The sequence below is a fragment of the Mustela erminea genome, chromosome 3 (genome assembly GCF_009829155.1).
Source record: "Mustela erminea isolate mMusErm1 chromosome 3, mMusErm1.Pri, whole genome shotgun sequence".
Taxonomy (NCBI): domain Eukaryota; kingdom Metazoa; phylum Chordata; class Mammalia; order Carnivora; family Mustelidae; genus Mustela; species Mustela erminea.
Window position 1 is genome coordinate 116165709 of NC_045616.1, and position 576716 is coordinate 116742424.

General features: G+C 43.3%; 12 protein-coding genes and 1 long non-coding RNA gene across 28 annotated transcripts in view; 8 read left to right on the forward strand and 5 right to left on the reverse strand.

Annotated features, from left to right (window-relative positions):
- Positions 1-9046: 9046 nt before the first annotated feature.
- Positions 9047-24795, reverse strand: LSM11 (LSM11, U7 small nuclear RNA associated). Its single transcript, XM_032337175.1, has 4 exons — positions 24326-24795; positions 17247-17386; positions 14718-14801; positions 9047-14260 (listed from the first exon to the last, which is right to left on the reverse strand). Exons 1-4 carry the CDS (start codon positions 24768-24770, stop codon positions 13850-13852), a joined length of 1080 nt encoding a protein of 359 aa, XP_032193066.1. The 5' UTR covers positions 24771-24795; the 3' UTR covers positions 9047-13849.
- Positions 24796-26531: 1736 nt separating this feature from the next.
- Positions 26532-33986, reverse strand: THG1L (tRNA-histidine guanylyltransferase 1 like). Of its 6 annotated transcripts, none has more exons than XM_032337176.1 (6): positions 33629-33986; positions 32654-32830; positions 31552-31721; positions 30685-30773; positions 29168-29275; positions 26532-28164 (listed from the first exon to the last, which is right to left on the reverse strand). In XM_032337176.1, the coding sequence occupies exons 1-6, from the start codon at positions 33817-33819 to the stop codon at positions 28003-28005; spliced, it is 897 nt and encodes a 298-aa protein (XP_032193067.1). In that variant the 5' UTR covers positions 33820-33986; the 3' UTR covers positions 26532-28002. The 6 variants fall into 6 exon arrangements, with proteins under 6 accessions (XP_032193067.1, XP_032193070.1, XP_032193072.1 ...); XM_032337179.1 differs by lacking the exon at positions 33629-33986 and adding an exon at positions 33415-33437; XM_032337181.1 differs by lacking the exon at positions 33629-33986 and adding an exon at positions 33415-33433 and having other exon boundaries at positions 31552-31626.
- A 28476-nt stretch (positions 33987-62462) lies between these two features.
- On the forward strand, positions 62463-97721 carry SOX30 (SRY-box transcription factor 30). Of its 2 annotated transcripts, XM_032337173.1 has the most exons (5): positions 62469-63857; positions 65635-65874; positions 67276-67455; positions 73881-74373; positions 95987-97721. In XM_032337173.1, exons 1-5 carry the CDS (start codon positions 62846-62848, stop codon positions 96366-96368), a joined length of 2307 nt encoding a protein of 768 aa, XP_032193064.1. In that variant the 5' UTR covers positions 62469-62845; the 3' UTR covers positions 96369-97721. The 2 variants fall into 2 exon arrangements, with proteins under 2 accessions (XP_032193065.1, XP_032193064.1); XM_032337174.1 differs by lacking the exon at positions 73881-74373 and having other exon boundaries at positions 62463-63857; positions 95987-96105.
- Positions 97722-139178: 41457 nt separating this feature from the next.
- On the forward strand, positions 139179-219665 carry ADAM19 (ADAM metallopeptidase domain 19). 2 transcript variants are annotated; one of them, XM_032337171.1, is made up of 23 exons: positions 139180-139699; positions 142479-142564; positions 146723-146793; positions 170182-170260; positions 175945-176021; positions 183505-183697; positions 184396-184461; positions 189330-189401; positions 192907-193073; positions 195415-195499; positions 196204-196343; positions 198081-198258; positions 200636-200725; positions 203434-203629; positions 204890-204998; positions 206263-206467; positions 207633-207710; positions 207825-207933; positions 208965-209109; positions 209982-210066; positions 210386-210610; positions 215201-215353; positions 216059-219665. In XM_032337171.1, the coding sequence occupies exons 1-23, from the start codon at positions 139633-139635 to the stop codon at positions 216110-216112; spliced, it is 2730 nt and encodes a 909-aa protein (XP_032193062.1). In that variant the 5' UTR covers positions 139180-139632; the 3' UTR covers positions 216113-219665. The 2 variants fall into 2 exon arrangements, with proteins under 2 accessions (XP_032193063.1, XP_032193062.1); XM_032337172.1 differs by lacking the exon at positions 184396-184461 and having other exon boundaries at positions 139179-139699.
- Positions 219666-221411: 1746 nt separating this feature from the next.
- NIPAL4 (NIPA like domain containing 4) lies at positions 221412-234842 on the reverse strand. Its single transcript, XM_032337183.1, has 6 exons — positions 234490-234842; positions 230817-231056; positions 228223-228279; positions 226997-227087; positions 224622-224782; positions 221412-223768 (listed from the first exon to the last, which is right to left on the reverse strand). The coding sequence occupies exons 1-6, from the start codon at positions 234806-234808 to the stop codon at positions 223140-223142; spliced, it is 1497 nt and encodes a 498-aa protein (XP_032193074.1). The 5' UTR covers positions 234809-234842; the 3' UTR covers positions 221412-223139.
- Positions 234843-255260: 20418 nt separating this feature from the next.
- CYFIP2 (cytoplasmic FMR1 interacting protein 2) lies at positions 255261-380293 on the reverse strand. 4 transcript variants are annotated; one of them, XM_032337187.1, is made up of 31 exons: positions 359528-359681; positions 357934-358023; positions 353067-353144; positions 351457-351558; positions 347844-348025; positions 346022-346118; positions 344583-344711; positions 341783-341887; positions 339695-339786; positions 337748-337865; positions 335254-335373; positions 334599-334724; positions 330760-330926; positions 329902-330049; positions 327695-327769; positions 326653-326806; positions 325571-325727; positions 324930-325026; positions 321146-321222; positions 318526-318634; positions 316389-316508; positions 310598-310797; positions 309004-309091; positions 293694-293837; positions 292206-292296; positions 290970-291100; positions 268000-268072; positions 267435-267529; positions 261865-262103; positions 260815-260962; positions 255261-258180 (listed from the first exon to the last, which is right to left on the reverse strand). In XM_032337187.1, exons 1-31 carry the CDS (start codon positions 359642-359644, stop codon positions 258013-258015), a joined length of 3837 nt encoding a protein of 1278 aa, XP_032193078.1. In that variant the 5' UTR covers positions 359645-359681; the 3' UTR covers positions 255261-258012. The 4 variants fall into 4 exon arrangements, with proteins under 4 accessions (XP_032193078.1, XP_032193077.1, XP_032193075.1 ...); XM_032337184.1 differs by lacking the exon at positions 327695-327769 and adding an exon at positions 380168-380293 and having other exon boundaries at positions 258013-258180; positions 359528-359727; XM_032337185.1 differs by lacking the exon at positions 327695-327769 and adding an exon at positions 379725-380098 and having other exon boundaries at positions 258013-258180; positions 359528-359727.
- On the forward strand, positions 303977-307588 carry FNDC9 (fibronectin type III domain containing 9). Its single transcript, XM_032337188.1, has 2 exons — positions 303977-304243; positions 306208-307588. The coding sequence occupies exons 1-2, from the start codon at positions 304083-304085 to the stop codon at positions 306929-306931; spliced, it is 885 nt and encodes a 294-aa protein (XP_032193079.1). The 5' UTR covers positions 303977-304082; the 3' UTR covers positions 306932-307588.
- A 6985-nt stretch (positions 380294-387278) lies between the features above and the next one.
- Positions 387279-455811, reverse strand: ITK (IL2 inducible T cell kinase). The gene is made up of 17 exons (XM_032337189.1): positions 455487-455811; positions 433827-433931; positions 431721-431802; positions 429887-430015; positions 426619-426659; positions 423910-424061; positions 419409-419474; positions 414981-415035; positions 405109-405191; positions 403033-403166; positions 402566-402640; positions 400271-400442; positions 399727-399943; positions 398725-398789; positions 398514-398632; positions 394629-394786; positions 387279-390986 (listed from the first exon to the last, which is right to left on the reverse strand). The coding sequence occupies exons 1-17, from the start codon at positions 455622-455624 to the stop codon at positions 390915-390917; spliced, it is 1863 nt and encodes a 620-aa protein (XP_032193080.1). The 5' UTR covers positions 455625-455811; the 3' UTR covers positions 387279-390914.
- Positions 455812-469012: 13201 nt separating this feature from the next.
- FAM71B (family with sequence similarity 71 member B) lies at positions 469013-472014 on the forward strand. Its single transcript, XM_032334960.1, has 2 exons — positions 469013-469699; positions 470713-472014. The coding sequence occupies exons 1-2, from the start codon at positions 469079-469081 to the stop codon at positions 471910-471912; spliced, it is 1821 nt and encodes a 606-aa protein (XP_032190851.1). The 5' UTR covers positions 469013-469078; the 3' UTR covers positions 471913-472014.
- Positions 472015-487086: 15072 nt separating this feature from the next.
- Positions 487087-507943, forward strand: MED7 (mediator complex subunit 7). 3 transcript variants are annotated; one of them, XM_032337191.1, is made up of 3 exons: positions 487087-487167; positions 492843-493577; positions 507923-507943. In XM_032337191.1, the coding sequence occupies exon 2, from the start codon at positions 492860-492862 to the stop codon at positions 493559-493561; it is 702 nt and encodes a 233-aa protein (XP_032193082.1). In that variant the 5' UTR covers positions 487087-487167; positions 492843-492859; the 3' UTR covers positions 493562-493577; positions 507923-507943. The 3 variants fall into 3 exon arrangements, with proteins under 3 accessions (XP_032193082.1, XP_032193083.1, XP_032193084.1); XM_032337192.1 differs by lacking the exon at positions 487087-487167 and adding an exon at positions 487174-487256; XM_032337193.1 differs by lacking the exon at positions 487087-487167 and adding an exon at positions 490385-491101.
- Positions 501384-523204, forward strand: HAVCR2 (hepatitis A virus cellular receptor 2). The gene is given in 9 exon segments (XM_032337190.1): positions 501384-502116; positions 502119-502151; positions 507473-507532; positions 508801-509139; positions 510038-510121; positions 515068-515108; positions 516565-516691; positions 519986-520022; positions 521815-523204. Coding segments are annotated over 9 exon segments (939 nt in total). The 5' UTR covers positions 501384-502058; the 3' UTR covers positions 521975-523204.
- Positions 523205-533401: 10197 nt separating this feature from the next.
- On the forward strand, positions 533402-557348 carry HAVCR1 (hepatitis A virus cellular receptor 1). Of its 4 annotated transcripts, none has more exons than XM_032337195.1 (9): positions 533402-533743; positions 537074-537131; positions 539386-539724; positions 542745-542828; positions 547141-547248; positions 550234-550289; positions 553630-553741; positions 554824-554860; positions 557009-557342. In XM_032337195.1, exons 2-9 carry the CDS (start codon positions 537086-537088, stop codon positions 557121-557123), a joined length of 897 nt encoding a protein of 298 aa, XP_032193086.1. In that variant the 5' UTR covers positions 533402-533743; positions 537074-537085; the 3' UTR covers positions 557124-557342. The 4 variants fall into 4 exon arrangements, with proteins under 4 accessions (XP_032193086.1, XP_032193088.1, XP_032193087.1 ...); XM_032337194.1 differs by lacking the exon at positions 533402-533743 and adding an exon at positions 536487-536606 and having other exon boundaries at positions 557009-557343; XM_032337196.1 differs by lacking the exons at positions 533402-533743; positions 542745-542828 and adding an exon at positions 536480-536606 and having other exon boundaries at positions 557009-557346.
- A 6910-nt stretch (positions 557349-564258) lies between these two features.
- LOC116585637 overlaps positions 564259-576716 on the forward strand; it is a 26992-nt gene continuing 14534 nt past the window's right edge. The window contains exons 1-2 of the long non-coding RNA XR_004283737.1: positions 564259-564518; positions 565171-565290. This is a non-coding gene — a long non-coding RNA (uncharacterized LOC116585637). The remainder of the gene's footprint in view (positions 564519-565170; positions 565291-576716) is intronic.

A 576716-nucleotide genomic window follows, 5' to 3' on the forward strand; every position in this document is an offset into this window, starting at 1 on the left:
GTTGGGAAGTTTTATTCAAGCAAGAAATGTTTCATGAATCTACCAGTGGTGTGTAGGAAGGACTGGCTGAAACTGTTGGTTGTTTACTCAAGAGCCTCTGTTCTTTCCCGGCTATCAGAATCCCATTCTCTTTGGCTACAGCACTAGTACTATGCTTAGGGAACGTAGGCCCAGGGATAAATGATGAAAATTCTAAACCTATTATTGTAATTCCATTGCCCTTTGCCTATTGGTTTATGGTGGATGTGTTCTGATGAACTCTAAGAGGATTTCTGGAAGGATCTTCCTTACTGATAAAAAGAGACACACAAGAACACACTTTCCCTCCATGCTTTTTATATCATCATTAGTGAAGGTAATACTTAGTGCTATAGCAGCCATATTGAGACCATGAGAGGAGAAGGCAAAACAACAAAACAGTATACACACACATCTGCCCACGTGTATGTACACACACACACACACACACACACGCTAAACCTGAGAGCTCTGGTATTGTTGAGTAGGCTGAACCAACTCTGGAAACTTTGGATATCCTACTACATGAAAGAATAAGTTTCAGTTGGAGAGTCTGTTACTTGCCCCCTAACGCATCTTAACTAAATCAGATGGGTCAAAAATGAAGACACTGAAAGCTAAAAGACAAATTAAGAGGCTAATATAATTGTCCATTTGAGCAGTGATACAACACAAAGCTATGGTGGGATGGAACAGGAGGAATGGAAAGTGAGGTCAAGAACAGAGCAGAGGCCTTGTGGGCAAGATTCAGCAGACTCTGTCAATGTACTAGTTATCCACGGTGCCAGGTAACAGTGATCGCCCTCAACTGAGGACTTCCCATGTTCCAGGCTCTGTTCTAAGCACTTCACAGGCAGTGCACATGGAATCATTTCAACAGTTCTAGAAAATCCCATGAATTGTCACCATGGTTGAATTCTGTTTCAGTCAGCCTTGGTTTGCCAAGTTGAAGTCCAGTAGCCTCTGCCACCACTAGTAGGTGAAAGCAGATGAGTTGTTTCTGACCCCTTGAGAGAGCTGCCGGCTATACAGCTGTCGCCAACATTTTTTTTTACTTCCTGACACACAGAGAAAATGACACTATTTTAAGGCACGCTGAAGGGAACTTAGGGCATCTGTATGGGGCTTGGCAAAAGCCTTTATGATTCTTTTTCTTTATATTATATAGTTATAAGAAAATAAAATTCAGAATTTAGGGAAGATATTAAATACTGAATTTGTATAAGCTTTCCAAAAAATAATGTCTTTAATTTTTAATGAGAAATTAGCATTTGCTTTTTATGGCTATAGCTTTTCACAACAGATTTTGTGCTTCAAATAGCAATTCCTGAGAAAGACTTTCGTAATCCAGTCAAGATTCTTTAATCACAGTCTCTCCAAATTCTTGATAGTCACCATGAACAATAAACTTTGTTCACACAAGTTAGTAATGCCAACAAAGTAAAACATTTTTTTTTAAAGATTTTATTTATTTATTTGACAGAGAGAGATCACAAGCAGGCAGAGAGGCAGGCAGAGAGAGAGGAAGGGAAGCAGGCCCCCTGCTGAGCAGAGAGCCCGATGCGGGACTCGATCCCAGGACCCCGAGATCATGACCTGAGCCGAAGGCAGCAGCTTAACCCACTGAGCCACCCAGGCGCCCCAGTAAAACATTTTTTGAAGCCATTTCAAATTTTATAATATTTGAGTCATATTTAAAGAATCTATCTGTTCTTTTTCTTTCACTGACAATTGCCCTATTGGAATTCCTTGAGATTGTGTGACTGCATTTCAAATCTTTGGGAACTTTTTTAAACCAAATTATTTCAAAATAATAAAAATGCTTTAATTCATAGATCACTCATGCATAGTTAGAGTAGTTACTAAGCACAGCCAACTTGGACACCTCGGAAAGGGCACGTCAGTCACAGTGGGAAGAATCCAATACGTGTGAAGACAGACTCGGCGCTGTGCCTGCCAAGAACCTCTGTGCTCCCTCCCTGCCCCTGTTGAACTTGCAACCGGCTACACTTTGGCCTGCTGCTGTGCGACTTGTGGGGCCAGCTCCCTGGGTGTGCAACCTGGACTGCCATACAGGACCCTGCACTCCGAAGGACCCCATTCTTGGTTTCTTGCTTTGTTGTTGGCATCTTCAAATGATTTTTGAACAAGTAGCCCTGCATTTTCGTTTTTCACTGGGCCCTGCAAGTCATGTAGCTGGTGTTGGTCTCTGGGGCACCTGGACCACACACTCCTCCAGTAGCAGCCACCATGTGCCTTTGCCCACGATGGACAATAGCATGTGTTACCGCTGCCTTTTGAGTCATGAAGCAACTTCTTAGGTTCTGTGTTCGGCTCCTTGACAGGTGGCGTAACAATCTGGATATCATCAGGCTCACCAGGTTCAATGTTGACATGACCATGGGCTACATCTTCCTACCTTGTTCCACTCAGCCACCCTCGAGGGACCTTGATGAAGCTGTCGGTGCTTCTGGCTGGAGGTGACTGGTCCAGAGTTTCCAGGTGCTACAAGAATGGAGTCATCTATTATATCACTCTAGATGCCATTGCTTACTGTTCGGGCAGTCCTATGCGGGGTGTGTTCCTCGGCATGTTAAATTCTGCCAAGAAGATCTCTGTGACCTGAAGGAGGTCTACCAGATCCTTGCCAATAGTTTTCAATATGAAGAGTTTGTATTAAATTTTGAATACTCACTCAAAGAGAACGTAGATTTGAGATATGATCACTGAGGGTTAGATCTAGGAAGGACCAAAGTGGAAGGCAGAGCTGGAAGGGAACATTCTGACTCCTTCCAGACTCTTCCTCTGTCATGTGAGGGTTTAGAGCAGTTTCTCCCAAACGATTTGGAATCTGTATTACTTTTGGTTTGATGTCATACATAATGTTGATCTCTCTATTAAAATGACACATATATATTAATATATAAGGATATATAGATGTGCCTCTATCTATATCTATCTATCTATCTATCTATCTATCTATCTATCTATCTATTTAAATAAAATAAGCAAAAGCAGTTCCAAGACTGTGAGGACAGATGACTCCCAACAGAGGTGAGGAAAGTTTCTGCCAAAACACTTTTCATGGAGCAACAGATGTGCTCAGATGACTCTGGGGACCGGGGAGAAGGAGGGGTAAGAGGACTCAGCTGAGGCATAATTGGACCTGGCAAGGATAGGGAAGAGGCTGTACACAGGTCTAAGATTTTTCACACAGACTACCAAATGAACTAATTGCTTTCTGCCCTCAGAGGCAAAGATCACAAGTATGCATCAATCTTAGTACAAGGTCATACAAACAGAAACCCAACAGATATTCCTAAGTAAATACTATTTTATACTATTTTACATAAATACATACACAACATTCCCCATTACACAGTCTTACTGTTTCAGCAAGAATCATGCACTGAGAATTCTATAGATGTTAATGGCATGGAGTCGTTTCCTTGCTCTGTACTGTGTGTGGGTGTGTGTTCACAAGTGCACGAGTGTGCAGTCATTAAGTGGTTCTTGTGGTTAAAGTACTCATCAGGTCTACATGCAGTGGAAGAAAACTATAACTGCATTCCTGCTTCTTAATATTCTGATTTTCTGATCTAAGTAAGTCTTCTGGCATTTATAAAATGGTCTGGCCCTCTTGCTACCCAATCAATGGCTTTCCAAGGATCATGAGAAACCTATAAAAGTACACCAGTAAAAAAGTAATAAAAGTAACCAGTATAAAAGTAACCAGTATGAAAGTAAACCCAGGCAGCACGAAAGTAACAGGAGTGGCTTTTTGCAAGAGTCCATAAGGTAAGGGAGGAGACAGAAGGAAATACACTCTCTGTTCCTACATTGCTAAAATGTTAGGCTCTGCCTTATGGTATATTTGAACCCAGATCCCTTTATAAGTCCCTTTTTCTGGTGAATCTCATCTCTGGACATGGGGGCAGGAAGGGAGGACCTTCTGGACTTCACATTCATGAAGACCTCACGTACAGACTTGGGGCTCTATTTCTTTCTTTCTTTTTAAGATTTTATTTATTTGACAGAGAGAGAGATCACAAGTAGGTAGAGAGGCAGGCAGAAAGGAGGAAGAAGGCTCTCTGCTCTCTCTGGGGCTTCATCCTAGGACCCTCAGCTGAAGGCAGAGGCTTAACCCACTGAGCCACCCAGACACCCCTTGGGACTCTATTTCTAAATGAGGCTACACACCTATTCACAGGCACACAAAGAGGATGGAATGCTATCTTTCAACTTGAATTTTTAAAATATACTGTGAAGTTTGCAACTTGGCTTTGACCTTTCTTCATTTTTTTTTAGTATATTGGGAGTCTCCAATAATGGAAGTGGCTGGGCCCTCTCTCAACCTTGAAGGGGTGTGTGTGTGTGTGTGTGTGTGCATCTTTTTATGTGTATTTTTCCTCCAGTGCACGTTTTCATAACTGGATTGGATGTAACATGCTCAATTAATTAGGAAATACATTTTTATTACCAACACCACTGCTGGTTATAATTCGATCTCTATAAGGAACTGGCCAACCAGGCAGATTAGCATGAACTGGCTCATGACTGGAGGGGAACAAAGATGTGTGGCCAACACATCTGCTTTGCATGTTTGTGCTTTGTTTATCATAAAACAGGTGATAATGATAAGGACGTGTAAGAAGCACAGTGTTAATGATAGCGCCAGTAGACAGTGTGAACAAAAGCCATGACTTTTGAGCAAAAGCTAGATGTAAATTAAACTCTGGATTTGTTCAGAGTTGAGGTTTTATAGCTATACATTTACGGCATTTAGAAAGACCTTTGGTGTTGAAATTCCTGCAAGAATAATTTCATCACTTCAAGTGTGAAACTCCCCAGTCACTGAACCCAACTCTTCCCACTGAAGCAACAGCTTCATAATATTGTCTTGGCTAATGTGACCATTTTATTACAGACACTGTGTGTATTATAAAACACATGAAGCTTATATATTGCAGCATTTACTAACACACAGGTACATGGATCACTTGTGGCATGGGAGAGGTCTGCAGATAAAATGTATGAAGACAAACATTTTAATTTCAATAGTTGTATATTTCTTTTAATGTGTACTTTCAATTTAGGGCAAATTTTCGCACTTGCCATTGGTGGTAGTGATGCACAGCTTCTTTTTAAGTGTAAGCTAAAAAGTGAGTCAATTTATGGAAAAATACTGAATAATTAAGCAGTAGTCTCTTTAGGATAAAGCAAAAATGGTGAAAGAGCTCTGCAATTAACCCATGTTTTGGAAAAAACGAACTATGTAATAAAAAGAAAGAAGATGTGGGCTTTGGGTTGAGTTTCCGATGGTGATGATGGCCACACTGAGCCATCCTGGAGACCAGTGCCACACACATGTAAGGCTGATGTGTAAGGCTGCTGCCTGATGCCCCAGGAGCGTGCTTTTCCACGTGACACTAATTGGCCCACACAGGAGTGAAACCATGACCCTTCCCTCATTAGCCACATGCTCAGACCAGCTGAGCTAGCTCACTCTGGGTCACTGGGGTCCCATGTAGGAAATTACCATTCCAGTGCCCTGTGGTCCTCTCGTAACCCCAACTAATGAATGTCCCGTGGAGCCTAATGTCATTCCTGGGGGAGCACACTGATCTCCCAGAAGTGGAGAAGTTGATGATATTCCGATGTTTTAACCCAGAGAAAGCTAAGTAAGAAAGCACGGAGAACTCAAGAAGCCTGAGAACAATCTTTCGAACACCTGTGTGCTAGAAAAAAGGATGACAACAGCATTCCGCTCTGTCCGTCGTTTGCCAGGCCCGGTCTCAGGACACAGAGTGCAGGCACAGGGAAGTTATGAATGCTAAGCATCTCACAGCAAGCTCGTCACAGTGTAAATGACATTAAGTGATTGCTGTCTGGACCAACCACTGTCCTTCACCAACCCCATGAGGTACGTTTGATATAGGTTAATCCCTATTTTAGAGATCAGGAAGTTGAGGCTCTGAAGTAACTCGTGCAGGAGCCTACAATAGTGAACTCCTCTCAGGATTGCTGTATTCTGGAAATTCACACATTATCAAGTTGAAGGGAAATTCTACAAGATGGACAGACAGCTTGCCAAACCTTTCTGCTTGTGTCCCCTTGCAGGTCTCAGAAGAAAGACTGGAAGCCTTCAAGTACTCTTTATTTTTCTTTGCTTTAGCACTTCCATAGTTCAGCCCTGACAAGAGCTTAGGAAGATGAATTACTATTAAAAAAAAAAAAAGATGAATTTATAGTCAAGGACAAAAGAATGCATTTTTCCCAAATGTTGGAAAACATTGGAAGGAAAGAGACAGCAGACTTTCTAATGCATATTGAAGAGCTGGGTAAGACCCCTGAGTTACCCCAGCTGCTTTTTAACAAGGCTATTGGATCGATACCCCTTCTAGGGCAAACTTACTGATGGATGAAATACCTCCTGGTGCTCACTTGGCAGCCACTAGTCCCACAGTCACAGTGGGCCTGTTGCCCTGGGGGTGCCCACCACCCTTATCCTCTTTGGAAGCCACGAAGCCCTGTGTGCATGTTCGCTTCCAGCTAAAGAACAGTATGAATCAGAAGGGACTAGAGACACTTGAAGCAGATCCCCAAATCATATTTTAACACAGCCCTCTGGTTTCTGATTAATCAGAGGGGATGACTCATCTTTGTCTGTTTCCTGGTCAGTGCCTGAGAAAATTAATATTTTAAAGTTACAGTGGGCTAATAATAAACTCAATAGTCAGACCTAGATAGTATACCAAATTTGCCAATGATTAGCAGAGGTGTCGGCAATTTACTTTCTATTTTTTGTGTGTTTTTTAAAAGATTTTATTTATTTATTTGAGAGAGAGAGCGAGAGCGAGAGAGCGAGCGAGCACACGCACGCACAAGCAAGGGAAAGGGCAGAGGGAGAGAGTGAAGCAGACTCCCCGCTGAGCAGGGACGCCCAAAGCAGGGTGATCCCAGGACCTCGATATCATGACCTGAGCTGAAGGCAGATGCTTAATTAACCAACTGAGCCACCCAGGCGTCCCGAGTTACTTCTGTTTTACTTGCCTCACCTATGTAGGAGAGACAAAAATCTTTCTCTTATGGTGGTTGTATTTGAATAAGGTAATGCCTATAATATGCTTGGCACAGGGCTGAGATGCTCAAAAATGACAGTATTTCTTATTGCCTGATCTGTCCGCTGCCCCTTCACATAGCATGATTGAGTGAAATGTGGTGCAAGTTACTATAGTCCAAAAAGGCACAAGATAAATTTTTTAATTATAATCTTATCTTTAATTATTCATTTGGAGACCTTACCTATTTATTATTTCATATTTGGTAATCCTCTTTATTATATGCTTCTGAGAAATTATTTCTTGAGATAGAGGGGACTAGGTCTTTTGAAGGCCTTGATGTGAAGTGCTAGGAGACTCACTACCACTGACCACTCACCCTTTATACCTCCCGAGTCCAGCCTAAAACAACAGACTTTTCTGTGTCCATTATAAGTTTTCCTTTGATTCAGGAGCATATTTGCTTGGTCTCAGAGTGGAGATCCAAGTCTGGTCATGGACCCATAAGACAAACGCAACCTTTCTCATAAGCGGGCTCTTGGGCATCAACACTAGGTGGAACTGAATTGTTTCCAAAAGTGAGACAACTGCTGATAAATGGGAGCTTCGAGACGGTTTCCCTGGGGTACTCCTTAGCCAGCAGCTGGGAAGAGGCTGGGTGGAGCTGACCAGATGCGTGAGACCATGATGTGAGACCAGTGACAGCCACTCTGAAACAGGGGATGCTGAGCAAGCTCGCTGTTCACCACTCTTCTCCAAGCACATTCAGTGGCTGATGGCCATCAGTCAGCTTTCCTAGGCTTCAAATTAGGCAAATCCAATATTGGGAAGAAACGTTTATATTGCCACTTGGGTTGATTATAGCTTGTTTCTCCTCCATCATCTAGGTTCAGACTGGTGAGCTTTTAACAATGACTGGTAGCGGTAGCCGTGTAGGAGACTCACATCCTTCTGGGGACTCCAGTTTTGCCATTCTCTTGAACCCACTGCCACCTAGCGGCGGCTGAGCAGACTGAGGAGTGCTTCTCTTCCGTTCCGGAAAGAATGTGGTGGGGCGATCAACTTCTTGTCCTTGCCATTCAAATCCAGGAAGCTTAGGGAAAGATAATAGATATCTCTCCTTCCACTGGCTTCCATCCCCCTGCCCATATTTAACTGTCACCGTACATTTTAAATATCAAGCTAGCTGACTCTTCTGCCTTTATTTTGATTAATGAGGACATTCTCATTTAATCAGAAGTCTTTGAGAACAAAACAAACAAGCAAGGGGAAGAATTGGAGTACGTGGGTCTCGCCTCTCGTCCCTCCACTGTATTGGTCAGAAAATTCTTGTATGCCGGCTAAGCCCAGCTCAATATATTCTTTGAAAGCGGAGAATTGGATCTTGATGGTTAACTTGAGGTTTCCTTAAGCATCAGTGTGATTTTTGTCTACCTTACCCCAGTGACTCAGTTCTGGAAGCACACAGAGGAGATCAAGTAGTCCATGTGGCAAATCTTGGGGCAGTTCAAATTCCGGTACATGCACAGAAAGAAGCTGGTGACAAATTCAAATATTTTCGGAACCATGTGAGGGTCAATTAGTCAAATGTGGTCAAACCCTTAGAGGGAGCAGAGTGAAGGGTGACCTTAGCATGAAGAGAGGGGGTTAATGCCAGTGAGCTACTAGGTAGAATAAATTCACAGGGCAATTACCACTGCTTGGAGCTTGGAAGAGATAATTCATGATGTGGGCCTAGCTCCTTTTCTAAGAAGGAGTTTCTGTTAAACATGGAAGAGCAAAGTCACCCCAAGGAGAGTTGATGTAGATGTGTGTGCTTTGGTAAAGAAAAGGCACAAGGTTACAACAATGAGATGGCAGAAGGCTTGAAACGCATTAACTTTCAAGGGGTGTCTTCACTTGGTAATAAACTCCCCTGCCTCCTCCCCTCCACTACCCCTCAAAATCAGCAGAGACAAAGCAGTCAGTACATTAATACAATCATATTTATTACAGTTTCCAGACTCCCATATGACACATACCTAAAGCAGAACACTGCAAACTGACGTTATTAGCAGCAATCCTCCCTAAACATGAAGAATTTAGGTGAACTTCACAATTGGGAGTAATTTCAAGACAAGATTATAAGTTATGGTTTTTCTTTTAGCAGCTGGTATATGAATACTGAAACTATAAATACAGAGAGTCATCCAGGTTAGCCTTGTCTAAAAAAACATTAATAAGTCACGGAGCAGAGGGGTATCCCCAGGGCTGCCAAACAGAAGGCTAATGTCTTTAGATGTCAATATGAAATAAGCAAATCACTTTTCAAGACATCGCTCACTATCTGTGTTACTGTCAGGACAACAGAAAAAGAACTGGACAGCTGCCCTAGAACCTAGCTTACACATAATTCAGCCAGATAATCATTTAAATAATACCTCCCAAGATTGTTTAGACTTTTTTTTCCCCCACAGCTCTAAAAACATAACATCAGACATTTGCTCCAAAGGATTAAAAATCAAAAGCAATTGCAATGTATTGGGAATAGCTTTTATAGCTTTCCTGAGGGACAGTTGCCATCTTTTCAGAGAGTGTTTTTAAAGCAGCACTAACTCTGGTAGCTTATCAAACTACTTCTCATTCTAAATAAATAAAAGACCAACTGAAGGTCTCAGGTGTACTTATTTCTTTTTCCCTAGATCTCTGAGCCATCCAAAGCCATTCCTTGACAGATAGCTTTCATTTTTATTAGAGGAGTGCAATAGAAGTTACAAACACTTGAAAAATACTCAAAACACTGAGAGTAAAAGAGGCGCAACCCTTCCTCAGAGCCCAGGAACCTGTGACAGGAACCCCAAAGACTTATCTAAAATCCACCAACTCAATTTGCAAGTAATGACAGACCACCCACCTTTGCAACATAGGCACAGATAAGATTTTCTTGCTTTATAATCCCTAATAAAAGCATCTGGGAGTTACTGCCCAGGAAAACATAGGTTGATGCATAGAAGCTACTCAAAAGGGGTTGATTGAAGTTAGTACCTGGCACAGGAAGAGAAAAATTAAAACACTTGCTAAACCATTATATCTGTACCATGATACTCGAAGGTGAATCCTGGCCTTCCCATAGCAACCACTTCGTTCACAAAAAATACATAAAAATGGGAAAGCTTTGAGGCAGCACCAGTGACAGCCGGCTGTCTTTGAATAACTTTAATTTTTCCTAAAAGCAAAAATTAAGAGAAAATTTACAGAATCAATTCTATTTCATGATTTTGCCCATGTCAGTGGCTTTGGGGATATTGCAAATAGAAATATAAAACCCCTCAGCATCAACTTAGGGTTCTATTTTTCTCTCAAGCTTCCTAGACTTCTGTACACAGCTTCTGAGGATTAAAGACAGCTCATGGTTCACGCTTTGACAATCTCTAAAGGTATGCCTGGACAGTTTTATCACAAGGAGAGATGAAGCCCCTCCTGACCCACCAACTCAGAGCAAGGATTCTCATGCACCTAGACTTTAATGCGAATGGTTTCTAGGCTTTCTGACTTGATATACACCATGCACAGAGAGCAAGAAACTGACTGGTGTAAAGCCATCTGCCTTAGAAATGGCTAACGCTGCTACCCATCTCACAAATGGCCCGCCATCATAAGATGGTCTCTGAAACAGCATAACTGCTACCCAAGTTCTAGAACAAACAACCTAAAGCAGAAGTTCTCCTGGTGGTAGAGGCACAGGATCACCTCTGTACACAAAGAATGGCACATGAAATCACTCTGGGTGTGAAACCACATCTCCCGTGGCTCAGTGCTCCTGAGAAGACCTCAAGAAGTGCACAGGTATGCCCCATGAACTGTCTCGGAAATGAATTCCCATGTCTAGAGATTACTTTGAAGAACCCATGTTGGATGTTCAAAAATAAGTACTATTCCTATTGAATGTACTAAGCCCAAATCCCTGGAGAACACCTGAAACCAGTTTTGCTGCATTTCAGCTGTGTCGGGCACCCCTTCAAGTGAGCTTGCGGGGGCCTCCAGAACTCTACCATTCTGGCTATTACTTTCCCTTTTTCTTTCCTTCTCCTGAGGAAGACTTCAGTTATTTTCATAACAACTTATTAAAATGTTCTAGGTGATGACAGATTTTGAGCAGCATGTAAGTTAATAGAACCAATTTTTTGTTCCTTTTGAAAGATTTCTACAATAATAAAGAAAAGGCAATACTTTTAAAAATTGACTTCCCTAAAAAAAGAATTGTCATACTTTATACAAAACACCACATGTACTATTTAAATAGTTTTCATCCTAGAATCACTAAGAGGGGCATATGGGCACATCAGACTGATTACATGAGTTTAAAATAATTTTCAGAGCCAGAATTATTAGATTAGACAGAAAAGTAGCAAACCAATCGTTATCTGGACATATGAACATTATATACAAACATGAAAATGCAGCATGTGTTTAAAATAAATCACATTAGATTTAGTCAGGCACTAAAATGAATGGAAACGGATATATTCCTTTTGATACCAAACTTATATTTTATTGGGAAAACCTGGTATCTACTGCAGCTTCTAGCCGAGGGACAGAACGGCAGACACAGGAAGACATCTAACAGTAAAGACTGGTAAAGAGGTAGAGGCAGGGGTGCCTGATGATTAAACAAGATAACTATTAACTGAGTAACTGAGATTTTAGACATACCACTTAGAAGAGAATTTAGATGAGCAGATTCCAAAGGTAACTGCTTGACTTTGTAACACGGAACCTCTCTAAATGTTTCTGATATGGCTCTAAAGAAAAATATTTACAATGCATTTTAAAATAAAAGCAAGTAAACGAAACAAAACAAAACATCTTCCACAATTCCCCTTTGGGGATGTGTCATTTTGAGATGTGCATTGTCCCTTTGGTACTACCGTATAAATCCCTTGAAAAGTTCAGGGGAATTCTTTCTGACGATAATCAGAAAAGGGCTGGGGCTGGGATGTAGGGGAAGCAGCAAAGAAACACTACTCTTCTTTTATTGAGGATATTCTTCTAAGAACTTCCATTTGCCTTAGGAGAAAGAAATGAATTATGGAAAACAGTTCCTGAAGATATCACTGCCTTCTGAGGACAAGTTCATAATTACGACACCTACAGAGATGACTTTCGTATGTAGCACCTACCCTGCTCTTAAGACATAGAACTCTTACCAAGCTATGAAATATAGTTAGTAAAAGTTACTCATGGCACTTAAATATGTTTAGAGACTTTAAAATGCCTTCCTAAAATTCTCTGTCTCAGTGCCCCTGTGAGGTAGGTGTCTGAGGGGAAAAACTGAGGCACGGAGGGGTTAAGTCTGCTCTCCCTTTACTGCATGATGAGCCTGTGGCCCAGCTAGCAGAACGACCAGGTGGCCTAACTCCCTCGACGTTATTCACCCTGCTTCTCAGAAGGCTTACCTAAGTTACATAAAAAACACAGAAGGGGAATTTTTTTTTTCAAGCATTTTAACTAGTTATCTATTTCTTATTCTCACTTTGAACAAGTTATTCTAAAATAAAACCAAATACAAACAAAATGAAAAATCAATATTGCCTAACAGTCTGTGTCTAGATGTAGCCTGTTCTGTACTAGTGATTGAAAAAGCATATATTATGATTCAAGTAGAAGTACCAGAGGGTGCTACAGTGTTCCCATTACTCAAGCCAGGCTGTGAGTAAAGTGTCCCTTATAGATGCCACCCACAGTACTTTGTAAGAATCTCTTCGGCGTGACACGAGGGAATAAAACTAGCACTCCTGTTTCATGGAAATACCATTCTGAAAGCTACTCTACACAGTCCAGCCCTAACTGGAAAGGGAACTCTCAACCATGTGATGCATACGTACTACTGAGTTCATGCAGAACTCTTTGAAGCCATATATGAAGGTCACAGTCACCTGCCATAAAGCTCACAGAACAGTTCGCACTACATACAGAAGGGCAATACTTGGGTACATGCACTAGCACCATGCCACAGAAGTGTAGGAAAAGGACAAGAAGCCACCTCATGAGAATCTTCTAGTCCCACCTGGCATGCCAGTCTCAGAAGCTACCTCTGGTAAGTGGGGAAGACTCCCGAAGTCCCGTATCCCTTTAAATAATAAGGAGGGGTAAAAACAGAATATTCGTTGTTGGCTGCTTTGAGCATACCAGCTACCTGAATTTTACTCTTTCATAAGTTAGTAGCTTTCTTAGTTTTATAGCTATTCAAAGGTAATAAATTATATATCTTGATGAAGGAAGAATGGTGTTGAGCAAAATTCAAAGGTCAGTTACAAGTTGTGGATACAAGACTACTGGGAAATTTATACTGCTACTCTTAGAATCAAATTCATGAGTACTTAGGGCACTAGCTTTTAGAAATGAAATAACTTCTTTTGAGGTGTTTTTTTCCCTTCTATCCTTATAGTATCTGTGGGGTGAATTTAATTCATACCAGACCCCTAATTCAAATGAAGATTTGATACTTGGTTTCAATGTCTAAAGTTGACCATGACATCAAATAAGATGCAGGTTGTTTCCTCCGTACAGCTTCTGACTTGATATTAATGCAAATACCCACCCTCCTAAGGCCTGTGTCCCCTGGAGGGAGCTCCTCTTCCAGAGGGTCTGAGCCTGGCTCTATGCTCTGTACATGCATGACCAGAGGGAATTATTCCAACTCAGAGTTTCACTGGGGTACTAGGATACAGCATAGCAGCAATTCATGCATTTTATTTCTAAAAACCAAAGCTCCCATGAGGCCGAGCTGGTCACTGTGCAAGATGAACCAGCAGGACATTCTCGCCTCGAATGAAAATCTGATTTATGTGTCGAGTGAATACCTGCTGGTAATCCACTTTGGGCTTTCGCTTTTTCTTACGGGGCTGGCCCCTGGAAAGGGTGGTGGCCCTGGAAAAGGTACCTCCCGCACTTGACCCTTCTGTCCGTGTAGTCCTCCCTGACATCTCTGACCTGGACTCCTCCCTTGCAGATGCCTGCAGGGAAGAAGGAACAGAGCGGGAACGCCTGCGTGAGCCCCGATCAGTATCTCCTCTTCCCCACACTGAAGCCACCTTCCAAGTAGACGTCTGGGAATATCTGGACAGAGTGGAGTCTTCAACTGCAGACTTAGAATCTCCTTCTTTTTTGGAAGAATCTTGAAGTTTTAGGCGATCAAACAGCTATAAGGAAAGCAATGATAAGTATCAGCCTTCTCTTTAGCCTCCGACATCCCTATTTGAATATATAGAAAAAAACCCACCAGATTGCTTAATTAGGTTTTATAGGCTCCCTGTTGTGCATTTTTTATAAATGTTAGTAATGAATCTTCTGTGTGTAGCCATAATACAGATAAATCAATAATGTCAAGAGAAAAGGTACCTTCTTTTTCCTGTGGTATAAAATGGAAAGATTTCAAGAGGTAACCTCTTGTTTAAATACTATCCATGTCAAAAGCAGACTCATTTACGATTAACTGAAAGCATGAGAAGTGAGACTAACAAAGATCTTCATTCAGGCATACACAGTGGACAGCAACTGAGCTCTCCCACTAGGAAATCTGGTCGCCACACTCAGTGATCTCCATTTCTAAGCTTGAAAGCACACTGGGTACTCAGGAAGTCAGGGGAAACAGCCTACCCTAGTTAGAGTCAATGAAGAATCCCGCTCATATGCTTTGCCTAGAACAGGTTTTCGGTAGGTCTCATCCACATCAGTAAGTGCCTAGAAAAATACCCAAAGGAGAAAAAAATTCAGAAAATTAAAAATATTATTGTTATAGCTTCCAGGAAAAATTTTAAAAAGCAGAATAAACATCTCATTTAGAGGAACTAAACTTACCAAGTGACTCTGCTCTTGGGCAGAAAAAAATGGTAATACCTGGTACCCTCTGTGTAAGATTTCCAAGTTGCTATCATCATATAATATTGGTTTTGTCAATGGTAAGGGGCCTTTCCAAAGGTATGGTAGAGGTTCTTAAATTTCAGTATGCATAAACATCTAGGAAGCTTGTTAAAATATCAATCCAAGGCTACTTCCTAGATATGCTGATTTAGTAGATTTGGGATAAAGCCCAAGAACTTTCTGCTTTAACCAGAAACTCTACAACTGTGATGTAGGATGCCCCTAGGCCACACTTTGAGAAACACTATTCTATTGCTTCTTTTCCTTCCTCAGTTTCTAGGTCTTATGACAGCAATGAACAGGTATTAACCAGAGTTTCATATAGAATTGCTGGTGAATTTTTGTCCCTGAGAGATCAGTCTCAGAGGACAGCTATTTAGGATTCAGTGAGATCATGTATGAGAAATCAATTTGAAAAGTGTAACTCATCCCACAAATATAAGCTGTCAGGATTATTATTATGGCCATCATATCAAAGATGTTCTCTTAAATATTTTTCCTTCAAAGGTAAAATTGTAACAGTAAAGTACTTTTCCCTACATTTTAGATATAAGAAAAGTGGGCCTCAGAGAAATTACCTTGCCTAGAGTAACACAACTACCAAGTGGTAAAGCTAGGATTCAAATCCAGGTCTTTCCATTCCACAGTGGTTGAAAACATGGTCTTAGGAGTCAGAAACACCTGGGATTAAGTTCTAGAACTTCCACTTACTGACAGGATAATCTGGGCCAATCATTCAATACTTCTAGCCTCAATTTCTTCATTTGTAAAATAGAGCAGTAGTAAACTTTGCTCATTGAGATAAACCCTTAGTATACTATCCAGCAAATGCTAAGTGCTTAATAAATGCCAGCAACTACTATACTCATCTAGGAGAATGCATGGATGAAGACAAAATGCAGGAAAAAGAAAAGTTGGAGATGGAAGACCATATGAAAAAGAAGTACCAGGAAGCCCGGTGTTCCTATTTTAACTGCGTCATATTGAAGTTGTGCTATAATGTATCTCTTTATTCCCACAAATGTCTAGTAAGCAGATAGCCTCTAGGAGACTGGGGGCACACTTCCTTCCTAAGGAAATACCACACAACGTGCCTGGCTTATTAGGATGTCTGCTTCCCCTCTATCTTCATCTATCTTCCTAAAACTGTAGAGTAAAAATTCCTTTCTGAAATTTCTGTACCTAGCTCTGTGGTAAAATACTAGTCAAAGTGAAATCAATAAATATTTTGAAATGAATGAAAAATGGTCAGTAGGAAATTGATACAAAATTCCTAAACAGCTGGAATAGGTAACTATTCCTTAAGGCTGGGTTTCTTAACCATAGCACTTGACATTCTTTTTTAGGTTATGCAATTTTTTTTCCATTTTCTTTTCTTTTCTGTGTTCCAAAATTCATTGTTTATGTACCACACCCAATGCTCCATGCAATACGTGCCCTCCTCAATACCCACCACCAGGCTCACCCAACCCCCCACCCCTCTCCTCTCCAAAACCCTCAGTTTTTTTCTCAGAGGCCACAGTCTCTCATGGTTTGTCTCCTCCTCTGATTTCCCCCATCTCACTCCTCCTCTCCATCTCCCAATGTTTTCTGTGTTATTCCTTATGCTCCACAAGTAAGTGAAACCGTATGATAATTGACTCTCTCTGCTTGACTTATTTCACTCAGCATAATCTCCTCCAGTCCTGTCCATGTTGATACAAAAGTTGGGTATTCATCCTTTCTGATGGAGGCATAATACTCCATTGTGTATATGGACCATATCTTCTTTATCCATTCGTCTTTTGAAGGGCATCTTAGTTCTGCTATTGCTGAATGACCATTGGGGTACAGATGGCCCTTCTTTTCACTACATCTGTAACTTTGGGGTAAATACCCAGTAAGCACTTGACATTGTGCACCAGATACTTCTTTGCTGTTGGTGGGCTATCCTGTGTGCTGTACGATGTGCAGCAGCCCCTCTGGCCTCGACCCATTAGATGCCAATAATACCCAATGCCACCGTGATGACAATTTAAAAAATGTTCCCAGGCACTGGCAAATGTCCCTAGGAGGGAGAGAAGAGCAAAACTATTCTGATTGAAAGCCAATGCCTTAAAGAAAAGGAATCAACAGAAAGTACTCTTTTGTTGTCAGCCAAGAATGCAAAAATCCTAGTTCTTCTGGGAAGTTATTCTATAGGTTTTCCTAAATAAGGTTACTTTAGACAGACAAAAGATGTAATCACTAAGAAGTTCTCCAGCCTCTTAAGAAAGGCTTAATTACCATATTCCAGAACTTGTCAAAGGCGACGAGGAAGCCTGTACAGACGCCCCGAAGACCCTTGAAAGTGCGGATGTGAACATTCACTTTCACTCCCTCCCGGATACAACGATGGAGCTCACCCAGAGGGCTGCCTTCATGCACTGAAACAAGACAAGAACAGTGAGCATAGCATGAACATCTGCTCTCGTTCCCAGAATTAACAGCCAAGACCACCTAACCATTTCTAGCAACATTAGGCAACATAGTGCAGTGGAAACCTCACTATGGAAAGAGGAAGGCCCAATGGGCAACATAACTTGTGCAGGCAACATACACTGAAATAAGGCAAGATTCCACCAGACGGAGATAAAGCATACATTTGTTTATCATCCAAGTGTTTCACTACTCATACATCCTGTGTTCTATGATGTCATTGATTCTAAGATGCACCATTATTTAAAAATGTTTTTTGGGGAAAAACCCCATATTAAATGTATACATCAGCAGCAAAATTCTTCTAAGTTCTATATCTGGGTAAGAAAACTTTTTTTAAAAAAAGATTATTTATTTATTTATTTGACACAGAGAGAGAGTGAGCGAGCGAGCACACAAGCAGGGAGAGCAGCAGGCAGAGGGAGAAGCAGGGTCCCCACTGAGCAAGGAGTCCAATGTGGGGCTCGATCCCAAGACCCTGGAGATCCTGAACTAAGCTGAAGGCAGACGCTTAACTGACTGAGCCACCCAGGTGCCCCAGGACAACATTTTTAAGGATAATTCTCATGAACCACATATTCAGCTTGACTCTTTACCAAAAAACCCAAAACCAAACAGCATGTTCATATGTTTAAAGGAAACAAACCACGTAAAACATCTGCCCTTCATCATGTGCAGTGCTCTAAGACAGAAGGGACTTTCGGCCACCCATCTGAAGACACTCCATGCCTAAGCTCTCTGAAGCCGCTAGATTCTAGTGCACATCGTCTTTATACTAGGAGGAAGAGACGTGATTGCATTCCAAGCCTGGCTGATACAGAGGCACCTGCTAGGCATTAGGCTCCTATGATACTGCTGATAAGTATCACATAAAAAGAGTATGACGACTCATGGGAAGAATGCTGGGACTATAAATTGCAGCCTTTACTCTGATGGATTCTTTTTTTCAGAGCTTGGGAACGGAGATGAATTTTATTTTTATTACTTCACATTAACTTAGCCTTCACAATATGAAGGCTATACTATATAAAACCTCCCAAAAGAAAACCACATGTGCACACACACACTCTTACACTCACACTCATGCATACACAGTCTCAGTCTTTCCTCCCAGATTTGCAAGGGAAAATCCTCTGGAGACTGATTACTGCCATCAACTGCAAATACACAAAAATTTCTGTTTTGTTTCTAGTGGCATGAAAGAGAACAGCAGTCCTGCACTTCGGTTTGTAGAACTAAGCAGGTTACTCTTGACCCTCTTACCCCTCACTCATACCCCTCACTATCCCCTTCCCCCTCCCTATCCCTCACTCCTGGATCAGCTTATAAATGATGGCAGTGATAATTTAATAAAAGAAAATGCTCTTTGAAGAAAGTAACTTAGCAGATGAGAAGTAGGAGTTTGTGTCAGATTGAAACATCAGCAAGAAGGCACAGTTGAAGGCAGTGTGTGGCAGATACGGAGGCCTTGGAAAGGAACATGAGCACCTTGGTCTGACCTTCATCATCTACCTTTGCTATGGCAATAGCAGTATTTTGAAATTATATGAAGGCTTGAGTGACTTTTTCTCCACAAGTCTGAGTTTCCTTATTCATAAAATGAAGTTAGGCTAGTTATCTTCTAGATTCATCTCAGAAATAAGTCTCTATAATTCAATTTCTTAGAAACTGATCATACTGCCTGGATCAGTCTCTTTGCATATACACGTTCCCTGTTTCCCCCCACTCCCGTATGTGTTTCTTCCAACAGTGGGAAGACCATTCTTTTTCTAACTTGTAAATAAACAGAAGTACTACTTTGCCCCCTGAGCCCCCAAACCAGAGAGAAAACACAAACACACATCTTAACAACAGTTTCTTATTCTGGTTAAACAAATGATAAACTCAGGTCTTTCAACTCTCATATCTGTACTTTTCTCTTGACTTTTTTCTTCCAAAGATTTAATAAGGTGTAATTCCAGGGACCACTTCACTCCTTATCATCAAAAATATAACACTAGCACCACCTATCACAGCAAACTGCCAAGGCAAAAATGAGCTCCACATTCTGACCTGGAATGCACACTCTGATCTCTTTCCAGCAGTCTCTATAACAAACTCCAAATGGATATGTATAAGCCAGTCTTTTAAATTTAATACAACAAAAATATATGCCTTATCTTTGAAGACAGTTATTCTTCCAGATCTCCTTCTCCACTGCCATTATTCTTAGGCCCCAACCTTCTAAAGCCAAGTCATTCCTTTTTTTTTTTTTTTTAATTTAAAGATTTTATTTATTTAGTTGACAGAGAGAGATCACAAGTAGGCAGAAAGGCGGGGATGGGGGGTAGGGGAGGGAAGCAGACTTCTGCAGAGCAGAGAATCTGACGCGGGGCTCAATCCCAGGACCCTGAGATCGTGACCTGAGCCAGAGACAGAGGCTTAATCCACTGAGCCACCCAGGCGCCCCAAGCCAGGTCATTCTTTTTTTTTTTTTTTTCTTTAAGATTTTATTTATTTGTCAGAGAGAGAGAGGGAAAGAGCGAGCACAGGCAGACAGAGTGGCAGGCAGAGACAGAGGCTCCTGCCAAGCAAGGAGCCCGATGTGGGACTTGATCCCAGGACGCTGGGATCATGACCTGAGCCGAAGGCAGCTGCTTAACCAACTGAGCCACCCAGGCGTCCCAAGCCAGGTCATTCTTAACTCCATTTGTCTCCTTACTTGTGGCCACACTAAGCTCAGACAATAGATTCTCAATAACTAAGACATAACCTTTCCTTTCTCCTTCCCCAACCAATAATATAGTCCAGAGCCTTATCAGATGATTGGTTTACTACAACAGTCTCCCAGTTCCCCTCAGATCATCTCTGACACCATCAATTATCACCAATTACTGAGCACTCCGTATGAGCCAGGCCTTGGGGTAAGTTTAACTCTATGCATGCTATTTGATTTAATCCTCACAACTTTAGCACATAGGTACTATTATTTTGTCCCACTTTATAGATGAGGAAAATGAGGCTCAGAAATGTTTATGTAAATAATTTCTCAGGGCACCTTGGTGGCTCAGTGAGTTAAAGCCTCTGCCTTTGGCTCCGGTGATGATCCCAGGGTCCTGGGATCAAGCCCCACATCGGACTCTCTGCTCAGCAGGGAGCCTGCTTCCTCCTCTCTCTCTCTCTCTCTGCCTGCTTCTCTGCCTAGTTGTGATCTGTGTCAAATAAATAAATAAATAGGGCGCCTGGGTGGCTCAGTGGGTTAAGCCGCTGCCTTCGGCTCAGGTCATGATCTCAGGGTCCTGGGATCGAGGCCCGCATCGGGCTCTCAGCTTAGCAGGGAGCCTGCTTCCTCCTCTCTCTCTGCCTGCCTCTCCGTCTACTTGTGATTTCTGCCTGTCAAATAAATAAATAAAATCTTTAAAAAAAATAAATAAATAAATAAATAAATAAATCCTTAAAATAAATAAATAAATAAATAAATTCTCAAGGTTACCTACCTAGTGAACAGCTGAGCCAACACCCAATACAGGCAGGGTATATTTACATCCTGACCTGGAGCTTTTAATTATGACAGTCTAAAACAATAACCACAACAATAACCTGTAACAATCACAGTGACATTTAACATTTACTGAGAATTTCCCTACGTGTAAAGCTTTGAATGGGTTAACTAACTTAAACCTAACAACTATAAGTAGATACTATTACTGTTCTCACTTTACAGATGAGGAAACTGAGGCCCCAAAGAGTTTAAGTGACTTACCTACTGAAAACAGCTAGAAAGTGGAGGAGTCAGTGTTCAAAACTAAAAAAGTCAGCAGTCAAACCCTTGAGTTTGTGGTCTAAAGCTCCATAAATACATTTTACTACTAGAAAGTAAGTTATTAGAAACATTGCCCTAAAAGTGCTTTCACTTAAGAATACACATGATGGTTCCCACTGTCTATCAAAACAAAGTCAAAAAGAAACTCTTTGGTCTTTAAAGTATTTTAATAAATCCTTCTCTGGACCCAAACTCAGTTCTCATTACCCTAGACAAACACCCCTCTGCCTCAGTTATGTGGCACCCTCCACCCACCAAAAGAAACAAGAAAAATGAGAATGTACTCCCCTCTTCCTTTACTTGAGATTAGCATAAAGGCCCAGACACACAGGCCCTGGACTTGGACAAACTCAGCATTAAGTCTCACATGCAAACTAACTAGCTATGTGATCCTGGGCAAGTAGTTAAGCACAACAAACTTCATTTATAAAATAGTATCTAGGGGTAAAATAAGATAAAAGGCATCTAAAGGGCTTAGCAAAGTGCACAGCAAAGTGCACAGCACTTACCAGCTAAATAACAGTAGCTATAATTAGCAACAATGAAATTGTCTCTTGACTTAAAAAAGGACATGAGGGAACTTTCTGGGATGATGATTTGTTCTGTATCTTGATTGCGGTGGTAATTTCACAACTGCACATTTTCAAAACTCACTCAAAATGCTTGTGATCTGGCAAGCATTTCTGACATCTGCCACTGAACACAGTGACCTAGTTAGCCATTCAAAGCTATTTTGTTATGTGTAAATTATACCTCAATAGCTTAATTTTTAAATAATTACTGTTATCTTCAACCATGTCCCTCCTTAAAATTAACTTTAAGATCTGAAGCCAAAATCTTCCAGGAACTCTTTCTGAATAAATTTAATCTTCACCCTTGCTTCTGTACTTTTTTTACTTTCTTCCTTTTTGATTTTTGAAGATTCATTTATTTATTTTAGAGAGAGAGTGTGTGCATGAGCAGGGGGAGGGGCAGAGGGAGGGAGAGGAAGAGAAGCAGACTCTCTGCTGAGTGGGGAGCCCCAGGCAGGGCCCAGGATAGATCTCACAACCCTGAGATCATGACCTGAGCTTAAATCGAGTCAGACATTCGACTGAGACATCCAGACACGCCTGCACTTTTCTTGCTTCCTGAAGCTCACCAGTTCTCAGTGATGTCTACCCATCTCTATCATGTATACTCATGTATACTCATATATACTCTATTATGTATACTATCATGTATATGAGAAACAGCTGTTTCTAGTGATGTGATTAAAATTTTCAGTGCTGTGGTGCCTGGGTGGCTCAGTCAGTTAAGCATCTGCCTTCAGCTTAGGTCATGATCCCAGGGTCCTGGGATCAAGCCTGGCGTCAGGTTCCCTGCTCGGCAAGGAGCCTGCTTCTCCCTTTCCCTCTGCCTGCTGCTCCCCTGCTTGTTATCTCTCTCTCTGACTGAAATAAATAAATAAATAAATAAATAAATAAATAAATAAATAAAATCTTTAAAAATAAAATAAAAATTTCAGTGTCTATAGCACATTCTGAGATATTGATTCCAGGCATATATTTAACCATGGGAAATCAACAAAGGTGTTTTCATGCTGTCATCCCAATATACCACAGTGCTCTATAGGTAAAGCTAAAACCACTTGCCATATAGAAATAAGTCTTTCCCTTGCCAGTCTCAGTAGCAAAGCAACAACTGGCAAAATGGAAATAAATGTTACAATCTGAGGCTTGGAGTGCATTTCCAAGATCTGATAGTGGCAAAAAGTCTAGGCAAAATAAGGTCCCCCAAACTGCTCTTATTTTAGGAACATGCATACTTTATCTTTGTGTTACTGTTGGGCAAGCAAGCTGGGGTTCACCCTAGCTTTGGCAAGAATGCTCTGGCACTATCTGTCACAGTAAATGATCTGACAAAGATACATCTAACTGCAGACAGCTTTTCAGGATGTTTCTTTCTTAATAAACACTTCTAGGAATGAAACAAAATATTCCCTGCTTAGCACAACCCTCTAAAGGCAGTGATTTAATAATGTTACAATTTAGCTATCAGGATACAGATGCTTTCTTTGAATGGCTAACTAGGTCATGGCGTTCAGTGGCAGATGTCAGAAATGCTTGCCAGATGACAAAAGACATAACCCTTGGCTGTTTTTATTCCATGTGCATAAGACCTAACTCACACATTAGCAACCTCCCCTGTTTACAGCTTTACTCCAAGGATCTATTAGGAAGGTCCAAGAGATTCCCTTGTGTCATTTACACCTTCAGAACTTAAAATAACCTGCGCATATGGTAATATGAGTCTGACAGACACACTCCTGCGCCCATCCTGGCAGAATGGCTGTGAAGCAGTGTCTGGGTTTAAGTGGCATGTGTGCCTGCTGCATTCCAGCACTTGTGATTTGGTAATGCAAACAGGTCTATCAATACCCCATAGCCCTTCTCCTATAAGCACCCTGGAAGGAGCTGTCAATGTGCAGGAGTTATGAGATTATGCCCCCTGGTCTAACTGAACAGACAGGTCTCCCCACACTCCATCCCACCATCCTCAATCCCCCTAACCAAACACTCTCCTTTCCTGAATACTGGTTGTGCCCTCCCCTCTGGCCGTGGTCCCTAAGGTTTCTCATCACCTCTGCAGATCCTCCTTGTGATGTCCCGTTTCCGGGCCCCACCACCTCTTCTGATCCCCATCACACCCGCAGACCCTCGCTGCAGGCCCCTCACCCCTGCAGACACTTGTACGGACCCCGTTACCTCCGCTGACTTACACCTTTACCCGCCAGACCCTTCCCATGGCTCCTTATTACCTCTACAGCCTTAGCACTCTTCCCCCGCTCCCCGCTCCTGCAGACCTCTCCTGACTCCAGAAGACCCTCCCCGCACTCCCATTAGCCATTTGACTCATGGAGAACTTCCTTAGGTGGCGGATTATCTCCGCAGCCTTCACCAAGACCCTCCCCCTGAAGCGTGCGGACCTGCTCCAAGTCCCTAGCGCCCGCAAACGCCCCCTGGGCCACCAGCTTCCGGGCAGCCCGCGGGGCCCTCGTCCCCACCCCCCCCCACCCCGCCCCGCCCGCGCCCGCCGGACTCACAGGGCATTCGCGTGAGCACGTTGCGCGGCGCCTTCCTGCTCCGACCCGGACCCCGCCGGCGCGCCCCGGCGGCCCCGTCCCCTTCCTCCTTGGCCACCATGAGGCGACGGAGGCGCTGGATGCGCTCGGGGTCTGGAGCGGGGGCGTCCTGGCGGCGGCGGGTTCTGGCCGAGGGCCCAGCAGCGGCGGCGGGGACCCCCGAGCCCGCGGCCGCGCTCCGCGCCCGCCCGCGCCCGCCGCCCCGGACCCCGGTCCTGAGGAAGCTCTCGTACTCGGCCAGGTTGTTGAAGCAGGGCGCGTTGGGGTAGGGGATGGGCGGCAGGCGGGGCGCGTACAGGGCCAGCAGAGGGTCGAAGCTGTCAGAGCTGACATCCAGCCGCGGGCTCGGCGGGCGCGCGGGGCTCCCGGCGCGAGCCGACCTCGCCCCCCGCTCCCGCTCCTCCATGTTTGAAAGGCCCGCAAGCCGAGGCCGATGGGAAGAAGGAGCGGAGCCGCCAGAGGGCGGCACTGCGCAGTCGCGGACTGGGGTTGCACTGCGCCGGCGTAGCCGCCGGAGGGCAGCATCTGTCCGCGCTCAGGCCCGCCGGGCCCTTTACACCGGTTGGATAACAGGTTAATCTGTTTGAACGCCTGTTTCCCCAATTATATCATTATCACTTACGGTGTTTCTTAATACTCCAGATTCCCCGGGGGTGGATCTTGGAATCGGCATTTTAACGAGCTTCCCTAGGCGTTTCCCTGCTCTCAAACTGCAGTATACTCCCAGCTTGAGCTGGTGGGAAGAGGCTGGAAGAGGGCAGAGTCCCAGTATGCTTTCATGCTGAACCTCACTGGGGGCGAGCCTACCTGGGCCCAAGTTATTTGGCTTCTTTGGGTCTTTACATTCTCACCTGAAATATGATAGAAATAGTACCTAACCCACCAAATTCTCCTAAGAAATGAAGACATACTGCATGGAGAGCATATAAACGCTCTATGTTAGCTAGTTAGGATTAGACAATGAAGCTAGGATGGACCCCAGTCCTCCATTTCCTGCACCCTATGCAAAAAGTAAATTGCACTAATACCAGAGCGACCTTAGTATTAAAGAAAACTCACTGGATTACTGATTTCCTAAAGCACTGCTTAGGCAAGTGGAGGAAACTAGGATCCAGCTCTTGGAAGCCAGGATGATGGAAGATTTAGAAGACCTGGTTGTACCACTTGATTATTTTTTAGCTTCTGTTCAGCAAAACATTTTTGCTTTTTGATATTAAAGTAAGAGTCTGTACGGAAGGCCAGGTATTACTGCCTCATCCAGCACAGCCTAGATGTTTCCAGTTACCTACAAGCCACACAAATCACCTTCCTGCCACCACTCTCCTTAACTATGTAGTGTTAATTGTATACTGGCCGTTTGTGTTTTAACATTTCTTTAAGCTTTGGAAAGCCCAAGAGAATGCTGTTCTCTACCTTAGAAAGCAAGATGAAAGTTAATAAACAACTGTGAAACCCTGGAAAGAATACATGATGCAGCAAAGAAAACCATCAAAGGGTGTTCCGGAGAGCACTATGGGTTATGGCAGGGCTATTAAATGTCTATCCCTTTGCTCAAAACTTCCTGCCCAAACATAAAACAAAGCTGCAAACTGCTGCTAGTTCAATGATTATGTGCTCACACCCCTATCTTAGGACAAAATTGGGCCTCTGTTAGTATCACATAGCACCCACAGAAAGCACATTTCTTCAGGTGGTTTTGTCCTGAAAGTCTGTAATTTAATGCCCATATTTAAATTCATCTATATAGTCGATACCTATGTAGATAAAATCTATGTAAGTTTTGACTTAAAATGCTATCCATTCACTTACCATTAAGTTACATTGGACAGTCAAGAGCTACATTACCTTATTGCCTCATTTGGCCTATCACAGTATACTGAGGGCCACGTTGCCCCAAGTGTCATGTATCATCTACCATGGGCATCACAAGCCTCTTTGGTTAAAAACTGAACTAGCAAACTTTCTATCTTCATAGGGGGAGAGGTGGAGCTGGAATAGCACTTAAAACAAGCATTCCAGGTAAATTTTTGTATGCAGAAGTCTGTGAACCACTGCTGTGATGAAGGTACATTTATCCTGGCTTATGTAGAAGACACATATATACAGAAGTTGGATTCATATGAGAAAAGTAAATGAAAAACGAGGCCAACGGAGTTGAAACCTTTTTCTTTTTTTTAAAAGAGATTTTATTAATTACCTAACATGCACCAAATCTCTTCCTGTATAATGAGAACAGGAAGGGAAATAATGATTCGGATAGATGAGGTATCAGCTAGTGAAGACCACCAGCTGTTGCCTTCAAAAATACATTTTCTTCGTGACTGTAAAATGTAGGCTGCCGCTTAATTCCTTTTTGAAAGATTTTATTTGACAGAGCAACAGACAGCACAAGCAGGAGGAGCAGCAGAGGGAGAGGGAGAAGCAGACTCCCCACTGAGCAGGGAGCTTGACGTGGGGATTGATCCCAGAACTCTGAGCTCATGACCTGAGCCGAAGGCAGAGGCTTAACCAACTGACTCAGGTGTCCCTTAATTAATTCCTGATGGAGCCAAATCATCTTCCTCTGAAATATGAAACGAGGACAATGGGCAATGTGAGTTCTCCCACCACCTATCCTCACTTCAGAGGGGGACCCCTCGCTTCAGAGGCTAGCAGCGTGGCAACATGCAATTACTGCTGCTCCTCCCCCACCTACAAGGGCCCATCAGGAGCTGGGACCATTAGGTGTTGTTTGACACCTGCCACTTATGACCCAGTGTTGACCACTCTACTGTCTTAACTCAAATGTCAGTGTTCTGATTACATAGAGGCTACCTGAGAATCATTTTCAGGAAGTCCAGGAGGAAGGTAAATTTTAGAACTGAAGTATTTACAGGACATGGAGTCAGTGTTTTCTCTTCCTTTTTCATTCATTTTCACATTTTTCCTCATATATACACATAATTCTTTCTTCTTAGAAAGAGGTTAGTGGCCTTTGAGATACCCCTGGTGAGACAATGATCATGCTGACAACTCCACAAATCAATCTATGGAATGTTTACACAAGGACATCCAAACTACTACTTATTTGTTCAGCCAAAGTTGCCAACTTGGGAACTGCACAAAACCCTAATTCTCCCTGGAATTCTGAACGCAGAGGCATCATGCAGCCACCAACCCATTATTTACCTCCAGGTCAGTGTTCATGGGTAGGAAAGGTGAGATTTTCAAGGTTAGTGGAGTCTGTAGTTAAGAACAGGTGGTTGAGAGTAAAGTTTGGATTCATATTCTATCATAGGTAGAAAAGGCTTGACAAGTTTTTATAAGACTTATGCCACAATCTAAAAATGATTCATTCTGCAAAGCATAAAATAGTTCTTCCTTTATAAAAATAGCACCACAATTTAAAAAAAAAAAAAATGCACTTCTACAGAAGGAACCAAGTTCCAACATTGTAAAAAAATGTTCTACTTAAAGCAGAACAAGATAACCACCCCATCCATCCCTTCTTTCCTGTTCCCTCTCAGAGCAGTCATGTGTCACTCCTGGCACACTGTTCTTAGTAGTAGGGATCCTATGGCACCTAAGGCCAGGAGACTTGTGGGGTGGGAAACAGCAGGTCTTGCATGGTTATGCATGCCAGGGCTAAAAGCAAAGGATCAGCTGTCTTCGTCTAGGATCTCTGGATGTTCCTTCCAAAAAGCATCCCCAATTATATCACAATATAGAGGCACTGGCTTTGTCCTGGTCCGGGTCACCACCATCTTTTTTCCTTCCATTTCTGCTGGCAGTTTAACTTCTTTTGTTGTGACTTCACCCACCTACAAGGAAAAGTTAAAATACCGACATTGTTAACTGGGTTTGGGAGAGAAGAGGGGGATATGAGGGAAGTTTAGTTTTTTACTTTTTATATTTCTGAGTGATATATATTTATCAAGTAGATATACAGATACACATATCTCAACATTTATGAATTTGCTTATAGTTAAAAACTTTTTTTAAAAGTTATGTTGCTATATTTCCAAACAAGATCTTAGGAACAAAGGAGTGATTCCATGTTCCTTACCAGCAGTAACTATAGAATTAAGGTAATTCTGCTCTCTCATCTGCATTAAGAAGTATCCAAGCCTGTGCTAAAGAGCAAATGTGCTTTAAAAATACTAATAAGCTAAAGCTGCCAATGGGATGACTAATTCTTAAGGCACCACTTAACACCTGGAAACACTCATTAAAAAGAAAAACTACTTTACATGGAAGGAGATAAATTTAGAGAAATCATGCTCAGAAGCTGCTATGGAGGGAAAATATTGAAAATTAAGAATTTAGGTCAATGTACAGACTTATTACAGAATATTAAGGTAAGTATGAATATCTGGGGAATCTCCAGAATATTCTGCAAGTGACAGAATACCTACTGCCTCATATTATAGTTGTCCTGGGATGGATGGACTATTTAATGGTATTATCCAGTGTGGAAGAAATGTTCTTTGAATGCAATCATCCTTCTATCTGCAGTGTACCCTTTATAGGGTTTTATTTGATTTGGAGAGCTTAGGACACAGAAAAATAAGTGTACTAATTCTAAAATTGGTGATGCCACTTAGAGAAGAAATTCTAAACCATAAAGAACACTAGCAAAATTAGCACTGACAAAAAAAAAAAAGCATCCAAAATAATATACAGCATTTCATTTTTAAAAAGATCTAATTCATGTTAGTGACTAGAATCACATCTGCATACATGTAGTAGGCAAGACAAAGATTGGGATGAGCACAGGCTTTTGTCTTTCTGACCTCCATTTTTCTTTGGACACAACAGCATTACCTTCTGCCATATCAACACAGTCCCTTTCCTATACATCAGTGGCTCATTATTGTAGTTGATGTTGAATTCGGAAAACAAAATCTCATTCTTGTCTGCTGCAAGAGTTCCCTGAGAAAAATAAAAAAGATAAAAACAGACTTTTGTGTTTGCTCTCTGCCATAATCGTACCTACCCATTCCGCCCTCTATCTAAATTTCCACAAATCAAAAAGTGGAAGGGTTTTATCAAACCTCTGATAGATATTAATGAATGTGCATTGTGAGAGCAGCTTAAATCTTATTTAGATGTATAAATTCAAAGAATTGTCTTCTATAACAACTGCCTTCAGAAGTCACAACTGTGATGGGCTGACAGGAACTAGCAGTAAGAGGACCTGTTCTATACTACGTACATCGTTAACGCTATCTTATTTGATCCTTATTACCATCTCCACTTGAGAGAACATAACTCCGAAGCTTAGAAAGATTATATAAGTTGCCTAAAACTAAAGATTGCTTTTATTCTTCCAAGAAAAATCAAAATCTAAACTTGGCTCTTCCAAGCTCTGGATAAATCTACCAGTATTCCTATTAATGGTATCTGCAAATCCTCATCATCGTTATGACAACCATTTATCATGTAATTACAATGTATCAGGCACTGTGTTAGGAGCCGTTACGATAAATCACCTCACTGCAGAGTCAGTCATCCTACAAGTAGCGCTGTCATTTAATGATGAAAGCCAGTGTTTCATTAAGTACTTACAATGTGCTTCGTACTATGCTATGTGTTTTACATGCATCATGCTACTTAATTATCACCATAAACCTACTAGGTGGGAACTATTATTTCCTATGTTTCACTTATAAAGAACTAAGGCAAGGTAGCACCTGGGTGGCTCAGTTGGTTAAGTGTCTGACTCTCGATTTTGTCCAGGTCATGATCTCAGGGTCCTGGGACTGAGCCTCACATCAGGCTCCCTGCTCATCAGGGAGTCTGCTCAAGATTCTGTATGCCCTCACCCTGTTTGCTCACACTTTCACTCTTTCACAAATAAATGTATCTTTTTAAAAAAAGAATAATTAAAGAAAAAAATAAAGAACTAAGGTAGAGAAGATAAAATTAAACAGAAGTCCCTGAGTACAATTATTTGACTCCCAGAGCCTATACTCTTACCAATACACACACCCAGCAGGGAATGGCCATGATGAAGAGGCCAAGTGGGACCGATGAAAAAGAAGAGCACATGCCCTGTATAAAGAAGACAACCAATATGTAGCACCAGCCAAGCATTACCATGTGGGAAGGTAGAGCCAGTGTCACTAATTCCATTTTCCAGCTGACGACACTAAGTCCCAGGGAAAAGTAGTAACTCACTCTCAGTCACAGAGCAAGCAAGCAGCAGAGCTGCTACTAGTATGATTTTTATATCCTCTCAAAACAAAGCAGTAAAGAGAGCTTTAAAAGAATGCAAAATGCCATGGGAGAGTATAGAAAACAGCCCCAAGGTTAAGTATTAATGCAGTAAGATCTTATACCTGTAATCTCTCTTGGGCTTGTACTGGTGTTAGTCCAGACTGTTGTACAAGTGCCCAGAAAACTGTATTATACAGATTATTGATGTGACCTGTAAGAGAAGAGTAGTACTGTTTATACATAATCTTCATTCAATATTCACAGTTCAAAGAATACTAGAACTTCACCTCTCTCTTCCAAAGTAGAGAGATCTCAGAGACATTTAGTGATATGCCCAGAACCATACACTGGGAACACAGTGGGGAAGTGGTCAAGTATAAACAAACTTATTTCCTAAAAAGTTCTATTCTGTCATTTCAGTTATACATTATATGAACTGGTTAACTTGAAAACTACACTTAAGAATACTTTCAAAGTTATTTGATTATCCCTTACTCTTTTCCAGTTCTTCTGGCAAAATCAAGATATAAAAAATGAGTTAAGTCTCACAAACGTGTCACCACAGTCATGTAAGGCAGGGGTCACAACTCAAATCACCCACTGAGGCCACCTTAAATATAAAAGCACAAAGCAGAATAGGTGACCCCTGGGGGAATAAGAGAGAATGGTAGAGACTATGGCACCTTGCGAACACGTGTGTCTGTGTGTTAAGACAGCAGTCACTGCCCTGTACAGGTTATGTCCAATACTAAGTTGGAATGATGTCCTAGTATTGCCAGGTCTTCTGATTTTCCCCAAAAAACTTGGAAAAAAGGAATTATTTACATAAATTTCCCAATAGTTTGATTGTTTTCAACTAGTTAAAAAAAAAAAAATGAAATACTGCCATTCTGAACAAAATATACATGCACCAAAACTGGACCAAATCACCACCTCTAATGTATGGAATTGGTGGTTTTAACTACATCCGTTTATTTGGTTTTACTTACAATCTGCTTGCCGCCAACTGAGGTAGTCCTTTAAGGTCTGGTTGCTAGGATACACTATGACTCTTCCATCAAAGCCTGGGGGATACAGAAGGGGCTGATCCTCAAAGTAATCTCGCCAATAAAACACATAGCTGGAGGCGAACTGGGAAGCCACATGAGTCATGAACTTACTTGCAAAAGTAAGGCACATTGGGTGGAGCAAGAAAAGAGAAAATACAAGATATTAATTCAAAACCATGATAAGGGCCTGTGGGTGCAACAGAGTGATTACACAAACTACTCGGCACGCCACAACATAAAATGTGTTGAGCCAAGAGAAACTAAGCAGCCCACCTCTCTCCAGTCCTATCAGTAACTTCCTAATACCAAATTTTTCTCTGTAGAATGTGATGTAAATTTATGGTTCAAGAGATTTTTTGTTTCAGTCTTGGAAGGAAGGGAACCATTGTTTTAAAAACATGCCAATTCGCTATATGCTCTGTTTTCGATGAAAGTTTCAATATATCTGCCAAATGAAATATCTAATTTGTCTATTTCAAGACCCTCCTTAACTAAAACTTTAAGCAATACTGTAAGGCACATATACGCTGTCACTAGCTAGAGCAAACCTATGAATCATTAAAATTATAATCTTCTGATGGCCTCTGTTTCTAGTCTTAATATTTAAGTGCCAGATCTATCTAGAAGCTAAGGTGATGAAGAATGGAGGGGAATCAGATTGAGAGGCATACGTATGTTCAAATACCAGACGAAAGTACAATAGTCTAAACAGAAAACAGACATTCTGCCGTTGCAAATACCGCAGACTCTATCTGTAGTTCGTAAATCAGCAATAAAAAAGCAAAGCCAGGGGTGCCTGGGTGGCTCAGTGGGTTAAGCCGCTGCCTTCAGCTCAGGTCATGATCTCAGAGTCTGGGATCGAGCCCCGCATGGGGCTCTCTGCTCAGCAGGGAGCCTGCTTCCTCCTCTCTCTCTGCCTGCCTCTCTGCCTGCTTGTGATCTCTGTCAAATAAATAAATGAAATCTTTTAAAAAAAAAAAAGCAAAACCAAACACGCTGGTAAGAAATATTCTGAAGGAGCTAGGCCGCGGAATGGAATTACCTGGCTCTTCTTTTAAACCAATTGCTTTTGCGCTTGAACACAAAGCTGTACTCATCGCTCTGTCCATATGCAATCACGATATCCTCCAGTTCTTTCATTACAGTCTGGGCACATTTGGTCATTAGGTGGAGAGCGCGGCTGTCATTGGGTTTTGCAAAGTTGTGCTTCTCAGCAAACCTTCATAGAGGAAAGAGAAGAGAGAAAAGGGCATGAGCGGAAGAGAGCTTGTCATTAACACCAGATATCAAAGACTGCACAGAGAGGGAGATGCGTACTAGCTCTACTAGCCACAACCTGGCTCATTCATTCCTTAAGAACTCCAGACTTTTCCTGCGCTGAGAAAAAGGGGCCTAACTTCCAAGTCTCCATTCCCTTTTCTGTGAAATGGAGATAAAGCTTGCTTACGTCATAGGGCTGTTCTGAAGAGTAGAGAGAGATAAAAAAGTGTAACTATGCCTGGCGCCTTGGAAGTGCTCCACAAATGTCAGTTACAATAACCATTATTAAAATAACACTTTCCAGAATTAAATTTCCGTATTTCTGTGACCTGTCCAGTCACTAATCATAATGAAACAAAAACATACTGTCAAGTGTTGTCCACAGCAAGACCTTAACAGGCCTCTAAACGGCCCTCAAAACCCGCTAACGACATAGCCAGGCACTCGGCTGAAGAGCTCAAATACTGCACCAGGGAGTGACCTTTCCCATCAAGACTTTGCTGACAGGTCTCTGCTCACCGGCACCACAGGCCAGCCGCTCACCGTGAGCGCACTCGGCCTCAGTCTAACTACTCAAACCAGCTCGCGTTCGGGCACGTCGCGGCCGGCACGTCGCGGCCGGCACGTCGGGCGATGCTCAATGCCGCGCGCTCATTGGCTGTCGCGTCTCCCGGTAACCAGGCGCCGCAAAGAAGAGCTGCGTTTGAGTCCCAGGAAGCCCGGGCGCACCATGTGGCCGCGAGCCGAAATCGCTCACCGGTGGAAATTCCTGCCGTCCAGCCGCACCACCACCCAGCAGTGGGCCAGGCAGGTGTCGTCAGCCTCGAAGTTCCGCACGTACTCGAATTTGCTCTTTGCCATGGTGGCCCCCAACTTCAAACACCGTCTCAGAAGGACGGAAGTCGCGGCCCAGCAATTGCAAACTTTCACGTTGCAAGACGCCCACATTCGCCCCGCGGAAGGTGAAGGACCAATGGGGCCCCGCCCCGGAAGTTCCGATGTCTCTTAGTGGCCGCTCTAGCCGTGGTGGAGGCCGGCATCTCTCGACTCTCCTTGTAGTCCTTAATTCACTTCCGAGCTTGGGAGGAGGATTCCGTTCTGTCCTTCGCTCTACGCATGCTTTTTCGTTTTCTCCTCCCGTCGTGTCAGTCTACGAAGCTGTAAAAAAAATAACTTTCTGACCAAGTTTGAAGATTTAGTTGTGTGTTTTTTTCCGAAATAACATTTATTAACTTGTACTAAATGTGCACTACAACGAAAAATAGAAGAAAATACTTCCTATCACCCCTCTCCCTTCCAACCATTGTGGATGGTTCCCTCCCGTCTCTTTTCTATTTGTGTATCTCTATGTTCACACGGGGAACACATTAAATTGTATTCCTACATATATGTAGTTTGTATATTTTTCCACTTCACCACTTTCCAATGTTATTAAATATTTCAAAGGGTGATTTTTAAAAGAAAAATAGACTTATTCGAACGCGTGGACGTACTAAATTAATTTACTCGACTTTTTCCAAAAACCCAATTTTTAATTTTTGTTGGTAGATAATAGTAAGATTAAACCTTTATTTTAATGATGCTTTATGATTTATAAAGCTCTTTTGTATTCGGTACCTACTTACATTATTCTTGCTACCCTCATGAAAATTATTCAAATAATATAAAAGAATGGTGAAAAGTCTCTCACTGACTCCTAACTCAGTACTTCAGACAACTACTGTTACTAGTTACTTGTATATCCATCCACGGATAGAGACAAACATGGATCTACATCTACGTGTGTATCTCTCAAACTACCTCGAAGCAACAGGAAGGAAGGATGGAATGTCGTAGATTTACGCCCTGGCTCTGCCACTTATTATGTGACCTAACATAAGTTACTTCTCTCTCAGATCCCTTTGCTAAGTGGAGAAACCAATTCCTCTCTTGCTTCCCTCTGAAGTTATTGTGAGCATCGAAGGACTTCATAGCTGCCATTTGTGGTATGGATACACACACACACACACACACTGATAAAATAATATTCCAAGGTGACGTCAATTTGGAACCAAGATCAGGAAGTTCTTAGAGGAAAAGGCTAAAACACACCAAAAGGAAATAACCACACAAATTCATAATGTGGAATCTTCTATATACTTACTGACCTGACTTCTTAAAAAGATAAATTTCATGAAATATAAAAAAAAAAAGTGAAATGAAAAAAGGAAAAAAGGTAGGACACTGTTCCAGAATAAAAGGTACTTTAAGAGACTTAAAAACCAAATACAATGTGAAAATCTGGAATGCATACTGGCCCCCAAAATATTAAAAATGGCTCTAAATTCACCCGGAAAACCTGCAATTACAAACAGCTCTAAATTTCAGTGGCTTACCAAACAAATATTTATTCCTTGCTCAAGTCATTCACAGGCTCCTTGCTGGCTACTGCCGTGCTCCAGGTACATGTTCTGATCTATGTGTCTTCTCATTCCAAACCTACAAAGATTATAGGACAGAGATGTACTATCTTCCCACAGGGAAGGGGAAAGTGAGTAATTTTGAACAATAATGCAATCTACTGCAACTGTCTATTAGTTGATAATAGGGAATTATTGTTAATTTGGCACAACAATAGCAGTGTGGTTAGGAAGAAGAATAACTTCAATCTTGGCGGAATACGAAGAAAAAGTGGCAGAATACTAACAATTACTGAATCTAGTGAGGGTCATATAGGTATTTATTATTTTTCCAATTTTTCTATATGTTATGTGTTGTCACCCATAAAGATATGTTTAAGTCCTAAAAGATATGTTTAAGTTATGTGTTGTCACCCATAAAGATATGTTTAAAAATATGGGCATTTATTATTTTTCCAATTTTTTTATATGTTATGTGTTGTCACCCCAAAAGATATGTTTAACCCAAGGTAGAGTGAATGTAATTTTATTTGGAAATAGGGTCTTTGCAGATGTAATCAATAAAGATGAAGCTATTAGTATGGGCCTTACTCTAATATGACTAGTGTCTATGTGAATAGAGAAAACAAACACTCAGAGGAAGAGCACCATGTGGAGAAAGAGACAGAGATTTGAGAGATGCATCTACAAGCCAGGAAAGGCCAAGGATTATCAGGCATCACCAGAAACTAAGAGAGCAGCATGGAAATAGGTATTATCATTATTACCACTTTACAAATGTGGAGATTGAGTAGAGAGAGGTTAAGTGACTTGCCTAAGGTAATAAAAACAACAGGTGATGATTTGAGAATTCCAAACCAGGCATTTTAACTACAGAGCTTATGCTCTTAGCTACTCCTCACTACTGTTTCCTCTTCTCTCTGTCTCTGTTTTTATTCACCAGCTATTCAATAGTTTCTGTCTATGCCAATTATTGATTACTTCACTGAATCCTCAAATCATAAAGGTACATGGGTCATCCAATCCCTTAATTCTCAAACATAATTTATTCATACATGGCCTTTGTGAATTTTGTCATTTGACTATGCTGCCTTATTTTAAAACTATTTTTCTTTATGTCAGCTCTCTTCTTTTTAAATCTTTTTATTGGAAAAAATAAATATTTTATTGAAAATGAGCATTTACATGGAAAAGTACACACAACACCATGTAACCAGTACCCACTCAAGAAAGAGAACATTGTCAGTTCCCAGGAGTCTATTTAAATGACTACTCCCTCTCCTTTCTAGAGGTAATGCCTTCTTAATATCTATAACTTAGTTATGTTCATTTTTTAAAAGTAATCTCTACACCCAGTTGGGGCTTGACCTCATGACCCCAGGATGAAGAGTTGCACGCTCTACCACCTGAGCCAGCCAGGCACCCCAGTTATGTTCATTTTTAACCTTTATATAAATGAAATCTTGCAGTACATATTCTTCAGCATTTGGTCTCTTTGGATCAACATTATGTTTGGGAGATTCAACCAAATTGGAGTGTAACTGTAGTTCATTTTTTCTCATTCTTCTGTAGTATCCCATTGTATAACCATACCAGTTTATCCACTGTATCGTTGAAGAGACATTTGCGTTGCTTCCATTTTGGGGGTGATAATGAAAAATGCTACTTTGAACATTCTTGTACTTGTCTTTTTGTGTACATGTGCCTGAATTGGATATATACTTAAGGCTAGAATTTCTGTATCATGGAGAATCCATCTGTTCATTTTTTATCTATAATGTTATACTTTTTCCCAAAGTATTTTTACCAATTTACGTTCCTCAAAACAATATGTGAGATTCTCCATATTCTCACTAACACTTGATGTTGTTAGTTTTTTAAAAAAATTATGCTGCATCACTCTGACTTGTATATAGTAAATCTTTTGTGTATTACATTTCCATGATGATTAACAATGTTTAACATCTTTTATATTTATTGGCCACTTGGACACCCTTTATTGTGAAGTATGTGTTCAAGTCTCTCACACATTTTTTCACTCACTGTTTAATACTTTGGTGAATTTATTTGAAAGAGAAACTATGTCATTGTCATAAATTGAGAATGAGTATCACATGCCAATAATAGAGGGCGATAGTACATTAAGATAAATGCAATTCCAGTATAATGCTCATGCTTTGTGGTAATAATTTGTTTTCTTTTTCATTCTGCCAACAAGGAAAAGGAAATACTGAACATTACCAGTTATCCTCAAAGTCATTCAAAAAGTCAGTTGCAGAACCTGATCTGGCTCAGAGCTCCCTTCCCCTTCCAATGACATAAAAACCTGGAAGGCAGGTCAAAAGCCATACAACTTTCCCGAGATCTCCCCCAGGTTTATCTGTTAATACCAGGGACCATTCATAAAGTACTAGCAACTTTACATTGTACTGTACTAGCAATATTACATTGATTATCTCATTTATTCTGCACAGTTGCCCATTGAGGTTGGGTTTTCCAATGTTGGTGTGGGTATACTATCCTTGATAGCTGGAGTTATCAGCCACTGCATTATCTGTTTCAGAAAGGAAGGAGAAAGGGGAAGAGAGCAAAGCTCACACCTCCAAACCAAATCATCTCTCTTTATCAGGTTTTTGCTGAAGCTGCACAACTTTTACATAAGTATTTTGAGCCTGCCTTCTTCCTTAACTGCAAGGGAGCCTGGGAAATGTAGTTTTTTTTTTAATTTAAATGTAGTTTTTTTAGCTGGGCACTTGGCCATTCCAATAAAATAGAATATTTCCTCCCTCCTCCCTCATTCCCCTCCCTCCCTCCTTCCCTTCCATCCTTCCTTCCTTCTTCCTTCCTTCGAAAAGAAGGGAGGGTACCTGCGTGACTCAGTCAGATAAACATCCAACTCTTGATTTCAGCTCAGGTCATGATCTCAGGGTCCGGACCAAGCCCTGTATCAGGCTCCCCATTCCAGGGTGTGGGCTTCAGGATTCTCTCCCTCTTCTCCTGCCCCTCCCATCACTTGAGATTGTGCATGTTAATGCTCTATCAATTAATCAATCAATCAATCTTAGAAAAGAAAGAAAGAAAGAAAGAAAGAAAGAAAGAAGAATGCTATTGCATGGTTAACTGGAAGTTTCTGCCACAAAAGACAATAAGAGTTATAAAGGGCAGCCTAACAGGCCCTGTACCCTGAACTCTAACACCCAGACTGCTCTTCCCACCACCTTCAGTCAGTCTATAAAAAAAGAAGTCAGAGAAGAAAAATAAGAGATAGAGGTTTGATTGGAAATTCCAGGGGAAGATGTTACTTTCTTCCCTCCCCATACTGCCCTCTACCACTGGCCTTGGGTTCCCCCACTTCCCACCCCCAGAACAGGTAGTAGCAGGATGGGGGAGGCTTTAAAGGCAGGCAAGTAGGGAGGACTACTTCCTTACTTACCAGCTGGGGACCTGCAGAGTTTTTCTGGTGCTGTCACTGAAGCAGGGAACCAGAAGAGTCACTGGGAGATCCTGATAGGTATTAAGCTCTTCTGCTCCCCTTGAGTTTGGGGGTGTATGTAAATGTAGAGACCATTGACTGCATGATACTTGGAGGTTTCTGGAGCAGCCTAGACCAGTAGATGAGAAGGATCAGTAATGTGGTATGCTTGAATAAACTATGGGGATACCTCACTGCATTCCCCCTTGGCCTTTGGGGCCTGAAAAAGATCATCATCATCACTTGTTCCTTAAGAAGCTCAGAGGTTGGGGCGGGGGTGAGGTGGGCAGGAGCTGGGAGTTGTCTCTGAGACCACTGGGTGAGTAAAAGTCATCTCTCCTGCAGAGGATATGGAGACAGAGTGAGCTGGAAGGGCCAACGGCAGCTATGGTGTTCCTTTCTAAGGGATCCTTGGAGATCAGGCTGGTGCTAAAAATGGCCTCAGGATAACCATGCACCATGCCAATGCAGGAAGAGAGATCTTCCCAGCACCAAGTGGAAGGACAATGACACAAAAAGGCCTCTGCTTTGCCTACACTTCAACCCAGCCCTCAATAGGATTAAGTCTTGAAAAGAGGAGGGTAATGGAGAAGATCTCAGAACCAGACTATGGCTTCCACCTCCATTTCAGATTGTTGGAGTGGAGCAGAGTGAAAGAGCAGACCCAGGGTCTCCTTCTTTAAGCTCCTTCAGTAATAGGTCTGGCCAGTGCTGGGGCTGCAGTGAGAGGCACTTGCCAAAAAAGACAAATATGGTATGATTTGCAGTCCAGTTCATAGAGACAGTAAGTAGGATGATGGTTGCTAGGGAATAAGGGGAGTGGGGGAAGGGGAGTTATTGTTTAATGGATATAGAATTTCAATTTTGTAAGATGAAAAGAATCTGGAGATTGGCTGCACAACAGTGTAAATGATGCACACTATTGAGCTGTACACTTAAAAATGGTTAAGGTGGTAGTTTTATGTTATGTGTATTTTACAACAATTAAAAATAACTAAAATCCTGCATACAACAGATATTTATGACCTAACTGGACCATGACCTCTATTTCTAAAAATTTCTTTTTTTTTCCTAAAAATTTCTATTACTTAGAAAATCACGGGGCGCCTGGGTGGCTCAGTGGATTAAGCCGCTGCCTTCGGCTCAGGTCATGATCTCAGGGTCCTGGGATCGAGTCCCGCATCAGGCTCTCTGCTCAGCGGGGAGCCTGCTTCCTCCTCTCTCTCTCTCTGCCTGCCTCTCTGCCTACTTGTGATCTCTCTGTCAAATAAATAAATAAAAAATAAAATCTTTAAAAAAAAAAGAAAAAAAAAAAGAAAATCACTTATCACAGTGACTGACAGAAAAAAATAATTGCCTTTGGTGTAGAAGTCATATTTCGGGTTGTCTTCCCTGATGCTGACTCATTTCATTTGTACTAAGAGCTGCATTATGTAAATGAAATTCAGGGTGGAGGGGGGTGAGAAGAGGAATAATTTGTCTCTAAAGTCTCCTTCCTGCTCTGAACCACTCTAATCAAATTTCTGGCTGGGAGCAATGTATGTACTTCCAGGAATGGACTGCCTAGCTCTGTCATGGTTCTGGAGCAGGTATAAACAACGGCATATATGAGGATATGCATGGGTATAAAATTTAGAATTACTATTATAGAATAAATTAATGATTACAGGGCCTTGAAATTGTTATAACACATCTGTTCTTTACTTTGAGATGTAGCTTGCATAGGTCAGAGTGAATGGATTTTATTTCTAAATAGTCATCAGTTGCGTCCTAAAATGGGCATGTTTTGTCAACTACCCATTCTTTCTAAATACTTAGTAGAAGTTTCAGAAGTCATGAGGATATGGTCACTTAGAGGGCCTGGGAAAAGACATTAGAAGAACAGAAAGGGGGGATTAGATGAATTTCCTAGTCCATGTGACCTTGTTACCACATAATTCTGCAATTTTACTCATTCATTGAGCAGGTATTTAATTTCCTACTATGTATTATACTCGATGGGATGCAAACAATACAATACATGGAGTTCATGGCCCGCTGAAGAAGATGGATATTAAACAAAGGGTTTCACAAGTAACTCTTGGACTAGAATTGTGTTAAGTGTTGTGAAACAGGTTGGAGGCCCTGCCCTAACTGGGCAGATGGGGATGGTCCATGAAATTTTCCCTGAGGAAGCAGTATTTAAATTATGACCTGAATAATGAGGTGAAAAGATGGTTTGCTTTGTATGTTTCTGGAATTGTTGACTTTAATGTTGAATAAACATTTTGCCAAAACATTTTTCTTGTATAGAGTTTTGGAAAACAACCCAAAATAATGTGTATTTCCATACCGTGGATCAGCCAAGTAACAAACAACTATCGTGCACCTTCAATGTGTAAAGACAAGATACTGACTGAAAGGATACAGTAAATAAAAATAATTATTATAATTATAATTATTTATTTTTTTAAAAACACTTTCCAAGTGTTAGAAGCTTAAAGTTTCCAAACAATACTGTCATATATTATCCTATTTTCCCCTTTCCATGAGTGTGTAGAGGGGCCAGAACAATAATTCTCTCCATTTAAAAAGAAACAAACTTTGTGGGAACTGGTTAAGTATTTGCCCAGTGTCTCAGGTTTCCAGAACTAAGATTAGAATCGAGTCCTTCTGATGACTAGTCTAAGTATCTTCACTCTATCGCTTTGCCTTGCTATGTTTTTTTTTTTTTTAAAGATTTTATTTATTTATTTATTCGATAGAGATCACAAGCAGGCAGAGAGGCAGGCAGAGAGAGAGGAAGGGAAGCAGGTTCTCTGCCAAGCAGAGAGCCCCATGCGGGGCTCGATCCCAGGACCCTGAGATCATGACCTGAGCTGAAGGCAGAGGCTTTAACCCGCTGAGCCACCCAGGCGCCCCATGCGTTGCTATGTTTTTAAGAAAAAAGACGGATAGCTGTTCTTTTTGTTTGCCTAGTATCCCAGCATCCCTCCTTCTGTCTTATGGCAATGGCACCCCTAACTGTCCTTCCCCTGCCAGACCATTTGGTTTATTTGGAGAATACCTCATCTGACCTTTGCTCCAAGGTAAGTACATGACCAAGACCACTGATGTTTTAGTGTGAACTAGAAAAAGGCCCCTCTTTTCAACAGGCATAGTTGTATACCAGGCAAAGCCTCGGTAAATATGACCATACCGGATTTCAGGCCCTGCTTTCCCCCTTTGCAATGGCCAACCTGCACAAATATGATAGCCCCACTCACAACTGAGACCTGGACAGTGAGGTTCAGAGATGTGCACTTCACCTAAGCCAGGTCAATAAGAGAGTCTGACATGCTGCCAGAATGACTAGAAAAAACAGATTCTCTTCCTATTAGAAATGCTACACTGGTGACCACATTGCCTTCAAGAGGGAAGAGACTGTCCATGAATTAGGTCTATACAAAAGGCAAAAATCTAGGAGATAGAGAATATGATTTTTGAGTACATTGAATTGAGCATTGGTTCTGGAATCAGTGCTGCTTCTAGACTCTTATAAGTTTCTGGAGGGCAGGGGCCCTGTTTAATATTTTTCAAAGCTCTATTCTCTGTGCTAGAATAGTGCCTGGCACATGGGAAGCAACCAATAAATAAGTGTTGAAAGATTAAGCCAGTAAGTTCCATTTTTGTATATGGAATTGGGTTTTTAGAAGTCTCAATTCATTGGGGTATAAATAAATTAACTTCATTTCCCCCAATAACTGCTCTCTCATGTTCTCTTTTATTGATGGTTAGAAATTCCCTTAAAGAATCTCGGCCAGGGGTGCCTGAGTGGTTCAGTTGGTTAAGCATCTGCCTTTGGCTTAGGTCATGATCTCAGGGTCCTGGGATCAAGCCCTGCATTGGGTTCCCTGCTCAGTGGGGAGACTGCTTTCCCTCTGCCTGCTGCTCCCCCTGCTTGTGCTCTCTCCCTCTTTCTCTCTCTCTGTCAAATAAATAAATGAAATAAAACAAAATAAAGAAACTTGGCCAGATCCCATAACTTCCCTGTAGGTGAAACGTGTTAGTGTTGGTATTCAAATGTTGGTCAAGACCACTGTGCTCCTCCAAATGCAAACAACTCTTTCCCTCTCAGTCCTATTCTTCTATCAACTCAGGGTGGAGAGGTGGTTGACATAGCAAGTCTGATTCTGGTTTTTTTCAGCAGATCCTTCATGGAACCCTTAGTAGGGGCTCCTGGAACTCTGAGTGGATTACTTCACACTTTATGTTCTAGGCTTTTGGCCTTTGTTATAATTTAAGAACAAAAGGAAAAAATCCCACTCAACATCTTGTTTATTGGTTTGAGTTAGATCAAAGGCAATTCATATAGAAGAGATGAACTTGAAAGAAAATAGGATGACACTTTTGGATAAATTCAGGAGTATGAGTAATATATGCAAGGTAGATTGAGGTATATGAGGAGACCCATTTTGACTCATGGTCGATGCAGTCTGGGAGTTACCTCCTCTTTAAATTATTACATTTAAAAGTAAAATTCTGTAACTACATAATTTCATGATGAGTAACTGAAATATAAATCAAAATCAGACTAACTATATAAATACAACTAAAGTATCTTCATTCTTGAACTATATTTAGGCTTTGTTTTATACATGTTTGAAGATGAACATCATCATCTCCATTTCCATACTGAATTTTGGCCATATTTTTCTTCATTTTCATAGTCAAAAGGCTTGAAAGTTTGGAATCATTATTGAATATTCTCTAATTTCCTCTAATAATGGCTAACATGCTTATTAGGTGCCAAATATTTTATTGCTCCCTTTACATAGAACATTTAATATACTCCTAACAGTTCTTTTAGGTATATACTGTTGTTACCTGCATTTTTAGCACATAGAAATTAAATTATTTGTCCAAGGTCACATAACTAGTAAATAGTATAGCCAGGATGGGAAGCCAGAAGTGTAATGCTAGAGCTTATGCTCTTAACCAGTTTTTCTATACTGCGTCCTAATAACACCATAACATTGGTTTATAGATTTATCCATTCAATTAGTTATTAATTTATCTATTCATGGCACAAACACATTATTTATTTATTTATTTATAAGAGCAAGCCGGGGGAGAGGGGCAGAGAGGAGATGGAGAGAGAGAATTTTAAGCAGGCTCCACACTCAATGTAGATCCTGACCCAGAGCACAATCTCATGACCCTGAGATCATGACCTGAGCAGAAACCAAAAGTCAGGTGATTAGCTGACTGAGCCACTTAGGCACTGCTGCTCAAACAGTTCTTAATTGCCATTCTAAATTGGAAACTGTAGAAGGTGCTTGGAATTTAGTCAAGGTCCCTACACCAACAATTTAGGGAGAAAACATGTTAGCAAAAAATTAAAGTATATTACAAATGTTTAACATTTGTAATGTTATTTTTATTCCTTTTCTATTACTTTGGATGCTTCCGGTTACAAATAACTAGGAGCCTAAGAGAAGCTTCAACAATATGGGTATTTACTTATATCACACAGAGAAGCTGAGTTTGGCAGTTCCAGGGCCCATTCAGTAGCTCAATGATGCCATTAAGGATTCCAACACTTCAAACACTTCTGCTTCACTGTCCATACTGTATCAGAGAGATCTCTTCTCGTGTTCACAAATGGCTGCTATAGTAACAGACGTCATGTCCTCATACTATAACTTCTAAAGCAGAAAGGAGAGGAACAGAAAAGAGCTTTCTTTGTATATTTGCTCTTTCTTCTATTAGGGAAAATGGTTCCTTCAGAACCATCCATTAGACTGTTCCTTATGTCTCAGTGGATAGAACCAGGGTCACATGCTCACCTCTAGACTAATCTCAGATTCAGGGAACAGTATTTGGCACAGTATCTTCTAAAAAAAAAAAAAGGCAGGATTTTGTTAGTAAGTAAAAGGGGAGAATGGTTAAAAGGAAAGCAACCAACATTGACTACCACACCCCTCTTCCAAAATAGAGGTATGCAGAAAGTGCTGGGAAAGAATAGATTTTAAAATTGTTTTGCTCCACCTGTGAGAACTAGAGAAGGCTTTTAAAAGAATGGTACATTTAAGCTGACTATTGAAGGATAGATAGAAGTATGTATACCAGACAACAGGCCAATATCTCAGAATATCAGAGATAACAGACCTTAAAGAATATTAGAAAAAAATTACATTCATCAACATGTGTACATTTCCTTCACAGTATTTACCAAATCTGCTTCATTCTTTTTTATGACCTCTGTCTCTAGCTAAGTCAAAGCCAACAGTGTTTGGGCCTCTTTGCTTCAGTCAATAGTGATTGTATGTGGCAGGAGGTCCAAGATAATATAAATGCAAGAACCACATTTTTACCAGCTGACCAAATGCCCTTTTGACCAAATAAGATAATAAAGGACATGGTACACACACTGTAAGGGACCTCAGATATTTGCTCCCTTTCTCTATCTTCCCCCCTTTTTAATTATCTTGCAGTCTTATTTTAGGGAATGCCAAAATAGAAAAGCTAGAATTTTGATTATTCTGACAGTAATGTAAAAAAACTGTAGGATACCATGTGATAGAGACCAAAGAACTCATTTGCTCTTTATTCAGGATTAAAATTATATTAGTCATCCTTGCTGTGTAACAAATTATCCCAAAGCTTAGTGGCTTAAAACACAATAAGTACATATTGTCTCACATAGTTTCTGTAAATCTGGAATTCAGGAGTAGCCTAGCAGGGTGGTTTGGGCTCAGGATCTTTTATGAGGTTGTAATTAAGATGCCAGTTGGGTTGTAGTCATCTGAAGGCTTGAATGAGGCTAGAAGATTTACTTCCAATAATTCACTTACATGGCTGTTGGCTGGAAGCTGCAGGCCTCTCCCTGTGACCTCTTCATAGGGCTACTCAGTATATGGAGGCAGAAAATACAGTAGCAGAGAAAACAGAGATTGTTAGATGCTGTTAGGATAACTAGATATGAAATGAACTTGGATCCTTATTTTACATCATATATAAAGGAAAATCTCACATAGAATAAAGACCAAATATAAAAGGTAAAATTATAAACTAATGGAAGAAAATATAAAAGAATTCTTTTGAGATACCTGGGGTGGGAAACTATTTCTTAAACAAGACTCTAAAAGCATAAATTATAAGATAAAACAATGATGGCTGTAACTGTATTAAATTAAGGATTCTATTCAACAGAGGATATCAATGAACAGATGGGTCACAGAAAAGAAGATGTTTACAATATCTGAGTACCTATAATAAATAAGGGACTCGGCTCCACATGGAAAAAGCAGGAAACAATAATATTATAAATGATTTGAATATGCATAATTACTAACTGGGAAGGCTGAAAGACTAGTAAGCTTAAGATGAGATGGTCAATCTTTCTAATGATCAGAGAAGTGAAAATTAAAACAACAAGCAGATACTTCTGGTCTCCCATAAGATTGGCAAAATTTGTTGAATAAAACCAAGTGTTGGTGGGATGCCTGGGTGGCTCAGTCAGTTAAGCCGCTGCCTTCGGCTCAGGCCATGATCCCAGGGTCCTGGGATTGAGTCCCGCATCGGGCTCCTTGCCCCACAGGGAGCCTGCTTCCCTCTCTGCCTCTGCCTGCCACTCTGCCTGCTTATGTGTGCTCTCTCTCTCTCTCTCTCTCTCTGACAAATAAATAAATAAATAAACCTTAAAAAAAAAAGTGTTGGTAAAATAGTGGAAAACAGGAAATCCTCATGCACTGCCGTTATGAGTCCGAAGTAGAATATTTACCTGAGAGAGCAATCTGTTAGTAAAGTGTTGCAGGTGCACACCTAGAACCTAGCAATCCCACTCTTAGGTATATCTGCAGAGAAACTGCTGTACAGGTTTATGAGGGGTATGTCCCTAACAACACTGCTTGTGGTAGGAACTTGCTAGAGGTACCCCAGGAGACCATGATTAGAGCAATGGAGAAGAAAAAGTGCTTGACAGAAAACAGAATTCAGGAGCTCAGAGGCAGATGTAACTTTATGATATGGACAGATTTTTCTATAGATCTTCTGCTTCATAAGGACAGAAAATAGATCAGTAGTTTCCAGGGGCTGGGGAAAGGGAAAATGGGGGGTAACTATTAATGGTTTTGAGGTTTCCTTTTGGGATAACGAAAATATTCTGGAATCAAATAGTGGCAATTATTGTGCAATGTTGTGACCATACTAAAACTCACTAAACTGTACACTTTAAAAATAAGCTAAAAAAACCCCAACAGTTAACACATCCACTGGAGAAAATACAAATAACCAAAAAGAAATTTTAAAAATTACGTTAGGCAAAAAAATGAAACAAATTGAGTCTGTATCTAAGATGATACATGTAAACTAAAAAACAAATACATGTGGGGCACCTGGGGGGCTCAGTTGGTTATGTGTCTGACACTTGCTTCCAGACCAACTAAGATCATGAACTCAGGATCATTGTATCCAGCCCCACATTAGGCTCCATGTTCAGTACAGAGTCTGCTTGTCCCTCTCCCTCTGCTCCTCCCCTGACTTACATTCTCTCTCTCTCTCTCTCAAAAAAAAAAATCTTGATAAAAAACACAAAACCAAATATATGTGTTCACCAAACACTGTATGTATCATTCAATGATACTTATATAACCAAAGACACACTAAATACATTAAACTGGATGCCTGGGAATGGGAGTGAGGGAAAGTAGAATTGGAATGGGAATAGAAAATGGTGAATATAGAAGTGTCATAAAATAATAAAATAAAAGAGGAACAGGGGCTGCAGCAGATAGACTAATGCTCCCCCAAAGATATCCATGTACAAATCCTAGCAACATGTGAATACATTATCTTACATGGCAAAAGGGACTTTGCAGATATGATTAAGTTAAAGATTTAAAAATAGGGATATTATCATAGATTATCTGGGTGATCCCAGTGCAGTCATAAGGATATTTAAAAGATGGCAAAGGGAGATAAATGAGCAAGAGAAGATGACGTAATGATGGAAGCAGGGGGTCCTAGAAGGTCAGAGTGATCATTTGTTGACTTTGAAGATGGACGACGTCTGTGAGCAAAAAATGTGAGTAGCTTCTCAACAGTGGGAAAATCAAGAAACAGATTCTTCCATAGAGCCTCCAGAAGGAAAGCAGCCTTACTGATATCTTAGTTTTAGTTCTGTGTGACCTATTTCAGATTTCTGACTTCTAGAATTATAAGGTAATAAATTTGTGTTGTTTTAAATCATTAAATTTATGGCTACAACAGAAATAGAAAATTTATATTGGGACTTGCCCAGAGTAAAGCTACTACTCTGCTGGAACTGTAGAGAATAATAAACTCAATCATCTGTACTGAGAGTCCAAAAAGAAAAAAAAAATGTCCATCTTCCCCCATAAACAATTAGTATTTGGTTCATTCTGTTTTTGTTCTAAAAATTGGCAAGTGGTGGCAATTATATCTAAACCTTCTAAAATGTAAGTTTAATCAAATCAATTTCACAGTTTTAAAAGGATAAAAAGTGGGACGCCTGGGTGGCTCAGTTGGTTAAGCAGCTGCCTTCGGCTCAGGTCATGATCCCAGCGTCCTGGGATCGAGTCCCACATCGGGCTCCTTGCTCAGCAAGGAGCCTGCTTCTCCCTCTGCCTCTGCCTGCCATTCTGTCTGCCTGTGCTCGCTCTCTCCCCCCCCCCTCTGATAAATAAATAAAATCTTTAAAAAAAAATAAAAAATAAAAGGATAAAAAGTATCCCTTTCTCACCAATTACCATAGATATTTGGTTCTTGTTTGTATTAACTGCTTGGGCTGCCATAACAAAATACCACAGGCTGAATGGCTTAAAAAACACATCTATTTTCTTACAGTTCTGGAGGCTAGAAGCCCTGGATCAAGATCGGACAGGGTTCATTCTCGGTAAGAGCTCCCTTTCTAGCTTATAGATGACTATGTTCTTGCTATGCCCTCATATAGCCTTTCCTAGGTGTATTCTCAAAGAGGGTGGGGAAGAGGAGATAGCTCTCTGGTGTCTCTTCTCAAAAAGACACTAATCCTACTGGATCAAGGCCCCACCCTTATGGCTCCACGTAAGCTTATTTACTTTTGTAGAGACCTTATCTCCAAATACACCTACACTGGGAGTTAGTTTATGAAGTTGGTAGGGAAGGGGTGCTGTCACAAACATACAATCTATAATACTGTTTTAGTGGATTCATTTTAAGTGGCCTCCTTAAGGGACATTTTTGTGACCTTAGACAGTTTAGTTATTAATTTAGAATTTCCGTTAAAAAGGTAAGCTGTGTAAGGGAAGAGAAATGGTTTGTTTTACCTCCTGTTACATTCCTAGCACCTAGCATAGAGCTTAACACATTTTAGAGGTTCATTAAATATTTGCTGAATGAATAAATTAATTAACCAGTGAATGGAAGCTCTCCTCCAGGCTTTCAGTCAATGCATAGTAGCAGCCACAGAAAATAACCAATCCCAGAATTTTCTGTTGCACATTCTAAATTAAGAGAAGAGAGAGAAGAATAAGGAATACATTAGTTTTCAAAGTGGCTGTAACAAAGTACCACAAATTGCGTAGCTTAAACCAAAGAAACTCATTCTCTCATGTTCTGGAAAATAGCACTTTGAAATAAAGGTGGAGGCAGATTGATTCCTTCTGAAGGCTCTGAGGAAAAATCAGTTCAATGCCTCTTCCTAGCTTCTGGTGCCTCCCAGGAATCCTTGACATCCCTTGACTTATAAGAGGAATCCTGTCAATCTCTGCCTCCAGCTTTACATAATCTCCCTCTGCCTCTGTGTCCTCTCCTATTCTTATAAGGACACTAGTCATTGATTTAAGGTTCATCCAAATCCAGCATGATTTAATCTCAATCCTTAAGAAATTACATCTCCAAAAAACTCGTTTCCAAATAAGGTCACATTCTGAGGTTCTGGACACAGATTTTTGCATATACTACTTAACCTACAACAAGGATCTGATGTAAAGAGTCACTGCCAATAGATTTCTATCATTAAGTAAATAAATAATACCTCCTACTATGCCTTACATAAATTGTCAAAAAAAACCCCTATGGAAGTCCATATATTATTTGACAATTACTGATACCCTTTCATAAAAGATGAGAGATGAGAGCAAAAATCTATCAGACCCATAAGCAAATTGAAAGATAGCTTTCTGTGAATAGAAATTTACTGGGGGGGGGGAGGGTCCAGATGTTGGATTCACAGACAAAAACCTCAAAGAAAGTACTATAAATATGTTCAAAGAATTATATATACAATAATAACTAACAAATTGGAAATCTTAATAAGTAAAAGTCATTAAAAATTGAAGTCTGAGGGGCACCTAGGTGGCTCAATTAGTTAAAGCCTCTGCCTTCAGCTCAGGTCATGATCCCAGGACCCTGGGATGGAGCCCCGCATCGAGCTCTCTGCTCAGTGGGGAGTCTGCTTCCTCCTCTCTCTGACTGCCTCTCTGCCTACTTGTGATCTCTGTCTGTTAAATAAATAAAATCTTAAAAAAAAAATGGAAGTCTGAGAATTGAAAAGTACAATTGAAATGAAAATTTTACTAGATAAGATCAAAAATAGAATTGAGACAACAATAATCAACATTAGAATCAGTAAGCTTGAAGACAGATCAATAGAAATGATTCAATCTAAGGACTAAATAGAGATAAAAAGGAAGAAGAAAAATGAACAAAGTATCAGAGACTTGCAGGATTATAGTAAGGATTCCAACATGTGTTAATGGGAGCCCCTGAAGGAAAAGAGAAAGAAAACGAGTAGGAAAAATATTTGAAGAAATAATGGCTGAAACCATCCCAAATTTGATTTAAGAGGAACAAAACAAAAGTTACAGATCGAAAATCACAACAAACCCCAAATAAAATAAACATAAGGAGAACCACACCCAAATTCCTGAAAGCCAAAAACAAGGAACAAATTATGAAAACTTCAAAAGAAAAAAATTACTAAGTATGTAAAGGGGAAATAAAAATCTAACTACTGGCTTGCTTTTCAGAAACAAAAGAGGATAGTGGAATGACAGATTGAAGGTGCTGAGAGAAAAAAAACAAAAAGAGATCAAGTATGAATTCTATATCCAATGAAACTAGTCTTCAAAGATGAAGGCAAAATAAAAATATTTACAAAGAAACAAAAACAGAGAGAAGTTGTTGCTAGCAGACCTGTCTTCCAAGAAATACTAAAGGAAATGATGTTGGACAATAACTTGATCTGCAAGAAAGAAAGAAGGACAGTGGGAAATAGTAAATATGTGGGTAAATATAAAAGACCATGTAATTTTTCTCTCCTTTCTTAATTTCTTTGAAAAACATATTTGTTCAGAGCAATAAATATAATATTGTATTATTCATTTTACAACATATATGATAATAATAGTATAAAGCAAAGAGGAGGAAATGGAGTTCTCCTGGTGAAATATATTTTACCAGAATTAAGGCAGTATTAACCTATCTTTGGGAAACATATTTTTTTAAAGATTTTATTTATTTATTTGACAGAGAAACATAGCGAGAGAGAGAACACAAGGAAGCAGAGTGGGAGAGGGAGAAGCAGGCTTCCTGCCGAGCAGAGAGCCAGATGGAGGGCTCAATTCCAGGACCCTGGGATCATGACCTGAGCCAAAGGCAGACACTTAATGACTGAGCCATTCAGAAGGCCTGGAAATATATTAACCATGTTACACCTAAAGTAACTAGAACAAGAAAAATAAAAAATCTAAAACCAGCAGAAGGAAGGAGATAATAAAGATTAGAGCAGAAATAAATAACACAGAAACTAAACAAATAGAAGAGATCAATGAAGCTAGGAGCAGGTTTTTTGGCAAGAGCAACAAAACCTCTAGCCAGACTCAAAGAGAGAAAGAGAGAGAGAGAGAACTCAAAATCATAAATGAAAGAGAAGAAATAAAAACTAACAACACAGAAATGTAAACAGTTGTAAAAGAATATTATTAAAAACTTTATGCCAACAAATTGGGCAACCTAGAAAAAAATGGACAAATTCTTAGAAACATATAACCTACCAAAACCAAAGCAGGAAGAAATAGAAAATTTGAACAGACCAATTACCAGCAAGAAGATTGAATCAGTAATCAAAAAACTCCTACCAAACAGAAGTCCAGGACTACATGGCTTCACAGGTGAACTCTACCAAACATTTAAAGAAGAGTTAATACCTATTCTTCTCAAACTGTTCCAAAAAATACAAGTGGAGGGAAAACTTCCAAATTCATTCTATGAGGCCAGCATTACCCTGCTACCAAAGCCAGATAAAGACACCACAAAAAAAAAAAAAGAGAGAGAGAGAGAGAACAAGAGGTCAATATCTGTGATGAACATAGATGCAAAAATCCTCAACAAATAATAGCAAATCAAATCAAGATGTACCATTCCATAATATAGTCCTTTACAGTTAAGAAAAAGCTATTAGACAATAGGAAGCAACCATTAAAAACTATAATAGATGAAAGTAATAGGATGGGAAAAGTTATACCAAGAAAACCCTAACCACAAGAAAGTTGGAGAGGCTATATTAAAATAGACTTTAAGGAAATCACTAGAGACAGAGAGGAATATTTAAAAATTATAACAGGGTCAATTCATAAAAAAGATATAGCAATTCCAAATATACTTGCATGTAACAAGGGAACCCCAAAATATATGAAACAAAAATTGATAACTTTGAAAGGAGAAAAAGACTATTCAGTAATTACAGTTGGATATTTCAATATTTCTCTCTCACTAATTGATAATACTAATTGATAATTAACTATACAGAAAACCAGAAAGGATACAGAATACCTGAGCATTCTCATATGAAACAACTAGAACACTCCATCCAAAAACAGTAGATTATACACTCTTTCTAGTACACATGAAAGATTCTCTAGAATATACCATATGCTAGGTGATAGAACAAGTCACAGTAACATTTATATGGACTGAAATAATACAAAGTATGTTCTCTGACCATACTGAAATTAAATTAGAAACCAATAATAGAAGGAAATCTGGAAAATTTCTATATAGTTGGAAATTAAACAATATGCTTCCAAGTAATTCATGGAAGAAATCATAAAGGAAATTTAAAAATATCTTTACTGCAACTTTGGGGTAGAATCTTTTGGGTTTTCCACATAGAGTATCATGTCATCTGCAAAGAGTGAGAGTATGGCTTCTTTTTTGCCTATTTGGATGCCTTTTATTTCTTTTGTTGTCTGACTGATGACGTTAGGACTTCTAGTACTATGTTGAACAACAGTGGTGATAGTGGACTTCCCTGTTGTCTACTCGATCTTAGGGGAAAAGCTCTCAGTCTTTTCCCCATTGAGAATAATATTTGCTGTGGGCTTTTCATATATGGCTTTTATGATACTGAGGTATGTTTCCTCTATTCCTACACTGTGAAGAGTTTTAATCAAGAAAGGATGCTATACTTTGTCAAATGCTTTTTCTGCATCTATTGAAAGGATCATATTGTCCTTGTCCTTTCTTTTATTACTGTAGTGTATCACATTAATTGATTTGTGGATATTGAACAATGCAGCCAAGGAATAAATCCTACTTGGTCATAGTGAATAATCCTTTTAATGTACTGTTGGATCCTATTGGCTAGTATCTTGGTGAGAATTTTTGCATCCATGTTCACCAGGGATATTGGTCTGTAATTCTCCTTTTTGGTGGGGTCTTTGTCTGGGTTTGGGAGCAAGGTAATTCTGGACTCATAGAATGAATTTGAAAGTTTTCCATCCATTTCTATTTTTGAAATCAGCTTCAGAAGAATAGGTATGAATTCTTCTTTAAATGTTTCGTAGAATTCCCCTGGGAAGTCATCTGATCCTGGACTCTCGTTCATTGGGAGACTTTTGATTACTGCTTCAGAGTCCTTGCTGGTTATGGGTCTGTTCAGGTTTTCTGTTTCTTCCAGTTTCAGTTTTGGTAGTTTATACATTTCTAGGAATGCACCCATTTCTTCCAGACTGTCTGATTTGTTGGCATGTAGTTGCTTATAATATGTTCTTATAATTGTTTGTATTTTGCGGTGTTGGTTATGATCATTCATTTATTCATTCATTCATTTTATTTATTTGGGGCCTTCCTTTCTCTTTTCTTGTTGATGAGTCTGGCCAGGGGTTTATCAATCTTATTAATTCTTTCAAAGAACAAGCTTCTAGTTTCTTTGATTTGTTCTACTGTTCTTTTGGTTTCTATTTCATTGATTTCTGCTCTAATATTTATTAAATTTCTCCTCCTGCTAGGGTTAGGCTTTTTTTCCCCCTTGTTCTTTCTCCAGTTCCTTTAGATGTAAGGTTGTATATTTGAGACCTTTCATGTTCCTTAAAAAAGGCTTTTATTGTTATATATTTCCCTCTTAGGACTGCCTTAGCTGCATCTCAAAGGTTTTGAGCAGTTGTATTTTCATTTTCATTTACTTCCATGAATTTTTTGGTTCTTCTTTAATTTCCTTGTTGACCCATTCGTTCTTTAGTAGGATGCTCTTTAACCTCCATGTATTGAGTTCTTTCCAAAGTTCCTCTTGTGGTTGAGTTCAAGTTTCAAAGCATTGTGATCTGAAAATATGCAGGGAATGATGCCAATCTTTTGGTAATGGTTGAGACCTGATTTGTAACTCAGTATATGACCTATTCTGGAGAATATTTCATGTGCACCTGAAAAGAATGTGTATTCTGTTGTTTTAGTAAGGAATGTTCTGAATATATTTGTGAAGTCCATCTAAGTCGAGTATGTCATTCAAAGTCCTTGTTTCCTTGTTGATCTTCTGCTTAGATGATCTGACCATTGCAATGAGTGGGGTGTTAAAGTCCCCTACTATTACTCTATTCTTATCAATGTGTTTCATCAATTTTGTTATTAATTAGCTTATATAATCGGATGCTCCCATGTTACAGGCATAAATATTTACAATTATTAAGTATTCTTGTTGGATAGACCCTTTAATTATTATATAGTGTCCTTCCTCATCTCTTATGAGAGTCTTTGGGCTAGATCTCATAAAGGAATACAGTGAAGTGGCAGATATAAAAATCAATGCACAGAAATCAGTTGCATTTATATACACTAAAAAAGAGACAGAAGAAAGAGAAATTAAGGAATCAATTCCATTTATAATTGCACCCACAACCATAAGATACTTAGGAATAAACCTAACCAAAAAGACAAAAGATCTGTACTCGGAAAAATATAGAGCACTCAGGAAAGAAACTGAGGAAGACACAAAAAAAATGAAAAAGTGTTCCATGTTCATAGATTGGAAGAATAAGTATTGTTAAAATGTCTATGCTACCTAGAGCAATCTAGGTACAGCAATCCCTATCAAAATGACATCAATTTTTTTCACAGAGCTGGAACAAATAGTCCTAAAATTTGTATGGAACCAGAAATGATCCTGAATAGTCAAAGGAATGTTGAAAAAGAAAACCAAAGCTGGTGGCATCACAATTCTGTTCTTCAAGCTATGTTACAAAGCTATAATCATCAAGACACTATGGTACTGACACAAAAATAAACATCTATTCCATGGAACAGAATAGAGAACTCAGAAATAGACCCCCAACTCTATGGTCAACAAATCTTCAACAAAGCAGGAAAGAATATCCAATGGAAAAGGGACAGTCTCCTCAACATATGGTGTTGGGATAATTGTGGACAGCCACATGCAGAAGAACGAAACTGGACCATTTCCTTACACCATAAACAAAAATAGACTCAAAATGGATGAAAGACCTAAATGTCAGATAGGAATCCATCAAAATCCTAGAGGAGAACAAGGCAGCAACATCTGTGACCTCAGCCACAGCAACTTCTTGCTAGACATGTTTCCAAAGGCAAGGGAAACAAAGGCAAAAATGAACTATTGTGACTTCATCAAGATAAAAAGCTTTTGCACAGCAAGGGAAAGAGTAAAAAAAAAAAAAGACAACTAACAGAATGGAAAAAGATATTTGCAAATGTCTTATCAAATAAAGGGCTAGTATCCAAAATTTATAAAGAACTTATCAAACTCAACACCCAAAGAACAAATAATCCAATCAAGAAATGGGCAGAGGCCATGAACAGACATTTCTGCAAAGAAGACATCCAAATGGCCAACAGACACATGAAAAAATGTTCAACATCACTTGGCATCAGGGAAATACAAATCAAAGTCACCATGAGATACCACCTCACACCAGTCAGAATAGCTAAAATTAACAAGTCAGGAAATGACAGATGTTGGTGAGGATGTAGAGAAAGGGGAACCCTCCTACACTGTTGGTGGGAATGCAAGCTGGTGCAGCTACTCTGGAAAAGAGTAAGGAAGTTCTTCAAAAAGTTTAAAATAGAGCTACCCTACGACCCAGCAATTATACTACTGGGTATTTATCCCAAAGATACAAATGAAGGGATCCGAAGGGGGCACATGAACCTCAATGTTTATAGCAACGATGTACACAATAGCTAAAGTATGGAACAAGCCTAGATGTCCATCAACAGATGAATGTATAAAGAAGATGTGGTATATACATATACAATGGAATATTACTTGGCCACCAAAAAATGAAATCTTGCCATTTGCAATGACATGGATGGAACTAGAGGGTATTATGCTATGCAAAATAAGTCAATCAGAGAAAGACAATTATCATATGATCTCACTGATATGTGGAATTTAAGAATCCACTGATATGTGGAATTTAAGGATCATAGGGGAAGGGAGGGAAAAATAAAACAAGATGAAACCAGAGAGGGAGAAAAACCAGAAGAGACTCTTAAGCATAGGAAACAAACTAAGGGTTGCTGGAGGGGAGGGGTGGGGGAATAGGGTAACTGGGTAATGGACATTAAGGAGGACACGTGATGTAATGAACACTAGGTGTTATAGAAGACTGATGAGTCACAGACCTGTACTTCTGAAACCAATAATATATGTTAACTAACTGAATTTAAATAAAAATTAAAAAACTGAACTGTACCTCTGAAACTAATAATACACTATATGTTAATTAATTGAATTTAAATATATATATAAATAAAGAAGAAAAAATACCTACTGCATGAACATAAAATCATGATATATCAAAACTTATGGCATACAGGTAAAGCAGTACACTGAAGGAAACCTATAGCCTTAAATGCTTGTATTAGAAAGGAAACAAGATTTAAACTCAATAACCTAAAAAAAATCCAATTAACTAATCTCTCAACTTAAGAATTAGAAGAACAAAGAAAACCCAAAGTAAGTAGAATGAAGGAAATAATAAAAATAATAGTAGAAATCAATTTTTTAAAAAACAGCAAAATAATAGACAAAACCAATGAAAATGAAGTTCTTTGAAAAGACCTATGGAGTTGATAAAATTTTAGTAAAACACCAAGAAAAAAAAGGTATAAATTACCAAAACTAGAAATGAAAGAGGAAACTTTCTGAACCCTACAGAAATTTAAAAAATTATAAAGGAATATTATAAACAACCTTATGCCAATAATTTAACAACCTAATTGAAATAGGCAAGTTTGCAAACAGAAATGACCAAATTGACTCAAGATGAAATACAAAATCTGAATGGGCCAATATCAAGTAAAGACATTATTTACTTGAGTCACTGAAAAATAAAGGCAAGTTGAGGCCCAGAGGCTTTCTTTATTGGTGAATTCTTTTTTTTTTTTTTTAAAGATTCATTTATTTATTTGAGAGAGAAAGAGAGTGAGTGTGTGTGTGTGTGTGTGTGAGAGAGAGAGAGAGAGAGAGAGAGAGAGAGAGGAGTGCACAGGGGGAGGAGCAGAGAGAGAGGGAGAAAAATCCCCAGGGAGACTTCCATCTGAGTGCTGAGCCTAATGTAGGGCCCAATCCCAGGAACCTGAGACCATGACCTGAGTTGAAATCAGAGTTGGACATCCAACTGACTGAGCCACCCAGATGCCCCTTTACTGGTAAATTCTATCAACATTTAAGGAATTAATAATAGCAATTAAATACAAACCCTTTAAAAAACAGAAGAGAAGGGAATTCTTTCTAGTGCATTTTACCCTGACATCAAAGCTGCAAATATGTCAAAAGAAAAGTTCACACCAATACCCTTCATGAATATACATGTTAAAATTCTTAAAAGAATAGTATTTGCATCCAGTAATGTATAAAAAGGATTATATATTTTGACCAAGTAAGGTTTACCTGGATTAACTTAACATCTCAATATCACTTAATTCAGTGCATATATTAATAGAATAAAGCAGGAATCAACAAACTATGGCCCACAGACCAAATTTGGTATGTCTTTTGTTTCTGTAAATAAAGATTTATTGGAATGCAATTACACCCATTCATTCATATGTTGTCTAAAATTACCTTCATCCTACAAGAGCAGAGTTGATTGATTACAACAGAGATCATATAGCTCACAAAACCAAAAATATTTACTATATGGTCCTTTCTGAAAAATGTTGCTGACTCCTGGAATAAAGGATAAAGTCACATGATCATTTCAATAGACGTAAAAAATGCATTTGATAAAATCCAATAAACATAATAAAGCTCTCAACAAACTAAGAATAGAACTTCTTTAATTTGATGAAATGCAACTATATAAAACCTACAACTAAAATCATGCTTAAAGATGAAAGACAATGCTTTGCTTTCCCTCAATATTAAGTATAAAACAAGGATATCCACTCTTGTCACTTCTATTCAACATTGGGTTGAAGCTTCTAGCCAGTGCAACAGACAAGAAAATATGAACATAATATCAATATACAATCAAGTAGAAATGAAATTAAGAAAAATTACATTCACAACTGTATAAAACATTCAGGAATAAATTTAACAAAAGACGTGCAGACTGTACACCAAGATTACAAGACATTATCAAGAAAAACTAAAGACCAAAATAAATGCAGATATGCCTTAAGTCTAGTAATCAGAAGACTCAATATTGTTAAGATAATCTCTTTTCTCAAAGTTGATCCACAGATTCAATGCAATTCTTATGTAAATACCAATAAGTTTTTTTTTGGGGGGGGCGGTAAAAACTGGTAAGCTAATGCTAAAATTCATATGGAAATCCAAAAGACCAAACACAGCTAATAGGATTTTGAGAAAGAACTAAGTTTGAGGACTTATTTGACCCAATTTCAAAATTTACCATAAAGCTGTAGTAATCAAGAAAGTATGAAAGAACACTTTCAGAGAAAAACCTTTTCAACCTTAGGTTAGGCAAAGATTTCTTAGATATGATGACAGGCATATTGATAAATTGGGCTCCATTAAAGTTAAAAGCTTCTGCTCTTCAAAAGGCATCATTAAGAATGAAAAATAAAAAGAATGAAAAGAAGCCACAGACTGGGAGAAAATATTTGCAAATGTGTATCTAATAAAGAACCTGTATTCAGAACATATTAAGAAGGCCTAAAATAAAAATAATCCCTAGGGACACCTGGGTGGCTCAGTTGTTAAGTGTCTGCCTCTGGCTCAGGTCATGATCCCGGGGTCCCGGAATTGAGTCCTGCATGGGGCTCGCTGCTCCGCAGGAAGCCTGCTTCTCCCTCTCCCATTCCCTCTGCTTGTGTTCCCTCTCTCGCTGTGTATCTCTCTGTCAAGTAAATAAAATCTTTGAAAAAAACCATTAAAAATCAAAATTAAGAAAACCAACAACCTAATCTAAAAAAAATGGGCAAAAAGTTTAATAGACACTAGGCAATGAATATATATGAATAGCAATTAAACATATGAAAAAACACTCAGTGTTGCTTATTGTTAACACTGTAACAATTACTTATTGTGAAAATGTAACTTAATTTATTTTTAAAAATTATTTATTTATTTGAAAGAGAGAGAGAGAGAGCAGAGAGCAACACAAGCTGGGGAAAGGGCATAAGCAAAAGGAGAAGCATACTCCATGCTAGGCAGGGAGCCCGAAACGGGGCTCAATTCCAGCACCCAGAGATCAAGACCTGAGCCAAAGGCAGATGCTTAACTGACTAAGCCACCCTGTGAAAATGTGATTTTATTTTAAATTACAATTATTTACTACTACTTATAATACACACCCACTGGAATGGCTAAAATTTAAATGACTTATGATACCAAATGTTAGAAAGAAGCAGGGAAGCTGGGACCCTCATATATTGTGAGTGGAAAATGTAAAATGGTACATACATTATACAAAGCACTTTGACAGTTTTATAAAATGTTATACATATATTTATCATATAACCTAGCAATTCTGTTCCCAGGTGCCACAAATTTTGTGTATGAATGGGCATTATGTTCACAGCAGCCAAAACCTAGAAATAATCCAAATACCCATCAGCCAGTGAAGAGATAAACCAGATCAATGAGAGACATCTTACAACAAAATATCTATGTACAATTTGGTATTTCCATACAAAGGGATACTACTCTGTAGTAAAAAAAAAAAAAAAAAAAGAATGAATTACAAATACATTCAACTTGGATGAACTTCAAAAAAATTATGCTAAGTTAAAGAAGACAACAGTTAAGCTTACATATGATTCTGTTTAAATGAAATTTCTAGAAAAGAGAAAATTACAGAGACAGAAAGCACCTGGGGTTGGAGGTGGGGGCAGAATTTACTGCAAATGGAAGTGAAAGTTTTTTGGGTTTCACTTTTGACCTTTTTTGAGTTGATGGAAATGTTCTCAAATGAGATTGTAGTGATGGTTTATAACTAAATTCACTAAAACTCATCAAATTGTACATTTAATTGTAAACACAGAAATCAAATGTCAAAGGAGCTATTTCTTGTTAAAAAAAAAAAAGACTGCTTTCTGCTTAAAATATATTCCTTGTATACTATTTGCATTGCTGTTACACAGGACTGTCATATCAGCATTTTAGATTACTAACTCATGTTGGAATATGAACTATTCGTGCACAAAATCAACACTAACTTGATTTATTTCTCTGCCTCTTTTATCATTCTTTGTCACGTAGTTGGCTCTTCTATTAAAGCCCTAGTTCAGCAGTTCTCAAGGGGTGATTCAGGGACCAATTCTTTGAGTCTGGTAGGTTAAGACTATTTTCACAGTACTTCTAAGACAACATTTGCCTTTATCACTTCTTCCCTCCTGAAAGCACAGTGAAGCATTCTATATGACATGTAAAACACAACAGGCTGCATGAAGCAGACATGAGAATCCAAGTGTTTTCTTTTCTTTTCTTTTTTTAAATTAAGCCAGACACTAGATTTAAATGCCACTCTTCTAATTTTGAGGAAAACATAGTGTTAGCATAAAATTGTGTTATGTTAATATATACTAGGTTTATTACTGACATTTTAAATGAATTGATAACCATTTTTAAAGTCCTTAGTTTTTATTTATAATATGGCAAATATTTATAAGTAAAACCATATTGACAGATAAAACTACAAATATTGATCAATAAAAAGCTGTTTGGAATCTCCAATCATTTTTGTGGGTGCAAATGGTTCCAAGATAATAAAGTAGGAGAGCCACTGCCCTGTCTACCTGCCAGGTATAAGAACTCCTGTTTGTCACATTGGACAACAGGGCATTAGAGAACTGGGTAGATCTTCTTTGAAAGATAACTTGTCTTGGTTGCGAAAATCATCTGCCTCAAGATGAATCTATAGCTTTTAGTCAGGACATCATTTAGAAATGTAGCAAATGTTAATCCAAGATTTCTTTTTCTTTATGAAAATAGGCACAGTCCTAGAAAAGGAGAAGCATAGTCATGGAAAGGACTTGGAGCAGCGCCTAGGATAAGAGTAAATTCTTAAAATGGATAGTAATTACTATGTTATTATTAGATTATGGCAGTCCTTATTTACCTAACAACTGTTTATTGAATGCCTACTAAAGCCAGGCTCTATGGGTCAGCATTGAGGATTCAAAACACTGCCTATCCCCAGGGAGTTTATAGTCAAGTAGTGGAGTCAGTAGAATAATGACATAAAGATATACATAATCACGAATTGTGGTAAAACTTTTAAAAGAAATGATGGACATATGAGTGCATAAAGGAGATCTGACCTGATTTTCAGAATCAGATAATAAGAATTCTCTGAGAAAGTGACATTTGGACTGCAGTTTTAAAAATGCGCAGCAGGAGGCAAGGAGACACAAGAGGGGAACAGTGTTCAAAGCCCCTTAAGGTAGAATGATGAGAGGCCACGGTGGCTGGAGTCCACAAAGCCATAGCCTTTTGGGGCTTTATATGCTTTGCAAGTATATTAGACCATTATCATGCGGTCAGTGGGGAGCCATGGGAATATCTAGGAGCGCGAGGTGTGACAGAACAGAATTATATTTGCACTTTAAAAAAGATCTCGGGCAGCTGGAACATAGTGGAACAAGGGTGAAAATGGAGACTATTCACACAGCCTTGGCAGTATCCAGGCGAAAGATGATGGAAGCTTGGAGCAGAGTAACGGCGGTGGAAGGCCATGAGGATTTTTTTAGGAGACGGATTTGGCCTGTGTTTCTGCAAGTAGGGTCCAAAGAACCTTATGATTAATTCAAAGTTTAATAGTACAGTTATTGCACAAAAGGGGGAGTTGCAAAGCCTCCCCCTTTTCCCCTTGGTATGGATCCAAAGGCCCCCAGTGATGCCCGACGCCTTCAGTGTACTCGGCAGAGCAAAGCGCACACACAGGGCCAGGTTCCCCACGCCGCGTACGGGACTCACTGGACTTTATCCTCCGGAGGTCAGTGGCGTGGAACCGCTCCGTCTCCTGGGCAACACCATTGTCGGGCTCTCCGGCCGGGGGAGGGGTAACTAAGGACAACGGCCGGATGAGAACTCCGGAAGAGAGGCAAAGTCAGAGGGGGAAAATGGGCAGCACGAGCCACAGCCCAGGCCACCGCGGGTGATTCGAGGGCGCAGCACGAGGAGAGAGCCGAGGGCCGGAGAGGCCGCAGAATGCGTCTGTGATTGGAGGGCCGGGGGTATCGGGACGCTTGTGATTGGGCGAGGCCAAGACGAAGGGCCGCTTTTTGAACCGCGTAGGGTTCTGGGTAGCAAGGACCTTGGAAGGGTCTTAACCGAAAGGGGGAGGGGGAAGGTCGCCAACAAACGGCTGAGCTCACAATCCGGGCCGGGACCCGGCCGGGGCGTCCCCCTCCCCCCATGGAGAGAGCCAGGCCGGAGCCGCAACCTCAGCCGCGCCAACTGCCGCGGGCGACCCCGCCGCGCCCGCTCCGCCCTGCTCCCCCACAGCTGCCGGTCGAGGGCGCCTCCTTTAGGGCTGCGGCCGCGGAGCACCCCCCGTCGCCGCCCACCCCGTGCGCGGCCGCCATTGCGACCGTGGCCTCGTCGTGCGGGGAGGCTCAGGCGTCGGGTGTACAGCCCGCGGCGCGGCGACTGCTGCAGGTGAAGCCGGAGCAGGTGTTGCTGCTGCCGCCAGGGCCACCGCTGGCTCAGGCCCGGGACGAAGGCGTCGTCGCCTCACCGGCGCAAGCACGGCTGCTGCAGCTGAGGCCCGAGCTGCTGCTGCTGCCACCGCCTCCGCCCGCGTCCGACGGCGCCCCCTGCCGACCGGAGCTGCACCCGCTGCAGTCCCGAGCGCTGCACGTCAAGGCCGAGAAGCAGGAGCAGGGGCCCGACTTGGATCCGTCGGCGGGGACGCGAAGGCCTGTGGAGGCAGGCCCTAGGGCCTCCAGGACGGCCAAGGTAGAAGGCCCGGGGCCAGCTCTCGACGGCCACGGAGGGGACGAGAAAAAGGGCAGGCTGGAAGCGGAGGAGGTCATGAGGGACGTGGTGAAAGGCGGGGAGGGCAAAACCCTGGCGACCATCAGAGAAGGAGTCATCAAAACAGAGGAGCCCGAGAGACTCCGCGAGGACTGCAGGCTGGGCACGGAGCCCGCGTCCAATGGCCTGGTCCACGGCAACAAAGAAGTCATCCTAGCCCAGCCATCCAGTGCCTTTGGGCCACACCAGCAAGACCTCAGGATCCCTTTGACTCTCCACACGGTCCCCCCTGGGGCCCGGATCCAATTTCAGGGACCTCCGCCTTCAGAGCTGATACGGTTGACCAAGGTCCCCTTGACACCAGTGCCTATTAAAATGCAATCCTTACTGGAACCTTCTGTAAAAATTGAAACCAAAGATGTCCCGCTCACCGTGCTTCCCTCAGATGCAGGTATTAGACGGCAGGGGAATCTGGTTTTCAAACTTCGCCTATGTTGCCCCATAGCTGACATGTCAGCAGTTCAGAAGCCTAAACTAGAAAAATAAAATCATGGAACTGATTGATTACAGGGCAAAGTCCGCACAGGTATCACTTCCAGTTGACTTGTACACATACCAGTAAAATACACTAAGATGTTCCAAGATTCCCATTTTTCTAAAAATCTATTTTAAGGCCCAGTGAATGATGAGTTTTAGAGGTGACTAATGTTTATACACAAAATAGGAATATTCTCACTATAAACACCATTATGTCAGCCCTCAGTTTCTATGCTACACTTTGTTGTAGTAGTTCAGTATTTTTATGTGTATCAAGAAAATTTTATTTTTATAAAAACATTTTATTTGAGAAAGTGAGTGAGTGAGAGAGAGAAAGCACAAACGAGGGGAGGGGCAAAGGGAGAGGGAGAGCTGACTTCCCACTGAGCAGGAAGCAGGACCTGAGGCTCCATCCCAGGACCCTGGGATCCTGATCTGAGCCAAAGGCAGATGCTTAATAGTCTGAGCCCCCCAGGTACCCCAAGAAGAATATTTTAAATAGTGTTTAATGAAAAAATGTTTATATTCAAATAGGAAAGTTTGTACTGAATTTGGAGGTGATTTGTCTTCTTTAAAAATGAATAGTAACCATTTTTCCAAGAAAACAGTACAGGATTAATGTAATACTTTAGTATTCTAAAAGTTAAGAATGTAGAGAAATACAGAAAATGAAGATAGAATAAGCTAGAAATTGTTTTCAAAAATGACCATAGTTAGCAGTAACAACTAATAGATATTTTGTCACTACTCATTATTTATAAATATATAGTTAGGAAATTCTTAAGATTTAATTCAGATAATTTTATGCCGATGTCATGGAAAATCATACCATCAGTTCATATTTTTATTCACCTTATATTTGCTGTTTTCTTATTTTCCTTACTGATCTTTCCATGTCATCCTCTTTCTTTTATAAACTTCATTTTCTGAAGGAGAGAAAGGGAAATATTTCTTTATAATATTTAATCCTTTGTGCATCTTAAAAAATTTTGTATAATAAGTAACTAAAATAAGAGACAATATAAGAAGTTTATGGACAGTTGTTTTTGATGAATTAGGTAAGAGATGTGAATTTAGCCACCGTCCTTTATTGTAATTTCAACTGGTTCTATGACTCTCTAAAAGTCACTTTTATTATTTTTCTTCTATTTTTTTCTCCCAGGTCATAGGATTAGTGTCAATCACCCACTTTGGCAAGAGCTTCACTTTCATAATGAAATAGAATATAGTATATTACAAATATTTTTACTTAACGGACACTACAGGGGCATGTAAATGAGTTCCTTTAAACATTTAGGGAGCACCTAGCTGGTGCTAAGATTATAGTTATGAGTAAGTCCTAGTTCCTGTTCCCCAGTAATAGAAGATTTTAAATGGGAAAGAAACTAAATGTTAACTATTGGTAGAGGTATTACCAAAGCCCAAGGAAGTAATAAGCCAACAGTTTACGGTGTCTTCAACATTATCACTCCTACAATATCTTCAACAATATTTTTTTGAGGAAAAGAAGAGTCTAAGCTGTAGTTTAGAATGCTGAGTTCAGGGGTTATGAGGCATTCTGGAATACTGGAAGTTCTTTGTATTTCCTCCAGTTAAAAATAAATATAGATGAAGGTGCACTTCATTTTAACATTGTGTTTGCATCTATGTGTATGGCACATTAATTCAGTCTTTTAATTTTTGTCATGTAGGAATACCAGATACTCCCTTCAGTAAGGACAGAAATGGTCATGTGAAGCGACCCATGAATGCATTTATGGTTTGGGCAAGGATTCACCGGCCAGCACTAGCTAAAGCTAACCCAGCAGCCAACAATGCAGAAATCAGTGTCCAGCTCGGGTTAGAGTGGAACAAACTTAGTGAAGAACAGAAGAAACCTTATTATGATGAAGCACAAAAGATTAAAGAAAAGCACAGAGAGGAATTTCCTGGTAATCAAATGAAACTTCTTTCTAATTTAAATTGATTTAGGTAAAGATTAGACAAAAATGCATATTTTTTCTAATCTAATATGTAAAATAAAGAGAATAAAGGCTAATAGTATAGTAATGATGGAATTGACTCAGGGCATACATTTTCTTAAATAGAAGCAAGTAGAGGAATATCTGGTCTCATATTTGCTAACTAATAACAAACCGGGGGACATAATTTTGCTGTGGTTTTTTTTTTTAAATGGGTTTTATTTATCTACCTGACAGTCAGTGATCACAAGTAGGCAGAGAGGCAGGCCGGCGGGTTGGGGGGTTGGGGGAAGCAGGCTGTTGAGCAGAGAGCCCGATGTGGGGCTTGATCCCAGATCCCTGGGATCATGACCTGAGCAGAAGGCAGAGGCTTAAACCCACTGAGCCACCCAGGCACTCCTTTTACTGTGGTTTTGATTAAATATACAGATATGAACTTAATGAAGTTAAACTCCAGAATGTAAGTCTACAATTTTGCAAATATACTATAAAATGAAGAGTTAAAATCATAGCAACAGAAACAAATATGCATCATACACTTAAAGACAATGAGAATGCAGGATTGGCACCAGGCTCCATTTTGATGTTATATAGTTATCAGTACACACTTATGTCTTCTAATTGCCAAATTTATCCTCATCATGATGTAGTTTGAAACAATTTCTGATTTACTCCCCAGCCATGAGGGCATTTTGATTAAGCTTGGGTAAAGGCAAAGTGTATGGCCAACATGATCATGCATGATGAGAAAATATTTTTTTCTAAAATATGAGAAGAAAGGTTTTGGGTATCAGAGTCAACAGTTACAGAGAACCAGTTATTCTGGTTATACAATGGCTGCAAACTGTTAAACTCTATTCTTCTGACTTTGGAAGGAAATTGGGTTGTTTGTGGACTTGAGACTGCCAAGTTTAGGAGAGTGACTCTTCCTAAGCTAGGTATAAAAATAGTGACTGGTCATTAATGACCATTCCATTGTAATATATAGACAATTATATCTCATAGAAAGTGAGGGAACAGGAGGAAATGAATAGCTTACAGGGGCATTGTTTTATAGGTAAAGGAAAAGCTTTGGGATTCAAACTCAGTTTCTTTAATATTGATTTTACTGTGGATTCAGTATGTGTCTTTGGATATAAAACATTTGATCTCACTCTTCCTTTGAATTATGGGTTACAATATTGACCACTAGTTGGGAACTATATAGACATTAAAATGCACAGAAATTACATAATAAAGTTGGAAAAGACATTTTACTTTAGACAATAATTTGTTTTTTTAAGAAGTTTTTTTTTTTCTGTGAAAAGAACTATTTAAAGGCTAAATAGGGTCCTTATGTTCAATTTAAAAATTGCTTATCTTCTTCTATAGGTTGGGTTTATCAACCTCGTCCAGGGAAGCGAAAACGCTTCCCTCTAAGTGTTTCCAATGTATTTTCTGGTACCACACAGAATATCATCTCTACAAATCCTACAACAATATATCCTTATCGCTCACCTACCTACTCTGTGGTAATTCCCAGCCTACAGAACACCATCACTCATCCAGTTGGTGAGTTTATTATAGATTATGAATTTTTAAAAATATTTTATTTATGTATTTGACAAACAGAGATCACTAGTAGGCAGAGAGGCAGGCAAAGAGAGAGGAGGAAGCAGGCTCCCCGCTGAGCAGAGAGCCCGATGTAGGGCTCGATCCCAGGACCTGGGATCATGACACGAGCCAAAGGCAGAGGCTTCAAACCACTGAGCCACCAAGGCATCCCTGTAGATTATGAATTTTTAGCAGTTGTGTGAAAATTTTACCTTTAGTTGAAATTTTGTTTTTGTTAACTTAAGAATTTTTAGAACAATAGTATTAAGAGAAATAATCAAGAGGAAAGTAAAAACATAAAATTGGAGAAAGAAAAATTTCAGTAGATATGAAAGCATTTGGGTTTGCCAGAGTAGCAAATGTTCTGTGTGTAAAACCTCAGAGTATTTAACTAAATTGGATAAGCCCATAGATTAGGCAGATAATGCAGGAAATGATGAGGTAATTCAAAAGGAAATAGGAGTATCTTTTTACTATTAGCATAAAAGAATGCCTTGCTAATGGGGTACAGAGCATCCTGTTCTGGAGTTTAGCAATGATGACTGATCTGTTAAGACCATTCTCTTGCTGCTCTAGATAAGCGGTGGAAGTAATCTGTTTTCTACCAAATATTTGGTTCTCTATATTGTCTTTACCTAAATTTGTCCTCTATTATCAGTTCTTTATAACATTCCTGTCTGTTCCTTTCAATAACCTAAAGTTGAAAAACTAGTATCTTAAGAACGTGTTGTAGGGCTGTCCCATCATGGGTTTGTTCTTCCAGAATCTCTTTTAACCACCTCTTAGGCAGAGCTTTATATATTCACTACTTACTATTACTTGGCCTAAAACTACTGCTCTTTCCAGTTTCCACCTGCTCCGATCCTTTTGGTAATAAAGCCACCCCTATGTGCTGAGAGGTTTAGATATCTTAAAAATTGACTTCTTAGAATATTACACATTTTCAATGTTTTTTTTCTATGTGTATCATTATAGCAATTGACAGCAACAAAGCCACAGTCAGGATGTCTAGTCTCAAGAGAAAGATGCAGAAAGCTCATTCTATTGCCCTATTCTCTTCCAGCACAGTCAAGCACTTCCATACTTCACTATTTGGCAGTATCTCCTTTAATTCTGTATTTCAACCTAGGCTTTTATGCTTTTCTTAACTTTCTTTGTTTTGTCTGCTATGTTATTTATGATTTCTACCTTCATAATCTATATGTTTTCTCGTTATTCCTTTTTCTAAGACCTCTCTTTTATCTGCTTCTATCCACAGTTAAATGCCTTATGAGACCATTTGTATTTACTTCAGCTAATATTTTCTCAGTTCTGACTTGGAGTTTCTTTACAGATCTTAGGTGGCATTCACCTAAGATTTACTTCTATTAATTTTGTCAATCTGGAATAGAACACTCTGTGAACTTGCCATTATACCACAGTAGTGTATATATTCTTAACATATGTGCTATGAAAATGAATTGGGGTTCAGACATCTTACAGTCTTTTGTGTCAGAAGGGGTTTATTGAGTCTTTCTGTTCTTCTCTCTGTTCTTCTTTCAGTTGCCTTTTACACTGTAATGACTATTCCATTGATTCCACTGGGTTTCTTCTTTCTGTGATAGAGTCATTTAGCATTGACTTCGAGGTCCCTCAGATATGGCTCCTTCAATTTTCCTTTGGACTGCCTAATTTTTATTTGCACTTATACACTTATTTTACACATTTGGACAAGCTTTTCATCTTTAAAGGATGTCTTTCCTTTTTGATAGGTTCTCTCTGATTTGCTCAGTTAACCATTAAAACTTTCTGATTTATTTGAGGCACAATTTTTCCTTCTGGGTTTTTAGCATTATCATATAAAATAGCCTTCATTTTTTAATGAACTCTTAATTTTAGTTATCCCTATTAGCTTTATTTCCCCCTAGCTGACATCTGTATTTCCAAAAATCTAATAACCCCAGGGTGGACTTTTTTGTCTTTTCTTGTTGTTGTTAAGATCTTAATATAAATATGTTGTGATCACTACTGCCTATATATTTCATATACAGAATTCATGCACTTTATATTAGTCTTTATCCATTATTTGGTTCTCAAAGTTATCTCATTTTACTGTGTATTCTACTAAACCTATTTGTTCTAATAAACAATTATGTGTTATGTATTATAATACATAAGATGCAAGCATCTTAGTGTATTTTTATCTCATGAAGTTAATCTATTTGAAATCTAGCAATATAATTTGGTATTCTCCCTTGTTTTGGTGAATATTTCTATCTCAGATGTTTTCTCAGTCTGTAGTATATTCCACTGTTATATATGCATGCCTGCCTACCTATCCCCATTACATAATGTTTATTAAGTACTAAATATAGGTCAAACTCTGTGTTTGAGATAGAATACAAAGGTATTTTGATAGTCTCCTATTGAAGAGCTTACAGGGTAGTTGTAGAAAGAATAGATAACAATACAAGTAATTTTACTATTTCTTTGATGGCATCTATAGCACCTTATCTGTTATTATTTCTATGACCAATGCATTGTGTCCACTGTGTCTTTCATATTTAATTCCATATTCCAAGCTCTTCTATTTCTCATTTCCAAAAATGATTACAGCATGATAATCCAGAATTCTTTTTAGATATCTTTCTTTTATCAAATGTCTTTGATGCTGGCTATGCCAGCATTCTCATATTATATTAAATATCAAATTTGTTTATTTTAATGTCTTCTAGAACTCTGGTGGAAGCTATATTTATTTTAGGCTGGCTTTTATTTTTTTTTTAAAGATATTTTTTTAAATTTATTTATTTGACAGAGAGAAATCACAAGTAGATGGAGAGGCAGGCAGAGAGAGAGAGAGGGAAGCAGGCTCCCTGCTGAGCAGAGAGCCCGATGCGGGACTCGATCCCAGGACCCCGAGATCATGACCTGAGCCGAAGGCAGCGGCTTAACCCACTGAGCCACCCAGGCACCCTAGGCTGGCTTTTAAATGTCACTTTATACATAATATGAATTTTCTGGTGAATTATTTTGTTCTCTACATTTTATTTCTAAAGCCCAAAATTGGTTTGCCTTATTATATTATCAGTTGACATCTTTCACTCTTCTGAATTTATATTTTCTCTAAATTTTTAATTTAAAACTTTTACTACTATTTTAGTTGTTTGGTAGTAGATATATGGTGCCTTTTCAGTTATTTAACTGAAACAAACCAAAAAACCTCCATTATTCTGATACTGTTATAATCCAAAAAAGTCTGGCCTTCTCTTTGCCTTAAGATCCATTCCAGCAAAGTATCATGTCCATGAGAAACACAAATCTAGGCTCAAAAATTCTTTGAAAAGTGATGTAGTTCTTTATTGTAGGTTTTCTTGATGGGGGCAGGGAAGGAAGAATCACATGGTTCAACATACTCTAAGTCATCTTGGGGCTCCTCGTTACCATTGTTTCTTTACAAATTCTCACTTTTTTTTTTTTTTTAAATCAGTTCCGTGTTTATCCCAATTCTCCATTCCCCATCTCTGTCTCTGTGTCTCTGCCTGTTACTCCATTTCTCTCCCCTCTCCTTCTCTCTCTGCCTCTCTTACTGTTCAGCCACATGCTGGTCCTTCTCTCCAGACTACCTCCATACAACTTTTTCTTGTAGAGAAATTTGGTCTGTTCTCAGTTTCTGCCATTCTTCATTCCTTCACTATTTATCCCAGTCACACAACAAAAGCCTCAGTGCACCCTCTGTCCAGGCAGTACAGACGGTGGATTCTTTCCCTTTTGGAGAGATGGTGGGGGAGTATTGAAAATTAATAACTTCTTTTGTTCCTGTCGTATTATATCATAGATCTAGAATTCTTCTCTTTATCTCATGTAATGATTAGATAATGCTAGCTGCTTTATAAGCACCTAAACATAATGGTTTAAACAGAATTATGGTTTATTTTTATCCATTTAAAGTCTAAAATAGGTATTTCTAGTCAGTGTACAGATGTCTTTGAAGGAGTGACTCCTGGGCACAAACTACTTCTCTGCTGTGGCACTGCCATCTTTCATATGTGGCATCCAAGGCCACTGGACTAGTGTGCATGAATCTACAGAACAGGAAAGAGCATGGAAGATAATACCTGAAGGTTTTCAGGGGCCAGGCTCAGAAGTGGTGCACATCTCTTCTACCTTCCATTAGGTAGCTCTTGGCCACATGGCAACTCCTCTGACTGCAAGGGAGGATGGGAAAGATAATTTAACTATGTGCTAGAAGAAGAGAAAACAGATGACTGGCTAGTTTTTTCAATCCCTTATCTAAAGTTTGATACATTAGAGCTCTGCCCTTCCCACAAGTCTTCTCTCTTCACTGACAGTTTATGGAAATGACTAGATGTTGCAGACTTTAACTTCCTGCTTAGCAACCAGAATTTCAACATTTAGGACATCTTCCTTATACTTCTATGTAACTCTCTATGCATCTATTTTATTTTTAACCTCAGACCAAAACAGTGCCTGACATATGTTGGTTACTTGGTGAATATTGAGTTAAAGGATGCATGATTTATCATCTCATGCCTCGTACTGCCTTTTTTTAGAAATATCTTCGGTAAAAAAGAACATTTCGTGTCAGCGAAAAAATGAGTTCCTTCTTTCTTCAGTAACTAAAACAATACCAGTTGGTCTATATAACTTTACTTTGCCTAGGAAGATCATACTTCTTTACTGAGGACTAAAAGCTTCTTGTACTAGCTATAGGGAGGAGAAGCCTGGGTCAGAGGTCTAACTTTTAGGAGCAGATGTTTTGAGTACAGTGATAATTCAATTACAAGTCATTCTGGCTTCATGGTTGTTTAGATAAGGGAGTTCTCCTTATAGCAGATCAGTGGTAGAAGTGCTATCAGGTATAGGTTTATTTGTTAGGGTTTCTTTTCCCCCATCTAGCCATAGCTTTCTAACTATTATTAGCCAAGTTCCATGCCAAAAACTTGGATGCAGGTTTGAAAGAAAGTGCTCCTGCTCTCAAGCTTCCAGTTTTATGATTGTGGGTAGGGGTGGCAGAGAAGTAACAGAGATTTATAACATTTTGTGATAAGTTATAGACTTACATGTTCTAAGGGAACATGGAAGAGAGAAATTATTTTATGCTTGATCAATCAAGAAAGGTCTAAGGCCTGTGCCTCATGGGGGCCGGGGGAGGGGGGCACATAACCTTAACAACTATGAGTCAGGACAGCTTCACGCACACCCTGACCCTGTGTTGTCTGTGCTTGACTGGGTCAGGGGCCATTTTTGAAACAGATAGATCGATCTCTTAATTCCCTACTTGTAGGTTTAGGAGGAGCATTATATTCCTTTTCTGGAGAGAAAGAAGGAAGGAAAGGCCTTCCCTGGGCAATGCTAAGAAAAGATCTACATTTCTTTCAGCCTCTTGCAGAGACATATTTCTAATCATAGTCTGTTCTTGGACTGCACTGGAGATCTAACTGCACTGGAATAAACCAGATCATGACTCTATTGCTGTGGCTTCCCTCTATATTTCTTTGGAAAAGTTTAATTAAGTTTAGGCTAAATATGCTATTTGAATAACTTGGTGACTCACTCAATTAGTAGTCCTCTCTTGTTCAAGAGCATGATTGTTTCACCTACCTATTAAATTCTGCCATATTTGTTGTGCCTTGCTGCAAAATACTGTTTTCATATCTGTCACAAATTGTTGACCTGTGGCAAGTCCTCTTCTCACCTGGGAATTGCCTTTTGTAATAGCATTGACATTGAATGCAATGAAGCAAAATTAAATGTAATTCTAATGTCAATTTAATATAGGGAAGTATATGCAATAGTAGAAAAATGACCCATATACTACCCTGAAATCTCAATATTCAAAGGAAGGTTAACATATTTACACAATAGAAAATTCAAACAGTACCAGTAGATATATAATAAAAGTCTAGCTGCCCATTGTCCTGTCCCTTCTCCCAGATGATTGTTCCTTAGAAGTAACCACTGTCAGTAGTTTCATATTACTTTTTTAAAGAAACATTTATATATACACATTAGCATTTGTATGTTTTCATCTTTCACTCAATCACTCAACTTTAGTCCTTTACTCATCCTTTCAGAAATATTTGCTGAAGGCCATACAGACTTTTGAGCCCTGGATATACAGCAGGGAGCAAAACAGAACAGGTCTCTCTTCTCATGGCACTTAGAATCTAGATGGGAAAGAGAGACAAAAAATATATATATAAACAATTATTTCAATTTGTTCAAATTCTATAAAGGAAAAAGAGTGGTGTGGTGTGGTAATGTTATTAGGTGAGATGGTTAGTGAGGACTTCTGGTTGTACAGTTTATTAAATTCTGGATAAAGAAAAACATGGAGCAACTCAATTAATGCCAGACCTATGCTGTTTTTATTTCTGAAGGTGACGCCCCACCTGCCATCCAACTGCCCACACCTGCGGTCCAGCGCCCAAGCCCCATCTCACTTTTCCAGCCCAGCGTCTCCAGTACTGCCCAGGTGGGCATCCAGGCTCCAAGCCTGCCCCTCCGTCCAGCACTCCCACCCCAGCGCTTTGCGGGGCCCTCCCAAACAGACACTCATCGGCTGCACTCCGGAGCCAGTCGCTCCGTGAAGAGACCTACTCCCGTCTCTCTGGAGAACACCAACAGGATTCCAACTAGTGCAAGTACTGCCCATGCCAGATTTGCGACCTCAGCCATCCAACCTCCCAAGGAGTATCCCAGCGTTTCCACTTGTCCCAGAAGTGCTCCAATCCCCCAGGCTCCTCCTATTCCACACTCACATGTCTACCAAGCTCCTCCCCTTGGCCATCCAGCCACGTTGTTTGGGACACCACCACGATTTTCTTTTCATCACCCTTACTTCCTACCTGGACCTCACTACTTCCCATCAAGGTAAATGAACATTTTTTTTCTTTCACCTGAAGACACATATAGCTAATGAATTTTTACCTCTGAAGGTACTCCTTATTTAGAAAGGGACTCCCTCAATTCTGGTTGGAATCTGATTTAGATTAGAGGCTGAACAGGGGCCAGGCAGTTAATATAAATACATGAAGGAGGCTAGATGAGGACTAGGAGGCCAAAGAGAGTTCATACCCCATCTAATGGGGTAGCTGCTACTCAGCTGTAGCTGATGGTCACCACAAGATAATACAGGCTCCAGTGTTGTGAGATCTGATTTTTTTTGAAGAATCAGTTATAAGGGTCCTTAAGATCATTTACTTACTCTCCCCATACCCTGTTTATATAGACTTGTGCTTCTCAGACTTATTTTTTGTGTATCATTCCTAGGTGATCTTGTTACAATGAAGATTCTGAGTCAGTAGGTCTGGGGTAGAGCAGTATCCTATACCAGGGTATAGTAGGCTTGATATTCTGCATCTCTAACAAGTTCCCAAGTGATGCCAGTTCTATTGGTTTGTAGACCAAACTTTGAATAGCAACACTATAGAGGAAAGTGCTTGGTCTGGGAGGTTTAATGACTTGTTCAAAGTTACACAGTTGTCTTTTTAACCCAAAAAATTCCCATATAAATTATCAGTGAAAGAATTGATTTTTATAGGAAAGCATCTAGGGAAAACAAATTTATAATTTTTCATTTTGGAGTGCTAGAATTTAGCTTCCTAGCAAATACTCTAATATACTAAAAGTTCTACTTTTCAATTGTTAAGCGCATAAGCAGATAGTTACTACTGAGACTAGAGTGTTACAGGTTCAGTACCAATCTTCTATTGTTACTTATTTAGGAAAGTAAAATTACTTCCCACTTAGACATACCAATAGCTCAAAGAACTTTTCAGGTATATGTTACATTACTTCAATTCATAATAAGAGTGCTTGTTTTCAAGGCCTTACCTCAGTTTGCCACAACTGTTCCCCATTTTATGGTTTAGTGGTGGTCGAGGGGTCGGTGACTCATGTTCTGGTGCAACTTTTTGCTGTTAGAGGAAGCAATATAGACATTTTTTCTCAAAGCGTTATGGTTGTGCATTTTGATTTATTTGGTGGCTTCCTGAGGAATTGGTTCAAGGGCTTGCCTTTGTTTCATGAACCTCAAAATACTCTCAGGGTTTGAGTTGTCTTTCAAGTGGTGTTTGTGAAAATATTCAAAGGCATACGCTACTTCAGCTTTCTGGGGGTAAGGGACAACAGTTGGGGCAAGCAGGAGGCACACTGAAAATCCTAGAAGAGGCTGGGAAAGGAGGTACATGGGGAGTAAGAGCTTTGAAAAGCTCCCATATATACTGAGAAATCCAGAATGGCACACACACATTCAGGGCTAGACACATATTCAACAAGCACCTGAGAAGACTGTAAGCTTTCACCTCTGACTGATTTTTAGGCTCTGTGTAAGTAGAAAACTGAGTCTAAGAAAGAACTGTAAACAGACAAGCACTGAAGGAGTACCCCAACTCAGAAACAATCTGCATAGACTGGGAGAGTGTTTTTTACTCTGTTTTGCTTTGTCTGGTTCTACATGTTTAAGGAAAGCTCTGCCAAATCACTAAGTTAATGGAACAGAGACTTAAATAATCACAAAAGACAGAGAATGAAGTCTTTACAAAAAGTCTAGAAAAGTGACCAATGAAACACATAAGTACAACTCAAAAGAAACAACAGCATCATACCCTGGGGAGGGGCAGAAATCTGATTTTTAGAAATACTGTATTATAATACTAAAAACGTCCAGTTTTCAACAAAAAATTCCTATACATGTAAGGAAATAAGAATATGGTATCTACAAGGAAAAAAGTTAACAGAAACTATCCCCAAGGAAGCCCAGACATTGGATTTACTAGACAAAGACTTTAAATCAACTATCTTGAGCTAAAGGGAAATAAAAGAAACTATGGACAGAGAACTAGATGAAACAAGGAGAATAGAGTACCACCAAATAGAGAAAAAAATTAATAAAAATACAGAAATTATAAAAAGGAACCAAATAGAAATCTTGGATCTTAAAATTACAGTAACTGAAATGAAAAATCACTATGGAGACCCAGCAGCATGTTTGAGCAGACAGAAGAATTAGTGAATATAAAGTGATTAGAATTAGTGAATATAAAGTGAAAGAATTAGTGAATATAAAGAATTAGTGAATTTAAAGAATTAGTGAATATAAAGATCAATATAAAAATATAATTAGTGAATATAAAGATAGGCCAATTGCAATCATCCAATCTAAGAGGCAGAATTAAAAATAGTTAAGAGTAAACAGAATCTAAGGACCTGTGGGACACCATCAGATCTACCAACATAATCATCAGAGTTTCTGGAGAAAAGGTGAGAAAGAAAGGGCAGAAAGAATATTTAAAGAGATAGTGGCCAAAAATGATCCAAATTTGAAGAAGGATGTGAATCCAAGAAGTTCAATGAATACTAACTAGGATAAATACAAAGAGATCCACACTGAGATACATTATAATCAAGCTATTAAATATCAATGATGAAGAAAGACTCTTGAGTGCAGCTAGAAGAAAATGACTTATCTTGTACAGGAGATTCTCAATAAAGCTAACAGCCAATATCACATCAGAAACCATGGAGGACAGAAGGCAGTGGGATACAAAGTGCTGAAAGAAAAAAGCCATCAACCAAGAATTCTATAATTGACAAAGTATCCTTCAAAAATAAAGGAGAAATAAAAGCCTGACAGATTACAAAAGTTGAGGAATTTCAGAACTAGTAGACATGTCCTACAAGAAATGCTGAAGGGGGGGGCGCCTGGGTGGCTCAGTGGGTTAAGCCTCTGCCTTCGGCTCAGGTCATGATCTCAGGGTCCTGGGATCAAGCCCCACATCGGGCTTTCTGCTGAGGAGGGAGCCTGCTTCCCTTTCTCTCTCTCTCTCCGCCTGCCCCTCCATCTACTTGTGATCTCTCTCTGTCAAATAAATAAATAAAATCTTAAAAAAAAAAAAAGAAATGCTGAAGGGACTACTCCAAGCTGAAATGAAAAGACACTAGACAGTAACACAAAGCCAAACAAAGAAATAAAGAACAGTGGTAAAAGTTACTATATAGGTAGTTATAAAACCCAGTGTTACTGCATTTTTGGTTAGTAACTTCTCTTTTTTTTCTGTTATTTAAAATGTAAATGCATAAGCAATTATTATAAATCTATGTCAATGGATAAATAAAGTATATATATAATTAATGACAATGTAAAGTGGGAGTGATGTTTTATACAGAGTTTTCATATGCCAATAAAGGTAAATATCAGTTTAAATTAGATTGTTATACATTTCGGATTTTAATTGTAATCTCCAAGGCAACCATTTAAGAAAATAACTAGAAATATGCAAAAAGAAAACAAGGGAACACAGTAACCCTCTAGAAAAATCCATTAAGTATAGAAGAAGACCTTAATGGAAAAACTGAGGAAAAACAAAAAAATGACATATATAAAGCAAAATAGCAAAATGGCAAAATAAGTTCTTCCTTACTGGTAATCAATTTAAATATAAGTGGATTAAACTCTCTAATTAAAAGCAGAAATTGGCAGAATGTATTAAAAATAGTATCAAAATAGATTCTATCTGCAAAAGACTCACTTTAAATCCAAAGACACAAATAGGTTGAAAGGGGAAAAAATTAAAGAAGATATTCCATGCAAATAGTAACCAAAAAGAGATGGGCTTCTATAATAATATCAGACAAAATAGATTTTATGTCAAAAATTGTTACAGTAGACAAAGAAGGACATTACATATTGATAAAAAGTTAATACATTAAAAAGATACAGTGATTATAACCGTATACATATGCAACAAAGGGCCCCAAAACATATGAAGCCAAAATTGGCAGAATTAAAGAGAGAAATAAATAGATAAACCTAATGATGACAGTTGATGTCTTAAATATTTTTTTGAGATATAACTGATATATACCATTAGTTTCATGTGTACAACATTTTTTTTTTGCTTGTTATGAGAACTTTTAAGATTTAGTCTCTCAGCAACTTTCAAATATACAACATGGTATTATTAACTATTGTCACAATGCTGTACATTCTGTCTCCAGGACTTACATATCTTATAACTGGAAGTTTGTAACTTTAGACCACCTTCACCCTTTTTTCCCATTTCCTCCCCCATACCTCCTTTGGCAATCACCAATCTGTTCTCTATGAATTCATGTATTTTTAATTTCCATGTATAAGTGAGATCATACCATACCTGTCTTTCTGTGACTTATTTTACTTAGCATAATGTCCTCAAGATTCATCCATATTATTACAGGATTTCTTCCCTCTTATACAGCTGAATAATATTCCATTGTATGTATGGAACTTCTGTACATGTACATGGGGGTACAGTTATTCTTTCAAGTTAGTGTCTTTATTTCCTTCAAATAAATACCCAGAAGTGGAATTGCTGGATCATAAGACAGTTCTATTTTTAATTGAGGAATGTTCATATTATTTCTCATAGTGGCTATACCAATTTACTTTACCACCAATAGTGCACATAAGGGTTCTCTTTTCTCCACATCCTCACCAACACTTGTTAGTCCTTATCTTTTTTATAAAACCATTTTAACAGGTGTAAGGTAATGTCTCATTGTGTTTTTTTATGTGCATTTCCCCAATGATTAGTGACGTTGAGGTACCTTATCATGTACCTGTTAGCCATCTGTATGTCTTCTTTGGAAAAATGTCTATTTAGATCCTGTGCCTATTTTTTTTTTTTGAGGTATGTTGGTATTTTTTTAAAATCTTTATTTTTTTATAAACATTTAATGTATTTTTATCCCCAGGGGTACAGATCTGTGAATCGCCAGGTTTACACACTTCACAGCCTCACCATGGCACATATTCTCCCCAATATGTGCCTATTTTTTAATTGGATTGTTGTTTTGTTGCTATTGACTTGTATGAGTTCTTTATAGATTTTGGATATTAAGGCCTTATCAGATATATGGGTTGCAAATATTTTCTCCTATTTTGTAGCTTACTGTTTCATTTTGTTACTGGTTTCCTTTGCTGTGGAGAAGCTTTTTATTTTGATGTGGTCCCACTTGTTTATTTCTGTTTTTATTGCCTTATGATGTCAAGCCCAAAGCATCATCAGCAAGACCAATGTCAAGGAGCTTACTGCCTATGTTTTCTTTTAGGAATTTTATGATATGGGGTCTTATGTTCAAGTCTTTAATCTTTAATTTTGGGGGTGATTTTTTTTTAAAGATTTTATTTATTTATTTGACAGAGAGAGATCACAAGCAGACGGAGAGGCAGGCAGAGAGGGAGATAGAGGGAAGCAGGCTCCCTGCTGAGCAGAGAGCCCGATGCGGGACTCGATCCCAGGATCCTGAGATCATGACCTGAGCCGAAGGCAGTGGCTTAATCCACTGAGCCACCCAGGCGCCCCTGGGGTGATTTTTAATGTATGGCATAAAATAGGGGTTTCATTATTTCCATGTGACTGTTCAGTTTTCTTAACATCATTTATTGAAGAGACTATCCTTTCCTGATTGTATATTCTTGACTCCTTTGTAAATTAGTTGACCATGTATGTGTGAGTTTATTTCTGGTCTCTCTATTCTTTTCCGTTGATCTGTGTCTGGTTTTATGCAAATACCATATTGTTTTATTATAGCTTTATAATATAGTTTGAAATTAGGGAGTATAATGTCCCTAGCTTTGTTCTTTCTCAAGATTGCTTTGACTTTGGGGTCTTTTGTGGTTCCATACAAATTTTAGGATTGTTTGTTCTATTTCTGTGAAAAATTCCACTGGAATTTTGATAGGGGTTGCATTGAATCTATAGATTCCTTTGGGTACTATAGACATTTTAACAATACTTCTTTTGATCCATGAGCACAGAATATCTTTCCATTTATTTATGTTTTCTTCAGTTTCTTTCACCGACATCTTATCATTTTCAGCATACAAGTCTTTCACCTTTCTGGTTAAATTTATTTTTAGGTATTTTATTCTTCTTGAAGCAGTTGTAAATGGGATTGTTTTCTTAATTCCTTTTTATAATTGCTTTTTTTTTAGTGTATAGAAATGCAGAGGATTTTTGTTCATTCATTTTGTATCCTCAAACTTTACTGATTTGTTGATTAGTTCTAACTTTTTTTTCAATGGAATCTTTAGGGTTTTCTAAGTATAATATATCAGTGCAAATAGAGACAGTTTTACTTCTTCTTTTCCAGTTTGGGTGCCTTTTATTTCTTTTTCTTGCCTGATATCTCTGGCTTGGTGTTCCAATACTATGTTGAATAGAAGTGGCAAGTGTGAGCATCCTTGTCTTACTCTCTTCTTTTTTTAAGATCTTATTTATTCATAGAGAGATCGTAAAAAGGGGAGGGCAGAAGGAGAGGTAGAGAAAGAATCTTAAGAAGGCTCCTTGCTCAGCATGGAGTCTGACGCAGGGCTCAATCCCACGACCCTGAGATCATGACCTGAGCAGGAATCAAGAGTTGGTTGCTTAACCGACTGAGTCACCCAGTACCCCTCCTAAACGTAATCTTAGAGAAAAAGCTTTCAGCTTTTCACCATTGAGTATGATGTTAGCTGTGAATACTTTCAATAATGGATAGATCATTCCTCCAAAATGAATGAAGATTATAAGGAAATAGAACACTATACAATACTGGAAAGAACAACGACATAATAGACATATATAATGTTTCACCCAATGTTTGAATATAGATTCTTCATAATGGCACACAATTGCACATAGGATAGACCATATGTTAGATCACAAAGCAAGTCTCAAATGTACTTAAAAAGATTTAAATCATACAAAGTTTCTTCTCCAACCATGATAGAATAACAGAAAAATTATAGCTGCAATGACCTACATTCAAAAAGAAGATCTCAAATCAACAAGAACGTTAAAACCTAACTAGAGCAAACAAAACCTTCTCTTCGAAAAGAAGAGCAAACAAAACCTAAAGCTTGCGGAAGGAAAGGAATGATTAGAGAAAAGTAATGAAGAAAAAAGAGAGTTTAATGAAATAAAAGAAAATTAACAAAAGTTAGCTTTTTAAAAAGATCAATTGAATTGATCAAACTTTAGCTAGACTGACTAAGAAAAACAGAGAAGACATAAATTACTAAAATAAGATATGAAATTGGGTACATTGCTACCAACTTTAAAGAAATAAAAATGACTATAGGAGAATACAGTGAATAATTGTACACCAACCAGTTAGATACCTAGATAAAGTGGACAAATACGTGAATTATCAAAACTGACTCAAGAAGAAAATGCAAATCTGGACAGACCTATATTAAGAGGTTGAATCAGTTATGATGAATTTGAGAAACAAGACACAGGATTATAGGGGAAAGGAGGGAAAAAAGGAAACAAGATGAAACCAGAGAGGGAGATAAACTATAAGAGACTCAATCTCAGAAAGAAACCAAGGTTTGCTGGAGGGGAGAGGAGAGGGATGGGGTGGCTGGGTGATGGACACTGGGAAGGGTATGTGCTATAGTGAGTACTGTGAGTTTTGTAAGACTGATGAATCACCAACTTGTACCCCTGAAACAAATAATACTTTATATGTTAATTTTTAAAAAAGAGATTGAATCAGTAATCAAAAACCTCCCAGCAAAGAGAAGCCCTGGGCTAGATAGCTTCATTGGTCAATTCTACCAAACATTTAAAGAGGAATTAACACCAATTCTCAAATTCTTCCAAAATATATGAGGGGACACAGCTAGGACCAAAATTACTCTGCTACCAAAGCCAGACAAAGATACCACATATTACAGACTAATATATCTTGTGAATATAGTTGTAAAATATAAATACTAGCAATAAAATACTAGCAAACTGAGTCCAGCAGGATGTTAAGAGGATGATATACCAAGACCAAGTGAGATTTACCCTAGCAATGTATGTGTGGTTCAACATCTGAAAATCAGTGTAATACACCTTATAAATAGAATGAAGGAACAAAACCACCTGATTATCTCAATTGATGCAGAAAAAAAAGCATTTGATAAAATCCAACATCTTTTTTTATTATAAAAAACAATTCCTGATTTCAAAACTGAATCGTCAGGCTAGGAAGAGAAGAGAACTTCCTCAGCATGAAAAGAACTTCCTCAACATGGAACAAAACCCAAGGTTAATATCATCTTCATTGATGATGGACCAAAAGCTGTCCTCCTGAGACTGGGAACCAGAAAAGGATGTTTGCTTTCACAATTGCTTTTCAACATTGTACTAGAAGTTCTAGCCAGAGAAATTAAGCAAGAAAAAAAAAAAAAAGACATCAAGAAGGGAGTTGGGGGAAATTGTGGAGGGGGAGAAGAACCATAAGAGACTGTGGACTCTGAAAAACAATCTGAGGGTTTTGGAGGGGTGGGGGGTGGGAGGTTGGGTAAGCCTGGTGGTGGGTACTATGGAGGGCACGTATTGCATGGAGCACTGGGTATGGTGCATAAACAATGAATTCTGGAACACTGAAAAGAAATTTTAAAAATAAATAAAATTTTTTTTAAAAGACATCCAAAACAAAAGAAATAAAATTATCTCTTTTTACACATGATCCTATGTATGGAAAATCCTATATAAAGAAAATCCTAAAGAATCTGCAGAAGTTTATTAGAGCTAATGATAAGTTGCAGGGTATAAGATCAATATACATAAATCACTTGAATTTTCTATACATTAGCAATGTGCAATCCAAAAAGGAAATTAAGAAAACAATTCTATTTAAAGTAGCATCAAAAAGACTAAAATACCTAGGAATAAATCTAATGAGGGAGAGGCATAAGACTTACAAACTGAAAACTACAAATCATTACTGAAAGAAATGAAAGATCTAAATAAATGCAAAGTATTTATGTTCATGCTTAGAAGGCTTACTATTGTTAAGAAGACAGTACTTCCTGAAGTGATTTGCAGAATCAATACAATCCCTCTCAAAAATCCCAATGACTTATTTTTACAGAAATGGAAAAGCTGACCCTAAAGTTTATATGGAACTGTAAGTGACCCAGAATAGTTTTAAAACAATCTTGAGAAGGGGAAATAAATTTGGAGGACTCACAATTCCTGACTTTAAACTTACTATACAAAGCTACTATATCAAAAACTGTGGTATCGAGAGAATGAAAGTCAAGTCACAGACTGGGAGAAAATTTTTGCAAAAAATGTATCTGATTAAGGAGTGTTACACAAAATGTGCAAAATATTTGAATTCTTAAAACTCAACAATAAGAAAACAGCCTATGAAAAGTGGACCAAAAACCTGAACAGACACCTCACCAAAGAACATATACAGATGGCATTTAAGCACGTGAAAAGATGCTTCACATTATGTATCTTTAGGCAATTACAAATTTAAATGGGATATAACTACAAATCTATCAGGATTGCCAAAATCCAAAATATGGACAACACCAAATCCTGAACACCAAATACTGGTCAGGATGTGAAGCAAAGGAAATTCTAATTTATTGCTAGTAGAAATGTGTAATGGTATACCTACTTTGGAAGACAGTTTGGCAGTTCCTTATAAGGCTAAAAATACTCTTACCATATGATCCAGCAATCACACTCCTTGGTATTTACCACAAAGGAAGGAAGGAAGGAAGGAAGGAAGGAAGGAAGGAAGGAAGGAAGGAAGGAAGGAGAAAGAAAGAAAAGAAAGAGGAAGGAAAAGAAAGAAAGAGGAAGGAAAAGAAAAGAAAAAAGAAAAAAAATTGTGTTTACACAAATGTGTAAATCTGCACACAGATGCTTATAGCGGTTTTATTCATAGTTGCCAAAACAGAAAGAATCAAGATGTGTTTCAGTAGGTGAATAGATAAACTATGGTATGTGTAAACAGCAGAATATAAACAGGATCGAAACAAGATATACATATTGGATGTGATTATGTTTTTTAAGCCTCTTTCATGCTAGAACAGTTCTCTATCCTCTTTTATTGTTTTTTAATGCCTTGTATTCATTGAAGAAACATGTTATCCTCATCCTGGATTTTGCTTATTTTATCCTTGGATATAATTTACATGTTGACTTATTACCCTTCCCCCCACCCTGTGAAATGATAGCTCTTGCAACTTGATTTGACTGTTTCCATTTTTTTGTTTGTTTGTTTGTTTGTTTGTTTTTGCTTTTATTCTCCTCCTTTCTCTTCCTTTTTCTTTTCTCTCTCTTTCTCTTTTTTTTTTTGGCAATGATACCTCATGGGTGGTGCTTTGTAATTTGTAGTGTATCACATCAAGAGGTACATAACGTTTGTTTTATTCTAAGAGTGATGTTAAGAATGATCTGCAGGTTCAGGTATTATCATGATAGGTAAGTGCTGCTTCTCAGTTCTTGGCTATACAGTAGCATCACTTGAAGAATTAAGACCAAATAGATTGGACTTTTTGTGTCTGGGGGGGACCTGGGCAGCAGAATTCTTTAAAAGTTCCTCCAGGTGATTGTAATGGTCAGCTAAGCTTGAGAAATACCAGTGCAATGATTTTAGTGCCTATGGAGATTGTTGCCTAGAACCATGAGATTGCAAAATGGTCATTTTTTGATTCAGTATTCCTTCACTCATTAGCTAGAATGCTTTTTTTTTTTTTAAGATTTTATTTATTTACTTGAGAGAGAGACAGTGAGAGAGAGCATGAACGAGGAGAAGGTCAGAGAGAGAAGCAGACTCCCCGTGGAGCTGGGAGCCCGATGCGGGACTCGATCCCGGGACTCCAGGATCATGACCTGAGCCGAAGGCAGTCATCCAACCAACTGAGCCACCCAGGCGTCCCGCTAGAATGCTTTTTTGAAGAAAAACTTAACGCTCATCAGTTGGTTACTCAGAAATACCAAAGGGTAGGATAAATTCTTGATTTTTTCCCCTCATATCATTGAGTCTTGTTTTGTTTTAGCAACACCATCATGAACAAGTAGATTTCTGTATATTTGGTATGTTTTTATACATTGCAGTCATTATTATATCTTTTGATGCTCAAATTATCCATTTATTTATCTTTGATTTGTCCAGTTGGCTACAAGTTATATCCTGTGTCTTTAATCTTTGATAGCTTTTTTGTTCTCTAGCACAATAAGTCCTAGGCTCATCTTGTACATTTTGTGCACACCAGACATGGTATCAGCCATTTTACCCAGAAATCCAGGTTCCTTTTGCTGAAATCACAATGTGAGCAATAAGGATGCTCATTGCTACTGAATTTTAAAAAAGTATCTAACGTGATGCCCCCAGTTTTATTTTTGTTTTTCAACATTTCCTTAGCGATTCGGGGTTTCTTCTAATTCCATACAAATTTTAGGATTATTTGCTCCAGCTCTTTGAAAAATACTGGTGGAATTTTGATTGGAATGGCATTAAAAGTATAGAGTGCTCTAGGCAAGTATAGACATTTTAACAATGTTTATTCTTCCAATCCAAGAGCATGGAATGGTCTTCCATCTTTTTGTGTCTTCTTCAATTTCTTTCATGAGTGTTCTGTAGTTCCTCGAGTACAGTTCCTTTACCTCTTTGGTTAGGTTTATTCCCAGGTATCTTATGGTTCTTGGTACTATAATAAATGGAATTGATTCTCTAATTTCCCTTTCTGTATTTTCATTGTTAGTGTATAAGAAAGCCACTGATTTCTGTACATTGACTTTGTATCCTGACACATTGCTGAATGAGTTCTAGTAGTTTGGGTTCTAGTAGTATGAGTTCTAGTAGTTTGGGGGTGGAGGCTTTTGGGTTTTCCATATCATGTCATCTGCGAAGAGAGAGAGTTTGACTTCTTTATTGCCAATTTGGATACCTTTTATTTCTCTTTGTTGTCTGATTGCTGTTGCTAGGACTTCTAATACTATGTTGAACAAGAGTGGTGAGAGTGGGCATCCTTGTCGTGTTCCTGATCTCAATGGGAAGGCTGTAAGCTTTTTCCCATTGAGGATGATATTTGCTGTGGGTCTTTCATAGATAGATTTAATGAAGTTCAGGAATGTTCCCTCTATACTTTGAAGCATTTTAATCAGGAACTGGATTTTGTCAAATGCTTTTTTTGCATCAATTGAGAGGACCATGTGGTTCTTCTCTCTTCTCTTATTGATTTGTTCTATCACATTGATTGATTTGCGAATGTTGAACCATCCTTGTAGCCCAGGGATGAATCCCACCTGGTCATGGTGGATAATCTTTTTTTTTTCTTTAAATTTTTTATTTTTTATAAACATATATTTTTATCCCCAGGGGTACAGGTCTGTGAATCACCAGGTTTACACACTTCACAGCACTCACCAAAGCACACACCCACCCCAATGTCCATAATCCCACCCCCTCCTCCTAACCCCCCTCCCCCTTTCTTGCCATTTGCGACAACATGCATGGAACTAGAGCGTATCATGCTTAGCGAAATAAGTCAAGCAGAGAAAGACAACTATCATATGATCTCCCTGATATGAGGAAGTGGTGATGCAACATGGGGGCTTAAGTGGGTAGAAGAAGAATCAATGAAACAAGATGGAATTGGGAGGGAGACAAACCATAAGTGGATAATCTTTTTAATGTGCTGTTGGATCCTGTTTGCTAGGATCTTGTTGAGAATCTTAGCATCCATATTCACCAGTGATATTGGTCTGAAATTCTCCTTTTTGGTAGGATCTTTGCCTGGTTTGGGGATCAGGGTAATGCTGGCTTCATAGAAAGAATCTGGAAGTTTTCCTTCTGCTTCAGTTTTTTGAAACAGCTTCAGGAGAATAGGTTACCTGATTTCAAGCTTTACTACAAAGCTGTGATCACCAAGACAGCATGTTACTGGCATAAAAACAGACACATAGGCCAGTGGAACAGAGTAGAGAGCCCAGATATGGACCCTCAACTCTATGGTCAATTAATATTTGACAAAACAGAAAAAATATACAGTGGAAAAAAGACAGTCTCTTCAATAAATGGTGCTGGGAAAACTGGACAGCTATATGCAGAAGAATGAAACTCAACCATTCTCTTACACCATACACAAAGATAAACTCAAAATGGATAAAAGACCTCAACGTGAGACAGGAATCCATCAGAATCCTAGAGGAGAACATAGGCAGTAACCTCTTCGATATCAGCCACAGCAACTTCCTTCAAGATATGTCTCCAAAGGCAAAGGAAACAAAAGCGAAGATGAACTTTTGGGACTTCATCAAGATCAAAAACTTCTGCACAGCGAAGGAAACAGTCAACAAAACTAAGAGGCAACCCACAGAATGGGAGAAGATATTTGCAAATGACAGTACAGACAAAAGGTTGATATCCAGGATCTATAGAGAACTCCTGAAACTCAACACATACAAAACAGACAATCATATAAAAAAATGGGCAGAAGATATGAACAGACACTTCTCCAATGAAGACCTACAAATGGCTATCAGACACATGAAAAAATGTTCTTCATCACTAGCCATCAGGGAGATTCAAATTAAAACCACATTGAGATACCACCTTACACCAGTTAGAATGGCCAAAATTAGCAAGACAGGAAACAACATGTGTTGGAGAGGATGTGGAGAAAGGGGAACCCTCTTAAACTGTTGGTGGGAATGCAAGTTGGTGCAGCCACTTTGGAGAACAGTGTGGAGATTCCTCAAGAAATTAAAAATAGAGCTTCCCTATGACCCTGCAATTGCACTCCTGGGCATTTACCCCAAAGATACAGATGTCGTGAAAAGAAGGGCCATCTCTACCCCAATGTTTACAGCAGCAATGGCCACGGTCGCCAAACTGTGGAAAGAACCAAGATGCCCTTCAATGGACGAATGGATAAGGAAGATGTGGTCCATATACACTATGGAGTATTATGCCTCCATCAGAAAGGATGAATACCCAACTTTTGTAGCAACATGGACAGGACTGGAAGAGATTATACTGAGTGAAATAAGTAAAGCAGAGAGCGTCAACTCTCATATGGTTTCACTTATTTGTGGAGCATAACAAATAGCATGGAGGACAAGGGGAGATGGAGAGGAGAAGGGAGTTGAGGGAAATTGGAAGGGGAGGTGAACCATGAGAGACTATGGACTCTGAAAAACAATCTGAGGGTCTTGAAGGGGTGGGGCGTGGGAGGTTGGGGGAACCAGGTGGTGGGTATTGGAGAAGGCATGGATTGCATGGAGCCCTGGGTGTGGTGCAAAAACAATGAATACTGTTACGCTGGGAAAAAAAAAAAAGTATCTAGGGATTTGCAGTGTAGAATATGAGAAAATATGTATTTTTTTGAGAAAAATACTTCATGAGTGTTATGTTGATATTTCCAAAATAAATTTAATATTGTAGTTTCAAATGAGATGCATTGATCTTATGTGCTAGTATCTTTCCCCCTAAAAATCTTGTTTCCTAATGGTAATAACATATTTGCTTTATCTTACCAAACATGGTTTTTTTTTCTCATGTGTGTTTATATGTATGTATATATATATAGAGAGAGAATAGTTTCAAAACAATTATATCAGTAGTTTCAAAGCAGCACTGTCACAAACAATAAAATTACCAAATGCAGTGTAAGATTTGTTTGTGATTCTTTTCTTTTTAGGGTGTATCTTACCAGGAAGGAACAATAAAAATACCAGATTTAAATTATCCTGATATAATGTTTGTGTAGTTAAGGCAACTACAACTTGATATAACTGGGGTTCATCTGTTTTCATTTGCTTTTAATTTTTAGGGATTACTTTTTAAAATACTACATTTGTTTTAAAATTATGTAAAGTAATTTTGTGGTTTCAAAGTCAAAACCATACGGCAAAGTCCATTCTCAGAAGTCTAGCTTCTTTGCCTATTTCTTCCCCACTTCCATCTTGCCTCCTACATGCCAGCATTTCAGTTAGTTTTTGTTCTATCTTTGCATTCTTTTTGAAAATCAATGTTATACACACATGTAAGTGTCTGAGTTTATGAATATATTATTACCTGTAACTTCTTGTAAAACTATATAATAATACATTAAAAGTGTTTTTCATTTCTAAAGTATGCATAGATATCCTCTCTCAGGTTCCTCCTGACAGATCTTTCAAGTTGGCAGAACAGGTGATATTATCTCTGTTTTATATAAGGTGTCCAAGGCTCAGAAAAACTTATGTTTACTTAAGGTTACCAGGTTTTTAAGTGGCAGAGTAGATACCCATGTAGTGTGGCGCAGTAGTTAGGAGAACAAGTTCTAGAGTTAGCTTGCCTGATTCGGTTTCACTACTCGCTAATTATATGACTTTGAGCAAGTTACTCAATCTTTTTAAGGTTCTCTACTCCCAGCTGTAAAATGGAGAGAGAGAGCGCCGAATCCTAACCACTAGACCACCAGGGATGTAAAATGGGGATACAATATCTGTCTCATATGGTTGGTCTAAAGAATAATTGAGATAACACATAAACTCCTTGGCTAATGCCTAGAGAACCTACTAAATGCTTATTGTTGGTTAACATGTTGACTAATATTACCATTCTAATAATTCTAATTGATGCTAAACTTATTTTTCATCCATGCAAACTTCTAGGATTAATCTTATCTTAATTGATCTGTTTTCTGAATACTCTTATCATAATTGATCTGCTTTCTGAATATCTACATGGCCATGTAATGTTTGAGTTTGCATTATAGACTTTAGCATATGTCTAGTATATACCTAGATTCTAGATCTTCTTTTAAAATTAAATTCTCCACCAAGTCTTATGTAATATCTTGCTTACATTGAGTCCTGAATACAATAGTGGGTACATTGTTTCTAGCTGAAGTGAGTGCTTTATGGAGGGAGAGGTATCTGTGTAATTCAGTAGATGGAGGGCTGAGGTTAGAAGAGATACAGAAGCAAAGTCATTCTAGCTAAAAGGATAATGTGTTCAGGACATACGTGTTATATTAAAAATGCCCGAAGGAAGATGTGGCAGTAGGAAAGGAAACCTGAAACATTTTGGAACTTTAGCCTCATTATTGTGATATTTAACAAGGGTAAGGTACCCAGCACTTGGGACATTTGGGGGTGGGATACCAAACCACTCAAGATACCCCCATATTTTCAGTGTTTGAGATAATAGTCTAGTTTGTCAATTGTACTTATATTTTAAAGGGAAGAAAACAAAGTTGACCTTTTTTTTAAAAATGTGGGCACATCAAGTGAAGCCCTCATCTTGGGGGTTTTGCTGAGTGTGGTTATTATGTTTATGTTATTCTGTCACTAGATGGAGTCCATGAGTCCAGGGAACTTTCGCTTGGACATTTGTATACTCCTTCCTATGATTCCCATTATGCACCTTTGAAAGAGAGAATATTCTTAAAAAAAAAAAAAAATTAGCAAACAGATTGGGATGGCAGAATTTTTAGAATTGCCTTAAAATCAATTTGTTAAACAGCAAAATAATCTTTTCGGTTGTTCACTTTGCAAAAATTTTATTTGGAAAAGATCTTTAAAACCAGAGTTTAATATTCATTCTAAATATTTCCAATAGAAACAATATTTTTAATTTAACTTATTATGGAGATTCAATTAAAAAGTTAGGTTGTTATCCTCTGTTCCAGGGTCACGGCCCCCCTGCCCAGGAACTCTCTCTTTTTTTTTTTTTTCTCAGTATAGTTGGCACATAATTTTATATTAGTTTCAGATGTACAGTATAGTGATTTGATGAGTTTATACATTATGCTATGTTCATCATAAGTATAGCTGCCATTTGAGCCTAAACATTGCTATTATAATATCATTGACTATGTTGCTTATGCTATACCTTTTGTTCCTATGACTTATTTACTTTATAACTAGAAGACTGTATCTCCACTCCCCTTCACTCATTTTGCACAACCTCCCATTCTGAGGTAACCATCAGTTTGTTCTCTGTATTTACAGTTCTGATTCTGCTTTTTGTTTATTTACCTTTTAAGAATCACTTATAAGTGAAATCATATAGTATTTGTCTTTCTCAGTCTGACTTATTTCACTTGGTATAGATGCCCTCTAGGTCTATTTATGTTGTCACAAATGGCAAGAGCTCATCCTTTTTTCTGACTGCATAATATTCCTGTGTGTGTCTGTGTGTGTGTGTGTAAAACACATCTTTTTTAAAAATTAACATATAATGTATTACCGGTTTCAGAGGTACAGGTCTGTGATTCATCACAGTCTAATATAGTACCCAGTGCTCATTACATCACATGTACTCCTTAATGTCTATTATGCAGCTACCCATCCTTCCACTCCTCTCCCCTCCAGCAACTCTGTTTGTTTCCTATGATTAAGAGTCTCTTCTGGTTTTTCTCCCTCTCTGGTTTCATCTTGTTTTATTTTTCCCTCCCTTCCCCTATGGTCCTCTGTTTTGTTTCTTAAATTTCATGTATCAGTGAGATAGTATGATAATTGTCTTTCTCTGACTGACTTATTCACTTAGCATAATACCCTCTAGTCTCATCCATGTCATTGCAAATGACAAGATTCCATTTTTTGATGGCTAAGTAATATTCCATTGTATATGTATATATACACCACATCTGCTTTATCCATTCATCTGTTGATGGATATCTAGGCTCCTTCCACAGTTTGGCTATTGTGGACATTGCTTCTATAAACTCAGGTTGCAAGGGCCCCTTCAGATCACTACATTTGTATCTTTGAGGTAAATACCCAATAGTGTAATTGCTGGGTCGTAGGATAGCTCTATTTTAAAATTTTTGATGAATTTTCATACTGTTTTCCAGCGTGGTTGCACAAACTTTCACCCACCAACAGTAGGAGGGTTCCCCTTTTGCCACATCCTTACCAACATCTGTCATTTCCCGAGTTGTTAATTTTAGCTATTCTGACTGGTGTGACGTGGTATCTCATGGTGACTTTGATTTGTATTTCCCTGATGCTAAGTGATGTTGAGCATTTTTTCAAGTGTCTGTTGTCCATTTGGATGTCTTCTTTGCAGAAATGTCTGTTCATGTCCTCTGCCCATTTCTTGATTGGATTATTTGTTCTTTGGGTGTTGAGTTTGATAAGTTCTTTATAAATTTTGGATACTAGCCCTTTATTTGATAAGACATTTGCAAATATCTCTTTCCATTCTATAAGTTGTCTTTTTTTTTTTTTTTACTGTTTCCTTTGCTGTGAAAAAGCTTTTTATCTTAATGAATTCACAATAGTTCATTTTATATCTCTTGCCTTTGGAGACATGTCTAGCAAGAAGTTGCTGTGGCTGAGGTCACAGATATTGCTGCCTGTGTTCTCCTCTAGGATTTTGATGGATTCCTGTTTGACATTTAGGCCTCTGATCCATTTTGTGTCTATTTTTGTGTGTGGTGTAAGGAAATGGTCCAGTTTCATTCTTCTGCATGTGGCTGTCCAATTATCTCAACACCATATGTTGAAGAGATTGTCCCTTTTCCATTGGATATTCTTTCCTGCTTTGTTGAGGACTTGTTGACCATGAAGTTGGGGTTCCATTTCTGGGTTCTCTATTCTGTTCTATTGAATAGATGTCTGTTTTTGTATCAATACCATACTGTCTTGATGATTATTGCTTTGTAACATAGCTTGAAGTCCAGAATTGTGATGCCACCAGCTCTGGTTTTCTTTTTAAAAATTCCTTTGGCTATTTGGGCTTTTCTTGTTCCATATAACTGTTAGGACTATTTTTTTCAGCTCTGTGAAAAAGATTGATGGCATTTTGATAGGGATTGTATTGAATGTATAGATTGCTCTAGGTAGCACAGACATTTTCACAATATTTGTTCTTCCAATCCATGAGCGTGGAACATTTTTCCATTTCTTTGTGTCTTCCTCAATTTCTTTTATGAAGTTTCTATAGTTTTCTGAGTACAGATTCTTTGCTTCTTTGCTTAGGTTTATTCCTAAATATCTTATGGTTCTGGGTTCAATTATAAATGGGATTGACCCCTTACTTTCTCTTTCTTCTGTCTCATTGTTAGTGTGTAGAAATGCCACTCATTTATGTGCATTGATTTTATATCCTGCCACATTGCTGAGTTCCTGTATGAGTTTTACAATTTTGGGATGGAGCCTTTTGGGTTTTCCACATAGAGTATCATGTCATCTGCAAAGAGTGAGAGTTTGAGTTCTTTTTTGACAATTTGGATGACCTTTATTTCTTTTGTTGTCTGATTGCTGAGGTTAGGACTTCTAGTACTATGTTGAACAATAGTGGTGACAGTGGACCTCCCTGTTGTGTACCTGACCTTAGGGGAAAATCTCTCAGTCTTTTCCCCCATTGAGAATGATATTTGCTATGGGCTTTTCATATATGGCTTTTATGATATTGAGGTATGTTTCCTCTATCCCTACACTGTGAGGAGTTTTAATCAAGAAAGCATGCTATACTTTGTCAAATGCTTTTTCTGCATTTATCAAAAGGATCATATGGTCCTTGTCCTTTCTTTCATTAATGTAGTGTATCACATTGATTGATTTGTGGATGTTGAGCTACTTTTGCAGCCCAGGAATAAATCTTACGTGGTCATGATGAATAATCCTTTTAATGTACTGTTGGATCCTATTGGCTAGTATCTAGGTGAGAATTTTTGCATCCATGTTCATCAGGGATGTTGGTCTGTAATTCTCCTTTTTGGTGGGGTCTTTGTCTGGGTTTGGGAGCAAGGTAATGCTGGCCTTAAAGAAAGAGTTAGGAAGTTTTCCTTTCATTTCTATTTTTGAAAACAGCTTCAGAAGAATAGGTATGAATTCTTATTTAAATATTTGGTAGAATTCCCCTGGGAAATCATCTGATCCTGGACTCATGTTCATTGGGAGACTTTTGATTACTGCTTCAGAGTCCTTGCTGGTTATGGGTCTGTTCAGGTTTTCTGTTTCTTCCAGTTTCATTTTTGGTAGTTTATACATTTCTAGGAATGCATTCATTTCTTCAAGATTGCCTAATTTGTTGCCATATAGTTGCTTATAATATGTTCTTATAATTGTATTTAGCCAGTGTTGATTGTGATCTCTCCTCTTTCATTCGTGATAAAACACATCTTTATCCATTCATCTATTGATGGACTCTTAGGTTGTTTCCATTTTTTAGCTTTTATAAACAATACTAAAGTAAACATAGGGATGAGTATATCTTTTTGAATTGGTGTCTTCATTTTCTTTGGGTAAATACTCCATAGTGGAATTATTGGATCATATGGTATTTCTATTTTTAATTTTTTGAGGAATCTCCATTCTGTTTGCCATGGTGGCTGTACCAGTATATATCTCCACCAGCAACATATGAGGTTCCCTTTTCTCCACATCCTTGCCAACACTTGTTATTTTTTTGTCTTTTTGACTTCAGCCGTTTTCACAAGTGTAAGATGATATCTCATTGTGGTTTTACTTTGCATTTCCCTGGTGATGAGAATGTTGAGCATCTTTTCATGTGTCTGTTGACCATCTGTATATCTTCTTTGGAAAAATGCCTATTCAGGTCCTCTGCCCATTTTTTAATCAGATTGTTTTTTGGTATTGAATTGTAGAAGTTGTTTTTATATTTTGGATACTATTGATATGTCATTTGCAGATATTTCCTCCCATTTAGTAGGCTGTCTTTTAGCTTTGTTGATTGTTTCCTTTGCTGTGCAGAAGTTTTTTATTTTGATATAGTCTCAATAATTCATTTTTGCTTTAGTTTCTCTTGTCTTAGGAAACATATCTAGAAAAATGTTGTTATGACTAATGTTAAAGAAATTATTGCCTGCGTTCTAGGATTTTTATGGTTTCAGGCCTCACATTTAGGTCTTTAATCCATTTTGAGTTTATTTTTGTGTATGGTGTTCGAAGGTGGCCCAGTTTCATTCTCTTTACATGTAGCTGTTCAGTTTTCTTAGCACCATTTACTGAAGACAGTCTTTTTCCCCATTGTACATTCTTGCTTCTTTTATCATAAATTAATTGACCATATAATCATGGATTTATTTCTGGGTTCTCTATTCTGTTCTATTGATCTATATGTCTATTTTTGTACCAGTGAAATATTGTTTTGATTACTGTAGCTTTGTAGTATGTCTTGAAATATAGAATTGTGATATTGCCAGCTTTTTTTTTTTTTTCTTCTCAAGATTGTGTTAGCTATTCAGGATCTTTTATGATTCCACTCAGATTTTAGGAATTACTTATTCTGGTTTTGTGAAAAATGCAGTTGATGAGTATTGATCCCAACTCAATTATATGTCTCCCCACCCCATAAGTTTTGTTTCAAATACTAGTAAAAACAATTGTTGTACTACTTACTAAGCATTGATTTTTAGCACAATATAACACAAGCCTACATTTCCAAAATCTTACATGGTGTCATGAGAGAAAAGTCCAGATTATCAATTTTTCTTTGTCAGGGTTGTCAAAGGTAAGAAGTCCAAGGCTGATACTAGATACTAGCTCTGGTGAGTCACAGGCTTACTTTGCCATTTACTCTATGTTGGGACTTGGTAGTAGTAAAAGTGCAGATGAATACATGAAGTGGTTGCAGAAAGTTATCTTGGGCACTTTCCAGGCCCCAAAGAGGGTGCAGTTAAACTTGCTCAATTAGTCTGTATGCAAGTCAGCATGGGAGCAAGGTATGATCTAATTCCTTTTTTATCTTTCTGCTACAGCACCTGCCCTTATAGTCGGCCTCCCTTTGGCTATGGAAATTTTCCAAGTTCAATGCCAGAATGCCTTGGTTATTATGAAGACAGGTACCAAAAACACGAGGCTATGTTTTCAGCTTTAAATAGAGACTATCCTTTTAGAGACTATCCAGATGAACGCACACACAGTGAAGATTCTCGGAGTTGTGAGAGCATGGATGGGACCTCTTACTATAACAGTCATAGCCACAGTGGGGAAGAATACTTAAATCCCATGCCTCAGCTGGACATTGGAGCCTTGGAGAATGTCTTCACAGCCCCAACATCAACTCCCTCTAGCATCCAGCAAGTCAATGTCACTGACAGTGATGAGGAGGAAGAAGAAAAAGTGCTCAGGAATTTATAATTTTAAAACAAATATGCACAGAAAATAAACATTTCTTAAAATATATTCTGGGTCAGTTGGTGTGAGAAAAAAAGAGCCTAGAATGCTTTGCTGGGAGTTGTCAGCCATGATTTGAGGAGTCAAATCAAACAATTTATACCTTCATAAAATTTTGATTAGTGAAACTGGAGTCCTGATGTTTCATCATAGGAATATTTAAGATATGAAGTAATTTATTTTTGTGTCTGAAATTTGTATCAACATATATTATCATTACTTTATCTTGGAATGTGCAAAATACTGAATTCTCACAATTTTATTGAGGGGATAGGGAGTATATATCTGGCATGACAAGTGTGATTTGTATTTTATCTCAGGATACATTTATTTATTTTTCTCATATGATTTTTTGTTTGGTGTTTATGTACTACATATTGATGTCTGTTTTTATGTAACAGTTTGAAAATATTTTGATAATTTTTAGTAATGAATTGAGACTCAGTTACTAAATTTAATTTACTTTAATAACCAATTATAAGTTTCAAATATGTTTTCATGGCACTTGGGTAATTCCTTCAGCTAAATTAGTCATTTCTGTTCCTAAACATTTTCATCATCTTTTTTGGATTTATTTTTCCATTTGGTATGCATTGTTCTACTTTTGTTATAATTAAATAAACATAGATAAAATTGTTCTTGTTGGATGTTTTCTGTTTGGGGGATAGAAATAAACAGAACGAGTACTGTTCAAATGAGGATGGTTTCCATACCACATACAGATAATTTATTTTTACTTAATAGTCTCCAGAATTGCACAGATCCTGTTAGCTTACATGAGACTTGAAACTTTTTCAACAAAGATGTTGTGCACATACTCTGATGCTATTTCTAAACTCTTTACATGTGTTGTACATGTGACTTAAGCACCCCCACAAATGGAAGAGCTCCTCCAGATTTGGTGCAAGCAGCTGTCTCTGAAACCATGGAGTTCATGTGTAAGAGCACATGGAATTTGTTTAAATCACGGTGAGCAATAAAAATCCTTCTTATGATGTGTCCTCATGGTGAGTGTCCACTATGGATGGAAAGAACCTATTTAGAACAAGATCAGGACCACCAGAATTGGGATCATGGTAGAAGAGATCTACAAGGCACCTGAACTGAGGATCAGAAGTAGCCACAAACCAATATACTTTTCCTTCAATGATCTGTATAATTTATGCAAATTGAGATTTTGTTACTAAAACTGCTTGGAAATTTTGTATGGAAAGTTGTTCTAAGCTTCCAACTTCTTCCTTTACTAAGTTTGCATTTGTTCCTTAAGGAAAGGTTGTTAATACATTTCATCAGCCTTATACTTAATTGTATCTAAGATTTCCTCTACCCAATAAAAGTTTTATTCTTATATTTTATATTCTTTATCACTCTGTGCAAGGTCACTTCAATGTGGTTAAAGAGCAAAACAAATATCTTGGTGGAGAGAGCAAACGTGTAACCTCATGTAGGAACTAAAGCAACATCTGGTTGTCTTCACAATTGATGAAGGAAAAAATGTGTGTGACAGTTTGACCCATTTTATCCCATCTCATTTTATTTTATTTAAAGATTTTATTTATTTATTTGACAGACAGAGATCACAAGTAGGCAGAGAAGCAGGCAGAGAGAGGAGGAAGCAGGCTCCCCGCTGAGCAGAGAGCCTGATGTGGGGCTTGATTCCAGGACCCTGAGATCATGCCTGAGCCGAAGGCAGAGGCTTTAACTCACTGAGACACCCAGGTGCCCCAATCCTGTCTCATTTTAATGACAGCATAGTGACTAAACTGGATTTTGATGACAGACCTTATTCTTATAAACAAATTGGTTGGAGGAATCCCTTTGTAAGACAGCTGAATGTTATAGGGCATTGTTTAGTGTTTCCTAACTGTCTTCAGACTAGCCCGGCACCAACAATTCCTTCCTTCCTTCTCCTTAATGGCTGTTTGAGGATGAGCAACAGTACTGGGATCAGAAGTCAGGAGCTTAGATTCTGTACAGATCCACAGTATAATTTGGGCTTAAAAATATGGAAAACTTTTATGTAGAAAAGTCACCCAATTGCAAATAAGCCTGCCTAGCTACAAATGCCCCTATCTGCTCACTTCTAGCTCTTTAAATCACAGTTGACTCAGACTAGAGATCTACAGACTAAACAAAGCCCTGCCCCATTGACACTAATTCATCTGCCTCTCCAAGTCATCAGAGTGAAATTCTTTAAGATTAGAGCCATGAGCACATTCTATTAGGATTCATTGCCTTGTTTGTCCTTATAAATCAGAGGTTATATTTGTAATAAGACTAGCCTTCTTTAAAAGTGTGTTGAAATGTCAGTATGTTTAAAATGTCAAACTTTTCTATGCTTTGGACAAAACTGCTCTGGCTAGTTGCAAATTAAGAAAACTGCTCTCCGTGAAAATAAAACAAAAATAAATATAATCCCAATTTTCAAGAGCTTAGTTATCAAATTTAGAAAGGCAAGAGAGTGTTTCTTTAAGTATGTTAGTTGGAACCCAAGCGTTTTAGAGATTCTGACAATATTTAAGTTTGGGAAACACATACTATTTCCCCACCTTGGAGATTGTGAATGCCCATTATCCTTGTAAAAGTTGTCAAAAGTCTTGCGGTGAAGAATCATGTTTAACAGTTTATTTCAGTGCTACCCAAACTTACTGGCTTGAGATTCCCTTTTTTGTTTTATCGATGTCTGCTAACATCTCATAGAATCCACTTTGGAAGTTACTAATACAATTATAGCTGGTGGCTTTGGTTTTCAATTGTTAACTTCACATATGGTTTCCTGCGTTAGTAGCTAAATAAACTGGTTTTTGTTTTTTTGTTTTGTTTTTGCACTAAGTATTTGATTATCTTTTTTTTTTTTAAGATTTTATTTATTTATTTGACAGACAGAGATCACAAGTAGGCAGAGAGGCAGGCAGAGAGAGGAGAAAGCAGGCTCCCTGCTGAACAGAGCGCCCGATGTGGGACTCAATCCCAGGACCTTAGGATCATGACCTGAGCCGAATGCAGAGGTTTTAACCCACTGAGCCACCCAGGCGCCCCAAGTATTTGATTATCTTAAAAATAAGAACTGAAACTTATAGTTGTGAGTTGCCTTTCTCTAATGGAAGTTGATATTACGTCCAAGAATTCAAGTGGGCAAATGTGCTAAATTCCCATACAAGTATATTTTCCACAGTGCAAACCAGCTGTCAGTAGGATTGTTCCTGAGCCAAAAAAATTATAAGCTACATTTGAAAGTTGTAGTTTAGAACAGAAGTTGAAATTCTGGGGATTCTATGAACTACATGCACTATTTTAAAGCAGTATAATTTTGATGTGGGCAGGGTAATTCTGAAAAATTTCTGGCCTACATTTTGGAACAGATTGCTGAGGCACATCATATTTTTAGCTTTCTGAATCATTTAAACTTTTTGAATTTTAGAGGAATTCCAAAGGCTTCATAATAAAATCAGCTTTCTAAAAACAAGTGTATAAGGAGTTACATTCAAATTCTTCTTCTTGATGAAAAATTCCACATCCTCTGGACAGATATGTACCCTTTGTCTCTACATTCTGCATTCTAACTACTTGATGCAACGTTACCTATCTCCTGTCTCCTTTCTGATAATTTTAACATACACAAATCTTAGTAAACTTTCCACCAAGTGATGAATGCTCATAGGGAAGTTGGGGGTTCTGCTTGCTAGACCCTTATATCTCTTCCTTTTCTGAAACCAAGAAAATTTTTATTTCTAAAAATAATGAACAGCATCTTACATGTATTCTTTTTCAAGGGAATCTCTTCAAAACTCTAAGCATTTGCCTGTGTTCCCTGAGACACTGTCTGTGGGGGCTGAGCTTATTGGAGCTCACTTATACAATAAACAACACAAAGTTGGGCTCCTTTAGCACAGACAATGTCTCAACTCTATACTACTTTTTGACATTCTCTGAAACACTAACCAGTACAGGTTTTCAAATGTGGTTAGTGCATCACTTCCCACAACATGATCTGGGATGCTTGGTAAGAATGCAGTCATTCCCCAGACCTATAGAATCACAGTCTCTTTGGCTAGAATCCAGAAATCTGAAGTTTTAATAAGCTCCTCAGGTAATTCTTCAGCACACCTACATTTGACAGCATATAAAGTTTTTGCAACTTATTTCAAATTGTATCTGCCATAAAGGTAATGTAACCACACTGGCTTTTAGAAAAGAAAAACCTTTCATCCACCCAACAATTGCTTTTGTTTTATGATGTTCTTTCTAATATTTGTCCATATACACATTCTTTCACATAATTAGAATCACAACATATGCACACACTATGTGCACTTCCTCAGTATTTTATCATGAGCTATTTTTCATGCTCTTTGACTTTATAATTGATTACCTTTCATGCTTACATAACACTGCTTCAGGCAGATGTGCCATAATTAACCACATGAAAGAGTTAGGATTGTAGTTTTTTCCAAATTGGTTTCAGTAATTTGTCCTAGTAATTTCATTGATGTGATTTCAAAGTGAGCTCTCTCACAGACCAAAGGAGTGGGGGTACCTTTAAGCAACCATTATTCCAGTGACATGGGGGTTTTGATATCATTTTAAAGGTCATATTAGAACTGAGCACTGAATGGCCAGGGTAGATAGGCTCGCTCTAGGGGGGCTTCGAGTCCCAATATGAAGGATGATGAACAGAGCATGTGGAAAGAAAAGTGGGGCATGGTGTCCCATACTGCTAATGGAGACACACTAGTACGCTCTTCTTGAGTCTACTCTGTGACTTACCCTCCCTAATGGCTAATAATTTTTAATATCTCAGCATAGAGATCTTCCAGTTGTCTCCCAATGCTTTCCTTTTCTATTTTGGTAATAGAACTTAATATTTTTAGCTATGTTTCATTTCTTGAATGTACCTAAGTTCTGGACTATAAAATGTCAAAGGAATTTTCATGTGCAACTTCCAGAATATACCTTTAAATGGAGAGGTTATGCCTTTCTTTGCTCCTTTGTTGTCCTTGCTGGAGGGAATACAGAAGTGAGGGCTGGAATCTGAGCAATCATCTTGGACTGTTTAGGCCTCATGATGAGAATGAGGAAAAAACAAGAAAGGAATCTAAAACACCATACCACCATAAAGGATTACTTTCCTCAAGACCTTTATGTGACAGAAAAAGAAATTTCTATCTAGTTTAATCCACTATAATTTTGTGTTTTCTGTCATGTGCGGCCGAACCAAATTCTAACTTATCCAGGATTCTTCCCTTCCATAAAGTTTTCTTCAACCCTCACAGACTACGTTGTTCCTGCTTTATATTCCCACAACACCTTTGTTCATATTTCCTGCTAGATTCTGAACCCCTTGAGGCCCAATAGGCACAAATATCCTAGAAACTAGAAACAAACATATGGTAGTAAGCAGAGCAATAGACGCAGCTCTGTATTCTCAGCCTTGGTGACTAATAGAATTCATAGACTGGCTGGCAAGAATGCTTCTCATCTGATTGCCCATAAAAAAAAAAAAAGCTTAAAAAAAATCCTAGACCACCATAATTTAAACATTTGGGGATGGAAATTGAGAACTACCTTTTAAAGGCTCCCCCGGGTGATTCTGGCAAGGTTGACAAAATGGCACTTGGACATCCTGTAGAAGACTGTCAGGATTTTCCTATCAACAATCCATTTTCCTTTCCTCTTCATGTCCCTTAGGAGCCCATGGTTTAATGCCTTTCCAAGTTCAAGCTTACTGTAAATGCTGAACTCCTTGAGAATGGCTCCCAACACATAGATAAAAGGGTGGAAAGAGAGAATGAACTGGAGGGTTTTATATCGTTATAAGTATGGAAACAATTTCATTTTTTTCCAAAGCAGTTATCACCATCTGTACCTATATTGTTTATTTCCTTGTTTATTTTCTCCTCACCAACCCCTGCTGTGAGAAGCTCCAGGACAATAGAAACCTTGTCTTTCTTTCTTGATTCATGATTTCCTTATGCCCAACACTGTGTCTTGCAATGTAGTACATACTCACTAAGTATTTGTGGAATTAATTAAATAAAAGCTACACTTTGTTGAACACCTGCTATGTGCCACTGTATCTGATATTTTATATGATTATCTCACTGAATCCTCATGAGAACCTTGTAAATAGGTGTTATCATCTTTAACTAGTGAAAAATCTGGAGACTTAAAGAAGTGAAGTAACTTATCCAAGGCAGCCCAGCAAGTTAGCAAAAGAGTTGACAGTTGAACTCAAGTCTCTCTGCCTCCAAACTCAACACTTACCGTGTTTTACCATGTTTCCCTTGCTGACAAACAATTCTGGAATAAAATCTGCCTCAGCTGGAATTCACAAATTGATGGAACTCTCTTCCACCAGATGTGGAAGCCTGACTTAGCTTAGGGTAAAAGAAAACATGAAAGGAAGCTGCAAGATTAAAGGGGCCATCAACTCATCCCTAATTTTGTCACCACCTTCCAGAGCACAGTGGTGGACTTCCACATTTTCCCTCCTGGGACTATCACTCCCTACCCATTCTTGTGGAGACCTTTGAAGCCAAGTGGTTCTCTCTGCTGCAGGCAATCACAGTAGTGCATTGGATGCAGTGTTGGGTCCCGGACTGGTTGCACTAGTCAACAGGACAGTCAGAGCCTTCACATGGATTTTTCTAAGTGGATATGGAGGGACAGCTTTCCTTCCCTCATCAAAAATGATTCTCTAAGAAGTGACTTTGGAGACATACATGGCCATGTTTCCTCTCTCTGGGGTAAGGCACATCTCTGGTAGGAGTGGGTGACACCAACACAGAAGCAGAGGAAGGAAGACAGAGAGAGAATCCAGAGTCTTTGGTTCCAGTTACCACAGAGCTTTTCTTCATACCTGCCTATACTGGTTCTTGAGCCAGTTACCTAGTTCAAGCATTTATTCCTCAATGGTGGTAGGTTTTTATTTCTTGCATATTAGTCTTGACAATCACAGGGACATGTAAAGAGTCTCCTTCATGTGGTGCAAGGAGCCAGTCAACTCTTGAAACTCTGAATATTTCTTACAATGTGCATTTTTTACCTCTAGTGATACTGTAAAGAATAATGTTTAAGAATTTCTGCAAGTTTGGGGATCAGACATAATTAGAAAAGAGTCCTGCTCCATCGTTCTGGAACTGTGTGACATAGGGCAAGTAACTTCAGCTCTCTGAAGCCGTTTTCTGGACAATAAGAATTATAATTATACATATCTCACAGGATTTTTTGGAGGATTAATGATTGTGCACAATGCTGGAGGCATATTATGAGCAGTAGTTGTGTCCTGGTGTTTCCCTCTTCCCTTTCAGCGATGGCACACAGTATCCCCCTCGCCACTCTGTTTTATAATGTCTCTGGGACACCTCCAGGTTGCTAGAACAAGGCCAACCCTGAGAACATGATTGGGAGGGAAATAAATTTGTCTTACTCACGTGTTTACCTGCCCCAGTGTTGGCTTTTTTTCCTCCTTAAGATGTGATGGTATAATTGTTGGGAGAGTAGTAGCCACTACCACCTACTGACACTTGTATAAAGCTAACCAGAACAATTTGCTTTCCCATTTGAGTTTCATGAAAAACACAAGGTGAAGAAACAGAGACCCAGAGAACAGCCATTGACTTGTCTCACATCAAACAGTTCCTCCTTGTTGGAAGAGCAGAACTCAGGTCTGCCAGGAAGAAGTTCAACTTTGTACAGGTGTAGAATCATAAGACATTAGTTATGAAATATTCAGACATTTTCTTAAAATGCCTAATATAAAGCTGAGGTGTACTTGTTCTAAACTTCTTTGTACAAACAAATTGTACTCTTTGAGTGAATTAGGAAAACACAGAAAAGTCCCAAATTCTTCCATAAGTACCCTCTTTCTGTAACTTCTTCTGTGAAAATATAGTTATGCATGTATTTTTCCTAATTATAAATAGATTTATTTTTATTTTCTGCTTATAAGAGTAACAATGATTACTGGAAAAAACTCAGAGTAGTAAATGCCATAAAATTAAAAATTACTGTAGTCCAGGCTTCATAATTAATCATAGTTCATTAATCATTTTGGTTCACGTATTTCAGTAGATTCTTTCACTCATATATGCACACAGTTACAAAAACGAGATGGAACTTAAGATACAACCCCTTGTAGACTCTCTCTTTTCATGTAATATGACGTAAACACTTAACCTGTGACACAGATTTTCCTCTACACTATGTTTTCTAAAACTTTTTGTTATGGTAATTTCAAACTATACAAAAATAGCATAAGCATTGTAATAAACTTCCTGTACCTATTACCCACATTCAGCAACTACCAAGTATATACCCCCTACACACTTTACTCAATGGATTTGGTGGTGGGTATTATGAAGGGCATGTATTGCATGAAGCACTGGGTGTGATGCATAAACAATGAATTTTGGAACACTGAAGAAAAATTTTTAAAAAGCAAATTGTAAATATTATTTTATCCATAAATATTCAGTATATATCTCTAAAAGATTAGGACTCCTTTTTTGACTTCTTCTTTGCCAGTTTGAATACTTTTTATTTCTTTTTGTTGTCTGATTGCTGTTGCTAGGACTTCTAGGAATATGTTGAACGACAGTGGCGAGAGTGGACATCCTTGTCCTGGTCCTGATCTCAAAGAGAAGGCTGTCAGCTTTTCCCACTGATAATAATATTCATTGTGAGTTTTTCATAGATAGGACTCTTTAAAAAAAAGAAAAAGATTTATTTATTTGAGAAAAAGATCACAAGTGGGAGGGACCTAGAGAGAGAGAATCCAAGTTCTGAGCTCAGAACCTGATATGGGTCTCAATCTCAGAACCCTGAGTTCACAACCTGAGCCAAAACCAAGAGTTGGATGCTCAACCAACTGTGCCACCCACGTGCTCCAAGATTAGAGCTCTTTTAACTAATTGCAATCATTCATATGTACCATCAAATATCTAGTGTTCAACTTCCCCAATTGTCTCATAAATGACTTTAAAAAAAAACAATTACATGTTTCAAACAGGATTTATGCAAGGTCTACTTACTGCATTTGTTTCAGATATTTCCTAAATCTCTTTTTCTTTATGTATGACATTAGTCATTTTGTTTTGTTTTGTTTGTTAAAGAAGAAGCTAGGTTTGTTTTTGTAGAGTGCTTACATTCTGAATTTTGCTGATTGTATCCTCTTGATGTCATTTAACATGTTCCTTTGTGCCCTAAATTTTCTAACAATTAGTAGTTAGATCCAGAGTTTTGATCAGAATATTTCTTAGGTGGTGGGTTGTATTTACACCAGGAGGTACTAGTCTAGAACACAACTTTTAATGGTTGACTCATATAGATAGACTATAATTTCTTTAACCAATCACTTACTATTGGAATTTAAATTGTTCCTTACATGTATCGTGATTACCAGCACTGATACAACAGCCTTTTGGCCAAAACAAATTCCTTTCTTTAGACTAGATTCCTATAAATAAACGCAGAGCCAGCGCTCAAAATATATGACCTTTGAGAAGGTTCCAAGGAGTTAAACTTTCTAAGAGGTTCTCTTGATAACTCCAAACTAGGCCACAGCATAAAGGCTGGCTGGGTTCAAGGGTAAGTGGGAGTACATCTCACTCTAGTGAGGTTGCTCTTACTTTGCTTTACCATGGCCTAAACCAGTGACTAGTGCAAAGCCTGCCTATCAATCTGGGGTCCATCATGGCAGATGCAGCCACCCTCTACCCTCACCCTAGGCACCCCTTCTTCATGGGGGAGCTGCCCACACATTGGTCTCAGCACCCATGTGGAGTAAAGGGCTGCCAGGCCAGAGGAGACTGTCTGGGATCATTTCCTTGGATCCTTTGTTAGGACTATAATGCCTTGATTCTGGGTTTACAACTTCTTGTGAGACTTGTACTTAGCTCCTCCCATGTGATACCCTTATCGTACTCAAGGAGTCAGTGTACGAGGCTGGCCTGAGTTTCCTTCACAACTTTTGTTGGGAATCAAGATATTTGAATAATTCTGGAATCTTTAGTAGCTCTATCTCTATTCTAGTTTGAATGAGAAGGGAGGCAGAGAAAGCCCTCCCAGCTCCATACTGGAAGTGTTGAACTTTGTCATATAATGGTGCAGGCCCATGACAAGTAGGGGTACAGCAGGCCAACTTCTGACTTCCCTTGCCCTGAGAAGGCAATTCAGAGCACTGATGAATCCAGAAGCACTTTGTACTTGCAAAGTGTCTGACTACAAAGTCAAGAAGACCCAGGAGGTGACTTTACGGAGGTAAGTAGAAGCAACTTGAGCACAGGCCCTGTGCTCCCGATAACCCAGTCTTAGGCAGAACCACACTTGCAACAAGTGGGTAAATGTCAGGGAAGACCCAGAAATAGATAAAGATGCTGAAGATAAATGAAGTTGATAATAGAGGCCACCGATTCAGAATACTGATTTCTGCTGCCCTGAGGGGAACACTGGAGCCAGCCTTTGTAACAGTCCAGCCTTGTTTAGCTTATCAAATCTGGCTAGAGCAAAAGCCCCAGGATCCACCCACTTCATCAGAAACAAGTCTGAACAAGTCAGGCACTGTGTGTGCTTCAGATACCCAGGCATTTTGACAGTTCAGTTCTGACCACCAGCCAAATGTAAATTGAGAATGCCAAGTCATCCATCTTGGGTTAGCCACGTGTGAGGTTAATGCCCCATCTTCTAGAAGCACACAAAGGGCCATTTGAGCAGGAAAGTCCCACCACCTCCTGCTGAAACACATAGCCTGCATTTGGATCATCTTTCTGAACAGCATCTTGGTTTGGAAGGCGCAGCTGTTGCCGAGATCCCTGAATATAGCCTGCTGTTCTCTGTGAAAGCTAGGGTAGATTAGTGTGGTTAAGTTGAGATGCAGTAAAACCCTCCAGCCTGCCCCTCCTCCAAATAGCCAATCTGCTGGCAGCCAGATGCTGATGTTTGCCCAATTATCCATGTCTGCTTGCAAATGGGAAAAGCTGGGTGGTAGTTGAACTCATCATATGACCTTAGGAACACCAACTCCCCTCTCAGGAGCTTGGTTCCACTGACTCTGGACAGGAACAGGCACTACTTCATACAGGAAAGTCCCCTTGGGAATGAGCACTTAGCACTTCTGATCCTGGGAGTGTAGTGATTGACAGAAGTGGCCTTCCTTGACTAGACTCCCAGAGGTGTGGCTTTTAGAGAATTCCATGAAACATGAGACATGGACCAAGAACAGATCTAGAGTCAGGTTTATGCCTCTAACAGCTGTGGCTTTCAAATTCTTTCAGATTGAAGAAGTTGAAACAACAGCTGCACATTTATTCCTTGTTCTGGGGATGGGAGGTGGTGGAGGCAAATATGATGGAGACACAAAGGCCATGACTATTTTCTTCTTCAATAAACCCCAAATTATACCTTGGTTCCCATAAAATAAGATGGAAAGTGACTTGGAATTAGGTTCCCCCAACCCCTGTGACTTTTCAAATTCAGATTAATATTTTTGCTGGAAGATGCCCCAGGCTCATAATGTTTCAAGAAACCTTAAAGTTATCTAGTCTACATATAGGAACTGCATGGTCCTCCTGTGTCATTCCACATGCTTACATCCATGACACACATTGTTAGTCACAGAGCTCTAGCCACTTTCAAACATTCATTCTCATCACAGAGGTGGTCCAGGCAGTCTCTAGCAATGATACAGCGCTGACACTCAAGGTAAACTCATTTTCCATCCCCAATCTAGTCCAACTTGTGCATTTTACACATGGAAAACTGAGGGCCAGAGAGGGGAAAAATCTGCCCAGTCACACAGTGAATTGGTGTTATTTGTGGAAAGCTAAATAAAGGGCGTAGAATTCTTAGAAACGTCAAGCAAAATATAGGCCTCTGCTTATTTACCTATTGTGTTGTATTTTTTTCTGTTTTCCTAGATTGATTAAACTGTTTATCTAAATTTCGAGGACTTTTTTTCCTAATATAAAAGCAACGTATCTCTATAGAAATACAAATAAACAAAACAAAAAACCCACTCAAAAGCAGCACCCACACATGAAACTACTGTGTCAAGCCATGGTCTATAGACCTTTCCTACATGTATATATACATTTATCCACATATCTATACTTTTATATGGGAGTAAATCAACTTTTCTTTTTAGAGCTCCTGGTCACAAGAAATTCTTAATGAAAGCAATGCTTCAGTTCATACCCTTGATTGGACCCATCGTGTACATATTGTTTTATGACCTGGTTTGAGTAAATGTTCAATTGTAATGTCTAAATTTTCATGGAAATTTCGTTGTTAGACACTTAGACTATTACCAGTTTTTTGCTACTCTAATATCCACTATAAATTTTTGCTCACAGGCTTGTTTTCTTTAGGGCAAACATATTTTAAAGGCTCTTGACGCACATTGACAAATTGCTCTCCAATAGAGATGGAAGTGGGAGGCTAGCAGGGTCTCTGAAGTACGTTTTTTAACAACTTTACCCACACAAGATCTCATTATTTCTGTTGTTCTTTTACTCTCCTGTTGGTATGCTTTGTGTGTCAAGAGAGAGTGTAGAATTTCCAAAGGTAAAATCACATTTTTGCAGTTCCTAGGGTAAGAGACATGACTGAACACATAATAATGAATTAACATTTACTGAAAATTTACCAAGTGTCAGGTGTCAGGCATTAACTCATAGGGTTGACAGCAACCCATCTTGTAGGGAAAGTTCAAAAGGGTTGAGTAACTTGCCTGATGCTTCATGGGACCAAGCTTGGTTAAGTCTGACCTGCATACCAACCCCTTTGCCATGCTGTCTCCACATAGTCACTACAAGTAAATATTTGTATGTGGGCTGATGGATTATTTTCCTTTGGTAGGACAGACCTGAGCAACTCAGAAGGGAACAGCCGTAAAAATAGGCTAAAAACACAATTTAGTTCTCCTAGTCAGCCATGACTGGAATAGCCCCTGTGGATTTCAGCAATGTTTAAGCTAGGTTTGAGGGTATGACCTGAGGTAGTATTTTTATTAAGGATTTCTTATGACTGGGAACTCAAAGAAGTTAACTTGAATTATCCCATATAAAAATATAGCTACCCAAGTTTATCAGTGGCATTTCCTTTTTATAGTGTTTGGTGCTAATAATAGCCCCAAACTCCTCAACCCAACTTTCCAGCTTTTTAAAAGAACAGTACTTATAAGAATGTCTGAATAATTGTGACTGGAGGGATTTATTCCATGCAGTGTTTCCTGTGGTTTCTCTGGAGAAAGCAAAGGGCTTGGGAGTTGGTGGCTATGTACAGTCTCTGTGCTGCTTCAGGGATCTTGTGAGTGAGAGCCAGAGAGGAGCTTCTAAGGAAGTGAGAGGGGATGTGAGGTAAGAGGAGGAGAGAGGCATGAGGATTTTCACAGAGAACTCAGAATAAATCAGGTTATCTTCTTGGATTCCAGGGAGCTGAGTAAGAAAACTGGGCCCCTTTCTCCCTTTTGTTGTCCTCTGGACAGTCCTGTTCTTGTAAGGCCAGCACCTGGTGTCTGATAGAACCTGAGAAGGGATTGTCACCTCTTAGAGAATGAAAGGTCTTGGCAAAGCAGAAAGTGATTTTACAAACCAAATGTTCTCTGAAGGTTCCCAGCTGTCGTCTGCTTCAACATCTTTTACAACATGTCTGCTGGGGGAGGCCCTCTCCCTGCCACAGCACCTGTGGAACAATTTTCCATGTTTCAAGGTTCTCTCCTTTTGAAAAAACTATTTTTGGAGATATAATTTACATATAATAATAGGTACTCATTTTAAGTGCACATACACTAGATAAACTCTGATGAATGTGGGCACCCATACAACCACCACCACCCCATCACCTCAAAAAAATTCTTATCTGCTCCTTCCAGCCAATCCTCTCCCCCCAGCCTCCACTCTAGGCCACCACTGATCTATTTTCTATCACTGCAACTTAGTTTTGCCATTTCCAGAATTTCACATAAATTGGATCATAAAGTATGTACTATCTTGGTCATGACTTCTTTCACTAGACTAAAATTTTTGAGATTCATCAGTGTTATTGCATATATCAACAGTTCTTTTGCATTGTGGATAATATACTATTGCATGGGTATATCACAATCTGTCTAGCCATTTGAGTTTGCTTCTTTTGATTATCATGAATGAAGTTGTTATATATATTCATGTAAAAATCTTTTTGTGGATATATGCATTCATTTCTCTTGGGCAAATATCTTGGAGTGGAATTGCTGGGTCATAAAATAAGTGTGTGTTTAACTTAGTAAAAACCTGCCAAATAGTTTTCCAAAGTGGAGTAACTGAAAGTTCCAGTTGCTTCGCACCCTCACCAATATTTGGTTTTGGCTATCCCTTCAAGTTTAGTCACTCTCAGTGGTATCAAATAGCATCTCATAGTGCTTTTAATTTTCATTTCCCTTCTAACTAATCATGTTGAATATCTCTTCATGTGCTTATTGGCTATTCATACGTCACTTTTTTTGAAGGGTTTGTTAAAATCTTCTGTTCATTTTTCTTTAATTGAACTACCTCTCTTTATTGACTTTCCAGAGTTCTTTTTATATTCTGGTTAAAAGTCTTTTATCTGATATTTGCATTGCAAATATTTTCTCCCGTATTGTGGCTTGCCACTTCAGTTTCTTAGTAGTGTCTCTCAAAGTGCAGTGGTGTTTTATTTGGTGAAGTCTAATTAGTTTTTCCTTTTATTAAACTTTTGTGTCTTGTCCATGAAATCTTTGCTTACCTCAAGGTTGTGAATATTTTCTCCTATGATTTCTTCTAGAAGTTTGTAGTTTTAGCTTTTGCTTTTAGCTCTATGATTTATTTTGAAGCAATATTTGTATATAATGTGAGGTAAAAGCCAAAATTCCTTTTTTTTTTTTTCATACAGATATCCAGTTGTTACATAAATGTGAGTTGACTTCGAGTCCTGCTACTCTCTGGCTATGACCTTGGACAAAGACTTAATCTCTCTGAGGCTCCATTTCTTTATCTGTAAAATGGGATAATTGCAATGATATATATAAAAGATTTGTAAATGTGTTTGGTACAGTAGATCATAACTGAACTGTTATTATTCCTGGTCTGAATACTAACATCCATTATATTTACAAAGCTATTTTCCATTTATAAAGCCCACTTTTCCTCATATCAGTCTTTAAGACTCCTAAGAAAACTGCTGGTAAGTCATCTTTACACTTCATCTGTACTCAGTAGAAGTTGTAGGTAGAACTGTGGCTTCCTGAAGGGCAGAGGTTGTGTTTATTCTTCTTTGTATTCTCCCCAGTGCCTAGATTGTGCTGGCTATACACACTAGATACTGTGATTTCACTTAGTGGGACAAAAATTTATCTAAGCTCTTCTTCAAGTCAGTCATGTTTCTAGTTTTTTCTATCATCTCTCTTTCCCTCCACAGAGATCTCATGAGTTTTAAAGACCTTTGATGATGAACCCATGACTTCCACATCCCACCTTCTATTTGGCTTGCTTCAGTCTTCCTGTTTCCAACACCCTCACCCTAAAACGTTTAAAACCACACTCATTGGTGGTATCCTAATCAAAGCTCTTTGGATGCAAAAACAGAAACTCGCTCAAGTTAGTTCAAGTAGAGGCAGTGTTAACTGAAAGGCTATAGGGGGACAATCACACAAGTGAAGGGTAAGAGAAACAGGGGAGCTTGGAGAACAGCTTGCTTGACTTGAGTGACCAAGGACAGCCCTCTCTTTTATTCTATATAAAAGCATGTGAAATGAAGTCTGGCTCTGTTTGAATAGAACCTGGTGTGAGAGGTCTTTTCCAGTAGATGAAACAGCTTGTGTAAAGACAGGAAAATAGAAATGGCTATTCTCAAATACTGCTTGGCACTATGTTTATTTGGAAATCCAAATCACCTTCCCAACTGAATTCTGAATATTAACTTGATATTCTATTTCTTAACATTACTTTAAAATAAAATGATAATAATAAGAAGAATTACCATCATCACCACCATCACCATTACCGTCATCACCACCATGAGAACTATGTTTAACAATTACATGCTAACTACAGTACTAGATGCTTTTCTATACTTGTTTTTTTCCTAATCCTCAAAAACTTTTGAAATTTTATAGCTGAGGAATTTGAGGCTCAGGGGAGGTGTGTTCTTTAACTTGACCAAAGTGATTACTTAGAAAACACAGACAGGGGAAAGACAAACCCTACAAAGATCTGCTCGTTCCCCAAATCCCTTAATCTTGAAGCTCAAGGCCTCTTTAAGAACATGGTTTCAGCTCTTGACTTGCTTGTTGGATGAAAAAGGCTCCCTGTGATTGGTATTGGAAATCCTCCCCCAACCCCTTCCCAGTCATCTGTAACTATTAAGTTGTTAGTGCAGTCCTGAACTAAGGATCTTTAATGATGACTTTGTCTATCATGAAGGTTTCTAGCTCTTTAAAAGACAGAAAATCATTATTTCTTCTGATAAGCCCTTCTTCAAATGGGATCTTAATCCTCAAACCTGAAGGAATATTGACACTGGGAGGAAGTCATTGCTCAGCCCCAGTTAGCACTGCTAATCTTTGGGAAAACTGCTTCTTTTCAAGTCATTTCCTTGAGTTGGCTTTCTGTGTAAAGAACTTGATTACAGAGAATGCATGGGAAGGGCTTTGCCACTGATACTGATCAATAACCTTCAAGAGGCAGGGAGGAAATAACAGGCTTAAGTGGCCCCTGGCGACCCTCTTGAGCCAAATGCACTTTCAAGATATGTACAACAATGGCTTTTTAAACCCAGATCCTTATTCAGAGAAAAATATTAATTTGTGCATTGTTGCAGTCTCTGAGATGGAATCTTTGGGCCAGCAAAAGAAACTGTCTCTGACTCATGGTCCCCGTATACCACTAAAATGACTCAGTCTGTAAAAGAAGAAGCAGGGCTATGGACAAGGACTGTGGCCTAGGAAGTAATATGAATCACTCCAATGTGGTACATGGGGCACCACCCCTTGTTGGCATTAAATTCCAACTCTGCCCTGTGCTCAGCATCCCCTCCCACTGTCTGCTCTGGTGATTTGTCTACCACACAGTCTCATAAACATAGCTCTGAGTTCGTTGCTAAGACCAATTATTGGCATCTATATAACTCTTTGTAGTTAGCAAGGCATTCTGAATCATTTATCAATCCACCCATGCATTCATCAGTGAAAACGTACTTGGTAATAATAGTAATATTATGGGCCCATCATGGGACAAACATTGTGCCAGACATAGAAGGTATAGTGATAATCAAAAGAGTCATACAGTCATGGTCACTGCCATTATGGAGTAGGTAGTCCAGGGCAGAGTTTTTGTTTGTTTGTTTGTTTGTTTGTTTAAATGATTCAGTGAAATTCAGTTGAATTGTGATATAAAAGATATTTCTTACTGAGGATCATGGTCAAAAACACAGAAACACACTGGTTTAGTGAAGGGTATTGTCAAAGATTCCTCTAACTACCCTCCTCACAGTCACTGGAGAGTTCATGGAGTCTCATGCAGGAGACAGAAAATATTACTATTCTTACTTGTAATAATATACATCAGGCATTTTACCTTGCAGGGTAAAACAAAGGTTATCAAACACATGTGTCTTAGCCTTCAATCCTTTTGGGACTCCGTATTACCCTCAGGATGAAGGCTCAACATCTTAGCCTAGAGGATCTTGTTTCTCTCTCTCTCTCTCTCTCTCTTTACCACTATTCATACTGTTCACCTTCATCCTTCTCAAATGCCCTTCTGATCCCAGCTGCCTGGAAATACCTCCTCACCTTTGAACACTCAGGTTAAGTGTCACTTCCTCTGTGCCTTTGCTTCTTGTTTGGTCTTTCACTGTCACATCTCCTTATATCTTCCAGTTAAGGCACCCTTTTTTCATTAGGAAGTCCCCTCAACCGCACCACCACCACACTCAATAAGGTGCTGATGGTAGGCAGGGCTTATCAGGTGGTCTCATGATCCAGACCTGGAACCCCATGTTCTGGATATTGCAATTGGTTCAAGGATGGCATACAATCCAAGCAAGGCCAGTCACAGTCTGTGAGCCTTTTGTGTTAAGACAGTTCAAGTTGGGTCCCCAAATGGTCATGGATATACAATGTCTAACTTTATAGCACCCTTATTTGTCTATAACATATCTCCTACTGTACTATAAATTCCCTCAAGCAGAGACTGTTCTTTGATTTAAAAAATATGTGTGTATGGCTTTGTGTGTGTATAAAATAACATATTCTCTTTGTAGAAAAGTGGGGGATAATTTGCTATAGAAAAATTTTAAAACACACAAAAACATTGTTAAACACCTGTAATCCCCTCTCCCAAAGACATTCTTTAAAAGATTATTTATTTATTTATTTATTTTAGACAGACAGAAAGAGAAAGAGAAGGGGCAGATGGGGAAGGAGAGGGAGAAATAATTTTTTTTTTTTAAGATTTTGTTTATTTATTTATTTGACAGACAGAGATCACAAGTAGGCAGAGAGAGAGGAGGAAGCAGGCTCCCTGCCGAGAAGAGAGCCCAATGTGGGGCTCGATCCCAGGACTCTGGGATCATGACCTGAGCCAAAGGCAGAGGCTTTAATCCACTGAGCCACCCAGGTGCCCTGGGAGAAAGAATTTGAATCGACTCTGCACCAAGTGTGGAGCTCAATGTGGGCCTCGATCCATGACCCTGAGATCATCCAAGAGTCGGATGCTTAACTGACTGAGCCACCCAGGGGCCCCTCCCAAAGACATTTTAACAATCTTTTTATAATTCAGATACACACAAAACTCACATTTTGCATAAGTACAATATAATTGAACATACGATTTTATAACTCCATTTTTTCACTTATGTGATACACTGTGAAAACTCTCCCATCTAATTAGCTGTTTTTCCTCATGATTTTTCTTGGCCATCAATTATTCTTAGTCAAGTAGAAAAGGTATCATGGGCAATTCATCAAAACTCTATTGGAGGGGGAGGAGTCAATATGGCGGAGGAGTAGCAGGCTGAGATGACATCAGGTAGTAGGAGATCAGCTAAATAGCTTATCAAACCATTCCAAACATCTATGAATCCAACAGGAGATTGAAGAGAAGAAGAGCAGCCATTCTAGAAACAGAAAATCGACCACTTTCTGAAAGGTCGGACCGGCGTAGAAGTGAATCCAAAGCGAAGGGAAGATAGACTGCAGGGGGAGGGGCTGGCTCCCAGCAAGTGGCGGAGCAAAAGAGCACAAAATTGGACCTTTTAAAAGTCTGCTGCACTGAGGGACATTGCTCCAAGGCTAAGTGGGGCTGGAGGCCTCACAGGGATAGCATGGTCTTGGGTCCTGCAGGGTCACCAAAGGATCAGGGGTGTCTGAGTATTGCAGAGCTTACAGGTATTAGAGCAGGGAAGCCAGCTACAGAGATGGAGCCGAGGAGTGAGCTCTCAGCTTGGGGTTACTTTAAACATGATCTGTGGCACAGTCAGACCACTGCTCTTTGAACAGGGACTCCACAAGTGGCATCTCCAGGGACAGCTCCCTGGAAAAGCGGCAGAGATCTGCTGGGTTTGGGGACTTCAGGTGAGGCTGTGTGCCAGAGACAGAGACGCTGGGTTGCAGACTGGGTGAGCTCGGCGCGTAGCTGGAGGCCAGGGAGATGGGAGTGATTGAGCGCTTTTCTTCAAGGGCACACCGAGGAGTGGGACCCTGAGCTCTCGGCTCCTCTGGGCCAGAAATTGGGAGGCTGCCATTTTCATTCCCACCCTCCAGAGCTCTACATAAAGCATCCAGTGAACAAAAGCTGAATGAACCTGAGCAGATTACTTAGCTTGGGCCCTGGTAAGGGCAGTGTAATTTCGTCTCTGGCAAAGACACTTGAAAATCACTGCAACAGGCCCATCCCCCAGAAGATCAGCAAGAAATACCGCCCAGACCAAACTCACTTATCAAGGAGAACAGCAGAATTCCAGAGATTCCAGAGAAAGCAAAGCATGGAATTCATGTCTTTCTCTCCATGATTCTTTGGGTTGGCAAAGTTAATTAATTTTTTTATTTTTATTTTTTTCTTATTCTAATTTTTTTTAACTTTTACTCTTTCCTCCTTTAACGTTTTTTAACTAGTTTATCTTAACAATACCTTTCATAAAAATTTTTTTTGAACCTTCATTATTATAGTCATATTTTATCCCTCATTGTATCTAACTTTACTTTTGTGTACACATAGGGTCTTTTCTTCTAAAAAATGTTGGGATACAACTTCTTCTAATAGATCAAAATATACCCTAAATCTAGCACAGGGCTTAGTCTCTAGCCTGAGCAAATTCTCTCCACTTTCTTTTTCTTTCTTTTCCCAACCAACTTATCAACTTCTTTCTTAGAATTTTTTTAAAATTTTCATCTTTACAGTCATATTCCATCCCTTCATTGTGTTACACTTATTTTTGTGTGTGTGTGCACGTGCACATGCATATGTGTGTGTTACTTTCCTTAAAATTTTGGGAGGTAGTTTCTTCTAGAGACCAAAGTACTCCCCAAATTAAGTGGGTGGCTCTGTTCTGTTCACCAGGATAATATCTATATTTTCTTTCTTTCTTTTTTTTTTAATTAAAAAAATTTTTTTGAACTTCTTTTTACCCCTTTTATTCCCCCCCTCCACAATTTGGGGTCTCTTCTGATTTGGTTAACTCATATTTTTCTGGGGACTTTTCCACACTTTTAGTATTTCATCCTCTCCTTCATATATTCTTATCTGGATAAAATGATAAGGTGGTAAAACTCACCACAGGAAAAAAAAAAAAAAGAATAAGAGGCAGTATCAAAGGCTAGGGACCTAATCAATATGGACATTGGTAATATGTCAGATCTAGAGTTCAGAATGATGATTCTCAAGGTGCTAGCTGGGCTCAAAAAAAGCATGGAAGATATTAAAGAAACCCTGTCTGGAGAAATAAAAGCCCTTTCTGGAGAAATAAAAGGAGTAACATCTAACCAAGTTGAAATAAAAAAAGCTATTAATGAGATGCAATAAAAAATGGAGGCCCTTACTGCTAGAATAAATAAGGCAGAAGAGAGATTTAGTGATATAGAAGACCAAATGACAGAGAATAAAGAAGCTGAGCAAAAGAGAGACAACAACTACTGGGCCATGAGGGGAGAATTCGAGATATAAGTGATACCATAAGATGAAACAACATTAGAATAATTGGGATTCCAGAAGAAGAAGAAAGAGAGAGGGGAGCAGAAGGTATATTAAAGAGAATTATTGTAGAGAACTTCCCTAATATGGCAAAGGGAATAAGCATCAAAATCCAGGAAGTGCAGAGAATTCCCCTCAAAATTGATAAGACTAGGTCTACACCCTGTCATCTAATAGTAAAACTTACAAGTCTCAGTGACAAAGAGAAAATCCTGAATGCAGCCTGGGACAAGAAGTCTATAACATACAATGGTAAAAATATTAGATTGGCAGCAGACTTATCCACAGAGACTTGGCAGGTCAGAAAGAACTGGCATGATATATTCAGAGCACTAAATGAGAAAAACATGCAGCCAAGAATACTATATCCAGCTAGACTATCATTGAAAATAGAAGGAGAGATAAAAAGCTTCCAGGACAAAAACAAACAAATAAACAGAAAAAAATCTAAAAGAATTTGTAAACACCAAACCAGCTCTACAGGAAATATTGAAAGGTGTCCTCTAAGCAAAGAGAGAGCATAAAAGTAGTAGACCAGAAAGGAACAGAGACAATACACAGTAACAGTCACCTCACAGGCAATACAATGGCACTAAATTCATATCTCTCAATAGCTACCTGGAATGTAAATGGGCTCAATGCCCCAATCAAAAGACACAGGGTATCAGAATGGATTAAAAAAAAACCCCAAAACCATCAATATGCTATCTACAGGAAACTCATTTTAGAACCAAAGACACCTCCAGATTTAAAGTGAGGGGTTTGAAAAACAATTTACCATGCTAATGGACATCACAAGAAAGCTGGGTGTGGCAATCCTTATGTCAGATCAATTATATTTTAAGCCAAAGACTATAATAAGAGATGAGGAATGACACTATATCATACTCAAAGGGTCTACCCAACAAGAAGATCTAACATTTTAAATATCTATGCCTGTAATGTGGGAGAAGCCAATTATATAAGCCAATTAATAACAAAATCAAAGAAACACATCGAACAATAATACAATAATAGTAGGGAGCTTTAACACCCCCTTCACTGAAATGGACAGATCATCCAAGCAAAAGATCAACAAAGAAATAAAGGCCTTAAATGACATACTGGACCAGATGGACATCACAGATATATTCAGAACATTCCATCCCAAAGCAACAGAATACACATTCTTTAGTGCACATGGAACATTCTCCAGAATAGATCACATCCTGGGTCACAAAGCAGGTCTCAAATGGTACCAAAAGATTGGGATCATTCCTTACATATTTTCAGACCACAATGCTCTGAAGCTAGAACTCAATCACAAGAGGAAATTTGGAAAGAACCCAGATACATGGAGGCTAAAGAGCATCCTACTAAAGAATGAAAGGGCCAACCAGAAAATTAAAGAAGAATTGAAAAAATTCATGGAAACAAATGAAAATAAAAACAAAACACTTCAAAATCTTTGGGACACAGCAAAGACAGTCCTGAGAGGAAAATATATAGTGATACAAGCCTTTCTCAAGAAACAAGAACGGTCTCAAATACACAACCTAACCCTACACCTAAACGACCTGGAGAAAGAACAGCAAAGAAAACCTAAACCCAGCAGGAGAAGAGAAGTTATAAAGATCAGAGCAGAAATCAATGAAATAGAAACCAAAACAACAGTAGAACAAATCAACGAAATAAGGAGCTGATTCTTTGAAAGAATTAATAAGATTGATAACCCCCTCGGCAGACTTATCAAAAAGAAAAGAGAGGGGCGCCTGGGTGGCTCAGTGGGTTAAAGCCTCTGCCTTCAGCTCAGGTCATGATCCCAGGGTCCTGGGATCGAGCCCCACATCGGGCTCTCTGCTCAGCGGGGAGCCTGCTTCCTCCTCTCTCTCTGCCTGCCTCTCTGCCTGCTTGTGATCTCTCTCTTTCTGTCAAATAAATAAATAAAATATTAAAAAAAAAGAAAGAAAAGAGAAAGGACCCCAATAAATAAAATCATGAATGAAAGAGGAGAGATCACAATCAACACCAAAGAAATACAAACAATTATAGGAACATATTATGAGCAACTATACGCCAGCAAATTTGACAATCTGGAAGAAATGGATGCATTCCTAGAGAACTACTGCAACTGAACCAGGAAGAAATAGAAAACCTGAACAGACCCATAACCAGTAAGGAGATTGAAGCAGTCATCAAAAATCTCCCAACAAACAGCAACAAACAGGGCCAGACAGCTTCCCAGGGGAATTCTACCAAACATTTAAAGAAGAACTAATTCCTAGTCTCCTGAAACTGCTCCAAAAAGTAGAAATGGAAGGAAAGCTTCCAAACTCATTTTATGAGGCCAGCATTACCTGGATCCCAAAACCAGACAAAGATTCCATCAAAAAAGAGAATTACAGACCAATATCCTTGATGAACACAGATGTGAAAATTCTCACCAAATACTAGCCAATAGGATCCAACAGTACATTAAAAGGATTATTCACCACAACCAAGTGGGATTTATTCTAGGGCTGCAAGTTTGGTTCAACATCTGCAAATCAATCAATGTGATACAATACACTAATAAAAGAAAGAACAAGAACCATATGATCCTCTCAATTGATGCTGAAAAAGCATTTGACAAAGTACAGTATCCTTTCTTGATCAAAACTCTTCAAAGTGTAGGGATAGAGGATACATACCTCAATATCATCAAAGCCATCTATGAAAAACCCATAGCAAATATCATTCTCAATGGAGAAAAACTGATAGCTTTTCCGCTAAGGTCAGGAAAATGGCAGGGATGTCCATTCTCACCACTGCTATTCAACATAGTACTAGAAGTCCTAGCCTCAGCAATCAGAAAACAAAAAGAAATTAAAGGCAACTAAATTGGCAAAGAAGAAGTCAAACTATCATTCTTTGCAGATGATATGGTACTATATGTGGAAAACCCAAAAGACTCCACTCTAAACCTGCTAGAACTTGTACAGGAATTCAGCAAAGTGTGAGGATATAAAATCAATGCACAGAAGTCCATTGCATTTCTATACACCAACAACAAGACAGAAGAAAGAGAGATTAAGGAGTCAACCCCATTTACAACTGCACCCAAAGCCATAAGATACCTAGGAATAAACCTAACCAAAGAGGCAAGAATATATACTCAGAAAACTATACAGTACTCATGAAAGAGATTGAGGAAGACACAAAGAAATGGAAAAATGTTCCATGCTCATGGATTGGAAGAAAAATATTGGGAAAATGTCAATGCTACCTAAAGCAATCTACACATTTAATGCAATCCCTATCAAAATCCCACCCATTTTTTTTCAAAGAAATGGAACAAATAATCCTAAAATTTATATGGAACCAGGAAAGACCTCGAATAGCCAGAGGAATATTGAAAAAGAAAGCCAAAGTTGGTGGCATCACAATTCCAGACTTCAAGCTCTATTACAAAGCTGTCATCATCAAGAGAGTACTGGCACAAAAACAGACACATAGATCAGTGGAACAGAATAGAGAGACCAGAAACAGACCCTCAACTCTATGGTCAACTAATCTTTGACAAAGCAGGAAAGAATGTCCAATGGAAAAAAGACAGTCTCTTCAACAAATGGTGTTGGGAAAATTGGACAGCCACATGCAGAAAAATGAAACTGGACCATTTCCTTACACCACACGAGAAAATAGACTCAAAATAGATGAAGGACTTCAATGTGAGAAAGGAATCCATCAAAATCCTTGAGGAGAACACAGGCAGCAACCTCTTCGACTTCAGCTGCAGCAACTTCTTCCTAGGAACATCGCCAAAGGCAAGGGAAGCAAGGGCAAAAATGAACTATTGGGATTTCATCAAGATCAAAAGCTTTTGCACAGTAAAGGAAACAGTTGACAAAACCAAAAGACAAATGACAGAATGGGAGAAGATATTTGCCAACGATATATCAGATAAAGGGCCAGTATCCAAAATCTATAAATAACTTATCAAAGTCAACACCCAAAGAATAAATAATCCAATCAAGAAATGGGCAGAGGACATGAACAGACATTTCTTCAAAGAAGACATCCAGATGGCCAACAGAAACATGAAAATAAGTGCTCCATGTCACTTGACATCAGGGATATACAAATCAAAACCACAATGAGATACCACCTCACACCAGCCAGAATGGCTAAAATTAACAAGTCAGGAAATGACAGATGTTGGGGAGGATGCGGAGAAAGGGGAACCCTCCTACACTGTTGGTGGGAATTTAAGCTAGTGCAACAACTCTGGAGAACAGCATTTAGGTTCCTCAAAAAGTTGAATATAGAGCTACCCTACAACCCAGCAATGACACTACTGGGTATTTACCCTAAAGATACAAATTTAGTGATCCGAAGGGGCACGTGCACCTGAATGTTTATAGCAGCAATGTCCACAATAGCCAAACTATGGAAAGAACCTAGATGTCCATCCATAGATGAATGTATAAAGAAAAGTGGTATATATACACAATGGAATACTATGCAGCCGTCAAAAGAAATGAAATCTTGCCATTTGCGATGACATGGATGGAACTAGAGGGTATTATGTTATGCAAAATAAGTCAATCAGAGAAAGACAATTATCATATGATCTCCCTTATATGAGGAAGTTGAGAGGCACCATGGGGTTTTGGGGGGGTAGGAAAGGAATAAATGAAACAAGATGGAATTGGGAGAGAGATAAACCATAAGAGACTCTTAATCTCACAAAACAAACGAGGGTTGCTGGGGGGAGGGGTGTATGGAGAGGGTAGTTGGGTTATGGACATTGGGGAAGGTATATGCTATGGTGAGTGCTGTGAAATATAAACCTGGCGATTCACAGACCTATACCCTGGAGTTAATAATATACATTACATGTTAATTTTAAAAAAAAACCTCTATTGGAAATTTAGTGGTTTTTACTTCTCATTATTATAAAAAACACAGTGTCTGATTTCTGCCAAAGATGACACTGCAAAGAATGGTCTTTTCATTGAATGATGCTGATTAATGAGATACCCATATGGCAGGTATATTGTTATCTATTGCTGGGTCACAATATTACCACAAACTTTTACTTTAATGCAATGTAACATGTTATCTCAAAGTTTCTGTAGACAAGAATTTAGAATGGCTTAAGCAGGCCCTCTGCTTCAGGGTCTCACAAAGCTGCAATCAAGGTGTTGGCTAGGGTTGCAGTATTGTTGAAGTTTCAACTGGGGAAGGATCTGCAATCAAATTCATGCGGTTATTGGGAGAATCCAGCTCTTTGCAGGCTGTCAAAATGAGAGCCTCAGTGTGTTTGTTTTTAAGACTTATTTATTATAGATAGAGAGATAGTAGGGTGAGGGGAGGGGTAGGGGGAGAGAGAATCTCAAGCCGACTCCCCACTGAGCATAGGAGTCATGACCTGAGCCAATATCAAGAGTTGGATGCTTAACCAACTGAACCACTGAGGCTCCCCAAGAGCCTTAGTTCTCTGTTGACTCTTGGCTTGAGGCCATGCTTAACCTCCTTGCTGCATGCCTCTTTCCATGGAGTAGCTCAGAGAGAGACTCCTCCCTAATTGGGTGCTACAGTTTTAAGTAACATAATCACATACATCCTGTCACCTTTGCTATATTTTATGAGTAAGAGACAACTCACAGATCCCACCCACACTCATGAGGAAGGGATCACCCTAGAACATAAGCACCAGTGTCGGAATCATAGCGCTGCCCTCCACTCTGTCTCAGTGAGTTTCCCAAACTTGCTTGATACATGGCACCTATAATGTCTCAGTAACTTTTTTCATGGCACCTATAGCCCAGAAAAAATACCTAACATTTTTTTTATTAAGTAGTTAGATCCAAACAATTTAGTAAATATTTATATCCTAACAATTTCATAATCATTTGAAAAAATAGTACATCTAATTTGAAATAAAAATAATATTTTATTTTACTTTAAAGCAATCACAATATTTGCTAATGGGTTTACACTCCTGTTGGGCACTGTAAGGGCTTCTTGGGCCTTGAATCATATTGAACACCATTTCATACCTCCCGATTTCAAGGGGTATTTACTTTTACCACAGCAACTTCAAAAAACCCAGCTTGGCAAAAATATGATATCATTGAAGAGAATGTAGTATGATTCAATGTTAAACTGTGAACTACTTACTCCAAGTTAATAGTTTTTGTGGTATCCAACAGGTGTCACTGTGCTTCTCTCAAAAATGTAAAATATCTTCCAGCACCCTGTGGATTCACTATGGCTTCCAATGGTGACTTGGTACATGGTTTGGGAACCATGGCCATATGGAAATATTTCCTAGACCTTTACTTCATACCGTAAACAAAATCAATTTCTGATAGATTGCTTATGTAAAGGTAAAACGAAAACAGTAAAGCTTTTAGAGGAAGAACATTTTTCTGATCCTAGGCTAGTGCACAATCTCTTGAATAGGATTCAAAAATGTACTAAACATAAAAAATTAATAAATTTGACAATATTAAGAATTTTTTTTCAATCAAATGTGAGTAAAAAGACACCTTAAAAAGGGAAATAGATTTGAACAGACTTTTCAGAAAAAAGGATATCTAATGACCAATAATTCTAGGACGTTTTCAACTTCATTAATCATCAGGAAATGAAAATTGAAACCACACCTCGATACTGACACACCCACCAGATGGCTAAAAAATTTTTAAAGTTTCATCAGGGATGTGAAGAAACCAGAACTCTCTTACAAAGTTAGTGGGGGTGTGAACAGGTGCAATCATTTTGTTCAACTACGTAGCACTATCTACTAAAGTGGATCATATGTGATTACCCAGCATTGTCACTCCCAGTTATATACTCCAAAGAACTGCAGATATATCTTAACCACAATACGTTGACAACAGCACTGTTTACAACAGACTTGTATTCTGGAAACTACCCAAATGTCCAAAAATAGCAGAATAGTAAATAACTTGTGGTATATCCAGTAATGGACTACTATACAGAACAAGCAGCTTATAACTACATAAACAGTATAGTGGAATCTCACAAACATAGTGTTAAGTAAAAGAAGCCAGGGCATCCCAACCTTCTTCCTTCTCCCCCCAACTCTGTGCAATGTAAACCACATACTGTGTGACTCCATTTACATAAAGTACAAAAAGAGTAAAATTAATCTTTACTGTTAGAAGTCAAGCTAATAGTTCCCCTTGGCGGGAAGGGCATCTGTGAGTAGAAAGGGGCAAAAGAGGGCTTCTGGAGGGCTGGGCATGTCTTCTTTCTTGATCTGGGACCAATCATGGCTATGTTTAGGTTGTGAAACAGGTGAGCAGTATACTTTATTATATGTTTACTCAATACACACATGTATGTCATAACTGATACAAAGCTGAAGAAATGCTGCAATGAACATCCTTGTAGCTGTATTTTTGCAGATACACCTTTTTCTTCCTCTTTTGACTAAATTCCTAGAAGTGGGATTGCCAAATCAAATGGTTTGAACATTTTTACAATTTACAATATATCTTGCCAACTTGTCAGGGACTGCTTTTATTTGTCTCTGTCTCCCTGTGCTTTGCATCATGCCGACTAATTGACATTTGAATGGGTCAGTGGATGAATCAATGAGGGCCTTCTTTCAATTCCTTGAATGAATTAGGTTTTTTCAAGCCTAAGAGCAGGTCCTATTTGCTCTGCCCAGAAATCTTGTTCCCCTATTCTTCGTACTTCTAACTCCCAGCTTTAAAAATATTCAACTGAGAGCCTTCCCCACCCATGCTGTCTAAAGTACTCCTTCTCTTATTCTCTGGCTTAGCTTCTCTTGTTTACAAATCCCAATGAAAAATTATTATATTTGATTTATTTGTGTAGTTGCTTGCTTGTTACCATCCTCCCACTGGACTCTAAGTACCATTAAAGATAGGAATGATGTATGTCTTGCCCACTATTTTAACCCCAGCACACACCTAGCACACTGCTTAGGAAAGTGAGAGCCTTTATGTTAATGAGACATTTTCAACCACAAGGGAGGCTCAGATGGACTCAGATAGAATTAAACAAAAAAAATTTTTTTTTGGCTCATGTAATTGAGAAATTCAAGGGGTACGTTTCCTTCAGACGTGACTGGATCCACAAGTTCAAATAATATTATTAGGCTCTTTTCTCTTTCTATTTCTTGTCACTATTTGACTTCATTTAAGACGGGTTGTTTTCTGACACAGGAGCAAAAGAAGTACCCACACAGTCCCAAGCTTACACTGCTAACCAGCTCAGAAGAAAAGGAAGCAACTTTTTGATAGCGTTGTCAAGAATCTTGGGGAGGATGTTCATTGTGCCAGCTCAGAGCCATATAGCCATTACTGAGCCAAGCATAGTGGGTATGGGGATGGAGTTCTACACCCAGGCCTTAGTTCCTTGCCTGTCTCTGAGTGGGCGGATGGGTGAGAGAGGAGGTTCTACCCCATCCAAACCACAAGCATAGATGTACACAAGTGCAAGACCACTTGGAGCTAATTACTTGCCTAACTCCCAGTCCCACTTACCACTTGATGAGCTGCAGGGACTCAGCTCTCTCACTGGGCATATGCAGCCATTAACCTAAACCAGGCAGCTGAGACCTACAAGTAATTGAACTATTTTCCAGCTAAGTGAGGCCAGCTAAAATTAAGTGCTTCCCTGAACCTTGATTGCTGTTTTTATTCAGGCAGTATATTGGCATTCCCTGAATGCCTTCGCCCTTTGCAATGTATTTGGGTTTTAGGTGGAGGTCTGCCCTTTGTAACAAATATAGGTGTGGAGTTCATGTATAACATTTTCCTCCTTCCCAATCCTTATCCTAAACTAAGTCTGTTTATACAGTTTTCTTGATCTGTTTAAATCTCATGCTCCCACCCTTCTGTTTTAAACACCTCCTTCACCTGCTTCAATCAGATCAACCTAAAATTGACTGAGCTAAGTGACAAATAGGAATTTTCTCATTGGTATGCAGAAGTACATCAGATACATAAACTCACTGGCAGCCTTAGTATTCATTGCCTTGCAGACTCATCACTTTAGACTTCCAATTTGGCTCCTTTTTCAGAGTTTGTCCATGACCTTGAGGAAGTCAATTCCCTCTTTCTGGACCTTGGTATCTCTAGCTATAAAATGAAATAATTACCCCATCTGCTGAATAAGATGGTTTCTAAAGTGTCCCCTCAGATATCAGATCCCAGAATTATTTTTCTCCCCTCCTTAGCAATCTGGTGATAAGAAGGTTATCATTAAGTGTGAGGTGGCTGTAGGACCAGCCACTTAATTTGTGGATTCCCATACAAAATGTCCAAAATTATTAAGAATTTCAAGGTAGCAACAGCAAAGCCTTAAGCCAAGTATGGGGTCCTTCTGAGAGTGGAGTCTTGTGTATCTGCCTGGATTCCACTTCTGTGAAGCCAGCCATGGATGTCTGAATTAATTTGATAGGTTTAACCAGCTATGCTGATGACCCTCCTCAAAATTCTGCATTATATATCTCCGCCATCTTTTGGAGGCATAGCAAAATCAAATATTTATAAATTAATGAGTGATGTGGGCTGGGGTGGTGATGACTGTGACAAAATGGAGAACAAATGTTCTCCCTAAAAGGAACAACTAATATTATCTGCCAGTTTTCACCATGGGAGAATTTAGGCTTATTATTATCCAACCTTTTAATGTTTCAAAAGAAACCAGGATCAGGATTAAAAACAAAACAAACTCCTGAGTTTTTTTTTTTTTTAATGTTGGTAACTGTTGACAAAAATTATCTAAAACTTGTCAATGAGGCAAAAGGATAATTGCAATTTCTTTTAATGGCACCCAAGAACAGTGGTTCTCAAAATATGCATTCTAATCAACAACATCAGCATTACCTGAGAACAAAGAATTAGTATATATATGCTTATATATAAGTGATATGAATAAAAGCAAAGACACAAGAGACAGAAGGGAAGAATTGAGGTTATTTTGTTTTTATAAGGTATTCACACTACCCTTGATGTGGTATAGTGTTATTTGAAAGTGGACTTGTATTAGTTGTAAATACATATTGCAAACTCTAGAACAATCACTAAAACAATTTTTTTTTAAGTATTGAAATACAATCAATACACTAAGAAAGAAAATGGAGTCATATAAGATGTTCAAAAAACCCACAAAAAGGTGAAAAAGAGTGGAAGACAAAAATAAGAACAAAGAAAAAAAATAAGAACAAAGAACAAGGACAACAAATAGAAAACATAACAAATATGACAGGTATTAATCCAACTATATCAATAAGCTCTTGGAATATCAATAGTCTAAGTGAAATTAAAAAAGAGATTAAAAAGAGAGAGAGAGAGACTGTCAGAGTGAATAAAAAACCCAATTATATGGTGTACACAAGAAACCCACTTTAAATATAAAGACATGTATACATTGAAAGTTAATGGATGCAGGAAAATATGCCATGCCAACTCTATTCAAATAAAAATAAGAGCATCTTTATTAAGTTCAGAGAGAGCAGATATCAAAACAAGGAAAATTATTAGGGATAAAACAGAGCATTACTTAATGATAAAGGGGTCAATATCCAAGAAGACACAACAATCCTTAATGTGTTTGTGCCTAACAATAGAGCATTAAGGTATGTGAGGCAAAAACTAATAGAATTTCAAAGAGAAATAGATGAACCACTATCATGGTTGGAGACTTCAACACCCCTCTATCACAAATGGACAAGGTTAGCAGGCAGAAAATCAGTAGGGACATAGTTGGACTCAACAACACCATCAATCAACTAGATGTAATGGACATCTATAGACTAGCTTATCCAACAATAGCAGAATACATATTTTCCTCAAGATCATATAGAACATTCTTCACCATAGACCACATTCAGAGCCATAAAACACATCTTAACAAATTAAAAAGAATAGAAACCATACTATGTCAATGCTCAGACCACAGTGAAATTAAACTAGAAGGCAATAACAAAAGGACAAATGGAAAATTTCAAAGTACATGAAGATTACATCGTACACTTCTAAGTAACACATAGGTCAAAGAAGAAATCTCAAGAATAATTTAAAACTATTTTGGGTTAAATGAAAATGAAAAACAGCTCATCGAATTTGTGAGATACAGTGAACATAGTGATTAAAAGAAAATTTATAGAATGTGTATATTAGAAGGATGAAAAATCAAAAATTAATACCTTAAGCTTTCATCTTATGAAACTAGAAGAGTGAATTAAATTCAAAGTAAGCTGAAGAAAATAAATAACAAAAATTAGAGCAGAAATCAGTGAAACTGAGAACAACAAATCAATACAGAAAGTCAATTAAACCAAAAGCTGGTTCTTTGAAAAGATGAATAAATTGATAAGCCTCCTAGGTTAACTATGAAAAGAAGACAGAAGACACAGATTACCAATATCAGAAATGAAAGATGGGACATCAGTATAGATCCCATGGATATTAAAAAGATAGTAAAGGAATACTATGAAAAACTCTATACTCATGCATTGGAGAACCTAGATGAAATGGAATAGTTCCTTGAAAGACCTAATTTGCCAAAACTGACACAAGAACAAATAAACACAGTGAATAGGCCTATATCCATTAAATAAATTGAATCAATAATTAATAACTTTCCAACACAGAAAGCACCAGACTCAAGGATTCACCAGTAAATTCTACTAAACACAATAAAGATGAAATTATACCAGTTTTCTAAAATCTGTTTCAGAGAACAGAAGCAGAAGGAACACTTCCTAACTCATTATATGAGACCAGCATTACCCTTATACCAAATCAGGTAAAGACATTACAAGAAAAGAAAACTACAGATCAAAATCTCTCATGAACATTGATGCAAAAATTCTCAATAAAATATTAGCAGATTAAATCCAATAATGTCCAAAAAGAATTGCATACAGTGATCAAGTGGGGTTTGTCTCAAGTATGCAAGACTGGCTCAACACTCAAAAATCCATTAATATAATCTGTCACATCAACAGGCTAAAAAAGAAAAATCACATGATCATATCAATAGATACAGTAAAAGCATTTGACAAAATCCAAAACCTATTCATGATAAAAACTCCCAGTAAACTAGAGGTAGAAGAGAATTTCCTTAACCTGATAAAAGCTATTGATAAAAAACCTACAACTAACATCATATTTAATGATGAGAAATGGAACATTTTCAAATATGATGAGGTAAAGGCAAAGATGCACCTCACCACTCCTTTGCAACATCATACTGGAAGGTCTAGCTAATGTAATAGGAAAAGAAAATAAAAGATGTACAAACTGGGAAGGAAAAAATAGTTATTTTCAATTGCAGATGATATAACTATCTATGTAAAAAATCTGAAATATTGACCAAAAAAAGCTCCTGGAACTAATAGGTAATTTTTGCAAGGTTGCAAGATATACAAGGTTAATACACAAAAGTCAATCACTTTCCTATATACCAGCAATGAACAAGTGGAATTTGAAATTAAAAATGCAACATCATTTATATTGGCACCCCTAAAGTGAAATGTTTAGTCATAAATTTAACAAAATATGTATAAGATCTACATAAGGAAAACTATAAACTTTGATTGATGCAATCAAAGAACTATGTAAATGGAGAGATATTCCATGTTCACGGATAGAAAATTCATTATTGTCAAGATATCAGTTCTTCCCAACTTAATCTACAGATTCAGTGCAATCCTTATCAAAATCCTGGCATGTTATGGATATTGACAAAGTCATTCTAAAGTTTAAATAAAGAGGCAAAATACCTAGCAAAGCCAACACACTATTGAAGGAGAACAAAGTTGGATATTACTCAACTTCAAGACTTACTATAAAGCTACACTAATCAAGACAGTATGGTATTGGCAAAGGAATAGACAAATAAACCAATGGAACAGAATAAAGTTCCCAGAAATGACCCACATAAATATAATTAACTAATCTTTGAGAAAGAACAAAGTGCAATACAATAGAGCAAAGGTTTTTCCTTTCCACAAATCACACTGGAACAAATGGACAACAATATTAAAAAAAAAAAGGATTTTAGATAAAAGCCTCACATTCTTCACAAATATTAGCTAAAAATGGATCACAGAATGGAGGGTAAGATAGGAAAAACCTAGATGTCCTTGGGTATGCAGTGACTTTTTAAATATAACACCAAAGGCACAATCCATGAAAAAAATAATGGATAAGCTGGACCTCATTAAAATGAAAAACTTCCCCTCTGTGAAAGACAATATCATTAGAATGTAAAGATAAGCCACAGACAATATTTGCAAAAGACATTTGGTAATAGACTGTTATCCAAAACAGAAGTGCCGGAGTAACTCAGTTGGTTAAGCATCTGCTTTCAGCTCAAGTCATGATCTCAGAATCCTGGGATCAAGCCTCATGTCAGGCTTCCCGCTCAGTGGGGATTCTACTTCTCCTTCTCTCCCTGCCTTTCGCTCTGCTTCTCCCCCTGTTGCTCATGCTAAATCTCTCACTCTCAAATGAAAAAAAAAAATTTTTTTTAAACAAAGTATACAAAGAACACTTAAAATTCAACAATAAGAAAATAAACAGCTTGATTAAAAAATGGGCCAAATTTTTAAAAGATACCTCATTAAAGAAGATATACAGATGGCTAATAAAGGCCTTTGACATCATATTTTGTTAGGAAATCACAAATTAAAATGAGATACCACTACACACCTATTAGAATGGCTAAAATCCAAAACACTGAACACCAAGTGGTGACAATAGTATGGAGAAACAGGGACTCTCTTCTTTACTGCTAAGAATGTAAAATGGTACCGCCACTTTGAAAGACAGTTTGACAGTTTCTTACAAAACTAAACATACTCTTTTATTTTTTATTTATTTTTATTTTTAAAACTAAACATAGACTTAACATAAAATCTAACAATCACGCCCCTGGAAATGAATTGCAAATTTATGTCCACACAAAAACCTGCACATGTTATATATAGCGTATTTATTCATAATTGTCCTGAACTGGAAAGCAACCAAGATGTCCTTTAGGTAAATAAACTCTGGTATATCAAAACAACAGAGAATATTGTTCAGTGATAAAAAGAAAGGAGCTAACAAGCTATGAAAAGACATTAAGGGACCTTAACTGGATAGTGCCATGTGAAAGAAGCCAATCTAAAAAGGCCATATATCGTATGATTCCAACTATTCAACACTCCAGAAAAGGCAGAACTAGAGAGACAGTAAAAAGATCCATGACAGGCAGTTTGGGCTTTGGGGTGAGAGATGAATAGGCAGATCACAGAGGATTTTTAAGGTAGCAAAACTACTCTGTGTGATATTTATAATGGTAGATACACATCATTACACATTTGCCAAAACCCATAAAGTGTGTAACACCAAGAGTGTAAACCAGATACTTTTGGTAGATAAGGATGTTATCAGTGTAGGCTCATTTCATCAGTCATAACAAAGGTACTACTCTGGTGGGGGATGTCAATAGTGGCATAGGTTGTGTGTTGGGGGGGAAGGGAAGTATAGTGAATTCTTTATGCTTTCTGTTCCATTTTGTTGTGAACCTCTAACTTCTCTGAAAAATAAAGTTTGTTAATTCGAAAAATATATTTCCTTTAGGGTCCTGTATCAAAAAAAAAATCAAAACCTTTTTCCTGGCTGTTCTGCCAGCTGTGGAGTTACCACCACCCTGTTCTTCTCAGAAGGGCCTGAATCCAGCCCAGTTTCTGGAGCGACAAGGAGGAGATGAGGAAAAAAGGCAATGCGGCCAGGAGGTTGAAGCTGGGGTGCCCTGTGAACTCGGGCATGGTAGATCCCACAGTCACTTCAGGCAACCTCACTTTGTCAAGCCGCAGTGGGCTCATCTGTAATAATACCACAGCAGCATAGTGGTTACAGACCATAATGGCTTCAGGGGCTCTGAAGCTCCCCATATTTCAGTTTGAATTTGGGTTTTTCTCCAATCTAGTAAGTGCATAAACATGGCTTCCATTGCCACCCACCTCTAGCTTCAAAGTACGAACATCGGTTGTACTTATGGTGAAGGGTTGTCCCAAGGATAAAATGAGATAATGCACCTGGCACATGGTAAGCCTTGTGCAATCGATCATAACTACTATTATTAGGTGGACATAATACATTGCCCAAGTTTGACCCATTCTGACCTACAAAATCAACAATTCCATGTGGTTTGACCTTATATCTCTTATGGGACTATTATCACTCAAGGAGATAATATAGGCACTGAGCTTGCTACCATTTGAGATGCTCAATACATGATCACGATTATTTTTATTATTATCCACAATCCTAGGGACAGCACCTGTTGTTGAGAAATCAAAGGACCCAAGAAACTCGATCATTCTCTGTAACTGTCATTTCATTTACTGCCCAATTTCTACTCCCATCTATCTTTTCCCTGACCCCTCCCTACCCTAATTATTATAGTGAAGACCTTGTCTTAGAAATCTTTGTATTTGCAGATTTTAGCAAATGCTAGGCACGTAACAAGTGCTCAAGAAATGCTACTGAATGAGTGATTCCAAGAGTTTTATAGGTTTCCTAGGGGTTGGGAGGCTTTCCTTCTCTTGTGGATTACTGGGGTCAAAAAAAAGGAATTAAAGACTAAAATCTTGAACATAACCAAGGGACTTGAGTAAAAGACCTCTTTAGGCTTTAATTCATTATGTCAGAATGGATCCAAGAATCCTAACCTTGTTCCATCACAGAGTATTTGAATTACAAGAGTGTTGCTGGGAAAATACACATCTACTAAAATGACTAAAATTGAAAGAAGTGATGATACCAAGTTCTGACGAGGATGCAGATCACCTGGATTCTGATGAGAATGCAAAACTGTACATCCACTTTGAAAAATACTTTGTGTAGTTTCTTATGAAAGGAAACATATATTTAACTACAAGACCTAGCACATTCACCCCTAATTATTTACCCTAGAGAAATGAAAACTTACGTTCACATAAAATTTGAGTATTTCTAGTGATTTTATTCACAGTTGTCAAAAACTAGAAACACCCAATGTCCTTCAACTGGTGAGTGGCGAAAGGAAATGTGGTACATTCACACAAGGGAATACTACTGAATAATAAGAAGATGGGAACTACTGATACATGCAACAGCATGGATGAATCTTAAATACGTTTTAATGAATGAAAGAAGCCAGACTCAAGCTAAATTCTGAATAGTCCCATTTATATAATTTATTATATATATATATTTATTATATATATATTATTATATATTTATATAATATTCTGGAAAAGGCAATGCTATAAGGGCATGAAGCAGATCAGTAACTGTTAGTGATTGGGAGTGACAGGAAACCGGAGGGAAGTTTTTGGAGATCCTTATTGTGGAAGTGGTGATTTGATTGTATGTATTTGTCAAAACTCATAGTCGTGTACACTAGAAAATTGGAGAATGTTAACATATGTAAATTATACTCAAATAAACCAGACTTTTAAAAAAGAGTTAGTTGCTGAGGAAATGGTTTACAAAGCAAAGTTATCACTGGGTCAACATTATTACCATAGTAAGGGCCAATGGAGACAATTCTCCTAAGAGCAACTTGGAAGAGTTCTGAGCCAGAATGAAACAATAACTATTAATTATTTAACTTATAATTTATTTAATTAAACATTTATTGTGCTTTCCAAATGCTAGGGGGATGAGAAAGGAGTCAGGGCATCTCCTATTCACAAAGGATTCACAACATAGTGGGAGTGGGGTAAGAAAAAGAAAATTACGGTATAACATAATCGTTATCTTTGATAATAATTAAAGAACAAGCATATAATTAGACTCTTCACACATTACACAATTAAAAGGACAAGCTAAGCATTAGGAATACACTCCTTATCCCGTACTTAATAGCAGTAGAATAAGGATAACAAAAGCTAGTATTTAATGGACTGCTTACTTTGTGAGAGGTGTTATTCTAAGCACCCATTTAAACCTCACAAAAACCCTATGAACTAAGAGCCATTATAGAAAAGTTTATTTATCCCTGGTCACTCAGCTGTGAAGAATAGCAACGGGAATTAAACGCTGGTGTGACAGCCACCTTCTAACCATGACCGAATACTAGAGCTAGAGAGGAACAGTGACCTGCTCACCTGAACTCCCCAAATTGGGAACTGGTTGTTCTAACTCTACCTCAGTTTCCCTAACATCAGAGGGAAGAGTCAAGCATGCAAAACTCTGTGTAAGACACCAGGGTAAACTGTGATTCCTCTTGGGATCCTTTCCTGTGCTTGCTATTTGCCCACACTCTCCCATTAATAAAGTAATATGGAATTATTATAAAAAATGGAAAAGGAAAAAAAAAAGACTAACAAAACCCAAGAAACCAACTTAAACAAAAAAAGCTTCATTCATTCATAGTTTCACCACCCAGAGGTAAATATTGCTAACATTTTGGCACATTTCCTTCTAGTCTTTAAAAAAAAAAAAAGTCTTTTATTTATATAGCTGAGATCATACATAAATGTAATTTTGGACCCTGCTTTTTTTTTCACTTAAAATCAGAGCATGAACCCTTCATAAACATTATTTTAAATGGATATATAATAATCCATCATATAGATATTCTACAATTTATTAACCGCTCCTTCACAGTTGCATATTTAGGTCATTTCCAATATTTTCACTATTATAAATAACACCACTATTAACATTCTGGTCCATAAATCTTGTAGATTACTTTTTTAGGATAAGTTTCCCAGAAATGTAATTACTAGGTTAAATGTCAAGAATATTTTAAAGATTACACAGAGATGTAGTATTCTTTAAAAACAACAAATATATTCTTTACAAACAAATGGAAAGGGGTCAAAAGTTGTTTGTATGTTTGTGTCTGTGTAAGTATGGAGGGGGTTGGATGAGAGACAGAACTGGGAGCTCTCTCAGTACTTGGTCAGTGCAGTAACTACGTGACCTTTTCTCTCGGGAGCTACTGCTCAATTTTCAGGGGCACATGCTGATTAAATATTGTTCCCTGAATGCCACCATATGGAAGCAAATTTCAGGCACGGAGTTTGTATGCCTTTTGCAAGTATATTGTCCATAGAATCAGTGAGACTTGGCACCTGTGTTTTTCACCAGGCAGAGCACTTTCACTGCCATTAATTACCTCAATATCTTCTCACAGCTTCTGGGTGAAATGGGTTGGGACAACCATTACCATTCCCAGGTCATTGGTTAGAAACTCAGGCCCAGAAAGAAATGACTTACCCAAAGTCACAGAGCTTGTTGGAGAGAGCTGGGGCTAGAATTCTCGTCTCGTGGTTCTAAGGTAAAAGCTCCTGTTATGGAATGAATTATGTATCCACCCCCCTTCCCCCCAATGCCCCATCCATACGTTGAAGCCCTAACCTGCAATGTGACTATATTTGGAGACAGGACCTCTAAGGAGGTAAAAAAGATTAAATGAAGTCATAGGATAGGACCCTGATCTGGTAGGATTAGTGTCCTTATAAGAAGAGGAAGACCAGAGCTCGCTCTCTCTCTTTCTGCACACACACAGAGAAGAGGCCACAAGAGGGCACAGCAGAAGGTGGCTGTCTACAAGCCAGGAAGAGAGGCCTCATTAGAAATCAAAGCTGCCAACACCTTGATCTTGGAATTTCAGCCTCCAGAACTGTGAGAAAATACATTTCTGTTGTTTAAGCACCCAGTCTGTGATTTTCTGTTATTGCAGCCTTAGCAGACTAATACAGATTTTGGTACCAAGACGTTGGTTGTGGTGGGGGATTTATTGCTGTAACAAATGCCTAAAAATGTGGAAGTGTTTTTGGAACTGGGTAATAGGCAGAGGCTGGATAAAATTTGGGGTACATGTTAGGAAAAACACCTAGATGGCCTTAAAGGGACTGTTGGTAGAAATCAAGTGTTAAAGATAGTTCTGGTTAGGGCTAAGGAAGAAAAGAGAAGAACTGTTAAAGAAAGCATCTATTATTTTAGAGAAGACACACATCATCATGGACAGAATGTTGGTAGAACTGTGAACCTTAAAGGCGTAGAATTGTAGTGAGGTGTCACATGGAAATGCAGAACATGGAAATGGAAACTGGCAGAAAGGTGATCGTAACCGCAAAGTGGCAAAGAACTTGGCTGAACCATGTTGCAGTGTTTTATGGAAAGTGGAAATTGCAAGTGATGAACTTGGATATTTAGCTAAAGAGATTTCTAAGCGAAGTGTTGAAGGTGCGGCCTGATTTCTCCTTGTGGTTTATAATAAAACATGAGAGGAGAGGGAAAAATGGAAGGGACTGCTAAGCAAAAAAGGAAACAGAATTTGAATATTTGGAAAATCCTTAGCCCACCCACGTGGCAAAAACCAAACAACAACAACAACAACAACAACAACAAAAACACAAAACAAACAAACAAAAGCAACCAAGAATGCATGTCTTAGGGAGGACACCAAGGGTGTGCCTGGCCAACAACTCTAGAAGGAGACCCCCCCATGCAGTTCATCAGACATCTCAGCAGAAACCGGTAATAGAGATGAGAGGTAATTAGCAGGAGACACTGCCACTTTGGACCAAAGGGAACAAAGAAGGGACAAAAATAAAGAAGGCTGTTGCACTTCCAGGATTCTATAGTACAGGATGGCTGAGCTATTTGGCAGTGAATATGCTTTATTCTTCAAGAGACAGGAAGAATGAGCTTGAAGGAGATTCAGAGATCATCAGGGCTGCCATTTACACTATATGCCTGGGGCACTCAGCCCAGAGGACAAGGCTATTTCCTTCTCAGGTTCAGAGGGTAAGGCCTACTCTTGGTTTCAGGGAGCTGGACCATCCCTGCCTGTGCTTCAGATGCAGGGCTACAACAAAAAGCCACAGGGATGGGGTTGCTGCCCAGAGTCAAGGAGGTGGGGCTACTGCCTAGGGCAGAGGGATGATAATACTGCCCCCCCAGTGGGCCCTGGGTGGCCGAAAATTCAGCTAAAGGATTATTCTACAGGTTTAAGATCTGGTGGAATTTGCCTTGCTAGGTTTTGGGGAATTTGTCTGGAACCTGTCACTGCTTCCCTCTTTCTGATTTCTCCTTCTTGGAATGGGAATGTCTATCTTATACCTATATTTTGGAAACACATAAGTCATCTGGTGTCCAGGTAGAGAGGCATTTTGCCTCAGGATAAATCATGCTTGAAACTGCATCCGTATCTGATTTAGGTGATATTTAGATGAGATTTTGGACTTGGAATTGATGCTAGAATGGGTTAAGACTTCGGGGGCTGTTGGGATAGCATAAATGTATTTTCTATACAATGAGCATATGAATTTTAGGGGGTGGGGTCAAAGGAAAATGTTATGGACTGGGTCTCCCTCCAATTCACATGTTGGAGCCCTACCCCCTGCGGTGACTGTTTTTGGCAATGGGCCTATACTGAGGTAATAAAGATTAAATGAGGTTATAAGGGTGGGGCTCTGACCTGACGGAATTAGTGCCCTTCTAAGAAGAGGCAGAGCGAAGAGCTAGCACCTTGGTCTTGCACTTCTAGCCTCCTGGAACTGTGAAAAAATAAGTTCTGCTGTTTTAGCCCCCCAGTCTGTGGTATTTTGTTATGGCAGCTCAAGCAGACTAATCCAGCGTCTAAATACATCAATGGCAAGACCATATCTTTTATTTATCCCCTGGGTGCCCAGTGGTTTTGACAGACCCACCTACCTAGTCATCATCTTCAGGAGTGTCTTGTCCATCCCAATACACAGTATTTTGTTGACTTGTGCTAACCTGGGTTTGAAGAAAGAGGCTCAGTGAAAGAAACAGACGACAAGAGGTCTGAAGCTTGGTTTCTAGAACCAGGCTTGGCCAAAACTTGCTAAGGGATCTTAGGCAAGCCACTTCTCTCTGATTATCATTATCCATCTGTAAACTAAAGTGTGCTGCATCAGGCTCTGAAGTTATACAGATGTGGCCTCAAATCTAGACTCTGACATTAGTTGTGTGACCTCGCACAAGTTTGGTTTTCTCATCTCTAAAACAGAATAATAGTACCTACCCCAGGGATTACTGGGTTAATTAAGAGATGATGTATCCGGAGTCCCCAGCACATTTTAAAGGACAATAAAGGTAGTTCTTTTCCTAGATTCATTAATTAATTAAGTTAATGTATGCAAAGTGCCAAGGACAGTTTCTGGCACTTAGAAAAGGCTGTATCCATCTTAGTTGCCTCCCCCCACCCCCCCCTTATTCTAGTAGATAGTTAAGTCCTCAGTAAGTAAGATCCTTATTATTATTTTCGGGCTTCATCTCCTTTCATTTCCCTCCAAAGCCCTAAATCCTAACTTTACCTAATTTTGTTTTCCCCCCCAATACAGCCCCTAGGCTTTGCTGCCCTAGTGTATTTGTCTACTCCGTTTTCTCTGCCTGATGCTCCATTTCTTTTCCTCCAGAGCGCAGCTGTCTTCTCCACTGGGAATCCTCTCTCCACTACCCTCCTCCTCCCAGGCAGAGGACTGGCTCCTTGATTTGTGTCTTGCTAAGAAAACAACTCCATATAGCACTTAGCTCTTTGTGCCTGGTGGTTCTGTTAACTCTTTCAGAGCCTGCCTCCAAGAGTAGCGGCCTCTGAGGCACGGTGCTGGGTGAGCAGCCTCTGGGTGTCACCCAAGACGTCTAGCACAGTGCGGGACAGAGGAAACGGCCCCCAGGGCAGAGAGGGGTCCAGTTTAACTCCTAGAAGCCCGAGCCTCCGACCCTCCCCAGGCCGCGCCCACCGTGAAGCCTGCCCCTCCGCGGGCTCGCACCCTCCCTCCGCTGCTCCCCATCACCTGAGTCGACCCTGCTCCCAGGGGTCCCCCGGGCTCCTTCCCGGCGGTCCCTCCCGCCCCCATCCTGGCGGGCGCGTCCCCTCCTCCACCCCGCGGCGGAGCCCTGCGGAGCTGAGGGCGGAGCGTCGCTGCTGATGGCTGGGAGCCGGGCTGGGAGGCGCTGGGCGAGCAGTGGGCTCCAGACGCGCCGCCGCCTGGCCGGGGGGCTGGCATGGCCGCGTGCTTGTGAACGCGGAGCGCGCGAGGGGCCGCTGCCACCATGCCCGGGGGCGTGGGCGCCGTCCGGCTCTGCCTGCTGGCGCTCGCCCTGCCGGGGTGGACCAGAAGTAAGTGGCGGGGTACGGGGAGGGGGTTTGGCGGAGGATGGAGGTGGGTGGGCTCGGGGGCCCGAGGAGCTGGGAGTCGCCCCCTGCAAGTCCGCGGGGCTGCTTCCCCGCGGTCGCGCAGCCTGGGAGTCCGGGCTTTGTTCCCACGTTGTGCGCCCCTGGAGGTGGTGGGGGTCCTGGAGACCCAGAGCAAGCAGAAAACAGCCGGTCCCCTCCCTGGCTTGCTTTTCTCTGTTTTCACTGTTTTTGTGCTTTTGGCTTCTCTTTCTGCTGCTTTTCCTCCCCAGTCTTGGTGTGTGTGTTCCTATAAATATATATCGATAAAACTGGAACCATACCATATGTACAGTTTTGTGCCTTGCATTCTCCATTTCACATTATGAGCCCACAACGTTACATTCTCCAAAAACATGATTTTAATGACTGTAGATTACATCAAGAAGTCGCAGAAGTGTAATTTTCAAAAAGTTAAAAACATAACATACAAATATAGGATGAATGGGAGGAAGACATTCCTTCAATTCATTAATGAGGTGGTGAGTAGAATGGTAAAGCTGGTGCAAAGCTCGAGAAGAATGGGTGGTACAAGCATCTGAGAAAAGGTTGAAGTCGCGTGCTGGGACAGATACAAAGTGGTCAGTGCCCCCATAGGGTCAAGGGACCTTAATTCTTAGTTCTCTTTCTATAATATGGAAGTCATTTGCATCTCTACTAGACAAAAATCTACAGCTAACATGTAACTTCACAGAGTATGGTTTTTTGATTTGTTGTAAATTTAAAAAGTCAAACCAAGGGGTATTCCCCTAGAAAAATGTGGTGATCAGTGGGAGCCTGTTAAACAGTGCTCCAATGTGACATTGAAAGGACAATCCTGCTTGCTTTTTGCCTCATTTGCTAGTTTTGAATAATTTTTCTTAAGATGTACTGTGTGCCTCTATCACTTGGCCTTGCTCTCCGTACTTTTTTGGCAATCATAAAGATAATTTCATTCCTTTAAACATTGCATTAAATATCATATAATTCCTTTTTATTGCAAAGAATCTAGACTTACCAGAGCCAGCAGAGCAGGAATATGCCTCTCTGTTCCCCCATGAATATCAAGCACCTAGCGTAGTACTTGGTAGCTAGTTAAGCATTCAGAAAACACATTATGAATAAATGAGTACATTGCTTCTGATTTTTACTAGTACGATGGAACTAACCCTTGTCTAATGGGATTATTTTTCAGATGTATTTTGACTGAGAATACATCCTATCAGTAATCTGCAAGGAACATTAATCACTCATAATCCTGCCATTTTACCAGCACAACTGTGGCCGGCTTTCATGCCATTTATTGTATTCTATGTGATCAATGTGGTTGGTTTAGAGAGAATAGATTTTGCATTGGGGAAGGTCTGTGCTATGGTGAGTGCTGTGAAGTGTGGAAACCTGGTGATTCACAGACCTGTACCCCTGGGGCTAGTAATACATTATATGTTAATTTAAAAAAATTAAAAAAAAAGAAAAGAACAGATTTTGAAATCCTCACTCCTACCCTGGGAGTCCTATGGATTTGGTCCCTTCTTGTGAAGGCTAATTTGTCTAGGTCTTGGGGAATTACTGCTTTATTAAGGGGATCTGCAAAAAGTAATTTGAGGTCGGCGGTATGTAGAACAAGTTTTTCCCCAAACAAGTTTCAGCTCACCTTTCTTGGAAAATAGAAGTCCTGCTACCTGTCTTGTCTTGAGGATGACAAAGGTTGATTGATAGTGATTAAGAAAGTAAGAAGTGATCTACAAAGGCAGACTTGCCGTTAGGAAGCTCAGGGTAGTGTGATGATGCTTTGTGGATGTGGGAGCAGTTTCATGGTGACTCTGTCCAGTACTGCTGTGAATAAGCAGGCTGGTATCACTGTCTTCATATGACAGATGAGCAAACTGCAGCTCAGGAGGAAAAACCCATGGGCCTGATTTCCAGAACATACCCAGAATCTGACCACTTCATTCCTCTTTACTGAGCTCATTTTAGTCTGAGCCACCGTCATCTCTCACCAGGTCTCCAGACTTGCCTTCTTGCTTCTATTCTTATGCCCACCCCTCCCCCAGTGTACCCTCCATCTCCACGCAGCAGGCCGAATGATCTTTTAAAAACCTGAATACAGATCATATTGCTCTGTGTCTAAACCCTCCAGTGTCTTCCAAGACTATTTATAATAAAATCCAGACACTTGCCATGGCCTCTGGGATCTCAGAACCATGGCTGTTTTGCTGACCGTGTCTCCTACCAGCTTCCCTGTTCACTTGCTAGATTCTAGCTAGCTCTGCCTTCTGCATGTTCCTTAAACGGGCCAAGTCACCTTCCACTCAGGCAGGACCATTGCCCTTGCTGGTCGTTCTCCCTGGGGGCACTCTTCCCCCAGGTCTTTTCATGGCTGCCTTCTTCCTGTCTCTCAGGTCTCAAATGCCATCTTTGCTCACCGTCCAGTCTAAAATAGGCACCTCCTCTTCGGTGTCTCTTTATTCCATGACCCCACTGGCCATTTGAGAATATTTGTGTATTGTGCATCTCCCACCTCTAGAAGGTAAACTGTGAGGATTACAGAGACCTTGTTTTCCTTGTTTACTACTATATGGCCAACAGCTAACAGTGCCTGAATCACAGTAAGTGCCAAGAGCCTGGCACCCAGCAGGTAGTCTAGTGACCCAGGAAGGGGGTTGTTCCATTTGGCAATGCATGCTTAGCTTAGCTGGGGTGCAGAATTCTGAAATGCCAATGGTTGTGCATCCTGTTTTGGCAGGAGGAAGTGGGGAAGGCAGCCCCCAGCTACAGCATGAACGAATAATACCTCAGTGGAAGACTGCAGGAAGCCCCACCAAAGAAAAGGTAAGACACAAAGTATCTCATTTTCAGAGGCAGGAGCTGACAAGTCCATTCTGTGACATGGGGGGCCCCCTTCTCAACTTTCCTGGAAGACCAGTCATTGCTATTAGTTCTGTTTCAAGCCTACTCTGTCCTCTCTGTGCATTGGTTTTGAAAATCCCAGATGGGACTTTCCTTCATTGTGTGACAAACTTCTAGAACACTTCCAAATGCTATTAGTTGAGGAAATGAAAATTATTAATGCTGACACAAGCTAAGTGCAAATACATGTCACAAAAATCACCAGGTCTCAAATGGAATTGATTAAATATTGTCACTGTTATCTTTGCTTTATATAATACATGCTTTACTTTATTGATGAGATAATGTACTTGGAGAGAAAAATAATAATTCAAGCTATTTTTAAGAGACAAGGGAGGCATCTCGTACTGGGGGATATATCTTAAAATGCAATAGTGTCCTTGGGCCGTGACACCAAGAAAATGCACCAGCTTTATCATGGGGATTGGGAACAAGACAGAAAACATTAACCTATTATGCAAAGAGGACCTGTACGTCCAGGATATTCTTTGTGGTTCTGGTCTTTACAGTTCAAGTGAGACATGAAAGAGCTAGAAAGGAAGACAATTGCTGTGTGCCAGAAACCAGCTATGGGACCTTCCTCTTTCTGAACTTCTAATTCCTCATTTATAAAATAGGGATTCTAGGGGATAGCAACAAAGAGGGCTGGGGAGAAGCGATAGTTAATAAGGTCCTTTAGGGCTCAAAAGGACCATGATTTATTGGGCAGCATATAAAAAAGCAAGATTATAGTAGAAGAAAATGGAGAGAGAACTGTGTCAGGAAAATGTCAGAAATGGAGAGGACAAATGCCTGGAATCCTTGAAGTTATGGCTAGGGTAATACACACATGTCCATAATGCTTCCATTTGAATTTATTAAGGGAATTTCCAGCAAAAAATTTGGGAGAAATGAAAGTAACATTTTATCCTAAAGACAATAAATGCGTGGACCTTATTTCATCAAAAAGTAGGAAAGACTGAAAATAGCTTCAGGAAGAATCTAGACAGATTGATGGATGGCCTTCCTAGAGCAGGTTATTTTTAAAAATTAGGATCTTGGATAGTCCAACATATCTGTTATTGCTTGAGGAATGGATCCAATACTTTCTGTAGAGGTTCTTTGTTCCTTCCAGATGTGGGATGCCTGGCATCCTCAGGAAGGGCCTGAGAAGCGAAGTGGAGCTCCAGATCCTGTCTTTATTCCTAGCCATTCTCTGCCCAGAATCTGGGTCATTGTATTTTGTAGGAATAGTCAGCACAGTGCCTGGTGCCAGAAGTACTTGTTGAATGAACAAATGAATGAATGTCAGAGAGGCTGTAGAAGGTAGACTTCAGTCAGGCCTTTTATTCTCATTTCTGTAATTAATTCATTCACCAAGCATTAATTGAACACTCACTGTATAGTAAGTATTGTACTAGATCTTAAGTGGCAGGTGCACATACACAGGACAGGTTTCTGATACCCTATGAAGCTGAAGATCTATTTAATCTACCCCTAAAGAGAAAGGATTCTAACCTTTCACGGGAAGTATAACCAGCGGGTCGGCTCCCTCCACCTCCTAGGAGAGGTGAGCTTGCCTCTTCCTAGCACAGCGTGGAATTGCAAGGGAAAAGCTCAGCAGGGGAGATCCATAGATCCTGATAGAACTGTTTCATTGTTTTGCTTGAAATGTCCCTTGCAAACAAGGGACAACATATTTTAAATATCACTGTCTGAGCATCTTCCACACCAGAGAGAAATATTTTTGGATTACTCACTTGTAGGCATTTGTACTCATGTTGCAGCTTGTGTCTCTTTGGAGGAGAGGTGACAGTGTTTGATTTGATGTCAACTTTCCTTTTCTGTGTGGACTGTCACGCTTGCATAAGGGAATTGCTGCAGTTCTGTTGCTGTGTACTCTTCCTCAGATGCCCACTTGCGACTGTGTCCCTGATGCTTAATGTGACTGGACAGGGTCCGTCTTCTGGAATATCTGGCATAAAGTGGCAAAGCCTCAGCAACCAGAATAGCAGTTATCGGAGCTGAATCAGGGCATTAGAGACAGGGATGTGGATCCCTTAGTGAAAGTTATTGGGCAAACAACCACCTAACTTCCTCTCCCCGTGGTTTTGAAATGTCCTTTTTTAAGAGAAGTCGGTAGGATGAATTCATACAAAAATAGTAAAGGACAGGGTTGCCCAAGCTTCCTGGATCAGAATGTTCAGATCTCGTTGGAGCCCTTGGTGGCCTGAATGTTTCAGGGATGCCCAGTGCCTAGGACCCTAAAGGGAAGTGCAGTTTGGGGCAAATAAAAAGAGGAATGTGCTTGGAAGAGGAAGGCCCCCAACCAGGGGTGGCAAAGCAGTGGACCCACTTTCTCCAATGCTGAAACTAAGCTTTGGGGTCAACTTCAGGAATTTATTAGTTCCTTGGTCCCAAGTTAGAGAACATGTATTTAAAACACACCAAAGAACTGAGCCTGTTTTTAATATGCTTAAAAATGTAAGTATCTCATTTTAAATAAATAACTTTATCTTCGAAATAAGCTCAGCCACCTCAAGCTGAACTGTTGAAGCATGGAAGTTAGTTATGACTTGAAATTTTTTTCCTTTTTTTAAATTTTTAAACATTTTTTTAATTTTTAATTTTTTAATGTTCAGTTAGCCAGCATATAGTACATCAAGTCTTTGTTGTAGTGTTCAATGATTCATTCGTTATATAATTTTCCACAATAGTAAGGTAAAAAGAGATGAAAAGCCCCTTACTTAAAATATCAAAGCAATTCTAAAAACATGGAAAGATCCACAAAGAAAATAAAATTAACCCATGGTACTACTGCTGAGAGGTCACTGTGGTAACGTTTTGATTTATTTTGTTCTACAAAAGTATATTTAAATAAAATATATAGTGTTGTTTTGAGCCTCTGTGTGCTTAATAATTATCATGTCTACTTTCTTGATAGTTTAAAAATTATTTCAAGTCATTGTTTTTAATGACTGTAGAGTACTTTGTCATATGATTGGTCATCATTTATTTAACTATTCTTCTATTTTTTGGACATTCAAATTATACTACATTAGCCATTATTATAAGTAATGAGGATCCCTGTATATAAACCTTTGCCTGTTTCCGTTTGTTCTCTTCGGACAGAGTTTTGTCTAAACATTTAAAAACTCTTGTCCATCTGTCAAATTATTTTCCACTGAGTTGGTATCAATTTAAATTCTTACTGGTAGGGTATGAAAGTGCCTATTTTTCAGTGTGCTCATTGTGACTTATGGGTTTTTAAAAATCTCTGTCACTTTTTTTTTTTTTTTTTTAAGGTATCTTTAAAAATTTTTCCTTTTCGGTGGGGAGCAGTTACCACTGATGTTGAACATGTTTTTTGTGCTTATGAGCCATCTGTATGATATCTTATGTGATCTCTTCTGGGTGTGCTGCTCTTTGGCCATCTATAAGTTTTTCTCATGTGTAAAATGTATCTTCTCCCAGCTGTCTCCTCTGAAAAGGTTGGGAAACTGAGACCCGAAATGAAACTGAGAGCCAAAATGAAATAAAATACGAACTCACTTGGAAGAGTGGTCTCCTGGTATTTTTGATAATACCCAACAAGAATCAGTGGTTTTTCTCTGCGCCAGCTCTGTGACAAATTATTTACATTTGCTATGTTGCTTAGTTGGTACAAGATTCCCAAAAGGCTGACTGTTATTATCTGTTTTACAAATAAGGAAGCTGAGTGGTAGGGTGGTTCAGTAGCATGCCCAGCTTCACGTACCTGGAGTGTGAAAGCCAGCCCTGGAATCCAGATCTGACTGCACAGAAAATTGACCGTCCAAGATCGTCGAGTGTGTGCCTTGATCAGACCTGCATGGAAGCACTTACATCATAGTTCAGCCTGGAGTTCCTTTCCTTTGTGTGTGAGGAGGAGGCAGATGGGGGAGGGGAACCCGGTCCTTTGGGGGTTGAAGTCATTTCATGTTTGGGCTGGAAATGCAATTGACCCTTTTTCGTTCACTTCCTGTGGATCAATGTCAGAGCACTGTGCTGGATCCTGTGCCTGTTCCAGGGAGCCTTGTCCCCAGCTTTTAGGAACTGACATTCTTTTGTTGTTGGTTTCAGCATCCACACAGAGCTGAGCTCAGGATAAAGGCCGAGGGGCGAGAATTCATCTTGGACCTCGAGAAGAATGAGTAAGTGGACTCCTCATTTATCCATAATGAAACAATTCACTTCCATGTCAATGCCGGATGCAGGTGCCACTGTTTTGGAAGGAAGCAGTTTGTGAAATCACCAAGCCCTCAATCTGTGGTTCCTTTGCGGGGAGTATCTTGCAAAGACAGCATATCCACAATCTCTTGACTTGCTGTGAAATTACTGGACTGTTTAACGTCTTCCTTGAATTTCCTCTGACTGTATTTCCGGGGCCTCCTAGAGTTCACTGCAGGCACACAAGGGTGTGTGTGTGTGTGTGTGACGAAGGCAGGGATGGAATGGAGGACTTTGGCAGCTGACTTACTAGCTCCAGCACAGCGCATGGCAGGAAGTGAAGATTAGAGGAAAACAGAGAGAGAGGCAGGGTGGAGTGTTGTGGGATTTCGTGCCTGGAACACGGGCTGCTCCATGTGTTTTGGGTCAGATAAGTCTGAGCTTCTGCCGATAAGCGCATGGTCAGCAGTCTCTTCATCAGGCTGATCCCGCCATCTTCCTAACCTCATTCATCTCGGGTGGCTGCCTGGCTCAGAAATATTTCCCCATTGATTTGCTATCGAGCGCAGTTGTGTCTTGATTCATGTTATTGAGCAGGTGAGTAGACATAAAGCATGGCTGCTCGGCGGCCATTCCCAATCTGTCTGGCCACCCGAGCACTCTCCTTCCTTGGCTGGGGGATGCTGAGGCCTCTGGTATTTTCCCACTAACTAGTTCTGCCCCGCAGACCTCCCAGATAAGACTGCATGGCTCAGAGAACTGCCTGCCTCCTCTTGGCAGCCTCTGGAGTCCCCTGGAAGCAGATGAGTCATCAGATGCATCACTGCCAAGAAAGGGATGGATACGGACCTTCCCGGGTCCAGAAGGATGGGAATGGCTGCTAAGCTTGGATAGGAGGCAAGGACATAAATTATTCCAAATTTGGGCTTTTGGATACTTGCAAAGGAGGGTGAGTCGTGTTGGTAGTGTGGTAAAAGCATGCCTTAAGCAGCATGGACAGGAATTGGCTTCATCCACATCTTTCCTCTGCCTCCAGAATATGGTGGCCTCCGGGAAGCTGGAAAGTTGGGCATCTCGATCATCTTTGCTGCTTTCCTCCTAACAGTGAAACCACCGCAAGAATGGCTTCCTTTTGTCCCATTTGACTGGAACAGAATTGGCGGGCTCTGTCCCCAGAAGGTGTCGCCTCTGCCTGCCTGGGATTTCTCCTTGTGTTGTCTTCCTCTGGTCCTGCAGGAAATGCCTTCCGAGGGTCTCTTCTTGGTGATTTCTCGGGAGTCTGCTTTCGTTTAGCCCTTTAGCTCCAGGCTGAATGTCCCTCTTGCCACCTGCGGCTAATCTGTCCTATTGGGCCTCAAGAGGACCCCTTGACCCTTCAGCTTCCTCTGGGCGGTCCAAGTGATGGGGGGATGTCATGGGCAAACGGGATCCCGGGACTCATTCTTCCCTCACGTTTTGGAACCTGCGCAAGAGGTCATAGGAAGTTCGAGGAGGAAGATGTCTTAGAAAACACTGGGTGCGACGGTCTTACGCTGTTGGCCATTTGTGTGATAGTCGTAGGAACTTTGAATCAGGGAGAGATAGGCAGGAACTTGTCTAAGGTTGCACAGCAAGTAATTGAGAGAGGTGAGACTAGGATCATTTGTGTTCTTGGCTTGGGTCTGGAAAAAGCACCTGTTTAGTTCCTAACTGTGTAACCTGGGTCAGCTTGCTACGATGTATGTCAGCTCAGTGTCCTCATCTATAAAACGAGGGTAGTAAGCTACCGCCATAGGGTGGCTGTGAATGAGGCAGTGTGCTCAAGACAGAGCGTGGTGAGTGAGCAGCAGGGTGCTGAGTTTTATGGTCCCACACTGACAGCTTCCGGAGCAGAGCCCTCCCGTAGTTCTACTGTCTGCTGCCCCACGCAGCCTTTTGGTTTCCTAGCGAGCAGCGGGGGGCTGGATACGGTTCCTGGCCTCCTTGAGCTGGCAGAAGGCAGGAGACTTGACAAAAATGGAAGCAGCCGAGCCAAGCAGTATGACCTCACCAGGTATCCCTGGGGGACGGCTTCCTGCTATTTTTGTCTAAATTGGGCTTTTTGTTTTTGAACATGTGTTAGCAAGCGGAACTCTAACTGCACACGACTTCCTAGTGTGTTTATTTCCCCAAGCCTGTTCATTCATGGTGCTTGTGAGTCCGGATTCAAAACAGCTCAGGGGTGGGGAGGGGTCAGGGAGCGAGGCTTTTCTGATTTTTTCCAAAGCGCTGCGTTAAAGTTTTTGTAATCCCATGATACTTGAGGGGAAGCTAGGCCCTGTGCCAGGTGACTTCTCAAGCTCTGGTTCTGAATTTCCTCAACAGATTCATTCATTGTTATTCGTGCATTATGCATTTATAGCATTGCTGGCCCAGCGTCCCTACTGGGGACCTGGCTGTAAGCACAACAGTTCTGCCCTTGTGGAGCTTATATTCTAGTGTCAGGAACAGTAAACAAAAGAACAAAGGGAACTGTGGTATGCCCCAAGACCACAGTGGGGGGCGGGGGGACAGGTCAGGAGGGAGGGCCTTTTCAACACGGTGGTCAGGAAAGGCCTTGGTGGTGAATTAGTATTGGAGTCAAGACCTGAAAGAGGTGAGGAAGTGAGTGTGTGGAAGACGAAGAGAAGACAAGTCCAAGGAGAGGCAACAGACAAGTTCAAAGCCCCTGATGGGTTATGAAGGTTCCCTTTCTCCGCAGCTCACCAGCCCCCACCACCCCCCCCATGCATTTCCCCGTATATTGGATTCTCGGGCCTCTCAAGGCAACGGCTGTGGGCAAGGGCTTCTGGAACTTGTGAGGGAAGGGAGAGGACATTTCTAATTTATTTTTCATCATCCTGAGGTGTCTGGCCTTCTCCCATCAAGTCAGAGCCCGCGTGCTAATGTGTGGCCCAAAATAGCAGTGAGCAGACCTTTAATGGAATTCGCACTTGAAGAGATTGCCAAGAATGGTGAGGATGGAGGAGCAGGGGGGTGGGCCAGGAGAGCAGGCACATAGCAAACGGGTCCTCAGCTCAGGAAGCAGACACCCCACGTTGTCTTAATTCGATAACATGACGACCGGCAGCCTTTTCCTTCTGTGAAGCAACTCAGGATAAGTGGATGCGTCCGCATCAGAGACACACACGCTTTACTGAGTGCGGACGAAAAGGAGTGGCCTTCTAGGGCTAATCTTAATATGGCTTTCATGTCTGACAGTCCTAGGTTCAGATTCTAGCTCTGCAGCTTACTAGCTGTGTGTGATCTTTAAGTCTCAGTTTCCTTCTCTGGGATATAAAGATAGTCCATGCCATGAACCATGGGAGGATGAAATGAGATGGTGTGTGGAAAGCCAGCATGCTGCCTGGCTTCAGTCCTACTCAGTGAATGGCAGCTCAGGATTTTTTAACTGTGAAAGTAATACATGCATGTCGTAAGACATGTAGCAGTACCAAAATACGGTAAGTAAAAGAGTGAAAGTCTCCCACCCTCAAGAAGAATCCATTGTTAGCAGTTTGGTGGGAATACCCTGGACCTTGTCTGCGTGTGTGAGAACATGCACACAGATACTCGAAAACACAATCACATACTGGCAGCTATTTTTGTCGGGGAGGGAGGAGCAGAAATGAGATTATACTATGTATCTTGTTCCATACTTGTTTTTTTAGACTCAACTGTACATCTGAAGGTATTCTACTCTAATAAAAGTAGGTATTATGTTGCTTCACTCAACAGACATACACATAATTTGCAAAGCTTGGTGTAGAGCTGTTATTAGGAGAGCCTCACTTGTGGTTGAGGCAGTGTGGTTTGTGGAGTGAGGACTGAACTCAGAGACAGATGATGATGATCAACATGCCAGCTGGCTCTCCTGGAACTCAACATTCTTCATCTGTAAAATGGGGATTTTGTCCCTGTTGGGCTCTAAGAGCTTTTTCTCACACTACCTATTTAAAGGACATGGCATCAGTAGAATAATAGAACAGAACTCCTGACCTCAGGGAGTTTGCTTTTCATTTAGTTTAGAGACATTCAGTTTAGAGACATCTTCAAAACTAGGGCACTGGGATAAAGGCAAACGCTGCAAAACCATGTACCTTGAAGTTGAGAATGAACTCCTAGCTCAGGATTCACCACTTAGGCAACATAGACACAAGAAAGGAAATGACAGGGAAGAAATTATAGGCTGCTATTTCTACAAGCCACAGATACTGTTTCTGCATATAATTTCCCCCATGCCCTGAGGACTGCCTCATCAACCCAGAAGCTGTACTGAACAAAAATTTGTTTGCTGAAGTTAAATGGAATCTTCCTTAGCTGTAAACATCTAGGTAGATGAACACCTCCAGGAAATGTAGGCTCTGGCTCACTCCTTTCTCCTTTATGTACTTTTTCCCAAGGAGGGCCCACTGAGCTGTTGAATCAGCTTGCAGGATGCTCATTGGACTGCATTACTCAAGGGCAGGATCACTAGGTTACAAGGTCACCTTCAAAAACACATGAGCAGCTCAACTAGTGGGCACTCTGCCCAGAGGACCTTTGGCCATGCACTTTTCTCTGCTGGTCTCTTGAGCACATTCTGGAACTCTTAATTTCCTCGGTATACTGTCCTTCCTTGAGTCCAAACGATGATAAGATTCAGATTTTGGCTTGGGAAAGGGAGAGATATCTTTTGGTCTCATTCCACTCATTGTGCTCCAGCCCAGCTAGCGAAAGGGAGATCCTGTTTGCACGAGTCTAGCTAATAAGAATGGACATTTGTTTTCTTTTGTGTGTATGTCTACCTCCAGACCTCATGGAGAACAGTAACTGTCGAGGCAGAACTTGGGCCTTTAGAGGCTCAGTGATTGTGGCGTCCACCGTTACTTCTGATGTTCATCTCTCCTCATCGCTCTAATTTCTTATTAGTCCCTCAGAGATGTCACTGTGAAGCAGACTGCTTTTGTTGTCCTGGAAGTCAAGAGACAACTTGGGAAATCAACATTCATTCACTGCTAAGGGAGTGATCTAGAGCCCTCATTTTCTCCTTTCCCCCTCAATTCTATTTGAATTCTCTAATACTGGAGGATTGGAGAAGGAGAGAAGAGCAGGCAAAAAAGGAGCTTTCAGCAAGACACAGGCTGGATTAGTTGCCACCTCTTAGTGTTCCACTTCTCTTCCAAAGAAGCCTGGTGGAAATACATAGCTGATCCAGAGGAAGATCCTGACTACACGCAGGCCACGGCACTCTCTGCTGCATCTACCTCCCCAGCCTCCTCTGAGGTGGGAGTAGGCTTTAACATCTTATCTAGGATAAAGGACCGCTCCGTTTGACCCTCTCTTGTCAGGAGCTTCATTTGTTGTTGGCAAAATTCAATTTCCTGGATCAAAGGGAAGCTTAAGAAAGGCTTAGGCGCTATCCCAATGCTCTTGGTAAACCATGCTTCACGGAGTCTCATTGAAATGAGTCAACAGACATATGGATTACATTTCACTTAAAATTCACAGGGCTTAAGAAATTAGAGGATATCATTCCTTCACCGAGTATTTGGCAGATCTAAAGCATTCAAAATGTTTTTCCAAACTCGGCACGCAGCTGGGCTCCCCATTCCCTGCGGTGGAGATCGTGTAACCCAGAGAGCCCGGTGCTGAGGAAATGGTTGAGTGGATGGGTGGGGACACCAGAATTTGATGAGAGCTGCCTCCGAGGGTCTGGAATTTACTTCAAACGTTTTCTCAAGCATAGGGAACTGAGTTAACCCTGCTGTGTTGACTCTGAGGCAGGGAATGTGTAAGTGGATACAAATTCCAAGCGCTGTGCTAGGCACCTTGCCTCAGAGACACCTCGTGGTCCTGTTCGAGATGTAGTTTCCAATTGTAGCTTTGGAGGCTGAGATTGATTTCATCTGCACTTCCTGTGTTGTCCAGAACCCCTGGAGTTGAAGACCGTATGGACTGCCAGCCAATCTAAGGTGATCTTTTTGCCAGCCGAATTCTCTCATAAGCAGGTCTTTATTATTTCCAAACCACTGGAGACATGCTATTGCTGTCTTAGGGGCCATTGCATAAATTCAGTTTCGGTAATTAAGAGTGCTGCTCTGAAGAGATGAAGCCGTACGTTTGCCACACAGAGTATGAGGGAGGGTCTAGAATTGAAATAACCTAGGTGTGTTGATTCTGAAGGCCAGGAGCAGGTAAGCCCGAAATTCCATAATCCATAGAGTAGAACAGGTTCCGGCTTTGGTGCCAGAGAGACCCAGATTTAGTTCCAGGCACTGACACTTCCTGGGTAGATGTCCTTTGGCAGTCACCTGCCTTCTGAATATTTCTTCATCTGTATTCATAATAATACTCACTCCTTAGTGAGCATGTACTGAGAGCCTGTCACTGCAGAGGCACGTCAGTACTGTTCTAGATAATCCTCATGGCACCCCTTCGAAGAGGTGTTATTGTTATTCATATTTTATATGTGAGGACACTCAGATGGAAGGAGTTTAAGTAATTTACCCAATGTCAGCCAGAGCCAGGAGTCAAACTCAGTTCTACCCATCTCTTACTATCTCCTACCACATACATAGAAATTAGATATTAATACCTTCGTTGCAGAGTGTGCTAAGTTGGAAAAGGCCGCCCTCCCCAAGATATTCACATTCTAATCACTGGGACAAGAGAATATGTTACCTTATATGACAAAAAGCAGTCTTTGTGAGTGTGATTAAGTTAAAGATCTTGAGAAGAGATTATCCTGAATTATCTACGTAGGTCTTCGGTGAAATCACAATTATATTTGTAAGAGGGAGCAGAGGGATGCTTGATCGTAGACAGGAGGAGGCAGTGCGACCATTGAGGCAGAAACTGGACTGATGTGGCTACAAGCCACGGGATGCAGGCAGCCCCTGGGAGCCTGCTGAGGCAAGGAGTGACACCTCCCAGAGGGCATGCAGTCTTGCTGACCTGGTGATTTGAGTAGGACTATTGTCATTTTTCTGGCTGCCAGAACCAGGATTTCCTGTTGTTTAAAGCCACTAAGTTTTTGTTAATAGACAGCAGCCACAGGAAACAAATACACCTCATGAGGTTTAGTGGTAATGTCTTGGGATGTGCTCGGTCCAATGCCCAGCACATAACCAGCAGGTTTCAATACACGTTAACTTTTATTAATGCAAAAGCAAAAACAAATATTTTCTGAAATGTCTGGGTAATGCATAGCATTGCATGTGGCCCCTGTAGCTATATCTTCAAGTATGAGGTGACAAGAGAAAAACATATTGAGAAATAGCATGTGTGGTTATCACTCATCAGCATTTCCTAAGTTCCGGTCATGTTCTCGGATGCTCCATCTGCCTTCAGGTTGCTTCTTGCTGAGGATGATGGTCACATATTAATAACGATGTCAACAATTATGGTAATCGTAGTTATTACCATGTAGAAGTTGCCTATGTAGCAGGAACTGTTCTGAGGTCCATAGATGGTTCATCTAAGTGAATCCTCACAACAACTCTGAGGCAGAGGTACTTGTATCGGCCTTATGTGGTGGATGAGGACCTTGAGTTATGGAGCAGTGTGACTTGCTCAGGGGCCCCTGCGTGGGAAGGGGAGAGCCAGGATGTGAAGCCAGATCTGTTTGACTCTGAAGTCCAGGCTCTTAGCTGGGGCTGTGAACAGACAGATGTCTTCAGATGCCTTATTCTTGCTTAGTAGGCTCTGTCTTGTTAGAACTGGCATTTCTTCCCCATCCTACCCTCCCGCTTCCCTTTTTTTCTAACTGTCCTAGGCCCTGATTAGTATCCGGACTTCAGTGTGGGATAGTAGTATCGTCCAGGTGGTATGCACTCGGAGCTTGCTCCTTGCACCCACTGGCAATGTAAGCTTTGGCAAGTCGCTTCACTTCTGTGAATCTGTTTCCTCATCCACTCGGTGGGGCTCGTGATAGTGGCCACCTGGCTGGATGTTGTGTGAATTCGATAACGTAACGCTGCTGAAGGATGTACACTGTGCCTGGTGCGCCATGAAAGTGCAATAAATAGTCGCTATTATTTGTATGTTGCAGGGTCGGAAAAACAGTTAAGAACGAAGTAAGAGGGAATTCCCCTGAGTTGGTTTCCGAATGTAATTTGGAAGGGTTGACCTTAAAGCCCATGGCCTGAGAGAGGAATGTCACTCCTGCTCTCCAGCTACAGCCAGTTTGACCTCACTGTATCTCACGAACACAGCTTTGCAAGGCTCTCCAGCCAGCCAAACTGTACGTCTTTTCTGTGCCTGCCGACTCAGTGCCCATCTACTCCCTTGGCAAGGCCCTGAACTGTGCGATAAGGAGGCCAGGATGTGTCCGCCGGTTCCGGCTCTCTCTCCTTCCAGGGACCCACAGCCAGGGCTGCCTGTGTAGCCAGGAAGGATGTCCATGGCTTTCTTTTGTCTCAGGCTTATTTCTCCTGGCGGCCCTGCAGCAGGAGCATGGGGTGAAATGAATGGGAGGAAGCTGTCAGCTGGCCTTAGATGGACCATGGTCAGAGCAAAGGGAAGCAGTGCCCTTGGAGGAAGTCAGGATTGATTTCTTGAGTTTGAGGATCCCTTTGCCATCAGGTTGTTTACCTTAAGATAACAACGATCACGGGCTTTCCGGTGTGGGAGCATTTACCCCGAACTTACCATTTTACGTAGGTTACTTTTTTTAACCCTTTGTAAGTTTCCATGTAAATTTACTCAAATGGGGTTATACTGTATCCTCAGTTTTATGTGTGTATTTCTTTCACTTAGAAATAGAGCACAGACAGGCATCAAATCATTTAAAAAATTTTACACAAGAAATTCTTGGAGTGTGTGAAAAGTTTGATAATAAAATACTAGGAAAAAAATTACACACGTAATAGAGTTTTAGAATAAACGAGATTATGCTCTCTATGCTCTGCCATAGTTGGCTTTTTTATTATTTATCTTCGATATCTTCACATATTAGCATATTTATAGGTCTGTCTCATTCTTTTTAATGGTGCCATAGGATGCCACTAAATGGATGGATCGAAATTTATTAATTTCCCTATGAATGCACAGTTAGGTTTCTAATTTCTTGCTATTACAAATAATGCTGCAGTAATCAGCTAGCACCTTGTCTTTGAGAACACTTGCAAGCATCTCTGTAGGATGGATACCTACAGATAGAGTTGCAAGGTTATATAGCATATATGTTGAAAATGGTTTAAATTTGCATCAGTTGTACCTCTCATTCCACAGCGTCTACCCCCGAAAGGCTGTACCATTTTGCAGTCAGAAAGCAGAATGTGAGAGCTCATGATAGACACATATCCATGTAAATTTACAGATGATTTTTTATGCAACAATTCTTAATAGCTGTTTTATATTCCATTGTATGTGTATGCCATAATTAACTTTGAAAATTTCTTATAATGAAAAATCATCAAATGCACACAGAAGTAGAATAAAATAGTGAATTCCCATATACCCACCATCCCGATTCAGTAATAATAAAGATGTCACCATTAATGTATTTACCCCATATTGATGGACAGTCAAGCTGTTTCTTTTCTCCTTCTTCTTCTTCTTCTTCTTCTTCTTCTTTTCCATTTTTAACAAACAGTGTTGAAGTGAACACCCTTGTATTCTTTGGAAGGTAATTCTAGAAAATCACCTTCTAGGTTTCAGTCCCTGGATCAGGAGACTTTACATGGAACACATGGATAAAGGCACATTTTCTTTGGCTTCTCTCCAAGTTACATCCTCTAGACTTGTGGAGAGAACTTGTTTTCATACACTTTCATCAATGGGTTGATTTTGGAGCTTGGGGACACTCTTTAAACCCAGCTCTCGTGCCATTTTTAAAAACAGCTTTATTGATCTATAACTCATAGGCCAGATAGAATATCCACTCAAAGTATACAATTGAGTGTTTAATAGAGTTGTGTAACTCCACATGTTCTAGTTTTTGAACATTGTATCACTCCAGAAAAGAAGCCATTAGTCGTTTTATGGGTTCAGTGTGTCCCCTGGAATTGTATGTTGAAGCCCTAACCCCAGGACCTCAGAATGACCTTATTTGAAAATAGAATCATTGTGGATTTAATCAGTTAAGATGAAATCATGCTGGAGAAAGGCGGGCCCCTAATCCAACATGACTGGTGTCCTTATAAAAGGGGGAGATTTGGCCACAGACATGTGCACAGGAAGAAGGCTGTGTGAAGATTGAGGTCATGCTGCCACAAGCCAAGGACTCTCAGAAGCTGGGAGAGGGGCCTGGAGCAAATCCCTCCCTGGTGCTTTCAGAGGAAGCATGGCTCGCCAGCCCCTTGATCTTAGACTTCTAGCCTCCAGAACTGTGAGATAATCAATCTGTTTTTTAAACCATTCAGTTTGTGGTCGTGTAGGCAACCCTGACAAACTAATATGAGCAGGCATTCCTCATTCTCCCACACACCCATCAGCAACAGGCAACCACTGACCTACTAATGTCGAGATTTGCCGATTTTGGATATTTCATATAAAAGAGATTATATAATGTGTGTGTGTGTGTGTGTGTGTGTGTGTGTGAGACTGGGCTTCTTCACTTACGGTAATGTTTGTGAGTTGTGTCCATGTTGAAGAGCATGTATAAGTACTTCATTCTCTGTTGTTATATATTGTCCCATTGTATGGATATACCACATTTTGTTCATTCATTCATCGGTTGATGGATCTGCTGCCTACTAAGCCAGAGCTAACTTGGGTCCGTTCCCCAAGGTTGATTTCAGCAAATGCTGGTTGAGCACATAGGTGTAAACTCCTACGCTATATGCTGTAGGGAGTATATGCAAATGCACCATCCTTGCCCTCTGGCAGTTTGCTCTCTGTGAGACGGAAAACATGCAGGCAGCATAACTCAAGGCAAATTACAAATTTAATAACAGAATTGAAAATACAGGGCTGAGGAGGCAGGTGGGAATAGAGACTTAGAGCTGGGGATAGAGAAAGCTTCCCTAAGGACAGTTACTTGGAGCTCTGTCTTGCAGGATCAAGGTGGGGAGGCTGTTTTTTTGTCTTTTATATTGAAGTATAATTGATGTACAGTAGCCTATTAGTTTCAGGGGTACCTGGCTTGATATTTTTATACATTATGAAATGATCCCCAGGATAAATTTAGTTACTATCTCTCACCATGCAAAGTTATTATAGTATCGTTGACTATATTCCCTATGCTGGGCATGGCAATCCCATGACTTACTTTATAACTGAAAGTTTATACCTCTTCATCCCCTTCGCCTATTTCAAGCTCCCCCTCCTCCAATAACCAAGTTTGTTTCCTGTTATCTATGAGTCTATTTCCGTTTTTCATTTGTTTTTGGCTTTTAGGTTCCACATGAAGGTGAAGTCACATGTTATTTGTCTTTCTCTGTTTGACTTATTTCACTTAGCATTTTACCTTCTAGGTTTGTCCAAAGGAGGGGAAGCTTTGGATGAGGGAGGGAGGAGAGGTGAGTGGAAGAATGAGAAAGGAATTCAAACTGAGAAATTAATATATAAATATTTGGTCTGGATCAAGGGGAGCCAAAGCTGTACTGCTAATAATCTCTTAGGAATTCAGTATTCCAACTAGCCAAATCATTTTAATTCAGGTATTATGTAGGGAATAGGGAAGGGCTTTATTTTTCCTTCCACATCTTGCTACTGAAGGATTTCAGTGCCTTGAAGCTCAATTTTTTAGTCTCTCTTATTGTTGACTTTGAGTTGGCCTCTCTTTCCTCAGGTAAAACCATGTGATCAGGGAAGTAGGTGGGGTACTTCCAGGAAAGATGCTTGAAGTACACTCTAAAGTTAGGCTGTATTTTTTTTACACATGGGATGAGAAGAAGCTTTTCCTCCAGGCCTCCCCAATGAAGGAAATTCAGGTTGAGTCAAGTAGATAGAGGTATACCTAGTGGATGGAGTCATGGACTGAGGGGAAGACAGAAGTGGCTTCTTCCCAACTTAGGGATTGGAGAAAGCCTCTTAAGAAATGTGGGGGCGCCTGGGTGTGTTAGGCCGCTGCCTTCGGCTCAGGTCATGATCTCAGGGTCCTGGGATTGAGTCCCGCATCGGGCTCTCTGCGCGGCGGGGAGCCTGCTTCCCTCTCTCTCTCTGCCTGCCTCTCCGTCTACTTGTGATTTCTCTCTGTCAAATAAATAAAATCTTAAAAAAAAAAAAAAAAAAGAAGTGGGGCATGGTGGGCGGGATGTAGATGGATGTGAGGATGTACTTTTGGGCTTGGAAGAAGTGTGGAAGTTCCACTTTCCAGACTTCTATTTTCTCCCTAGCTGCCAGGATGCATCCAGGCTCTTCATCTAGATTCTCTAGAAGTTGGAGGATATTTCCATTCCCCAACCTTTGTGCTTGGTCAATGGAGCATGAGTATCCCAAGAAAAATCTAAGGGAAGAGGGGTCAATACTGGAGCCTCTGGATGGGTTCTGTCCTAAGAAGGAAATTGCATTTACACTTCACCCGGGAAATACTTTGATTTTAAGAAAATGAGCTTACTCTTTCTCTGTGTGGAACTTAGTGCCATACACAGACCTTTAGCTGACACCTTGAATACTAAATAAATGGGCCCTTGGGCACCATGGTACAAGTTGTAGGTCTTGCTCAGACTCAGCTGTGGGGAGACTTTGGGTCAGAGAATCCCTGGTTCTTTTTTTTTTTTTTCTCTTAAAGTAAGCTCCATGCCCAACATAGGGCTTGAACTCATGACCCTGAGATCAAGAATTGCAAGGTCTACCAACTGAGCCAACCAGGCACCCCAAATCATTGGCTTTTCTGATGAGGGTTTCTATCGTACTGGGCTTGAGCTCTAGACTACTCACTGGGAACTCTTAATTTCTTGTCTTTCCTTCCTTCATTTAATAAATATTGTGAGCGCCAGCCATGTGGCAAGTGTTAGGCTAGGTCATGGGTGTTCCCAGGAGAGCAGTGGTAAGCAAAACACAGTCTCTGTTGTCATGGGGCTTAGAGCTTAGTGGAGGAAATAGGGAATCAAATTATTACGGAACAAGGTAGGGTTGTCGTGGAGGAAGTGGAGGGCATTGTGGGACCTGGGGAAGGGGAACAAACATACTCTGAACTGGAGAGAAGGGATGGCTTCTGGGAGGAAGTGAAGTAAGGAAGAAGTAGGGTTGGGGGGAGGAGGATGTGATAGAGTTGGCATATTCAAGCTGTACAAGCGGCAGAAACAAAGGCCTAACAGCAAGATTACCATGTGGAGATGTAAAGAAGTTCTTTGTGATTAGAGCAGAGAGGGAGGGGACTGGAGGAAAAGGTGAGGGAAGAAGTTGGCTAGGTAGATAAGGGTGAATCCTTGCAGGACCTCAAAGGCTTCTTAAATGGCTTAGCTGTTTACCTTGAGCGCAATGGGGAACTAAAGAGTATTTTGAAACTTAGGTAGTAATAGCACCCAAAATGTATTCGAGAAGGACTACTTCAACTGAAGTGTAGGAGGGATTCCAAGGGGCAAGACTAGGGAAGTTCTAAGACCCATTCAAAAGTTTAATTATCATCTGAGTGAGAATTTAGGGAAGAATTGGCTGATATGGAGAGAAGAGGATGCATTACAGAGGAGTTTACAGTGGGGGGTCACGGAGACTAAGAGATGCATTGACTCTGGGCTGAGGGAGGAGATGGATTCCAGGGCCAATCTGAGTGTCCTGACTGAGTAGGTAGCAGGACAAGGCTGCCAGTCCCTGGGTTTGTCCTTAGCTTGTGCTGGGACCTCAGACAAGCCACTTCTTTTTTTCAGGTTTTTAGTTTTCTCATTAGATGAAAACAATAATCTCCAGTCACCAACTTTGTGGGATCATGGTGGGGATCCACAAATAAAATCTAAGTGTAAAGTAGTGTCCTGTTCTCTTTCCATGACCGTAAAAGGCTGGGCAGAAGCAACGTCTGTCCTTACCCTGGTTATCTTTGTAATTTGGGCTTTTACATAGTTTTCCCTCCTTATCTGTAATTCTAAGCACTTAATCACCCAGGAACTGGTGAGACCTCTGCCTGTTTAGCAGCTGAGGCCTCACTGGGGGCCTTTCTGGGGGTTCTCAAACCCGCTTTTGTTTAAAACAATGATATCATTGAGTGGGTGGGGCTGGGCCAGGCTTTCCTCAGCTGGTTTAAGGAGAAATAGGGTCTTTATGACTTCTGTACTTATGGCTCTTTTCCAGTCCTTTCCATAGCTCCCATGTGCCCCACTGCCCCCTTTCCTTCTTTCTCCCTGAGGTTACAGATTTGTGGAAAACTGGCAGCCTCCACATTTTCTCCTCTTGCATCAGTCTCCCCAGAGAGAGGTCCACATGGGCCAAAGGGGCTATAATGGCTGCATTATATCAGGCATGGTTCTTTTTCCAAGCCCCCTCCTCCCCTGAAAGGAAAGGCAAGTCATGGGAAGGGATTCCTTTGGAAGGGAGACTGGAATGCTAGGGAAAGAGGTGATCTAAGTGTTGGGAGAGATAGCAGGCTTCTTGTATTCTAGAAGCTCTTTATCTCTTGAGTTCTTGGTGCTAAATTTGGGGCTTGGGTAAGGGTGCAAAGACTGAACTAGCCTTTCAGTTATGTGGTGGGGGGAATACGGCTGGGGGAAGGAAAGCAGAAATGTTGAATAAGGACCCTTAGTTCCTGTTCCTTTACTCCACTCTTCCTCTCTGTCCTCAACACACACTCACTCGCGCACATGGACGGACACACACACGTGCGCACGCATGCACACACACACACACACACACACACACACACAGAGTTGCATAAGCACCCTTCCTCCATAGATGTGTAGGCAGCTTGTTAGGGGTACTTGGAAGCTGGTTGCCTAATGGCTTTGCAGCAATTCCAGGAAGGAAGGAAGATAGGCTGTTTAACAGTGACTTGGCCTCCAGCGACCAGATGGTCATACCCACCTTCTGTGTGGTCTGTTGGTGTTTGCCAAGTGCTTTCATAGCCGACCTTGTAGGAAAGGAAAAATCATTTTCCCTCTACCTTTCTAAGTTCTTGGCTGGGAACTCTGTAACAAAAGACAGATTAACGAGAAAAACAAACAGAAGTTTATTAACGTGTACATAAGAGATACCCAGGGAAAAATGAGCAGTAACTCCAAGAGTTAGAATTCAGGCTTATGTAGCATCTTTCCCAAAGAACAATAAATCTGTAGAGAAATGACAGGACAGAGGAAAGCAGTTAGGCTTCCAAAGATGGTAAAATGTGGAGAGGTAGATATATGGGGAACTAATGGGAGGCAGAAGAAGCTAGTCAGTAAACAAGCTGAAGTTGTCTCTGGTGATTAACTTTTGTCCTTCCTGGTAGAGAGGGGAGGAGGGACGCCTTTGAAGTTTTGTCCTACTTTTAGGCAAATAGAGGGAGGACAGAGAGGTTTTGTGGTTTTGTTTGGTTGGATTGATTTTGGGGTTTTTGTTTGTTTTTGTTTTTGTTTTGTATCTGCTGCTTCTCAGTCGCCTTCAGTGCAAACCAATCCTCGTGCTAAAGTGGCATATTTGTTGAGTGGCCTATTCTGCCCCACTTCTGCTTCTCTGATCTTCGTGATGGGAGAGGCAGGTGCTGAGTGGAGGACGGAAAACCTGTGCTTGTTCCACTGACATCCCCTAGGCTCCTGGCAGGTGCTCAGCACACCCCTGGCCTCAGTCAATATTTGTCGAATGAGTAAATGGGTTTACAGATGCAGAGCCTGAGGCTCAGAAGAGGTTCTGCTGCTTGGTGGGTGACCCAGAGTGAATTCAAACGCGGAGGAATTGGGTCTTGCTGGGGCTGTGTGCCCCGCAGTTTGCACGGCAGATGCTGTTCAATAAACGGTTAATGATGAGCCTGCACAAACGTCCTTCCTCCCTCCCTGCCTCCTGGGAGTGTCTGAACGGCCAACTCTAGGATTACCTGCCACTGACCTTTAGCTGGCTTTTGTTTATTGAGACTGATGGGTTCAGAAGCGAAATAAAACTATGTGATGTTGGGTGAGCTGCTTTTGCTCTTTCTCAAATTCTATAAAAGTGGATTGAGGGGAAGTATTGGACAGAGAAGGTAGCAAATAAAGATGCTTTTGTGGCAGTCAACTCTGCCATTTGTATCCTGATACTTTATGGAAAACATATAGAATGTGTTGGGAAAAGAAACTGAAGTACTAGGGCTCAAAAAGGACAGGGTCTAGGAATTCATAGGCAGCCTTTTCAGGTTCCACCACTGGGGTGATTCTGCTCCAGCCATTTTCACCAGATGTCACCCACCATGGAATTCGGTGAAGACAGACCTGATTGTCCTGGCTTGTCACTATTGACCCCAGGTGCCTGCGGTTAGTATGCAGTGAGAGGAGAACACTTTTCTCAAGGCAAATCGGGGCAGTCTTCTGCCAAGGAGGTGGCAGGGATGCTGGAGGCTGGGGTGATAGCTGTCTGCTACGATCGAGGAGGGCTTTCCAACATCTGACCTTCTTGACTGTGCCAGAGCTATGGTTTAGGAGGCCAGGAAACATGGGATGAGGTTTTTCAAAGTTACTGGGATATTCATTCAGAGTCTGAAAGGGATCAAGCACACATTTAGGGCAGGTCAGTTTGTGGTCTTCATCCATGTGCTGTTTGTTTGTTTGTTGTAGGATGGTCCCCCATTCCCCTTTTTCCTAGCATATTCTCAGAGGCCCAGTGATCTTCCAGAGTTTCCTTTTCTTCACTTACCTTTTGTCCTAATCACAAAGTGTATCTCTACAGTATGCCTGTTGCCTCTTTCTTTGGCCTCTCCCTTCAGGTTGATCTGTTAAAGGGGCACTATGGTTATTTATCAAAATTTGGTATTTAGGGATGCACGGGTGCCTCAGTGGGTTAAGCGTCTGCCTTCAGCTCAGGTCATGATCCGATGGTGCTGGGATCGAATCCAGCATTGGGCTCTCTGCTCAGTGGGGAGGCAGATTTTCCCTCTGCCTGCTGCTCCCTCAGCTTGTGCTCATGCTCGCTCGCTCTCGCAAATAAATAAATAAAATCTTTTAAAAAAAAAATGGGTTGTTAGAGAGGCAGCTATCTGACAATGTTTTCGTTTTTTTGTTTTTTTTTTAAGAAATAGAGATAGTGCCCCATTTCCTTTAATGGTGGTGGTGGTGGTGGTGGTGGTGGTGGTGGTGGTGGTTCCTCTTCTTCCTCTTTTCCTTCACCTTCTCCTCCTCCTTCTTTTTCTTTCGTTAACAGTCCAATAAATACTCATCATGGGCTTTTCAGCACACTGCAGAACAAATTTGTAAACTCTTGGGTAAGCCATTTTTAGGTCCCTTACCTCAGGTTCCTGACAGTTAAGCTCCCCGACCCCAAGAAATCAGCACTGTTTGCACAGAGAGGTTACTCATTTTTGTGGAGTTAGCCAGGAGAGAGGCATGAATAGGATTAAATAAAGACCCTGCTGGTCAAAGGAGTAAACAGTGCTCATCTAAACATCCTCTGGTATATAAAAAGCAAAACACAGGACCAGGAGCTGGTCGGAAGGATGCCAGGTCTTGTGCGGCCTGGGAGAAGATGTAATGAGAAGCAGTTGGTGAAAAGGAGTGTTGACTTAATGCATTGTTTAGAAACTTCCTTAATAAAAGGTTAAAGAAAACATGCTATGTAGCTTCGGCCTCTTGCCAGGGTTATGGGTGGCGCCATCTTGCCTCAAAGTGTTGCTTCTGGTCTTCTGGCAGGAATGATGATACTTGTTCAAGGAAGTCCTTGGGATAGGAGGAGATCCCCACTCTTGACATTAGGACCAATGTTTAAAGTTCCTATTTCCTTGGCCTTTTTGTTCCCTCCAAAAGGAACGCTTCTGCCTGTGGGCCCCTGGGCTTGTCAATCCTTATTTGGAGTTAGGGCCCATGCCTTTGGCTTGTTGGTTTGTTTCCATTCCTCTGGAGTCAGAGGTGGAATGAGCACTGGTTTGGAAATCTTGGTTCTGAAACAGCTGTCTCTTCTCCCCTTTACTTTCTCCTTCGAAAACAAAAGAAAACAATACTTACTGAATTTGTTTTTTGTTCCAAATATGGGCAAACATTGGCCATTACATTAGAACAGCACTCTGCTTTTCAAAAATCCTTCCCGTGCCTCCCTGTCCTGGACTATTTATGCTTGATTGAAAGGGGGACTAATGCCGAGTAGCTTGTGATTGGCATAATGTCCCCTAGCTATTTAAAAAATTTTAACACCCAGGGGCGCCTTGGTGGCTCAGTTGGTTGAGCATCTGACTCTTGATCTCAGCTCAGGTCTTGATCTCAGGGTTGTGAGTTCAAGCCCTGTGTTGGCGTGGAGCCTACTTTAAAAAAAAAAAAATTAAGCCCCATAAAGAAAGAGACTAGTATTGTGAACCCTCAGACATGCATTTTCTGGATTTACCAATTATCAAGGTCTTGCCACATGTGCACCTAGCTATTCCTGGAGAAAATTATAACAATGATTTGTAGAACACAAATACTTTATGCTTTATGAATAGTTCTTTCATAGTTGTTGATTTTACTTGACAAAATTTCATAGGCTTTTGACAGCAACCCTGTTAAGTAGACTCTAAAATTCTTTCTATTTTATAGATGAGAACAGAGGCACAGAGAGGTTAACTGACTTGCCCAAGCTCCCCCGAATTTGAAGTGTCAGAGCTAGTGCTTGAATGTCATTTTCTCATTTGATTCTTTCAGTGATGCTGTGAGATAGTAATTATTACTCTGTTCTTTTTGGTTGGATTTTGGTCAGCTAAACCTTGGAGGTGGATTAGATGGCTCAAGTTCCTTTGGTCAATGACAGTTAAAATGCTAATTAACACTTGTCAAAGTTTGATTTATCTCATTTATGGGGGAGCCAGAAAGATGTTAAAACTGGTTTAAAAGTTGGATAAGGGAAACATATACGTAGGCGTGTATTTTTTTTTTTTTAATAGTGAAAAAATGAATGCTGGGATAAGATCGCTAAGTTGGATCTAAAACTGGTTAATATCATTTTACGGGAAATGTAACCACAACCTTTGGAGTCATCTTTTCTACTGGGTGGAAATCATTTGCATCTCTATCGTACCTCATTAGCCTTTGACAAGTTAACATCTCATCTTACAGGGTTGTAGCAGAGCAGCCTTAATTGACTAGTCTTTCAAAAACTAAGTGGTACCGCTCCCCCGCCCCCCCCCCCCCCCCCCCCCCCCCCCCGCCCCCATGGAGTCTGAAGACCCTTAGCCTGGCCTCTCTGAGCCTTCAGCTCCACGAAATTGAAAGCAACTGTGGTCATCTTTGGCCTCATTTCTAGGGTTTCAAAGGACAGTCATCTAGAGAGCAGTGCTGCTGGTACTTAAACCAAAGCTTTCGGAGCCTAGACTTGTCCTCTGTACTGGACTGGTATCATCTTCCGGTTTGGAGGGGGTGATCAAGAGCCTAAAAATGGGAAAAAGAGTTTACAATGCTAACATAGATCCAGTGGAGCAGGAGAATTCTCAGAGCCTGGAAATGCATCACCTGGAAAAACTATTACAAATGCAGATTTCTCAGTCCTCTGGAGAATATAATTCTCAGTGGGGCCAGTATGGGGCCTGGGATTTTATAGTTTTTCACAGCGCTTCCGGGTGTTGTGCAGTTCCTGGTCTAAGTCCCATGACAACGGCATTGAGAGTATGAGCGACAGATGACGGAGGCTTGCATTATCATCGGCATGGGTGGACAGTGTGAGGATCCTCGGGGGAAAATGAGAGCGGCCAGCAAGGTTGTACCTCCCCAGTGTTTAAGCACCAGGATACTCTTGACAGACCTAGAAGGAGCATGTTCTGGGGGCATGAGGTGTCCGTGAGACTAACCACTGTGGGATGAGCTCAGTAATGTTGACCTGTGCCGAGCAAGGCTGCACAGGTTGTTATCACTTTGTCCTCACCCGGTGCTTATCTCAAGCAGAGGAAGGAGGGTTGAGCTCTGAGAAGCTGTTTTTTTGAGCCCTGCTGCCTCTCTTCCCAGAGGGAGTTTTAAGAGATGGAAGTTCGGAGAGGCCATTGAAATGTGTCTGATAGTGAATGGAATAGTCATTAAAGGGATTGTTCTGGTTTTGAAGGTGCTGAGCCTCTGGGGAGAGGGGTCAGGGCTGTTTCAGACTGTGGTGTGCTTTGGGGGTCTGGCTCTGCCTCCGCATAGGGCCCCGGCCACCCCCAGACAGCTCTATTGTCTTTCCCTGGAGAGCAATCTTGTGTCTAGTATTTGGGGGACAGCTTCTTTTCCCAGGTGGGATTCCGAAGATGCAGGTTTTGCTGGAGGACATAGGGTCTGAGCAGTCTGGTTTTTGCCCCAAGTGAGCATTTCCGTGGTGGCTTCTATTAGCACTGGGATATCATCTCTGCCTGCCTTGTGGGCTTGTGAGCCCGGAGGGTGTGTGTATGCAGCGGGGGAGCATGTCATAGAAACTGCTTTTCCATCAAAGCCAGAAAAAGGAGGGGGTGGGGTGGGAAATCTTGGACAGTCCTTCTCCCTTCCTGGATGCACTTCACTCACAACTTGTTTCCTGAAAATCCTAATACACTCCAGTGGTGAGAGATGGCTTCCTGCTGAGCTGCTGAGCCAGCCCCTTGTCAGGGAGGAGATGAAAACAAGATGTGGCCGAAGAAGGGGCAGATGGGCCAAGCTGGGCTGCTCATTGACCCCCTAGCCCCCTCTCTGAGTCCCAAGAGCACTGCCAGGGTACCACCTGGACACACAGGCATGGGCGGGCCTGGCCAGGGCTGTGGGGAGGATATGAAAGTGGTGTTTTGTCTCTCAGTAAAATTGCATGGATGGTGGTGATGAAACGTGACCCTTTTGCTTCTGGAAAGAAGGACCTTGGCCAACATTGGCAACCCCATTTGGGGAAAGGGTTGTCGTTTCAAAAAACTGGCCCCGAAGTCCTTATATATTCATCCTCTTTCTTCTGCCGTGTGCTTTGCTTACCCATATTTTTCTCTGCATATATGCACATCTAATAGCTCATAACATTTTTGTGACATCCCGTATGTCCCCAAGGCTGCTATCGTTATCATCAAATTGTGGTCTGGACACTGATTTTTGGAAGTGTTTTAGTTTTATGCTTCCACTTTCTAAGAAAAAAACAGAGCAGAAAAGTGCTTAAAAAGTATGGTCAGGGCCAACAGCCCCGGGTCTGAAACCTGGCCCTGACATCATGCCGGGAGAACTTGGACAAGTTAAATGTGGAGTTTCCAGGGTCCTCAGTCACACAGTGGGGAAAGGATTAGGACCTACCTCAGGAGTCTGCTGTACGTGGGTATGTTTGATGGTTTAACACTTAAATATGTGTGAGCTGTTTTGATGGAACTTTTCTGGGTTTTTCAGGTTCAGAATGATCCAGGATGTGGTAGAGGCAGGAAGATGGTGGGGGTTTGGGGAGTGAGACACTTTGATATTTCTGAGGCGTGCCTACCTCAAAAGTTAACTCACTAACTTGTGGTCTAGGGTGGTGCTTCTGCATCAAAATCACTTCGGGAGTTATTACAAAAGATGGCTGAGTTTCTCTCTGCCCCAGTACATCTGGGGTGGGGCCTTGCAATCTACATTTTTAACTAATTCCTAGACGCTGCTGGTCCTGAAATGGCTGTTAGGCAGAAAAAGAAGCAGATCATTCCATGTGGATTCAGAAGACAGAATGAGGCCAGTGGGTGCCAGTTACAGAGAGGTTCTGTGTAAGAACTTTCTCTGACTGCTAAATGGGTTCCGAAATGGAGTGGGGGCTCTCATGAACTCCGTGTCACTGGAAATGTCCAGTACTGAATGGCCAAGTGGCAGGTTCCCACACAAGTAGAAGGTTCATTCATTCACCTGTTCATTCATCCATTTCATCCACTAATTCACAGAGTAAACTGGTATTGCCTGCTGGGAGGTGCTGGGAGGTGGGGAGAAGCCTCGAACAAAGCACCTGTGCTCTTGTTCTCAAGGAACCCACAGTCCAGTGAGTTTGGCTAAATGGTTACAAAAGTCCCTTTTAACCCTGAGGCTCTGAGAGTCCTATGATGAGATCCTCAAAATAAGAAGCTACAGAACAATGCTTACCCTGCTGAAGACATGGCCAGGGACTGACAAGAATGTGGCCATCTCTGAGGTTCAATCTGGAATGTTCTCTTCGGAGCATCTTCATGTGACTGAATCAATGATTCTCCCGCCCTAAGACTCAAAAAGAGGTTAAAAATGTATTTGCCAGGAGTGCATTTCCTGTGAGAAAATTCAGATTTCCCACTGGCACTGAGATAGACCATTAAACTCTGAACCCATGACTAGCTGTCCATAATGCTATCTGAAAGCAGACCCAGGAAATGGGGTTGTGAAAATGAGCTAATTGCTTTTTCACCTCTCTCAAGTGATCAGCTGGAGGATTAATGGCTGGGACAGTTAGGGGGAAAGAGGTACATTCCATCTGTTTTTTCTGGGTTCTTCTGTCATTATTCCTGGTGGAAGCAATGATGATGATTGCTGACCTTTACTGAGCTCACTCTGTGAGTCTAGGCTTGCCGTTAAGCTTTCTTCACGCATTTTCACTTAATTCTTTTTTTGTTAGACTCCCAATTTCTCTTCTCTTAGGAACCTTAGACACCTCTTTCCCCTGGATTTCAACTTTCTATAGATGCGTTTTGCTTTTAATGTGGCTGAGCTAGTTGAAACCTCCACTTGGCTCTTTTATTTTTCTTTAAACTTTTAGAGAAATTCTAGGAACCTTGTTTGGTGTTGACTTTGCCTTTGGTGAGAGATTCTTAGCCTCAGCGCAAGGGGTCTGTGGCAAGGGGGAAACCAATGTCCAATTTTAGAAAAGAAAAGAAAAGAAAGAATTATCTGTAAGGGTAATGCACAGAAGCAGCAGGTCTCAAGAAACCTGAGCCACTAGGTCTCAGAAAAGGCAGGCAAAGGCCGTGCGGGGAAGTCACGCAGCAGGAACAAAGGAACAGATGAATGACTCCCATCTGGTCAGTTTTTGCAACGTCATTCCATTGGCTTAGTTTGGATCGTGGGACACCGTTGGCCAGGGCCAGGTGGGACACTAAAACATGCAACAGGAAAGAGAGTTTCCCTTAAAGAAAACCTGGCATACTGAAAGCTGGTGGGTGCCGTGCTAACATTACCAGTATAGGTCCCAGATCCGAGTCCACGGACCTTGGCAAGTACTGAGGATGTGTTCGCGTGTGTATATTCTAGGTTTCAGAAAGCGTTGCAATGCTGCTTTAGCTTTGTCTGCTTCATCTGGTTGTGTCCAAACTAGGTGATGAACCCACTGAATACAAACTAATCCCCTTCCTCCTGGTTTTCTTTTTGTTCCTGAGGACCTTATGTGCTAAGAGAAGCTTGGGTGGTTCTTCCTGGGTCACTGAGAATGGCTGGCCGCTGTTTCTAGGAGGGCAGAGGCCATCACTTAAAGAGACAAAAGCCTGTGTTTATTCTTTGCAGGTACCTTTTTGCTCCAGCCTACACGGAAACCCATTACACTCCAAGTGGCAGCCCTCAGACTACCAGGCTGAAATCTGAGGTAAGTTCAGGTCAATAGAGATCTGCAGTTGGCCTGTCCTCGTCCCACCCCTGGGGAGTGAGGAGATGCATGGTGGAGACACACCCCCCTCTGAAGGGTTTGTTTGCCCTGACCCAAGACCAAGGGCGTGAGCAGGAGAAGCATTCTGTGAATTTGTTGTCTCGTAGGCTTCCCTCTCCTCTGCTGGCTAAAATGGTCAGACGAACAGTAGTTTAGGTAATTGCATCTGATTAACATTGGTATAAATAATTACAAAGCATACATTTTCTTTGTTGGGTGTTAATCACCCACATATTAACAAAAGTGTAAGTGAAGGAAATGAGTTACCAGGGATCCTGCCGTGTCACTTAATTAGATGTTTAATTAATCCTTTCCCATATGGATGGATAGGGTTTTGTAGTCTGCCTTCTCAATGTGATTTCAGGCTATGCAGATTTTCTTGTTTCGCTGCCATGTTTATATTGGATTCTTTTTTTCTTTCAAAGTGTTTCTGAGTTCAGATATTTGCACAGAGATTTATCACTTAAAAAATGGTCTTTCAGGGTCTTTCAGCCAACTGGATGGCTCAGTAGGTTTAGCATGCAACTCTTGATTTCAGCTCAGGTCCTGATCTCAGGGTCCTGGGACTGAGCCCGAATTAGGCTCTGCACTCAACTTGGAGTCTGCTTGTCCTTCTCCCTCCTCCTGCTAGACTCTCAAATAAATAAATAAGTAAAATCTGTTAAAAAAAAAAATAGTCTGTCAAATCGTTTGTCAGATGGATGCATTTTAGTGTGCTTCACCACACGCCACTGGTGGGCATTTAAGGTAGTGAACTGTGCCCATTTCACAGTTTGCTGACTTTTCCTACCAGGGGACCGTTAGCGTTGGCAGGATCAGAGCAGTGGTTCTTAGCTAGGAGTAATTTTGCCTAAATCATCTCTTTTACTTAAACTTTTGTTAACATAAAGAAAGTAGGTTTCATGTTAATGAGGTCAATTTTAATCAGATGCAGTTACCAAAAAATATTCTATTTGTTTGGTTGACCATGTTAGCCAGCAAAGGAGAGGACTCTTGGCAGCGTCTGGAGACAGTTTTGACTGTCACAATTGGGAGGTGGATGCTACTGGCCTCTGGTGGGTAGAAGCCAGGAAAGCTGCTAAGTGTCCCATAATACATAAGGTGGCCCCTCCGCAGCAGAGTTATGCGGCCCCAGCAGTGCCCAAAATGAGAAACTCTGGATTAGAGTGAACTTTCTCAGTATGAGCAGATGAGATAGGGTGAAGGAGGGAAGATGGACTCCAGCAGGAGCAGCAGTGGTCTTCTGCCTTTGGGGCAGGACATCATGGACGTTGGTGGCATGCAGATGCGGAGTGTGGTGTATAGGGTAACAGGATAGGCCCCTTAGCCTCTGTGTTCTTCTGGAAGCTTCTCGTGGAATCAGAGAAGCTTCATGGGTCTCCATGACTCATCTTTACAATATTTCTGCTGGAGCACAGATGTCTAGAAGACAATGACTGCCACTCTCCGTCAGTAAAATCTCAAGATTAGTTTATCAGATTAGCCTTGAATGGGGAAAGGGACCTAGGACTTCTAAGTTTTGACAGATCTGAGAGTTTGGGAGCATAGCGATCAGGTAGCTGAGGAGCTGTGTTCCATCAATGCTGTCTTCTTCACCAAGACCTTTCTGGAGGGGGAGGAGTTGGCAGTGTGGCCAGGACCCACAGCAGGCAAGTTGGCCTTGTCTTCTCATCTCTGGGGAGGCTCTCCAGGTGTGGCCCCTCACCTTCTTCAGTGCCCCTTGGTCGAAACTCCCTCCATTATGGAGACCTCCACTCTCTGCCTCCAGGGAGACAGGGAGGAAGCAGGCGTGCCTTGAAAGCCCCAGGACCTCACCAAGCACTGTCCTCTGAGTTTGGCTTTGGCACTTCTCCACCCACAGCTCAAGAATGGGTCTCAGTGCACAAGTTTGCCATGAGCTCATACTTCCTGCTGTGAAAGCCCCCTTGGGTGGCCCCCTCAGGCCGAGAAGCTGAGAAGGAATGCGGTGACTTCATGACTGTTCATTTACTTGTTCTTTGTGCGCTCAGTGTCAGGCAGAGACGCTGTGAGGGCCTTTCAGAAACAAAGGAGTGGAAGAGAACTTCCCCTCACCCCCAGAACACCCCTCCTTCCTGAAGGTCCTGTTGACCGAAGCACATCCTAGCTGCAGTATGGGACGACCCATTATTTTCATACATCCCTCCTACTGGACTCTTGCAAAGCCCCCATCCAGCCCCATGGAACTCCTACTCCGCTTTCTTACCTGGGAGCTGATGACTTCAAAGAGATATGAGAATAGAATACGCCATTTAGCTGTGTCTGACCCAAACATGGAGGGCTACGCCCTGCGACCAGCCTTGGCCTGGGCTACTGGGAGCCCTGGGAACCGTCAGACCCATCCTTCAAGCCAGCAGGAGTTCCAGATGTGGAGTCTGAGGCCAGGCATGTAGACTTGCCTTTAACCAGCTTTGTGACCTTAACCAATGCTTTTGTCCACACTGGGGTTGAGTTTCTTCATCAGAAAATTGGATATATTAAGATCTGACTCTCAGAGCTATAGAAGGGTAAGATGAGTCACCGATTTTGTGGGAATTTGTAAACATATCTGCCAGCGCTACATCTTACTCATGAGGAAATTGAGAAGGGAGAGAGTAACATGTTTATGTTCAGATAACCAGCCAGTGGCAAGGCTTAGACTAGAATTAAGTCCCTGGTGGGGCTAGCAGAGAGTAGAGCTGTGACCAGTTCATTCCTGCACACTCTCCTGGGGCTGGCTGCTTTTGCTCGTAGAGGCGGCTGAGTCTCAAGTTAGGCTGCCGTGGTTCCAGTCTCCTCCTGGCTTGTGTGACCTTGTGAGCCACAGGAAACCTCTCCCACCTTTAATTTCCCTTTTTAAAAAATGGGAGTTAAAATACCTACCTCATAAGGCTGTGAGATTGTCAGAATTAAAGGAAAAAAATCTCCATTAGTTTTTTTTCCAGTCTGCAGGGCTGGCTGGATGTTAGCCTCATGGTTTACAACAGAAATGTCAGGTATCATTAGCATGTGTGACGATGTGTGTGAAAGCACTTGGTCGATCTAAAGCACGTTATTCAAGTCCGCTGTTATGCTGTTTGAGAGGGCACCTTGGTGAACACTATTAGCATCATCTCAAAGATGGGAAGAGGCCTGGGGAGTCTTCGTATCCATCCCTAGATTTGAATACTCTTGATTTGTAGAGGGACCCGTATTTTTGAAACAGTAGCTGATCCTCATTTCTGAACTTTTTGACTCTCCATCATTCTAACACCTGCAAACCCCACTGACCCTATATGGGCCTGGCCTCGTCTTCCACCGGTGAATTATTCGGGCTGTGGAGTTCATGGCCCTGTGGCTGAGTTCTAAGGATCGGTTCAGAATCTGCGTGTTTGATGATATGTCTCCACGTCTTGGGAGTCTGGCGGAGGGGGAGAGCTGTGTGACAGGCCGGCATCTGCCAGCGGGTGGAATCCTGGCTGGAAGGAGGGTTATGCCTGCCTCCCCTTCCTTCACAGGTGCCGGCACAGCGCCTTTCCTGTGTTCCTCTGAATGCCAGCATCTGGCGCATTGGAAGTCCAGGAGAGTTTGATGCAAACAGAGAAGCCGCTGCCCATCTCTTGTCCTGAGCTAGAACAGGTGGAGGAGCCGAGCCACACTGCCAGCCAGCGGGTTGTCGCCACGAGAAAGGGCACCAGTGCTCTGGACCCTGCCCCTGAGCTGAGTTCCGGCCTGGCCCGTAGCCTGTGACCTGGCATGTGGCTCAGCTGTCTATGACCCAGAACTGGTGTAGGACCACTGAGGGTTTAGGCCCTTGGTGGGCTTCTGGCTCCCTCGTGGCCACATCCCACCTTTGACAATGAGACTTTAAGGCCTGTATCACGATCACTAAGGTTTATTGCCTGCCGCAGGTCCTCAATGGAGAGTTTTCTCACAAGCACCTCATGAGGTAGAGACCAAAGACACTGGAGGTCGGAGGGAGGTTGTGGAACTGGGCAGGTGTGGGCGCTTGCATGTAGATCCAGCCCGGCCGCACCAACGTGCCTGCATTTAATCATCAGGCCATTGCCCTGCCCAGAGCTGGGCGGGCGGTGGGGCCAGAGAGTGCAGACGAATGGGTTTGCGAACAAATGGGTTTGCAGCCTCCTGGGTCATGTCCCTGCCGGCTTTGGACCGAGAGAAACGACCACAAGTGTGGTCCTAGTGAGGGATCACTGGGCAGATCTGTAGGCAGATGCCCGAGATTTCTGACTGGACCTGCCTGGGCACTGTGGGGAAAGAAAAAACTCCCATGTCTGCAGCTGCGTAGCTCAGACCCTTCCTAACACCTTTGCGAAACCAGGCTCTGCCCCGGGGATTTTTCCTTCTCTCTGTTCTGAGCAGCTAAGCTTCCTTGAACTATGTGGGAAGAAGTTTGTAGGAGTGTGCCCCTGTGTGTGCTGGGGACAGTCTTGGGCTGCGCCCATCGGTCTCTTTGGTGCTTCGCTGCTCCCAGCTGTGTCCCGGGTGGCCTCGTAGATGCTCTGGTTCCCCTACTTACAATACACTCTGCTGGCACCTCCAACTTGGATTTCAAGCCTCTCTTCAGAGTTTGTAATTAAATCTCTGTATGGCTTTTTAATTAAGATTGGCTCTCGCAAGACGCTAAGTCCCAGGAAGGCTGGAGACGTGCGTGCTCTCTCCTTGTTGTGTCTCCCAGACGTAGCCGGAGGCCTGGCCCGGAGCGGCATTCGGCAGCTGCTTGTAGTCAAGGGGAGTCCAGCCAGGTCGGGAGGACCAGATGGCTGTAAGACACACCGATGTGAGAGCAGCATCAGCCTTCCAGGCGTCTGTGGGTGCAGGTGCCAAATCGGGTCTGATCCAGGCGCACAGGGATTCAGGGAGTTGGGGAAGTGAGGAGCTCTCCATCTCCCAGGGCTGCTGTGGCAAAGCACTGTGAGCTTAGAGGTGCAAAACACAATTCCGGAGGCTGGAAGTCCAAAATCACGGTGTCAGCAGGGCCAGGCTTCCTCTGTGGTCTCTAGGGAAGGATGCTTCCTTGCCTCCTCCAGCTTCTGGCGGCCCCCGTCAGTCCGTGGTGCTCCTTGGCTTGCAGCTGGATCACCCTAATCTCTGCAGCTGACTTCAGATGGCCTCTTCTTTCTCCCTCGGGCTCTCTGTGTCCTCCCCTCTTTTTCTAAGGACATCAGTCCAGTATGACTTCATCTGAACTTAATGCCATCTGGAAAGACCCTGTCCCAAAGAAGGTCACATTCTGAGATTCTGGGAGGACACGCATCTCAACTCTGCTGGGGATCCTGGAGGTGACTCGAGTGGGGAGGCAGGCTCTTCAGAAGCCATCGTGGCGTGTAGCCACGTGTCATGGCAAGAGCCCTGAGCTAGACCTGAAGTCCTGGCTTCTCTAACAGGAAGACCTTCAGCAAATCTTTCTGCTTTTCTGAATCTCGGTTGTTCATCTGTTCACTGGAATGATGACATCTGCTCTGTCCCAGGACTATTACGAGGATCAAATAAAAGGGTGGTTTAGGAAGTTCTTTGCAGGCTGTAAGTTAGGGCATGCATAGTCGTCCCTGACCCTCACGGGACACGAACGTTGCCAAGCTTCTCAGTGTCCTTTCGCCTGACCAGCCCCCTCTTCTCCTCTCTAGGACCACTGCTTTTACCACGGGACAGTGAGGAAGGCCAAGCAGTCCAGCGTGACACTCAGCACGTGCCGGGGAATGAGGTAAGAGGCCCTGGCAGCGCTGGGGGGCGCCTGGCACTCCCCGCACGGGTGGAATTTTTAGGACAAGCAGGGCTGGCCTTGGGCAGGGACCTTGAGAGGCTGTCCCTTGAGAGTGTATGCAAGCCAGTTCTATGAAGGGCTGAGCTTCAGGGAGACAAGGAAAGTCCTGGATAATCCACAGATTCACTGGGCTTGAGCTTTCTCTTTCTTGAGGAGCTTGAGGTTTCCTTATTATTTAGGCATGGGGAAGCCAGCAGGTCAGGAGATGACTACGACTGAAAAAACAGTTTGCTCTTCTCAAGATCCCAAGAGAAGGGGCACACCACACAGGGAAGCACAGGGGTCAGTCTGGGGCCAGGGTGTGGGAGGTGAGGGGATGTGGGCAGGAGTCTTCGCTTCGGTTTCTATAGGAAGAAACCGGCACGGCAGGGTAAGCTGGCTTTGGGTTGGCCACTTTGAAGTGGGATCTGGGGCAAAAGGGCTGTTCCTAGTTGTCTGGCACCAGCTCCCAGGGTGATCAGGGCAGGGGGACTGGCTGATCGGGTGGCACCTGCCCCCGGGGTGATCTGCGCAGGGGGACTGGCTGAGAGGGTGAAAGCCTGCATCTCAGAGTTGTTTACCGTCCCTAGGAATTGGCTAATCCTGAGAAGGGCAAGGCCCCAGCTGTCAAAGCATCATAACACAGAAAATAAAAGTCATGGTTCATGCACTTGAAATGAACGTGAGCGCTTATTCCCACTTCTCCTTTGCTCTTTGCTGGTCTCAGAACTAGCAGGAGATGAAAAAGGAACTGGGCATTTAGGAGAAGAGAAGGGAGGAAGAGAAGGGAGGAAGAGAAGGGAGAAGCTAGGTGATTTTCAGGATGACAGGCGAGACAGAGAATCTATGTTAGCTACAGCCCTCTACAGTGAAGCCCTGTGCTGAGACTTCACCCAGGCTCACGTGCAAATGCAAGGCCCCTCGTGCTGAGATCCCACGTGTTTGTTTATAAATTGGGCCATGTCTCCTCTGTAAGGCTTCTCGGTGCGTCTGCCGGAGGGAATTAGGCAGGAAATAAGCTTTGGCTGGAAGACCATAACCGTAGCTCCCAATCCTCTGCTCAGATGACCTGGTTGAGCCAAGCCAACTGGTCTCCAGTGGTGTTTACAGGCCCAGCTGCCACCACCTGCAGTCTGCAAGTAAACAACGTCTGTCCCAAGAAGGAAGAAAGGGAACACGCAGGTGTGACTCGCTTCTCCCTGCCTCTTCCTCTGTGTCCATGGTCTGGAGCAGTGGGAACTTGGCTTGGCTTCTCACAGATCATTCCCGCAGCCGTGCTGACAGGGGGAAACCGGGTGAGCCGCTCATGTGTTTGTGTTCTGCACACTTCCCCCTGCTGCGGTCACCCGTCTTACTTTCCCAGCCTTCTCACTGCACACCTTAAGACCTGCAGGGCATCTGAGGGCCCGGCTGGCTTAAGAGCCAGAAACGTATACCAGATGTCTCATTCGGACCCTAGAGAGGGAACAGCTGCAGCAGCAGCAGACTTCAGACCCATGTAACCCTCAAGACCCTCCCCACGGCTCATAAAGCCATGCTTCGTGGAGGAACCTCCATAGTGACGGCGCTTCTCTCCTGGGCACATACTCTTTTGATTAGAGAAAATAGGTAGGATTTATACCAAATGGAATCTTTGGCTGATAATACAAATACAGAGGAGTTCCCCTGAGTTTCCAGAGTTTCCAGATTGTTGCGGGCCCCCCTCTTCTCTCCAAAGCAATGTTCGAGTGACTTTAATTGGAGCAGTGATCCATGATCATGGTAAAAACAAATTCAAGTAGTACAAAAGAGAGGGTACAATGAAAGATGGGGTCCTTTTTCACCCGGGATTTCCAGGCCCCCCTCCACCAGAGGCAGCCATTGTTAGCAGTTTCTTGTTTATCCATTTAGAAATATTTCTTGTGAAAAAAGAACATCGGTAGGTCATATCCTGTTTTATAATCATATTTGGGCTGCTGACACCTTTGAGAATTGTGTGACAGCTATGGATCCTTACAAAAAACACCAGCAGAAAGATGGGGCATACCATTTCACTCGGGATGTTGGGTGTCCAGGCCCCCCAGCCCGTCTCTGATCAACAACTCATCCTTTAAATGTCCACCTGACTTCTTGCATACACAAACGCTTTGCAGAGGAGCACATAGGATCAGTGTAAGGAGAGATGGTTATCTGTGAAGGAATCCAGACAGTATCGGGATGAAGTGACCGTGAGTGAACCTGTGGGTTCTAGGAGACACGCTGTGTGTGTATATGCATGTGTATGTGTCCCTAGCTTGCTCTCTGCCAGCAAGAGAGGTATTGATTGCAGTAAAACTTTTTTTTTAACCTCATTGGTAAGTTGCTTATTTTTAAACAAAATGCTGTTTAAAAGTTATTATTGCATAACTGATGTGTTAAGCATTCAAATAATCTAGTGTCAAGTTAAAAGAAGTGGAAGTTACTTATCCCCGCCCACCGTTCCAACCAGTTGCTGTTGGGGATATATATAACTGAAAGACATAAGTGTGTGTATACATGGTGATTCTTAATCCAAATAAGATAACCCTATACATAACGCTCTGAAATGTTTTTCTCACTTAACATTATGCCTTAGGCACACATAGATCTAGCTCATTCTTCGAATGGCTACATAGTGTCTTTATGAATGTCAGGCAAGTTTAATTACATTGAAGGTCTTTCAAGGATATATAGTAAATCTGATAGCAGCTCTGTCCTCAAAACCCTGGGCCCCACTTCCACTGTGGTTATACTGACCCTTCGCCCCAGGATCCAGGTCTGTGAGAGAGGGCAGGAGAGAGAACATGAGATCGAAAATGCAAGAGAATGTGTAAGAATGTGTGCATGATGGGCTGGAAGGAGCTCAGAATTTAGTCAAGGGACCCACTTTTGAGGCTCCATACCTCCTGGAGATGGGGACTCTGAGTTTTGCCTTTCCCGAATCATTCTCTGCTTGTCTTTGCCTTGGCTGGACTGGGGTCTCCCGTGGGCCTTCGTCGTGGATGGTGGATGGTGCTCATGGGGCAGAGGCTGGAAGGGGGCCGTGGGTCCGGGGTCTGGGGGCTGGGGTCAGGGCCCCGCTGGGGAATGAGGAGCCTGTTCACCAGAAGGCTGGTATCTGCCCCAGCTCTAACACTAACTCACTGGGTAACCGTGCACGTTTCTTTTTCCCTGGGCTTTGGATCTTCTCATCTGAAAAAGAAAACAGATCAGATCACGCAAAGGACTGTTGAACGTTGGAAGTTCTGAGCTACAGAGAGTGCATGGTCCCAGGGAGGCCGGTGCCTGGGGCAGGAGGGGGTGGCTCCTACGCCCCGCAGCAAGCCAGCCCTGTTAGCCCCTCTCCCGGGGAGGGGCATGGCCTTCTGCCTTTGAAAACCTGGCCTGGCTTCTGAAGAACACATCATAAATGCTGCCTCTGTGTCCAGCACAGAGTAAGCCGTGGACGTGTAGCTCCTGGAGTTGAAGCAGTCTCAGTCTAGAACCTAATTCCCCGGCATCGGTTTTCTCGGCTATAAAATGAGAACATTTGTGACATCTTCAGTGGATTTACATTAGGGGATGAGGGCGGTCTCCTTGAGAGCAGGGACTCCTTTCAGTCCTATTGCCTCTGCGGTGCCAAAAACAGTCCCTGGCACATTGTAGTTTCCATCTATGTGTGCCGAGTGGCTAGGGAACGGCTCCCTGTACTCCAGTCAGTTATCACAACCACCGTGAGAGCCGGCCAGCACTGTGGACTTAGCACAGTGCTAGTAGACAGCAGCCGGAATTTGAGCCCAGGTGTGCTCCCTCCTGAGCTTACGCTCTCCACTTGTGCCTTGCCACCCCATACCCAAGGGAGCACATCACCTATGTGCCTTCTTCCTTCTGTGCCGCTTTTGATGCTCGCAATACCTTTTTCTCATTGGATGCAGATTGGGGCCAGGGCGGGGAGGGGAGGGAAAGAAAGGGAACAGGGTGGTTACCTCTTAGGGCAGCTCTGGATGTAGGGACCTGGGATGTGTCCCCTTAGGTTTAGCTCTGAATGGACACATTCCTAGGAGGCACTTCTTGCTTAGGTTGTTCAAGGGTGCACTTGGGTGAGCCCCGTGATCATTGAGGAGTTAAGCGCGAATCACCCGCCACTGCCTGCCTGCCCTTCCCTGCCAAGGTTCCTCTGGATAATTTCATTTATATCAAGCTCTTAACAATGAGCAATAGGGTGGAGAGTGGACTGGAGAATAGCGCGTGAGGTCCCAGCCTCATAGCTTCCTGCGTCCCCCTCCTGTGCCCCCTGACTGAGCTCTGCCAGTGCTTACATTTAGCAAATTAGATCATCTGAGGCTCCTGGAAAGATAAATGACCCGTGGGTGCTCGGGGGAGAGCAGCTAGCAAGATTTTGGGGGTGGTGATGGGGGTGCCACGGGAAATGGATTCTAAGAAATCCCCTGACCATCGTGGGAGCTGGTGCTCACTGTGAAGTGCTGGGGTTCATGCCAGCTACTCCTCCAACCCAGGCAGTCGGGGAGGACTGCAACTGTGCCACGGGGCCGTTACCAGGGACCACAGTAGGGGGAGGGATGGGGAGTAGCCACGAGTTCTCAGTGCCCTTCTGAGACCTAGTATCTGCCACTCTCCGAAGCAGCATCATCTGGGGCTTTGTGAAAGGACAGGCTTCTGCCACCAAGCCTGGGCTCCAGGCCAGACTTCCTGAGTGTGCCTGCGCTGGGAATTACCGCTCGACTTGTTTACGCTGCAGATACTCCAGCCCCAGAATCAGAGTCTCCGACATCTGTCACGTTAATGTACACCGCAGAGCAGTCTGATAGGTAGCTCTGGGGGCTCTGATCCTGGAGATCTATGATCCCTCGGTTTGGAACTCACTGATGGAGGCAGATGGCCCAGAGGCTGCCAGAACTTAAATCTTTGGCTCTGGATACCCATCAGACCTTGTTATTCAACCTCTCTGGGGCTCAGTTTCCTCATCTATAAAATGGGACTCATGATGATACCTTATAACGCTGAAAAAAAGAAAAAAAGAATGATGATTATAAGCCCAGAGCCTGGCCTATGGTTAACTCTCAAAAAAATGGCCTCTAACAAGGAAAATGGGCTAAATGCCTCCTTTGTCTTCTTATCTCCTGGCAGACTGGTATCTTGCTTTTGACAGGCCGATCTCACCTCTGCGGGGAGTTACTCATGCCTGTCAGTTGTAGCCATCTATAAACCGGGAGTATCTTTCTGCCCCACTCTACAGGGCTGTGTGACAGAGGTAGTGTGACAGTGTGGTTAAGGTTGTGAGACCTGGGACCAGACTGCTTGTATTCTTGCCTGTGTGACTTGGGGGCAGCTTATTAACCTCACCTAGCCTTAGTGCTCTTGTTTGCGCAATGGGGGTCAGAAATGTTAGGGTGAAGAAGGAAATACTCAGCACAGTGCCTGGACCATAGCAGAACCTCCACATAGCCACCATGATTAATATTTCTCACCATGGACCAAACTTTGGCTTGATCTCTGCTCTGTTTGACCCAGAGGCTGTTCAAGTGATGCCTGCCTGGTCAGCCACACGGGAACCTTCACTGGTTCCTGTGCGGAACTTTCCACTCACTGGGTGTTATCTTCGCAGCCACAACCTGATGGGCATAAAACCATCATCTGACTTGCTGTCAAGCCCTCTGTTTCCAATGTTTGGAGTCCGTGGGGGGAAACTGAGGTCATGGGAGGGACCTAGGTCAGCCGAGATGAGCAGAAAGCTTGGGAACAGGATGCCCACAGTGGCTCTGCCCGCTACCCTTTCCTGTCTGGACTCGACAGCGGATGTGACCCTGGCTGTTCACCCACTCCCACCTCCAGCTGTTCAGGGAGCACCTTGGGTGTCCTGTCGAGGGGATTGCTGTGTCAGCCTGGGTGAGGCAGCCGGGAAGTCGTCAGGCTCCCTGGCACCGGAATGAGGTCAGCCAGGGATGGGTTCCAGGAAGGCTGCTGCTGATCCGACTGGCGCTATCTCTCCAGCAAGCATCACAGGCTCTTCCCAAAGGGGAAAGGGGTGGAGGTGGAAGCTGGGGATTTGAGGGGGTAGGGGTGGAGGTGGAAGCTGGGGTAGCCAGAGAAAGGTCCTGCCAGTTTGGAGAGGCAAAAACCAACTTGGAGATATCTTAGCTTTGAAATTTCTGGACAGATGAGGGCCTGAGGTTTTGGAGCCCATACTGGTGCCCTGGGACTTATTACTAGGCTTCTTCCTCCCGCAGAGCCCTGACTGAATGCCTTCCTTTGCTACAGTATTCATCTCACTGCATCAAGGAAGGTAGACGCCTGCTACATGGGCCCATACTCATCCTTCCATGGATTATAGTGTGGTAGTGATCAGTAGAGGGTCATGGCCTTGGAAGCCTCATTGATGTGATGCTCCCAGGCAGCTGTGTCCAATCCATTCGTGTTAGGGGTGATGAAACCTTTGTGCTCTGTTATATACTCTGTTCTGTACTCTAGTGGTTCATTCCCAGGTTCAGAGTCTAAGCTCCACGGGGTACGGGACTCTGTCTGTCTTGTTCGTGTCTCCATCCTCCTCATCTGGTTCGATGCCTGGCACATAGCAGGAGCTCAGGAAACACTTGTAGAATGAATGACCGTCCTGCAGTGAAACTGAGAATGACTTGAGGACAGGGATTATGTCTAGATCACATCTAGTACAGGTGAAAAGTTCAGTGAGTGAAAGAATAAAATGAATGAACACATGTCCTTATTCTGAGTTCAGTGTTTGTGTCTATAACCAGAATCCAAGAACAGTCTCACATCCTTGGTTGTGGACATAACTTCACCGACGAGCGGCCCTACTCGGGCTAGTAGCAATGACATTGGTGATGCCTCTAGTCTTTTGTACACAAAAATCTTTCCATTTAATCATCTGGAGTCCTGTTAAATTAGTTAATTATCATTTGCATTTACACATGGGAAAAGTGAGCGGTTTTTTTGTTTTTTTAAGAGGTTTCTTGAAGACCATTTGACAGCTTAATGTTGGAGTGAACACCAGAACTTGGACTTCTCACCCCCAGGCCACTGTTTTCCTTTCCAGTCACCAGATCATCATTTTCTCAGTCTCTAAGTTTCAACTTTTGATTTGTCCTATGCCATGTTTGAGTTGGGGGGCTTTTTGGAATCCTTGTCTTACCATCCTTTATATATTAACTGTCCTTGGTGAGCCTTTTTAGACCCTTTCAGCTTCTTTGTAACCAGCTTTCAGTACTTGAAATTGTGTACCACCTTTCATATACATGTTCAGATTTCCCTGGAGAGGAAGTCCAAGTTGGTGTCAGATTCTTACCAAAAGTTTCATGACCCTATAGTAAAGTTGAGAACCAACGATCAAAACCAACCATGTCACTTTGCATATGGAAAACCTGAGACCTGAGCAAGAAACTTTTCCAAGACTATAATCTTTGATCAGAGATTCTGTTTCTCCCGTTGACAGGGGACTGATTGTGGTGAGCAGTAACCTCAGCTACATCATCGAGCCCCTGCCTGACAGCGAGGGCCACCATCTTATTTACAGATCTGAACATCTCAAGCTACCCCTGGGGAACTGTGGGGCCGAGCATTCCAAGTCCACCCCCGGGGACTGGGTCCTTCATTTCACCAACCAGACCAAGAAACGACCTCGCAGGGTGAGTCTCAGTGCAGGAATCAATCTGGGGGTAGGTTTATCCCCTCTGAGGATCCTTCCTTTGGATCCAGGAGTATTTCCAAATTAAAGGAGATGGCCAGGGAGGAAGAAATAACCTTTCTCTTAGAATAAAAATTCTAAGTCACTATCTTGTTCACTGCTGTGAGATACACTTGTATTGGATGGAATAACTGTTTTGGGGAAAAATGCTACGACATTTAAAACACCCTGAGATGCTGATTTCAGAAACTTTAAAATGTGAGAAAAAAAAAATATGTCTCTCCTTTTGGAATAACCGCTTAACCATACGCACAGAATACTTGTATTTATGTGATGTTTTTATGAGATGTTCAGATCTTTCCAGTGAAATAGAGGTATGTGGTTTCAGTGCGTTTTGGGAACCTGGTTGTCACCATGTTCCCTCACAGTTTGGTGGCCCCTGTACTTGCCAGCCCAGCTCATTAGTTTTTGAGTATGAAGGACTGGACCCATAGTCCCAGAGCAGCCCCAGCAATAACCAAGATGGTGGGCGGAAGGTGTCGTGACGGTGGTGGGGACCATGGCCAGCATCAAGCGTGAAGTCAGTAAGGGGAGGGGGGGCACTGCTTATTAACCAGTACCATTTCTAAGCAGTTTGTTTTAAAATGAGGCCACACCCACCACTTCTACAGCTCTGATCCGCTCATATCTCTTTCTTAGATGAAAAGGGAAGATTTACACTCCATGAAGTATGTGGAGCTTTACCTCGTGGCTGATTATGCAGAGGTAAGGGGGAGGCAGTGGGTTTTAGTGGAAAAGCTACTCTGTTGATAGCTTCCATTTCAGGCTTCCAACCACTTTGGGGAAATGCTGAAACATTCCTCTTTCTCCAGTATGTCATGTGATTTTGGCCTTAAATCTGACCAAGGGCTCTTCTAGCTATTTTAAATATAGTTGGGGAAAAAAAAAAAAGAAAGAATCTCTTCTGGCTCAATACATTAATCAAATAGAAGATCGGCAACTAGCATTATCTGGATTAATATTTCTTTTTTTTTAAGATTTTATTTATTTTTTTGATAGAGAAATCACAAGTAGGCAGAGAGGCAGGCAGAGAGAGAGAGGGAAGCAGGCTCCCCGCCGAGCGGAGAGCCCGATGCGGGACTTGATCCCAGGACCCTGAGATCATGACGTGAGCCTAAGGCAGAGGCTTTAACCCACTGAGCCATCCAGGCGCCCCTGGATTAATATTTCTTAAACTGAGTCTTAAGACCTTTTGGTTCTGGTGCTTATTCTTAGGGAGCCCATAAATTCTCTACAGAAATTGCCAAAAGAATTTTTGCAAAGATAGTAAGGATAATCAGTCATCCTATTGAATACAATTTTCCTGCCCACGTGTGGGTCCATTTTTATAATCCCCTTAGTGCCAAATTAGAACCCTGGGAACAAGGCATCAGCAGAACCTGGGAACTTTTGAGTGTAAATTCTTGGGCCCCACCCCAGACCTGCTTGAGTCCTAATCTGTGGGGCTGGCGTTCAAGAATCCCTATTTTAACAAGCCCTCTGGGTGATTCTGGACACAAGCAAGTTTGACAACTACTGACCTAAGGAATAGCTGTTTACCCTTTAATTCTGTATTTCTCAAATCAGCCAGCTTCTCACGGGCCTTGGCTCCTCAAAGTTGACGAACACTCATCTCTCTCACTCTTTCATTTCATCTGTTCAACGAAATCTTGGTTTTCTCATATGTGTCAAACACAGTGTTTGGCGTGAGAAGATTAAGACCGTCCTGTCCCTGACATCAGAGTTTACAATAGCAGCACAAAAACTCAAGTGTGGTGACTGCCAAGATTGATCGTTATGGAGGATTAGAGCAAAGATCATGAAAGATCATGGTTTTGGGAACTGGGGAAAGCTCCAAGGGGAAGATGTTGGCGCTGACACATGAGAGTAGGTTCAGGCTCCAGAGCACATGTTTCCCTCCACTAGCCATGTTTCACCCCCAAGTCTCACTCTATGTAGTGACTCAGCCACAGCTAAACACATCTGGGCAGGGACAGTCACCATGAGCTGAGCACTCACCATGATCTAATGCCACAGCCTTGCCTGGGGCTCCCCTAGGACAGAACTCATCAGAGCTCCACCTGTCTCGTGCCCCATCCAGATGCTGTAGTTACCAGCTCCCCAAAAAGACCTCATCCCAAGGCAGCTTTATCTAGTCCACACTCCCAAAGCACAGGGCCTGGAGCAGTACAGGTCATGGAAAGAAACTAGGCTTCAGGCCTGAAGAGCTGCCTCTAAGAATGCTGGTGGCAGGAGCAGGTGGGCTTGAGCTGCCTTAAAGGACAAGGGGGTCTTAACTGGGCAGAAAGGTGGAGGTGAAGGGCATTTCAGGCCAAGGGAACATCAGGTTCTGCTTTGAGAAGAATTTAGCTTTGTAACTGATGTAGGTATTGGTTTTTCCAGGACCCTTTCCTTTTTTTAATTTCTCTTTTGTTTTCCTTTCCAAAGTCTGGTGTGTGTGTAGGACAGGGGAGTAGTGTGGGGGAACAAAATCTAAAGTTGATTTAAAAGCCGAGGCTCCACGGTCATGGGGAGAGGTTAATGACGCTGGCCCTGCCCGGCAGGACTGCCTTTGCAGTGAGAGGGCTGCTGGGAAAAAGCTGAGCTCCTCTGACTCTAGGACATTTTTCCATTTAAGCTTTTGTTAGATGATCTAAGATCATCTCATATAGTGGTCTTGAAACTTTCCTTTATATATATATATATATATATATATATATATATATATATTTTAGCCACAGAATCATTTGTACAGATAAAGCTCCTAGGCCCCCCAAAGCTCCTGCTCTAATGTGAAGGTGAGATGATCCTCCCCTTCAACCCTGCACTTGGCCCAGTGGCATCTGGCTGGAGGCCTCTAAAACCTACTGGGTGTGAAAGTCGGGAAACTGAAGTTGTGGGGGTGGGGTAGGGATTGAGCATCTTCAGTCTCGTGGCATTTGGGGTCACAGCAGAGTCCCAAGAAGAAAAGTGGCCCCCAAGTTGCCTCTAGGACTGTGGTGTGGTCTAGGGCCATCTTGTTCCAGAGGAGAGAGCCTCCAGCGCCAGCCCCATAGGCATTGACTACAGGGAGTGACCCATTCAGCCTGTGGGTCGGGCCCGTGCTCGTTGCTCGGGGTCCTGGGCTTGGAATGATTCACTGGAGGGGGTTGTAATCAGTCAGGCTAGGTTCACAGGCTCCCAAATCTCTACCTCCTACACCACCTCTCCCAGACTCCCTCTCCAAGGGGCAGAAGTGAATTCCTGACAGTTAGTTAATCTGAGAGGTGGGGAAGACAGGGAAGGGGAGGGCTGCCTTATCTGTGATTTACAGCCTGGTGCTGAGACAGGCCAGGCTCCTTCTCTGGGCTCTGAATTTGGCCCAGGGTGCACAGCCGCCCAGAGAGTGCAGTAAAAGTGACCAAGCAGCTGGGCCTAGGTGGGGCGGCCTGGGGCCGCTCTCCCTTTATTCATTCCGCAGGTGAAATAGGAAATCTAGGCAGGGAAAGAACAGCATAGTCTGTTGCAGGAGGATGTGGGATGGTTGTACAACCAGGCCTGCAGACTGCTGTCGTGCTCTGGACACCTAGTGGGGTGGCCGGCAAAGGCCAGGTGATGTGCCACATTTTACTTCCTTTGTCACCCTAGAAAGTATAAGATTGAGATACTTCTTTCTTCCCATCAGAGGTCCGCAAACTCTAGCCTATAGCCCACCACATGTTTTTGTAAATTGAGTCCTACTGGCCGAGATGCTTCCTGCTTGTATGTGTTGTCCGTGGCTGCTTTGAGCTGCCGCGGCGGAGTGGAGTAGAAGGGACACGGTGTGTCCGCAGAACCTCAAGTATCCACAGTCTCGCCATTTACAGAAAGTTTGCGACTCCTGCTTGAGTCTTCTGTTCTGGAAAACATGGTACATGTCTTCAACTACAGTGGTATTATCAGGCAGTTGTTGAAAGACAGGGTTAATATATTTGAAAAACAGTGAACTCTGATTCTGATATTCTAATAAATATTCAGTAAATGTTGCCACCCTTTCTCTGCAGTGAGACCAATTTAGAAATGGGACGACCAAGAAACTTCAGGATTCACAAGTCATAGGTCCAAGTCATAGGGCTTCGCATCGAATTGCACTCTAAAAAGCAAGGGTCAAGTGCGAGGACAGTTCTGGTGAGCCACAGTTCCGAAGAAGCCCAGGCAAGTCCTCAAGCAGTGGGAGAGTAGAAACAGTGGCTTTCTCGCCGGCTCATGGCCAGACACACCCTAGTCCCAACAGATATCCCAGGGTGTTTTATCTGGCTGTTCTTTGTGATTCTTGCTTGAATGTTTTTCTGGGATGGGGTGGAGGAAGGAAGTGTTGGAATTGAAGTAGCATACACAGTGTGTGCGAGGTAGATCAGATAGGCACCCTGATTCTCTGTGACAATGGCAGCATACAGGACATGCCCATATTTGCAAATTTAGGTTACACTTGTAGCAGATTTTCTCTTTACACTGTGAAGCTTTCCTTCATCATTGCAGCTGAAGGAGATCTATTCCCTCTCAGGCAGGAACGATAAATGTGAGGCTACCTACTGGAATGTCTCCTCCCTACTGGTTCCCATGGCAGACATTTGTAATCGAGCACAACACTCTTTCCGGCTGAACCCCATGCCGTCTCAGAATTCTTCTCACTGTAGAAGGCCCTGCCAGTCGATCCAAGTGGCATGTCAGACGAATCCTGTGTGCCGAGGTCTTACGGTCCTGGTTGCCAGCCCCCAAGTGTGTCATTCACGTGGCTTCCCATTGCCGTTATTTATGTGCCCATTTTAATTGTGTATTTCTTAAATATCGATTCTGCCATTGTTGTTATTTTGGGCTTTCTGTCTTTCTTTCTTTCTTTCTTAAGATTATTTTAGAGCATATGAGCAAGCAGGGGGAAGGAGGAGGGAGAGGAAGTGGGAGAGGATTCCCAGCAGACTCCCTGTTGAGTGCAGAGCCTGATGCAGGACTTGATCTCACAGCCCTGAGATCATGACCTGAGTGGAAACCAAGAGTCAGACACTCAACCGACTGAGCCCCCCAGGTGCCCTTCTCTTTCTGTTTTAATGGAGGGTCCTCTGGACCAGTACCAGGCTCTCACACTGTGTCCTATCTAGTGCCAAGCATAATGCCTTGCACATGGCAGCTTTTAGCAGCAATTTGATCAGTGTTGATTGATCACATTTAGGGAGGCCTCATGAGATCCCTGTGATGATGGCTTCATGTTGGAGCGATGACCAGCACAAGGATCAAACTGGTCCCACGTCTAAGCCCCCGTGAGAGTTTGCAGGAGACCTGGTAATTTGGAGGACTGGAGAACGGGTTTGACTTCAAGGCCTGGAGGAAGAGAATCCAGTTTACTCTACAACCATGACCTGTCTACTGTGTGTCTGGCACTGAGCTGGCAGCTGGGGACACCAAGCCAGGTTCTGCTCTCCCTGAGCTGACACTGTAGGGAGTGTGTGGGGACAGAGGAAATTGTATAAAAATAACTGCTCTCATAGAAGCTTGGAGAAAATAAAACCTCACTGAAAGACAAGAAATGGGGTCCAGGAAGGGATTCTGGGGCCTCACCTACCTCTGCTTGTTCCATTTAGTTTCAGAAGAATCGACGAGACCAGGACGCCACCAAACACAAGCTGATGGAGATTGCCAATTACGTTGATAAGGTGAGACCAGGTGTGTACTTTGTGGGAAACGTGCCAGCACCTCCGAGGGGCCACAGGACAGGAGGTGGCATGGCACCTGAGCTGCCTCAGGGATTGGTCACCCCAGCCAATCTCTGAGATGGAATAGCAATGCCGTAGAGGCTCAGGGTGGTCACAACAAAGCTCTCAACTCTGTGACCTTAGCCAGAGAGCTTATCTTCTTTGGGTTGCAGTTTTGTGTTATGTTTAAATTTACAAAGTAGAGGGGCTGGCTTGAATCAGTGGCTTTCAAAATTTTTGTTTTTCTGGTGGAACTCTTCTTTTCAATGAAATCTTATGCCGTGTCTAATATAAAAGATAAAAACGGACTCTCAAAGCAGGGGTGAGCATCCAGAGTGCGGTCCTCTTGCTCCTTCCCCTCACCCCTGCAAATGGCTGCCAGGCAACATAAGACATGGAAGAGCCCAGCTGAAGAAAGCTTTAAGGTTCTCTAAGGTTCCTTCCAGGCATAAAGCCCAGAAGTTTCCTGAGTTAGGGAGAATTGAGGTAGGTGAGCATAGGAAAGGTACAAAGCCTTAAAAATTGAGTATAGAGTCTTGAAGTATCATGAAGACTGTGTGGTCTTTATCTATAAAATGGTTCTAAAATTATTTCTCACTCAGAAACACAATGTGAATGGTTAACTTTCCTAGACCAGGCCCTTTTAAAACATGCCTGTAGAAAATACCCAAATTCTTGAATTTTACTAGAATAGCCTGGTCTGGGACTTGGAAATACTCTGTTTTTATAAAAAAGGGCATTTGTTATACTGCAAAATGTAGTAGAATGATAACCTTAAATTACAGTACACTCTTGACAGGCTAGTAGTAAATAGTTTTTAAAACTAGAATTTAATATGTTCAAGATCACAGGTCTCTAAGAATCTGAAAACATTTATTGTACAATTTCAGTGCATTCGCAGTGCTTCTGCAGCTCTGGGCCTGTTCGGGATTCATGGAGCCCAGGTCCAAAGGAGAAATTATTTTTTTCTAAACATTAGAAGATCAAGAAGAGAACTTAAAAAAAATTTTTTTTTAATGGATTTACAAGCAAATGTGATAGCACTCTGAAGTCATCAGGCGGGAGAGTCTGTGGTCTATGTTTTTGTTTTGCCCTAGATGGCTCTGGAAACACTGGTGACAGGTGAAAGTCATGAGCATTTCCTGGAAGGAAGGCCTCCAGGGACACAGCTCAGTCCTCTCTCTAGCTCTCAGTTCACTCAACAATAACATTTAAATGATCCTACATCCCAAACACTCAACATCTGGGAAAACAAGAGAAGCTCATTTCCTGGGGGGTAGACAGGAGGCAGACCCTGTTCTCACCCACGTGATGTCTATTGTTCTGGAGACCCAGCAGGTGGGAAGCTTGGCTGGGTCTCCCCTTTGTGAACTCTCCAGCTGGTCTGCGGGGGTAGAACCAAGGGTGCTGATGAAAAGTGGGAGAGGCGACACTACGCCTCAGCCCTTATGTGAAGCCCCAAGCCTTGCTTAGCTGGTCCCTTCTGGGCTTGATTTTCTCCTGAGCAGCTGATTTTAGTCACTGTGGCTGGGGAGAAGGAAGGCACTTCTGAGGCTTGCTGACCCAGCTACATGAACTGAACTGTTGTTGAACTAAAACTGGAATGAACTGCACTAAATTTGCTGAATCAGGAACCCAATCCAAAATGTTTTTCCTTAACTGTGAAAAAGCCAAGTTTAAGTCCTTAAAAGCTCCCTCATGAAACAAGTTCAAATTGGAATCCTAAATAAAACCCTTTATTTCCTGTAACAATTGACCTGGCACAAAAACGGGAAAATCAGAATTTCCTTGGCAATCAACTGCTCTTTCACCAAAGCTAGAACCCATCTTAGGCCACAGCTTCTTGGGGGCAAGATGATTCTCTAGATCTGTGAATATGCCGCCCCGAAGTCAAGAGGGGCTTGAGTGACTCCGAGATCTGATCTCATTGTCTAGGCCTTAATCCCGCCTCCACCGTCCTCCTGCCGAGACTCTGGGCCAGTCACTGAACTTTCCTAAGCTTCCGTGCTTGGGACATAGAATGTGCTCAATAAACATCGATGTGACGATTGTTGTTTTTAGCTGCCGCACTACCCACCAATTTTGGATTAAGATGGTATCTTCTGCTCATGAGACCTGGGTTTCCATGCAATTTTGTTTTCAGAGTAACTGAAAACAGTCAGTAATCTCTGGGGTAGGCCAAAGAATCCCTGGGACCTGTGCCTTCCGGTGGCACTTAGCTTTGCAGAGAACCCTCTTCCCATGTGTACGTGTAGGAGATGAAAGAGACCACATCACAAAGCCCAGGTGTCACCCTCCTCTGAAGGAACCCGAGAGTCAGGTCTCGTTTCTAGAATTTCAGGATCTCTGGACAAAACTCGAGAGGTGATCTGGGACCTTTGCAGCCTAATGCTGGCCACTTGTTTGTGGCATTTGTGACAAAGTCCGAACACCTCCAGGGAAGAGAAAGGAAACTTGCGAATGAGCATCTCTCAAGGTGTAGGAGACCCCACACAGTAATGCATCCATCTACAGTCCGGCATATCCATACAGCGAAATGCTGTTTAGCAATAGAACGAAGGACAAAGTGATAAAGAGGCCATGAGGGAGAGGAATCTCAAAAACACGCTGAGTGAGGAAAGTCAGACACAGAGACCTCATGTGTGGTCTGGTCGTTCTGGTTAGAGGAAACATCTAGGAAGGGTAAATCTGTTGAGGCAGGAAGCAGATGAGTGATCTCCTGGGTCTGGGGGTGAAAATGGGAAAAGACTGTCAGAGGACATGGGGGTCTTTCTCGGTATGATGAAAATACTAATTGGATTGTGGTGATCATCTTATAGCTTGGTAAATTTACTAAAAATATTGATCTGTACGCCCCCCAAATGGGTGGATTTTATGTTATGTAAGTTACACCTCAATGTTTAAGAGGAATTTTGTATAACAGAACTTTTTAGACATGTATAAAAAAGATAAGTAACCATGTAAGGAACTGGGAGAGAGGATTGTGCTGGATGCCTGGGCCCAGGGTCCTTATCACAGACAACAGCAGAGCTTAGCTCTGAGTTTCCTTATGACTAACTTTAGTTACAAGGATTTTTTTTTTCCTATTTTAAAATGAAACAGGTCTTCCTGTCTGTCATACCTATTGGCCACGCCCCACTTTAGGAGCAGTTTAGAGACAGCATTGGTGCTGTCTACACAGGATAGCCCTGTCCACGTGCGGAAGCAAGTCTGTGTCCTGTGCCCTATCCTTCCTCCAAGTTAAGTGACCCCAGCTCTGCCTGCACATCGTAGGCTATCTTTCTTAGGGTCTCACTGCTCTCTCCTGAGAAATGTGACTCACAGCCCCTGTCGCCCCCCATGCCCGGGGGGGCATGTGCCAAAGAGAAATCTGGGATCCACTCTGAATGCCGAGCCTAGGAAGGGGCATGTAAATCTCAGGGTGGTGTTCACAGCTGATGCCGTGGCTCTCTGTGTGCGTTTTCAGTTTTATCGATCCTTGAACATCCGAATTGCGCTCGTGGGCTTGGAAGTCTGGACACATGGGAATATGTGTGAAGTTTCGGAGAACCCCTACTCTACTCTCTGGTCATTTCTCAGTTGGAGGCGCAAGCTGCTCACCCACAAGAACCATGACAACGCCCAGTTAATCACGTACGTGGCCTTCGTGCATGTGTGTCTCCTCAGGGCTGGCTGCACAGCACGCGCCTGCAGTGTGGGCACCCTGTGCCCGCCCTCCCCCGCCCACCCGGTGCTCAGTGTGGGTGGTCCTAGCCATCCTGCCACTCTGGTCCAAACAATCCTTATTTCTCAGACATGGGCTCTGCCGCCAGGACACCCAGGAAAATACTAAAACCCTAAGAGTCAGAACAACCCCAAGAAGTGCTGACGACCTAGGTGAGAAGCTGAGACTTACACACATTCTGTTGACCATCTGAAACAGCAGGACGTGTATTTGGGAAGTGACTGACCATCAGGGGCTGCTTCCAAACAACCTAAGGGGCTCCCTTTGGTCCTCATGGTGCTTCGTTGTAAAGCACGCTCATCTGCCAAAGCTGTAGCTTCCTCAGTTTGCCCTTCACTTTGTTCCCAGGGGCTCAGCACCAAGAGCCGGAAGGGCTTCAAGAGGCAGATAGGGGAGGGAGACATCGGGGGTGGGGGGAGTTGTGCTGGAACTTCTTCAATTCCGGAGAGAAAAGGATAGTGTTGGCGGTCATGAGGGCCCCTGAAGTCCCCCAGGGGTGCGGGAGGTGCGAATGTCTGGTATTTTTAGTGTTGACTTCAAAAGGTGTTCTGAGACGGTTATAAGAAAAGGCACATTACATAGTAAATCTATTTCCTTTTGTTCCCTAAAAAAATCTTTCTGAATCAACAATCATTTAAACATTTGTTGCTTCTTTAAAAGAAATGGGGAGGGCACCTGGGTGGCTCAGTCGGTTAAGCCTCTGCCTTCACCTCAGGTCATGATCCCAGGGTCCTGGGTTGAGCCCTGCATCCTGCTCCCTGCTCAGTGAGGAGCCTGCTTCTCCCTCTCCCTCTGCAGCTCCCTATGCTTGTGCTCTCTCTCTCCCTCTGTCAAAAAAAAAAAAAAAAAAAGTCTTTAAAAGAACTGGAGAGGGCGCCTGGGTGGCTCAGTGGGTTAAGCCGCTGCCTTCGGCTCAGGTCATGATCTCAGGGTCCTGGGATCGAGTCCCGCATCAGGCTCTCTGCTCGGCGGGGAGCCTGCTTCCTCCTCTCTCTGTCTGCCTGCCTCTCTGCCTACTTGTGATCTCTCTCTGTCAAATAAATAAATAAAATCTAAAATAAATAAATAAATAAAAATAAAAGAACTGGAGAAATAACTGTACCAAAAATCTGGGCTATGGTTATTTCACAATGGTACATTCACCTAGGAGATTTTGGGGTTTTGCCTGAATTTTGGAAGCCTGGTGCCCTGCTTTGGGCAAAACCTTGAATCCAGGTGTCCAGCAAGACTTCCCTAAGGCCATTTCTAAGTTTATAAAATAACCTTTGGGGCTTCATAGAGATTTGCTTGTATTTTATGTGTTTTCTTGCAAATTGTTTCTCTGAAGAAGAATCTGCCTTCAATTCAGCAAACACTTATTCAGTGCCCCCTATGTGTCAGATTCTATGCTAAGTTCTGGTGATCCCCCCAAAGAAATAAGGCCATCTTGGCTCTCAAGTTCTCATGGTCTAAATGAGAAGACAAACAGGGAGCTATGAGAGCCCCACGGAATGAGCTTCCATGTAGATCCTTTAAATAAATTCCCTGTTTTTGGCGTGCACGAGAATACTGGTGTTTTGTTCATTCCCTCTCCCCTGCCCTGGATGGATACAGCTGAGAGAGGGATGGATTGAGCCAGGGGGAGTGTCGCTGGCTGTTGGCAGGTTTGCATCGCCATTGCAAAACAAAGGCAGAAACGGTTCATCTTTGCACCCAGCTGCATTTTCCTAGGCTCCTGATGGGACACATCTGTTTCTTGGGTCCCAAAGTGAGGTGGAAATGAAGCATCAGCCCCCACAGCTGCTGCCCAGTCCCTCCACCCTCCCTGTCCCGCTGACTGCAGAGCCGAGGGTATGGCACGGGACCCTGGCAGCTGGCAGAAGTGGTCATGAGTCACTTAAGAGTCAGAACCTGTGCCACTCTTCCTCAGCCCCTCCCTCTGACCTTTTCCTCTGCAGCAGGAATGGGATGCAGCTTTATGAGCCCTGCCCATTTCCTTCCAGGGAATGGGGCTCTGGGCATACTGTGGGAAAAAGTGGCCTTTTGCCCTTTCTAGTTCTCTGGAACAGTGAGAGAGTAGGTGGCAGGAAGGGAGAGGTGTGGTGACCTGGAAGTTGTCCAGCTGGCCTAGAACACTGGGGTCTCTCCTTGGCAACGATCTGGGAATGGCAGCGGGGCCAAGGAACACCGTGATGGCCGCCTGCTCCTGGGCACAGAGGAACAGCCCTCACGGCTGCCATCTGAATGACCTTCTCTTGTTCCTTCCTGCAGGGGCATGTCTTTCCACGGCACCACCATCGGGCTGGCCCCCCTCATGGCCATGTGCTCCGTGTACCAGTCTGGAGGAGTCAACATGGTGAGTCTCCGCCAGGATGCTGATGCTGTAGAAGACAGAAAACTGCCTTACAGGACAGGAGGTTGTCTTGTGGGGGGGGGGTGGAATATATATATATATATAATATATATATATATAAAATTGCAGGGGAAAAAACCCTTGACATCAAGTACGGCAGTTGTTTAAAACGAAATCACTAAATTCTAAGAGATGGAAGTATCCAGGGGTAAATTTTCATTTATTATAATTTATCCCCAGTTTTCAAACTCAGGAGAGCCCTACATGATGACATCTAGTGATGTCGCTAGATCTCTCAGGTATTCCAAACCAGGGACTAGAGAATAGTAAGATAGTAGAGATTTAAAAATATTCTTTATCCTAGGTTTTATGTTATTATGCATATCATTATGAAACAAGAGCCCGTCTCAAAGTCATGGTTAGGAAATTCCAGCCTTCTTTGGAAGTTCTCTCTGGCTCTGTGGTGCTGTTTGGATGACTCGTTTCTGACCTGTGAAGTAGATGTCAAGGAGGCCTTCTCTCCCATCTGTCTGTCCACACCCCTTTACCACAGATGTAGCATGACGGTTAAAAGCACAGGCTTCCATCACGGAGTCTGTACACGCTGATCGTGGAATCAGTGGGCAGCTGTGAGGCCTGGCTAAGAAAAGACAGACCCAGGGAGCAGGGAGAGATGTCTTCTTGACCTGAACTCTCTCCTTGGGCAGGACCACTCCGAGAATGCCATCGGCGTGGCCGCCACCATGGCCCACGAGATGGGCCACAACTTTGGCATGAGCCACGATTCCGCGGACTGCTGCTCGGCCAGCGCGGCTGACGGCGGGTGCATCATGGCGGCTGCCACCGGGTGAGTTGGACGGCAAGGTGGGGAGAACAGAGCCTGTGAGGATGCTACATCCTGAGTGTTCCTCTCCATGGGCCCTAGGAGCCTCTGTCATAGCTCTTGTGGGGGCTTTGGAGAGAAATGTGGTTGACGACAAAGAAATTGGAAGAGAACCAAGAAAGCAAATGTGTGCAAGGAGCTCTAGGTCTGTAGCAGGTGGTTTGGTGCTGGTGGACCCCTAGATATATTTAATTTCTGTCTTAGGGTCTTCAGCTGGAAAATTGGCCTGACCCCATGTATCCTTTTCACTTCATGAATTTTTGAAGAGGACTCGTTTTGAACAGCCCCAACCCTTAAGTCCCTTCATCCCAAGGGAGCTTGGTCAGTGCTGACTAAAAGTTCTGATGTAGCCTGCACAAAAAGGAAAAGGACAGGGAACACCCATGCCCACATAAGTGACTCCTCAGGGAATTTACAGGTTGCATTTACCATGAGGTACAAGAGCAAGCCAGCTACGTCTCCCTGTATCTGTGAGGGTTTTTTTTAACCAGAGCTTTTGAAAGAAAATTCTGTTAACACCGACAATTCTTAGTTACAACTCTTAATATTTAGTATCTGAACTCGTGCAGCAGAGGGCATTGGGTTCTTCCAAGACCCATTGGGTTCTTCCAAGACCTGAGTCACTCTTTGGAAGGTTTCGTGGTAGGAGTTTGTGTTCCCTCTACCCCAAGCTGTTAGAGCCTGCTTATGCTCCTTAGGAAGTGGTGTTTCAGTGACCCTAAGAGGAAATGCAACTCTCTTGGGGTTCCAGTGTTCAGTGCTTGTCTGTCACTTCTTGGCTGTGACATACAAAGGATGATGTTGATGTGCAAAATACAACTCCACGGGTCGTGCTCAACTCCCTCAGAGCTCACGATTAAGGCCACCCCTTTCTCTCTCAATCTAAAAAGCGTGTTTATAGTCATATGGTTGGGAGTGATATTAATTATTACTCCATTTTGTTTTAAACTATACACAAACATAAACTACTAAAGTAGTTTAAAAATTTTTGGCCACAAATGCCTTATGACAGAACGGACAATGGAAGGGGTTAACCTCTAGTTGGTTTAGTGCATTGCGGACAGGATAACTCTTCCTTTACAGACCTAAATTGTGGTACTGACCCAATGCTAGAGAATGTATGACTTCTGATTCTTTTTTCTTTTCCAATGAAAGGACTCGGCACCTTTCATAATCTTGTGATAAAACTATGCATATGTAAATTGCTGGTTGGGTTTGGAGTGCTGCCTGTATCCTTAGAATAGAGGTCATAGGATCCCCGGCCCCAGTGAAGAAATTAAACCCATGATCTTGGCTTTTTTTGGCCTGTTCTTTTGTTCCAAGAAAATCTCCATCTAATAACAGCTTCAGGAAAGTTTGGATTGGCTAGTATTCTGCTCAGCTCTAAAACTCAGGAAACCTGTTATAACATATTCAATTACCCTTTATTTATGGCACCCTTTCCTATAAAGGGCAGAAATTGCTGCTTCTGATTTTCACTTACCTCCTCCATGCACAGTGAGGGAAAAAAGAACGTCATGGGGTGCTGAGAAACAATTGTAAGATAATGTATCGGTGATGTTCTAAGGGGACATAACACGTGTGCCTGGGACTATGGGGGTCTAAGTCTAGGTGGAATCGGCCTCATGGGCGGTAGGACTGAGACTGTTCTGGCCTCCTGGTGCTCAGATCCCAGCTGACTCCAGCCTTACTCTCTGCCAGGCATCCCTTTCCAAGAGTGTTCAATGGCTGCAACAGGAAGGAGCTGGACAGGTATCTGCAGTCAGGCGGTGGGATGTGTCTCTCCAATATGCCAGACACCAGGACGCTGTATGGAGGCCGGAGGTGTGGGAATGGGTACCTGGAAGATGGGGAAGAATGTGACTGTGGGGAGGAAGAGGTAAGGTGTCATGGTAATGCTAGGGGGAAGGGGAGAGTGTGCACTGGTTTCGAATCTTTGCGTCAAGGAGAATGCAACTGACCACTTCTTAGTCTTAGGCATTTCCCACATACGCATGGCTGTCAAACACCCCATCACAAATCAGATGTGGGGAGTAAGACTTCAATATGGACCATTTATGCAGACACTTTCAGATTGAGGTCAGCCCTGGTGATGTCCACCTACCTTGTGAGTGTGTCTGGTCTAACCAAAACCTCGTCTCCTCCCCAGTGCAGTTACAGATGGCCTCTTGGTCCTCCAGCTGCACAAACTTCATTCTAGAGGCCACACAGTTGGACACATGAACTTGAACCTGGGCCTTGAGGAGGCTTAAAGTAACAAGCTTGTGCTCTTTAGGCTGGAGAAGAGAGGATTGAAAGAGGAGGTAGGAGGTACTGTTAGGTCTAGAAAGGGCTGCCGCAGGAAGAAGGAACAGAACTGTTTGTGTTCAAGCTCTGTAGTTCCTTCTGATCTTCAAACTGGTGGGCATGCAGCATAGCTCTGTCATTTTTGCCAGATGTGTGTTGTTCTGCAAAAAAGGAGAACTGGATGGTTTCATGTCTATTTTCTGAAGGATGAAATATGTACGTTAACGTATGCAAAACAGTCAACTGTGTGTAGGGGAGACTAAGGGTTTGTATACGACTGTTTGATGTTATAACCTTCTCTATGGTTTGATTTTTGGTTTTTGTATTGTTTTTATTTTGAGAGAGAGAAAGAGAGAGCAAGGGTTTGGGGGGAGAGAGAGTCTTAAGCCAGACTCCATGCTCAGTTCAGAGCCTGACATAGGAATCGATCTCACGACCCTGAGATCATGATCTAAGCTGAAACCAAGAGTCAGATGCTCAACTAACTGAGCCACCCAGTCACCCCTGAGTTTTGTCTCCAATGCCAGCACCCAACTTTCCTAATAAAACAAAAACTAATTAAAGGCTCTGCTACTCCCACCACCACGAGTTCAGAGAGATCGATCCAGACCCATCAGAAAGGAGGGAGTCAGCCCTCTTACGATGGAGGGTCCGGTGGAGTTGAGGAGCAGTCTGCAAGTGGGCTCAGCCAACTGGCTTGTGTTCAGCAAGTACTTACTGAGCGTGGGGCACTATGTTGGGTGCTAGGGACAGGATGGGTAGCAAAAACAGACAGGGTTCCTGTCCTTGTGGAGCATATCATCTAGTGGGGGAAACATACATTGACCAAATAATGCAAAAGCATGTGAGTACAATCTCTGGTAGAGGCTTAGGAGGGCCAGTGGTATGTGCTGTGAGCACCTGCGTTGTGAGAGCAGCTGCCCTACTCAGGTGGGCGTGTGACTTCCGACCCCGTATCTGAAGGCAAAGTTAGGAGTTCCTGAGGAGCACAGGGAGAGAAAGCACACTTCAGCTAGAGGAGGAACCCGACCCTGAAGTGGGAGGAAACCCTGCCTGGAGCCCAGGACAGTGGGCGATTAATGGAAGGAAAGCAGCCTCTTCCTTCTCTTAGGGAAACAAATGGATGGATATCGTAGCGGGGCATGGGATGTGTCTCTCCCTGCCAGAGCTGGGCGGTTAAGGTTATGATATGATTCATAAGCTTGGGACACGCCCCAGGCAGACACGGCTTAACTTCAGCCTCAGCACTTGCTAGGTGTGTGCCTGCCAGCATAGGACTTGTCTGAGCTCCATTTCCGCATCTGTGAAATGGCAGTAATCATGCCTCACAGTGCTGTGGTGGACCTAGGGGGCCTGGCACATTGTCAAGCGGCTTAGGATAGGCCTACGAATATAGCAGGAGAGTGATAAGGACACTCGGGGTCATTGGGATGTTTCAGCATCTTTTTAGATTTCATGCTGTACATCAGCACATCAGGACCCATAAGGCAAGAAGGAAGAACCTATAAAGACGTTCTGTTCCAGAAAGGTCCAGGCCAGTGAAGGATGAGGAAGAGCAGCAGGTGGGGAGAGCAGTCTGGGGAGGCAGGCCTCAGGACTGACATAAACTTCAGATTGTTCCAGCCTGGCCTTTGCTTTCGGTGGCCTTTTCTTATGGGATATCAGGCCCACGAGTGTGGGGGCGGGGAGGGCAGGAGCACATTTTGTGTGTGAATATTTACAAAACGTGTGTCTGTGTTGTGATGTTACTGACGATTGTGCCTTTGTATATTTTCTGTGATTAATATACACGAGCTTCATAATAAACCTATAAAGCGAATTTTGTGGTAAAGATTTTCTAGGGAGCTTGGGCCCCAGGGGCATGTGGGGCAGGGGTGGGGAAGTGTGGGAAGTGGGGGAAGGGCTTCACCCCACCGGTCTCCCTGCTCAGCTGCCCCAGAGCCTCATGGCCATACCCTCCGCCCCTGCAGGAATGTAAAAACCCGTGCTGCAATGCCTCGAACTGCACCCTGAGGGAAGGGGCTGAGTGTGCCCACGGCGCCTGCTGTCACCGGTGTAAGGTAAGAGGCCCTTTCCCCACCCCACTGCCCCCAGAACCCCAGGGTTCTGATCCGACAGCTCAGTGCTCTGCTGTGGGCTAATGGCTGGGACTCAGCCTCCATCCTGGGGAAGTGGTGTCGGCCGAGTTTCAGGAACACGCAGCTGGGCTGACTCCCCGGATAAAGTTTACTATTTCCTGTACCGTGCCTCACTGGCTTCAAGTCATCCCAGAGGGCTGTGCTACCTGGAAGATGGAAGACCAACTTTATTTATCCATTTATTAAAACTTTATTTTATTTAAATTTAGCTAATTCACATATAATGTATTCTTCGTTTCAGAGGTAGAGTTCGGTGATCATCAGTTGTCTATGACCCCCAGTGATCATTACATCACGCGCCCTCCTTAATGCCTGTCACTCAGTTACCCCATTCCACCCTCCTTCCCTCCAGCAACCCTCAGTTTGTCGCCTATCATTTAGAGTCTCTTGTGGTCTATCTCCCTGACTTTGTTTTATGGAAGGAAGACTTTTTTTTTTTCTCTTAAAGTAAGTGTTCAGAGAGAGTAGGCTTGATTTCATTTGGAGCTCCTAGTAATAATCGACCTAATTTTGATTAATATCGATGGACTTCTTATTAGCTGCCAGGCACTATGCAGAGATATATATTATATATATTATCTCATTCAATCCTCACAAAAGTCCCACGAGACGTCTATTAACATCCTCCTCACTTTAAGATGAGTAAACTGGGACTCAGGGAATAAGTGGCTGACCCCCAGTCCCACGGCCAGGAGGGGCTGAACCATGCTTCCCTGCTTCTGGAGCCTACATGCCTAGTAGCGATGTGGAAGGTATTGCTACTCATTGCCACTATTGCTTTACAATCTCTTATTTGTAATTCTGAAATTCAGAAAATTCTAAAAACCGGAAAAAAAATTTCTTCACACATTTGGTGGCAAATTTTACCTGAATTGACGTAATGACAGTCTTTTTTTAAGAAAGATACACTCAAAGTGAATATTTCTATTGTGCTGCAGAAAAATTAATGTGTTTGATTATAAAGTATAACCCCAGGCCTTCCTGGGGCGGTCATATAATAGACACATGTAATGTGCAAATGCATATACGTACATATGTGTGTACACGTGTGTAATGTCTACTTTCTGAAATCTGAAAAGTCAGAAGCCCGTCTGGCCCCAAAGTTTGGCTAGGACTCTGGACCTACGCTTCCATCCCCTACTTGCCAAGTGCTCGTTATGTGCTAGATACTGTTCCGGTGCTCTGTTTGAAGGCAGTCCTTGTAACAATCCCATGAAAAGGTGGTTATCCCCGTTGACTCTGCGCTAACCCAGAGAGGTTAAGCAGCTGCCCCAGGCCCTACTGCTGGTTAAGGAGCTGCGATCTGAAGCCAGGCAGGCTGGCACCAGGTGCATCCTCTCCACCTCCCTCCTGCTGTGGTGGTAGAGACACGTCCTGCCTCTTCCTCCTCTGCGCATCACCAGGGTCTGCCCTGGCAGCCGAGGCTCCATGCTTTCAGCAGACTGTTCAGCGGGGCCATTCTCTGCCTTCTCTCCTGGGAAGGCCTTGTGGGTGGTGTGGGGTGCCCTGGGAGTAGGTAGGGCCTCTTCTCAGATGTAGCTTTCCTTACAGGCCTGGGGAAACTCCCCATCTAGTTTGACTCCAGGGTAGACTTGGCATCTCCCCGTGGAGGTTGTGCTGGGTGGAGTCCTTTGAGGCTCGGACAAGGGCCGGAGAATAAGCATGGACAATGCCCATTCAGTTTGGTTCTCAGAAAAGATTCTCTAGAGAGAAGTGTGTGCAGAAACTTGAGGCTTGGAGCCCGAGACCTTCCGTTCAAACCCTCTGGTGTGATCTGGGGCCGCCTACTAACGATGTGAGTCTAGGTTCCTTATCTGCGAAGTGGGAGGAGTGTTAATAACACGGACCCACTGACCACCCAGGGACACGGGAAGACTCACATGGGAAACTTCGTCTTTACCATTGCCCACTGTTGTGCTATCGATCAGGTTATTATTTTATCTCCACCAAGAGGCAAATGACAGCATCTGGCTCATGGATATTGTGAGGCTCACATGGGATCAGAATGTGTAACTTAGCCCAGTGCTTGGCTCAGTAATGGGGATATATTACTGCTCAAGTGCTTTGTAAACTCGGGGGTGTTGTGTGAATGGGGTGTGTGTGTGTGTGTGTGTGTGTGCATGTGCACACATTCGTGTGATTCTATTAGTGGGCCTGGCTCTTCAGCCACTTACTGACCAGTAGACTTCTCAATACCTCGCTTAACCTCTTCTGCCTCAGGTTTCATCATCTGTAAAATAGGGATAACTGTATGTTATGCAGAACTCTCAGGAAAAGTAAATGAGGTAATATTCTTACTGGCCATTAAGTGGGAGCTCCATAAAAGTAACCATTCTTACTAAAGCACTTAGTAAACTGTAAATTGTTGCCTAAACATTAGTCTTACCTAGTTCTTAAAACTGCTAAGAAGAGGAAATGAGCTAGCATCTTTGAAAACCTTTAAGTCATTATTCATCTTAAAAGGCCGATGATGGTTGAAGCTAATGAGGTCATGCGAAACAGCGGTGCCTGGGATAATGGAAAAGGGAAACTCTGTTCCACGACAGGGATGCCCACGAGTCCTTTGCTGGTTGGGTTGAGGACATGCAGGAGACTGACTGTTTTTTCCCCTCTTGTTCCTCTCGGTTCAGCTGCTGGCGCCTGGGACCCTGTGCCGTGAGCAGGCACGGCAGTGCGACCTCCCAGAATTCTGCACGGGCAAGTCCCCGCATTGCCCCACCAACTTCTACCAGATGGATGGCACCCCCTGTGAGGGCGGCCAGGCCTACTGCTACAATGGCATGTGCCTCACCTACCAGGAGCAGTGCCAGCAGCTGTGGGGGCCTGGTAAGAACGGTCCTACAGAGCAGCCCTCCTCCCACCCTACCGCTTCCAGGCGGCATCTCTAGATACTACCTTTCTACTTCCCCTTGACTCAGTGTAGACCCTCAGAGAGACAGTGAACAGCATTCTTCCCAGTTCCTTGATGCTTTAAATCCTCAGAGTGGGTAAATGGACAAGAATAACCCAACAGAAAAATGGGCAGAGGATGGAGACAGAAAAGGAAATGCAGGTGACCCTTAGCTGTGAAAAGATATTTAACCTCACTTACAGTAAGTGGAAACAAATTATAACTACGATGAGATGGGATTTCTCTTATCTCGGACTGGCAAAGACTTGAAACAGGAATATAATAATCATGTCGTTTTAATACCATAACTATAATAATAAGAGCGGTAATAATGGAGAGTGGAGAATGTGAGGAGACCTATAGGTACAACCCTATGGAAAGCAATTTGAAGATATCAGAATTCATGTGAGCTTCCCATTGGACCTGTCCATTCCACTACTTAGGAGAGTGTCCTACTCCTCTATTTGCCCACGTATGTGAAGATAGATTTAGAAGGATACTGAGGTAGTGTTAGTGATAGCTATAGGACCCTAGATATCCTTCGGTAGGGACCAATTAAATTAATCCTGGTACACCCATGTCATGGACCCCTCTGCAGCTGAGTAAAAGGAGACAACCCTGTATGTACTGAATAAAACCATCTCCTACAATACATTAAGTGAAAAATGCAAGTTGCAGAATAGTGATTAGAATTGCTGCCATTCTTTATTCGATAGATTATCTCTAGAAGTTACATAAGAATTATTTCTGGAAGAGAGATATGGTTATCTTTAGAAGATACACTGTTAGTTGTGATTACTTCTCTGGGTTGTGGGGAAGTAGGAACAGGAATGGCTACTTAGAAAAATACATACTTTATTTCTTTAAAATTCTGTGTGTTTAGTACCTAATTTAAAATCCGAAATGGGACATGGCTTTTTCATTACAGAGAAGGCTTAGCACACAAACCTCCCACAGATAGAACACCTCAGTATGGTATAAAGAACGGACATAAAACCTTTTTCTATGAATAGGTCTTGATGAGAAGTTGGGGGTGGAACAACTTGCTGGGGGTACAGGAAGAAGGACCCGACCATTCCCTCCCCAGAAACGTTCTTAACCTCATGACTTTACCAAGGGCTAGCTTTGTACTTTGGGGGCTTCTGACTTCACCTAAAGTTGGCTAGTGTGCTGATAAATGTTTCTTGCCCACCCAGGAGCCCGGCCTGCTCCTGATCTCTGCTTCGAGAAGGTGAATGTGGCAGGGGACACCTTTGGAAACTGTGGAAAGGACATGAATGGGGAACACAGAAAGTGCAACATGAGGTGATGACCTTAGGGCTAACTCCAGAAGATGAAGGGTGACAGGGCCATTTCTGCTCTGTCCTCACTCCTGCCCAGATCAGCAGCCTGGGCCTTTAAATAATTGTCAGTCAGTCCCCTATTCCAGGCCCATTGTTAGACAATGTTCTATTCAGTCTAAGGAAGTCAGTCCACAGTGTGGATGGCAGCGCTTCCTAGAGAGCTGGCTACATTTCCTTTTGGGACCTTACAGTTGAGCAGGGAATCAGCTCTCTCGGGTCATTTCTGTGGGATGCTAATTATACCCTCTTCTGAATAGCCTGTCATTCATTCATTCATTCATTCATTCTTTCATTCATTTCAACCAACCATCCACCCATCTGTTGAGTGTTTGCTGTGTGCCAGGATGATGCTGAATATGTGGGACTGTTAATTAACAATACCAGGTGATAACAGAACTGTGAAGAGAGCCACCCAACCTGGTCTTCGTAGGTCAAGGTGGTGTCCCAAGGGAAGGTTCGCCTATACTGAGATCTGGAGAAATTATCTAGTTGAACAGGATGGGGAATGGTGCGGGCACATGGGAGAGTAGATAGATGCGCAGAGAAAAGCTGGTGGTAGGAGGAGGTGATAACAGTTTGATATAGTCAAGTATGATGTTGGGGTACAGTGGAGGGGATGCTGCTGACAAATGAGCCTGGATGGCTGAGCAGGACCCAGATCATGAAAAGCCATGAAGGCATGATAAGGGCAGTTTGAACTTTGGCTGAGAGGAGTTTGGAAATTGGACTCCAGTGGAGGCAAGACAGGAGGCAGGGAGATCCAACCCCTGGTGTCCAGGTAGAGAAGGATGGTGATGTGATTTAGGGTTAATGTATATGAGGGATGATTGACAGGGCTCAAAAATCACTTGAACCCAGGAGCAGGGGAGAATGGGGCATTGGGGCTGACACCAGGCTTCTGGCTGCAGCCCCTAAGTGCAAGGGGGTGGCTGGAGGATAAGTGGACAGTTGCTCAGGTCAGACAGTTGTCTTTGCAGTAGAGAGGACTTCCCCAGGCTGGTTTTCCGGCCTAGATCTACCTGTGGACAAGGATCTTATTTTCCTGTCCTGAGTCTAAGCTCACATGAGATCTCTCCTGCTGGGTTCCTAGAGCACACACAGCTCCCTGGCTCCTCCCCTCTCTGAGCTGCTCTCCTGGTTGAGAAAGACCAAAGCTCTTCTGTGCCTCAGCTCTTCCCCTGCCTCTGATCCACCTCCTTCCCTCCCTCCCTCTCTCTCGGGCTCAGAGATGCCAAGTGTGGGAAGATCCAGTGTCAGAGTTCCGAGGCTCGGCCGCTGGAGTCTAACGCAGTGCCCATCGATACCACCATCATCTTGAACGGGCGGCAGATCCGGTGCCGGGGCACCCATGTCTACCGTGCTCCCGAGGAGGAGGGTGACATGCTGGACCCAGGGCTGGTGATGACTGGGACCAAGTGTGGCTACAACCATGTAAGTACTGCCTCACTCAGGGGAGAGAGGAGTGACTGACAAATCTGAGCTCTGGAGGGAAGGTGCCTGGGCTCTAATCTCACCTTCCCAGCCTCCCCGAGCCTCAGTGGCTTCCCTTTTTTTTTTTTTTTTTAAAGATTTTATTTATTTATTTGACAGAGAGAGATCACAAGTAGGCAGAGAGGCAGGCAGAGAGAGAGGAGGAAGCAGGCTTCCCGCTGAGCAGAAAGCCTGATGCGGGACTCGATCCCAAGACCCTGAGATCATGACCTGAGCCGAAGGCAGCGGCTTAACCCACCCAGGTGCCCCTCAGTGGCTTCCTTTATAAAGCACGTTAGCAATAGCGTGACCCGCCCCATAGAATTGTCATTAGGATTAAATGAGAGGATCCCTGTAAACCACTTAGAGTAGCTAGCTTGTATCACTTTTTTCCTCATCATAAATTATTATATGATTTATGGAATGGACTAAACTCTAGTCCAGAAGCCTGGGGAAAATAAGGGCACCTATTTCACAGTTAACTGAGAACAAAATTATAAAAAACATGTGAAGCACTCGCAGAGCTGACTGCTGTCACCTTTGTTATTTTTTAAGGATAATATTAAAATCAGTGCATATGAGTATATAACAAGGTAACTAACATATAACCGACACATTAATATAGAATGTAATAACATATTTATTATATTAAATATAATGTTTTAAAAGGGTAATGTTTGTTATTTTCTCCCGGGTTACAAAGGGAATAGCAGAACTTAGTTAACCGTAAGGTTGTCCTGGTTTTTCAGGTCATTTTCTTTTTTTTTTTCAAGATTTTATTTTAAGATTTTATTTATTTATTATTTTTATTTATTTATTTATTTATTTTTATTTATTTGACACAGAGAGAGAGAGAGAACACAAGCAGGAGGAGTGGGAGAGGGAGACGCAGGCTTCCTGCTGATCAGGGAGCCCGACATGGGGCTTGATCCCAAAGGCAGACACTTAACGACTGGGCCACCTAGTTGCCCCTTTTTAGGCCATTTTCAGTTTTTCTCTGTAATAAATACCCAAAACAGAGTTCATTTTTGAGTCCCACATGTTCTAAGTGTAAAAGCCCCGGTTCCTGGTGGCTAACCAGCATCCCTTCCATTGGACTCACAGTTTGGTTTCCTCCTCGTTACAGATTTGCTTTGAGGGGCAGTGCAGGAACACCTCCTTCTTTGAAACGGAAGGCTGTGGGAAGAAGTGTAACGGCCACGGGGTACGTGTGCCCAGGGTTCTGGGGCTCCTCTGCGCCAATGCCTGGGGGGTACAGGCCCCTTGGGGGACCAGAGCCCTCCAGGGTGCTGACACGTGTGCCCTGCCCTCGCTCCAGGTCTGCAACAACAACCAGAACTGCCATTGCTTCCCGGGCTGGGCCCCACCCTTCTGCAACACGCCCGGCCAGGGGGGCAGCATCGATAGCGGGCCCATGCCCATCGACAGTGAGTATCTGGCGTGCACAGGGGCTCTGCCCACTTCTGTGAAAAGGGGTGGGTGGCATGGTGCAGACAAAAAAATGAGGCTGCTCCATTGTCCTGACTTTGTAGATGCGGGAACAAAAAGGGGGGCTCAGTGGGAGAGCGGCGGAGGCTGGCAGCCCGGTGTGGGGCTCATCTCAGCTGTTCTTTCCCTTATTTCTACTGAGGAGGGTGACACTCCTTGAGAGAGGGAGAGACCAAGAGGGATCCTGGGTTATTGAATAATCTCATCTCATCTTGGACTATGGGGTTGGTGACCAGACCTTCTCAGCCACATAAAAAGAATCATGAACCCGGGGCACATTATAGCGGTTCAGAGTCCTTGGATGAACCAAGCTAAAAATGGAGAAACAGACATGTGGAAAAATTTACAATTTTTAGGGTAAATCACAGAGATTCTAGCCTTTTGGTTTCCAAGGGTTTTTTTCTTTCTTTTTTTAATAGCAAAGTACTTTTATTTGAATGAAGTCTTTTAGAGAAGAAACCCCAATATATAAAATGGGTAAAAGTAGTAATATCGCAGGTGTATATATATTTTGTTCATTTAAATGTGTAATTTGTGAGAACACTGAGGCAGCTTTGATGAAACCAAATATGAAATTGTGGATTATTTGTGAGACTTCTAGTCTTTGATCAGTCTCAGCCTCTCAACATTTTGGGTTGGTTGCTTTGCATCCAGAAAAGTCCTATTAGGGCTGAAAATTAGTGATAAGTAATAATAGAACTTGAGCTCCTCGTCTCAAAAGGAACTCTCCAATTAAACAGAAGCAACTGGAGAAGCTTCATTATAAGGTCTGCACAAAGCCAGTTGACCTGACTGTTTAAGCCAATATTCGTGGTTTCCCAGTGGTACCTAATGTGTGTGTTTCATTATACTTCTTTACTTAAAATAAATAACACAAATTAAATGTAAATCAAATATCTGAAGAAGAATCAGGCCATTGCTGCAGCCTGAACAGCTTCTGAATTTCTCACGGGGGTTCTGTTTCTGGAAGGTGTTGGTCCTGTGATAGCTGGCGTGTTCACGGCCTTGTTCATGCTGGCGGTCCTTTTGCTGATCTACTACTGCTGTAAACAGAACCACAAGCTGGGCCAACTCAAGCCTTTAGCCCTCCCTTCGAAACTGAGGCAACAGTTCAGGTATGCTGGGGTGCCAGAAAGGACTTGGGTCCACTTGTGGGTCATAAAGTTTTTTGTAAGTAACATGTGGTAAAAGCAAAACAAAACAAAAAACCCAAAACAAAAAACACCCTGTGGTATGGGTCTAATTCAGAGAAGGCAAGTGAGACATCCATGCCGCCATCTTCTTTTCTGCCCTGCTTTACCACCATGGCAAACGTTACTTGTTGATCTTAGTCTAAGTTCTCTCTACTAGTGTTCACTTCAGAATCCTCAGCAGAATGTCTCTAACCAGTTCCAGTTGGAATACAAAATGAAATCTATTTGCCATCCTCTTTGTAATTGTCTGGATTTCCATTTCAAAGAGCAGGAAACTGAGGCAACCCAGATGGACTAGCCAGCCTAAGTCAGTCACAGGGGTGGCTGGACATCCACTCAAGACAAAGGCCTTCCCCCCCCCCCCCCCCCGCCCCAGCAATTCACTCCTTTGGGTCCTGGGGGTATGTGGTTTCTAAGTCCCCTGTTAAATTATACTTGTTCTGGAGAGGATTTTAAATCCCAAGCCTACCTGGATCGACGCCTGAGGGAATTGGTGGATAGCTGGTGACATCCTTGTGTCTCCTTGAGCAAGAAAGTTCACAAAAGGGAAAAGAGAAGGTGTCAAGGAAAATTCTGTTTTGTAAAGGTCGGCTCTCTTTCCTTGAGAGTTCTCTAGTGGCCATACAGTGTCTCCGCACGTAAGAAGCAGGGGTTCAGGGGGACTAATCCCACGTTGTCCAGAGCAGACATGGGGGGATTTAGCTTCTTACTGGCCGTGCTGGGCCAGAGGGAATTCAGACACTAACCCTCGATGAACATTCCTCTTCTTCCTTCTCCCCCATCCTTGTTACTAGTTGTCCCTTCAGGATGTCTCAGAACAGTGGAACTGGACACGCCAACCCAACGTTTAAGTTGCAGACGCCCCAGGGCAAGCGAAAGGTAAGGGCTTTGCACCACTGAACTTGGCTGCTTTTCCTTTATCCCCAGGACCCTGCTGGATTTTCCTAAGAGCTTTCTGTGGGCCTGTGGGATTGGTAACAAAAGCCATTTTCTTGGCTTGAGAGAGATTCTGCTGGTTCTCACATCCCCTCAGGACTTTAACGTTTGCACCTGACCCCTGGGCCCCTGGGGGTTTGGTACGTCAACACGTCCTCCCTTTGGCCCTCGGCCATCCCGGTGAGACGTGCAAGGGCTCTCTGAGTTTTGCAGCATATTGAGGGTTCCTGTTTCTCAGGAATCCCTTGTCTCATGCATACAGGTGACCAACACCCCCGAGACCCCGCGGAAGCCCTCCCAGCCTCCTCCTCGGCCCCCTCCCGACTACCTGCACGGTGGCTCCCCACCTGCGCCATTGCTGACACCGCTCAGCAGGACCGCCAGGAGCTCTCCGGGGGCTGGGTCTCAAGTAGAGCGGAAGGAGTCATCCAGGGGGCCTCCTCCAAGCCGGCCTGTTCCCCCGGCCCCAAACTGCATTCTCTCCCAGGTAAGCGGATTCCCAGCAGCCTTGGACTGGGGCCGTGCTTTCAGGGCCGCCAGCAATAGGGAATGGCAGGCTGCGCGGATGGGACTCTGAGACAGGAGCGGACTGCCTTCCCTGCATTCTGAGAAACGCAGGGAGCACCCAGAGTGGGAGACTGGTGAGCGTGGAGAAATGGACTCCCCAGGCACCCCCCCACTACAGAGGATTTCCTTCTGGGTTGGCCTTTTTACACCAGGCCACTACCTCCCTTCTTCCCACAATGAACCTCCCTCAGTTCCCTGTGCTCTTCTCGGTCTTGGCAAATGCTTCATCTTCTGCCTGGTAGCCTCTCCCCCCACTTCTGCACGGCCAGCTCCCGTTCATCCTCAGATGTCCTCCTAGAGGCCACTTCCCCCAAGAAGCCCTCTCTGACCCCTCAAGCCTGAGTCTGGTGCCCTTGTACTTCTCTCATCATAGCGCTTGTCCCACCAAATTGTACCTTCTCCTAATTGGGAAGTCTGACGGGGGATGCTAATTCAAGGGCAGGTCAAGGGTCAGGGGCCCCTGGAAGGTGTGAGTCACCTGCCAGCAGCCTCTTATCTGGTCTGTCTGTGCTCGAATGGCTCCCACTGCATCTTCTTGCAGAATTTCCCGCACCAGAGACACATACATTTCCCTGGATGGTGTTGAGCCTAGTGCCTTCCAGAGCCATCCTATGTGTTCTGGGGGTGACCGCTCAAGTGAGATGGGCAACTTATTTATTTTCCTCCTGGGACAGCTTTTGTTGGGCATGGTTAGGGGCTCCACTGGGGCCTGGCTGACCCTGCAAGGTTGGCCCCAGCTCTGGGAGGGTCCCCCAGACACAGGGCCGCGCCACAGTTTAGCAGAGCCGAGCACGTCAGGTTTGCTTCTGTGACGTGAAGCTGCCGGCCCCCCATTTTTCTCCTCTGAGACAGGAATGGGATGAAAAATGGTCATGCAGAAAGGGAGGGGAAGGCCTGGCAGGGCGAGAGGAGAGGGGAGAAGGGAAAAGAGCAAGGGCGCAGAAATGAGGAGAGGAGGCAGAGAGTACATTAGTTGGCTCGGGGGCCCTAACTGAGTCCCACCGACCCCCTGACCAGGGGCTCAAAGAACAGAAAGTCATCTTCTCCCAGTTCTGGAGGCTAGAAACCAAGACCGGGCTGTCGGCAGGGTTGGTTTCTTCTGGCTCGCAGGTCAGGTGGTCACTTTCTCCTGTGTCTTCGGTCAGTCTTTTCTTTGTGCCTGATATCTCTGTGCCCAGATTCCCTCTTCTCATGATAGCCGTCGGGCTGGATGAGGGCCCACTCTCATGGCTTCATTAAATGTAATTGCCTCATTAAAGTCCCTGTTTCCAAATACAGTCTCATTCCAAAGTCTGGGGACTTAGGGCTGCAACCTAGGAGCTGGAAGACCTGGGATTTAATCCAGGTCTGACTCCAAACTCTACCACCCTGGGTGCCAGCTTCTCATTTGGGCCCTGGGGTTCCCCCAGCTGAATGAGATACCACCCTGCCTTGGGGGCACTCATGGTCTAGATCTCAGCTCCATTGCTTGCTAGCTCTTCTATTCCCCAATGGGCAGCCGTGAGCAAAGCAGACACCAGCTCAGCATCACAGGGCTCATATTCCACTGGGCAAGAGATCCCAATATGCGTAGTTACACTGGGGATCAGTACTGAGAAGGAGAGGGTCGGGGTCCTCAGAAAGAGAGTTTTAGGGGGACTTGACCTATTCTGGGAAATCTAGGAAGTCTTCCCTGAGGAGGTGACCTCTAGGGGAGAGCTTTTTCCTGGTCCAGAGACCTGCCAATAGGGAGCTCCTTTGGGCCCAAGGAGCTATGAGATGAGGCTGGAGAATCAGGAAGGGCCAGATTGTGCCACAGACTCCAGTCAGGGCTTTGCTCTACATTCCTTGGGAAGGGGGCCGTGGTGGGGCATGGTGACATGATCCACTTTTCCATTTATAAGGATTGCTCTTTAGGCTACCTTTTAGGCAGGAGCAGGGTGCAGTGGCTGGGAGGAACCCCCAGCTGCTCCTGGGGCTGTTAATCTTCTGTTGTGCCCTGGGTAGGGATTACATAGGTGTTTTCACTTCATGAATATTCATCTAGTTGTACATTTATTATTCACATTTTTATATGCATATGACAGTTCAACTCTAAAACACAGGTTTTAAAAAATGGAAGGTTCCCTCCAGCTGCAGTATAAATCGCTGATGCGAGGGGCTGTGACGGGGTGTGTGGACATGCTAGTCGGAAGGCTTAAATGCCTCCCAGAGGAGAGAGGACGGTAGCCCGGAGCAGGGAGTGGCAGGAGTGCTGGATCGAAGCTGACGGGAGATGCGTAGGAGAGAAAACGGATGGGACTTGGGGAACAATTGCTGATTCCCCCCGTGTCTGGTTCACGCAGCTTGGCTGAGGCTAGAAACCAAGTGAGCAGTGGCCCAGAGCGCCTCATGACTGTTCCTGCCTCTGGCGGTACTGGCTGAGGTCCCTGGTCGAGCCCAGCTGGGTCTGCAGTGTGGCCTGTGGCAGGATGCTGCTGCGGGAGGCCTGGTGTTGCCTTGCCCGCACGGCTCCCGCCCAGATAGCCGCTCTGCCCCGCGATTGCTCATTTGGCACAGCAAGCAGCTCAGGAACACAGCATTTCCCACAGCAGCCTGACATCTGCTCGCAGCTGTTGCCTTCCCTCAGAAGGTCTCTGTCCCAGCCTCCAGCAGCCCCCACCATTTGGCAGCTGTCTGGGCTGGAAGGGTGGGGGATTGCATTGTCCTTGGGGGAAGGGACGGAGCTGGACAGCGTGGCTTTTGGGTTACAAGACTCTGCTAGTCTTCTGTTCTTTGAGCTTTAGTGTCTGCTCTGTTTTCTGATAGATGAGAAGCTTCTTTCCCAAAATCCCACTTCTCTGATTTGCTCCTACCCGCTCCCTTTGCTTGCCTTTTGGCCATTGTTAGGCCTGCTAGGGACCTCAGGAAGGGGAACAATCAAGGGCTTTGGGCCCCGGAACTCCCAGTGCCTGAAATTGTCTTCTGTCTCACACCTCACAGTCTTAGGGATCTGTGCGTGGTGGTATGGTCCATTCTTCACCCTGTTTAAGGAAAAAAAAAAAAATTGATTGCAGAAGAAATACATATTTGAAGAATTTTGACTAACTCAGAAATTTATTTTTTAAAATATTTTTTGTTTACTAATTAGAGAGAGAGAGCACGAGCAAGGGGGAGGTGCAGAGGCAGAGGGACCCTGATGTGGGGCTCGATCCCAGGACCCCTGGGATCATGACCTGAGCTGAAGGCAGGGGCTTAACCCACTGAGCCACCCAGGCGCCCCTCAGAAATTTATTTATTCAATAAATATGTGTTGAGTGCTTACTGTGTACTAGGCACTGATCAGTGAACCAAACAGACAAGGACCTCTGCCCCTGCTTCTGGTCTTGTGGTAGCTGGAAAAGGCAGAAAAGAAGAAATAAGTAAGTTGTATGGTATTTTGGAGGAGGAATAAGTGATACATATGCCCCCTCCAAAAAAAAGGGATTGGGATAAAAGGGTCTGGGAATCCTGAAAGCTATGGTGAGGGGTGTTGTAATTTTAAGTAAGGTGGTCAGGGAAGACCTTATTGAGAAGGTAACAAAACAAATACAGAAGCACAAAGTGAAGATCCCATTAATTGTACCACCCACAGAAAACCAGTACAGAAAATATGTTTTCTTCTTAAAAAAATTTTTTTTTAGTTTACTCAAGTAATACACATATATGATCATGTTAAAAATAATCGAATGTTCCCCTGGATGACCCCCTCCCCACTCACACCCATCCCTAACCTCTGTTATCAGTTTGGTCTGTACTCTTTCTGACTTTCTTCTGTACATTTACATTGACATTGGGCTGGGGGTGATGGAGGGGCAAGGTGGCGACTTATTTTACATAAACCGTCCTCTCCGACTTGTATGTCAGCTTGTAATGGCTCTCTACCCTCATTCCATCTCAGCTGCTTTACTGCTTTACTCTTTTCAAACACCACGTCATCTGTCACTATATAACTTTACTAACTTGTCATGTGCGCTCTTTGTGATTGCCTTTGCTGTCACAAACAGTGCTGCAAGCGACATCCTTGCAGTTTCGTTCTTGGGCGCCTGTGCAAATAGCAGGAAGTGGAATGATCAGATTGGAGAATGACCATTTCTCATTTTAACAGATAATGCCAACTTGCTGTCCAGAAAGGCTTTTTCCTAAAACTGTAGACACATGCACGCAATTTCTTTTTCTTTTCTTTTCTTTTTTTTTTTTAGATTTTATTTTTTATTTGACCGAGATCACAAGTAGGCAGAGAGGCGGGCAGAGAGAAGTGGGGGAGGCAGGCTCCCTACTGAGCAGTGAGCCTGATGCGGGGCTCGATCTCAGGACCCTGGGATCATGCCCTGAGCCGAAGGCAGAGGCTTTAACCCACTGAGCCACCCAGGAGCCCCCACAATTTGTTCTTAAATAGGGCCATGCAGTATATCTCTTTGCTCCTCTGATTTGAATCAGTAATATTTGGGGAGCATTTTCTTTCAAACAGGCCCTTCTGGCCTTCGAGTGAGGCTTGTGGCTTTCTCCGCAGGATTTCTCCAGGCCGCGGCCACCGCAGAAGGCCCTCCCAGCAAACCCAGTGCCCGGCCGCAAGAGCCTCCCTCGGCCAGGCGGTGCCTCCATCCTGCAGCCCACTGCCACTACCCCTCTTCAGCCCCGGCCTCTGAGAGCACCTGTCCCAAAGGTGAGTCTTTAGAAGTCTTTGGAAGCCCTCAAGGCATAAGTTGGGACCACGGGGCTCTAGGTGGCAAGAATGTGGTTGAGAAAACAGACCCAATTCCTGCCTCTTTTAGCAGGGGTGTGATTTCCGGAGCAAAAGCCAAGGACAAAAGCTTAGTGTTACTTGGTACCTGTATGACTATCCTTTAAGTTAGCGCTAGAGTTTTTTGGTTTCCTATGAGAGGTGAGGCTTAGGAGGTTGAACTATGGTGGCTTCCGGACGGTCTACAACTCTCCTGCTGAATGACTCTGACCCACTTGCTCTCGAGCCCCGTCAGGCTGCTGTAAAGGTCAAGGCAATTCGTTTCTGCCAGCTTATGGGAGGCGATTTACAAAGGGCCCCTCTTCTAACTTCCCTGGAGCTGACGTTTTCAGGCTGCCAGTCCGGGAGTCGGGGCGGAGGGGAGGAGGCGAGAAAACTGGCGGACTGCCCTGGGCTCCCGCCTGGGAAGTCTGCAGGCTGACCTGCAGCTGGGGCCCCCACCTGGCTTCTCGCTGGAGGTTTGACAGTGGGCGCACAGACATGGTGACAGACTCCTGTGGGAATCCATTCTTACCCGAAGGTCGGTTTATCCTTCTGACCAGCCAAAAGCCCGAGCACAGCTCCCACTGACTGCACCGGCCAGCGCGTACTGATCCCTCTCTCTCTTTCTTCTCTGTCTTTCCACAGTTTCCTGAATACAGATCGCAGAGGGCTGGGGGGCTGATCGGCTCAAAGACCTAGACCCCTCTGAAGGAGCTTCTGCCTTTCCTTGAGGACTCTGACCGCCCCCCCCCAGAGGATCCTGGCCGTGGAGTCTGGAACAAGCATGTCTGGCCGCCTCCAAGTCCTTCCTCCTCCCCTTCCCTCCTCCCAGAACCACTGCATCTCCGGAAATCTCCTTCTTGACTCGGTGCCTCCTTGGCTTGCTGGGAGGCCCAGAGAGACTACTATCCGATGGCATCAAAGCGTTGTTTTGTGCAATATACTGCCCTGGGGAAGGGAGGAGAGAGCACGGAAGAGGATGAATGGCGGCTTCTTCTCCAACCTCCCTCCTGCTGGCCCGTCACCTCAGAGGTGCCAGTGGGGATGGTCTGGGCTGTCGGAGCTGGTAAGCCCAGCTGGGAAAGGTCCTGTTCAGCCCTTCGGCCCAGGGCTTGGGTTGGAGAAGCCATCCATCCACATCCTATGCCTCAGAGCTTTCCACGGCTTCTGTCTTCCTTCAAAGTCCCAAGCTAGACAGAGGCCGGATGCTTACTCATCCCTTTTAGCTCTGAGATTGAGAGGGGTCAAACCAGCTTCCACCGCGGCCCTGCCCAGGGCTTGGTTGAGGTCACCACTCCTGGGTCTGTGCCACATGTGACCAAGAGAAGTCCCCTCCCCTCCCCTCCCCCTCTCCCCAAAAGCCCCACCTCCCCTTACTTACACGGGTCCCCCTGACTCTGACAGGTACTACTTGTGGGCAGTGTAGACAGCAGAGGGAGCACCAGGCTTGGGCCTCCTCTGAGCCAACGCCAAAGGTTGTGGCTCTCAACTCGGAATCATTCTTCGTTGCCTTTTCTTTTCTTCTCTTTCCAAGTGCTCGGCACTTTTGATTTCTCCTTCAGAGATTTCTTCCCCGCTCTGACCTATCTGATGTGTGGTGAGTGGGCCTTCAGCACTTCAGCCTCTTGGAGACCTGGTGCTCGCGACCTACAAGCGAGGAGCCTGCTTCAAGGGTTGGCCACTGGATTTGCCATGTGGTTCTAAGAGTGTCTCAAGAGCATCGAAGCTTTATTTGCCATTGTGTTTTGTGGCCTCGGCAGGGTGAAGGTCTTACCCTCTACTCCCTGATGGAAATCTAAGGTAGGTCCTCAGGGATGGATGGCAGCAAAGGGGCCGTGGCCCAGCCTGTCCCTAGGCCTGGTCATTTATTTGAGGCATGATCATTGCCCTCTGAGCAGAGAGCTGACCTATCTCTAGAGATCTGTAGAGAAGCAGCCAACTGTCTCGATGGAACAGAATCGGAGCTGGGAACACCAGGATTTTTATCATCCACTTCTTGTGTTCTTTCCTCTGGTCACTGCCCTAATCTGACCTTTACAGAAAGAACTTGGAGCAGCTGTGGAAATGGCACGCCAATGGGTACTACCTGCCCCCCACCAACCCCCTCCCCCCAGCCCCGGCGCAGGGAAGGAAGGCTATGTGGTGCTCTGCTAAAGTGGACGACTCGTCACTGGAGATGTTCTCTGGTGACGGTCTCCTACCCCCAGAAGGGTGCTGTGCTGTCCCCACCTCCTGCAGTGAGCCATTGTTCACTCTTGAAAACCTCAATGCAAGGAAGAAGCTTGAGCTTTCACTCCCAACCACCAACCCAGGGCCCCCTTACAGTTCTCTGCATACAACAGGTGCTCAATAGATGTTCTCGGGTTTTAGACTAGTGGGAGATTTGGCATACGCACCTGGGAACACACATGGGGTAGATTTAGAAAGATCTCAGGAAAATGAGGTTCTTTCCCCTCAGGTAGATTGTTACTCATGCCTCCGTCTCCCAGACTTGGGCCCTGGTTGATCCCCAGAGCCAGTTTCCACCTTCCTTGCTGCCTGATTAGGTCAGGGGACAGCCTTCTGTGTAATTGTGTAACTTCAAACGCCCCAGGCCTCAGGGTTGGGTCCCTCAAAAGTAAAGGTGAAAACACCTTGGCTAAAAAAAAAAAAAAAAAAAAAAACAGACTTCTACCCACCCGCATGCCTCCCAGACGTTCCTGTGGTATGTCCAGCTTTTCTCCCAGACACGAGGAGGTCGAAGGCTCTGAAGTGAAAATGCCACAGCCACTGTGGCTGCATGAGCCTTTCGAACCTGAAATCCACCCTCCCTGCATCCGTACCGGAAAGAGCCCTGGGTTATATGTTATTGTTTTTCTGTTTTTGTCTTCCGTTATTTTAATACCACCTCCACCCGTAAAACTGTACTGTGAACTGGAAGAAGGTTGAATTTTTAAAATTTGATGAAGACTTTTGGCAGCGGGCTCTATTTACAGTTTCACTTCTGGCTGTGTTCAGGGACTAGGAGTCGCCATTTTGGCGGAGGCTGGGGAGGCTGCCCGGGAGCAAGAGCAGCCCTTGCGAGGTCCCTTTGCCCTCCTGTGCCCGAGTGCTGCTTTGAGGTGACAAATAAAAACAAATACAGCCTTAAGAGGGGCTTTATTGGAAAGGCATACTGCAAGGAGGGGAAAGGGAATTTGTGATCCAGGCATGGGCTCTAGCAGTAGGGAGACCGCTCAGGGGAGCTCCTGCAAGATCCCACGAGCATCTCAAAAAGCTCAGAATGAAGGGGCCTTTTCTCTGATCGCTGGAGTAGACTTGGCCAGAGAGAACCGCAATGGGGCCGTCCTTGTGCTCAGCCTCCCCGGGAAGGGGCTGCTGTGTGTTTGGTGCTGGCTCAGACCTGAGTATGGGTCCAAGTTCATGTGGGAAGAGGAGCCCAATTAAAATCTGGTGGAGTCAACCTGCCCTTTGTTCAGATGGAGCTGGATAGAAATCTTTTTAAACACTAACTTAGCCTGCCAGTTTTACAATGGAAATGTTTTCCTTAAGAACTGGGGAGCCATCTCTGAAATGTAAACCTCAAGGGGCTAGCACTCCTGTCTCCCTGTCTCTGGGGGATTTTATCCCAGGTGCCTGGCTCTAAGTTGTAACTACCTACTTGCCATTCATTCTTTTTAGCCTCGTTGACTTTTCCCTAAAAGGCCCTTTTCTGCCCCAGCTCTGAGATGCTTGCAGATCTTACAGGATTGGAGGAGCCCCTTCTCCACACTGCAGTAGCCCCTTGCTGTTTCTTGCAATAGTCCTTTTGAATAAAACCTCCCCTCGCCTATGTCCAAATTTGTTCTTATTTGGCAAAGGGTATGGAAGACTTGCATATTTCACACTGGGGACCAGTTCTAAAGTCATGATTATGTTAAATATGTGTATAACAGCTCTGCTGGACACCCAAGGGAATGCCAACTGGAAAGGTGCCCCATCCCTAGGGAAGCTTGCTAAGAGGGGTTCTGTAGAATCCAAGCCAGTGTCCCCAAAGTCACCCTTCTGTGCAGCCTCTCACACCATCCACTGTGTGTACGTATGTGTCTGGGATCTAGGGCAATGTGAATTTTCTTTTTATTTGGAGATCGTTCACGAAAAACAGATCCTTTTCTCTCTTGTCCGCCTATTAATTGTTTACAATATTTGTACATCTATGCAAAATACTTGAATGGGCCATGGTGCCTTTTTTCCTTGTTTGTATTTAATTAAAATAAATTGTCATTTGAAATGCTGTCTGGTTTGGCAGTTCTTTTTTGTTTGCTTTAATCTCCCCCTGCTCAGCCTGGGTAGGATCCATCCCATGAGGACGCGGCAGAAGAGTTCCCACAAAGACCATCAGTCCACCTGTCAGATCTGAAGCCACAGAAAAGCCCTGGGTTTTCCCATGACCAGTTGAGGGGGCTGTTTGTCTCTGTCCCTGAACATAGGCTGGTTTCATTTAGTTGGGTCTTGGGTCATAAAGGCATGAATGATCTGGGATTCTCTGCTGTGTTTCTTGTCTTGCTACACTACTGTGTTAGGAGACAACCAAGATCCTGTGTTCGCCTCCTCATCTTATTGCTATAGGTCAGATGCACATCAAAGTCGGGGGAGACTTGCTCAAGGTCTGCTGGGCTGGGTGGGCAGATATAGAGCGAAGCCTGGGGTTGAGTAGGCTTTTGGACTCCAGATCCCTGTGTGACAACAGCTCACATCCAGTAGTGCCTCCGAGTCTGCAAAAGGACCTCACCCTTTTTCTCTCATTTGATCCCCACCTCCGTTCTAAGGTTCTCCAAGAGAGAACATAATAACCACGAGAGCAGGTTAACATCCACTGAGTTTTGAACTGGCATTGTATCCTACTTTCTTTATGTGAATGATCTCATTTAATCCTCACAAAAGCCCTGAGAGGTCTTTGGTATCTGATTCTATTTTTCGAAATTCTCAGGGCTTTGAGATTGCCAAAGGATTTCAAAGGCATCAAACACAAATGCTTTGATTACTGCAATGCCTGCTCACAAAATTAGCCCCTTACCGAAACACTGCTGCCTGCTTAACACCATCATCTAAACTAGCCGCCAATCCTAGATTGGCCAGCCACAGAATGCACAAAACCTGGACAGACAGACCGAGGTCTGCGTCCCAGCTCTGCTGCTTACTAGATGCGAGAGAGTGGATGAGTTCCAGAACCTGAAGCCTCTTTCTGCTATACTGTGGGAGATAACCATGGGTATAACACCTCCCTCAAAAGTGCTGTGATCATCAGGGAAGTGCACCCCGTGATAGCACCCACCTGTTCCTGGCACAAGCCAAGTGCTCAGAAACTGCTATGACGGTTTTAGAGTTGCTCTTCCGGACAGGCCGGGGGGTTCATTTAATTCTGATCTGGACTGAGAGCTGGCCCCCGAACGTTTGGGCAAAGAAGGACTATTGGAACAGAATTGTCCCTACATTCAATAAATGTTTTTAGGAGTGCCAACTATGTGTTGAGCAGTGAGAATAAGCAGCAGATAAAGACCAACTCCCATGGGGCTTCCGTCTACACAGGGGAAACAGCACGGATCACAGAAAAGAATAAAGTAGTGCCAGCCTTCTTTAGTCCTTCCGGGAGATGTACTGCCTGGTGGTTAAGACTCTAGGCTTGGAGCCGGATATCAACTTTGAATCTTCCTGACTGCGTGACCTTGGGGGATTGCTTAACCTCCCTGTAACCCTTTCCTTGTATATAAAATGGGGATTAAAAAAATGTATCTACCTTGGGGATTTGTGAGGACCTAAAAGAATTCACATGAAGCTCTTAGTACTGTGCCCGGTTCCCAGTACGGGCTCAGGCATTAACAAGGGATGAATATTTCCAATGGACTATTCCCAAAATGGTCTTTCCCACTTCAGGGAGGGGGTGGCTGCAAAAGCTACCGTAGGGACTTACTTCGCAGCCACAACCCTCCAGAGATTGGGTACCAGCCCCCCAGCCCCAGACAAACCAGTTTCATTGTTCTGCGTCCAAAGAAGTCCGAGACACAAGTATTGAGTAAACATACTCAGGGTCTTTATTCTTGACCCCGCAGACCACACTCTCAGGGCCCTTCAATGACTGCCATTCTCAAGATCCAACATGTTGCATTGATTTTAGCCACAGACAGAAATCCACATTCATTAAAAACCGGGGATTTGAGGCTGGAGGTGCAGGAAGCCAGTCTGTCGGTCAGACGAGCCTGTGGAGGTTCAAGGCCAACAAGAGTCTGGTCCGGGCTTGGCTATGCTCAGGGGAGGGGGCGTCAACCCAGAACACAGGTATGGGGTTCTACAGGGAAGCTCTGCGTCCTCACCCCAGGGGACGAGGATCAAGCCTTCCCTCTTTATAGACATACTGGCTCTGTTACTTCCCCTTCAATGGTCCTTCCAACACCTGGAGCTAGAAAGAAGACAGGAAGCAAACTCTCTCTCTCCAGTTGCTCTTGTGTATTGAATGCTTCTGGTCAAATGTGAGGGGACTAAAGGCGGTCCCCAAAGCAGGTGGTGTTGGAGCAGTCATGACCTGCTATTTCTCAGGGCAGGGAGCTCATCAGTGGCCCTGGGGACTTGGTTGCAATCAGATCAACAGCCAGAATGTACCCCATGGCAAGCTTACAATCCCACAGGTCACTAAAGTTCAAAGCGGATCCCACTGCTCAGGCACCTGAGGCTACAGCCCAGAAATTACCCAGAGCCCCTCCCACCTGGGTTCTTGGTTGGGCACCAGAGTAAACACAAAAGTTAGCTCCGGGTTTCTAGAGGGCTTCTGGCTGCTTTCTGCCAATTTCTGACGCTGCTCCTCCTTCTCCCCACCTCCCCAAATCATATTTTGGTTGACTCCTTGAGGAAAAGGAAAGTGCATTCTGCCAAATTCTATGACGACAGCCGGACTACTTTTAAGACCAGCGCAAACACGGTTCTCTTTCCAGAGTGAGGCGAAATGAAACACTGGCTGTGGAGGACCTTCTGTTGTCGTTGTTCTCGTCATGTTGTTTTGAGTCCTAAGGTAATTGCCCGAATATCTCCGTGACGACTCCTTAGGACAGAGAGAGAGACAGAAGGGGTGGGTCTGGGGACGGACGGAAACTAAGACGCTGACCTCCAGGCTGGAGTGCTCGGGGAATGGGGCTGCTGCAAATGGTCCCTGAGACATCAGGTGGTTTTCACCGTAAGAAGGTCAGCTGAGGTCATGCTTTTGTCCCCAGAGCCCGAGTGGCAAAAGCAGCAGGACGTCTCACATCAGTCGTCAGTCCTGGATGGGGAGGCGTGAGGAGCTGCTGTCCGGGCCTCTGGCAACGCGCTTCCTCCTTGGGCGGAGGAATGGGATTCAGTCTCAGGAGAGCGAGCACTAAGGATTTCCCGACAACCAGCATCTCAGGGAAGGTCTTGGCCTGTGCTACATTCAACGGGTCAGATTCCCCCTTCTTCCCCACAACGCAGGGATGGCACCGAGGACACAAGTGGGAAGGGAGGTCCAAAGGACCTGCTGGCACCGATGTATTTGGTCGCTGAGGCTGTTTCCACGAAGTTCCACCGCCACCACTCACTGGGTAGGGAACCTTCTTCTGGAAACAGTGATGAGGTATAAATGAACATCGCGAGAAAAGAGAGCCCGCTGGTAACAGTGCAGGCGAAAATCACCGGGTGCCTCTGAAATGGAGAGGTCAGGCTATACCGTAGAGCTCATCTTCTCACTCACCGATTCCAAGTTTTAAGAATGGATTATAAATACTCTGGGCTTCTCTTCTGGTGATGGGGTGCTGGAGAGTTCTATATTGTCCACAAGGACATTCTTGTCTTCCAGTCTGATGACGGTGGGCTCAGGGGTGGGAGAGGGGGTTGGGTTTTTGTGCATGTGGGGCAAGCTGGTCTGGCTGATGTCCAGGTCTTTGAAAGCGTGAAGCATGAACACACCCAGAATGATGGTGACAAAGCCAGAAAGGGTGCCCACAATGTCCACTGCAGACATGCTGTGCCATTCCTTGAAGAGGATGACGGAGGAGGTAACCACCACCGTGGTGAAAAACACATAGTAGATGGGGAACACCAGCGAGGTATTAAAAATGTCCAGTGCCCTGTTGAGGAAGTTGACCTGAGTGCTGAGAGAGAGTGCCAGGATGAGGGACAGGATGTAGGGGAGGGGGTGCCGCACTACTGGCATCCCTTGGAAGAAGTTCTTGATGGTGATGCCCAGGCCCTTGACAGCAGACACAGAGAAGGCTCCGATCACAGAGCAGATGATGATGTAGACAAGGATATTCCTTTGTCCGTAGCGTGGAGCGACGACGAAGATGAGGATGAGGCAGAACACCAGGAGAAGCACAGCAAACACGATGTACCCTTCAGGAGGGGTGGGAGACAGATAACCAAGCTGCAGAGGGGGCTTAGTTTCTAGAACCTTCTACCCCTGCTCATGGGAGATAGCACTAAAAACTTGAGCCCTAAAGTTAGACAGACATAGGGTCCAGCCCCATGTCACAACTTTTAAATAACTTGGGCAGGTTATTAATTAAAGTGCAAAACTTCCATTTCCTTACTTGTAAAATAGAACGAATAATAGGACCTTCCTCATAGATCTTTTTTTGTGGGATTAAATGAGATAATGCAAACTATAAGACTGTGTCATTCCCCCCACCCCCATTAATGCCCAATGGGATGGTATTTGGACATCAGGCCTTTGGAAGGTGGCACCCTTTGAAGATGGCACCCTCATGAATGGGATCAGTGTCCTTATAACAGAGACCCCAGAGAGCTAGCTCCCTCACTCCTTCCACCATGTGAGGACACAGAGAGAAGTTGGCCATTTATGAACCAAATTATGGCCCAAACCAGGGCCTTGATCTCGGACTTCCCAGAAGTATAAGAAATACACTTCTGTTGTTTATAAGCCCCCCAGTCTGTGGTATCCTGTTACAGTGGCCTGAACATACCAGGACAATGCATAGAATGTATTTAGAACCGTGCCTGGTACGTAATAAACACAGAATAAATGACATCAATACACATCAGGCTGGGAAGCCTGTGAGCCAACCCTAAGAGGAGCCCTCGCCCCCCCACCCCCGACTTTCCTTCTTTAGCTTCCTTCTCCTCCAGGGGGCAGCACCTGGCACGGGTCAGCACCCAGTGAGACCTTCCCTGGGGTCCATCCCCTGTGCTTTCCAGCTTCTGAGGGCGGGATGGGGCGGGGTCCTACCTGTGTCTTTCATCTTAGCAGCCATCTCCACGACGGTGGCAACCTTCTCTTCCTCCGGGGCGTGTATCACCATCACTGTGCTGCCAGCCACACAGATCACACAGCCCAGCTTCCCCAGCAGATTCAGGCTCTCTCCCAGGAAATATGAGGACAGGATGGCACTGCAGGTGGACATGGGAGAGAGGGATTAGCAGCCGGGCCTGTCCCAGCGTCCTGAAGGAAAATGGTGGCTGAGCAAGCATTCATGGAGAAGAACAGATCAGGACTCACTACTCTCCCCGACAAGATGTTTGAAATAGATACTTATTTATAGGAGGGTTCTGGTGTGTGCTGGAGGAATAGACATATATGTGGATTTCTTTCACTAAAAGGATCCCCTAACAGAGAAGTCACAAAAGCCCTCATGGCATTGTCTAACTTCCCACCCAGTAAGCACATCTCCCCTTAACATTACGAACAGATGCTTTCAGGCTTGGCTTATATACCTCTGATGGCAAGCAACTCACCCCTTCACAAAGCAAATGATTCTATCGTAGGTTCATTCTAATTACCAAAAATATGATAATTTCTATTCAATGTCCTATTTCTGCTCCTTGAGTTCCTTGGGTTCATATAGAACAGATCTGTTCCTTCTTCCATTTGTATATGTCAATATAAACCACCACAATGACAATTATAGGCGCTATGTCCTAACATAATACCTAGTACATAATATATGTACTTGGTACATAATGCATTACATATATTATGTACTAGGTATTATGCTAGGAACCTTCTACTTATTTTTTTAAAGATTTTATTTATTTATTTGATAGACAAGATCTTAAGTAGGCAGAGAGGCAGGCGGGGGTGGGGGGAAGCAGGCTCCCCACTGAGCAGAGAGCCCGATGTGGGTCTCGATCCCAGGACCCTGAGATTATGACCTGAGCCGAAGGCAGAGGCTTAACCCACTGAGCCACCCAGGCGCCCAGAATTTTCTACTTATTATATTCCATTAACATCTTATAACTCTTTGAGAAGTAAAATATACTATCAGCATTTTATAGATGAGAAGACTGAGTCTCCTAAAAGTTAAAATAACTTGGCAAGGTCATACAACTAGTAATTAGCAGGGCCAGGATTTTAGCTGAGTTTCTGTCTAATTATAAATCCTATGATTTTTCCTCTACACCTCATTGAAGAGAATTCCTGTGACTTCCCTGTGTTTTCTCTTGCCTGGGCAAAACCCCTCCAGTTTCTCGCTATTCCTTGGTGATATGATTTTCATTTCCTCACATCCTCAGATGAGCTGGCAGAGGTGAGGGAAGAAGGGAGGGAAACTGGACAAGGCAGGTATGATCGCAGGACAGCTTTCTGTTTCTTTAGGAAGGTAACATGAGCATAGGGTAAAAGGCAGTTGGCTGATCTAGGACTGAATTACTCCCTAAAGTTCTGTTTAAGGTACCAAGAGAGAGGGCATTGATGTCCAAGCTCCTCTGAATGTCTTCCGTCTCTCCTCTAAAACTACCGAAAACATTGGCATTTGAGAGAGGCTGGGGGCATTTGCATAGGCAGGTCACACAGTGGAGAATTCCTTACCTCTCCCAACTTCCTGAGAGTGGAGATTTGTACAGTGATCAGATAGGCGACAGTGTAATCATGGCTACATCAGCCAGCTGTGTGATGTGAGTCATGCCTCTGTTTATTCTTGATTGTGTCAATGTTACAAAATTGTAATCAAGATGGTAAAAAAAAAAAAGAAACTGTGTGTACTGGGTGTGGTTTTATGGGATTTACCAAGGCACCCAGGTTAAAGCCAATCATCACAGCCAGCTTCAAAGGGGGCTCCAAGACCCCCCTCCGTCCCCAGGAACTATGCTTATAGTTAGAGAAGAAGGTGGCAATGGGAAGCCCACAGAGTTAGTCCTTGAAGCAACGCCCTAGGGATTATTAGCATCCCGCACTGAGCAGAGCAGAAACAGAGGCTTAGGGGAGTTTAGGGGCTGGCCCATGGTAATGTAATTACTGAGTGGCTGAGCTTAAGGTCAGAGCTCAGGGAGAGCCGATCTCGAGCTCCTGCCTTCTAACTTGAACGCTGCGCCTACTGACCCACCAAGACATTGACGTGAGATGTCCGGCTTGGTGGCACTGGAAGCCCTTCCAGCTGGTCTGGGCTTGGCCGCCCCCTCTATTGGCCATGCTTCTGAGAGAATGCTAGAGAAGAAGCAGCCAACAGTCCAAGGCTCGGAGCTCGGACCAGCACAGTGCCACTTTCTGGGAGCTGGGACCGACCCAGGTCCCTGACTGCAAGCGGCAGGTGACCCCAATCACAGTTCCAGACCTCAACAAACTGAAAATAGGAAGGAGGGAGAGACAGCAAGAGAGGAGATGATAACCTTATGAGGACACTCAGCGCTCCCAGAGGCGTGACGACAGTCGCGGGGGCAAATGCGTAGGCCCCGAAGTTGGCAACTTCTCCGGCAGCCACTAGAAAATGAAGGGAGAAAACAGGGTAGTGTGGCTTCGAGGCCCCATCTCCAGCCCAAACTAACCTGCGTGGAGACAGTTTCATTCAGTGATCAACCATTCCCAGAATCCCGGGACCGCATTCCCTAGAATCTTGGTCCTTATGCTTTACCCCTGGCGAATCTGATCGGAATGTCAGGCCCAGACTCTCCTGATCAAATCCTTCCATTTTAAAGCTAGGCCCAGAGTCCAAGGTCACATGGCATGTGGGTGGAAGGACGCCTTCCTATCCCCGAGGCATCTTGGCTTCTAGTCCAGGCCACCGTGAAGTGTGCCTCAGGGACACCCGATGTTTGGCCTGTATCTACACGGTGCATTCTAGGAAGTGTTAATACCAAAGAAACATTTAGTTATTGATTCTCCAGGTACCACTTGGTCATGGAGCCATCTGTCCCAGAGGAACTGTGGGCAGGTGGTTAGAAATTCTGACACTCCCCCACAGCCTGGACGAGATGCATAGAATGTATCCTCCACATTTGAGTTTCTAGTTTGCAGACAACTACAAGTGCATTTTCTGTGTCTGCTGGTAGAGAATGACCTGGGTCTGCCCTTTGAAAGGAGAGGATGAATGCGGTGGCCGTGACTAAGACTGGGATCAAAACCTGACTTATAAATGGAAAGCTGGCTAATTTTTCCATTCGAAAGAATTAGGATTGGAAAGCCAGCGAGGGTGGGTGGAAAGCGGGGGTAATGTGCGAATGTGTAAATCTGGGCAAACTTTAAGTGGCAGACCAGCCATCCACTACGTCAGCCAACACACTGCCAGTGGAATGGAAAACCTGGCTAGGGCTGCCAAGACACTCCGACCGGTAGCTGGAGTCTCTCCGTTTCAAGGCTAGTTGAGTAATGACACCTCTCTCATTAGCAGCTCTCTACAAGCCTCTCTGGGGATACAAGTTTCATGGATGCAGGACTGACTTGGGGTGAAGAATGTGATCCGAAATACGGGGAAGATGTTCTACCTGCAACGACTGCCAAGGTTTTCTCTTTGAGATTCACACTTCGCACAAAGACAGAAATATCCCCACCACCCCCCCCCTTTCGTGTCCGCCTCTGCCATCAGTGCATCAGTGTTGTTAGGAAAGAGCCCACTTACTGGTGAGAAAGCCAGCCCACCACATGGCGTCCTTCAGGTAGCCATACCCTCCGTCCACTGTAGAAAGGAATGGACACAAAGTCAGAACTTGGCCGTGCTTTCTCGGGTCCTTTCTCATTTCTACCTTAACTCTCCAGTATTGAGGGGTTCAATATATGTTTCCCTTGCTTAGTCCTCTGGGCATGCCTCTGGGCCCCCTCCTGAGTGACTTTATCCATTCCCAAAGTTGCACATACCATCTTTATGCTGGCTTTATTTCATTTATGGGTACTGAGCCTTTCTCCTGAGCCTAGATGAATGTCCAGTTGCTTACTTGACGTCTCTTGGATCTCCCACAGGCATCCCAAACTCTGTCCTAAACAGAACTCTTGATTTTAAGGGCACCCCGCCCACCCACCCACCACAGGAAACTCAGTAAGTGGTACCTCCATGTACCTAGCTGCTTAAGCCAGAAACCAGGGAATCGCCCTCGACTCTCCCCCTCCTCCACCTTCTGGGTTCCATCCAACCTGCTGTTTCCCTCTCCAAAGAGCATCTCACATGTGTCCACTCCACTGCCACCACCCGACTCCAAGGCACTACCCGCTCTGGCCTGGGGTGAGGCCACAGCCTCCCAAGGTTCCTCTGGTGTCACTGCCATCATCCCTTTATAACCCATTCACTCAGAGCAGCCGATGGTCTTTTAAGGATGTAAATCATACTGTCACTCCTCAGCTTTTAACAGGCCAATGGCTTCCAAATACAAGACAAAATCCTAAACAAGCCAGTTCATAGTTTTGAACCTGTTCACATCTCCAAAGGTACCTCCCTCCACTCTTCTTACTACTGTCTAGCCACTCGGGCTTTCTTCTAGTTCCTCTAAAATGAGGAACTCTTTTTGGCCTTAAGACCTTTGCTTTTCTGTGTCAGGAATAGTCTTCTTAATGACATTGGCTTCTAGCTACCCTCACTCTTCAGGGCTTTGCTTGAACGTTGCTTCCCCTAAGATGCCCTCCCTGACCCCTTATCTCTGTGATGTCCCCTCGGGATTCTCTTTATCACACCAGCTCTGGTCCTTCATGGTACTATAAATTGAGTTAATGTATTTATTTTCTGGCATTTTTCCCCACTCAAATGGAGACACTATGACACCCAAAATTGTGTTTGGAGCTAGAACTGGAGCTAGAATTGGAACCTCAGGAGTCTGCTTCCAAAACACAGTGTCTCACAGAACATGACACTGAACATGTCCAAACCTGAACCATCCTGATGCCATAAACCTGCTCATCCTGCACTCTCCATCTCAGAAAACAGCGCCCTGGTCTCCCCAGTCGCTCAAGTCAGAAAGCTGAGTCAGTCTCGACTCTGTTTTACCCTCCCCTTGGAGCCAGCCAACACCAAACCCAGTAAGTTCTACCTTTGAAAGCTATCCCTGGACTCCACCATGGTCTCTGTTCCCACCGCAATTCCCCCAGTTTGAGCTGTGCTCTCTCTCTCCCCTACCTGGTCTCCTAGGTGCTGTGCTTGTGCCCTAATCCATTATCCACGCAGCAACCAGGAATAACCTCAAAAAGTAAATGGAACTATGTCTGTCCCCTGCCTAAAACCTTTGTCACTTACAAGTGCGCCCAAACTCTGGGACCCCGTTTATAAGACTCTGCCATCTGGCCCTTCCCCCATCTCTTACCCCCCACCCCACCACCCCCTCAGCCCTCCTGAGCTACTTTCAGCTTCTAATGTCAGTCATGCTCTCTCACCTTGGAGCCTTTGCACATGCTGTTCTTTCTACCACGACCTCCTCTTTTCCCCCGCCCTTAGCCATCTCGTCATTCAGGTCCCAGCTTCCAGATCACTTTAGATAAAACCTCCCCTAGCCCTCCCGGCCTGGGCTTTTCATGCCCCTCCAAAATACCCCCTAAGTGTCCTGGATTTTCCCATGATAAAGAGCATGTCACACACTGGGGAACAGTTGCCTGGGTCCCCCACTCGGCTCAATGCCCCATGGGTCCTGGGTCCCCATGTCTAGCGTGGGACCTGGCACAGCAGGTATGCAGTGAATGATAATTAAATGAACAAATTCTTTTACACGTGATTCCTTTTCTCCAGAATGGGTTCATAGATATACACCTTATTTGCAAGCAAACAACTCCCTTGTGGACAGAGCCTCAGTCATTCTTTTGTGGCCTGTGAGAGGCTCCATCTGAGAGGCCACGGGGCAACTGGAGATACCGGTGATACCACTGGAGATACCACTGCTCTGGGCAGAGGTATCTGTATTCCCATTTGGAAGGGAAATCGTGGTTGCTCAGGATGACAGAGCTGGTAAGAAATAAAACTAGACTCTATCTGGGGTTTCGGATTCCTGGCCCTGAAACTTTTCCTTATCTGTACCCCAATTAACATATCTTGAAGTTCTCCAGAAATGTTGGATTTTTAAAGGGAGGTCTCCTGAGGGTGGACTGGCTTCCCAGCGGGGTTAACAATGAACCCTTTGCGACCATGGAAGCTAAGCTCGTCAACTGCCGCAGGGGACCCCCGTGAAGGGAGGTTCACAGGGCTGGCTGGGGGCTCCGCTACCTAGCACCCCATGTCCGTCCGCCCTGCCGGGACCCTACCGGCCCGTGTGGCCCCGGAAGCCACCAGTCGCTGAAGGCCTTTCTTCTTGAGGATGACACTGCTGCCGATGAGGAAGCTGGACAAGAAGGCCAGGCCCAGACCAACGTAGAAGCCATAGTTCTGCCTGAACCTCTCCTTCCAGCTGTGAGAGGTGACATTGCTGGGCACCTGGGGGCTGAGGTCGCCGACGATCTGGCACAGGACTTGGTGGGAGGAGCAGTACAGGCTGATCAGGGAACCTGGACGGGAAGAGCACGATAAGAGAGTCACACCGGGGACATGGGTGTGCTTTCAAAATCCTGGAACTGGCCACTGTTTCATACCCCATAGTTCAGCCGCAGTGGGCCTCCATCCACACAAGGGGCTTCGATCCAACAACAATAGATAGCATCCTCTGAGTGCCTACTCCCGGCTAGGTGTTTTATTTGCAGAACTCATCCAATTTTTATGACCATCTGTCAGATCAGTGCTGCCTTGAGTTCCCATTTCATAGATGGGAAAATAGAGGCCCTGAGATGTCAGGCACCTTGCCTAAGAACACAGACTGCCTGACTCCAGAACTCTAGCACGTGACCATGAAGGTGTTCTGATGCCCCACACACCAAGCAGGGTCCTCCAAGCCCTCAGACATCACTGACTCCAACCCCCCACCCTCCCGAGGCATCCCTCCCAGCCTCTGGACCTCGGACAGCTCAGGATCACACAGGGAGTGTCCCCTCCAAGCGGCCTCTTCACTGCCATATCCGTACCTCCAGCCACAACCGGGACTCCTGATAGTTAACATGAGGGATTGAGGCTAGAACTCCCACAGCCCCTTCAGGGCCTGCAGATAACTAAATATAAGCAGCCTGTTGGCTACAACAGACCATTCCTGGGCCTTATTCTAAGACCTCTGGGGCTCGTGGCCAGCGGCGGGGGCCTCCTTCCAGCCTCAGACGGATTACTGTCCCTGTCGCCCCATGAAGCATCCCTTTAGTTCACCTTCCAAGTCCTAGAGATCCTGAAAGCCTGAATCAGCCCTCATGTCCCAGAACCCACCAACCCTTGCTGGCCTTCTGGCAGAAACACTAAGGACAATAGGACAACCTTGGGCCTGAGGGGCACACCCTCTGTCAGGGGAGCTAAGTTGCCCAAGTTCAGAAAAACCACCTAAATCACAGCCAGTAATTCCCCAGCGCCACGACCACATGCTCCTCTGCTCTAGGGTGTTCCGTGAGCATTCCTATCATGGAAATGGCACAGGGATCATGTCCAGGGTTTTAGCCAAAGAAACTGGGGCCCTGATAAGTTTGGTAAGCTGAGTAAGACGACACTGGCAGCACACAGTGAAGCCAAACTGTTCTCCGTGTGATGTCAAAGCCATGCTCTTAACTGCTACCGGTGCCCCACAGGGCAGGCAGCAAGGGCAGGCTGGGTCTTCGCTTCGTCTCTTGAGGGTTGTTTTAAACTATGAATTCATTACCTACATTTAAAATCAGATTTCCCGGGGCGCCTTAGTGGCTCAGTGGGTTAAAGCCTCTGCCTTCGGCTCAGGTCATGATCCTAAGGTCCTGGGATTGAGTCCCGCATTGGGCTCTCTGTTCAGCAGGGAGCCTGCTTCCTCCTCTCTCTGCCTGCCTCTCTGCCTACTTGTGATCTGTCAAATAAATAAAATCTTTAAGAAAAAAAAAATCAGATTTCCCATGAAAGTCCAGCTTTTGATCTGCCTCTACCTTATGGAGCGCACCTTCCCAGAGCCCACCACTGACTGCTGCTGAGAGTGGCTGCCCCCTTAGGACACGTTCTATGCAATTCCCCAGGGTCCGTAACTGCTGCCCTTCAATCATTTGGGTTATGTGCTCAGCCCCTGTAGGCATCTGAATTTGTGACTGCCAGCAGTAGAAGGTCTTTTTCAAACTGTGGGGCACCAAAATTCAGGCTCCTGCTCCAAGGACGGAAGCCTGGGCCAGGCACTTCTCCTCAGAGCAATGAGAACTACAGGCCGGCACTGAATGGGCCTCAAAGTCTAAGGTCATGCAGCCCTGGCATTGGCAGTATCTGGATCATAGAGTGGCATCTTGGTCAAATAAAGAAAGAGCAATGTTGACCTTTCTCCCATGGCACAGAAGCAGAGAACAATGGTGCTGGACAGCCCAGGAGATAGGCTGGCTAACCCTCTTACTTGCAGCCAGGAAAACTGAGGCCCAGAGGAAGGGAAGGACTTGCTTGAGTCTCACAAAAACCTAGTGGCAGAGCTGGGCCTGGAAGCCAATGGGGACATCCATGTGTCTTTTGCAATGGGTGATCTCTCTTCCTAACACCTGTGTCACAATCAAGAGAAGGTATGACAAGAAGCCATCTCCATCCCTACTCAGATTTGGTCTGACCTCTCACTCCTGTTCCTCAGCTCAGACGGTCGAGTCTGGGGAGTTCCCTGAATGCAGGAAATGAGCCAGAGCCAGGATATGGGCCAAGGAAGGTGACTCCCTAGAAGAAGGCCAATCCCATTCCCACGCCCTTCACCTGCCTTCCTGAAGGTGCATCTCCAGGAGGTGGAGCCAAAAGGTGAACTTGCCTGTTTTGGGGAAGCCTGAAGCACCCAAGGCCTCGGCAGCCTCCACTGAATTAAGTTTTCCCATAAGGGCAGAAGGAAAAAGAAAGGTCTGATGGCCAAAGGAAATCCAGCTCTGGGGAGGATGCTCATTAGACAAATGGCTGTTGGGCCTGGTGATTCCTATTTCTCTTCCAGAATATGCTAGGACCAGGGAACATATTCTTCCCCAGGGGAAGGTGAGGCTGAAAGTGGACTGCATTGTTGGTCAGGAAACCAAAGCCAGCCAACACCCACAGAACTGGCTTTGAACACTTCGCTGGGCAAGAGAAGTTAGAGAAACAGTGCTCTCCGTCAGGCTGCCAGAGCAAGGGGAGGTAGGAACACGGACACACATCAAGAAAGGAGTATAGCAACATGAGTGCAGGTTTGAGAATCCAAGAGCTCTAATTTTACATTCCACTCCCCCAACTGCAGGACCCTTGTGCAAATTATCAGGCTTTTCAGGGCCTCTGTTTCTTTCTCTCCGGAAAGAAGACAGCATGGTAATAATACGTACTTGCCCTCTAGAGTGAAGGACTAAATGAGATAATGCGGGTAAAGGGCCTAGTGCACCACCGCATTCCTGGTAAGAGCTCAACGCACAGCTCAGGGTCTTTCCTTAGCCCTTCCTGGTTTTCTTTCCCTCATTTTCCTACAAGGTGCATTTGGGTTTGGCGGTGGTGAGTGTCTGCGCCCCTCTCCCTGGCCTTTGGTGGGCCCCAGGGAGACAACCAGACCCTGGCAGGTAAGAGAATCTGAAGCAACTATACATAAGAAACCACCGTGAAACCCCCCACCTCTGGCTGAGCAGCTCCAATCAATTATGCCTGCCGCCGCCTCCTCCCGCCCCACGAGTCCCTTTTCCTCCCATTCCCCCTCTCAGCTCCCCAGCTCCGAAGGTGGGGAAGTCAGCCAGAACCCTGCTCCTCTCCCCCGCCCAAGACCGGCCCGACCATAGGTCATGCTGACCCAGCCCTCCCCAAACTCCCCAAACCCTGCGGTTTGGGCCGCCGCAGGAGAGCACGCGAGGGAAAGGAGCAGCGGGGAAGGGAAGGCGCGAAGCGCGCGGCGCTCCCGGGTCCCCTGGGGACCGCACGCACCGTTCTGGCAGCTGGCGTTGCTTGCCGGCAGCTCCATGGGCCCCGGGCGCACGGACCGACCGACGGACGCGCGGGCGGCTGGCGCCCCGGGCTCCCCGGCTCCGGAGCAGGTGGCCGAGACTCGTCCCGGCTTGGCCGGCGTGCGAGAAGCTGCTGGGGTCGGGCCCAGGGGTGGAGAGAATGACGCGGCCCGGAGGGGGACGGTCCCTGGGGAGGAGTCACCCCGGCGTCTCGGGCAACTCCCTGGGTCGGGGGCCCAGCGCCGGGGCTGCCAGCACAAGGGCACGCGCCCTCCCTGGGTGCGGAGGCTTCCAGGCATCCCGGGAGGGATTCGCCGGGTTGCTGGGTGTGTGTGTGGGGGGGGAATCCCCTCACCCCCACCCCGGCAGGAGGCAAGGGGGCGGGTCCCCTGGCGCCGCCCCTCCGCGACGCCCGGACTGCACAGTGGCCTCGGCAGGGACAGAGTTGATGGGTCCTCAGAGGTGGGAGAGGGGGAGACTTCCTGGCCAAGGTGGAAGTGGAAACGTGGGAGTTGGAAAAGGCGCTGCAGCCCGTTGGAGCCCTCTCAGACTGGGGTGGTGTCGGAGACCCTGGGTTTTTTCCTGCCTGCCTGCCTTCCCCGCTTCCTACTTCCTAGCCTCCCTGCCTTACTCATTCATTCAACATAGGACTGAACTGTGCTGGGCACCACCGGCACACAGTAAGTGCGTGCCCCCAAAATGGTGACTACGTCTTCGCGGAATGAATGGACGAGAGGCGCTTGAGAGAAGTATATTTCTTCTTCCGAGGGACTGGAGACCAAAATGAGTTAGCCATATTCTCTGTCCCTGGAGAACTTTATATATTAATGAGAGAAACAAAATGAGATTTATTATCGAGAAACTGGTGTCTTCCAAATCACCAAAAGAAAAAACAACCCAACTGTGATTATGGGAACTGTATTTGCTCCTATGGGTAATAGTAAAAATAAATTAGAGAGACACTATTCTGGACCATAAAAACACTTGTGCAATGCTTGCTATAGGCCAGGCACTGTTATTAGTGCTGAAAAATCCCTGTTTGTTTAATCCTCATGACAACCATACATAGTATATACTCGGGAAACTGAGGCACAGAGCGATCAGGTAATTACCAGGTTTCCCAGCTAGGAAACGGAGGTGAAGATGGCAAGCATGCTCCCCGTGGCCACGCAATATGCCTGGCATTTTAGCCCGAAATACACTTGTTTTTTTTTTAAGATTTTTTTTTTTTTTTTAATTTGACAGAGAGAAATCACAAGTAGTGCTCCTGAGTAGTGAAGACATGGGACCCCCAAGAAAGGAATGGCCGATTTTGGCAATCATGGTCACTGACTTCCTGGAGGAGGCAGCTTTTAAAAATAGTTACTTACGGAGTCTTCACTATGGGACAGACCCTATACACGGGACACCTGGGTGGCTGAGTGCGTTGAGTGTCCGGCTCCTGGTTTTGGTTGAGGTCATGATCTTAGGGTTGTGAGACTGAGCCCCGCTTTAGGCTTCCTGCTCAGAGCAGAGTCCACTTGATTCTCTTTCTGCCTCTCCCTCCCCCCTGGCTCCTCCCCCTGCACATGCTTCTCTCGCTTTCAAATAAATAAATAAGTAAATAAAATCTTTAAACCCTATACAGACATGACCCCTCATTTGGTACATACCATTACCATCTCCATGGTACAAGTGAGAGAAAACTGTACTTAAAAAAAAAAAAACCAACTTTTGGTTATAAAATAACTTTAGATCTGTAGGAGAGTCACAGAGGTAGTACCCAAAGTTCCCATATATCTGTTACCAGGATCCCTTAATGTTGACATTTTATATAGGAATATACAAAATATATTAGGAAATATTCTGAGAAACTTGCCCCAGAGGTCCCACAGCTAGTGAGGGCACCAGGAGTAAACAGGCTTTGCCCTCCCCTCGCCGACCCCCCTGCCCCAGCCACCAGCCTGTCCTCCCTGTCCTCACGTTCCACCTTTCAACTAGTGGCCGTCTAGCTGGGACGCAGGAGATGGGTTCTCCCAGCATGTGGCTTCCCCTAACTTTCTGGGTGACTTTAAACAAGTCATGTACTGTCCAGGAGAAACAGTTTCTTCATCTGTCAGATAAGAGAGCTCCTTTCTGTGTGTGTGTGTGTGTGTGTGTGTGTGTGTGTGTGTGCGCGCGCGCGCGCATGTGTGCATGTGACCATGGAGTAAGGTAGGGCTTAGAAGGAAAAGGAAAATCACAGCTATTTCTAACATTACACCTCAAAGTTCAAGGGGCCTTAATGCTCCCAGTCCTTCCCCTCACTTTGGAGGGATGTGGCACCAGAGTTCACATGGAAGTGAGACCTCCAAGTCCAGTATGAGCTGGACCACAGCGCAGCCGGAAACTGGGTGATCAGAAATGATAGTTCATTACGGAAGCCTCCGAGCTGTCTGAGAAGGAGGATCGGATGTGAGAATTTAATTGGCCTTTTTTCTTACCTAAGCATTTCTGAGGCTCAGATCTAACACGTACTACAAAACAGCATCCATCTCAGCCCTGCGGGAGGACCACACTCAAACACTCTCTACCTGCACACTCGACTGCGTTTGTTCCAAGGACACAGAACAAGAGATCTGTAGTCTTTCTTTCTGGCCTGGGCTTTTTTAATCATGAGAGAGGATGTTTAGATTGTGGTCACGTTATGCTAGAGCTGAGCCCAGATCTTGAGGGACAGATACACACCTGTGTGCTTTAATATATATGTTTGTGGATGGGTTTGTGATTTGTGAGGCCGCTACATTTTAGGGTCCTGGGCAGGGGCTCCCTAGTCCCGAGATAAGGGCTTTCACCCTGTGCTTTGAGACAAGGCTTGTGAGAGGTCCGTGAGCTTCATGTTTTAGGGCAGTGGGCTGAGGTGGAAGGAGCTGGGATCTGCTGAAGGGCCTTCCACACCCTCTCTGGGCCTCAGGCTCCCCATTTGTTCTAGAAGGAGGCGGGGCTTCCCCAGGGCTGGCATCAGCATCCCGGGAGCACAGAAATAATGAACCCCATTGAACCACAGTCTCCTCGCCTGCTGTCCTGACAAAGCCCTTTTCTCCCTGAGCCACAATAGCACTGTCAGGCAGGTAGCAGGGCCTGTAGCATTGTCTCCCCAGAAAAGAACAACAGGGTTCACTGTCTATCCCAGGCTCGTTGACCAGGGGAGGGCGGTGGCTTTGGAAGGGTCTGACCAGCCAGAGACAGATGGGCTCTGTCCTTAGCTGGCCAGACTCTGGTGAACCAGTCACATCTCCTGTGGCCAGTTATCTCTGATGAATAGGAGAACTAATTTGCCGAAACCCAAACTCCCCAAAATGTGACCCTTCTAAGTGCATGTCCGAAAGTTTTATGGTCTAGAACTGAAGTGTTAATATGGCAGCCATCAGTTCCGTGTGACTATTCAGGATGTGGAAAGTAGCTAATGTGAACGATGCTAAATGCATAAAACAGACACTGTTAATATTTTGAGCCACATAGTTGTTTGCTGTGGGGGGCTGTCCTATGCACTGTAGGATTTTTGGCAGTGTCCCTGCTCTCACCCCACAGCATACACGGCTGCCCATTCCCAGGCTCCCCACATTATGACAGCCAAAAGCATTCCAGACAATTGCCAAAATCTCCCCAGGTTGCAACCCATGCAGATTGCAAGGACTTAAGAAGAAAAACAATGTAAGCTATTTATAACTTTTTAGTATTGATCACATGTTGAAATGATAATATCTTGGATATAATGAGTTAAATGAAATGTATTATTCAAATTAATTTTCTCTACTTCTTTTTACTTTTGTAAAGTGGCTACAGAACAATTTAAAATTACATAGCGGCTCACATTATATTTCTATTGGACATTGCTATTTTAGAGGGCTTGTTATATGTTGTATGCATGTAAGTTACGTGTATATATGTATACACATGCTCATTTCATCTTTGCAGCAATCCTAGGAAGCAGATTTTATTATTATCCCCATTTTCCAGATAAGGAATGAAGCCCAGGGAGGTCACTGAGCCCATAAGGAGAGAAGCCAAAAATCAAACACACACATACTTTTCAGATCTGCACATACTAAGTTTCCTAGGTCTAATAACATGCCACGAGGCTTGGGTAGGTCACTTCCCCTCCTGGCATCTTACCTCAGGTACAAGGGCTGGACAAGATGCCGCTTGTGGTCCTTTCCCACCCTGCAGAGCTGGTCTTCTGGGCAGGGCAGGGAGGGACAGATGGCTATCACCTCCTTGAGACTGACCTGGAATCATGGGAATCTTGCCCGTTGGCATGCAGAAGCCGGCCAACTCCTCTTTTTTAGGTGGGTCCCCGGGATGGCTGCTGTTCTCATAAAAAGCTTTATTGTCACTAGAAATAATACTTGGGATGGTCACAGGTGCACTCAGACTGACTCTAAGTAGAGCACTATGCCTAGGGATGAGTCCAAATGCAGCTGGCATCAATAATGATGATTAATGCAACACACTGTTACTGACTTCTTCCTCTGTGTGTTAAGCACTTTGCAGGCATTGCCTCAAATGGTCATTGCAATCCCTTATTCTGGATACCATTTTAGGTCCCATTTTACAGATGGAGGAATAAAGGCTCAGAGAAATGAAGTGACTGTACCAAGGTCACATGCAATGGTAAAGACAAAATTTCCAGCTGGGCTTGTGTGTCCCTAGGGCAGCTCTCCTAACCAAGGCACTGGTTTTGGGAGATCAGAGGCTTCTTTCCAGACCTCTTCCTGGTCCTGCTGTCTATGGGTAGCTGGGAAGACCGGGGCCATCCAGAAGCCACACGGAGAGCCACACAACCTTCAGAGTTAGAGCTGAACTAATCAACACTCGTAGTCTACAGATGGGGAAACTGAGGCCCAGAGAGGGGAAAGGTCACACCCAACATTGCTGCTAACTCATGGCAGAATCAGAAACTTATTGATAATCACTCCAACCCTGATCTAGCACTTTTATATCCCACGATGCTTTTTTTTTTTTTTTTGAGCAGAAAAGATTGACCTTAGGGCAAATAATGAGAGTTATTATTTTTGGCTACTTTTTGGAGCATGAGCCAGTGCACTAAGGATTTCACGCACATGCTCCCATTTACTCCTCACAATAAGCCTCTAAGTCAGGTGCTGCTATGATTCCCATTTTAGAGATAAAAAAACTAAGACTAGGAACGGCTAAGGAACTTGTCTGCAATTAAATACTGCAGCCAAGAGGAAAACCAGCAGATTCTAGAGCCATTCTTGACCACATTCCTCAGGCTGATCTCACTGCATTTTAGGGGATCCCCTATCAGAGGATCTGACCACAGGTGGGAGACGTTTCAAATTCCTACGGAGAGCAGAGCTCACTGGGAGGAATGTATGTGGAAGTGCTGCATTGCTTGGCCTTGGCATGGATGTGCAGAGAGCCTAATGCACTTAATTCATGGAAAAGAGCTTCAGATCTTATCAAAAACTAGCTATGGTCCCCTTCCTATTGAAATGAACTACGGCAGTGCATCATCTATGTTGCAGGTTCTCTGATCCTCGTGGCAGTCCCATGAGGCAATGGAGTTATCCTAGTTTTATAGTTAGCTGATGACAGAAAGAGCCTAGGAGGGCTGGTGACTTGCTCAAGGTCACGCAGATAAGAAGTAGCTAAGCCCAGATTTGAGCAGGTCCTCAAAGCTCTGCTTCAGTCTCTTCCTTGTTCCCTGTCTTTCATTCTTGGCAGTCACCGCTCAGGCTGGCGACTGAAAGTGGGGGATCTGGGGGACCGTAGTGATGCTCCTCTCCCACACCTGTTTGTTTGTGGGAAGAGAGGGTAAGGGCACAGGGTGCTCTGTGACCAGAGGGAGGCCTGTTTTTAAGCTGGGAAGAGTCACCTTGAAAAGGAAGGACAAACTTGGGCTTTTAATTTTGAGTTTTAATTTTGAGTTTTAATAAATGAACCCATCTTAGACTTTGATATCTAAGAGGTTGGTATTAAAGGGTTAGGGGATGTGAGTTCTAGTCCCCATTCTGCCACTAATATACTGGGACCAGGGGCAGGTCCTTCTCATCCGAATCTCAGTCTCCCTAATATGGGAAATGAAAAAGAAGGACTAGACAGTGGTTTTTAAAGCTTTTTTTTTTTTTTTAAATGAGATGGAGGTAGATACCAAACTTTTTTTTTCCAAGGAGAACATTAAATGGAAGGACAACATACAAATGTCCTTCAAGAGGCACTACTTTCATTGTTTTGGGGGAAGAGCCTAGAACCTTGTCTCCTTGGCTTCCATGTTGTCTCCCAGCTGCCCCTCCCCTGCTGCTGACACCCCCCACCCATGCTAGGGCTTGGAAGATCCTATGTTGATTGTGGGGTGCCTGTGTGGTCTCCTGAGCACACAATGTTTGCATCTTACGGGATGCTTCCCTAGAGCCGGTTTGGGGTTCAGAAGAATGGCCAGAGACTTTCCTGCACAGGGGGCTCTTGAAGGGTTGTCTGTAGGCTCAGGACCTTAGCTCTCTAGGCCCATTTGTTCCCCAGGCCCCGAGACACAGTCACAGAGTTGCCAAGTGGGTCTGAATCCCCCTGCATGGGTGGTACAGTCTGAGTCCCAGGAGGAAATTCCCACACACTCTGGATGCATTCAGCATTGGGTGTGAGAGCGCTGTAGGCGGAGTGGGCTGGGAGATGTGTCTTACTTGCCAGCCTGTGAATAGCTCAGCCTCCTTCAGGGCTTCTGGGGAGGAAGAGCAGGTTTGGGGTGCGTGTGGGTCTCACCTCCATCACACACAATGGCTGTGTGGCCCTAGGCAAGTTACTTACCTTTCCTGTCCCTTCTGTAAAACAAGTATAATGACGATGATTAACAATGGTAATAAAGTTACTTACCTCTCACTGAAGACCTGCTCTGTAGATTCTGTGTAAGTGCATCTCATCTGTTACAACCCAGCAAATTCTCACGTTAACCTTATGAGGCAGGTGGTTACAGGATCCATGTATAGATGTAGAAGTTAGTGAGGCACAGAGAAGTTAGATGGTTTGCCCAAGGCACACAGCTCCAGCTAGCACGAGGCAGGAAAACTCTTGTTTTTCTCACTCTGAAGTCAACATTTTCACCTGTGACATTATACTACCTTCTTAAACTAAACCTGCCTCCAAAGGCTCTTTTGAGAATCACAAAAGACAACCTACATCATAATCACAGAGCCGGCATATAGTAGGTGTTCAGTAAATGGGTTCTGGTTCCTCATCTTCTGCCAGATGCCCCAAACGTCCCCTGCAAGCCTGAAGGCGGATGTCCATCAACAAGTCTCTTCCCAGTAAATGAAAGTAGGGGAAGGGAAGAGAATTTTACCTGATCTCAAGAAAAATTACCTTTCTCCTGCAAAAAGTGCTTCTTTAGCGACTGTTCCCCAACCCGTGATCCATGCAACACCATTCCACATCATCCCATGTTCAGTGAAGTTTGGGAAATGCTACATTCTCAACTCTCCTCTCAGAGACGCTTATCGCATATTAGCACGTTAAAGGCACAGAGAAGTCCTACCCGCAAAGAATCCTGCTCAATTTCGTTTAACCCAGAGTGTTCCAAACCCCCCAATCATGAGAGTCCCATGCCTCACCCCACAAATATCGTATTCCCATAAAACCTATTAACATCCTGTTCTAAAGAACACTCCTGGGAAGGAAGCGGATTCTTTCCCATTCCTGCAGATAAGGTGACTAGAGGCCAGAGAGCTTACTTGGATTATCCCAAGTCACACAGCTATAAGGGTAGGAGCTCTAAACTCAAACTCACTACTGAGGCCCATGCAGGGCAGAATAGTGGTTAAAAGCAGAACGTGGAGTGGGACAGACTGGGTTTCCATCCTCCTCTACCATTCCCCAGCCGAGTGTCCCCGAGCAGGTTACTTCACCTCCCTGGGCGTCAAGTTCCTCATCAGTTCCATGGGGACAAGATGGTATCTATCTCCTCAGGCAAACTGGGGTACTCAATGAGTTAATACAAGAAAGGTGGTCAGATCAGCAACTGGCATAACGTAGTGAATGATTACTGTTCCTACTAGAGTTTGCATAAAGTGAAGTTTACCCGAGTGTCTGTTGCCCTGGAGGGGAGTTTACTGCTATTTTAGAGAGTCAGCTGCTGGCAGCCAGGACCCACCAGGGCCTTGCTGGAGGGATGCCACGGATTGCCAGCAGCTCTCGGGAGCCCCTTCTCCAGCCAAAGTTTCTAGAAGGCGTGTGTGGAGGGATGCTCCTCCCCACCTTCCCCCGGGGCCAGGCCTCTTCGTGGTACAGACCCAACAGCCCACATGGCTGCCTTCTCTCCCTGTCTCTTGTCCAATCTCAGAGGAATCCTTGCTGGAATTGTCACTTTGCAAAGCTGAGATGGGTCCAGGAAGGAAAGCTGGGATAAGCAGGAAGCTTTGTTCACGAAACGCTGACTTTGGAGCCAGATGGTCCTTCTGAGCCAGGCTCTGGCACTTTCTACTTTCGTGGTTTTAGCCAGATCTCTTGACTTCTCTCAGTCTCGGTTTCTTTGTTTGTAATATGGAGATACTAATGGTACCCACGTCCTAACTTTGTTGTGAGGTACCAAGTAATAGAAAGTAATGTCTAATAGGTGCATGCTGTATGTCAGTCCTAGCAGCCCGGGATGGCTAATATCATCATAGACAGGATTCTGCTCTCATGGAGCTCACATTCTAGAAGGGGCAGACATGATACAAACAAGCAAACAAACAAATAAAAAGTAAATCAGAGTAGAGTAGCTAATGCAGAGAAAATAAAATAGAATAAGGGGCAGAGAATGACGGATAAAATGGTCAGGGAAGGCCTCACTGAGGTGGTGATATTTAAACTGAGACCCGACTGACAAGGAGTGAACCATTAAGAAGATGTAGGGAAAGAAGCTTCCGGACAGAGGGAACAGCTAGCACAAAGGCCCTGAGGGGCAAGCAAACTTGGTTTGAGGGGCAGAAGGAAAACCCTTTTGACGAAGGGGGAGGAAAGTGGTCTAAGACAAAAATCATCCACTCCTCGTAGAGACCCAAGAGAAATAAAAACACCAAAACTTGTCCTATGAAAACTTGTACACAAATGTTCGTATCAGCATTAATCACAATGTCCAAAAAGTGGAAGCACCACAAATGTTCATCTGATGAATGGACAAAGTCTGGCACATTCATTCAATGGACTATTACTAGGCCCTGAGGAGGACAAAGAGCCCGATACATGCTATAACATGTGTGAACTTTGAAAACATTATGCTCAGTGGAAGAGGTCAGACACAGAGGTCACGTGCCATATGAAAGGTCGAGAATAGGTAAATCTCTAGAAACAAAAAGTAGATTAATGGTATTCAGGAGCTGGAGTGCAGGTCGGAGGAGAGATGGGGAGCAGAATGTGGAGGGATCGTTAATGGATATGGGGTTTCTTTTGGGGTGACTAAAATGTTCTAGAATTAGATGATGGTGATTGTTGCACAACTTTATGAATATATGAGAAACTGCTAAATTGTATACTCGTAAAGGATGAACTTTATGGTAAGTGGATTGTATCTCAAGTTTCAAAAAAATCAGAATTCTAGGCAGGGGCCAGGTTAGAGGTTCTGCTTAAGTTTAGGGTGGATACTACTATTATGTCCATTACTAGAGAAGAAGGTCCTAACAGACACACACACACAGAGTACACAGCTGGCCCAGGGCCGCACAGCTGCAAAGTGGTCAAGCTGTGGCATTCATACCTCAGCCGTCTCGTTCAAGCCCTTTTTTTGACGTAAGACTTGTGTAGAGCCCAAGGCCTGGTGTACATCCAACACGCACTCAATACAGGCAAGTGATGAATATATTTAAGGGTTTCCAGCTCGTGCACCTCAGGGCTTTCATGCTCAAGGCCGGCCTCCACTCTCTGAGCTGCACCTCTCCATAGGTCTCTATTGGGAGAGAAAGACCGCATCCACTGCAGAGGGTGCAGAGGGCGCCCAAGCCTCCTCCTCTGTTGCTCGTTAACTGAATACCAACACAGTCACACTGGAAATTCTGGTTTGTGAGCCGGGACTGGATAAGGAGGCCCAAAGGAATCCAGAGCGTGGGTTAAGGTTTCTCCATGGCTTGTCAGGTGGGAGAGGACACTCAGCCCCGCCCCTCTACCAGAGGACCTCTGCCTGGAGGGGACTGGGATGGGGATGTGGGGGAGGGGGCGTGGGCAGAGCCACGAGCCTCCGGATTGGCCGCAGACCAAGGTTCTGGGCCAATAAAAAGCCACGCCCCCTCCTTTCCCCCCCCACCCCCCCAGCTGAGTTTAAGATGAACTGGTGATAATTATCTGCATTTAGCTCTGCGAAGAAAAATGTAGATGTTTGTTTTGCGACCAGTCCAATAAATATGTTTGTGCCTTTCTGTCTTGCACTCTGCCTTCCCAGAAAGCCTGGTCTGTACAGATGGGTCTGACATTTAGTCCCACCCAAGCAGAACCAAGAGTAAGTGGTCCTCATTTTAGGGAAGGGCCTGACTGGTGGTTTTTACTTTTTTAGAGGTCCCCACATCCCTTTAAGACTCTGACAAAAATTGTGAACTCTTGCCCCCGGAAGACACACCGACCTATCCGTACATACTCTTCAGGGGGACTCAGGTTCATAACCCTTGGTTTTTGGCCAAAGGGGGAAAAATACTAACTTTTTGAATGTACATTTCATAAAGAATGGTGAAGGTCGGGAGTGTTCTATATGGAATCTGGATGACATATAGTAGTTCGAGGCTTTACACATGCGTACAAATCCACTGATCTTCACACTTGGCATGGTAAGCCTTGAAGGTGCCTTTTCTGGTTAAGTCACTCTTAACTAATAATCACAACTACAAGTCATTGAGCGCTAATCCCACACACCATGGAGTACTAGTAATCACAACTCGAAGTCACTGTGCTGCACATGACATGCCTAACTTAAACTCTCACATCAAAGGCAAGCGGTGTTACCACCATTTCACACAGAGGTTTACTGAGGTTAAGAGCAAGACCACAAAGCTGGGCAGCAGTCACAATGGAATGCAACCCCGGGCCTATGTGACATCACCACTCTAGGCTAACTGTCCTCTTTTCTTGGCTCCAGTAGCAGGAGGGAGGTGGGGAGTGGGGAAGGAGGAGGATGGGAGCTGACTTACAGGAAGAGTTTATTTATTTGACAGAGAAGGAGCACAATGAGGCAGAGAGGCAGGCAGAGGCAGAGGGAGAATCAGACTCCCCACTGAGCAGGGAGCCCAATTCGGGACTCCATCCCAGGACCCTGGGATCATGACCTGAGCAGAAGGCAGAGGCTTAGCTGAGCCACCCAGGCGCCTGGAAGAGGAGATGCTTGTTCTCCCTCATGCCTCCTGCTCACAGCTTCTTAAGGATAACCTCCGAGTTGGGACCCCACTCCCACCACTTTTTTTGGTCAGAGTGCTGAATTTCAGTTGATTTCAACTGAAATTGAAATACGGGGTTTGAAATATGGGGGTTTGAAAGTTTTTTTTTTTAAAGTAATCTCTGCACCCAACATGGGGCTTGAACTTACAACCTCAAGATCAAGAGCGGCATGCTCTACCCACTGAGCCAGCCAGTCATTCCTACCCCTTAATGTATGGTTTTTAAATTATAAAACTCATAATACTTTTTAATTAAAAAAAAATTATAGTTCAGGAGGGTATCAAATAAAGGATAAAAGCCCACCGGCTAATCTGTGGTCAAGAGACAGTTGCCACCAGTAACAGATTCTCCGGTATCCATCTAGAAATGATGTGCACATACCCACAAAAATGTGCATTCTTTTAAAAAATGGGATCACATTACACAGATTGTATTTCAAGTTGTTTTTTTCACCTTGAGGTATCTTACAGACTTTTTCATATTAGTATATATGAATACACTTCATTACATGTAGAATGCTGCTTTTTTAGGATATTCCAATGTGGGACTATTTCATAACTTAACTACATTTCTACTGATTATCAGTAAGGCAGGTTGTCTTCCGGTTTTAGGATTATAAACTCTGCTATAATGGACATTCTTGAACATCTATCTTCACACATGCAGCAGTTACACCTGTAAGAGAAACTCTGGAAGTGAAATTGCTGGGGTAAAGGATTTGCTTATTTAAAATGTTTCCTCCTGGGGCGCCTGGGTGGCTCAGTGGGTTAAAGCCTCTGCCTTTGGCTCGGGTCGTGGTCCCGGGGTCCTGGGATCCTGGGATCGAGCCCCACATCCGGCTCTCTGCTCAGCGGGGAGCCTGCTTCCTCCTCTCTCTCTCTCTCTCTCTGCCTGCCTCTCTGCCTACTTGTGATCTCTGTCAAATAAATAAAAAAAAATCTTAAAAACAAACAAACAAAATGTTTCCTCCTAAAGGGCTGTGGTAGGCTGAATATTAGTCAGCTCCCTGCCCGCCCCCGTTCACATCCACATGTCTGGAATCTGTGAATCTGATACCTCACGTCCCAACAGGGATTTTGTAGATGTGATGAATTGTAGAGTCTTGAGGTGGGCAGATTATCCTGGGTGGTCTGGGTGGACCCAACGTAATTACTAGAGTCCTTTCAGGAGGGTGCGGGAGGGTAGAGTCAGAGGAGAGGGCCGTGAGAAGATGGAAGCGGAGACTGAAGGGACGTGGCTCTGAGCTGCAGCCTCTAGAAGCCACAAGAGGCAAGGACAGGTCGTTCTCTGCAGACGCCGGAGGAACCAGGTCTGCTGACATCTAGATTTTTAGCCTAGTGTCCAAATAAATAAAATCTAAAAAAAAAAAAAATTTTTTTTTTTTTTTTTTTTTTTTTTTTTGTTAAAAAAGAACAAAAGGGGCGCCTGAGTGGCTCAGTGGGTTAAGCCTCTGCCTTTGGCTCAAGTTATGGTCTCAGGGTCCTGGCTTGGAGACCTGCATCAGGCTCTCTGCTTAGCAGGGAGCCTGCTTCCTTCCCCCCACTCCTGCCTTGCTGCCTGCTTGTGATTTCTGTCTGTCAAATAAATAAATAAAATCTAAAAAAAAAAAAAAAATTGTTAGATTTTTTTTTTAGCCTAGTGTCTAAATTGGAAGACTTTGGTCTTCGGATGTCTGTAATTTTAAGATAACAAATTTGTATTGCTTTAAGCCATGAAATCGACAGTAACTTGTTAAAGCAGCAATAAATTGGAGACCATGACAGGGCTGCATCCTCTTCTGACCAGAAGTTGTTAACCTGTTTAGATTCCTTTTGGAGTATGAGGCGATCTATGAGGCACTCTCTATGAGGAAGAAAAAAATGCACCTCTTTATGTGTCTACTGTTTCCAAGAAAACACGGACCCCCCGAAGCTTGTCCCTGGACCTCCTAAGGTTAGAGCTGTCCTTGTAGGACCCCAGCTTCCTCTTCCCTCACCAGCTCCCCGAAGGCAGGCTGAGATTCGTATCTGTGGTCTCTGGTTGGGAACTAGCCGCTTGTTGGTACAGGAGGACCCCTTGGAGGCCATGTGTACCACACTCACTTTAGAAATGGAGGAAAATGAGGCCCAAGGTAGAAAAACTAGGACCAGACCTAAATCTCATGATTCTTGGTCCTGGATACTCTTTGGTCTGTATACCTTTTGTCTGCCAGGGAGGGGGAAGTAGGGAAGTATTTCTGGGCTCAGCTGGGTGTTGGAAACACTTCAGGTTACAGGTGAGGACAGTTTTCTTAACCGATCAACTGCAGACCATAAAGGCCTCCCTAGGTTGCCCTTCGGCTCTGTTGGGGTAGGGAATGTTTCCATAGAAGGCCTGTTCAGGGACCTCTGGGCTCAGGCTCCAGGTCCTCTGAATTCATTATGGGTTTCTCTTGAAGTCAAGGGCCTCTCAAAAAAAGGGGTGTGATGGAAATAGACCCTGCCTTTTCCCCATTGGTTTTTAGGAACAACCCAATATGATTTCCTGGCTTCCTGATTTTGGGGACAGTACCCTCCAACCAGGTTCTTCTCCCTCCTCTAAGCTCTTTGGTTGAGTCTGTTGGAAAACAGCTTTGGACTGAGAAGCGGTGGGGGAGAAGTGGTGATGACATTGTCCAAGATATGCTTTGACCTTCCCTGGGGTGTCCTGAGAGGAAACTTCGGTAGAAGAGAAGGAAATAGGGCACCCAGCTGCAGAGGGAAAAAAATGAATGACCCTGGCTGGCTGAACCCCCTTTTCTGAATCACTTCCTGTCTTTGGGCACTGACAATGTGCAAGGCGTAAGGTAAGATAATTGTGCGGACAGCAGTCCCCCCTTAACCACAAGGGATATGTTTCAAGGCCCCCAGTGGATGCCTGGAACTCTGGATAGTACTAAACCCTTTATATATATTATGTTTCTTCCTACATACATACCTATGATCATGCTTAATTTATAAATTAAACTGTAAGAGATTAACCACAATAAAATAGAGCAATGGAAGGAAAATACTATAATAAATGTAATGTGGTCTCTCTCTCAAAATGTCTTCTTGTGCTGTCCTCAGCCTTCTTCTCGTGATGATGTGAGACATTAAAATGTCTACGTAATGAGATGAAGTTAGGTCAATGACATAGGCATCGTGATGTAGTGTTAGGCTACTGTTGACCTTCTGACAAGACGTCAAAAAGATGACTATCTGTTTCCAGAGCACAGCTGACCCTGAGTAAATGAAAACGTGGAAAATGAAATGGCGGTAAGGGGGGGGGGGAATACTGTAATATCATTCTATCCTTGCCACAACCCCAGAAGTAGGAATTATCACTGTTACTACTCTTATCCTAAGGAACCTGACATTCAGAGAGATTAAGAACTTGCTAGTTTCTGGCAGAACTGAGTTTTCAGAAACTGAGCTTTCAGCTAGTTAACCAGTTAACTCTTTTGTCCATTCTTGGACATTCTTGTCCATTTTTGTCCATTCTTGGAGGAGGAGGGTCCCAAAAGGGAGGGAATCACCATCACCATCACCAACGGCTCCCAGCAGGTTCTGCCTGCATGTGATTCCCCCAGGCCTAACACTCCTCCACTACTCTCTCTCTTTCCTGTATTTGTCCCTGCCCTCCTGCTTCTTGCGCACCTCCACAGGGCTCCCCACAGACCTGGAGAGTACGCGTCAAAGGCTTACCGGCCACACCAGATGACTGGTCCTTTTCTCTCTTGTGTGATAGCTGTCGTTTTGAGGCAGGCTAGCTTGTTGACACCAATTACATGGTGTGTGGAATGACACAGGGGGCAGTATGACACCATGACACACGTCATGTAATGACACATAGAGTTCGTCAGTAGACACAGACGGAGCACTTATGGGTCTGTCACCTGCTGTGAAAACCACAGCCCCGGGGATGGTGAGCAAGACAGATGCAGTCCCCGTCCTCACGGACTGTATCACTCAGTGGTCACAGTTCACCTTGAACCACAGTTGCGACGAAGGACAAGTACAGAATGCACGGGGTATTTAACAGGGCGACCGGGACTGAGGTTTCCAGGAAGAAGGGCATTTGAAGTGAGACTTGAAGGATGATGACAGAAAGCCTTAATCTGTGAAGATGGGTTGGGGGCGCGGGGGGACAAGCGTTCCTGGCTGCCGGGGGTGGGGGGCAATGTGAGCATATGAAAGGGCAGGGGAGAGCGTGGTTCCAGGATGAACTGAGAAAGGCCAGTGGTGTGGTGGCTTAACTTCTACTGTTTTCTGAGTCGGGATCCTCGAATGGAACATGGGGATGCTGGTTAAATGAGACTCGGTGGTAGCCAGGGCTGGGCTGACTCAAGGCTGTCCTGTCTGTGGCAGCCGCCCATGAGGACAATGAGCTCTCTCCAGTTCAAGGCCTGGTTCCTCGCCAGAAAGGTTTTTAGAAAAGCCCCAACCAGGAGGCTCTCTGATTTCCCCTCTTCCTGTTAGTCTGAAAGTCCAGAAGGCAGAAATCCCTGGGTTTTATTCTGACGAATGAAGGTGGAGCTCAGGGGCTGCGTATTTTTAGCTCTGATAGCATCTCACAGCATATTTTCCCAGGGAAACCCTCCTCTCTCCCCATTCCGCCGGAAGCTCTGGGCTAGCGAGACGGTGCGGCATCTGGGAACGCGGGAGTGGGCTGAGAAGGGAGTGGACTGAGGCGATCAGAGTAAATCAAACCAGATGGGGACGTGGGGGCTGGCTTGGGGGCTGGTTACTCTCCTCCTTGCCTAGATGCAAACGGGTCTTTGTCTCTTTCCCCTTCTGGCTTTATTCACATTAGGGGAACTGGAGGCAGAAGCAGGGCCCTTCAACCATCTGCAGGGTCTGGGTCAAAGGTACCAAATACCAGATGTCTCTAAATAAAAGTTCTCAATCACACTATTGAATGGTTAGAAAATACGCTCTTTCTGACAATGAAATACACCTTTACGACACAAAAGTAGGTGCATGTCACGTTGTGGGTTTTATAGGGCAGGGTTAGCTGGCAGAAATATCAAAGAGGGCTGAATTCACTACCATTGCATATTTCCGGGTGTTCTGTTGTTGGGCTGGTGGTGTGTGGATGGATAAAACAGAGACATAAACCAAATTTGTAAATTCATAGGCATTTACACTAGACGTTTTACCTCTCTTGCCTTCATTTCAGCCCCATTGGATGGTATAATCAAGACCTCCCATTCCCTGGCTTTATTGAGATATAATTGAAATAAAAATTGTATCTATTTAAGGAGCACGAAGTGATGGTGCATATGCGTGTTCACAGCGAAATGATCATCACAACCAAGTTAATTAACTCATCCATCACCTCACAGATTACTTTTCCATTTTTGGTGTGCTGAGAACACTCAAAATCTCGGTATCATCAGGAGTTTTCTATCCTTTGTGCTCTATTGTTAGTTACGCCAGATCAGACAACCTTTCTTGAGTCACTGTTCCTCTCTGGTTTTCACTAATTTTAGTTCGAAGAAATTCTGCTCTGATAAGATGGCACCTGAAATTGTTGATAGGACCTTGTAAGCAATACTTAGAATAAAAAATAAGCAAGATAGTTTATATAGCACATTCAACTCCTGATGGGGTCACATATAATTATTATAACAGAAAATATTATGAAACATTTTCATTTTATTATATGAATATCCCTGATGATAGAATTTTCACTGTCTCTTAAAGCAGCATCTGGAACATACAGTATTTTGTGTTCTTTCAAATTTTTCAATTTTTGAGATATTATAAGGAAACCCCCCTAAAAGTGGCCTGTTGCTCAGTTTGTTCTGGTCTCCCTCAAGACTATACTTTGACCAATCATGGCCAAAAAATAGTTTGTAAATAAGTTAGTTTGACATGATTTGCATATGAATCTTTTTGGTCATGCAAAATATTTTTTGTTTCACTGTTTCAATTTCTATTTCATTGCAACAGTGTTTTTGTTGCATACTTCACATGCATGTTCGTTTAGGAAGGTCGATTTCTCTAAAATTTGTAAAAATGTTTGAGTCCCTTGGAGCAAATTAGACAGACCTAGATGCCATTGATTTTGGGGGTAATGTCAATAACAGTAAGCAATAGTGCAGACCAAATGACTATTGTGTAAATTGAAAATGAATTTTATTATCTCTTAATACTGCTTCTCACTTTTTTTGGGATCTTCTGTGCCTTTATTTAAATTTTTAGTGCATCTTTCATCTTATCTAAATTAAATCTAATTACTTGAACAGCATTTTCCAGCAGTTTCCATTGAAAGTAGTTATGGTGTGAAATCAGATATGTAGTTCATCAAACATTCTACCTTTGGACAAACAGCTCCATACACTGTCATATCTAATCTTTTTTTTTGTTTCAAAAACGGTGACATCATTATAGGCAGAGTTGTCACTCATGTTTTCTAGTAACAAATTCAAGCTGTGTGCCTTCTGGGGCACAAAGATGCTCCCGCATTTTTGGCTAAAGTAGCCATTCTCATAGTTTTGACCTCTTTCCTCACCTATGTGCCTCTGCAGCTCCAGCTTCCACACTTTCCAAGCAGGACACACCCCTGGTATCTGGCAGCACGATGCCTGAACCCTCGTTACACTTGGAAGTCACTGCGTTCAAGGACGGGGGCAAGAAGTAAGGGAGAAAGTTCTCGGCGGGCCTGAACAGCATTGGTCACGGGGTGGGGGATGGGAGGTTATGTAAGATTATAGGCTGTGGTGGGCCCTGCACTGAGTATGGAGTGACGTAATTGCATAACACTACTTAATAAATGCACTTCTATGTAGGAATGTGATGTTCAGGGCCTGGCAGAGTGTAGGGCTAGGGGCAGGAGCATGTTGCATCTGATCTAAGCCAGTCAGGGCCTTTTCTTGGCCAATATTTGATGCTAGAAGATTCTTTCTCTTCAGTCTCTAGCTACCTGCATTTCCTTATGTTCAAATGCTCATTTTTCAAGTTTAGCCTTCCATGAAGGCTTCCTTGATATCACCCTTACTCTATCCTATCCCAGCTGGAAAAACACTGTCCTTCCTCTGATCTTGAAAAACACTTAGTCTGTCGCTAGGGATCCCTTAGGATAGAGGTGCTGCTAACATACTGTCATATGCTTGGTGGTTAAGAGCTTGGGCCTGGATCCAGACTTACTGGACTTTGAGTTCTAGCTCCTTTCCTTCCCATCTTTGCGCTCTGGGCCTCAGTATCTGTATCTGTAAAATGGGAATAACTAACAGCACCCACTTCCTAGAAGTTGTGACATTTAAGTGAAGAATTTTCAGCCCTTTTCCTGATGCCTGGCCTGAGGAGGACCGATAATTGCTAGTGATCATTAGAATCACCATATTCTCTCCTTGATTCTCATCCACTATATGCATTTAAAAAAAATCCCTCCTTCAACTCCAGGAGTTCCTTTAGGTCTGTGGCTATGATCAATTTTTAATCTTATAGACAGTCTTGCAAATAGTGAGTATTCCAGATGTGTTTCTCAAAGCAATGGTCTCCCAGCCTTCAAACAAGTTCAGGGACCCCAGAGACAGAGGCTTTTTTAGCTCTAGCCTTTCTCTTCTCCAGCGTTCGGGACCAAATTGTGTCGTCCTCCGCCCCCTCCTTCCAGAACTCATGTTAAAATCCTAATGTCCAGTACTTCAGAATGGGGCTGTATTTGGAAACAGAGCCCTTAACAAGGTACATTAGGTAAAATGAGGTCATACGAATGCATCTGAATGCAATATCCCCAGGGTCCCGCTACAAGAGGAAATGAGGACCCAGACACAGCCAGAGGGAAGTCCGCGTGAAGACACTGGGAGAAAACACCGTCGAAAAGCCAAAAAGAGACACTTAGAAGAAACCAACCCTGATGTCACCTTGGTCGTGGATTTCTAGCTTCCAGAACAGTGAGAAAATAAACTCCCGCTGTTTAGACCATGCGGTCCATGGTATTTTGTAATGGCAGCCCTGGCAAATGGACACACTCCACCACCCCATTTTCTCCCATCGTGAAAATGCTTCCCCTTCCATCTGAAACCCTTCAATACATTGCCAGGTCCCTCTTCCCCGATTGTGTCCAGGTGTTACGACTGCCTGTGAGGCGGGGGTCCTTCTGCGGTGGGAGTTTTATTGTTGTTGTTGTTGTTTGTTTGTATACATTGAACATGGATTTCTATGTTCTCGACCCCATATTTTTCAAAGCATGTTCCATGAGAAGCTCATTAGTGCTGCTGAGAAAGGGGTTACTGAAGTCACGAGCACTAGGTTCTGGGGTGCCATTCCAGGTTAGCACTGCAGGACTCAGAGCCCTACAGATCTTCAAGAAGGGACAGAGCAGGAGACATTCCTCAAATCCACGTGACCACAGAACCCTCTTTTCACTGAGCATCTCTCGGGACGAATATCAACTGCTCCCCAACTACAGCAGCTCAAATATGCAGCCCATAATGATGAGACTCCTTGGAGTGGGAGACATGCGGCTGAAAAAGATTTCAAGTTTGTGAAGTAGTCGGGCCCCTTGAAGTACCCCACTGGGACATTCCCAAAAATCAGGGAAGTAGAGCTGGAAGGGACCTCAGATTATTTTGTCCAACATGAAGAAGAGGGAACCAAGTCCTGGAGACCCAATAGGGTTGGCTGTCCAAGGCCATAGCCAAGGGGGAGTCACTAATGCCCTAGGACTCATCCTTGTGGATGGTCTTTGGGAAACTTGCCGCTGCGTAAAACCTGAGACTCCATGAACCAGTGTTGGTCTTAAACACAACCTTCTAGAGCTCTTCTGGTGTCATCTTCTCTGATGAAGGTGAGCGTTACCTTCAGCCTGGAGACGATCTCCCCCGCTGCCATGCTGGGCCTTCTCCTGATCCCAGGTTCTGCTCCATCTTACTCATCGAAAGCCCTGAAAAGTCCAGTGGCCCTAAGTCTAGGTTAGGGGTCTGGCCTGGCTGATCGGTTCATTATAGTGTGCGAGCAAACACTCAGGCTTTCAAACTGGGTTCAAATCAGAATCATCACTTACTCACTGTGTGAAAATAGATATGCCGCAGAGCCTCACTCTAGAATGTGGGAAATAACAGATAAATTGATTGCAGCTAATTCAACAGGCAGGAAAAATGGGATTTAGCCTGGGGCCTGCACACATCAGACCTCGTTAAACTTTGGTTCCCTTCCTTCCTCTGAAACTAGGGATCCCTCAGTGAGACTATGAAATTCTGAAGCACAGGAACTACTGCTTGAATCTTGGCCAGTGTCAATCAACCAGTAAAGGTAATACCCCCAGCGAGAAAGTACCGACCCGCTGTACCCCATCTCCTTCCCTTCTCTTCAGGATGTTTCCTTACCAGCCAGTGTTCACACGACCTTCCACATATCAAGGAACCTTAGAGTAGGACCATGAATGAGGGCCAAGATGCTGGTTTGGAAGCAGTTTTAATGGAGATGGAAATGTTTATCAACTCAACACAGGTACCCCAAAATACAAAGCAAAATATCATCTTCAGCTGCATAGCAAATATGATTTAAGAATTTAACATCATTATTTGATCACAAGCGTAAATATAAGTCACCATAAATAAATGTAAATTCATTGTACAAAAATCCCCAACAACTCTTAATACAAATATGGTACATTTGACAGTTTCTGAAACAGAATTTTTTTTTTAAAACTTTTTAAAACCTAAGATTTTTTTTTTTCCTGGTTCTTAGACACACACACAAAAAAATCAAATCAAAGGGAGGCAGGAATACCAGGGAGGAAAGAATATTAAACCTGTTTGGTATTCATAAATAAATGCGCCAGTGAGCTAGGGAAGTGAAATGTCTCTCCTTAAGGTGAAGACCTCCATTTACCAGGGTCAAGTCTCTTTAAGATAACAGGATTCTATCCAGGGGTCAGATTCAGGGTTACAGACGCAGGATGGTGGGGCAAGTTGTTAAAATAGCAATCCCATCCAATGGATGATCCATATCTCCACCAAAGCAGTGGGCAAGGATTTGGAAGAAACTCTAGGACTTAATAGCGGGTCATCTATCTGAAAGACCCACTGTCCATACATAGGACTAAAGATTCAGAAGACTCTGGAGCTTAAAGATTTTACCTGGTTTTGGAATGCGGGTTCTATCATATGGTGTAGCCTCTCCCTTCTGCCTTTGGGACATATCCATGGTCATCAACAGGAATAAACAACAGCAGCAACAAATCAGAATAGGAAGCGACATCTCTAGAGAGGCGGATCTGCCAGTTCCCACACTGAGTTGTTCTCCTACCCTACTAATATTTTCTTTCCTGGCTCAGAGGGAGCTCAGGGCCCAGGCTCTCGATGGAGAAACCCTCCACAGCAGCCATCCTCAGATTTCCATGGGCAACAGAACAGCTCAGAAAGCTTGTGGAAGGTGCAGATTTCCCTACCTGATTCCCAGGGATGCAGACTTAACTGGTTTGGGGGAGAGCCCGGAAATCTGCACCAAATGCACGAACCTCAGGACATCCTGCTGGAGGCCTTCGGGCCACACGTGGTGAGTCCCATCTCTCTCCTCCCTGGGGAGCACAGTGTCTCGCACAAACCTGCTATAGACTGTTTCTGCCCTTTCCACGAGTTAAAATGGGCCATCTGAATGATGGTAGCCATTTCCATTCACCCGCCCTGAGGGAGGGGATCATTGTTGTTCTATTTTCTCTTTTTCCTTTTTGTCCCTGGATTCGGGGAGAGATATCAAATGTCTCACTTTATATTTTCTCACAAGCTCAGGGTCACAGGCTCCCTTTGAAGAAGAGGAGCTCTGTAATGAGACAGCCATTCCCAAAGGCGTCCATCCTTCTCAACAGTCTCCCCATGCGCGGTGGGAGATTCTGCAAAGACTTTGGGTTCTGTTGGAGAAATGGAAGGAGACAGGCCCCTGTGAGAGGCGTATGCCTTGAAATCTAGGTTAAGGAACACTGGGGATGTTGAGAGCAGAAGATTCACTAAATCCCGATTCACTAAAACAGGACTCCTTTTCTGGAGCGTATCCTGGTATTAAAAACTCATTGACAAGGACTATTTATATTCCTCACCCCCTTGACCCAATACATTTTGGGCTGCTGTTGAAATAACCCCTTAATATTTTCTTTCTCGTGGGAGCTTTCCTTGATGAGAGAGTCTGTGCAGAGAAGACATCCCGAATGTGGTCGCCCGCTGCTGCTGCGGGCAGCACGTGCATGCCCTTGTCCAGGGCTGTGCTCCCACCATCCGCGGCCCTGGGCACCTTGCTGCTCACAGGATTTGCTTCACGAATAAAGGAACCACCTCGTCATCAAGCTGAGATGGTCCCACAGCTTTCTGTTCTGGGCCTACGGAATTTCTGGCTATGTCAATAAACATTGCTTCCGCACAGCAGGCCGGACCACCTTTCTACCCGAATTCCAGTCAGTGAGACATGGCTGTGAATGTGTTTCTGAGTCCTCTCTAGGAGCACCCTGAGAGGGGAGTGTGTTTTGGGGGAGTCCAAGGAAGGCCAGAGCCAACGCCATCTATCATGGTGCCAGTACCAGGAAGCTTGTCTTCTGTTTCCTGTGGCTCTCAGCGTCTGGTCCACAAGCATTGTTGGTGTTTGAATCCTCAGCATCCAGAGTAGGAGGAGAGGCTGCCTGGGAAAATGGGGGCTGGGGGAAGAGGCACAGGAAATGAAGAAGCCAGGAAGTGGAGACACGCCTGTCAGGTCGGGCTGATATCTGATATCTTGGGGGTACGGCCACGCTCTTTTCTCCATCTCTGAGACTTCACTCTGAGGTCGCATGTGGGCCCTGGGAAAGAGGTCACCATCCGGGAGGAGGTCTTGAGAAGCAACCATGGATATGGGGTGGGGTTGTGAGATGGAGAAGGGGTGAAACTAGGGCTCTTAACGCGGCTGAGGGGAAAAAAGAAAAGAAAAGCACATACTGCCCTGTTTCTTTTCATTTTTTTTTTTTTTTTCATTGACGCTATGGAAAAACCACCATGGAGATGTCATGGGACAGCATGCACAGGCCCAGCCCTTGGGAGGCGTAGATGTGTTTGGGGAGGTTCTTATTTGCTTCCAGGCTGATCCCATACGCTGTCCAGCCGGACCCTGCTGCAGGCTGGCCATGGCTTTCTCTCTCCTGCTTCTTCTCCTCCTCCAGGTCAAGGGTCTGCAGGCCCTGCCACCTAGCAGGTGGTGGCCAGGGACTGGTGGATGGGTGGCTGGAAGCAACGCACGTGCTCTACGGTGGAACTGTCTGTCTCCACGGACTTCATGTACTTGTTCAGGATGGCAAAAACCTCATTGTTCAAGATCTGGTACTTCCTAATTCTGTCTGCCATCTTCTTCAGGGGCTGCAGAAGGACAGGGATGTGCAGGTTTGGGGCAGGAGGAGGGGAAAGAGAAATAAAAAGCAAGAGCAAGAAAATGCAATGAGGTTGGGGTCCTCGGTCCTGAAGCTTTGATGATCATGTCACGCTCTTGCTTACAGGCCTTCTGTGGGTTTCCAGAGCTTAGCAGTCAAATGTTAACTTAGCCATAAAACCCTTTGTGAGTTTCAAGATTTATTACCAGGCTACAATAATCAAAACAGTATGGCAGTGGCATGAAGATGGGCCCATTGATCAATGGAATAGACAGCCCAGAAATAAACTCTTCCATTTATGGTCACATGAATTTTCACAAGGGGGCCCCAAACATTCAATGGAGAAGGGGTGGTATTCTCAATAATTTGTGCCAGGGGGAAGGAATGGCCAGCAAGCTCTAGGAGGATCTGTTTACAGGAGAGATACAGTATGCTAATCTGCATGTTCTATGAGCTCTGCTAAACATAGCCTAGGGGACAATGCATACATCTCTTAGATCACAGGGTGGCTGTTTGGGCTAAGAAAGCTTGGGAAGGCAACTCCCCATGGGCATTCCTACCACTGCTTGGTCACGCAGGTCTCTGCATTCCAAAGGTCTACACCCTTCTCCAAAAGCTTCCATCACCCCCAGTGGCCTCCATTACATGTAACACAGTGGCCTTGTGTTACATTTCAGCAAGCCCGGTATTCTGGATGATGACATGCTCTACATTAACCCCAACATTGGGAAAACTGGATCTCCACATGCAAAAGAATGAAGCTTGATCCTTACCTTATATAATATACAAAAAATCCCCTACAACAACAACAACAACAACAACAACAACAACAAACTTCAAAATGGTTTAAAGACCTAAACATAGGATCTAAACCGTAAAACTCTTAGAAGAAAACACAGAGGAAAATCTTCATGACATTGAATTTGGCAATGATTTCTTAGCTATGATACCAAAAGCCCAAGTAATAAAAGAAAACATAAATTGGACCACATCAAAATTAAAGACTTATCTGCAAAAAGGATACTATCGACAGAGTGAAAGGGCAACGCACGGGATGGGAGGAAACGTCTGTAGCTCGAATACTGGATAAGGGATTCATATCCAGAATATATACAAAACTTCTACACCTCGACAACAACCCAGTTACAAAGCGAACAAAGGACTTGAATAGACGTGTCTCCAAAGAAGACAGACAAATAGCCAATAAGCAGGTGAAAGGTCACTCAACATCACCAGTTGCTAGGGAAATGGGAGTCAAAACCAGAACGCGAGAGCACTTCACATCCATTACGATGGCGAGGACCCCAAACCCCAGAGAGCAAGTGCTCGGAAGGCTACGGAGAAACTGGAACCCGCGTGCACTGCTGGCGGGAATGTAAAGCAGAAACAGTACGGCAGTCTCTCAAACACGAAAAATGGAATTAGCACGTGATCCGGCAAGTCCACGTGTAGGCAGATACCCAGAAGCAATGAACACAGGGGCCGGAACAAGCATCTGTACGCCCACGATCCCAGCAGCGTACTCACAAGAGCCAAAGAGTGGAAGCAGCTCAAGTTCACTGAAGGAGGAGTGGGTCCATGGAACGTGGTGTAGACGTATAATGGAACATTACTCAGCCTTCCAAAGGAAGAGATTCTGACGCAAACTACCACATGGTGGCCTCAGGCACGTCACGCTTAGGGAAACAAGCCAGCCATGGAAGGATAAAGACTGCAGGACGCCTCTAATCTGAGGTTCCTAGAGCAGTCAAATCCTAGAGACACACAGCGGAAGGGTGCCTACCGGAGGCCTGGGGGAGTGGAGTTAGTGCTTGACGGGCGCAGCGTTTCCGTTGGGGAAGCTGAGAATGTTCTGGAGGGGAGTGGTGGGATGGACACGTACACTGCACTGTACATGTAATGATGGCTACAATGGCAACGTTTCCGTTTATGTATGTCCTGCCACTACAGCAACACAACACAACACAACACAACACAACACAACACACCCCTTTCAGAGGTAGGTGCTGCTTCCTTCTCCTCTCGGCTGGTCCCGGAGACCCACGTTTTGTTGCAGCCGTTCCCCCTCACGTCTCTGTGCCTTTGCGGTAGCTAGCTATTCCCTCTGCAAGAGCACCCCTAGCCTGCACCCCATTTTTGGCTGGGTATTGGCTCGTGGTCATTCTGGACTCAGCCCAAGCATTGCCTCCACAGGAAGCTCCTCTCTGGCCACCCTCCCCACCTGTCCTCTCGACCCAATTTAGCTCGCCCTTCTCTGTGCCCCCACAGCAGCCCTGCTTACCCCATGGCCACGCTCCTCCCAACCCCATGCCTGCACGACTCCCGTGTTCAGTGAGCGTCTGCGTGCACGGGGCGCCAGCGTCGGCGGTCTGACCGGCACAGGGAAGGGGTAACTCAGGTCTGGAGCCCGGCCCAGCCCTGCAGGGTGACCTGACTCATCCCAGCAGGTTACGAGCAAGTGACTCAAGGCTTCTGACGAGAAGGTCCCTGGCTGCCGAGCATCTTTGTACCTACCCGTGGTGTGGGGACTTGGCCTCCGTAAGCAGCTCGCCCTCTTTTTCAGATGAAAGCCTGCTTGTCAGGCCTGGCCCCACATCCCAGGCCCCAGCCCTTGGCTGCTTACCACATTCTTAATGACCTCATCCTTCCCGTCCTGCCTCTGGACTTTCAGCAGGTGGTAACAGAAGTCAAACAGGTCGAAGCGACGTTGCTGGCCCAGCAGGACGATGATGGAGCAGCCGGCCCAGTTCAAACCGTCACCAAAACATTGCCTGGGAGCGAGGAGGGGAAGCAGCTGGAGTGAGGGGCCCGGGAGGGTGGGGGAGGGCCCGCATCTTGGGCCAGGAGTACAGGGAGGGAGTGAGCCAGTTCCGGGGCCAAACCTCTTAATCTGTAAAGGGGTACAAGGGAAGATGCGAGTGTACGTTCATTTGTTCCAGGGATCATGGTTATGAGTCCCTCTAGCCACAAAGAGGTGTCAGCCTGTTAGCCACTGATGTAAGAAAAACAAGACAATTTTGCAGGGAAAAGATTCAACTAGTCCTTGAGATCTCTGTGGCTGATTAGAATTCGGACGAGACTCTGTCCCGCCTCTGTGAAGGAGCCAGCAAATGCTTGGGAAGGAAGGACCATCTGAAACCAGAAGCCCAGGTGGCCCATGTAGGCTGAGAGGGTGGGGACAGGGTGTGGAGTGCTGGGGTATGGGGTCCGGGAGTGCTCTCGGTCTGGAGGAGCTCGGCGGACTCTCTGCCAGCTCTCACCGGCATCCTGGGCAAGTCCAGAGGCTGTGGGGTCACCTCTCTGCTGTTTTTCTATCCTCAAGCAGCAGCTGCAGCCCAGCGGGCCAGTTTCCTTGCATCCCCATCACTCTGGCTAGAAGTACAGGCCCAGCAGCTGCTCCGAAAACAGCTGGCCCAGCCCAGCCCAGCCCCAAAACCACTTCCTCAGGGAAGCCTTCTCTAGCTCTCACTGGCTTGTTCTCAAGAGCTCTTGGCTCCTGGATGGCAGGATTGGTGTCCGCCCAGCACCTCGCACATCATAGGTCTTCCAGAAACAGCTGGTGGACGACCCGCCCCTGCTCCCCGTTCTAGTTGAGCTCTGGTAGCCTAGAGACTCTTGGTGAGAGGAGATGTGCAAGCTGGGCAGTGAGCCAGCCTTCCCTGGGGGTACTCACTCAGCTGTGAACTCGTTGGTCCCCACGGGGATGCAGTAGACGAACTGCATGGCACTCCAGAGCCGGTGGAACTCCACGCACTCGTCGACGTGCATGACGCCGTTGGTGGGTGGGGGGCCCCGCCAGATGGGGTCTTGCAGGTAGCTCCGAATGCGTGTCAGGATGACCTCGAACATGGACAGGCCACAGCACAGCCGCTCCTTGGTCAGCAGGTCGCCCTCCCGAGCGATGGCGATTTGCTGGGAACAGAAAAGTGCATCAACCATTTATCCTCACCCCAGACCTCACTTTCTACCAGAGATTCCCATACCCCGGAGCTGGCTGTTTCGGGCATTCACTCACCAGTGTGGATATCTTGCCCAGAGCTGGGCACTAACTTTGTAAGCCCTCGTGCAATAGAGGGATCTTGTGGTAAGACTTACCTGGGGCAAGTGAAATCTAGGTGGCATCAAGGAGTAAGAGTCAAACTAAAAAAAAATCCCGTCTACCACATAATGAAATGCCATATACCTACTGCAAAGACAGATACTACTACTACTAGTTCACACTCGCTGAGTGTGTGTACATCAGGCCCAAATTCCTCACATCGACACCATGAAATCGGTGCCACTGTTATCCCCATTTGACAGATAAAGAGACTGAGGTTCAGAAAGGGAGCCACTGAGTGGTAAAAGCTGGCCTTTGAATCCTGATAGTCTACAAGTACGGGTTAAATTCTTAAGTGAATATAGAGCAAATTTCAGGAAAGCTTGTATACTACAGTCCTATTAAAAACATCAACAACATAAAAAAATAAAATAAAAAAACTAGAAACATCAACAACATGCAATCACACAGACAAACAAACAAAGCCATATGTGAGGTGTGTGTTTCTGTGTGTCTAAACTCATTTAGAAGGAAACATCAACTGTGGGAGCAGATGGGCTTGGATAAACAGGCAGGGTTTTCACTTTTTACTTTAAATACTTTAGCACAGTTGAATGTTCTTCAGTAAGCATATGGTACTCTTAAAATTTGCCACTGATTTTACAGCATCATTTCCTCCCATTAGAAGTCCTCTGACCATCATAAACTATCTCTATTAATAATTTAAACTAGTTTCACATCTGGGTCCTGGTTATTGCATCTCTAATAATCAGATGGCTAGACCAGCACATTGAAACACATTATTGTCTGCATTATGAGTAAAAATGCCTAGGGGTAGAGGTCTCAAAACCACCTGCAAATAGTAGATAGATATTAAAATCTGAGGTCAAGGAAGGTCTCCAAATCTAGGGACGAAGCTAGAGAAGGCCAGCCTCAGAGATGGAGAGGTCCACGGAATGCTGGTGGGGTCAGCTCCCCAGAGGGAAGTCTCCCCAGAGAGCTCATGTTACAGAGTGCCTGGGAGGGGGGCACCTAACTTTCCCCTGTGAGTTCCCACCCTGGAGCCCCCAGAAGGAGGGCAAACTTTAAATTAATCCACAGAGGGAAATAAATCAGGAAACACAATGCGGGAGCCTGTTAGGAAAATGGGCCAGGGAGCTCAGTTGTCATGACAACTATAAACTGAGAGAAGTCCAGGACAAAACTGTGAATTGGGGAAGATGAGTTTGACAATGTGTTTCAAGCATGAAGCAGAGGGAACTCTGATTCATGGGGATGCATCTTGCTTCCCTAGGCAGAGAAAGCTCCCGAGCAGAAAAGAGATCATTCAGGTTGCCACAGGTGGCTAGAAATAGGTCTTTTAAAAAAATCCTGAGCCATGGGGAGCCTGGGTGGCTCAGTGGGTTAAAGCCTCTGCCTTCAGCTCAGGTCATGATTCCAGGGTCCTGGGATTGAGCCCTGCATCAGGCTCTCTGCTCAGCAGGAAGCCTGCTTCCTCCTCTCTCTCTCTCTGCCTGCCTCTCTGCCTACTTGTGATCTCTGTCAAATAAATAAATAAAAAATCTTAAAAAAAAAAAAAAATCCTGAGCCTAGTGCTTGATTCTGTTCTTACCAGGCAACACTCTGTGCTGGTATTTGGACCCTGAAAGGCCTCTCCACTCAGAGTGTGCCAGGTGCAAGGAAGATGGTCAGTAAAAACATAAAGGACCCATATTTGTTCTCAACTCATGAATATTCTTCTTTGTAAATTAACACACTGACTTCTGGTTTACGAATTAATCTCGTGTGCATCTAGTTAGTGGAAATCAACCCCCAAGGCCTGACTATCGTGGTGGGGAACTAAAAATTAGCCATGGGGTTTACAAATCTGCAGATAGACTTGGAACTCTTATGACCTCCCACGACAGCCAACCAAAAGGGGCCCCGAAAGAACATGTCCAGGGGCTTTGCCGTTCCTCAGAAAAGCGCTCACCCTTCAGTTTCTCCTGGGAACTGGAAAAGTAATATAGTAGTTTGGGTCAATATGGAAAAACACTTCCAAAAAGTCATTAAGAAAATAAAAATCTCCCACAAACCCCACTACCTAGAAATGAGGTTTCTTAGGATACTGATCTATGATTTGTGTTAATGTATGTGAGTGTGCCTACACATCTACAGCTAACAATTTGGATCAGATTATCTTGCTTTTTTTTTCCTCTTCAAATAGCAGCAATCTACAAAGCCATTTCCTTCAATATTTTCAGTAACATAATTTTTTAATGGCTACAGAAAGTGGCCACTGACAGAGCCACCATTTATCGAGCCTTCTATGCTTAATGGTTATTTTTAAGTGTTTACAATTTTTCATTATTACAGATAATTCTTAAGCAACCGTCCTCACACGCGACCCTTTTTAAGCTTGTCTCTGATTATTTGTTTAGGATTAAATCCTAGAAATAGAATTCTGCAGTTGAAGTGGGTACATATTTTAAAAGGCTTTTGCAACATCGTAGCAAACGAGTCTGAAGGAAAGCTGAGCCACTCTGTACCATCCCCTTCTTATACCTTCCCTAGCTCTCTCTTACCAGTAAGGAAAGTTCTCTGCCAACTTGAGGGATGAAAAATTATACCCCTTCTTCTAATTTCCATTTCAGTGACTGCTGGTAAGGCTGAACACTTTTGCTGTTTTTTAGGGTGTGAGTTTTCTTCCATGTCCTTTTTCCTTTGGGTAGGTCTATCCTTCCCTTCTTGCTTTGAAAAAGTGCATTGAACTGTTTGCAGCAAAGGCCCCCACTTTGTGACTTGGTGTTATATACATATATATTGTGTATGTTTCACATAAAATTTCATCCATTTCTTTTCTGTTCTACTCAGTGCAGGATTTTTCTCTCTTTCTGCCATGCTTTTCTGAATTAACAAGAGAACAAAAAAAGCATCTGTGAAAATAAACGTGGAAATACATTTCTGCATGGAATACTTTGATTACATTTAGTACACGCTGGAGGAAAATGATAGCTCAACAGTCCTTTCTACAATGCCTGGTGTTTTTTGAAAAAAATTTTTTTACTCATTTTTGTTCATCATGACATTCCTGAAAGGCAACAAGGGCAGCAAAGCAGTTCTTAGCCCATTTCACAGATGGGGAGACATAGACCGAGATAGTAAGTGGCTAGCCCCAGATTGGGCATCAGTTCAAGTGTGAAGCTGGGACGAGAACCCCTGTCTTCTGACCTCCTGCCAGAGTGTGCTTTCCATGAGACTACCTTAGTATGTCCCCAAAATAAATGGAAATAGGGCAATACCATTAAAACCTCTTGACTTTAAACTACGGGGCGGAATCTCCCCGTCTTGGACTGAGGTATTATGTAAGTCCCCTACACTCCAGCGAGCTTGGAAGATAACGTTTTGTTAACTTTTCTTTGGTCTATGGGACGACTAAGTTTCCTTGAGGGCCAGTGAGTAGAAAACTGGTACTTCCTTTGCAGCAGAGCGTCTAGGCTTTTGTTTGACAAAGACTCGGCATTTGACAAATTGAGATTTCTATCCGTCCCAAGGAAATTGTGTTCACCAGAACAGGGAAGGAATTCATAGTCTCCTAAGTGGAAACACATGCCAAACCCTGGGTGCGAGAGGCCAGATTCTTGTAGGATGACACCAACAGTGGAGCAGACACATTTCTATGTCGCTGGCTTGGGGGATTTCTCCCTAAAAGGAAATCTTTCGAGGGCTCCTCTGTTCAGCCTCTGAAGGCCAAAAAAGAAAATGCACTCCGCAGGGTCTGAAATCTCTCTGTGGTGACTCAAAGAACCCAAATACCACTGAACATGTAGTCACTGCAGGAGGAAGTGGGTGGCACGCAGGTGGTCTGGCCAGGGTTGCTGATTGGGGGACACCTGAGTGGATCTCGTCCTCAATGTGCTCCAGATACCTGCCCTGATTTCTGAGTGAACAGGCTGCCTTCTGCCCTCTGCTGAGGATCTGAGCCCTTCAGGCTCCTCTGCTTTTGTGATGAGAGCAGAGAGGAGCCCCAGAATGGAAGTTCAAGTACAGATTTGAATCCTAACCCTTCTGCACAGTTGGCAAAGGCAGGAAACGGACCACCCCAGCTTGTCTCACACGGTGCCCCATTTCTCTTTCTCAGGAATTTCTCCCCTGCCCACTTCCCTAAAATGGGCAGATTACTCAAGTCACTGTGAACGGAGACACAGCACATGCTTTTGGCTGCCTCCCTCCTCTTTTCTCTTCCTTCCTGACTCCTGCCACAGCCTGTGAGTTCTCTGAGGCAGGGGTCCTTCCCCACTTGTCTCCATGTTCAGAACAATACTGGTTTGTAAAACTTAAGTTTATTTTCCAAGATTTTATTTTAAGTAATCTCTACACCCAACATGGGGCTCAAACTCACAGCCCCGAGATCAAGAGTCATGTGCTTTACAGACTCAGCCAGCCAGGCACCCCTGTAAAACTTAATTTTAATTACAGATTTAGCCTATGAGCTTATTCACTTTGGAAAGTATTTGAACACTACAGAGAAAGCTGAAGTCTCCTGACCCAGGAGACCATCACCCCATCGCTGTCTCTCTTATCTCTCTTCAGAGGGTCCCGCCATGAGGAACCATAAGTATTATCATGTTTTAGGAATACTTTCACTGGTAGGGTTTTTGTATGCTTTTTTCTCCTAACCACACGTTTACGCTCTGTTCACACTGATGCACCCAGACCTCATCTTTCCTTTACATTATTATGTACCAAGTAGTCAACGTTTAGATAACTTTTCCACATTTTATTTAGTCAACTCTCTACTGGTTGTCTCTAGTTTTTGCTTTAATGAACAATGCTAAAGTAAACATCTGTGTTCTTGCAGGTGTTTTTCTAGCAAAGATACCCAGAAATGAACTGCTTCTGGTTCTCAGGGCGTGTGGATTTTTAATTCTGAGAGTTGACTTAGCCGAATTCTTCATATCAAACAGGAGCATAACAGATGATTGCCTGACTTCCTTCTTTCTTGACACAATAGCTGATATATGGCGTAGAAGAAAGAACTCGGGCCTGGGAAATAGCAAATCTCCTTCCAGACCCGACCCTGCCACTAACAAGCTTGGTAGACATGCTTCCTCACCCTCTCTCTGGGCCTCAGTTTCCTAGTCTGTAAAATGATGGGGTTGGACCAACTGCTCTCCCTCTCAAGTTCCTGTTGGTTCTCAGAGTCTGAGGCAGAAGGGTCCTACCTGGGGGGTCCCCAGCCGCTCTATCAGAGGGACGAGGTGAAGTGGGGCATACTTGGCTTCCAGGCGTTTCATGCGGACCTCCAGACGCTCCCCTTCTGCAAAAGAAACAGCAGAGCAGAAAAATGAGACTCAGGGTACCCGGGGGAAACGGAGGAAGGGAAAATTCTCAGGGGACCACTGACTGATCTGTGCTCCCAAACTTGGGATGGACTGTGCAGAACTGCTCTCCTTCGTTCTAAAGTGTGATTCAGAACTCACTACAAGGAAAAACGTTCTAGTGTCTGTCCAATGACAGAATTATCAGCCTTGTGGGGTGGTGAGTTCCCCATCATTTGGAAGAGTTAAACCAAGGCTAGACAGGAATGCACTAGGAATGATCTAGAAAGACCAAGGAACAAGGCCTGAAATGTCACTTCCAACTCTGAAATTCTATGAATATTGAATAGCTGCCCAAAGCTTTATTTAACTTTTCCTTTTCTGACGGCAGATCTGAGTTTATTGGGATTAAGTGAGTGTCAAGTTCAAATGCAAGTTGGCTATTTAGCTGTTGTTAGTGGTTTCTTACCTTTGATGTAGACTCTAGGCAAGATGTTTTGGAAGGGTGCAGCATGGAGCAAATCACAGACTTCCTCCTGAGACTGCAAACAGAGATGGAAGGAAAGAAAGGAAAAACAATTTTTATTTTATTTTATTTAAAGATTTTATTTATTTATTTGACAGACAGAGATCACAAGTGGGCAGAGAGGCAGGTAGAGGCAGAGAAAGGAGGAAGCAGGCTCCCTGCTGAGCAGAGAGCCGGAAGTGAGGCTCGATCCCAGGACCCTGGAATCATGGCCCGAGCAGAAAGCAGGGGCTTTATTTAACCCACTGGGCCACCCAGGTGCCCCAACAATTCTAATTTTAAACCATGAAGGATTTTCATTCCTAGAACTTTGAGCACCACAGTCAGCCAGGGTTCGAATTCTGGCTTCTCCTCTTACTCGCTGTGGCAACTTGGACAAGTTGCTTAACCTCTCTGAGCCTATTTGTCTGCAAAATGAGGACCAGAAGAGTACTTATTTAATGAGATTTTGTAAAGATTGAGTGAGAGAATGCATAACCTTTTAGCATAACCCCTGACACATAATGAGTGTGCAATGCACTTCCATTATAATCTTATGAAGAATCTGTGGAGGATTTCACATGAGTGACAGAGGAATGGAACAGAGCTGGTGAGCCCAGACTGGGCTGTGAAGCCTGTAGGCTCCAAGTAGGCGGCTGGGCCCATCTGCCAACCCACCCTATAGACAACCAACTACTGAGAAAAGAGAAACCAAAACCCAGGACAGATGGGTTTTGATGGTGACTTGTTATGCAAATAAAGTGAGCTTTACAACCACCTGAAAAGAAGGAAACATCTGGGAAGGACAGGCCTGGGGGATAGAGTCTAATGGGCTGGCTGTCCCAGGGCCAGTTTGTGATCACTGGACTTCAGAACAGGGGATGGGGTAAGGGGACTTAGAGAAGCCACTCTCCATGACTCTTGGTTTCTCTTCCTTAAACTGTGGGGATTTGGACTAGGTAAGATCCAGACTTCATTCAGCTCTGGCACTCTTGGATCTGAGAAAATCAGGATTGTGAGTGCTCGTGGCTTGCCTTCTCCAGACATAGGTGGAATGCGCCGCCCTAGAAATCTGGAAGGCTGGCCGCTCATGGTGGGGAATCTCCAAACTCCTTTTTCACTCTGGGTCACTCCTTAAAGTGAGGCTAGCAGAGCAAAAACGAGTGAACCCTTCAAAGGGCCCTGCCTGAGCGTCATGCTTAATTTCTTAGCCAGGGGGGAAATTTCCCCTCCTTTTTAAGCTATGTCTCTCGTAACCACTAAATCAAATAATTTGGTATTGATTGCTATTTCTAAACATAGGCTCTTGGATTCATCATATAATCTATAACTTGGCTTACTGGTCACGATATTCTTTAATTCACTAATTACCCTGATTGATTTTCAATGATGAACCAGCCTTGCATTCTGGGCAGAAATCTCACATGGTTGTGATACATGATGCTTTTAACATATTGTTGGAATTGATTTGCTAATATTTTGTTGAGGATATCTACTCTATATTCATGAGAGGCACTGATTTGCTGTTTTCTTTTCAAGTGTCTTTGATCTTGATAATAGGATAATGCTGATCTTGTAAGAAAAATTGGGATGAGTTCCCCTCTATACTGTATTTTGGAAACAACTGTGAATTGTTATTATTTCTTCCTGAAATGGTCAGGAGAATTCACAAGTGAAACCATCTGCATGTGTAGTTTTCTTTGTTGGAAGTTTTTTTGTTTTTTGCTTTGTTTTGTTTTTAAATTAGAAATAAGATTTCTTTAATAGATGATTCAGGATACCAATTTTTTTCTCAAGTGAGTTTTGGGGGTTTATATGTATCAAGGACATGGCTCCTTTCACCAATCCCAAACTCCAGACTTGGCTATCCAGTTCCTTGCTGGATATCACCACTTGGATATTCCGCACCTCATTTCCAAAGTTGACCCTTTCCCCACTTCCTCCCTAGGGTTCCTCTGCTCACAGAAACACATGACCATTTCCTTACCTGCCCAAGCCTAAAACCTGGGGCTCACTTCCTCTCTCTTCTTCACTTCCCATAACCATTAAATCCTCATGTCTCTGGCTTCTTTCCACATTCCTTCCCACTGGCTACCACAACACTCTGAGCTCCTTTATGTGTGGGGATGCTGTTTCTAATTTTGCCTCTAACATCCCCTAGGATGTAACAGTTTCTCAATAATTATTGATTAATGAATGCATATTTGTTAGCTCATATTTTTCTTAGATGAATAAATTTATTTAGCCACATATTTAGCCTCCAAGTATGAGAATACCATTACATCCATTCATCCAACAAATACTGGTTGAGTGTCTGGCACTGTTCTAGGCTTTGCAGATATGATGTTGAACACGTTAGACTGGATCTTTGCCCTCATGGAATTTATGTTCTAGTTGATAGAGACAGATAAAAGCAAGCAAACAAATCAGAAAAGTTCAGATAGTGATGAAAGAAAACAGGGTAATAGGCTAGAGAGGACTGGGAATGGAGGAGGGACTGTTTGAGGAAGGGTGATTAGGAGAAAACTTTGGAGGGAGAGACTTTTGAAAGATGGAATGAAGCGAGGGAACCAGCCATGCAGATATGAGGTCAGAGCATTCCAGTACAAAGGCCCTGGGGCAGAAAGTAAGCCAGAGCATAGTATGCCATGCTGGGAATCACGGTGTAGACTGAGGCTCTAATGATAGGGAGGGACCACTTCATGTGGGGTCATAGGCATGGTACGAAGTCTGGATGTTCTCCTAAGTGCAGTGAGGAACCATGGAGGTATTTTAAACAGAGGACTGGTTATGATAGCTCTGCTGACAAGTCTTCCAATGTTTCCTCTTTTCTTCCAAAAATTTCAGTTGTCCCTAGAAATTTCTTACTAGAAAAGCTGCCCATTGCATGAACTTACTAGAAAAGTTGCCTGTCACATGAACTATCGGCTTTCTATTTTATTAATGTAAATAAAATTGACGTTGGGTGCCCCCTTAGGGGATGGAGGAAGGAAGAAGCTTCTGGGTCCTCTACAACAAGAGCAAAGTTGTTGCTTTACTCATTTTACAAGATGAGCTTCCCTTTCAGATTTCTTTGGGAGGGGCAAGAGTGTTCCATTTATCCCTCTCTGCATATCCCCGTGTCCTCCAATTAACAACTGTAGGGGCAAGGGGAACTTCCTTCTGGCATGTACTTCCTGTGTGTTCTCTACCTCCTAAAGCAATTTGTTGAAGGTGAGAAAAGACAGAAGAATGTGCTTTCCTAATACAGGTGGGAAAGCGTCTGCCTGAAAGGTCCTAGAGGATGAGCTATGTGGCCATTTGCATAATGAGGTGGCTATAAACCCTGCAACACCTTTCAGGGAAGGTATCTGTTTGGCATTCCTTAGATGAGGCCATTGCAACTGATAAAAATGTCCAGTTTAGAGCACACAAAGGCTTGGGTCAGGGAACCCAACAAGCCTCTGTCGTGGGCATCTACGCTAATGGGTCAACCTCCTCCTTACCTAATTAATCTCTAAGGATCCACATTTGGCCTTCCACTGTGCCCCGGAACCCATCCAGCCCTTGGCATGTGAAGTGCCTGGAGAGTGGGTTTCTTCCCCACATGCCCCTGGCTCCTTCTGCTGCAGCCGTAACTAACAGCTTTTGTTATCTGAGTGTACTATCTGTGCTCCCATCATAGAATTTTTACCTTCTCTCTGGAAGGCTCCCAAACCTACCTCTTGCCCGCACTCCCTTTGCTTAATAAATTCCCACTCTTCTTTCAGATCTCAAGTCAGCTACCATTCCTTCAAGGAGACTTTCTTGACCCCCTCAAGAAAGGGGGGTGGTTCTGAGCCTGGGTGGGTTCCTTAGGTGTCCTCAAAGAATCAAGTTCTTTTCCTTTCAACGTTTGAACTAAATTTTTTTTATACTTTATCCTTGCCTACCCATGACTATTTAATTAACGTCTACCTCCCCCTACTGGAATGTAACCTTCACGCAGGTAGGGACAATGTCTATTTTTTACTATATTTTAGTCCCAACAGTGAACCCAGTTAGATGGCAAATGCCCAGTAAACATGCACAATGAAAACTTAATGTCTGCAGCATATAAGGGAATTGAGACTTAGGACAGCATCTCTCTTGTTCTAGGATGTGGGCCCATCTTATGTGGGCCTGCACATTTCCCTTTACTACTAATGAAAGTATTTTCTTTTCAGTTTTATTGATTACCCTGTGTAAATTATATGAAGCATTTTAAAGAAATGCTACAAGTGGTGGGATTTGCAGGTGTTCTTGATTTTCTATTCCTCTCTTTCTCCCTGTTTCCCTCCCCTCTACTTTTTATGTATATACTGAATTTTCTACATTGAACATATATTACTTTTAAAAAATTGATTTGAAAAAACTCTGAAAGTAACTACTTTTTAACTTTAAAATATGGAGCTATGGGGGTTTTGAGCTGGCATTAGAGAGAAGGAAATGAATTCCTAGCGTGCCACATGGTCTAGCAAGGAATAAATATCTGCATAAATTTAATAACGCAAACAACGCAGATCGTGTATGCTTTTGCTTTGTTTTGTTTTCTTTAAGCTACACTGAAGGGTAAGTTACAGATGCAGAAGAAAATACAAATGTTACAAAAATACAGCTTTGAGCACAGAGAAGTAAAAGTATAGCTGACACAGGGTATGAGTTTGTGGAAGTGTTAGAAGTGAAGTTGGGGATGTTAGTTTCCTCATCTTGTACAGACAGGAGTCAAGATAGTAAATACTGTTACAATAAGAAGCCACAGTGGTGTACGTATATTATCTCTGATTACAACAGAAGCAACAGAGGTAATGAGTAACAATCAAATATTAAAAGGAAGTGAGGGGAGAGATGTAAATGAGCTGAAATCTCATCTTTCCAACTGGGGAGTCAGTAAGTCGTGTCTAGAGCTGCCAATAAGAAACAGAAGCCATCCTCCTATTATTAAGCATCATGGAGAGAACAACAAGATCTAGAAATAGAAATGATGAACACAAGTTGCCTTGGGGGCTGGGATACAGGTGGGAAGAGGTGCCACGGGGCTTAGAATGATGATTCTCATCATAAGCTCATCTGTATTATTTGATTTATCATGTGCAATTAAGAACAACTTAAATGGAACAAAATGAAGAGGTCGGATTAAATGGTCTCTGAGGGTCTTTCCCTAGAAGCGAGAACCTATACCAACATAATTGCTTCGTTCTTCAGGGAAGGAGAGGCAATGAGCACTTACTGAACGCTAACTCTGTGCCAGGTGCTTTGTACCTGTCATCTGCTTTGCACTCCAGAATAGTCTAGGAGGTAGACTTACGGTTTCCATCCTTCAGGCCAAGGCGCTGAGACTCTCGGGGAGGTGACGTTTCCTACCCAGGCCCATGTGGCATTAAAGAAGCAGTAGGGCTGACAGGATTAAGGGCAAAGGCCGCTTCACTTTGATACCTATGGTTTCTCCTTGGCAGCCCGTGTGGGCAAAGCCTGAGGAAGTGTGGATTATTTCCCCCGCTCAAGATACATATGCACGTTGGAAAAAAGAAGTAAAATTATCAAAAATAGAAACAGGAGAAGATTACTTAAAGCCTCATCACCTGAGAAACTTCTTAGCCTCACTCATATCTGATAGGATCATATCATTTGTTGCTGTATTCACTCGGTTTTTAGTCGTAGCTACTAACGTTCCTTAAACTTAAAAAGTTGTGACACATATATACAGGCAGTTTGAAGAATGAAGAGTCTTGAGCCAGATTCTAGCCCAAGAAACAGGGAATTACTGAAACCTCTCTTTTCCGATATCCAGAGGTAACCCCCATCCTGAATCTGTGTAAGTAATTTCTTTGCAGGCCACTAATTTTCAGAGATCTGCTGGTTTGATACTTAGGCAAACAAGAGGACCGCTCACGTGGCCAATTTGCGCCTATAAATTGATTCTTTCTCCAGCCTCCCAACCTCTACTCAACCTTATCCTTCCCTGAGAGCCCCATTCAAACTTTACCTCCTAGGAGTCTTCCAAGCCCCTCCAGTCTACAGTGGTTTTCTTTTTAAAAACTTACCTGAGTCTTTATTAATTCAGGGCCCCACCAAGATGTCTGTGGGCTGAACGGTCTAATCTAGCCCCAGTCCAGGGCCCTAAAGTCTGTGATTCATCCCATGAAAACACTGACTGAGAGTCTTCTTGGAAGGACCAGCTATAGAGAATATGGGTATATCAACTAGAGATCAAGCAAGGTCTAAATCGAACACTTTCTTTTGGACTAGGATATAGTCTGAGCAGAAAAGAAATCATTCATTTCAACAAATGGTAAGCATGTATTATACACAAGTCTCTTGGCAAGATGCTGGAGACACAATGGTGAACGGGGCAGACCTGATGCATGGTGCTTATCAAGATGATGACGAAAACAAGCAGATGGAAAATCATGGGAATTGCTACAGTTGGGGCATGCATGGGGCTAGAGCAATACATAAGAGGGGCAACCAACTCAGGCTTTTGGGGAGGATGATAAGGTAGGCTTTCAGGAGAAGTAAACTGAGACCCAACCCAGGGGTAAGTGTTGGACAGGTGAGGGGGAACACTTCCTGCAAAGGCCCAGGAGCCAGAGGGAACAATAGGGTAAGGGGCTGACAGCTGAAAAGACTGAAGCTTCTGGTGCTGGGGAAGGCAGTATGAGATGAGGAAGGAGGGGGGAGCAGGGGGCAGATCAGGAAGGATCTCACAAGCCCCACTCAGGCATCTGAATGCCACCTTGCTGGTTTCCATCAGGGAAATTGGCAGTTTCACCTTCTGGCTGCAAGAGAGAGAAAGGATTGTGGTGGGGGGTGGGGGGGAGAGGAAAGAGGTGTTGAGATAGTCCAAGCAAGAAAGAGTAGGGAGTGGTGGCAGAGGAGACAGAGAGGAGGGAGCAGATGTCAGAGACCTGCTGTCAGATGGGAAACAGGAGCAGAAAAGGAAAGGACACCCATGCCCACCTGTTGACAGGGTCTGAGGACACAGTGAGTTTGCAGGTGGCAGGGAGCTGAGATCAGATCTGGGCAGGATGAATGGCTGAGATCTGTGCACGTCCAAGAGAAGATGTCTAAAGGGGACCTAGAGGTAACGTGTGGGGCCCTAGAACCTGGGGAATGGATCTGAACTTGGGAATCATCTTCATGAGGATGAAAACTGACTCCAGGGGAGGGAAATAAATCAGTGAAAGGGCAGGTGTGGTGGGCATTTCTCAGGGTGACCAGACCCTTACACATACTTCAGCTCTTCGGACACTATGAGACCAAAGAAAGAGAGGGCGCAAAGAAATCAAAGTGGGACTGATAAATTCTGGGCACTTTGGTGTCCACCTGAAGAGAGATGACAGGCCACCTGCCAAACCAGGTGTAGGGAAGAAGGCTACTCCTGTGCACCTGGTGCTGCCCCTTCCTCCCTTCACCAAACATCCTTTGGTAAGGTGTGTGCTGAACAGAGCTGGTGAGGGCCCTGGGATGGTTCGAGAGAATGGGCCAGGTCCCGAAACACAGGCAAGGTGCAATTGTGCACTCGCAGGCAGAGGCCGAGGGGGACAAGATCCAGATCAGTGTGAAGAGAGCAGGAAACCATCTGCTGGGGCTCCTAAGAGAGGGGTGGGCTGACAGGGCTGCAGGCAGTCAGAAGTTAGGCTCTCGGTCTTGCGGACTTGCAGAAAAGGCTGGGTCAAAGCCTCTTTGCTCTGGGAACAGGAGAGAAGAAACTCACGGGAGCTGTGGGCCTGCTTATGAAGCCCTGGTGACTTCACCTGCATCACCTCACTTGAGACAAAGATCATAAAATCAGAATAGGTATTCCCTGCTATCCAGAAATAGAGCGTTCGAATGAAACCTTTCCTAACCCCAGTGGCAGAAAGCAAAGCAATGATCCCTAATTTATATGGAAAAAATTTGAACATTCCTAGACCTTAAAAACAACCTCTCTTAGGCTTCTCTGCTACCTCAGGACACATCTTTCTAGAGAATGTGCAAAATAAATTAAGATGAAGCCCAGACAGAGCACAGTGCAGAGCGCTGGTGGGCTGATGCTAGGTTCTGAGGGTAGTTTCTGGGGCACAGTTCTGTGCGGGGTGGCCGGGGGCACTCGTGCTGCCTCTAGAGAGACTTGCTGCAAAACAACAGCTGAATGCCGCTCTTGCTTTTTGCCTTTTTTTCCCTGAAAGCAATATCCTCTTTGGATTTCTTCTGGTTAGTGAAAACAGACACCACTGTAAGATACCATTGTAAAAGCAAAGTGGCAGAATGTGAACTTTCAAAGACAGGGGATCCTTGCCCTTGGCCCCAGCATTTTGGGGGTGTGGAAAATAAGGCTGAGAGGATTTCATCTCTTCCTTGGACTCTCATTGCTATTAGGTACGGAGGCAAAACTTGAACCCAGGATTTCTAAATCCAAAGATGCACCTGGGAGTCAGGCTGACATCAGGCTGGGACAAACCCATATAACTCAGCCTTGCCTTTTCCTGGGGCTCTTGATGCATTTCTGGTCTTATTCTGTGTAACGGTCTCCAGACTTAGTGACACTCCTTTAATTGTAAGGCCCTGTGTATTCTTCCGGATGTGGGCAGAGGAAAAGAGCTGAGATCTCTCAGAATTCTCTTGCTGACCTGGGCCTGGCCACTGGGCCACCTTCCTAAACCAGTCTTATCCTGTTCTTTCATTCGGCTCTACTGTCAAGCTCTACAGCCTTGAGGGAGACACAGATCCTTCTCCTGAGGACAAAGGCAGGAAGAGCAAGTGCCTGTAGCAAGTCTCCAAATGGGAACGCCTTTTTTTTTTTTTTTTTAATTGCAAGTGGCCATTTGGAACCTACTGGGTGGTAAATGTTCTTACCATCTGAGTTTCCCTTACTCCTCATTAGGTCCAGTGGGCACAACCCCCACAAGACATCTCCTTCCCAACCACTGAGCTGCACAGCCTACAAGCTGGGTGTTACGAGGGAGGGCCTGGCCTAACAATGTGGCCAATGCAACAGCAAAGGCCCCAGGAAACGATGTTCATTGCAAATCACTGGAATGAGAAATCAGCAGATTTATGGACTGGGAAAAAATGGAATTAAGTCTGAGTCTTCATTGGAACAAAGACCCACGGTCTTCCTTGAATCATGCTGCCTTGAAACAGAACCGGCTGACTGGTTAATAATATCCAGCTCGTATTCTATGCTTTGCCATATTGCCTTGCTGTCTATATTGGACTTTGCATCTGACCAAGAAGACGTGGGCATCTTGATTGCCTCCTAGATACCAAAGCAGGATGCATTCCGGTGCCGAGGGTAGGAACGCCTGAGCAGGTTCCAGGGGTCTTGGGCTACTTTGCTTTCTTTGGGGGATAACGTCATCTTGTCAGGATTTGTTTATTTTGGGGGAAGGGGCTAATGATTTCCAGCTGAGGTGACAAAAAGCACTGCCCAGGATTGCTAGGAGTGGTTTAGGAAGACAGTATCCTGTCCACCCAGTCTAGCGGGCGCCATGCACGCCACAGACACCAGAGACTGACTATTTATAATGATCGTTTTCTGGTAGATGTATTTGGTTCTTTAAAAATCAATATATTATGGTAATATTTCAAAAGAATGAAGGGAAACATATCAAGGAAGGAGACCTTCTCATGATTTGCGGCAGGCAGCATGAGGCAAGCAGAGGCCCTGGGGTCATCTCCTGTCCCACCCCTGACTGAGGCAGTGGCTCCCTTTGGAGAGGATTTTGACTACCCGTTCAGGCTCAGCGGGATCCATTATGACTGCCCACCTTGGGCTAGCAGAGGAGCGAGGGCACTGAAGTTACAAATCTGTTATCCTTGATCTCTAAAACCCCCACCCCCACCAACATGCTCGTTACTTTATATGTGTTCATTGAGCTGACATTTGTCATTTTTTTCTGAAAATTCACCCAATATTTAATTCAGGCAAGGGCTGTCCCCTGAAAAACGGTTAATTTGGTAGATTTCCCCCCAGGCTTTACTAAGATATAACGGACATACAAAACTGTGTCACTTTAAGGGGCACAATGTGATTTTTCTTTTTAAAGATTTTATTTAGTTATTTGAAAGCAAGAGAGAGCGTGAGAAGGGGGAAGGGAAGAGGAAGAAGCAGACTCCCCGCTGAGCAGGGAGCCCCACGAGAGGCTCTATTCCAGGACCCTAAGATCTTGACTGGAGCCCACGGCAGACATTTAACTGACTGAGCCACCCAGGTGTCCCTGTGATGATTGGGTGATTGGGAAATTGTTACCAGAACACATCTTTCACCTCATACAATTACCCTTTTGTATTGTGGTGGTGGTGCTGGGGAGGTCCTATAAGATCTACTCTCTTTCAAGTATACGACACAGTATTGCTAACTCTGGGTACCATGCTGTATGGGACATCACAGCAGATATGTTTTTAGAGTTGCTACTCTAAGCTTCTTTCTTTTTGCTGCTCAAGTATTTATGCTCATTTTTGGAAAAAGAAGAAGAAGAAGGAGAAGGAGAAGAAAAAGAAGAAGAAGGAGAAGAGGAAGAAGAAGAAAGAAGGAAAAGAAAATGCTCATGCATTTTTTTTTTTAAAGGAAGAAATTTATAACCCCACCACCTAGGGGTCATCACTGATAAATTTTGGGCTTTATCCTGTCAGGTTCTTCTACACATGTTAACATTTAAGTATGTATTTTAAAATAATGAGATATGGCTCAGTTGGTTGAGGATCTGCCTTCGGCTCAGGCCATGATCTCAGGGTCCTGAGATCGAGCCCTGCATCGAGCTCCATGCTCATTAGGGGAGTCTGCTTCTTCCCGTCCCCCTGCCCCTCCTCCCCATTCATGTTTCTCTCTCTCTCACTCTCTCTCAGATAAAGATCTTTAAAAAAATAAAATAATGGAGCATAAAACATCTACTCTGCTGTAATCTCTTTTCATCCCTTAGCATATATTATCAACATTTTACAGAACTTCTCCTTTAATGTTTGCTTTGTCTTTGTTTTTGTTTTGGCCTGGAGGAGTCTTATGCTTCCCCACACCCTTGCCTGAGTGACACCCACTTCTCAAAATTATTTGATAAATGATTACCCACTAAAGTACTGGCTATCTTTCTCCAAACCCATCTCAGCAGACTTTGTGTTTTTAGAGGCACTTTTAAAGATCAGGTAACATTTCAAATCAAAAGTTTCTAATAGGAGAATTTCAGACACTGATGGAAAGGGGAAAGGATGCTTTTGTTTGGGGTTGGGGGGAGTCCTCTTGGTGCCCCTTGAATTATAACACCAAGGAAGTCAATGTCAATAAGCATAAGGGTAGAAGCCAAGGATGGTAGGATCTCACCATACCTTGACCAAGACCTTCAGTGCACCTTGGTTTTCTTATCTGTACCCTGACCTTCCAAGTCTGCTGTGAGGCTGCACTGCGCACCCAGGGATAGAGAGTCGTAAGAGATGAATGAGGGTAGGGGATAGGCATGGCTGAATCTTCTGGGTCTCGTGGGTCATGGCTGGGAGCTAGAATTTTAAGTACAAGGAGAAGCCACCTGTCAGTTTTAAGCCAGAGAGTAACAAGATCTGATTTATAATTGTATGAAGGTGCTTTTGCAGCTACCTGGAAAATCAGCTCTGCCATTTTCTTCCCGAATGTTTCACCGACTAGTAAATTCCACCCTTAACAAGAATGGAAAGGCAGCAACCCTCAAAAAAGCTGGGCTTGAGACATTGCTCTTAAATGACACCTAGGGAGAAGGTATTGTTTTCTTTTCCCTAAAAGACCCTGACATAGCGGGAAAGCCTCCCCACCGTGGCCCTTGGGAAAAGGGCAGCTGACGTGGCCCACTGGCTATTCACTCAGGGCCGCTCACAATCTCTTTCTAATTTGGACCAGACAGCTTTCCTGGCTTCATCTGCCTTTCCACGATTCTACACGGATCTTTCCTGCTTATAAATCAAATGGATGGGCAGCAGGAGAGCCCTGGCTGAGTTTAGCACTGGCAGATGCCTCTATAAATTAAAAAAAAAATGAGGTCAGAAGTAGCTCCTAAGCATATGTTACCAAAAATAAATCTCACCCACTAGCAGAAGTAGCTGGAAAAAACAAAAACCCTCATAACTTTTCTTCCTCCTTATACACTCTGACCTTGTCTGCTTAAGTGACCCTTTTTCTTCTTAACTTCCCAGATTCCGTAATGAAGTTTCTCCCCCCTCAACCCTGTTATGAAAAACACCGAACCTATAAAATATCCAAAAGAACAATGCACATCCTTATAGTCTTGTCATAGTCAGAGTGACCCGTTCTTTTCCCATTTCTGCTTTGACTCAGTGCATTTTACTAAATCACCGACAGCAAGTAGAAGTCATTGTTTTCCTCAGTCTTTGCTACTTCAGCAGTAAAACTGAGAGGATCCTCAGTACTGTAAGTGCAGGCATTCAAAGATATTCTTGATTTCATATAAGATGCAGCTGATACTACAATGTCCTTAGTTGTCTCTAAAATGTTCCTTTTATAGCCCCCCCCTTTCTTTTTTTGGAACCAGGATCCAACCATAATGGGTTTTCTAAAGTGTGAAGAAGTGTGACTGCTCTACACAAAAGGAATTCAATGAATTCCTTGCTGGGGAACTGCTGTTTGCTCCTGCTTCCACATGGGGCTCTCTGCATGGGGCTCTTTCTGGAAGGAGCTAGTGAGTGACCATTGCCGTCAGGCCGCTTTTGGACTTAGCGAGTGCCATGCTCATGCGTATTATTCCTGCTGTTTAGGACAACTCCTAACACCATACAGCTATGAGGGCAGTGATCATGAGATGACTAATAAGAACCAAAAGCTACTGTGAAATTGCACTCTGTCAACAGAGCGAGTACAAGTGAAGATGTTTTGGAATTGGGTTGCAAACATATTTTATTGTAAGCGACCCTCATACAAATTCTTCAATGGATGACTACTTTATTTTCTGTATTGGCTTCAGTTTTAAAATTTTTTCTTTGCTATTAAAACTCATGGACCATGAGGGATTTCTTTCCTTTGTTTCATTTTTTGGGGGTGAAATATTTTTAACTACTGATTTAAGTTTTGGTTTTTTTTTTTATTTTTATTTTTTATTTTTTAAGTAAACTCTTTGCCCAACATGAGGCTTGAACTCACGACCTCAAGATCAAGGGTCAGATGCTCCACTGACTGAGCCAGTCAGACACCCCAACCGTAAGGGATTTCTACCAAATACCACAAAACCTCATGTTCCCCAACTCACTCAGCCTGAGGCTAACTGGAGACTTGATTTCTCTTGTGTAAAGGACACCCTACAGATTCAGGATACATATTAAAAAAAAAAAGTGTCAATGTGATCCTACACATGTTGGATTTACATACAACAGCTTCAGATGCTACCTTTAGGCTCCAGTTCTGGGTGGAAAAAACTATGTATCAGTTTTAGCCCATCTCCTAAAGGGAATCATCAAACCAGTCTCAGAACACTATTTTCCTAATATTCTAACTTTTGAGGCAACAAAAAGACAGTTACACTAACACTAATATTTTATGTTTTTGTCTTTGTCAAGCGAGTGTGGAGAAATGAGCTGGGAACTGGAGGCTGAGGACCCCTCCGCCCCCTAGGAAACCCACTCTGGTATTCTGGTGGGAGGAGTGTGTGTGGGGCAGGGGAGGGGGGTGTACAGGGCCTAACCAGAGAGCCCAGCATTCTAAACATTTCCTTATATGGACACACATGGATGGTTAGTGAAGTGTTCCTTGCATGCTGATGTTAAGCCCCAAAGGTACAGGGCCCCAAGAAGCAAGCAACAAATTAGGCTTCCCACACCTAGCTTTGCAAAGAAAGCATGAGCCCCAGCTTCTAGCCCCTCCTGGCCTGGAATTCCAGAGGCAGTAGAAAGCTCGACAGTGATACAGTCCATCTGCTCCTGCTCTGTGGGGCCCTCACTTCCAGGAGTTCTTTGTAAACCTGGCCAAATAAATCTGTGATCTTATCTAATTCTGTGCATCTGTGGGTGTGTTTGTGTGTGGGCGGGTCTGTCCCTCACTTGAATAATGCTGTATGTTACCATGTCTCACCTCTGCTCTTTCTCCCTGCTTCCTGAAGGGTCAGAGGGAAAAGGAATTATGACTCCGGATCAGAGTCACGTCTGGTCAGCTGGGAAAGATCTACAGTCAAGAAACTGGCTTAAGACGTCGCTCCCCACCACCACTCCCCACCCCCGGTGCATGTCAGTGTCTTCCAAGGCTGGCATTTCCTAAAAGGTGGGTATTGGAGATGTAGGGAAATGATATTTAACAACACTGAGTCATGGTGAGAAAGTTCTTTCCTTCTCAGTTTCTGACAGCTGCAATGAGAAAGTCTCCATTTGGCCCCAGCACCTCTAACCCCCGCCCTAACATGTGCTCACTCCATTTTTAACAGAGAGCAGGCCTCAGGCTCAAAGGCCTGGGCAGGTAGCAGCTGGAATTACATTACTCTGTTTCATTTTGATTGAATTTATTGCTCTGGTTGCTTTCTAATGATGGCAAGAGATAATGTTTTTTTGTTAATGAAAGTGATATAAAGCATCCTTTTAAAATAAACTTAAGTTACAAAGTTAACTTAAGGGGCACCTCGGTGGCTCAGTGCGTTAAGCCTCTGCCTTTGGCTTAGGTCATGATCTCGGGGTCCTGAGATCGAGCCTTGCATTGGGCTCTCAGCGGGGAGCTGCTCCCCCCCCTCGCCTGCTTGTGATCTCTCCTTCTCTGTCAAATAAATAAATAAAATAAAATAAAAAGTAAATTTAAATAAAAATATTTTGCAAGCAAGGGGACTAGGAGTCTGTAGATATGGCAAGAATTGTGACAACACATCAATGGCTAACCTCTGGAAACCGTGGCTAAGAAGATTCCTCCTAAACCAGGGGTTCCCCATCCTGGCTGCACATTGGACTCAGGCATGGAGATTTGGGCCTGGGGTCTCAGCCAGGGCCTCCTCGGGGCAGGATGCAGTACAGGGGATGCTGAAGGAGCTCTGCGAGCGACTATGCTGAGTAGCCGCAGCTGGGACCACGACACCACTTCCTGGAAGCCTGGAGACATTTGCTCCCCAGTAACTTGCCGGAGAACAAACTGCATTCTGACTCCCCGAGTCCTCGGCTTGTAGGCATTTCTATCCTTGGGGGCTCCCCACAGAAAAGTCGTCGGTCCAGAACTAAATAACCAAGGCTCTAATTTCTTGGCAATTATTGGCAAGTAATGAAACAAACAGGACATGTCTCAAGGACCGGATATGGCTTTGGATTAAGGTGACTGGCCGTCTCTGTCTCAAACAGAATACTGTTACCTTGGAACAGACTGGAGGATAAACAGGGATGTTTTTACTTGTCAGCTAGAACGGAGCTAAAATGCCCCTTGTTTAGGCCATAAGAACCCTGTGTTAGGCATGGAGGATAAGAAAATGACCTTCAGACAGGAAATCTGTCCTATCATTTCCCCCCTGTTTCCACCATTTTATACCCTTATCACTCTTTTGTTGTGGACCATGGCTGGTGGTCCCCCAATTTTTTTTTTTTAAAGATTTTATTACTTATTTGACACAGAGAGAGAGATCACAAGCAGGCAGAGGGGCAGGCAGAGAGGAGGAAGCAGGCTCACCGCTGAGTAGAGAGCCCTATTCGATCCTAGGACCCTGAGATCATGATCTGAGCCGAAGGCAGAGGCTTAACCCACTAAGCCGCCCAGGCGTTCCCAAACTTTTTTTTTTTTTTTAAAGACTTTATTTATTTATTTGACAGGCAGAGATCACAAGTAGGCAGAGAGGCAGGCAGAGAGAGAGGAGGAAGCAGGCTCCCTGCTGAGCAGGAAGCCCGATTCGGGGCTTGATCCCAGGACCCTGGGATCATGACCTGAGCCGAAGGCAGTGGCTTTAACCCACTGAGCCACCCAGGTGCCCCTTCCCAAACTTTTTTGATCACAAGCTTACATCAGTTAAATTCTAAGCAAACACCTCAACTGACATGTATTTATTTGACCAACTCTGGATAGCTGTCATTTTTGAACAGTGTGTTAATAAATAGGAAGGTTTAATTTCTTTCTTATTTTTTGAGTAACAGGTTAAAAACGCTGGGATCATCTTGCCTTATCCCTGGACAGCTAACCTTCTATGCTGTAGACTGAAGGTGTTGACTGGGAACGGCGCCGTCAGGGAAGGAATCCTGTCCAATGACCTCTGAGACCTGAAGTCCCACACACTGACTGGCCCATGGCGGGGGAGGGGGGGACTCTCAGTCATGTCTGCAGAATCTGTGACTCTCACCAGTCAGACCAAGTCTGATGAAGCTAGTGGGTTTGTTTTCTAGATTGGGACATAGCTGAAAGGAGGTCAAAATACTTAAAAACTGTAAAGCCATGGGGTATCTGAGTGATGCAGTCAGTTGAGTGTCTGACACTTGGTTTCGGCACAGGTCCTAATCTCATGGATCATGAGATCAAGTCCCGAGTCAGGTTCTGGGCTCAGTGTGGAGTCTGCTTGAAATTCTCTCTCTTTCTCCTTCTGCCTATCCCCCTGGCACTCTCACTCATTCTTTCCCTCTCTCACATAAATAAATAAATCTTAAAAGACAAACAAACAAACAAAAAAACTATAAAGCGGTGTACGAGAAAGGTATTACTGGGAGTCAAGGTGCCTCCTTTTCAGAAAGTCTGGCTCATGTTCAATCTAGAACATCACTGGGCTCTGAGTCTGGGCAGAAGACATGCTGCTTGCAGGTAGGCTGAGGGGTGCTGCTTAGTGGTGCCTGGTTGTGGGGACAGAATGTGTTTCCTCAGTGGCTGGAGGGGTCTTTGGTCAGGGCGATGGGAAAAACAACCTTGGGTCAAGAGCAGGTGGGAATATGGAGTGAGGGTCTGAGATAGACAGTGAAGAGTGGGCTTTGGAGTGGCTTTGCTGTTTTACTCCCCATGCCTCAGGATTGTGTATGTTTGGTAACTGTGTGAGTACTTCCTCTTAAGGGAAAAGAAAGCAAAAATATTTATTGCACAAAATTCAAATAATAATTAAGAGTGTAAAGTGAAAAGTGGGAGACCCCTACCTCTTGCTCCCATCACACCCCATGTAGGTAACTTCCCTTCCTAGCTCAGTGAACATTACTTTTAACTAAACAAAGTTTAAAAAATGAAAAATTAATATTAATAAAATCAATATTAATTTTATTAATTATTAATAAAATCAATAATATTAATATTAATATGCAAGAATACCCTTCGGAATGTGAACAGTGGCTATCTTTGTGTGGCAAGGTGGTTTCTGTTTTCTTTTTTCTGCTTCTTTGGGCTTTCTAGCCATGAATTCATTTCAGTTATGCAATAAGAAAAACAAAATTAAAGGAAAAGGACTATAAAGTGGAAACAGGAGAGAGAGGGGTCAGATGTGGAGCTGGAACCAAAACCAAAACAGAAACCAACAATGCCATGGGCAAGGCACTGCCGAGCAGACCGCTGTGCCTGCGTGCGCAGACTGTAAGCATCTTTGCTTCTCACCCCAACTAGCTGTAAGCCTGGAAAAGTCATCTCCCTCATGGGGCCTTGGCTTCCTAGCTACAAAATGTGGGATTGCACTAGATCAGTGGTTCTCAACAGGGGGAGGTTTGTTTTGCCCTCTAGAGGAATAACAGGCAGTATCTGGAGACTTTTTCTGGTTGTCACAATGGGGGAGGGTGCAACCAGCACCTAGAGAGAGCGTAGAGCCCAGAGATGCTGCTCGACATCCTATGAGGCACAGGACAGATCCCTACCACAACGGGTTATCTGGCCCACACTGTGAGTGGTGCCAGCGTTGAGAAACCTGGCTTCCACCAAGCTCGGTTCTGTGAGTTTGGGCCCGGCCTGTCCTGGAGCCTCCTAAAGAGAAGCCATGAGTTCATGACTGCCCAGACTCTGGCTGTGGCCCACTCGGCAGGAGAGAAGGAATGAACAACAGGGCTCAAGGCAGGGAACACTGGAGTCCTGCAGGGGAAGTCCTGCCATCAAAGGCAGACAGGCCCTCAGACAGGCTGTCTTCCTTCAAGGGTTGGGCCCTCCCTTGCTCACGTGGACAAACAGGGCCCTCTTTTGGCGTGCGTCCTCACAATGAACAATGGGCCGGTGGCTCAAAAAGCACACAGAATTTGAGCAAAGATTCCGTGACTGTGCAGTATTTCCCTGAAGACCATCTTACGATCTCTCAGGGTGGGGGATACTAAAGGAAATACAAGTTGTTAATAACTGAGTTTCCTTCAAAAACATAGCAGGACTTATAAATAGATACCTAACAAATGCTGATTTATTTCAGGCTAGACCCAAGGGACCCTTTGTGGGCCCCTGATCATGGACGTACAGGCCGACACCACCATGGGGCGGGAGAAGCAGGTCTTTCCAGTCGCCTGTGCTGGGACAACTGGGGAAGGAAGGAAAATGCATTTCTACCTCCCATGAAACACACACATCAATTCCAAGTGGATAACAGACTTAAAGGTCTGTTAAGCCTCAAAGGTTAAACTCTAAAACTTTCAGAAGATAATACATCTTCATGACTTTAGAGTAGGAAAGATTTTTTTTTTTAAAAACAAGTCACGAAAGCACCAACCACATAGGGAAAAAATGATAACTATATCGAATGTTAAGAACTTCTGTTTATCAAAAGACACGCCACAGAAATATATTTACAATTCAGGTACCCACAATATATCAGGAATACATATAAATCAACAAGGAAAAGATGACCTGATTTAAAAACAGGCAAAAAGGGGCACCTGGGTGGATCAGTGGGTTAAGCCTCTGCCTTCGGCTTGGGTCATAGTCCTGGGGTCCAGGGATCTAGCCCAGCAATGGGCTCTCCGCTCAGCGGGGAGCCTGCTTCCTCCTCTCTCTGCCTGCCTCTTTGCCTACTTGTGATTTCCGTCAAATGAATAATAAAATCTTTAAGAAAAAAAAAAACAGGTAAAAATATTGAACAGGCTTTCTTTCACAAAAGAGGCTGTCCCAAAAGCAGTGCCTGATGAAAAGAGGCCCGGTATCCATGGTGATCAGGGAAATCAAAGCCGTGATGAGATATCACAACACACCCACCAGAATGGCGATGACGGAAAAGACAGACAGAGCTGGTGTTCATGAGAATGTGAAGAAATGAAAACTCTCCCACATCGCTGAATGAGCGAATACATTGGCACAAACACTTTGTAAAACTGTTTGGCAGTGTCTAGTCACGCACTAACCTAGCCATTCTGTGACACGGTAAATTCACCTAATAAAAATGAGAGCGTAGATCTACCAAAAGAAACAGACAAGAACATTCAAGGCATCTTCGTTCATAATAGCCTCACTATTCACTCTGCAGACAACCCAAACGCCCACTCACAGTAACATGGATGATTTGATTACTCTATGCAGTGAGAATACTGCATATTCCATACATTGATGTACGTTATAGACCATAATTAAACACGCCAAGCAAACAACCTGTTCACAGGTATAGAGGATTCCATACTCATACTACCCCCTGGATTTTGAGAAATATTCACAAGCACCCAACTTAAAGAGAAAAAAATATACCATTGTAGAAGTAATCAATCTTTTCAATTTATATTTTACCTACCTACAAATTAATGATACAGTAACATCTTGGTTAAAAACAAAAAGGCAAGCCACAGAATGAGAGAAGGTATTTGCAGCAAAAATTCTGATATGGAATCCCCAATCAGAAATTCTACAAATCTATTAGAAAAAGACAATGTGAGATGAATGGGCAAAAAACTTCATATTTTGGGGTGCCTGGGTGGTTCAGTTGTTAAGCTACTGCCTTCAGCTCAAGTCACAATATCAGGGTCCTGGGATCAAGTCCCACATCTTGTTCCCTGCTCAGTGGGGGGTCTGCTTCTCCCTCTCCCTCTGCCCCCCCCACCACCTGCTTGTGCTCTCTATCTCAAATAAATAAAATAAATAAAATCTTAAAAAAAAAAAAAAAGAAAAAAAGCCTTCCTGCTTTGTGCTTTTCAGTATTCTTCCAGTTTTTCTGTTATTATTAATTTATTTAGGTACTATTATTTTTTGAATTAATTTTTAGTTTAATAATACATGAAAATATTTTCCTTGTGAAATATTAGACATTCCAGAAAAAATTAAAGTCCCTGTTGACACCTAATCCCAGTTTTCTCCCTGATACCTAGAGAAAAAGACTGAACTATTTGGTATACTTTTCCTCCTAGATTTTTGTTTGCAAGGCAGTGGTATTTTGTGGGTTTTATTTCTTGTTTATCTTATATGTATGGCATCATAATGTGTGTTTTGTCCTGTGATTTTTTTTCTTTCACTCAGTACCATGTCTTTCAGCATTTTCTATGTGGGCATACACAAAGCACCTTACTCTTTGTAACTGCTTCCAAGTCCTCCACACCAGTAGACGTTCCACAGATTAAATAGTCCTTCCTCTGTGGATGGTCATTAAGGCCCCTCCCTCCCCTTCTTTTAGTGCTGGTAGTACCCCTCTTTAATTACAACAATGCATATGTCATGCCTCATTCTCATCTCAGGAAGCACTGTCTGGTTTGTGGAGTCCCCCAGTTGTCAGGTAGAAAGCACGGGCACAGCTCTGGGGAGCCCTAGCCCTTGCTATATGGGGCTCCGTCAGGCCTGGAATCAGTTCTGGAAACCGGGGCTTTCCTTCCTCCACCCCTGCCGCTGACGCACCTGGGACCCCAGGAGAGCGCTCCCCTCTCTGGTTCCCACTGCCTCACGTATGGAGGGGATGGAACCACAGGCTGGGGCCTCTCTCCGCTCTACAGGTCTTTTAGCCTGAGTGTCCTCTTGTCTTCAGTGATATATGCAAGTGACCACCCCGACAGGGATGCCTGAGAAAAAATTTTCCTTTCCTTATATCCCCAATAAATAATTAAATAAATAGTCTGCCTCTGGGGGCTTGTACAGGGGAAACTTAATTGCTGCTCCCCAGGTCACAGCTCCTCATGAGAGAAGGTGCTAACAGGAGACACATAGGCCCTGGGTTTCCAGGGGCCAGCCTGCCCCCAGCTCCCTTCCTCCTGGTGCCCCGGGAGCCTCTCCCCATCTTCCTGAAGCCTTGAACAGAGCAATGTTTCCTCCTCATCTTGTCCCTGTGACTTCTGAAGGCTAAGTTTCCATGGCAACTCAGGCCACTGAACCCTGTTCAAAACCTATTCCCGTAAAAAGGAACACTTAGCTGTCTCAAGAGTCTATTTAAAGGGGAACAGAAAGGCAATTACCCCTTATGTAGGGGGAGCAAAACCGTTTGCATCTCTGAGCCTTTCTGCAGGGAAGGGTCTGCGAGAGCAGATGGGACGTGTCCCTTGTAGAGGTGGGGACCCCAGGACGGAGTGAACCGGCTCACTCGCACGGGCGATGAGGACAATGAAAAGCAGGAATCTTCGGTTCTTTCTGAGCTTCCTTCTCTGGCTCTACCTGGGTTCTGCCTCCTCCCCAGCTCCTTCCTTCCCTCCTGCCCTCTCCACGTACCTCCTGCTTCCAGAATACTAGCCTGGGCGGCTGCAAACCGCCTCAGTCTGCTTACGGTCAGTGCTTCTCCGGAGGCTGAAAGGGGCTTTCGCCAACAGACACCGACCCCTTCATTCTCCATTTCCGGAAACTCCAGGGGTTTCCCGCCCAGGCCCGAGGCCACCTGCCTCTCCCTCCTCAGCCACTACCTCATCCCCCTTGCCTCCCCGCTCCAGCCTTTCCAGGGTTCTTTCTCTTTCTTGAAGACATCAGGCTCCACCCTCTGCAAAAGCCGAATGGCCGGACACGCAGCACTCACTCTCCTGTTTTGCGTTTCATTCTTTAACAGCGCGGCGCACCCTCTGCCTTCCCAGCTTTGGGTTGTTGACTTCTCCAGCCGTGCTCCTCTCGGGAGCTCAAGAACGCCCTAATTTGTCTCCCTCACCTGAGGCCGCTCACCCACAAGCTAGCACTGCACTAGCACTGAGGGGGCTCTTGGTCCCCTTGCTCTGAAAGAGGCTCCCACTGCCTCCCGGGGATGAGGCCTCTCCCTTTCCTTCCACTGCTCCGCTCCACTGCACCTGTGCCCCCAGGGCTGGAGGGCTGTGGACCCCACAACACGGAGGGAAGCCAGCAGCGCAGAGCACTAGGGAGAATGAGAAGAAGGCAGCCTCTGTGCCCGAGCCATGAGGGCTGGTGGGGGCAGATGAGCCGTCAGGCGGGGAAGGGTGTGCTGGGTCCGTGTGGGCCTGTGAGGTCGGGGAATGGGGAGGCAAGCCTCTGTGCGGTGTGATAACTACGAGCAGTTATTTAGTTCTTACTGTATGCACTTTGCATGCTTTCTCTCCTTTGGCCTCTGAGCTACCCTGCGGGTGAGAATGGCCACCTCCCATCACGACCAATGAAGAAAGCGCTCTGAGCTCTTTCCTCAGCCTGGACCCTCACCCCTGCTTCCTCACCAGGCCAATTCCTGGTCATTCTCCTGGTCACCTCCTCAGGGAAGTCCTTCTCCCCGAGGACCACACCAAGTTCTAGCTTATATTCCCATGAAACCCTGCACCCCTCCCTCCGAGCACTTGTGGTAACATACACACAGCATCTCTGCGTAAATACTTGCTCAGCGTGAGTCTCCCTGCTACTGTCCAGGACACGGGGCAGGGACTGGCCACCACTATATCCCCCGGGGCAGTGCCTGGCCTGTGGTGTCCAAGTGGTTATTATTTAATGAGAGGATGGAAAACTAAACCCGGCTGGGTGGCCAAGATCCTGCAGCTGGACAAGGCAGGGCCGGGACAGGAACCCAGGTCTGCCTAGCGTCTGTGCCTGCCCTCCTCCCAGGGTTCAAGTGGTTGGAGCTGTGTAAAGGCAGAACCGAGATGTCGGGTGTGCCCCGCACGGGAGGAGCACGAGTCTATGCTGCAGGCCTCCCGAGCAGGGTGTGCTAGAGGGGCCTCAAGTATCTGGCTGGGGGGTGGGGGTCCCCAGTGTCTTTGGGCTCAGGACTCACCAGAGCTTGCTCTATGAGCAGGCAGAAGAGGATGGCATTGCCCACCTCCCTCAGGCTCTGGAACACGTCTGTCTTGAGCTCTGCGTACTCGATGATGTCCTTCAGCTGGTGGTGGAAGAACTCCAGGATCCCTGGGGGACAAAGGCAGCTGGTTAGCGGGAAACCGTCCCTGCGCGGCCAGGATTATGGGAAGTGCTGACTGAGCAGCAGTCCCAGGCCTGAGTGGGAAAGCGGAAAACCAAACCTATGCCTCTCCATATCTGGGCCAGGGGTGAGATTTCTTTCAGGGCTCAGGACTAAAGAAAGCTCAGGAGGCTAGCTCAAATCTTTTTTGGGGCAAAAGAGACGTACACAAATAAAGCATCCCTAGATCTCTCCCAGTCCCTCCAAACACTGATAATGATCCTGATAATGGCATGAATGAACGTTTATTTATAAATGTTAGGTATTGCGCAAAGCACTTTTCTACAACCTCTCATTTAATACTCACAAGAATACCATGAACTGGGCACTTTTATTTATTTTCAGATGAGGCTCAGAGAGGGCAGGCGACATGCCCACAGTCACACAGCCTAGTAAGTGGGGCAGCTGGTATTGAAGAACCAGAGCTTTCGAGTGCAAGCCCTTTTCTCTTCTGAATCACACCCACTCAGCACCAGACAGCTTGGTTTTTAGGAAAAAACACCAGGTGCCAAACTCACAGCCTCAATCTCTCCCCATCCCCCAGGCCCCAGATTCAGTCCCTGTGCCATTCACTCTTAAGGAAGGAAAGAATGAGTCCTCTGCCCAGACGCAGAGTGGCAAAAACTCCTGTTTCCTGATTCACCCTGGAAATGTCACTTGTGCCACCACCGGCAACACCTGCCTCCCACAAGAGGGCAAACGGATAAGGGACCCTAGAGGGGCTGAGCTAGGAAAGACCTTAACAAGCAGACTGGAAACGCTCCCGCCCTGCTGTCCTCTCCAGGCCCGCAGCAGTGAGGCAGGTCCAGGCACATCATTTACATTCATCCGGGAAGGTGGTTAGGACTGCCCAGAGGGGTTAGAAGTGGGTCAAGGCTATGTAGCTAGTGGCAGGGGCAGGACACAAACCCAGGGAGGACCCAACTTGTCTGCATGTTAGAGAGGTGAACATTCCCAGGGAGAGGGCCAGGCCCCCTGCCCTCCCCCGAACGTGGGATGGGCCTGCAGGATTTCCCTGTCACTACCTTCTGCCCCTGGAGCCCCCTCACCCACCTGGGGAGCCATACTCGTGCCGGGGCAAGCGGCAAATCTTGGGCATCACCTCGATCAGTGTTTTCACGTACTGGAGAATGGTTCCTTGGAGCTGACAAGAGAAGAGGGCCACGTAGGTGAGTGTACAGGCGCATCTCTGGACTGAACGCAGGGCTACTGGGGTGTACGGAGTTCTGCTGCAGCCTGTGGGCCAGTGCTAAGGACGTAATGCTTGTGTCCCCCCCCAAATTCATATACTGAAATTCCAACCCCCAATGGGGTGGCATGGGGAGACCAAGCCTTTGGGAGGTAATTAAGACACGGGAATGGAGCCTCATGATGGAATTTGCGCCCTTGTGAGAAGAGATTAGAGAGAGGGGAGGACATGGTGAGAAGGCAGGCATCTGTACACCAGGAAGGTCTACACTAGAGACCTACCCGGATGCCGACACCTTGATCATAGAGAGCCAGCCTCCGGCACTGTGAAAAATCAGTAGTTGTTGGTGAAGCCACCCAATATGTGGTATTCTGTTCTAGCAGCCTGAGCTGCATATGACAGGAAGACACTACTCCTTGGGAGAGGGGAAGAGGTTCCCTCCTAAAGCTGGGGCATAGCCCCATCCTCCTTTATACAGAAAAATGGGCCCTTATGAGACAGAAGAGATAGCTGTCTCAGTCCCTTAGGCATAGAGACTTCCAGGAGGGCAATTTCTAGGCACAGGGTCTTTCCTGCGCATCGAGGCACTTATATAGGATCCAGACTAAGATCTAAAATGTCATGGGCCGGGGAACTGTGGAGCCTGAGGCACGTCAGGTAATTTAAACACAGACAATCCATAGGTTTGTCCAAGGCAGATGCCTTTAATCCGTTACATTTTCTGGCTTTAGCTCCACAATCTCTAACAACTCATGGCTCTACACAGCTGTCCCCAGAGGGCTGGGGTCAGCAGGTGAATACTCCTTCCCACCTCCGGCATGGTTATTCACTACTTTGTTTACTTCTGTTTCGTCATCTCCAAATTTCGGGAAAATCCGGAGTGTCATAGGGAACTACATGAAGGCTCTGATGATCATATTTGGGGCGGACACAAAACTCTCTTGAGGCCAGTGCAGTACTGCAAGTGTTTAGCAAGAGATTCCCAAGAGAGAGCGAGGCATGGTGATTGATTAGAGATGTCTGCCGTGAGCACGGGTTGGGGGAAATGGTGGCACGCGTGTCATGGATTTCTCATGCTCAAATTAGAAAACACTACATAGGAGGACGGTACAAGCAGCAATTAGTAGGCCCTAAAGGTCCAAATCAGATTGCTGAGTTCAGTTATCAAGCACAATGAGTGAGCTCTGGGTCAGAAAAGGAGAGGCAAAGCCACAAGGTCTGAAGGTACGCAGAAGTGTCACAGAGCGCTAGATAAGAGGAACCCGGGGATAAGGACACAGGATTCCCAGGCTGATTCCCATGGGCAGAGCTGAAGGCATGTCCCAGGCCTCATGGAGAGGGCTTTTCCTTACCAGGCTCTTGACGATCTTCAGGAGTTCCTCCATGACCACCGCAATGCCCTGGTAACCCAGGAGTCTGCAGATGGTCTTGAAGTGAGGGGGGCCCACAAAGTTCCTGTACGAGCTGTAGATGTGGCTGTAGGCAATGTTGAGAGGCTGGAAGACAGAGGTTGCGGCAAAGTGAGAGGCTGGGAAGTAAGTGGATGCTGGCATGAGTCCCGGAGGGAGATTTTTGGCTGCTAAAAGGGACAAAAACCTGACATCATTTGCGAGCTCTCACTGGGGACCCCCACGATTATGTTTGCAAGAAGATGGTCACGGAGAGAGGTATGGTCCGTGACCACAGGGTGGCGTGAAGGCCACTCCGTGAAGAGTGGTCCCCAGCAGAAGAGGAGGATGGGTCTCCAGGCAAGTATCTTTTTTAACCCACTGAGCCACCCAGGCGCCCCTCCAGGCAAGTATCTTTTTTACAAGCACCCCTGCCCCCCACACACCAGGACTCTGACAAATTGAGGCACAGGGTGGAGGTAAAACCGATGATTCTGTCTTTCTAGAGACATCTTTGGGACCAGAAACTGACTAGAAGAACCGTGTGGAAACTCGGTAGCTGACTCAAAACTGCCTCCTTCTATTTTTCCTTGTCTCCATTTGCAACGGGGTGGGGTCCCGGGACCGTATGGGACTGGGAGGCAGGAGACCTATGCCGAGTGCCTGAGAATCACCAACGATCTTCCGAGCCTTCTATGAGATGAGGGTGGTGGATTAAATCAGGGGTTTCATGACTTTTCAAGAAGTAGTCCAATGAAATACACCATGTAGCTGGGGTGTGAAAGAGACCAAAGCAGAGTGGCATTGGGGGCCCAGGGCCCTGGCCACTGACTGGCCACCTCCACTGTCCTCTGGACTCCATGACACACCTGCACCAAATTCATGGAATTTGTTTAGGATTTTTCTGTCTGGGAATATGTGACCAAAATATAGGGCCCCGAGTTGGTCTCGCTCGGTGGGTGACTTACAGTTGACTTGATTTTTGAAATGCTGCTACTTATGAACCACCTCATGTCAGGCTTCGTGAAGCCCTCCATGTGCGTTCTCGTTCAATCCTCACAACACACACATGCACACAGACACCTCTTAGCCCCATTTCACAGATGAAGGGACTGAGGTTCAGGGTGGTAAAGAGCTTGTTCAAGGTCACGGTCCTTAGGTAATTGAGCCCTGACTTGAATCCAGACAGGTCTGATTCAAAAGCCCACATTCTTCACCTCTATATATAATAGTGGACTTTGGAGGCTGAATTCTATTAGAAACCACATCCTGTTTTTTAGATAAAGCCTCACTTTAAAGCTTAGTTCCGAGTATAGTTTCCTACCTGGAATTGTAAAAATCTTATATATGGAGCATGCAAATATGTAAAGACAACATCTGATGTTTTATTAGTGGGAAATTTTCTATTAGTTGGCTATTAGAAATTCTATATAAATTAAATACAAACTGTAATGATGCTTTTGGAGGACATAAGAGTCTCAATTCCCTTTGGAGCTATTGAAGGAAAATGTAATCATGTTCAGTCTAGGCTTTGTAGTAAGTCTGTTCTACTATATATGAATTCTAAACTTTACAACATAAGCATCACATTCATAGTACTCTCTAATAACAAGGATGCATGAAGAATACAATTCGAGGACCCACTAATAATAAGAACTCATGAGGAATCAGAACACCCCTGCATCCAGCAGGTTGAATAATAGCTCGTTTGGTAAGGGAATGCCTACTTCTGGTAAGGCTTGGACATGAGAAGGGGCAGAATTCTGCACTCGACACTGATGTACCATCACAGTGAACTCTACTTGAACCTGGGGGAAGATATCTTCTACGTAGTTACTGGAGATTTCTAAATGTTGTGAGGCAGGGAAGGTTTATGTAGGGAGGGAAATATAACGGATCGAAATGCATGAAGTTCACCAAAGTCCATGTTCAACAAATCCTGGAAATGTATTAATGAGTTGTTGAGTTTGATTCAGCCAATCATGGAACCAAGCTGGGCACTTTCTGTGTATGAAAATAAACCATTTCAGTGACTCTGTAAGAGGCCACGCAGCAAACAGGGCTGGGACACCGTGTGGTGAGATGCTCACTCTCCTGAGTGCATCCTAGCTCTGTCCCTATTATCAAAGCCCTGTTCTGTCTTCTCCTGCTTCCAGCACTAGGGATGAGAAGTATACAGCAAACACCGCGGCCAACTTCTGGTTGGGGAAGGAGACTGAGGAGAAAGGGGCAGGAGAGAATTGTCTAGGGGATGGAAATGCCCCACCTGGTACGGGGGTTGCTGTCTACACAGATAGATGTACACCCTTGTCAAAACTCATGAAACTGTATGTACACTCATGACTGTGTATGGTACAGACTGAAAGGTTGGATTCCCTCAAAATTCATGTGTTGAAATCCTAACCCCTGCTGTGATGGGATTAAGAGGGGGACCTTTGGGAGGTAATTAAAGCCCTGAGGGTGGAGGCCAAGTGAATGGCATGAGTGCCCTGTAAGAAGACAAGCAAGGACTTGTTCTCCTTCTGCTCTCCATCACGCAGGATCCAGTGAGAAGGCATGTGCACACCGTCAAGTGGGTCTGTGCCAGACACCCGATCTGCTAATGCGTGGTCTCAGACTTTCCAGCCTCTAGGCAATAAATTAATGTTGTGGAAGTTACCCAGTCTATGAGAGTCTTATTAGAGCAGCCTCAAATCATTAAGATTGTACAACTTCCTGTATATGATTCTAACTCATTGTAGAAATAAACTGAATAAAACCCACTGGGCCATACCATAGCCTAATTTACTTCCCAACATTTGTTTTCAAAGCTTAAAAAAAACCCCAAAACCATGATTTGAATTTCCTCCTGAAAAGGGCTGCAACTCAAGCCTGCCCCAGGAACAAGGGAATGACAACTCGGCTGTGCTAAGGGCATGTGCCAGAGCTCACTGACTTCCAGAACCATCTTCTCATCTTCCCACATGCACCAGGCCCTCTGGACCCCTGCTCAGAGCATTTCTCCTTCATCCCTTCTCAAGTATCCTACGAAAGGGATTTCTGAGCAGCAGGGAGGTTCCAATGGATACCCCTGAAGGGCACAAAAATAATCAACTACTTTTTTTCTTTTTTTCGGATTCTCTTTTTTGTCTTGCTTTGTCTGATTCTAAAGGACCGACTCAAGGGTGGGTATACCTGAGTTTGAATCCTAAGTCCACAAATTTACTAGTTAGATGATTCTGAGCAAATTATTTAAACGGTCTAAGCGGTGGTTTTCCCCAAGTAAAGATACTAATTTCCCTAAGTAAAGATACTAATTTTTCCAGTGGGGTTGTTGAAAGTCTATTTTTATTTATTATTATTTTTTAAGTAGGCTCCATGTCTGGCGTGGAGCTCCAGGAGGGGCCTGAATTCATGACCCTGAGATCAAGACCTGAGCAGAGCTAAGGTAACTAGCTGAGTCACCCAGGTGCCTCTGGGTGTTGGAAGTTTAGTGACGAAGTTTAGGGTGAAGTATAGAAACTTCACCCTATGCGTGGTGCCCTTTCACACCGGGCCCACTCATGGCAAGTACTGCCGTTAATATTCCTTCATCTGATAATTTGGTAGTGAAGTTGAAGAACATACAGATTCCTGATCACATGGCCCCCGGCAGTGTTAGCTATAGTCACAATCCCCTGAACGTGGAGAGGGGAATGCATACCTGGGGAACGATTTTACACAACACATGGTATATCCCCTGTGGGGATGGGGCAGAGGGCTAGGACTAGATGATGGGACATCAGAGATGTAGATTAGCTCCATACTGACAGCACTCTAAAAGTGGGAGCTGTTCAAGCACAGACTATTGGGCAGAGGCTCTCACGGCTGCCAGGGTCTCAGGGAGGCTGAGAAGCTGTTGCTAGAAAGGACGCCGGCCTGCACTCAGGGCTGGATAGACGTGTTGCTCCCCCGTCAGAGTTCCCGGCTGTGAGTCTGGCTTCCCCGGTGCCCATCCTTAGCAGTCCTAAACTTCACTCCCACTCAAGGAGCTTCCAGGACCAAGTCTCCCTTAACACGTGTGGCAAGTGCAAATAAAAACATATTCTGGTAGATGGAAACTGTTCGGCAGCTTCCGCAGTTCTGGGCTGAGAAGGAGAACCATTTTGGGATTGTTTTAGGACACACAGGGGTGTAAAGAATTCCTCTTACAGACCCGCTCAGGGCACAGAAGAAGCCTCTTGTAGAGAAGCTGACATCAGGCTTGGATTCTGGTTGAGACCAGAAATATTTAGGCCTCCGACGATGTCCCACGCTCAGGAAGGATCAGCACGAAATGAGCGGAATCCAAGTCCCCCCAAGTGAATACGCTCACCGGACCCCCCCAGCCCCCAAAACCCCCGAGCCATGCAAGAGAAAGCACACACACATGCTGCAAAGTGCATGCACACACACACACATACACACACACACACACACACACCCCCGCAGGGCACCCGTCTGACCTGCTGGCTCAGTAGGAGGCTGGGCCCTATTGAGAAAATGTGGGAATATGGGAGCCTGGCCATTTTCTGAGGTTTGGCAGAGAAAAACAGGAAGGCAACAGGACTTGAGACATTGGAAACTCGCCACACATCTTTTAACACAGAACCAATTTCGCTGACTCAGGTAACAACCCACCAGCCTGCCTTGCGAACTCATCATGTCCCCTAGTTAGGATGTCTCACTTCAAATCAAGCTTGTTGGAATCCATACTGCACGAAAGACCTACCTTTGTGAGATCTCAATAAATAAATAGATAACAAGAAATCTTGTTCCTGATTCAGAAACTAGAACCATTATTTTTAAAATGTGACATCGATGTGCATTTTTATTTTGTTATTTTTTTAAAAGGCAGGATAGTCTTTTAAGGAAAGACAATGAGGTGAGTTTGATCTGGCAGATCCTGGGCCCTGTGATATATTATGATATGGATTTAAAAAAAAACACACCTGTGGTAATGTATATATCACATGAAAGTTACCAGTTTTGTAAGTGCTGTATAGGGGCTTTTAAGTCCTAAGGCCTCTACCTCTCATTGACAGTAAACACAGTCCCTCCAGACAGCGAGGACTATGTATTTGGCAAATGGAATCTGCAAGCAGCTTGCATCTCTGCTTTCTGGAATCACAATCCCTGTTTTCCGAGATCCCAAGAGGAGTTAAAACTGTTTCTAATTTCCTACATTCGTCACAATTTCTCTAATGTTCCTTGAGTAGTCCGAATCCCAGCAGCCCAGGGACACAAACACGGCCCCTGAATCCAGGCTGAATTCAGGCTGCAGCTCAGCTCTCTGAAACCCACAGGGCAAGAAGATGAGAGATGCACACCGCCATCCTTGTTTGGGGACCCACCGGCTAAGATGGGTTGAAGGACTGATACACCCTGAGTTACAGGTTCAAGTGCATCAGGACTGCTTGCTGGTGTTTCTCTCTGTCTCTTCTTGATATGTAGTGAGCCACAGGCTGGGTCTCCAACGTATGGGTTCTTTCTTGGGCTTCTCAGCTCAGAGGTTAAAAAATCCAAGGGAACTGCTCTAGAGACCTCAAGGGTTGATGCTCCTCCCTTTCTTGTCTCATGAACAAAGACGGAGAACAGGGGCTGGAGATCTGTTCGGCAGTGTTCTACCAGTGCTATGATACTTAGAGATTCTAAAAGTTTTGGAAGAAACTGATGTCATTGCTTTTTAAATAACCTGTACCCATACACAAGTGTATAATGCATCTCGGCTCATGAATAATTCCTTCATCACTACCCAGGTGTATCGTTTTCTGTGGCAGCTATTAACAAATGACCACAAATCTGGTAAAACAGCAGAAATACATTCTCTTATAGTTCTGGAAGCCATAGGCCAAAATCAGTATGACTGAGCTAAGATCAAGGTGTCAGCAGGGCCACACCCTCTCCAGAGGCTGGAAGGGGAGAACCCATCCCTTGCCTCTTCCAGCTCCTGGTGGCTGGCTTGTGGCCACCTCTCTCCAATCTCCTGAGAGGTGGGCTCCTCCTCACTACGTGGGTGAACTCCCTCTGCCTCCCTGATAGCATTAAGGATCCATCCTGATAATTATGTTAATCTTCCCATCTCCCGGTCCTTCAATCACATCGACAAAGCCCCTATTTCGAATAAAGTAATATTTACAGGTTACAGGATTAGGACCTGATATCTTTGGGGCATTACCAGCCTCCTACACCAGATAAGGCAAGGTACAATCACCCCCATTTAGCAGAGGCAGAATCTAAGGGAAGAAAAATACAAAATGCTGTTTTGCCATGCATGCCAAGTGCCAAAATAAAAGCCTTCTGGACTGATGGATTGAAGATGCTGTGTAGCTGGGGAGTGGTGCCATGCAGATATGGGGGGGTTGCGGAGGGGTGCACAGCAGAGCCAGTGGTGCGGCTGGTGGTCTTGTCAGTGGGGCTGATGCAGACTCCCTGGGGTAGGCAATGGTGGGAAATGCCGGTGGCAAGGCATGGACCCAGAAGGGACGTACTCAGTTGTTTGCAGCAAAGCACTGGGCCCTAGATCCTAGGACCATGACATGGAGAAAGCACTCCAAGAGTGGGATGAATTTCCCTGAGGTCAAATCATGGCTTAGATGGGGTTGGGGGGCGGGGAGGGATCATTTAGCGGGTGATGATCACGCCAAACACAAGGTCCCACCAACAATTTCTAAAGACTGAAAAAGTGTTGGGAAATTATTGGTTATCATTTAGGGGCTGCCTTGTGTGACACTCTATGTCACCTGGAAGGCAGTATTTTGATAGACTCTATATAATTCACTTTACTTAGAGAAGTATATGTTTAAAACTTAGGCTCATATACTAGTTTCCATTCCTGGACCAGTTGTGAAAGGTTTTTTGACATTGAGGATCACCCCTCACCCTAAGTGCCAGAGCTCTTGGTCAGGGGTACGGGGACTCCAGACTCCAGAGCAGGAAGCAGAAACAGTCACTGAATGCTTTTTTCCAGGTGTATTTGATGGTGTCCCTGCTTCTGCTGGCTTCATTCAGGTGGTTGAATATTCTCTCTGAGGTATTTTAGTTCCTTGTCTGCTCCCATCATTCTGGAATCCACTAAACTGGGAAGTCCTGTCTCTACTTCTCCAGAGAAGCTGAGTGAGGGTGAGTGCTCCTGTTGACAGCGGTTGACGGAAGAATGACAGTGGAGAGGAGCAGCGTGTCAGGGAGGCTGGCCAGGAGCTCCGGCTCTAGGGACCACAGACCAGAAGATGGCATGGTTCTGCCAAACCCCACTTCGTGATGATGGTCGAGGTAATGCACCGCTGGGAGCCTCAGTTTCTCCCTTTGCATAACGGTGATAAGAAGCCTTCGGCTCAGGTCATGGTCCTGGAGTCCTGGGATTGAAGTCCTGCATCAGGCCCCCTGCTCTGCAAGAAGCCTGCTTCTCCCTCTCCCACTCACTCTGCTTGTCTTCCCTCTCTCACTGTCTCTCTCTCTGTCAAATAAATAAATAAAATCTTTAAAAAAAAAAAAAAAAGAAGCCTACCTCAAAGAGTTGTTTCCTGGGTAAAGTGACAAAGCCCAGGTAAGATATACCAGAATATTCTCACTGATTATTTCTGAGTTGTACAGGTTTGATTCCTGTCTTTGGGCTTTCTGTATTCTTTAATTTATATACAATGAGCATTTTTTTTTTCCTAAATAATAAAACTGTTTTATGAAAGCAAAAAAAAAAAAAAAAAAAAAAAAAAACAAAGGAAGGAGGGAAGCGTCACGAAGTTGCCCTTGACAACTCCTGGGTGAAGCTACAGTCAACTCAGGAAATGGCTCTGGTCGACAAGCTGGTCTCCTGAAGAGTAACGGCTGTTCCTAGGCCCAGCACTTATGGGGAGAGGCTCGTCTCATGGCCCAACACTTAACACAGGGATTCTTGATATTCCCATCTGACAGAAGAGTTAACCAAGGTATAGGAAAGTGAGGGGATCTGCCAAGTCTACATAGGCAGGATTTGCAACCAGCCTTGGGGTTTTAGGGCCTGCACTCTGAACCACTACCTTCTCCTGGGTGCCGTTCAGCTTTGGGATTGGCCCAGGAATGCCCTCTCATCATCCCTTTGCTGCCAGCTCCAGGAAGGGCACGGGGACACCTGTAGGGCTGATCTCTGGCAGTAATTTACTAGAGGTGTGAGTCATTCAGGGCCCTCCCAGGCTGCCTGCCCACGAGGCTACAACTTGGACACACTATGGGAGGGTCCTCTGTGAAGGGGGAGAGAGAGGGAGTTTGGCTGGGATGTGATCTCCTGAGGCCAGTGCCCCGGAAGATTTATCTCACACCCTGAAGGCTGCCCTGGCTCCTCTGCTGCTGGTGGACAGTGATGGTCCAAAGGGGCACGACGGACCCAGGCCTGTGAGTCGGGGACCTGATTTCCACCCCTGGCTTTGCCACTAGTCAGTCATACGGCCTGAGGAATGCCAGCCTTCTCTCGGGATCTGGGAAACAGGAAGGTTTCTAGGCCTCACTCCCATTCTCCGTGTCTCAACTTCTCAAATGAAGAGCTAAGTGTTAAAAATGGCATCCAGGAGCATTAAAAATAAATATCCATTTTCTGTGGCAAAGGTTTGAGCTCTGTCTCGTCACTCTACAGGCCTCCTAAGTCTGGTATTTTTATTTCCCTCAAAATAACCTTTTCAAAAGGCACCTGCAAACTTCCACACTGGCCTTTCTGGGGCGAGGACACTTTGATGTTCTGCAGGGAGCTGCCATTAGCACACATTACAGCAGAGTTTAGACAGGCCCCCGGGAGGACCTAATGCCACGGGGAAGCCACAGAGCAAGTGTCTAATCAAGGCACATCCCAAGACGCCAGGCCTCACAGAGATCCTTGGCCAGGGGAGGGTCTGCAGCTCCCCAGGAAACTCTTCTTAACTTTTTGATTATCACTCCTGTGAATCACAAGGAGACTTTCATGGGTTCACTTGGATACTTTGGCCAAGAACCAAGAAGAGGAAAAAACAAAAAACAAAAAAACCCTGACTTTTAAAAGCACATAATTTGTGTAAAATAATTCAGGTCTAAATCTGGCTGGAGCTGCTATGACAAATTTCCACAAACTTGGCGGCTGAAGATAACAGAACTTTATTCTCTCTGTATTTCTGACATGCTCTGTGATTGTCCCAATAGTGATGGCAACCAGGAAGGGATGGAATCTCAGAGGCAGGTACACCTTTATGGGAAATGGAAGCAGAGTCAGGATTCTTCAAAGAAGAGGAACTTGGAGGACCATCCAAACTGGGAATAGTAAGCAGTTTCCATTTCCGGGATCTACCCCAGGTGACTGGCTGGTAGGCAGTTTCTTGGGATGCTTGTTCCTGAGCCCAGCTGGAAGGAGGGCTGTAGTAGTTTCCCTGAGCCGTTGTAACACATCACTACAAACATGGTGTCTTAACACCGTAGCATCTCACAGTTCTGGAGGCCGAAGCCTCAGCTCCAGGTGCTGGTGGGCCACGCCCCCTCTGAAGGCCTGGGGGCAGACCCCTTCTTTTCATTTTCCAGCTCCAGGTGCTGCTGGCGCCCCTCAGTTACAAAAGCATTATCCCAACCTCTGCCTCTGTGTCTACATGGCTTCTTCCCTTTGTGTCCCTCTGCGTGGAAACTCCTTCTCCTTTCTCTTATAAAGACACCAGTCACTGGATTTAGGGCTCCCCTTAAATCTAGGATGATATCATTTCAAGATCTTTACCTTATTCAATTGATAAAGACCCTATTTCCAAATAAGGTCACACTCTGGGGTTCTGGGTAGACCAGAATTTTGGATGGGACACTCAGATCAACCCAGTGCCAGTGCCGGGATGGTTCAGCAAGTCCGACAAGGGTTCTGGACTGGGCAGGGGTAAGCTCCTGCTTTCCCTCTGCCATCCCCCTCGAGCCCAAACCCAGAGCTTTACAGAGGATGGAACCAAGGCCCAGAGAATAAAAGACTCTTGACCAGGTCATACATATAATTGGAGAATGCCACAGGAGATAAGAATGAAGAAAGAAGGTGATATAGAGGGAGGGTCAGGATGGGAGGGCTTGGGATAAAATTACTGTTTTAATTGTTGGATAACTGAGACGTGTATCTTTATATTGAGCCATTGTCCAAAGAGGGTCTAGATGGGGCCAAAAACGATCACCAACCAATCAAAGAGAAAATTTGGCAGTCCTGGAAGAATTAGTACCATTCTGAGGATCAGTTTGCAGGAGACTGTTTGCCTTTTTTTTTTTTTTTTTTTTTTTTTGGGCCAAAGGAATGAGAGCTCCGCTCAGTGGGCAAAAGCCTTTCCAGACTGGTCCCTGAAAGCATCGTGCGTACAGATGCCTGCTGGTTGCCATGGTGAATGATGCTGATCTGAAGAAATGAATAATGTGAGCGTTGGGGGCGACAGTGGGATTACTCAGACAGTGGCGAGAGAGGCATCAGAGCAGAGGAGGGGAGAAGGCTCCGTCCCGTCAGCTTTGGTCCACTCTGTCCCTGCCTCTGCAGGCTGCGTTCTAACCAGATCCACCGCGAGCATCAGGTAAGGGACATAAATGGCTCTTCTTGGAAATGGAAATGGTTTTTCCTTTCACACTCTGCCTGGTGGAGGGCCAGGCGATGGCAATACGAACAGCTAAAAATAGGGGGAATTTAGAAACAGAAGCAGAAAAGGAAAAGCAAATAAGGGAGACTCATCTGGTCCCCAAAGCTGAAGATGCTGCTACAGTGTCTTGCCAGAAATCTCTTAAAAATGTCTGCTGTCGAGAACTCAGTCTGCAAAGACAGCCAGCAGCAGATGCGAAGCCAAGAGGAGAAAAGATTCATGACGAAGCACGGGATTCCTGATCACCCCTGATGGAAGGGGTTTACAAAGGCCATTGCCTCTGTTATTATAAGCAATGAATTAAGCTCTTTTCATTGTGGTCAGAAGTGTGTTTACAGGGGTGTGTGGGGCGGAGAGGATGGGGGAGGTCACAAGAAGGGAGACTGCTGAAGAGAGCGCAAACAGTCTCCTTCGCAATGACCTTCCCGGGAGGGATCTGAGCACACCTGTCTTGTCCTTCTCATTACCCATGTTTCTGGGAAGAAATTCCCAACCAAAGAGAAGGGAACTCTTTCCTTTCCTGAGCATTTCAGCTCACTGTCATCCTTAGAGAAGAAAAACGAGGATTGAAAAATCACTCAGTGCTGTGCTTTTCTGCAACCCACCTCCTCTAGGTAAACGGGCAAGGAAATAAAAGGTGGGAGGGAGGCAGGGAGCGGAGAGCGCAGCTTGTCATGGAAATCAGTTTGGCTTCACATCCAATTCAGGTTAAAATCTGGTTGGTGGGTTTTTACTAGGTCATTAAGATCTAAACCACAGGCTTCTGCATTTCACTTTCACGTGAGACAGGAAGGGGAGAGAACAGGGCTGGGGGAGACCGTATGTGAGCACACACAGGCTGAAGGAATATGGCTGCCCCTGAATTTTACCAGGGGAAATTCAGTGGAGGGGACATTCTCTCTCTCTCAAAGAGACAGTATTTAAGAGAAACTAAAAAGCTTGAAGATAGTACTCTCTTACCAAAGCAGGAGGGCTGATAATCTGAAGAGGGCTCATTTGATTTGCGGAAAAACAGCAACTGTGTGTTAGTACCAGCACCTCAATTTGCAATGACGATCTGTAACTAAACCCAGCAGCCTTGCCTCTGGAAATGCTCAGAGGGTGTGACGAAGATTAAGGGAGATTTATTACAGTATGTGAGCATCAAGCATGACGCATACTAGATGTGACCCACCAGTCACTCCCTAACCGCTGGTGATGACTATCATTGTTAACACGCACAGGACCTGAGGTAAGAAGCAGCAGCATTTATGCTAGTCTTAGGAGCTGACTGCCTTGACCTACACAACAGATTTCCTGGGTACCTCCAGCCTTGAACAAACAAACAAAGGAACAAAACATGAGCAGAGGCTTTGGGGAGAAATCAGCTGGCAAGGAGTGATGACGCAAATCTCCTCTCTCACGGGCAACAGAATTGAGAGGCTAAAATAGCAGTGGGCAGAATGTTCTAGATGATTGAGTTCACAGCACTGGAGGCAGAAGCAGAAGGTCCAGAAGGGATACTGTAGGTGATAGAATGGTCTGACTTGGTGACTAACAAGGGCACGTTAATCGGGTTGTCCGATTTCTTTTATTGCCTTTCTTCGTTTTTTAAAGGGTTGGAAACTATGTTGTATCTAAAGGACCTGAGCCAGGGGAGGATGAGGCTGGGGTGTGTGGGTGTCTCTTTTTCAGGCCTGCAGGCCAGGGCCTTGACATGAGACAGCCCCAGTGTGAACTTCCGATCTCTTATTTCTTAGCTACGCCTTCGCTGACTAAAGTAACCTCCCGATCCCCATTTCTTTGTGAAACAGGGGCAATCTTAGTTCCCATCGTGAATGCTCAACATATGGTGGTTATGAATATCGTACCTAAGTGCCTCAATAAGGGGATGTCATTTTTCACTTTGATTCTGGTTCTAGAATCAGGATGAACATCGAGGTTGGGAACGTTTCTCACACAGGAGCCATCATTTCCTGGTCATCCTCGGAGCCCTGTCTGGAGGACTATTACCATATTATGTATAGGCCCAACTGGAATAGCATCTTCTCCGGCTATCTTCGCTACAGCTTCCACCACGAGGAGAAGGTGCCTCGAACCATCAGCTCCGTGGTGCTGGAACACCTCGCCCCTTCCACTCTCTACTTCCTCTGCATCAGCTGCAAGAAGGCTGCCTTCCCCTATAGGCACTACTGCACCATGTTCCATACCCTGGATAAGAGTCCGCTGGCAGCTGGGAGCTCGCTGGTGGACCCCCAGATCTCCCTGTGGGTGTTGATGGCCATTCTGCTGGCCTGCTTCACAGCCGTCTTAGCTTTCATCTGTCTCCAGTTCTGGTGCATCCGTTGCCATGAGCCTCGATGGTCTTACAGAGCCGGCCACATGGAGGAAGCCAATGGGTTGGTGAGATGGCCAGAGGAGGCCCCCGCCCTTGGGCAGAGAGAGGAAGACCTGCAGGGCCTCCCCCTGGTGGAAATGCCGCGCAAGAACTCCGGAGCAGAAGCAGAACCAGATGCCGAAGGGGAAGCCAACCAGGAAGACGGGGCTGATGAGGATGCCGCCAATCAGGATGTCCCCGACGTGGGGGCCTTACTGCAGGGTGGTGGGGGCGATCATGCTGCCATGCTGCCTCATTTTAAGGAATGAGGGTTAGGGAGGAGGCGGCCTGCATCCCGTAGCTTAAAGCCCTCCATACAGTAGATCTTTCGTAAACATGTGTTCCTAGACCACCCTTACACCTCCCCTCAACGTTCTTGTCAAAGCTGTCCAGGGTCAGTGCTCCTGTGGGTCACGCAGGTTGGACGAATGCCCTATGACAAAGCTTCTCAAGCTGCAAAGCATATACCCCCAGAGTATGCCAAAGGAGAACACGGCATCTCTCAGGAGTGTCCGTTTAGGGGACCCCCGTTAGGAATGGAAAACAGCATTTTAACGCTTAAACAAACATGAATATATTATGGCACAGAAAGCAAAATTTGCATGACTTGATAAAACACAGTACTTTGAGGAAACTTTTGAGTTAAAGATGGGCTCTTTGGGGGTATGTTCTCAGTCAGCAGAGGCGGACGTCCTATCCCCTCTGCGGTTGGGGGGATGATTTTGGAAAGACTGGGAAGCCTTGCTCTACAGTGTTGTCCGGCTTTCAGGCTATCATATACCACCTTGTACCCCATCTCCATTTTGTTTAAACCACAGGCTATCTTTACTATTATTAACAATATTTTTCTTTAAATCAACTCACTTTTAAATCCTAAACTGGATTTTAAAAGATAGACTTATATGACTCCGTAAATGAAAAACCAGTACCCTCCTGCTATAAATAGAAGAGGCATAAGAATAAATACAATCGAAACAAAATAACATTAAGCCTGACTTAGATTCTATGGCCTACTAATGACTCTGAGCTTAAGGTCTGCTCTCTTAGCTTCGACAAAAAAGGAAATTGGAGAGCAATTAAAGAAAGTATTAAAGACATATAAGCATCAACATAAATGTGTTAAATTAAAGAAAGTATTAAAGACATATAAGCATCAACATAAATGTGTCTTTCTCCTTGTTATAATCACAAGGTTTAAAAGACATTTGGAAAGGGGGGTGTTGTTCTTATTTGTGAGTCAGGGTCATTCAATGACATTTCTGTGAACTATCCAAAATGCTGGTTCCAAGTGTCCCTTGTTTAGAGAAAGCTGCCAGAAAGACTGGCTGTCCTCGAGAGGACATATGCACTGTCCCAGCATCATCCCAAGACGTCTAAGCCTGCCTGTAGGCCTAAGTGGTGGGAGCACACGGGTTTACCACACTTCCCAGTTGAGGGCTCCCTGACCTAGAGGAGTACCTTTTCTTATATGTATTCAGTTCTTCTGGGTCCATCTGGGCTTACTTTTTGAAAACGGGGTCAAAGGTGGCCATTTCTATTCCATCACAAAGGAAAACATTGGCTTTGTTTTCGTGGACCTGTTTCCCTCTCGCAGTGGCATTCTTCCCCTTCAAACCCACAGGGTAAGAAACAGATCTCCTACATCTATCATAGTGTTGGCGAGACTCTGTGAACATTGCCCTCTGTCCCCACCACGGGTATAGAAATTCGAGGAGGGTAGAGATGGTGTTTGTTTTAATCTCTGAGACATCCCCAGCATGCAGAATCTAGTCCAATGTCTGGCTTATTGTGGGCGCTTAATAAATGTTTGCTTCATGAATGGCAAAGGACTGAAGGTCTAGAACAGGGCACCATTTGGGAGGCCTGGTTAATGTCAGGATGCATACTATGAACGAAGCAGCAGAGAGACGGCAGAAGACCCGTCTCCCGGCTCTAGCTCCAGCCTTCTGGGATTTCCTTCAAAACTATACCTTCCCCATGGCTACCTCTCAGCAAAACCCTTGCCTTTCCGGAGCACAAAATCCCAGAATCTCACGACCACTCTGCAGTGAATCAGCTGAGTAACAGGAGGACACAGGATGAAGACGAGAAGCCCCACACACCTACTTCCCTGCTCGCCTCAGTGAAATCCTCCCAAATAATTCTCACCCAGCAACCACCCTCCCAAGTCTGCTTTACCCCCAGCCTTGCTAGCTGTGCGCAAATAAAGACGAGTATACTTACAGTTGGTTCTGCCTCTCTAGCTCTGTACCTTTTTACTTTTTCTGATTTGGGGAACACTTCTGTGTTTGCTTAAGCTCACTAGTCTTCTTAGGAGGAGGACACAGGCAAGACGACTCACCTTGGATCCATAGAGGTAATAAGGCTGGACGTTGGCGGGTTTATCTCTTTGCGGTTCTTGGGTAAAAGGAATGGCAGTTCGAACAAAACTAGTAGAGGAAAAGAGAGGGGGTGGGAGTTAACTGGGTCCTGAGAGCATTCGTCATGGGACACAACCCAGCCAGAGCCCTTCCTGACCAGGTGCAACCACAGCGTTTCCAGGTGGCTGTCTATAAAATGACTAAACTCTTATGACACACTCCCATTCATTCATCTGCTGTCTCCTTCCCATAGGTGGGAAAACCGTGGTGCAGACTCCCAGGCTAGCCTCTGGGCTATGGCTGCTCATAGGGACAGCGGGCAAGAAAAGGACCACTGGCTGGGCCTGGAAATGGCCTTCTCTGGGGCTCTGATCCCTCCCCTCACCCCCGGCTGGCTTCTTCAGAGCAGGGTTCCACAAACTCTTTCTGGAAAGGCCCAGATAGGAAGTGTTCTCAGCTTTGCAAGCCAGATGGTCTCTGTCACCATTACTCAAGTGTGGCTCGTAGCGTGAAGCGCCCAGAAAAGACTATAGATGAATGAGCACGGCGGGGTTCCAGTCAAACTTTATGAATTTCAAATGATTTTTCACTTGTCATCAAACTATAATTCTTTGGATTCTTTTTCCCAACTGTTCAAAAACGTCGATAGCATTCTTTGCTCCCGGGTTGTACAGAAACAGTTGGCAGCAAGATGTGGCTTGTGGGCGATCGCTTGCAGACCTCTGCTTGAGAGGATTCAAAGTCCCAAATCGTTACAGAACCACAAGTCTGACTTGCTAAGTGTGTGGGCTCAGGCTCCTCTGTGGGTTCCCTCCCAGCGCCTTCATTTCACTCAGAACAGACTTATTGAATCCTGGTCGTGAACCAGGCCCTGAGGGTACCGAGAGGACCTATAAATACACGCACGTTTGGGGGACCTCGTGGACTTGTTCTGCGGGTGAACATGTCTCTCCACTTCCAGTAGGATTTGAACTTCTGTGAGGATAAGGGATTAGGTCATGTCCTCCCCTCGGTGCCTGACACCGGGCTGTGTGTGCCTACTCTGCACGGACGTATTCAGGTATGCGGATAACGTCATCGAAGTACCATCCGCTCAGAAGGTGCCATGCCTGCCCCTAGGCTGGGGTGTACTAACCTCCGCAGCACCGCCTCATTCCGCGGGCGCCATTCCCACCACTCACCCTGGGCTCCTTGGAGACTTTGCCTGGATAGTCTTCTCCTGTCTTTTCACCTTATTTACTCCTACTTACCCTTCACATCTCTCCTCAAGCACTACTTGTCAGAGGAGGAAGCCTCTCTTGGGGTTCCCATCACTTCCCAGGCCAGTTCGGGTAGCGGTGTTTTCTCTCTCATGCCTGGGGCTTTCCTCCATCTCATAATTCACTCTTCCCATTTTTTCCCTGTGTCCTCCTTGCCTGAAGGCCCTCAGAGGCAGGCTTGTTCCCTGTGGCCTCCCCACCCCCAGCACAGAGACTGTGCGGACACGGGGACTCTGTGAGACGCCTGTTCCAGGAAGGGACCGCTTCCCCGCCCCCCCAGCCCACCCCGGCCCTCTGCGCACAGGGACTCCCTTACCGGTTGGTGGACCCGTTGTAGCAATAGTTGGGGAGGAAGTCGAAGTTCAGCTCCCAGAAGACGTGGAGGGTGATGCGGCCGTAGGGGGCAGACACGTTGTGGTTGGCCTCCCGGAACATGGCGTCGAAGCTGTCCAGGGTCATGTGCTTACAGAGCAGCCGGTGCGTGAGCCGGTTGATCTCCAGCAGCCACTCCAGCTCCTGCCAGAGAGAGCCCACGGCTGCTGAGGGTGGACGCACACACCCTATATGCTCCCATGCGGCCCGCTTCATCTCACAGCTTCCTTTCCCGCGGGGGAGAGCCCTCAGGCAAGCTCCCCACGCCTGATGGGAGAGACCATGCAACCACACGTCCCTCTTCGGAGGAGGGATCCCCAGACTGTGTGCAGGAAAGCTGCATGCCTGGGAAGGGGGCCACAGACCGCGTAGGATTCCCCTCTGTACCCCTTTGGGTGGAGACATGCCTGCTTGCCTTCCAGTTTCCACACTGGTGAGGAAAAAGCTTGCTTCTCAGCGTTGCAAGTAAACAAAAGGAAGGTGGGCCTGGCCGTCACCAGGGGCTATATGTCTGCCGTGCAGAAAGCTATCATAGAGTTACCACCTGTTACGTTCTTACTACTTGGTCAGACCACATGAAATTACTGGTTTTTTTAGGTTAAATACCATCGAATAGGAGTAGTTTTGTGTGGTTCAATTTAATATACACCAAACAGTATCCTTGGCACTTAATGTGTCTTAACTCATTTAATGCTTAAGAAACCCCTTAATGCATTAGAGAAACTAAGGCTTGGAGAAGTTGAATCACTTGACTCCAAAGCCAGGAAGCTGGGCTCCGAAGTCCATATCCTTAATCACTGTATACTACAGGACTCTTAAAACTAGCTGGAGGCAGAATGCCCCCTCCTTTGGATTCCTCCTGGGTCTCTCGGTCACAGGGTTGGTTACGAGTTGGCAAAGGTTGCAGCTGAAAGCCGTGGGGCCGAGGTCTCACGTGAGCTGTGGGCTGACTGCTTGGAACCCTGCCTTCAGGCAGAGAATGGGAGCAAAGCAGACAATATGCAGACATGACAGGTCACCGCATTCATTGGCAAGTATAAGGAGGGTGAAACCCTCTGGGCTGGCTTTAGTCCCCTGTCATGCTGCTATGAAAAAGAATCAAAGCACAGTCTTATGCAGAGGGAGAACCCGTCCCCCTTTGTGAGGCTCAGGACATTCCCACATTGTTGTGGTCAAGCCCTCTTTTGAGACGGGTAGGACGGCTCCTGTTTCATAGAGGGGACACACGAGGCTCAGAAGGTGAATTAACTTGTCCAAAGTCACACAGAGAACACAGACCACGGTTTAGTGAGTGATCCCAGGTTTTTTGCCTTCAAATCACATGTGTCTGGGCCCCTAGGACAGAGCTGCCTGGAATAAAGAAGGAATTTGCTAAGAAAGCCCTTGGAAAAGTAATGATGATTACAGTAAAGATGGTCTGACAATTAAAAAAAAAACTCCACGAACACTGGCAAGGGCAGTGGACCAGAGGGCGGCCAGGAGGTGGGACAGCCACAAGGCCAGCTTCAGTGGCTAGGATAAGGAGCTCAGGTCTCTACAGTAGGTTATAGGACACAGCCCCACACCAGGGAATCAGTTTTGTTCTCATCGGCCCCAAGGCACCCCCATGCTGGCTGGGGTCCCAAGTGTGGCCAGGTGGAGGCCCCAGAACACACTTCCAACCTTGGAGCTTTGTCCTTCTGAGTCAGATGCTATGGCTCTAGACTGGGGGTGTAGAAGTGGATGGAAGCTGGCAAAACTTCGACGGCTGTGGAAGCCAGCCAGCTCAGGGAAGGGGGACGGGCAGGGGCAGGTGGGATTCCTGGGGTCTGGGCTGCTGGCTGTGGCACAATGTCTGGCCAGACAAGTGTGGAGCTGCTACTTAACTCCACAGAGCTGTTGCCTCCTCAGAATGGGCTCAGTGAGGCCAGCGCTCACGGTCTTTCAAAAGAAGGTCAAAAATCTAGATTTCAGTTCTGGAATGGCAGCTGGAAGAGCAAGTCTCCAGCCCCTGTGCACTGTGAAGTCGATGAAGGGCAGAGACACAGAATCACCTCTCAGCTTCGGTCTCTTGGGGCCTACCAAGCCGGACCCTCTGTGCCCATTCACTTCGGATGGGTAAAAAAATGAAATATATGAAATAATGGAGTAAACATTAATGACTTTACGGAGTCCCGTGCACACTGAGGAGCCGTGTTACCAGGAAGATTAACTGCCAGTGAAGAACCAGGCAACAGTTTCTGTTCTAATGTTCTGTGATTTTAAGTCTCACAAATGCGAGTCAGCATTTACGCGGGAGACCGCAGGAGGGAATTCTCAACGCTGCTGATGTGGGGCTGTTGGAAACGCGGGTCCACTTCTCCCGCCACGCAACAGTTTCTGATAGGTGATCCTATCGAGTTTTCTGATAGGTAATCCAAGCCTTGTGTTGGCCTCACCGGTGTTCTTCCCGCCTTTAAATTACAAGAGGGCACTTGCCTCTAGGATGTGGAGCTCAGGGCATCAAGCTTGGCGCAGGTAGAAAAGGCCTCTCATGAGAGGTTCAGCCGCCTTCTGAGAGGGTCTCAGTTTTCTGCAGTAGAGCTGGTTTACTGGGGGGAACACAGAGAAGCAGAACTGGGGACATGAAACACTTGGTGGGGCGACTTCTGTGAAGGGTGGAGAGAGCTCTTGGACAGGAGCCAGAAAAGCTGTGTCAGCCACACCGGACTGCTGACCAGCTCTGCAGCCCCAGGCGGGCCAGAAGAACAGGGGTCTCGAAGTCAGGTGCCGCGGGGCATGGAAGGTCCTACACAGGAAGGAGGTGTGCCAGCGGGGCTGGCCGCAGGCTGAAGAGAGCACAGCGCGGCTGACGAGATCGTCTAGTCATTTCTAGATGATCGCTGCCATCTGGAAAGGCTGGTGTGAGGTTGCCAAAGCTTCTGCACTTTTATTCAGATTCTTCCAAATGTTAAATGTTGGCTCAAAATTTCACATGTGCTCTGCAGCAGAAACAAAACACAGCCTGCAAGCTGCCAGCCCTCAGATTCAGTGTCGGATCTCTCCGGGAATCTATTTGCTTGACTGCGTAGGATGAGGATGGCTGACTGAAGAAATCTCTGTCACCCTTCCAGCTTGGCCTCATCAAGCTGCCTTCCCAACTCAGGATGGAGTTTCCAAGGTGCAGGGAAGGGCTGAGGGAGCAGATTCTGCAGGCGTTTCTCAGAAGAGGCAGAAGCTTCTCAGCCAAGGCCAGTAGGGGCCTCCCGACCCCACAGGAGAGAGCATCCCTGGGGTCTCCTCTTCCTGGTCTTCCCAGGGAGTGGCTCCTCCCCAGGGGCTGATGTTCTCACCTGATAAACAACAGCTTTCACTGCTTGTTTTGATTTTGCTCTCAGCTAAAAGAACATTCAGTGCCTTTCAAGGGATGGGAAGAGGCTGTGGACACCCACACACACCCCAAACCAGTTTTTTCATGAGATATGCCCATTCATTACTGGACAGCTTGAAGATACTGATAAACAACAAAGATGAAAACAGAAAATCCCATCCCTTGGAGATGATCACTGCTAACATTCTGGCATCAACAAAGAAAAACCTGTTCCTTCCTTCCTTTCAAGAAAAATCTACTTCTTAAAATAAATCTCCCAGAAGATCATGCGCTATATGGAAGTCTCCTAAAGTAACTGACCCAGGACTTAGGTGGGTAGATGGGGGCAAGTCCTTGTAGGAAACGCTGCTGAAAATTCACCCTGAGAATGTCTCATTGTAGCCCCAAATTTCTATGCTCCTATCTTTTTTTTCCCTTTCTTTTTCTCACTTTTTTTTTTCCCCAGAAGCTGTTATTTATTAAGTGCAAGGGAGAGAGTCATCCTTATAAAAACACTGTATGATGGATTCTAATATTCCTCCATCATGTAGATAGGGAAATGAGCCTGTAGAAATTAAGTAATTGGCCAAAATTGCCGGCTAGTAAGTAGCAGGTCCAGGACTGGGACCCCAGGTCTTTTTGACTCTAGAGCCCTAGTCTGTAGTCACTTTAAAACAAACAAACAAACAAACAAAAAAAACACTTTGTCCATTTAAAAAACAAAATTTTTTAAATTTTGAAATAATTTTAGACTCACTTTTCTGTGAATGAAATAGCAGAGTTCCTGCATATCCTTGACCCAATTTCCCCAATGTTAACAGCTTACACAACCTTGGCATAATTATTTAAAGTCAGAAATTGACATTGGTCCCCTTCTATTAACTAAATGACACAACTTACTCAGATTTCGCCAGATTCTCCACGAGGGTCCCTTTCTCTGTTCTATGATTCAATTTGGAATCCCACACTGCTTCTGGTTGTCATGTCTTCTTAGACTTTTTTCAATCACTGACATTTTTCAGTCTTCGTCTTTTTATGATCTGGATGCTTTTGAGGATTGCTGTTCATTTTTTAAATGCCATTTAATTGGGGTTTACCTGATATTTTCTCATGATTAGATTGAGAAGATGCCTTTCAGCAAGAATACCACAGAAGAATACACAGCAGGGGTTACATGAATATAGATTATTGCCAGTGTTGTTGACTTTTGATGCTTGGTTAAGATGGTGTTCCCACGGTAAAATTACTAATCTTCCTCTTGGAGTTCATAAATATCTTGAAGGAGATAGTTTGAGACTATGCAAGAATCCGGCTTCTTCTTTTTTTGTTTGTTTCTTTGTTTTTTTTAAATTTTTGAGTAATTTTTAAAATTGTGGTCAGTTTTACATTTATGTTTTTATTTTTTATTTTTATAAAAAATTCCGTTTATATTTTACATTTTAAAAAATATTTGTATTTTTATATCTACAATGTAAGTAACAGAAGACTTACCACTGACACCATTTTTAAGTGTATAGCTCTGTGGCATTCAGTTCACTCACATGACTGTGCCACCATACCACCACTGAGCTCCAGAACTTAATTTCCCTCAACCAAAACTCCTTACACTAATACCCTTGTCCCCGTAATCACCATCACACTTTCTGTCTCTATGCATATGACTACTCTAAGGACCTCGGAACAAGAGGAACCATAGAATATGCTTTTTAAAGTCCCACCTACTAATTTTAGCATCCATTGCTGGATTTTGCCCACAATTGTCACTGTGGCATTCTCATGGTGATTTTTCTGTTTCTCTCATTCCTCCCACTCATCTGCTTTTGAGACATTAAAATCTCTTGTTGATGCGGACTGGCTGATCAAGTTTATTCTAATCCTTGGAGAGGAAGAATGAGCAGAGAGCATCTCAATGAAGGGAGCCTGCTCCTGGCTCATGCATCAGGATCAATGACAGGGTTTCCAGATCCCAGAGCAAACTGGAAACGTGGGAACCCTTGTTAAAAACTAAGGATTTCAAGATGACAATGGCAGAGCAGTCAACCCAGCACAGCGCCCTTCTGACCCTATACTGCACACCCACGATGCCCACCCTGTGTGCAACCTTCCCTAGCTTCTCAGGACCTCCCCTGCACTGGCTCAGCTCTGAAACCCAAAGGACTTTGGAACACAAAGGACAAGCAGCTGTGCCCCAGGGCTAGGCATGTCAGAGATCTCAAGGCACTCAGGAGACTAAGATCACTCTCATTCTTTTTAAGTCCCCCTCCTCCCCAACCCCGTTCCATTCAGCTGGGAAAGAGACTAACTGCTTCTCTTCAACTAGCTCCGTACTAGGCTAGCAATGCCTCCAACTAGGCCTCAAGACTAAGGAATCCCAGGGCAGAACTCCCACGGGCCCCCAGTCTCGTACCACGATGGAAGTCAGGTCCTCACTCTCGAAGCGGCTGATGGCCTGGTCCAAGGATTTATACATGGCAGCAGAGATGCGCTGGGTAATGAGTCTGTTCAAGTCGATTGATCTACCCAAAAGCTGCATGGAAGTGACGGGGAGAGAAGTTATTTAAGGTTCTCATAGGCACATGACAACTAAATGCAATGCAACATAAGAAATTGGATTAAAAGCATAAAGAACATTACTGGGCCAAATGGGACTCTATGCAGAAAACAGTATTGTTAAATATCCTGAGTATGATCATTCTATCTTGATTATGAGATAATGCCCTCATTCTTAGGACATATATCCTGAGGTATTCATGGGTAAAGTGTCATGACATCTGCAACTTACTCTCAAATGGTTAAGAAAAAGAGTTCATATATTTAAAACATAAATATAATTTAATGTTACATATATATGTATTCTTTTAAATTATTTATATATGCTATATTTATTTACTACTTATGTATTTATTTACTATTTATATGCTATTTCATTATATGTTATGTTTATAATATATATTATATACTACTTATATATTTATATATTATTTACCTATATTTTAGATACATACACACACATACACATGCATATTCATATATGGCTCTTGGCTAAGTGTCTGAGGATTATTCCTAACTATTTTATTTTTTGTACTGTATTCATGAGAAAGAAAAAAATATGTATATAAGAGAAAGTAAACCAATTGGGTAAAATATTAATGATCACAAATCTGCCTGTAGAGTATATATATATATATATGTTCATTGTGTTTTTCCTTCAACTCCTGTAAGTTTGAAATATAAGAAGCTGAGGAAAAACAGGGTGCCTCCAGACTGTTGGAAAGGCTCAGGACAAGCTCCGGCACCCCATGCAACGTTGACATCCTAAATTTAGCCGTGAGGTCCTTCCCACAACGGTCCTGTGCCCCACCTCCATCACCATCACTGGAGAGTAGCAGCTCCCGCAGCAAGGGCCTACTGCCGGCCTTTATGGGGATGAGTACACATGCATGAGAATGCAGGGCTGCATGGAAAACGGAACTTCTGCTAATTCCCATTAGGGCACACCCATGTAGGCATCATCCCAGATGCTGTGCAAATAGCAGTAAACATCTACTGGGTACCCGCTGTGGGTACTGCGCTTTGCTAGGTGCCCAAAAAGGGTCTTAATTTTTTTTTCTTTCTATTTCTCTTTTGGGAGATTGTCTACCAACTGACTAAGACCCCCCAGCAGGCACCTTGTACACACCTGAAGCTCTCAGTATTTAATGTTCTGTGGCTAATTCTGGCTGCAACAGGAACTGATGGCTGGATTTCCTGAGAGGCCAGAGGGAAAGCACTGAGCTCCTGCTGCTGACAGAGGTGAAGATATGCTCTTCCCTCTCATTATTCTCCACTTCCCTTTGATTTCTCACGGCAATGAAAACGCCCAGGGTTTCCAGGGTAACCCCTTCCTCTGCACCTAGGGCACTTCTCGGCTGTGGCCCTTCACCTGGGTCTGCCCCACAAACCCCGTGCCCCACATCCTGAGCGCGGCGGTCACGGCATCAAGGCCATACCAGCTCCTCGTGGCTGACAGCGGGAATATCTCGTATTTTGCCTGCCTGCCTCACGTGAACATTTTAAAGCAGGAATATGTGTCTGAGCTCCTGGCAGCATTTATTGCCTCTACATCTGGGGTCAAATGTGAACAGAAAGCAACTTCACATTTCTAGCATGGGCTTGGCGGACACGCTTCATTTCAAAGCCCGAGGCAGCCTGCCTTCGCTTGGACCAGCATGCGGGCCCTGCTCAGGAAGAGATTTACCTGTTTCTGAGCGGCAGCCCCCATGGAAGGAAGTGAGCCACGGCTTATGACAAGACAAAGGCTTTAGTGGCCACGACTTGCCAGAGGTGAGCTGCAGGTGGACTGAGAAGCCAGAACCTGAACCACAGGATGTCAACGCCTCTTTATCGCTTATAAGACTGAGGCTGTGCCACACCTAAGCTCAGAAGTCCACACGGGTGGCATGTGGGGTGGAGAGTATGCGGTCGTCCTGATCTCCAATCTCCCCGCTCACTTCACGGCCACTCTCTAGCCTGTCCCATTTGCCCTCTGGCTTCCTTAACCGTACCTGTACATGTCTCTGTTTCAGCAGTGTTTCATAGCGGTTGGACGGTGGGTATGGAATGATGACTCCGTAATTCTTACATTCGGCCCTAAAACGTTTATCCAACAGGACGCTGCAAGGGAGAAAAGTTACGTAAGGCCAGTAAACATGACCGTGGATGGTTTTCAGACACCCAGCCACATCTATTTCCGACCAGAGGGTCTCCTCTAGGAAGCGCTAGCTTATGTGTTTCAATTACAACTGTTTTTTGCTTTAGAGCAAAATGCAGATTTCTTTTTAACCACAAAGCTCAACATGAAGCATTATTTCTAAGATGAAGACAAGCAACACAGAAGTGGAACCACTTCCCTCTTTTATTCATTTACCAAAAAAGCAATCGAGTGCATGTTTGTTATATCCCAGGGAATACTCTGGTACCGGGGACACAAAGTTCCCGTCCTCATGGAGCTTATGTCTAGTGAAGAGAAACTGGTAACTGGATAAATAAAGGAATAAAATAGTTTCAGGGAAGAGGAAATAACTGCACGGCATTTATGACTTATCAGGCGCACACCTGCGTGTACACAGTCATTTTTAATCTCATGGCAATCTTCTGTAGATGTACTATTATCACTTTTCATACCGAGATACAGACTGCAGAGTAATAGTGCTCTGAAACTAATAAAATAAGATCATTCAGTGTTTGGAGGTCAGGAAAAGCCTCTCTAAAGCAGTCTGGCTGGATGGACTCCCAAATGCTAAAAATATTAAGATCTGGAGGGGAAGAGTGTTTCTGGCAGATAAAAGAAAAGAAAAGCTGGTCAGCATAAATAAAGGACCAGGCATGCTGGAGACCACGATGCAAAAATGAATTGATAAAATTAACCAGGGGGAGGTGTCTAGGTGGCTCTGATCATTCTGATCGTTAAGTGTCTGCCTTCATGATCCTGGGGTCCTGGGATCAAACCCTTTTTTGGGCTCCCTGCTCAGTGGGGAGTCTGCTCCTCCTCTCCTTCTGCCCCTTCCCTGGCTTGTGCTTTCTCACGCCCTCACTCTTTTAAATAAATAAATAAAATCTTTAAAAAAAAAAAAAAAAAGTTAACCTGGGGGCCGGATTACATGGGATGTCAACCACAGTAAAGAAGTTAGATTTTTCTAGATGTCACTGGCAGCCATTGAAGAGCTTTAGGTAGGAAAGTGACATCATCTGAGCCTACACCATCAGGCACAGACAGTGGCCACCAGCTACGGGAGCTTACCGGGCACCTGCAATGTGGTGGGTCTGGGTGGAGATGTGCTAGCAGTATAAAGCACACACTAGATTTTGAAGACTTAGAAAAAAAGCAAGAAAACTAGCTCTTTAATAATTTGTATATTGATTTCATGTTGAACCCATATTTTAGATATACTGGATTATATAACATATATTACTCAAATTAATTTCGCCTATTATTCTTTCCTTTTTAAAATATGACTACTAAAAAAAATGTAAAATGACACTTGCGGCTCACATTTATGGTTCCACTGCCTTTCTAATGGACAGCACTGACCTGGATCATTCTTTCCCTGACGTGCTTTCTGGGACTCTCCTCAGCTCTCTCAATCTCGCCCAGCCCCCCATAATTTTGGAAACCACTGATCTTGTAGGGAGTAGTACAGATTCAGGGCATTTTTTCAGATTAGAATATTCTGTAAACTCAGTATGCAAAGACCCAGGGTTTGGCAAGTCTGAGTTTGTGTATACAGCATATTTGGAAGGAGAATCATCTTAGAGACACTGGAAGCCCAGCGCCCTGTTGTAACTGCATCCTATACAACCCAGATACGTGCTAAGTGACTACTTCATGGAAAGCTGTGTAACCTGTGTCTTCCCTGGAAGTACATGCTTTGTGTACTTTCCATCATCAAGAGCTGTTCACTTCACTCAATGTGCATCTGTGTTAACAGAAACGGGTGTGTTCTGACATCAACTCCTATCTGAAGTATGTCACACCAACTCTAGCTGTCAAAGCAAAAGGAAGCAAATGCCCCATGTGGGAAGAAAAATAATTTATGACAGTTGAGTAACTATTCTTGACACAACTGGTTTGTACATTGGGTTTCAGGTAAGAAGGGAGATACCTATTTTGAGGTTGTTCTTGACCGGTACTGTTATGGGTTCTTGAAACCCAGGAATTCACTCAATCCACACATACTGGCACTACCAAGGAGCCTCCCAACCCATGAAAAGTATCTTACCCCAACTTCTTCACCAGTCTCCTATCTGGCTTTTATATACCTATTCTTGCTCAGGACAGCCTTTCTAGTTCCTCACCCCAAAGTCTAATTCTGGTTTAACTGTCATAGATTCACAGATTACCATGAATGTTTCCTTCGTGGGAAGCACGCAACCTCACTTTCGTTGTGCTCTCATGGGTTTGTATTAATGTCTGATATCCCTCCTAAACTGTGAGCTCCATGAGGGGCAGCACCAAACCTGCCTATTTTCCTCTCTTCTGTATTTTATCACCCAGTCCAGGCCCACAGAATCGCCCACAGGATCGCTCAGTGGCTAAAGAAGGAGAGAGGATTTATGACAGGAAACCATGTCTCACGGGGGGCCGGCTGAGAACGCTTGCTGCTCACAGCCCCGGGACCCTCGTACCTGCCAGCCATGGCTTTGTAGTAGGCGAAGATCTGGTCCGCCAGCTTGTAGACAAACTGATCAAAGCACAGGTTCACCTGGGGACAGGGACGCAGGAACGTCAGCTGTGCGCGTCTAGCTTACATTATACGTGAGACGCAAGGGGATTGCTGGGTGGTATTGTGTGCTGTGGGGCAAGACACTTTGAATAGCAAAAAAAAAAAAAGATTCCGGAGTTAAGTAAGTTAAGAGGTTTGGTCCCTCACTTTCAAGGCCCTTAGGCAAAGAGAAGGCAAAGTTCAAAGAGCTGCTGGGGAACAGCCCTCCTCGGGGAAGGCAAGATGGCCCTTCACACCCTGTATTCGCTCACATGCTTCCACCTGTCCTCTCTCCTGCCGGACTTCCTCGCCTGTCCCTTTCACTCTATTGGCCCTTGCTTGACCAAGGAAGAATCGGATGGTCCTTGGAAACGGTCCTTCCAAACTTAAAGTTTCATTAAAAACCTTTGGTTCTTAACGAATACAGGATGCTTGCGCCATTTCAGCGACTTGTCACATCGGTGGCAGACCGTGAGGCTTGGGTGAGACGTTCATGTCGGACACAGGATCAAAACCAAACCGTCCACAGAGGGCAAGAAGCAGCCAAGGCTGGGGCTTCGATGAGCCGGGGCTGCGTGGGTGCGGGGCGCCGTGGGACTGCCCAACGGAGCCCATTTAGGTGACTGATCTTCCAAATTCTCAGCTCCAGAAGGTTAATTCTTTATCTGAGGGGCTCCCGTATCTCTGATTTTACACCCCAGATGTTATTCTGAACATGCAACCCAGAGCTATGTGCAGCTCTGCCCTCATCTGCAGGGAACCAAGGCCTCTGCTCTGGACTTTGTGCTTCAAGGGTCCCCACTTGGCCATCCTCCAATTGAAGAACCTACAGAGTCAAGGTGGGGGTGCCCACTCATACCCTAAGCCTTGAGAGTCCTTGCCCCAGAAGCCCAAGCCCCTTCCAGGCCCGTCTGCTATTCTACCTGGGATCACCCCTGAGGGTGGACCCCATGGCTGGTGTCGGGAGTTAGCTCAGGGGCCACGGTTTGTGGGCAGCGGTGGCAGCCACAGCTTGGCTATCCACACCCATGCACACGAGGCCCTTTGTCACGCAGGATAGAGTTGGGGGATAGAAAGAGAAAGGGGGCAGGCCACAAGTTGGGGGTCTCAATGTGTACTTTGGCCACATGCCCTCGAAATATTACCCAGGGCCTGCCTGGTTGTGTGCTTTCTTTCCATTTATTTTAAAAATCTTACTTGGCCGCATGACACTCTAGATCTGTTTTGTTTTTCACCTGCTGGAGAACACAAGTATATAAGATCATGTCAGAACATGAAGTTGTCAGAGCTGAGATGCAACCCATTCACTGGTCTCCTGGAATCTCTCTTCCCAACTCTGTGCTTGGGAGAAGAGATCTGTATCGGGGCCCATGAAGATCTTTAACTCCCATAGAAATCGGAGCTAGAGAAAGCAAGCAGCATCTCTTCTAGATCTCCTTTGAGATACATAAGCTGTCAGACTAAGTTGGTGGCAAAACGTTCATGTCTTTACTTTATAAACAAGAATGTGGGGCACCTGGGTGGCTCAGTGGGTTAAGCCTCTGCCTTCAGCTCAGGTCATGATCTCAGGGTCCTGGGATCAAGCCCTGCATCAGGCTCTCTGCTCAGCAGGGAGCCTGCTTCCCTTCCTCTCTCTCTGCCTGTCTCTCTGCGTACTTATGATCTCTCTTGAATAAATAAATATTTTTTATTAAAAAAAAAAAGAAAGAAAGAATGTCATAAATTTCTATGACATTTTCACCTAATGGGCCTCAGTCTGTGTTTATATAGTCCCATGCAGTTAAGCCGAACCGAGACTACCAACCCAGTTCCCAGAAGGCAAAACTGAGAAAGTCTGGTAGCCATCACTACCGTTGGCCTCGTGCTTCTGGTCCTTGCACGTGGCAGGGTTGTACTTCCTTGCTCCTCTCTGAAAAGAAGGTGTGGTCATGAGACTTGCTTTGACCAATGACATGTGTCATTTCTAGGTGGAAGCTTTAAGTACCAAGAACAGCTCCCCCTGCCACGGCAATTAGTGAATGTTCCATGTGGGTCCTGACTTGAAGACTATATGGACCAGAGTCCCCAACCAACCCATAATGGAGAAATAAGCCTTTGATTTCAAGGTACTAAGAACTTGTGATTATTTGTTACTGCAGCATAACCTAGCTTATCCTGACCATCAGAGAAATAAAGCTACTGAGTGACTCTCTAATAAACAGCTTATAGTTGGAAGGATGGTTTCTTCAGTCCTATTAGGACTAGCCAGTGACACCCTAAGCTGTGTGACCTTGGCATAACAATAACTGACCACTTCAAGTCTAAGACTTATTACCTGTAAAACAGATAATAGCATACACCTCTTTAAATTGCTGTAAAGGTTATTGAAAAAGTCTCTCTCTACCGTGGTTAACCCTGCACCTGGCAAGTTGTAAACGTATAAAAACTGATACATGATATTGCTGTTGTTATTATTATTAGCCAAATAATTCAACCATAAAAGACCTATTAGAAAACTAATTTTACTCATGCAGTTCCATCATCTGCTGTCCCTTAATACATTTGAAAAAAGGAAGACCATCCTCTTGGTCTGGGTCCTTTTTGATGATCATTATTTGCAAAGACCACCCTCCGTGTAGTGAATGATATTATGCGTGGGGACAGGCGGCAGCTCATCTGTGGTGAGCACAGCAGGATACACAGAGTTGTAGAATCACTGTGTTGTACACCTGAGACTAATATAGCATTTGGTGTCAACCGTATTGTAATCTTAAAGAAAAAGTCATAAAAAGAGATTACTCTCCAGAACCAGTCACTGATCCCGCACTGCTGCAGTCTGAATGTGTGTGTTCCCCCAAAATTCGTATGTTGAGATTCTAATCCCCCAAAGTGAGGGTATTAGATGATGAAGCCTTTGGGAGGTGATTAGGTCATGAGGGTAGAGCCTTCCTGAATGGGATTAGTGCTTTATAAGAGAGAGACTGGGGGCACCTGCGTGGCTCTGTCAGTTAAGTGTCCAAGAGATTGGGTGTGGTGAGAACAAGCCCCACAGTGTGCTCTACGCTCGGCGTGGAGTCTGCTTGAGATGTTCTCCCTCGACCCCTCCCTCCAGTTGTGTGCATGCACTCTTTCTCTCTCTCTAAAATAAATAAACAAATAAAATCTTTTAAAAAAGAATGGAAAAAAAAATTAAAAAAAAAAAAAAGAAAAAAGAATGAGAGTGAGGGCACCTGGATGGCTCAGTGGGTTAAAGCCTCTGCCTTCAGCTCAGGTCATGATCCCAGGGTCCTGGGATCGAGCCCTGCATTGGGCTCTCTGCTCAGCAGGGAGCCTGCTTTCCTTCCTCTCTCTCTGCCTGCCTCTCTGCCTACTTGTGATCTCTGTCTGTCAAATAAATAAATAAAAATCTTAAAAAAAAAAAAAAAAAGAATGAGAGCGAGACTGCCGAGAGCTCCCACACCGCTTCCACTATGCAAGGACTATGAGAAGAAGTCTGTGACCCAGAAAGATGCCCTCACCCAACAGTGCTGGCTCCCTGATCTAGACTTCCACCCTCTACAACAGTGAGAAACACATTTCTGCTGTTTATAAACCACTCATTCTGGGGTAATTTGGTACAGCAGCCTTTGAGTGGATTAAGACAACCCACTTTGTGCTGATAGCTACAGATTTTAAAAGTCCAGACTCTCAGAATAAGATTACAGGAACACAAGAAGCGTATCACTTGCCTCGGCTTCAATCTCATCGTACAGGAACTGCTTTTTAAACTTGGTCAGAGCATAGTAGGCGCTGTCATTGTACAGGTCCAAGGGGTAGAGGACGTACCTGAAGAGAGAAAAGCAGAGGCCGGCAGCTTACTAATCTCTCCGAAGGCAAGCCAACTGATGCAGCTTGGGAAACACAGAGGGTTGGGTGAACACGGGAACAAGCTTGGGGTTGGAAAGAGAGAGCCTCCCAGCACTCGGATGTTTCCAGGCTGCCTCAGGAATGCCTTACTTTACAGTCTGCCTGTAGGAGTTGAACATTCATGATGCTAATAAATCCAAGGCCTGAAAAAATGAGTCTGGGACCAAAAGAAATGAGGTGGCAGTTAAGGACATTAGCTTCCTGGTCCCCGGAGATGACTATCCTCTAAGCACAGCTGCTTTGAGATGGACAGAGCCCAGGAAGGGCAGCTGGGCTGGTACAATCCTGAGCCTATCTGCAAGGCTGAGTCAAATCTGGTGTGACCTGATCCTTGGGATGAGCATTCTCCCTAGAAGGGCACACTGCCTAATCTGGAAAGTTCTGGAAAGAACAGAGCTGTGAGGCAAACTACTCTCCATCTGCACCCTGGGAACCTCCTTGCGGACCCAAGCCTGCCTCTTACTCCATCATGGAAGGTTCTTTGGTTTCCAGGATATGGTCTGTTAGAATCCAGGGCATGGACATCTCAATTGGGAACTGGATTCGCCGGCCCATGGTTAACTCCAGGAAGAATTCTCGGAACCAGAGCTGAGAGAGGTCACAACACTGCTGCAGGGCTTCTGAAAGCATAAAGGAGAGAGTCGTGGCTTATACACAGAAGCACCAAAAGATCTTTGCTCTTATTGTTATTAACTTGTTCTTACTGCTTTTTTGTTCTTACCCCTACACTACTACACAGCAGGTGCTCATTAAGTACGACTTGATCAGTAGGTCCCACTTGCTTGTACCTGGAGGTCAGTCTAATACCTATTTAGAAAACAGCATTTATTAAGCTCATGGTAGCAGCCCCAGGCAGGAGGAGAGCAGTGATGTTTTAGAAATGTAGAGGCGCCCTCAATCTCCACGATCCCCGTACAAGGTCATCCTAAAAACCCACAGTGAGGCCTCCTTGTACATGGTAATTCTGGCTTCTATCCGCTTAGGAGCCTTGGAGGGCCCTGGTCTGCATTCTGATGGAGAAGTTCTCAGTAACGACAGACGCATTATCCCTTCCACGTCCCTGGATACCGCTCTCCGCACGCCCCCCCACCCCTTGCCCTGTCCCACCTGCACAGTTGTCCTGCTAACAGGGACACAGGAAACGGGACACAGGGCTGAGTGTAGCCTAGAAGCCTCCTTCGCTACAAGCAGCAAGACTAATCAGCTCAAAGCTACTGCTCAGAAACAAAAGACTGACCAAATGCCTGGTCATTCCGGGTGTGCTGCTGATTTTAATAAAGTCCTTAGTAGAGGGGACTAAGACCAGACAAATTTAACAGAGTGAGAATAGCTGGACTGAGTCTGGCCTTTCCAAGACCACCAGAAAGGGTGCATTTTTTTTTTATCTCGGTAGCAAAATGTGCCTCTTTTGATCAATGACCACGTTTTTTGGGTTTGTTGTTGTTTGTTTGTTTGTGTTCTTTTACAACTTTTGGTCCAAAGCCTTAGTGGGTCTGGGACCTGGGACCCTCATCCTCTCCCCACTGCCTGGACACGGTGACTCACCACTGATATTGAGCAGGTGCGTGAAGAAGAAGGACTGCTTGTGGAAGTCCTCTATGGCGAGGACGATGGGCCCATCAAGGCTGCTTCTCAGCGTCTTCTTGGAGCCACTTTTGTCTGCAATGAGTGATTCGAGCATGGTCCGCACCATGTACAGCTTGAAAAAGAAAGTAAGACGAGAAGGTCAGGGGCTGGCCCTCCACCCTGGGGTAAAGGTCTCTGAGCTGTATTTATGTTTTTCTTTTTTCCTGCAGATGTCTGCTCTTAAAAAGCACTGTCTTAAGGAAGCACCAGTTTAGGGTTGGAGAAGTGAATCTGGAACATGTAAACCCTCAGGAGGGAGACTGGCCAGCCCAGGAAGGAAAGTCTGCCCAGGGCCTGATACTAGGTCATTCAAGGCCCAGGTTTTTGCCCATTCTGCTTGGCCAAGGGCGTGGGCATCAGAGGAGAACCCCAGTTCTCATCACTCTGGAGTCAGTCTCTGCTTTACTGGTTGGCTGGGTGGCACCATGGGTTGAGCCCTGGACTTGGGTCTAGGGCCAGGCACTGCTACTGTCTTGCTGTGTGATCTTGGGCAACAAAGTCCCAATTTGGGCCTCAGTTTTCTTATCTGCTAACATGAGGGGTTGCACCAGATGCTTTCTCAAACCAGGCCCTTCCAGCTCTAATATTTTGAGGAACTGCGAAATGCCATTTGATCAGAGCAAGCCCCCCACCCCACCACCTCAAGCTCCTGATCCTTAGTACTCTGAATCCATTGCTGAGGATAGCGCCCTCTGGTGGCGCCAGCTGCGTCGCACAGCCAACCAAAATCCTGGGTGGAAAGCGGGTGAAGACAGGTACTTACACAGGAGGTCTACTAGACAACCAACTCCCACTTACAGAGGGCCTTAAGTGCAAAGGGTGCAAGTGCTAATCTAGATCTTTCCACATCATATGCCTTTGAATCTTAGGGCTGGAAGGGGCCTTGAGGAGCCAGGCTAGTCCATTCCTGCTGCCTCCTGGAGAAGTGTACCCCAACCAACCCAGCCAGGCGGTGTTATACCAGGGATCGGCAGCCTCTTCGGCCCTGTGTGCCACCAGTGGGGTGAAACAAAGCCCGCGGGGACCACTGGCAGGCCTAAGACATAGATAGGAGAAAGGAGGGGGGATGGGAGGGCAGGAGAGACAGGGAAGAGGGAGAGAGAGAAGAGAGAGAGAGAGAGAAAAGCAAGAGGTATTGTATACGGTGGGAACGCCGCCGCGAGTGCCAGGGGCCACTTGCCGACCACCTCTCAGAAGCTCCAACCTCCCTCTGCCACCACATCCGCCCTGGCTGCCTCCAGATCTCCTCCAGGACTGTCCCCACCATGCGCCAGGCCCCGGGCTGGGGGGGCGCAGCCACAGAGGGAAGGGGCACAGTGCCCCTACCGCAGCACTTCCCGTGACGGTCCGCGAGCTAGCACGGTGGCCGGTCCACCCTCGCCAGCCCCATGGAGGGGCGGGCCTGATCATCCCTCTGCACTGAGAAGCACCGTTCTTATGATGGCCTTGGGAGTTATCCAGAAAAGGATTCCTCAAGTACAGTCCATGTGGGACTGATGGATTTGTATCGAATTCTATTTGAAAATCCATCCTCTCGCCACCTACTTCTACTGAACAGGGCGTCAGCCAACATCCCAGCTGGGCTAGGTGCCCCTGTCTACTGTGCTCGGAAGGCCCTCAAAGAGCCCCGGGGTGGGAGTCAGGAGACCTGGGTTCTTGTCCCACCTCCACCTGTGACTCGCCTTGTGACTTAGACAAGTCACTTCCCCTCTCTGGACCTCAGTTTCCCCATCTGTAAAACAGGGAGGATACTGGGACTCACTTGTCTCTAAGGGCTCTTCCAACTCCGACTGTTGGGGTCTACCCGATGCACCCGTGCCACCTCACAGGATACGGCGGTGGGGGGGGGGGGTTAACTCCTGGTCACACTCCCCTCTCAAAGCACCTGTATAGACATTCCTTCTACTCCTCTGCTTCTCTCCCTCCCTCTCTGCCTGTTTGGCCCTTCGTCTCATCCTCCTTTCCTGTTTCCCTTCTGCCTTGTCCGTGTCTCCTTCACTCAAGTCTTGGGACTTACAGACACACCCAAAAGCCCTGCTTAGCCCCTCCAGGATATTCTAGGCTGGAGAGGCCTCTGGTCCTGAACATTACACAGAAGTGTTTATAGAAGCTTCCTTGGGATTTCCAAGGCCAACAAGTTTAGTGCACACTGGCCCACAGGCTCTGAAGCCAAGGGAAGTTACGGTGCTGAGAAGCAGTCCTGCCCAATCCCTCCTCCCCAGACACAGACACAGACACACACACACACACACACACACCTACACACACACACATAGAAGGGGGGTGGTGGGCTCAGACAGCTTATCTCAGATGGTTCAGATTCATGGCTGCAGAGCTGAGACTGGCTGAAAGGTCAAGTCAAGGGGGAGCTCCTGTAACACCCCTGAACATCTGATGGACCCTTACGCTTTTTTTCTAATACCTCAAAAAGCCTACCAGGAATTGCTTATCCTTAAGGAAGTGACAAGGATTCAACCAAGATGCCCAGATTCTTTTTGACTTGTGTGTGTGTGTGTGTTTGTGTGTGTAATTTAATGACTACTCTGGGTAAATCACAGGCAACCTCTTGTTCAGAAGCTTCGCTTAGCCACTCTGAATATCTCCGATTACTAGGCTTTCTCTAAGGGGTCAGGCTTCTGATATTTGTGCATTTGAGGGGATAATAGTAATAATGTTTGGTCGGGAACATGATCTCCTTCAAATTTTTCACCAAATGGAGATGATAATCAGAGTACAGAGAGATCACGGTGCTTGCCCAAGATCACACAGCACGTCAGAGGCTGAGCTCCTGAGTTCCCAAGCTAGAATGTCAATGCAGGGGGCCCGGGTTCCATGAAGAGGGACAGCATAGGTAGGTGCATACAGAGTCTACTGGAAACTCCTCCTATGCTTTGAAGCCTATACTTCACAGGGCTAGGAGAGAGCCAGTCCTGGTATGACCCCCATTTGCCAGATTAGACAACTGAGGCACAAAGAGACTGTACAGCGTGCCTGAGGTCACATGGGTTTCTAGGACTAGAATCCAGGTCTCCTGAATCTTAAGCTGGTAGTCCTCCCTCCTGAATTAAAACAAGATGGCAGAGTAAGACTAGCACTGCTGGGGACCCTGCCCTCCTGCCTGAAATCCCCTGCCCCTGAACTACCATGGCTGGCCTCAGAGCCACTTACCTGTGTGCTGGAGGGCCCCACAGCACGCCGGGGCACCTTGATGTCAAATCCCCCCTTGGGATCCTTCTCCCCTCTCAAACACGGGTCATTGGGGGGCTCTCGGCCCCCTTCCCAGTCACAGATGGTTTTTCGAATTGCCTGCAGGACACTGGGAAGGAAGAACTGATACTCAGACCTGGCTTTAGCATTGGAAGGAGGCCCTGCAAGCCTGTTTCTGGAGTCTGTGATGGCCCAGGACACCCTGTCTTAGAATTCCTGGGCACTGTGGAAGTACGCTCATTCCTGCCCCCCACCCCCTGCCAAGAGGTTCTGGTTTCCCAGGCTTGAGCCACGGTCCACAAGTCTGTTCTTCAATAAGCACCACAGGCGACTCTGATGCCCACTGGCTATTTTTCCTTCTCATTACAGGGGAATTTCATTAGTCCAATTACATTTCCGTATGATTGAAGTTTTAATAATAGCTTACATTTGTTGCATACTTAACTCCGTGCTGCCATGTGCTTAGGTCAACACAATGATTACCTCAATTTATCATACCAACAGCCAATGAAGTAAGTACCATTATATTCCACATTTCACAAATGAGGAAAACTGAGGTTCAGAGAAACTATGTTACTTGATTAAGTGCACACAGCTAGTGATAGTACAGACTTCAACCCCAGAGCCTGAGGCTTGATTCATTTCAAATGTCTGATCTCCTAAGGAGGCCTCCTGGAACTTGCTGGAACTTGCTAGAGAGGTATGTGTGTGTGCAGAGGTGGTGCTCAAGCTAACAGAGCCAAGAACTTCCCCTGTGGTCTGGACCTAGCACCTCTGATTTTTGATGCGACCCCTGGAAAGGGCCGCCTGAAGACCCACCTGATAAGAACATTCTTCTTCTTCCGCACTGCCTGTCTCAGGGGCTCACGCAGAGTCACCTGGGCGAAGTCCTGCAGGGCCGCGTAGATGGTGTTCCTGATGGCCTGGTTGAAGACGCTCTCCATCCTGCCCATGAGGACCTGGAGGCCTTTGATCATGGCGATCACCTGGCCGGGCACAGATCAAGGTCAGTCTCACTGGGCCTCAGCTTACGTATCTGTCCAGCACCCTGCACCACAGTGCAGGAAGGGTGCTAAGTGAGATGTCCAGAAGCGAGAGGCCAGCGCCATTCAAAATGCCAGTTCACAGCGAGGTGAGAGACGTGTGTCAGAATGGAGAGGAGCACTCTGCTTCCTGCATCAGACAAGTCCTGTCGCAAGCAGAGATGTCAGCTAAACGGAACCGTGACCTTCACGATGCGGCGGACGTCCACTCTGACACCAGCTCCCCATCTTACTGTTAATGGCTGACCAACAGCAGCCAGTTCATGGTTCTCTGATTTCCAGAGACCTCTCTACCTACCATGCACCCACAGACTGTGTCAAATAGACCTTTGTTTGACCATAACATTTTCTATAGAATTTTTACAATCTTTGCCTCTGAAATAACTTGGCCATTTGCTGCTTGAGCCCAGAGAGCTTCCTCCTGTGACATAAAATCTCTACAGAAGTCTCAGGTGAGGGAAGCCTCTGCCCTTCTGTTTGCCGCTTCCCTAGTCCCTTCACCTGCTCCCTGGGCTGCAGACATGGGGAGACACGTATTTGGGATGAGTGTATCCTGGCCTGCCTTGGTGTGCGCATATATCTTCTCTCCCGAGTTCCTCTCTTCTCTGAGCACTTACTCCTCCCTCCCTGTCCCGAGAAAGAGAGGCATGTGTTTCTGCCATTGCTTTGTCGGTTTCCCAGTAGGTAAGTTTAATGGGGTGGAGGAGGAATAAGAAGTCTTGGGTGGCCTTGGGTACAAGCCACATCCCTAGTCTAGCCTCCCCAGCAACAAGCCTGAGCCTTTGGCCCCTATCAGCCACAAGTGTTAATATCTAGGGTGATTCAGAATTCAGAGGCTGTAGCGCAAACTATGTCAGCCCCCGACATGATGGGTCAGGTCTGATGACGTGACAGCAGGTCCTCATGATGATGTCTCAGACTCCCAGGCTCTGCTCTGGACTCTCAGTGCACAGGGGCAAGCCCCAGAGACGCCCTGCATGCCCTATGCCCCCTGCTTGGGCCTATAGTGAGCCATCAGAATATTTTTGTTGAAAAGGAATGAATAAGGCAATAAATGAGTTTACATGCTAAGACGTTTTCTTCCTCTAAACCTTAAAGGAATAATAGAACATATATCTGAGTCAGAGGAAAGGGTAAGAACAAAGTTCAGGCAGTGAGGATTTTCATTAGAACAACAAATATAGTGGTTTTGCTAGAGAGAAGCTTTAGTGCAGAGAGATAATGGGACAGAACCTTAAGGGAAAATTACATCACAAAAGTATCTGGGTTTCTGGCTAGAGACGGTAACTAGGAAATAATGAGACAAAGGAAGGAAGAGATAATGGAGATGTTTCAGAATATTTCCAAACACAGCAGAGTGTACAGATCTGTTACACCTAAGGGAAAATCTTTGCAACTCTGGGCAATGCAGAGATTTCCTAGCTAGAACACAAAAATCACAAACCATAAAATAACTGATAAGTCGGACTTTATCAAAATTAACAACAGCTGTTCTTCAAAATGTACCCCCCCCAAGAAAATGAAAAGACAAAGCCACCAATTCAAAAAAAGAGTTACAACATATATATCATATATATGACTAGAGACTTGTATTTGCAACAAAGATTCTCATAATTCAATACAAAGAAGACAGAAACCCGATTTTAAAAATGGGCAAAAGATTTCAGAAGACAGGATTTCTCAGGGAAGATAGATGAGTGGCCAATAAGCACATGCAAAGATGCCCAATGTCATCGGTCTTCAGGGAAAGGCAAGTTCAAACCTCAACTCAACAGCCACTCGAATGACTAAAGTTAATAAAATTAACCATGTCAAGGACTGGGAGGGTGTGGAGCAAAAGCACTCTCAGATACAGTCGGCAGAAACATGAAATGGCACATGCGTTTTGGAAAACCACTGGGCAGTTCCTTAAAAAGTTAAGCATTCACCGACCATACAACCACTCTGAGAGAAAGAAAAACCTGCATCGACAGGAAGACTGGCTCAAATCCTTAAAGCGACTTCAGTCATACTGGCCGAAAGGTGGAAATGCCCGATGTTTATCAACAGCTGAATGGGTAAGCAAATCACAATATGTATCCATACAACAGAATACTACTCAACAAGAAAAATAAACAAACGATTGATACACAGAACAACGAGGATAAAACTCAAAATTATGGTGGTGAGTAAAAGAAACCAAGCACAAAAAAAATACCAACCAAACAAAAGGATAAGAGATATGGTAATAAAAGCAAGTGAGCAACACAAAGTCTTTAAGGGGAGATGGAAATGTTCTGCATCTTTTTTTTTTTTTAAAGGGAATGCTCTGTGAATTTGTGTGTCATCCTTGCAGAGGGGCCACGTTAGCCTTCTCTGTGCTGTTCCCATTTTATTTATTTATTTATTTATTTATTTATTTCCTTTTTTTTTTTTCTTTTAAAGATTTTATTTATTTATTTGACAGAGAGAGATCACAAGCAGGCAGAGAGGCAGGCAGAGAGAGAGGAAGGGAAGCAGGCCCCCTGCGGAGCAGAGAGCCCGATGCGGGACTCGATCCCAGCACCCTGAGATCATGACCTGAGCCGAAGGCAGTGGCTTAAACCACTGAGCCACCCAGGCGCCCCTGTGCTGTTACCATTTTAATACCCGTGCCATCAAAGCAAGCACAGAAGGTTCTGCATCTAGTATTTGTGGTTTCACAGGTGTGTATACAATAGTCAAAACTCTTGGCATTATATGCTCTAAGTGGATACATTTATTGACTATAAATTATACCTCAATAAAGATAATAAAAATAGCATACTATTCTCATGAAGATTTCGCACACATGGCACAAGAATGAGGTCTTCTAAAAGGAACATTCAGAGGACAAGACAGAGCTTCTGGACATTAAAACTATAATAGGCACAATGAAAAATACTAATAGAGTAGAGAGTGGAACTTCAGGAAACATCCCACAAAGCAGAACAGAACTAAGCGATGGACAAAAGACAGAAAAGATAAGAAAATGAGACACTAAATCCTGGGGGTCCAACATGTGACGGCTCATCTCGTCTTGGATTCCACCTGTAGTTCTTTGATCATTCATCAATCTGGACATTTTTCTTATCTCTTTTAGCCATTGGTTTGTCCGTGTTTTCTGCTGTTGGTTTCCCTTTGCCCATTTTTCTAGTGGAGTGAGTGCTTTCCCTTGGATTCTTAGGAACAGAATGAGTTTCTAATCATTTTTGAATGGGAAGTTGTTGTTTTTTTGGTTTTTGTTTTTTTTAAAGATTGATTTATTTTAAAGAGAAAGAGAGCACAAGCAGGAGCAGGAGAGCAGGAGGGAGAGAGAACCTCAAGCAGACTCTGCCCTGAGCGTGGAGCCCAACGCAGGGCTCCATCCTACCACCCAGAGGTCATGACCTGTGCCGACACCAAGAACGGGTTGCTTAAGCCACTGCAACACTCAGGTACCCCTGAAGGGTCACTTTTGAAGAGATGTATTCAGGTGGGAGGGGGAGGACAGGGGAGCATATGCACCTGGGAGGACCATGGTTGCCACCCTGCTCAGAAGCACTTCTGGAGCCACCAGGTTCGACACCAAGCAGCAGCCTCAGGGTGGGAGCAGGGAGGCAAGGGGTCAGCACCCACCTCGACGAAGGCGAACTTCTCCTCGCTGGTATAGTTGTAGCGTGTGGCTCTCTCATACTCCTCCGCCGTGCCAGGGCAATCCTTGTTGCAGAACTTGTCCGTGGGGTGAACCAGCTTCCAGGAGTACTGGGGAGAGAGGGAAAACCCAAACTCCATCAGCGGATGAGGGGAAAAACCAAACGTGCTGTGTCCATGCAGGGGAGTATGACTTGGTCATAAAAGGGAATGAAGTTCTGATTCATGCTCTAACACAGATCCTGGTTGAAGGCATGAAGTGAAAGAAGCCAGACGCAAATAGCCATATAGTATATCATCCTACTTGTGGGAAACATCCAGAAGAGGGAAATCTTTAGAGACAGAGACAGATTGCTCAGGGCTGTGGGGATCGGGAATGGGGGCTGATTACACAGGGTTTCTTTTGGAACTGATAAAAAGATTCTAAATTTGACTATGGTTGCACAATTCTGGAAATGTACTAAAAACCAATGAATCTACATTTTCAATGCGTGAATGGTATGGTGTGCAAATTGTATCTCAATAAGGCTGTTAAAAGAAGAGTGCTGGGACGAGGCAGGGGCGGACAAGGGTCCTTGTGAACAGAGGTCAGGCTGGAGGGGTTCGGGGAGGGCAGGCCCTCTGCCTGCAGGACACCTACCACCTCCATGACATGGGCGCTCCACTTGGATAAAAGCTGCAGGCCCCGCAAGGCCAGGTCGAAAAGCTCTCGGTATTCCTCGTCTGACTTCTGGCTGTCCAGTCCGGAGCCTGTCACCACCTGCGAACATATGCCGTCACCCTTACCATGGACACGCCTGGCCCTTTTAGATGTTATTTCTCTGATTCCCCCAAGAATGATATAAGGGAGGTGCTACTGTTACACCCCCTGGAGAGACAAACTGAGGTTCAGACAAGTTCTTTGTTGAAGGCCACATGGCTTGTCCATGGTTGAGGACTTAAACTCAGATGGTGTGACCCATAGCCCCACTCAGAACTACCCTGCAGAGCTGCGGCTTTCAAATTCTTTCAACTGCAAATACAGTAGGAAGTGCACACCACATAGTGACTCAGGAACACATACCTGCCTAGAGATCCTAAATATAAATATAAATGTAAATGTAAATATAAATATAAATATAAATATATATATATATATATACCAACTCTTATCATATAGCTACTTTATTCTTAACACATGAGAATTCCTCTGATGGGCTAGTCCATGTCATACAAATAGCCCATCATAAGTCACTGAATTAACTGCACAACTCCTTAATTAGATACGACCCACCAGCTGAAAAGCGCCGAAGACTAACATCTATCTGGCTGTGCACTCTTCTGTAAGGCAATACAGATGTATGCAGGTGTGTATGTGTAAGTACATGCACATCCGTACACACGTATCGAGTCAGTCCTCGTTATTGCTGAGTTCTGTAGTTGTGAATTTGCCTACTCCCTGAAATGTATTTGTAATCTCCAAGTCAGTACTTGCAGTCCCTTTACTGGTCATTTGCAGGTACGTGCAGAGTGGTGACAATTCTGAGTCATGTCCAGTGGAGGCTGAACACGGCAACTCTGTGCTTTCTCGTTTCAGTGACACTACTGTATATATATGGTTCATTTAATGCCATGTTTTCCACATTGTACTTTTTACTGGTGATTTCACTATTTAAAATGGCCCCAAGAGTATACTAAAGTTCAGTGTAGTAATCTTAACTGCAAATAAGGCTATGACATTCCTTAGGGGAAAAGCACCTCTTTCAGATAAGCTTTGTTTGCATGTTAAATTATAGTATTGTCGCATGTGAGTTAATGTCCGTAAATCAACAATATATATTACAAATGGCATCTTTAAATGGAAATGCACAGAAAACAAGGTTATATATTCATCAGCCTATGAAAATGTCATGACCAGAGGAACTTAACTCTGTACTTCCTTTGGGAGGAATTGTTCCGTATTTGCTGATCCAGGGTTCATGCCCACTTTTCAGAATACAATTACTGCAAATAACGGGACTTGTTTGTGGATACACATGCATAAAATGTACAACTTTAAAAAACCTTGACGTCAACTTCGCTCTTACATCACACCAAGACTTGACAAGGATGAAAGAGGCCTGGCTTTGAAATTATTCCCATTGCTTTAGTTCAGATGATAGTGGCATGTGGTCAAGAAAGCCAAAGGGTGGGGCTGGACCTCGGTCCATGTCTTCCAGGAGCCCTCATAAGAATATGGGCCACCTGTCTAACGACCACATTGTGTGCACATGTCTGACTGTCCTCATTTCAACTATGTTGCCCTTCGATCAAAGACCTTTTCAGAGTTTGGGTTTGGAAAGCATGCGCACTATGGCTGCCATCCACACGGTGGAAGCAGTGAGCAAACAGTCATCCAGGTTCAAATCAGGGACCATGTTTATCAAACCAACATACACATTTAATAGAAAGGTATATATGGGCAGAGTCCAGGAGGAGAGATAAACCCAAATATTAATCACAGTTGGTTCTGGCTGGTCAAATTTTACATGGTTGATTTCCCTCCTTTGCATATCTGTAGTTTTTCTGAGGTTTGTGCATTGACTATATTTCCATATTAAAAAAAGAAGAAAGAAAAACGTAACACCATTAAAAATGTAATTGGTGGGATTACAAGAGATTTCCCGGGCTTCTTCTGTCCCTAATTGTATTTTCTGATGTGTTACAAGCATAATTATTGTGGAGTTTTAAAACACTCCATGCTTTGAGCAAGGGTTCAGAACTGTTTCTCTTGCCATCCAGGGTGAAAATGGCTGGGATCATGTGCAGATAAACCACATTACTGGGCCACTGTTATCTGCTGTGCAGGATGCATTTTCCATGCATCCTATTGTTTTAGCCTCTCAGTGAACCTTTCCAGACACTATTATCCCATTTTACAGATAAGGAAACTGAGGTTCAGAGATTGTGAATAACTTGTGAAGGTCAGTGGCAGAACCAGTTCTGTCTAGCTCTAAAACCCATGCCCTTGGCCCCTTTGCCTTCTTGTCTCCGATATGTATGGCCTCACTCCTGCTCTCCTTCATCCTTGGGATCATTTCCTTTCTGGCCAGTCATTGCCCCTTCACACCCTGAGCCCCCACTGGGCTTCCTCTCAGCAGGCAGGGCGAGCTTACCTCACTGTTGCTGTAGCGAGCAAGTTCAGAGATGAAGCGGATGTGGTCGTCCCGGATCTGAACCATCTGCTCGCAGATGTTGTACTGGGGGCTGATGCTGCTCTGGGTACACGTCCACCTGGGCAGAAAATCACACGGTTGGAGAAGGTCCTGGCTCGATGTGCCACAGTGGGATAGGCTCCTTGCACTCACTAGTTGTTCTTGGTGCTCAGCCAAATGTGGCTGGCTGCCCTGGGTGGACCCAGCACATATCCCAGTCACCAAAAGACAACCTGCCACAGGCTGAGCAGAATAGTCTTCTTTCTCCTCTAAAACCCAATCACGGGCTTTCCCAGGTAACTTGTATCCATAGTACTTACCAGTTACACGAATGAGGAGCCTCTCTAGGGCTACAGAGAGCTGGAAACTGAGCAAAGAAAAGGCCAGGTGGGCAACCTCCCTGGGCCTGCCTACCGACTGTCAGCACGGACATCCGGAGACTGAAGCTAGCTTTGTTGGGGCCGTTAGGATGGGACTGGGGAGGCTCCCAGGGATCCTGCCTCTTGTTTCAACAGTGATCGGGCAACATGAGAGGACGCCACGTGATGGATAACATGTGTTCTGAGAGGTATTGCTGGCATGGTCTCCCTCCTTCCCTCTCTCTCTCCCCCCACCACCTTCTTGCTCCCCTTGCCCCCCCCTTTCTCCTTTGCAAAGACATCATTGGGAAAACCATCCTAAAATGGGGAGGAAATCAATGAGTGAAAGACTCTACTTCCTCCCCTCCTCCCCCCACAAAAAGACAGGCCCCTTCACCGCCTTCGGTCATCTGGTGCTGGGTGACCCAGGAGACAGACTAAGCATGGGCACCAAACAAGACAGATGAACATTCTGGAAAAAATTTAGTCTCTCAAAAGGATCTCCTTGAAGCGGAAGTGGTTTTCACAAGAGTGCCTGGACTGGGGATAGACTTCCTCATGCTTATACTTTGCCCTGACTTTTATCTTGGCTTACTTGTACAGGAATGGGGACACGACCACTTACACCTCTGACACCCCTCTGTGGCCACATCAACTCCCACCCAACTTCAGGTGGCCCACAGTATACACAGGAAACGTGAAGAAAGGAGTTCAGCCTTCTCTGTTCCATGCTCTTCCTAGAAAACCTCCTCACATGCTAGCAGCAAGCAGGTTATGAAGAGACTAACCCAGCTTCCTTGGTGAGACTCCCTCTCAGGGGCTCAAGGCTGTTAGGGTTCAAGGACACTCCGTTTACCTATTTTTCAGGCACAAACCCTCACTTTTGACTAAAGGACAGTCAGCCCCTCTCTGTAGGGAACGGTCATATTCATTCAGCTTTGGGCAAGATGCAGACAGAAGGAACCTTACTAACAAGCCCCTAGATCAATGGAGAGGCCCAGACCGCAGCTGGGTGTCACCCACCTGCCGTGGTGAGTCCCTGACACCCCGGGTTCTAGCACAGATGACCTAGAACAGTGGCTTATAAAACAATCCAAGGCGAAGCTATCGACTCAGTTCACAGGAGGAGCCGTCTAAACCATATCCTCAATGCCATACTTACTGCACGGATACAAATCAGAGGAGAGAATGAATGTGCTGACGAATGCCATCTTGCTCCGCCCGGCCACTGAGGGCCAGCCAGTCCTCCCCCTTCTCCAGGGAAGGAGGGCTCCTGCTGTCCCACTGCGGGCAGCATGGGTCAACGCCGGGACACAGAAGGGGCGTGGCTGTGCTCTGAGAGCTTTTGAACCCTGGCGGCAAAGGGCAGATACAAAAGGGCTCAGAGCACCCTCCGCTGTTCCCTTCCGGCCGGCTGGGTGCCAGTGTGGCGATGGAATCCACCTGCCCAGGGCTCTGGGGAGGGGGGAGGGGCTGAAGTGGCCCCTCGGCCCCCTGCCCGGGCCGGGCGTCCTCACGGGAGCCGAGAGACATTACGGCAGGCACTCACTTGGACTTGTTCTCTTCATAGTGAGCACTGGTCTTAATGTATCTGGCCAGCTCTATCTGCATGTCGCCGAAAAGGGGCACCACTTGCAGCTGCTGCAAAGGAAGCAAACACAAGGCATGAGATGCTGACGGAGGGGCCGGCCGGCTGCCTTCCACTGGGGAAAGCAGGCCTCCTCCATGGACCTCTGGGCCGACCCCTAGGCTCTGCTTCTGATCATGCTCCTGGGTCACCAGACAGTATACAGGGCCTCCCCTGCCTCCAGCCAACCCATGTTCCAGCAACTGAGCTCAGAGGGGCAGAGCGATTTGTCCAAGGTGACACAACAGCCAGAGTGGATGAAGAAGAGACCAGATGGCCTGCCTCCCAGGGCAGGGTTCTCTCTGCTCTAACTTCCCTGGGATTCGTGAGTCCTTGCCGCTGTGAATGCTGGACTAGCAGTGGGTACCTGGACGCCGCTAGCTGGGGGCGGGGGGCAGACAGGTCCTAAGTGAAGACCAGCCCAAATGGAGAGGAGGCCAGTGCAGACTGCTGGCTTCTAGGTGGTAGGCACCCCTGTCAAGTTCTTCAAACCCCCAAGATCCTTAGGACAGTGGTGGATACACATCATTCTGTGTTCGTCAATGTTATGTAGAATGTAAAACGCCAAGAGCGATCCTTAATGTAAGCTATGATCTCTCGGTGATAATGACGTGTCAGTGGAGGTTTGCAGATTGTAGAGGATGAAACACTTCGGGGGGGGGGATTTTGATAGTGGGCAAGGCTGCTCATGGCGGGGGACTCTGGGGAAATGGGAAAACTCTGCCCTTTCTGCTCGATTTTGCTGTGAACCTAAACCTAAACCTAAAAAATAGTCTATTAAACAAAAAACAGCATCTCAATCCCTACAAACACTCTGCGAGGTCAGTACTATTATTATCCCCAATTCCCAGATGAAAAAACTGAGGTTTAGGTAACTCAAGTGATTTTTACACAAAGGAAGAACTATAATCCAGGGCTCTGACCCACCTATGTCCCTCCTCCTGAATCCTCAAGGGAACCCTAGAAAGTAGATACCCTCAGTGTTCACATTTTCCAGACTGGGGAACTCCATTTCAGAAAGGTTTAGTGATCTCCCCAGAGTTATCCAGCTATCAAATGGCAGAGCCAGACTAAAACCCAGGTCCGACTGTGGCAAAGCTGTATTCTTCAACTGCACCCTGATCTCATTCATGCTGACTGAGGGGAAGGCGGATTTTGCAAAGTTTCCTGAGATGAGCCCTGTTTTCATTTGGGGCAGCTCCAGAGAAAAGTGAAATTTCCCGCCTTGAAAACATGCAAAGCCACAGGATACCTTTTGGTGATTTATTTCCCCCTTAACCTGAAAGAGTCAGTGAGACCCAGGCCCAGCCCAGCGTCCCCCATACCACACTTTTGAGGGGTTCCACTCTGAATGTTAAGCCTGGTTTTTCTGTATCTGACCTCTGAGGCTCCACTCCACCTTGGCGTGCCCAATGCTGGTACAAATGACGCCATGGAATTCAAATCCAAAGCAGGAAATCCCTTCATGAAAGCCTCAAAAGCCTCATTTAATCCCAAGGTTTTATTTTTTGAAATTTGGGGCCATAAGATTACATATCTGAGGCACTGCAAAGGTCTGAGTGTATAAGGGACCATGATGAGGCCTAGTGCCCAGAGGCAGGGGCAAGCCAAGGGAGCACCCACCCCCCCACCAGGAGAGGCTGTGACTTTGCAAATGCAAATCAATTTAAAATCCAGTCTTTAATCCTGCTTCTGTGAGCTCTGATTTATGTTGAAAATTAAGGCAGGCGCTGTCTTCTGGGATGCACCTCTTTCTTTAGCTGGCAAGGGATTTCAGGAAAGAGCAAAGGCAATATGCAGAAAAACTGTAAGGCCTCTCAGCCAAGCCCTGAGCAGACTTAGATAGTGTAGCAGCTTCTACGGACGGAAGCCCTCTCATTCTATCCTCCTCCTCCTCCTGGGGGCCTTTACCAGCTCCACCAACAAGCCCCACTGCTCGGAGCCAATTTCTTCCCTTTCCCCAGAGAGACCACCCGGCGGCCCAGCCCGGGCCCACCCTCAGGTGCTGACCTTAAAGAACTTATCAATTTTGCTGAGGTTGATTCTCTTCTTGGCATCCAGTTTGTAAATGTTACTGACGTTTCCATCCATCAGGTAGAGACCAAAACCCATTACCTAGAGTGAGAAGGGGCAGAGCACAGAAGCCCATTACAACCATTGGAAAAGCTTTAAAAAAAAAAAAAAAGGAAGACCGTGCACGCACACATGCACATCCTGTAGGGATTCCTCCTCTTTCAAAACCCACGTGTCTTCAATTGAAGAAAGGAGACATAAATCTCACTTGAACTAAACTTGGACTTCTGTGTAGAGGTCCAGACCACCCCGTAGTAGGTTATCATGGTGGTCGCTTGCTGAGTCCTTACTGGGGCCGGAGTCTGTGCGTAGGGCTTCCCTGGATATTTTCCTCAATTCTCACAACCATCTTAGGAGTCAAGTTTACACAGTGACCTTATTCTACAGACGAGGAATTAGAGCCACAGAGAGGTTGGCCAGCCTGCTAAGGTCACACAGCTAATAGGTTGCAGAGACAGGGTCTGAAAGCAGATCTGACCACAACTTCTATTTAAGTAGAGGCTTCCTGCAAGATAGGGCTGAGCACTGCCTGTTGCTGCCTCCTTGGGGGCTAGCCCATCAGAGGGACTTGGGAATACCTGCTCGCTGTTGTATGAATGTGTAAACTATTCACTTCTTTCCCCGAGGAAGCTAAAACAATGCACGGATTCCCAAGGAGCTGCTGGTGACTTCATTCAGAACACATTTTGTTGTTGCCTGACAACGCTCTATAAGCAGGTCACCAGGCTGACTCTTGATATGCTGGTCCATTTAATAGCTTCTTGAAAGCTGACATGTTTTGCTCCTTTTTTCAAATGTGCAGCAAGGCTGACCAGGGCCTGAACAGCTAGGCTGGAAGCAGCTTCTCCTGGCTCGCAGCTGCTGTGACTGTGGGGAAGTCACCCTTGACATATAAGGGCCTAGACCAGAGAACCATGAAGGTCACACCCTCTTCTTCGTCCCATTTGGTCCCGTGCTCTGCAGGGCGTGTGCCAGACTCTCCCACCTTAGATGAGAGGCGCCCTGGTGGCATCTGAGTTCATGAACACTAACTGCAAAATGGAGGATCAGCCAGCGTTGAGACCCGGAGCCTGGGCTGGGAGAGGTGGAGAGCTCAGGGCTGGGAAGCAGAGGTTTGGAGACCGTAAAAGCTGGTGAGAGAAAATCTGCTGGCAGTATCTCAGAGTGCTTGGTGGGCTGGAATTTAGTGAGCTGGTGTGTGGCAGCAGCCATTCCGGGAGGCACAGCAAGAAGCTGAGAGAGACCACTGGGCTCTGGGGCACTCTGGGTTTCCAATGGTGCAGAGGAAGCCGGAGAAAACAAGTCACTGAGCCACCCTGTCCTGTGAACACAATCAAGGCGCGATGGGAATAGAAAGAAGGGACCCCAACAGGGCTGGGGTTTCTAGGGTAGAGGGGGTGGCACGAAGGAGAGGAGGAAAAATAAAATACCAGGAGAACATCAAAAGGGGAGGCTTTGGAGAAGAAAGACTCAAAAGGGGCTGGGCGGCGTGTCAGAAGAACATGCAGAAGGCCACTTGTCTCTGTGCTACCGCTGCCGAGAGAAATCAGGAACAACCCAAGCAGCCAGAGGCGGAGGAATGGGTAAGAAATGCAAGGGTATCCAGACTGCATCACTGAGCGGCAGCATAACACTCCCGCTACGTCTAATCAAATGCGATAAAAATGACACACACTCATAATTTATGCATATGGCATATGCTGAAAACGTCTGTAAGCACAGGAAAATACATCAGAATGCTAAAAATGTTACCTCTGGATGGAAAGACTGTGAGGGAGAAAAATTTTCTGTGCTTTTCCATATATTTCTGATTTTCTACAATAACTATTACTTGATAATTTAAAAATGAAACTTGTAAACTGCTGAAACCAATGTGACCACTTTGACAAAATACAGCAAAAGCTGGAAGATGCTGCTTTCCCTCTGAGTCAGCAATTTCTCCTCTGGGACGTCTGACTTGGCGAGAGTGTGGACACAGGGGTTGTGCTGTAAGAATGTTCACTGCAGTTTAGCAAACAAATGGCCAATGACAGGATTTGTTTAATGACAATGTCCACGGGCATTGGGATACTCAGCAGCCATTAAAAACGACATCATAGGGGTACCTGGGTGACTCAGTGGGCTAAACCTCTGCCTTCGGCTCAGGTCATGGTCCCAGGGTCCTGGGATGGAGTCTTGCATCAGGCTCTCTGCTCAGCGGGGAGCCTGCTTCCCCCCCACCCCCCACCCCTGCCTGCCTCTCTGCCACTTGTGATCTCTTGTTCTGTCAAATAAATAAACAAAAATCTCTAAAAAACAAACAAACAAAAAAAACGACATCGCAGAAAGTACCCTTAACAACATCTGGAAAGGTATATATGACATATTAAAGGCAAAAAAAAAAAAAAAAAGGCCAGGTTATAAAAAATGATGTCCAGGGCGCCTGGGTGGCTCAGTGGATTAAGCCACTGCCTTCGGCTCAGGTCATGATCCCAGTGTCCTGGGATCGAGCCCCGCATCGGGCTCTCTGCTCAGCGGGGAGCCTGCTTCCCCTTCTCTCTCTGCCTAACTCTCTGCCTACTTGTGATCTCTCTCTGTCAAATAAATAAATAAAATCTTAAAAAAAAAAAATGATGTCCAGTAAGATCTGTATCAGTGTTTAAATAAGAAAAAATAAATGTCTTTTTTTTTTTTTTAAGATTTCCAGTAAGGGGGGGGTGCCAAGCCCAGGTCCCAGGCTGTGTGGCTGCTGTCGTACCTTGAGGAGCATGTGCTTCTCACTGGGGGTCAGGTACATCTTGTTCTCGTAGTAGTCCACGCAGATGTTGACAATGTCTGCCAGCAGCTCCTCATAGCCTGGGATCACTTCCAGTTGCTGATGGAGACACTGAACAGCAGCGCCCCCCGCTGGTAAACCCCTTTCCTGCTCCCCTGCCCTCCGCCCAACCGCCCCCACCCTGGAAGGCCCACAGTTGGTTGGCAGTGACAGGGCATAACCCCCCTGACCATCCCAGGTGGATGGAGCCTGAGTCTCCTCCTCAAAGTCCCCAGAGTGGTTGGTCAGAGCTCCTGCAACTCTCCCACAGCAGGGAAGCCACCCCGCTTGGAGCCTCCATTTTATTTCCTGGCAATTCTGACAGAAATTCCTTTCTTGGGCTGAACTGAAAAGCAGTACAGCTTTCCAGCAAGAGGCCTGTGGTAATCTAGGCTTGGTTTTGAGGGTGTAGACTTAGCCATGACATCTCAGATGATAACAGAAAGACCCAGTCCAGGGGAGGAGAGCAAGACCAGCAGGTGTGCCCCTCCTGCAGGGCACGGTGGTACAGAAGCACTTCCCATCTAAAAAGAGTCTGCGGTCTCCACCTCAGGCCCTTTCTCTCCAAAGGGACAACCTGGGGCGCTGTGGGGGAGGCCATGGGAGGTACTGCTACTGCTTTCCACAGAACCTGTGGTTGAGTCTCAGGAAAGAAACATGTCAACACTGACAGCCTTGTGCAGTCAGCCAACAGGAGGAAGGGCCCAGTGAAGCCAGCAGCATCCCCAAGAGAGGTGTGGGCCTGAAAACATTTCCAAGATGGAGGGCCCCTCTCAGCCAGCACCCTGCCCACATTCTCGCTGGCGCCCGTTTAGGCTGGCCTAATGGGTGAGCAAGACGGGTAACATAATGTCAGAGCGGGAGAGCCACAGCTGCAGGGGTGCCCGGCAAAGTGGCGGCAGTAACCATAGCTACGGCAGCTTATGCTCTTACCATTCGTCAGGCTCTGCTCACCATGGCCTTTGGAAATGGTCTCTCATTCCTCACAACAGTCCTAGGAGATGGAATCTCATATTCTCAAAATAACAGCTCTACTTCACAGATGAGGAAATGGTGGCTTAGACCCGGCTCACGTTCTCACAAGGGGTCAGTGGAGGGTCCAGGATTAGAAAGGAGGCCGTCACACTCCAGAACCCAGGCTCTCAGTCCTCACTGACGTGAGGGCGGCATGTGGGCTGAGAAGACGTTCAGGGAACAAAACCCCGCAGAGGGTAAAGGGGTCATCCGTGGTTGGGAGAGGAGACTTACATCTGCTAACTCACGAGTAGGAAAGTGGGGATGTTCATCTGGACTGGGCTTCCCTGCTCGGGGTCCCTCAATCGTCAGGCCCCTGCCTGTGTCCTGAGACCCCAGGCCCAGATGAACAAGGGACGTGCCATCACCTGGGTGATCCTGTTGTGGTTGGCCAGGAACATGGAAAGGTTCTGTGACTCCTGGATAGACTGAGGGTCCGCCATCTTCCTCAGGAACTGGGCTGCCCTGTACATGGTGTCATGGAGAGGAATGCTCAGACATAACCCGCCCAAGCCAAGCCTCAGGGGCTCCCACTTCCACCTAAGCCAGAGTTCCACCGCCCCCTGGGGTTAGGGAGCTCTGGATATCACAGGTGACTCTGACATCAAAGGAGAGTGTATTCTGGAGTCATTTTGTCTGGAGCTATGTGCACCCTATATTAAGGGCACCTACAATTAAGAGGCAAGAATAGGTCCAACCCAGCAAGTTTACAGGCAACTAGCATCCCATCAACCAGCCAGAGGTGGCAAGACAGAGTGAAATGAGTACCCTCGTGCTGGGCTGTAACCTGTCCTGAAACCGCAAGCGGTCATGAAGAGGAATCCCAGGCAGGGTGTGTTGGTTTTGCGTGGATTATGTTATTTACAGAAAACCTCCAAGTTTCTAAAGCAAAGCACTGCATGGAAACAGAAGTCTATTCCACCTAACAGGATTGGAGGTGAAGGGATGGTGGGCCTGAGGAACATACACAGGGCTCAAAGGAAGAACCACACGGCACCCTGCACTGTTACAGCCTAGCCTGGTGGTGGTGCGTCCTGAGTCGTGGCCAACTGTGCGAGCACAGACACGCCTTGCTCAGGTGGTTTGTGAGTGTGTCATTTGGGACCACAATGCAAAGAGTAGCCCAAACTGGGGAGAAATGGAAGGGCGGTGGGGAGGGACATGGGAGATACTATGTATGCCATGTGCTGTCTGCGAAATCTTTGTGAAAGCAGCTGTTTCTGAACCAGGCTGGAGATGGGGCTCTGCCTGCAGACATGCACCCCGGGGGTTGCGCAGGTCCCTCGGGAAGAGAAAATGGTGGGAATCGGTCTGTTGCTGGGTTTCTCCAGTTACCTTGGAGGCCCAGAAGGATGTGATTCAAGGAGGAGGGGCCCTCTTCATCAGTGACACAGAAAAGCCTTCCTAAGACACATCTCCAAACACTGCAGGGCTCATGTGAGCCTCAGCAACATGCAGGAAAGTATCTGTTGCTTTCGAATGCCCACTGCCACCTTCTGCGTGGCTGTATCCTAATTTCTGGAAAGTGACAGTCCCTGACCCACTCAGTCCTTCTTTCAGCTGACACTGGCCAGCACCTGACCCTTGGAGCCCCCACTCCCGGCAGTAACCAAGGGAGGGCTCCACACACCACCCAGACCAGAGCCAGGACCATCCTCCATGGGACTTTGGCAAAAGTACTTGAAAGAAGCGCCCCTTCTTTCCTTCGGAGCTGGGGCTGCCACGTTGGTCAGAGGGAAGCCGCCAGCCACCAGCCACCACCCCAGGGCACATGCCTGTGAATGAAGCTGCTCTCAGGGAAGGCTGAGCCGAGGGGTAGCGGGAACTGGACCTGCATCACCTGAGGATCTGGATCCAGATAGAGTGAAACCGTTCCATTCTGGGGGCCAATCCAGTTCCTTCTTTTACAGAAACAGTGTGAATTGGCTTTCTGAATCTTGCAGGAAATGACTGATGTGACCATCTTACGATTATTTTTCTGGTCCCAAGCTGCATGGGAAACCACTATAGGTTGGGGAAAATGAGACTCTGACCCGGTCTTGAGACAGAACACGAAAATAGAGAGCCCGCCCCCAGCCGTGGCGGGGAATGGCTGGTTGGGTTCTGGAGGAGGAGCCCGGCAGAAGGGCTCCAGGCCCCGCCTCCCCCAGGCGGGCTCTGCAGGAGGAGGGGCAGGGAGGGTGCCCTGACCTCTTATAGGCAGAGTGGTCGTTCTTGACGCTGCACTTCATATTCTTTAGTTCATCCAAGACGGCAAACATGTTGATGAACTTGCCCAGGGTCAGGAGGTAGGCCTCGGAGACGAAGTCCTTCCTGCGCTCGGCATGGCACAGCCGCTTCACCTCACTGCAGAACCGCTCGATGGCCTTGCGCTGCGGGGGGAGGGGCAGCGGGTAAGGACAGGCGGCCCAGAGGGTGCTCCGGAAGGCGCTCGAGATGCTCTGGGTGGAGAGGAGGATCAAGACTCCCTCCTCTGGGGCTCTGGTCAGAGTGTGGACATTTAGAGAGAGTCAGATCTGCCAGGAGATCTTTCTTAGCGGTGCCCCTAAATCCAGAGCTCCTTTGGAGAGGGGAGCCTGGAACCTGCAGCCAAGTGAGTCAAACCAAGGAATTCATTCACTATGCCTTTGCTGAGCAACATTATGTCTTATTCATTTTTTGTATCCCAGCACCTAGGACAGTGTCAGGCACCAGACAGGGTAGGGACCAAGAGTGAGAGACACACTCAGAGAGAGAGAGGCTCATGCAGCCAGTAAATTGTATTTATTGTGCATCTGCTACGTGCCAGGAACCATTCTAGGTACTCCAGGAAAGTAGAGAATAAAACAGAAAAACAAAAACAAAAACAAAAACACAACAACAAACCCTGCCCTAAGGTGCTTATATGTGAGTGAAGGCAGAAAACAAAACAAATGCTCTATGTCAGAATGTGATATACACCGTGGAAAAAAATAAAGCAGGAAAGTGGGATAGGGAGGGCAGGGAGAGCTGTACACTTTAGTAGGAAGATTGAGAAGAAATCATGCAGAGGCGACTTATAGAAAAAGAGTTTGAAAGAAGAGGAGAAAGACAGGGATAACTGAAAGAAGTGCATTCTGGACAGCCTGAGTGGCCATTGCAAAGGCCCTGAGGTAGAAGTATCCCTGACATGTTTGAAGAATGAGCAAGAAGCCAGTGGTTGAAGTGAAGTGAGCAGAAGGAAGAAACTGGAGGCACAGAGGGACCAGGGCCACTGGCTCTCACAGGACTTTGTGAGGGCTCAAGTCTCTACACTGAGTGAGTCAAGGATAACATGGTCTGAATTGTACTGTAAGAGGGTGACAATAGCTGCTGTGGTGAGAATCCACAGTAGGGGGCAAAGATAGAAGCAAGGAGAATAGTTAAAAGAAATGAAAATATGTCTATCCCAAAATATATACATGAATATTCAGTCGCCCTGTTCATAAATAATCCCAAAGTGGATATAACCTTGATGTCTATTAACTAATAAATATGTAAATAAAATGTGGTAGATCCATACAGTAGCTTAGTATTTTGTCATATATTTTGGTACATGTTACAACACGGATGGATCTTGAAAACAATATGCTAAGTGAAATAAGTCTGTCACCAAAAATCACATTATTCTGTGATTTCATTTATATGCAATGTCCAGAAGAGGCAACTCCATAGAGACATGAGACAGATTCGTGGTTACCTAGAGCTGGAGAGGGGGAGGGGAGGTTATAATGGGGTGGTAGCTAAAAGGGATGAGATTTTTTTGGGGGTGGTGAGAATGTTCTATGACTGATCGTGGTGATGGATGCACAACCCTGTGAATATACGAATAAAAAATGGTTGAATTGCCCAATTTAAAGGATAAATTGTATGGTATGTGAATTACATCTCAAAAAATCTGTTACCAAAAAAAGCAGCTGACCAATAACAAAAATAGGCTAAAGCAGCAATTCAGAGAGAGACACAGAGAGAGGAGGAAGTAGAGGAAGAAGAGGGGGAGGGGGAAGGAGAGAAATCCCTCCTGGTATGTGAACTTCACTCCATGGACATGGGATACCCTGTCCCAGTCAGTTATTCCCCTCCTCCAAAGCCCAGACAAGCCATCCTCTCTTCTTCAAGTCCAGGTCCAGTGGAACTTTCCACAATGATGGAAATGTTTCATAACTGCACTGTCCAATATGGAAGCTACTCATCACATGTGGCAACTGAGCCCTTCTCACCTCATGGCTAGTGTGCTGGGGGACCTGAACTTTATTTCGTTTTCACGTAGATCGTCCCATATGGCTAACGGCTACTGTGTTCAACAATATAGTTCTAGATTACTCCAGATCCTCCCTTCTCTAAATTCTTTGTCGGAAGACCCTCCCCATTTAGTACTCAGTCAGCATCTGGATAGTTCTCTCTTGGGCCTGCCTTCCTGAAGAGACCAGGCCCCTGAGGGCAGGGCCATGATGCTAGTCACAGCAGCGGCCGTTTGTCACACCTACTCTGCAACCAGGACTCCATCTGGCTCTCCACAAAGAGAACTCCTTTATCCCCCCACACACCGGAGATGAGGCATGATTTCCAAGGTGAGACAGCCGAAGAGGTTAGATGTTACAGAACACACAGGCTCACAGGGACAGTGTGCAGAACCTTGAGTTTCTCTGCCTCGGAAGCAGCTCTCCTGCCCTGGGCTGCACGCATGTGCGCCCTCCCCAACCATTCCCATCTCCTGCCCCCAGAGACCTGGGCAGAGCTGGGCGCGGGCTGGACACCCGGCCAGGGCCTGTGAGGCTCCTGATGACGCTCAGCTCTTCCGTGGAACGTGTGGAGGGCACAGAGTGTGTGCCACGACTCCTGCCCCAGGGTGCAGACCAGCCTCGAAGTCTTCAACCTGCATTCCTGCACAGGTTCTGACATGAGTGTCGGAACCAACCACTCTGCTTTATTCTCCCTTGGCCATTCCTGTTTAAGCAGCCTGCCCTCTTGCCTTCCATTCATGGAGGCCCCACGGTGCTCTTTTCTCTTTTCCTCCTGAGATGATTTCCTCTTCCTGGCTTCCCAGCTGGCGTCCCTGCTGTCACTCTTCTCTCCCCTCCTACTTCTGCATCTGTAGCTGTCTCCCCACCTCCGATCCATTTCCCACACAGCGGCCAGAACGGTGCTGCAAAACCTCAAACCAGAATGTGTGTCACGAGGACACAGGGGCTTCTATGAGGCCTGAGTGAAATGCACGTAATCTTTTCATGTCTGATCTCCCGGCCTAGAGTGTCCTAGAGATCGGGTCCTTTCTACTTCCCCGGGTCACCTTCCACCAGCCGCCCTACTCACTGCGGTGCCCTGGTTGCCCATTATTTCTCAAACACGCCATGCCCCTTCAGGCCCCAGGACCTTTGCCTTTGCAGTTCCTTCCGGCTGAAATCTTCTTTCTCTGGTCACCACACACCAGATGATTGTCACCTACAGAGTTCAGTGCAAAGGCCATCCCCATAGCTACCCCAGGTCACAGACACCCTCCACCCCAGACTTGGGATTTTTTAATTTGGTTTTACTCACAGCACTGACTACACCCTGAAAAGGATTGTGTGTTTTTTACTGGCAGTCTCTCCTCCTCCCGAAACACACTCATGGGCTCCCTAAGACGTAAGTCATGTGGACAGAGGGAGGCTTGTCTATCTTGCTCACCGAGGGGTGTGTCAGGAGCACACAGGGGGTATCTGCTCGGTTGGTAAGGTAAATAAGCTGGGTCAAAAATCCACGCCCCAGCAGCCGGCAGAGCCGCGCCTCTCTGAGTCTTCTGATTTAGACCCACCCTTATCCTCACCTGAAAGTACATGAACTTCATGAGCTTGGTGACCTCCGGCTCCAGCACCTCCACTGTCTTCTCATAGATCTCGACCCGGTTGGGCTGCTCATTGCATTTCACCTGCGGGGAGATGGGGAAATCACACACCCTCCTTTGCCAAGGCAGTTCTGGTTCACATCTGTCGTGTTATTAACAGAGCCCTTCTGCACTCTTGAAGGTACCTCATTTAGGATGATAAATGCAGTGATCACCCTAATGAGCAGGGGGCCGGGGGAGCCCTGTCTGATGGGTCTGACCAAGAGTAGAACTGCTCCCCAGACCCTGGCTGTGGGAAAGAAACCAGCTGGTTCTGAGATCAAACCCCCCTCCTCTTCAATCTGTTCAGTACCCTGACCTTGAGCTGACACCTACCCTGGTCTGCAAGGTCTCCCTCCTTCAGCCTTTCCCCCACTCCTAACCCACTGCAGCCCACCAGCATCTAAGCAGAGAACAATGTGCCAGCCACGGCTCTGCGTGCACACGGCGTGAGGCCCCCTAGCCATGCCTGGCCCCATCCAGAAACCCATTTTTTCTGTCCATTGGTTTTCAACACATCGGAATCTCATGGAAGCTGTTTCATAGCCTGCACACCCAAGACTGCTAACTGGTCAGGTGAAACTGAACAGTGAGCAAAGGTTAAGAATGAGGACATTCTCCACACCGTTGCTTAGGAATTCTTAAAATGGTACCACCAGTCAATGATTAAATGGATAAAGTATGATATATTCATATGATATCATCATAAAGCTGCTAGAAGGAACACGGGGAAGCTAGAAGTGACGTGGAGAGATTGCTACCATAAACTGACAGGTGAAAAAACCGGCAGGACGTGAAGGGTAATTGCACTGCATGTTTGTTAAACAAAACACCAAACAAAACTGTGTGTGTGTTTGCGTGTCCATATATAATAGAGGCATAGAAAATCTGAAAGAGTTCAAAGCAAACTGTTAATAAGAAGTTACCTCTGGGGACGAAGGTTAGGAGGAAGAGAGAGGAATAGCTTCTGTTTACTTTGGACACCCGTGGTTTGCTCATTTTGTTATAATGGGACCCATGAACTATATGACGTTGATAATTACGGTAAATAGAATAGCTACATGAGTCAACACAAAAAGGTTACTAAAAAGGAATTAAGAGGAAAAAAGCAAATGGCAGGATAATATAAGTATAAACAACATACATTTATAAATATAAGTCAATGATCATTTACAATAACATTTGTAGGAACAGTCGTGATTTCAAGGAAAAAGATCCAGAGGAATATGCAGCAAAGTATCCATAGTGATTATGCTTTGGTGGGAGGTGGGTTTGGGTGGTGGGGTTGAAGAGATGTGGATGTCTTGCTTTTTACTTTATACCTTTGGACCATGGTTTGGATGTCGCACAGGTAGTCCATACTGATCTTGAAATAAATTGAACAAATATTTTTTAAGTTGTCATCAGTGGTATGGGAAGCTCTCCACATGTCTTGAGCAAGCTCCTTTGACTACCAGGCCCTGCCTCACTCCCCGTCAGCTGGGAAAGCTCAGCTCTTTGGCTGGGGCCGAAGCGGAGGGCCCCGGAGAGCCACCGAGCAAGGACAGGCTCACCTGCGGGATGGCCCGGGAACAGCTGCGCCAGGTGTAAAGCATGACCGCATACTCGTGCCCTTCCTCCAGCATTTCATTCTGGAAAGCAAAACATGCCCTCAGCAGGGAGAAATTATGCTGGTGACAGAAGGCTCCTTCAGGGCCCCCCAGAGCCTCAATGCCTCACAGTGGCCGGGGGACTAGCAGCATCGTGGAGACCTGGGAAGTGGAGGAGACATGCAGACTCTCGGCCCCACCCTGGGCCATGGAATCAGAATCTGTATTCCAAGGTACACCCTTAGGTTTAAGAAGCCCCGGCTTCAGGGAGCTTTCTCAACTGGCCGCATTTTTCAAAGATGGACAAACACCTTAGAAAAAAGGCGGCAGATCAAAAGTTGTCTCGGGTATACTGTTAGCAAGAAAATAAGCAAGTAGCAAAACAGTATGTACAGCCGGTAGGTTAAAAAAACAGAGTAATAATTATGAAAGTGTACTGCTGTGTACTGAAAAATACTTTGGTACAACAGGCATGAAGCTAACGAGTGAGCTCTCTGTGGGGCTGGACACACATGGGCTTTCACTCTTCATATGACAGAGTACGAGGCTGCCCTTTTATAAGAGCCCATGCTACTGTTCCAGAATCAGGAAAATGATTAAGCTCCATTTTTTAAAATAATTCCCAGTAGATGGCAAAACCAGTAAGAGCATGGAAAATGAATCTGAAACAAAGAGTGACGACTCACCTTACCTCGCCAAGTGCTAAGAGCCCTAAACCCAGGTTCTACATAGCTGGGCTCAAATCCCAGTTGCATCACTTCTTAGTCCTTTGATCGTCAAGAAGTCAGTTAACCTAGAATTCTCCATTTAGTATCTGCTTAATGATAATGACAAGGACAACCTCCAAGGATTTCATGAAAATTAAATCACACACACACACACCTACACACCCATGTCAGGTGGTCCATAAAGGGAAGTAAGAGTATTACTAGTCAAAAAAGAGGAGTCCGGCACTTTCTCAAAGAGTGCAACACGGAGTCGCCACGTGACCCAGCCATTCCACTGCTAGGTACATACGTCCAAGACAAATGAAAACACACGTCCACACAGAGATGTGCACCCTTGTTCACAGAAGCGCTCTCCTCACACCAAGAGGTGGGAACTAGCCAAACAGCCACTGACTGCTTCGCGGATAAACATGGGGTGGCACAGCCACAGAAAGCAGCAGTGCTGGTCTGTAGGTGGGAGGGAAGTGCTGAGACGGGCCGTGGCGTGGATCAACGCGGAGAACCTTCTGCCAGCCCCCAAAGGCCACCTGGCGCGTGATTCCTTCAGAGGAGCTGCTCAGCACAGACAGATCCACAGAAACAGAAAGCAGATTGCGGGATGGGGAGAGACAGGACTTAGGAGTGACTGCTAATGGGCTTGGGGTTTCTTTTTGTGGTGACAGAAATAAAATGGCAGTGATGTTTGTATGACATTGTAAATACACTAAAAAACACTGAATTATACCCTTTAAATGGTGAATTTGATGCTGTATGAAGTTGACAAAAAAAAAAAACAATAAAAATGGCATCGCGAGACCATCTCTCTTGTAAATGTCTGTGCTGATAGAAAAATGAACCTAATTCTTTTTATTAAAAAAATTTTGGGGGGGCACCTGGGTGGCTCAGAGGGTTAAGCCTCTGCCTTCGGCTCAGGTCTTGGAATCGAGCTCCAATTCGGGCTCTCTGCTCAGCAGGGAGCCTGCTTCCTCCTCCTCTCTCTCCCTGCCTGTCTCTCTGCCTACTTGTGATCTCTATCAAATGAATAAATAAAATCTTTAAAAAAATGTTTTTTAAATGAGCCTAATTTTTTTTATTCCATGTATCACATCTACTTCATAATATCTCCTTAGCACAAGATCGAATTTGGAATTTATTACTTCTTGTAATTTTGTTTTCCATAGCAAATGTCGATGAGGAGCCATACTTTCAATTCTTAATTTGGACCCCCTTTAAAATCAGTAACATGTTGTCCTTGGGACCAGAGAGCACCAAGATCAAGCCTGTGGGTCTCCTGCTGCTCCTCCTTCAGAACAGAGGTCAAAATGGGAAGTGATAGCATCACACAGCCCACCAGCAGGGGGAAGAGTCTGACTTTCACTCCGTGAACGCTTTACTAAGTGGTCGGGGTCCCAGGCTCCATACTGCATGCCGTGAACAGGACGGCAAATGAGGACGGTGTAGACTCTGCCCTGTGGGTATTTCAGTGCCCATCCACCAGATCTACTGTATGCCTGGAGGACAGGGGTCAGGACGGTGTGGCAGAAAGAGCCCTAAGTGGGGCCTCAGGAAGACTTAAGTCCTGGTCCTGGCTCTGCCTGGGCTCACCTTTTACCTTGAAAGTGTCACCAGTTTTCTCAGGTCGACTTGGCCCCAATCACCAGTTCATTCCTGATGCCCAGGCCATGCCCCACCAGAGCCAAACCCTTATTCCTGGGGGAGGAGCCAAGGCCCCAGTATTTTTTAATGCTCTCAAGGCAATTCCAGTGTGTGGCTCAGGAAAGGGAATTTGGGCACAGAAAGGGACATCGTCTATGTGCATGCGCAGAGACACCCGAACCCCGGGAGTCTCTGAGAACCTCTGTCAGTGTCTTTCCTCCTGCTGTTTCCACCACCAACGACGTTTTCCCCACCTCATCTCTGACAGATAAGTTCCAACTATGTGTGACAGCAGAGATGTGTGGAAAGAGATCAGGACTCGGAATCAAAGGCCTGGATCCCAGGTTCCACCCTGTGATTTACTAGTTGTGGGATCATGAGCAACTTGCTTGTTCACTTCTCCAGGTCTCGGTTTTCTCATCTCTAAAATGGATGTAATGATCCCTTTGCAAGTCACAGGGCTGTTATAAGGCTCCAATGATATCATGTATGAGAATATCTTATACATTTTAAGTCATCTTACATATGGTTAAAATGTGTGTGTGTGTCTATACATAGAGTATATCAGGCCCTATTCAAAAGTCCCTTCTTTTTTCAAGCTTTCGCTGACCCTCTCAAAGACCCTTCAAAAACACAGAGCTTTAAACTTTTACCATGTCATTTACCTTTAACTTTGTGCATTTTCTATTTGCCTGCAGAGTAATCCAGAACATGGGTTTTGTAGTCAGACAGACCTGCATTTGGCAACATCACTTGTCAGTGGTGGGACATTGAGTAATTTACTTAAATTTTCTGGACTCTGGTTTTCCCTGTCTGTGAAATGGGTATTGTGATAAAGCCTGTCTCACAAGGTAGAGGTGAGAACTGACTCAAACAGTGCAGTTATAATATCCAAAATAGAACTTACAAACAGACATCTCTCCAAAGAAGACATACAGACAGGCCAACAGACATATGAAAATGTGTTCAAAAAGACTAAACATCAGGGAAGTGCAAATCAAAACCATGATAAGATATCACCTCACATCTGTCAAAATGGCTAAAATCAAAAGCAAAAGAAACATCAAGTGTTGGCGAGGATGTAGAGAACAAGGAGTCCTGTTGCACTCTGTTGGTGGGATTGCAAACCGGTGCAGCCACGGTGGAAGTCCATTTGGAAGTTTCCCCCCAATTAAAAATAGTACAAGAACATTAATTTGAAAGGATATATGCACCTGTTTATTGCCGCATTATTTATAATGGCCAAAAGATGGATGCCACCTATGTGCCCATTGATACATGAATGGATAAAGAAGACGTGGTAGAGATATACAACGGAATATTCAGCCACCAAAAAAGAATGAAATCTGGCCATTTGCAACAATGTGGATGGACCTAGAGAGATCTAGAGACTAAAATGCTAAGCAAAGTAAGTCAGTCCGAGAAAGACAAATACCATATAATTTCACTCATATGTGGAATTTAAGAAATAAAATAAGCAAACCAAAATAAGACAAACCAAAAACCAGACTCTTAACTACAGAGAACAAACTGATGGTTACCAGAGAGGAGGTGGGTGGGGGCTGGGTGGCATGGGACGGAGAGGAGGACCCCGGAGTCACGTACAGAAGTGCTGAATCACAGTATTGTACACCTGACGCTAATATAAGCGTGTATGCTAACTACACCGGAATTTTAAAAAAATTTAAAATAAATAAACTCTCTGCACAGAAAGTGTTAAATAAAGGGAAAACTTGTCTATTTCGCACTTGCCTCACTGAGAATCAAGACTGGCCCCTACTTGTCCTTGGACATCCCCTTCCAACATCTAGCACAGTCTCTGCAGGAACCAGGTACACAGTATTTATTCAATGGATGGGGTCAGGGATGGTAAGTCCAGGCTTTAGCATATAACTGGTACAGTGAGGTGCAGTGAGCTGCAGACGAAGCCTCAGAAGGAGGATTCTGGAATGCTTCAAATTCCAGGGCTGCAGGAGAATAACATCAATGAAAGCCCAAGAAAGAGGGGGCTTCCTCACAGATGGGTCAGGTACAGACCTATCCGACCATCCCCCTCACCCCCCCCCCCCGTGAATAACTCGGACCACCAACTTCCTTGGGTCAATAACATATTATTCTACAACCATCATCTCTTCATTCTGAGAAATCTTCTGCTTTGGTCAAGAGAGAAATGTCCACCCAGCCAGAAAGTAAGCTGTAGAGTATAAGACAAGGCAGGATCTGATCATATGTTAGCCTACACTGCTCCAGAAGTTCAGCAACGGGAAGAGTAGGGTCAGGTGGGGCCCTACAGGTGAGTAGGGCTTGCAAAGCTGGAAGCCAGGAACAGCGTGCCCCGGGCCCTGGGAGAGGGTGGGGCAGGGCATGAGAACGGGCTTATGGAGACGGGTCTGACGGAGGCAGGCAGCTCCCGGGAGAGCCGAGCACCTGCCCCTCCCTCCAGTGCTGGCAGGATCGCGGCAACTTACCATGCTGGAATGGACCGTAGCCTGCTCAATGTACCTTGCAATGCCTGTGACAAATGCATTCCTGTCCTCGAAGTTTGTGTCAAAGTTAGCCTGTAGGAATTAGAGGACAGAAACATTTGTTGGAAAGCAAGTCCAAGGTGGCTAGGTGTCCAAAAATGAGTCCAAACCGCTGCGAACCAATGCCACAGGTTTCTGTGGAAACCTATCTCCACATCGTCCTCTGATCTTCCCCCAAGAAAATCCCACTCTGACTCACTCACACGGGGCAGGCGCCGGCGAGACGGGGCCCGCACCTGCTTCCCCAGGTTGCCTGAGATTTGGAAGTAAATGGGTAAACTTCAGAAACCTAACTAGCTGCTGAAAGTCAAGATGGGCATCGCTTTCATTGGCAGTTGCAGAAACACTCACCTGAGGCTGCAGATGCTTACGTACAAGGACGATAACTGTGGCATTTTTTTGTGACAGAAAAAAACTGGAAACCATCCAAACGTCCATTAACAGCAAAAGGCTAAATAAGTCATAGTATATCCATACCATGGACTTAAAAGTTGTGGCTAAAAATAAAATGGTGGCATTGCAGTATTGTCATGGAAAAATACCCATAATAAATTTTAAGTTAAAAAAGCCAAATCATAGACCAATATATGTAGTATGGTTTCCTTTTTGGTTAAAAATATCTATATCTATGTATGATATATATTTATATCATATATATAGTAAAAAGGGGCGTGTGTGTGTGTGTGTGTGTGTGTGTGGTTTGTGTAGTCACAGTTACAGGGTGATTTTGATGTGTTATACTTTTGTGTATTGCTTATAATAAAAAACATACTTATGTAATCAAAAATTCAACCTGGGTTAGAAAACGTGAATAAGCCAAGTTTGTGACTTGACGCTTCAGCGAAGTTTGTGCTTAATAAAATCTAACTACTGAGCGAAATTACAGATATATTATGCATTCATATTTAGTCTCAGTTTGTAGCCCCAGAACCTACAAAAGGTCAAATACAGCTAAAAATCTGTATAACTTATTCTTTCCTCACGTGGCATACTCAACCAGCATGCCCAGACGAGGGGCTGTTTGCGAGGCTGACTCTAGCTACACCGATGCCCTTCCCAGCTCGCCCTAAGGTGAGAGGGCGATCGGTCATGGTTTTGAGCAATCTGATCGTGGTTTGTCACAAGCTCAGGCAAAGGCAAACAATGGTGACTGGCTTCCCTGAGCCATTAGCTGCTATGGGGAGCTGAAAGCTCTTCTCACATACATGACGGAAAAGTAATTACCCAGGCAGGCTCCAGGGGTTTCTAAATTGTAATATTTAATTCATGAGATGAGAGCTGCCAAATCCTTGGTTGGTGCCGCAGCAGGAACCGCCGGGAAGGTATTTGGGGTCAGAGCGGATCAACAAGCCTTCCCCAGGGAGGAGACAGCCCTGGTGTACGTTTATGAGCTAATCTATTCCTCATCCTCAGCTCCGGCAGGGCGCGAGGGACTCCATCAGCTCGGGACCTTTCACCTTTCAGAGGCAGCCAGACCCCCTCCCTGGGCCTTCAGGGCAAGCTCTCGGGGGACACCCAGGGCTCCGGGCAAGCAGACCTGGTACATGATGGAGGACGGTGGCGGCTCGATGCATGGCTGCTGGTCGGGGAGGGGCAGCTCCTCCAGCAGGTCCACGTTGGACAGGGCGTCCTCCAGGGTCACGTGGGTGGTCATGGCTGCGGTTGCCCCGTTCTGCGCCGACGGAGAGGGACGTCAGGGGCCTCCAAGGGTCTCTCAGCCTCCCCCTGGGGGGGCTCCTTCCAGAGAAGAAAGAGGGTTTACACTCACTGAGACCACTTGCACTCGCTCCTTCTTCACAAAGTGTTTGCAACTGATGCCTGATAGTTGACGATCTCTTTGCAGTTTACAAAATCCTGGGCTGGTTTTTTTTCTTTTGGAACATCTATGTCTGGACGGGGCCAGCCCGCAACCCCCTGTGATCAACACAGCGGGTGGTATTTTGGCCACAGAACAGATGAGGAGGGAAGGCTCGGCACAGTCATGGGACGCCCAGACAAGAACCGTGATGAAGGCCCAGAGGCCTCAGATGGGCCTGCCACTGGACACAGGCCGTGACCAGTCCCCAGCTTTGGCTACTTCTGAGGATACGCGGCCGGTCCGTACCTGAATCACTGCACAGCACCAACACCCGTGCGGGAGAAGCCACGATTCTCCACTTGAAACCAGGGCCTACGTTTTACAGGCCAAGTAAGCCAGAACTAAAAGAATTCAGACCTTAGCATGCTTAACCTTATTTGCAAAAATGGAAGTGCCATGATCTTCGTTGGCCTGGAGGGGTTTTGTGAGGCACACCAAACAAATCAGTCCTAAAAATGGATATTTTTGTGTCTTGGACCCTGACGGAATGCGGTGGCTTTGATGAGAGCTGCATCGGACAGTGAGGCTAAAGGGGATCTGAAGACGTGCTTACTTACCCAGGCCGAGCTATCTACTATTTTAAGAACTCAGCCCCCAGCAAACAGAATACTCATTTTTTTCAAAGCCTCTGTGAGATGCTGATAAAAAAAGATCATGATTTAGGCCGTAGAACAGGTTCTCAGGAGTTCCCCCAAACATGACATCCTAGAAGTCACATTCACTGATTACCATGAGTACGATTAGAAATCAAAAATGCAGATCGCAGCCTAAAAAACACCCCTACCTATGAAGATCTGTAAAAAATACCTCAAGGCCATTCGTCATTAAAGAGGAATTCAAATAGAAATTATAAACCATTTAGGACTGAAAGAGAACATAAATAAACGTCTTAAATGCATTTAGCAGAAAATAAGAAAGTAAAACTAAATGAACCTAATTTTCACTCAAAAATCTAAAAAAAAAGGGGCACCTGGGTGGCTCAGTGGGTTAAAAGCCTCTGCCTTCGGCCAGGTCATGATCACAGGGTTCTGGGATCCACACTGGGCTCTCTGCTCCGCAGGGAGCCTGCCTCCTCCTCTCTCTCTCTGCCTGCCTCTCTGACTATTTGTGATATCTGTCTGTCAAATAAATAAATAAAATCTTTAAAAAAAAAATCTAAAATAAGAAATCAACCCAAAGAAATGAGAGTGAAGGCACTGATCATTACAAAAGCTGAAATAAATGAAGCAAAGAACAAAACAAAGAGCAGACTAGGTGAACGAAAGTCTAAAAACTGAGTTTCATACGATTAATAGTAACAGCGAGCTGCCCCTTTAGCACACTTGGATAAGGAAACCAACAGAAAGCCCACTGCGCTGACGGTCTGAGCACCCCTCCCTTCCCCAATCTCAGGCAAGTGTGAGACAGGCTTGCAGGCTAGAGTTCTGAAGTGTCAGAAAATGTGTCTTGATAGCTTGTCAGGAAATGTGGTATCCAACACGAGGGCAGAGAAGGGTCACGGACATGACAGTTGGGTATAGGGGCTGCAGAGTGTACCCCAGGTCATGTTGCCCCAAACCAGTGTCTCCTTCCGGCCCATGGCTGGGAGGGCAGGTCAGGGCCGAGCAGCTAGGGTTGCTGCACCCATCACTGAGTCTTCTAGCAACACCTCCCCATCATGCCTGGGACAACAGCAAAGGCCATAGAGCCAAGGAGGGCTTGAGGAGCCCAGAAGTGACTTCCCCCTCTGTTCTCTGCAGGCACTCAGCCTCATGGGGGTGGTTTTAGGTCCTCTCCATACCTACGCTTCTTCCTGTTCTCTCCCCTGAATTTGAAGTGTGGTATCCAGTTCTACAGCAAAACCATTTGCCAACCAACACACAAAAAATTGTCTCCCTTCTTACATTAGTATTATGTTCACTTTATAGGAAGGACTAATCATTTTATAGAGCATAATGATATACAAGCACCAAAGCCCTAAGAACCTTCTTCATTAATTAGAATAATAATAGTAGTAGCAGTAGTAGTAGTAGTAATAATAATAAAACCAACATATCTTTACCCTTTATGCTCTGCCAAGCACTCCCCTATTTTAATTTTGCATGGACCCTACAAAGGTAGGTGCTATGATTATTCCCATTTTACAGAAGAGCCAACAGAAGCTCAGAACTGAAGTAATTTCACAAGGTCAAGTGCTGAAAAGTGTGGGGCTGAGGCTGGAATCTAGATGTCTCCAGCTCCAGATCTGGGGTTTCCTTCCAAGTGCTGAGATTCACATTGCAAGTCTGTATGTACTGACATGAGGTCCATCTCCATGCTAGGTCTTCTCTTGAAAAAAAAAAAATTTACTTTTTTATTTGACAGAAACAGAGAGAGCAGAAGCAGGGGGAAGAGGCAGGCAGAGGGAAAGGGAGAAGTAGGCTTTCCGCTGACAGGGAAGCCCGATCCTGGGGTCCTGACTAGGTCTCAGGACCGCAAGATCATGACCTGAACTGAAGGCAGATACTTAACCGACTGAGCCACCCAGGGGCCCTGTGCTAAGTCTTTTCAATTGTTGGTGCTTATGCCAAAGTACTACAGGCACAGCATTTTTTTTTTTAAAAGAAGATGTATTTATTCATTTATTGATGGTGGGAGGGATAGAGTGATAGGTAGAGAGAGAATATCAAGCAGACTCCACACAGAGCACAGAGCCTGATGTGGGGCTCAATCTTATGATCCCAACATCATGACCTAAGCCAAAATCAAGAGCCAGATGCTTAACCTGCTGAGTCACCCAGACACCCAGCACAGGCATGGCTTTTTAATAATAAAAGGCTTGGGCTCCATCCCTAGGACCTTAGTAAGGATGTGAAACAGCACAAGGAAGGAAATCTGGCAATATCTAACAAACTCATATAAGCATTTCACTGTTTGACCAGTAATCACTTCTAGGGAACTATCCTAAAGACATGTCGATAAAAATGCAAAAAGACATTTGCACCAGGCTATTCACGGGGCACTACTCGCAGTAGCAAAAGTGTGCAAAATGCAAACACGCTTCAACAGAATATTGTCTGAATAGACCATGTGCCGCCACACAGCGAGATACTAGGCAGCAGTAAATAGGAATGAGGAATCCATCTATACACGCCAAGTCTGGGGTGATCTCCAGGATATGCTGTGTACAATACACTGTCATTTATCTAAGAAAGGAGTGATGTACACATGCACACACACATTAAAAAACAAACAATGGAAGGATAAACCATCTAATTTTAAAATCTGGCCATCCCTGGGGAAGAAGGATAAGCAGGAATATGGTTAAATGGGTAGTGATAGAGGCACGATTTCTTTGAAAATAACCCATTTTGTAGATTTGACTTTGAAACCATATATTTTATATAATTATAAAATATTTTTAAATTTAAAAAGCAACTACTCCGGGTGGCTCTGTCAGTTAAGTGGCTGCCTTTGCCTCAGGTCATGATGGCGGGGTCCTGGAATCAGCCCCACATCCAGTGCCCTGCTTGGTGGAGAGTCTACTTCTCCCCCTCCCTCTGCCTGCTGTTCCTACATGTGCTATCTTTTGGTTAAATAAATACATAAAATCTCAAAAACAAACAAAAAAACAACCACTACCTCGCAAAAGTAAGATAAAACAAATTAAGGTATATGTGTATTAGTTTTTGGCATAACTACACAGAAAGAACCTATTCCAAGTGATTTTTTTTTAAGATTTTATTTATTTATTTGAGAGAGATCACAAGCAGGCAGAGAGGCAGGCAGAGAGAGGAAAGGAAGCAGGCTCCCCACTGAGCAGAAAGCTGGATGCGGGGCTCGATCCCAGGACCCTGGGTTCATGACCTGAGCCAAAGGCAGAGGCTTTAACCCACTGAGCCACCCAGGCACCCCTCCAAGTGATTTTAAAACTCAGAAATTTCTGGCAGAAGATAGCTTAAGAATGATGAAGAGTTGCAATAAAATATCTCGAGCTTTTTTTCATAAAAAATTGGTTAACTGTGGCAGTGAGAACGTTTGAATGCGCTGTAAGGTAAGACAAATTAGTGATTGTGGAATGCTCTATCATTCCTGGTGGTGCTAAGAATTGGTATTTTTGATGAGAGAAAGGACATACAAAACCAAGTCAACTATATAGCCCTGAATATGAATTTGGGGTATCAGTAGGAAATCATCACATGTTTTGACTTTAAATATACCATATACACGCATGTTTGTATGTATGGGTATGTGTGTTTATCTCCTAGCTCTGTGCACTGAAAAGACAAGGACACAATGACCAACCCATGAGCAATGAGCACTTTTACTGCCTGGCTTTGGTCTGAAAATACTATTTCCTGCGAAAAGAACCAATATATTGGAGAAATAGGTCAGTCCAGGTCTGGGACAGAAAATGTATAAGAAAGGCTTAGAACAAGTTGTCAGAGCAGAAAGCAAAGCAGCAGCTCTCTATCTAGGACTCCCACGGTGTATCCAAGGGACCCAGGAGCCAACTGGAGGCAGCATCCACTGGCCAACGAAGGGGCACTGTGAGAGCATCAGTTAGTATAACTCAGTACAACGGAAGCAATATAAAATATGTGTAAATCCATGAAATCATAAGGACACTTACTAAAATGTTGTCTTTTTAAATTACTTTGTTACTGCTGGAGGATGCCAGTGAACCACCTTTATGTTGAAAGTAGGCACAAAAAAGCAAAGAAGCAAACATTTAACATGCCTTTCCTATACACAATGACCACTGGGTAAACAAGAGGAATGTTCATCTCTAGAGATAGAGAAGTTCTTTTTTTTTTTTCAGAAATACTGATAAATAAAATATCCCTGGGTGGCTCAGTCAGTTAAGCATCTGCCCTCAGCTCAGGCCATGATCCCCAGGTCCTAGGATTGAGCCCCACATTGGGCTCCCTGCTCAGCAGAGGGCCTGTTTCTCCTCTCCCTCTGCTGCTCCGCCTGTTTGTGTGTTCTCTCTCTCTCTCATTCTCTCTGTCAAATAAATTAAATCTTAAAAAAAATAATTCCCTGTATTTCTAACTCCTCAAATGGATATAGGCACAGATGATTATCCACTGCTAACATCCCTAAGTGAAAGACAATCAGACATCATGTGCCTCCTGATGGAAGAGCACACCATTGCCTTACAAAGAATGCTGGACCCAAAGCAAAACACTGGAAACCAATCAAGCCCTTGACACCCACTGATAGTAAATGACCAGGACAGAAGAACACGTTAGAATATGCCACAGTGATGTAATCAGTAAAATATAATCTATGGGAAACTATGCAGGACGAATGACTCAATGTCACATAAATTCCATGGGGGTGAAAACAAGAGATCCAGGGGAAGCCATTGCCGATAGGGGACTAACAGACTGCCACAGTGTGTCCCCTTGTTTGGATCCTCTTTGAAACAAGCCATCAGAAGAAAATCGTATATAAGGAAACTGGAACATTTAAGAGTAACTGGGTTCTTGATTGTATTAAGGAAACGTGCTATTAGTTTTCGGATGTGAAAATAATATCAAGGTTATATTTTAAAAGAGTTTGCATCTTTTAGAAATATCTACTAAAATAGGCATAAAATGATACAGGGGTTTGCTTCCAAATACTAGTAGAGAGGGAGAAAGTGAGTAACAGAGGAAACAACTGTGAACTAGTAACTGTTAATGCTGTGTGATGCTTACACAGGGATTTATTGTATCTTTCTATTCAATGCCACATGTTTCAAAATGTTCGCGAAATCCTCAGGCTTGGTGTATACACCACCAGCTCGAACCCATCTCCCCTTCCTTCACCTTCCCTGACTCTCACTTGGCCATGATCTTCCCCTTCACCTTCCTCCTACACCCTGGGTTTCTTCTGGACTTCACACACTTCAAAATAACTCATTGACCTGAATAACCCTAAGGTTTTCCCTTTAACACAATAACACCCCTGCACTTCCCTCGAAGAGAATCAGTAAGTGAACAGCCTACCAGCCAGTAAATTAGGAGTCTTTATTTCTGTTAATGCAACCTTTCTTTTCTCCTTGTAAATGCAGCTTCTCTAATGGATTCCTGTGTTTGTTTGTAGATCATTCACTGTCTCAGGGAGAAGGAAATCACACATTTTTAACTCAAGGGCTATAAGTCATTGCCAACTCCAAATCAATCAGAAAGAAAAAAAAGACATTCTGGAAATTTTAAGCAATACACGTGAAAATAAGGACTTGCTTTCTGGCTCAAGTGTCCTGCCTATTATGCAATCTGCCAAAGGAGAGTAAGTCTTTATATTCAGTCAATGAACACGTGGCCACTTTGCCACTTTGGAAGAGAAATTCATAAAAATATTTAAAAACGAACAGTGTTCTGGGAGTGTCACTTTACCAGGCACAGCTGCGGCCTCTCAGGGTGGGGCATTCACAGCCGATTTAAATTCAGCATCTCTCTAACGAGCTCGAACACAGTGGCCTGGTTTTACCGAGGACTAACAGCACTGGGCTCCAAGGCAATCTGCTTTGGAGAAGGGCTTTAGGGGCACCCTGGCTGACATGGCTGATGGAGCCCGAGCAAGTGGGGGTAGGCCCCCAAAATGCCAGGTGGGTGCCAGGAGAACCTGGCTTGGGGAACGCAGGTGCTGACTAACCATACCCTAAACCCAGCAAAAGATCTAGAAGCAAAAAAGATCTGCATTGTCATTTCCTATTTGACTTTCTGGAAGGAAAAGGAAAAATAACAAGATCTTTTTACTGAAGTGGAATACCGGGCTAAGTATAGCCTGGGTTCAAATCTGTCATCTGCCACCTACTAGCTACATAACCGTAAGTGTATTACTTAACCTCTCCAGTCTCGGTTTCCTTACCTTTAAAAGGGCAATAATTAATAACAGTCCCTGCCCTTGATGATTTATTCTGGGGATTATATAACATTACAGAATGTGGAATGCTGCCCAATAGCAGGCACAAAGTAAGCCCTTGGGAAATGTTAGCAGGCGGGTGGCCTCTTTTTAACGTGGTGAATGGATGAATCAAACATTGCCACAATTCTATTTAAAAAAAAAAAGGAGGGGACTACTATTATCTCAGCTCTAACATCTCAACTCTATAGGTCTTTCATATTGATTTGCTCAGTCGCAATCACCCTGCAGTTTCGAGAGGACAGGTGTTATTTTTGCTGTTTTTCTAAGGAGGGCACAGGGTTACTGAGAAGTGAAAAACGTTCTATCAAGGTCACGTGGCCAGCTGGTGGCTGAGCTAAGGGCAGAAAGCGGATATCTTGACTCCCAGTTCAATGCCCTTTCTTCTAGACCACACCTACTTTTGTACCTTTATAAAAGGTACCAAGCACTTTACTTCTTTTTTTCCCCTCCAGGTTGGCTGCTTTTTTCCCTCCTCAAGAAGGACAAGACTCTGCCAACCTAGAAAGATTAGGTAACTGTCACCTTTGGGTCCTACAAACATCAAGAGGTCAGGAAATATTTTCCCTGCCTGTAAATCTCTCCAGCTAGAAAGCAATTAAATACATAGTTGAAAGTGATAAATATGTGAGTATTTATGTATAGAAATATTGTATAATTAAATATGTAAATAAATAAATACATAGGAAATAAAAGGAGGCTTACATTGTCCCCCTAAAAAAATGTATTCTTGCACAGCATTTGACTGAGCAGGAAAAACCCAAAGAAGGAAACTGGAGTGTAATTATGCGTACACACTGGGCATGTTGGGGACTATGCAGGGACCCAGGTTTGCAGTGACAGGACGTGGGGCCACGGGTCAGTATTTCCTCTGCAACTGAGACCCTTCCACATGTCAGAGGCAGCTCTTTCACAGGTGTGGGACCCAGGCAGGCTCAGAGTCACCCGTGTGCATCTTACAGGACTTCCAAAGACCCCACCAGAATGGAGCATGTGGCTTTTCCTGAACAGTCTGGGGGTGAAGAATTTTACAAGAACATTCCACTGACCCCCATGGTCAAACCTTGTGGCTCCAAACCTCACTGCAGCCACTTGGCACTTCTTTTAACGCATCGCCCGGTCCATAAAATAAAGCCGTAAGTTAGGCGCTGCCGCAACGCTGACAGCAGCAAGCCTCACCGTGGTGCCTGGAGAGGAGAGGCTGAGCCATGCAGGATGGAGAGGAAACTACAAGCATGAGAGTTGGGGCCACAAAGTGCAGAAGCAGAACTCTACATATTCCAATAGCTTAAGAAGTATCAGCAATATCACAGCACACAACCACCAAACACTTCATACACTGCCAGGATGACCCTAGGGCTCGGGAAGACCGAAGGGGAATGGTTAACTCCTTAAGGAGCCTTTCTGACTCTCTTACCCACTACACAAATTCACTTTCCCCTTTGGCTCTCCTTAAAACCCAGTGTGCCCCTACTTCTGTGGCATCCATAATGCTTTATTACACCTATTACCACAACTTCTCTCCTGCCCTAAATGACAAATTTCTTGAGGGCAGGAGCTGTCTAACACCCAGCTCTCAGCACAGTTTCAAGCACACATTTGTAGCTACATAAAGATTTAGTCGATGAGTAGGTGCACCTGGGTGGCTTAGCTGGTTAAGCATCTGCCTTTGGCTCAGGTCATGATCTCAGGATTCTGGGGTCAGGCTCCGTGCTCAGCAGGGAGCGGGGCAGGGAGCCGGGCAGGGAGCCTACTTCTCCCTCTGCCCCTTTTCCTGCTCGTGTTTTCCCTCTCTCTCTCCCAAGTAAAAATCTTTTTTCATAAGTAATGGCCAGGGAACCCAAGACATCAAGAAAGCCATCACTATGTCCAAGATACCAGGATTTTAAAAGTGGGAACGGAGGAAAAGGAATATAAATAGCAAAAAACCTGTTTATATTTTAGAAAGAACTCCTTCAAAATGGTTCAAATAGTTAACATGCGAACACTTAAAGCGAAAAGCTTCAATGTTTTGTATACAGTTATGTCTGAAATAAAATCTCCCTTCTCTCACCGCATGACCTGATTTCACTCATCCTTCAAGGTCGCTCACGCTAGGATGTAATTGCTCCCTTCCAGTGTTGGTGAGGCTGTGAAATAGGAAGCCTCAGACATGGTCAGTAGGAAAAGTAAAACAGTGCGGTACTTTGGGAAACTGTAGCAGTTCCTCAAATTTTAGAACAGAGAGTGACCTTGTGACACAGCAATGGCACTCCTAGGTCCACCAGCAGTACCTCTTTGCTGACACGTGCTGCCTGGGAAGGGTGGCGAGTACCGATACTTCCTCTTTCCATGTCAGGGCCACCGTTACTAATTGATAATGGCTTTATTTCTCAGTGAGTCCCCAGGCAGCCTCAGAACCCTCCTCGTGAAATACAGAGGTCCAGGTGGCCACCGGACATCGATCTGCGTTTGCCCGTGAAAGAAAACACAGATGTGTAGAATGAGGTATGCGTGTGTAGGCTCCATGAGGTGACAGGCCATTTCTTAGCCGTCACTGAAAACCTCAGAGACCTTAACAGAGCTCTGAAAACAGATTAGGCACATAGGAAGTAGCAGATGAATGCATGAACACATCTGAATCCCCTGACGACACAGGAGAAATGAAATGACCTGAATAGGCCATGTCTTCATTTCTAGTTTTTCCATTCCTTCTCCTTCACTACTGACAGCACAGATAACTTAAATCAATATGAAATATGCAGTCATACCCATAAACTGTCTATACAATTACTTACTTAATATTTTTGTCTATAAAGAATTTTTATGTTTGGTTTTATAAATGTATTTTAGAAGGAAGCTCAGATTACAATCACTAACAGAGAACTAGTATCACTTGGCCACAAACAAAGGGAAACTATAAAATATAAAAACAATGAAAACAATGGGTATCATCTGAAAATCACCTCACATCACTCTTGATATGTTCATGAGAGGTGGTTTATCTGGTGAGAGTGGGATGAACAACTAGCTCGAATCCTGACTGCCACTGCTGGCTCTGTGACCTTGGGAAATGGCATTATGCTTCTGAGCCCCAGCTTCCTTGTCTCTGAAAGGAGGAATAATAACAGTTCCAACCTTGTAGGCTTTGAAAACTGAATGAGTTAATTCATGTAAACAGCTTGCTTGGTAGAGAGTGCTCAATAAAATCTGCCCAACAAAACCAAATCCAGCATTGTATAAAAGGGATTATACATCATGACAAAGTGAGATCTATCCCAGAAATGTATGATGGGTTTAACATTAACATCCAAAAATCAATTAATGTAATAAGCCATATCATAGAATAAAGGACAAATCCCACAGGGTCATCTCAGTATATGCAGAAAGAAAAATGGATGAAGTCATACTCCCCTTCATGACAAAAACACTCAGCAAACTAGGAACAGAAGGGAACTTCCTCAACCTGATAATGGGCAGCTAAAACAAAACAAAATCTACAGCCAACTTCAGACTTAATAGTCAAAGACTGAATGCTTTCCCAAAATTAGGAAGAAGACAAGGATGTCTGCTCTCTCCATTTCTATTCCACATTATATTGGAGGTTCTAGCCAGTGTATTTAGGAAAGAAAAAAAATAAATAAACGGTATCCACATTAGACAGGAAGGAGTAAAATTATCTCTATCTGCAGACACTTAATCTTATACATAGAAAATCCTTATGAAACCCACTAAAAACTATTAAAATGAACAACCATGTTCAGTAAGGTTACAGGATACAAGGTCAACACACAGATGTCAATTGTATCTCTCTATACTAGCAATGCATGGTCAAAAAATGAAATCACGAAAATATTCTATTTATAACAGCATCACAAATAATACAATACTTAAGAATAAGTTTGCCCAAAAAAAGAGCATAAAATGTACACTCTGAAAATTATAAAACATTGTCAAAAAATTGAAGAAGACACAAATAAATGGAAGATATCCCATTTTCATAGATTGGAAGACTTAATATTGTTAAGATGGCAGTATTCCACAAACTGATACAGATCCAGGGTGATCCCCATCAAAATCCCAGATGGCGTCTGTGAGGAAATTGACAAGCTAATCCTAAAATTCACACAGAAATTCAAAACGATCTCCCAAAAGAACAAAACTGGAGGACACCCACTTCCCAATTTCAAAACAGTCCAAACCTAAAGTAATCAAAACAGTGTGGAAAAAGAAAGTGTGGTATTGGTATAAAGATATAAAACAGAACTGAAAATCTAAAAATAAACCCTCATATTTATGGTCAATTGATTTTTGACAAGGGTACCAAGACAATTCAGTAGGAAAGGATATTCTTTTCAACAAATGGTGTTGGGACACCTGGATATCCAGGTGTGAAAGAATGAAGCCAGACTTCTACCCGACACCACACAACAAATCAACTCAGAATGGATCAAAGACCTATAACAGCCAAAACAGTAAAACTCTTCGAAGAAAACACTGGAGTACATCTTTGTGACTCGGGAATATGTAATGACATCAAAAGTACAAGCAGTGCAATAAAAAATAGGTTAAGTATCTTTGATTTTATTAGCTGTCTATTAATAGCATCAAAATTAAACTTAAAACTTTGGTACCTCAGAAAACATCAACAAGAAAGTGAAAAAACAATCCACAGGATGGAAGAGACCACCTGGACGTCGTCTGCTATTTACATAGACTATACAAAGAATTCTTAAAATTCAGTAACAGAAAGGCAACCCAATCTTTAAAATGGGCAAATGATAGGAACAGACCTTGCTCTGAAGAAGATATACAAATGGGCAATAAGCACATAAAAATTATTAATATTTTTAGCCATGGGGCAATGCAAATCAAAATCACAGTGAGTTATCATTTCATATCCATTAGAACAGCTATTCTCAAAAAGACAAGTAACAACAAATGTTGGTGAGGATGTGAAACTGGAACCCCCATACCCTGCTGAAAGGAAGGTAAAATGGTGCAGCAACTTTGGGAAACAGTTTGGCAGTCCCTCCAAGTTTCAAACACAATGTTACCAAATACAACGTTGCAACTCCTGTGTCTAATCCCAAGAGAACTGAAAATATATGTCCACATAAAAACTGGTACATAAATGTTCACAGCACCACCGTTTGTGATGGCCAAAACCTGGAAATGACTCAAATGTCCATCAGCTGAGGAATGGGTAAATAAAATATGGTATATCCCTGTTACGGAATATTATTCAGCCATAAAAAAGAATGAGGTATAGACACATGCCACAACATGCACTTCAAAAATCTGATAAGGGAAAGAAACATAGTGTGCTTTTTAAAGGAAATGCCCAGGGTGAGCAAATCAAAAGAAACATTAAGTAATTTGTGGGTCCATAGGCTTGGGGTGGAAACTGGAGGAAATAGATGCTGCTGCTAATGGGCATGAAGGTTCTTCTTTCTGGGGTGATGAAAATGTTATAAAATCAATCACGATGACTGTTGCACAACTCTGTGAATATACTGAAAATTACTGAACCATATGCTTTAAGTGGTGAACTGAAGCGCCAGTACCAAAAAATGTTCGCGTGAGTACTTGGGGACAGTTTGGGTATTACATATGCAGGAGTGGTACAAAGAGAGGGAGCTGGAGTAGGAGCTTGGCAAGTTTGTGAACCATGATGCTGCCTTCCGACAAGCACAGATTCCACTGAATAAAAATCACCAGAGGAAGTGGGACAGAACCAGAGAGCAACAGACACACCCATCCAAAGGACCCCATGGGGCAGCCCCTAGACCGAAGGACAAGCGGGGCCACCGTGGGGCAGGGCCCAAACCAGCACCCCAAACCCCCCAGGTTGGTTGCACTGCCATCTGTTGAGGGGGTGGGGGGCTGCCCCACCCTGGGGAAGAGACTGCTCAGACAGCAACAGCCTCTGAGATGGGGGAATGGGCTTTGAGGTTTAGAATGAGAAAAAGACCAGTTTGTAGCCCTCCTCCTTCCTTGAACTCTCTTCCTGCTGGGAGTGTGGGGGCGGGGGGCGGGTGGGCACTGAGGCTGAGAGATAAGACAGACCAGTGCAAGGTCACTTAGCTAGTTAGGGGCGGAGCTGGGGTTAACGCAGTAACTTCCCCGGAAGATAGGAGGATCTGATACACTAACAGATAGGACAGAGCTGTTAAAAAAAAAAAAAAAAAGTGATATTAAATAAGAAGGAAGGAAGGGGAAGGGAGAAAATTCTAACTCTGCAATGAAACAAAAAAGCCATGTAGGAAAGGAGATAAATCAAAGGACATTACCTATCTTTTTAGTGATCATCATTTACATGTCTTAATAATATAGATGCTTCAGACATGATTTAGGTTAAAACAGAGCTCTCGCAGTGGCACCTGGGTGGCTCAGTGGGTTAAGCCTCTGCCTTCAGCAAAGGTCATGATCTCATAGTCCTGGGATCCAGCACCACATCAGGCTCTCTGCTCAGCAGGGAGCCTGTCTCCCCGCAAGCCCCACCCCCCACCTGCCTCTCTGCCTACTTGTGATCTCTGTCAAATAAATAAATAAAATCTTTAAAAAAAAAAAAAAAAAAGCCAGAGCTCTCACTACATTGGGAGATGGGGACAGGGGAGGGAGGTGGATGGTATAAGAAAGCGAAGTCTTCATCTATCACAGCAGGAAGAACAGACAATGCATAGAGCAGATAAATAAAAAAATGGCAGCGTAAGCATATTCCTAAGAGATCTGGAAGCACGAGCTGGGAGAAACAGTGAGTTAGAAGTGACAGCCTCTCTGGGGAGGTGGGCACTGGATGGGTATTTTCATTATGTGTCTTTAAATACTATTTGATCTTTTGTTTTTGTTTTTTAGAGATTTTATTTATTGATTTGACAGAGATAGAAACAGTGAGAGAGGGAGAAGCAGGCTTCCTGCCAAGCAGGGAGCCCGATGTGGGGCTCCATCCCAGGATCCTGGGATCATGACCTGAGCTGGAGGCAGTTGCTTAACGACTGAGCCACCCAGGCACCCCACTATTTGATCTTTTGAAAGCATGTATTGCTTTGATCGAAATTTTTAAATTTAAAGACAACAACCCAAGGCCTCCTTCCTAGCATCTCTGATGCCATCTGGCCAGTCGCTAGCACTGTCTTCAGGCAGCCTTCACTCCTGGACTCCCTCACTGCAGGTCTTCTGGGACAGAGACCCCCATCCCCAGCAGCTTCTCTCCACACAAGGGACAGGAGGACAGAGCAGAGAAGTCCACGCCCTGGGCCTCTGGAGAAGGCCTACCCTCCTGGTTGTTTACAGCAAAGAGAAAGACCCTGGCTGGGTTAGAGACATTGCCACCCCACCTCCTGCCGGCCGTTTTACCCAGCTGCTTCCTGTGTTGTCAGTGTTGAGGGTTGAGGGGGCCTTTCCGTTGATAACCCAACAGGGCAGGGCAGATCCCATCCTCTGGCAGGGTAGGAGGCGGGGGTGGGGTGGGGTGGGGTGGGCACTCATGTCTCTGAGAGCAGCTTGCCAGCTTGCCGATCTGCTCCCAGTGGGGCCTCCTGGGAAAAGCCACCACGTGAGGGGTGCCAACGTGACCTCTGTCGGGGGAGAGGAGCTGCGTCTCAGCAGCACCTGCTCAAACTCAGGAAGAGAAGCCAGTCACCCTGCGTCTGCCCTGGAAACAAAGAGCGAGACGGCAAGTTCAGCCACAAGAGCAGACCGTGCAGGCCTGTTTCACGAGGCTGCAGCTCAACTATGGCTCCAACTGAAGACCGACTTAGGCCCTGGAATCACATCTTCACTCCCTCTACAAAGGTCGTTTCCTTGCCGGTGAGACAGGAAGGTTGGTCGGGCAGTGGTTCTCTACTGTGATGTCAAAAAACGTCCCTTGTCAAGATTCTTATGGGCAACTTTTACCTAGTGACAGTTTAAGTATGAGGTTTGCAAACAAGGTACTTTTTATTACATGTTTGGGAGAGCTCCAAGGGCTCCCATGTTACCCCTGCTGGCAGGTATATCTCTTTCCCTGAGTCTGGGTGCATTAGGGAGGGGCTGGCTGTGGCTGTGGTGGGTTGAGCATATCAATATTGTCCACGTCCAACTCGAAAAAAAAAAAGTGACATTGGCAGCCGACGGACCCTCCATGCAAAGGGCTTCCTTCAAGACCAGGGTTCTCTAACATGGACACCCACTCTGGCCAAGATGTATGAGAGGCCATGAACCTGCCCATGAGCATTCTTGCCTTTGCTCTAACTCTCTCCACTCTCCAATAGACTGTTCTCTCTCCTCTGGAATCCTACCCTTGACCACTGTCAAGGCCCAATTCAAGATAGGCCTCCATGAAGTTCTGAACAGCCAAACTCCACCAAACTTCCATTTCTCTGGATTCTTAAAGTGCTCAGTCTCAGCGTTCACAACTTCTTACTGCGTTATAAATTGCTTTATGTGTTCACTAATTCTTTGGATCACCAAAACCAGGAATAGTCTTTTTTTAGGTCCACCCATAGCCCTAGTACAGATCAGGGCACATTCTACACATTATTTACTTAATAAGCACTACAGAAACAACTTGTTGACTACATTGGCAAGTGGCCCAAATTCGTGTCTTCCGGTAAAAAAAAAAATTTTAACTTAAAACATTATAGTCCTCTATGATATCACATCTAAGTCAGCCTTATTGCTAGAAGACTCTGAGGGGACTTCTTTAGAGCATACCGATCTCACCTTAACCCGTAAGACACAGGTCCTTATTTCTCTTTCCCATGTGACAGTATAACATACTTGAAGGATGACGGACAACCCCTAGTCCTGAATTCTTTTCTCACCCTTCATACCTTGCCAAAATCAGTCTTAAGACGTCATGATTTAAAAACACAAATTGGCTATCTTTCTCAGGTATCCCTTCACTTAATACTGGGTTACTGAGTATCTTCTGTGAGGGTCAGCTCTGCAGATTCTCTGGTCTCAGAAAGTAAGACAATCCTCTCATTCATCCCCAGCTGATTTCTTATTCCACCCACAGAGGCAGCTGTTCCAAACCTCCGGAAGTCTCCTGAACTTTCCTAACCAGTCTGCCACCTTTACTTTCTGCAGAGGACATCATCGCCTCCCTTATTTAGAAGACAGAGACCATACAACGTGGACATACTAAACATCCTTCTATCCCATGAAGAGATTAAAATCTGAGAACCACAGCTCTAAGATGACCTAATGATGATGCAAACACACAATCAAAAGGCCTATTGATGAAGTCATCCCTGGGTCCTTCTCTGGTATCTCTCCAGAAGGTCACATTAACTTCCCTCTCTCCTTGCACTACTTCTGAGTTGCTGTAAGTCTAGCCATATGCCACTCAGCCAGAAGGGTACCTGCAAGAAATTCTGCCTGAACCTCAGCTCTACCTTCTCAGAACACTCTCTTTCAAGGATCTTGCACTGAACTGGTTTCCTCCTCTACTGCCAGGGCCCAAGAAGTACGGCTTGAATGGTCTTCCTTTGAGGCACACCACACACAGCCCTTGGCATAACGGCCATGGCTAGGAAGCCAGTATCCAAACTCTGCATCCTGGGAGGCGCCCCACACCCACTGACTGAAATCTGAAATGTCTTTGTACAGACAAGGCCGTCCAGGGGCCGTGACAGAATCTGTGAATCACACAGTGCCTTTCAGTGTCCCCTTGGCTTGCTGTTACAGAGAGGCCACAGATTTGTCTTCTTAAGTTGACACACAATATATAATTAATAACTTGTTCCTCTAGGAATAAAAGGCAGTCCTCCCAAAGAGCCACACATTCAGAAACCTCTTTCTCTTCTGTTTCCATGGCCTTTTCTTCTAGGACTGGGATTTATAGACATTATCTCATCTGCAGGCTCCTGTGGCAACAGGTAGGTAACAGGCTGGGCACGCTGCTTTCCCGTGGCCAATTCGGAAAGTCAGAGAGAGGCAGTGCAGGATTTAAAGGCACATAGCAAGTCGAGGATAACTCCTGTGTCCGAAGGCCACAGCACTGCTCTGTCTGCCTGGGAAGTGAAGTGTGCCCTTAACATTTTTGGCTGATTGCAAAATGCTAAATGCACACAGAAGGAAATTTCCTTCCTGACCTCTCTGTGTGTTGAAATGTGAGAACTACCTCTGGGCTTGGGCTCAGGGTACTCCCTCCCCTTCTTTCTGCCTACTCAAGTTATATTCACCGTCAGTGAGCTGCTCAAGAGCACTTCCTACCTGAAGGCCTTACTGATAGCGCATCCTATCACTCTCGTGGCTACCTTTTGCAGGTAACCCTGCCGGGGCTAGCCAACTCCCCGTGGGAAAAGCAAAATCCAGGAAGGCCCTGGAGGTAGAGGAGTGGGAAGAGCTATGGATTGACTACACACATGAACCATATTCTTAAGGATTATGTAATTAGTACATTAAAATAATAAATACATGGGCACCTGGGTGGCTCAGTTGGTTAAGTGTCTGCCTTCGGCTCAGGTCATGATCCCAGGCTCCTGGGATCAAGTCCCACATCGGGCTCCCTGCTCATGGGGAGTCTGCCTGTCCCTCTCCCTCTGCCTCTACCCCCTGCTCGTGCTCTATCTGTCTTTCTCTCTCTCACTCTCCATATCTCAAATAAAATAAAATCTTCAAAATAACCAATAAATACATAAATGGAATAGCACTTCACTATGTGCTAGACACTCTACTCAACACGTTCGTGTGTCCCTCACTTAAAAAGAGCACCCAGTGAAGGACTAGCTCCTTCCCCACCTCTGCTGGCTTCCCAGTCACTGCCCAGCATGCTCCACTACCAAAACAGGTCTATCCTCTAGAACCTAGGCACGGGTGTGCTCCTCGGAACGCAAGACCGAAGGCCTGTTACAAAGGCTCCAATGAAGTGACCGATGTCTGGTTTCATCAAGTACAAGTGAATAATTAATACTTGTTAGTAAAGAAATAAACTCATTGTTATGGTGGCCACACGGAGGCTACAAAAGACCATTTTGTGAAGTTCTTGGTGGATCCCTGAGGCCAACAGCAGCCAAAAGAAACCTCTCTGAGTTGAGAGTGTAGGCCAATCCTCAAATGTAGGGACCAGAGCCTGTGCTGTTTTCCAGGAGTGCTGTTTCCAATGCTAATTAGCTTGTTGCTTATTCATCACCTCATTCAGCTTGCTGGTCAATGACAGCAGTGGAGGCCCACGGAACTCCCAAGAGGGCACAATTTATCAGAGGGGACGTGGAGTTTTCTCCTGGGGCGCTTTTCCAGATTTTAAATTCATGTCTACCTTTTCTGGGCCAGCCTCCGATTTGATTTGAGAAAAACTCTCCAACCCTACTGGATCATATACCCCATTCTTGGCCTAATGCCCTAAAGCAAGTATTTCCTTTTCCGCTTTCAGCAGGGACAGAACAAGGCAGTCTTGGGTGCCTCCAGAACTGGTGAGAACTGGCCAGGAAATATAATAAAGAACCTTAGTGAGCAGAGAGCTAATGCCCACAGCCAGAGGCTCAGTGTTCAGAACTAGGCAGAAGCACTAGCTTTGTAAGCAACAACACACTCTTCTTGTGGCCTCGTAACCGCCCGGGCAGATGGCAGCCAGTGCCAGTGAGTAACTCTCTATAGGAAAGTTTTACCCTCCCCCCGCCAACTGGATACTGGGTGCTCCACACATACCTTCCAGTGACAGTAACCCCTGGCCAGTGACACATACACATGCTCCTACAGTACTTCTGCCCCAGCAGCAAACGGAGCTGACCACTGCTAATTACTGCCATTTCAGTGAGCTGTTCCCCAAATTGCTACCCAGTTCCCCGTTCCTACTCGCAGCCCACTGCCTGAAATTCCACCGCTAGAGATATCAAATATGTTGACTTAAAGCTTTGTTTTCCATTCAAATGCCTCCTGGCCTCTGTTTCCTTTCCAGTTAAATGACTTCTAAAGGACCTGCTCTGCATCGAACGGCAAATTCTTTTGTATTTAGCTCTTAAAAGATAAACATGTTCACTGGCTCCTTTCTTGAAAATAATTTTTGACACAGGAGAATGGGGGGAGCACAGAACATGGAGGTGGAGGTGGGAGGCCTCAGGGAGCATCACAGAGAAGGTCTTATGATGCTGAAACAGACTTCATGGCTTTTGCAATCTTGCTCAGGGATATGGACCTAGAAATTTGCACTCTAACATCTGTAATCTCCGGGGTTAGCAGCATGGCTCCCAACAGGGCCTGTGCCCAAAAGTAAGTAAGGTAAGACACAATGCCCAAAGGGAGACATAGGTAAAAGGTAGAAAAGTGGAGTATGAGAACGAGCACTCCCCTAATTCGTTCCTCATGTCCGCAGGACAGCCCCAGTCTCCTCATCCACGCCAGGAAGGCACAAGCACTTGGGAGCTAGCAGGAAAAGATCCTTGCCACCTTCTTGTCCTGGCTGGAAGGGGAGCAGATGGCCCATCAGCCCTAGGTGAGTGTTTCTGCTGAGCTGGAGACACTAGGGAAGCAGAGGTCAAAGTCAGATTCCCTGGGCTGGGAAGGGCCAGGGCAGTGCCAGTGTTCTTTCCTGCCATGTTCTCCTCAGCACAGAGAACCATACTCCTGTCGGACCATGCTTCCTGCCCCCACCCCCACCCCTAAACAGAGAGCACCCCCTTTTCTTCCTTTTCACCCACCCATCGAGGGGGAGGGCTGTCCTGAAAAGCAGAAGCTACAACAGAGAGGTAGACAATCTTTCCGGTTCTCCAGAGCTCAAGAAAATCCAACCTTTTCCCCGGGAGTCAGCCCACTCATCCCCTTCCCCCTGTCCTCCCCCGCCCACAGCCAAACGGCTGGGGGAGTGATGCTAGTGTAGGCCAGGAGGCTTCAAAGCGGGTCAGACTTGCCTTCTCCCTCATTAAATCCCCCACCCCCGAACACTGGCGCTCCGACCTTCGCCCCACCCATCTCTCGTTCACCGCAGGGCGCTGTGTGCCCCAGGCGTCTGCCAAGCAGGCCCACGCGGCTCTCGCTGGCCCTGGAGCAGGTGATGGTGGCCTCGGCGGCAGAGGCGGCGGCCGGCGCTCTCCAATACCTGGGCTCGGGGATGTCAAGCCGCCGGGCTCGCGGCCGAGGCAGGTGTCTCCCGTGCTCGGGATTAGCGCCGCTTCCTCTCCGGCCCGCGGCTCCGGCCCAGGCCACGCACCTGCTGCTGCTGCTGCCGCTGCCGCTGCCACTGCCGCCGCCGCGCCCGAGCTCCGCCCGAGCTGCGTTGAGTGTCCGCGCCTCCTCGCAGGGGGTCCGCGCCCCGGGGCCCAGGGTGGGCCGGAGGGCTAAGGGGGCCGCGCAGGGCCTGGAGTCCAGCCTCCAGGGGCTTGGTGGGGGATGGAGGCCGCGCTAGCCTGAGCGCCGCGCCGAGCGCCCCCCTCGGGCTGGGAGAAGGGGCGCCGGCCCCTTGCGCATCCTCACGGCCGCATCGACGTCCCCCGCAGCATCCCGGTCCCCATGCCGGCCCCGAGGCCTGAGAGCGCCGCTTACCTGGGTCTGCGGCAGGTCCAGGGGAGCAGCCCAAGGCTACCGCGGGGCCCCGCGCCGGGGCGCAGGATGCTCTGCCCGGCTGGGCTCGGCTCGGCCGGCCGCGGCGCTCGGCCCCGCCCTCGGCCCCGCCCCCCTGCCCGCCGCGGCTCCTCCCAGCGCGCCGTGCCGGCCCCTCTGCCGCCGCGGCTGTCACACAAAGAGCAGGAAATGGCTGCGGCGAGGGGCGCACCGCCGGCGCATCCCCGACCTGCACCCCGGCTGCTGCCCCAGGACAGCCAGCCGCGTGGCCCTCGGGATGGGGAAGGGAGAGAGGACCTGCCGCCAGGTCTCGCATGCCTGGGAGCCACACCTGCGGCAGTGGGAGGGCGGAAGCTCTGGGCTCGGTCCGGGTCTCATCGATCTCACGTTATTTCCAAGTGCTCATTTATCTACCTAATATTTATTGAGCAGCTATTTTGTTCCGAGTCCCGTGCCAGAAGCTGAGTATGCACTGGTGTACTGCCCTTTTGGAGCCTGTCATCTACCAGGAGAGGCAGGGCGTAAATTAACCTAGTACTGTGCAGTTACAGCTGGAAGAAGTTCTGCGAAGGAAAGAAATAGGGTGAAATGATGGAAAATAGAGCTGAGGTTTGGGGAGAGGGGACTCCCACCAACTGAGTCTGGTCCCCAGTGCTGCGCCTCTGCTCAGGAATACCTTCTCAGTTCCTTGGAGTCAAATCCCTGAAGCTGCCGTCTCTTAAGCAGGGACCTGCCTCAGCTTCATTCAAGAATTGCCTAATGGACAAAAAGGAACACACACGGTGGCAGGAGGAACCTGAAAGGACAGGCAGGCACCTTTCTCTTCAAGGCTTATCTGCCATTCAGGGCTGGCCAAAGAAACGGTTCTCCCTGAGCTGCAGCCTGGTGGACCTTCGGATCCAACCTCCAGACCCCCTGCTCAAGTCACTTCAACAGTCTTGTTCCTGAGAAGCCTCCGTAACTAGAAAGTGAGGAATAATAATTGCCCTTCTTACCTCACAGGTAGACACACTGGAAAGCATTTGAGACATTTGAATGTGTGTGTAGATATAAAAGATAAAGTCCTGTTATAAGGGAAGCTTTCTGAAATGTGTGTGTATGGCCCACAAATTTATACTTAATCACTTAGCTGTTCCTGTTAGGGGCTATTTATAGAGGAGCCCTATTACCCGAGTCTCTAGCAAAGGACTTGTGAAGTCTTTGCCCTCCCTGATCTCATACCATTTCCCAGACACTCAGAATTCATGATCCTTTATGGTTTGATGTTACATCACTCATTCTAATTTAAATTGCTATTTCAGAAAGGATGACTTATCTATATATGCACACACACACATTTCTGTCCCTGTGAGAAAGCTGTGGAGGTGTTTGTGGAGGATGGCTTTAAAAACTGAACTGGTTTCTTTCTTTTCCTTCCTTTCTTTCACCTCCCCTCCTTCCTCCCTTCCTTTTCATTTCTCCCTTTCTTTTAAAATTTTCCATTTTCTACTGTGATCCTTAGGATTTTGAGTGTCAGTGATTACAAATGTACAACAAGAGAGATTGGATTTTCATTCTAAAGAGACAACTATTTTGGATATTGTAGATTTCTGGAAGACATATTTCTCCCTGTTGTTCCTTTCCTGTCTTTTCACCTTTCAAGAACAAGTTGCTTAAAAGAAACAAAGAGACCATTACATATATATTTGTTGAGATCTTAGGCAAAAATAATTCCCTGACCCCTGATTTCCATTTGCTTATAAGGGGAAGCAAGGTGGTTTGTTCAAACCACTATGTTGGAAATCCAGAGGCTTGCCTTTTGGTCCCAGTTTTGCAACTAAGTGACCGTAGGCAAGTCACTTCATCTGTTTCCTCCTCTATACGGTGAAGTAACACGGATATATTCCAAAATCCTTCTGCATGTAGAAAATCACATAAGTTAAAATAAAAGACGTGCTCCTGCCCTGCTTGAAGGACTTCACTAGCTCCCCATTGTTCTCAGTGTGGAGCCCAAACTCCTTAACCAATGGCCCACAGGAGTCTTTCTTCATGATCTAGCATCTACCTCTCTCCAGTCTCTTCTGTTGTGAGCAAGCTCTTTGCTTTTAGCTAAAAGCAATCTTTTAGGTTCCCAAATCTGCTGTGTTAGGCCTTTGTGTAAGCTGGGCTTTTGCTTAGAATGGTCTATCCTCCTTTCCCTCCCACTTGTGCACTTGCCCCCAGTTTGCTGCCTAACTTCTATTCATTCTTCTGGGATCCATTTACCTGTCTGTTCCTTCAAGCTCCCTTCTTGTCTGCATTAGGCTAGGGTTAGTCATTCATGCACCCAGAGCCCCCTCGACTTCCTCTGTCATCCCCCCTTGGTGTGCTGTGTGGTGATTGCTGACATAATTTCCTACACACCATCATTAGAGCATAAAATCAAAGAGAGAAGGGATGTGTCTTTCTTGCTTCTCAACATTTCCTCGGAGACTAGTACCTAACAGGAGTTCAGTAGATATGAGTTGAATGAATAATCAAAAGTAAAGTCTTAGCTTACATGTTGCCAGTGAAATGTGTAGCCATCTGTCTACTGCCTCCAGATATGTTTCATGTCCAACCCCCGGCTGCACCATCAGCAATGAGAGAATCGAAGCTATCAGGCAAAAATTGCTTTGCCACTTGCTAAGCTGTGGCCCACGCACTGTGGTTCCATGTGTGGCAACATTGCCTTGTTTTTAGAAGAGTCTCGGGTCACTTAGGACATCTAAGTCTCTGTTTAAAATTCACAGATCCTGCTTCATAGAAACCAATAGCGGAGAATCTGAAACAGGTATAAGAAATGGTTCTGGAGAGAGAAAACATAAATACTAATATTAACAATAATGGCTAAAATGTTTTAGAATCCATATATATATATATATATATATATATATATATTTTTTTTTTTTTTTTTTTTTTTTTTTAAGTAGGCTCCATGCCCAGTGTGGGGCCCCATGCGGGGCTTGAACTCACAGCCCTGAGATCAAGACCTGAGCTGAAATCAAGAGTTGGGCACCTAACTGACTGAGCCTCCCAGGTGCCCCTAGAATCACAAATAAATTTTTAAAAAGATGTTATTTATTTATTTATTTATTTGAGGCAGAGAGTGAGAATGAGCACATGAGTGCAAGTGGGGGGAGGGGCAGAAGGACAAAGAGAATCCCAAGCAGGCTGAGCTAAACTCAAGGCTTGATCTCACAACCCTGAAATCAACCTGAATCGAAATCAAGAGTCGGAAGCTCAATCAACTGAGCCACCCAAGTGCCGCTCAATGATAAATTTTTAAAAAGAAAGAAGGAAAAGGGTGTGAGATGGTGAGAAACTGTGAATAATACAAAACAAGTTTCTAAGTGCAATGGGTTTGCTCCATACAGTACGTTCACACACTTGGTGCATGTTGTTAGCAGGAAAAGAGAAACTTGATGGTCAGTTATGCAATTTACCTTGTCCATTAGATAAAACCTGAGCACTTGCTCAAAATTGCTTCATTTTACAGATGAAAGAACTGGGGCCCAGAAAGAGGAAGGGTTGCCCAACAGTGGCTGGACCCAGACCCAGGTCTTTCCATAGGAAACTGGGTTGCCTATTTCCTTCTTTGAATCTGAATAATTTGTTAAAGCATATGCTTTTTAAAGAATTTATTTATTTATTTGACAGAGATCACAAGCAAGCAGAGAGGCAGGCAGAGAGAGAGGAGGGGAAGCGGAGTCCCTGCTGAGCAAAAAGCCTGATGCAGGGCTCATTCCCCGGACCCTGGGATCATGACCTGAGCTGAAGGCAGAGGCTTTAACCCACTGAACTACCCAGGTGCCCCTAAAACATGTATGTTTTAACTGACATTTATTAAATGTCTTTTGGGGGCCAGCCTCTGTGCTAAGTACTATATATGAATTGGCTCATTTCATCCTCATGAAATCCTAAGAACTAGCCCCATTATTTTATAAATGAATTATTGACAGCTGGTGTGCTGCGGAAAGACTGCAGCTCCAAACTGGGCCATTTGGAAATGCATGTCCTCCCTTCATGCTGCCTTTCTCTCACTTTGCTCATTTCTCACAACTTCTACGGACCTGGTCTCCCTTGAAGGTCAGATCATTTGCACATAAATTCACAGCAAAGAAACTTTTATCTTCATTTAAGCAAATTGTATACATAGTAATTGTAGATAAGAACTGTTAAGGAGGGTAGAGCATATTCTGAACAGAATTTGGAATGCAGCAATGTAACAGGCACATGGCCACGTGCTGCTGTACTGTCAGAGGCTAGCAAAGGTGACCCCCAGTCAGCCCCACAGAAGGGATGGGAGCATGGCATTTGGGAACAGACAGGTCTGGCTTCAAGCCCCCGTTCTGTCACTCATTAATTGTGGGACCATGAAGTGTTTCCCTAATGTACAGAGACCCATTCTCATCTGTAAAATTCAAACGATTGTAATTGTACCTACCCCTTGGGCTCTTAGAAGATTAAATGAAATAATAAATGTAACATGCTAAGCAGAGTCATCATAAGTGCTCAAAAACAGAAGCTTTTATTGTTATTATTGTTATTAACATGGTTGGAATTTTGGTGTGACCTCTAGGAAGAATGCAGGACTTGGAAGGAGATCTGAGTTCTTTTTTTTTTTTTTTAAGAGTTTATTTATTTATTTGACAGACAGAGATCACAAGTAGACAGACAGGCAGAGAGAGAGAAGCAGGCTCCTGCTGAGCAGAGAGCCCAACGTGGGGCTTGATCCCAGGACCCTGAGATCATGACCTGAGCCAAAGGCAGAGGCTTAATCCCCTGAGCCACCCAGGTGCCCCGAGATCTGATTTCTAATGTCACCTTTTTACATAGCTCTACAACCTCTGGTATGTGCTCTATCACTTCCTTTTCTGTAAGGTGAGACCCATGCACTCCCACTTTCATCCCAAAGGTGCCGAGAGATCAAACATCATCTTAGATGGGAAAGTGCTTTGAGATATACAAAAGAGAAAAGCAAATGAAATGTTTGTATCGTTTATTTCACCTTATAGGCACTTGTACTCCAAGTCATTCTGAGAAGCTGGAAAGGGACCAGAAACTCCTTCACCGCTACAGATGGGTGTCGATGGGTGTGGGTAGAAGTGGACCTGGATGGTGAGGAGTCACAGTGCACTCAGCTCCTTCGACTGATTGTCCTGTGACCATGTTAGCTAGCACCTATTGCCTTTGTCCTCAAGGTTCCCAGTCCTAACTAAAAAATAATGCAAGGGAAGAAGGTGGAATAAGATGTATTTTTTGTTTGTTTGTTTTGTTTTATTCCAGTTTCTCTCCCTGAAATGTCCTTCCAGACTCTTTCTTCCTTGCGAGCTTCTATTTACCCTTCAGCACAGCTCAAACATTGCTTCCTCTGGGAAGACCTCCTTGATCCCTTAGGTGTTTTCACCCTCTGTGCTCTCATATTGTGATCACTGCTTCATCCCATAACCTACAACAGCTCTTTGCAATCACAGGTGATTCCCATTATTTGGTACGTATGTTTTATAAAGTTGCCATGGACACTGAAGGGGTGAACACTGAACCATTGCTCCTAGCGGAAGTATAGGGATAGGTTCCTGTGAGCCTCTGGTTACATTTTCATCAACGGATCTATACATGATCCTGTTTTACCCATATTTGTATTTAAAAAAAAACCACTTTATTTAATATACCTGTGGGTTCATTAACATTAAACTCACAGTTAACAGCATTATAATTCATGCCTGAATGAAACTTATCTGACACACACTTTCTTTGAAAGAAATGTCACAGCCTTCTTGCTCTTAGGAACACTGCACGGCACTTCAGCTCTGTGCTTAAGGACCATTTTAAACAGCAAAATGACCAACAAAAAGTACCCAAGTGCAAACCATGGCACTAAATAGACCTCGTAAAGGATACTTGTTTACGGAACGAGAGCTGAGACGAGAAGGCTGAGCACCTCCTTGCCCCACCTCAGCTGGGGATGTGCGAGCAGCTCACGGTTTTCATGGCGCCGGCCTGGGCATGCCATGGATGACTATGAGAGGACTGACTTGGGGGTTACATATAAATGCCAGCGGGCAGACAATCTGCACGTATAGAAGCTGTAAACAACGAGCGTCAACTGTATTTGTTTACGTGTTGGACTTTCTTTTAAGTAGCATGAGGACTTCTTATGCGAAGGCTGGTGTCTGTACTCGGTCACCAACAAGAAGTCCCAGCAGTTGATGCGGTAAGAGAGGAGAGTGTGTAAGATTATTATGTATAGATCACTTGGTGAAAGGGTCCGTGTATTTATTCCCCTAAACTCCTCTTTGTGATGGACATTGCCTTGCTAACTAAAGGTCTTTTCCTCTCAAGGCAACCTCCTCCAGGGGACTGTCTGCTTTCACATTCAAATGACCACTTCCTCCTCCTGTCTCTTGAGGCCTCCAGGTAGCAACTGCTCCTTGGCTTACTTTCCTCTGTACTACTTTCTGTGGTTCTCCTAAACCTGACCCACACTCTTTTAAATAATCCTTTCCCTTTCATAAATAAGTCTTCCTTGATGTATCTTAATTTGAGTGTGAAGTGTTTGGTGTGTAACTGATAAGATATCCTATTCACCTTATACACCTGACAGTACCAGGCAATGTCAGGTGAATCGGTAACTATTATTTATGAAGTAATGATCTCTAAAACTCCTTCTGACAGTTACTTTGTGACTCTGTGATCCCACAAGCCAACTACACATCATGACTTGCAGAGAGTCTCAAAGTCATTGAAGACACACACAGACACACACACACACAGAAATACACAAATACACAGGGCCCATCTTGCTGAATGGATTATGTTCCGTCTCTGCCTCAGAGTGGTGGATGTGTGTCTTGGGAGATTCCAGAGAAAGTTGGGTCTGCCAGATAAATGCTCTGAGAAGCCGATCTGCTCATCCAACTGCTTCAGGAGTTTCATATCCGGGTCGTTTCCCAGTGGAAGGCAAGCCCAAAGGACTGTGTAGAAACCACAGACATTTTCCCTTGTGCCGAATGGTCCTCTGGTGCATGAACCGACTCCTGCCATAGATGTGGGCATTTGGCAAACTAGAAGGTACAGGGAGAGCTCAGTGGACTGAAAATACAAGCCGGCTTTTATTTCACTGGGACTTTAAGAGGCAGGTACAGGTACTTTTTGCTGCCCAGCTGTGACTGAAGAACTCTGAATTACAATTTCCACGTGTCACTCAGACAGCAATGACAGTGAATGAGTATGAACCATACTCTGGTGCTCGGAACAAGGCAAAAAATCATCTTCCCATTGGCTTCTTTTCCATCAGCGTTGCTCTCTCAAATCCACTGACTATGCTGCTGCCCAAATGCACTTTTAAACACAGATTTGACCTTCTCTCCTTGCTCCGTGACATCTTTCCTATCTATTGGTAGAGTTCCCACATTTCTTGTCTTTCAAAATATGGTCTTTATCTAGATTTATAGCTTCTGTTTCAATTTGCCTAACTCCTTCCATCATCCTTACCTTTGTCAACACCTCGCGCCCACCCCCATAACTTACGCTCCAGCGAGATAAACTGATAATAGCTTCCGCACACATTCAGTTTCCTCTAACCCTACCTGGAAAGTATTTCTCTTATTTCTGCCCACTTACTTCCTAAAAAAAAAAACCATAATTCATCTTCATAACTGAGTTGGACATTATATCCTCTATGATGGTACTTCTCAAACTTTAATGTGCTTATGGTCACCTGTGGATCTTGTGAAAACGCAGATTCCCATTCAGTGAATCTCAGGGTAGAGTCAGAGAATTCAGATTTCTCATAAGCTGGTCATATTGCTATTGATGGTCTGGAGACCACACTTGGAGTAGCAAGGCTCTAGAAAGTTTTTCCTGATGTCCCCTTTCCCCTGAGCGATTCTATCACTTTTTCTGAGCTCTTCTCGCCTTTGAGCAATTTCTGTTCTTTCCCTAAATGATGGATTATAATTTTACTGCCTTTTTTAAAAAATGAGTTACCTGGGGTTTCTAAAAAGTAAAGACTGCTTTTTTCATCTTTGTTTCCATAGCTCTCAGCAGAGTGTATCATAGGAACACAGGAAGAATTTGGTGTTTACTTGTTGAACAAATGTTGAATGATATGTAGTCCTTTTTTTTTTTTTTTTTTTTAGTGGAACATGAAGCCACGTAATTATTTTTATTTAAGGAACATTTTTCATTGTTTGACATTTAGGCAAATACTGAACCCAGGCCCTATATATGGATTTATTAAAACATACAGTTTTATTTGCTAGAACAAACCTTTAACTATGTGTGATTTATAAATGGTTAGAGATATTTATAACATTTTCATTGTGAATCCTAGCAATCACTGTACACTAATAAATATTCAAAACATCCAAATATAAATAGCCTCAAGAGGTACAAAATGCAAATTCTAAAAAATGCACCTAGAACCAAAACCTTGGATAAAGGAATTCCCTGTGAATGCATGGTACCATTATCAAAATGTGAGAGGGGGAGCAAAAAATCAGGCAGGAAGCCCATTTTGCAAGATAGGACACTGGGGAGTTAACATATTCAGTTAAGGCCCCAGTGAATCTGAGCTTGAACACGATAACACCATACAAGGGGCAATTTCTGAAACCAGACCAGAGAAATCAGTCAATTTTGATGTTTTCCTTCAGGCTGGATGTTCCGGAAATTATCTCTAATTAAGGGTTCCACAAGAGAATGTATAAAATGCCAGAAAGTAAACAGGGATGATTTTGGATATGTTGAGTAAGATCATCTTCTGAATGATAGAGTTTTATCTGGAGGCAACCAGTTTCACAATAATTATAGTTACAAGTTATGCATCTGAATCTCCAGCTGGTCAAAATATCACACGGTTTAGAAAGAGCTAATTGCAACACCATCTAATAATCTCTCTGAAAGTTTTATCGGAATGCTGCAGGAAAATGAAATCTCTCTTACATCAGGGAATACCCTTCCCCACTAAGTGTGGAAGAGCACTGCAGCTGGCTCGAAGTCGAAATGATGATTAAAGGAAGCATTTATATACCTGCAGGCGGACCTTTCAAAACTGCTTTGAAGCTCATCCATAAATGGCTTCATGCAACATGACTCTGGAGGGGTGGGTGAGTCAAAGGGTTAATTAACTGAGTGACTCCAAAGTCATTAACTCTAACAAAGGTGAGAAGACAGATGAGAACAAGAAGATCCTATTCCAAGTTGGAGGGCTACACGGCCAACCATAGTGGCCTCTGTGGGAGAAAGAGCCCTTGGTGGTTGACTTCTTTATTGGCTTTCTCTGTCTTGCCCCGCCCCCCCCCCCCAGCTTATTTAACTCCTCTGCAATCCCTTTCATCCTCAGTAGAAGGCAGCGTTGAACAGAAATAAAGGGCATTGGCAGCAGAGAGATGTGGGCTCTAAATCTCCTGGCTCTGTCATTCTGGCAAGCTCTCTTGGCTTTTTAAAGCCTCAGTTCCATCATCTGTAAAATGGGAATAAGAATACATTCTCATGGGGCTGGTGGGAACGCAGGACGAAGTGAAATTGTGCAGATAAGGCCTGTAGCTCAGTACATATTCACTTGGCATATTTCAGTGCTCCATCAGCAGTAGGCTGTCTTGTGCCTCTTGGAAGCACCCCACTCAGAGCTTGACTCACTTTCCATCCAGATGGTTTGAGTGAGAACAGACCTCTCGTTCCTCTCCTAGTCTTTCAGGAGACTTGAAGCCTCAGTCTTCAAGATGGAAACCTCTAGGGCCTAAATAAGCTTCCAGGTCTCTGCGAGGCCACCGCCCGACACCCTGCTGCCCTCTGCTGATGAGGGCTGGAAGAGCGCAGAGAGGGGACTAACCCCAGAAGCCAAACTGATGGCGGAGTCCTCAGTCAGAGCCAACAAGGCGAAGCAAGCATCTTCTCCCAGGATGCCCGTGGAAGCATTCTGTGCAGAGGCGAGGCACAGTCCCCTGCCTGCCTTGGTACTAAAGGTGGGCATCGGAGTGGTAACAGCCTAAGGTCCCTCTCTGTTCCAGCCAGTTCCCCACCATCTGAAGTGCTCTTTCTGTCCCGATGCCATCTCCAACCACGCGGTTGGAACTGTTCACCCCAGTACATCATGTCCCTTCAAGGAGGGAGGTGGCAGTATGTTCGATGAATAAAACCTCCTAAAACTGCTTCTCAGCCTACCTGGCCTCAGATGGGAGCAGGTGTTCCTGAGGACGGCAGGAAGCTGCAGCTGACAGGATCACAGCAGCTGAGCTGGCACTTCCTGACCTTAACTAACTCACCAGGTCTCCTTGAAAAAGAGTCACACTCCTCATTTCTCTTGCCCCACCATCCTGGGATTCTGTGTTGCCAGGTCAAGTAAAAAACCCTTGACCATACCCTTCAGATCCATGATTGAAATAATAATAAAAATAATAATCCACAGCCCTACCATGTCCCTCCTCTTCTCTAAGAAGAGCAGGAAATGGTGCCTGAAAGCTGTCAGGTTGAGGTTTGAGGACGAGATAAGAGGCTGGAAGGAAGGGAGAGACCTCGCTGCTGCTCGGGCCTCCCTCCCAGTTCAGGGCCCTGAGCCTCCCGCCTCCGTCAGGGTGCTGCCTGCGCCGTGAGGCTCAGGGACTGGCGCCACAGGCCAGTTACCTCTGGGGAATGCTGGGCTGGTGGCAGATTTTAATGCTCTGTGAAGGGAGAACTGGCTTCCCCCCTGAGGATCTGCAGCCCCGGGCCTGGTGCTGAGTCTCTGCTAAAGTCCCGATTCTGCAATTTCAGCCAGTTGACTCAAGAGTCTGCAGAAAGGTGGCCGGTCTTCTGGTTTCTGGAGAGGGAAGAGAAGGACTCTTGAGTTCCTTGTACTTGTGTGTCATAGTTAATTCCAAAGCAACCCGGAATTCAATAGCCCTCTGCTGACTGTTAAATATGCTTCCATATGTACTGTTGAAGGCCATAGAGTCTCAGTTGTTAACAGCAAGGATTCTGGAATCAGATGAACTGATTTTGAATCTAACTAAGCTTTTCCTTTGCTTAGCAGTGTGACTTTGAGCAGGTGACTTAACTTGTTTGAACCTCAGTTTTGTTGTCTGTAAAATGGGGATAATAGTAGTATCTCTCTCATAAGATGGTTGTGAGAATTAAATAAAATCATGTATTAAAAATTCATCATAAAGTAAGTGCTAAATAACATCAAAAAAGAAAATCCTTAGGTATAAATCTCACAAAATATGTATAGGACCTATATGAGGAAAACTATAAAATTTTAAAGAAAGAAACCAAAGATCTAAATAAATGGAGACATTTCATATTCAAATATGGGAAGACTTTATATTATTAAAATGTCATTTCTTCTCAACTCAATCTATAGATTCAACATAATCACAATCAGAATCCCAGAAAGTTATTTTTTAGATATTGACAAACTGACTCTGAAGTTTCCATGGAAAGGGAAAAGACTCAGAATAGCCAACACAGTACTGAGAAAGAAGAACAAATTTGGAGAACCGACATTACCCAATTTCAAGACTCACTATCAAGCTACAATAATGAGGAGAATGTGGTATTGGTGAAAGAATTAACAAACAGATCTCTAGGACAGAGTTGAGAGCCCGGAAATAGACTCACAGTCAACTGATCTTTGAAAACAGAGCAAAGGCTCCATTCAATGGAGAAAGGGTAGTCTTTTTACCAACAGTGCTGGAACCATTGGACATTCACGTGCAGTATAATAACTCTAGACACAGACTGTATTAACCCTCACAAAAACTAATTCAAAATGGATCAGAGACCTTCATGTAAAATGCAAAACTTAGAAAACTCTAGAAGATAACATAGCAGGAAATCTGGGTGACCATGGGTTCAGTAATGGGTTTTTTGATACAACACCAAAAGCATGATTCATAAAAGAAAAAATTGATGTTGAGCTTTGTAAAATCAAAAATGTCTCTTCTGTCCAAGACACTAAGAGAAAGAAAAGACAAACCACAGGCTGGGAGAAAATATTTTCAAAACACATATCTGATAAAGGACTTGTATCCAAAATATACGAAGACCTCTTCAAACTCAAAAGCAAGAAAACAAATAGTCCAATTAAAAAATGGGCAAAAGATCTCAACAGACACCTCATTAAAGAATATATACAAATGGCAAATAAACATATGAGAAGATGCTCCATATCATATGTCATTAGGGAACTTCAAATGAAAACAATGAGCTACACTATATACCTATTAGAATGGTTAAAATACAAAACACTTGATAACATCAAATGCTTGTGAGGATATGGAGCAACAGGAATTCTCATTGCTGGTGGGAATGCAAAATGGTACAGCCCTCTTCAGAAGAGTCTGGAGGTTTCTTACAAAGCTAATGTAGTGCTATCATATGATTCAGTAATCACACTCCTAGTCGAGCTGAGAATTTATGTTCATACAAAAACCTCCACACAGATATTTATAGGAGTTTTATTTACAATTGCCATAAACTGGAAGTGATCAAGATGTCCTTCAGTAGGTGAAGGGATAGCCAAACTGTGGTACAGCCATACAATGGAATATTATTCAGTGATAAAAAGAAATGAGATATGGAGCCATGAAAGGACATGGAAGAATCTTAAATGCATAATTAAATGCATAGTGCTAAATGAAAGAAGCCAATCTGAAAACGCTACATACCATAAGATTCTAACGATATGACACTCTAAGAAAGGGAAAACTTGAACACTAAGAAGATCAATAGTTGTGGGGCACCTGGGTGGCTCAGTGGGTTAAAGCCTCTGCCTTCAGCTTGGGTCATGATCTCAGGGTTCTGGAATTGAGCCCCGCATCGGGCTCTCTGCTCAGCAGGGAGCCTGCTTCTCCCCTCTCTCTGCCTGCTGCTCTGCCTACTTGTGATCTCTCTCTTTCTCTGTCAAATAAGTAAATAAAATCTTAAGAAAAAAAAGAAGATCAATAGTTGTCAGGGTTTATGAGAGAAGGAGGGAAACGTAAATAGGTGAAGCTCAGTGAATAGTGGGGCAACAAAACTATTCCGTATGATACTATACTGGCACCTATACAATATTATGTATTTGTCAAAACTCACAGAATTGTACAGTACAAAGAGTGAACCTTAATGTAAACCATAGTCTTTCGTTAAAAATAACATATCATAGTGGTTGATTAATTGTAATAAAGTACCACACTAATGTAAAATATTATTAATAGGGAAAGAGGGTATATGGGAACTCTCTGCACTATTTGGTCATTTTTCTGTATATCTAAGAGTTCTAAACAATAAAGCCTATTAACTTAAAAATAAAAAAAGAGTTTAAAAAAGGAAAAAGGGCTAAGTAAATTCAGCTTTCCTAATTATCATAGTATGTGGGCTTGTGAAGTGGACTGGATTTTTTTATGCCCTTCTTTATAGCTTCATTGTTTGTTTGTGTCTGAGTACGTGGGCTCTATGAGCTTATAGAGCAATCATTATTTCATTCTCTTATCAGTAAGAAAAAGGAGGTTCCGAGAATTGTCCGAAATTAATGCTTAAGAAATGCTAAAGCAGAGACAAAGCCTGAGTACCCTATACTTTTTCCATTCCACCTTGTTCCCCTTCAAAAATCTGAATTTGTGTTCATTCTCTATTCAGCAACTTTCTTTTTCTTTTTTTTTCAAAAGATTTTTAAAAAATTTATTTGTAAGAGAGACTGTGAGAGAGAGCATAAGCCAGGAGAAGGTCAGAGAGAGAGAAGCAGACTCCCCATGGAGCTGGGAGCCCGATGTGGGATCCTGGGACTCCAGGATCATGACCAAGCTGAAGGCAGTTGCTTAACCAACTAAGCCACCCAGGCGCCCTATTCAGCAACTTTCAGTTGTGGTTGAACTTCAAAATTTTCTAATTCACCAAAGGACATCAACACTTCTGCTGATGTGGCTGAAGCTACAGCCTGCCCCCCAAGCATGGGATAACTGGAACATTGGGGAGGGTGCAGAATAATTGGCTTCTCATTCTGAATTGTTGAACAAATAAAATGAATTTGAATTAAGTCTTTTTAATATTTTCAACAGCACAAGTGAACTTCTGCTCATCAACTTCTAGCACTACCTTCACGTACACTTAATGGTTTTGTGATGTTCCAGTCAGGATTTTGGGGACAATGATGGAATTGTAAATAGGTGAAACACAGTGGATTTTAGGGCAGTGAAACTCTGTATGATATTATACTGGTATCTTACCCTCTCTTCCTCTCTAACAGTGTGTTAATGGCTTGTGACATTCTATTACAGATCAAATAATATTTAAGGTTGCTGCCAGCTCTTTTAGGGATGGGCAACCTCTTTCGTTAGTAGATGCTCAAAGGCACTTTCTTGCTAATCTACTTCAGTATATCTACTTCCTCATTCTCTAAGAGGGTTTCTTTCTCTAGGGAAGGGGACAGACCCTAAAGTTGTAGATTACAATGTAGGGGGAAACCACTTCCTTTACTGACCTCTTTCCAGCAATGATTCATAATCTGGTAGATATTCGCAGAGGCCAGCCGGGGCTTGTACAAGCGAAATCCAGTAGTGATGTCTTCTACCACTTCTGAGTTGCTTCGGTTTTCATACGGGATTTTGCCTTCACTGAAGACTTCCCACATCAGCACACCTGATGAAATGGTGAGTCCAGCACAGTGAATGATGAAGTTCACAACTAGCAGACAAATAAGCCTACATCAAAAAAGGCAGATTCCTTGCCATTCAGATTCAAGTCCTTACCTTCAGGAAAGAGGATACAAAACTATCTGAGGCTTCTTAAGCCTGGACTATTTCTTAAGAACAGAGATTTCCCAGTCTTCCTAGGGGTGGGGAAATTTCAAGCTCAGCCCTTTTATATATCTAACTCAAATGCTACTACTAAAAGTTGCAGGGGATATGAACTCAAATGTCTACACATCATGTAAATGGATGGAGTGGATGAGATGTGCCATAATAGAGATTAGGGAGGACTGCGGAGAACCGGGAGTCTAGTTCTGTTTTCAGAGATCAGCTGTGATTTAGCTCCAGCCACCATAGGGCACATGGGGATGAGGGTTTGGGATTGCCACATTTTCTGATTTTTTTTTTAAAAGAACTCAAAAATTGAGAGTTTAGAAATAGAAATTCAATTTGATTTTTAAAAATACTGTGTAGACAGAGCAAAACATGTCTCTGTGTTGTCTATTTTTGACCTGTGATTTAATCCCCTTTCCTCTTCTATCTTTAGCAGAAATGTCACACCCAATTTTATTATGTACTAATGTATGTATAGGATGTCAGTGTGGGAAGAGAGCTTGCCGATCACCTATTTCAGTGGTTTTCAAAGCATATTTCGGATATTTCCAAAGTATAATTCCCAAAGCAATTGAACAATAATCACCTCAGAAGTTTGTTCAAATGGCAGCTCCTGGGCCTTAGCCCACCCCTCAGACTAGGATTTCTAAGGGATTCTCAGAGGTGCCTCTGGAGTTTTGGAAATTTGGAATCTATCTGTAAATAAGACTGTTTAGCTCCCCAAGTTGCCAGAATTTCTAGTGAGATTTCTTTGGAAAATTGAAGCCTGCTGTTCAAAGCTCTTTTGAAAACAATTGTTTTCATGCAAAGCTTGTAATGCATTGATTGGAAACTGAGTGAGGTGCAGAAAGCTTACTTGCCTTGCTTGAAATAGCACAGTTGATTAGGGCAAAAACCTTAAAATGCATGACAAAGCTCAACATCTTAGAAGCAGGCATCAAGCTCTCATCATCAGGGTTTCTGTTTCTCAGGCTTGCCCCTGCTGTTATCTTGCCCTCTCTACCCTGCTTCCATTGGTCAGTCTCATTTTCGGACACTTCAGAGGGCACATCCTAGGCAGTGATGGACTATAGCTCAACCCTCTAATTTTATGATGCAACACAAAATTCCCAGGCTGACAACCTGTGGCAGAGTAAGCCTCATGCAGCGTAAGCAGGTGAATGTGACAAAGTGGCCATGGGACAGTGGGCTTGGTGCACTGTGACCAGCTACATCGCCCATAGAGATGGCCATCTCCCCCCCACCCCACTCCCACTTTGGTCTCTCTTTTTTAAAATCTTTTTTTCTTAACATGTAATGTATTATTTGTTTCAGGGGTACAGGTCTGTGATTCCTCAGTCCTACACAATTCACAGCCTCACCATAGCACATACCCTCCCCAAGGTCCATCAACCAGCCACCCCAACCCTCTCACTGCCCCCCCTCCAGCAACCCTCAGTTTGTTTCCTGAGATTAGGAGTCTCTTATGGTTTGTCTCCCTCTCTGGTTTCGTCTTGTTTCATTATTCCCTCCTTTCTCCATATGATCCTCTGTCTTGTTTCTTAAATTCCACATTATCAGTGAGATCATATGATGATTGTCTTTCTCTGATTGACTTATTTTGTTTAGAATAATAGCCTCTAGTTCTATCCATATCTTTGCAAATGGCAAGATTTCATTTTTTTGATGGCTGCACAATATTCCATTGCATATATATGTGTATATATATATATATATATACATATATATGTGTATATATGTATATATGTCACATCTTTTTATCTATTCTTCTGTTGATGGACATCTAGGCTCTTTACATAGTTTGGCTGTTGGTGGACATTGCCGTTATAAACATTCAGGTGCCCGTGCCCCTTTGGATCACTACATTTGTATCTTCAGGGTCAATACCAGGAGTGCAGTTGCTGGGTCATAGGGTAGCTCTATTTTCAATTTTTTGAGGAACCTCCATACTGTTTTCCAGAGTGGCTGCACCAGCTTGCACTCCAATCAACAGTGTAGGAGTGTTCCCTTTTCTCTGCATCTTCTCCAACACCTGTTGTTTCCTGATTTGTTGATTCTCCAACACCTGTTGTTTCCTGATTTGTTGATTTTAGCCATTCTGACCTGTACTTGTAACCCTCTGAGATTGCTCTGGTGCAGTTTTATTTCTTCCAAGTTCATTCTTTAACTTAAATTTGAATAACAAAATCTTAGCTGGGTCTGTCAAATAGGGTTCAGAAGAACTAGAGATTTTTTCTCATTTTATTTCTTTTCAGTGTTCCAGTATTCATTGTTTATGCACCACACTCAATGCTGCATGCAATACGTGCCTTTCTTAATACCCACCACCTAGCTCACCCAGCCCCCCCCACCCCACTACCCTCCAAAACCCTCAGTTTGTTTCTCAGAGTCCATAGTCTCTCATGGTTTGTCTCCCCCTCTGACTGCCCCCCCAACTCACTTCTCCTCTTATTCTCCCAACCACTTTGTTGTCGGAAGTTGGCTACTCTAAAATACTGGGGGAAAACTTCATAACTAGTTCTCTGAAGAGATTTAATTAGCCTTCCCCTGGCTTCTACTCTTAAGTCAATACACTTGGCAAAAATCAAACTCCAACTCATTCCTTTCCAAAGTATAACCCTTCTTATAATCCAAATCAAAGAGTTTGTCCAGTATGTTGGACAAACAAACTGTGGCTTAGGAGGATATGACAAATCCAGCTTTCTTTCTGCCACACCAGCATCAATTACTCTGCCTTTCATTCATGCCCATTTGTGCTTATCAGAAAGTCTAATTCCTTATCATGGGCTTCCAACTTCATTGTCTCTCACTAAGACAGTAGTATCCTTCTTTTCTTTGGACCCACCAAATTTTTATACTTGCTGGGTTTTTTGGTCAGGGACACCATTCCCTGAATCTTCAAGTGAGGATGACTCTCTCATCATTCAGGTCTATGCTCAATGGTCACCTCCTTGGAGAGACCAGACTATGCTATTTAAAACAGACCCTCCATCCCAGTCATTTTCTATCCCATTACTGTTTTATTTTATTCATAGCACTTACTTACCACTATGTGACTTTGTCTCATGTACCTACCTATTAGTTTGTTTATATGATTGTTGTCTGTCTTCCCCTAAAATTTGCCTCCAAGAGAATAGGAATCTTTCTTATCCTACACGTCACTGCATTGTAAGCACCTAGATTAGCCCTGGCTTATAGTAGGTGCTCAATAAATTGCTGCTGAATAAATGAGTAAAATATTTATTGAGGGTCAAGTGTTGAACAAAATATGCTCCTGGTCCTTGAGGAACTCATATTCTAATCTCCTGACTCCTCCAGCTTTTGATCTTACAGAAGCTGTCACCTGAATCTGTCTCCATCCTCATTTTAACCCCCACTTGAAAGATCTCCAAGAACAAATGCAATAATGAGGGCCTCTTCAAACTTTTCAGAGCAGTTATCACACACAGACTATCAGTGGGATGCCCTCACCGCCCAGTCCTGGGCAGGGAGAGCTGCCTAGGTTTGACAAATAAGACAGGCAGTCCTCTATCATGCGGGTGTGGGGCCAGGATGACACTCACCAAATGACCACACATCCGACTTGCTACTATAGCGACTGAAGGAGAAGACTTCCGGGGATGCCCACTTCACTGGGAACTTGGTGCCTGTGGAGCTGGTGTATTGATCATCAAGGACGAACCTGGGTAGAGAGTGGAGAAAGAATGTGTCTCAATGTTCTGGGGGCCCGTGTCCCATTCCTGAGACATTCCTGGTGCCACACGTCCATATTACCTTGTCATCCCAAAGTCAGACACCTTGATGACTTGGTTTTCTCCCACGAGGCAATTTCTGGCAGCCTGGAGTAGGGACAGGCAAACAAAAGGAAAAGGAAAACTGTTGGTGGAAAATCAATGCAAGGAATCTCCTATAATCTCAGGCTTTTGTGTTTCTATGTGCTGCTGTACAAGGGCTTTACCGATGTTAATTAAGCTTCACTAGTGCCCAGAAGTGAGCTAAAAAGTTAAATGTGTAAGATCCTTTATTAGGATGAGTAAGTTTGGTCTTGTAGCTTCATTCTTGAGATCTTAATTAGAAGAGAAATCTGGTGCTGTCTAACCAATGATGTGCTCTAACACAACCTGATGCAATAGGCAGTGTTAACATTAGGGATGATACGAAGAAACTGTCACCCATTTGACTAAAATAAGAATGTTTTGAGGTTACTAATTCTCTTAAAACTGTGCCTCAATAGGAAGAGTACTAGTCCCGACTTAGTATCACAGAACTGCACTGGAAGAACCCTTAGTGAGAAAAGACCCCACTTTTTTCTCACAGTTGAAATGTACCTACAAATCCCAAGGGGGTATGTTAAAATGGATATCCTGAGCCCTGACCTCTGGAGATTCTGAGGATGGTTTGAGCATCACCCCAATGTGATTGTGGTAGGTTCTTGGGTAACAGTTTGAGAAAAAACTGTACTTGTCCATTTCTGTCACTTTATTAAGAGGAAGCCGAGACCCAGGGAGGTTAAGGAGAAGCTATAAGCCTTATTTTGGAAAAATGTAAACTCAGACTCAGAGGGTACAAGTCAGAAACAAGGCTGGGATTGGAACCCAGATCTGAGTCCTACTAGGACATCGCCTAGTGGGTGGAAGAAGGAAGAAGTGGAGAGTGGAGGGGAGGTGGTCTGTGACCTGTTATTTATCAGTGTATTCCCAGTCTGGGTAGCGCACATTTCTGTGGGACATAGCCCTCCATCCCAGACCTACAGATGTTGGCCCTGCATCCTCTTACCAGGTCTCTGTGGATAACACATGCCTCCTCCAGGTACGCCATGCCCTCGCACACGTCCAGGCACATGCCCAGCAGGGTTTCTGCAGCAAAGAGACCCCGCTGGCTGCGCAGGTAATCTGACAGGCAGCCATGCTCCATGAACTCAAACACCAGGCAGATGGGGGCCTGCTCTAGGCACACCCCATACAGCTGGACCAGTTTGGGGTGAGAGAGTTTCCTGAAGGGAAAACGGTCAGGGGTGAGATGGTCTAAACTCAGTCTCCCCAAAATGCATTCCCTCCCCCAAACAAAAACAACCTGAGGGATGGTGAAGAGTCAGATGGCATGGGTGACGGTGAATGGAGGCCAGTGTGGCTGGGGGATGAGACTGGTAAGTGAGGGGAAGGGCAAGACCATGACGGGCCTTCTAGGCCACGGTGAGGATTTTGATTTTATTTTCAATGCCACTGGAAACCATTGGGAGATTTGAGCCGCAAGGTGGCATGACATGGCATCAAATATCCTCCCCAAGACATCTTTGCATACGCTCGTTTTGGCCACTCACATCATGACTTCAGCCTCCTCTATGAAGTCCTCTTCAGACATAGCCCCCTCTTGAATGGTTTTGATGGCCACCTTGTCCTTGTTGAGCCAGTAGCCAAGATGCACCAACCCAAACTGCCCACTGCCAATCTCCTGCACAAAAGTGAGCTCGGAGGGATGGATCACCCATTTCCCTGGGAAAGAGAGAGAGGTTTTTCCAGGAATGGCAAGCAGTAGATATGAGGTATAGGGCTACAAGGAGACTATAGCTGTAGCCCTGTAGCCCTAGGTAGCATGTTACCTTATTGTTAATATCACCCAAAGATGGCAAATAGTGTAAGCTTTACACATAGAACGATCATAGATAGGTAAAATTATTATCTTTGTCGCCCAAATCATAATGTAGGATATGCACTTAAAACCATGAAAAATGTCTGTGGGGGGAGATTACATGAAAGGAGGAAGGAAAGTGACATTAATCAAGGTATCAAAGAGAATAAATGAAAGAGTTCTTATAATATCTCAACTATTTTCTATACCTGATTAAAAATGTTTTATTGCCATTTTTCACATAGAGCAATTTCATTTGAGCTGATCATTCATTCATTCATTCATTCACTTATTCATTCATTCATTTATCCACAAGTGCATCCACAGCACTCTGTTCCGCCATAGCAGGGGTTGAGAATAAGCATCCCAAGGGGTCTCATACAGAGGTACCACTCAGCACAATCTGGCACATGGTAGGCTCTCAAAAAATGTTCGGTAAATGAATAAAAGGAATCCAATTCTCAATTTTTACATTGACAAAATGAGTGGGTTCATAAAATAATCTCTGAGATTCCATCCAACATGGATACATTAAGAATCTACAGTTATTAGAATTACCGTATTTTCATAACGAAGCTACAGAGATATTATTACCCTTTCCTGGCCCTTGGCCTAATACTATAAACAGCTCAATTTCTACCTCTTTGAGGCAGATTCAACAGAAAATAGTGCTGAGTTCCCGCTGTGTACCAGATATGGTGCTAGTTAGTGATGGAGAGCCCATAGCAGTGTTTCTCAAAGTCTGAATCTCTAATCACCTGTGTCAAAATCAACTAGAGCATTTGTTTAAAATGCAGACTTGAGGATTTCATGATCAGGGATTGTGTTTTGATAAGTGTTAGGTAGTGTCCAGGAGCCAACGTTCTTTTTTTTTTTAGATTTACTTATTTATTTTTAGAAGGGTAAGGGGCAAGGGAGAAAGAGTCTTAGGCAGACTCTGCGCTGAGCACAGAACCTGATGTGGGGTTTGATCTCACGATCCTGACATCACAACCTGAACTGAAACAAACAGTCGGACGCTTAACCGAGGGCACCACCTAGGTGCCCCTAGGAGCCAACATTATTATTATTTTTTAAAGATTTTATTTATTTATTTGACAGACAGAGAGCACAAGTAAGCAGAGAGGCAGGCAGAGAGGGAGGGGGAAGCAAGCTCCCTGCTGAGCAGAAAGCCCGATGTGGGGCTCAATCCCAGGACGCTGGGATCATGACTTGAGCTGAAGGCAGAGGCTTTAACCCACTGATCCACCCAGGCGCCCCAGGAGCCAGCATTACTAATAAGCATCCCAGATGACTTACATGTACACTAGAGTCTGAGAACCACCCATCTAAGGAGACCCAAAATGAAAATTACTCGAGCCTTCTCCTCAACCACAACAGTTAAGACCAGAGGATGCAAACTCAAATGCCTTTAGGCGCCAAGTAGATAATAAAAAAAATGGGAGAAGCAGTTCCAAAGGATAAGAGGGAATAAGAAGGCTTATGGCACTGGAGATGCAAGCTTTGCCTAAAGGCATTGGAAAAAAAATTAACACCATGTTACGCAGACAAACACTTCTGAACGCTTTTAACTTTCAGCCCTTGCAGTGGACCATGCCCAGCAAACTGGATGATACAGAAGTTCTAGAAGATGGGTGGTGGTAGTAATGGTCCTAAAGCATCGTTATCTAATATTTTTTCCTAATAGCATTTAGTAGATAGAGTGCTCTGTACGAAGTACGTGCTCAGTAAACACTTCATTGATGAACTCTTCAGTAAGAACCAATGGACATTGATTTGACCTCGGTAAGTGTGCTCATATAGACATCTCTCTTACACACTTTGTAAATATTCCTTTGTGCAGACCATCTCCGGATATACAGTGTACCTGTTGTAATGTTATTTTAAGTCTGGGGAAGAATTACGTATGTAGAAAGTCCATTCAGAATTTGATCTTTAGGGATGTGAGTTAGTGCAAATACTTAACATCACGGAATGCAAGGCTCACCGTATCTAAGTCCTGCTGTGACCGGCGCTTTCTGTCTCCAGGAACAAACTGGGTACCGGAGTCTGGTGACCAGACCTGGGTTGAGTAAAATGTGAAGGGCAGTAGTAGTTAGAGCTTCGCTGTAGCAACTGTTCAAGTTAAATCACCAGCAAAAATATAATCTAATGCAAAAGCTATTTTTATTCTGGAAAACAAATCCCAAAGCCTAGTCACTGACACTACATCCTGTCTGACAAGAGGGATAAATACAGCTGGGCAGGTGGCAAAATCCCATGAGTCTAACAACAGAATTTGATAATGGAAAATACATAGTATGATCAAATATTTGGCATCCTTTTTTATTTGGATATTTGGTTTTTATTTATGGTCAGCTTGTCTGAGATGAAGAAACCTGGTGGGGTGTTTGTCAGTTTTTTCTCCAAGTTCCCCTGCGAGGGATCCCCCTGGCCTCATCCTTTAGCACTCACCTCCTCCATTGTGCTGGTGATAATTGATGAGGAGAGGGATGGAGTCAAACACATACTTCTCAGCCACATAGTAACGCTTGGGGTTGTCATTTGTTTCTTTGATGTGATAGTGCTTTATACAGGGGTTGTTCTCACTGAAACAGAAGAAACATAAATGCAGTGGTTATTAATAAGCAATATTTAGACACAAACATGTCTACCAGTATCAGACCCCTATTAAATTTATTTTTTACCCTCTCAGAAGGATGGCAGGTGTATTTTAACTTGTGTGTCCGTCTTGACAGGGTGGCCCTGGGTGCTGGGGTAAGAAGGACTCGGAGGCTGCATCTAGTCCCAATTAGAGTCAGTGCCATGATGGGCTGGTGATGCTTCCTCTATAGCCATGAAGTGGGGAACGTTCTCGTGTGCACTACATGCTTGCCTCCTCTGCTGTGTGGAGCAGACGAGAAGGGAATATTCTGGACCCTTAGCACTTATGTGACTTTACAGAGCAAAGAGCTAACTGAACAGCTCTGAATGCTCTCTTTAGAAAGGCCTGCTTGCAAGGTTGCCCCGTGGCTGGCACCTGAGAACTGGGATTTAGGAAGGGCTCTTACCTCTGTCTAACTGATAAGGATGGCTGTTCCTAAATTGCTGTGGTTTATGTTCCATGCCTGCTTTGCTTCTGGGATAATGGAATTTTGCTATGTGCTAGGCAGAAGGGGCCTAGGTGACCAGTCCCCATTGAAAACCTTGAGCTCTGAGTCTCTCATGAACTTCCCTGGTAGACCCCATTTTACCCTTGTCAAAGCTTGTTGCAGGAGGCATAAAGCATGTCCTGTGTGACTCCGCAGGGAGGGGACTCTTGGAAGCTCATGTTTGCCTCCCTCTGGATTTTGCCCCATGTGTCTTCTCCCTTTGCTGCTTTTGTCTTCTTCTGCTATAATAAATCTTAGCCTTGAGTATGACTGACTATATACTGAGTCCCGTGAGTCTTTGCAGTGGATCATGGTCTTGGACATGGTCTTGGACACCCTCAGCATAGACTTTCTTTCTCATTCCTTCTCCATCCTATCTCATGGAGCTGCAGGTCACTGTCCCCATTGTCCACAGCCATGGCAGAGGCACAGCCCCTCTGTGACGGCATTGTCTGCTTTTCCATCCCTGGGCAGCAACCTTCTTTTCCACCGGGCCCTGCTCTTGCTCCAAGTCTTGCTTATGCCCTCCTTCTCCAAGAAGGGATGCCTCATTTTTTTCTCTTTTCTCTTAATTCTTACTGGACCTTACGCATTGACAAACTTCTTTTTTCTTTTCTTTTCTTTTTTTTTTAAAGATTTTATTTATTTATTTGACAGAGAGAGATTACATGTAGGCAGAGAAGCAGGCAGAGAGAGAGAGGAGGAAGCAGGCTCCCTGCTGAGCAGAGAGCCCGATGTGGGGCTCGATCCCAGAACTCTGGGATCATGACCTGAGCTGAAGGCAGCGGCTTAACTCACTGAGCCACCCAGGCGCCCCATCAAACTTCTTTTTTCTTACTTATTTTTTAATTAGAAGAGAATTTGAGACCTGGAGAGGCTCTTGGACATTTGTTTTACCAAGCAGGAAACTGAGGTACAGAGAAGGGAGACAAGTAGGGTCTTGAGTCAGCCGGCTGGAGCATGACGCTGGCCTGGCCACGTGAGTTGCCATCTAATCTTTAAGCCTTATTCTTTCCTATTATGGAAGGATCATAGTAATGTCTGCCTTCGGAACTTGTTAGGATCAGAAACAATAACATTCTGGCACACGGTAAGGACTCAGTAAATGGTAGGGAGCTTTATTAGCCAAGCCAGAACTAATACGCCGATCTTCTCACTTCTGTCTGAAAGTATCTTCTCTGTTAGCTGTGGGTTATATTATAAACTCATCATCTGCAGCTCAAATACTTTATTTCTTTAGAGCTCTGCACTCAGGAGTGCTAACTGAGAAGAGAACCTTCTCAGAAGAGAACTTTCTAGCGAAACGACTTCAGCTCTGTCCTTCACCTCCCTGACCTTGGCTTTCTCAGAGGGATCAGGGAAAGCACACCATTTCTAGTGAGCTGACTTGGCACCCTACCTTACAATGGCTTTGGTGAAAACAGACACGGTGTATGTTCCCGGGGTCCTGGAATCTCGTACCATGAAGGCTCCTTCTTTGCCCTAGAATGGTTAGAAAATACAGAGGGTTAGTGATCCCAGGAAACCAGGCGCATGCTTCCAGCTCCACTGGCTTGTCTGTGAAAGGACGAAAGACAATATGTCAGCTTCACACAGAGCACACTTTCAGCAATACTGGCTACCATTTCATTTGTTCATTGAACAGGTATTTCCTGAGGGTCCTATCGTGGATCAGAGACTTCTAGTGATGACGTAAGCAGGGAATGAAGACAGATAAATGGAGCTCTGTTCTTTTGGGGCTCCCCACATACCAGGTTTGTACAGATGTTACCCACCCCTCACTACAACATGCAATCTAGATTTTATATCCTCAGTTTACTGATGAGGACACTGAGTGCCACAGGGCTGAGGTGGCTTTCTCATAGTCCATAGCTAGCAATTGGCAGACCTGGGCTTCGAACCTTGAATGTGGCCAGTGAGCAAAGCTCATGTTCCTTACACGGTTCCATGATACCGCCCCTCAACACATGTTAGAAGCCACTTCTCCATTTCCCTCCAAGGGCACAAAGCTTTCTGATCTTGAAGCTTCATCAGTTCCTTAATGGGAAAGTATGTATTAGCTCCTTTCTAGAGTGCTGATTTTGCTGTGGCACCGTGAAGTTCCTTGTCTAATGAGGGAAGTAGAGAGAAGGGAAGGCCCCAAGAATATACTCTTCACCCCCGCCACCCCTCAACAGTTTTGCCAGTGCTGATGGAAAAAGTACAAGCGAATACATATGCCAATGTGTTCATTCCTGGTGGGAACTTTAATTCTGAACTCTGTCTGGAGTACTTCATGTCTAATGCTCTGTTCCTATCCAACTGTAAATCTGTGCTGGTAATTTTTGCAAAAACTGTTATTATGATCTACTCAGCTTCAACATGGTGAGGGCCTCAGGTGAAGGCCAGTGAAACACATGAGTCATGTGTGTGCCACACATACTGGTAGCACACAGAGCAAAGCACATGCAATTTAGAACAATGTGAGTTGTTTCCCCAAGCTCCAAAGTGGATTGTCTACACACAATAAAAGCAAGATACACAGATGGCCATGCTAATTGTTTCACTCCTAGAATCCCAGCATTTTAAGATGTCTAACAACATCCCTGGCCTCTAGCAACTGGATGTCAGACCCTGCCAAGTGTTCCTTGGGGGACAAAATCATCCCAGTTGAGGACTATGGCTCTGGCTTAATTCCCTACACCCCTGTGTCCCACACTTTGTTGATTATCACTGTCATCTGAAGAAACTGAGACATAGAACAAGACAAACACCAAAACAACAACAGACAGTAAACCGTGTTTCACCCCTTACCTACACACTTAGAATCTCTAGGACTGACACCCTGGTTCCTGAACTTTCTAGAAGCTCAACATGTGATTCTTATAGACATCCAGCTTTGGTTGCCATTGACTCAACTGGACATGTAGCTCTTACTTATAATAGACCCGACGAGTAGTCTCTCACTCTCAAAATAGCATTAAAAGTTAGAAAGCTCATCCAGAAATATAACCTGCTACCTCTAACTTGGCCCTAAACCTGCAGGGGTGTGTGTGTTGGGAGCAGGGGAGTTGGGGGGGGGGCTCGAGACAACTGGCTCTTATATCATTGTGCATTCTTGTCAAACCTATAATTTACCACATAAATGTGAAACTCCCAAAACTCTTCTTATCTCTTCTGGGATTTCAAGAATCTATTTTGAAAATCAGAGTGGGGGTGGAAGGTGGGGGAATTGGATGAAGGGGACCAAAAGGTATAAACCTCCAGTTATAAGGTAAATAAGACCTGGAAAGCAAGGTCCAGACTGATGACAATAGCTAACAGTATTGTACTTTCTATTTGAAAGTTGCTAGGAGAACAGATCTTAAACATTCTCATCACAGGAGAAAACAATCTGTAACTATGTGTAGTCATGGATATTAATGAAACTTATTATATTAATCATTTTGCTATATATAGATATCAAACTATTACAGTGTACACCTTAAACTCATTACACACATACATATATATATACGGATAAATATACATATATCTATATATTTATATACATATATATGGATAAATATACATATATGTATACATATATGTATATATACATATGTATGTATGTATATATGTATATACATAAGTATATATACACATATAGGTGTATATATACATATAAAGATGTGGATGTGTATATATACATATATGTATATATGTATAAATATATACATACATATTTATCAGTCATATCTCTATTAAAACTGTGGGAGAAAAAAGAAATTTGAAGCTGAGACCTGAATCTTCAGGTCCTTCTTGCTTAGCTGTGGTCTCCCTATCCTAAGGTTGTAAATTTGGGTTCCTCTGGCTGCTGCCTGAAAACAGGGCAAGAATTGAGGAAAATGCAGAAAGCTGCTGGATTTCTTTTTTCTAAGACATCCTGAAACAGTCCTAATATTCTTTGTTCACATAGAATTTCTTTTAATCATTTTTATTTCATGATTTCTTTTTTAAATCTAAGAAAATCCATTATAATCTTTCTGGAGGAATGTAAGATCTTGAGCCTGTAGTTAGTTAGCATCCTACATTACCCACAATGTGTTCTGTGCAGAATCTTGGACATGGTGAGAGCAGATGAGTGCTAAACAGATTCTTATTTTCCGTTTCTCAGATATAAATGTAAACCATTTATCCAGTGAAATTTTAAAGACCCTTTTAACATTTGCTTACAAATCCTCCTTTAAAAAACTTGATTTTTCAGGTACCTGGGTGGCTCAGTTGGTTGAGCGACTGCCTTCGGCTCAGGTCATGATCCCGGACTTCCAGGATCGAGTCCCACATCGGGATCCCAGCTCCTTGGGGAGTCTGCTTCTCCCTCTGACCTTCTCCTCTCTCATGCTCTCTCTCACTCATTCTCTCTCAAGTAAATAAATAAAATCTTTTAAAAAGTTTTTTTTTTCTAAAACAAAACAAAACAAAACTTGATTTTCCAAGCATTTGAATTTTTTCCCCTTTAGGGCTGGTAGCTTATTTGATTTCTAAAATAAAGGTGATCTATATGACATCAAAAATCCCAGATTAGCTCATTTGATTTTAAAATAGCTTTTGAGGGGCCCCTGGATGGCTCAGTATGTTAAGTCCTTGCCTTCGGCTCTGGTCACAGTCCCAGGGTCCTGGCATCGAGCCCCACATCAGGCTCTCTGCTCAGCAGGGAGCCTGCCTCCCCTCTCTCTCTGCCTGCCTCATTGCCTACTTGTGATCTCTTCTCTCTCTCTATGTCAGATAAATAAATAAAATCCTTAAAAAAATAAAATAGCGTTTGAAGCATAATTTACATACTATGAAATGCTCCCAGTTCAAACATACAATCCAATAATTTTTAGTAAACTGATAGAGTTGTGCCATTTAATCTAATTTTAGAACATTTCCATTACTCCCCAAATATACCTCTGTTTTTTGGCACCCCTGCCACACTAATATGCTTTCTATCTATCTCTATAGATTTGCCTATTCTAGACATTTCATGTAAATGAAATAATATAATAGGTGGTCTTTTGCGCTGGGCTCCTTTCACTTGACATGTTGTTTACAAGATTTATCCAGGTTGTAGTGTGTATCAGTACTTTGTTCCTTTTTATGGCTGAATAACATTCCATCATACGACCATACCACATTTTGCTTATCAGTTCATCAAGGGACAGACATTGGGCTGTTCCCACCTTGCGGTTACTGTGAAAAGTGAGTCTGCATTTGGCTTCTTTTCCTCGACATCGCGTTTGTGATAGTCATCCCTGCGCTACATGTAGCAGAGTTTGTCTTCAGAGATTTCCCCCTTTGCCAAATACTGCAGCTTTTTCTCTTGCCTAAGTGGAATGTGATGGGTTCATCTCAAGGCAGGAAGAAACCAAACTGTAACAGAGGAAGATTCTGTCTACAAATCTAAGTTATTATAAAATGGGAAGAAATAAACAAACCAACAAAAAAACAAACCTCACAACAACAATAAAACAAATGCAGATGTTTATCAAGTGTCTATAAAGAGGGGAGTGCAAACATCTATTTAATTAGGAATGTTTTATTGTTGTTCTAATTCCTCCAAAGAAGCCATTATTATTATTTTATAAAACTGTGGTCAGAGTGGGGTCCAACTGTTAACAAGAGTAATCCACAGATGTGAGAAAAAGGGGAGGTGAGGTTTGCAGTCAGCTCAGCTGAGCATGGGAGGCTCAGAACTCTTCCCCCGTCGTTGCTGCTCTAAGTAACATTCAGTGAGGTGACAGGAAACTCTGGTCTGTGGCTGAGGCAGTCTAGAGTTCTGAGGAAAGCGAGGCATCTAGAATGTGCTTTACCACCTACTTCCTGTAAGGGGCTCGCTCAGAGGAAGTCACAACCACCAAGAACACTGGAGCTTAAAGGGTATTTGCTCACATCGCCGCCATGCAAAGGGGCACTGACTTGTACAATACAGCCGAAGGGGGGCTCTCATTCCCTTGGGACACTTTCAAGTTCTCAGTTTACCTTATACTAATTTACCTAGAAAAATAAAGAGGCAACAATAGGGAAAAATGTCATGGAGGTGGTAAAATACATTGATGGGAATTATGGGGATAGGAGAATACAAGTTAACTCATATATTTCCTTACCACCGTGTGTGTGTGTGTGTGTGTGTGTGTGTGTGCGTGCGCGCATGCGTGCACGCCCACCTGTGGGTTTGTGTGTGCACGTACCCGCCCTCTAGTCCAGAACCATGCCACCGACTCACACTCTGAACTTGGCCTCAGTTCACTCTTCAGTAACACAAATGTTCTTTAAATGGAATTCTTACTTTACCAGCCTATAATTCTGTGAATTCCAGGTATTTCCTGATTAAATATATGAGCTTTGGTTTCCTCATCTATAAAATGTACAGTTGTTGGGAGAATTAAAGCGCATAGAAGATTTCCTGGAATCTGCCAGAATAAGGACTGTTAGGGCTATTGTCATTATTGTCACATGCTATGTTACACCATCTGTTGGAAGTATTAATTCTACTGTTTGCCTTTATCTGAGATATGTTGACTTATTAGGAGTCTGTTGCCTTCTTTCTGCCCATATGATTTAGAGGTGAGTTTACAGAAGGTAATCTCAACACACAGGGTAGGTTACTGCACAAGCCAGACTGATAATTCATAGCCTGTCGTGTGGCATTACCCTTAGGAGAATGTCACTGACACATTCCGGAGCTAGTTGTTTTCTTCTCCTGAAATAAATCCATTATTAAATCAATATCGCATCTTTAATGACATCTTTGAAATAAGATAAACCAATGCCTTGGAATTAGGCTACTGCCTGAAATTCAGGTCACCCATTGTGTGTGAGGCTGTAAGGTATGGAATACCTGCTCCCAGGGAATTTACCCTCTACCTAAATGGGTTAAGACAGAAGAGAAATTCCTGAGACCCAAGGCAGAGTGAGAACAGTACCACTGGAGAAATAATGACATTGCACCATAAGGGTTCCAAGGCCAGGCCACCACATTCCATGGCCAGGGAGAGGAAAAGCATGAGAGGCTTCTTAGAGGTGGTATTATCTGAGAAGTTGATTGGATGGTATAAGAGATGCCTTTCTGTGGTTCCCAACTGGGGTAAGTCCCAGGAGAACTGCCTGGGGGCCACGTCCAGAGCTTCTTCCTGGTGAGGGCTGGAGTTTGGAATTTGTACTTTTTTTTTTTTTAAAGATTTTATTTATTTATTTGACAGAGAGAGATCACAAGTAGGCAGAGAGCTAGGCAGAGAGAGAAGGGGAAGCAGGCTCCCCACTGAGCAGAGAGCCCGATATGGGACTCGATCCCAGGACACTGAAATCATGACCTGAGCCGAAGGCAGCGGCTTAATCCACTGAGCCACCCAGGCGCCCCTGGAATTTGTATTTTTAAAAAGATCCCCCAGTGATGCTCCCAATCAGCCAGATTCTCTTTAAGCATGGTTGTTTTTGTTTTGTTTTGTTCTGTTTAATGATTTTATTTATTTGACAGACAGAGATCACAAGTAGAGATAGAGGCAGGTAAAGAGAGAGGAGGAAGCAGGCTCCCTGCTGAGCAGAGAGCCTGATGTGGGGCTTGATCCCAGGACCCTGAGATCATGACCTGAGCTGAAGACAGAGGCTTAACCCAGCTACCCAGGCACCCCTAAGTATGTTGTTAATGGAAAAACCCTTGTGAAGCATTTGATGTATTCTTTCATTCAACAACTATTTATTGAGCAACTGCTTTGTCATAAATCCAGTTTGGTTTTCCAGGTGCAGCAGGAAGATAAAGCCTTTACATCCTAGTGGAGCACTATGGATGGGGCCGTATGTCAGCAGGTCTAGTTAATAAAAATATATCAGTCCACCTCTTCAGGGTCCTATGCTTGTCAGACAGATACTAAGCACACTCAGGAAACAATTCTGCTTTTGTTTCAAGCAGTAGACAATACAGGGACTCACTGAAGTTTGCCCTTATATTACCCAAGAAGGTGAAGTATTCGGAATAGGAGCAGGGAGGAATGTTTCAAGTGCTCCAGCAAGCAAAATGTGTTTAAGTGTCTCCAAAGTAATGCTATAAAACAGAAAACCTCTTCCACTTGTCATTCATGTGGGTTGTTTCAAGTGCTTCATGGGTAACACTTCATGAGCCAACGTGTGATTGAAAATAACACAACTGCACTTGTTCAAACATTATAATTCAAGGTTTTAATTAATTCTGCAATCCTCTCAGTTAGTTCTCATTGGTCAGGCTTTACTGTGTTATCCGATAACACAGGCTGGGGAGCTCGGAGCTGAGTCGGCTGCCCAGGCATCACAAGTTTGACTTGGAAAAAAATACAGATGCCCAGGGACTAACTCTGGAGATTCTGATTCTAGCTCTGGGGCAGGGCCCACTCGGATTCTGGATTTTAAAGAGTTTCCGGGTGATTCTAATGTATGACCTCCTGGGGATCACAGGATGTGATCTTAAGTGCTGAGCTGATGTGGAACCAAGGAGAAACCAGAGTCCATCCATGATTCAGCTCAATTATTCTCCCCTCCCATGAGATGTGACTCCTTGGAATCTTGTCTGAGCTCCAAGGTCACTGAAAGCCTGCCTCACACTCATAGTTTACCTTGGATTGTCCTCTAACTCTCTAGTTTGTCTTGTTTCCCAGCAGAGTTTAAAGCTTACTGAGACCCAAAGATCCTGTCTCAAGTACCCCTAAGGGCTTCATCTTGCGCTCAGCAAAATGGTAAAGTATTCGAGTTTATAGCCAGCCATCGTAATGAAGGAAATGGTGTGCACACAGCGTAGGTGAGGTGGCCGCTAACGGAGACACAGACAGCGGCGGCAAGAACACGGGCGGCCTCTTGTGCCTCACTCCCTGATAAGCACAGAGTCCTTTGGGAAATCCATAAACAACTGAGCTTCCTGTCTTTATGAGAACAAGTTGCCGAAGGGCAGAACATCTCACCTTGTCCTCTAGGCTAGATGCTTGCTAATCGACAACTTAATCAAAGAAGATGGGGTTCGTTGCTACCGGTATGACTGTGGGTTTTCCTTCTCCCCACCACCTTTCCTCTTTTAGAAATTCTATTTTTGCCTTTGATAGGATGAATCAATCTGTTACCAGTTTCCCTTTCTACAAAAGTACATAGCATGATAATAATTAACTGTGTGCCTTTAAATTATTCTTTGATAACATTCATCACCCCTCCACCTTCCCATCACAGCCTTTCATTCCCTCCCTGGCATGGTCCTGGGTCCCCTTCTTTGTGGCTCATCCTTAACCACTGTGCAAACAGTGGCTATCGGGTTGTGTGACCAGCTGTCCTAGTTTGCGCAGGACTGAGCAGGGTAGGGATTCCTGGACACAGGACTCTCAGCTGGGACCCAGGCTGACCAAGATGAGTTGGTCACCTAACCTGTATTCTGTGCAGGAAAGATCAGCAATTTAATTTAAAATTCTTTAAGATAGGGTGTCTGGGTGGCTCAGTCCGTTAAGCGTCTTTCTTCAGCTCAGGTCATGGTTCCAGGGTTCTGGGATGGAGCCCTGTATTGGTCCCCTTGCTCAGTGAGGAGCTTGCTTCTCTCTCTCCCTCTGCCTGCTGCTCCCCCTGCTCGTTCTCTCTCTCTCTCTCTCTCTCTCCTGCTCACTCTCCCTCTTTATTAGAGACTTTATTTATTTATTTATTTATTTAAGTAAATAAATAAATTTATTTAAATAAATAAATAAAATCTATAATAAAAATAAAAATAAAATAAAATCCCTAAAGATAGGAAAACCTTAAGATCCAAACTGGAAAATGTTATATGGTGAAATGGCAGGAATACGGTTGACATTTTGGCACAGAGAGACAAATGCTTCCATTAACTCGTACATACTGTACTGGTGTCACCAGTGAGGCTAGTGGTGGGCACAGGTCATTAACGTCGTCTGAATATCAGACTCACCTGGAGAGATTTTTCTCTGAATTGCTAATGCCTAGATCCTACCAACTAGATATTCTGATTTAATTAATCTGGGGTAGGGCTTGGGCATTGGTATTTTAAAAACATGTTTCCCAGGGGATTCTAATGTGCAAACAATCCTGAGAACAACTGCTCTAGGCACATATGCTGGTAAATTCATTGACTGCTCTGTGGAAGACCTTTTCTCAATAACTCCATGCATTTGGTTTCTCTGAAAGAGCCATAAATATGCAATTTTCAGTGCTGCTCAAAGTGCGGTCTGCAGATGGGTGCCAACTGGCACACTGTTGCTGGTCTGCCACCACACAAAAAGAGAAATCGAGAGTAGGCATTTAGAAATTTTTTTCATAGTAATCAGAGTAATTTTATGTCTAATGAATCTAAGACTAATACAAAATTGAACTTGCATGTTTTGTGTCTTTGCTTCTTTATTTTTTCTAGTAGTTCATTTTCATTTCTTTTATAAAATATAAGTGCGTGACAAATTGGAAATTGAAAACCGACCACAAAAAAGTGAGCCATCAACACAGATATTGGAGAGGCGCTGTCCTGGAATAACAAATGGCCTTCTGGTCCAGGCAGAGAGGACTTGCCTTGGGTGCCAGTCACCTGATGGCAGCTGCCTGGAGCCCCATGTTGTGAAGGATCCCAAAGCCATACACCATGAGCAGTGGTGTCATATAAGATCAGGAGCAAAGGGTAACAGCATGAGTACTGGGTAACTGTCATCACTGACTTAATCCAACACTCGTCCTGTACTCATTGAGAAACTAAGGTCCAGGAAGAAAAAACATCCCCCAGATCACCCACTGTGTTGATGAGAGAGCAGGAACTGGGACCTGTACTTTCCCCACTGCATCCTGCTTTCTCTTTTCTCGTCCCTCTCTCCTTTTATTCTGACATCGCTGGGCAAGACCAGTCCTACTACTTATACTGCATGGTTCTTAAGAACTGGTGAATTAAAAAAAAGTTGAAACAAGGGATGTATTTCTTCTGGACACACAACCCAACCAAGTAGTATCTAAGTCACACTCACCCCTGAGCTCACCAGGGAAGCAGGCAAGGCAAGCTAGCCCCAGGACTCCCTGGGGTCAGGCATCGTGGCTGGAAAGCCCACCCTACCTGTTGTCACAGTTGCATGTCAATGCCAAGACCTTGAACGCTCCCCAAGTTTCTTATCCTTTTATATGCTAGTTTCTAAAAATCCCCAGAATATTTCCTCTGGACACGAAAACCACTGTAACCCAGTATGTCAGCTTACCGCACTGGCATAAACGATAGCGTGGCTGGGAAAAAGAGCACAGTTCAATTTATCTTAAGTCAAAAGATAGGTTAAGGAGACTTACTGTGTCCAAAAGAAGTTTTTCAGCTTTGTCTCGGCTGATACCCTTATTGTACCACCTGAAAGCAGGAAAAAGTCATATGTCAACGACAGTTGAATTTTTTTTATTATTTACTTGTAAAAGATAATGCTAGAAAATGATATGGTTCTTTTCTCTCTGTGCCAGTGCTTTCCAACTCAAAAACAAAGGCACAGACCATTTCCAGGTAATAAAATGTCTAATTGGAAGGGAACAAATGAATCAGAATTGGTAAAGTATCAATAATTTTTGAATTTGGGTTTTGGGTATATGGAGGTTCATTATGTGTTCTCCTTATTTTTGTGCATTTGGAAATTTTCCGTAATAAAATTTTAGAAAACCTTCACCTTTTCCATTTTGTAAGTCAGTGGGTGGTTATAAGTAGGATGATGCTAGGACAGCTATAAAAACTGAGCACAAATTTGAAAGTTTAGTCTTGTAAGGCAATTGTGGGATTTTCCCCTTTTAGACTGGTTTTCAAGATCTTCTGCAAAGTAATTATATTATTTTTACAATTTTGAGGTCTGATTAAAAAAAAAAAAACCCTACAAAATGGTAAGAAGACTATGAGGGATTTTTAGAGGTGAAGTTTTTGAATGTTGCTGATAATGCTTGAGCCACCACCTGGCTTCCTTGGCTACTGATTAGATAAGAGGGGATAGAAAGATCATCAGTTAACAATCAGTTTCAGGAAAGTATAAACCCCAGAGGAGAGAAGTTCTGGGTGGGGAAGGAACATTACTTATCAAACTTGTGTGGCTACTAGAAAGCAGCTACAAATTAGGGAATTAGTGGATGTGCCTGAGCTTTAGAACATCACGCAACTGAATGGTACTTTATTTCTCGGTGGGCTCTTGTAACTTATCCAGCTGAGGGAAGGCAAATACGCTTCATCTCATGTGCATGCTCTGAACAATTAGTCATAGCTGTCTAAAGCTGCACACCTGAGCTCAGTGGGTACATGTGTCACTAAGAGTGATGTCTACCCTGAGCTCAGGAGCGGGGAGGGAATGCCAGTTAGGTGCCTCCTTCATCTTGTCTGACCCTTCATTTTAAAGGAAAGGGATCTAAGATCCAGCCTCGTGAGGAAACTTGCCCAAGGTTATGCCCCCAAATCAGGGCAGGAGACCTGAAGCCAATCAATGGATGTACCAAAGCATGATTATGCTCCCAGATGGTACCTTTTTGAGTTCTTATGCAGATGTCACTTGAAACTAGACAATATTAAGTTCACGGATTAAAAAAAAATCATCATATTGGGTATCACACACACACACACACACACACACACACACACAGTTCTAAATGTCTGGATGTTTGCTTGTGAGTCATATTATTCTCTAGTGGTGATCCCATAATCTGAAAAATGCAAACCAACAGTGTATAGAATAAATAGGGCTCACAGACAGTTTTGCTTCTATGGTCCAGTGTTTTGTTTTCTTTTGTTTATGACCTAAAATACCTTTGGGAGAAGGAATATCTTTTTTTATTTGCCCCAGGCTCCACTACTCTCTAGTAGTTTATACTCTGCTAGAATTATGAGTTTGCCCCCTCCATTATAAATGACGAGAGTCTGATTAAAAGCAAAAGCAAACAAAACTTCCCAACTTAGTGATCATTTGAAATAAATGCCTATTTTTTTTTCTAAATGCATTGACTATAAAAAAAAAAGGAAAGAATTTCATTCTATTTCCTACACGTTTCATTGGTGCTCAAGTATTCTTGGAACCAATGACTCTGCCGTTAGCAGAGGGAGGGGCTACTCACACATACTTGATCAAAGCTACTCTCTGATTGAGAGACTCTCCAGAAAATGATGGCTCTTCATTACAGAGTCTGTTAGAATTTCAGCAAAGAATAACTTGACCACCTTTGAACTAATAAGAGCTCAAATAAGTTAATGGAAGTCTTCATCAGGTAATATTCTTCAACCCTGGCATCTTACATTTGGTGAGGACTTGAACATTTTTCATCTTAAAAAATTTCAAATGTATAGAAATGTTATAAAATACTATAAAAGAACACGTATATACACTTGACCCAGATGAACTAATTTCTGACATTTTACATGTTTGCTTTACCATTCCCTCTGAATAGACAAATGCATATATATGTTTTCCAAACCATTTGAGAATAGACTTTTACTCCTAAGTACTTCAGAATGTATTTCTAAGAAATATAATATATACTTATATAAACACAGTATCATTACCAAAATCAGGAAATTTAACATTGGTGCAATACTGTAATCTGATTTCAGACTTTATTCAAATTTCATCCATTATCCCAATAATGTGTTTTGACACTTTCTGGGGGGTGGGGGGGAGGGAGGAAAAGAGAGAGCAAGGTGGGGGGAAGGGGCAGAAGGAGAGGGGGAGAGAGAGAATTTTAAGCAGGCTCTATGCCTAGCATGGAGCCCAACATGTGGCTTGATCTCACAACTCTGAGATCATGACCTGAGCTGAAATCAAGAGCTGGGCACTTAACCGACTGAGCCACCCAGGTGCCCCTACTTTTTTTTTTTTTTTAATGGCTTAAGATCCAATTCAGGATTACAAGTCTCTTTAATCAACACTCATATCCTTAGGCTCCTTCAATGTGGACAAATTTTTCAGCCTTTTGAGTCTTTTATGATATTAACATTTTTGAAGAGCACAGACCAGTTATTTTGTAGAATATGGATTTCCCTTTTATTTCCTCACAATGAAGCTCAGATTATGTGTGTTTGGGGAGGAATAGCACAGAAATAATGTTGAGTCCTTCTCAGTGTTTCATATCTTGAGGCCTGGGTGGTCTTGTCCTGTTATTGTTGTGAGCTTGGATCACTTGGTTAAAATGGGGGTCTACCAGATATTTCCACTCTATTACTAGTAAGTGATTTCTGAGAAGATACTTTGAAACTAGGTAAATATCAGACTTTCACCTCCTTCGTTGTGAAATTTTCATTGAAGTGTCTTGCCTGAATTAGTTGATGCTTTGAGTTACAAATGATGATTTTTATTTATTTATTTATTTTTAAATAAATTTTATCTATTTATTTATTTGACAGAGACAGTGAGAGAGAGAGAGACACCACACACAAGCAGGGGGAGCAGCAGAGGGAGAAGGAGAAACAGGCTCTCCACTGAGCAGAGACCCCAATGCAGGGCTTGATCCCAGGACCCTGGGACGGTGACCTGAGCCAAAGGCGGATGCTTAACGGACTGAGCCACCCAGGTGTCCCCAAATGGTGACTTTTTAAAAAAACTTTTAAAAAAGATTTTATTTATTTGACGGAGAGAGAGGAATCACAAGTAGGCAGAAAGGCAGGCAGAGAGAGAGAGGGGAGGAAGCAGGCTCCCCGCTGAGCAGAGAGCCCAACGAGGGGCTCCATCCCAGGACCCTGGGATCATGACCTGAGCCAAAGGCAGAGGCTTTAACCCACTGAGACACCCAGGCACCCCTCCAAATGGTGGCTTTTAACCATGATCATTCCTTCTACATTCATTAGCTGGCAGTCTATTGTAAGAAAGAACTTTCTTGTTTATTCTTGTATTTGCTTACTTACCTGTCAAATTATCTGTTTGTTATCGATTCTTATTTTATTGTATGGATTGTAGTCCATTACCCTTGTTACTTATTTTAACATTCAAACTGTTGTATATTTGGCCAGAAGGAACAATTTTAAGCTGAATTCTTTGCCCATTCCACAAGTCCACATCATTAAAATATTTTGGGAGATGGGCAGTAGTTCTTTACTTTCTGGTGCAAGGTGTTCCAAGTTCATTCTGTACTTTCCCTGCCTTGACTCTGAATCCCCAAGCCATTTCTTCAAGAACTCTATTTCAGTGGGAAGTGCTATTTAGAAAGGAAGATCTGTGAACACAGAGTTCTCGTGGTGCTATGGGGCTATTGCATCAAGACCTCCAGCCGCGGAGCTAGGGAGCATATATACATGGTGAGTACATTGTCCATTACAATTGGATTTTATTAAATACTAAGTAGTTCCATTAAAATTATATCCATGTGAACTCTTCTATACATGACAACTTGAAATAGACCATACAAGCTAAGCAGATATTTAATTCCTATTTGTCTGCTATTTTAGTATTAGAAGTATTGCCTTAAAGCATGTTTTAAGTGAGTTTGCATTTGATCCAGTGTTCCAACTGCTTTTTTCCTTCTCAAGTGAGACAGGATTCCCGGAAGAAACTTTTTCCTTTTACCCAATCTACGTGGGTATCTTAGAGTCATCTCTTTGATAAAAGGCGAGGTGGGTACATACATTGGCCCCCTTCTCTATTTAAAGTGTTCCTCTACTCTTCACTTAGGGATCAAAGTACAAGAAGAAAAAAGATGCCCAACCAATAATTTATTCCTAATCTAAGGAGGACCTTAAGGCCATATTTTTAGAAAACAAGGAAAATTTCTTACTCATAGGTTTCCAGGCTGTTTGGAGATTTTTCCACCAAATAACTGCTTGGTACATATCCTTCGTGCCTGTTAAAAGGGAAATTCATGTTTAGACTATTACAGGATAAATTTTCACATCTCCGTTTTAGAGGTGGTTCATCCGCTAAAAAGTCATTTGAAGATGGGGGAGTTCACATTATTTGGCATTTTAAAGTTTCAGAATAAAAGTTAAAATAGAAAAAAAGCTAAAAATAACGAAAATCTGCCATCTGTTAAAAGAGGTAGATTTCACCACTAAAATATGAACCATAATAAATAAGAAGCGGCTACTTCACTTAAAAAGCTTTGTTTGTTGCTCTCCTTGTCGTGAAATTTCCTCTCGTGGAAAAAAGATTAATGTTCGGTCTCTATTTTCTATAAGGAAACATTTTCTTTGGGGTGTGACAATCAATATTTTTTCCACTTCAGTGCTACCATTTCATAGCCAGGAAACCAAAATAATATAAAAAATCACTTTCCACCCACAGGTTCCAAAAGATACTGCCAGTCAGCATTATAAACTTTTAACGCAGGGCCTCCCTAATATTTTGTTGTTGTTGTTAATTGAACTCCTTCAGATGTAAATGGTAAAACAGGAGAAAAAGAATAGAGTCACCGGGATTTGGAGATGGGAGTTTCTTCTGAGCAGGAATACATAATTGGGCATAAACAAAGACATACGGAAGAGACTAATCGACTCATCAAAATACTTTACATTTGTGTATGGTCTTGCATTTTTCAAAGCAAGTTCACATTCATTACTGCAATTAATATTACAAGGTGAAAACAATGTCCCTTCTACTCTCTGGGCCTCTGGCTCCCTCTCTGTAAAATCTACACGAGATTCCGCATAGAATTCCTCCCAGCTCTGCCAGTCTATAAAAAGATGCCAGAGAGTTTCTTGCTCTTTACTTTATAAAACATATTTCAATTTTTATATAATAAAGCCATTTTTTAAATCTGGTGATGATGTTTAGGGAGGAATGCATAATCTGTCTCACAGAATTTTTTTTTTAAGTTTTTTTTAATTAATTAATTTATTTTCAGCATAACAGTATTCATTATTTTTGCACCACACCCAGTGCTCCATGCAATCCGTGCCCTCTATAATACCCACCACCTGGTCCCCAACCTCCCACCCCCCGCCATTTCAAACCCCTCAGATTGTTTTTCAGAGTCCATAGTCTCTCATGGTTCACCTCCCCTTCCAATTTACCCCAACTCCCTTCTCCTCTCTAACAACCCTTGTCCTCCATGTTATTTGTTATGCTCCACAAATAAGTGAAACCATATGATAATTGACTCTCTCTGCTTGACTTATTTCACTCAGCATAATCTCTTCCAGTCCCATCCATGTTGCTACAAAAGTTGGGTATTCGTCCTTTCTGATGGAGGCATAATACTCCATAGTGTATATGGACCACATCTTCCTTATCCATTCGTCATTGTTTTGAGGAGTAGGGATATCAAGAATGGGGATGTCAAATATGGGACGACTGTCTCATATCCTGGGCCCGTGGCTGAGTCGATAGTGACATGCTTCTCTTGGAGAACTGAACACCCGGCTTCAGAATCATCCCTATTATGGTGTTCAAGGCAGTCTGCTCCAAATGATAGAAGTCAAGTTGTTCTAAAATTTGCTATTTCTTTTATATCTGTCTTTTGGAATCCACTTGATTATGTCTGGTTTTGCCACACCATATGTTTACAATTCTAATAATAGGTCAAATACTATTTTTACTTTCAAATAGATAACTGTGTTCTAATATGCTAACCACATAACATTATGTGATAATATGATTATCACAAATTGTGATTCTCTTTATTTGTATGTGGATGTAGAATTTACAAAGCTCGTTTCACTTTTAGCATTTCATTAATTTCCTCAACCTTGTGACATAGACAGAGCTGATATTATCATCTGCATTTCATAGATAAGGAAAATGGATGCCCAAAGTTTAAGTGACTTTTCCAAAGACCTACAGCAAGAGCAGTGGATATTAAAATGAAAGTCTTCTGTCTCCTCATCTTCTGTATTTTCCACTATATTGCATTATTACAAAGCACACTGGGGAAATTCCCAAAACACCAATTAGATTCTCATGTGTCCTCTTTGATGGCCTTTGAAGTGCAAAGCTGATCATTTCCACAGGCCACTGAACAAACGGTGAACTGTCATTTGGGGAAGTGAAACCTAGGAGAAGACATTTCCTGGCACATTAGGTATGCTAAATAAATGTCAGTTGAGGGGCACCTGGGTGGCTCAGTGGGTTAAGCCTCTGCCTTCGGCTCAGGTCGTGATCTCAGGGTCCTGGGATCGAGCCCCACATTGGGCTCTCTGCTCAGCAGGGAGTCTGCTTTCCCCTCTCTCTCTGCCTGCCTCTCTGCCTACTTGTGATCTCTCTCTGTGTGTCAAATTAAAAAAATAAAAAATAAATGTCAGTTGACTGGAGGTGTGAATTTCTGAGTAAGTTCTGGTGTTTGTAGAACCGGGCAGTCTTAAACCTGTTTCTGATATGGGACACCTTATAATAGGCAAAGAGAGGGGCATGTGACAGGCCTCACTTGCCTTTACAAGTCAGCTAGAGAGGGAGGGAGATTCCACATGAAGTGCTTTGGGGTCTATTCCCAGCTAGCCAGCAACCCTGTTTCCTGGACCACAGTTCTTTAAAGAACCATATTTTACACCCTTCCCCCACTCCCCCTGTAGTGGCGTGAATAAGGTTACTTAAAGAGAAAGTGCTTTGACAAAGCAAGTTTTGGTGTATGTGAAAAGTAAAGCCTTAACCCTAAAGATATTTGTGTGCCTCTTTTTTTGTTCATCAGATTAGCTTTTTTTATCCCCCCTAAAGGTTAGTGATACCCAGTGTTGACACTCCCACGCACTGTTGGTGGGTAGTGGGGATGTAAATTTGGCAGTCTTTTTGAGGGAATCATCTACCAAAATTGAGACAGGTTCTGATTCAACAGTTCCATAGTTAGAAATGTGAGATAAACATTTTTTCAAAAGAAAAATATATTTTCAAAAATATATATGTTGCAAATTTTTTTTCAAAAAATTGCCCAGAAACATGAGCATGAGCAATACAAGATGTTCATCGTGCCCTTGTTTAAAATAACAAAGAAAACAAGTAACTTGGAAACTAAACATCCTATCATTTAAAATCATTCAAATATTTATAATACAAGCACACCTTCCAAAACTATGCAATTATTTTTAAAAAATTTGTATCTGCAGATATGGAAAGATCTCCAAGATATATTACTAAAGGTCAAAAGCAAGGTGAAGAGCAGAATGAATCACCTTTGTGTGAATGAAAAAAAAAAACAAAAACACAAAGAAAGGATGCATTTATGTATGTGTAACTTTTTTGTTTGGGATACACAAGAAAATGTTAGTTGTGATTACTTTTGGAACTGATATGGTGACAAATGGATCTTTTCTTTTTTTTTTTTAAATAAAACATGGATGAAGGCCATCAAAACATTGCAGTGATGGAGTGTTTTTCTTTTGTATATTTTAAAATCACTAATAACCTCATGCTTTAAAACTATATTAACCTGTAATATTAATATATAAGGATGTACATTGCAGTGCTATTAATATCTGCAAGATACTGGAAATAACCTGAGCGCCCAGCAAGTGAATTGCTAAATTATGGTACACTTCTGTGTTGGAGTTATTGCTATCATTGAAATAATATTCTGGAGAATATTCCAAAGCTTGGGTAAGTAAACACCTCTGATATATTAAAAGGAAAAACTAAAGCCTTATAAAGCAGCATGAATCCGATGCCTTAAAACTAAGTACTGGTATCTAAGTCATATATATCCCAGAGCACTCTGAAGATTAACAAAAGTAATTTTGTTGTATTTCAGATCAGAGAAAGGCTCATAATATATATATCTATTTTCATTCAAAACTCCCATAGTGGGCAATTGGTATTAGCACAACTCAACTTTCTCCCTGAATCATGTAGATGGCTAGTTCTAAGACTGGTAGTATAGCTAAGTCATCAGTATTTTCTTCCTGATGCTTCTTTTTTTTTTTTTTTCCTTCCTGATGCTTCTTAATATAACCACTAATCATTACCATTTCTACATGCCTTTTCTTTTCACTGCAAATAGACATTTCACAATGGGATGTGCCTTCGGTCTCATCTAAACATTCAAGAACAATAGTTCTTCCTTGTAGAACAAGCTGCCAATCTACTTTGTCGATGTTAGTGAATAAACCCTGGGGAATTTTTAGATGGGTGTGGGATCTGGGAATTCTTAATGGGGGGAGAGCATAGCAAGTGACTGCCTCCACCACTTCTGAAAAGTGGAAAGGTCTCCTCAACCACTTCTGCCTTCCTCTTTCTTCTACCTTTGCCCTCCTCTCCTAACTCAGGGTCATGCTGATGGAGGCAGAACAAATCATTCCAGTGTTTTCTCTATTGCCACCTCCCCTCAAGTCCTGGGACAGCAAAAAGATCCTTACCCATTCCTGTCCTGCACTCTCCACCAGTGAATCTCAGAACTGTCCAGTAGGTAGTACTCCTCATTGCGCTGTAGCATGAGTTCCTGTGGATCATTTGTTTGGTAGTCGTACAAAGCAATGACAATGGTTTCTTCAGGTTCCTGAAGTGATCGCTGGGGGAGGTAGAAAACAAAAACAAGTGATGACATAGAAAGGAGGTAAACTGCAGAACAAGGTCAACAAGTCCCTAAATTATAACTTGCTCCTGGTTCTATGCAAGGTCAACACACCAGTTCCTGCAATCCATTGGGTGGTCACTGAAACCATCTGCCTTCTCTAGTTGGCTTTCTTTTGACTTAGGATTGTAGCGCTGAATATGACACAAAGACAACCAGTACCTGGAATTCCTTGCCCCTCTAATTCTGTGTGCTGAATTTTGACCACAGTGAATTCCAAGCAGTCACATGCTTTTCATAAAAGTCTATTGGTCACATGTTGCAACCTCTCTGCTGGAAGCATCATATTCTTAATTTAAGTGATGCCATCAGTGCTAAGTTACTCAGTACATGCTTTTCTGCTTTGACTTGTGGGTCTGTCCAGATCCATAGGATCATAGACTATTGGAGCTAGAATGCCTCTGAGAGGTCATTCAATCCATCCTTTTGTTTAGAGTGGGGAAATAGAGGCCAGATGGGAAAATGGGTATAGCTAAGCTTAGCCCTGGAATTAGTCTTAATGCTCTCTCTATGATAGCACATGAAATTCCTTCTTCCTCTTAGGGGCTCTCTTGCCTAAGTCTCTACTTCCCAGTACCTTTTTAAGGATGACGTGTTAAAGACATGAAGAAGAGATGATAAAGCAAACAATTGTGGGAGTTCAGGAAGGGCACACTTGATACAGGTTGGCAGATTTTTGAGACAGGAAATATGGAAGAGATTGAGATTACTAGTGGGGATGAGATTTGGTGTTGAGAAGCCAAAATTTCTATGAGCAGATCGAAGCAGTTGGTGGTATAAAAATCCTGGAGATCTAGAAAGAAAAAACTTGTCCTACTGATGTAGTATGTCGTCCCAGCTGACCCAGATTAGGATTTGAAGTCTAGATATTGATGGAGCTCATGAGGTAGTGTATTGGAGTACTGCAGATAAGAGCCAATGGGACTGAGGCTTTCACCCCAAGAGCTAATGGAGGAAGGAATTGTATACAAGGGTCCCTGAAGATTAAGGAGGGTTATGACATCATGGTATTCATCCCATTATAGGCCCAACTAATTGATCAATACCTATGAAATGAAAGCTAAGAGCAAGGTTCTCTAACCGTGGTGGTACCTCTCTATAGGTAGCATCTTCCACAATTATGGGGATGTTTTGAATGTCACAAAGATTTAGGTGTGCTGCTAGCATTTAATGGGAAAGGGCAAAGAATGCAAAAATATCTGGAGTATCCCACATTCTGTACAACTTTTGAATGTCCTGTTAGACATTCATGTGTTGAGAAACTTGCTTATAATAATAATAATGTATAGTAATACTCTAAGTCTAGATCCTACCTCTACCCTATATAGATGGGACTATGGGGGAAACCATTTGGAAGCCAGAGTTGGCTTCCCCAGAGTTGGCTTGGTATCACCTAAATCTTTTAAGTCAGTATATTAGATGAGTGTTTTTCCCTACTTCATTGTGCTCCAGAATCATCTGGAGGTCTATGAAAATGCAGATTGCTGGGACCCTCTTCCAGAGTCATGAATACAGTAGGTTTGGGTTGGGGCCTGAGAATTTATATTGCATTTCTAAAAAGATCCCAGGTGATGCTGATACTGCTGGTCTAGGGACGACACTTTGAGAACCACACCTTGAGTTAAAGATCAGCTCTCAGGAGTTCAGCTGTCTACTAGCTTGACTATTAAATTGTTGAATGGCCTTGGGAAAAAAATCTCAAAACCTCTCTTGGGACTTGATTTCCCAAGCTTTAAAATGTGAATAAAACTATAACCCTCTGAAGTGGCTAGAATAGACAGTGAGGAAAGGAGGCTCATATACCTATATATACATATATGTACATATATGTATATACATGTATAAGTATATACATATATATGTATATACTTTTTATATAAAGATATGTATATATATATCTTTGAAATAGTAGAAGCATGGAAATACTTTGAAAAATATAAAGTATTATCAAAAGTAAGGTGTGGACTAAATACACAATTTTATTTTTTAAAAGATTTTATTTATTTATTTGATAGAGAGAGAGAGAGCATGAGTGGAGAGAGGGAGAGGAACAAACAGACACCCCACTGAGCAGGGGACCCAACTTGGGGCTTGTCCCAGGACTCAGAGTTCATAACCTGAGCTGAAGAGATGCTTAATCATCTAAGCCACCCAGGTGCCCCAGTACACCATTTTATATAAATAGCTGTCATTTGACCACCTCAAAGTGGTCAGGTGGCTGGATACGCAGTTTGATATCAGTAAGTTTTTGTTTAGTGAATAAAGTAAACTGAGGATTTAGCAGCTGAGCAATCATTTTATGTAAACAGACCCATGAGACAGTTCAGGTCCAAGAAATCCAGTGGGTTCATTTCATCTGAAATTACTACAACCTGCTGCATTTACCCAGGATTTGAGAAATCTGGGCAGATGGGGAAAGTGCAAAGGGGACATGCCAGTCAGGCAGCTGCAGTGATGGGCGCCCATTGTGCCCAGAGTTGGAGCCCTTACTTACCCTATTGTCTTCAGGAGTAGGAGGAAGAGGCTTCTTTGAAGCTGAAATGAGAAAAACAGAAAAAGAAAATGAGCATGAAACCGAATGTACCCAACCGGAGGTGAGCTGCCAGGGGGCTTTTCAGAGAAAAGGGGCCCTTAGGTAAACAACAGAAGAAAAGGGCCAGAAGAAGATGATGAGACACAGAGAAACAAAAATTGGCCTTGTAGCACCCATGTTTTATATCTTTTAGCATGTTGGTTCCCCATTTTATTTTCCAGAAGACACCAGAAACTTCTAGAAGTCAATATTCTGTACTCCCAGTTAAAGCCTAATCCAAAAGTTCCTTCAGAGACATTAGGATTATGTCCTTCCCTGTGGGCTGGGAGACCTCCACAAACACACCTACCAACACACCTACCACCTGCCATACCCCGGAGTGGGAACTGGTGATTCAGGGTAACAGTGACTCATTGGCTTCCTGAGGTAGCCGTGGGCTTGGAGAGGAGGTGGGGAGGTGAAGGGTCATGGTGTTTTTCGGGGCGAGGGCTGGAAACTACTTTTAGTTACTTTAATGCTTCTGTTCCTGAGCATGTGTTCCTGCTCCCTCCTCCAAACAACACCCTCAGCACCTCTCTCTCTGTTTATCTGTTTGTGTCTCCACAGCTCCCTCTCTTCACCTCTACTCTAGGCCTTCTTCCCTCTTCTCTTCTTTTTTCTCCCTCCTTTCATCTCTTCCTCTCTGTCTCCTGGTATTTCTCTGCTGAGGCCCTGGAAAGGTCAGGCCCGGAGTCAGTAGACCAAAGTTGAATGTCTGGGAGTCAGTGTGGACATAAGCTTCTGCTCAGTTCAAACCATGATATAATAATGAGAGATAGTATGGGAATAGGCTCCATGAGGAGGTGGTGAGCTCCTCATCTCTGCATGAGGTTGACCAACCCATGAGGTTGATCCCTGCCTGACTGGGACAGCACTTCTCAGGAATGAGGTAAAAGGAGACCCACACAGTGACATGGGAACCCAGCCCATGTACTAACTCTTTAAGAAAGGGAAGAGTGGGGTGTTGACTTGGGTTTGTGATTGCAGAGAAGCAGCAAACAAACATAACTGGAAGCACGGTTCCTATTTGGCACACAACTCAGAGCACCAGGAGACTGGGGTTCTCACCCCAGCTCTGCTGGGAATGAGATGTGTGGCCTTGGGCCCCTCCCAACCCTGAATATTCTGCGATGCATAGCTCTTCCTCCAGCCTTACTCTTCCCTCCTTTCTTCTTCCACTGGGTGATACTAGATTGTATGACATCAGAGCCAGTTCTGCTTGCAGAAATGAGTGTTGCTGTTGGTTGGGGAGAGCAGGTCCATTTTTACCCAGCCATCTCTGCTGCTTTCCAGACATACACACACACACTGCTATATCTCAGCTTCAGATTCTTCTGTCCACAAATAAGAAAGACTAGCACGCACAAATACCATTTGTTGAGAGCTCAGTAAGTGCCAGCGGTTGTGCTAAAAGCTTTCCACAAGCTCATTTTTGCAAACATGAATGTAGGACCTCTCAGAGAGTGACTGTAGTTAAGCCCTGGGTTTATGGGGTGAGGAGTTCAGCATGAGCAGCCGTCTCCAAGTGTCATGACAGTGAGTCATTCAGACGGTCATCACCCTCAGTCGTGTGTCTAGCACTCAGCACAGGGAAGTACTATGTGCCCCGAAGGGATCAGCTGCAACATGCACAGTGAAAACTGCAAAATGGAAACACAGATTCAAGGGATTCCAGAACTGGAAAGGGGCTTGGGAGATTGTTTCATCGTAGGACACCTAAAAGTTCCCCTAACACTGGAGAGATCAGGGCCCTAAGTCCAAGGGCCCACAGGCAAAGGTGTTGGCAAGAATTTGGAGACTAGACCTCTGGCTTTGAAAAGGGCTTTCTCACATTGGGGTAATCCCATGCTGTCTTGTTTTATATGGGTGGATTTCACCCATATAAAACATTCTGTTTCTTTTTTATGAAACACTAGCCTTTGTTGAATATGGTCCATGGGTAATGTAGAAGATCATTCGTTTCTAAAACCAGGTATATATTGTTCTTCTGGGCCAGGGGACTGGTAACCTTAAACTTTCTCTCCCAAGGTTGAGGTTCAGAATTGGTGGGTTGTTAACGTGGTACTAAAATGGGCTGTGACTCAGGAAGCCACGGAAAACCCAGCCATGTGTTAGATTTTGCACATCCGTCGTGGGTTGTCAATGTGAGGTATTTGGTTTTCGTGCAAAAGAGAAACTGACAGATGAGAAAAGGTGGCTAGGGTAAGAGAGGTTGAGAGGAGAGGGTAATGGAAGCAAAACAATTCACACTATCCATCATTCCTATTCAACAGTGGCTTTGCAGAGCACTTCCTCACTGTGTGACCTTGAACATACCCAACTGCTCTAGGTCTTCAGCTTCTGTGACCTCACACCATCTCCTCCAGATGACTGTGGGGAATGGGAGCATACCATGTGTCAAAGTGCATGCAAGTGAAGTTGCACTTCATTGAAGGTTCTGGTCCCAGAGCCATCACAGAAGGGTAGATCGGGTAGCACCCCACTCCCACATTCCAGGGCTTTTGACCTCCACAGACCAGAAACAATGTCTTTTGTTTTCATTTTGCATTTGTGCTGTGGTCTCCTTTTCTCCGAGATTATAGAGATCAACAGTGAGTTTGAAGGGGAGGCAGAGAGAAGCCACAGCGTACAATTAGTAGTTCTTGGTTTTGCTTTCTTTCCCTCCAAGACTATAAAGTTGAGCTGGTGGAATTAAACACATGTGTGATGTGACACCACTGTAATAAATAAATGATGTTATGAGCCTCTAAGTCTGTCTCTACAACTTAAGATTTAAGTCGACCATGCCGATCACATTTTCTAACTTGAGGGTTATGGTCATGTTTTCCAAAGTTTACCATGCTCACAAATCTCCAGGAAATTTGTTAAAATACAAATTTTGATCTAGCAGCAGACCTGGAATGGGGCCAGAGAATTTACATTTCTAACTGGCTCACAGGTGATGTTGACACGGCAGATCCAAGGATGACACTTTAGTAGCAAGGAACCACAAAGACATAAGGTTTGAGATGAGAAACATCAACAGACTAGTGGTAGAGGCAGATAATTTCCCTCTGAAAGTTCTGAAAATGCAAAATTTTGTATTCAACCCCTGACACCCCTGATGATGGGAAGCTGAGAGCTTTTACCTCCTAAGACTAGAGAGGTCAGTCATTTTGCAAAGAAGAAAAGGGAATTCCTAGTCTCTTACCATTCTTGGTTGGGTCGTACTGGGCACAGCCCACTGCGAGCTTCTCCTGCTGAGCACAGCACCTCCACCTCCCATCCATCCAGAAATTCGGATGATACATGGGCACCAAACTGTTATTATTCCTTGTTTCTGAAAGATATTGGCACCAGTAGAAGAGTTATTTATAGGTCTGTCTATCAAGGGCTACCAACGAGACTACCCGAGATTGGACCTGCTATAAGTTGGAGTGAACAGTACATATTGGATTTAGGCATTATTGGGTCTGGGTCTTGTCTGGCCTTGTGTTAATTGTATGTCCCAGGTTGGACAATACCCTCATTCAGCTCAGTGTCCCCTCTATGCAATGAGAGTGTTAGACTGGACCAGTGGGCCCAACAAAGGTGTCCAAGGGCCACTGGGAAGTCTGAGTGGGAGGGATTCCCACCCCTTCATCTCTCCCACCTTCAACCACAGGAGTTTTGGTTTATCCATTCTATATTTGCAGCTTTAAAGTGAGATTTTGGTAGGGGGAAAAAAAAAGAGGTACTCCTGCTGAAGAAAAGTATGAGAAATGGAGATGTAGACAGGCCATCTCAAATGTTCTTTCCAGCTCTAACCTCCTGTGAGTAAAGCCCTACACAGTGGGAGAACAGCCAATGGACATAGTTAGGGCCCTTCTGATAACTTTCCATTTTAATGTTTCTACTGAGCCCTATGACTTGAAAGCATTTTCCGCTTACCCAGTCCTGCCCTTTCATACCCCATTTGAGACAATGACCTTGGAAAAGGATAACTGTATTTTTAGTCTCATTTTTCGGATAGAGGTATCATGGCTTCCAAGATTCCAATGGCTTGCTTACCTTTTGTCCTTATCGGTACTTAGAGACAGACAAATACCTGAACCCAGTTCCCCTGTAAACCCAGGGCTCCAGGCGAAAAAACAGTGCTACTGACTGAGTGCTTTCTTTGGGTATTGATCTAAGTGTTTGACACGTCTTAACACATTTAATTCTCACAATAACCGTGTGACCAATTGTTACTAGTCAGAATTTATAGCTGAGAAAATGGAGACGCTGGAAGGTCGAGGAATTTGCCCCAGGTCACATACTAATAACTGACAGACTGGGGATTTTTACCTTAGTGGTCTGGCCGCACCTCTCAAGTATACCCAAGCTCTGTGCGGGTTCTAATGATGCCATGAGGAAGGCGAACCTGAAGAAATACCCTTTGTGCTGATCTGAAAACTTTGAAAGCCAGCTAACATTTATTGGGTGTTGACTCTGGGCCAGGATAGTTCCAGAGGCTTTACCCGTAGCAGTTCCGGGGGCAGGAACTATTATTATCACTCCCTCCTTCTTTCCTTTTTTATAGATGGGGAGACTGAAGACAGAGCTGATGAGGACATTGCCCACCCACACGTGGCTAGTAAGTAGCAGAGTTGGGATTCAAATTCAGGTCATCTAACTCAAGGCTCCGTCCTCTTATTCTTCATACTAGACCAGGAGTCGGCAAACTCTGCAACGGCCAGGTAGTAAATATTTTAGGTTTTGTTCACCAGCAGGCAAAATCGATATGAGATAGAGGTATGCCTCTATTCCTTTAAAATGGGGCCATTTAAAAATACGAAAACCATCCTTAGCTCAGAGCCTTACAAAAACAGGTGGTAGGCTGGATCTGACTGACCCTACACTGTACTGATCGTTGCCTCTTGGGCCCAGTGTGAAAAGTTGGAACACAACACCAACACCAAAAGCGAGAAATATTTGACCATCCACTGCCCTTTGTCTAACTGCGGAACCCAAGCCTGCTAGAGCATCAAGGGATCTTGGAGCCATTGGTGTAGGAGAGTAATTACCTTCTTTAAGGGCTAGAACCCAGCGCTGCCGGCTCTCACGGTCTGGAGCAAACACATACAGAAGGTAGTTGTCATGCACAACCTGAGGATATAGGCAGAGTCCAAGGTGAGTGGTGCACCCAGAGATGAATGATTGACAGTAGGCCCACCTAGCATACGGAGCCAAGATTGGGCCTCAGGTGTCTGTCACTTAAAGGCAAACTACCAGGTGATTAGGAGACTGGTGTCCTTTTTATCCAGATATTTGAATGCTGTGCAGACACAGGGTGAATTTCCACATCTCAGACTACTTGTCTGAGATGTCATGTTACTAGTAAGCCATTGCTAAATTAAAACAGCAGGACAAAATGTCTCCATGTGACAGAACATTTATTTCTCATATTAACTTTTAAGTGCTTAAAAAACTTTCTGGCATATGAAAGAGTAAAAAAGTAGATGAAAAATGCATAATCGAGATTTTAAAAATTTCTTATTTTGGAATAATGTAAGACACCCCAGTGGTTCCATAAATAGTACAGAGTTCCTGTGTTCTTTTCATCTACCTCTCCTAAATGATAACATCTTATTACATAACCATAGTACAGTTTCAAAACGAGGAAACGTTGGTCTAACACTACTGACTAAAGAACAGATCTTCTTTGAATTTTACCAGTTTTTTTAAATGTACTTTTTATTTTTTCTTTAAGTAGGCTTCATGCCCAGTGTTGAACCCAGTGCAGGGCTTGAACTTATAACCTGAGCTGAGATCAAGAGTGGAACACTTAACCAACTGAGCCATCCAGGTTCCCCTTTAATGTACTCATTTTTAAAAAGATTTTATTTATTTATTTGATAGAGACAGAGAGAATTAGAGAGCAAGAATGAGTGGGGGGGTGCAGAGGGAGAGGGACAAGCAGACTCCTCATTGAGCAAGGGGAGCCCAATGTGGGGCTTCATCCTAGGACCCTGGGATCATGACCTGAGCTGAAGGCAGACATTTAACTGACTGAGTCACCCAGGGGCCCCTCTCACATTCATTATTAATTAGGATTTTTTAAAAAAGAATTGTTATTTATTTATTGTCAGAGAGAGCGCACAAGCAGGCAGAGTCGCAGGCAGAGGCAGAGAGAGAAAGCAGTCTCCCTGCTGGACAAGGAGCCTGATGTGGGACTCGATCCCAGGACCCTGGGATCATGACCTGAGCTGAAGGCAGTGGCTTAACCGACTGAGCTACCCAGGCGTCCCATTAATTAGGATTTTAATGATAGGAAAATATATGCTATTCATTTTACTTTTACTACTAAAAATTTCAACTCATGGAGGTCAACTTTCTGGTAGAAAAGAATCCTTTTCTATGTCACATTAAAATTGGAATATTTACCTCTCAAATTGGCAAAGAGGAACAGTATTCTAGAATGTGCAAGGAGATATCTGCTACTTTGGAGTCATAGATGCAGAGAGTGATGACATGTTTTAGATGATATCATAACCTAAAGACTAATGATAACCTCCACCAGCTCTGTCCAGTAGGACTTTCTGTAATGGTGGAAATGTTTTATAATCTGTTCTGTCCAACACATAACTACTGAACATGTGAAATGTTTATTCACACAGTATGGCTTAGTGTGACTCAGGAATTTTTAATATTGTTTAATTTAAATATTAAACATCCACATGTGGCTAGTGGCTACTGTATTGCACAACACAAATCTAGATAGTTCTGACATTATAAAATTCGAGACTTTTTGTCCCAGAACCTCCAAACAATTTATAATCAACAGTTGCCTCAAAACATGAGTAAATTGTACTTAAAGAATATTAGGTTTGGGCCATTGATAGTTTATATTCCCTTGCCTAGGAGCAGAGAATTCGGATTTTTGTTGAGGTAGGGAAGATATGAGAGAAGAAGAAAAGAGGAACGAAAACGTTTTCAAGGTTTTATGCTTTGTTGAATAGAATGAATAAATGAAAGAAAGAAAGAAAGAACACAGCAGCTTTCTTTTGGACTTAGTAGAAGATCTAAGTATAGGTCAGAGTCATTGGTGTCCCACCTTCTATTACAATGACAGGATTTCAACCACTGTCCAAGGAATGGGGGACTAGTTCCCGCAGGTGTAGTGGACTTACCTGAAATGGATATTTATAGTGGCATGGGATACTAATGTCACTTTTCACAATCTCGACACATTTGATTCGGGAGAGTTCAATGGAGCCCTTCAATGTGCGCTTTTTCTGTGGAGGGAAAAAAGCATATTCTATTTAAGAATAGAGCAGACAGTATTTCTGTCCAGGCTGCTTATAGAAATCCACTACTAGGTAGGATCCATTAGTTTTGTAAACTAACCCCCTTGTGTATCCAGAAGCTACTTCTTGTCCTTCTGTACCTCAGAGAGACACTCTGAGCAGTTTCCTGGAAGAACATACCCTGTGAATTGTCTCTTGATGGGATGATTGATTTTTACATCATTTACTCATGGCATCTTGTATCTCAGTGACCTTTTGACAAACAGCAGCATTGTAGTTGGGGTGCGGAGAACAGTATGGAAACCAACTCATGTGCCCGTTCTCTCTGTTTTGTGCCAATCCATTGTGTGACCTGGATGGTGGTACATACCTTTACTGGCACCTTTCTTTTCGAAATCTGGTTCCTCTAGGTCCCTTATATTTATCAACAATCCCACAATGACACCCTTGTAGGACGTTGCTAATTCTGCTCTGTAACTATCTCTTCTTCACACTCCCATCAACCTACAGGCTTCATGTCTCATTTCCTTGGAGATCTGTTAGATTTATTTCCTTGGTAATTATTTTACATTATGGTCATTGACAGTTATGATTTATAATGATTTTACATGTTACTCAATTCTAAGGGTACTTGTTAGGCGAATGTGATAACCACTACACTACGGAAACCTTCTAAGGGTACTTGTAATTGGAGAGTGGATCCTAGGGGATGTCACCTAATGGGATAGATTCTACTATTAACTATCAGTCTCCGAGGCTAGTTAGTGAAAAGATTTTGTGGAACAGAAGCCTTTCGGAAGTCCCTACAATTAGGCTTCCACTGAGAATAGAATTGAGTTCAGCTGTGGAACCAGATGCAAAATACTGTATTGCACCTTATCTTTTAGAAGGAGGAGCAAATGGTGGTGAATTGGACAAAAGGTTGAAAAGGGCAAGGTTCAAAGTTGGGTTCTGTTTCCTTATTGATTTTCTGTCTGTCTGATCTGTCCACTGATACAAGTGAGGTGTTCAAGTCATCTACTATTATTATTTACTATCAATCTCTCCCTTTATGTCTGTTAATTTCTGCTTTATGTATTTAGGTCCTCCAATGTTGGTTGCATAGATATTTACAATTGTTATAACCTCTTGTTGTATTGGTCCCTTTATCATTATGTAGTGTCCTTCTTTGTCTTTTGTGACCATTTTTGTTTTAAAGTCTCATTTTGACAGATGTAAGTATTGCTACTCTGGATTTGTGTGTGTGTGTACATTTGCATAGAATATCTTTTTTTATCCCTTCACTTTCAACCTGTACCTTTGCGTCTGCAGTGAGTCTCTTGCAGACAGCATGTAGATGAGTCTTGTGTGCATGTGTGTTTTTTTTTCATCCATTCTGTCCCCCTATGTCTTTTGATTGGAGCATTTAGACTATTTACGTTTAAGCAATTACTGATAGGTGTGTATTTATTGATTGCCATCTTGTTACTTGTTTTCTAGTTGTTTTTGTAGTTCTCCTCTGCAAAGTTGGCTCAACCTCTAACTAACCTCTGTGACCTTGGGCAAGTCATCTCACCTCCCTGAACTTTAATTTTTATATCCGCTAAGTGAGGATATACTTAATGCCTACCTTTGAAAGGTTATTTAGAGAATAAAATGAGCATATGTAAACAAATTAATGGGCTTATAACAGGTGCTCTCAATAAAGAGTACCATCCCAATTAAAAAGGTTAATGCAGTTAATGCAGTCCTAACTATGGTAAGAGAGCCATGACATCATAAAATTCTTCAGAAGTGAGCTCAGTCTGTACTTTCTATTTTTTTGAAATCCAACCTGGCTGTTGGCCTTTGTTGAGGCCAGAACTGAGATGAAAACAATTCAAGATGTGAAACGTATCCCTATCAAATACAGCGATGCTTTGTAGTGTTTCTTTTAAAATTTTCTTTCTAAAAACTGTTTTATTCATTTTTGAAAGTACAGAATTTATCCATGTTCATTGTAACAAATAAAATAATATGGAAGTATGTTAAGAAGATATTTATAGTGTCATATCATTCTACCCTCCTCCACAACCATGAGGTAGCCAAGGTTAACCATTTGGAATGCATTTGTCTTTGCCACACACATTTATAGGCCACACACACACACACACACACACACACACACACAAACAAGCATCTGCTCCACACTCCACTACAGCTTGCTTTTGTAATCTGAGGATGTATTAAAAGGTCAGTTTTCCCTTAAAAACCTCTGAAAACATGTATCCTTTGAGCTCAAAATATCTTCTCATTTAGAGTCTTCCACAGCTAGAAATACATGCCTGGTTTCTGCCCATAATCATAGTTCTTTAAGATGGTTAATCTGGTTTTTGAAAACAGAAGAGCACAAGGGAGCCGCCTTTTCAACAACCTTTCCCCACTGTGGGTAAACATGGAGTCTGAGCTTTGAGGTTATCCTGTTTTTTTTTTTTTTATTTACCTCTGTTGCATTATTTCCTTAGTAGTATACCTAGTAGCATGCAACAAAAGGCTCATGACAGTAATAGGACAACTGTGTTTGTAAGACATGTTTATGCTTGGAACCCACTAAGTCCTACTCTCCCTGAGAATGAGACTAGGACTTCTATCACCATATCCCTAAGGCATAGTGACAGGCTGACAGCAGGTGCTCAGTCAGAATGAGATGAACGAAGGGCACCATGTTGAAATACAGTTTAAAGAATCTCACTCAGATTTAAGGTTAATGCATTTAGCTCTTCAGAAACTATTTACTGGGGACCAGCTATAAGCTAAGTGCTGTTCTAAGAGCAGAAAATAGAGAGATGAACATGGTAGATCTTTTCATGGAGATGATAGTCTTGTTGAGAAGGCAGACAATAGAAACAAGTGCCATAAAGAGAATAGAAGAGGTTGATGTGACCACCCTAAGGACAGCACAGGCCTGTCTAGGGAAAGGGTCTTTGAGAAAAGATCAAGGAGTTGAAAAAGGTGCCAGACATGAAGTCTGGGAGTGTGGGGGTGGGTAAACATCTTGCATAGAGTTCACAGCAAGAGCAAAGCCTTAGGGTAGTAAAGTTCTGAATACATATTGGTTGTTAATAGCCTAGGAGCATCATAATCAGGATATAAAATGGAGGTAAGTATTAACCAGAGTTGTGGATAAAGATTCTGTGTGATATTCTAAAGCTGTGCTGTCCAAGAATAGCAGAATGGGAATCATATATGTTACTTAAAGATTTCTTGTAGCCACACCAGAAGGAATGAAAAAGAAACAATAAAATTAATTTTAAGAATGTATTTGTTGGGCGCCTGGGTGGCTCAGTGGGTTGGGCCGCTGCCTTCAGCTCAGGTCATGATATCGGGGTCCTGGGATCGAGGCCCGCGTCGGGGTCTCTGCTCAGCTGGGATCCTGCTTCCCTCTCTCTCTCTCTGCCTGCCTCTCTGTCTACTTGTGATTTCTCTCTGTAAAATAAATAAATAAAATCTTTAAAAAAAAAAAAGAATGTATTTGTTTACCCTATTATATCTAAAGTACTATTTCAATGTGTAATCAACATAAAAAATTAATGAGATACATGATTTGTTCGTACTAAGTCCTTGAAATCGTGTATTGTAGAACATATCTCAATTTGAACCTGCCATATTTCAAGCACTCAGAGATCACACATAGCTGTGGCCCCATTATTGGATGGTGCAGCTTCAAGATATCCAAGGAGGGCTTCTCCTCTAACCTCAGATTATCTCTGTTAATCTCTTAATAGTCATTGATTTCAAACATGGATTTTAAGAGACACTGTGTTAACAGCCTGTCGGGTGAGCTGGCTATGAGGTTTGTGTTTCTGTTGGAATGGATTCCATGTTCCACCATCAAAACCCACTTTTTTTCTTAAATGAGTTCCCTAAAGTGGGTTGTCTTTGAATTTCATAAGATCTAATACGTAGTCAACAAGAGACCAGCTGCGCATCTCCCCCCGAGCTGGGGACTGGGGAGTAGCCGGTCAGTGAGCTATACACAGTTCCATGTCTGAGAAATGGTGATTGCCTGTAATCATCCCAAACAACTGGGCTATTTTTGAAAAATGCCAGGGTAAACCTTCCAAGGAAACCACACAAGAGCCATCAAGAAAAGAGAGACACCAGTAAAACCTGCTCTCATTCTTACTTGTCATTCCATCTGCATCACTTGGGTACAAGTCACAAAACCTCACTTGGTTTTTGTCTCTTCTCTCAGCCATGTTTAAAGCTACACTGTCTTCATATTCCATAGCTTTCCCGTGGTAACCTGGCATGTGTCAAACACAACCCAAAAAGATGTTGGTGTCCACGCTTGTGCACACAGCTTAAGTATCCCTTCTTTTTTATGTTAATATATTATATAAAATAGAATTTTGGACTGTTAGTTTCAAAGAGAAAGGCAGGGAACAAAACCAAGATAAAGGATGATTCGTATTTTTTAGCATGTCTTATACTTCAGGCACTCTGCAGTGCCCATTTGATGTATGATCCTGCAAAGTATTATTGTCCCATCTTGCAAGTGAGGACCTTGAAGTTCAGAGAGACCAAGTCTCTTAATAAGTGGAATGGCAGGGTACAAGCTCAAGTCTATGACTCTAGAGGCTGAGTGCTTAACAACTATGTTTCATGGCTCTTGCATTTGCCCCAACTTTCCACAGGAGATTTTCTTTCTCCAGACTCCACACTGAACAATCAGTTGCATACTCTATACCATAAGCTATGGTCTGGCAGACATGTGTCTGTGCTCTATTTGGTCATGCAATGCTTATGCTGGATTTGAAAGGGCGAGCAAGTTCTCTGCTTCCTCAGAATGATATTAACATTGGCTCCTTGGCTCTTTGGCTAGTCCAACAGATGTGCCAGTGAGAAGTTAGGTATCTGATACCTATGAAAGAGGGTATCTCCACCCCTCTGAAAAACAGCCAAATTTCAGCTCTCTGCTTTGGAAAGGCAGAGTGGGAGAGGATTGGGGCTTTCAGGTCAGGTGGACCTGCATTTGCCCAACCAGTTGTGCAATCTGAGGCAAGTGTCTCAATTTCTCAGTTGCCTTGCTTTTTTATTTAAGTGAGAATGATCATAGTTCTTGAATCATTGAGCTAATTTAGAGGACTTTAAAAAATCACATAAACCTACTCACAAAATAAAGTCATTCAAACGATAAACCAATCACTCGAGCATTACTTCCTTTCCTTCTCCAAATGCTGTACATAAAATAAGACCTTGTTCTCTTGCCTTTATGTGTCCACATTTTGGGGGGTGATTTTCTTGTGGGCAAATATGTAACCAGGAACCACCATTTGGGAGGCACAATGTTAATTTTTAACTGGCGATACTGGTGATTTTGACATTTCAGAGTCATTTGTTTAATTTGCAAATTATTTGTAAAATCAGACCAAAACCCCAGAAGGGGCCTATTTCTTGGTCTTCCCAACTGTCTTACATTTGCTCTCAGAGGGCTTTTGCTTTCTGCTTTTCCTCCCACTTGCCTGTCAAAACCTTCCCCAAATAGTCATTCACCAAGGGTTTAACTTACTGATAGAGTAAAGCTTGGCTTGTTTCAGAGCAGTTTGGATTAGGACAGATATTAGAGACTGTAGTCAAGAAGGAGCTTCGATAATGGAATTTCAGGCATTAGCTGAGAGAGTATTTTTCAAAGCTGAGTGATACATCTCAGATTTTCCCAGATCACACCATAAAAGCAGCCACAAACTGCCTTTATCAGAGTTTCTTTGTGACTGGAAAATCTTTCTGCTGATACTTTTAACCAAGAGCATTTCAAATATTTTGCTCAATGCCTCTTCTGGCCTTTAGTACATTGTACAAATCTGAAATCACACAATGACACAATTGAAATTAAAACAGATATCTTGCGAAATGAAACTTAAGTGACTGATTTGGGGGGTCATCCCCCCAATACACAAAGCAGAATGCCAGTTCTAAGGTGGGTCTTAGGGCTCTTCCTGGATTTTAGTTTCATCCTCTCTGCAAAGCATGCTCAATGTAGCCCACAAATTCGCTCCCAGTCTCCCAACTCAACAGAAGACTTTGATGACTGAGGGGACCTCATGGTGCCGGGGCATGGGGGAAGCAGAGATTCAGAACTCGCAAAAGACATGATTTGAATCTCTGTGGTGACAAGTAGCACAGGGCTAGTCATCTCAGTTCTTTGGGTTTAGTTCTCTTCACTCTTCCTCATTCTTTTAGTTTGTGAAGAGTAATAAGATTGCTGACAGCTGCCGTGCAGAGTCACTGTGACCTGAGCTACGGAAAGGCACCCAGTAGGTTGCCTGATAATCAATAAAGATGCAATCACTACATCAGAAATTAATGGGGTGCTGTATGGTGACTAACATAAAATAATAATAATAATAAGAAAGATGTGATCATTATTATCTCAATGGAAAATGTAGCGTCTTCTAAAACACTGGGGCGATGTGAGATTAGCTATTGCTGGCTCCTCTCTTCCCCCAATCCATCTTCACCGGGCCCTTTGTCCACAAAACTTTGCTGTTTTGGGAGAATCTGGAGCTAAGGGGACAGATTTTGAGGCTCCTTGGCTGACTTAAAGTCAGGAAACTATGATCCATCCCGCACCTGCCTTCTTTTCTTTCCTCTTTTCTTTTAGTCATAGCTAAACCAGAATCAACTGGCTTTCCTCACCTTAGCTTTTCACAGTGTGGTTTTTGATGAGGCTGGTGGTGTTGTGGGGAAAACACTCCCTTAAAGTCAGCCATCTTGTCAGTAGTAACACCCTAACTACCCAAGAGGAAAAAGTGAGGATTTTACTCAAAAAAAGAAGAGAAAGAAAGAAAAGAAGAAAAAGAAAAGATAATGGACTATATTCTCATATAGTTTTCAGTGGGAAGTTGGGGATCATTTTTTTCACCAGGATTTATTCATTTATTTATTTACTTGGCACATACACACACACACACACAAAGAAAGAGAGTGAGAGAGGGAATACAAGCAGAGAGAGTGGGAGAGAGAGAAGCAGGCTTCCCACCAAGCAGGGAGCCCAATGCGGGCTTGATCCCAGGACACTGGAATCATGACCCGAACTGCAGGCAGATGCTTAATGACTGAGCCACCCAGGCACTCCATGGGATCCTTTCTTAAAATTATGAATGTATTTCTCACAAGACGCTATTAAGTGCAGACACTTGTGGGAATGGTTCTTGCATTTGGGAGGAGGAAGTAGAGAGCTTTGCTCTTAATCTTATATCCTTCTATACTGTTTCACTATTTTATCGTGAACATATATATTTTTTATTGTATTTAAAAACAGTTAAAAGAAAGAAAGAAAGAAAGGGGAAGGAACAAAAGATTTCCCTTATCAGATTTATCCGATAGAAACATTTGTTTAAAATATATAAAGATGTAGGGGAAAGGGTTTCATAACAGCATTATTTATTTCACTAAAAATCTATAGAAATGTAAATATTCACCAATAGGCAAACGGTTAAATTACTTATGGCTCAACTGTTCTATGACTACTTTGTAGCCAAAAGAGAAATTAATTTATATAGAGGAACAAAAATGTATACATTAACTGAAAAAAGTTTAGAGCCATAGATGGAGCATCACCTCATTGGGGGAAAAGAAATAAAATATATAATAGTATGTACAAAACTCAAAGAAATAATGCAAAGGAACACTGCTAACTCTGGCTCTCTCTTGTGGGTGGCATTATGGTAGACCTGCCTGTGTACATTATATATTTCTGCAATATTTGAAGCTTTTGCAGTGCTCATGTAAATGTACTCAACAGAAAAATGAAAATAATATTCTAAAGCAGTCATAGATTTAAAAACAAAACACTGTACAACAACCTTAGCAGATGACTATGGGAGAGGGGTGAGGGGTACACGTCAAATGCTGGGTGTGCAAAATGATCTAGCTTTTTGCCCTTGTGGCTTCCTGACCCCATTAGTCCTAAGTGGCAGTGAGGAAGCACCTGTCACCTGCTCTTCTATATCCATGGAGATTCAAGTTCATGGCGGGTGGGTCCTCTTGCCGTCTTCTTGAATGATAGCCATTTTCTCCATAGATTCTAAAAAGGCAACTCTGTACTTTTATGTGGTTATATTTATCTTAGAGGTGAAGCAATAATTCAGGATAATTTCCTGGCCTCATTCATGTTAGTTAAAGGTATTAGTGATCATTGCCTTAAAAAAAAAAGAAAGAAAGAAAGAAAGAAAAAAAAAGCCTGTTTGCTTAGGTTTGATTTCAAAAGGGAGCAGAGAGAAAAGAAGATATGTAGAAACCTAGTACAAGAAGCGAGTGCTACGTGCCGGGGGAAGCTGATCCTCCAGTCGTCCTGCACATTTTGTCTCTGCTCTGTGATTGCTCTTTCAAAACCTTCCTTCTTTCCAGAATAGGCTATGTGGATTTTTAAGGAGTTTGAAAGAGTATATTTTTCATATATCTTTCAAACACTGGAGAGTTAGTAGTCAAAGCATATCAATTAATAACTTCACTGCATTTCAGAAAATAACCCTAGCATAGAGGTGATGCTCCATCAATATTTGTTAATTGGTTGATTGAAGGAACAGCAGGTAAGGCTAAGTGTGTAGCAGGAAGTGATGAATATGAACCATATGATAAAGTTTTAATAGAAATGATTTGAGGGGCACCTGGGTGGCTCAGTGAGTTAAAGCCTCTGTCTTTCTGCTCTGGTCAAGATCCTGGGGTCGTGGAATCAAGCCCCGCATCGGGCTCTCTGCTCAGCGGGGAGCCTGCTTCCCTTCCTCTCTCTCTGCCTCTCTGCCTACTTGTGATCTCTGTCAAATAAATAAATAAAATCTTAAAAAAAAAAAAAAAGAAATGATTTGAAAAGATTTCCAGAATGACTGGCAGGTGGATACCAATACCTCAACAATGAAAATGTAGTTTGAAACTAGTCTGCACAAAAGATTGAGCCAAGAAAGAGTTCTACAAATTACTAAGGAAAATACTAAGATTATAGAAAAACAGGCAAAAGGAATAGAAATTGCTCTAAAATAGATGAAAAAAAATGCTCAAACTTACTACAAAAGCAGAAATGCAAATAAATTATAATGAGATATTGTTTTTTAAACCTGTCAGACTTGCAAAGATCAAAACATATGGTAATGGTGAGGTTTTAACAAAGCATGCATCTCACATGTGGACCTGGGGAATGTTCACTGGCACAACTTCCTGGAGAATAATTTGGTCATGTTCAATAAAACAACAGATGCAAATATCCTTTTACAACAATTCACTTCAAGAAAACGTTTTCTATAGACCAAGGCTCCTCGATGGCCCTATTAACATTCAGCTGGATAATTCTTTGTTGTGAGTTTGTCCTGTGCCTTGTAGGACGCTTACTAGCACCTTGGGCTCTGCCCAGAAACGTCAGTAGCACTCCCCTTCCCAGTCAAGACAACTAAAAAAGTTTTCCAGACATTGCCAATGATGGGCAAAATCACCCATTACAGACATATTGATATAGAAAGTGACATACAGATAAAGTTATTAGTTCCTTGTCATTCGCATTGACCAAAAAATTGGAAAACAGACTATGTCCATCATTAAGATAACTTTTTAACCATCCAACGAAATATTATGCCACCACAAAAAAGAATGAAGAAGCTCTTTGTATATAGGTATGGCTTGATCTTTAAGAGGTATTGCTAACAAACCAAAAGAAAGGCTAAGAAGTGTGTGTAGAGTATGCCATCATTGTATAAAAAGGAGGAAAAGGAGAATATTTATCTGTATTTACATATAGGTGCATAAAGCATCATTGAAAGAATTGATAAGAAATTGATTATACTGGTTGCTTTTAGGCCATGAAGTGCTACAGCTTAGGACAAGGGTGGGAGTGGGCCCTTGCCTAACATTTTGTAACTGGTTTTAAAACATTTATGTGAGCCTGGTGGTGGCTATTGCATGGAGCATTGGGTGTGGTACATAAACAATGAATTCTGGAGCACTAAAAAGAAATAAAAAACAAAACAAAACAAAATTTATGTGAATGTATGATCTATTCAAGAATTTCTTAAAAAAATTAGTCTGTATTTTGCAGAAGACGGTCTAATAAAAGGGCTATTCATACAGAGACCTGAAATCCAATAGGCATAGAGGCAAGGGGGCAAGAGTTCATCCCACTGACAGTTCTGTTTTGTGAACTAATTTCAATTTGCAACACAGAGGAAAGCAACGTGAATAGCAGTGACCTAATCTCGCTGAGATTTATAATGGACTTCTCTCAAGAATTCTACCAGCTTTCTCTTGAATTCAGAGAAATTTGGGGGTCAGACATTTGTGGCAGCAGGCTCCCTTGCCCCCAACTCACGGCTTTCTAGGTAAAGCCGGGGGGGGTGGGTACTGAGAAGATCTTTTCCATGCTCAGCTTTCCAAGTGCCCTGGCCTCTAGGGATGCACATCTGTGTCTTTCCATGTCCAGGGGGATGTCACACTTCCCTCTCTGAGCAGACTAAGTGTCTGTTACTTAAAAGCAAAGAATCTTGAAAGATGATTCATGTTGCTATTCCACGGATTCAGTGTCCAGTCTTCAGTTTACAACGTACCCACGAAATCTCCACCATTATGTGGTTCCACCAACTGGTCCCATATACTTAGTGCTGTTATTTAAATGGACTGATTTTTCACCTCAACAAATTTATTCTAAAAGGAATTTTTAAAGCACCGCCATACATACAAAAATACTCTTTTCTAAAGTAAATTGTAATAAATATATAACTATTAAAACTATGTCGGGGCGCCTGGATGGCTCAGTGGGTTAAAGCCTCTGCCTTCAGCTTGGGTCATGGTCTCAGGGTCCTGGGATCGAGCCGCACATTGGGCTTTCTGCTCAGCGGACAGCCTGCTCCCCGCCCCCCCCAACTCTCTGCCTGCCTCTCTGCCTACTTGCAATCTCTCTGTCAAATAAATAAATAAAATCTTAAAAAAAAAAAAACGAAGTCAAAATCAGATTTATTCATGTACCATCTAATGTGCACCTCATGGTACCCCACTTTGGGAAACATGTAATTGGATCGCTGTACATGCGCTTGGCCATAGTACAGGCTGTGAAGAGGGGTTGCATTTGGTGTGAGGGCCTTCAGTCTGGCTTTTTGGGCCGCTGGCTTGTACCCCTATTTGTTGGTCCTTTTTCTATTACCACTCTGGGTATGCAGTCCCAGAATGTTATCCAAAGAAAGTGCCCAATAAGTGGTAGCCATTATGGTGATTAGCTAGTCTGGTAAACTCAACAGTGCTGAGGCTGATATGGCACCTTTCCCTGGCAGAGGTCACCCCGGGAGCAGAGCATCAGGTTTACAAGTTCGTGAGTGTGTTCCGGTCAGCCCGCAGAGGCCAGGACCACCGAAGCACACTCTGCAAATTCACAGAAGACTGGCGACTTCACAGACTCACGGTGAGAAATAGAATGGCCAAGGTGCTTGCGTCAGTTTTGCAGAGAATTCTCACAGAAGGAGATTCCACTTGGGTGACCAAAGTGGTATCATAAGAGCATGTGTTGGGGTGCCTGGGTGGCTCAGTGGGTTAAGCCACTGCCTTTGGCTCAGGTCATGATCTCAGGGTCCTGGGATCAAGCCCCGCATCGGGCTCTCTGCTCAGCAGGGAGCCTGCTTCCTCCTCTCTCTCTCTCTCTGTCTGCTTCTCTGCCTACTTGTGATCTCTTTCTGTCAAATAAATAAATACAATCTTTAAAAAAAAAAAAAGAAGAAGAAGAAGAGCACGAGTTAGTGGGGTCAGAGCAGAGGGAATTACGCTAGCCCAAGGCGAGAGGCTGCTTTTACACTTATTACCACAACTGTGACCTTGGGTGAATTTCTTAACTTCTCTGTGTCTCAGTTGCTTTCTCTCTAAGACAGAATATTACTTTCATCTTCTTCAGGGAATTGTGAGGATTACTAGAGGAAAGTCGTAGGAATTTGTTCAGCCCTCTGCTTGCGGTGATGCAGGCTACTGTTGGTGGTGATAATGCTGTGCTGTCCTTCAGGTAAGCCCGGGTGTCCCCGCTCAGAACCTCCATTACACAGAGGTGGAAACTCACCAGTGAAATCTTTGCCCCAGCTCTCTCTTCTCAGACGCCATGGTTTCTATTACACGATGTCTAAGTCCAGACAAGCTTAGATTTGAAAATACCCACTGATGAACATTTAATACAGCTTTCAGTATTTGTCCCAGATGTGTGGCCTAGGAAAACATAGCCTTTCTAAGCCTCTCCTTTCTCATCAACAAAATGGGGATCTTTGGCAGAGGAGGAAGCTTTTTGACACTCCTTAAATTCTGCTCCACAGGTGGGTGGGTTTATCTACACATATGTAAGACTGACTTTAAATCAAATCATCTTATCCATGTATAAAATATTATGGGGGCAACAGGGTGGCTCAGTGGGTTAAGCCTCTGCCTTCAGCTCAGGTCATGATCTCAGGGTCCTGGGATGGAGTCCCACATTGGGCTCTCTGCTTGGCAGGGAGCCTGCTTCCTCCTCTCTCTCTCTCTCTCTCTCTCTGCCTACTTGTGATCTCTGTCTGTCAAATAAATAAATAAAATCTTAAAAAAAATTATGTATCTTCCCTCTCTCTCACCATCACATTCAAAGCCTATAAAAATAGCGCACTTGAAAACACCACAACAATGGGATTCTTTCATTTTCGTGGGTTCCTTCTTAGAAGCATAGTCTTCTCTAACGGTTTTGGTAACTTCTTGTGGCCCCATGCATTGCTTTAATTTCTGTAAGATGATATAGCAGCAAACAATAGAGGCCATAAAATATCTTACCCTATGACACAGTTATCCCATACACAGTACTAGATCATGAAGAGCTTATTTTAAAAAGGAGAAAGTTTTATGTTAGATTTAATACTATTTTTTAGTATTCTCACCATACCTCAAAACAACCTGAATGTCAAAGAATAGAGGATAAGTTCATCAATTTATTCAGGTGTATGGAATAGATAAATATATCTCCAAAGTGAACTAATTTGATCACGACAAAAATCATACGTGTGAGGAAATGATTACTTTGGAGACTACATAGATACGTAGAAATGTCTCTATAAAAGAACAAATGAAGAAAGTACAATACAAAATTGTCATGCATTATGATTATAACTTAAAATTGATGTCCTCACAAGAGCAATGCTCATTTCCACAGAGACTGTAAATTGATGTCTTTAGACAAAAGAGTCACATAAAACTCTTGAGTGTAATTTTATTAATTTTTAAAAATAGTGTGGGGATATGAACATTTGCTGCTGTGCCTCTTGTGATTAATCAACGTGGATCGAACCTGATTCTAACCTGTCCTCAGTCTTTGCTGCTAATGGCAGCTTGAGCTCAGTGCAGGTCCTGAGGTCCTCCGTGTTGGTACACCAAGCACCTTTCCACCAAAACATGGAGTAGGATGACTCCAGACAAAGTATCCCCAGAAGAGGGATGCTATAAGATGTCAGCAAGAAGTCCTGTCTTGAACTCTGTATGTTTAAGTCTCTGTTCCTCAAATAGGAAAAGCCTTTTCCTAACTCAGATTCTTTACACTGTCAGTATCCTCTGCCTGAAATGCTTTCCCCCATTTCTTCATGTCAGAGGATCTTTCTCACCCTTCAGGCCTCAGCCTGGGTATAAATTCTTTCCCTGGCCACCTTTTTTCACAACTCAGCCCCAGCTATCGCTTAGTCTTTCCATAGAACCTACCACTGTCTCTATACATCCCATGTATTTATACACTTGCTTGTTGTCTGCCTTCTCCACTAGCATGCAAGCTGGTGAGGGCAGACACCTTTCCTCTGTCATTTCCCACTCTACTCCTAGCACCTAGCCCAGATGCTAAGAAATGTTTGCTGAACAAATGAATGAGTGTTTATATACCAAAAAAGAAATGTTTCCTTGATTAAGTGTTAAGTTTAATAATAATAATAATAATAATAACATTGATACAAATAGATGTAGTTTGGAGGAAGAAGTCCTGTATGAATTTTCTATAATAAGAGGTATAATTTCTGTGACTTTTTAAATATGAAAAAAAAGGAAAATATAATGAGAAGCTTGCTTACAAATACCTTTATATTAGTAGGAATTATCTGACAATGTAAGACATTGGATCAGGTTCTTATTTAACTAAAATACTGACAAAGTAGATCCTGGAAGATCTACTTTTTCAGTCGGCCTAATACCTCATGAAGTAGAAGAATTTATTACTAGTTGGTAAAGAAAATGGAGAGATGAAGATTTAATCTTTGATATATGAAAACTTAAGAAGAGATTTAAAATGGTTTTCTCTGGGGTCCATTTCTGAGTTTGAAATGAAGACGTCCTGTTTTACGTGGACCTCATACCTCAAGAAACTGAGCTCTTGGGCTTTCCGGTTAAACCTTTCTTCCAGACTGACATTCCAGACATTTATAGTATTGCTCCATGGCCTATTTTTACTGCAAAGACTGGTTGACAGATACACTAGTCCCTGTGCAGTAGGAATCAAATTTAATTTTAATGTGGGAGTATTTGCCTCCAAAACAAAAACTCTCTATGTACTGGCTTTCTCCTTAAAAATCAACATCATGTCACAAAGGCAAAATCAATTCACAAAGAAGATCCATTAAGGCAGACGCTGAAACTGCACACGTTTTTGGCCTTGAGTGGCCTGACTTACAAAGTACTTTGCTTTGGATCCTTACTTCCCTTGGCCTCAATGAACAAGGCCCCATTTTTTTTTTTTTAGCTCCCAGATGCTCTTCTGAATTCAATTTGACTTTTGTAACCTTTGTTCACTCCCTGGGTGTTTACTGGCCCCTTTCTGTGCGCCCTGCACTGTTCTAGGTGTTGGTGATGCTGTGATGAGTAAGGTTCTCCAGGGGATACACAGACAGAAAATAAACAGGGAAGCACATCAATAAACAATTACTATATGGAGATGCTGATGTATTGAAGTATCTGTGTACTTAGAAAAGAAACAAAACAAAAGAAAATATTTAAACAGACAGAAAGAATCAAGCACCAGCCCTGCCAAAAGCCTGGGGGTGCTCCTGATCACAGGAAAAATGAATGCAAAACCCTGCACTTGCATACCCCACAGACTGAGGTCCCCCAGGTGTACCTCCCACTTGCCTTACCCTAGTTCTGGCCATGTCCAAAGGCCCTAGGGGGAGCATGAGCTTGGAGTGTCCAAGGCTCAGAAAGAAGGCAGATGTGGTAGAAGCCTGGTGGATCAAGAGAGTGTGGTGTGAAATGAAATTGGAAAGGCATGTAGGGACCCCCGGATGAAGAGTCTTGTAGGCTATAGCTGAAGATTTACTTAAATACTCTAAACAGCCATGGGAGGCTTTAAAATCTGGAGTAAGTCCTGATTTGTCACTTTAAAAGTTCATTGTAGATATTGCATGGATAATAAATTGTATGGAGCCTCAAGTGTCAGCAAAGTCCCAGCCAGAAGGCAACTCAGTCACATAGGAATGAGCGGGAGAGACTGTGGCTGATGAAAGCTGCAAACAAAAATGCTCAGGTAGCTTTAAGAATATTATCAGCAAACGGGCGCCTGGGTGGCTCAGTGGGTTAAGCCGCTGCCTTCGGCTCAGGTCATGATCTCAGGGTCCTGGGATCGAGTCCCGCATCGGGCTCTCTGCTCAGCAGGGAGCCTGCTTCCTCCTCTCTCTCTCTCTGCCTGCCTCTCTGCCTACTTGTGATCTCTCTCTGTCAAATAAATAAATAAAATCTTAAAAAAAAATATATATATATAAAAGAATATTATCAGCAAAGAGTTTAGCTGTAGAGGGGAAGGAAGGGTAAGACAGTGAGGAGGAACAAAGAGAACAGAATGCTTTGTTCTCCTAAAAAGAGGTAGGGGAGGAGGGCTGGCCCACCTGCTGGTTCCTACAGGTGCCTCTCTGACCCAACTCTTAATATTCCAACCTCCTGAAGCTTCTTCTTCCTCTTTCAAAGCTGGGCCATGAACTTCTACCTCCAGGGAGCCTTGTTTACTTACTCCTACACCAGAACTCTTCCCTTTGAAGTCCTAGATAACTTACTTTGTTCTCTGCTTTTTGGAATTGAACCTTATTCTTCTAGGAGTTCATTTGTGTAACTCTAACCTTTCCCATGGTATCTACCCCTCCTGTCCTTGCCCTTTCTCTCCTTTTCTTCCTTCCACGAATAATGAATGATGAGTAGTATTTGCTAGGCGCTGTTATAGACACTGGTGAAGCCCTCTTTACCAAACTGGGTGCTGGCCCTCGTAATGCTTATAATCTACAGGAGTGTGGGGGAATGATGACATTAGCACAATTATCACTTTAATAAATGGGTAATTGCAATTCTGGACATGTTCTGAAGAGAGGATAGGTATGGCTAAGCATAGGATAACAGGAGCAGATGACCTAGTCCAGAGAAATCAGGGAAGGCTTCCCAAGCAAATGACATTCAAAATGCGGGCCTTAACATTGGAGGAAATCTAATGTAGTTGGACCCCAGATAGATGGAAGAAAAGGAGACATGAGATGTTACGGAGGACGGCCTGTGATAGATTCTGGTGTCTGCTCTAGGTCTAAGGGGAGAAGCGCTACAGGGACATGTCCGCTTCTAGTAAGAATCATCAGGCCATGATCACAGTCACCATGTGCCATGCTGGCTGCTGTGTGGGGCATAGGGTTGTGGGGGCCTGGGGCAGAGTGGGCACAGGGAGACCATTGGGAGGTGGTAGCAGTCCCAGGTGAGAGCAGCTAGCAGCTTTTATGGGGAAAGTGACCATAGAAAATGGAGAGAAGATTCTAGAGGAACTTTAGGAGACCAAGCTGGCCATGGCTCTCATTTCTTTTTGAACACATAGTGGGGCTCCCTGAAGCAATGAAGACAAAGATTTGTCCTGAATTATGGGTGGAAATGATAGAGCTGACGACATGCTTTACTGCAGAAATCCCTTGCCCTGGCTTGCTGATCTTCTGGACTGCCCTCTCCACTGAGGACTTCAGAGCAAGAAGACATTGTGCGTGCTGCAGTGACCCGGAGGAGGTCCCAACTGCCCTGGGTCACTACTGCTAATAGTAATAAGTACCATTTACAGAGGGCGGGGGGCTGTGTAGACCTTAGAGACACGTGGCAGTTATTTAAATTCTTTCAGCACAAGTTATTGAAATTTTCTTTGCCTCGGTTATCTGCTCTGTAAATTAAGATACTACTACTTCCAAATTTAGAGGATGGTGGTAAGGGTTAGATGAAATAATCCACATTTCGCACAGTGACTGACACCTAGTAAGTGTTCAGTAAATATTAGCTACTATGATTATTGAAATAATGGTAACCTCCTTCTCACTAAAAGAAACAAGATGAAGACGAAATGTTTAATCATTACAAAAAATGTAAATAGCTTTACGCAGAGTCATGCAGCCTTAAGCAACTTACTCAAAACTGTGGCTTATTAGTGGGGAAGTCTTTGACCCAGTGTTACGTGACACCAGAAACTATGTTTTTGACGTGCAAGGAAAGCAAGGAAAAAGCAAGGGAAGGGGACGATCTTTAAGAAAGATGCATGTTCCTGGAGATGTTTCTACTGCTAGATCGGACTGCAGGCTCACGGGAAGAGCCCGTGCGGAGTGGAGACCCATGACCAGACACTCACTAGCACGGTGGCCTTGACTGTGTATCCTGCCCCACATACATGGAATGGTTCCCACACGCTTGTGAGCAGCACAGGCTTAATCTTGAAGGTGCAGAGACATTAAAACAGGGAAACCTTTGCAGTTCTCCTGAGAGTCCTTCCGAAGATGGAGGTGCTACCCATAGGGTCCAGCTTTTCACGTGCCTTTCTCATGAAATACTCAGCATCACCTGAGGTAGGTAGGATCGGGGTCCTCACTTCACAAAGAGCGAACAGAGGCTTAAAGAGGCTAAATACCTTGCCTGAGAGCCACATCCAGAAGCTGATAGAGCCGGAATTTGAACCCAGTGCTAGCTGGCTCTACTGGCCTCACCAGTTGCTGCTTGTCTCCATCTATGCTGCCTCCTCCATTCTGCACTTACTGGAAGGACCCAAGGCCCTCCATTTCTCTCTGACGCCTGGAAAGGGTCTGTTCTCACTCATGTGCAGCCCGGCACGTTGCCCAGCTGGCGACCCCCTCTCTGACATTGTTTGTAAAGCGGCCCAGTGGTGTGTTGGAGTTGGCTTGCTGTGGCTCGTGATGGCTGATGGTTAAATTTTGAGGAATTTTGGGAGCCAGGAGACATCACAACGGCAGTTTGAAATGGGCCATGACGGGAGTATTGACATGAGAAATCCGCCAACACTATGGATGGGGGCTCCCTGAGGCTCCCCACTGCCATGGCCAGCACAGCAGTTTTAAACCTCTACCCACACACCACAGGGCCCAGATCTCACTGTCCTCTGCTAAAGAATGCCAGGCATCACGGGCCACTCTGCAAGGAAATTGGCAGGCACGGGGAGCTGTCTGCAAGCACACCGGCCAGTGAGCCATGACCTGCCAACTCCAGGCTTCCTTCTGGCCCCCTGCATCAGGGCAAAGGCCCTTCCCGGCTCCACTGAGGACACCCGCACATTTTACTACCCGGACCCAAATCCGTGTTAAAGTAAGAGGCTCCATCAGTATGAACATGGATATTTAAGGTTAGAAAATGGTATTTAGAGTTGGAAAAAGACTTACTGCATTTGCAGAATGACAGACTTCTTTTTTCTGAAAAGGTGGGATTATTTTTAAACTGCAAGGAACAGCATTTTACAGATAAGAAGAGTGAAAAAGAAGCGGTGACCTCGAGAGGGCCGATAGTTGGCTCAGCATCCTGCATTTCATTGTGCATACGTATCTCTCCCCGCAGACTTGCGTTTAGTCACCGAGTAGAAAGAATCCAGGCCCCCGATGTTAGCCTGACTTTGAAGACTACTTTGATGTTTTCCTTCATTTGAAAGTGAATGCGTTGTGCCACGCTGCTTGCTCCTTCAGAGACACGATGATGATACAAATAATGGCTAATTTTTACTAAGTAGCTGGGCTTATGCTAAGTACTTCATCTATTAAGTTGAACTCTATGAAACTGCTAATCTCTCTCCTTTTTTGATCTACTGAGTAGTCATTTCAAGTAGTTCAGTCTAAATGCATTCTATCTGGTAATCTTTACCATATTCTCACGAAGTGAATACTATTATCACACCTACTTTACAGATGGTAGGACTATGGCTTTAATCTTTTTAAAATCATTTCTTCCCACAAGTGTTATGCTATTGTTTTGTATAGGTGCACACTTGTGTGCAAATCAATGGCCCTAAACAACGGAACATACATAGAGCATGAATAGTAATAGCTCACATACCTGACTTTCTCAATGACCTTGGAAAAATTTCTAATGGATTTTTATAATATTTGAAGAAATGCTTTTACCAATGTTGTATATGAATATAAACCACAGGCATTAGAAAACAAAAAAAATTGATGTTTGTACATGATATATCTGTTATATCCCATATGGAAATGTCAGGAACTACAGCTTATGGTTCCCCAGAATTAAGTGTTCTGGAATTTTTTTTATAATAACTAAAGAATAAGTGAAGGGCACCTGGGTGGCTCAGTCTAGTTAAGTGTCTGCCTTTGACTCAGGTCATGATCCCAGTGTCCTGGGATTGAGCCCATATAGGGCTCCCTGCTCAGTGGGGAGTCTCCCTCTGCCCCTCCCCCTGCTTGTGCACTTTCTTTCTCTCTCTCTCTCTCTAATAAATAAAATCTTAAAAATATAAATGAATAAGGCAATGATTTTACACCATTGCCTATATGCAAATTATAACTGACAAAATTCAGAATCAAGACCATTTGGTTGTGTGATTATTTGCAAATAATATTGTACTGAATTCACCACCAAACAGCCCACAAACAGCAAAGCTGCTCAAAAATAATCAGCACTAACCAAAGCTGACAATGCCTGGAAAACAAATGTCAGGAAAACAAATTGGAGAAAGCTGAAAAATGGGCTCTGGAAAAATAATTAAAAGAAATGACTGCTCTTTCAGTATGAAACAAGAAGTTCTAATGTCACAGTAAGAGAGAAAATTGACTGATGCCATGTGGTTTTTCAGTTGTGTATGATGAATCCTCCGAGTTGACTGTTAGCCCAATGTTAACTTAGTCAATAAATATGTACTGAGTATCTAGCAAGGGGGCCCTGACGGTAAGTAATCCCATATGCCTTCCGATTGATTATTGACCGGTAAGTAATCTCATATGCCTTCCGATTGATTATTGACCGTTACCAATGCGAATCCGCTGAAGATGAGCGTGCCTGAGCCTCTACAGAAGCAGCAGTCTGATTTCAGCTGTGGCATCCATAGTTTCCTTACCCAGTCTGGCATCCTTCGAGGCTCCATTTCACTGCACACATCCAAGCCTGGCTCTCAAAAGATTCCAAATTCATGTCTATACCTATGAAATCAGATCCCAGCAAGGAATGGGGATGCCTTTGTCTCTAAGTCTCCACCAAGCCCCTAATGTTATTTCCCCTGCAGGAAAATATCAGTGAAAACGCTGCCTTCCCTCCCTAATGATGGGGAAAAAATAATACAATGATAGAGTTAAAAGTCACACACATGCTTTGTAAACTGGCTGAGAAGGGCTTAACAGGCGCTAGAATTGTTTAAAGAACAAAGGACTGTTATAGGTAGTATTTTCAGATCTTTCATGTTGGAAAGAAAGAATCTGGTGCAAAAAGATACAGGCATTTATTTGCTAAGGCTCTCTAGGCTCAGTCACCTAGAGAGTAGAGTTTGGTCTAATAACAGTATTATCATCAGTGATAACAAAGCAACACGAGCAATCATAACAATATCACTAATGTGGAATATAAGAATATCTCTAGGCACATAAAGATGCTAAGTAGCTATAATCTTCTGACTAAGAACCACTGGTCTATACTGCACAATATCGTGACAGCCCCTGTCTCCTGTGAAGTTTTCCAAGGGATAAAAAAATTTACCATTGGATCTTGTAAATGTTAGATAATTAAATGCCTGGGGAATATTATTCCAATATAGTAAGTGAGTAATGACCATTGGGACAAATAGAATTAAATTAATAAAAACATTACACTAAACTTATCACTTAACCATTGCAAGTATCAGTTTCCTCAACTTTAAATTAAGGAAGCTGAGTGAGATCATCCCTTAGGTCCCATTAAATGCTAATATTTTACTAATCTATGTCCCATAAAATCTAGTATACTTCAGGTGAAATTCAAATTCTATCCAATCATAACATTTGTCACATAAAATATTATAATCTTATAATTAAACTTGCAGGAAAAAACCACAAATGAATATTAAACTTATTCTTTTGCAGATGTTAGAGCTAAAGTCACCTTAATATAACCCCCCCCCCCCCACCTCTGAACATTTTTCCACCTTCTCTTCTGATGACTCTTACTGTACTTTTTAGGCTGTTATTTAGCAAGCATGTCTGTAGCCCCTTTGGCTTGATTTTATTCCATGTATATCTTCATAATTCAGCCCACTCTAAATTAAAAAAAAAAATACTGTTTAAAAAAAGACAAGACAAAGTGCTCACATACCCCTTGACGATTCTCAAAGTATGCCAGGCTGGTTTTGGTTAAAACAAAGAAACGGACTTTAAAGTTTGAGGGAGAAGTTCTTCTCTTTTGTTGTGATTTCTTGATGAGCTGTTCTTCCAGGAGGATAAAGTTGTTCATGATCCAAGTCTTTGGAAGGGAGGCACCATGGGCATCACCCCGTGGCACCTCCACTGGAAACGGCTCTGGCACGAGGAACGCGCTGGGGAGGCGGTTGATTTTCCGAGAGCTGTGAAAGGCCCCTTGCCTCCAGTGTTATCTTTTCATCAGTGTTCAGTCAACACTGTGGAGCTTCTCCTCTGATGTCAAAGCCTATAACCACATCCTTTCAAAATTCACAAAACTAAAAGGCATATGTAAAAACTATACACACCCTTTGCTGTTCGGTTTGGAAATGATATTTGAAGAATCTTAGACTCGAAGTGGTAGGAAGCATTTGAGTTTAAGCTTTACAGTCCTTGGTTTAGCCCGGCTGACGGTTAAGGCATTCTTGCAGGCGGGGTGGGCTGTGGAGCCAATGGGGATAGGCTGTGTGTTAGCTTCCTTCTGCTGCTGTAACAAATGATCACAAATTCAGTGGTTCACAATGTATTATCTTACAATTCTGTAGTTCAGAAGTCCAAAATGAGTCTCATCAGGCTAAAATCCAGGTTTCAGCAGGCCTGTGATCCTTTCTGGAGGATCTTTAGGGTAGAATTTGTTTCCTTGCCCCTTCCGCTTCTAGGACCACCCGTATTCCTTGGCTCGTGGATCTCTTCCTCCATCTTCAAAGCCAACAATGACTGGTCAAGTTCTCTCACCTTATACCACCATAAGCAATTCTGTCTTCCTCTTCCAAATTTAAGGACCCTGGTGCTTACCCCTGAGTCTGCCAAGATAATCTAAAATAATCACCCTATTTTAAGGTCAGTTAACTGCAACCTTAATTCCATCTTCTACCTTAATTCCTCTTTGCCATGTAACCTAACACATTCACAGGTTCCAGAGATTGGGCATCGACATCTTCAGGGGATCCGTTACTCTCTCTACCACAGTTTGAATTCTGGCTCCACCATCTAATTAGCTGGGAGACTCTAGGCAAATTGTCAAGAGCTCTGAGTCTCAGGTTTTTCATCTGTGAAAGGGGATAAGAGTGTCCCTATACAAGGCACCATAGGGCTGCTCTCTGGTTTCCTTGCCAGTCTCATTTCAACAGCTTGCTCACCCATTCTCACTCCAGCCCTCAAGCATAACCCCAACATCTCTTCGAACATCTGCTCGCATTGCCTTGAAACAGTTTCTCTGCCCTGCTTTGCCTGTTTTAACTCTAAATTACACTGCAAGTCTTAGCCTTCATGTCACTTCCTCTGGGAAGCCTTCCTGGTGTCCTTAAGTCAAAATCGCCAATTATACGCAGATGAGCCCTTAGAGCTTTCTCTTTATACCCATTATGACAGTTGTCATTGTACATTTTGGAGGGTGATTTTTGCATTACTGTTTCTCTTCCCCACTCTTCTAGAAACTCCATGATGGTAAAGACTATGTGTGGTATTGCTCACTGTTATATATTCAGCAAGAATCACAATGCCTGGTACGTATAAAGGGATGTTAAAAAAAATGTGTTGAATGAATAATCACCAAACTGGGTTAGACAGTTAAAAAAGACGATGACCATAAAACACTTCAGAGAAATATATTGAAGTTTATTGTTTTGTGAAGTTTAAATGAAAGCCCATAGGAGTTACAAATAGATGATTACCTTCTGACCCTAAAACTTAGTGGAAGAGCAGAAAACCAGTATGAATTGCATAAAAAACAAGGTGCATTTGGGCTTTGAGACAAAGAAACTTGTATTGGAATCCCATTTTTCTTACATATTAAGTTACTTCTCTTTGAGTAAGCTACTTACTCTCTCTGATCCCAAGTCTCCTTGTACCATCCTTTTGAGGCCTGAATTCCATAAACTCTGAATGGTGGGTGCCAGTCGCATGTCTTGCCTTAGAAGTAGTATATGGTTGAAGTATAATATGTGAGTCTTACTTCTGGCATGAAGGAAATAACCAAGAAATCTCAGTGGAAGCAGAGATGGCATATACTGGACAGGGATAAATAATGAAACATTAAATGAAAATTATTCCATCATTTTTGCTGGATAGGAATGCAATTATCTAAAATTTCCCATTTTGAATGTAAATTACCAGACTACAGCTTAATTTTGTTTCACATATTAGATGCCCTACATAGTCAAGACACTCAGGAGTGTGGAGAAGGGGGATAATTTACACGATTCCCTCTCCCACATTCTGAGGTTTTAAGATGTGTGTGGAAATACCCTGCCCAAAAGATGTAGTATTTTTTTTCTCTCTCTCTCTCTCTCTCTCTAAATCTGGGCTCGAGGCAAGGAATGCTGTTTTCTCTAAATAGTTACTCTCCCTACTTCTTTCTGGGTAACTGACTTCCTAAAGGTTATCTGGGCCTAGGGCTTCCAGAATAAAGGCTACATTTTTCAGTCAGAAGACTATTTTTTAGCCAATGGAACATCGTAGATGTGATGAGCCCAATTTCCAGGGGATGTCCTTAGTGGCAGTCATCCTACTCTTTTCTTTCCTTCCTACTGACAAGAACGTGGATATGATGGTTGGAGCTAGAGCAGCTCTTTTATATCATGAGGTGAAAATTGCATGTTGAAGACAACAGAGGGTAAGGCAAAAGAGCTGTAGGTCATAATGAGCTTGGATCCTCTATGCCAGCATGGAATCACTTTTTTCTTTTTTAACATAAAGAGAAATAAAACTACATTTTCTAAGCCTCTGTTATTTTGAAGTTCTGTCACTAACACCAAACCTAGTGTTAACTAATATAGTACTATATTTCAAAAGAGACTGTAAATTCCTTTGAAAAGGGTAGATTTATACCTATTTGGTTCGGTTGAAAGATTTACAGACTTCATAAAGTGTTCTCATCTGGGAAAGCAAAATATCATCAGTAACTATTGTAATACGTGCCTTTCATTTGCCAAGTCTTCATGAAGTGCAATCATAAGTAACTTTATTCTCTTTCTCATAATACCTTCAAGCTCATTCACTGGGATTTGTCTTTGTCCTCACCTAAATGTAACCCTAAGAGGCCTAATATTTTCTCATAGCTTTCAGAAAACATTCATAAAAATACATAATCCCTTTGTTCTGTTATTTTTTTGTTTTAAGATTTTATTTATTTGAGAAAGTGAAAGAGTGTGTTCAAGCAGGGGGAGGGGCAAAGGGAGAGAGAGAATCCCAAACAGACATGCTGAATACCCAGTGCAGAGCCTGATGCAGAGCTCCACCCCAGGTCACCCCAAGATCACGACCTGAGCCTAAACCAAGGGCTGGATGCTCAACCTCCTGAGCGACTCAGGTGTCCCCCTTTGTTTTGGTTTTAGAAAGTCCAGTTCACTGGAGCTAAATTCAAGAAGCTCCCACTTGTCGAAGATAGAACAATTTGGGCATCAAAAAGAATGGTAACCATGAAGAATAGAAGAACAGCCAAATGTTAAAATCATGAGTTTATAAGATGCTTAAAAAAAAAAAAAAATCTCGGGGCGCTTGGGTGGGTCAGTGGGTTAGAGCCTCTGCTTCAGCTCAGGTCATGATCCCAGGGTCCTGGGATCGAGCTCCACATCGGGCTCTTTGCTCAGGAGGGAGCCTGCTTCCCTTCCTCTCTCTGCCTGCCTCTCTGCCTACTTGTGATCTCTGTCAAATAAATAAATAAAAATCTTTTAAAAAAAATCTCAACCTATTGATCACTTTTGGAGGATGCTGGAGAACCAAGGTATTGTTCTGAAAACCAGAAAACAAAGGGAAAGAATAAAACATGTCTTCTGCCTTTCTTGAAGAACCATATCTCAGTTTAGTATTCAAATATTTAATAAGGGAAGGTCTTTCTTTAGAGAAGAATATCAACTAATACATGAAGAAGGAGTGATAGAATACTGTCATAGTGCAATCTCAATGACACAATGGATTTAGCCAACAATCATTAGTGGTTGCTAAAATCATTATGTGAAAAGCCAGCAGGAAAATTTATAGTTTATACATTAGCTTGATAACACTGTAATGTACTGATAAATCTTAACACAACAGAGAGACAACTAGACATATTATGTTTCCTGATGCAATGCAATAGGAAGTACACAAAACCACCTACACAGAAGTCTTACTCAAAAAAAAAAAAAAAAAAAAAAAAGTCAGACCCAAATCTCAAACCCCTAGATCTAAATCCAAGCTAGCAGGAAATATAGGAGATAAAGGAACATGACAAATGACACAGACAGATGCAACTGGACGAGTCCAGAATACACAAAACACTGAAGACAAGTGACCTTGTGTCTGCAACAAGTCTGCAACTTGTAGATTAAAAGACTTTAAGAAGCATATATCAAGCATGTGATGGTTTTGTTTGGATTTAGGTTCAAACAAACCAATTGTATAAAGTCATTTCCTTATTGTACAAAACAACAAGGAAATCTGAAATTGCAATTTGATGATTAATTATTAATTTTTAAGGTATGATAATGGCCCTGTTATGTTAAAAGTATCCTTATCTTGCACAGAAATATATTGAAATAATTATTTATAAAATAATAAGATTCTCAAGATTAGCTTTTTTACAACTTTGGGAAGGAGGAGAAATACGTAGGGGAAGAGATGAAAGATGTTTGGTCCATGAGTTGACAATTACTGAAACTGGGTGATGGGTAGGTGGGGGTTCTTTATTCTATTCTCCTTATGTTGCTGTATGTTTGATAATTTCCATCATGAAAAGTTAAAAAAAGAGAAAGCAAGACCAGTTCAGATCAGCATAATAATAAAAAATCCAAACATGTATTCAATTTAATGCTTTTCCTCAACCTAAGCATGAACCTGCTTCTGACTTAGAAGCATGGTGACTTTTCCACCATGTCCTAGCTCCTCCTCTTTACCTTCCCATTAACCTGGATCTGGACCTACCTGTTTGTGCTCAGACTGTGGGGGAGAAGGGAACAAGGCACAGCATTCAAAGAGACTACCATTTTAATCTGGGGTCGATGCCCTCTGCATGTGGTGGATACGCAATTGTTGTTTTTTCTTCCATAGTAAAATTTGGTCATGTGTTTTGTTGTTGTCATTATTTTCAGAGGACTCTGACAGCAGTTCTCTTAATGTGAGAGATGCTACTTGGATTGGGCAATGAGCCCAACCCTCAGCTCTTGGACATCTACTGCTGCAGCTTCAATGTACCTCCTGCTCCTTCCAGCTCTGCGGGGATCCCTTTCCCCATCTTGGTTGTCCTCTTGGGTGAATTTTCCTTGAAAATGAACTGCATGCCATTTATTCCTTCCATGACTCTACTGCAAGACTCAGGGATCCTTGCCCTGCAACTGATAGGTGCACCATTTGTCCCAAGTACAGCTCTTCTCCCTCTTGAGACCAAATAAGCAGATCTTCCACAAACTTTCACCAGTACTTTTTCTCCAAGTGGGACTTAGACACCAGTCCTTAGGTCTCCTAAACTCTGTTAGATAAGTGTCAAGTTCAGTGAGTAGTCCCTTCAGGCCCCTGTCACTTGGCTTCTCATGGAGGCAAGCACCCACTTTCCTTCCCCCATGTGGGGCTGTTAGAGGAAATTTGTAGTGCACCAACATCTCTTTCTCTTGACTTTTCAAGCCCTTGTTTTCTAAGGATGGGAGGTGGGCAAACGTTATTACTGGCAGAACCTGTTTTGCTTCTTACTATGTCACAGATGATATAGTGTTCTATTTTAGGATAGGAAGATTCTTGATTCCTTTAATTATAGTATTATAGACCTTTGTGGCCTCAGCTGAAACTGAGTTAGAAAACCTCACTGAACCCCTAACAAAGAAGATAACAATTCAGTCTGGCACTGCTGGATCCTGACATCAGAAATGTTCATTTTCATTTCTCAGATCTGTATTGACTTCATGTGAGGCCCACTTTCCTTCATGGCCACACAACGGATGCCAGGAGTTATCAGTTGACTCGTTAACACTGGAACTGGGTTCTTCTCCCTAACAGTTCCAGCAAACCCTTCAGAACTATGGGTCATCCTCCTGGCTTGGGTGGCATGACCACAGGCACCTCCAGCATCACAGCCAAGGCAGTAGAATGTGCTGTTGCCTATTTCTAGGTCTGTACTCTCTCCTGGATTTGGGGGTGGTGTAAGATCAGCCCTACCCAACCACGCTTAGGAAGAGCATGGGGGCGGGCAAGGAACGCCAGTGTGTTGCCACCAGAGAAAGTGGGATGGTTGTCAGTTCACCAATAAATGATCTGCCTTTACACTAACCTAAGGTCCATCTTTGTTGCTTTATCATTTGAGGTCCCACAGTTCTAGTCCTCTTTCCTGGTCTGAGGAATAACCATTCAGATAAGGGAAGATGCTTCTTATGTAACCACAGAGATTTCTTGTGTCCAGGCCAGAGATCCTTTAATGGTCCCCTTAGGATGTGGCCTCAAAGCTCTTTATATTTTCCCTGTCGTTCTCGTCTGAACTTGATCAGGTTTATTTATATCTGCTTAAAAATGATACCCAGAATATTCTGGTAATTACATAGCCTTTTCTCAAAAGCGCTTTTAAAACCTCACAAACCCTTATTCCTTCTAGAACTACTAATCAGGGGGGGGGAAAAAGAGCATGAGCACATAGCCATATATGCACAAAGTGTTCCCTGCAGTGTTTTTTGTAACAAGAATGGTCTATATGTGCCTCACTGAGAAACTTATTGGATATTCTATGGTGCATAGATTATTGACATGACAGGACACTCTGAGACCGTGAAAATGAGTAAAATTAATCTATAATGTATCATTCTAAAAAAGTACTAGATATATTTAGGATAAAGGTGCAGACCAGTATGAATGGCATAATCCTGTTTTTACCTGAAAAACTTTTGGGTTTATATTAACGTATGTGTGTATGTATACCCACAGGGCGATGTCAGGGAGTTTACATATCAATCATTCCAGTAAATGGAATTAAAAGGGTAGAAAGATGTTTCACTTTTCAATTTATATAAATAAAAATTGACATTATAGAGGAATTCCTTTCTACTTTCCAATTTAAAATAAGATAAAACTATGCCCTTTGTCAGAAATCTTTGGTTTAATTAGCAGAAGACAGAGATAACAGATGGCCAGAAAGCTTAGAGCTAATTTTCTAAACTAGATATATATTTCTGGTTCTAACTGTAAAATACATCCTCGCTGGAAAAGGCAAACCAGCAAATAGACAAAATTCTTCTAGTGTCACCCCTCAGAGATAATCAATGTTAATATTGATTGTACATTCATCCAGGACTTTTTAGGGTTAAATTAAATATTTCATTGTAATAATTATCTTATCCTAGCTGTTGAATTGGCCACCTGTATGCAGTGTCTTTATCGTTATTGTTAACAGCTTTAGTATTTGTGTGTATATTTAATGGCAAGCTTCCTTAGTATCGCATCAAAGAGAGAAATATATAAGCCAAGGGAGGCCATCTCCCGGCTTATTAACATAGCAAGATTGGAAGCTGAGAGGGAAATAGTCTCAAAACAAAATGAGGGCAGAATTTTTGGCTCAACGGGGGACTACATGTGGCTGTGCAGGACAAAAGAATGAAGGAAGCAAAAAGGAAGTAGAAAGAGAAGAGAGGGTGACAGGAGTTGAATCATAATGTTGAGAAATGAAATTATTTAGATCACATGTCTGGCTTCTTTTATACCTACCAGCTCATTTTCTTTTTAAACCCAAGGCAGAAGCAAACTGATTTGCATCCTGCCCCTCAGGGGAAGAGTCAAGGTGATTGCAGTCTTGATCCACGGCCAGAGGTAGACAAAGCAGCTTGGCTTCCTGAAGTCCTAGGTGTCTAAAGCTAACCGCAGCTCATCCCACGCCACCGTGCTTAGCAGCATTGACATAAAAGTACTGGGGATTGTATTTTAGGCCAGGGGATTTACCCCACAGATACATACTGTGTACTGTATGGAAATCTCCCCACCCTCACATCCTGCCCTAGCTAACAATGCCCTCTCAGGTGGCATAGTCATTAAAAATGCTATATATAGAGTCTGCTTGCCTTGGCTTTCAAAATAACAGACGGGGAACAAAAGTTATTGACTGAAACCTCTTCCCATGATATATATGTAGACTTGAACCACCTATAGTCCTGCATGTCTACATATACGCAGTATATCATATATTGTTTTTACTTCTTATGTCTCTTTAATCTTAGGCCAATTAAAATATATATGGAAAATTGTGCTTAGAATTGCGGCTTTGGCAGTTTTTTATTTTTTTTTTAAGATTTTATTTATTTATTTGAGAGAAACAAGAGAGGCAGAGCCCAAGCGGTGGGTTGATGGGGCTGGAGAGAGAAGCAGACTTCCCGCTGAGCTGGGAGCCGAGATCAGGCTCCTTCCTAGGACCTGAAGGCATGACCTGAGTTGAAGGCAGATGCCCAATCATCCAAGCCACCCAGGCGCCCTGGCAGTTTTTCATACAAAATAATTACTGTTGGTTTTAATATCGGGATGGGTGTTACTAGGCTCACCATGCATTTAACTCATTCACTATTACCCTAGTATATATTTCATTACCCTCCTGTTTTGTTCCCTGATTCTACCCTGTGTTCTCCTCTGAGATCGTGAGCTTTCTGAAATTAAGGTCATGGCACACACATACTTCACTATTTTCCTTGTTAAGAAGAATTACCCGGGGCGCCTGGGTGGCTCAGTCTATTAGGCAACTGCCTTTGGCTTGGGTCATGATCCCAGGGTCCTGGGATCGAGCCCCACATCGGACTCCCTGCTCAGCGGGGAGTTTGCTTCTCCCTTTGCCTGCTGCTCTGCCTACTTCTACTCACTATCTGTCAAATAAATAAATAAATTAAGAAAAAAAAAAAAGAAGAAGAATTACCCATGGGGTGCCTGTGTGGCTCAGCTGGTTAAGCATCTGTCTTCTGCTCAGGTCTTGATCCTGGGGACATGGGATGAAGTCCCACATTGTCAGGCTCCCTGCCAGCAGGGAGCTTGCTTCTCCTTCTCCCTCTCCCTCTGCCCTTCCCCCCAGCTTGGGCTCTCTCTCTCCCTCTCTCGCTATCATCTCTCTCTCAAATAAATAAAATCTTTAAAAAATAAGAATAAAAATAATAAATAAATAAAATTACCCAAAACTTGTAAATAAAACATTTGAAAGGCAGGCAACATGTACTTTTGGTGCCATAGTAAAACATTCCTTAACATGCTAGCCCAAGGATTATTTAATTGTCTAAGAGAAGGAAGTAAAACCATGGAATTGTATCAGTAAGACTGAAGTATTGCTATCTATTATTTTTAGAAGCTTTTTTGAGATACATTTCACATACCATAAAATTCATCCATTGAAACTGTATAGTTCAGTGGTTTTTAGTGTATTCACAATTTGTAGCTATCATAATGTAATTTGAGAACATTTTTGGTCCCTAAGAATGCTATCAACTATTGATTCAAGTCTCAGAGTCTGTGAAGTTCTGTAATGACTTACAGATTTTTGTTTAGAAGAGATGCAAATGATTTCTGCCTTATAAAGAAAAGATAACCCCAAAGGTTAAGATTTTATTGTCTTGTAGACATTTAACCAGTTCAGTAACTAACTTGGTTACATCCACCTGACATTCTTTCTCCAATGCCAATGGCTATTCCTCCGATTCTCTTTGGAACCAGCTTTCCCATCCTGCTGGTTCCCTCATTGGTAGATTAATTAAATCTTCGAGGTGTTTCTCTATATTTGTATGAAAGTCATGTTTAATAATTTTTGAGACTTACCTTTGATAACCTGAATGCTCTTAGCACAATAATGGGCAATGGAATGGCCAACTGGTAAACATATCCTGACTTATTGATCTCTATTTTTTTGATAGGAGATGTGTCAGACTTTTAAATGTTGGGAAGAGAGAATAAATTTTTGAAAGGTCTTCAAGAGAAATCAGAAAACAAATTTTGAATGACATTTTATGTTTTGGTTCTCAAATTCTGAAATTTTGTGCTACAGAGAGTTACCTTTGAATGAAGCTATTTATTTCTTTCTATATCAAGGCCTGAATCAATGAATGGTCTAAGAATAGAGCTTTACTGACATAACATTTTTATAGCTCTGTAAGTCTTAGAATATTATCTATTTATGTAAAAGTAGTATATGTAACAAATCAAAAGCTGAAAGGTATAAAAGAGAGTGCCCTGGAGAGCTAGGTCTCCATCCCACCATTTCCCCCAGCCAACAAGTTGCCCCAAGGTCGTTTTTGTTACCAGTTTCTTGTCTATCTTTGCACACATATGTACATACACACAAACGTCATTTGAAGATTTTTGATTCAAAAACATATGGCATACCATATATGCCATTTTGCAACTTGCTGTTTTTCAATCTACTAACATCTATTGAAAGTTGTTTGACACCAGGATACATAATAGTTGCCTCAATTAAAACATATCTAGCAACTGATCATTTTTTATTTCTTGCACTGCTACCACACTCGTCTTAGCCATCATCATCATCATCTCTTGCAGGAGCCACCCAGTCTCCACTTCTGTCCTCCTGTACCTCTGCAATCTCTCCTCAACATGATGGCAAGAATGATCTTCTCTCTACAGCATCATCATCCCTTTAGAGCAAGGCCAAAGACCTCACAGTTCTACAAGGCCTGTACAACACCATCTGCTCCCCCACTGTCACCACAGTTGCTTCTCCAACCACTTTCTTTTATTCCACTCTTGTCACCATCATCACGGCCCCCTTGGTGTTCCACTAACACACCAGCAATGCTCCTACCTCAGAGTCTCGGCTCTTGCCATTCCTTCTGATTGAGAGGCTACACCCTCAGATGTCTGTACAGCTTCCTCCTTGACCTCCTTTAGGCCTTTGCTCAAATATTGTATCTCACTGAGCTTTTCTTTTTTTTTTTTTAAAGATTTTATTTATTTATTTGACAGACAGAGATCACAAGTAGGCAGAGAGGCAGGCAGAGAGAGAGAGAGAGAGAGGGAAGCAGGCTTCCTGCGGAGCAGGGAGCCCGATGCGGGGCTCGATCCCAGGACCCTGAGATCATGACCCGAGCCGAAGGCAGCAGCCCAAACCACTGAGCCACCCAGGCACCCCTCACTGAGCTTTTCTTGATCACTACCTCCTGCTCCCCCTTCCCTGAGCATGCTCCCATCCAGTGTTCCTACCTTTTCTTTCTTCACAGCACTTATCATCAGTGGGCCTGCCAACTATTTTACTCATGTATTATCTATATAAAAGCTCTGTGAGAGCCAGGGTGTTTGTCTGCTTTGTCCACTGCTGTACTCTTAGCACCTAGAACAGGGCCTGGCACAAAGTAGGCACTTAATAATATTCATTAAGTAGAGGTATCGATGCTGTACAATATTCATATATGTGTGTTCTATTTATGTGACTGAGTCTGGTGTAGTTTAACCACTGCCACAAGTGGGGACTTCCATGTGCTTTTGATCTCTTGTGACTTTGAAGAAGTTGTTTAACTTCTTTTAGACTTGATTTGCTCCTTTATAAAACACGAATAGTAGTTGTACATATAATTCATAAATCTGTTGTGAGGATTAAATTTTTAAAGGAATGTGAAATGCCTAGTAACATGGCTGGCTTGTAAGTTCTTAAAAATGATTGTGTTTTCTCTCATTATCAGTCATTCATCAGAAATAAACTTATGGGACTATATGGTTGGCTATAATATAGAAAAAACCAACTTCTTATTTTTAAACCTGAGAGTGTTAACTTTTAGTGATTGTCTCCTTATTATAGAATATAAGCCACTTTATTCTTTTTTTTTTTTTTTTGAGAAGTCACTTAACACCTTTAGGAAAAAAATGTTTAGCTCTTCAGAAGTAAAAACCTTTATCTTTGCAATTCCATTTTCTAGCTGGTCCCCAAATTCATACTTGCTCAATCAATTTTGTGGAATAAATAAATAGAAGAATAAATCTCGGTGACCAAAACAAGTTCCTATTTATTGGAAAGCGACAATGTACCAGGTACTGTGGTAGGCACCAGGGATATAAAAAAGAACATGTTTATAACCTGGGTGGCTCAGTTGGTTGTGAGTCCAACTCTTGATCTCAGCTCAGGTCTTGATCTTAAGGTTGTGAGTTCAGGCCCCGTACTGGGCTCCTGCTGGGCAAGGAGCCTTCTTAAAATAAATAAGTAAAGTTTTTAAAAAGAACATTTTGTTGTTGAGATTTATTTCAAGACCTCCACCTGGTAATTTCTTTTAAGGTTTTATTTATTTATTTATTTATTTATTTATTTATTTATATTAACATATAATGTATTATCAGCCCCAGGGGTACAGGTCTGTGAATCGCCAGGTTTACACACTTCACAGCACTCACCATAGCACATACCCACCACCTGGTAATTGTTGAGCTGGAGGGGGACACATTTTATTTTAGAAGTAGTCTTCTAATTGGGGGAGGGGGTATTCAGATTCATCACCTGTGTAAAGTAAAAAACCCAAAAAACAAGCAAACAAACAAAACAAAAAACAACGCCAGAAAGATGTCTTTGCCATAATTTCTCTGAAGAGCTTTTCAAAGAAGTGAACCATCAGTGGTTTATCAGGTAGACATCAAGAGTGAAGCAGCAGGCGTACCAGTGCGGGAAATCCTATGGTGATTCAAGACTTGTATGAATTCCTGTGGTTCCCAGTAAGTCCCCATGCATATTGCTAACTGCAAACGATTCCATATTTGGTGCAGAATGAGAGTCTAACGGTGAGCCATGAACTTTGAGGCAGAGAAAAGTCCTGATCTGAGTCACAAGACCTGGGATGGAATCCAGGTCTGCGTTCTGACGCTGACCAAGATAATTCTGAGACTTAGTTCATCATCATAAAATTACGGTTTTAAGATTTCATCTCCTTCATACTAGAAAATGGGTGAGAGAAGCCTCCCTACCCTGGAAACCACTGTACAAATGGAGCTCTGGTTCTAACAGGTAGCAAAAATCCCTTGGGGCTATTTACTCAGCAACTCCTTCTGAGAGCCTTTGAGCACCTGCTCTATGCCAGGGCAAAGAGAAAGGCAGTCCCAACAGGATCCCTGCCCTTAGCAAGCCCACAGTTCGCTTCCAGGATTGGATCCCTAGGACATAATGTAAGAGATGCAAAAATACACTTGCAGGAAGATGATCATTATAGGGATCTCTATAACAACGACAAAACTGAAAGCAACCCAGATATTTACAAAAGCAGATGGTTTCATACATATGCATCCTAACATCTTGATTGAAAGAATATGCAGCCTCCCTACACCTCCACCCTGTGGGAGTCAGTCTTTCCCCCCGGAGTGGGGGAGGGGAGGTGGCCGTTAGCTTGGGGAGAGACTGGTGACCCTGCTGCCCCCAGGGGGTGGCTGCTTGGAGGCTGGGACAAAGGGGTGTGTGATGGGGACACGTCACAAAGGACTGTGGAGGATAAATGAGGTGGTGAGAGGAGATTTAGGCAGAGCCCTGCAGGGAGATGGGCAGTTGCCTTCACTCCCTCTCTCTCTCAAGGACTCGATTTGTGGCTGGTGGAGCTGTCTCAAATGAAGAGAACAATGAGCAGCGAATGTTTGTTACCTTACTACACGGCCCACAGCTACCGTTCAATGGGCGTGTTCAATACCTCCATGGGGGACCTGCAGCGACAGCTGTACAAGGGAGGAGAGTATGACATTTTCAAATATGCTCCAATGTTTGAAAGTGACTTTATTCAGATCAGCAAAAAAGGAGAGGTGATAGACGTGCACAACCGTGTCCGAATGGTGACCGTGGGCATCGCGTCCACCAGCCCCATCCTCCCGCTACCTGATGTCATGCTGCTGGCTCGACCAACAAAAATCTGTGAAGAGCATGTCAGACACGCCCAGACCACCAAGGGGAGAGGTCGCAAGCCCACGAAGACCCTAGAGCTCACCAGGCTGCTTCCCCTCAAGTTTGTCAAGATCTCCATTCACGATCGGGAGAAACAGCAGCTGCGCTTGAAGCTTGCCACCGGCCGCACTTTCTACCTGCAGCTGTGTCCCTCTTCAGATGCACGAGAAGACCTCTTTTGCTACTGGGAAAAACTTGTCTATCTCCTGAGACCACCAGTGGATAGCTGCAGCAGTACCCCGACCCTGCACACGGCGGAAGCAGTTCCCCTAGAGGATGACAAGGGCCTAATGGTAAGCATCAACAGAGACTCAAGAGAATGGGGCAGGGTACTTTGGGAGCACAGTTCAAAGTTGGTCTACAGAAGCTCAGATGCTCTCTGAGGCTCACCTGGAAAATGCACTCCACTTGCATAGTCTCAGGGCCAAATGAGACCCCACTAGGGCATTTAACATCTCAGGGAGTTTCCGAGTGCTTCTCCCACTTGTTCCACAAGGCTGAATTTCAGAGAGATGTCACAGACCAGCTGTTTTGGTCTCATACCCATGGTTGTAACCCCTACCCTCCAAATGGGCATCCTGCTGGCCCAGTTTCTTCTCCAATGCTTACTCCAACCCAGTTAGTCTCAGCAGCTGTGGAACATTGTTAGAAATTAGGAAGCCTTTCCTTCACTCTCTATCCCTATGACTACCGTGTGCTGATTAAAATCAGGACCACCCACATGTGTGTGTACACGCACGATTTTCGCAGCCACCCAAATGCAAATTGTGTGGATCCCTTGACCCAGCATTCCTACTTCTAGGAATCTGTTCAGCAGCAGCAGAGATGCAAACACGTGTATAAAAGACAAATATAGGGGCACCTGGGTGGCTCAGTGGGTTAAGTCTCTGCCTTCAGCTCGGGTCATGATCCCGGGGTCCTGGGATCCAGCCCCGCATCCGGCTCTCTGCTCAGTGGGGAGCCTGCTTCCCTCCCTCTCTCTGCCTGCCTGTCTACTTATGATCTCTCTCTGTCAAATAAATAAATAAAATTAAAAAAAAAAAAGACAAGTATATGAGGATGGGGAGTTATATCAGTGCTTTCCCTGGTGCTGGGATTGTTAAGGAAAAAGCAAGTGACCATTTGACAGCGGTGCTGTAGATGGGATCTTGCCTCAAGTGGGAGCATAGATTCAATCATTTGGAAGGTCCTTCTGCTTAGAAGCCCTTGAGTAGCTCAGCTCCAGGTCCATGCTGAGAAAGGAGCAGACAGTTCTAGGCTCAGTTTATCATCTCTGTCTTACCTGTTTCTTCTCCCCTTGGCACAGACCACAGAGCTCCATAGAGAAGGGGATCGGGATGAGTTCAGGCTTCACAAGCCTCCTCGCGAGGTGTCCAGAGCCACCTCTTCGGGGTACGCTGGGGGAGAAGGACTCCATCACGCGCACAGCCGAATGCCGGGCTCCCCTGCAGTGGCGAGGGCTGCCGGGACCGCCGAAGGTGCAGCCGCCAGGGCAGCCGGGAGCATGGCGGGGGCGGCCACGAGCGCTATCTCGGGCTTGGCCATGGCTGGGGCAAAAACAAGCTCTTCGTCAGGTGCTCTGAGCTTAGCAGCCACCAAGACTTCGAGCACAGGCCAGGTAAGCACGGCCCTGTCTGGAGCCACCAGCAGAAGTCCGGGAGAAAGTGGATCCAACAAGGCCATTGCAGGGGCTCTCAGTATATCCTCAGAGAGTACGAACATGGCATTGGGGGCTGCAAGCACGTCCTCGGCAGGTGCCTCGGTCCCAACGACGGGGTCTGCCAGCCTCTCCCCAGGGAGCAGCCTGAACGTGGTGTTCGCAGGCGCATTGACGACCGGCGCACCTGCTGCAGAGAAAGCCGCCGCCTGCTCAGCTGTAGGACCCCTCGTCTCCACCTTGCAGAGTGAAGGCTACATGAGTGAGAGGGATGGAAGCCAGAAGGTCTCCCTGCCCCGTGCTGAAACCCGGAAGGAAAAAAAAGAAAGAAGAGAAAAGAAGGACAGAACATCCGGGAGGAAAAGTTCCCGTCACCACAGGACCAGGGAAAGTCACCACAGGACAGGAGGGGACAAGTCTACCCGGAAATCATCCTCCCACCGGTCCTTATCCGGCGACGACAAAAGAGAGGACAAAAAGGAAAAAGGGAAGACCCATGGAAGAAGCAAAGGACACAGCTCTCACAAGGGTGGCGGCCACAGCGCCGGGGCAAAGGAGTCAAGGACAGCTCACAAATTGGGGAAGATCAAATCCATAACCAGTTCAGGCGCAGTGAGTAAGAAATCCAGTAAAATCGGCTCTTTCCTCAAGAACTTGAAAGTCATTCCTGGCTCAAAAACTGTGGTCAGGTCACACGATAGAGGGCTAGACTTCGTGGCTAAGACAGTAGAGAAGCGCAACATAGAGGCCAAGTTAGAGAAGGCCCCGGGCAGCAAAGATCTGGAGATCTCTGGTACCATGACATCTGAGACAATGGAGACCATAGTCATTGAAGCTAAATCCGTTTAAATAGGAGCCCGGGCAGGAAGATCACAGTGGAGATCCAGCCTCAGGGAAGTATCCCTAGAGAGTCCATTTTTGCTTTCTCTAATAAAGGAAATCATGCAACCCCAAAAGAAATGCTGTCTCGTTTGAATAGTCTATATCTCCTAGCCTGCTAGTGACCTCACAGTGGCTCCTGTGATGTGACCCAGGCTGCAGCCTGAGACCCCAGCCTCCAGTCAAACAGAACCTCACCTTCCACCCATGACTGGCAGATCCAGTATGAGTGCCATGCTGTGCGTCCACTCCTCTCTGCCTTTGTTTTTCCCAAGACCATGTCTACAAGTTGCAGACTATAGCCTGGAAAGCACCACCAGTGCCATGTTCCCATGTTCTTCTTTCTCTTCCCCAAAGGTCCCTGAAACATGGACTTTCAGTCCAGTCCACAGACTAAAGACAGGACTCGTGTCTCCTTGGAATAATCAGGAGGTAAAGGGGATATAGCCACATTTGTAGATGATCAGAATGAGGAGTTTACCATCTAGATCAGGAATTGGCAGCCAGAGAGCCAAATCTTGCCAACTGCGTGGTTTTGTAAACAGTCTTATGGCAACACAGCCACAGGCGTTCATCTATACATTGTCTATGGCTACTCTCTCATTAAAGTGGCAGATTTGAATAGTTACAATAGATTACCTTTAGACCTGCAAGGTCTAGAGTATTTACTATCCGGCACTTTACAGAAAAGGTTTGCCTACTCTGGATCCAATATTAATGGCTCTTCCTCCCAGCTATAGACTTTGGAGAAACTCTCAAATGTGCTTACCAGTAGACAACTAGGAGAATGCTTACAGTAAAACAACTTGTAATAGCTAAACTCTGGAAAAAGCACAAATGTTTAGCAAACAGGAGGACTGATAAATTGTGGTATATGACTACAGTGCATATTAGATAACAGTGAAAAGGAATAGTAGCTCTTCATGTTAGCTTGGATGACTCTTACATAATATTGAATAATAGAAGGAATAGAAAAATACTTAGGATATATTCCATTTACAGAACACTTCAAAAACAAGGTCAAACAACATGTTTGGGGGTACATACTTACTAAAAGTGTAGAGAAAAATGAGAAAACAGCAACACAACATTCAGTATAGCGGATATCTATAGTGTGGAAAGCCAAGAGGGATGATCTGGAAGGTACAAAGAACTTCAAAAAATGGGGATTGTTCCATGAAGGGAAGGACTGTATCCATGCTAATTTATTAAGGAATCTTTGTTTTAAATTTTAACATCCCTAAAATGAGGATGGATTTTAAATTGTCAGTCTGGGGGCAGTCACCACTTAGAAATACCTTGACAAGTTTCACTTACATTTTCCTATTAATATATGCACAAGAGAGGTAGATGTTAAAAGATCTTCATTTGAAAGATCTCTCCCAGTCAGTATAAAATAAAAATCTAAGTGATAGGGACACCTGGTGGCTCAGTCATTCAGCGTCTGCCTTTGGTTCAGGTCAAGATCCCAGGATCCTGGGATCAAGTCCCGAGTCAGGCTCCCTGCTCAGCAGGAAGCCTGCTTCTCCCTCTGCCTGCTCTGCCTGCTGCTCGCCTTGCTTGTGCTCTATCTCTGACAAATAAATAAATAAAATCTTTTAAAAAAAACCCTAAGTGATATAGATACTCAGAAATCAGGAACATAGAAAAGGTATGGATATATTGTTAAAAAATAATAGAATAATCAAAAGTGCTGTGTACAAATGAACTATTACATATGCATGTGGAAAATAATTCCAAAGATAAAAAGTCATACTATGTTCAGAATGAGATGATAAATTTTATAAATTTTTAAAATGCCTATTGTAGAAAAGAAATAGGGTGCTGTTAAGCATCTCCCTTCAATTCAAGTCATGATCCCAGGGTTCTGAGTCCCTCATCAGGCTCCCTGCTCAGTGGGGAGTCTGCATCTCCCTCTGCCTCTACCTCTGCCTCCCATTCCCCGTGCTTGTGCTCTTTCTCTCTCTCTCTATCAAATAAATTTTTAAAAATTTTAAAAAAGAAATAGTATTGTCTTTTCAATTAAAAAATGGTTTAAATAAGTTTTACAAGTCTATGAAAATCATTGAACTGTTAACAGATGATAAAGGTTGGTTTTGAGAGAAATGATTCTGAGAACCAGTGTATTTGTATGAGCCTGGAGGTCATCCTCGAGCCTTGCAATTCTTTCCTCATTCTCTCTGACAATAGAGTCTGCTAGGATGGAAGTTGGGTTTCCAGTAAAACCTGGGGACTTCCTCTGTAGAGCACATTTGTGTGGCAGAGGTGGGGGAGGTGAGAAATGAGGTACTCTTTGGAAGAAGTGGTAACTTGGGAGTATCAGGGGGAAGTCCTTCTCAGTTGCTCCGGTGGGTGGCTGGAAAATCCCACCTTGTGATTTCCGATATACAAAGATCAATAGATGCTGGGGATTATAGTGTCCTTGGACAAGTAGAAGGAGATAAAGAGGCATGTCCTCAAAGACCTGACAGGGGCTTTGGAGAAGTCTTCTGGGAATGTGAGAGGTTATGGGGTACAGGGGAGAAAGAAAGGGTACTCATTCCAAAGCCTATGACTCAGAGTCCCAAATTTATGCTATGCCAGAGATCGAATTATTGAAGATACAGATGCCTTAACTGCATGATTATATAGACCATGGCTTTGTCTTTTGTCCTTCTCTTAGTCTTGTTCTGTGCATTCCTACTTCCATATCTCAAAGGCCTTCTTTAATACAAATCTTGTTTGTTCACCATGCATGGTGTTATCTAAGCAGACCTATGATTTACACAAATGCCACCAAAGTAAAATGGAGGTGGGAACTTGCACACTACAATGTGCTCTGCATTTCCTTTTCTATCTTGACAGTCATCGAGAGACTCATGCATAAATTCGTAGGTATTTCAAAGCAACAAACTCTTCCTCCTGTGGGAGATATCAATTGAGGCATCAAGTCAATATACCCTATCAGATAAAGTCAATATTTTTGACAGCAATATTTATCACCATGGTAGCAATTCTGCTGCTGTAAGGGCAACGAAGCAGTGGATGGTTGATTACTAACCAGGATCCCAAACATAAAGTCTGGCACACGCACAGAAGATGAAAAAGGGATCTTTGGCCAGTAGCAAAATAAGGTCATTCACGGTGTTGCTAAGATCGAATGGAGTCCTTCAGACGCAGGATGTGCTCTGGTGAGAAGAAGCAAGGTGCCTCAAAATATTGAGGAATGTGTCAAGACTGATGTGAAAGTGATGGGAAACAATGCAACAGGGACAGGCGACACAAGGCTTTGAGGTCATCTAAAGGACTTTAACTTCTGAACTTAGAGTAATGGAAGCTACTGAAATGTTATATTTATTTATCTTTAAAGATTAATTAATTTTTGTTTGTTTGTTTTGTTTGAGAGAGTGTGCACCCACACCTGTACAAGTCGGGGGAAAGACAAAGGGAGAAAATATTTGAGCTGATTCTGTGCTGACCCTGGAGCCCGATTCAGGGCTGGATCCCATGACCCATGAGATCATGACCTGAGCCAAAACCAAGAATCAAACCCTTCACCGACTGAGCCACAAGTGCCCCTGAAATGTTTCAAATAAAGAGGTAGCTTGATCAAATTTGCACTTTGTAAAGGGCACTGTGGTTGCTGTGAAGAGAAATATTTGGGGAAGAGTTTGTTGATATGAGACCTTATGTCATTTCCTGTCTTTTGCCACAGGACCCATAAAATGAAGAGATTGGAGGGGATTTTTTTTTTTTTAAGATTTTATTTATTTATTTGTCAGAGAGAGAGAGAGTGAGAGCGAGCACAGGCAGACAGAGTGGAAGGCGGGGCAGAGGGAGAAGCAGGCTCCCTGCGGAGCAAGGAGCCCCATGTGGGACTCAATCCCAGGACGCTGGGATCATGACCTGAGCCAAAGGCAGCTGCTTAACCAACTGAGCCACCCAGGCGTCCCTGGAGGGGATGTTTTAAAAGATACATTTCCATTTGAAATAGCCATGTGGGGTAGTCATTCCTTCAAGGAAGGACTTGAAGCCACAGCTGGGAGTGCTGCCCGTGGACAGCCTTAAGCTGGCAGTAAGTCTGGAAATTGCTTCTGCTTCAGAGAACTCCCTCACCCAAGGTAACACTTCCCAGAGCACACAGTAAGAATGGATTGATGTGGAGTGCGAAGATATGACCACCTTATTCCAACAGACCAACTCTCAAGGGCTGTTCTAGTTCAAGAGCTCCCCCTGGAGCCTGCATCACAGCTTGGCTTTGCCCTGAGGGCACTCCTGCTTGCGTCCTTCTCCTACACAGGTGCTGCTGTTAGGGGGCGCTCCTTAACATCCCTCTCACAAACACCATCTCCAAATCTGCTTCTTGGAGAACACAACTGGTGATGTTGTGTCTGTAATGTGCTGTGATCACCTTCCCTGATTCCACAAACCTTGTGAAAATAGTTGGTGATAGCCGATAAGGGTATGTTACACTCTCTACACAGCTTTGAGTTTAAATCATTTAAAAATGAAATACATTTCTTTATTGAAAAATTATATCTATTTTATAAATTTTAGAACATGTAGATATGAAAATGAAAGAAACTGATTGCTTGATAATTCATTGCTTGCCCCAAAATGGACCAGTTAGACTTATGCTTCCAAAAAGATAGAGTAGACGTATTTTTCTCTATTCCTCTCATTGTTAATATGACTAAAGATCTATCAGAAGATTCTGAAAGATGGAGAGAAGAAGATAGATCAGCCAGGAATTGTAGGAAATGAGGAACAACATGGTGATGAGTTCCTTGGATTTTCTTTTTGCCTTATACATTCCTGACTTGGAGCTGCAGAAGAAGCTGGCAATCCTGGAAAAAAGAAAAAGTCCCAACAAAAGCTTTATCTCTCTAGCCAAGAGGCCAGAAAAGGAGCAGGCAAGAAAGACATAAAGCTTTCAGAAGAAGAAGGAGGAGGCGGCGGCAGCTTTTAGACAAGAACTAGCCCAGCTAAACACCACAGAAAAACCATGCTCCCTAACTCCCACAGCACACTACATATTACACTACCCATGCAAGCAAGGGTCAAGTGGGGAGTCTAGACTAATAAGGCATCCCATACACCCAATTGGGTGGTGTCAAAGAATGGCAAGTAAGGAACTAGGGCTTTTATTCAGCCAGCTGGTAATGAAGCTCCTCCTCATGTATCCCCATGTAACTGGAGACCACGCAAGGTGCTGGATATCTCACCAGGCCAGATATCTCAGCTCCAAACTCTGCTATGTGAATTGAGGCCAAGTGGGATATCTGGACTTCTACACTGGTAACAACATGGTGTCCTTCTCCCATCTCCATTTCCTTCCTGGAGTAGTGTCAGAAGAAGCTTATTAAAAGAAGTTTAAATAAGACATAGAGTCTGCTAACATAACACAAAAGTGAGTTTTAAACAGTGCAATAGGCAGAAAATAAAAGGCATATGGATCAGGAAGAAAAAAAAACCTGCCCTCGTTTGCAGAATTTATAACTATGTATGTTGAAAATCCGAAGCAATCTACAAAAAAGTTCTAAAAAGTAGGTGATAACAAAGAAATAAAAATAATAATAAAAAATAAAAAGTGAGATCAAGTTTGCAGAATGCAAAACCAATCATATTTCTCACCAAAGAAGATTCACACATGGCAAATAAACATAAAAAAAAAAAAGCTCCACAACATATGTCATCAGGGAAGTGCAGAGTAAAATAACGTGACACCATAATATACCTATTAAAATTACCAAAATTCAAAACACTGACAACACCTAGTGCTGGTGCGGATGTGGAGAAACAGGAATTTACTCATTGCTGGTGGGAATGTACAATGGAACAGCCACTTTGGAAGACAGTGGTGGTTATTTTACAAAACTAAACACACTCTTATCATATGATCCAGCAATTGGGCTCCTTGGTACTTACCCAAAGGTGTTGACAACTCCACACAAACCTGCACATGGATAGCAGCTTTATTCATAATGGTCTAAACTTCGAAGCAACCAAGATGATCTTCAGTAGGTAAGTGTTATGATAAATAAACAGTGGTACATCCAAACAACGGAATGTTATTTGGCAGTAGAAGGAAATGAGCTATCAAACTATGAAAAGACATCAAGGAAATTGAAATGCATATTACTAAGTGAAAGAAGCCAATCTAAAAAGTCTACATACTGCATGCACCCTGGAAAGGGCAAAACTATGCAGACAGTAAGAAGATTAGTGGATGTCAGTGTTCAGAGGAAGGGAGAGATAAACAGGTTAAGTCCGGGAATTTTTAGGGCAGTAGAACTTATATATGATACTCTAATGGTGGATTCATATCATTACATATTTGTCAAGACCCATAGATGTTTAGCACCAAAAATGAACCACAATGTAAGCTATGGACATTGTGTAATAACGATGTATCAATGTTGATTCATCAGCTGTAACAGATGCACCAGTCTGGTGGGGAATGTCCATGATAGGGAAGGCTATGAGTAGTTGGGGGAAGGGGATGTACAGGAGTTCTACACTTTCCACTCAATTTTTCTATGAGCCCCAAACTGTAAAACTTTGAAACTGAAAGCTCTAAAAAATAGAGTCTATATAAAAGTTGTGCTTACAGAGCTTTTCTGTTATGGAATTATGGAACTTTCTCCTGAACACTGGGAGGAAAAGCTTTTTCTCCCCCACTGGATGTGACTTTTCACATGAGCTTTGAAATGTGTGAGATTGCATCGCTTCTCGGCCTTTTGGCTAAGATCAAGTGAAATGTGTGAGATTGCTATCTCCAAGGTGCATATATTCAATGATAGATACAAAGAGGGATACCAATAGAAATAATCAATGTCAAATCTTTTTTTAAAGATTTTATTTATTTATTTGACAAGCAGAGATCACAAGTAGGCAGAGAGGTAGGCAGAGAGAGAGAGGGGGAAGCAGGCTCCCTGCTGAGCAGAAAGCCCAATGCGGGGCTCGATCCCAGGATGCTGGGATCACAACCTGAGCCAAAGGCAGAGGCTTTAACCCACTGAGCTACCCAGGTGCCCCTCGATGTCAAATCTTTTTAAAAACTTAGAACCGATGTGATTCAGTGATTTCTAAACTTTTGGTTCAGTTTGACCTTTAAAATTTTTTACATGAGGGGTGCCTGGGTGGCTCAGTGGGTTAGGCCTTGGCCTTCGGGTCAGGTCATGATCTCAGGGTCCTGGGATCAAGCCCTGCATGGGGCTCTCTGCTTAGCAGGGAGCCTGCTTCCCCCCTCTCTCTCTGCCTGCCTCTCTGCCTACTTGTGATCTCTCTCTCTCTCTCTCTCTGTCAAATAAATGAATAAAATATTTAAAAATATTTTTATGTGAAATCTTCAATGGAATCTAGAAAATAAAGAGATGAAGGTATAGGTGTTCTGGCTGAAGGTAGGGATAGAGTGATCAGGCTAAAGATCTACCAGTTAGGCTATCCTTTGCCTCAGTAGATACCTGGAAGGCATTTCCATGACTTAGAGGCTACCGACTCTGCCTAAGATTCTCATTCTGCTGAGAAGAGATTATTGGCTTGCCTGAGGTTATTTACCAGACTGGTTGAACTCTGGTCATTTTGACTCTTAGACCAGAGCTTTCTTCACCCTGCTCAACTCCAATTAAATTGGAGGGTTCCTCAGCCCAGGTTAACATGTGCTGAAGAACAGATTGGGACTCAGGTGTCAGAGCTGGAGAAAAATGATAAAGGGACAAAGGAAAATAGATTCAGAAGGAAGATAGCCAAATCCTGTATAAACCACAACGGCTAGAGTCAGTATATATAGGGTAAAAGAGAAGATGGGAGTCCAAATTCATAAAAGCTCTCTCTCCATCCTTTGGAGGCCCAAAGTTCTAAGAAAAGTCCATTTTGGACCTGAAATAGGTGGAAACAAGTGGACAAAGACCTACTCAGATAACTGCAGAGAAACATCTTCTGGGCTTGCAGTGGGTTGGGCCACATTATCTGCAACCCCTAGGATGGTAGCTGGCTTCTGTAGATAAGCAATATATTTTGGAGAATGAACACATTTTTTTAGAACACAAATGCATCATTAAAGTCTAAAAATCTGCCTAAGAGGATGCTTTCAGGAAAATGATTCCAATCTTTGAATGATAGAGTCCCCCGGAAGGATCTCTCTTCTTTAAATGACAGTATGTGAACTACTGATCCTGTCTTTATTTAAAATTATAATATTTTATCCATCATGGATGGATTTTTTCCTCTTAATATTTATCTTTAAAGTATTGCATTAAATAATATTTATCTTGATTACTGATTTGCTCCCCCTCCTTAATTTTGCATCTGAGGCAAGTGCCTCACACCTGACCCTAGTCCCAGTGTTGATGTGAATTGATATCAAAGGCAGACAGCTCACATTGTACACACTTGCCGTTTGGAAGACATGGAGTTTTTCTTCTTTCTTTTGCTTTTGTTCAATATCCATTTTTCAACAAAAATATATTTAGCCCTGGCTATGTGGGAGGCAATGCTGGGAATGTCAGAGCTGATGCCAAATAAATCAGGAACTGAGCTCTTGCCACATAAATAAAGCAGGTGGATAATTGCAACTTAAGGAAGAGAGGTGCTGTGAGCACAGAAGAGAGGCTATAGCAGGGTATAGAGGTCATTTTTATTTGGGTGAGCCTGAGAAACCCTTTGGAGAAGGTCACATTTGAGATAGACCTCAAAGAATGACCTTAAATGGGTAGGATATAGCCCAGACTCTTTGGGGAATCTGTAGGAAATAAATGAAGCAACCAGTGAAATGGGAAGATTTTGTGATGATTCCGAAACAGTTACAATAATGGCAAGGTTACTTTGTCTTTGGTGAAATTCCACATCATAATGTAAATGTGGACTTTAACCATAGTAACAGCTACAACAAACCATCCAAAAGGGCTTTCCTGCCTTTTTGTAGGATTCTAAACCCTTTTTAATTTCTTTAGCTTGCGAGAGCTAACTGAAATTGTCCTTCAGTGGGACCTCCTATGTGGGACACAGATCTTGCTGTTGTAAGAAAGTATAAACTGGGGATCTTCCCAAATGCTAGGGTTACTGCTGCCCCCTGCTGCCATAGAAAGGTGTGGCAAGCAAAGCAAAACGCAGGCATCCTCCCTATTTGCCGGATCAGGTCCTGCATTGGGCTCCACACTCAGCAACGAGCCTGAGTCTCCCTCTGCCTGCCACTCCCCCTGTTTTGCTCACCCTCTCTCTCTGACAAATAAATAAATAAAATATTGTTTTAAGAAAGAAGAAGGAAAGAAAGAAAACATGGGAAAAATCTTTGTGATTTCAGGTTAGGCAAAGATTTCTTGGATAGCATACAAAAATATAAACCATAAAAAGAAAAACGATAGACAAATAGGACTTTATCAAAACTAAAAATGTCTGCTCTTTGAAAGACACTGCTAAAGAAATGAAAAAGATTAGCTACAGACTGGGAGGACATATTTACAGAACCCATATCTGATAAAGGATTTACATCCTGGGTGTGTGAGTGCACCTGCAGTCTTATAACGGAATATTGAAAAAACAAAAAAGCCCGTTAAAAAAATGGGCAAAAAATTTGAACAGATAGTTCATCAAACTGATTGAATCGAAATTAACCTGAAGTTAATTTTATTATATGTAAATTATTCCTCAATAAACTAATCTTAAAAAATATTTCTGCTACCATTTAGGCTCAAATGATAAATACTGATGTCTTTTATGATGTGCCGACGTAAGACTCCAGTTACCACAGACCCCTGCCTATTTCTGCCCTTCATCTACCACTCTTCTTCGCTCAATCATTAGAGAGCACGTAGGCCCCCTCCGTCTCTGTAACTCGGGAAGATCATGGCAGCCTTGGGCTCTTTGCTCCAGGTCTTTGCATGGTTGTCTACTTGTCATCGTTCGTGTCCTATCTCCAAAGTCACCTGGGGGAGAGGTTTCCTGATCATCCTCAATAAAGTAGTTACCCCCAAACCACATAATTATCACATTATTTTATGTTATCTTTTCCCTCCATATCCCTATCGCTATCTGAAATTCTTACTTGTTTCCATGTTGCTGTCTCTGTCTCTCCATTAGAAGGCAAGGATTTGTCTTTTTTACCTTCTAGAACAGTGCTGGGCATAGTAGACAATTTGTTTCATGGACATATTCCTTATCAAGCTATAGGAGGTATCTTTAAGGAGTAAATTTTCCACTCAGATTCTGAAAATATCGCCACACAAATAAATATTTATTACATGCTATATTTTCACTAGCCCCTTTCACAATATGAATTTCATACCATTATTTATTTGTAGTTCATTGTAAAGAACACGAGACTGAGAGTTAAGAGTTATAGATTCTAACCTTGATCCTGCTATTACCCAAAAGACACTGCACCTATGGGTCCAGCAACTCAAGTTCCAGGACTTTATCTCAAGGAAAAAAAAATGGATATTATGTACAAACAGATATGCACCAGGATGTTCATCCAGTATATTTATAATAGCAAAAATTTAGAGGAATATAATTTCACACAATGGGGCTTTGGCTAAATAGACTGATTTATCCTTCAATGTCACATTGTGAATTCATTTGAAAATGTGATTGAATTCATTTTGTTACTTATACAATAAATGTCCATTGAGTACCTGCCCATTTCAGCCACCAGTTCTAGGTGCTGAGAATGTAGTAGTGAATGAAACAAAGTCCCTACCCTCATGAACCCTGTAATTTGATGGGTAAGAAAAACAATAAAAATAAATAAAAATACTTCATAATATGATATCACATAATATGATATCACTTCATAATATGGTATCACATATAAGCTCTATGAAGAAAGGATACTGCATTGTAAAGGGACTGGGGCATCCCCCAGGAGAATGATTAGGGAAACTACTATTTTATATAGTGACCAGGAAAGACCTCTCTGAGAAGGTTTCATTTGACCAGAGACTGGAATGAACTGAGAAAGTGAGGCAGGTCAACATCTGTGGAAGAGAGTTCCAGGCAAATACAATGCTCCTGAGGCAAGAGTTATGGTGGCAATTTTGAGGGAAAGAAATAAGGCCTGGAGAAGAGTGAGCATGGAAAAAAATGGTGGGAAATTATATTGGGGAAGCAGCCAAGGAGTGGGTTTTTTAAGGCCTTATATAGGCCATTGTGAGGATATTAGATTTTTATTGTAAGTATGATAGAAAACCTTGGAGAATTCTGAATAAAGATAATCTTCTATTATAAGACTGTGATAAATAGGCCAGGGGAGGACAAGAGTAGGAGCAAGGAGACCATTTAGAAGTCTATTTCAGAAGTCCGGTTTCCAGTCCTGTGGCATGGACTAGGACCATAGCAGTAGGAATGGTGAAAATTGGTTATGCTTGGGACTTTTACTCATTCTAAATAAAAGTAATACAACAGGCAGGTATGGTAGTATCAGAGAAAAAAAGAACAAAACATATTTAGATCTGAGTCTTTGCAATTGAGTGAAGTGCCATTGAGTAAAGATGTGTGATAGTGTTGGGTGGGGGGGGCCTGAGGACAAAGGAGAGTGTGTTGCCAGGGCCTGGATATCACCTGGTTATTATCACCTGATGAGACCCCACCAAGAAGTGAGAGCTCAGTCCTGGGACAATTCAAAGGATCAAACGTGCCAAATGTGGCTGAGCTTGGAGTAAAACGGGGACTAAGAATGACCATGGGAGGGCCTGGGGTGGGTCACACTGAATAAGGAGAGGGTTAAGATCCAGGCAGGAAAGATAGGAGGCCCCTGACCCCACTGAGGTGGCTCCCACAGGGCCTACATGACCAGGCTCACAGAGATCCAACATGTGGAGAAACACGGAGGTGTACAAAACCAGAGAGAAAGGGAACAAATCAGACTGCCTGGCCCTGAATGTTAGGGAGTACTGCCCCCCCGCCCCCACCAGCTACTTTGTAATCACAGAAACTGACCAGACCTCAAAGAAGTAAGCCATTAAGGATGTTATCAACAGTCCTTGCTTAAACCAAGACCACACAAGATTTTCAAGGCCACAGTCTTCCTGGTCAGTTCTCAATAAAAGACCGCCAGTAAAAGGCCACAGTGGCAACCCATTTGGGACCCCTCTCACTCTAGAGAGCTTTTTTCTTTCCTTTCTGTTCTCACCTTCGCTTAATAAATTTTCACTTCACTCTTTTGTGTCCATGAGATTCATTCTTTGACTCTGTGAGACAAGAATCCTAAAACCCTGGAAAAGCATTGGTCCTATTTGGGAAGAAGAGTCTGAATGGGGTACACTCGCAAGTGAATGGATTTCTTCAACAAATACATTGGTATGAGGGGAGAGGAGAGCTGAGATGGAGAAGGCTATTAAAAAGAAAACCACAAAGGGGTTAAGCACCTGATTCTTGGTTTTGGCTTAGTTCATGGTCTCAGGGTTGTGGGATCCAGCCCGGTGGACTCCATGCTCTGCCTGTAGTCTGCTTCTCTCCCTCTCTCTCTGTCCCTCTTTCTGCTCACTGGTGCGCCCTGTGCTTTCTTTCTCTAAAATGAATAGATAGGGGTGCCTGGGTGGCTCAGTGGGTTAAGCCTCTGCCTTTGGCTCACGTCATGGTCTCAGGGTCCTGGGATCGGGCTCTCTGCTCAGCAGGGAGCCTGCTTCCCTTCCTCTCTCTCTCTGCCTACTTGTGATCTCTGTCTGTCAAATATATAAATAAAATCTTTCAAAAAAAATAAAATGAATAGATAAATCTTAAAAAAAATGGAAAAATAGGGGCACCTGGGTGGCTCAGTGGGTTAAGCCTCTGCCTTCGGCTCAGGTCATGATCCCAGGGTCCTGGAATTGAGCCCCGCATCAGGCTCTCTGCTCAGCGAGGAGCCTGCTTCTCCCTCTCTCTCTGCCTCTCTGCCTGTTTGTGATCTCTGTCAAATAAATAACTAAAATCTTTTTAAAAAATGGAAAAATAAAAAAAGAAAAGAAGACCACCCAGGTCCAAGGTGGAGTCAATTCCCACAGGATAGCAATCTAAGACTTAATAGGAGTTTCAACTTTTCCAGGAATGGAATTTTGTTATTATTTTTTTAACCTTTAATTTTTTTGAGAAGAAATTTATTTTTGTTTGTGATCTGAATTTTTTGTAAAGATTTTTATTTATTTTTTTGACAGAGACCAAGAGAACACAAGCAGAGGGAGTAGCAGAGGGAGAGTCAGGTCCTGGCTGAGCAGGGAGCCCAGTGTGAGGCTCCATCCCAGGACCCCGAGATCATGAGTTGAGCCAATGGCACCCAGGTGCCCCAAGGAGTGGAATTTTATTTATTTATTTATTTATTTTACTTTTTTATGTTCAGTTAGCCAACATATAGTAGTATACCATTAGTTTTTGATGTAGTGTTCAACGACTCATTAGTTGTGTATAATACCCAGTGCTCATCACAACATGTGCCCTCCTTAATGCTCATCACCCAGTTACCCCATCCCCCCCCCCCCCCCCGGCTCCTCCCTCTGTAAACCTCAGTTTGTTTTCTGGAGTCCAGAGTCTCTCATGGTTTGTCAATGAGTGAAATTTTAAACCAATCAATCTGGAATTTTCTGGTCAGCACAAAATGAGGTAATCTATGGCATGGATCATTGCTCCTCACTCCCAAAGGAAGATGAGGTTATCTTCATAATAAAGCCCCTGCTCTTCCCCTTAAGGGAACAGACCTTGCAGAAGACAAAAGTTTCTTTTGCTAATAACTTCTTTGCTCCACCCTGCTTTCTATAAAAACTTCCCATTTGGTACACATCCTTAGAGCTCACCTTTACCTACAAGATGGGATTCTGCCCGATTCATGAATAGTTTAATAAAGCCAATTAGATCTTTCAAATTTACTGGGTTAATTTTTTATTACTTAGCAGAACCTTTAGGTTAAAAGGTAATTGAAAGACATATCAGCCAGTCACAAAGGCTTATTGAATCCTGAAACAAATGGTATCCAAATAATCACTTGATTTTGATTTTTTTCCCCCCCTTAGAGAGGGATGGTAGGGGGAGGTGCAGAGGGAGAGACAATCTTAGGCAGATTCCAAGCTGAGCACACAGTGATCTCATGACCTGGACATCATGATCTGAGCCAAAATCAAGAGTCAGATGCTTAGCTGACTGAGCCACCCAGGAACCCCTGATTTTCATGATTTTTAAATAGTTACTAATTTAATTTTTTTTAAAAGATTTTATTTATTTATTTGATAGACAGAGATCACAAGTAGGCAGAGAGGCAGGCAGAGAGAGGAAGGGAAACAGGCTCCCTGCTGAGCAGAAAGCCCGATGTGGGGCTCCGATCCCAGGACCCTGGGATCATGACCTGAGCAGAAGGCAGAGGCCTTAACACACTGAGCCACCCAGGCGCCCCACTAATTTAATTTTAAATGAAATAATGTTTCTGTCTTTATGGGGGGGAAATGAAGAGCCCTATTTCAGAGACGCATGTTAAAATAATGTTTAGTTCTAATGGGCAGATACTCATTGAAGGTGGATGAGTACAGTTCTCTCTACTTTTGTATGTACTTGGAACCCCATAATTTTGTAAAAAATGAAATTCAAATAATCTTAAAGAGGTAAAGTTGAAAACTTTTATCAGAATAACAACCTTATTTTATATGTCCAATATGCTCTTGTAAGATTCCCAGGAATTTATATGTTTGTGACTTATGAAAATTACCTCTGAAAAAATAATTTTTATATTTGTTAATCTGTTACCTGGAAATATAATTAGACATGTTTCAATTTCTAAATGAAATTAAATATGAATATATAGTGAAGAAATGAAAACTGAGAACGTTACCGATTCCCAGTCATGTTGACAAATATTTCCAGATTAAAAATTAATGTAATTTTATTTTTGACAGTGGGATTAGAGCAGCTATAATTAAAAATGATCTGTTTATCTGTATTTTCTAACTTGCATGTAAGGCATTTGGATGCGCTGTTTAATTTTAGGCGTTAATAAACAAGAAAAATAAGGAGTGAAGCTTACCAACTGCTAATTTTACTGATATAAAATACTAACACATACGCCCCCATCTCCAATCCCGCAGGCAACAAAACCGCCCAAGTAGGAGTAGAAATGCACAGGCGCAATAGCAAGCGATTAGTTGGAGGCGGGCCTAGAGCCTCGGCTAAAAGACAGCTCTTTAAGCCAATCAAAAGAGCGCATCAGGGGGTTCTTCCTGTAGGAGGCGGCCGGAAGTCGGATTTCGGTTGCGGAGGCGAAGGCGGCTCCAGTGTAAACCCTGAGCTGAGGTGAGTGGGCGGCGACGACTTTGGGCTTGGTTCCGCGTGCATCTCTCCTCCCGGACCCCGCGCCTTCCTCAGGGCGGGCTGGGAATGGGGTGGGCCTGGTGCGGGGCGTATGCTCTCTGACTTCCCTCTCCCGCGTCCCTCCGAGGTCGCCGCCTCGCTGCTGCTCGTGGGGAGCCGGGTGGAAGGTGGCTTCGGCGCGGCGGGCTCGGGGCTTTCTCTGTGCGGAGGCCGAGCCCGACCGCAGGTTGGGAGACCGGAGTTCTCGTCCTGCGCGCCGCTGGTTTGCTAAGCTGTGGGGAGTTGGCGAGTCCTTTAGCCTCCGGCCTTTGTCAACTGCCAGTGACCATCCCCGCCCTCCCTCCTCAGGCGGCGATCCTGAGATCGGCTGAGTTAGTGGGGCGCGGAGGAGGCCGGCCGACCCCAAGCCGTCTGGTCACTTCATGTGGAGAGTTTTTAAAAAGCCGCTTTGCAGCGACCGCATTCACCGTAAATGAAACCAGTCACGTGTCTGGGGGCGGGACCCTGGAACGCCGTCCTTTTTTGGTTAAGCTTCTATCTTAAAACAAGCCCTATGGAAGGTGACTCTGGAGTCGGATAACCCACTGTAACGCTTGGCGCTGGCTTTACAAAAGACCTTCCTTGCCTCTGAAAAGCTCGTTCGAGAGAAGCGATGCAGATACACACAGAACTTCTGTGGCTTGTCAAGTTCCTGTACTTCGCTGTCTTAGAGCTTGTACTGAGTAACGAAAAGGACAGGGATAAGAATTCTTGCTGTGCTTTTTACTAGCCTTTTTTTTTTCTTTTAAAGATTTTCTTTATTTGACAGAGATGACAAGCAGGCAGAGAGAGAGGAAGGGAGGCAGGCTCCCCGCTGAGCAGAGAGCCCTATGCGGGGGCTCCATCCCAGGACCCCGGGATCATGACCTGAGCCACCCAGTGGGTTAAAGCCTCTGCTTTAACCCTTTACTAGCCTTTACTAACCCACCCAGTGGGTTAAAGCCTCTGCTTTAACCCTTTACTAGCCTTTTGATCTGGTGCCAAACCCTTCCCCTCGTTGAGACTCGGGAGCTTCCTCTGTAAATGAAGTTGACAGTAGTACTTAATTTATAGACTTTGTAGGAAGACAGAGGATTTAAAACGTGCCTGCGACGGAGTTGGCCCTTGGAAAATGGCAGCTTGAAGAGAGGAATGCCCGTGGTGTTGGGAAGCACGAAACAGAACCCCCCCCAACTGAAAGATGCCTGAGGGAGGTGAAACTTGGGCTGTCTAAAATTGCTTTTGAAATACCAGATCAGTGCTAATTCCATGATTTTGGTAGTAAGGGACCGTTCTTATTTGAGGGAGACCACTAAGGCAAGTGAGGGAAAATGTTAACATTTCGAGAGCTGGGTGAAGAATATGGAATGTTCTTTATACTTTTCATTCAACTTTCTGTAACTCTGTATTTATGTTAAAAAGTTGATTATCACTGATGGCAGCTATCCTGTGTTGTAAACAGGACACAGTGTTTTTAACCCTGCCCCCATGAAGTTTTACCAATTTTTTTCCTTAAGGGCTGCATTGTGTTCTATAGAAATACTTTACGCAGTCATATTGATGAAGTCATGGATTATTTCCGACTTCTCTTTTCAAACATCGCTGCATTAAACACCCCTAATGCACATTTTTATGTGCTTCTGATGTAGGAAGGAGGTTAGGATCTGAAGTTGTGGTTGCTGCTGCCTGCTGACCCAGGATTACGTGGAGCAAGTGGGTTTATACCTTGGGATTGGGAGAAATAAAGGGAAGTTCCAAAAGGACTTTCATATGTTAAAGACGCATTGGACGCTGCTGGAGGAGTGTTGTAATCTTCCTATCTCAAGTATTTGTGGATGGGCTGCAGGTTATAAGATTTAATTTTCTCTGCATTCCTCCTTTGTTCCCCACATCACTTTCTCTCATTTTCTTCTTTGGGAATGTCATCCCAGTTTTAGAATCAGGCTCTTAGCTGTTCTGGCCCTGTAGGGAAACCAGTTGGGGTGCAAAGACCCCACTCACCCCAGTTCTCACAGAAACCATCATTGCAACCACCCTACAACACTCTTGGGTACTGGGCAGGTAAAACCCAAGACATTATGGGAGAATTCTCACACACAACTGACAAGAAAGGAAACAAATATATATTTGGAATTTAATTTGGCAGTATCAAAAGTTTAAATGGTGATATTCCTCGAGCCAGCAATTCTACTACTAGAAATTTTCCTATAAAAAATATTGGTATGAGCGATGTGGGAAACAAAAGAAAAAAAGTCATTATACTTCCTTGCTACCTACAGCCTGCTGACTAGGCCTTGAAACAGGCAGAGTGACATTCCTCTAGGAACTCAGCTGCCTTAATGTTAATACTTTGCTAAGGGCAGCTGGTAACCTTAGCCCAACCCCCAGGATCCTGTGAGTCTACTTTAACATATAAAAATTCTGTTGGAAACCTCCTTTGTTTCAATTCCCCAGATATATGTTAGCCGTCATCCCCCAAGTATATGACCCACTGATGTACATCTGAAGGGTCTCTTGACTGAGTTTTTACTAACCAGTAATAAATGATCTTTCCTAACAATAGCTAGCCTTCTCAGGGTCCTGGAAACCATGTTTCCTGGGAGGCTTACCCTATCCCTAACTCCCTCCCAACTTGAAAGTATTTAATGGACCACTCCTCAGGACTCCAGTCGAGCTCTTTCTGTCCATGGGTTCTGTCCCCAACCTTTTGCACCAAAGACGTCTCAAGAATTCTTTCTTGGCCCTTGGCTCTGGACACCATCAAATCTGATCAAAAACATTCCAAAAGAACCACATCAAAAGGATAGTGTGACCTCTGCTGGAATCCAGTGCCTGTCACATGGAAGGTGTTCTAATATTTGTTGAATGATGGAATATTTGAAATCTTGATAGTCTGTTAGATGAAAAGCATTGTTTTTAGAAATTTGCTTTTAGAAATGTATTAGTCTGAATATTTTCCTGCCTTTATTCAGCATACCCATTTTCCTTGTCCTCTTTTGTTTGTTTTTCTAGGTTTTAAAAAATAGAGGTAAAAAACAAAAACGAAACTCATCCACGGGGATGAGGATCTTCTAGGTGTTGAGATGCTAGAGGTGGAGTTGTGTACAAGACAGGCAGTTCCTGAAGTCCTGGTGCTTTCCTTCCGGTGGGGATGGAGTCAGAAAATGTTTTAAAAATCAAAATAAAATTTCTAGTATTTGCTCTTGGTTAGCTTGCAAGCATTTTCCTTTCCCAGAAGAATGGGATTGTGTTTTAATTTTGCTTGTGATACATTTTCCTGTATGTAATTTTTAGACTTATTTTTGGTAATTAGATCTGTTTGTCTTTTGTATTAGCCTCAGAACTTGGTAGTTATTTTTTGTCTATTTTCCTTGATAGGTTGTAAGCAACACTAGGATGGTGGGAGTGTTTTTTGTTTATCCTTGAAAGATAGTGTAGTGTAGTGTTTGAGATCTTTAGGCCCTAGATCCTTTACTCCTTAATCTATGACTTTATGGAAGTGGTTCAACCTTTCTGAGCCTCAATTGTCTCATCTCCAAAGTGGAAAGAGCAGTTTTTCTCACAGCCCTGAGAAAAGTAAACTGTCTGGCACATAGTATGTACACAGATATTATCTGTTGTCAAAGTCATCATCCCTGGATACTCATTGTCCTGTATTAGAAGACAAACAATAAACAGTCAAAAGAGGGAATACACATTAAGTATGTTTGTACCGGTTTCCAAACTCCACTGATTTGGACCCCTCCTGAAATGAATGAAGTTACTCAACAAATATTTATGAAGCTTCTGTGTGCAAGGTTGTAGACATAGAACTATGATAAGAGTTCTTTCCCCATGGAACTTACAGTCTGGTCGGGGAGAGAAATCAAATACTGCTTCAGAGGATAAAAGAAGAAAGGTAGGATCTGTTTTTGATTACTAGTCCACTAAGTTATTTCTTTAGAGGTGACATTTTAAGCTACTGCCTGAAGCAGAGAAAAAAGCATATGGAAAGACCTCAGGCCAGAAGAAGTTGGTATAGTTATAAAATAGTGCAGAAATACTACATTAAAGACAGTACTGCTAGGATACAATGAAAGAGAAGGAGTGATGGTTGAAAACAATTATGCTGGCTATTATGTGGAGGAACAGTAATGGAAGCAAAAAGATCCCTGGGGAAACGATTATATTCCTGGAGAAGAAATGGTGGCTTGGTCAGAATTGATGAACTTGAGATAGTGAAGGTGTGGAATCAACAAGACTCGATAGATTCGTGATGGTAGGGAGGAGAGGAGGTAATTCTTTTTGGGGGGGAGGTGCGGTCTGAATGCTTTATGAGCCATCCAGAAGTTCAGGCAGTCTGGATTGGAGGTAGAAACAGGGTTTCTCCACTTTGGCACAATATTTTGTTGACATTTAGGGCTGGATAATTGTTGGGAGCGGTCATAGGCATTGTTAGTGTTTAGCAGCAACCCTAGCCTCTATCCATTAGATACCGGTAGCACTCCATCGCCCAGTTGTGACAAGTAAAAATATCTCCAGACCTTGCCATTTATCTCCTGGTGGTCAAAATTGTTGTTTGTTGAGAACCACTGGTAGAAGTGGTGTTTTATAAAAGCCATGGAATTGACTGATACCACCCAACGGAAAATAAAAAGCAGAGCTCTAAAATTATTTGCTCACAGACCACAAAGATTGTTGTAGATAAGTTCTTTTTGAACCTACAGAACTTGACGATTTCTGGAATTAATTACCAGTATTTAAAAACTGAGAGATTCTGGGATGCCTGAGTGGCTTAGTTGGTTAAGCGGCTGCCTTCCGCTGGGGTCGTGATCCCAGCGTCCTGGGATCAAGTCCCACATCGGGCTCCTTGCTCAGCAGGAAGCCTGCTTCTCCCTCTGCCTCTGCCTGCCACTCTGTCTGCCTGTCTGCCTGTGCTCACTGTCTCTGACTGGAAAAAAAAAAAAAAAAGTAAAAACTGAGAGATCTACATAAAATACGGGTTTTTGCTGCCTTTTAAGAAATCAAGAAACTGAGGAACAGTGAGTCTTCTTTCTCACATGAATGCTAATAATGGCTGGAGACTTTGAGATTTGGCTTGCATGTGCTTAATTCATATGAATCCCTGCCCCAGAGTGCTTCAGTGTTCTCCCCTTGGCACTTGAGTTTGTGATTCCCTAATTTAGAGTGAGGACAGGGCCTCAGAGCAACCCTCTGAGACAGGTCAGCATTAAAATTTGGGTAGCGGAGTGGTGGTAGAGAAGATTGAGAGGGAGTGGCCAGTGAAGTAGGAAGAGAACCTAACTGGAGGCTCACAGAAGCCAAGGCAGAAGGGAAGTGTGTTGAAAAAGAAATGACATAACTGGTGAGGGATATGGGATCCAGATTTTATTTATAGATAAAAATACACTACTTAAATTTTTTTGTGTGTCAATGAAAGTCTTAAGCAGAGAAGGAGAAGTCGTTGGATGTTTAGCGATATAATGCTAATTAATTAGAAAAAGATGGCAGCCTTTCCATGTTGTTTTAGAAACTAAGATCATTTTGTCCTGGGCCCCAAACTTGCCAGGGGGGGAAAAAAGGAAAATACTGTCTGTAGTTACCCAAGGTGACAGGTTTGTGTTGTAGCTGTACTCTAAATCTTTGTTTTATTTCCACAGATTCTTGTTCTTCCGCTATGGGTGAGCCGCAACAAGTGAGTGCTCTTCCACCACCTCCAATGCAGTATATCAAGGAATATACAGATGAAAATATTCAGGAAGGCCTAGCTCCCAAGCCTCCACCTCCAATAAAAGACAGTTACATGATGTTTGGCAATCAGTTCCAATGTGATGATCTTATCATCCGCCCTTTAGAAAGCCAGGGCATTGAACGGCTTCATCCTATGCAATTTGATCATAAGAAGGAACTGAGAAAACTCAATATGTCTATTCTTATTAATTTCTTAGATCTCTTAGATATCTTGATAAGGAGCCCTGGGAGTATAAAACGAGAAGAGAAACTCGAAGATCTTAAGCTGCTTTTTGTACATGTGCATCATCTCATAAATGAATACCGACCCCACCAAGCAAGAGAGACATTGAGAGTCATGATGGAGGTGCAGAAACGTCAACGCCTTGAAACAGCTGAGCGGTTTCAGAAGCATCTGGAGCGAGTCATTGAGATGATTCAGAATTGCCTGGCTTCTTTGCCTGATGATCTGCCTCATTCAGAAGCAGGGATGAGAGTAAAAACTGAACTAATGGATGCTGATGATACCAACAATTGTACTGGACAGAATGAACAGCAAAGAGAAAATTCAGGTCATAGGAGAGACCAGATTATAGAGAAAGATGCTGCCCTGTGTGTCCTAATTGATGAAATGAATGAAAGACCATGAAGGATATATATATATATTTTTTTGCTTTTCTCCTTTTCTTTTCAGTAAATGTCATATATTCGTTATTTTGCTTTTGGAGAGTCTTAAAAGAGATATAACTAGAAGTCATGTGAATGGCTTGACTCCTGCTTCATCATTTAGGAGGCGTTACTGTCTGTAAGTGGCAAGCATAGGCAAATGATTATATATGTATACATTAAGAGTACTCACCTTAAAAAGGAAAGTTCTGGGATTGTGTGAAACGTTCCTGGATTTGGAGTTGCAGAAAACATTGAAGATCTCAGTAATAGCAAGCTTTCATCTTTGAAAACTAGATTTGTCAGTTGCTTTAAGAATGATAGACAAATAAAGGATATCGAGCTGTATAAATGTGAAATTATAAAATCTTCAGATTTACTTTTCTTAAAAACTTACTTGATCTCTAACAATGTAGTATAACATGTTAAAAGAGAGGAACCCCATAGAGTTATAAAACAGCAATTTTATTTTTCCTCTTGACTGCTTCTGTAAATAGATTATCTCAGCTTCTTGTTCCTACCCTGGGTAGGTCTATTAACTTTTTTCCAGTCACTCAGATAATAAATCTTTTGATTACTTTTTGTTACATTCATTTTGGTAAAATGTCTATGTAATTAGCTATACATTTCCTTCGAAGCTATGCTCAGACTCGCGAAGGCTGGAAGCCTGCAATGGGAAGGGAACTGGTAACAGACTGTTGGATTGTGTACTGGAGATGCTTGTTCCCCTGAGATGTGGCTGCCACGGTCTATGTTTTTTCACTCCTCTTGGGTCTACATTCAGCCATGGAACTAAGTTCTTAACAATGAAATATGGGTCCATCACTGATAAAGATAGTATCTTTTCCAGATACCTACTTTTCTTACCCAGTTCTTGGTATACCACCCTTCAGGGATTTGCTCTGTTGAGGTTTCTAGTCTTAGAGCTGGCAAAGTTCAGTTTAATGTGGCCACAGGCCTATTCTGTATGTGAAACATTCCTGCATCCTTTTCTTAAATCTCAGGAGTGTAGACTGTTGCCAAGTAGATGCCTCTCTATTGGGCAGCTAGTTGGCCAATTTTTTATTTTCCTGTATATGTTTAATACAGATTTTGGGACACTAGGGACACAGTCCAGGCTCTCGAGATTAAATTGAAGCAGGGAAAGGAGCCCCCATATGCTTGTGGGGGAGCAGCTGGATGTTGCACAACACTTGAACAACTCTCCAAAGAAGTCTCTTTCCTATGGCCTTAACCATTTTATAACTTTGAGGGTATTGGGCTAGGAGATACTAAACCAATTTTTGGCTGCTTTACAATTCTGGAAAAAACAGGTAACATTATAAGAGTCACAACATAGTTTGTATAAGAGTGTGTATATGTAGGGAGGATTAGGGGTCAAAATTCCACAAGGAATCTTAAATTCTGACTTTTGGAGGATATAATCTTGGAGGTCCTGGGTGGCACTTGCCCAAAACTAAGTGAGAGTTCTAATGTGAACTGTAATTAGAATGAGATTTGGGAACACTAGTGGTCTGATAGTTGTTAAAAGTTTCAAAGTTAGTTTTTTGATCTTGTGAGGGTCAAATACATCTCTGCCTACCTAGTTACAGTGAGTATTCCTGATAGATGGATTGCTCAAAGTGAAATCTCTCGAATAGCCTGGCACCTCTTAAAATTACTGATTCCCAGACTACAGAGATTTTGATTTCATTGTTATGGAGTGGGGCTTTGGCACTGGTTTTAAGAAATCTCTAGATGGCCTGACTGTGCACTGTGTTAAAGAAATAGTACAGGGGCGCCTGGGTGGCTCAGTGGGTTAAAGCCTCTGCCTTCGGCTTGGGTCATGATCCCAGGGTCCTGGGATTGAGCCCCGAATTGGGCTCTCTGCTCAGCAGAGAGCCTGCTTCCCCTCCTTCACTCTCTGCCTACCTCTCTGCCTACCTCTGCCTGCTTGTGATCTTTGTCTGTCAAATAAATAAATGTTAAAAAAAAATATTAGTATACTCTGCTCCACCTAGTTGAAGGAAAAAGACCAATTTTTTTAAAAAAATAACCATGTTGCATGGTTGAAGGATAAATTGAACAAACTATGAAGAGAACTGGGAGGATTTCCAGGGCAACTGAGATTCAAACTCAATTCAGATCTCTTCACTGTTTCTCCTGTTTTCTTTCCGTTAGCTCCATTCTCTTTACAAACCAGCCTTATCGTGAATGGATGGAGAACATGGCTGCTAGCAGTTCTCGTGTTAAGTCTTTGTGCACCACTGTCGGAAAAAAGGAAGACTAATTATTAACCAGGCCAGAGGGGAATTAGGGGTGGTATTTCTGATTCCAGCTGGGCCTATCAGTTGGGGCCTGAATCCTCTAAGAATTTGGCAGTCCCCCAAATGTCCATGTATGGGAGAAGGTAGTTTATTCTCAGGAAAGGAGGTGCTGAGTTGGTCATGTGGTAGATATCCACTAGAAATTGAGCACACACAAATTTTTGATAAAAATAAGCAGATTGTGCATATTTATATTCCCAAACGCCCCACCATCACTGTTCACTTATTAATTGTATTCATTTAGTGAAAAGTGCGGTCTTCCACCTGACACTGGTCTAGTTACCAGGGAAATGGAGAGTGTGGAGGAAAATGGAAGAAAGATAAACAAGAAAACAAGTGAATTGGTTTTTGAAGGTCTAAGTTTGTGTTTTAACTATCCAGCCATTACAACACTCAGAAGAATCTTGATTCTAATTTTACTGCTATTGCCTGCTCAAAATTCCTTGTCCATATTATCTTTTTTCAAGTTATGTTTACATGTACACATTTGTTAAGGGCTTTAGAAGGGAGCTTCATCTGTGCTGGGCTGTATTTCAAAGAAAAGTCCTGTGCTAGGTTCTGAGGTCACTGGAGATAGCAAGTACAAGTGCCTTGTGAGGAAATAAAAGCATGATTTGGGTGAGAAAGGCTATTAATGGCTGCAACATAGGGAAGAGTTTGGAGCTAGAGAAGCAGATGGAGGGCAGATTATAAGCATTAGAAGGTCAAAGGAAGAAGTTTGCTTTATCCTAAGATGGGAAATCAATGGCAAATACACAGAGAGCTTTGCTAGCGCTATTGTAATTACTTTATATACATAAATTCGTTTTTTTCCTCACAGCTTCCCAATGAAATCAGTATGACTTTTTACATCTATATGACACATAAGGAAGCAGAGGTTCAGAGACGTTACGTAATTTACCCAAGGTCACCAAGCTAGTGAGAGGCAGAGCTGGGATTGAAACCTAGTTTCAAAGCCTAAGCACTCAACTTCTATGCTTGAGCACATTTGTACTTCATCATATAATTAATAAGTCATAATGGAGCCTAGACTGGGATCCCATATTTTGACCCTAAAGTCCATACTCAAGACACTACACAATACTGGGCTAAGGGAGGAACAGATTTGTAAAAGAAAATGATGAGCTTCCTTTGAACATGTTAGGGCCTTTATGTCAGACTCCGCAGGTATCTTAAGGAGATACCTGCAGTTCCTCAGAAACTGCTCTTGGTAGGTGTTCTTCCACATTATGAAACAGGATCAGTTTTGTGGCTTTCCCAGGTGGTCTATCCAAATTAGAATCTAGGTCAGGAGTTGGCAAATTTTTCTGTAAAGAGCAGGTTAGTAAATATTTTAGGCATTGAGGACCATATTAAGGTCTCTGTCTTAAGTACTGAACTATATACTATGGTACAAATGCAACCCAAGAATATCTAAGCAAATGAGTGTGGCAGTGTGGCTATGTTCCAACATCACTTTATAGACACAGAAACTTGATTTAAATAATTTTCATGTTGTGAAATATTCTTTTGATTTTTCCCAACCACTTAAATAGTCGCTTGTGGACTGTACAAAAACAGGCAACTGACTGGCTTAGAGGCTGTGATCTAGGTGGTTGGGTTCAAAACCCTGGAGTGTGCTCACAAAACCAGTAATAACCACAGAAATAAAAATTATAGGATTGTTTTAAGGCCTAAAAGAGGTTATGGTTATAAAGCACTTACTCAATTTCTGGTATTTAGTATAAGCTATCAAAGGTCAATTGTATCTTTCCTGATAAGTCCTTTGTCTTCATTTGGCATTTAGACTCAAGAGATTTAGGAACTGTTTTCATATTGCAGTGTGATGACTCTAACAGTAAGTGGCACTCTTATCTCAAGTTTAGAAGCTGCAGGCATGAAGTAGGCTGGAGAAACTTAGGTGCTGCTTATGATACTGGCTTGTTCTATTCAACAAGTGACACTTGTTGCCTGTGCCTCTGGCTGACAAAATCTTTTCTCATGGAGAGAACAGGGTATGACTTTTTCAAAATACTTAATATTATGTTGTGGATACAAGTCTTTTGATCAGAGCCTTTCTCTCCTGGACAAGACCTGGGGAAGGCCTTGAACTATTGGTTAGTACTGAGAATGATGGTAGATACTTCTCTCATTTGCTTAACACACAAGACAAGGTTTGTGAAGCTGCTGGTTCCCTGCCCCCACTCTGATTTGGAGTAAGGGAAGATATTCAAAGGATGGGAGTCAGATGGTGTGGTATGATTGGGCTGACCAGGAATGCATTGTATCAACTACAAGGAAAGATGTCTTTTGGGTCTTTACTGATTTTTCCCATTCATTCATTCGTTCATTCATTCATTCATGCATTCAACAAACATGAAGATCTGCTATGGATGCCAACCAACCGTTAGCCATTCAAAATGAAAATGCTGACATGGAAATATATTCTAGATATATCAAAGCAAACTTTGTAGACTGGGTTCATACTTGTGTCTATGTATATTCAAACTGGAAGAAAAAAATGATTTCATGGATGAAGAAATTGAGACCAAAAATGTAACTTCCTATACACCAAGGACACTTCAGCTAGCAAATGGCAGAATTAAAACTCAGGTTTTTAAGAAAAGAAAGGAGAAGAGAGAAAGAGCAAGGCATGGTAGAATTGGGGCTCCACTATTTATTGGCTGTTTTGCCAATTGAAACTCAATTTCCTTAACTATGGTAATTCTCATACCCATTTCAAAGGGTAGATACTGTTGATTTTGAGAATGAAAGAGAAGACTTTCTAACTCTTTCTGAAAGTCATTTGTCCCCAGTCATTTGTCCCCCAGAAAGTCCCCAAATGACTTTCTGAAAGTCATTTGTCCCCAGGTCTCAGGCTTGCTAATCATCTGTGCAGAAATACTTGATCTGGAAGGGCCTAGGGGTTACCTGGGATTCTTACATGGATAGGCTACTTAGAAAGTGATTAAAAAAAAAGGGGCAGGGGGAAGGGAAGGCATAAATAATAGCAGAAATGAAAATGGGACATTCCTATAGATTTTATAGACAGTATGAAATAACAAAATGTTATGGAAAACTTTATAACAATAAATGTGAAAAATTAGATGGACAAATTCTTATAAAATTATTAATATTGGTTTAAGAATAGAAAACTTTAATAGTTTTCTAATGATTTTTTTTTTTTTAAACATACCAGTAGTCAAAATCTTCTCACAAAGAAAACTTTAAGTTCAAATAGCTTTGCTGGCAAGTTCTAGCAAACATTGCCTGAAAAAAGAAAAAGAAGAAGATAAATTTATTTTATGTAGACTCTTTTAGAGAATAGATAAGAGGGAACATTCTCTTTTTTATGAGGCTAGCATAAATAAAATACTAGTATATTCAACCCACGAATATGTAAAAATAAAAGGTAATGTGTTATGACCAAACAGTTTAGTTTAGGAATGCAGAAGAGAAAATTAGTGTATTAAGGAGGGCATGTATTGCACGGAGCACTGGGTGTTATGTGCAAACAATGAATCATTGAACACTATATCAAAAACTAATGATGTACTATATGGTGACTAACATAACATAATAAAAAATTTAAAAAAATTAGTATAAATACTGTTACGCTGAAAATAAATAAATAAATAAATAAAATATTTTAAAGACAAAAAAAAAGTATAGTGACAACAATAGTAGACTGAAAGAAAAATCACTTGATCATCTCAACAGATGAATAAAAGGCATTTATAAAATTTAGTATCCAGTCATGAAAAAAGAAAAAAATTTCTTAGATATTTAGGAACAGAAGAGAACTTCTTGTTGTTTTTTTTTTTTTTTTTAATTTTATTTATTTATTTATTTATTTGACACAGAGAGAGATCACAAGTAGTCAGAGAGGCACGCAGAGAGAGAGGGGTGAAGCAGGCTCTCTGCTGAGCAGAGAGCCCAATTCGGGGTTCCATCCCAGGACCCTGAGACCATGACCTGAGCCGAAGGCAGAGGCTTAACCCACTGAGCCACCCAGGTGCCCCGAGAACTTTCTTAATGTAATAAACAGTAGCTCCATAAAACCGACAACATAATACACAATCAAGGTGGAAGCTGAAAACTTTTCTTTAAGAGCTGGAATGAAACAGGATGCCTGCTATCAAGATTTCTGTGAAAAAGGAACTAGATTTTTCCTCCAGCATGGTAAGGGGAAAAAAAATGTAGGATTGAAAACAAAGAAACTAAACTGTCATTATTCACAGGAAATATGACTGTCTACATGGAAAACTCAATATAATCTACAGATAATTTATTAAGAGAGTTTACTGGTTGGAGGGGAAAAAAAAATCACCATTCAAAACTAGAGTACATTTCAGGGGTGTCTGGGTGGTTCAGTGGGTTAAAGCCTCTGCCTTCAGCTCAGGTCATGATCCCAGGTTCTGGGGATCCACCTCACATCAGGCTCTCTGCTCAGCAGGGAGCCTGCTTTCTCTGCTCTCTCTCTCTGCCTGCTTCTCTGCCTACTTGTGATCTCTGTCTATCAAATCAATCAATCAATCTTAAAAAAAAAAAGGTACATTTCAGAATACCAAAACAAACAATATAAAAACTTAAAAATAAGATACATATAAAACAGCATCAATAATATGGAGTATCCAGGAAAAAGTCAAGGCATAATTTGAAGGTCTCTATGGGGAAAATTTAAACATTTTATTAAGGGATATTAAAGAAAATCTAGATATAAGAGGTTAAAACATGTTTATGGATCGGAACATTCAGTATTGTAAAGAGGTCAAATCTACTCCACAAAGTGGGAGAAATATACTGTATTTACAGCATATTAAATCAGCAGAGGACTAGTATCCAAAATATGTAAATTTCTCATAATTTATATGAAAACATCAATTTATGATAAGAAAAAATTGAGAATCCCAACAGAAAAATGGGTAAAATAAGCATTTGTCCCCTTAGTGCTCCCCAGTTCCAAATTGTTCATAAATAAAAGAAAAAGTATTTATTAACCTTGCTAGTAAAGAGGAAAATGCAAATTAAAGACACAGGGAGATGCTATCCTATCCTTTACCAGTTTGGGGGAAAAAAAAAAACTGGTACTACTGAATATTGATGAGGACGTGGAGTAGGAGAAATTCTTACACACTGCTGGTAGATGTCTTGGGAAACAGGCATTATCTAATATATTTCAAAATGTATATCCCCTCTCAGTAATTTCACTCTCAGAAGTGTACTCCAGAGAAGGTTCTATACCTGTGCACCAGTGTTGGTGTGCAAGAATGGCCAGGGGGTCCTTGTTCATGATAACTGAAACAGAAGGTGAAGTGTTTATCTATAATATAATGAACAAATAATTTAAGGCATATCTGTTCCCAGAAAAAATATTCAATATTGAAAACAAACAATCTACAGGAATACACAACAGCATTGAATGAACTTACAAAGGTACTGTTGAGTGAAAGAAACAAAACACAAAAGCTTACAGATGATATGTCATTCATACGATATTCAAAAACAAAACTATACCTATAATTTTGGAACACAAGTGGAAAACCATAAAAAGGATGAAGGATTATTGCAAAATTTAGAATAGTGATAATTTGTAGGAGAGGACGAAGGTTTTGTGATCAAGAAGGGACCCATGGGCTTGGAGTGCATGTCAGCAGAACTTCAGGAGACTGGCAATATTTTACTTTTTTGGGGGGGTGGTTCCTGGTTACCCGAGTGCTTACTTTATAAATATTCATACCCTGTAAATTTGTACGTGCAATGTTTTGTGCATCTCTTATGTTTCCCACCAGACATCAGTTTAACCTTAAGCCGTATTGTGACATCATCGTGCACCCATCATCTTGGAAAAAAATTCAAAAGTCTGGCGGGACTGTTACTGGCAAAGTCGTGGCGCATCCTAAGTGTTCTCTCTTGCTGGCTGTGAGAATGTCAGCTGGCATAAGTGCTTTGGGAAATGGCTCCACCACATTTGTGTAAAGTGGATGCCTATGAAAAAAGAAAAATGAAACTGTAGGTCAGGGGACAACGGGGCAAAATAAGAAAAGAAAAGAAAAGAAAAGAAGAAAGAGAGCTCACCGGATTGATAAGGACTCCATGCCTTGAACTGAGGAGTATGATTAGCTTCACTATCTGACCCGAGAGTAAAAGACTAATAAGCCAACAAAAGAAAGAAGAGGTGCTCCATTGCAGAACATGCCCAGGATGGGTGACCGCTCACACAGCTCCTCACACCAGCATGGTCTCTGTCGGGAGTCGAGGCCCTGCATTTTCAAGATGGGACTGCCGGTAGGAGTTCCTGCAGTGACTCATACATAGTTCAACGGAATTTTCTTGATGGTAGACCCCTTTTCACTTTTCAGTTTCGTCACTGGGAGCCTCGCTGAGTAATTGAGGGTAAATAATTTTACAGCCCTCCCCACTTCCCTTTCCTCTGAAGAGGACTGGTTATGGTGGGCAGGGGCACCATTAACTTCCCTTAGGAGTTAGTTACTTGCTGGGCAAATATTGCGATTTCCCAGAATGCTGACTTTTCCTTGCCGGACTGCTGTTTTCTACAGTGTTGTGAAGAGCACGTCCTTGTAAGCTAAAAAGCACTTTATTAGTAAAATGCCCCCTTTTTTTTTTGTAAGGAAAAGAATCATGCTATTTGGAAGGTCAGGTTTTCTTTTCCTATCTCTCCCTCCCATCCCTTTCGGGGAGGGCATCTCTTGAATTGCACCACACTTTTTCTTGGGCAGAATCACTTTCTTTGACTTTAGAACACAGGGTTTGGGAATATGGCTCAGACTCAACCCAATTAGTCCCTGTTGAGCCTGGGGACCCAGATAGTTTAGCAATGAGTCTGTGACCCCAGGTGGGCTTTTGCAGGAATGTGAATCACTGGAACTGTGTGAGCAACCGAGAGAGGTGCTTGGTAGGCGGCCGTGTGCTCTGCAGCTAGAGCGGGGGTACACTGTGGAGACTCTGAGGAACCGGAGACAGCCACAAACCAGGTCCCCAGTGACCTCACTGGGGCCACTGAGTCAAGTCTGCCTGCAGCTGATCTTTTCAATAACGTCAGTCAATAAATTGCTTTATAGTTTAAGCTAGTTTGAAGTTGGGTTTTCTCTGAGCTACAACCTGAAGACTGATGAGGCAAAGGTTTATTGGTGTAAGAACAACACTGAGATCTGGCCAGGAGAGGTGGTCCACAGCAAGGAGAAATTGAGTTGTCTTGTCAATGAATCATCATTCTGAAGACCTGGAAGTCCCTTCGGGTCTGCCCAGGGTCTCTCTTCTGAAGTCGCCCTCTCAGTGCCGGGGCCTGGTGGGGAAGGCAATCCGAAAGCAGCCTGAGGCAAGTGAGCGTTCTGAGACCACAAAAATGACTGTAAAATAAAAATAAAAGGACTTCCATCTGAGGTGGAGTCTTTGAACCGACAGGCAGTTTAATAGGAAATAGATGGATATGCTTTCTACTTTCTCCTTGATCCTCCTGTGTCCATGATGTCCCTAACTGTTCATGGGTGGGACGTTCTTTCCAGGATGTTGACGGCAGGTATTTTGTGCTACTGAGATTATGGTATTTTTAAATTTATATTCTTCTTTCTTTTTTTTCCACAATTTTCTACAGTGGATATGACTCATATAATAAAAAAAGTTTTCAAGTACTGTACAGACACACACGCCTACAAGCACTTTTATTTATTTATTTTTAAAGTTTTTATATAAATTTCAGTTAGTTACTGTCCAGTGTAAAATTAGTTTCAGGTGTGCAACAGAGTGACTCAGCACCTCCATCTGTCACCAGGTGCTCATCATGACAGGTGCCCTCCCTCATCCCCATCACCTATTTCACCCATCTCCCCGGCCACAGCCCCTCTGGTAGCCATGAGTTTGTTCTCTATATTAAGAGACTGTTTCTTGGTTTGCCTTTCTCATGTTTTTTTGTTCCTTGACTTCTGCATGAATGAAATCATATAGTATTTTTCTTTCTCTGACTGACTTAATCCGTACAAGCACTTTTAGAGAGAAGTCACAGGGCTAGATGCAATCTGGAAGTCAGAAGACCAAGCTCAAAATTGCTTAACTTCTTACCCTTAGTAACAAAACTTAGTGCCTCCTTTTGCAAAATTTTGGGACTGATATGACATGGAAATTGAAATGTTGTGGTTTAAATAAGAGGGCTTTTGATTCAAAACAAGTATACATAGGATTCCTTATGAAGTCATCTCTCTGATACCCATTCTTCAGCAGCTCCCCCATTGTACAAAGTAGACTCGAATTGGACTGAGATTTCCCAGATAATCCCATCTGTCTCACTCACGTTCTCCTGACTCCTGACCTGGGTCAAATTCCCTAAATTCCATTTTATAAATTTTGTCTAGTGGCCCTTCAGTTATCTATCGCTGTGAATTCTAATTACACATAATCCTAATGTTTTCATTTGGGGCTTGGAGGCTATCTTTAAGGAGCTCGAGATTTTTCTGCTGCAGAAGGAGAAAAGCAAAAACACAGACTTAATCTGTACAGTGGTATTGTTCTACACGAATTCTACACAAGCTGTAATGGAGAGATCTTTGGAATGGAGAGTTGAGTTTAGAAAGATGCAAGCTGATCAGTGTTAGTCCCCTGCACGCAGAGCAAGCAGATGATCGAGATGGGATCTGATGCACGCAGCCCACACTGTGAAGTACTCTTGCCAAAAAGTCATGTTGAATCTAACCAAAGCTCTAGAGCCAAGTTTTGTTTATAGGAAGCACACATAAAAAGAGGAATAATTTAAATGACCCCATAGAATGTGGAACATTCTGCAGAAGAACTGGTTTGTACAACCCGTCGAGGGCGAGAGGTGGGGGATGGAAGGAAGACTGTTTGAGATGAAGATACTAAAGAGACCGAAAGCTGAAGGCAATGTAGGGACCTTATGTGGGTCGGCATATAAACAAATGTAGGGTAAAAAGGTATTTTTGAGATAATCAGGGGACATTGGATTATGGACCTATTGAATTAGGTGCTAAGACATCATTATTTTTTTTTAAGATTTTATTTATTTATTTGACAGAGAGAAATCACAAGTAGACGGAGAGGCAGGCAGAGAGAGAGAGAAGGAAGCAGGCTCCCTGCTGAGCAGAGAGCCCAATGCGGGACTTGATCCCAGGACCCTGAGATCATGACCTGAGCCGAAGGCAGTGGCTTAACCACTGAGCCACCCAGGCGCCCCCTAAGACATCATTATTAATTTGGTCATGTGTGACAATGGTATTGTGGTCATACAACAAAATTTCCACTATTTTTTTTTTTTAAGATTTTATTTATTTATTTGCTAGAAAGTGAGTGAGAACCAGAAAGTACAAGCAGGGGGAGTGGCAGAGGGAGAGGGAAAAGCTGACTCCCAGCTGAGCAGGGAGCACGACAGGACTCAATCCCAGAACCCCGGGATCATGACCTGAGCTGAAGGCAGACGCTTAACCGACTGAGCCACCCAGGCGCCCCCAGAATGTCCACTTTCAAAACCCCAAATGCACACCGAAGTCTGTAAGGGTGAAATAACAGGATGTCTAGGATTCATTTTAAAATAGAAGTTGATAGTTTTGAATCTGTGTTTTGGGAACTCATACTTTTCTCTCTGCTTTTGTGTATGTCCAAAAAGGTTTTTTATATAAAAGAGTAAATAGAAAATGTAAGGTGCAACACAGGTATGCAATTTGTCTAAGAAAGGAGGGAATAAGGATATGTGTGTGTTTTTCTTGTGTTTGCATTGGGGGTATACACAAGAGACTTAGGAAAACAGAAACCTACAGGGTGGTTGGGGGAAACTGGTAGACTTGGGGTGGAGGTGGGAACAAGGCTTCTTCATAAAGCTTTGATATTACTTTGAATTTTAGCCATTAGGATGAATTATCTAACCACTGTTTTTTAAAGAAACAAATAAAAGTTAAATAAACATGAAAATGCTCAGAAACAGCTCCCTATACATGGAAAAAAAAAGAGAAAGAGTTCAGAGTAAATTTCTAGGCTCCTTTATGTCTAGACTTCAGTGAATTAATAAATTGTTAATATTTTATAAAGCTGGTTCCAGTAGTAACTCTAGAGATGGACAGAAAACAGAGTAATAACAATAAAAACAAAACAAAACAAAACAAAAAAAGAGAACACAGACTCTGAAGGCTGAAACTTTTAAGAGTGTTGTCTGGGGTTATGCAGTAAACATGACCTCTGATGCCATGTTTAATTCATTCTGCCTTCCCCTCGAATATGGACATTTGCTGGTTGTTATGAGTTCCATAGGCAGACCTATTAAGGGCAAATGTGAAATTCACAAAACAGTTTATAGTGGAAAAAATCTGGAGTTTGGGGGACTCAGTTCTCACCTGAAATTACCAATCATGTGCCCTTGGGCAAATCAACCTTATCAGGTCTCAGTTTCCCCCAGGGGATGATGAAATCTGAGTCTGACCTCTTCAGTAACGGCTACTGTTGCTGGGGAAGAACACACATAGGATAGGTTGGATATTTATATTAAATGCATTTAGTGCCACAAAGATGAGTGACATGAAAATTCAGCAAGAAAAGACAGAGGAGGACCACAAGGCTTGCAGAAACTATTCAGTCTGTGAGCTCACTTTTGTAAAGAACCATTGGCTTTTAAGTTTCCCAGACAAATGTCAGACTCCCAGGGCTCAGACTGTTGGGGTCTGAGAAGTTACCTCTGTGATGGAGAGTGTGGCTGGAATGCCACACTTTCTGACAATTCATGCCCGAAGCTCCTGTGGTGGGAGGCAAGGGGACATCTTGTGTATGTGAGAGAGATGAAATCAAATATTGAGCTCCCCACCCATGGTGGGGGGAAAGAAACACGCAGAAAGGAATGTGTCTTTCCTAAGTGGAAGGGTTTGGAAGTTCAGGTCCAAGTCAGAATATTAGAGCAGGGAGCTGTGCCTATGTCACTGAACACAATTTCCTCACTTTGTAAACGAAGGAACCGAGATCCAGCACAATTTGTGTTAGACACAACCCAATTTGTGTTTGGAGTAAGGGTAAGCATTAAGCTCCGGAATGGAGTGGAAAGGATAAGGAAGATGTGGCTCATCGTGGCGTTGTCCAGCTCCCTGTCCAGTTCCCGACACAAAGCAGGTGCTTCATTAACATTGGTCACGTGACCAACTAACTGCCTGATCGGACTGAATGCACAGATGCTGTGTTCCTACCTTGCGTCCCCTGGTAACCAGCTGGACCCACACGCCACCGGTTTCACATAGGGGATTGTTTCATTGGAGAAGCTTGAAGCCTCTCTCTACTTGCTGAGAGTTCTCTTGGCTGAGAGACACTTGCTTCCTCCAAGTGTCGCTTCCTCTTCGTTGATACTAAGGGGTAAATACCAAAGACTGACAGGATGTCTGTGGTGTAGCAGGGCAGAGAACTGGAGTTTCCTTAGTTGTAACTGTGGACTTGGCAGCAATAACAGAGCGAAGACAGGTAGTCAGATGCCATGGTGTGCTGGGCCAGCAGTTGCGAACAGTGAGCCCTGCTCCTGTCATTGTGGAGGAGATTCGATTTCTTTAATTCTCCAGTGTCACTGGAGAATCAAAGCAAAAGAGAGCCATTATTTGACTTGTCTTTTTCAGAATCCATGGTTTCACCTCCTTCCTTCGACTGTGTCCTGCTGTGGCTGCTGCTACTCACAGGTAAGTCCGGCCGTGGGCTTTCACAATTGGATGCTACACGATCAAGATGCAGGGATGGTCATCGCAATGTTTGCAATAGCAAGTTTGGAAGGAACCTCAGTGTCCACCAGCGGGAGAGCAGGTAGATGAGCTGTGATCTACACTGCAAATAGGGGAGGCCGACGACACACAGCGATACGGAATGCCTCTAAGTCCGAAGGTCAGATGAAACAAGAAGGCGCAGAAGGACACGTGTATCAGACTTCTATTTGTGTATGTGTGATGCAGGGAGTGGGAATATGTGAATGCTTCTTAACGTATGGACTCTGGGAAGGGGAACTGGAAAACGGGAAGGAGCAGGGAGAGGGAGTATACTTCTCATATACCTTTTACACTGTTCAAATGTTTTACTATATATATATATATATATTTGTTTATATACATATATATTTGTTAATATATATATGCAAAGGCAATTAATTTTAAACCTCACGATAGCCTGTGAATTGTTTCAAACACACAAGCTTCTTATTCAGCCAGTGGTTATTATTCATCATGTGCTGAAGGCTTAAAAAGAGAGCGAGGGGCGCCTGGGTGGCTCAGTTGGTTAAGCATCTGCTTTCTGCTCAGGTCATGATCTCAGGGTCCTGGGATGGAGCCCCGCATCAGGCTTCCTGCTCAATGGGGAGCCTGTTTCTCCCTCTCCCTCTGCCTGCCTCTCCGCCTACTTGTGATCTCTTTCTCCCTCTCAAATAAATAAGTAAAGTCTTTAAAAACCAAAAAAGAGAGAGAGAGAGATCTTTATATCAAGTTAACTGCCTTTCATCCATGAGCAAGCAGCCCACTAGCCCAGACCGGTGAGCTGTTCTCCCGGCTGACAGTGACTCATTGTCTGATTATCTATTTCCATCAGCCTTGCCCTCCAGTGTTCACAGGGCTGGACCACAATTCTCTCTTAGGGCACTGGTTCTCAAAGTGAGTTTCCGAGACCAACCATCTCAACAGCTCCTGGGAACTTGCTGGAAATTCAAATTCATATACCCAACCCCGGACCTATTGAGTCAGGAACTCTAGAAGTTGAGCCCACCCATCTGTGTTTTAATAAGCCTTCCCTGTGATTCTGATGCTCCTCAAGTCTGAGAATCATTGTCATAATGACTCATCCTCCAAACGGGACAGTTGCACTGGTTTCCTTTTTATTCTATAAGGCATTACTTGCAATTTTCTTGAAATGGACCAACCTCACTCACTCATTGCTTGGGTCTTGCTCTCTTTCCCTCTTTATTCAGGGTCTTTGGAAGGGGTATACGTAGCTGAAGTGGGTCAGAATGCTGATCTGCCCTGCACCTACACTCCCAACCCTTCTGAGGATCCTGTGCCTGTCTGCTGGGGCAAGGGAGCCTGTCCGGTGTTTGAATGTCATAGTATGGTGCTCAGCACAGACGGAAGGAACTTGAAATATCAGACATCCAACAGATACCATCTGAAGAGGAGTATCCACAAAGGAGATGTGTCCTTGACTATAGAGAACGTGACTCTAGCCGACAGTGGGATCTATTGCTGCCGGATCCAGTTCCCAGGCCCAATGAATGATAAAAAATTAAACCTGGAGTTGGTCATCAAACCAGGTGAGTGGACCTTTGCATGCCTTCTTGAATAAAATCACCTGCAGGTAATATTAAATATACTGATTGGTCGCCCTTCTGATCTCTCCAGTTAGAGCCCCGCTTGTCCATCTGTCCCTAAGACCTAAAGTTTAGCAGACTCCACCAGCGATGCCCAGCCACTTTTAACTCCCTTCATCTATTTTAAAACTCATGGACAGGATCTATAGAATGGGAGGAAAGGTCAAGATTGGTGGTTCAAGAGCCTGATTGTTTATTGAAATCACCTGGAAAGCTTTTAAAGACCTACATAGCTCCTTGGTCCCCACCCATGAACCACAGAAATCAGCATCTCTGGAGGCAGAGTCCTGAGCACTAGGATTTTACAAAGTCTACCTTCAATGATTATCCCCCTCACCGTGCAGCCAGAATCGAGAACCGTCAGATGGTGTACATGTCAGGTACCTGTGCTCATGTGTTTGAAGATTTATAGAGCATACAGTGTGTGGCTGATGGAGCAGAGTTAAAATCCAACTTTGCCTCTTAACTATCTGCCATCTTGGGCAAGTTATTTAAACTCTGTGAACTTCTCCTCTATGAAATATGGTAATTCCTACCACACAGCCCCCCCTGGGAGGATTTTACGAGGTGTTTGTGAAAAACATTTAGCGTGGCCATTTGGGTGGCTGCTAGTTCCATCATTAACGATTAGACTGTGGCAGTGATGACTGTAACACTCCTCTGCCCCACACCTCAGGAGTGTCGTACATGCTCAAGGAAGGTGTCAGGTAGGTTTGGCAGTTGGCCATGTGCTTCTCTTTATTTGTTGCATTTCGTATTTTTTTTGCTGCCCCTTTGATTCCCTGCCACAAGCTCTCTGCTCTCAGAAGGGCTGCATCCTTATGTTGGTTTCTGATATTAGCCAAGGTCACCTCTGCTCGGACTCCATGGACAGACTTCACCGCAGCCTTTCCACGGGTGCTCACCACCAAGGGACGTGGCACAGGTAATGATACCGGAGGCGTAGCACGAAGCCTTTGGGTATTTTCAGAGTTCAGAGGATTTTGAGTATGAGAAAGAGACGAGAAAAGGGTTTGAGTGGAGGCCTGAACGTCCCTGTGGACTTGAGTGAGATGTGTGTGGGGAGAGGGGAGGTGAGGACAAACCTCTACTGGGAAAAAGGAGCCCTGAGCTAGGCTTCAGAATTAGTCACAAGTACCTCTGTGACCCGGGCTGAAAACTTTCACTTCCCTGGATCTCTGCTTCTTGTTCTGTCCAAAGAGAGGTCTGGAGACTTTAACTTTTGTGACCTAGTAAAATTCCCTCTGCCTCCAAAAACAGAATTCTGGTGATCCACATATTTTTCCAAATAAGAAAAAAAAAATTCTACTAATGCCATTATTGCATTAAAAAAGACATGCTTTTAAGTTAAGTACATTTAGTCTAATGAAAAACTCATTGCGTTGCCTTTATTTTCCAACTGACTCCCAGACTGGGATGTTTTGGCATGAAGCGGCTCCAGTCTGTGTTTAGGGTTGGACCTGGGGATTTCAAGAATCTCTTCTAACTAGAATGAAGCCCATCCTCTTCTTTCGATTCCAGCCTTGGAAAGAGCAGCTAAACTCTTTCAGTAATTCAGCAAGGACTTCTTCAAGCTGCCCTGGTAGAGAAGATAGGGTCAAAAGAGCAGACTGAGGGTTTCACTGAGCAGGGAGATTAATCTTAAATGTCTCCTGTCAGATTTCTGGTCCTTCTTATACTCTCTGGAGCTCAGTCTTCCATTCAGTAAGATAAGGGTAATAACAGGTAGGTCCCATATTTTAATCTCAGAAATCTCCTAAGTCCCACCTTGTGAGATTTAACTAAGAAAGGGTGTCTCAAGTGGTTAGCCCAGTATTTGATCACAGCATGTACTCAGTTATTGTCTTTAATGTTGCCAGTAAGATCTGGAGGCAGAATGAGGTTGTGGTTAAGTACCTCAGTGACGGGGCTCCGCTACCAGCCCTTCATACTAGCTTTGTGAGTGTGAAGTAAAATTGCTCAAAATCGGTGAGGCTCAATTTTCTTACCTCTACTTTGGGTGTTTTCTCAGGACCTATTGCCTAAGATTGTTGTAAAAATTGAGTGTGACAATGTATGCAAAATGTTCAGTGTCATACCTGGCCCACAGAAACCCCTCGAATATTAGTTATTATTATAAGTATTAACTTCAGCTCTCTACTGGTTTAATCTTTGGTGGCTCTTTAGTCATTGGTAGCCAACATCTCTTATGAGAGGGAGAACATTAAATATGGTGAAACAAGACGACAACCGTCATCCCAAAAGGAATTTAAAGTGGATTTTAAAAATTCCTTTAAAAAGGAATTTAAAAACCACATTGATGGAACTGCTAAGTAAACATGAATCTTAACCACACACAAGATTTTCTTTTTTTTTTTTTAATTTTATTTGTTTATTTGACAGAGAGAGAGAGCACAAAGAAGGGGAGTGGCAGGCAAAGGGAGAGGATTAAGTACAATCCCTGATGAGCAAGAAGCCCAACATGAAGCTCAATCCCAGGACCCTAAGAACATGACATGAGCTAAAGGCAGACTCTTAACTGACTGACCACCCAGGCACCCCTATTGTTTTTTTTTTTTTAATTTATTTTTTATTTATTTTCAGCATAACAGTATTCATTATTTTTGCACCACACCCAGTGCTCCATGCAACCTGTGCCCTCTATAATACCCACCACCTGGTACCCCAACCTCCCACCCCCTACCCCATCAAAACCCTCAGATTGCTTTTCAGAGTCCATAGTCTCTCATAGTTCACCTCCCCTTCCAATTTCCCCCAACTCTCTTCTCCTCTCTAACTCGCCTTGTCCTCCATGTATTTGTTATGCTCCACAATTAAGTGAAACCATATGATAATTGACTCTCTCTGCTTGACTTGTTTCACTCAGCATAATCTCTTCCAGTCCCATCCATGTTGCTACAAAAGTTGGGTATTCATCCTTTCTGATGGAGGCATAATACTCCATAGTGTATATGGACCACATCTTCCTTATCCATTCGTCCGTTGAAGGGCCTCTTGGTTCTTTCCACAGTTTGGCGACCGTGCCATTGCTGCTATAAACATTGGGATACAGATGGCCCTTCTTTTCATGACATCTGTATCTTTGGAGTAAATACCCAGTAGTGTAATTGCAGGGCCATAGGGAAGCTTTATTTTTAATTTCTTGAGGAATCTCCACACTGTGTTGGAGGGGATGTGGAGAAAGGGGAACCCTCTTACACTGTTGGTGGGAATGCGAGTTGGTGCAGCCTCTTTGGAGAACAGTGTGGATATTCCACACGCAAGATTTTCTAATGTAAATCCAGGTTCTGCTTCCCTGTAATTAACCCTAGTCAATATTTATTGATGCCCATGTTCCCATTCAGGGCTCCAATGTTCTTTACAACGTCACTGCCAAGTGGGCATTCACTGTATGCCCACACACCTTCCTCCTGAGCTAGTGCATTTCCTCAGGGTTGTTCATATCATAAACAAGTCCTTTTCCCTTTAGTTTTTACTTTTTAGTTCCTTTCCTCTAGGGCAACAACGAGGGGGTCTCCCCTTGCAAGTCAACTTGGTGTAGGTATACATACCTTTTCTTTTAATGTGGAATGTGGGTACATTGGATATGTTTGCTATTAAGTGGAGTGGAGCCTTAATAAGTAAAGGTTCCAAGGGTCTTGGAAGCTGCTAAACATGCTTTGAACACAAAACATTGTCATGTCTCTTCAACCTGAAGGAGGTGGAGCCAGGTCATGGTGAGTCCTCAGCTCTGGAGGTCGACTTGGTTTGAATCTCAGGTTTGCCAATTACTGGTTGTGTGATGTTACGCTAAGTACCTCTCTGAGACTCAGGTTCTTCTTTTGAAAAGTGGAAAAATAACAGTACTTCTATATTGTGGTGAAGATTGAAAGATATGTGAATAAAGTGCTAAGCACCATGTGTGGCAGGTAATACGTGCTAGATGGTAACGATAGATTTATATGCTTCTGAGACCATCTCATCCTGCCCTCAAAGCCCCCTCCACTCCAGCCAAGTCTTGGGTTCTTTAGGAAAACTAATGCAGATTTTTTTTAACTGTCCTACTCACCTTGGTTGATGGTTATCTATATGAAATTAAGCTGTGATAATCAATAAAACAGTACTCTTGGGTTATTTTCACTGTAAATTGATTTTTTTTTTTTAAAGGAGAAGTCAGTCTTACCATTTAGAGCAAGAGAAATAATTACAGGGAAGCAGAAACTGGAATTACATTAGACAATCTTGTGTGTGGTTAGATTCATGTTTACTTAGCAGTTCCACCAATGTGGTTTTTATACTTTAAATTCCTTTTGGGTAGTAATAAGAGCAGAGGCAAGTGGAAGAGAATCTCTTTTGTTTCCTTTTTTAAAAAAATGTATTCAGGCTGAGAGTATTAAAATTTTAATATTAAAATCATGGTTTATTAAATCAGGGGTTTTATATGAAAGGACTTGGACTTTCAGGCTTCTAGAAAGTGGCCATGACATTTAAGAAGTTTCAGAGCCTCTGACTCAGCCAGAGACATGAAAAGGCATCCTTAAGTTCCCCAAAGCTGACATTCTATATTGATTTTTTTAGAAGGCAGCATCTGTGAGGTCAGGGCCTGTGCCCAGGCTGTTGGCAGCTCTGTAACCCATGCCTGGTATAGAGTAAGGGTGTAGACCATGTTCATCGATGAATAAGTAAATGGGTAAGAAGGAAAAAAAGGTGAGCTGGCAACTGGGCAGTGTGTCCACTTGGAAGTGACCGTGCCAAGGTGAGGGTTGTTGAAGGCAGCATGGGAGTGTCTGTTTGAAGCCATGCAGACCTAAACTGGAAGGCCATATCTGTTATTCACTAAGCTCCATTACCCTGAGTAAGTCTGTTCCCTTCTGAATTTTCAGCTTCTTCATCTAAGTAATGGAGCTAATAGTCCCTACTTTAGGATAACTGTTTTGAATGCTAAATGAGATACTTTGCTCAAAGAATTTAGCACAATGTCTGTTCATGGTAAATTAGAGCTATTGTTATTATTATTTTCATTTTTAGGCAACCAAATACCCTGTCTCCCTCTTAATGAGTAAATGTTAAACTTTTTCAAGAAAATTAACTTCTGTTATCTTTTAAAGTCTAATTAAAATATAACGCCTGCTTGAGTGATATCAATGTTGTTGGAATTCTGCAGCCCGCTTTGGGGCCCTGTGGACACAACAAATCATATATTCAACAGAGTTCTTCCTGGTGGAGGTCTCCTTTTTATTGCACCTAAATAGCTGGGTTCATTATCTGGTTAAAAAAATTTGGGGACGCCTGGGTGGCTCAGTTGGTTAAGCAGCTGCCTTCAGCTCAGGTCATGATCCCAGTGTCCTGGGATCGAGTCCCACATCGGGCTCCTTGCTCGGCGGGGAGCCTGCTTCTCCCTCTGCCTCTACCTGCCATTCTGTCTGCCTGTGCTCGCTCTCTCCCCCCACCCCTCTGATAAATAAATAAAATCTTAAAAAAAAAAAATTTCGTCACCCTAGGGGCACCTGGGTGCCTCAGTGGGTTAAGCCTCTGCCTTCGGCTCAAGTCATGGTCTCGGGGTCCCTGGGATCAAGCCCCGCATCAGGCTCTCTGCTCAGTGGGGAGCTTGCTTCCCCCTCTCCCTCTAATTGCCTCTCTGTCTACTTGTGATTTCTCTCTGTGTCAAATAAATAAATAAAATCTTAAAAAAAAATTTGGTCACCCTAAAATTGCTTTGTAGGTATTTAGAAAATTTTATTGGTCTCGTGATTAATTATTGTGACGAGTATAAAGTAGATTTAATTTCAAATAGGATTATAGGTGTCTTTAGGATTTTTTAAAAAGTCAGATAAAAGAAAAAATTCCTGACCATTCTATTGGCTTTTTTTTTTTTTTTTCTCTTTATGGCAGAGACTCAGACACTGGAGGGCCTCCATGATAAGGAACACACTGTAAGTGCATTTGTGTGCCTGTGTGTGTGTGTGCATGTGTATATGTGTGCTAACTTCATGCTCAACTCAGAGAAAAGAAAGTTCAGCTTTAGTCCTTCTTGTTTGCTCTCTGCTTGGGGAGAAAAAAAAAAAAATGCCTTAGTCTCCCTTAGCCTCAGTGCCCTTGGCTGATGATGCCAGTTCCAACTGCATAGGTCTGTTGTAAGGGTGGAATAAGGGAATATATGTAAAGTGCCTGGCACGTAGTAAGTGTCAGAAAACCAAAACGAGGAAGCTCTACCCTCTTGTCCCTCTTCTCCTATTTCACAACTGTATGACCCTGTGGAGGGTTCAAAGACCCTCCATCTCCCTAGAGTGTATTTCTTCTCATTTCCATGGCAAGCCCAATGAAAAAGATTATTTAAATTTATTACTATATGACAAGACAGCAGTCAGGAATATTGTAAGCCACGAATTTCTATATCCATCTATAAAGAAATCAGTATTTTAATTAACCACAAATTTAGTGTCTCCCACCTTCTCAGAGTAAAAGGAAATCCCCTAGATAGCAAGCTTATAGTGGCGACTTAGAAATTCTTTGGGGACATATCCAGGAGTCTGCCTTCATTTAACCAAGTCCCCTACTTGTGTGTTTACAACCAAGGCTCAGAACTCTGTGTTTGCCCCTCTCTGTGACCAAGGACTGACTCTAAGTACCTCTGTATATCTATAGTATTTAATGCACAGTACCTTGCAATTAACACTCCTGTAGTACATGTTTATTGAATAAGTGCAGGATTTAATTTCTTTGACTTCTTTGTTTTAAATGTGTTCCCTATTATTGTTTTTAAACGGGAACATGGACTAAAATTTTGGAAGCAAAAGAATTTTCTGAATCTCAATTAAACAATTAAACAGTTCAATGGATCAGAGCGATAGCCATAATAGTAACCACTGCTAATGCTGTGCTGAGCATTTTATATTTCTTATCACTTAATTTTTCCAAGGAGTCTATATGATGGTGGGAGACCTGGGATTTGAACCCAAGATTGTCTGGCTGTAAACGTCTGGCTTTTAAATCACTGTCTTTCTGTGAATATGGGGGTTTCTCTGCAAGACACCAAGTTTTGACCGCTCTGAAACTCTCTGGAACACCAGGGCCCTTGAATGAATGGAGTTCCACTCTAAAGCCCATTTTTATTTGGGACGGGAGGGGAGTCCATTTACTAAGGGCTCCTTGTGCCCCCAACAGCATAGACGTGACACATTTTATTGCCTTACTATCTGTGAAGAGTATGCTCATCGCTTTCTTTGGGGGTGTGAGGCCTGTCTGCAAGGAGACAGATCAGAGACGTCTCAAGGTCCCTGCCCTCCTGTGGTGCTATGAAAGGGACGGTCTGATGCACAAGTCATGAGACTGGCTGAGCACACAACTGGTTTCCTGCCACCTGCTACAGTTCTCTTTGTGTTTCCATAGCAAATACCCACGTGGGCTACTGAGTTACAAGACGCTGGTGCGACCACTAGAATGGGAGTCTACATTGGAGCAGGGGTCTCCGCCGGGCTGGCTCTTCTCCTTATCACTGGTGCTTTAATTCTCACATGTAAGTTGGTTGATGTTGCTTCTCTCTCCCTCTGATGTTAGAAAAGGAACCAACAGGGTGTCTGGGTGGCTCAATTGGTTAAGTGTCTGCCTTCAGCTCAGGTCATGATCCTGGAGTCTTGGAATCAAGTTCCGCAATGGGCTCCCTGCTCAGGGGGGAGTCTGCTTCTCCCTCTGGCCCTCCCCCCTCTCATGCTCTGTCTCTCTCTCTCTCATTCTCTCTCTCAAATAAATAAATAAAAATTTTAAAAAAGAACCAACACAAACCTAGATAGAAATATAAGTTTATACTTATACCTGAAGGTGATAAAACTGAACACCCTGTAGTCCTCCCAAACCTACCAATAATAATAGCTATTTTTTACTCAGTGCTTACCATGTAATACGCAGGCATTGTGCTAAATGTTTTTACCTACATTTTATTGTCACCATCTTATGCAGTAGGTAGTATTTATCACCATTTTATCATGCAGGAAGTATAGCTACGAGAGAGTAAGTCACTTTGCCACGGTTTCAGAATCCCTAAGAGGCAAAGCTGGAATTCAGACCCAAGCAGGCTGATTCGAGCACCTAGTCTCTTACCTTTGGCTAAGAACAAAAACCTCTTTAAATCATGAATTAGGCTTATTAGGAAGCACAACAACAAAACTCATTTCTTTCTGTGCATTTTCCTATCTTATTTATTCCTCAGGCATAGGTCTTTAGGGAGAGGTGGCAAGTCCTGTTTCTGATGGGTCATGGGCCAGGATTTGTACATTTGTGTTTTGCTCCTTCACTGCATTCGCACACACATTATTATCTAAGTTATTTTTATTTAAAAAATCTTCTTAAGTTATCATTTATTATACTTTAACTGCATATTTAAAGTATGTCCAACTTGATGAATTTCAACATGGAAGTCTATCACGACCTTTAAGACCCAACCAATGGCATCACCCCAGAAGCCTCACACACTGTTGTAATTATGATATATTCTCTTCTCTTTGAGGGCAGAGACTAAGGCCTTATACTCCATGGCTTAGTACATTCTAACAGCCTTTCCTACTCTACTTAAACATGGACTGCATAGTGGGTGGCCAGCTGTCCCAGGTTTGCCTAGAAATGATGGGGTTCCTAGGATGTGGGATTCCAGTGCTAAAACTGGGACAGAGATTGGAAAATCAGGATGAGTTGGTCATCCTAGTTGTGTGGCTTAAAGCTGCTGAGTGCTTTATGCATATTACATTCTCATAATTACTCTACTGACAAAGATACTAGTATTATTCCAATTTACCAAATGGAGAACTAAGGTGCTGTCCAAATTCATATGGTTAATTGATAGATATGGAATCTGAAGACAAGATTCTCCTCTTCTTCACCATTATGCTATTCTGCCATTATTGGTAAATGGATTGTTCAAAGAAAAAAGCTACCCCATCCACACTTATCTGAGTTTACTGAGAGGTAGCAGGGGGGGGTTCATGGATTGATCACAAGGATGTAAAGCCTACAAATTGATAAAGTAATAGCACTCATTACCTTTTTGAGTTCTGCCATGGGCTGGATATTAGGGGCCATTCTAGTCTGTGTAAAGAGGTTTGAAGTGAGGTTTCTTCTCATTGGGGGAAGTCTGACACTTTGTACCCACATCTTTATTACTCCAAAGACATGGTTACCTAGAAGAACAGATGGGAAACTCATGTTTGATTTGTGATATTTTCCCTAGAAGTTGCTGGAGAAAATCTTAAAACCAAGGTGACAGGTGTTTAAGTCAGGATATCAAAGCCATTAATTGGCAACAATACAACTAGCAATCTTGTATCTTTCTAGTGCTCTCTTTGCAATGAACATCCATCCTCAGTACTACTCAAATCTCCCTCATTTCTCACTCAACTGATGAAGTATCAAAGACCTATTCCTTCTTTGCCTTAGCCAAGACTTCATTCTTCCTTTTACCCCTTTCTCTAGAATCATCCAGTAGACACCTCTGTCTTCATTGTCATCAATCTTTCAGCAATATTTAACCAAATCTACCCTCACTCATTCTAGAAAGTCTTCCTTCTCTGGGCTTATAGAACACCACTCTCCTACTTCATTGGCCAATACTTTTCAGTCATTTTTATTATTTCTTTTTCTGCTTCACCTTTAGATGTTGATACTCCTCAGGGCTGGCCCTTTCCCTTTCTTATACACCCTTTAGGTGATCTATATTTCGACAGGCTTAAATGTCATCCTTAATTTCCCTCTACAAGTCAGAGTGTTTGTACAGTTGATACCTCCACTTAGATGTCTCCCACATTTAACATGTCCAAAATGGAGGTCTAGAGTCCACCTTCCCAGAACACAACTTCTGCCTCTCTGATCTTCCCCATTATAGCGTTTTACTACCATCCATCTGGTTGCTTAAGTCAAAGCCAGAGGCCATCCTTGAATCCTGTTTTCTCTTAACACAAAATTCCGTTTTAATTCCTGCAGACTTTCTCCAAAATACATGTAAAATCCATTCATTATTCTCATCTCTCTTGGTCACCACCTTCCTCTGATCTGAGGCATCATGATCTCTACTCACTTCTCCATTTTATTATGCCTCTTTTAATCTACTCTTCACACAGCAGCTAGGGTGATCTTAAAACCCAATTAGCTCTCATATTTCTGCTCTCCAATTATTTCTAATAGGTCTTAGAATAAATTCCAAAATCTTGATTATGATGTAAAAGGTCCTTTGGAGCTAGCCCCAGCATACCTCTCAGACCTTATCTTGGGCCACTCCCTTATTTCAGTTTCAGGAACCCCCCCACCCCCCATCATCTTTACCAGGGGTTACCAGGGTTTACCACCTCTGGCTGAATTCTCCCCCTGGCTCTTCACTTGGCTGACACATTCTCTTTGTTCAGAACTGAGCTAGAAGTTCACCTCTTCTGAGAGTTTTTTTCCTGACCACACTCTCCATCATCTGTTCTAGAGCCTTATTAGTTCCACAATTTGAAATTATTATTTAAATGCCTGCCTCCCTAGAACACAACTTTGAAGAAGTCAGGGATCACAATTCACTTTTGCATTTCCAGTGCCTAGCATCCTACCAGGCACATAGTAGATGCTCCATATATTTGCCGAATGTAAGAAATGCATCTGTATTACTTACTAGCATAGTCCGTGTAATAAATCAAGACACACATTGATAGTTTGATTTATTTCAATCCAAAAGGAGACCAGATTTCCCTAAACAATCCCTGCCTCCAGTGAGTTCATTTTATTTCTTATCTCTTTTGTTTCATGAGAATATTTTAAATTGACTTTTCTTCTACTTTTTACCTAGGGTGTTCGTATAGCAAAGAGGAGTTACAGAACTCAAGGTAAGAATAATGGGTTTTGTAGGGGAAGGTGGGAATGTCGGAGGCCCCTAAGACGGCTTTGCTCTTAGAAGTCCAGCCCTAGGATTTAAACTTAGACTTCTTTCTTACCTTAGGCATGGATTAATGCAATACCAATTAAACATGCTACTCTGCTTTTCTTTTTGATTTCTCTAGCTTCATGGCCTAAAGTTAAGGTGTAGAATTCATCTCGCTATTGATAGAAAATGCTTTTTTGTATAATAATTTTTTTTTTCAATGAATTGACCCTTCCAATGATTGAGCTGCATTCAGTCACTGGGCAGGGCACTGGGTTACAAAAGTGAGTGAGAAACCCAGAATCTACTCTTCGGCTTTTATAGATCAGCCCAGGCATTCTTAACTTATGTTCCTATTAGAATCATCTAGGGCATTGAACATATTGTTGCCAACCCCAGAGCAAATAAATCAGAATCTTTGGGGATGGGACCTAAGCATAGGTGTTTTTCTAAAAAATTTCCAGGTGATTCTAACGTGGAAACAGGGTTGAGATCTACTGGTCTATTATATTGCAGTCTTGGTATCCATTTTTAACTATATGTATATGAATAGATATACACACATGCACATACCTCCATGCTAAATACATAAAGCTTAAATAACTTCTAGTGGAATGTACTGATTCTTGGTACATGGGTAGAATGAAGTGTAAAAAAAAATGACTCTGCCTGTTGAATACTATCTAGACCATGAATAATTTTAGAGAAAGTAGAGATAGTAATTTATGAAGACAGATAATCTATAGTAATAAAGTCAAATAAGGCCAAATAAAATATTTAATTATCACTGGCTTTCGATCATCTGTGTGAGGATTTGTTATTAGAGCTGAAATTTGAAATGTGATGCTACACATAGGTAATATTTACATGAATTAGTTCATTATTTGGTTGAAATTATTTGGTAAAGTTATCTGGTTAATGTTCATCTCTATCTATATATGTAAGTTCCATAGAAAATTAGGGCACTCTTGCCACATTAGTTTCCCTACCTCTTGATAGAGAACATGATGCTTAGTAGGCACTTATCTGATGACTGAGTGAATAAATGCTCCTTATGGCAGCCCTGTGAAATAGAATGCTTACTATTCCCATTTTACAGACAACAATACTGAGACACAAAGTTTACTAACACGTCACCTCCATGGGATTTTTGTGTATTGTTCACTGCAGCATTTCTTGCTTCCTGGAATAGTGTCTAACATCCTAAATATTTCTTGATTGAGTGAGTAAAAAAAGAAACAACCAACCACCCAGTTTGTCTAAGATACTATGGCTGATAAGAGACAGAGATAGAATTCCAACTCAAGTCTGACTCGGTCCATAACATATTCATACTTTTTTCTTTTTGAAATTATTCAAGCCCATAGAAGAACTGAAGTTACCATACAAGGCACCATAGAACCTTTCAATGAAACCTGTGATTTAACATTTTGACATACTTGCTTGGTTTGTTTCTCTGTTTATATACACAGTTTTTTCCTGAACCATTTGTAAGGACATTTCAGGCATCTTCACACTTCACCTCAAGACTTCAGTCTGTCCCTCCATATAAAACCATGCCAGTTTTGTACTTAAGAAAATGAAGATGAATTCAAATTTCCTTAATTATTCCACATGTTATTTTATTGCTGTTTTATGGCCTTTTCCTCCTAGTTAGGACCTGATTGGGGATCATGTACTACATTTGGTTGTTTTCTTAACTCTATTCTGTGCTACCCAGGAGATGCTGAACTCAACTGGGACATTTCTTTCCACAGCCTCCTCACTTTGGGCAGCCCCCCTCCCTTGGGGTTAGCAAACACAGGAGCAGAAGGAATGCGCTCGCAGGAAAACATCTATGTCATTGAGGAGAACATATATGAAATGGAAGATCCATACGAATACTACTGCTATGTCAACAACGAGCAGCAATCCTGACAACCTAGAGGTTTAACCCTTTAAGTGCCACCAGATCCCCCGACGTCATTTTTGAGCATAGTGTCATCTTTGAAAACTATGAAATGTGTCAAGTGATCAGTTTTAGAGACTCTGTCCATGGCCACCAAGCAGAGTTTTTACACTTTCTGATGATAATTAGCTCCCAGAGGGAGGGAACAGTGACCTGCCCTGCAGTTGGCACAACATCACTTCTGTGTTTCAGCCATCAGGGCTACCCAACTCAAAGACTACTAATTGGGACATTATAGCTCAAATGGGCTTTTATATAGAGTAAGAATTTTTAATATGCAGTCCCCGAAATGCCAGGAAATTCAGTCACATGACGGATCCACAGAGCTCCTGAAAATATAGGGAAAATTATGTGCTGAGATACGTGCATGTCTTTTTGGGGACAGAAAGACAAAAGGGGCTGCTGACTTTCAAAGAGATCTGTGATCTATAAAAGTTAAGAAGCTACTGGAGGAGGAGAGAGTATCGAATGTTCTCTCCGAGGCTCAAGACTAGTGCTTCTCTGAATATTGATTCTTTAACAGTAAGTGCCACTGCAGAGCTCTCCTTTGCCAGTTAGGTGGACTGCCCAGCAGGTCCTGTGGTGTGGCAGGAGCTCCCAGAGAAAAAGGAAGTGTGCCTCCTGTGTGTTGCCAAGTTTTGTCTGGGGTGCACTCAACGGGAAACATCTCCCAGCAACTTCTCCATTCATGGAGAGAACTGGAGCTCTGTTTTTATAGAAGAAGAAGCGGTGACTGGGACACACATTCTGGTGGAAAGAAGGCAAAGGGCTCCAACAGTCTAGATCAGCATCAAGTTCTTTGAGGGAAAGACTGTGCTTCTTAAGCTTCAATTTCAAGGTGGTAGCGACTTGGTTTATTTTGCCCATTTTTTACCTGCCCAGTGCTCTCACACCTCACAGAAATTTATTAAACATCTTTGGAGTGAAAAAAACCTAAGAAAGGTAGCCTTCTGCAAAGTCTCTTCTATTGTAGGGTTTACACAGAGCTCTTCCAGAGAGCACACAGATAGTCCTAAGACCCCATATCTGCCCTTACCTGGTCCCGGGAGGTGTTTTTTTCTTAGCTTCATTCCCAGGTCAGGCCTTTGGAAGCCTGTTACTCTTTTGTCTGTGTCCCCCTTTCTTTTTCTTTTCTTTTCCTTTCTTTTTTCTCTTTTCTTTTTCTTCTCTTTCCCTTTCTCTTCCTTTCTCTTCTCCCTCTCTCTTTCTCTCTCTCTCTCTTTCACTCTCTCTTTCTCTTTCTTTCTTTCTTTCTTTTTTTTTTTTTCTGGAGAGGGGCAGAGGAAAAGGAAGAGAAGGAATCTTAAGCAGGCTCCACACCTGGCACTGAGTCCAATGTGGGGCTTGAGCTCTAAGATCATGACCTGAGCTAAAACTGAGTCAGATACTTAACCAACTGAACCATCCAGGTACCCCTGTATCCCCCTTTCTGCTGAGCCTCCTCAGCATATGAATAATCAACAATAAAGTCCTGTTGCTGCCTTAAAACTGCTCCTCCCCAGGTAATAATTAAACGGCTACCATGCTGTATGTAGAAAATGTTGGTCACCAAGGATCTAGGCAGCCTGTTTGTTTCTAGGAGTCTTTCTGGCAGTCTTGTGTGAGTTATAATGTTCAGGCTGCATTTAGACAGTTTTGGGAAGTACTGGCTTTCTATAGGGAGATATATAAGGGAGATCATTTTGCAATGATAGGCATTGCATTGCATTGATAGGCAGCAGCTCTCATACAAGACTAAGAATTAATCATAAGTATTTTAAAGTTATGAAATTCTAGAGGGAAGGGATTTCAGAGCCTATTGAGATCGACTCAATGGTTTCCCCAGCAGAAAGAAATTCTTATCCTACAAAAATCTTTAAACAAGGGTAATATACCCAGGATGATCATTGCAACAGTACTTGTAAGAGACTTTTCACCACCTGGGGAATCGTTGGTTATTGTGATGTCAACATGCTGGTGCAGCTAAAAAGAATTAAGTGGTGTTAATTCATCACTGAACTGTTTTCCTAATTCAATGAATATTTAAATGTCTACTATATGCCAGGTGTTCTGGTGCTGAGGTCATAAAGAGAGATCAAACAGACTTATCCTTGACCCCACAGAACTCATTTGATCTGACATAAGGTGGATTCATTCCATTCATTCAGTCAATGAGCATTTACTGGTACCTACTTTGTGCCAGACACTGTTCTTCTCTCTAGAAATACGGCAGTGAGGGAAACAGACAAAATTCCTGCTCTCATGGAGTTTATATTACTTGTTAGAGGAGAACACTATATTGTAAACAAAAGAAAGAAATTCTGGAACAATGTATGTAGTAGATGCTCATTTTTTCTTTTGCCTTTAAAAAAATCTGGAAAAATACACCAAAATTAATATGGCTACCCCGCAGGGGCAAATGGTCATGTGACAGACTTTGTCCTTTATGTGCTTTTATAATTGTTGGAATTATTATTATTATTTTTTTGTAATAGAAAATTAGATTTAAGCATTATAGCACTGTTTTCCTGTCTGTCTTCCTGATCATAGGAATAAATGAAGACTAGGTTAAGCTAGATTTAAGGTCAAGACTGGCAGCAAGCCAGGACTGGAATCCTGGTTTTCAGAGTAGAATCTCTTCTATGTCAATTATGTGGAAGGGGGAAGTTGGCAGAAAGGGGAACAAACCCCTACAAGGCTACTACAAAGAGCCCAGGAGATAAGTGGTAACTTAATTAAAAACAGTGTAATAAGATCGGATGTATAGCTTGCTCCTAGAAGCATCTCAGCATTTTTCCTCCATAGCTCTTCCACAGGAGACCCCCAGGACAGGGGCACTCCTTGACCATTTGAGACTGAAAAACATAGCAAGACTGTGTTTTATCTGCATATCACTTCTTCTAGATTTGGAATTCCCGAGGCAGAAGTTCCAAGCAGGTCAATGCCTCCTTAGTTGATTTTTGGGTACCCCATTATGCCCATTCTCATTTAAACTCAATTTTCATTTAAATATAAATTTGAAAAATTAAGCTGAACACAATTTTGTTTCCAGTTTCTATTCAGAAAGTCTGGATCCTTCTGGAGATAAGTATAGATAGATGTCCCAGAGCAGCAATTTTTAAGATTTTTTTCTACCATCTTTTTCTGGGACTGAGTTGGGAAGTGGGGGAAAAGGAAAGCTGGATCATTTGGTCGAAAGGTTCACAAGCTTGAGGAGGGCTCATAGTCTGTTTTCACTGGAAAATCTGTGCCGAGAAGCATATGAGTCAGAAATGTTTTAGGCTTGTAGATTCTCTGTGTCATTTCTTCAGTAATGGTGACCACAGTTATAGAGGTCATTCCAAGTCACTCATTTACTCATTCACTCATAGCAGTGATAATCTTTTGTGAATTATTGTTCGAATTCCTTCAGCTTATGGTGCAACTCTCCTTTTTCTGAGAAAGCAGTGAGGTTTTTTGTTGTTGTTGTTGTTGTTTTTGTTTTTAATGATTATTTAAGCTATTCCCTTGTGGTGGCAGTGAGACATCTGTTTAAATGTGCACATTATTTTAATGTGATTGTTTTGTAGGTGGAAAGTATTTCATTATGGTTTTATATTCTATACTTGTAACCTGTTCATGATACGTTGATAGGTGTCCTTTTTAATTTCTATATTTTGTGTTTGTACTCTTTCATTCATGTAAAACTAGTTCATGTAAAATAGAAATGGTTTCTACTCCAATGCAGTGTTTACCTTCTTTTGGTCAGCTCTGAAATATCTATAATCTGTACATCTGTATCTAATCTGTTTTAAATTTTATGTGCAGCTTCATTTGCCCTTACTGATTAATTGCAGCTGAATTTAGTTCTTGTTCAGAAAACACTTCAGTAAAAAGTAACAAGTGTAAAAATGAGGGGAAGGTTTTTTTCCCACAGTTTTGCTATATTGTAACAAATAGACTATATACTGTAATATATTATAACTATATTATAATGCAGATTTTTTGATTCATTTCTTTATCCCAAAGTTCACCACTTTTGTCTTAGAAAACATCTCTTGACCTTAGTATTGGTTGAATCTGACAGTTAAAGTAGGGATCCAAGGGGAAGGAGCTTAAAAGTTTTAGGCTACCGGATCTCTGGAAGGTTCTTGCAGGGGAGTGGTGCCTTCCATCATTCTCTCCAGCAACCTTCAACAAAAATTCCTATTATGTAAACAGCAGCCAAATAGCTTCTGATCACCATGGGAGAAAAGAGTCATCCAACCTAACAGAATCTCAGGTAAAAACCAAGAAATAGGACATTATCCTAGCTCCCTTATTTTAAGCAAATGTGTTTACAAGGGGCACTCTGGGTTAGACAGCCGATATGGAGCTTTACAGTATATTAAGACGTAAGTAAGAATCTCTATGAAGTGGAAGACACACATCTTGTTAGATTGCTTGTTTCCCTTATTATTGTTTTTTAACTTGTTATTTTGAAATACTTTAGGGTTTACAGAAAAATTGCAATGATAGTACAGAGTTCCTATATTCATTCACCAGTTTCCTCTAATGTTAACAGTGTACATAACCTTGGTACCTTTGCCCAAACTAAGATATTAGCATTGCTATAACACTATTAACTACAGATTTTGGAATTCTGTTATTGATTTTTAAAATTTTAAGTTAAGTGCTTTTTGATAAATAAAACAGAGTTTAGGTTAAAGGTCAGTATTCCTATTCCCTGCCCTCCTTATCAAAATTTCTCCCAATCCCAATGCCCAGGAAGAATCAGTGTTATTGCTTCATTCTTTTTGGCCAACACCATCTAGTAGAAATATAATGAAAACCACATAGGTAATTTTAAAAATATCTAGCCACATTTAAAAAGGTAAGTAGAAACAGGTGAAATTAATTTTTAATAGATTTTTTAACTCAGCCGTCTAAAGTATTATTTTAGTGTAGAATAAATATAAACATCATTAATAAGTTCCTTTCCCCCCCCCATTTTATGCCTGAAACTCCAGTAAGTATTTTTTATTTAGAGCACATCTCATTTCTAATTAGTCACATTTTAAGTGCCCTATAGTGACATGTGGCTAGTGGCTACAGTATTAATACAGTTCTAGATGATTCCCTGTTCTCTCTCATACACACACAAAGACACACATTGCAATTTACTTTTTCCACTGTTTGAAAAAGGCGATTGGTTTATGTCAGATTACATGGGACAAAAGTCTTTACTGAGATAACGGTAGTATTAAGTAGAACAAATCTTCATCATCTATTAAATTATTTCCCCATGCATAGATATTTAGCCCCCCCCCATTTCAAATAAGGCTGCAAAGAACATCCTTTATACAAAGACCTATGTGTATGTGTGTATTTCCAAGGCATAGGTATGGAATTGTAGTGTCAAAAGTAATTATTGTGTTTCAAGTATTATGACTATAGGACAATATTTTTTTAAAGATTATTTATTTATTTATTTGACAAATCACAAGTAGAGAGGCAGGCAGAGAGAGAGGATGAAGCAGGCTCCCCCCGAGTAGAGAGCCTAACGTGGGGCTCGATCCCAGGACCCTGGACCATGACTTGGGTCGAAGGCAGAGGCTTAACCCACTGAGCTGAGCCACCCAGGTGGCCCAGAACAGTATATTTTTAAAATAGGTATTTTAATACCTATTAAATTAAGCCACTCACTGTAAATTTAGCCAATCACTGTACTGCTAAATGTATATTAACAGACATTTTAGAAAACTATTTACTCCAGCAATGTTCTTTCATCTCAGAATTATTTTTGTTTTTTTTTTTTTTTTGAAATTTGACTTAAGAACCAGTTTAAGGGGGCAACTGGGTGGCTCAGTGGGGTAAAGCCTCTGGCTTCAGCTCAGGTCAGGATCCCAGGGTCCTGGGATGGAGCCCTGTATCGGACTCTGCTCAGCGGGGAGCCTGCTTCCTCCTCTCTCTCTGCCTGCCTCTCTGCATGCTTGTGATCTCTGTCTATCAAATAAATAAATAAAGTCTTTTAAAAAAAAGGAACCAGGGGCGCCTGGGTGGCTCAGTGGGCTAAGCCGCTGCCTTCGGCTCAGGTCATGATCCCAGGGTCCTGGGATCGAGTCCCGCATCGGGCTCTCTGCTCAGCAGGATTCTGCTTCCTCCTCTCTCTCTCTCTGCCTGCTTCTCTGCCTACTTGTGATCTCTCTCTGTCAAATAAATAAATAAAATCTTTAAAAAAAAATAATAAATAAATAAATAAATAAATAAAAGGAACCAGTTTAAGCTAAAAATACATAGGCTAGGAGACTCTGACAGGCCTTGTTGCGTTGCAGTCACAGTTATCATTCACCCACTCATTCGGTTCCTTCCTTCCGCTCGTCCCCTTTCCCTCCCTCCTCCGTTCCTCCGTTCCTCCCTCTCTTCCTCTTTTCCTTCTTCCATTCCATCCATGCGCCCCCTCATCCATCCCAGAAACAGCTTCCTGCCGAGACCCCCCATTCCACTTTTGCTGTCCTAGGGATCTCCTACTCCTTACACAGCAGCCCAAGTATTTTCTTTTGTAAAGTCATCATCAACCAGGTGCAATTGCTCTGTTATTCAAAACTTTTCAACAGCTTCTCATGGGACTGGATATTTTCTGACCTCACCAACGTCTTCTTACTCACTCTATTTCAGCCACGCTGGGCTGCTTTCTGCTTCCAAAGCAGATTAAGTTCTTTCTGGTTCCAGCGCCTTTGCAGCGGAATTGTTCCCTCTGTTTGGAATTCTTCTCTCAGACCCTTTGCAGAGCTGCCTTCCTCATCTTGCCTGGTTCCATGGCAGCTGAGGGCTTCCCAGACCATCCAGTTGAGAAGTACCACAACCTGCCTAGCTTTGGTCTAGTTTACTTCCTACATAGTTTGAGATGGAGTTTCCCTTATTTGTTTACCTTTTCGGGGTGTGATTTGTCTTCTCCAATGCTCAACTCCAGCGCATTCTATCCTTCCTCTCCCATCCCAGATGCCCAATACAACCCTTGGCTTGGAGCAGGTGCCCGACCAGCGTTTGTAGACTAGCCCACAGGATGAATCTCCACCTGCTCCATGGCAAACTCAAACCATGACACAGGTGCCACAGAAACAAAGATTTGTAAGTTTTTCCCTCAAGGAAGTCAGCATTCGTCAGGGCAGCCCTAGCGCGAAGCAACTGATTACAATGAAAGACCATAAGCAGATAGCAGACCGGCCCGCTAGATTCTGAATAATACAGAAAAGCATTTTTTTGGTGATATCTTCATTTTTTTTCCCTCTTTCCTTCCCATTCTAGTCTTTGTCTTTACTCTTTCCTTAATTTGACTCTAAAATTCCAAGGGACTCTAATAGGATAAAGATGGCCTGGCACATAGTAGGTGCTCAAAAGATGTTAATTGGGGGGCACCAGGGTGGCTCAGTGGGTTAAAGCCTCTGCCTTTCGGCTCGGGTTGTGATCCCAGGGTCCTGGAATGGAGCCCCATATCAGGATCTCTGCTCAGCAGGGAGCCTGCTTCCTCTTCTCTCTCTCTGCTTGCCTGTCTGCCTACTTGTGATCTCTGTCTGTCAAATAAATAAATAAAATCTTTTAAAAAATTGTTAATTGGGTGAATGCATGAAGTGTCACAGATTCTAATGGCAGAGCCATTCCCTCCATGAATAAACAGAGTGACTTGAGGTATTTTCTATTTTGTAGAAAAACGTGCACTTTACAATATAAGCACTTGTTTATTGATTAAAGCATTATTTCATAATCTGCCATCTTTCTATGTGCTTGGTGATGTCTGAATGTGGCTTTAGGCAACCTAAGCTGCTTTCTTTTCCATCTGGGATAAAGAGAAGGATGGCTGTAATTAGGTTGTGAAAAATATGTTACACGAATGTAAAAGACTTCTGCTTTTGTAGGAATATGCAGTTTGGGGACTCGCTTGATTTTTTAAAAATTTTCTTTAGTTAAAACATTTTACATACATTGTATAAGCAGTACACCGGCACATTGTACTGAAAATACTGAAATGATAGAGCTGGGTGGCTGATTTGGTTAAGGGTCTGCCTTCTGCTCATGATCTTGGGGCCCTGGATGGAGTCCGGCTTGGGAATCTCTGCTCAGCGGGGAGCCTGCTTCTCCCTCTGTGCACCAGCCCCCTGTCCCTGCATTTTTCTCTCTCCCTCAAAAAAAGATTTTTTAAAAAAAATACTGAAGTGGGGGTGCCTGGGTGGCTCAGTTCTTAGGCATCTGCCTTCGGCTCAGGTCGTAATCCCAGTGTCCTGGGATTGAGCCCCGAATCTGGCTCCCTGCTCAGCGGAAAGCCTGCTTCTCCCTCTCCCACTCCCTCTGATTGTGTTCCCCCTCTCGCTGTGTCTGTCTCTGTCAAATAAATAAAATCTTTAAAGAAAAAATACTGAACTGGTATATGCACAGCCTTAAACTGAAAGTCCCCCTTGCCTCTGCTTACCCCCCTACCAGAGAGGACACTGAGCATGTTGGATGGTACCCCCATCTCCTTTGCCTCGACTTTGGCATGTAGATACACATGCATATGTGTATGCTGTCATTTGGTCATGGTGTTTTTACAAAAATGGATTTCTCTGAAATAGATTGTTGTGTGAGGTTCTTTTTTTCCCCCAGTTAATATTTCTTGGAAACAGTTCTATGTGAGTGTTCCAATAAAATGTTGACACTCTATCAAAATATATTATTACTGAGCAGAGGGTGTCATGGATATTGTTGAAAATTGCAATGCCCATCGCCAACACGGTGCTCTGCCGAGGGTTTCGATAGATCCTAGTGTATATTTTACCGAACTGCTACTATCAAAACAGTGTGTTGGACTTGTTGCCGGAGTCCTGCAATGGTCTTGGTTTGGTAGAGTCCTTTGGAAAATCACCCTAACCCTATCTGACAAAAACCTGTCTCTGATCCCCCAGCTCCCCTAAAATGGGTGTGAATGAAACATCTCAGGATCCTGTGATCATACAAAGAGACACAGGTGAGGACTGGAGGTTTTAATCCAAAAACCAGTCAGTGCTGTGGTCGTTTTTAAGTAGATAACATTGTTTTAGCTTCAGGCAGGAAAAAAAGGCCTATAATCGCAAAACGTGTTGGGGAAACCTTCTGCTTTATGCAAACAGTGCCCCCTAGCGAGCGAGCAGGGGTTCGGCTCACGGCCAGCCTTCTGACCTTGTCATCCAGGGCTTCCAAACTCAGTCACACCGGCATGTTATTAGCATCCGAAAGATGAATATATAAATTCAATTGGAGCATAGTATAGCTTTACCTCTTTCTTATTAAAGGTGGCAGCTTGTTTTCCTAAACTTCCGAGGGCAGAGACTGGAGATTCGCTTTATGTGTTTAGAGTGTTCTGTTGTCTAGCGTGGGCGCTTAATAAACACTTGGTGAAATCATGTTTGTTGAGTGACAAGAATAGTAGAGTAGGCAAACCTGGCTCTCACTATCCCATCTGACCTGAGTGGCCTCTATGGGTCCCATACTCTTCTTCTTTTTATTCTTTGTTGTATTCATCTGTAAGATTGAGGGGTTTGGCCCCCGTTTAAGGACCCTTCATGTGGAAGCAGTCCAAAGTCTCTATGGCTTTCTGGGTTTGGAGCCTGACGTAATATCAAGATCTTTGCTGAATCTTTTGAAAACATCCTACCAGAGAACATGGACACGCAGAGAGAACAGCACACTTGCATCTCCTTATAACCTCTGTGGGTTAGTCAATAGATCAGTTCGAGCAGAAAAGACTAAGAGACTGGAGAAACTTAGCTTTCAAAGGGACGGGTGTGGCAAAAGAGATAAAGAATGGAATGCTGGGAGAGAGTCGTCCTTTTGCATAAAATCCTTTGACGGAGGCTTGGTGACAGACCACCAGAGGAGCTGGAAAACTCTGTCCTGTCGTACCTGTAGGTAAGTCCTCTGGAAACCAGAAGCTCTGTTGCTGGAGCTTCTCAGTATTATGCAGGCTCTTAGGACAGTGATGACTAGGCCAAGATCATCTTTCACTGTCTGAGTTGTTTTTATGCTTTACCTGGGCAACATCCGTGAGAGGAACAGTGTAACTGTGGAGGAAGCCATATTTATTGAGGCTTACTTGAAGGCTCTGTGACCTCAGAGTCAACACATACCTTTGCTGGGCCTCCCCTCCTCTGTGCCGTGGGTATTATAAAACACCATGAAAGTGGGAATATGTGTGTCTTGAGCACAGCTACACTGGCAGTTTGGCTTACTGACTTTTGTGATTTGTAAAAATACTTGTAAGCTGTAAAAGATAACTACTTGTATAAAGTGTAATGAACTGTCGAGGAAGAGCCTTGTTTTGGCTTCTGACTTTTCGCAGGTTTCATCATGGTTGCTTCTGCGTCAGAGACTGTTGGGCTTAGAAAACTTAGCAGATGCGGATGGTTTAGTTTAGTTTTGTGAGGCTTGGGAGTCAAAGGGTGTGGTCAGCTTGCGGGGGCAGTGGGCAGCTTTCAGAGTTTGGGCATTGCGAAGCCATTGAATGCTTTTAAGTTGGGGGGAGACACTTGATTACATTATTTAGAGGAAGGGAGACAAACTGGAAAAGATTTTTAAAAAAAGGTACTGGGATATGGAGTCTCCCACCCCTCCCCCACCGCCTGTGCCTGAGGGTAGGGTAGCCAGGGAGCAGCGCCAGCTTGTTGGGCTGGTCTCCTTTTCATGCCCCCGCCTCCCGGGGCACTTTCCTGCTGCCAGATGGTCCTACATTAGTCCCACGTCCATTTGTTCTTACAGATGCGCTGCTCTGGACGTTTCTAAGTGAAGTCCCTCCTGGGGAACTGGATCTCATCCCTCCATCACTCCACACATTTCCCCCTACCCTGAGTCAGTTTTTCTTCCTCTTCTGGATCATCTCCAAATCATACAAACGGGCTGCTATTTTTTTTTTTTTTATCATTTTCAAAATCTTTCTCTTGACCCTGTTCCCCAACTCCCTCTTCCATTCCTTTTTCCCTGTAAAACTCCCTGAAAGAGTTCCCTGTCTCCAGGGCTCTCTCGATTTTCCCTTTCTTTGTGGATGTCTTTCTCTGAGGGGTAACGTCCGTTGGGAAAGTAAACGGTTGCTTAGCGGCTCTTCCCCACACCTGCTTTTGCTAAGGTCATGAGTGATTCTCAGGTGGCTCCATCCTTTGGACAAATCTCATCCTTTGCCTTAGCAATGGTTGCTGCGTGATCATTGCCTCTTCATCGGATGTATTTTTTCACTTGACTTCCGGAATCCCATTTATCTTTTGCTTTTCCTCCTACCTCCTTGCTTTGCTTCTGTGTGCATGCTGGTGCCTCTCCTGCTCCAACTTTCTCAGGAAGGCACCCACCCCCGCCCCCCGCCACACCTAATCCTTAGCCACAAGCATTCCTTTGAGCATCTCGTCCAGGTTTATGACTTTAAAATACCATTTCTGTACCAATGACTCCCAGATACGTATCTTTGTCCTAGACCCATCTCCTGAACTCCCAACAGCCTCCCCCTAAACTCAACACTTTGAAAATCCAGGCTGGTCCTTCCCAAGCCTGCATCACATGCAGCATTCCCTGGGTCAGTTGGTGGCACTTCCAGTTGGTCCATTGGCTCAGGCCCAAATCCCTCGGAGTCATGTTCAAGCGCCTACACCTCATATCCTGTAGGAAATCCTGTTTGCTCTGCTTTGTAAACATCTAGAGCCTGAACGATCCACTCTTTATCCTTTCCTCTCTCTTGACATGCTCCAAAAGTCTCCTGACAGGTCTTCGTGATTCTCAACGTAGCAGCTCCAGAGCCCCTCTCAAAGGTAAGCCTGATGCCATCACTTCGGTGCACCTGCTGGCTGCTCCTCAGGTAGAGGAAGCAGCTGGAAATTCATGTTTGCTGCCTGAGCCTTGTCACCCATTGGGCCTTACCACTTAACTCGGTATGGAGCCTTCCAGGGGTCACAAGGTTGGCACTAAAGAGTAGTGATCATGGAGGTTGTTTGGTTCAAATTAAAACAGAACAAAACTGTGCTGTTGGAGGGCCTTTAGGACACAATAGAGGTTGTCATGGGAGATGGACTTGCCAGAAAATTCAGTCCTACAAAATTGTACAGTCAGTGGGCCACTCAGAACCTTGGTTCTGTATCCCCATTGTGGCTCTTGCTCATGATTTCTTACACTTAAAACACCCTCTGCCCTTCCCCCATTTTCTGATGATGAACCTTACATGTTGCTTTTTAAAGAGATTTTTCTGCCACTCCCTTCTGTCTCCCCTGCCCCCACACCCCAGTCACTGAATGATCACCCCCCCCCCCATGCCTTTGTGCTTCCATTAGTATATTTAATCAGTACTAACTGGATCCCTTACAGTGTTTCAGGAATACAGTAGGAATACCACTTTGGAGGAGATTATGGTCTAGAATTGAGTATTTTCTAAGACCAGAGCCATGCATGGCTGTTTAAATTAATTAAAATTAAATTACATTAAGCATTTTTTTTTAAAAAACTTCTCAGTTATACTAGTTACATTTCCAGTGCTCAGTAGTCAGATGTGGCTAGCAGCTATTATGTTGCATAACACCCATGTTCTGGAATAACCCCATCTTTGTGAAAGGTTCTAACAGTACAAGAGAAAGGGGGGATGGACAACAGACACACACACACACACACACACACAATTAAGGGAAACAAGGGAATAAATGCTGCATAGGTAAATGAGAGAGTGTAGTAGAGTGACTGGTTGGCTCCTTTAGACAGAGGGACAGAGGGATGTCTCAGAAGGTGACATTTAAGAAGAGGTTGAGAAGAAAAGGAGAAATCTGAAACTGATGGGGCAAAGGAATGGAGATCAAGGCAGAGGGCCCCACTAGGGGAAAAGTTCTAATGTGGGGACACATTTGAAAGAATCCCAAATGGTGGGAACCGTGTGGCAGAGGAGAGAGACGCAGAAGAAATCCAGATCACTGTGGGGGACTTTGTACATCTGGGTAGAAAGTGAGTGCTTTTGTTTTTAAATTTTCTGAGACCGCTATGGGAGTATTGTAAGGGGAAGAGTGACACAACCTGATTATATATTTACCATTTACATCATTCTGTCCAGTTTTATTAGTTGCTTATTTACCTGTCTCTCTACCTGATTGCACAATCCTGGGATTTTTTTCATTCTTGGTTTATTAAGTCATGTCCCATTAGTCTCCATATATGGGTAATAACTGGTAGGATCGAATTAAATTAGAAAAATCTCTATCACTGACCTGGTGGGCATTGGCTGAATCTCTGAGTATAACAAAACTAATCATGACATATTTTGCCTCCCAAATTAATTAATATAAGGTATGACCTAATTCTTTTTGAGGCATTTCAGAATCTGTCCCCTGACTTTTGGTGGTGGTCAAGGTAGGGGTCAATTTTATTCCTTCCAAGTATATAAAGGCAGAGAATAAGAACAAAGTGGGTGTCCAGAAATGAGTGTTTCCCCTGGGAGAACTCATCTTGTTACCTATTTGGGTTCAGGTGTGGAGCACTGAAAAGCTAGGAGGGCTTTTACGGATCAGATAGTACAACTGTTTTATGGAAGAGGTGAATTTCAGCAAACAGGCCCATGGACAGCTTCTGTGATGTCCCAGTGTCAGGAAGGAGCTTGTGTTCATGGAGGTGGAACAGAGTGTAAAGCAAGAGCCTGCTCTAGCTAAGGCCTTTTTCAGACACCAAATCCCGCCCCCCCACCCCCTCCCATCCCCAGGGTTGGCACAGCAGCAGGCTTGAAGGGGCACACTCTAAGGGTGGTGGGTGGTATGGGCCATGAACGGCCATCTCACCGTATCTCCTGACAAAGCCGAAAAGCTGAGTTCTCATACATGCTCTCTAGATTTTCAAATCTTGGCCATTCCTTAAGAAATGAATTTTAAAAACCATGGCACAAAGTACTTCTCTGGGTCAAATGCAGTCTTCAGGCCACCGGTTGGCTGATGGAGCTGACGGAGACCTGAAGCTGTTGTGCGTGGTCTCTCATCAGGCTTTAGGTCTTTGTCCAAGTGCGGAGACTGCTGGAGTCTTGGGGTCACATTTCCAGGTAGCATGGGACCCAGCGCCACATACCCAGCCCACCATCCACATTTCCACGAAGCCCAAGATGGGCTGCAGGTGGCCTAGAGATGGAGCATCAGTGCTTCCTTGGGAGGGAGGGACTGAATTTCTGTACCAGAAGGGCAGTTCATGAAGTACTAGGCAGGCTTACACATACTTCTATGGCTTAATAATTACGAGCAAAAGTCAGAAGACCTGGGCTGGCAGCTCGGCTCACTTAATCTCCCCAAGCCTCAGTTTCCTCCTCCATGAATGAGGCTGGTAGCAACACCTGCCTAAGGGGGTCTGTGAGCATCAAGTGCATGTGGGTGCTTGGCATAGAGCCCCCTACATAGTAAGATCTCCAAAAACCTTGCTTCGCGTCAGTGCGTATTTAGGTTTCATTTTCAAAGGTCTCCCACATCCCTTTTGCTCATTATAACCATCCTTTGAGGGAGACAGAGCAAGTATTTTTAGAGCTGTTTTTACAAATGAGGAAATCAAGGCTTGGAGGGCCTCAGTAACCCGCAGGGATCCCCAGCTTCTCAGGTGGCAGACCTGGGATCAGAAGTCTGGTCCAGAATGTGCTTCCTGAAAGCATTCTCTTGTCATCACTCAGTAAGATACAGTCTGAGTCATCGCTTCCTGTAACATGAATGGTTGGACACAGTGATTCATAGTCTTTATGAATTCTTGCTACTGGCAAACTTGACAGTATGATGAAGACTGGGCACTGACCATCCTAGCTACAGAGCCCAGAGTTTCCGTCTTCGAAACTGCCTCTGGTTTCCTTCCTGCTTGCTCCCTTTATCCCCTGTGTCAGCATCAGGGGGCAGTTTGGACTCTGTTGGGGAAGGAGCTGAACCTGAGGGTCTGCTGTCCCTTGCAAGGTGCAGAAGGATCAGCCATCCCAGAGCTGATGGAGACCTGAAGCTGTTGTGCTTGGTCTCTCATCGCTAACGGAGCAGGCTCATGTGACTGACCCAGTCAGGGTGAAAGGAGAAGTTGCAAACTCACAATTAATACTTGTTCCAAGACCATCTGGGGAGGTGCACACCTACCAGTCTGCTTTTTCTCTCTTTCAGGCCGTAACCATCATGCAACCTTGGGTAGCCATCTCTGGCCTCCTGCTACTTCTGACGGGTAAGCAAATAGGTGGGCTGGGGTCTGGGAAGCCCTGAGGATCGGAGAGTGTAGGAGATGTGCGAGTGTGGTGTAGGAGGATGGATGTGCTTGGGCTTTGGTGGGAGCTGGTGGGCCAGCTGGTAAGCAAAGAACTAGGCTAAATCTTACTCAAAAGAAATTGCTTAAATGCTATGAATTGCAAAATCCATGGGTGAGTGAACCAGGTATGATGAACTGTGTGTCATATCTTGCCATTTGCGTTTGAACAAACAAACAGAAAGGGGGTTAGATAGTTGTATGAGCATGGACTACTCAAGTGTATGTAAAAATATAGTAATAGTGTTAGCATGAGTTGGGGGGGATGGGGAGAGGAGACTGGGCTGAGATGGAAAGGATACCAGTCCTTCATCAAACTATCTTGTGTCCTTTGGTATTTTTTTTTAAATCATGTGCAACTATTTCTTTTAAATATATTTTATTTCACAAAGTTAGGAATAGACATAATCTGAAATTCAAAAAACAATAATCTCCAGAAGTCCAATTATGGGCTAAAGAAAGTTCATTTCTTATTACATTGTATAACTTGATTTTTATGATTAACATATTTTACTTGTAATCCAAAAATGATATTAGGCAAAATAAAATATTATAAGAATTCAGTGAAAAAGTTACTTTCTTATTTTATGTAACCATGAGCATTTTTATTTCCAGAGTATTTCGCAAAGTCATAGCCCAATTCTAAATATAACTGGTTGGGGAATTTCTGATTTCTTTTAAGGGCTACCTTGACTGCATTTGGCATCGTGGAGTTTTTATACCACTGTTCCAGGAGAGACTTCTTGTTTTTAAGTGGCATAATTTAGTATATGATTGAGTATTTTCCAGTTCTCTGTTTTCATGGGAGAAGTGGGCCTCACGCAGTTGTGGGGCGAGTATCAACTTACGAGGTGGGGTCCCTGTTGGATTTTTTTAGACTGATTCTAAAGACCATGGTAAACCGCAGCTCCTTCTAGAAGTATTAGAAGCCCATTTTCTTAAAAAAAAAAAAAATTATTTATTTTAGAAAGAGCTAGAGAGTGTGAGCAGGGGCAGGGGCTGAGGGAGAGGGAGAGAGAATCTCAAGCTGACTCTGCACAGAGCGCAGAGCCTGATGCAGGGCTTGATTTCATGACTCTGAGATGATGACTAGAGCTGACCCCAAGAGTGAGACACTTAACCTACTGAGCCACCCAGGTGCCCCGAAAAACCCATCTTCTAAAAGTTGATTTCTGAAGAGTTTACTAGGCTTCTGCCTTTAAACCAATAATACTTTTTTTAAATCCGTTTTTTATGTTAATTCCAGTATAGTTAACATAGTGTGATACTCATTTCAGGTGTACCTAAGTGGCTCAGCAGTTCCGTACATTACCAGGGCTCATCCTAATGAGCGGGCTCTTGGTCTCCACCACCTTTGTCATCCATCCCTCTACTCACCTCCCCTCTGGTAGCCATCAGCTTGTTTTCTATAATTCAGAGTCTGTTTCTCAGTTAATCTCTCTTGCTCTCTGTCTCTCTGTCTTTCCTTTGTTCATTTATTTTGTTTCTTCAACTCCATATATGAGTAACAGCATATGGTATTTGTCTCCCTCTGACTGGCTTTGCTTAGCTGCATCCATGTTGTTGCAGATGAAAGCCAGTGATGCTTTACACAAAACATGAGCTCGGCTTTTCTTACAAGAGAGGTGTTGTGCAGTGACTTCACTTGCAATAGCCGTTTAAAAAGTTGGGATAAAAATTAAAACTTACGATGCAATGGAATTTTCCAAACATATTTCAGTTGAGGCAGTGGTTGAATCTGGGGGAGGAGGAAAACCACAAGTCTTACCTACTGAATAAGCATATATACCTGTCAGACACAGAATGAAATACAGAGTCATGTATTATTGGAGTGTCATTTGGGTCAAACCTTTTAGAAAGAAATTTGGCCACGTTCATCAAGAGGCTGAAAATATCGGTGACTTTTGTCCTGGTAGCTTTTCTCTTAGACGTCTGTGCTGTTAGAAAACAATCCTAAATATAGGAAAAAACGTTTAAATTATATTTTATCCACAAATATCAAATAAATAATGTTTTTAAAGAGTATGTTCATGTAAAAATGCTTACAAAAATTTTTTAAATTCAAGATGCAAAGTCCTATGATTACAAATGAAATAAACTATGTAAAATAAAACATGAAAATACATGTAAAGTTAAAAGATGGAGTCCTCATGCTCTGTTTTCTCTTTATTTATAGATGCTGTAGTTTCTTACACTCAAGTGATGGGCGTGGTGGGTCACTCCATCACGCTGCCCTGCACCTACTCAACAGCCCCTGGAGTCACTACCATGTGCTGGGGTCGAGGGGCATGTCCCATGTCCCGTTGCTCCGATGAAGTGGTCTGGACTAATGGATCCCATGTCACCGTTCGGAAACACCCACGTTATAAGCTAAAGGGAAACATTTTAAGAGGGAACGTGTCTTTGACCATAGAGAATGTGGCCCAGACTGACCGTGGTCTCTACTGTTGCCGTGTTGAGCACAGGGGGTGGTTCAATGATATGAAACGCACCCTGTCACTGGAGATAAAGCCAGGTGAGCTTGTCTTCTGTCTTCCTTTGATCACTTCAATGTGGGTGAACTGAGATGTTTCCTGTTTGGTAGTGACTTTCTCTTCCTTTAATCGGGAAAGGGGAGGTTCCTTGAGTCTTGTTTTTCAGTAACTGTTGGAAAGTAGAATAACTTCTATTGGTATAAAATGAAGTATTCGGAACCAATCTTGAGCAAGACCATAGGGGAGAGGATCTTCCCAGTTAGCAAACTATCTCCTAAAGCAGGTTTTCAAAAATGCTTGTTGGTTCAGGGGCGCCTCAATGGCTTAGTCAGTTAACTGTCTGCTTTAGGCTCAGGCCATGATCTCAGGGACCTGGAATTGAGCCCTGCATTGGGCACCCTGCTCAGCAGGGAGCCTGCTTCTCCCTGTCTTCCCACTTGTGCTATCTCTGTCTCTCTGTCTTAAATAAATTTAAAAAAATGCTAGTTGGTTACTGTTTGTTTAATGTTCCATTGTGAAATAGAGTGAACATTCTTACCAAGCTGAATTTGCTTAACTTAAAGAACTGCCCTTTATTCTCTGAGATTATGTTTTAGAAGAATTTTCAAATGTCCTAAACATTTTAAAACTGTTTTGGAGAATTTCAAACATATAGAATAGGTAATATAATACGAGGTCTTGTCAAGTAGGGATAGCACCCAGGTATAACAATCGTCAGCTCAGTCTAGTTGCATATACGTCGTAAAGGGATATATAGTTCCATCCTTCCCCCTGCCCTGCCTGGGATTTTTTGAGGCATATTTCATATCCTATCACAAAGTTGCTTGTTTAAAAATTAAAGTGACGATACTGCAATATGAAAACATTTACATCCCAATGACTATTCACCAGTTGATTTTAAGAATTTGATGAAATCCAAAAATGTGTCTTGATGTGAAAATCCTCCTTTTCTTTACCGTTGGATAAATAGAGTGGATTCTTTGGGATTTCCCAGTTTCTGGTGTTCCTTCCTAATGCATTTCCCACCACTAAGCTCTGATACTGGCAATAAAACCCAATACCTGTGGCCTTAATAAACTGTGTGTCTTCCTTCCTTCCTTCCTCCTCTCTTTCTCTCTTTTACTTCTCCCTCCCTTCTTCCTTCCCTCCCTCCCTTTCTTTCTTTCTTTTCTTAAGAGGAACTTGGTTTTGCAATCTCCCAGCTTTTGGACTTGGTTTGTTTCCTTTGTGAAGACTAGCGACATAAGGTCAGTTCTGATGGAGAAACTAGCTGACCACGGGGGAAACCATCTGTGGGAAGCAATTTAGGGAAGCCAAAAGAGGCTGGTGATAATCGTGTGCTCTAGATAGAGGCTTCTTCTGTGGAGAAGAGATTATGATTACAACTTTCTTGGATTTGTAAAATTTATTATTGGTATGGCTGAATGTTAGGAATTGACCTAGTAGAGAAATGAGTAGGACACTTTTAAAGTGCTTCGAAATTCTTTAGTAGGTGGGCACTTATAAGGCCGGTGCTCTGTCAAGTGGGAAGAGGGTCTGTAACTGAGCCAAGGAGACTCTGCCTCCAGTAACCAATTCTTTGCTTAAGTTTGCTTGTGGTTTTCGCTGGCTAAGCTTACTCTTCAAACTTCTGTTCAGGATTTTTTAGTACCAGCATCTGCAGTACAGTTTGCTCCCTTCAGCCTGGGGAAAATACTTACCAACTGAAGAAAACAAGCTGGTTAGACAGTTTGATTAGGTTATCCCTCTTTATTGTTTGCCTTACTCTCCTTTGATCAGATGTTTTGCATGTGTGCTTTCCCCCCTGTAGATTAGATTTTAAACTGGAAGGAGGGGATTGGATTGTATTCTTTTCCTGAGTCGCTAACTACAACTTAGATCAGGGTCAGCAAACCCTAGCCCTGGGATCAGGGCTGTAGATCAGATTACAGAATAGTCCCACTGTTTTACACATTTTTATTTGAGCAGCCATGCATATATATTGTCTTTGGTGGCTTCCCTTGAATGGGGAGTGGAGCAAGTACCCCCGAGACCTAAAGCTTAACTGTCTCGACCTTTCCAGAAACTTTGCTGACGTCTGCTTTGGAGACACTCACAGATATTTGTTGAAAAAAGTGTTTCCTCTTCAGATTCTAAATTAAATTGCATCTTTCAGAAAGAAAAGTTCGCAAACCAAGTGAACCCTACTTAAGAGACATGGTTTTCTTTTGTAGTTAGGTCAAAATGTAAGGAAACTTCTTGCAGAGAAAAGGGTGCCCAGTGAGAGCAAAAGTATACATTCTTGGTTCAGTCCTTCATTAGTCCTGCTTTAGTGCCAGGCCCTGTGTGGGGGCTAACTTCTGGTTTTCGCTCCATCTGGGTAGCTCTCATACCCCCACTAAGTGATTTGGAATCCTATACCGCCGCAGAATCTGGAAAGTCAACGATGGTATGGTATTAGCTGTTGTTATATTTTAGGTTGGAAGGAAGTGTAAAAGGTCTAGTTTACCTTCTAACCAAATGTAACTCATCTGTGTGATTCATCTGGCATATGCTAATGGCTGTGAGTCCTCATTTAGGACGCAGGTCCCTCGGTCCCTCTGTCCGTATGTCACCCTCAGGCCTGACTGGACTAAATGCTATTTATTTGGCAAGCATTCCAGGCATGGGAACTCCTACTGAAGTCTTAGTCATTCACCACGGAGAGGATAAAGGCTGCTCCAGGCTCTGGACATTTTCCTTACCTCACAGATGTTTATGGAGATACATAAATCTGATATGCATGACTGGTCTTCTCAAAGTGCTTCAGTATAAATCCCAGGTGACAATTTTCACCTCTGAACCTCCCTAAATATATACATTTTAGTGCAGCTGCTTCCTTTTTGCAAGTATGTCTTCAAAGCTTTCCTCTGTCACAGATTCTAGTTAACCGATGACAAGACTCTCAGTTCAGGGAAGATTAATGCCTAATTTCTGCCCAGGGACAGCCTCTCATTGGTTGTGTTAGTCATGGGCCCAGCACAAGGCTCTTGTTTCTTGCTGCTTGATTAATCCTTGCTTTCATGTTGGTTTCTAACTCCAGCTGAGGTCACCAGTGTTCCAACGTCACCTAGGGTCTTTACCTCTACTTCTTCAACGCCAGCACCCACGCAGAACCTCAAGCCAGGTAAACCAATGTGTTTCTTGAGCCCCGAGTCTTCTAATGAGAAGATGTAGCCTGTCCAAGGCATTGTGTTAAGGCATAACTACAGTCTAGGGTAAAGGTTCTTACCTGGGTTCCAAGCATGGGCTTCACAGGGTCTGTCCCAGACTGTTCGGTCCCCCCAAAATTGGGTACCCCAAAATGGGTCCGTGATTAAAGGAGCGAGACTGATACAAAGCGAAGGTCAAGCAAAGGTTTATTCGTGCCAAGCATCAAGAATCAGACCGACCATCAACCAGACTGGTCGGGGCCGCCCCTACAGAGAGGACGACCCTTCCCTACTTTTCAGACTAACTTTTATAGAGCAAAGGCCACGTGGTTGGGCCTGGGCACACACAGGTGGCCAATGAGATTGTAATACACACAGGAAACTCCACAGTGATGCTAGGCGACTAGTTGAATTACAATTTACCCTAGTAGGCATTTGAACCAGCCTATCACCTAGTTCAGAATTGGCGCCCAAAAGGTGCCCAAAGGGCGGGGCCCATACTCCTTGGTAGCAGGAGACAGTGTGCGCCCCCACTGATTGAATACCTCCACCTGGCCTGACCCACCCTAGTATTTGGACTTTGTTACCTGGGACGGGTTACCTGGACTTGCTTTTAAATAAGTTCCCCTGGGCGGGGGTTGGGGGGTGGGGGGGGTGGGCAAGGTCAATTTTACAACAAAATGGCAGTTCAACCGAGGTGGGGCCGCTCTGGCTGAATAGGCCCTTACAAACCATATGCACCTTTTTATAGATAATCATTTTTAGAGCAAGGGAACTCATAGCTTTTGGCCAGATTCTCCAGGGCATTGATTATTAGCAACACCCCCCAAAAAGCCACACCATTGACATCTAATAGATATCTAATGAGGGTGGAGTGGATTTGGCCCAGTTGAGCACAGGTTTTTGAGGAAAAAAAATAGGAATGTCAGAGAACAAGGGTCCAGGTAATGAGATTCTGTTCTTACAAGGAGCTCTGAGTAGAGATCAGTTAGACCATTCTAAAGCCAGACCTCCATTTGAGGGTGGAATTTCAGTGAAGTTAACATTTTCTTTGTTTCCTGTGTGAGAGAATCATGCTAAGTACCTTTTGAGTATTATATCTCTTAATTCTTATGATGACCCGGATGCACTATACGTGTGATTCAGTCCCTTCTTATAGTTGTGAGAACTAAGGCACAGAGTCTGAGTTCATTGTGGAAAGTTACATGGGTAGAAACTACTTGAATCTCCATTAATTTGAATTTTGGGAATGTGCTTTTAATGGCTGGATTGTGCCTTCTGCCATGAGCACAGAGCTTATGTTTGGATGAATTTGTCCTGATCTGACATCCTCACTGAACAATCCTTCATACTGATGAGGGAGCACGAGGCCAGCTAAGGACAAAACAAAGGCTGGCACCCTGCACCCCCTCTCCACCGGCTCCCCTCCCCTTGGTAATGTGTGTGGCATTCCTCAGGCACCCCTGACTGCCCTAAGAAACAAATAGTTAACTTGCAGAGATCACACCTTGCCCGACAGGAGTCTCCCTTGCTTTACAAATGTCCTAGAGATCTATAAACAAAGAAGTTACCTTATCAATAGCACAATTTCCAGAGGCAAATAACTCAGTTCCTCAGCCCTAAATAAGAGTTAAATTTCTTCTAAACCGAAGTCTCACTAACTAAGACGCTTGATAGCAAAAATGCGAATGGCTTGCTAAAAGACACGGTTGGTCTCTCGGCACCAACTAGGCCCTCTTTAGCATATGAAAGCTCTGTTGAAACCTCCCTTCCCCTCACCTTCCCCCAACTACAGGGTACTTAACCTGCCATACCTCACAACCCGGGGCAGCAGCTCTTCCTGCCCACGCGTCCTGTCCCCATGCTTTAATAAACCACCATTTTGCACCCAAGATGTCTCAAGAATTCTTTCTTGGTAATCGGCTCCAGACCTCAGCCCACTGAACCTCACCTAGGTTCTAGAACTTCATCAATACCATTACCCTGTCTTTGGGCAGTCAGTCTGCTTACACAGTTTTGCTTCCAGCATCCTTTAATTGATTTGTACAGCATGGAAATAACAAAAGATACTATTTATACTGATGAAAAAGTAAACATCAGGTTTTAAAGACTTCCGGGACTTAGAACTTACACATCTTTTTTTTTTTCATTCAGACCACATGGTTGAAACTTCTGATAAATAAGGGCTTAAATTTAATACAGATGGAGAATAATTTGACTTAAAGGTAGAAAAGTAGCTTGCCATTCTGAGGACAAGTTTAGGTGCAAACTTTCTATCTCTAGGATTAAAAAGATAACTTTTAGTGGAGATTTGTAAAGCTTCTTTGACCCCTTGGAGTGGGGCTGGATTCTGTGGACCAGAGATGTCACAACCTCTTAGCCAGAAAAATCTGGTGGAACATACTGATTTCTCTGGACCCCTATTGAACCACATGTATATTTAATCAGGAGGGATCTGAAGGATTGGACCTTGAGTTGAGTTTGGAAGACGGGGCTTTAGATTAAAACTGGGATTTGGGAGCCATAAAAGTTTGTAAGAAAAACAGTTTTGTTCATTCAAGGCAGCTGAACACACTTGACTTTCTCAGTATCGATTTAGCTTTGTAATACTTAGTTTGTGCCTGCAAATGGGGGTGGATTAGCGGCCTTGGTTTGGTGAACATGCATGTTTAAAGCAAAGATTCAGAAGAAAAATGTTGGCCAATATGTCCATGTGACCTTCTCAGGGATAGTACTAATTAAGACTTATCCTTGTCTTGATGGTTTTCTCCTGAGTTTGAGTTGAGTTGAACAGGAAGGAGGTGTGTGCTGGAGCAGATCCAGTGTGGGAACGTTTATCTTTACTTTAATAAACCACCATTTATTTTACTTTAATAAACCACTTTAATAAACCATCCATGCTCTTCCTGTGCTCAGTGTCTCTTCTGTATCCTAGTTGCCTAAAATATTCATGGCATGGTTGGGTGGAATGTTTTAGACAGGGAGAAAAGATGCCCGCTAATACACAAACTTGGGGAAAAAAGTTAAGCCCAAGAGATCGTCACACCCGTGCAAGGTTGAGTAACGATTCTGATCACCTGACTTCACTGTCATCCTGTTCTTAGTTCTCCCATCCAAGTACTAACCAGGCCCGACCCTGCCTGTTCTTAGTTCTTAAACAGAGTTACACCCTGTTACAGATTTGAGCATTAGAGAGAAGCAGGAAAATAGCTCAGAACACGGGAAAGAGTGATGTTGAAATGTGGAGACCACTGTGGGGAAGGGAAAACAGAAAGACCAATGAAAGTGAAGAAAAGCCCAGGTTTAGGAGTTCTTATCCTGCCAGCACCACTAACATGGTCTAAATTTTCTGGTGCTTTGTGAGGAAAGTATATAAAATGAAATATTTAAAATGTTAAGAAAATACACAGAGAGGCAAGTGATCAGAGCTACACGTAAGGTGAGATATTAGAAAGGAGTGATTTTAGAAAGGAAAGGGAAACCCGGCCCCTACTGGAAAATTCTTAGTGAAGCTTTTTGGTGCAAAACTGAAGATGAGTCAGATAACAACGGGAAATCAGTCTTACAAAAGGAGTGACCAGAATGCCAGTGCTGAAGGAGCCAGGTCAAGGTCCACTGAGAAGCCCAGGTTTGGGAGCCCAGGGCTTTGAGAGTTGTTAATTATCACCAAAGTTCAGACATTGGACAGTGTTGTCACCTGGAAAGAGACCTCAAGGAATTAAGTAATGTCCATATGTGTTCTGTGCTGATCCATATGTGTACCTTCCTGGAAAGATGTGTGGATGGATAATGTGGACCTTGAATAAGGCCAGGAAATCTAGATGGGGCTATCTGGGAGGAGAACGGGCAAGTTAGCCCAAACTCCCATGCCCTATTCCTGTGAAAGTGAAGTATTACTTGTAGGAATAAAAGCTTAATTAGATGTCCTACATATGGTGTGCTGTTGTCGGCTTTGGACATTTAGAGAGATCCTAGGAGTAGAAAAATTGTGAAATAACTCTAGATACTAATAAACTCTCCAGGTCAGTACCTAGCTCAGATTTCATGATAATGGTACAGGTAGATGGCTGTTTAGTGCCTCAAGGCCATCTTTGAGTACATTTCTAAGAGGAAGTTGGAAAGAATGGAAGTGGGTGTGTACGAGGCATGCCTTCAGGGGCTGGCTGGCTGTGGGCACTGCTGGGAAGTGGATGATGATTCCTGATGTTAGTTTTGTTTTTTATTTTTGTTGAGGGTGGAGTGTTCCTCTATAAGGAGAGCACAGTTCTTTCATTCTTTTCATTCCAGAAACTACTTCACCCTCTGCCAGGCAGACAGCAGGAACCCAGCCTACTGGGCCACGGGAAAGGAGCACAAGACAGCCCACCGATTCACCATTGTACTCCTGCCCCACCGGTAACTCCTTTTTCTTTCCTGGATCCTTGGGAGTCCTCACATTTTGATAATTGCTGAGACGTTGTAAAAGACCGCCTTCCGAATAAGGCACATCTGATGGGAGTGCTGATACTGGCCACTGCAGTCAGCCATGTGACTTGAGCAAATGTCTTATTCATTTATTTATTTTTTTAAAAAGATTTTATTTATTTATTTGACAGAGAGAGATCACAGTAGACAGAGAGGCAGGCAGAGAGAGAGAGAGGGAAGCAGGCCCCTGCTGAGCAGAGAGCCCGATGTGGGACTCGATCCCAGGACCCTGAGATCATGACCTGAGCCGAAGGCAGCGGCTTAATGCACTGAGCCACCCAGGTGCCCCTGTCTTACTCATTTAGAATCAGATTTTATCATTTGTGAAATGGACGGAATAGCAAGGATCTTGTAGGATGCTTTTGAGGATTATATGAGATGAAAACGCTAATACCTCGTTAAAAGGTGGTAAGTAATAGATACAATAGCAACTGCGGCTCTTTTCTTCAAGTCTAGCATCCATATACCTCACTGGCCCAGGGAGCTTATATGATTTGGGCACACCCACATGCATAGCACTATTTTTCTTAATCAGATGAACTGCTCTTTACTCCAGACTTATTAGTGGGCTTGCTGTCTTGGGCCAGAGCCCTATATCAATTAAATCCAGCTCTCCAGTATCCAAACCAAACTGATCAACCATATTTATGCTTCATCGAAGACCCAGACCCTAAGTACATCTAGGAGGCTCCCCTGCTACTCTGTGAGACTTGCATGTGGACACTTTGAGATGGGCTGAGGACATCAGCACCAGCCCCAAGACACATGTCCCCTGGGACTGTCTACCGTCTTCTCCAATTTTGGTCCCACTGTTCCCATTCTGGGCAGGTTTCATATAATCTTTGCTTATTTGAAACCCAAGATTCGCCTGTCTTAACTGTGGTAGAAAAAGGTGATGCTGAATGGTCTCATTTGCCTCAGATAATTCCGTTACCCAGAGAGGTTATTTTGGGGAGTGCCACAGGCTGAACCCCTTTGTAATGCAGAGCTGGTTTACCTGTGCTTGTGTTTGTGCTGAATCCAAACAGGTTCAACCTTGGAAGACTCCTCTGTAATGTCTGTGACTCACTGTGCCCAGGAGTTCCAGTCAGTAGGGCCCTCCCCCTTCCCGCCATGGCTTACCTTTTGCCAGTCATTCCCGGAAGCTGGTTAATTTAAAATGGACCTGCAGCGAGATTCACAGAGGCACCTGTTCAGCTGGGATTAGATAATGGTGACATTTGGTTTTGAAAGTGGAATCCTTAGTGGGAACTGCTTCTGGGCACGAAAACAAAGTGGAAATAAAGAAAAACACAAGGTAGCAGCAGGGGGAAGCAGCCGCACCACACGCTTTTCCCGTGCGAGTGGCAAGCACATCGGAATCGGGAATCCTAGGATGAAAACCCGATCAAGGTAGAGCTTTCCACAGTGGAACAGACATGGGAGCAGCTGCGTCCCCTGTGACTTAGCGATCGATGCCACCTTGGCGGTGTGCCTGAGGGTCTCGAGCCAAATCCTCACTGTGCCTGTGTCAGTCTTCAGCGAACTGAAGACTTAAAGGAGCGAAGAATGTTCATTCAGGCTGGAAGGGATTTTGGTGCTCATATGGCCGCCACACACACTGGATAGAGGGATGTGCCGGGAAGCTGTCCCGGGAAGCTGCCCCGGGAAGCTGTCATACGTTCTCTCACTTAATTCTTTGAAGGCAGGTCTCGTTGATTGCTGTTGCTACATTAGGGAAGCCCAATAGTTCTGCTTTAGAGACAGGCAGCTCCCAGTTCCACGGCCTGCCACTGACTGCATGCCCACAGGCGTGATGGTGGCACTTGCCCCCAGATGTTAAAGATCATAGAAGGACGTGGTATTTGGGAGGTACATTGCACAGCGTCACTCTCTCCCTGCTGCTCCTTCCAGGGTAATGTAATAATTAATAACAGCTAATATTTACCTAATAATAGTGTCCAGTCCTTAATGTACATCATCCAATTCGACAACTTCATGAGGGGGGGTACTGTTACAGCTTATAGTTCTAGCTGTATTTACAAAATCAGTATTTCAAAACTCTCGTAGTAAAACTTGAACAGTCAAAGCTTTAAGGCACAATATCCTTTATATTAGGATTTTTGGCAGTATAAGATATATTAGTTTCACAGATGATGTAACAGATATTTTATAAAATATTTCTGGATCAAAGTCTGGGCACATTGGCATATAATGGAGGAGTTACATTGCCACCTGCTTTAGATCTCTTAGTACATTTTACTCACATTCTGAATAAAACCATTGTAATGTCCATTTGGGAATAGAGTGGTCCTGATCTTTGGATGTGCATGTGGTCTTTGGATACTCATTGACAGGTTCTTAGCTGGCATGAAAATACCGATTATCTACCATTAAGCGACATTCTTAACTCACTTCCAAGGATGGGCCCCTGCGATTTCCCTAATTCTGTAGATAAAACTTTGTGTCTGCATGCATTTTTTCCCCATAAAGATGGCAAACAGTGTCCATTTTTTTTAAAAGATTTTCTTTATTTATTTGACAGACAGAGATCACAAGTAGGCAGAGAGGCAGACAGAGAGAAAGGAGGAAGCAGGCTCCCCGCTGAGCAGAAAGCCCGATGCGGGGCTCGATCCCAGGACCCTGGGATCATGACCTAAGCCAAAGGCAGAGGCTTAGCCCCCTGAGCCACCCAGGTGCCCCAACAGTGTCCATTTTTAAGGGTCCAAGACAAAATGGTCAAGAAACACAACCTTAGAGGATAAATTAATACAGCTTAGTAACTTGGTATGACTTCTGCAGTGTCTGCAGCATTTCGCCATATTATTATTCCAACTTTTCTTTCACCACTGGAAGGCAATGTGAATATATTTAGTGTCTACAGTGAAAATTCAATATTTTTTGTAATTATAATTAATTTTCTTTCTTGTTGAGCAGATGGGAATGGCACTGTGACACAGTCTTCAGATGGCCTTTGGCATAGCAATCAAACTGTAAGCATTTTTCTTCCTGCTTTATTAGCTGAAATCACTTGTATGTCTCCCTGAAAGCAAGTTACATTTAAAGAATATTTCTGTAAGACTAGCCCACAAATTGATTCTACTAGTTAAAATAAAAAAATAAGAAAATAATTTGACTCTGATAGGAATACTTTAATTAATTTGAAAAGTTCATACAGGTGGACTGGTTTGTTAGAGTTTGATAAATGATACTGTATCCTGTGTACACATACATATACATACATAACACATATTACAGACTTTCTCCTGTCCAGAAATTAGCAAGAAAGAATGAACAACTTTAAGGAGAAGGAGTTAACATGATAGACCAAGGAAGACTTTAGTTATCATTAGGGAAATAACACACTTTGACTCAATGGAGTGGAGGCCACCCAGAACAAAAATACTATGTCAGCGAACATGTAGTTGCTTAAGTGGATTCTCATATTCTTTTCTAACCCAATTGCCATCCTTCATAGACATTTTGAGGCCACTGTTGAGTTTTTCTATGCATAAACCTCCCCGTATGATGACATATTAAGGTATTAACATCTTAAATAAATTTGTGACTTAAAAAAAAAAGATTTTATTTATTAATTCAAAAGAGAGAGTGAGAGAGAGCATGAGCAAGGGGGAGGGCCAGAGGAGATGCAGACTCTCCACTGAGCAGGGAGCCAAGCAGGACCCAAGCAGGGATCCAGATGTAGAGCTCAATGTCAGGACCCTGGGACCATGACCTGAGCTGAAGGCATATGCTTAAGGACTGAGCCACTGAGGCACCCCAAGTAAACTTGTGACTTTGAAAGATGTTCTTATACTTTTCCCACAGTGATCTTGAGAAAAATCTAAGGGGTCCTTGTCTCATGATGCTCATCAAAGTCTCATCTTTGCAAATAAGTTAGACAAGTTTATCAGTAGGACTTTTTCTCTTGGTTCCTCTGGAAGAAATAAGTTTGCTTTTAGTATGTGCAAATAACTCTCCGAAACAGCAAACAAAAAGAGTTTGGAGGTGTGAGAATAATCTTTCTGGTCTCAAGTAGTGAGAAATGACAACACAGCCATGATAAGAGAAATTCAAGCTCGGGCATGGTGGGGTTATTTAGCAAGGCGTCAGATGGCTTTATAGCACATACCTCAGTGGTAATACTACATAGGAGTGATATAAAAATTTTTAACAACTTATGTGGCATGAGCACTGATTGATCTGATGGATATGGGTAGAATTTGTAGATACTTACTAAATGTTGGAACAACCACTATGTAAATGATTCTTCTATTGCTATATGGCTAGACTTAATGCTGGATTAAAAAAAAACAAAAACAAAACAGACAAAAATAACCTTCTGAGTGGTGAAATTGTTCTTGATCTCAGTTCCCTGTAGACAGGTGTGGTTAGGAGCGAGTAGTAGCGATTTAGAAGCAAATTCACAACAGGCAGCAGTGAAATCATGGGCCTTTTGTGTCTCGATTCTGAGGATGTTGAGAGGTATTATCCCCCACATCCTGAAATCATGCAACATATATTTTGACCCAGAAGGTCAGCTTTCTGGACTCTATTTTAAGGAGAGAATTGAACAAGTACATGAAGATGTATGAGAAAAATTGTTCTAATTGTTGCTGTTTATAATCATGAAAATGCTAGAAACAATGTACATGCTCAGCAATAACGGATTAATTACTTAGTTAAGTGTGCCTGCATACTGCCGTTAAGAATGTAGTCACTGCCGTGTGTTTACTGACATGGGAAGACAGTTAGTACTGATTGTTAAGGGGAAAAAGCAACTGTTAAAATAGTGTGTGTATGTGTGTGTGTGTGTGTAGTAGCATATATTGAATATAGTAATTACTTCTGTTAAGAGAAACACTAGGAGGATAAAGTTCTAGAAGAATATATAATGAAAAATAGTAATAGTGTTTGTGCTGGAAGTTAGGTTTATGGTTGGTTTTAGTTTACCTTTTTTCATGCTTAGCTGCACATTCTAAAATGAACATTCAGTTTTTATGTCATATTTTTAAAAATGAAAGCAAAGCCTCCCTCCTGCAGCCCCATGTTACATCTAACCGCTTTACCCTCCCCCCCAACATTGGTCAAGTAACAACAACACCACTCTAACCTCCCAGACCCTGGCCATTTCCCCTTTAAGCCCAAACACTAATTACTTTCCCTTATCCCCTACCTTCTTCAGAGTATTATCAGGGAGTACATGAAAGTAGCTTTGCCAAGAACCCTGTTTAATCTGTAGTTGACAGACACAAACACAGAGGTTCAGAGAGGCTAAATAGCCTGTCTGAGGTCACACAGCAACTAAGTTGAAGAGAGGGGATCCTGACTCCGGAAATTAAACTTTTATACAGGAAAAGACTTGATACTTCTCTCTGGTCTTCTTTTCTGTTGAATACTTACCCTCTGGGATGTCTTTAGGATTAGAGCTAAGCTATGTAAAAGGGCGGAGTGTGACGCTTGGCGTATTTCAGGCTTATTCCAGAACGTGGTGAGCTCTTACAAACTGCACTAGGGTGTTTAAACAAATTTCTGCATCTCCACCCAGCTAACAGCATCTCAGGTAGTTGTTAATGAGGGCCATGTCTGTGAATACCTACTTTCAAGTCCATTTATTTAGACAAAGAATCTTGAATTACAGCTTTAAAAAAAAAAAAAAAGGTCTCTAAGCAAAGACCAAATTCAGTAACTTAGCACATTCAGATACCATCACCAGGCCAGCTTATATATGAACAAAAATTGTGGGATTTTTTTGTATCAGGATATATTTAATGGAAATAGCTTATTGATTTTTAAAAATATGTACAATTTACCTATAATAAAGTATACCCATTTGAGGCATACAGTTTAAGTTTTGACAAATGCACATGCCTATGTAAATACCCCCCACTCAAGATATAAAACATTTCTACCATCCCCAAATACATTTTGAATTTTTAAATGGTCTTTGAATTTCACCATATAGTTACCATCTCAGACAGCTTGGTCTTACCTTTCTTGAGCCAGAAATAGCCAAGGGCCAGCAAAGATAGATGGGTCCAAGTTCATTATTTTAGGGAACGTCTTTTTTTTTTTTTGGGAAAGGGAGGGTGAGAGCATGGGGTGGGGTGGGACGGGGCGGGGCGGGAGGAGGTGAAAAGGCAGAGAAAGGAAGGAGAGAGAATCTTAAGCAGGCTTTATGCCCAGCTCCTTCTCATGACCCCGAGATCATGACCTGAGCCGAAATCAAGAGTCAGACACTTAACTGACTGAGCCACCCAGGTGCCCCTTAAGGAATGTCTTGTATCCATAACTCTAACAAGATGTGTTTTCGATGCACCGATGTTTCCGCAGCATGTGTTGCTGGCACAGAATCCGTGGATGACCACCAGTAAGGGACTGTACATCGGCATTTGTGTTACTGCTGTGGTATTGTTCACTGTGCTGGTCGTCGTGATTACCAAAAGTAAGTTACTTCAGGGACCTGTGGGAACAGAGCAACGGTTCTCAAGGCCAACAGCCATGTGGTTGAGATTTCACATCCATTTCTGTTTTCTAAACTCTCTCTCTCTTTCTTTTTTTTTTTTTTAAATTACTGGCCTATAAAGAGAAAGATGCAATATAAATTCTCCAGAGATGAAATTAAATATTAAAGAAATGAGACTGTTTTGGGTAGACTTGGGATTTGGAAGGCAACATGCCATTATTATATATATGATTTGTTCAGTCCTTTTATACTCACTCCCTTCAGAAACCAGTGTTTGTCCCCATGAGGGATGATAATGTTGAGTTTTACAAGACCCACTTAACAGGAGAGGCAGATGAAACGTTGGACAAGAAACTGATTTCAGGGCTAAGGCTAGAAGGGCTTCAAAAGGTAGCCATCCAGGGGCATCTGGGTGGCTCAGTGGGTTAAGCCTCTGCCTTGGGCTCAGGTCATGATCCCAGGGTCCTGGGATCGAGCCCTGCATTGGGCTCTCTGCTCAGCAGGGAACCTGCTTCCTCCTCTTCCTCTCTCTCTCCGTGCTTCTCCAACTACTTGAGATCTCTGTCTGTCAAATAAATAAAATAAAAAAAAAAAAGGTAGCCATCCAGCAGTTGTGTTTGGGGATGTGTCTGCTGTGTGTGTGTGTGTGTGTGTGTGTGTGGCTGTGTTTGCACTTGGGGTGTGGTATGTGTGTTTGTAGCCTGTCTCCTATGAAAGATTCATTTTTTAAATGAAATTCAATTATTAATAATTGTGTTAAAGTAAGCCTGGGCATGTGGGTGAATATACTAGACCATTAATGAAAATGAAATACTTTATACTAAGAGATGTCTTTAGGTCTTACTGATTCAAAAGGAGTTACCAGAGTAATTTGGAAATTGTCCAGTCTGGGTTTTTTTTTTTTTTTCCCTTTTTTTAAAAAACATTTTTTCTTCTAAACTTATTTTTTCAGGCTCTGTCTCTGTGCAGATTTTGTTCATAGGAAAGTAATAGAAATAATATACTTGTTTAAAAAAGATCTCAATGTGTTTAATTTTCTCTTCAACTCTTTTCCAATTTAGAATATTTCTGCGTAAGAAACAAGCTGGAACAACTAAAGTAAGTTCGAAAGAGTTTGTATCAGTACGTTTTGGTATTTCTACTCTGCCAAAAATAAAGAAAAATTTCTCTCTGTCCTTCTCTTCTTTTTCTCCTAAGCTCTGAAAATCTGGTTTAATGAGCCATTAAATCTGGTTTAATGGTTGTTAGACACAACTTCTAGTGATACATCTTTCTATATTTCTCTGAAATTTCCCCTGTTACAGAAGGATCACCTCAGTCTTAACCTCTTAGAGCAGGAGATCACAAATTTTGTTTGACGGAACATTTGAATGAGTTGCTTGGTTTGTTCTTTAATTTCACTCTGCTTTGTTTATTGAGGGTCTGCTATATTTCAAAGAGATGAGCAAACAGACAGAAAACCATAAGCAAATAAACAGTCCTTTTTATGCTTCTAGACAAATACCCTGGGGGAAGATGAAGAAAGGTAATGGGCTATTTGAGGGAGTCCCAAAGAACAGAAGGCAGCTCTGTAAAGATGTGGAAGACGACAACTCCAGGCTGAAGAAGTACAAAGGCACTGTGGTGAGGCAAGTGCCTCCCACTTTATAGTTCCTGTCTTCCTCTGCTGTTCCATTTCCAGGCTGTTGATTATCTAGACCCAATTTTTGTAAATCCATGCTGTTGCACAGTTAAAACTTAAATCCCCTTTGCTTGCATATGGCCTGTGGTCCTCTGCTAGAATAGTCGTAATAGTAGGAAGCTGCTACTAACTTCCAAATCCAAGTAGCTTGCTTCGTTTGGTACATACAGCTTGGGCCTTAAAGCAAGGTCTTCAGTTCAAAACCCATCCCTCTTAGATTGCCGCACATTATTTCTAGTTCTCTTTCATTGACTGACTGCCCCTAGTCTTTCCTAGATCTGAGTTAATTACATGAGCCAATCCGCTGAATGCACCTTGAACAATGCTCGCCGCATTCTATGCTTTCTATGACGGCAGTTATGCCTGTTGTAACAGTACACCCACGAGAGAGGCACTGTTACTGTCAGACGGAAAATGGGTTTAGAAGTGTTAAGTGACATCCAAAGGCACACCACATGGCAGGTAAAAAAAACTCAGTCTTTGATCTTTTAGAGTCCCACACCCATACTTAGAGAAGCTTTTGACTATGGGCGTCCAAGAATGGAGGAAAGCAATTGCTCCTATTACGCAGAAAAGCATGACACACAGCATCCTTTTAGCTGATCTCTGTCCTTTCATCGCTAACTTGTTTCTAATGGCTGATTTTTTTTATTACCTAATGATAAAAGAAAATACTTACTTTAGTAAAATATAAAATACATTTTATAAAAATGCAAAATATAAAAAAAATATAAATATAAAAAAAGCAAAAAACCCTGAGCATTTCTTTGTGACTTTTCTCTCTCTCTCTCTCTCTCTCTTTTTTTTTTTTTTTTTTGCAGTTCCATCACACTGACTCATTTTAAGCTCCTCACACCTAACCTGTTCTCAAACATGTATGAGTGGTTGCTTAAAGATCAGAGTTGAGTAAAGCCTCAGTATGTTCCATGAACATTTCTGGGCAGGCAAACCGGCACTCTTGACCAGTTACAAAAACAGCAGCTGTATCCAGATGGCACACATGACCTTTCTGTACACTTACCGTATGACTGTATGTGTCAGGAACGTTGCCTAACCCATGGCTTTCAAATTCGAATCACGGAAACAGTGAGATTGCTGACACCATGAGCCAGTACACACATAGTATTTTACTGTATTTAACATGTTCTGATACATTTTGTGTTCTGGGTTTATCCTAAATGCAGGGTGTAGACCGCTAAATAAATTGAATCACCTTCTCCAGAAGGGTACGGTCCACAGTTAGAAAAACAGCAGCCAAACCATTTCTTAGCTACTCTTGAGAATATGCAGCTTGACTTAGGTCTTCAGTTTGATGTCTGAGACCAGTCTTCTTAGATTTTCCATTTTTGTATCCTATTGCATGAGTTTTCTCAAGGAGAATGCTTGGATTTTCTACCTCCTTATTAAACAGGCTCTCCTACAATATAATATGGATCTCCTATTCACTTCATAGGGCTCTATGGGAGTTGCAGATACCCAGCCTTGCCTGCATCTACATGAATGTGCTTGTCATCCTTTAGAGGTGGTCTGCTTTTCCTAAAAGACTTATGTTGTTCTTTCTGTAGCATGGTTTGCATGAACGACCCTCGGACTGGAGCTTTGCAAAGTGCAGCCGAAGTGGGCATCCGAGCAGAAGACAATATCTACATTATTGAGGACAATGTTTATGTCATGGATTAAGACCCAGTGGCCCTCTAAGGATTTATGTCCTTAACTGTGGGAGACAATGACAAGATACCACCATGTCAGAGTTCTTGTAATCCCTAGAATGATTTTTCTGTTAATTTCCAATGATACTCCAACATATCAGTTATGTTGGGTAGAGTGCCTGGTTCATCTGTGTATAGTTACCCTCATTGGCCATAGAGTCCTAATTTTTTATGCTAAAACTTAATTCACTGTTTCTTCCAAATGTGAACACTTTATAATTACATATTCTCTTTGGATCATATGAACCTTCTCTCCATCAAGAATGCTCACCAGTGAGGGAAGAGCTACCACTTTGGTCACCAAAGCTGTCAAGAAAAGCAGACTAGCAGTTAAAATCAGCAGATCTGATGTGGGACTTAAAGGACTTCACTTGGAAGCAGTTTCCTGATAATCTCTTGTTTTTTTATATTGTAACTCCAAATGTTAACATTTCTTAGGTTCGCCGAGGCTTTCAAATCACAGGGGTACACAGGTCTTTATTTCCCCCATGGGGAAATAGAAGTGAATGTGATTTCACCACTACAGGTCAATCTGATTTCGCTTGACTCTGGAAATACACAGTATTAAGGTTTTCCCTGGACCTGGGGTAGGTGTTTTAGCAGTTAGAAGGAACTAGGGTAGGGAGTGGACCAAGTAGATACCAGGGAAAGAAAATCAGTTGCCCTGTGATTTATTGCATGCTATTTCTGCTACATCAGTTCCACAGTTCCAAGCATTTGTATATATGATTGTCATGCTCTCTGAACTAATTTTTAGAATGAGGAAGGGCAGAAATAAATAGAAGAAAAAAAGGGAAAAGGCTAAAAGAAATAGAAGAAAAAGAGGGAGAAGGTTAAAAGGCTTCCTGCTTTAGAAAAGTTATTTTGCAAAGGTAACAGTGTTGTTTGAGAATGTTACTAGTTTCAATCAAAATTCTAAATTGTCCTCAGGTAACTGTAATTTAAAAATTGTTCTGGAAAGATGAAGGGTGTTTTTTTAAAATAGTAAAAACAGTTCAGTGCTATTCTTTTTTTTCACGGTTCAGTTAAATTTTTGGTTTTTCCAAGAGTTAAGCAAAGGCTAATGGTGAGGATATCTTTAGTCACTAGAAGCTTTGCTACATGAACAGTTAAGGAGGCTGGGTATTAATTTCAATCTGAGTAGACCTTGAAAGAAGTCCTGCTTAGGGTTCAGAGTTACTCCATAGTGGTCTAGGAGGGCAGGATGTTTGTTTATTTCTGAAGACAACATCTTTGGCTTTGGTCTGTGGGGTTCTAGGACATGGATAGGACCTCCAAATAAAGGTTATATGGGCAAATAGGATTGTTAAACATGCTATACTGGGTTTTCCAAATGATCTGGCCCAAGAAATTTATTGTTTAAACTGTAGTGTTTTTCTTTTAAATTCAAAATAACATGATAAACATGGAGATTTTAGATTAAAGCCTAGATTTGTAGCTTCTCTGGAAAGACCTGGCAACATTGGATGGCATTCCTACATAGTCAGGGCCCCATTAAATGGTGCTATATACCACCCCTCCCCTAGTCCCCGCCTTTCCTGCACACATACATTTGTACCTTGCTCTGTGACTGGCACTTTGAATTTCTGACAGCTCTATTCTCCATACCCTTCTTGGAGATTTATGATGGTACATTAAAAGTTCTGAGAGTCTGCTTCATGTTACCCAGCATTTCCAAAACTTACTTGAAACCCGTGAGCACAGTGACTACCAGCCTACCCAGTAACATTCTGTGAAACAGGATGTAAGAACATGTGGGAAGGAGGTGGTACACAGAATTAGGACTAGGACCTGAGTTCTAGTCTTACCTCTTAACATAGACACTCGATGACATTAGGGTGAATCCTGTTGCTGGCATTTTCTAATCTTATCTTGCATAATTATTCCCATAATTGTATTGATGTGTAGCAGTAATTCCAATGACATGTTACTTCTAGTCTTTGGAAAGTAGAAAACACTACAGAAATGCAAAGAGCTTTTTGGGTTTTATTTTTGCCTTTTTATTTTATTTTATTTTATTTTTTTTTGGTCGAGTTTGCAATAATAGATTTAGCCTTAGTGCTCAGTAAATAATTTCAGTGGTGTTGCATTCATATGTTTTTTGCTATATGGTACTTTTTTTGGGGGGAGCAGGCGTAATGTATCTTTTTTGGAAAAGTTGATACTTGGTAATTTGGCTAATTTTATGCTGTAGAAAAATGTGTATTGTAGAGGATGAGCAAGTGAGAAGGGAGGAAGGGGAGTATTTAGTTAATACTTAATTCCCTCCTGTGAATATATCCATCTTGTAGAATGTATTGAGTTTTGTTTTCAATCCTTGAAGACAATTGAGGTTCCATTTTCCACAGTCTATCTTGGGACTTTAGGACACTGGTGTAAGTAAGATATTTAAACTTGAGAAATTCTACACATCTTTAAGGAGTAGCAGAACCAATCTTTTCACTAATTGCTAATCACTAAGATAATTTTATGAGTACATGATAGTATGAGGGACTCTTTGTGACTAGTTTCGTTTGTGGGTACACATTAATAAAAGATATTTTTGTTTTTATTTTAAAATTGACTTGTTGCTTTCTCAGTTTCATCTGTTAGTTGGAGCCTGGCATCTTCAACTCGCTATGGGCTCCCGGGGCCTGTGGGGCAAGATTTAACTCCAGTTCCTGAGGAGCTCCAATTCAGTAGGGAAGAAACCCCCAAACCATCAATTGTGGTACTAATTAATATGGAGGGGAAAAAGAATGTAGTGGTAACTGGGCTTCTTAACTGTGGCATTTGGGGCCAGATAACTTTATTACGGAGGCTGTGCTGTGCATTGTAGGATACTTGGCAGTACCCCTGTCCTCTAACCACTGGAGGAGACAGTTGGGCCCCTCCAGTAGCGACAACTATAAATATCTCCTGAGAGGTAATACCACCTCTGGTTGAAAGCCGCTGTGAGAGAGATACCTGGAGGATGTGGGTGTTGTGGGGACTGGTGTCACTTTATCTGGGTTGGTAGGGGGATCCGCCTCTGAGTATGAAGTGACATTTAAGTTGAAGCAAAATCAATGTGTAGGCAGCAGCCTCTTCAGGAAGCCCACCAATGCAAAGGCCCTGTGTCAGAGAAAGAATCTCGTGTATTACGAGAAAGTGTGTTCTGAGGACTGAAAACCAGTATGGCCACAGCAGTCACCCACCCCCCCTCATCCCCTACCCCCCACTGCCCAGAGGACTGGCAAGAAATGGCGCTGAAGAAGTGGAAACAGGAACTGGCAAGATGCTGGGGGGAAGGGACTCCATGAACACATCTGTCAGAAGAGTCCCACTCTTGGCAAATAAAGCACTTGTGTGTATTTGGGATTAAACCTGCCCTCCATCACCAAATTATAATATGCGTCACTGTGTTTCAGTGACACCGTTCTCAGATCAAACCTTATGAGTCAGTTTGGTTGGGATAACAAGAAGGGGAAGGAGAGGGGAAGGGCGGTGCATCCTGGTGGTGAGGGGCTTCCCACAGGCTGTGTGAGGGCCCCAGGGGCCTAGCAAGAGGCATCCTGGAAGATCCTGGAAGAACAGGGATAGGGTGCCAGTTTGCCTCCTATCACCCTGGACCCAGCAACAGCTGGACCCGCTCCTCCCGAACTTGCTGCTTTGTTTTGGGGTGGGGGGTGCAAGGGTGCCTTTAGCTGGCCCCCAATAGATTCTCTAAAATAGTTAGGTTTTGATGTGCACTTTTGGAAAACAATGCATTAAAAAAACCGTGATAGAATGGATATTGCTCAGGATGGCTGCAATTTTACAGTCAATTAATCTAAAACAACTTGAGTGACATAGCCTAAGGGCAACACGAGGAGATCAAAGGTCACGTAGATGCATGAAGTCAGGCAGGCAGAAGGTTAGATAAGCTGGGAGATTATTAAAATACAGACTCCTGGACCCTACTCCTAGAGATTGAGATTCATAAGACAGGTGGGACCCAAGTAAGTATGTATGCATGAATGTATATATACTTATTTATTTGTTTTAAAAATATTTATTTGAGAGAGGATGGGGAGGGCAGAGAGAGAGGGAGATAGAGAACCTCAAGTAGACTCCCCACTGAGCACGGAGCCTGATGTGGGTGGGACTCAATTGGGACCCCGAGATCATGACCTGAGCTCGAGTAGAGCCATTCAGGTGCATGTAAGTATTTACTTTTTTGTTTGTTTAAATCATAGAAGACAAGCTACTGATAATTATTTTACATTTCAACCAAAATACTCAGATTTCATGAAAGAGTATGTAGGAATAAGAGCACGTAATTGCCCCTCATTTCTACTTATTTCAGAAGTGACTCTCGGGAAATGAATGCAGCAACTTTATATCTGGAGTGGATGGGTAAAAAAAAATTTTTTATTTTTTTATTAACATATAATATATTATTAGCCCCAAGGGTACAGGTCTGAATCGCCAGATTTACACACTTCATAGCACATACCTTCCCCAATGTCCATAATCCCACCACCCTCTCCCTGTTCCCCTCCCCCAGACAACCCTCAGTTTGTTTTGAGACATTAAAAGTCTCTTATAGTTTGTCTCCCTCCTGATGCCATCTTGTTTCATTTATTCTTTTCCTACTCCCCAACCCCCCTATGTTGCCTCTCAACTTCCTCATATCAGGGAGTTGATGCCAGTTTTGGGGCTAAACAAATTCCTCAGCGTCCCCCACATATAGGAAAACGGTAAGAAATGTAGGGGAGGCATATCGGGACATTGCATTTCATGGTCTCGTTTGTGCAGAAATGTTTCTTCCAGGTTCATAGTGCTCTCTAAAAGGAAAGAAAGAACAATTTGCCATTTTCTCTTCCTCTGATCAAGGTCTTTTGTCAGTTGACTGTGGGCTGCTTTAGACACACACATCCTCCCAAGACTTGGTTTCTTCAGCTCTTGATGACATCAGGTTATCTGAGGAAGTACAACAGAAGGGCGCTCCTCCACCCCTGCAAAGGCAATGACAGATGATGACAAGTAGTTTTGATGTGGCATGGGAGTTTGGTGTACCTAGGGCTGTGGGAGAGTCTCATCGTTAGCACTACCAGGAGCTAACTGTATACAGTTCCCGTGGGCCTCTCGAGGGCCCTTCCAGCTCTGACCTAAGAGTCTTCGGCTGCCATTAGTGTTTCCCCACTTGTTCCAGTCCTCCCCCGACAGGGTCCACAGCATAATCTGAAACACCGAGATCGGATTGTGTAGCATGTTAGCTGAAAGGCTCCCACTGTTCCCCAGTGGGTAAAAGTTGCACTTTGTCATAAGCCGCCACAGCTTCCTTATCTGCCTTGTGCAGCCCCTTTCTGCTGTGCTCCAGTGGGATATGTAAGGACCTATTTAGACAGAGCAACTCCATCTGGGTTAAAAGCCATTTTGTTTGTGTAGTAAAACTTAAACTGACCCTGTCCCCCCCTCCCCCCCGCGAGAAACTTACTTAGAAGCTAGTCTGGGAAACCAGTAAAATATGGCCAGCCAGTTCCTAATAACAGAGCCCAGAATATAAGGCCAGGCCAGCCAGTTCCTGATAACAGAGCCCAGAATACAAGGAGGAGTCGGGCCAGGTGGAGACATCCAGTCAGTAAGAAACACACACACTTTTTCCCTAACCACCAAAGAATGTAAACCCTGCCATTTGGGCGCCAACCTTGAGCACCAATTCTGACCAGAGTAATAGGTTAGTTCAAATAGCTACTATAGGGTAAATTGTAATTCAATTGGCCACCTGCGGTGTGACCTAACATGACTACAATCTCATTGGTCACCAATGTGTGGCCAGACTTTTGCTCTATAAAAGGGAGTCTGTAAGATGGGGAGGAGTCGCCCTCTCCGGAGGCGGCCCTGACCCATCAGTCAGTCAATTCTTGAGCCTGTAAGCTGGGGGTGGTCACTCTCTTCAGAGACAGCCCTGGCCGGTCAGTCTGACTTTTAATGCTTAGCATAGAATAAAGCTTTGCATAACTTTCACCTTGTTTCAGTCTTGTTCCCCTGATCAATCAGTCTGACTTCTAATACTTATCATAAAATAAAGCTTTAAATAACTTTCACTTTGTCTCAGTCTCATTTCGTTTAATAACGGACCTAACAGGATGTAAATGCCTCAGATACCCACTCTCTACTCTGTAGGTCAACTCACCTCCCAGGAATGCTGGTGTCCTTCCTCTCCACTGGCTATGTCATTCCTCAAGGCTCAGCTCAAGGGTTACCTCTTCAGCCTGCCTGGATCTCATTCTCCTGGACAGTATTAAAGCCATTTTATGAATACTTCTGTTCAGCCTTTCCTGCTCACTTGGGGAATATAGCAGAGCGCTTCCCCTATGCCAACCACGGTGCTGAGGCCTAGCTCAGTCCCTTATTCTGGATGAGGCCAGCACCTTCCCTAGCATGTGTGGCATCTCTGAGTGAGTTAGAAACAGGCTCCCTCCTCCTTCTGGCTGACACAGCTCTGAGTCACGGCAGAGACCTGACAAATGGCATCTGTACAAACTACAGCCCTAAATAGAGACCCTCTAACTCAGTCCTTTGTACTGAAGGTGTTTGGTTGATAATGTTTTTTATACTGAGTTCTTTGAGGGAAGTATCTGGTTTCTCAGCACTTAGCATTCACACATAGGTGCTTAATACTTATCTATGAACAGGAGTGAGTAAATTGTCTGAAAGAACACCTCCTAGAACCTTCCTGTGTGTGCTGGGATGGGGAAGGGAAGAGTGTCTTTAACTCCTTTATGAGACAGAAACAACTCTTCATTATGACTGGTTGGAGGGTTGGAATCTGTGTGAATCTCAAGGATTCCCTGAGACCAGTAATGTGCAACATTGGCTATAAATTATAATCACCTGGGAAGCTTGGCCAACCCACCTGTGCCCAGACCAACTGAATCAGAATTTCAGGAGGAGGGGCCCAGATGTTATAGTTCTTCAGTCTCCCCAGGTGATTTCAATGTACAGCTGAGGCTGTGAACCACCGACCTAGAGAGAGGGGGAGGGGAAGTGACAGCATGTTTGCTTGCTCTGTGTGACCAGCGCTCTGGAAAACACAACAGAGTACAAACTGAAACAAGAAAACATCAAAAAAACATCAACAACCCGCTGGGGCAGGCGAGTAGCAAGTCAGAAAAGGCATGCGGCTGGGTTAACAGCAGACCGGCCCTACCTGGCTTCCATGACAACAGCATTATATTGGCAGCCCTGAGAACAAGAAGTCTGGATGCTACCATGTGTTTGGAAAGCTTCTCAGGAAGTTGGCCCATGGCTATCTAGCTGCCAGCCCCTGGGCCTCCTAAGAACTAAATGTTTTCTTCCACAAGTCGTAAAAATAAGCAAAGAAGAAAATACCCTTTGGCCTGTGAGGAAATGCTCTAAGGTAACCTTCTTTGTTTTGTACTGTGGATTGCTGAGAAGGGGTTTGTTCTATCTGAACTTCCTGGACCTTGGATGATGGCCGATTCACACATTTCTCAATAGACTCTTTTTAAAAAAAAATTTTTAAGAGCAGTTTTAGGCTCACAGCAAAAGTGAGTGGAAAGTACAGAGAATTCCCATGCAAGTACCCTCCTCTCTCCTAAACACACATTTTTCTCCACCATCAACACCTCTCCCCTGTGTGGGGCATTGGGTACAACTGGTGAACCAACACTGACCCACCTTTATCGACCGAAGTCCGCAGTTTACATGAGGGTTCATGCTTCGCATTGTGCATTCTGTGGGTTTGGAAAAAAGTATAAGGACATGTATCACCATCATAGTATCACAGAGAATAATTGTGCTGCCCGAAATAGCCCTTATGTTCCACCTCTTCACCCCTCACTCCCCCAACACCTAGAACAACCATTAACTTCTTTTTTTCCTCAACTTTTCCAGTATGTTATGTGGTTGGAATTGGATAGTATGTGGTCTTTTCAGATTCATCTTTCACTAAGCAGTATGCACTTAAGGTCCCTCTATTTCTTTTTGTGGCTTCATAGCTAATTTCCTTTTATCGTCTTTTTGTTGTTTATTGTTTTGCTGTATCACAGCTTGTTTATTCACGGACCTATTGAAGGACATCTTGGTTGCTTCCAAGTGTGGGCAGCTATGAATAAAGCTGCTATGAACATTCACCTGCAGGTTAAGGAACATATTGGATGGATTGCATGGTAAGAGTAGGTTTTGTTTTGCAGGAAACTATTAAACTATGTTGCAAAGCGGCCATTTTGCAGTCCCATCAGCCGTGAAAGAGAGTTCCTGCTGCTCCGCAGCCTTGCCAGTGGCTGGTGCTGAATGTTGGCCCTTCTAACAGATACGTAGTAACACCCTTGTTTTAGTTAGCGTTCTCTAATAATATATGATGTTGAACATGTTTTTATATGCTTATTTGCCATCTATGTATCTTCTTTGACCAGGTGTCTATTCAGATATTTTGACCATCTTTTAATCAGGTTGTTGATTTTCTTACTGTTGAGTTTTAAGAGTTATTTGCATATTTTGCATTTTGCATTTGGTCATATCAGATATGTCTTTTGCAAAAAATTTCTCCCAATATGTGGCTTGTTTTCCCCTTCTCTTGACAGTGTCTTTTACAGAGCAGAAGTTTTAAATTTTAATGTAGTACAGCTTATCATTGTTTTCCTTACATGGATCATATCTTTGGTCTTGTATCTAAAAATTCATTGCCATACCTAAGGTCATCCAGATCTTTTCCTGTATTATTTTCCAGGAATTTTATAGTTTGGCACTGTATATTTCAGACAATGATCCATTTTGAGTTAATTTTTTTTGAGGGTGTGAGGTCTGCATCTAGATTTTTTTGCCCACAGATACCCAGTTGTTTCAGCACCTTTTGTTGAAAAAACAATCCTTTCTGCATTGAATTGCCTTTGCTCCTTTGTCAAAGAGCAATGACTACGTCTGTGTGGTTCTCTTTCTTGGCTCTCTGTTTTGTCCATGTATTTATTTTTCTATCCTCTGGTTAATAGAACACTGTCTTGATTGCTGTAGCTTAATAATAAAGTTTGAAATTGGTTATGTCAATCCTCAGACTTTGTTCTTCAGTATTATGTCGACTGTTCTGGGTCTTTTGACTCTCTCTATATACTTTAGAATCATTTTGTCAATATCCACAAAATAATTTTCTGGGATTTTGATAGTATTTTGTTGAGTCTCTAGATCAAGTTGGGAGGAACTGAACTCAATAATACTGAGTCTTCTGATTCATAAACATGGAATATCTGTCCATTTATTTAATTCTTTGATTTCTTTCATCAATTTTGTAGCTTTATTCATATATATCTTACACAAATTTTGTTAGATTTATATCTAAGTATTTCATTTTTGGGTACTAATATAGATGGTTTTATGTTTCTAATTTAAAGTTCCAATTTATCATTGCTGATATATAGGAAAGCAATAGACTTTGGATATCAACCTTGTATCCTGTAACTTTGCCATAATGGCCTATTCCAGGAATTTTGATCAGGGGATGGTCAATTCTTTGGGATTTTCTATGTAGACAATTATGTCATATGTGAACAAAAGAGTTTTATTTCTTCCTTCCTCATCTATATATCTTTTATTTCTTTTTCTTGTCTTTTCATTGGTTTAGACTGCCAGTATGATGTTGAAAAGGAGAGGCAATACCTTTCTTTCTTCCTGATCTTAGTGGAAAAGCATCTAGTTTAGGCTTTGAACAAGGACCACAACTATGAGAACTTTCTAAGAGGTATTAATATATGTACATTCCATTCTTATCTACATCTCCAATCTTTTGCTTTCTATTAGAACCTTCCCATCTGCCTGGGAGCATAACAAACAAAAACCCCTAACAACTTTCCCTTGACCCTTTAACAACCTTTGGCTACTCTCCTTTCTCCTTCCTTTACTTTTGAGCCAAACGTTTCTGTTCCAAATATCCATTTCCCTACCTCCCATTTACTCCTTAAACTAATGCAATCTGGCTTCTGGCTCCACTCCTCCAATGAAGCCATTAAGCAAAAGTTCAATGTAAGTGCAATAGCTATTTCTTAATATTTATCACACTTGACCTTTTTGTAGCATTTGACCCCACTAACTAAGCCATACTTCTTAAAACTTTGTCTGCCTTTTGCTGTCAGGGAGCGATACCATTTATCTTGATTTTTTTTTTTTCCTGTTGTTCTGAATTTGTTCTTAGTATTGTGGCTGGATCCTCTTTCTTTATGTACTTAAGTGTTAATGTCCCTCTGGACTCAATCTACTGTTTGCTTCTTTTTTGACATCTATTCCCCAGTTACTGGAGAGCCCCAAATCTCTATTACAGTCAGATCTCTTTAGCTTCAGACCCAGTTGTGATAATTATATTATCAAGGTTTTTTGAAGTGTGGTGTTGAGCAGATTACACATAATTGAGTAGTAGAAAGTCCCTTTCCATGGGTGAAGAAATTGAATTCAGAGACTGACACTTAGAAAGTTCTAGAAACAGGATCTGATTCCATTGGTTTTGATTCTAGAGTTGTGCTGTCCAACAAGTTAGCCGCTAGCCATATATGGTTGTTTAAATTTTAAATTAATTAAAATTAAAAATTCAGTTTCTTGAGGGGCCTGGCTGGCTCAGTCAGAAAAGTATGTGACTCTTGATCTTGGGCGTGTGAGTTCATGCCTCATGTTGGGCATAGAGCCTGCTTTAAAAAAAAAAAAAATCAGTTTTTTAGTCACACTAGCTGCCTTCAGTTGCTCAATTACCACATGTAGCTAGTGGCTTCCCTACTGGAAAGCACAGTATAAAACAATTCCATCATCACTGAATGTTCTGTTGAATACTGCTGCTCTAGAGATTTCCTCTAATCACATCTGGAAAAAGTACTCTCCTTGGTCTTGCTTACTCTGCAATGAAGAGGTAACCCTTATTCACAGTTACTTGTGTATCCTTCCACAACTTTCTCTAAACAAATGCAAATATAAATACCCATATAAGACACATTTTCTTCTGTGTTGTGTGTTTTTTAAAACAGGATCAAATTATACATATTGTTCTCTAACTTGCTTTGGTTACTTAAAAATAGAGGGCACCTGGGTGGCTCAGTGGGTTAAAGCCTCTGTCTTCAGCTTAGGTCATGATCTCAGGATCCTGGGATGGAGCCCCACGTGGGGCTTTCTGCTTAGCAGGGAGCCTGCGTCCCCCTCTCTCTCGGCCTGCCTCTCTGCCTACTTGTGATCTCTGTCTGTCAAATAAATAAATAAATAAATAAAATCTTAAAAAACAATAGATCTTGGACCTACTTCCACATCAGATATTTTAAAACTGCCAAACTAAAAGGGTGCTTCACATAAGGAAGAATTCTTCACATAAGAATTCTTCCTTATGTGAAGCATGCTTTTAGTGTCTAGCCTGAAAACACTTTGCTGAGCCCTAGATCCAGGAGACTTTTCTCCTATAATTTTTCCTAAATACTTAATAGTTTTATGTTTTACATTTAAATTCATGACCCATTTTAACGATTAATTTTTGCATAAAGGTTTGAAGCTTGGTTGAGGTGGGTTTTTTTTTGTTTTGTTTTGTTTTTTGGTGGTTGGTTTGTTGTTTGTTGTTGTTGTTGTTGTTGTTTTTGCCTATGGATGTTCAGCTGTTCCAGAACTATTTGTTGAAAAGGGTATCTTTTCTCTGTTGAATTGCATTTGTACCTTTGTCAAAAAATTTATTGGTCGGGTGTCTGAGTGGCTCAGTTGGTTAAGCATCTGCCTTCAGCTCAGGTCATGATCCTGGAGTCCCAGATGGAGTCCCACATCGGGCTCCCTGCTTGACAGGGAGTCTGCTTCTCCCACTGATCTCTCTCCTCTCATGCTTTCTCTCACTCATTCTCTCTCTCCCTCTCTCTCAAATAATAGATAAATAAAATCTTTAAAAAAAATTAGTGGTCATATTTGTGTGGGTTAATTTCTGGGTTCTCTTATTTGTATTGAGGTATAATTGACATTATATTAATAATGACATTAATTTCAGGTACACAATGTCATGGTTTGATATATGCATGTATTGTAGAAGATCACTACAATAAATCTAGTTAACATCTGTCATCATACATAGCTACAAAATTTTCAAGTTTCTTTTAGCAGCTTTTAAGTATGCAATACAGTATTATGGGCCACACCATCAACTGATGTGATCATATGATTTTTCACTGGATTATATTAGCTTTTTTTTTTTTTTAATCAGTCCTGTACCCTTGAAATAAAGCCCATTTGGTCATAGTGTGTACTTCCATTTATATGTTGCTGAATTCTATTTTCTAATGTTTTGTGAAAGATTTGTGTATCTATATTCTTGAGGGATATTGGTACGTAGTTTTTTTTGTATGTCTTTGTTTGGTTTTGGTGTCAGGGTCATACTGGCCTCATGAAACGAATTGGGAGTTTTCTCCTCTTCCGTTTTCTAGAGAATATTGTGTAGAATTGATACTAATTCTTCTTTAAATGGTGAAATTCTCCAATGAAGCCAGCAGGCCTGGAGATTTCCTCTCTCTCTCTCTATTTCTCTCTCTTTTTAAAGATTTACCTAGGGGTGCCTGGGTGGCTCAGTGGGTTAAACCTCTGCCTTCAGCTTGGGTCATAATCTCAGGGTCCTGGGATCAAGCCCCACATCGGGTTCTCTGCTCGGCAGGGAGCCTGCTTCTCCCTCTCTCCCTGCCTGTCTCTCTGCCTACTTGTGATCTCTCTCTCTGTCAAATAAATAAATAAAATTTAAAAAAAAAAAAAAGATTTACCAATGTGTGTGTGTGAGAGAGAGAGAGAGAGAGAGAACATGGAGGAAGGGTCAGAGTGAGAAGGAAAGAGAGAATCCCAAGCTGATGCCCCACTGAGTGTGGAGACTGATTTGGGGCTCAGTCCCAGGACCCTGAGATCATAACCTGAGCTGAAACCAAGAGTCAGACACTTAACTGACTGAACCACCCAGGTGCCCTGAGATTTCTTTTGTGGAAAGTTGTAAGTTATGAATTCAGTTCGGTTTAATACTTAGAGAGCTATTCAAATTATCTATTTTATATTGGGCGACTTGTGAAATTTGTGTTTCCCAAGGAATTGGTCCATTTTAAATAAGTTGTCAAATTTATCTGGGTAGAGTTGCTCCTAGTATTTCCTTATTATTATTATTTTTTTCATGTTGGCAGGGCCTTCAGTGGTATCCTTTTTCATTTGTGGTATTGGTAGTTTGTCTTCTCTGTTTTTCTTTCCTTTTACTTTTTTTTTTTTTTGTTATTCTGGTGAGAGGTTTGCCAATTTTACTGTTCTTTCAAAGAATAAGTTCTTCGTTTCATTGATTTCTATTATTGTTCTTCTGTTCTAAATTTCATGGATTTTTGCTCCTTTCTTTTTTTTTTTTTTGGCTTAGGTTTCTTTTTCTCATCTTTTTGCAGGTTCCTGGTGTAGTAGGTCAGATTACTGACTGAGATTTTTCTTCTTTCCTAATGTATGCCTTAGTGCTATAAATTTTCCACTCCATATTGCTTTAGCTGTGTCCCACAAGTTCCAGCATGATTTTTATTCAGCTCATCATATTTTTCACTCCTTCAAGGAATCCTCTTTGATTCATGGACTATTTTTTTTTTAAAGATTTTATTTATTTGTTTATTTGACAGAGATCACAAGTAGGCAGAGAGGCAGGCAGAGAGACAGGAGGAGAAGCAGGCTCCCTGCTGAGCAGAGAGCCCGATGTGGGTTCGATCCCAGGACCCTGGGATTTGGACCTGAGCTGAAGGTAGAGGCTTTAACCCACTGAGCCACCCAGGCGCCTCTGATTCATGGACTATTTAGAAGTGTGTTGTTTAGTTCCCAAATGTTTGGAGATTTTCCCGGTAGCTTTCTGTTGCTGATTTCTAGTTTGATTTCACTGTGGATAGAGAACATACCCCAGATGATTTCAATTTTAAACATTTGTTAAAATTTGTTTAATGACCCAAGATATTGTCTGTCTTGGTATATGTTCTGTGATAATTTGAAGAAAATGTGTATTCTGTTATTGATGGGTATTTATAAATGTTGATTAGATCCTGCTGGCTGTAGTGCTGTGGAATTCTTCCATATCCTGGCTGATTTTATGTCCAGTCATTCTTTGAGTTGTTGAGAGAGGAGTCTCGAGGTCTTCAACTATAATTGTGAATTTTTCTGCTTCCATTAGTTCTGTCAGTTTTGCTTTAGATACTTTTTTTTGGAGCTGTTTCATGCATATAAATTAGGATTGTTACATCTGGCTAGATGGGTCATTGTTCATTTCTGCCTCTGGTAATATTTTTTGGACTGAATTATACTTTATATGATGGTAATATAATGACTCGTGCTTTCTGAGATTAATGTTTACATTAATGTTTGCATGGTAGTATCTGTATCAGTTTGCTAGAAACTCTGTAACAAAATACAATAGACTGGGTGGTTTAAAAAATATATTTTTGGGGCACCCAGGGGATTCAGTCAGTGAAGTACCTGCCTTCATGGCTAAGGTCATGATCCTGGGGTCCTGGGATTGAGCTCCGCATCAGGCTCTCTGCTCAGTTTGGTGTCTGCTTCTCCCTCTCCCTCTGTCACTGCCCCTGAAAGTGCTTGTTCTCTCTCTTTCTCTACATCTCAAATAAATAAATAAAATCTTTAAAAACATACATGTATATTTTCTTACAATTCTGGAAGGTAGAACTCCAAGATCAAGGTGTCAGCAGATTTGGTTTCTTCTGAGGTCTCTTTGGCTTGCAGATGGCTGCTAAGTCTTACTGTGTCTTTGCTTTGTTACCCTCTTTTTGTGTCCTATTCCCTCTTCTTATAGGGACACTAGCCATATTGGATTAGGACCAATCCCATTACCCTTTTAACTTAGTTACCTCTTTAAAGGGCCTATTGCTAAATACTGTTACCTTTTTGATGCTGGAAGTTAGAACATGAACACAAATTTAGGGGCGATATAATTCATAATAGTATATTATATTTTCATATATATATTTCATATATATTATATATATATATTTCTAATAGTATCTTTTATTTTCAACCTGCTTATCTGTGTATATTTGAAGTATAGACAGCTGATTGTGTTTATAAACTGATCATGCTTTTTTTTTTTTTTTTAAAGATTTTATTTATTTATCAGAGAGAGAGGGGGGCAGAGAGCAAGCACAGGCAGACAGAATGGCAGGCAGAGGCAGAGGGAGAAGCAGGCTCCCTGCCGAGCAAGGAGCCCGATGTGGGACTCGATCCCAGGACGCTGGGATCATGACCTGAGCCGAAGGCAGCTGCTTAACCAACTGAGCCACCCAGGCGTCCCCTGATCATGCTTTTTAATCTACTCTCCCAATCTCTCCTTTTTAACTTTAGTATTTAGATCATTTCCATTTAATGACATTATTGATACATTAAGAGCTAAGTCTCCCATTTTTTATTTCATTTTTTAATCTATTCAGTTTTCCTTTCTATTTTCTATTTCTTGACTTCTTGTGGGTTACTTAAATGTTTTTTAGAGTTTCATTTTGATTGATCTGTTATGTTTTTGAGTGTGTCTCTTTGTATAGATTTTTAGTGGTTTCTCTATATATTGCATAGTACATGCAAAACTTGTCAGTCTACTAGTGTCAATATTTTACCAGTTTGAATGAAGTATAGAAACTTAATTCCCTTCACCTCTTCCCACTCATAATATAATTGTGTTAAATGGTTCCTCCACTTTAATTAAGAATTTCTTTCATCTGAGAATGTCTTTATTTCCCCTTTGTTCCTGAAGGTATTTTTGCCAGATACAGGATTCATGTTTGACAGCTCTTTTCTTTATGACTTAAAAATGTGTCACTTCCTTTGACCTCTAGGGTTTTAGATGTGGAATCCACTGTCACTCAAATTAGTGTTTTCCCCAAAACAATGAGTCATTCCTCTCTTCTACTTTTTTTCCCTCTCTTCTACTTTTAAGACTTTTTTCCCATTGTCTTTAACTTCAGAAATGTGACCATGTGACTTTTTTCTTGGTTTGGAATGATTTTTTGATATCTCTCATTTGAGGTTTTCTCAGCTCCTTGAATATACTTTTTTATTTCTTGCCTAGTTGAAAAGATTCTAGCCATTATTCCTTCCCATTAATTCACTTTCACTCTTTCTAGCCTCTCCTTCTGGAACTTCAATGATGTGAATGTGAACTCTTTTGTTTTAGTAGTGGTTCAGGTTGCTAAGACTCTGGGTTTTTTGTTGTTGTTATTGTTGTTGTTTTCATCTTTTTTCTCTGTCACTCAGATTGGGTAAATTTTATTAATCTGTCCTCAAGTTCTTTGCTTTTCTTCTCTATGATCACCATTCTAGTATTGAGTCATTCTGTCAAGCTCTCATTTCATTTATTTTATTAATTATATTTTTCAGTTCCATGATTGCCATTTGCTTCATCTTTATAATTTTTGTTTCTTTGTTCACAGTCTTCAACATTTTTAGGAACAAGCATACATTTTAAAGTGATAGCTATTTATTTAAATATTTCAGTATACATCTCTAAAATATGAAATAAAATTTTTATGTCATCTCCATTATAGCACCTATAAAACCAGAGATCATTATTGAATACCAGTTATTTGGATTTCCCTGATCCCCTCCCGGTGTCTGTTTATAATTGATACATCCAGATCAGTATCCAACAAGTCTGGTAGACTGCATTTTGTTGTTGTTTTGTTTTTGTTTTAAATTTTTTCTCAGTGTAACAGTATTCATTGTTTTTGTACCACACCCAGTGCTCCATGCAATACGTGCCCTCCTCTATACCCACCACTTGGCTTCCCCAACCTCCCACCCCCCCACCCCTTCAGAACCCTCAGGTTGTTTTTCAGAGTCCATAATCTCTCATGGTTCACCTCCCCTTCCAATTTCCCCCAACTCCCTTCTCCTCTCCATCTCCCCTTGTCCTCCATGTTATTTGTTATGCTCCACAAATAAGTGAAACCATATGATAATTGACTCTCTCTGCTTGACTTATTTCACTCAGCATAATCTCTTCCAGTCCTGTCCATGTTGCTACAAAAGTTGGGTTTTCATCCTTTCTGATGGAGGCATAATACTCCATAGTGAATATGGACCACATCTTCCTTATCCATTTGTCTATTGAAGGGCATCTTGATTCTTTCCACAGTTTGGTGACTGTGGCCATTGCTGCTATAAACATTGAAGTACAGTTGGCCCTTCTTTTCACTATATCTGTATCTTCGGGGTAAATACCCAGTAGTGCAATGGCAGGGTCATAGGGAAGCTCTATTTTTAATTTCTTGAGGAATCTCCACACTGTTCTCCAAAGAGGCTGCACCAACTTGCATTCCCACCAACAGTGTAAGAGGGTTCCCCTTTCTCCACATCCTCTCCAACACACGTTGTTTCCTGTCTTGCTAATTTTGGCCATTCTAACTGGTGTAAGGTGGTATCTCAATGTGGTTTTAATTTGAATCTCCCTGATGACTAGTGATGATGAACTTTTTTCATGTGTCTGTTAGCCATTTGTATGTCTTCATTGGAGAAGTGTTTGTTCATATCTTCTGCCCATTTTTTGATATGATTGTCTGTTTTGTGTATGTTGAGTTTGAGAAGTTCTGTGTAGATTCCTGGATATCAACCTTTCGTCTGTACTGTCATTTGCAAATATCTCCTCCCATTCCGTGGGTTGCCTCTTTGTTTTGTTGACTACTGTGCATTTTGTTGTTTTGTCTTTCAGTTTCTTCTCATCTTGAATAGTGGCTCCTCCCTTTTGTCCGTGCCATTGACTTGTTGAAAGACTAGAGGAATTGTTCTTTGAAATGTCCCACCTTGTGGACTTTTCAAATTGTTTCATTTCTTATGAACTCGAAGTTACAGCTAAGTGCTTGATTAGATCAAAGTTCAATATTTTTGTGGAAAACACTTCATAAGAAGTGTTACAAAAGTCTTCTTTCTAACAGTAAAACATTGAGTGGAAGAACTTAACCATCTAGTAAAGGGGAATTATTTAAATAAATTATGACATGACCGATACTTGAAGACACTTAAAAATATGCAGCAAAAAGAGCATTTAAACAAAATTTGAGAATATGGAGCATGTTCATGTCACAAGAAATGAAAAAAGCTGATCACCAAAGCTAAGATATGCCCTGTATGATTATGAATGGCAGGATATACATCATAGCACTATTGATTAGTTGTGGGATCAATAAGCTATTTGTCCTGTTTTTCCTTTGTAGGAAACAAAGAAAAGAGAGATACATAATGGTCATTCATTACTTTGTGATAATACTAATATAAAACCAATAGATATCATCTTATAATAAATACTTTAAATAATAAAAATAAAAATAAAAAATATATAATTTTTAAAATTAAAAACTTAAATAATTTAAATTTACACCCTGGAAATAAAATGCTGTAAAGAGGGTGTAAACCTCTGTGGCTTCCTGCAGGTCTCCCAGTGCCCTCAAACCACCTTCTTTAAAGAGGAAATACAGAGTGAAGCCAGACAACACAGGCTTGTATCCTCATACCTCAGAAGCCCAGAACTTCAGAAAGAAGGCAGACGAGACACATTAGAAACAAAATGTAAATGTCCTCCCGTTAAACAAGTAGGGTTGTTAGCTGCTCCTTTTCAACCCAGAGATTCAGGAAGCCCTCAGCACATGAACGCCCCATCCCATGACCGAGGCACACTGGGCAGTCACCCTAGGCACAGTCCAGGCTGTGTCATGTGGGCAGCCCTCCCCATGCCCACAGTAAGGGGCACCAGAGGCCAGCCAGGCCACAACTGTGAAAGAAGGACCTGACTTCAGAGGCCTCACCATTTCCTCTTTGGGCTCCTTCTTCTTTTATGTACCCTCACCTTCCACACTTCTTATTTCCAAAAACCTTCTTCTTCTAAGACCCCCTCTGGGAGGGGGGTTCTTCCTGTATATGTGCAGTTGTTTTTACTGTATATGTATTCTGCAGAAAGCTTCTCTTTGAGGCAGAGTAGGGTGGTGGCCGGGTGTCCAGGCTCTGAGTTTGTGGAAGCGTCTGGCTCTCCGACTTGCCAGCATGAATCTTCAGTCAAGGAATTCACAACTCTGAGTCCATTTCTCTAAAGCATCATTAGAAACACAGAATGTGAGCTTGAAGGTTTTCCAAATATTTGACATCCAATGGCAGTTTTTGCTAGGTTTCCAATGGCAGGTTTTGGAGTTGAAACTGAACAAGTTTTTTCTCCTCTATTTTCTCCCCTCTACTTTCCAACTAAGTATTTAGCAGAGAAAAGAATTAAAATAATTTAAAGGATATATATTTTCCCCCTTAACTACTATATAAAATTTAACACAGCTGGAAAGAAAAAGGAACAGATAACAATTATTCTTTTTCCTCTTTGCTTACACCCACTTCCCCCACTTATCAAAGGGAAATTGTCATTAGCTGAATATATTCCAAGGTTGTTTCTTTGTACTTTGTTTAATTTTAAAAGAAATTCACTTAAGAAAAATTCCTTGCATTTCCAGAGGGCTTTACATTTTACAATGTATTTTTACATACTTTGCTGGATCGTGTGTTTTTTTTCTCCTAAGTTCTGCTGTGTGCTTTCAAAAGAAACCATATTAAAGTATACCTTACATATAATAAA

Excerpts from the sequence above, each read along its gene's own strand:
- LSM11 (XM_032337175.1), bottom strand. The coding sequence starts at position 24,770 with ATGGAGGAGCGGGAGCGGGGGGCGAGGTCGGCTCGCGCCGGGAGCCCC. Across the intron at positions 17,387-24,325 it reads CGTGCTCACGCGAATGCCCT|TGCATGAAGGCAGCCCTCTG; the intron begins GTGAGTCCGGCG and ends GTCTTGTTTCAG. Across the intron at positions 14,261-14,717 it reads CTTCATTGACTCTAACTAGG|CTGTTTGATCGCCTAAAACT; the intron begins GTAGGCTGTTTC and ends CTTTCCTTATAG.
- THG1L (XM_032337176.1), bottom strand. The coding sequence starts at position 33,819 with ATGTGGGCGTCTTGCAACGTGAAAGTTTGCAATTGCTGGGCCGCGACT. Across the intron at positions 32,831-33,628 it reads GACGGCAGGAATTTCCACCG|GTTTGCTGAGAAGCACAACT; the intron begins GTGAGCGATTTC and ends TCCTCTATGAAG. Across the intron at positions 31,722-32,653 it reads TGGTTTAAAAGAAGAGCCAG|TAAGTTCATGACTCATGTGG; the intron begins GTAATTCCATTC and ends TACTTTTGCAAG.
- SOX30 (XM_032337173.1), top strand. The coding sequence starts at position 62,846 with ATGGAGAGAGCCAGGCCGGAGCCGCAACCTCAGCCGCGCCAACTGCCG. Across the intron at positions 67,456-73,880 it reads CACCATCACTCATCCAGTTG|GTGACGCCCCACCTGCCATC; the intron begins GTGAGTTTATTA and ends TTATTTCTGAAG. Across the intron at positions 74,374-95,986 it reads CCTCACTACTTCCCATCAAG|CACCTGCCCTTATAGTCGGC; the intron begins GTAAATGAACAT and ends TTTCTGCTACAG.
- ADAM19 (XM_032337171.1), top strand. The coding sequence starts at position 139,633 with ATGCCCGGGGGCGTGGGCGCCGTCCGGCTCTGCCTGCTGGCGCTCGCC. Across the intron at positions 176,022-183,504 it reads AGCACGTGCCGGGGAATGAG|GGGACTGATTGTGGTGAGCA; the intron begins GTAAGAGGCCCT and ends TCCCGTTGACAG. Across the intron at positions 196,344-198,080 it reads ATCATGGCGGCTGCCACCGG|GCATCCCTTTCCAAGAGTGT; the intron begins GTGAGTTGGACG and ends ACTCTCTGCCAG.
- NIPAL4 (XM_032337183.1), bottom strand. The coding sequence starts at position 234,808 with ATGCCTGGAAGCCTCCGCACCCAGGGAGGGCGCGTGCCCTTGTGCTGG. Across the intron at positions 231,057-234,489 it reads CAACGCCAGCTGCCAGAACG|GTTCCCTGATCAGCCTGTAC; the intron begins GTGCGTGCGGTC and ends CTTCCCGTCCAG. Across the intron at positions 227,088-228,222 it reads GTGGGCTGGCTTTCTCACCA|TGGCTGCCGGAGAAGTTGCC; the intron begins GTAAGTGGGCTC and ends TTCATTTTCTAG.
- FNDC9 (XM_032337188.1), top strand. The coding sequence starts at position 304,083 with ATGAATAATGTGAGCGTTGGGGGCGACAGTGGGATTACTCAGACAGTG. Across the intron at positions 304,244-306,207 it reads AGATCCACCGCGAGCATCAG|AATCAGGATGAACATCGAGG; the intron begins GTAAGGGACATA and ends TTCTGGTTCTAG.
- CYFIP2 (XM_032337187.1), bottom strand. The coding sequence starts at position 359,644 with ATGACCACCCACGTGACCCTGGAGGACGCCCTGTCCAACGTGGACCTG. Across the intron at positions 330,927-334,598 it reads AGAAGTTCGCCTTCGTCGAG|GTGATCGCCATGATCAAAGG; the intron begins GTGGGTGCTGAC and ends GTGCCCGGCCAG. Across the intron at positions 309,092-310,597 it reads TACAACGGGTCCACCAACCG|TTTTGTTCGAACTGCCATTC; the intron begins GTAAGGGAGTCC and ends TTCCTCTACTAG.
- ITK (XM_032337189.1), bottom strand. The coding sequence starts at position 455,624 with ATGAACAACTTTATCCTCCTGGAAGAACAGCTCATCAAGAAATCACAA. Across the intron at positions 431,803-433,826 it reads ACTATAAATATCCATTTCAG|GTTGTGCATGACAACTACCT; the intron begins GTAAGTCCACTA and ends CTATATCCTCAG. Across the intron at positions 398,633-398,724 it reads TCTGACTTTGGGATGACAAG|GTTCGTCCTTGATGATCAAT; the intron begins GTAATATGGACG and ends CTCTCTACCCAG.
- FAM71B (XM_032334960.1), top strand. The coding sequence starts at position 469,079 with ATGAAGAGAACAATGAGCAGCGAATGTTTGTTACCTTACTACACGGCC. Across the intron at positions 469,700-470,712 it reads AGGATGACAAGGGCCTAATG|ACCACAGAGCTCCATAGAGA; the intron begins GTAAGCATCAAC and ends CCCTTGGCACAG.
- MED7 (XM_032337191.1), top strand. The coding sequence starts at position 492,860 with ATGGGTGAGCCGCAACAAGTGAGTGCTCTTCCACCACCTCCAATGCAG.
- HAVCR1 (XM_032337194.1), top strand. The coding sequence starts at position 536,571 with ATGTGCTTCCTGAAAGCATTCTCTTGTCATCACTCA. Across the intron at positions 539,725-542,744 it reads GTCACTGGAGATAAAGCCAG|CTGAGGTCACCAGTGTTCCA; the intron begins GTGAGCTTGTCT and ends TTCTAACTCCAG. Across the intron at positions 550,290-553,629 it reads TTTGGCATAGCAATCAAACT|CATGTGTTGCTGGCACAGAA; the intron begins GTAAGCATTTTT and ends ATGTTTCCGCAG.